Raw genomic sequence first — 576,716 nt, 5'->3', positions numbered from 1 at the left:
TTACTTAAATATTTTGCAAATTGCTATTCTCCCAGCTCAAATATGATATCACAGTCATTATTGTGCATTTATTTCTCTCTAAAATCCATTTTGAGTTCAACCCCTTCACAGGCGGTTTGATCCCCATGTAATCATGATTAAAAAGATATTGTATTAAGTTCTTGTACAAACTGAATGATGTAATGTCCTTGGTGGAAGATCATTTATTAAACATCTTATTTTTACACAAAAGTATTTCATGGTCAAAAGCGAACTTTATTTAATCTAGTTTCTCAAAAATATGCAACAACATTAGGATTTGATAAGACTTTAATATTTTTGTAAATTGCACATGTAGTTTAAATAACATTAACCTCATATTTCTTGTTATCATGAAAATGTTATTAAAGTCTATCAAGTCACATGATTGAACTCAGCATTATGGGGTTGAAAATGGTGGTTGAAGGGATGATCAGCATATTTTAATGTGATATGAATTTAACCTTGAAATAACAATATAAGGTTGAACAGCAATGATGTATTTTGTACTACTTTTTAGGTTTATTCTGGGGTTTTCTTTGCTGCATGTCTTGATGCATTTTGGATTTATCTTTTCTTCAACTTTTTTGTACACAATGTTTCTTCAGTTCATTGATGTTTGTAGATATTCATTTATTTCAGCTCTCTTAAGGTCCCATCACAGCATTTCAATCAAGTTAACATCTTGATTCTTTTCTTTTTCAGCCATTTTGTTCTAGATTTGACTCTACATTATTTTGGTATACAGAGACGTTCATGGACAACTTATTGAGTTGTCCAGTTGTCAAAGGCCTCAGGTCCAGCAGCTGAAAAAGAAGCCCAAATCATCACCATTGTGCTTCACAGTAGGTATTATTTGTTTGTGCTGATATGGTGTGGTTGGTTTTCTCCAAATGTTGTACTGTGCATTATGGGCAAAGATTTCCAGTTTAATCTGGTCTGTTCAAAGGACATTGCTCTAAAGGTCTTGTGGTCTGCTCAGATGCAGCTTACCCAAAATTGTTTATTCGTGCTGTGAAAGCAAAGGTTATCTTAACACCACTGCACTTAGCATGTATTCACCAGCTAAGATATAATATGTCTAAAAATTGTGATTAATCATGAAATGGGGTAAAATAATAAATACATGGAATTTGTTAACTTTGAATAAGACTAAATAAAATTTGATTTTTTTAATGATATGTCCACAGATAGTTTACACTAAGCTATTCTGTCAATTTGCATAAATTAATCACACACATGCAGTCAAGTGGAGTAGATCTGAAGATTGAGTGGGCTACCGCAATGTTGTTCTCACTGTTGGTGCCAGGTTAAAGGTCTCCCCGTGGTTCCTGGTTTACTTTATGTTTAGCTTTCCCAGTTTAGTTTAGTACTGTTTTCGTGTTCCACTTTTTGCCAGCATTAAAGCTGTGTTTTTGAGTTTATGTTTTGTCTCCGTGAGTTTGCGTTTGGGTCCTCTCCTGCCTGCCACACAGCCGAATCATAACAAATGGTTGCACTGTTTAAACATGTTGTTTGTAGCTGCACCAAATAGTTCAGAAATGTGCACTTATGCCTAGTGTTCAGAGTTGTATACTTTGAGAGTTTATTTTTGGACATTCTGAGAAGTCTGGGTTTGAAACCAAACGAGTTCAGTAAACAAGCTGTTACCAGATAAAGCACAAGGAAATAGTATACTTTAAAGCGTGCGGGTCTAATCTGTTTTCTTGGTTATATCCCAGCATCACATCCTATTTAGTAGGGGGGATGTAGTATCAGATAAATGTTAAGAGGTAGGAACGTTTCTGCTGGGTTGTTGTGGGGGGAGGGGGGTGAAAAATAATAAAGGACACTCAATGGAGTAATGGCGCGTCTCGTGTGTCTGTGAGTTATGTCTCCAGTCAAATAACATCCATAACCTCAAATAACGGAACAGGCTTAATGACACTACCCGCGCTTTACGCCGTGTGTCGGAGCGCTGAGAGAAGATGGAAAAAAGATAAACAGATTTCTTACGACATGCTACGGACTAGCCGCTTAAAATTCCAAAGTGCTGCTAAAATGGCCAAAGCATCTTTCTTATCCAAAATCATCCTGGCCAGTGGTCATAACCCCCGCACCTTATTTAAAATTTTTAACTCAGTGGTTAACCCTTGCCCAGACCTTATTCTCAGGCTCTTTGTGAGCGATTTCAAATTCTCTTTTTAGATAAGCTCTCATCTCTTAAGTCCTCCCTTCCCTCTGTTTCATGTCCTCTCCCAATTGATGAGTGCATTTCAACTTTCCACCAGTTTGAACCTGTGTTACTTTTGACTCTTAAGCGGCTAGTTGATCAAATGAATAACACCAATACTGTGCTTGACATTCTTCCATCTCGCATAGCTAAGGACTGTTTTGATGTAATTTGACCTGTAATTTCTTATGAACTTTTCCTTGCTCTCAGGCTGTGTTCCTTTGGCTTTTAAGCATGCTGTAGTCCATCTGATTCTTAAAAAAAGAAACTCTGACTGTTATGGCCTTTTAAACTACAGACCGATCTCTAAGCTTTCGTTCTTGTCCAAGATCCTGGAGAGACTAGTTCTCTCCCAGCTCCAGGCGTACTTGGACACTTCCTCTTGATATTCGCGCCTCTGATTCTATTGCACTGTTTAAATCACGACTAAAACCCTTATTCAAGCTTGCCTTTCCCTCTAGTTAACATTTCTATTATGATTTTATATTATGCACTTTTATGCTCATTTAATTCCTTGTTTGTTCTGTATCTGCTGTTTTCCTATGTATCAGTGACAGCTGTCTGCTTGCATACCTAGCACTTGCTTTGGTCCTATTTATATTATCTTCCTTTTATTCTCTATGTTACTTGTTAAGCACCTTGGCATACCCTTGGTTTTAAGTGTGCTTTATAAATAAAGTTTATTATTATTATTATTATTATTATTATTATTATTATTGTTATTATTTATTATAATAATAATAATAATAATAATAATAATAATAAAGCAACAGGTTATTAAAAGAAATCTCTATTAACAGAAAAAAGTGCATTAAATTGTTTTGAGGTCCCAGCCATGACCCCTGTTGTCCTCCACACTTACAAGGTTAACCTGCCTTCTCTTGCCTGCAGATGTTGCTGCTGAGGTTTTTAAATTAGAATTCATATTATGCATAATTTCATTTTATTTCATAAATTCACAGTTCAATGTAGTCCCATTTTTCTTACACTGGACTTTTGGTGCAGCCTCTCGATTCACCCTCATCTCCCTTAAAGCCACACCCACTTTTTTCTTATTGGCTGCCCCTCACAAACAGAAGGTTTGAACTGCAGTTTGGTGGATCTCCCTTGATCACAGCCAGAGCTATATGCCTGAGATGACTTCATTATTCGAAACTTAGGAAAATAGGGAAAAACATGGTCGGTTTACAATAAAAGAAGGGAAATGCAGTCCAACTCGATAACTTTTTCATGCAGGATAAATGTCAAATGTTTGTGTTTCACCTTAAACTAAGATCATTCCTCAAAACAAAAAGAACAAAAACAAAATGACACTTTTCTTAAAACCCTGTTACTTTTGCATTTGAGGATTATTATTTTTTCCACACTGTGTGAGACAAGCCCTTTCATACACAACAAATATTTCAGCAGGCATGATCGTCAAACAAATAACAAGTTATGAAGTACAGAAGTGCTTTTTCAGAATAACATTTTGACATGCTCATGAAGAATTTACAGTGAATGCTCTCAGTGAATGCTGCGAAAATACTGCAGCAGTGCGGTGGCTCAGTGAGAGCAGCTGGATGATCTGGGCTCAGACCCTTGCCTGGTTGGCAAGCATCAGTCCTGCTGAAGTGTCCCCGAGCAAGACATCCAATCTTCACTGCTGACCCCAAAGATCTGCCAGTTAGTTATATCACCCGTGAAAATGCACAAGCACATTATGAACTGAGATTTTCTGCAAATGTTCCACTGGCTGGTTTTTGTCCTCCAGCAAAGTGCCTCTTGATGCACTGGCATTTAACCTGGCTCGCGTCTGTGTATTTCCACAAAGCGTGAGTAAAGGGGCGATCAATGAGGCCCTAAATGAAGATGCTTCATTGGCTGGTTGGAGTAATGGGGCACAGAGAGGTGCCATGCCATTGGCTGCCTGCGTGAGATGTCTTGAAAGATAGATGGAGAATGAAATCACTCGTCGTCATTTCAGCTCTATTATTTTCAGCACTTGGTCATTCTGCCATGATGGCCGTCAGAACGTGACGCCTAAGCAGCTCCACATCGCAGCACTGGCAAAGCCAAGAAGTTGTGAACTCTAAGGCTGAGGAGAAAGGAAAAAAAGATGCTCAGAGCTCATTCTGTCAGCTTAAGGAAGAGATGTGTTTCAGCTGAGATAAAACAAGTCAGCTCATTGAGGTGCATTCTTATCGCGTATCTCCTAAAGACACTGGGCGATCCTGTGGAGAGTTAGAGAGGCCGTCAGATGAAGCTGTGATTTGTAACTTTCACCTTCCAACCAAAGAGAGGGGGATGTGAGACTGTAAATTCTGCCCGAAGGCGCCAAATAAGAAGAGAAGCACCTTGTATTCCATGCATTATCACGGGATCTGACCCAGTCATGCTGCATATATTTATGAATAGCGGCTCTTCTGAGGTGTGAAGAGGGAAACGGAGCATCGGCGAGAGCAGGGTAAAATTTATTGTGCAGGTGCAGGCTTTTTTTTCAGCTTGAACTGACCAGGTTCAGCACAGTGCCAGGCTCCTCTCAGCAGCTGCTGCCATACACATGAGCGAGATGAGTCATTCTTGTGTCGGGCTAATTTGCAGGTTTCCCTTTTAAGTGCTGGAGTTCGCATGAGAATAACCTCGATCCTCGTGTGCCACGGCGCTCCGCTCGGGTGCTTGGCAATGCAGTTCGGCCTTAGTCTCCTTGCTCAGCAGAGAGGTAGAAAGGAACATTAATTCTTAACCCTGTGGGAGGAGCAGCGGAGAGGAAGGAGGGCGACTACGAAATCCATCTCTGTCTCGTCCCCCTTGAGAGCTGAAAGGTCACTCAGCTGTCAGGAAGTAAAATTCAATACCTCAACCTTTCAAGCATGTCTCTATCCTCCATGTCCTTCATCAGAGCTACACAATCCCTCTCTGATGCATCCCTGACAGGCCCCGGCTTCTCTCTGTATGGACAGTTCGTGTTCACCGCTGCAACAATCCACATCCATCGACAGTCACCGCTGACAGCCACACTGATATCCGCTCGGTGTAACAGGTTGCATTAGCACAGCCGAGTACATCTTAAACTGACCTAGACATTATCCTTACCTGTGTAGAATGGCATTTATCAATTGATAAAGAAATGTTTGAGACCACAAATTATTAGGTACTTGTATTATTATTAGGGGCGATCGTGGCTCAAGAGTTGGGAGCTCGCCTTGTAATCGGAAGGTTGCCAGTTCGAGCCCGGCTCGGACAGTCTCGGTCGTTGTGTCCTTGGGCAAGACACTTCACCCGTTGCCTACTGGTGGTGGTCAGAGGGCCCGGTGGCGCCAGTGTCCGGCAGCCTCGCCTCTGTCAGTGCGCCCCAGGGTGGCTGTGGCTACAATGTAGCTTGCCATCACCAGTGTGTGAATGTGTGCGTGACTGGGTGGATGACTGACTGTAGTGTGAAGCGCTTTGGGGTCCTTAGGGACTAGTAAAGCGCTATATAAATACAGGCCATTTACCATTTGTAATCTACAGTATTTCAGCATTGAAAACAGCAAGTGAAGATGAGTTGACTGCATGTTTTTTTTATCTCAGTGGGGTTGAGATGAATGTTGAGAAGGAAGGACCGGTGTGATTTGGCCAATGCGCTTGTTTGACAAGGTTAAAGGTCCAGGATGTTAGGGTGTAGCTATTCCGTTGAAGCATTTTGTTTTTTTTGCAAATCTTGGTCTTGATTTTTTACTATCCTGTGGAAACAGTGTTTTTTCTTTTTGTAGCGCTGGCTTTTGGGGTTAGTAAGAACTTTTTTGAAGTCGAAGTAAACCTGGTGTTAAAATCATAAAACCTTTTTAGGATTAACTTGTCCTGTCTTTCTCTACTCACCCCAACCAGTCACAGAAGATGGCTGCCCCTTCCTGAGCCTGGTTCTGCTGTCAAAAGGGAGTTTTTCTTTCCCACTGTCGCCAAGTGCTTGCTCATAGGGAGTCATTTGACTGTTGGGGCTGTCTCTCTGTTACTGGAGAGTCTTATATATCTCAATATAAAGCGGTGACTATTGTTGTGATTTAGTGCTAAAACAATTAAATTGTATTGAACTGAAGTGGTTCATAGAAGAAAAGAAACTTAGAATATAAATACGCTTGCAATCAACTTGCAACATCTCAGGAGGAAGCACAATACAGCTCCAAATAAAGTCTTACACATCTCAGGAGGAGATTTATGCTTTATGCAAACAACTCCATCCCCATGACTAACAACCAACTTAATCATTACTAGACTAGACTTTTAACATGCACTGTTTTTCCACATCCTTGGTAAAACATGCATAGGCCTTTGAATGACTACGCTCTTTGTCACAGGATCAGTTATGTCAACTAAAACTTTGTGACAGGTTCGCATAAAAAAAAAAAACACTAAAAAAAGCAAAAACCTGGCCAAGATCTCCCGAGTCGACCGTGTAAAGTTACTGCCTGTTCATCAACAGTGTCCGTGAGTTTTGAAGGGCTCTGTTGTTTTGTTGTTTAAAGGAGTGAAAATGACAGCAGCACAACAGAGAGAGCCAGCGCTTTGGTTGTTGCTCTTTGATCATCAACCATGACGGCTGCCTTTCATGCCACTTTGAAGAGAAAGGTTAGGGAGAAAAATACATAGACAAAGTGTTGAGTTAAAAAAACAACAACACATGCACACACACAGAAACACAGAGACACATAAACAACATCAATACAAACACAGATCCCATCTGCTGTGAAAAGAAATGTCATTGTGCAGGCGTGCAGAAACGCATTTCCAGTCGACACTTTATATACAGTCAGAAGCAGGATGTAGCATTACATTGGTCCCTTGATAAAAAGCAAACACAGGTAGGGCTGGCAAGTATCTGCAGCTTCCTGCAGCGCTGGATGTGTTGTACAATACAAAAAAAGACAGGAGCAGACATTCCTCAGACTGACTCCGAGGCATAGGGAGCAGACTTGCTTATCCAAAGTTTCACCCCCACTATCCCACTGGGAATAAGAGCAACCATACAAATGCATGCAGGATGCAGACGACTCTGATTCTCACAGAGCTTCATTTTGAATTCAGGCTGAGATCGAAGAGTTGTCTAAATTACAGTGGAAACAAAGAGTGTATTTTTTTCCAAGTATAATGGAGAAACTATTAAAAAAACATGTTACAGTGCATTTAAATATTATACACAGATTTAGTGATAACATAGTTTAGTAGGCACACTGTTTACTAACAGTACATCTTTGTTAGCTATCTAACCTTATATGCTCTGTATGTAGACAGCTAGCTAGATTGGCAGCTACCTAGCTAGCTAGCTAACTAGGTAGATGGTTACTTTGTTGATCCCATGAGATAAATGACTGTTACATTAGCAACAAAAAGATTAAAGACAGAAATAGTACAATCTGCAATAAAAACTACATTATTAGAAACACAGACGCATGCTGAAGGCCTTCTTACATGAGGTAGTGCAAAATTTTATATATAGCATTGACAAAATAAGAAATAAAGATATAAAGTTAAGGGGAAAAAGATAAGACTGATAGTGTGCAAAAAATAGTGTGAATGGCATTAATAAATAACATGCACACTCTAAATCTCAAAACAGCAGCAAGAAGGTTTGTCACAGAAATGTGTGGGGAATCTTATGTTCTGGCAGGTCTGGCACAAAAAGGAGAGTTGTTTTACAGTTTTATAGAGAACTGTAGGAATGATGTCCTGAAGCGTTCTTCATGGCAGCAGGGTTGAATAAGGCTGAGGGAGTGTAGTGTACTATGGTGCAATGGGTTGTCCATAAAGGAGAGCAGATTGTTCAGTGTCCTCCTGTCCCACACTGACTCAAATGCCTCCGGATTCTGGTGAATGATGGTTTGAGCCTTGTGGATTAGTTTGTTCATCCTGCTGGCATCTCTGGCACTGATGCTGCAAGCACTAAAAGTAGCAAAGTAAATGGCATCCGCTACCACAGCCTGGTAGAAGATCTCCGGCGTCTTGCTGCAGACATTGAAAGATCTGAGCTTCCTCTTAAAGTGGAGTCTGATTATCCCCTTCTTGTGCAGTATCACTGTTGGTCCTCTGGTCCAGCCAGCTATCCAAATGTAAGCAAATTAAGTTCTAAATAAGAGGTAACTATATCCATCGTGATGCTGGCCATTAAATAGTAAATGAACTGGTTCCTATAGGATATAGTAGTTTTTCTACCCTGCTTAAGCAGTGCTAAACATGCCTCATTCACCCATTCATACTTATCCATACCAGCACCTTTTCTCTTTAAGTTTCAAACTCTATAAACGCATCAGGACTAATTCGCTATTCAGTATCTTGCTAACTGTACACAGAGACTGTACGTATGTAGTAGACAGAGTGTGAGTTACATGGTAAAATGGCAAGTGGACTGCTATTTATTAAAATGCCCCAATCAACTGGCTGGAGACTGAATTCGACTGATTCCAGCATTTTCAGCCCAGACTGGCGACTGGCAGGTCAGCCTCAGGTACGTCAGTTTATCAGCCGATCTGTTTCATGACAGCCACAAGCCAGCAGTCTCAGTACGAGCCTCGGTATGAGCAAAATATCTGGAGTAAGGATTATGGAGAGTGAAAAAGAAAAAAGGGCTGATGTCCTGTTATCCAGTGACGTTATAAGAAAATGATGTACCTGACATCTCTTGTTACATAAATCTGTTTAAAAGCACCTGCTTTTGTTTGCCAAGGGAAAATATGCCAGGTAAGTGTGGATATACAGCAACATATTTTCAATTAATTATCTGTACTAGAGTTTTTTTTTCTTGTTTAAATTCACTGCCATTTTAGAGAAATTGTAATGTTTGATAAGTTTTATTATCAAAATAATATTTTGTGTTGAAGGAAAGTTGATTTTTGTTTGTATATGCTATGAAAACTGGAATTGGTAAAAAAAAAAAAAGATAAGAATATCTCTTAACAAAACTGGAGCACAGACCTCATTTGAAAGTCTGTTAGTAGAATTACACATGACAAGTCGTACTATTTGTCAGTGGCCCAGTTCAGTAACTCAAGCTGTCTGCTGGATGTCATATAGCCTGTCATCAAGTTGTATCAGCATGCACCTGTCAGTCAAAATAGCCACGTCAGTAAATGGTTATTTCTTCTGTCAACCTGTCTTAGGAATGCAAGTGTATTTGCCACTGGAGCTGGCCTTCAGCGGCCGTTCAAGTCACTGGTCTAGGGACTTCTTTAGTGGCTTCATTTTCAACCCCTGGGAGTTATTGCTTGCTTGTAGGCAGCTTTCTAGACAAATCTGGACTGCTACTCTTATGCAGTTGTGAGATATTAAGCATGAAAAAAATAAGAGGCATTCATGACTTAAATCCAATAGAGTCATATATCTCTGGACTAGAGGTTTGTCAGTCTTTTTTTCCTATTTTGCACCAGATTTTCCGTTTAGATTTTTTCAGCTGATAAGAGCTGGTGCTAAGATCACAGATTACAGGCTGAGTTTTACTCTTTGAACTGCTTGAACCGCTGTGAGCCATGCTACTAAGTTGTTTCAATTACCAGTAGTCTTGCTTAATGGTTAGAACATGGTCCATTTGTCAGATCTGAACACTTGAAGATGTTGTCTTCACATCCCATAATTACTTTGTGTTGGGAAACTACAATCTCCACATTATTCACGTCCACAGTGCATAATTGGTGTTCAGAGTTTCACTTGATTTCATCAAATTTTGAGAGGTTTTGCCACTCTCCTCAGCTGTCATTGGCATAATAACCTTTTAGTTCCACTTCTATTTTTGCTAGCAGGGTCTCAAACACTTAATTACAGCGCTGCCTCTCACCCGACACCCACATCTCTTTGATCCATTACCACGGTGGAGCTGTGACACTGACAGCCAGGCATGCTCAGTCCAGCAAAGCTTCACAGCCATCTAATCAAGCCCCTCACCATCTTTTTATGGACATGGCACAGCAAGGACTGGTGGGATAAGCCTATTGGAAATCAAGTCTCTTCCTACAGCTGCTGGGACAATGGAGGGAGGCCTGCAGATCGGTCAGAGAAGCTTAAGAACCACCCAGAGCTCTGTGTGTGTTTACATCAATATCCTGCTTCTCTGGGAACCAAAAGAAAGGACAGAGAGAAGGGGATGGAGAGGGGGGGGGGGGGGGGGGGGATACAGGAAGAAAGGGCAGAAGCGAGGTGGGGTAGACAAAACAGGAAATAAGGGAAAGGTGCAGAGAGCAAAAAGATGAAGGAGGAAAGGTAATAAGCAGAGAGGGAGACGCAGAGATTGATCTGGAGAAAAGGGAGTTCAATGCTAAAGAGGGGGGAGGGAGGGACATTGAGCGGCATTAGTAACAGAGAGACAGAGAAAGGAAGAGAATTTGGAGATAAAAGGCACTGAAAAGAAGAGGATGTGGGTGGTGGGTGGCACTGCTAAAGAAGAAGAAAAAGGATAGAGAGGGAAAGAGAAAGAGAGAATTCCCCTGGGAAGGGAGCCAGTTCAGTTGAACAATAGGGGTGCATAGCAGTACTGATTAGGGTGGCGAGGTGGGAGATGACAATATGCTTACTGCTGTTCTTTATCCGGACTCGAGCGCTGCCAGTGCAGAAGGCACTCCACACTCAGCAAGACACTTTCTTTCCAACCAGCACTTTGGGCAATTAACCCAGCCACCTGCTGCTTGCCAACAAATTGCTTCTCGTCATTGCCAATCCGTCTCCGGTGAAGAAAAAAGGCAGCTGAGTTAAAACATCAAAACACTCACAACTCTTTATTTTTTTCCCTTCCTTTCTTCAAATGCATGACTCCAGTGGATTATATAGATTTATTCAAATGACTAATGAAGGAAGCAGTCCGAAGGAATCCATACTGAAAGCAAAATCTGGACCAAGCTAACCTCGATGACCGATGGGGCCAGATCTGGTGTTGGTGGGATTGGAAACATCTGTGGAAAAAAAGATTGATTAAAAACAAAGCATGGACTCTTCAAATCTATTTTTCACAGCGAAAGTAACACTCGGAATTTATCCTAGATGCCTGTACAGCACAAGGTTTGCTTGTTTAGACTTACACTTGCATATTTCTTTGAGTTATCCTGTCACAGTAAGGCAAGGGTTTGTGAATGTCAGTTAAATAAATACTAATAAATATAAATCCAAACATGTCTTAATTAGAAGTTTTGCAAATTTTCTGTTTTTCTTTTCAAACATCTCATAGCATTTTATATTTAGTAAAAAAGTAATAATATTGAAAAGAGCCCAAATGAATTGAGAGAATTAAATGTTAGCTCTATTCAAGTAGAAAATAATAATGCAAAAAGATCTAAGATAATAATGTGACCGAAAGTCAATAAATTAAACTGAGGTTATAGTGATAATAATGCTATATAGAGCTATTTAAAGGTTTTTTTCTTTACTGCCATCCATCAACCAACTATGTACTGGTTCTCATCTGGGTTCAGCTCGCAGGGACACCTGTCTGAGCAGAGAAACAAAGACTTCCCTCATCCTAGCCATCTCCTCCAGCTCATCTGGGGGGACACTGGAATGATCCCCAATCATGTCAATCATGTCTTTTCAGCGAGTCCTGGACCTGCCCTGGGACCTCCTCCCGATAGGATATGCCCAGAATACCTCACCTAGGAGGTGTCCAGGAAGCATCCTAGCTAGATGGCCAAACCACCTCAATTGCCTCCTTTCCTTAAAGGTAAATACTGCCCAGCGTCAGTTTGCAATCAAATGGGATCAAGTTGGCAATTAACTCTAATCTGTTTATATTATGGTCATTAACTGTGAAAAATTAAGAGAAAAGTGCAAATCTGCTGTTGTCTGCATGAACAGAAATTGATGCAATTGCTGCAAGATCGCAATTTAACTGCAAAAAGACACAGGTAGTCCCTGTGCTTTTATATAATATAAGCAGAGTCCAACCAGTTGTGTCGACACACGTTGTAGACAAGTTGCACTTATTGGTGCAGACTGGATAAAATCATTTCCATCATTGGGAACCAACCAATTTTTCCAAGTCACAAGGAGGCTGTCATCTTGTTTTTACTGTAGCGTGGTAGAGCCTTTACTATATTTTAGGGAAAAACCACACAAGAAATGAAAAAGTATTCAGCGAATAGATTTGAAACTATTAAATATTCCATTTCTTACATGTTTCTTTGATTAGAGCCAGTTTGTGGTTGTTGGCCAGTAACAATGAATACAAATGAATGCACAATAAATTTAAAATGAAAAAACATCAAAGTGAAATGTAACATCTGAAAATGCAATTTGGAGGATGAAGGGATGCATTCTGGGCAATGCACGTATGAATTAAAATAAAACTATTGTATTAATCATTTGCAGCATTGTGTTAGGATTTAAAGAGCAATCTAATCCCAACATGGGAGCTACTTTCTAAAATAAAAAAAAAATTAAAAATCCTCATTCATTAACTCCACTTCGCATTTATAATTAATCCCACACTGAGCTTCGCATGAAGCAGTAAACAAACTTGATCTCACATTCGTGTAAATGTGAGTGAGGGTGGCACACATATAAATGCACGTGTGCACACATGTTGGTGTGAGAACGCCTGGGGATTCTCAGCAAACATTGGCACACGCGCATAAGTATGAGAAATTTTTATTTGCTTGGTGAGTGCTCCCTGTTGTCCTTCTGTGAATAGGCCAACACAGCACACCAAGTGTTGACAGTCTCTTAGCTCTGGGAGTAAGGCTCCTTCAGGGCGTTCCTGATGGCCGCCTGACACTTGCTTCCCTCTTCACTGTCCATGCATTGATGCAATATGACCTGATCTCTGTCTCTGCTGCACTCGCTACCTCAGCCCTCTCACCTCACTGTCTCAGACTCTTCAACACCAATTTCCTCTCTCTCTCTTTCACTGCCACATATTTTTTGACTTTTGCTATTCACTCCTCCTTCGCACGCGTTTCGGTCACCTAGAATCTTCTATTCGGCCCTAAAAACAAGGAAAGCTGCTCACCCCGAAGAGAGATTGCTCAGCTCTCTGTGCCTCTGCTGTGTCAGAGGTTAAGCTTCTCAATCTCTTCTTCTCTGAAAGGCAATCTTTGTCATTTTCTCTGTGGATCTCTGAAAAGCAACTGCTCCAGCACCACAGTCCACAGCAGACAGTCTAAAGAGTATGCTATGCATCAGGGCAGCATTGGTATTATTTCAGTGGATCACACAGTATAATAATATGTCTGCCTTCTGAAAATATGTGCATCTTTTTTTAAACACAATAATTAAAGAAACCAGCATCCCCTCATTCAATTTTAAGGTTTTAGTCATCAAGACACACAACAAAATACAGACAGTGTGCGACAAACTAAATACACTGACTTTATCTTTCTCTCCCATTGTTGGAGAAGAATTCAGGCCCAGTCTTCTCTACATGACTACTTCAGTTTATTAACCCTCTGGAGTCAAGGGAATAATTTGGCTGTTTTTGACCGGTTTTGATTTCACCTTTATATTTCGTCTTTAAAAACTATTCACCTTGCTTTGTTTGTTGTAATTCTTTTTTATTTTTCGTTTTCCCATTCTGTATTAACAAAGTGGACCTGAATGGATAGAAACAAGTAACCTAGAAGGAAAAAGTTTTATTTTTTTGGACCACGAGAGGAACTATGGTAATGCATAAGGAAGTCATGGATGGCAAAGAAGTGTGTGAGGGCAGCTGACAGATGGATTCAAGGTGGGATAACATTAGGAATCAACTCTGATCCCCTTGTTGTCTAAAGTGGTGATGGACAGGCTGACAGATGAGGTCAAACTATGATGTTTGCAGATACATTGTGTTCTATAGTGAGAGTATGGAGCAGTTGGAAAAGACAGTAGAGAGGTGGAGGTATGCTCTGGAGGGAACAGGAATGAAAGTCAGTAGAAGCAAGTCAGAAAACATGTGTGACTGAGTTGAAGGTAGATGAGATTATATAGCTGGGGTCAACCAAGTAATGGACAGTGCACAAGACAGATGAAGAAGACAGCACAAGAGAGAACGTGGGTGTATACAAGCTTCAAGGGTGACAGAGGGAGAGCAGCAAGAGTGAAAGGAAAGGGTGAGACCTGCTGTGATTTACGGCTTGGAGACGGTGATACTGACAAAAAGACAGGAGGGCGAGTTGAAGGTGTTAAGATTCATTGGGAGTGACCAGGATGGACAAGATTAGAAATGAGTACGTCAGAGGAAGAGCCCAGGTTGAGCAGTTTGGACACAAAGTTAGAGAAACGAGGCAGAGGTGGTCTGGACGTGTGCAGAGGAGGGATAGTGGATATATTGTACAGAGGGTGCTGATGATGGAGCTGCCAGGCAGGAAGAAAATAATAAAGCCACAGGGAAGATTCATGGATGTAGTGAAGGAGGATATGAAAAGGTTCGGTGTGACAGAGGAGGATACTAGGGATGAGGTGAGATGAAGTAAGAAGAAAAAGAAGAAGTCGCTACATCCACCGCAAGAAATTTAGCAGTAAAACAAGTAAAAAGACACGTGTAGGTAAACCTTACTAACTGTGTATTCAGAGAAGAAGAGACAAGAACTTTCCCTTTAGGGGATAACCTCCAACAAGAAGAACCGCATAACTGTGTCCTCTGAACTCACTGGAAGACTAGTTCTGAGGATGAGATGGGGGGTGGGAATATGAACTTTTGAAAGCCCATTACTGGATCCATCGTCTGCCATTAGAGCGCCCATCACCACGGGTGTTAATTTTTGGTAATGACTCATTATCTGAACTCCACACTTCTAAGGCCTTCTAACTTCCCTGCTGCATAACTGAGACAGCGCTCTTTCTCTGGAATCTGAGTGGCTGTGGATGAGCTTCTTGACCTCTGATTGCTTTGGAAAACTGCCTGCACTGCCTTTTAGAAAACTCACTACCAATTTGGCCCTCTTAAGCCTAAGGGAATCCACACACAAATCTTTACATCTGTCCTTCTATTACATTATTTATCTGTAAACATACCACTTGGCTTGACACGTGTAAACAGGTGCGATATCGCTAACAGGTTGCCCATCAACAAACCGTGCCCATTCGAGTTCTTCTACGCTCGTGAAATTGTCGTTCTGCTGTGCTGAAATTGCCTCACCCTGGCACTGAGGGAGATATGTCAAAAAATTGCTTGCCTTTTTTTCTCTCCCTCTCTATCTCTATTGTGCAGTTTGCTGAAGCGTCCCAGACAGACCTCGTCCACACCTAAGGCCATACATGAGTGGACAGCAGAAGAAAAGAGGCGGTTTTTAATCCAATATTACGAGCACGGTGGCACTGCAGTGGAAAATTACTGGGGTTTTTTACATGAGGGAGATCAAAGTCATTGGTCTTATTCTGCCTTTGGTGCTTGGGATTAAATTTACCCTCTTTCCATGGCCTCCTGATCGCCTAGCAACATCAAAGCAGAAAAAAAAAAGCACAAGCATCTGATTGATCAGAGAAAACATTTGTCAACACACTCACTTAACCAGGCAAGTCTTAGGAACAAGGAAGAATTAGAAAAAGAAAATTCAGCAACGGTCAAATAGACGGCTAGATATAAATAAAAACTTTCAGCGAGTTGGCAGTAGCTGCCATTCAGTTGGCTTCTCCAAAGGCTTAGCAAAGATCCAGTTGGCAGCAGACTGTCTCTGCAGAGCACAGATGGATTAGAAACCGACAGTCCAGACCATGCTAGCAGGCGTCAGAATGACAGATGTGTCGCTAAGGCCCAACACATGCTTTATGAAGGTCTTGGATTAGCTAGAACTCTCCGGCATGGTGGGAGCTGTGTGCACATTTCAGAGGATGCCATGTGAATCGTTATGCCATCTCACAGTTTAGTCAAGTGAGGAAAAAAGGCTGGGATGCAGGAAAGTGTGCAAACACATTTCTAAAAAAAAAAAAAGGTCAGTTCTTCTATTTTCCCTAGTAATGATTTCCCTATTTTTCCAGCTCAGAAGCGGCGGGCTTTCCTGTTGCCAGCATTTACGCATATATTTACAGGCAATTTAATGTTATACTTACATCAACTTTACTGTTTTTCATAAAAAAGCAATGAATAGTCAAAAAGACTGGAGGATTGCCATAAAAAGTTCCACACTTTAAATGGCAAAAAAAAGAAAAAAAGTCATTTAATTCCAATGTTGTGTGTGAGAGGTGAAATGAGTTTTTCTGTCCTGTCGTATGAAGCTGCTCGACTGCGGTTCAGGGAGGGTGCGGGGAGAAAGAGTTCTGGTGAAAAAAAGTAATGATTTTAAATGGTCTGAAAAAAAGCAAATAGCTGTGGTTTAAAACCATAAACTGACAGAAATGGGGCTACCTGTGAAAACAAAACAAAAAAACGCAAAAAAAAAAAAAAAAAGAAACAACCAGGGGAGGAAAATGAAACAAGCCAAACAATGAATAAATAAATAATTAAGTAAACAGCCTGGGCTCAGTATAATACTTGCATAATTCCAGAGGCAGAGAGACACTAGCCAGAGTGATCAAAAGCAGCACACGTGGCATTGCCAAGTGTGACCCATTGGATTTAGCATCGCTCATTAGCGGCGTCCTCTCTCATTAACCGACATCTGTATCTTAATTAGGCAAAAGAAGACAGGAATAGATGCAGGTGGCTGTCCAGGTCGGCTACTTAAACATCCAGGCAGCGTTTCCCCTCATCGTTATTGGAATTTTTAACAACTTTTATATAGTACGCGGGGCACTGAGCAGCAGTCCTGTTTGGATTTCTAATAAGGCAGTACTGCTGTTCTGGTTTGCCAGGGCTTTTGCTGGAAAGTGACTTCAAAGAAAAAACAGCAGTGTTTGGTTTTTCATTCGAATCTTTAACCCTCAGGACTGTGCAAACTTCCTACAACCCTATTAATGCTAAGATTTCATGCACTGCTAACATGGCCTCAACGTGGAGCTCAGTTTAACTTCCATATGAATCATCTGATTTCACATAAATCAATAAGAAAATGGCTTCTTCATTCACAAATGCTTAGTCTTTTCGTTTTTCTTTTCTTGGAATAATGCTTAACAAATAAGCAAATAATTTATATGTTATTACTTTTTGCATCACTTAGCGTCTGGGGACCACAGCCAGTGTTTCAGGGCTTCCTGTTCCCAGCACTGGTTACAAATGTATATCAATTAAAAGTTTGCTTATAAAAATTAAAGGTGCAAGATCCTCAAATAAATTCAACCACAAACACCAAGGCCTGATCATACATTACTAGAGAAATCCCCAAAATATTATCTCTCGCCTTAAGATTTGGGCTATTTATATGCACATATCATGTACAACGATTAAAGCCAGTAAATCAAGATATGTAGACATGATTGAAACGGATTCATTGAAGTAAAAAGTGAGAGTCAAAACAGGAATGAAAGAATTTTGTAATATTCAATGTGGCATGGTTCTTGTTTCTAGAGAGGTCAGTTTAAGCATTTCAAGTTCGAGGTGGAAAATACTTTAAGAGTCAGAGAAGAATAGACAGACTGGTTCAAGATAAAAGAAAAGGCAGCAGTAACTCAAATATCTTTGAGATATTCAAGGTATGCATAAGCGCATCTCTGAACTCTAAAGCAGATGGGTGACTGCAGTGGAAAATCACATGAGGTCTGAATCCTGTTAGTTGAGGACAGAAAATGAAGCTACAGTGAGCTCAACATAATTGGTCAATTCTTGGTTGCAAAACTGATAAATGGTTTGATGACCCTTAATAGCTCATGATGATAGAATCAAAGTTCAGCACAAATCATGATGGCATGGATCCATGCCTTGCCAACAATTCTGGGAAGGTTTTTTGCCAACCAATGCTTGAGAAGCAACCACTCTATTGAGGTTTCTCTTGTGATGTCATGTACATATTAATCTAGAGTTGCACAATTAAATGGTTTCCTTGGTGAAAAAATGTATATTTCTTGTCTGTTCGGCAGTGGTTCTTGGAGGCTTCTTGCTGGAAATTGGTTGCAAAAGAATGAGGTGTACCAAAAAAAACCTCCCAGTGCTTTGGTTGCTAGTAAATTGCCAAGATGCATATAGTTTGTCATATTTCTCTGCAAAAACTGGATAACTACTGGCCCTGTGGTAGTAAAACTTTAAAAAGTGCACACAAACCAGAAGTTTTTGTAAAATCTTTTTCTTTTGTTGGCTGCAGCGCTTAGGCACAACTTTCTGAAGGCAAATTCACAGTTTCACCTACAAGTCCATCACTTCCTTTCCAAATACCTCAACATAAAAGATGAATGTAGGTTTATTTCAAGTGTTGAAAGTGAAGCTAATGTAAATGTTCCTTAAACATGAATTTGTTTTAATAGCCTGCAGGATTACTACTGCAACTACTTCTCAATGTATTTATGCTCCCAGTAAAAAACTTTCCTGATTCGTTTATAGTCTCAGTCTTTAGCTTAAAGTCATAGTTACTAATATGTCACTGCTTGCAGTATCCTCTGTTTCTCAGTCAGCTATAAAGGCCCCCCTTATTAAAGGGGGCCACCATAGCGCTTGTTTTATTTGGCAGATTTTTACACTAGATGCCTTTTCTGATTCAGCCCCACCAAGAGAATTGTGTCTCCTCCTGGGATCAAACCTTTTGCTTGTTAGGCAAATGTGTAAACCACTACACTATCCCTCCCGCTACTCATGGATGATTTCAAAAAGCTAAGATAGTCAAAACACTCAGTTTGAAAATGGGATTGCACAATGGGTGACATGGCTACACGCAAGGTTTATGCACAGCTCATTGAAGCAACAGGAGATTTATCGTCAGGGGTGTGCAGGAACTGCAAGAAGTCATGGTGTTAATATGGACCACAATCTCTGAGAAATGTTTTCTCTTTGCAAACAAAAATAGATCAACCCATTACAACCAAAGGGTGACAAACAAAGCGGCAGTGAGCATGTGATGTATCTTTATCATTTATGAGCGCTAAACTTTGAAAAAGTCATTCTTTGCACAGCTAAAATAAGAAACCATTAACCAGAGAATAACCTTTAAAATGCCATTTTTCCTTATTAAATATGACATGACAGGTGCTCTGGATTCTTTGTACCCACAGTCTTCTAAATCCTTTGCACTGACAGATGAATGAGAGAAACTGCTGAAGGCCTCTTCATTCCCAATTACGATTCTACTATTATTATCCATAATGTATTAGCTATTACTGATATTAATCAATTATGCAAGTGGTTGGAGATACTGTAAGGTAGGGCAGGTTGGAACGATGCAGAGGACCGCAATTTGAATTTTAACATCATCTCTCTTCGGTGTTTCGTCAAACGGACAAGCAAATTGGTTTTATGACATTTACATTGGGCAGTGCGACCAGAAGAATTTACAGACGTAGTGTTCAGACACATGGCAGGTGTGTGAGTGTTAATTAGTGAGAAATGTAAAAGCCTGCAGCACAGTTTGTATTAGAGCAGATGGGAGGACCATACCTCTGGTTTACAGGCTTTCACGGCACAGTAACAAATATGATTTATCACTGCAATGAGGATAATGGACTAATGGTCATTTGTTATTTAGTTTATACGAGCTTGTATTTTTTTTGTCTTCCTGTATAATATAAATGAGATGAAGTTATTTACCGGCAGACATGTCACCTCATAAAATACTGAGTCACACGAAATCAAACAAACAAGTTAACTGTTTCATCTTTGTGTTGTAGGTTTATCAGCAGCTAAAGCCAGACCCTGCCTTAGTCTTTGTTTGGTGACAGTTAGGATATTTCTGAGTTGTTCTAGCCTTTACAGTGACAGGACAGTTGTGAATGCGTGACTGAGGCATGTTGTATAAAGGGCTTTGAGGGTTCAAGCTTTATATAAGAACCAGTCCATTTCCCATTTACCAATAATCAGGGAATCACAGACAGGAGAATATGAGAGGAGGTCAACACATTCAAGGAAAAGCAAATAACAAAAATACACAAATGAAAAAGGAAAGAACATAAGAAGAGTAACACACCAAACAGAGGGAGGCAAAGGCAAGGAAACACTGTAGACATTAAGAACAGCAGAATCAAAGACACAAATCAAAACTCAACAAAAGCACTACAAGAACCTGTAATGATGGCATCGTCACTCTTTGAAATGTTGGCCTTCTGCTGGATTTGAATCTGAAAGAGTCTCCACGAACTGATAAATGCTCTTTGGACTGTCGTGTATACCTGCTAATGCAGCCTCTGTAATTCTTCTGCAGGAAAGAAAGACATGGAGAACAAAAAAATCTTTGAAAGCAAGAAAAAACAAGACCATTATCACCGGGATTCAAACAGGAGTAACAGGACTTTTCAATAGAGACCTCTGCGTTTGCTGAAATGCGGTAGATCGATTGCAGTGGAAATCTTTCTTTACAAATTACAAACATGGCGCTGAATTAATAACTAGAAATTACTGGGTATTCTTAAGAAGTATTGGACTCTTGGCTTTTTGAAATAACTATTTAGAGCAACCATGCATACAAAAATCCCTCTCACGGGGCAGCTTTAAGCTTAGAAAAGGTTCTGGGTATAGCCTGCTGCAACTCCAACTCTATGCACTACACATTCACCTACCACTGGGACTTCCACACACTCTTTACCTCGCTGTAAAGGTCACTCGACTTCCTGCTTGGGTACTGAGCACATACAGTGCTGAATCATCCATAACAAATATGATCTGATGGGGAAAGAATAAATCTACAGTAATTTCGAGGGCATGCAGCAATAACCTTAAAGTGAAATCTAGTCTTTCACCACTATACAGATCAAGTTTACTTAACACAGGATCTGAACATATGCAAGAAATCACGAAGTGTGGAACCAGGCAGGTGAGTTAAACAAGAGGTTAGAAGATTTTCAGCAATAACCATCAAATTGTGGACCCTAATGCTGCTGCCTCGAGCATGGAGGAGGGCAGCTGATGAACTAAAGAGCCTCAGAGCTAAAATCAAAATCCAGCAAACTGAAAATTAATTAGGTCTATGTGTCATTACTAAGAAATGTGCTGTGGGACTCAACACAGGCTGTACGTGTTTAATTAGGCTCTGTGAATCTTTGATAATCTCGTCCGTTAAAGACGCAGAAAGGCAGACTTTCCCGAGCGTCTGTTGTACAGCTGCCCTCAAATCGCACCGTGGGGGGGCTCCTCCAACACGTTCCACATCTTTCAGTAGACCATCTGCTGGTTCAAAATACCCCAAATATCATTATCAGATAGAGCATCTCCCTATCTTTCAAATGCCTATTGATGCGGCCTTAATACTTACAGCAGCCATGATACTGACACGGATAAAAGCATCCATCAGGTGGGAAAAAGCGACTATTTATTTATGCATTACATTAAGTTTCCACATGTATCCCGCACACATAAACCTGCTCTTGAGCGATACTCATCGTATCTAGATGGCGTTCTGCCTGTCTCATAGTCATCAGTCCTGGCTCGATCTGCATTACGTCCTCCACTTCCTCCCTGCCTGCTGTACCGCTCTATCGACATTCAGTCAAGCTGACAGATGTTTCAGTCACCTGGGATTAAAAATGAGGCAGTGGTGATGTATGGCCTCCATTGTGAAGGATACCATTTTTAAAATGGCCCTACATATTGAACAAGGCATGCAAACCACAATAAAGTATAGTGTAAATTGAAAGCAGCTGAAGATATTTTATGTTGTGTCGCTTTTAGAAAGAGCTCCAGTGTTTAAGAACTTATTAAATTGACTTATGGTATTACACGAGTCCTTTACTCTGGCACAGACATAGAAATTTCTCTAAAAGGAGAACTTGTGGACAGTGCTGTCGTTCGCTACCATGTAAAATCAGTTTTCTGACTTTAAAACCAGCCTGGACCTTTTATTGCTTGTTACTTTTGCTCTTTTCAACTTTTTTATACTGTGAACTGTCTAATAAAGCAAAAGTGGCATGAAAGTAGTCTTTACAAAGTCATTTACACTGAAATGCCCCAGGGCACGATATTACATTTAGGAGAACTTGCTGGAAATCTGCTTTTAAAAAGCTACTTTCTGGTGAGTTTTTGGCACAGGAGGGTGTACATGCTCTTTCAGGGGAATAAATGCAATATGCTTTTATTTTTCCTTTTTCTCCTCCTAAGTGAATTTCAATTATGGGGATAAATGAAAAAGCATTATGAAACTTAATCAACTTAAAGTATCAAAGAGTACTTTCTTTCGCTGGGTAGATCTTGTCATGTCACTTTAATATTATTTTTTATAAATACCTCTTAAGTACAGTCATTTTTATTTATTTGTACTTTTTACTGTATGGTAAATGGGACACTGGCAGCTTTGCTGTTTTTCTACATGTGAGGGTTGCTGTTTGCTTTTGAGGTAATTTTACGCTTCCTATTGGATACACAATCTGTGACCTACTTTAACATGTCAGCCCAATAGTTCACTTCTTCTGAACATTTGCAATCATTATGTATGTCATATGTGTCATATGTGGAGTGTAAGGGTGGTGACCCAAATGCAGGATGCAGGAAGGGCTATTTATACAGAGAGCTGATTAGAGATAGACAAACAAGAGCATAACAAAGGGAGTGTTGCATGCCCAGATACATTTTAGAGGTTTATATGAGGAAATAAAGGCATTCGGTATAAAATATTTGGCAAATCAAACATAAATGACTGATTGATTTCCATAGCAGATTGGTCGAGGTTAACGATGGTCACCTATGGTGACCCAGAGTTTTTGAATTTTGTCTATTCAATAATTTTTATTTTTTTTATTTTGAGAAGTGGTTTATGTTCCTAGTTTTCTGCTAAAAATGCTTTGTGTTTTTGTTAAGGTCAGTTTAATCATTGTCCCTGGTGTCCTCCATGTATAGCTTAGTCTCTGTCAGTGACATCCCCTTGTTTGGTTGTTCCTGAGTTATTTTGTAAGTCCTTACAAAATCCTTGTGCCTTATTTATTTACCTCCAGTGTCTCATTAGTAGATTTAGTTCAGCTGTGTGTTTCCTGCGATGTCTCCTCTATGCCCTCATCACCTTGTGTATTTATTCCCTCAGTTGGTCTTAGTTCATTTATTGCATTATCCTGGTTCCCGTTCCATAGCCTTTATGATCTCTGTTACTCTGTTTTCCTTTCAGCTAAAGATTGCTTTATTGGACATCTGCCTGTCTTTGAGTCTCCATTTGGGGTCTTCAGTCTTCACTCATTATGACACAGGCTGATGGTCGATGAAGACAAAGATGGAGGATACGTTAAGATGTGTTCAGGAGCAGAGAGCAGGGACTTTAAATGTAGGAATGATGATTTGTAAAGGCTTCAAGGCTTCAAGGTTCAAGGTTCAAGCCTGTGTCATAATGAGTGAAGACAAGTATAACACACAGTGAAATGTAGCCTAACACGCTCCTCGACATGTGCAAAAATTGTGTGTGTGGTGGGGGGGTATAGAGGAAGAACATTATATATATATATATATATATATATATATATATATATATATATATATATATATATATATATATATATAGATATATATATATACGCTGAACAAAAATATAAACGCAACACTTTTGTTTTTGCTCCCATTCCCCATGGGATGGACGTAGAGACCTAAACAAAAATATAAACGCAACACTTTTGTTTTTGCTCCCATTCCCCATGGGATGGACGTAGAGACCTAAAATTCATTCCAGATACACAATATAACCATCCCTCCCAAACAGTGGTCACAAATCAGTCCAAATGTGTGGTAGTGGGCACATCTGCTATATTGAGATAATCCATCCCACCTCACAGGTGTGCCACATCAGGATGCTGATCTGACATCATGAGTAGTGCACAGGTGTACCTCAGACTGCCCACAACAAAAGGCCACCCTGGAATGTGCAGTTTTGTCTCACAGTAAAATGCCACAGATGCCACAAGCAATGAGGGAGCGTGCAATTGGCATGCTGACAGCAGGAATGTCAACCAGATCTGTCGCCCGTGCATTGAATGTTCATTTCTCAACCATAAGCCGTCTCCACAGGCGTTTCAGAGAATATGGCAGCACATCCAACCGGCCTCACAACCGCAGACCTCGTGTAACCACACCAGCCCAGGACCTCCACATCCAGCAGGTTCACCTCCAAGATCGTCTGAGACCAGCCACCCAGACAGCTGCTGGAACAATTGGTTTGCACAACCAAACAATTTCTGCACAAACTGTCAGAAACCGTCTCAGGGACGCTCAACTGCATGCCTGTCGTCCTCATCGGGGTCTTGACCTGACTCCAGCTCGTCGCCGTAACAGACTTGTGTGGGCAAATGCTCACATTCGATGGCGTCTGGCACGTTGGAGAGGTGTGCGCTTCACGGATGAATCATGGTTCACATTGTTCAGGGCAGATGGCAGCTGAGAATGTCCCAGTTCTTGCATGGCCAGCATACTCACCGGACATGTCACCCATTGAGCATGTTCGGGATGTGCTTGACTGGCGTATACGACAGCGTGTACCAGTTCCCACGAATATCCAACAACCTCGCACAGCCATTGAAGTGGAGTGGACCAACATTCCACAGGCCACAATTGACAATCTGATAGACTCCATGCGACGATGTGTTGCACTGCATGAGGCAAATGGTGGTCACACCAGATACTGACCGGTTCTGGGTCCCCAGACCCCCAATAGCGCAAAAAACTGCGCATTCCAGGGTGGCCTTTTGTTGTGGGCAGTCTGAGGTACACCTGTGCACTACTCATGATGTCAGATCAGCATCCTGATGTGGCACACCTGTGAGGTGGGATGGATTATCTCAATATAGCAGATGTGCCCACTACCACACATTTGGACTGATTTGTGACCACTGTTTGGGAGGGATGGTTATATTGTGTATCTGGAATGAATTTTAGGTCTCTACGTCCATCCCATGGGGAATGGGAGCAGTAACAAAGGTGTTGCGTTTATATTTTTGTTCAGTGTATATATATATATATATATATATATATATATATATATATATATATATATATATATATCACCTGCACTCATGTATATATCATGTATATATCTATCCACTTAGCACTTTTAATTCTTATTCTTATTTTTATATTTTTATGACAGTATGTTTGCACTGAAGCACCGCAGCAATTTCCTAATGTTGTAAACCTGCTCAACATTTGGCAATAAAACCCTTTCTGATTCTGATTCTGATATATATATATATATATATATATATATATATATATATATATATATATATATATAGTATATACATTGGGTGAATGTGCAGTAGTAGCAGCAAGCAGGTGAATTCTGTACATTAATATGAATAGGCATCTGACTATTTTACAGGATAGACAATATAAACATATTTAAAATTAAAGGAATTTGAAATGTACATTGTGCCTTGGTTTAGTGTCTGGAAGAGAGTCCTGTCTCAGTCAATTATAGATGATGTGAGAGGGCGGGTGTGTGTGTTTAGGGCCCGGATGGCTTGGGGATAGAAGCTCCTCTTGAGTCTCTCTGTCCTTGCCCGGATGATGCGGAACCTTCTACCAGATTGCAGAAGTTGGAACAGTTTGTTGCCAGGATGGGACGGGTCCTTCAGTATCTGCGCTGCTCCAGTCCGGCATCTCCTGGTGTAGGTGTCCTGAAGCGGGGGGAGAGCAATCCTGCAGCAGCGTTCTGCTGTACTGATCACTCTCTGGAGAGCTTTTTGGTCCTTCACACAGCTGTTCCCAAACCACGATGTCATGTTCTGTGTGAGGATGCTCTCCACAGCGCCTGTATAGAAAATCCTGAGGATCTTTGGAGAGACCCTGAACTTCCTCAGTTGTCGTAGGTGATACAGGCGCTGCCTAGCCTTTTTGGTCTGGACCTGAATGTGGGCAGCCCATGTCAGGTCTGAGGAGAGCTGATAGAAAGAAAATATACATGTTACAAATAAGAGAAATTGAGTAGGTGTAACCTTGAGGGAACAGTATGTGGATAGTTTTGTGGCATCAAAGAGAGTGTCGGACAGGATCATGAGTTTGAAGCTAGTCATGATCATGAGATGACCATCTGACCATCTCAGAAAATCCTTAATAGCAATAATGCAAAAAATTCAGATCCCTGCTGTCACTGGTTATCTCAAAATATATTTGAGAGCGTTACCATGGATTTCATTTTAGACATTTTTCTAGAGACCATTTCAAGATTCCTTTATCTCATCAGCTTCTTCAGGTCATTCATAGATTTTAAGGTAAACATCTGGTACTGTGGTTCTACTAATATGGATTGCCAGGAGTGTATTTAATATTGAATGATGGATGTTTAAAGACATCAAAATATATTTAGAGACCTGATCAATGCAATTCAGTTTAATTCAGTTTTATATATATGGTGCGAAATCACAACAACAGTCACTTCAAAGCACTTTAAAAACTACAATTTTGTACAGGAGAAGCAGTTTCTTGCATGATATTCCCCAGGTATGGCACCATGAAGCAATTCCAATTTAACTTTATCTGAAAGAACCCATAATTAACAATAAGTTAATATTTTATCCAAAATTTCTAATGTTTCCTATCAGTTCCTGAATATGAATCTTTGAAATACTCATATTTATGTACGGCAGCCAAAGCATAGCTGGCTGTCGTGCCAACATAAAATGCAAAAAGAAGCGCTTGTTCTCTGAGCAGTATTTACTTTTAAGGGTAATAGTAGAGCATTTTTTTATATATTTGTTTTGTTTTCTAGTTTTTTGTCTTTAGTTAAGCATAGTTTTACAGATAAAAGATCTTTTATGAGGAAAATGAAAGGCAATGGGAGAAATTAAGGCCCCGAATTTGATAAATATTAGAATCTGCTATAATCTTTGACTGCCATCCATAAATATTTCAAAAATTCATACTGGGAAAATAAGAGTGAGTGCCATAACAACATTTTGCACAAAATATTAGCAGAAATTCACTTTTTCTTCTACCAGAAAAATGTCTAAACCTACCTTCATCAAAGTGTCCTTCTTTGAGAAACCTAACCACTGACATTTTGCATAAAACCTATTAATAAATATATTTTTCCCCTGGGAGTTTTTTTTTAGGCTAGTTAGTTTTTCTTTGTCTAACTTTTTTTGTTTTTATAATAATACAGTCGTGTCGGTGTGTGTGTGTTCAATGTGTCACAGAAGAAGTTCAGAATAGATATGACAAGCAAACACAACACATTGTGAAAGCAATTAACTCACAATCATATTGACATCCCAGTCTCAGTAAACATTTTCTCATCAGAATAATTATTGCAGTGACAAATTTGACCAAATTGTTAAATCATTTCACATCAGGTAGATTTTTCTAAAGTCACATTTTTATTTTAATTGCTTTTAGTTAATTAAAATGTTTTTTTCCATTCCTGATTTTAGTTCATAATTACATTTTTGGTCACTGTAATAACTTTAATAAGACAGAACACAGTTTTGAATGTTGCCCAATTACAAAGAAGCAAAGCCATTTTTTTTTTTCACATCCTTCTGAGGGAAATTCTTCATTTATCCATCCATCTCCTACTCCTTATCCAAGTTTGGGTGCTGAACTTCAAACAGAGATGCCCAGATCTTTCTGCCCAGCCACCTCCTCAAGCCCCTCCTGGGGGATGACGAGCGTTTAAACCACCCAGGAGACATAATCTCCCCACAGTGTCCTGGGTCTGCCCAGGGGCCTCCTCCCAGTAGGACATGCCTGAAATGCCTCGCTGTCCTGGGGGCATCCTAGACAGATGCCTGGACCACCTCAACTGCCACTTTTGGATGCCAAGGACCAGGGGCTCAAGTCTGAGTCCTTCACGAATGACTGAGCTCCTCAAGCTAGATAGCTTGAGGAGGCTGTGCCCAGACAGTGCTTGAAAGGAAACTAATTTTAGCCAACTGTGTCTGCAATCTTGTTCTTACAGCTGCCACCCACTAAGCTGAAGGTACATAGATAGACCAGCTAGCTCGGCTCTCTCATTGCTGTGTTAGACATTGGAGAGACGGTGATCCAAATTTCTTCCATTATGTTCCTTTATTTGTGGAAACAAGCTCACAGTTCTTTAAGGAGACAACAGTTATAAAGGCAAACTTGTGATGGACAGATTTCTGGCACCAGCAACATGTGCCTCTGTTTACAGACATGAGTGTAATAGACCTCTATATCATTAACCAGTCCACTGAACTGGCTAATAATATGACTTACATGAGGGAGGCCAAACCACTGGGTGCCAGTTAGGTTTTTCAGTTGCCATCAAATCCACACTGTGCGTTGTTAGATGCTTGCTTTTATTCCCCGTGCAGACCCGGGTTATAGGTAATACTCGAAGCACAAATTAGTTTCTTTTTTCCATTTAAATTTGATTTGAATGACAGGCAGAGCAGAAAGGCAACGTGGTTTACTTTGGCAGCCAGCTCGATGTAAATTCGCAGAAATCAGCATATGCAACATGGAAGTCAATTTAAAGAATTGTTGAAATTGTACCTGCGCTCTTTGATTGGATGATTAACATTTGCGATCACCCACTGCTCTTGCCAACAACAAAACAAACCGGCAAACTTCTTTCCGTGCCACTCCTTCGGTCGGAGGAATCCGGGAGCTTTTGATTCCACATTAACACCGCAGCCCGGGGAACGCTCTTGCATTCATAAAAAAACATCATCCTACTTAGTATCGAAGTCTTCGCTCCCAGTGATTCTAATTGATTCCCTGTGGAGTTGTGCCGCTCACTGGCATGACATCAGAGATTACGAGGCATGACTAGCAACGCTTTCTGTTCTGGCAGTTTGAGCAGTAACTGTTTGCATATGTCAGTGACAGTTTTCGCGCTGCACGTGACTACTTATTTCTTCGGTGTAGGTTTAAATCTACTGTTTTGATATGGGGCCATTCGATATTGCCATGAAAACACAAATGCACCCAATAATCACAGAGTGTGTGTTTGTGCGTGTGTATGTGTGTGTGCGTGGGGGGGGGGTTTAACAGGCAAGGCAGACTGCTATCACAACAATCCAGCCCCTGTGTGCCTCTCAGAGAGCTTGTTGGACGAGATGTGATAATAATTACACGAGAAATCCAACAGAACGAGCCGAGCCTGCCAGACTGATAGGGCGATAAGGAATTGCTAATGCAAAAGTAATAAGAAAAGGCGAGATGAAGAGCTCGCTAAAATAAACACCTCATTTATTTCTTGCAAGTTGCTTAAGGATTATAGCATTTTGCTGCGATTACAAAAATACAAATAATGAAATCACAATGTTAAAGCACCTTCTATCTATAATTTATAGGTGCCTGAGGAGTTGGAGTTGGAATAAACAAGACTCAGTTCCCCACGAGTGACATTCAAAGCCATTATCTTTGATTAAAGATTTTTATAAGCCTTTTTCTTTCCAGCATATGAGGATGGTTTCTCAAAAAAGCAAGCGCACCCAAATTAGATCAAAGCAAATTGCAAAACACACTAATGCATCGGATTAGAAAATGATTTTCACTTGTATTGGACTGAAATCACAGCTTATAAACATACGCACACACACACACGAAAATAAAGCAACAAAATATTAATTAAAACTAAAAGCAAGATCATTTTCATCGTCACTAAAATCTCAGGACCTGGCTTGTGTTCTGAAGCTGCTAAAACTGATATGACTAACGCCACATTTGGCTTTCTGATGCCATCTGGTACAGTACAGTAAGTAGTAGGATTCATGGAATCACTTGGCACTGCTTTTATTTCAAATACTGAATACTATTCCCAGCTTTCAAGATAAATCACATACTTGACACTATAAGCAGGATGAATTAAACAGTGCTACGATGTGATCTGTTCAGTCTCTATAGGGAGTGCATTAAAAATATCCCCATACACTATTGCTAACACTGGCAATGTGCTTAAAATATGAAATAATAACTGTATTGCTGTGACTTCTGTGACCGACCTATTAGTACACTCACTGGACAATTTTTAGTGTCCAGTGATGATATCATTTGAGTACACATCTTAAACATCATTTGAGTGTCATGTTTAAGAAACCAATTTCAGATGATCTGAACTCAGAGTAATAAAGAATAAAGGGATGGACATGGTCAGCAACAAGTTAACCTGTGGCATTTAAATGATCTTTGGTTAGTCTTAACAGACCCAAAATGTGTCAAGAAAACCATACCAACACACCGTCAGCCAGAACCACTCATACGAAGCAGTGTGGATCCATGCCTTCATGTTGTTTAGGACCTACCATCTGAGTGTTGGAGCAACTGAAATTGTAAAATTGATTTTCATTAGATCAGGCAATGGTTTCCTAATCTTCTATTGGCCAATTTTGGCGAGGCTATGTAATTTTCAGCCGCAGTTTCCTGTTTTTGCACATCTGCAAGTTTTGATGGGTTGTGCATTCAGAGTTGCGCTTCTGCATACGTTTGTTGTGAGATTTTTGAGGTACTATTGCCTTTAGATCAGCTTTAAGCAGTCTGGCCATTCTCCTCTGACCTTTTCACCCAAACAGCTGCCACTCACTGGATATTTTCTGTTCTTCAGACCATTCCCTGTAAACGCTGAAGATGTTTGTGTGGGAAAATCCCAGCAGGTCAGCAGTTTCTGAAGTGAAACAGCCATCAAAATCATTTAAATCAGTTTTCGACTTTTCAGTTTGAACTTAAGACAAAGACGATGTAAACATGCCTAAAATGTACTGAGTTTCTACTATCTGACTGAGCTAATGAGCAGTTGAGTAGGTGCAGTTGAGTAATATTAGCAGTTAGAGAGTTAGAGCCATTTGAAATGACCTAATTACAGTATAGTTCATTAGTTTTAAATCTATGAGAACCACTGTATCTAGGTTGATCCTCCTCAAAAGCCTTAGGTCAACACAGAAACTCTCTGTGTATCTACATTCAGATAAGGTACTGAGCTGCAGGTCACCCAGAATATGGAACAACGGAAAAGCCGCCAGCAAAAACAGGAAGCCAATGTGGAAGTGTGTTCCTCATGGCCATTTGAGGCTGGACTACTATGTAAACTCCCATGTTAAAATAGCCAAGTTTAAAGCATTAATATGTGTGAATGTGTGTGTGAATGGGTGGATGACTGGATATGTAAAGCGCTTTGGGGTCCTTAGGGACTAGTAAAGCGCTATACAAATACAGGCCATTTACCATAATATGCAAAAACCTCACCTGTTTAAAAAGTTTACATTTTGCATTACTGGGACTGTTTTTGCGTACAGTGTGCGAACTATTTCACCTTATGTTAGAGAAAAGTTATATGGATCACTATGAGGTTAATTTATCTAACAGACTATCACATAAATCTATATTCCAGATTTGGGAACTGAATAATGAGGATTTTATTTTGTAAGTTAAACTTACAAAACCAAGTTTGTTATTAACCATACCTGCTAGCATTAGCTGAAAACATATCATTCTGCATTTTCATCCAAACATGGTCACTTCTGGTTCTAATGTGAAAGCAAGGCTTCAAGACAAGAACCAGTCACTGTAGTTATACATACTGCATAAAAGACAGGACACCTAGGGCACTGGTTTAGCTCAATGCGTTGAGCAGGTGACCACATGCCATACGGCTGAGAACGGCCAACCCAGGTTCGAATCCGACCCATGGGTCTTTGCTGTATGTCTGCCCTGCTTTCCTGTCCTTTCTCCACTCTATCCAAAGCTGAAAAGGCCCAATAAATAAAACACAGGTCACCTTCAAACAAACGCGTTAACTTTTGATAATACTTATGGTGATATACTCTGGGGGCAATGTGCTCCATTACACTGTCAGTACTAACAGCTGGATTGTACATGTGTATTATTAGATACGGTGAGATATAAAAACTAAAATCAGTGGTTAAACATGATTTCTGAATAAACACTAGTTAAATAGCTGCATGATGGGAAATAAATTTATTTTTGGACATTTTTCTAATCCAACCGTTTCCAAAGTGACAAACAGCACTACGAGGAGCAAACTACATACAAAAATTCTTTTCAGATTGTTGCTTTAACAGTGCCTATATTTTCATATCATGCTTTTAAATGTATCAAAACTGAACAAGAATGTAATTATCACATTATGAATCCTGATAAATATGCAATTATGCTTCATTATGAGGATAGCTCATAGCTGATGATGGTCCTACTGAGGTATCTCCACACAGCAGTGAGAAATAGCATTCCAGTGAAAACGAGGCAGCTTAAAAACTCCAAGCACATCCTTTAGAAAGCATACTGTTTATGTGCCATTTTAGCAGCAGAACAGTCTCTTCATTCACAACACATTGCATCAACTTTGAATGTGTTTCCCATGCAGCCCACCACAGCAACTCAGCTGTTTTCAAATGAACTCCAGAAGGTCACTGGGCAATGCTTGTCCGCAGTGGCCCGAGGAGACGAAGGGGTGGGTGGGACATCCCCTGTGCCCTGTCTGGCCCTGTAGAGATTACCAGCGATGTAATAGGATCACCCAGTTTCAGTAATGGAACACAGAAAGGCTAAGCCCTGGCTTGGGCCTTACTAACTCTGGAGAGCACCACCAAGGCAAAAAGAAAAAAACCCACATATATGTTTAGCTTCTAGGTCAGAGGAAAAGGAAGCTTACCTTAGCTCAGACATAGGCAAAGATACACAGTGGTTTCTCTGCACTAAAAAATAGGACGACCACTAAAGCATTAATGGGAAGTGAATGGACTGCGATGGCTGTGAAAGGGATGGCTTTGGATGGATTTGTTCGTACAGCAGCATTGTGTATTTCATGTTACTTAATTGGCTCATTTGCAAACTGATTCTAAACATCTGAGCAATACTGTAGTGGCTGGATCATCTGTACTGTCATGCCCGACATGACTGCGCTTACTGCAGAGTTGCACAAATAATGTCTCCTTTTTTATTGAAAACTCAAACGCTGCAGATAACAATCAGCCCAATATGTCTGAAATATTGAGGATAAATAGTTTTTCTGCGGTCTCAAGTTATTCCTTATGAAAATACTGAAGGAGCAGCACATTCATCGTTTTGATAATGCCAGGCTTGTCACTGTGTTGAAAGACAAAAAAACGTTATTTTTTTTAATTTGGTCTCCTGTGAAATCCCAGTTTTGCCTTAAACAAGTGAGCTGTTTTCTCAGAATTGCTCCCGTGCACTCTGCGGTTGCTCCCCTGAGTATAATGCTGTGCGATCCTTCAAAAGGTTCTGAATTTGTACTGTCAATAGATGTTTTGGTTCAGCAGGGGAATGTTTTTCAGAAGCAATTTAATCTAAAAAGATTTATTGCTTCATTCATCCTCCTAAAGGGTGGCTCTCACAAGCAGAAAGAATCCCCTGTTCATGAGACAGTCCTGCCGCTACTCTCTTTCGTGGCTCTTTAGAGAGGTGACTCCAGGTTAAACTTACTTTGGCCAGCTGTCACCAGTCTGCTGAGTTGCTATAGCAACTGCATTTCATTGTTCAAACGAGATGCAATGAAGTTAGGCGGAGAAATCTCAGAGCTACCCTGAGGCGTCTCTGGAGGACAAAACCAGAGACATTATAAGCAGAGACAAGGCTCTCAAAGAATCCTGAATATAAATCTGTGGGAGAGTTCAGCAACACCAAAGATGGCGGCTGCCCAATAACTGCCCCAGAGACTATGGTGACGTCTTCAACAGGCAGGCCATGAAACATGTGAACTAAACCTGTTGCATTGATTCAGGGACACAGCTTAGGATCACAGTAGTTTAAACTATGATATCAGGTATTTACTTGAAGGCAGGTATATGGATAACTGTGCTAATTGTAACTTTGGTTTCCTGTATCCATAAATTGATTTAGCATCACATCTGTTCAAGAGTTCTCAGCCGGAAAAGGGTGGAGTGCCCACTCCGGGTCGGGGATGAGTTCCTGCCCCAAGTGGAGGAGTTCAAGTATCTCGGGGTCTTGTTCGCGAGTGATGGGAGAAGGGAGCCGGAGATCGACAGACGGATTGGGGCTGCAGCTGCAGTAATGCGGACGCTGCACCGGTCCGTCGTGGTGAAGAGGGAGCTCAGTGTAAAAGCGAAGCTCTCAATTTACCGGTCGATCTACGTCCCTACCCTCACCTATGGCCACGAGCTGTGGGTAGTGACCGAAAGAACGAGATCGCGGATACAAGCGGCAGAAATGAGCTTCCTCCGAAGGGTGGCTGGCCTCTCCCTTAGAGATAGGGTGAGAAGTTCGGCCATCCGGGAGGGGCTCAGAGTAGAGCAGCTGCTGCTCCACATCGAAAGGAGCCAGCTGAGGTGGTTCGGGCATCTGACAAGGATGCCCCCTGGGCGCCTCCTGGGTGAGGTGTTCCAGGCATGTCCCACCGGGAGGAGGCCCCGGGGCAGACCCAGGACACGCTGGAGAGATTATATCTCTCGGCTGGCCTGGGAACGCCTTGGTATTCCCCCGGATAAGCTGGAGGAGGTGGCTGGGGAGAGGGAGGTCTGGGCCTCTTTGCTTAGGCTGCTGCCCCCGCGACCCGGCCCCGGACAAAGCAGATGAAAATGGATGGATGTTCAAGAGTTTAGAAACTGTCACCAATGCCCATAGTGCTATAAATGAAATTACAATTTTGAAAACTTTTCAAATGCAAAGTACAGTAAGAGTAAATCTGTGTGGAAAGTTACACAAGAACTGCACTGGTGGAGTGATCAAATCTTTGTCAGTATGTGTGGAGGAGGTCAGGAGAGAGGTAGGGGGGAGTATCAATAGCCATTTGGAAGTTCTGTCATGGTTTGGAGCTGCATTTCAGCCAGTGGCATTGGAGATCTTGTCATAACTGATGGAATTGTGAACACAAAAAAGTACCATCTGATTTTGATCCACCAGGTAATACCATCTGGAAAGGAATCTGATTGGACACAGCTTCATTTTTCAGCATGACAATGATTCCAAACACTATGTCAATGCAGTAAAAGCACACAGCAGAACACTATCAGTTATGGATTGGCCTCCCCAGAGCCTGGACCTCGACATTATTGAAGCAGTGTGGGACCATGTTGACAGAGAACAGAACAAAAGGCAGAAAAATCCAAAGAAGAGCTTTCAATGTCCTTCAAGAAGCCTGGAGAACTATTCCTGAAGACTACTTAAAGGAATTACAAGAAGGCCTGCTTAAGAGAGTTCAGACTGTGTTGAAGAATAAAGGTGGTCCTATGAAATATTGGCTTCCAAGCTCAATAGACGTGTACAAAAGTCTGTAAATCACTGCACCTGTTTTTCATTTTCATAGCACATTCATCAAAGAAATGACGGGTGGCTCAAGAATTTTGCATAGTATTTTAAATTCCTTCTTGGAGTGTCCTATGACTTCTCACCATTTTACATGTTCAGCCAGTGTCCATTCACATTACCTTCTTTCAGGGTGGAAATGGGAAATAAAGTCCCGCAGTGTCTCTCTCCTCCCACATGCATCTGTCTGTGCCACCACTCAATTAGCGTTATAGCGGGCGGATAGCACTATGTGAAGCTCATTCCTTTAGATAGCTGCCACAGAATAACTGCTGGGAGGTGTTGCTAAGATGTCTGCCAAAGGGTAAGACTTATTCCCTTTTTTTGTTTCTTTTTTTCTGAGTCTTTCACTAAACACTCAAAATGAGTGTGTCAACCAACTCAAAAAGAAAGCACCAAGCTTTCACAAGCTTCCAGTATAGAAAACTGTTTCTCAAAACAGACCACTTCTGTCTTTCTCTGTCTTTGGGTCTAGAACAATAACCATCTGTTCTGACAATTTCCCAGGAAATAGCATCTGAATTTCCCCTTAATGAATGCTCAGGCACTGCAAGTATAGTCAACAGTGACATGGTCCTGGGGTGCTAATGAAACCTGAGGAGGGCAATGTGTGTGTGTGTGTGGGGGGGGAGTCAAGAGCTTCATTAGCTGCATCTAATCCATTCATTTCACACCATTTCAAACAGGGAGGTATGAACAATGCTTCCCAATCCAGCTAATGTTTCCTGGAGCTAAAACTATTTAATGCCTAACTTCTGGAAGGGGACACTGATGCCTGAGTACAGGTAATGAATACACAACACACTGTTAGTGACGAAAGAGGAGCCCTTTAAACGAGGGGGGGAACTTGGAGCCCTAATGTGCAAGGAAAGCAGGAAGAAACCTTGATTAGCCAACCGCTGTCACCTGGCAACCACGACCATGCAGTTTGTTTACTACATCTTGAAGTCGTTTAGATTCCTTCCTCGTCCCTCCTAACGATTCATTATCGCATTGCAACATTTAAGTGTTTTCCACAGTGATGCGTGCGCACACATACGTGCACTTCAAAATCAGCTGCTGGAGAGTGTGAAGTGGTGTATAATCCATCAGAAATCACAACTCCTGCTGAGAGTCGCACAGCAACTTCTCAGTATCCAGTGAGTCAGCTTCCCCTTTCGCCCACACAGGCCAAGCACTATCTAGCCTTTGCACTGAGACAACTGACCACTGTAATTATAAAAGGATATATTGTCACTTATTTGTCATTCAGTATGTATTTATTATACAAACTACTGTTTACTAGTGTGAGTCAGTGCGATGTCTTAAAACACAGACATGACAAATGGCATATTCTGTTCACTTGCACCCACTGCACATTCTCAGTGGAAAAGAAAACAAAAAAGGAAAACTTTGCTAGCTGTTCTGATCAGAATGTGTTAATTTCTGGATTTTATTAGCTGCTATTTAAATAGGCAATTCTATAACAAATGACATGCACACTCACTAGCTGCTTCCCTAGTGGACATGTTTTTGCCTGTAGAGTTGTCTTAATTCTTCTTGACTCCTCAGAGATTTTGGTCCATATGTCACAACAGCATCAAACAGTTTTGTCAGTTGCTCATCCATGATGTGAATCTCCTGTTCCTCCACATCCCAAAGGTGCTCTACTAGATTGAGATCTGGTGACTGTGAAGGCCATCTGAGTACAGTGAACTCGTTTTCGTGTTCAAGAAACAAGTTTGAGGTTGCTGGAAGAAACCATCAGAAGATGTACGGACACAGTCAGCAAGCATACTCAGGCAGGCTGTTGTGTTTAAACAATGCTCAGTTCATAATAAAGGGGCAAAAATGTGCCACGAAAATACCTCTTACAGTGTTATACTATCATCAGACAGGAATGAACAATTTTTAGGTCGTTTATACCAAATTCTGAGCCAACTATTGGAAGATTACAACAGAAAGCAAGACTCAGCAGACCAGGCAAATGTTTTCCAGTATTCTATTGTCCAGTTTTGGTGAGCCTGTGTAAATTGTAGCGTTGGCTTCCTGTTCTTAGGTGAGAGAACTGGCACATGGTGTGGTCTTCTGCTGATGTCGTCAATCCACTTCAAGGTTCAGCATGTGGTCCATTCAGACATGCTCTTCTGCAAATGTTGGTGGAAACGAGTGGCTATGTTACAGTTTGGAGGAGGACTCAAGCGCAGGACTCCGGTTCTGATGCTCACAAGAAGGATTTATTTACAATTCACCAGGTGTATATACAAGAAGGTGCGGGGGGTGCTATATACAGCTGAGTGAGGGAAGAAGGGGTCTCCAGGGAAGTCCAGGGGGAAAGCACACGTTCTTCAGATCATCCACACACATGATCACAGGCTCACACTCTGACACTGCCACACGGGAATCACATGGGGAAAAATCCAGGAAGCTCTGTAGACAGGGTTAAGTACGACGCACAAAGGAAAATACTCTTAACTAGACTTGCTGTAGCTTGACTTCACTAACGCATGGTAGACAACGATCCAGCGATGAACAGCAGTCGCCTCCTGGTTTAAATGCTGATTGTCCTAATGAGACCCAGGTATCTCATCTGTTGAGGGCGTGGGCCGAGGGCGTGAACCCACAATGAGTTCCGCCCCGGTGAGAGAGAGAGCTGATCAGCGTGCAGCTGATCTGCCTGGCCATGACAGGCTATTTGAGTTAGTGTCGCACTTCCTATCCGCTCAAATCAATCCGGCCATTCACCTCTGACATCAGCAAAACATTTCCACCCAGAGAGCTAATGCTCACTGGTTATTTTCTCTTTCTCTGTGATCCCCAAAGATGCGTGTGTGGAAAAATCACAGTAGAGAGGCAGTTCTTGAAATACTCAGACCAACAATTATACCATATTAAAAGTCACTTAAATTACCTTTCTTCCCCATGATGATGCTCGGTTTGAAATTCAGTGGTTCGTCTTGACCACATCTGCATGTCTAATTGCACTGATATCAACATTGAAATCAGACAGAAATAAACTGTGGGCTCATGTGTTTCAGCCTGTAGCCTTCTTTCAAGAAGAAACACAACAGATGTCACTTACATGATCAGATCTCACCTTCTTTAGTTTGCTTGGTTTGTTTGCCATGACTAACTTAATTTTTCAAGGATCTCCAGCCCTTATGGATTTTTTTTGATGCAAGCTGCGACTTTTTCTCCTCCCTCACCTGACAGAAAGTCTGCTCGCTCTTTGTTCCAGTCCTCCCTGATTTACAAATTGAGCAATGGGTTCCCTCTCATCGTTTAATGAAACGCAGACTTCAGCAGTGTGGACTGATGCTCTGTCTCCCTACATGTAGCTAATAAATTTGCGACTGAGGCTCAGAGATGCAGAGGGAGAGAGTGAGATGCGGCTGCAGGCACGCATTGGTAGGATGAGGTGGGAGGTAATTTACATATTCTTATATTTGTGGACTCCAGCAGATGAGGCAGGTGAAGAGTTGTGAAATTCCTTTCAAAGAAACAAAACTTTGAAGGTTAAAAAGGTTAGTTTTTGTCAGGCCCGAAAAGCAGACACTAAGACATGCAGTACACTGTTGTCTCCTCTCTTTTGCACTTCTTGAGTGATTTGGGAAAAGCTGCACTGGAGTGGTGATGTGGACTCATTACCAAATTCTCTTTAAGATATTCACTGTTTGTGTTCATTTAAGATTAGCTCCTTGACAGGTCATAAAAAAGCTTATGTGACTTAACCTTTTAATTTGATAGTCTACTTTTTGACTTCACGCTAAAATCCCACTCTAAAGAAACCACTCAAATGCAGCAAAGTTTGTTTTAACCATGTGTGTCTGTGTCTCCTGCGTCATGTCCAATTGGTGTGCGGATTATCTCCTGCAAATCCCTGGCAGCACAGACAGACAACTTGAATTCTGTCTGACAACATTTTGTTCTTGCGGCAGCAGATCTCCAGGCCTTTATCAGCAGATGGAGTTTGTTCAGTTGTCTTGGATGCGGTTTAATTGGTCATAAACAATCAAGTCATGTTCTGTATAGATATTTTTCAGTGAGCTTAACTGCAGGGTTAGAATAAACAGTCAAGTGCCATTTGAATCTTGTGCAAGTAAACACTAATGAAATCCAGCACAGTTAATTCATTCCCTAAAATTATACGAATAGCATTAATAGCATATTAAATACATTAAAACTGTGTTTCATTTAAAGAAAATCCTATTGACCATAAATATTTAAAATATGCAGTAATTTCACACAGAAATGTAATGGGAGGGGGGGGACAGATAATCTGAATGGTTTACCCCAACAGACTGGAGATAATTTAGCCCAACATTGCTGAGTTCTGCGCTACAACAGGCAGACAGTTTTGATAATATACAGCGATGGTAAAGTGACTGTAAGGTTTTATGTATCAGGAGCAGTGTTGGGTAAGTTACTTTAAATTAGTAACTTAGTTACATTACTAGTTACTTCTATCAAAAGTAATTCAGTTACTTCAAGTTACTCGTTACTTTCAGAGTAACTAGTTACTAGGGAAAGTAACTTTGGTTTTACTCAGAATTCTCTTGTTAATGTGTTGCTTCCGTAACTGGATACCCAGCAAGACTGCCAGTCTTCTAGCTTGCTTACTTGCCACAAGTGCACTGTGCCACCTACCAATAGAAAGGAAAAAATAATGTGCACATTTCCACGAGAGAAATCCCACACCTTATTCTATCCTAGCCTGTTTTTTACATCCAACACAAAAACTGCAGTCGTGGTGCTTTCGATTGTACTCAGAACTCGGAAATTCTGCCTTCTGAATAGGAAGATGTAGGTAACACCAGACTGCAGATGAGCTGCATACAGAGCTGGACTGGGACAAAAAATCGTCCCGGGCATTTTGACTAGAGACCGGCCCACCATTATAGGAAAATTCATAAAGCCTTTGAATGAAAATAAACACTGTTGTGACAGTGATGTACACTGTTCTGATGGTATATATGCATCAATCTATCAATTGTTTGTTGCAAGACTCAGATAATTATTTTTTTAAAAGTGAGATATTTTAAATGAGAATAAGAAAGTATTTCCTTGTGCCCCCCTTTCCCTTTTAATTCCCTACATGGACCTCTGGCAACACTGCTAGACCCGCCCCTGCACAGTTACCAGCTGTCAGCTACTTAGAAAAGGATCCTGGTGTTATTTGTCTCTCAGAAACTGTTCATAACTTCCCTTCAACTCATTCATGTCACCTAAAAGGTAAACCTGTTTCTCCATCACCTGTTCAGCTCTGATGATTCAGTAAGGGCATCTCCTGGTTAAATCTTCATGTTTCCCTCTCACCAGATATCCAAACCGATATCATGACCAGCAGCTTTTACAGCTGTGGCTCCAGCAAACATCAGCTGATACTAGAAATTAATATTAAATAAATTCTAACAACAGCTGATCAAGCTTAAAAGTGCTGCTGTTGTTTACTGCGACATCCGCTGGTTTCCTCTTTCTGGCGCAAAGTGGGCGATAAATAAACAAGAGAGAAAAGCCGATCAGCTGATCATTGATCAGTTTCATGATTGAAGTAGAAACAGGAGAGGGAGGGGGAGAGGATAAGAGAAGAAGAGGCAGCTGTGCAGCGTAAACACAGAATAACTCCAGCTTTGTGTCTTTTTCATTGTAGCTGAAGTCCGGGACAAACTGTGTTCCTTTTCACCTAAATACGAAACGCATGATATTTTCTCTGAATACGAGACGATTCCGTTTTTTACGGGACGGTTGGCAACTCTAATAATTAACCTTATGAACAAAATAAAGTTCAACATCAGTAACATAGCACCGACCCAGCTGTATAGAAACTCCGTCATGCTAGCTAGCACGCAGTACGAAAAAGTCAGCATAACGAAAATAAACTCCACCTAAACTTGGTTCATATCTGACCCAGATGGACTGCAGGTTATAACTTCTTACCTGAAGTTCAGTTCACCTGACACTCTCGGAGCAGCGGCCGCTTCGGGTCTCTCCTCCTGCCTCCCTTTTCCTTCATCCACCTGCTGGCCTCCACCACTTGCTAATGTTACTGAATCTGTGGAAGCTCCGCGATAGCCACCACACAAAGTAACGAATAACGACCCTATCTAAATCCCAGCAACAATTAACGCGTTCCCGGTTTTGGCATAATAACTAGTTACCGTGCTCGTTACCACAATAATAACGTAGTTACTGTAACGCGTTACTTAATAACGTGTTAGTCCCAACACTGATCAGGACATAATAAATAATTAATACCATCTGGTCTTTAGCATGTCAAAAAAATTAACTGCAGTATTATGCAGAGTCCTTATTTATTTAACAAACAGTGAGCCAAAATGCAGAAGCAGTGTGTGTAAAACTAAGTACACCCTCACCGCTTCCATTAAGGCTCAATAGCAGCCACATGCAACGTTATTAAATGATCGCCAGAATGTACGTCTTTAAAAGCAGAGGTTTTGGCAATTTGGTGGCCTGGAGAATTCCGATGTGTGGGAGGGGCTGTAAATGTATTTAAAATAATGAAATTAAGTAAATTCAAATGACCAAAGTCCATCATCCTACAGAGGAAAACATTCAAGTTTATTACCCAATTAGACCTCTCAGCTTATCAGATTGTTTAAATGTTCATAGAATCAGACCCAACTATGCAGAGGGTGCTTTCAGTTATTGATCTTTGGAACACAGTGCATTCTGACCTCAGATCAGTTATATCTGTGCCAACATTCAAAAGCAAAAAGTCCAGACCTCAAAAACGTTTTATTCACACGCTCAACAGCTGTGTTTGTGTGTGAATGTATTTCTTACGTTTTATTTTTGCTGTTTTCACCACCTTGTAAACCTACACCGGATGTTTTTGTCTTCTGTGTTAAGTGCATTGTGTTTATGTATAATGAAATATGCTCTCTATAAATACAACTGCCATTGCCACTTAAGACACTAACATATTAAATGTTAAAGATATTTTAATTAAATGGTAAAATGGCCTGTATTTATATAGCGCTTTACTAGTCCCTAAGGACCCCAAAGCGCTTTACATATCCAGTCATCCACCCATTCGCACACTGGTGATGGCAAGCTACATTGTAACCACAGCCACCCTGGGGCGCACTGACAGAGGCGAGGCTGCCGGACACTGGTGCCACCGGGCCCTCTGACCACCACCAGTAGGCAACAGGTGAAGTGTCTTGCCCAAGGACACAACGACCGAGACTGTCCAAGCCGGGGCTCGAACCGGCAACCTTCCGATTACAAGGCGAACTCCTAACTCTTGAGCCACGATCGCCCCATGGCTTTTTCTAATTTTCTAATTAGAAAAAGACTGAAGAGTTTTGGCTTGTTTGGAAGGGTTGCCAGATGACAGCTTCTTCTATCTAAAAAGAAAGTGACAGCATGAGCAATAGTGATGTGCGGATCGATATTGAAATATTGTTTTCTCCGATACCAGTTATTTATGTTCTAGAATCAATTCTCATATTAAAATATTGATATTTTAGTAATTTGGGGTAAATTTGCAGTTTATCACTATCAGGAACACAGTGGAAAGAGGCTATAGCATCGTCTAACTTGGAAGGAACTACTTCCTTTTCCCCCTTTCATAGTCATATGCGAAATACGGCTGTCGCAGCCCCTTGGCGTGCTCACTCACAACAATGGCTGAGCGTAAATGGAGTCATAAGTGGACTATTTTACCTCCAGAAACAGCCAAGACGTGGTTTGCGATACATGTGGCAAGACAGTGAGGTGTTGTGGCAACACCACTAACCTCGTCAAACACCTCAGAGTAAATCATATCACAGAATATGACGAGCTTATGTTGAGGCGAAATGAAGAGGAGGAGAGGACAGCGACAGGTGCTGCTAGGGTGAGACCGACGTCTCTCACGGAGTCCTTTAGTGCTGCAGGCCGATAACGTGTTCAAATAGCGCACAACTAAAGGTTTTTTATTTCTATATGATAATTCTACATTATTAAGCAATAAGTAGTCGGATGTGCTGTAATCATTATGAAGCTATAATTTGAAATACAATGAAACATTATGTGTTTGTACAAAGTATCGGTATTGGATCAGTATCGTCGATACCACCCTGAATTTTACTTGGTATCGGATCGGAAAGGAAATCAGTGGTGTCGCACATAACTAATGAGCAAACCACAAGTCATCTGGAATAAATAAACAAGACCAAAGTGAAGATGTCTGGCTATATTATACAGAACCATGTTTAGAGAAAACCAATCGGAGAATATCAGCACAAACACCTCATACATACTGTTAAGCATGGTGGTGGAGGGGTCATGATTTGGGCTTGTTTTGCAGCCATATGACCTGGTAACCCTGAACAATGATCCCAAGCACAACACAATTACTACAAGCTACTGCTTCTAAAAATGGTTTTACACAGTATTACATTTTGGGTTGTACTGAGTTTTGCACACTATGCTTCTGCATTTCAGCTTAATGCTTGTTCAATAAATAAAGACAGTGTTATATTTCATATGTTGCTGTTCATCCAAGGCTGTATTTAAACCTGGAAAATGGTTTATTATGTGCTGATAACATTTGTACATATATTTTTTCAATGCTCTTGTGCACAGTTGTGTGTAATTTCTCCCGTGAAATTGTGTACTTTTTGGATGAATCCTATCAGTTAATAATAATAATAATAATGGATTGGATTTGTATAGCGCTTTTCAAGGCACCCAAAGCGCTTTACAATACCACTATTCATTCACTCTCACATTCATACACTGGTGGAGGCAGCTACAGTTGTAGCCACAGCTGCCCTGGGGCAGACTGACAGAAGCGAGGCTGCCATATCGCGCCATCGGCCCCTCTGGCCAACACCAGTAGGCAAGTAGGGTAAAGTGTCTTGCCCAGGGACACAACGACCAGGACAGAGAGCCCAGGGATCGAACCGGCAACCTTCCGGTTACAGATGCGATTCCCCCCTGAGCCACAGTTAATTATCTATTTAAATGCAAACGATGAAACAAAATGTGTCGCCAACTAACTGGTAACAGTGATACGTTTTCCCTAGTGAGACTTTTGTGTTGCTTATTACAATTGGCAATTGGTTAAAACAAAAGTATAGCAAAGAGAAAAGAAAAGAAGTGGAAGAGAGCTTTGGCAAAAAATAAGCTCACCACAGGGTGCACCGTTTTCCAAAACTGGCTGTTGACCTCCATCTTACAGGGTGTGAGCAAGTAACGAGCTCCCGGGAGATCGGCACATGAAAAATACATCTTTTTAATGGTACTCTTTTATTTTTGGAGTTAGAGGGAGGTCGATTTGCACTCATTGTTATGATTATTCATGAATTTGCAAAAAGCTTGCCGCAGAAAAAGACAAATCAGTTGCTCTTTGACCCGTCTTTGAGTTCTCCAAAACACATTCATTATTAGAAACATTTTGTGCTCCCCTGTGTTCACTGCAGACCTACTTAAGTTCTTTCTGCAGATGTACAATGTACTTAAAGAGATTCAGTGATTCTTTTGTAGATTTACGGCTTGAATTAGACCTGAAATTCTCAGCAGAGTTGAAAAGGGACTGAAATCAATACAACAGCTGCATGTATGCACATTAAAACATCTTACAGGACGTGTTTCTGCTTCTCAAGGTCTGCTGCAACATTAGAATGATAGGGCAAGAAATTGATGTAAACAATATGAAAGCATGGATCCTGGCCCATATCTATGGCGTTATTTTTGTGCCACTATTCTGAGCGCACTTAAAAAAATTTGCAGGTGCAAGTGTTGCATTTTGAGGAGAAATTTATTTTGAGCGAAGAAAAGCTAAATTTGAGTGAACAAAATTCATTGCTGCGTGGAAAAATGTATTTCAGTGTTTGCTATTATCCACACACACACAAAAGCAGCCCCTCTCGCTCAGTTTTTGCATTTGCACTTGTTCGCAATGTGTTGCTTGCACTCTCAACATTTCTGCCTGTGCGCGCTCAACTCTTTCTGTACACCGTTATATTTGTGCCACAAAACCAGCCAATCACAGACTTGGATGCAAAAAAATCTGATTGGCTGTTTTGGTCTCCAATCAGCTCGTAATGACAAAATGCAATATCCCAGAATCCATTTCGTCCAAAACTCAAATGAGGCAGTGGCAGAGGAACACAGAGTGGCGGAGTTTGAAATATTACTCTTTCTGGGTCACAAAATAAACTTTTAAGATATTTTCATGCGAGAATGTTGCTGTGTAAACTTCAAATACCTGCTCGATTCATCAAGACATCACATATTTGCATAACTGCTCTAACGTTTTCGGAGATGCCTGTTACCCACCAGCTGACCGGGTGGTCACTCGGGTTAAACATAATATATAAGGCTGAACTGACAAAACCACCACCAGGTATTATAGGAAAAACCATAAAGCCTTTGAACTAAAACAAACGCTGTTGTGACAGTGATGTACACTGCCTTGTTGGTATATATGTATGGTTTGTATCACCTTCATGTTTCCCTCTCACCACATATCCAAGCCGATATCATGAGCAGCAGCTTTTACAGCTGTGGCTCCAGCAAACATCAGCTGATACTAGAAATTAATATGAAATAAATTCTAACAACAGCTGATCAAGCTTGAGCGTGCTGCTGTTGTTTACCGCAACATCCGCTGGTTTCCTCAATAAACAAACGAGAGAAAAGCTGATCAGCTGATCATTGATCAGTTTCATGATTGAAGTAGCAACAGGAGAGGGAGGGAGAGAGAATGAGAGAAGAGGCAGCTGACAGCGTAAAGACAAAATAACTCCAGCTTTGTGTCTTTTTTTCATTCTAGCTGAAGTCCAGGACGAATCGCGTTCCTTTTACCCTCAATACAGATGTATTGTAATCAGTCCAGCCCAGAGTTCATCATGACCAATTGACTAATCGCTGGTGGGTAACAGGCATCTCCGAAAACATTAGAGCACTTTTGCAAATATGTGATGTCTTGATAAATCGAGCAGAAATTTGAAGTTTACACAGCAACATTGGGTGCCATTTTTCTCCAGTCTCTTTCTTATTGTTGAATCATGTATACTCTGACCTTAACTGAGGCAAGTGTGGCCTGCAGTTCTTTAGATATTGTTCTGGGTTCTTTCTTGACCTCCTGATGAGTCAGTGCGCTCTGTGAGTAATTTTGGTAGGCCACTCTTTTAAGTTTTCTGCATTTGTGGATAATTATTCTCACTGTGGTTTACTGAGTTTACGGATTCTCAAAACCTTAGAAATGACTTTTTATTACTTCTTTACACAGGGCCAGGTAGGGGTGGTTATTTTTTGCCCTTAATAAATGAAACCATCATGTATAAACTGTATTTTGTATTTACTTTGTTAATCTTTGTCTAATATTAAAATTCATTTGATTAACTGAAACATGCAAATGTGACAATTATGCAAAAAAAATCCCGTAAGAAATCAGGAAGGGCGTAAATAGTTATTCACAACACTGTATCCTAGTGTCTCATATGACATGACCCAGGGCAGAATAATTACTGTAGAAATAAAAAGTGGTCCACCAATAAAAAGCACTCATTTAATTTATGACACCGTGAACAGTCCTATTTATTTGAGGACTCAATTAAATTATCTGATAGTGTGATAACTGCAATAGTAATTAGCGTTTATTGTAATTACAGAGCACGATTCAGATGAATAACTCACCAAACGATTCAAGCGCTGCCTACGTAGCATCATAAGTCAAATTTATCCATAGGTTAATAATATATTTCAAAACCTCATACTGCGCTTCAGTATAGTTTCACCGCAGTGCACTGCCTCCAGCATGGAGCGTGATTTAAGAGAGTTTCAGCTGACAGAAAGGAAATCACTAAAAGCCACAGACCTCTTGCAGTATGGGGGAAACATATATATTGGAGCACTTTTATGTATCATAGTAACACAGATAACCCTCCTTTCTCTTCTCTGATACACAGTATATCTCTTTAATGGTATTTTCAATTAACAGATGTGAGGGATACAGTCAAAGATGGATACGTATAGCTGAGATCATGGGGAAAATAACAGATTTGAGCAATAATTCATTTATTTATTTTTTTTACAGTAACACTTTCATGTGATACGAGATAAACTAAAGCAAGGGTAGATAGTATAGCCGTGCTTGTTTATATGTGGCAGCTCAAAGATAACTTGCAGCACCTTATCTGCTGCAGCGCTATCAAAGAATTCAAGCAAATTCAACACAGGGTTATAGAAGACGAAGAAGGCTTACTTTTATACCCTTAGGAAAGCCCTTGCTGCTACCTTTTTCAGACTTTTCTTACCAAAGGAAAATAATATAAAATTAAAAAAATCCTTTCTTCTAAAACCCTCTTTTCCAAGACGGAAGGCAAAAAAAAATCCCAATTCAGCTAATGAGCATTAAAGGGTACACGTCTCATTTGATTGTGAGTGGGTCAAAAGTGGACGTGAGTGAACCTCAAAGGATATGAAATCTTTCATCTAAATGAGGGAGTTGCCATGTAATGTGACTTTTGTTTCCCTTACTGCCTCTAAATGTGCCTTTGTATTCAATTATTTCACAGCATTCTACGTCTGTGTTTGTAGAAGCTCATTAATGCAAAACCACAATTTCCCGCTGCACACCATTAAGATAAAATATTAGAACAAGGAGCTGATAACCACATATTATGCATATCATGGGCTTTTAAGACTTGCAACAACCCCAGGCGGCTGATATCGAACGCTGTCGCCAACTAATCCTAACCTAATTTAAAGTAACAAACTGTAGTGGCGTTTTAATTTGGAAGTACAGAACAACGGCTGAATCCGTGCTGATTCTGCCACGCTCAGTGCAGCATAAGACTGCACCACGGTCCCACCAAGAGTCTACAACTCTCCGAGGCATCCTGACATTTCCATATGAACTGCATCTGGCTAGGTTCACAAGCAACTTCATGCTCCCGCCTCACTCCCCCGTCCTCTTCCTCTTCCTCATTGCTGTTTGTTGCAAAAGCATTTGTGAGTCCAAACAGAAATGTTAGATTGCACCCGGGGGATACAAACGACATCGCAACAGGAGCAAATTGGGAACTGAATGAAAGAAAAATCAATTATGCCAAAACCCCTTATTAACAATTAGTGCCGGTGAGGGGCCTTTCTCTTGCTTTTGTTGCAGCTGATTGTTTTGAAAGTGGCATCCAAGGCAGCTGGGGTTGTTTGCCTATTGTTTTCTATACTGATTGTCAGCGCCCGATGAGGAATCCTGACGAAGACAATTTCCAGGTCTGCAAGTTTTCCAGGAGACAAAGTGAAACTAGTGGGTCATAAGGTTAGCGTTAACTACCACAAAGATCTATAGGGTAATTACAGGTATTATTAAGTATTCAATGAAGCTTTCTCCAAATGAAGATGACCAAATTCAATCCCCCCTCCCCTCTATCACTGTGCACTGTACCATATCACATTAAACTCTGAGCTGGTCTTTAATTGAACACCAATCAGACTTAATTTAGCACTGAAAAAAGGTAACCTAATAGTGTTCATTTAGAGTTTAAAGGGGGTAATATATCAGGACTTTAAGTGGAGCAAAAACTCTTCAGCATCCACAGCTAGCAACTCTAAACGCTAATATCAGAATTGTGCCTAGAGAAACAAATGTGTCTTGAATTATTATTTGCAATGTAATAATAATTCACCGCCTCTCCATGGATTAAGAATTTGATGCGTTTCAGCTGACCAACTATGACTGGTGAACGGCTAATCCGCCCCGGATATATCTAATTAGCCTGCCCCTTAGCTTGACCTGCACCTTTCCAGAAATGTAATTACAGGCTGCTGCAACGCAGACCACAACAACTGTGATTGTTTCTCTTGGTAGCAATATGTCATCTAAACATGTTTATCAATGCAAGAAATGAAACAAAATGCAATGTGCAATGTGCAAAGAGCTTTGACTGAATATCTGTAAGAGCAGCCACATGTTGTGCTCTCATTTTCAAAGCTCTGCAGAAGGACTTCCAGGTGTTAGGGACACCACAGCGCCACGAGCTACAGTGTTACACCCTCTGCTGTTTTGATTTCAGGCAAGAAACAAGTAGTAGTGGAACTGACCATCTTTGACCGACACACCCAGTTCATTCTTAAACACATATAAAAAAATATATGGTCTACTGAGGTTTCACTATGCTTCTGCATATTGTTTGGAAATGGGTGAAAACTTAAAATTATATAAATTAATAGAAAACAATAGAACGAAAAATATTCTTGTAACAGTGCACATATAGTGCATTTAGTACAATTGGCTTCAGTTGAGGTATTTCAGCTTTTCTAATGCTAATCAGCTGCTCCTGTTTGTAAACCCGCTTGTTCCCATGATTACGCATCATACCTCATCATCATTATTAATCTATGTATTAATTTTATGTATTAGTGATCTATTTGCTGTAATCATCTATCCTTGCAGTTGTTTATTACACAAAATAAATTATATTAACTATATAAATTATAGGGCCGATTTGGTGATCGGCCCGATTTTGGCCTTCATCGTGCATCGTGTAGTATACGTGGGGTAACGAGACACGATTAACACCTCACGACCAGCTCCCGATCATCAATCGCTCGTGACGTGTCACCGCAGCCGCTCACACTGCTCACGTGCAAACACGTAAATGTCGGTGAAAAAGACGGTGCAGCACGGCAGTGCAGCGTGTGATCTGGACACAAGCGATGGAGGCACAACTTGTAGAACTTTGGAAAGCTCATCCGAGCCTTTTCCATGTGGCGTCACAAAATTATCACGACGACAACAACCGTGAAAATAGTTGGATTTACATTGCTGCTCAATCACAGCTGCCTGATCAATGTTTTTCATTAGCAATTTAGCAAAGTTGATGGTGGTGGTGTGTCTGTGTGAGTGAAAGACAGAGAGGGAGAGCGAGCGACAGATTTTCTGTTATAACCTTCATTTTATGGAGGCACAGTGTGAGCACTCAGGTCGCATCAGAGTATAGTGTGAGACCCTGCATCGTGACCTACCAACTTCTAACCCCTGCGAGTCAATCGTGCAGTTTGAGCAGGAGCTGAATAACGTGACTGAAAAAAACCGCACAGTGTTTGCCCAGCTTTAGGTGTACTGTCGTCAGAGACTTGCACAGCAGTGTCGGTGTTTGTTTCCCTGTTGGCCATGCTTGTTGGAGAGGGGCTGGGAATTATGTTTTCAAACAAAGCGTTAATTCCATAAACATTTATAGACTACTTTTGATTCTCACTGTATTACGGGACAAAGTGCGTCCCTTATTAGCTCAATACGGGACGTGTACTTTTGTTTCTAAATACGGAACGATTCCGTTTTTTAAGGGACGGTTGGCAACCCTACCTGATGCTGCTGAAGTGAAGTAGAGCAAAGTTACAGAGGTTTTATTAGAGACACAGTTAAGCGTTTTCCAATTTGGCATAATTTTAAAAAGTTTAAATTTCTTCGAAGTTAAACAGCAGAAATTAGGCTTTCTTGTCAGAAGTAATTTTTTTTTTTTTAAAAAAAGCAGCAGTCGACAGCGCCGTACACAATGGTAGACTGGTGCATAATCAAGAGAATAATGCAGAAAACAGAGATTTGAGATGGGAAACTGTTCTTGAAGTATACTGAGAGAGAGAGAAAGCGCTGTGCAAGTGTGATTTTATCGTGGTGGAAGGAAAACAGCAAAAGTAAGAGCAAATTATTGCCGATGTTTATCAAATGTGAGGCGTAGTTTTTGATCTCCTTTTGCTGCTGGTTCAGTCAATTTTGGTCAGAGAGTGACAAAACCTGCAGCTTCAGAATCTGTGAGATGTCGCCTTTCAGCCCTGACGGCGTGTCAGTGTACGTGCCGTCAGGTCCACACTTTGTGTTACGTCTTTGTGTGGAATCCGTTATTCTCCTCTCATTTACTGTTTTAGCTGTTTGGTGGTTGGTGAAATACTTTTGTGAAGTTTAACTTGAGATTCTGGCATTTCTGGAAAAATACATTTATGTTTAAAAATCAATTCAGGATTTTATGAATCAGTATCGCTTTATTCAAGCTAAAAATAGATTTTAATTGGAAAATTGATTATCAAAACCCACCCCTAGTTTTTACCCTTGACTCACCTCTGCCTGCCATCTAGTGAGTATAGACTGTCAGCGCTAGCATGGCTAACTTTTAGCTACTGTTTACCTCTTAATGGCATGTGTGAAGCATAAATAACTATTTCCTCTGGAGGAGGCTTTAAAACATTGTGAAAGGAGTCTGATATGAGTTGATGAGTCAGTGTAGCTCACTGTCCGCTAACAACAATACTAAGGGGAATTGTTGATGATTTCTAGAACTTTCCAGTCATTAAGCCCCGCTGTTTTTGCCACTGTTAGCTGCTGTTAGCCAGCGTTACTGAAACTTTCTTCAAAGCAGATCTAATGCTGTCAGACTTCTGTCACTTAGTGACTTCAAATAATTTTTATTATGGTTTATATGTTGTGTGTTTTTAATCAGAGATGGGCAGTAACGCGTTACTGTAACCCGATTACTTTTTTCAAGTAACGAGTGAAGTAAGGGATTACTATTGCAAAAACGGTAATTAGATTACCGCTACTTTCTCGTAGGAACGCTGCGTTACTGCGTTACTAAAACGGTGCTTTTTTTGCGAGAATGTCTCATGACAGTGACCTAAGCAAGTGCGATGTTCGTGACAACAGCTGTGCGCAGATCAATGACTGTATAAAACAATCTTTTATAAATCTTTTATACAGTCATTGGTGCAGATCAACAATGGATAATATATCCAGTGCGGGAGAGAGTATGAGCGTGCAGCGTTTAAAGCGTGGAAGTACTGACCTTACTTTAAGTTTGATTCCATAAAAAGTGATAAAAACATTAGCGTCCGCTGTTCACTGCGTAGGAAGAAAACTTCTTTTTACAGCAAAAAAACCCCCTAAACTTCCAAGCAAGCACCGAGTGCGCTACCACGTAATGGGAAACTCACAGAGAAACTGCCGTATCCTTCCACTGACCGCTGTGCACACCTGCACCAGGGTAAATCTCCGCCTACCTACTCCTGCTTTACAGATGAAAATAGAGCAACAGGACCGCTAGTCTTTGACTTTATTTATTTTCTGCTGTGTTTTACTTGCATCTATTTGAAAGAGTGAGTGTAAACACAAATATATATATGTATATATATGTATATATATGTATATGTGTGTGTGTGTGTGTGTGTGTGTGTGTGTGTGTGTGTGTGTGTGTGTGTGTGTGTGTGTGTGTGTGTGTGTGTGTGCGCGCGTGTGTGTGTGTATATACAGGGCTCTAGACTAACTTTTTGCCATGGGCGTACCGGTACAATAGTTAGGCGTACACAAATTTTATAATAATTTATATAATATAATGTGTTTTTCTGGATACACTGTGCTTTTTCAGCATTCAAAGATTGATGACACCGTGTCAGAGCACTGGCTATGAATTTCAGAAGGATCAGGCCTTAACTTAACAGAAAAGTTAGCAATAGTTCTTTTCCTATTACAGCTACATCCACTTCTGTCGTGCCTAGGCTGCTCACTAGGGATGGGTATCATCACTGATTTCTATAATCCATTCGATTCCGGTTTTCAAAGTCCCGATTCAATTCAACTTAGCCTCAGACAGTCAGAAATATTATAATTCTGATCATTTATCAGTACTGACTTCTTCAGAATTGTGAACATCACAGCAGATGCCTTTGTGTGAAAGTAACTGAGAATAAAACACAGAAAAACATGCAGGAGATTTTCCTGGTCTGGCTTTTTATAGCAGATAACCTTAAAAATATTCTACAGTGTTCTGCATATAAAGTTTAAATTTCGTCAGTATTGAATAACAGAAAAATAGGCTTTCTTGTCCAAGGTCATTTAAGTGAAAAAAAGAAAAGAAAAAGACAGCAGCCACAAACAACGGTAGACTGGTGGGTAATAAGTACGGAAGAGGATTAGGGCCACTGGAAAAAAAAAAAAAGAGAGAATTCTGACTTTATTCTCAGAATTCTGACTTTTTTCTCAGAATTCTGACTTTAATCTCAGAATTCTGACTTTTTCTCAGAATTCTGACTTTAATCTCAGAATTCTGACTTTATTCTCAGAATTCTGACTTTTTTCTCAGAATTCTGAGAATAAAGTCAGAATTCTGAGAATAAAGTCAGAATTCTTTTTTTTTTCAGTGGCCCTAATCCTCTTCCATACAAAACAGCAAAATGCAACCAAATATTTTTTTAGTCGCACCACTGAAAAATTTGGTCGTAAATGCGACCAAATTATATATATATATATATATATATATATATATATATATATATATATATATATATATATATATATATATATATATATATGTGTGTGTGTGTGTGTGTGTGTGTGTGTGTGTATGTATATATATATATATATATATATATTTTTTTTTTTTTTTTTTTTTTTTTTAATGTGCTGGAATGTGCAGAAAATAGGTTTAAATATTAAACAAATTTCTTCCAGTGAGTGAATGTTGCATATAATTAAATTTTTGCTTGATGCATAAAGTTAAAAGATTAAAAGTGATAAAACAAGTTTTAAAAAGGGACTTTTCCATTTGATTATGGTCTGGTAAATGGTCTGTATTTGTATAGCGCTTTACTTGGTCCTAAGTACCCCAAAGCGCTTTATGCTATGCACAATCATCCACCCATTCACACACTGGTGATAGCAAGCTACAGTGTAGCCACAGCCGCCCTGGGGCGCACTGACAGAGGTGAGGCTGCGGGACACTGGCACCACCAGGCCCTCTGACCACCACCAGTAGGCAACGGGTGAAGTTTTTTGCCCAAGGACACAATGACCGAGACTGTCGGAGCCAGGGCTCGAACCGGCAACCTTCCGATTACGAGGCGAACGCCCAACTCTTGAGCCACGATCACCCCACGCTCATACAAAATGTAATCATTTTGTATGATGAATTGTGCAGAAAACAGAAAAATTCAACTAATAAAATCAAATTCTCATGTTCTGGTTTTGTACAGGGGCTTATTTAAAGTTAGCAGCACAGTTCAGCTCACTTATCTGTGTAGAGGATATGGCTGATCCGACCTGGGTTCCCCGCGGGCCAACTGGGCGACCCCTGACATCCAATCACAGCTGGTGAAAGGCTGGTCGGGCAGCAATGAGCAGCTGGCTTTGTCACATTAGCCATGACCATGTGTGACCCCAGGGTGGCTTGGCAGGTTGCTGCCTTACCTAGAGGCATAGGAAGCAGCTAGGCGTGGGGATCGGGCGAGGAAATGAGCCAGAAACAGTAGCATCTCTGACAGGACACTACTGGACTACATGAAAAAGATGGGCATGCAAGCGTGCATTCACCTCAGCACGCACTATTTGGCAGCCAGCTGAAGCAGATGTTTTAGGCTGATTTGATGACTTGGTTGCTCAAGGGGGTTATTTAGAAAAAGATGTCATGGTCAAATGTGGTTTTAGCAATGTGTAAATGTGTGTTTATGGAAGTTAAAAAAATATTGGCTGGCGATGCACACCTTTGCTTTTCTGCACATCTTCTACATGCCATAAATAGTACAGATTAATCAGTTACATACGACGCTGGAAGTCAAAACTACAGTCATGTGGAGAAGTAGAAGTTCACATCATGTGGAAGTTGTTACAGCAAATAAACATTTAATTTCTTCAAAGGACTACAGATGATTCCAGATGAGGAGGCAGAAAAGAGGAGCTTCATTTCATTTTTCTTGTAAAGTGATCTTGAGCAATAGTTCTTTCAAAGTCTTTCAAAGATTTATTTTGGACATCACCTTTTTTTCAGTCCAGTCTTTGTACCTGGCCATTTTCAGGGGAATTTTTTCTTCACTAAACGGTGACCTATAAATTGTTCAAGGATTCAAAAGGCACCTAACTGAAGGGACGAACCAGTGTTGCTTCTACACGTAACACAGCGGTCCCCAACCCCCGGGCCCCGGACCGGTACCGGGCCGCGAGAGTTGAGGCTCGTACCGCACAGAAAAAAATAAATAACTTACATTAATTTCATTTTATTTATTATCTGACTCTGAACAGTGTTTTATTTTGAAAAAGACTGAATTCTCTCATTTACTTCCGTCTATGACTGACTCTTGACGCATGTCAAGCTACATTAGTAGCTAATATTAAACCTACAAGCTAGCAAAATGAGTAAAAAACAGATGTCTTTGGAGGGTTGCTTTGCAAAGGGAAAAAGGCCCAGTGAGGAGACAGAAGAAGAGTGTATGACAACCACTAAGAAAAAGAAAGCTGCATTTAACAGACAATACCAAAATACCTACTTGAAATATGGATTTATCGCGACAGGTGATTCCCACGCACCAAGCCCGCTCTGCATAATATGCGGTGACTGGCTCTCCAATGAGCCAATGAAGCCTTCAAAACTGCTTCGTCACTTGGAGACCAAGCACCCAACATTAAAAAACAAGCCTTTGGAGTATTTTGAAAGAAAAAAAGCAGGAACAACAGGGACAGAAGCAATTACTGAGGGCCTCCACAACAACAAATACAGGTGCACTGAGAGCATCATACTTGGTGGCTAACCGTATTGCTAAGGCTAAAAAGTCATTCACTATTGGTGAAGAATTGATCCTTCCTGCCACTAAAGCCATTTTGGGGAGGTGGCGGCTGAAAAGATAGCACAGGTGCCTCTGTCAGCTAGCACAGTTACTCGTCGCATTGATGAAATAGCAGAGGACATTGAGACACAGTTGTTGGAGAGAATTCATTCATCACCATGGTACGCTTTGCAGGTTGATGAGTCTACAGATGTGGACAATAAGGCAATACTGCTTGTTTATGTGCGATACAGTTATCAGGAGGATATGTTGTGTGCACGATCGTTGACAACCAAAACCACAGCTGCAGAACCAGTCAGGTCACTGGATGATTATGTATCAGTGTTACATCCCCACATAAAAGCTAGGCAATGAGGGTGGGGGACAGGAACAGTTGGATCCGGGTGAAATGAAAAGAACACCAGGCAGAGATATTTAACACAAAATCTTTATTATAATCAAATACCTCAACAATCATATAAATGGTAACAACAAAAAGAGACAACACCGCTGCTTTAATGATAAATCAGACAGGTCAACCCAAAGAGAGTGACCACTTCAACAAAGAAAACAAATGGTAAATGGCCTGTATTTATATAGCGCTTTACTTAGTTCCTAAGGACCCCAAAGCGCTTTACATATCCAGTCATCCACCCATTCACACACACACACACACACACACACACACACACACACACACTGGTGATGGCAAGCCACATTGTAGCCACAGCTGCCCCGGGGTGCACTGACAGAGGCGAGGCTGCCGGACACTGGCGCCACCACCAGTAGGCAACGGGTGAAGTGTCTTGCCCAAGGACACAACGACCGAGACTGTCCAAGCCGGGGCTCAAACCGGCAACCTTCCGATTACAAGGCGAACTCCCAACTCTTGAGCCACGATCATCCCCGCAACTATAACAACTATAAACAACTATAAGGCTTCAACAGAAAAAGACAGCAACGCTGCTAGTAACAATACCGAGGCAGGCCAAACAAACTAATGGAGGCCGCCGTCACTTATGGGAAACCACCACTCAGTTAAGCACTACTCACAAAGAGCCACACACAGTGGGGCTGGTCACACACAGCAGGCCATTTCCATACCTAAACTAGTGATGGGACGTTCTGTATCGAGGCTTCGGAGCGTGTGTCGAGTAATGGAGGGGGCGTTTCCGCGAAGCGCGTATCGAGGCTTGCTTCATTTATGGGAGGAGCTGAAAATGATGACGTCCGAAGCCTCGCTGCCCGGCTGTACCACGTGACTGGTTCATGAAGTGGTTCGAACTTTGCCGCGAGATATGACAGCGATATAAACCCCTCAGACTTCATTCAAAATGTGGGTGTTTGATGGAGAGTTGCGGTTAGAGAGAGTTTGGAGACCGTTTGGAGGTTTATGAGAGTGAGGAGAGAAAGTCAGGAGAGAATGGAGCCAGCTAAGAAGAGGAGGATGTCCTCCCCTGTGTGGGAACATTTTGATTTTATTCCTCCCAACAAGGTATGTAAATTTCTACAGAAGATGTATTGTCATGATACTGATGGTGCAATACAATTTATGTTGAGCTGTCTTGACTTTTGTACAAGGTGAAGTGTTTGCTATGTGCCAGGGAGCTGGGATATAACAACAACACCTCATCCATGCTTAGGCACTACAGAGCTTTGCATGAGAATAAGAGGAACACCGATTGTGGAGCAAGACCAGGTGAGCCATCAAATGCAATGATAATATAGGATGCAGTAATGTTACTAAATGATATAACAATATTATACAACTGTTATAAGTTACGTGTGTGATATTTATATTTGTGCTTTGTCTTTATTGTCTTTCCTCAGGAGAACAATCTCAAATAGATGAAGACCTGGTCAGCATGGTGATTGAGGACTCCCAGCCATTTAGCATTGTGGAGGACAAAGGATTCAAAAGATTTGTTAAATCATTAAATCCCAGCTATGTTCTCCCCACTAAAAAGGACGTAAAAGCAGTGAAAATTTAGTTTTTACAGAATAAAATGTGAACAGGCAGGACTGAGTCTCAAAGCCTCAGTGTGTAGCTGTCCATACCTCAACGTTACAAAAGCACAACTACTGTCCACACCCCAACCACACCTCACCTCACAGTAAATGATCATTTCCATTTCAAGCATTTCCAAATAATCATTTCCCATACTGCCACTATAAATATACACAGTATACTGCCATCACTACAATATACATGTTTTACACACTCCTTTTGTTGTTGACATTTACAGGCTGTGTGCAAAATGCCACACTCTTCAAATTCATGCCAGCTATTATTTTTACGTCCAGTAGGTGTCCTGCTAGAGCAAATGAAGCTTCATGAAGCTTCGCGTTGGGGTGAACCAATTGGATGAAAAGCTTCAGTGCTTCATGGGGCTTCATCTGCCCATCACTAACCTAAACCAGTATCACCCACTGACAGTACCCCACACAGAGGGAAATCCACCAGAAGCCTCTCCCACCTCCACACTGCTCTTCTCCAGCTTATATCACCTCTGAGGGTAATTGGTGGTAAACGAGGGCAGATGAGCAGCAGGTGTGTCCTAAAGGAGAAGGCAGGGGCGGGGAGGGGCAAGAAAGAAGGAGGAGGAGAGGGAGAAGACAACACCACGCCCACACACTCCCACAGCCTCACAGGATGTAACAATCAGGAAAACTTAAATGGTCTTTTTGTGTCGGCATATGCACAGACGGAGCTGCTGCCATGACCGGACGGCTGTCTGGTTTGACTACTCGGATTAAGGAGGTTGCACCTGAATGTGAATCTACACATTGTGTCATTCACAGAGAAATGCTGGCAAGCCGAAAAATGCCACCGGAACTTAACAGCGTATTGAATGATGTTGTTGGAGTTATTAACCACATCAAAGCACACGCCCTCAAATCACGCCTGTTCGAGCAACTTTGTGAGGAGATGAACGCGGAGCATAGGCGCCTTCTCTTGCACACAGAAATAAGGTGGTTGTCCCGAGGGAGATCACTCGCCAGAGTTTTTGAATTACGAGAGCCGCTGCAGAGATTTTTCTCAGAAAAGTCACCGCTGGCAGCACATTTCAGTGACAAGGAGTCAAAAACTCGCTTACATATGCGACGTATTCGGCCTACTAAATGAACTCAATCTGTCCCTTCAGGGGAAAATGACAACTGTCTTCAAGTTGGCAGATAAGGTAGCTGCATTTAAAGCCAAACTGGACTTGTGGAGACGCCGCGTAAACAGTGGCATATTTGACATGTTTCAAACATTGGCTGGATTTTTGGAAGAGACTCTGCCTGAGCAATCATTCTCCCAGCTAGTGCACGATCACCTGTCTTTGCTTTTAAAAGAGTTCGAGTGCTACTTCCCAATCACAAAAGACCAACGAACCGACAAGGAATGGATCCGCGACCCATTTGTCAATAAACCGGGTGAATCCAGCTTGTCTTTGCAAGAAGAAGATCAACTGTTGGAAATCACAAATGACGGCGAATTTAAAAGTATGTTTGAGACATCAGCTTTGCCGGTATTCTGGATAAAAGTCATGGCAGAATACCCCGAGATTGCCACAAAAGCACTAAAAACCCTGTTGCCGTTTCCAACATCATATCTGTGTGAAGTGGGGTTTTCTGCAGTAACAGCGATGAACACAAAATTGAGGAGCAGACTGAACATAAGCAACACACTTCGGGTGTCATTGTCCCCCATTACGCCCAGGTGGGACCGTCTCATTGCAGAGAAACAAGCACAGGGCTCTCACTGATTGAGCGTTATGGTGAGTTACATATTTTCTTGTACTTTTATATTTGTTTTGTAGTTGTGTGTCCTATTTTGAAAGAAATGTTTACGTGTTACCATAGCAACCAGAGTATTAAGGGGGAGAGAGGAGGATGTTATTCTCAATGTTATTGGTGCATTTCAGGAGAATGCTGCTAATAAAGTTACACAATTACACAGTGAATTTGCGTGTAATATTATATTTACAAAATACCACAGTTTTTGTCTTGGTCGTATCATTTTATTTTGTTGTATTTATCCGTGACACCTGCCAGTCCGTGAAAATATTGTCTGACATTAAACCGGTCCGTGGTGCAAAAAAGGTTGGGGACCGCTGACGTAACAGGCAACCTAGCAGAAAAATAACTTTAAATTGTAGCTTTAGGCACATTGTTATCAGCAGCATGTCACAAAAACACACAATTCCCATTTATTTAGTTGAATGTATGAAAAATGTCGAATATTTGACAGGCATAATATAGTATTTTTGGAACAAGGTGATGCTCAAAGAGCTATTAGCATGAAACCCTGTGCCCTTAAAACATCTGAGCACACTGGACAATTGAAGGACATAAGAAAAACAATAACAGTTTGCAATTTGCAAGAGCTTGACTGAAAATCAGTGGCAAAAGGCGGTGAAGTGATTAATCCAAATTTGAAATTTTTGGTTCAAATCATCATCAGGGAGGGGGAGGTACAACAGTGAGTGTGTACAGCTATTTGTTTTCACTCACTCAAACCATGCTCTGCGATGCTCAGCCAACCAAATACACTGGCAGTTCAGAAAAAGGGATCATGTTGACAGAGAACAGAACAAAAGGCAGAAACATCCAAAGAAGAGCCTTGAATGTCCTTCAAGAAGCCTGGAGAACTATCCCTGAAGACTACTTAAAGAAATAACAAGAAAGCTGCCTAACAGAGTTCAGACTGTGTTGAAGAATAGAGATGCTCATATTAAATATTGACTTACAAGATTTTTAGGATTGTACAAACTCTATTTCAATTCAATTCAATTTTATTTATATAGCGCCAAATCACAACAAAAGTCGCCTCAAGGTGACTATTTCTAGCCTATATACTGTACTTCCATGTGCATTTGCACATATTTTAATAAATCCCTGAACTAAAATCACATTTTGCACATTGTAGGGAAATGGGGGGTAGGGGTAAAAATCAGGGCATTTGGAACAAGTCATCACAAGTCAAAGTTATAGTTCACATATGTATAGTAGACATATTTAGCACAGACCAAAGACAGCTTTTCAGGAGAAAAGCCTTTTACTACCTGTGGCAGAAATGTTCTGGTTTGAGGTTTGTTTACTGCCTCAGGGACTGGACACCATGCAGCACTGATTCAACTTTTATTTTACATCATATCACCATAATGTGAAGCTATTTGTCCTAAAGTAGAATTTGAGCCTGAAGTGGATCTTTCAACAGGATTATGTTCCTAAGCACACTAACGAATCCACTAAGGAATGGCTCAGAACGAAGAAAAAGGAGGCTTATGCAATTGCCGTGTGAAGAAAAAGAAATGTTGTGGGAGGATTTGAAACAACCAGTACAGTAAGGAAACCCTGAAACATTTTGCATCTGACAGAATTATGCAATGAAGAATGGTCAAACATTTCAGCAAACCGGTGTCAGAGACTGCTGGACAATTATGCAAAATACCTACCATGAATTATTTCTGCTAAAAGAGTGAATGCCAGCTTCTGAGGCCAGGGGTGTCACTACTTACAACAAAAGAGCTATCACTTTTATCTGCAGACACAGGTTCAACAGGGATCAGCTGTTTGCATGTTCAAATATGCCAGAAAACCAACCATTTGCTTTTACCTTTTCACAACTCTCCTTTCCTAACATTCAATTAAACAAAGTATTTTTACAATGGCTGTCCAAAGCTAACATGCAGGGCATTAAAAATGGATTTTAATGGGGGTTCTTATTCCAGTCCATCATTAATAATAGCAAAATACCACAAGGGTAATGTCCAAATGTGAACAGACGACATAAAAAGTGGACAGAGGTTACCGCAGGCAAAAAGACAGCTAGGAGCAATATAATGAAACTTTTATAAGATGTAAAAGCTGCTTTAGAGTTTGGCCATGACCACCTTATTCTTTTAGTTGGCCTACATACAACAAAGGCAGGTTGAATCCCGAAACTCAGTTTCCTGATAAGACAGGAGCATTTTAAGAAGCAAGCCTACACACAATGAGACAGAGCATATGATTTAACACGTCGGGCTAAGCTGGGTCAGAATAGTAAATGAAACTCGACCTTCAGAAAAAAAGCAAAAGTTCTTGTGAAGAAAGAGAAGCTCGAAGTCAAAGTAAAGCCCCAGGCTCGACCCCTATCTGACAGCATATGAAAGGACAGGAAGTGGTAAAGGGAGAATAAGCACCTGTTAAGATTGGGAGAACAACACAGATTGAGAGATAAAGACTAAGGTGAAAGAGACAGATACACAGGGGGTGTTTCTCAATCATTTCACCTTACAGCAAGACACATAAAACAACACGAAACAACACAAAATGGCTTATTAAGGGGGAAACAAACAGGAGTAAAGTAATCATTTGCTTTATAACTTTATCATCCTCTCCTGTAATTGTGGAGGAATTTTGGCCCACATTCCTTTACATAATTGCTTTATTGTATTGAGATTAGCAGGCATTAGTCTATACACAGTTATCTTACAGTTGTCACGGTTCTGGGTCCGTTGGACCCAGTATTTTGAGTTTATTGTGTTTTGATTTAAGTTTGCATCAGGGATTGTGTTCTTGTTCTCTTGTCGTGTTATGGTGATGAATATGATGTCTATTATGAGAGTTCCATGTTTCTGTTTGTCTGGGTTTAAGACAAACAGAAACTGAGGACTGTATCCCACTGTTGCTGCCTGAGTCTAGCCACGGTGCTGCTCAGTCCCAGCCAGTGTCCACACTGGCAGAGGTCTCCATACCTGCTGCTTCAGAGACTGCTTTCACTGGAGGGCCTGAGGAGCCCGTCCAGTCTCAAGTCATGTTAGCTGGGGGTTCAGGTGAACCCAGCCAGCGTCCTGCCTCGTCGGCTGGAGGGCCTGAGGAGCCCGGCCAGCCTCAAGTGTCGTCTGCTGGAGGGCCCGAGGAGCCCACCCAGCACCACGCCTCGTTAGCTGAGGGTCCTGGAGGACCCAGCCAGCACATCCTCACACCTGCTGACGGTCCTGGAGGACCCAGCCAGCACATCTCCACATCACCTCCTGCAGCGTCGCTGCCGTCAGGTTCCGCAGCCGTCCCGCTGCCGTCATCCACGCCTGGTCCAGCCTCCGCTTCTGTCTCGTCGCCGTCATCCACGCCTGGTCCGGCCTCCGCTTCAACCTCAGTCTCGCCTGGTCCGGCCTCCGCTTCAACCTCAGTCTCGCCTGGACCGGCCTCCGCTTCAACCTCGGTCTCGCCTGGTCCGGCCTCCGTGTCTTCAGCTTCGTCTGGTCCAGCCTCTGTGTCTTCAGTCTCGTCTGGTCCGGCCTTGGCTCCGCCTTCGTCTGGTCCGGCCTCCGTGTCTTCAGTCTCGTCTGGTCCGGCCTTGGCTCCGCCTTCGTCTGGTCCGGCCTCCGTGTCTTCAGTCTCGTCTGGTCCGGCCTCGGCTCTGCCTTCGTCTGGTCCCGCCTCGTCTGATCCTGCGATTGCCACACCGCCGTCAGAGCCAGCTCGACCCGTTCTGCCTCGCCTCTGCCGGCCGTTTTCCGGGCCTCTAAGATGGCATCATGGCCTTCGGGGACGGCCTCCGGAAAGAGTTCGTCGCCGCCGCTGGCATCGCGGCCGTCCTCCGGACCTGCTCGGTGGCCGCCACTACCTTCCAAGTGGTCGGTCCCCAGAACTGTTTGCCCGTCGCCGCCGTTGCCGTGTGCATGGTCGGCCCCCTGACTGTGTTATGGACTAGTGAACAGTCGTGTTTTGGTTCTGGACTCTCGTGCTCCTGGTTTTTTGTGTTTCGGGCCCTCCTTCCTGGGCCCCCTCCGCCCGCCCTGGCTTGGTGCTTGTGCTTTTTGTTTGGGGCTGTCGGGAGCCAGCCCTTTGAGGGGGGGTACTGTCACGGTTCTGGGTCCGTTGGACCCAGTATTTTGAGTTTATTGTGTTTTGATTTAAGTTTGCATCAGGGATTGTGTTCTTGTTCTCTTGTCGTGTTATGGTGATGAATATGATGTCTATTATGAGAGTTCCATGTTTCTGTTTGTCTGGGTTTAAGATGTGGGCTTAGTTTCATATGTCATTTCCTGTCTGTCTCTCTATGTCGAGCCTGCGTGTGATGTTTTATTGTGAAGGTCTGCGTCTTATGTGAGTGTTCAGTTTTACCTCTGTCTCGTCTTACGGATTATTCCCAGCTGTGTCCACCACCTGTGTGTAATTCCCGTGTTTCTCTGTGTGTATTTAAGTCGTGTCCTCCGTCATTGTAGTTGCTGGTCCGTCTGTGTAACCACCGTGTCTCGCTCGTGTGTTCACCCTGCTGTTAACCATCGTCTGCTTCTGCTCGCCCTGCTTCATGTTCATGTTCTGGTTTCTGCGCTATAGTTTAGCTGTTTCCCTGTATAGTTTAGTTCGAGCTCCATTTGCTGTTTGTCCTCATTTTGTGTTCAATAAACCACCTTCACCTCTCCACTACTGCCTGCGTTTGGATCCCCCTTCATTTCCTCCACACAGCTCCTCTCACTCGCCGTGACAACAGTCCCATCACAGCATTTCAGTCAGGTGGAGGTCTGGACTTTGACTGGGCCATTGTAACACTTTAAGTCTTTCTGTTTTCAGACATTCTGATGTAGATTTGCTGCTGAGCGTGGGATAATAGTCCTGCTGCATGACCTAGTTTAGGCCAGGCTTTAGCTGTCGGATTGATAACCTCACATTTGACTCTAGAATACTTTGGTATACAGAGGAGTGACTGCTGAGTGCTTAGGTCCTGTGGCTGCAAAACAGGCCTAAATCATCACCTCTCCATCACCGTTCTTGGTAGTTGGTGCGAGATGTTTGTGCTGACAAGCCCTGTGGTTTTCTCCAGACGTGGTGCTGGGCATTATGACCAAGCATCCCCATTTTTGGTCTCGTCTGTCCAAGGGAGCATTCTTCCAGCAGTCTTCTGGTTTATTCAGATGTACTTTTCCAAACCTGAAATGCTCTTTTTAGAGAGTAGTGGCTTTCTTCCGACTATCCTTCCAAACAAAGCATACTTTCTCAGTCTTTCTCTAACTGTACTTTCATGAACTTTAACATTAACATGCTATCTCAGGCCTGTAGAGTCTGAGAGGTAGCTCTTTGTGGGGTGGGTTTTATTTTTTTTTTGTTGTTTTTGTACCTTCTCTGTGTTTTATGTGGTCGGACTTTTGTGCGAATTTGCTCGGACGTCATTCCATGAGACCATAAAACTACCAAACCTTCAGCTTTTATACTGGTGTTAACACTTGTTGATTGTCAGTTAATCAAGTGCATTTGATTTGCAGTGCCCAGCTGCAACTTACCTACTTAATTTCTCTGGAAGCAGTAAGGGTATATTTACTAGTTTTTCACAGGATGACAAAGAGTCCTTTGAAAGCTATCTTCTTCACATGACTGCATATCTATTTGTAAAATACAGCACTGAATCAAAATTGACAGGATAGACAACACAGTGAACATTGAAACAATCAAAATCATTTTTAAAATCACAAAAGAACACCACCATCTAACACCCAAATTGCTTTATTTGGTTAACAGAGATTGTTCCAAGTGCAGATAGACATGCATCCATTCAATTCAGGCTTGCAGGGGACTGAATTATATACCGACAGTGACAGATGCTGACTCCTGCTTCATATTCACCAAACAGACTTGAAAGTGTCATTTATCCTCACGTCAAGCTGAGTGTTCTGAAGCAAATATTTCCTAAAATACCAAACTATGCCTTTAACCACCTCCAAACTGATGTCTTTTATCCTTGTATCATACAACTGTCCTGAACTTATGGGTGTGTTTTTTTAAGCTGGGCTGCACACAGACCTACTATATACATGAAAGCAAAGAGAGATTGCTTTGAGGGTTTAACTGTGGCACAGCTGCAGGTGCTCACTTAACATTAACATTACTTTGACATTTCAAAGGAGGAATGATCTTGCATCACAACTCTGACAAGGCACAACAATGAGGAACGGACCAGGAAACAGTGAGGATCTGTTGGCTGAATAAAAAAAAAACAAGAACAATAATGAAAAACAGAACTCTGCATGGCAGTGACAGTCTACCTCTAGCGGGCATTTCTACTCTCATGTCTATTTAACATGCATCCTGCTCACTTTGATGAGGCAGGGTTATGATAGACACAAAAGTTAAAAAAAAAAAAGTCAAAAAATAAGAAATGTGTTCTAAACAATGATGACTAAAGTATCCTTTTAGTATTGGGGTGACTCCTTTGCTACATTATTGCTAGTTTATCAAATACAATAAAGACAGGACATCTCTAAACACAACTCCTACAAACAGACCTGGAGAACCCATTTAGTGAAATGAAAATCTTAGAATCTGTCGTTACTCAGCACAACAAGCCATGGAGAAAGAATATTTTTAGCCTCTAAGATCAGCTGGTAATTTAAGGGTGAAATAAAAGTCTGAAGTTTTCAATCGATTGCATAATTTTCAATCATGATGGAATTGTTTTTGTTTAGAGAACAGCAATTAGTCAAACCCTGATTTACAAAATGTGTTTAATAGAGTGAATCATGGATGGCACAGGCAATGCAGAGTTCTGAGGTTTTGAAGAAGTGTTCTTGACTCTGTTAATGCTCCAAGAGGTCTTAAAACTACCTTTAAAGAGTGTGAACCTCGCCAATCCACAGTCAGACAAAGTGGTACAAATGGAAGAAAATTCAAGCCCATTGTTGTCTTTTTGAGGAGTGATTGACCAACAAACAACCCTGAAGAAGTGTGGCTTGAAAGGTCACAAAGGAACCTATTGTAACTCGTAAGCAACTGAAGGCCTCTTACAGTGAAGTGATGCGTATACACGGTGATAGACTGACAACATTTTCAGGGTCTTTCACCCTGTGATAGCTCAGAAATGCTCCAGCACTCCTGTGACCATGAAATGGATATACGGAAGAAATGGATGGAACAAGCATATTGTATCAGTGGCTAATGTTAATGTTCTTAAGTACATAATCAGGTTAATACTGAACAACAATTGTGTGCATGGCAGTGGTGCAGTCAGAAGCATTCTATTTTAAGAAAGGAAAAAACACTATAGAAAAAAAATCACATCCCACCCTATCAGCAAATTCAAGGAGAAAATATCAGGATATCTCTCCATGAATTGAATCTCAACATAAAGAGGATGATGCCTGGCAATAAGGCAAATCTCCTGAGCACCCAAATTGTTCCACAAAAGGAAATTTGAAAAAATAACTATGCAGTCTGCCACTTGGCTGAGTTGCTGTATCACTTTGCAATAATACAACTTCCAGTTACTTACTGCTCTTTATTGCAACTATCAATATGCCTTTAAGAAGAGTGTATGCCTATTTACTCTGCAAGTAGTTATACATATATTACAATATATAAATATATACATCATGTATTCTATATATGTCTTTGTGAAAGGAGTCCAACATCAGTGAAGCTCACGTCTGTCCAATGACAGCGATACTGAGGTAAGTTGTTGAGGACTTTTCAATCAATAAGCACTGCTGTTAGCTTCTGTTAGCTGCTGTTAGCCAGTGTTAGTGAAACTTTCTTTGAAGTGGATCCAGCGTTGTCAGACTCAGACAGTGGATAAACTCTAATACGATATGTGAAAAATAAATACATAAAAATTGCAAATGTGACATAGTGTTAATCTCCTAAAAACCAGTTATTGTTTTTAGCTGACTTTTGTCAGCTGTTCGGAGACATGTCTAATCAGATGACAGTAAGTAATGTGACAATATCAGGAATAAAAAAGCATGTTTAGGCACGTTTGTGTGTGTTAGAGCTCTGACTTCAGTTCAAGAGATGAGGATGAAGATGTAGAGGAAGAGAATAAGGTGGAGATGAGAAAGGAGAGAGAGCACCTGATAGCAACTAACTACTAAATGCACCTTTAAGAACGACTTGTTCTTTCACAAATATTTGTAAAGGCAAACTAAGCTAGATGCCTAATGTTATACAACTATGGCAATGGGACTGAAAATGCCTTAATTCAAAAACCAAGAGGCTTCTATATTACTACAGTCCTCCTTACATCAAATAAATTAAATTAAATTAAACAAATAACTAAGTTAACCCAATTTCTCTATTTTTCTCTCAAATATATGATTTAAGGACACATTAAGGACACATTTATGCAGATATAAATCCTTCACAAACCTTTTTATGCAGCTTTATATCCTGTAGCAGATATACTGTATGCAGATCCAACAATCATCTGAATGGCAATTGGAGCTGGAGCAGAGCCTGTTCTCTTGCAGTGAGAATATAGCTTCATATTTCCAAGCAGCAGGAGCTTATATAGGGTTCACTAAGGAGTATCAAGAGCCTAAAATGTAAAGTTAACAAGGTGGATTTAATCATCTACATTATGAAAGAGCTACTGCTGCCTCAAATATCTGCACTTGGTTTTAAAGAACATTATCAGTCAGTGACTCATCAGCCATTATTTCTATTGAATTCTCCGTCGTATATGGTGTTAAACATGTATTAGAAATACCGCTGGCACCATTACCTCAGGAGTCCCTCGGAAATAAAGTGTGAAAGAGACGACAGATGTTCCACATGCATTAGTGCTCCTCCACACTGCAGCACTGGAAAGCACATTTAGCTCAAAAGCTTTAATTCTTCTCAGCATGAATGTGTAAGGTTGCTTTGTTCTTTAATGAGGACATTGCATTGTTTAAAGCAATTACAGCAATTGACCTAGTAGAAGCAGAAGACATTACTTTTCCTCATTTTTCTGTCATATGCACACTTAAATATACTGATGATCAGTTTCCAGTAATTAGATCAGGGTATGCGCAAGTACTCTCTGTTAACCATCGGTTGTCAATACTGAAGTCCGGCCTGCCAAACCTGCTTGCGAGGGGCAGCCAATCAGGAAAAAGGTGGCTTAAAGGTAGGGTACATCTTGTTTCAGACAGTGGATGACTCGTGGAGCTTTAAAAAAGGCCCACTATAACATAATTAAGGATTATTTGACAAAACACCAGAATAAATATTTGCTACCAAGCATACAATGATAAAATATTTCTGCAGTCCTGGATTATAGCAAAGAATGATTACAAGTACAACATTTTCTTCCTTAATTTTACGTCACATTTGCTGTGAATCTTTAACTATGCTGGGAAATAGACGGTTAGGATCTGGTTGAAACCTATAAGGCATAGAAGGGAGAGTGGCTCAGTCGCCACTTAGTTGGCTGCACCTGAATGATTCATAGGAATTTAGAGACATAAAGCTATTTCTGTTTATGTAGTGCATCTGTCACCTTTTCAGAGGGTGGACATCTCATTTTGATTCAGGATCCATATAACATATAAAGTAATGGATGTGTGCACATCTGTGTGTGTGTGTGTGTGTGTGTGTGTGTGTGTGTGTGTGTGTGTGTGTGTGTGTGTGTGTGTGTGTGTGTGTGTGTGTGTGTGTGTGTGTGTGTGTGTTTTGTTCTGGCTTTCTGGACTCTATGGTCTCCAAAATTAAAGTAAGTTAATTTAGCGGTCTATTGAGTAGTCCATTCTATTTCCCATCACATCCCAAGGTGACAGCATGATACTCCATAATACACTTTGCTGTTGTTTTGAAGAGAGAGCAAAGGGAAGGAACGGGCAAAGAGATGGCTGGTGTGTTTGCTTTGTCCTCTCCTCATACACTATAGTGCTTTCTCTGACACAACCTGCTATTACAGCCCCTCTAATCAGATTTACCGAGCGAGGCCAAATGCAGGGCTCCTATCTTGACTACCTTAACACAGCGAAATGGGTAAGCCATCAGAACCCTCTTTGGACAGGCAGCTGAAATAACAGTGATCACTCCTGACAGCAGCGCATAAGTGGAGACTGCACTCACATTTGGCACGGTATTCAAATGTCATTTCACCTATGACGCGCGCTAAAAGGTGATGGGCGTCATCTTTCTTGCCACACAGGTTGGCTGTAGGCGAGGACTCAGGGGACAGATACTGACACCAATATGAATCGCAGAATGAAATTGAACAGATATGTTGATGACACGCCACAAATGTCACACGGGCAAGGTTGACGCTCAGATGTGCAGTGTATAATTAGATAATATTTGAGGGCAAATTGCTGTGTTGATGGGTTAATGCGGCTGAGTCAATAGCAATAACAAGTCCAAAAACAGGTCAAGTATCATCTGAAAAATGATGCAGGAAAGTCTGCCCATGCTCAGTGAGATAATGCTTTCAAAAAGATGCAAATATAATCAGTTTTTCATAATCAGAAGGTAGGAAAGTTTAGCATGTTTCTTGCTGCTTGTGAGCAGATAATTTCAGTAACAGCATATATTACAATTGGGAATTAGTAAGACAAAGGAAGGAAGCAGAAAAAATACATATAATAAAGCCAAATAGCTGGTGTTTGGGGAAGTTATGACATGATAACAACAATGATGAAATGTGACACTTGCGACAATTTAAAATTCATTAACAGGAATTGAGCACCACAATCTGGTTACCACAATGTTTTGCTCACAAAATCAGACAATAAGTAGTAATGCACTCTATCGTTCGGTTATTATAAAAACCAACTCTTGCAATTGAACTGAAACTGTAACAAAATTTGACCTTTATACTGGTGAGTCTAAGGTATAATTTTGATATTTTCACTTTCATAATTTAATTAAAGATAGTCAAAGGAGCTTGCAAAGAAAAGCGTCTGGACTTCTTTAAGTTGCTTGAAGACGTTTCACCTCTCATCCGAGAAGCTTCTTCAGTTCTAAGGTCAAATGGTGGAGAGTCCCAGATATAAACCTAGTGGGAGTGACCCCCCACAGAGGGACATAAGGACCCCCTGATGATCCTCTAATCGCCTGAGCCAAGGTGTGAAACTGGGCGTGGGTCCCAATCAGCCAGAGTTTCGGGTGTGTTCATTGTGAAACCTGGCCCCACCTTATCCCTCTAAGCCTGAAGGGAAAAAGAAGGAACACACACATGTAAAGGAAGCACTCAAAACGTGCGGCTATCCTAAATGGGCGTTCTTAAAGTCAGCAAAGAGGCACAGAAAAGAAGACCAGACACCAGCGAGGGAGGATAAGAAGGACAGACGCAACAACATTGTCATCCCCTATGTAGCCGGTGTATCAGAGAAACTCAGGAGAGTTTTCTCCAAGCATGACATCCCGGTGCATTTCAGACCCAGCAACACGCTCAGACAGAAACTGGTTCACCCGAAAGACAAAACGCCAAAACACAGACTTAACAATATGGTGTATGCTGTACAGTGCAGCGAGGAATGCCCAGACCTCTACATTGGAGAGACCAAACAGCCACTTCACAAGCGCATGGCACAACACAGAAGAGCCACCTCCACAGGACAAGACTCAGCAGTCCATCTGCATCTTAAGGATAAAGGACACTCTTTCGAGGATGCCAATATTCACATTTTGGACAGAGAGGACAGATGGTTTGAAAGAGGAGTGAAAGAAGCCATCTATGTCCACTGTGAGCGACCATCTTTGAACAGAGGCGGGGGTTTACGACACCAACTCTCTGCCATCTATAATCCAGTTTTGAGATCCCTCCCCAGACGCCTTAACGCCCACTCACATCCTGGGCCATCTGACCTCAGGAATTCGCATGATAAGGTGGGGCCAGGTTTCACAATGAACACACCCGAAACTCTGGCTGATTGGGACCCACGCCCAGTTTCACACCTTGGCTCAATTAGAGGATCATCAGGGGGTCCTTATGTCCCTCTGTGGGGGGATACTCCCACTAGGTTTATATCTGGGACTCTCCACCATTTGACCTTAGAACTGAAGAAGCTTCTCGGATGAGAGGTGAAACGTCTTCAAGCAACTTAAAGAAGTCCAGACGCTTTTCTTTGCAAGCTCCTTTGACTACGATGACCTGGATGACTGAGAACCTTCACAGACTTAATTAAAGATACAGACACAGATGCACTGCAGTAAACAGATAAAACTGAAATACAATAGAATAAATGTCAGCATAAAGCCAGGGCTCTTATAGTGTGACCTATCCATACACTATTTACACTGCTATACATATGTTTCATCCAAAGTTTGTGTTATACTGTCATATACAGTCGTGTGAAAAAGAAAGTACCTTAGTTCTAATGCTTAACTAGGTCACGCCTAGTTAGACCAAAAACCAAAAAACAACATTTTGTGTTTTGGTTATTTTAGCCATTCAGAGGTGGACTTGCTGGTGTGTGCTGGTTCTGGTCATTGTCCCAATGCATAACCTAAGTGCTCTTGAGCTTCAGGGCATGAAATGATGACATAGAGAACTGAATTCGTGTATGACTGTTGGTATGATGTTTTCTTTATGAAGTGCTGTGTTAGTTTTCTGACAGCTGTAATAATGGATTGGATTTATATAGCACTTTTCAAGGCACCCAAAGCGCTTTACAATACCACTATTCATTCACTCTCACTGGTGGAGGCAAGCTACAGTTGTAGCCACAGCTGCCCTGGGGCAGACTGACAGAAGCGAGGCTGCCATATCGCGCCATCGGCCCCTCTGGCCAACACCAGTAGGCAAGTAGGGTAAAGTGTCTTGCCCAAGGACACAACGACCAGGACAGAGAGCCCGGGGATCAAACCGGCGACCTTCCGGTTACAGATGCGATTCCCAACCCCCTGAGCCACGGTCGCCCAACTGAACACAACTCAAACAAAAAGCTCCAAAAAGTTCAGCTTTCGGTTCGCAGTCCAAACAATATTTTCCCCAAATTTTGTTTGGGTTTTTTTTGGCAGATGTGAGACACTCTCGTAGTTTGGTTTAGTATCTGATAGTCATTTAATGTAATAATGAATAACAAAATATCGGAAGTTGTATTTGAATTATTTTATTTTATTGCATTGTGTCCTGATTTATGAAAAAATAAGGTATCAACCCTTTCTTTTTCACCATGACCATAGCAGTTCAGACTGAGAATAAAGAAGTATCTCCTTTCAGTTTGAATTCATTTCACCACTCCATCACAGGGTAACCTCAGAGAGACTAATAACCATGATGCTCATTCTACACCTATCATCCATGTCTAGATTTTTAAAGAAAACTAGAGCAACTCAAATTACCCTCACCAGAAACCCAGAACGTGTGAGCAGTGATGCAGCAGTACTAACCACTACACCATTCATTTATGGCACCACAACATGTACTGCACTCATGTGTCTTGTTTTAGGAACTTTGTGACCCAAAAGTCTCTCTGAGAGACAGCAGCAGGTAGTAGGAAGCGTGATCTAGCACTGATCATTACATTAGGTCACTGTAATCAAGTATGCAACATCTAGATTTGCATACATGTTAGTACAGCTGCTTTTGAATCTTGTGCATCTTGTATTCTGGCTTGAGAGAATAAAGTAAAGGTCAGTTTAATGCAACATTATGATACAGCATATCTCTCTACATGGCAGTCCTGATCCCAACATTCCAGCCAAATTAAAAAAATTCTCCCTTATGCATGTGTACACTGACAGCTGTAGATAGCAAGAGCCACTAGGCTTTTTTTTATTGTACTTTTTAGTCTGCTTAGAGGATGCATGCACAGTTGGTGCCCTTTAAGCACAGTGTTTATAACGAATTGGTGGGTAAGGAGAAATTGGCACATAGCCATACATACACACAGCCTGAGGAAATTTACTTTGAGCAGACCAAGACCTAGACAAAGACTAGTGCTTGAAAGGAATGATGGCAGGACAAGTGACCACAATATAACCAAATAGCAAAGCCACAACAAGATACATGAGAACTTTTATTTAGTAAAACAGACAGTAGTGCAACAACAGATCCAAATGATAATTGTGACAGTGAATTGGCGAACCCTATTTGTCAAGAATTCTGATTCGGAGGAAGTCCTAAAGTAATCATTACCCAAGAATAAAAAGTGAGTGAACATTTCATTCATTTCAGTGCCACGCACCTCAGGCAGACTCAGGCTCAGGGAGGGCAGCCATCTGCTGCAACCATTTGGGTGAGGGGAAAGAGAAGAGAGGCAGAACATTAGGTATTCAGAGATTTATAGTTAGCTACAAATTAGCATTCATCTGTGTTTCTTAGGCTCTTTTTGAATTATTCCATAGTCACTGCAAAATTCAAAGATAAAGCTATTTGAGTAGGAATGAGACAATTTGGATTACCTACCTGTGATTTAATCTCAGTGCTTATGGAGCTACCACTGCAAAGACTAAAATGTCAGTAATATCAGTTAACTATCTGCAGAAATATTACATCCTGTCTCTACAAAGCTGGACAGGAATGCCATCGAGTGCCATGCTGACAATCAAGCGAAGACAAAGAAGCTGCTGCATGAGTCATTTCTCAGCAGGATAAAGTGAGAAAGCTGTCCACGGCCCACCTGATCCTCACATTAAAATATCACTGAACCTTCAGAGGAGTACAAGGTGTAGAGCAGATTTTAAAATCCTTCATCTCTCAAAGAACCAGATGCGTTTCCTTTGATCAGATCAGCATATCTCCCACAGCTCACAGCCATGGAGGACTGAAGCTTATCTAAAGGCAAGAGGAAAGTTCTGTCACTTAATATATACAGTAGGTGGGTGTTACATCAATCCAGCTATTTTCTTAACCGCTTATCCAAATCAGGGTTGTGGGAGTGCCAGAGTCTAAACCTGGCTGTCAAAGGGCAAGAGACAGGGCACAAACTCCACACAGTGAGGTCTGGAGTAGGTGTGGGTGTGCCACTGTCTGCGAATACATTGCACTCAAGTTTGAAAATGCATTACTGTGAAATACTGCCTATAAGTAATGTAAGTAACAAAGAAAAAAACAACAACAACACAATTTTCTGATATAGTAATCCCTTTTTTGCCCGATAATGTATGTTTTGTTCACTTTGATGCATATTCCCCCAGTTAACCTCTAGCCAACAAAAAGAACAATGGACATCTTTTCATATTATTCCTTGTAAGTGATTGATACAGCAGAGGAAGGAGACAATGAGATAAGGGCAGGAGTATCAATCATCGTTTGCGGAAGGTCATCTGTGTGGACACTGAAACCATTTCGTCCCTTTACTTGAGTTTTAAATTTAGCCTCCTGTCAGCTTCAGTCTGGATATTATGGCAAAAGATCCCTCTTACAGTAATTAAGTTGACCTTCAGGATGCTGATTATTCCCCTACACGTTCTTGTATGGGTTGGCTGTATGTTAATACAGCCATATTATGCAATCCAATTGATTACACCTTCTTAATTAGTTTGACCTAGCTCAGTAACGTGTTCATGTTCAGTCAGGAAATGCACTTAAGACCAATGCTATGAAAACTGTCTAACATATAATGAAAACAACAGTAGCTCCTTGTTCCTAATGACTATTTTCATGCTCTTATCTACCATCTGCTGCACTGACAAGGTGTTGCCTCTCCGTGATGCTTAATTATGTCCTGTACAGTGGCAGAAATGCATTAGTGAAAGTGCTGTTCCCTGGTTCATGCACTGAACTCCACCTTTTAATGCCGTTCAGCTGATTAAACCGTTGCTTAAAAGTTAATAAAAGTCGAGCATGCTTTTTCTACCGTTGTGCACCCCTAGCTACATCCACCATTAAACATTTTCATTGTTGCCTAGCAGCAAGAAGGGAGACTGATTATGAAAGAGACCTCTAATCATTCCCTTTACTCGAGTGACATTCAGAAAGTGCTTGAAAGCAAATCCTTTTGAAATTAATTCAGTCTCAGCACTTACATTTACTTCACATATTGTATGCCTGTATAGCAATTCTGGCTGTCTGTTTTAAATCGTGCATGTATAGGCATCCTAGATTGTGGCTAACACAAGCTGTGAAGGGTAAACTTTTAAGAAACATGCCTACCAGGCCATCTACGTAAGGACTTATGTAGATGAATGGGAAGTAAATGAATGGGAAAAAGGTTATTCCAGCACAACAACATGATTGGCTTTCTCCTTCTGGTTTGGTCGTTTTAAAGCAGATGATTGACTTCTGGAGTTTATTGGCAGGAGTGGTAGATGTCCTACAGTCACCAGCTGATGGAATTATCTCATATATATATTAAGGATTTGTTAAGTGCTTTCTCTCTGATGTAACTTGGCTGCACTCATACTAACTTCAAGGTAAGTCAAAAACTTTGTCGTCTTTTATCTCTTTTATGTCTTTTACCTTTTACCTCTGTTTTGCATTATCTTGCTGGAAAAAGCCATCAGAAGATGGGCACACTGTGGTCATAAAGAGATGGATGCGCTCAAAAACAATACTGCATTGTTTAAACAAGCTCAGTTGGAGCTTATTTAAATCCCACTAACAGCCTGGAGCATTAATAAAATAAAAACGATATGGACTCATGGTTTCATGTTATTTATATTAAATTCTGCAGCAGAAATTCACACTAATCAGACCAGGTAACAGTTTTTCAATGTTCTTATCCTGTTTGCATTGTAGCCTTATTTTCATTTTTTCATCTCTTAGCTTACCTGTTCTCAGTAGAACACTGTGTTATCTTCTGCTGCTATAGCCCACATGTTTCAAGATTCAATGTGTGGTGTGTTCAGAGACGCTCTTCTGCATACTTGGCTGTAATTACCATTACCATAGCATCTCCCTGGATATTTTCTTTTTTTCAGACAATCCCCTGTAAACCTTAGAGGTGGTGGGAAAACATGTCATGCTAAGTTAGTATAAAGATTCCTGCAAAGAAACAGGCTCAGAACTGGATAACTATACAGTAGGTCTGCATGTGAGCTCATGCTTATTTGCCTTGATATCAATACTGCTGACTAAAATCTCTACAAGTTATCTGAGTTCCCTGAGTGGATTTCCTGCTGAACTAAACCTTAGTATGAGAACAGTTTGAATACACTGGTGCTTGGTAGGTGGCATACAGTGTATAATGAAAACAGCTGCCAACGGCATTGGAAAATGACACAGAGGAAAACTGCAAGAGTGTCTATGCGCTGTAAATCCAAAGCAAAGAGTTTGAAAGGTGCTAAAAGGGATAATTTTCATATGCAATCAGATAGTATTAAAATGTTTAGAACAGCTCCAAGTTTAACTTCTAGCCTTCAAAACATTCACTGTATGTAGGCACGGCTCTGTCTGTGCTACACTATAGCCTTCACACATATGAAGTGGTTCCAGGCTATGCTATTGCAAAATAGAGCCCAAATGGCATATGTTTTTTAAGACTGATATCGATATGTGATTATTTAAAAGTCGGATATTCTGATAAATCAGGTGATACTTTTTTTTGTCAGACTCACAAAACAGAAATAGATTTCAGTAATATTTGCAGTTATATTTGTACAGTTATTAATTTACACATTTATTAATTTAATCTCTGTCCAACTGCTCGGTTCAACTTGTTGTTGTTTTTGTGGATTTCCAAACACATGTTGCCAACAGGGAAGTTTCAAAGTGCCTGAAATGGCTGAAGGGTGTTTCTCTTCTTTACCTTTTACATTTTCATTTACCAGCCATTACAAATTCCAGTACAGACAGGTTGGTAAATAGCTGATATGGGCCGATACTGGCTTGCCAATTAATCACTTAGACTCCGATGCAACTGGCTTGGCACTGATTGAGAAATATCCTAAATTTCAACATGTTGGTAAGCCAAGTGATATGCTGAGAGACTGCAGAGTACAGAGTATATGCAAATGTGTTGCACCAGCTGCTCCCTTAGTTCTGTGGAGCCAAAGGCTGATTTGGTCAAGTACAGTAAACCTTGACTTCATCCTCACCCTGTTACACTCTTAAAACTGTAATCTCATTACATTGATTACAGTAAATTTCATTTTTATTTTATTTTTTTAAATTTTGTTGGTTTTTGACAGATAACAGATGACAGCGAATGTTTCTTCTGGGACATACAGAGAATAAGTGGTAAAGCACACACATGATTCAACCAGGAACTTCATCACATCAACAAAGAAACCCTGACTCTCCAATATTGCTCAACAAGCAGCTTCTGACTGTTAACTATGCTTGTCATGCAAATTATTTCCATATCACAGTGCATCAGTTTATCAAGAAGCTGAAAATATGAGGTCAGCCTTAACTACACTACTCCCTTAATGACACAGCAATGCATAATATAACATGTGCGCTTGAAAACATCCACACTGCTTCAGCTGCTGTTTGGTTTACAGTGTGCTGTTTCTGCTATGACACCATTATATTCAAGACAAACTATCTGCTTTGCAAAACCCAACTCTACCGCTGTGCTGTGGGATCTCACCATCAATTATTCCTGAATTTCCTTAACCCCAAAGTCACCACTGTAGAAGTGACAACTCAGTCGTACTGGCTAGTTGTGAGCAATCATTCAAAACATCACATGCTCTGAAATCACGATACTACGCTGCTGATTCAGACAACGAGGCAGCAACCAGATCATGGATCTGAATATAGATATTTCATCTTTGCTGGATGCCTCCCCTTTGATAGTCTTATGCATATTCATTAGCCGTGATATCCACCAGAAGGTTATTATCCATAAATGTCACTCTGTAATTAATTAATCCTGTCTGCTGGTTGCTCTCCCCGCTTCATTAATGAGCCAAGTCTAGCTGATTGTATTCATATTCATGTGTCCAAATATACAGCTCTATTTCAGATTCAGATGCCAGAATATTTCACTTCATTAGCAGCAGGAATCGCCGGAGGGCCATTTGACAGGCAGGATCTGCATTCTGAGTTTCCTGTCAGCAGTGTGCTCAGGATCCCGTTTGTCTGTTTGGGTTGTTACAGTAATGAGGGAGCACATGGCTCTGGAGTCAAAAGTGAGGGGAATCTCTTGGTCAATGAGGCAAAGTTTACTCACATCGGAATGAGAATCACCTTTGACGGGTAATGCGGTCCAAGGAGATGCTTATGGGGGTAATTTTGTGCTGTTTAGCAAATTGATTTTTAAAGCTACCCCAGAGGCACATCTATTAATGTTGGTTTGAGTTTTAATAAAAATCCAATATGAATTTGCACAAAGCCGAGAGGAGTAACTCTGGCACATTAGGCTAATAGAGAAGAATAACGCAGCTCACGAATGGCTTGCAAATAGTTTGACATTTACCCTGCCATGCACTCAATTATTGGCTGAGAATTTTATCCTTAGGCTCTGCTCAGTTATGCATGGTGCTTTCTCCAAATGGTAATAATCTATATGGGCTTTAAGGGAAACAGTAACACATGCCCTGCTGATATGTGGCCAAAGTGTGTGCTTAGCAGCATGGCTTAGCGCTACGAGAGATAGCATCATAATTGAAAAGTCACATGTCAAATCCCCCAACATTGTCTGGATGTAAAGTGTTCTCGAGTAAAACACTAAACCACTCATCGCAAGCTGATAGGAGCATGAGCAAAATATATAACGCATCAATGTAAATTGAAATACTTGAGCGGAAGGATTCTTTTGTGTTTTCCAGGGCTTCTGATTTAAATCACCTGCAGCTGGATCTCTTATATTAAACTACAATCCCTCAGCAGTTTTCGAAAGCCATTGAGTACACTGGCTTGCTAACTTTAGGAAAACGCCAACTGATAATAGAGATGAGCAGCTGGTGCAATACTCTTCATTAATGACACTTAGACAGATGCTTTAGTTTTACTTGAAGTTGGCTAAAGCTTCTTTTAGTCCTTTGCTTTAGTTTGATTAAAACAGTACATTATGAATTGCTATTTGGGCTGAATGCTAACCTCAACCACCTGCTAATTTTTCTCAGACCTTAGTTTTGAGCAAATAATAAACAAATTAAATGTGAACAGTGCAATAAATGTTTTGGCAGTTTGCTGGAGAATTCAGGTGTATATAGCGGACATCCCGGGAAATCCATCCCAAAATGGTGCAATGCTCAGAGAAACTTGATAAAAAAATTTAAGAGCTGCATCTCAGGCTCTGTTGGCCTCAGGTAGCATTTTAAATGATACAGCTCATGACAGTGCAATTAGAAAAAGAATGAACAAGTATGGCATTTTTGGAAGAGTTGGTCACACTGCGTAACGTTGTATCTGAACAAACCGCAAGACTTCTGGAACAATGTCTTTTGGAGAGATGTTTGCTCACGATGCACATTTGGAGAAAACCACACAGCATATCGGTGCAAACACCTCATATCAACTGTCAAATCACAGTGATGATTTGGCCTTGTTTTACATGCACATGACATGGGTACCAGAGTATTGTAGAGTCTAATGTGAGGCCATCTGTCTTACAGCTAAAGCCTGGCCTATGCAACAGGCCTCAACCTTATTGACATATTAACTTAAGAAAGCTGTATATGAACCAATATTGCAAAGGAGACTGAGCCAAATTTCCACCACAGTGATTTGAAAACTTTCCCTTTCTGTTAAATTTAGTTCTACAAGCTACTGGGGTGTACTCTCTCTCACACGGTTGTACACAGTGTTACAGTGGTTTATCCTGATGTAAAACATCACCAAAATTCAAATGATGATTTCTGCTGTATGAAAATAATACCTATGTTACAACAGCCATTACATAATTTAAGACTACCACAAGAGCTTGTAGAAACATTGTTTTTTGTTTTTTTTAATTAATTAATAACCTTACATAAAAAAGCAAGAAGTGGTATGTCCCAAAAGCAAACCTCAGGCATGCCTTTATTCCCACCCTGTCAGTTATAGACAATTGTCAGTTAAGCCTTGGCAACATCCAGAGACTCTTGCACTGCCACTGCAAGGTGAGTACAGGTTGCAGAGAAGGAGAACACCTGTAAGCCAAAAGCTTCTGCTTGAAGTACTCTAAGGACTTGATTTTGTACTCGTGCCTGAGGACAATGACAGTGAGGTTGAATATCCTAATACGGTCAACAATGTTTGGTCTGTGAGCTCAGCAGCCCCACTCAGCTGCTGTTTAAGCCTTTTGTTTCTAAAAGAACAGCTGATCAGAAGAAATTTTAATCTTATAAGGAGGGTGGCTTTATAGGGATAGGAGCTAAAACTCATGAATTGAAGGGCTTCTCCAAAGCCTGGCATAAGATAAATAAGGATTATTTTGAATTACAAATCATGCAAAACTAGTCTAAAAGACATCAAGAATAGGAATATGACACTGGAAATGTTCATAAATGCCCCCTTAAAAGAATGTAATTACTTTCCCAATGACGCTGGTCCTGGTTGTTGCTGTTTAGATTAAACACAAAGTTTATGTCACGGTTTGCGGGGCAAGCCGTGTGGATTTGTAGTAAGGACCCAAAAGGCGGCAGCTCTGGTGCAGGTGAGTGTTTATTTACAGCAGTGGGTACAAACAGCAACGGGGTGTGAACATGAAACCGAAACCTAAACTGGGTAAACTAACAACACAAACCAGGAATGACGGTGCAGGGAGGTCCGGGGAAATACATACAGGGAGACCGAGGGGAAACAACACAGACGAACCAGCGATTACTAAGACAGAAAATACAACTTAAATACACTCAGAACACAGGGAGATTACACACAGGTGGGAGACACAGCTGGGAGTGATTAACATGACGAGACCAGGGAGGCAAACTGAAAACACTCACATAAGACGCAGACCTTCACAATAAAACAGGAACACACGGGGGGAACAGGGTAAACACCAATTAGAGAACAGAACCAAAATCGCGAAGAGAAAACACAAAACGCTGGGTCAAAAGGACCCAGGATCATGACAGTACCCCCCCCCCCAAAGGCTGGCTCCAGACAGCCCAACAAGAAACAAAAACAGCCAGAAAAAACAGAAAACAACCCGACCAGGGTGGGCGGCGGGGGCCCAGGAAGGAGGGCTCGAAGCAAAACAAAACCGGAGCACCAGAAGGCCAAAAGACTAAAACAAAAAACGAGCCCAAAACCAAAAGAAACGAAGCACACCAGAACACAGGAAAAAACAGAGCCCAAAACAGGGGGCCGACAGCACAGGAGTCCAAAACAGTTCGGGGGGGCCGGCCGTGCGGACGGCAACGGCGGCCACTCAGGCGATGGCGATCTGGACCAGGCGAGGCTGCAGACTCGGATGAGGCTGGACCAGGCGAGGCTGATGATGAGGCTGGACCAGGCGAGGCTGATGATGAGGCTGGACCAGGCGAGGCTGATGATGAGGCTGCAGCCGGCGAGGATGATGATGCTGCAGCCGGCGAGGATGATGATGAAGCTGCAGCAGGTGGCTGGACGGGCTCCTCGGGCCCTCCAGCTGAGACAGGTGGCTGAACGGGCTCCTCGGGCCCCCCAGCGGAGACTGGAGACGACGGCCGGAGCGGTCCCTCAGACCCTCCAGCGGAAACAGGAAACAAAGGCCGGAGCGGTCCCTCGGACCCTCCAGCAGAGACACGGGACGAAGGCCGGAGCGGTCCCTCGGACCCTCCAGCGGAGACACGAGACGAAGGCTGGACGGGCCCCTTGGACCCTCCAGCAGAAGCCATCACAAAGCCAGCAGGCATGGAGTCCTCTGGCAGACATGAAGGCAATGGGTGCTGTGCTGAGCACTGGCCCTGCTCAGACAGCACTGACACGGAGTTGTTCTCTGAGGGCTGCTTAATCTTCAGGGGTCCAGAATCAGCTGGGGACTGAGACCTAGCCTCTGGGGAAGCCCTGGAGTGCAGAACGGTGCCTGAAGCAGCTAAAGCGCGAGAAACTCCCTGACTGGACCTTAAATTTTCTCCCTGCATGGAGTGAATGAGTGGAACCGGTACTGCTGGAGCCAGAGCTACGGGTAGCGGGGGCACTGGAGCTACTGGGGCCTGCGCTACAGGCGGCACTGGAGCTACTGGGGCCTGCGCTACAGGCGGCACTGGAGACTGAGCTGAGGGGGGCACTGGAGACTGAGCTGAGGGGGGCACTGGAGACTGAGCTGAGGGGGGCACAGGAGACTGAGCTGAGGGGGGCACAGGAGACTGAGCTGAAGGAGGCACAGGAGACTGAGCTGAAGGAGGCACAGGAGACTGAGCTGAGAGTAGCACTGGCTGCGGGGGAGCTAACCGAGCTGAGAGTGGCTGCGGGGGAGCTAACCGAGCTGAGAGTGGCTGCGGGGGAGCTAACTGAGCTGCCGGTAGCTGCACAGGCGATAAGCAGCTCGCGTTGACATCCGCCACACAAAACGCAGCCCCTGAATGAACAGTCATGCAGTCTGAAAATGAAAAAGAGTCCTCACTCACCACAGCCGGCGATTTAGAAGCCCGAACGTCCGGCTGTGGGGTGGCGCGCTTGCGGCGCGATCGGCGTTTCCTCCCCGCAGACGGCTCCGACGGGCCGGGCAAGATCACATCCGGCGAGTCAGGCAGCGAGGCAGGAGTGGCTGAGAGAAGGTGAGGTGTGTGCCGGAGAAAAGCCTGTATGGTCGGAGGAAGTGAATTCAGTAGCCATGGCAGGCCGGAAAAGAGACGTTGTAGCCGACCTTCCACGGCGCGGCGAAGCTCGTGCGGAGGATTCTCCAGCCACAGCCCGAGGAGGATCTCCGCATTGTAGCCGATGTCATCCTGGAGCTCCTCGGACGGATTGACTGCCGCTGGGTCCATGGTGGCTGGTTCGTTCTGTCACGGTTTGCGGGGCAAGCCGTGTGGATTTGTAGTAAGGACCCAAAAGGCGGCAGCTCTGGTGCAGGTGAGTGTTTATTTACAGCAGTGGGTACAAACAGCAACGGGGTGTGAACATGAAACCGAAACCTAAACTGGGTAAACTAACAACACAAACCAGGAATGACGGTGCAGGGAGGTCCGGGGAAATACATACAGGGAGACCGAGGGGAAACAACACAGACGAACCAGCGATTACTAAGACAGAAAATACAACTTAAATACACTCAGAACACAGGGAGATTACACACAGGTGGGAGACACAGCTGGGAGTGATTAACATGACGAGACCAGGGAGGCAAACTGAAAACACTCACATAAGACGCAGACCTTCACAATAAAACAGGAACACACGGGGGGAACAGGGTAAACACCAATTAGAGAACAGAACCAAAATCGCGAAGAGAAAACACAAAATGCTGGGTCAAAAGGACCCAGGATCATGACAGTTTAAAGCAGACACTGACATCATTTTTCAGTTCATAAACCAAAATATTGGACAAATTAAACATATAACATGATGATAATATAAGTCATTATCTACTAAAATTATTAAAAGACATATATCCTCAGTGTTTGTTCAAGAAAATGTCATGATAATCTAGCTGTGATGACGTATTCTCTAAAGCACAAATGTCACACTGATGTTGATGCAAGATGAAAAATTGGGAAATCACTGAAGTCATTAGTGGTTCATCTTCATCTATAATAAATTTCCCAGTGATTGACATCATCATCTCTGAGGCCAGGGTAGTAGCTTAAAAAAAAGGACTCCCAGTGATTATGAACTAATGAAATATACAGAAATACATAAAGGTTAAAAAAAAAGAATAATTATCTGTGATATGTGTGATAATATGTGATCAGCACCCCTCCCTTTGCCAGAGGAGGCCAGCTGATATATGCCACTTTGTACTACAGCGTGTGGTGAGTCATACCTCAGGTCTTTCGGTGAAGAATGGTGTGGTTAATTGAAAGCTCCTCTGGGTCTCAGTTAGGACTGAATCTTGTTTGGCATTGGAAGCACTTTTTCCCTGGGAAAAATCTATAGTAGATTAAAAAAATATCTTCACATTTATTAACTTTGAGCACATGGGATTATCTCAAAAAACTACACGTCAGCAAGCTCAAATCAAGGCACTTTTTCTAGATGATACATGTTTCACTGGAGAGCCGTGTGTGAGCTCATTAATCCCAAAAGCAACGAATTACCATGATTAGCTGACATTAGCTGTCTTTAATCAAGCTTTGTGGTTAATGCACTCTTAAACAACTCTGAAAGGACTCGAGGAATTTAGTGCAGTGCAGACTTTACTGACTTTCAAATTTTAAAAGTTTCTTGGTAAGTTTCTGAAAAGAGGAAAACTTAATGCTTCAGCACTGCTATTAACTAATTGCTCTTTTGTTGACAGTTAGCATAATGTTAGCTACTGAGTGACAAGGCCTGATAGAAATAAAGCAGGATTGCTCAGTCTCCAATGCAATTTTTGATAAAAGCAGTTGACGCTGTATCTTTTATAGTAAAATCAGATAATTATCCCGTGTAAAAATACAGTAGTTGATGTGGTTGTTATTAGTTGCTGTTATTTTTAGAGCAGCTATTATGCCCTTCTGTCAATTTCATGCTTGGTGCTGTTGTTCTATTACTCACATTTATGCCATGGCCAAATGTAGATAAAAGCCATATCACTGTTTTACCAGCCCAGCTGCTTCTGCAAATGAAAGCAATTACAACATTTTATTGTAAAATACTGCACAGAGCATCACTAATTGATGATGATGCCTAATTGTGTAAGATTATCCAAGGGTGAATATTTTCTTTAAACTCCACAAGCGGCAGCCGTTTTTCAGTATTGCGTATTGTATTTTCATTTTAGAAAGGAGGAGATTCCTAAAATTCATCCTTCCGCTTTCTACTGCGAATTTGGGTCGGGTTTTTTGGGATCGAAGTCTAAAGCAGAGATGCCCAGATGCTCCCTCCCCCCAGTTACTGCCTCGAGGGCTTTCAGGGGGATTGTGAGGTAACTGAGAAACATAATTTCTCCAGATTGCGTTCGTCTGCCCCAGGTCCCCGCCCAGTTAGACATGCCCGAAACACCTCGCCTGGGAGGCATTTTAATCGTATCCCTGAACCACCTCAAAGCAGCTCTGCTCCGCATCCCTCCCAAAAACCTTACCTCCTCATCCCATCGCTGATGGTGAGCCTAGATACAATGGGATAAAGCTCATCTCCACCATGCGAATCTGTAATCTTATTCATTTACAAATCCGTTATGTACTGAAACTGAGGTGGAACATAGTCAAGTGAGAAAAGATTGGGTGGAGAATTAACACCTTCAAGTATGTAGTCAAGCTTCTTAGCTGGTAAACTCTGAATTGTCCAATCTGAGCTAGGGATGAGTTGTTGCCTTAAGTGGATGAGTTCGGGTATCTTAACTGGTAGTAAAATATTCTCTAAAGATATTGTATAAAAGGCCCCAAAGTTCATACCGGAATTAGTTCCTGTGTACTGACGGTTGCTTAACCTCGCACTAATGCTATTTAGTTGCATAGTGTGAGCAGTTTGAAGTGTATTATATTTTTCTGATCTTTATATGTGATTATGTTAACTATGTTGTATTATGTTTATATTTGAGTATTTGACTTGTCTATTCTCTTTATTTATTGTTATTTCCCTTGTTTATTTCCTTTGTAGGAAACCACACACACACACACACACACATAGACACACACTTGTGTACACCCGCTGTGTTTACAGCCCCAGAGATTAAGTGGTGACAATAAAGTCCCTCAAACGGAACCTCAAGCTCCCTTCTTCTTTCATACTCTGGGACAATTTGGCCTTAAGTGGTGTTCTGGCCGACACACCGGGGTGACCGTAGTGCTCAAAGACGGAATCAGTGCCACAGCCGTGCCTATCTTTGATATCTCCACTACAGATATTGCTTATAAGACCTATGCCTAAAGATAGATTTAATGGATCCTTTACAACATTAGGAAACATAAACGCTTACTAATAAGATTCTGGCATATAATCCCCCCATGTCTTCCTTCATCCAAGCAAAGAAACTCAAGTGTTTCTCTGGAAATTTTTTATTGTGTGAGGAAAGCTTTCTGTCATCTGGCTCTAAAAGCCTTTTCTCACCACTTGGATATATATGCACAGACTCAATTATGCTTCCTGTACAGTAGCGCCAAGCTTTATAATGAAAGAGCCCCGCATCACAGCACAGAGAGATAAAGTGACCAGGATACGTGACTTCGTCACGATTTCCGTCCTAATGCATTAATCTGTGTCTGCTCCGAATATCAAAACGCCTTTCTCACCTGAGCTCAACGCACCGCGGTGTTTCTCTTTTTTAAGGCGCTGCATCAGTTTGAAAAAGTTACAACCTGAAGTAATTTAGGCCTATTCCCTTGGAAAATCCTCCTGGTGTGCCCTTGAACATTGAGTCCGCGATGCGAACAGCCATAAAGCTCTCATTTGTCATCTGGATTGTGTCTCGGTTCCCCCCAGAGCTGGCTTGTCGGGACAAAGAAAGAGACAACATGAGGGCTACTTTATTGCCTGATGTTTAGTTGCTTTTAATAAGAAAAATAGAGTTTGGGCCGCTTCATTTTCTCCCACTGCAATTTATGTTCCCAATTCCACTCCATCTTTTTTTGAGTGCACTGTTTCCACCCTGAAAGCTGATTTTAAAAGCTTCAGCAGGTGATGTGACCTCATCTTGAATTTATAAAGCATAAATCAGCGAGTTCTTGAAAGCGCTGAGAATTCACTGCCTACCTGCTCCCCTTTGCGCCATTTAATAAGGTTATATTGAGTCTGACAGGTGTGAATGAAAGCAGTCGTGTTATGGCATATTCATCTCTGTTCCCCCCCTCTTCAAGTCAATGACGGTATAGGCATGTAATGGCTTCCATAGAAATGCTAAGTGAAGCTTCTTTGCTGAAATGACTGGTAGAAGTGCTTATGAAGGAATTACAGAGAAACCTCAGTCCCAGATACACGAATCTGCTGAAAAGTCAAACACATCTTCTTTGCACCAAAACATGGCGTGCCTCCAAGTTTTCTCACCTTTTCAACCCTCCATGCAATTCTCAAGGTGCTTGCTTTGCTCCCAGCATTAAATATTTGTATCCATCCTTCATGGTACGCTTTTACTTTACCACGTGCTCCAGCTACCAGTCAGTTTCTAAACCTACGAACGGTCAAAACAATATTGATCTTCAAGTTATATTCTGTAAAATTCATGGCTAAATGTATTTATTGGGGGGGGGGGGGGGGGTTGCACCAATACCAGTTTGTACAGAAAGCTTTTTTTCTTTAGTAGAGATAATTTCTCTTCTGCTCAGGATTTTAAGTGGAAGAGGGAAGTCAATTCTTTCAAACAAGAACAATGAATTTTATTGTTAATACTGCACTATGTACGTTACATACACACAATCCTAATGTGTGCAACTAGAATAAATATAAGATAACATTCTTATGACTGTCTGGTTTTTTTTAACTTACAGATATGTAAATAAATATGAGGGATAAATAAGAATTGGACAAGAGATAAACATATATCATTGCAGTCAATTTACATTATGGTTCGAGTGAATAAACATCAGTCCCAGACTGATATAATGACTTCATTATTCTAATAGAATAAGCATTTCTCTAAATTTATAGTAAATAAAGGCTAAAGAATACAGTCCTGCTTATTGCATTAGGGTTAACAACCCACAAGACCCACAGGATCCATAGTTATGACCTTTAATCTATTGATTTGTGTTGCCGAACATGATTTTTCAGTGTTCTTTGTTTTCCTCAACACCGTCTCATTTTGGTGATCAACAAAAACTTTATGCATCTGACATTAAATATATATTTTTATTCAAATGCTTTAGTTGCAAATTTAGGTTCACTGACATAAAAAATAAAATAATACAAATAAAATGCATGTGAGAGGATTATCCCATGTTTGGTTTAAATGCAGTAGTTGGCTAGTGAATAGTAAATTTGGAACCACTGGTGCACAATTATTTTAAAGTGAAATGGGTCTGTGAACCACAGCTCCTCCTTACAAAATCTATAAATATACCAGTCGAGACATAATCACTGCTCTTAGTTTGCCTTGCTATGCAAGACAACTGCAGAGATAACTGATATTGAGCCCAGTCACGACTTTTGTTTTTGCAGCACTCCTGCGCTCTGTTTCGTCATCTGTCTGGTCAACACAGCAGAGGAGCCAAACAGAAAGCACAGGAGCAAAGTGAAACAACAACCGCACATACTCAATTAAACAAACAAACAGGTATACAACATAAATATTAGTGCTGTCAGCATTAGTCTCGTTATGCGGTTATGGCATTAACGTCATTTTAACAAGATTAACGCTGGCAGCACTAATAAATATACTTAATATTCCATACTTCTGCTTACTTTTAGTTACATGTTTTTAGTGATTCTCCTGAGGAAGCCACTATATCTTTAAATAACAGTGTTGTTTGCCGCTAAATTCATGTTCAAAAGTTAATTTTGGGCTTTTCCATTCTATCAAAGTAAACATGAAAGAAAACGTCACCTGACTGAGGGTAAACATCTGGCTTAGAAAGATGCCAAACAGTGGACGAAATCTCATTATGATCCCTCCTTAAGGAAACCTTATATCACCGCTCCACCTAGTCGCAAGTTCTACAAAGTTTCAACTTTCGAACTCTCGTGTTTTACTTTTTCTCTTTGAGGAAAGTGCCGTTGCAGATTTATTGTATCATAACTCTTGAATGACAATTAGTACAGCTCCAGTATACTCACAGACATACCGTTCTCTTCCCATCTCCTCTCCTGACAAATCAGGAGAGATGGACCTCTGCGGGGAGAGTCTGAAATAAAGCAGATTAAGGAAGCGGAGGGTTGTACCTGCCAAGAATCTCTCTGCTGGATTTGCCCATGCGGCTAAGAATTTGGGGAAGTTTCAAAAATTAGCCTGTGAACACGCCTCATGATGGAATTCTCTGTGCAAGCATGTGAGAGGAGGCGTTTAAGTGCATGTGTGCTTGTGAGTGTCTGAGAGAGAAAACTTGAACAATGGCATGGAGATTTCTTCCACTTCTCTAACTTCTCTCATAGTTGGGATTAAGGTGCTGTCTGCGCACAGTGTCGTGGGACTCTCTGCAAACGGAAAGATTAGAGGGAGAAATATTACCTGAAGGCTTACTCTGCTATCTTTTCACATTTTGCCTGACTTCCGTGCTGTGTTGAATGTCCTTTAAACACAGTGTGCTTATGTGTGTGTTTGTGAGTGGTCCATCCCTTCTGTTGTTTGCCAAACTTCCTGTCTAGCAAAAATAAAAAGAACCTGCAGAAGACTGCCAGCCAGTCCACCATGTGACGAAAGGAAGGAAAGTGTCTTCTCTTCTCTTGTGATTGTTCAGCTCGTTCCCACCCTCCTCCTCTGCACCCCTCTTCTCCCCCCCTGTGAGCGGCCAATATCGCTCCTCTCTGCATCTCCTCATCCAAATGAGGCTCAGTGTTTGATGTGCAGACTTCCTTTGAGCCCCTGTGGGAGATGAAGTTGAAGTTTGTTCCCCTTGTTAACAGAGACCCTTGCAGCCAGGATCCAACAGGCAGCCCGCTGCTTCCCTCCCTCCCTCTTGTAGGAGGGAGACGTCTGAGAAACGTTATCTGCTGACTTCAAATGAGCGCTGAAGAGGGGGCAGCTTTGTTAAGGAACACTGTGGCTCCTCCGTGCTATTCAGAATTGTTTTAATTCCTCCTTTGAGCAAAGCTCCTCAGTCGCTCTGGTTTTTATCATTAAAGCACTTCTTCTGTTTCGTTCGAAGGGAGGCCAGATTTGGATGCAACACAGTTGCTGCCTTTAAAGCGGGTGTAATGAAGGTTTAGGAATGACCTTGATGAGAATAGCATCTCTGAAAAAAAGGAAAAAGGAAAAAAAAAGAGTTTCGTCGACTAGAACGCAGGGAAAAAATTAAAAGCTATTAAAGTTGTGTCTTTGTGGAGCAGTCTACTTTTATCACAACTGGACCAGACTAAAGTGTAACCCATTACGCTGGAGAGGATTATAAAGAAATGTTCGCCCAGTATCAGTGTCCTTTGACTGCATGGTGGTCAGTGTTACATTACCTCATTAAGAACTTGTGCAAGCTAAAAATGTGAGAAACTGCAACCAAGATTTACAACCAAATTTAGATTAATGCTTGAACTAATGATGGGTTTATGTTTTTCATTGTTCATTACATTTTCTTTTTTCTTTTTTTCTTTTTTCTTTTATTTTCTTTTTAAAAAAAAAACAAAAAAAAAACATTTTCTTTTTAAATTTTTGCAGGCTCTCTTTACTGCTTGGACTCAGGTCTAATTCACACAAAGGGTTTGGAATATCGAGATAAATCACTTTTTAATTTAATACAGCCAAAAATTGTACCATACAAATTGCAAGTAGGTCCCCCTCTCTATCTACCAGCTCTGAGCAGAAAGCCAGGTGGACCACGTCTCAAAGAGTGCACTGACTTCAATGTCATGTTCATAAAACCAGTCTGAAATGATCTGAGCTTGTTGACATGGTCTGGTATCCTGCTGGAAGCAGCCATCAGAAGATGGGTACACTATGGTCATAAAGGGATGGACATTGTCAGCAACAATACTCAGTCTTTGGCATTTAAACAATGACCAGTTTCTACTAACACGGTAAAGTATGCAAAAAATATACCACACACTGTTACTCCACCAACAACAACCTCAACTACTGATACAAGGCAGGATGGATTCATGCTTTCATGTTGTTAAGTTGTGTTTCTTAATGTTTACAGGCCTCCCAAATACTGCACAGACTTTTTTAATGACCTCAGTGAACTGCTGTCTGTGATCTGTGTTGATTTCGACTGTGTAATTATTGTTGGGGATTTTAACATCCATGTGGACAACCCTCAGGACAAAGGGACTAAAGATCTGAGCAACACTCTGGGCAACTTTGGGCTGACTCAGCATGTAACAGAGGCCACACATAACAGAGAACACACTCTTGACCTACTGATCTCCAAGGGCCTGAGCATTTCAAAGGTTACTGTGTCTGATGTGGGCCTGTCTGATCATTACTGTGTTTTCTTTGAAAGTAAAATCTCAGCCCACACAAATACATCAACAGCAGTGATCACAAAACTGTGTATAACTGAAGACAGTAGTGAGATCTTTAACCAGGTCTTCCCATTAACACCTGGCCTGTCCAGAGGTTCAGTCAATGAGCTCGTCAATAGCTTCAATGCTAAAACGTTAAATGTAATGGATACAATTGCTCCCATTAAGGTGAAGGTTATCTCTGGAAGGAAAAAGTCTCCATGGAGAAACTAGCGAAAATGAAAAAAGAGAGTGTAGGAAAGCTGAGCGCGGATGGAGAAAAACAAACCTCCAGGTTCATTATGACATCTATAAAGAGAAACTTCACAATTATAATTTACAACTGAGAAGTGCAAGGAGGTCCAACTTCTCTGACATCATCACTAAAAACAGCCATAATGCTCGGGTCTTATTTTCTACAGTTGACAGGCTAACAAACCCTCCTGTGTCAGTGGCAGCTGAACTTCATTCAACCATGGCCTGCAATGACTTTGCCAAATTCTTCACAGAAAAATCCAAAAGATTAGACAAGCAATTGGTACATCAACAGCAGATCCAGGATATGTACTGTGTCCACCGAAAAACTGTTTAAACACCATAAAACAGTTTCACCCTATTAACAGCAAAGACCTGGAGGACATCATAGGTCAACTGAACTCCTCCTCTTGCTGTTTAGATGTCCTGCCAACAAGTTTTTTCAAAAAGGTCTCAAAGACTTTGGAGTCAGACCTGTTACAGATCGTCAACTTTTCTTTAATATCAGGTGTGTTTCCAGAATCACTAAAAATTGCTGTAATAAAGCCTATACTGAAAAAGGACAATCTTGACAAGACACAAATGAACAACTACAGGCCGATTTCAAATCTCCTATTTTTAAGTAAGATCATTGAAAAAGCAGTTTCTCAACAGCTCAGTTACTTCTTAAAACAGAATAACTGCTGTGATGCCTTCCAGTCAGGTTTTAGACAGAACCACAGCACTGAAACCGCTCTGACCAAAGTGTTTAATGACACATGTCTGAATACAGACAGTGGAAAAATGTCAGTCTTAGTTTTACTGGATCTCAGTGCAGCATTTGACACAGTTAACCACAACATATTACTCAAACGACTGGAGAACTGGGCAGGTCTTTCAGGAACTGTACTAAACTGGTTCAAAACATACTTAGAAAACAGGAAATACTTTGTATCAATAGGTAACTTCACATCTGAGCAGACAAGTATCACATGTGGAGTTCCCCAAGGTTCCATCTTGGGACCCTTTCTGTTTAACATTTACATGCTCCCACTGGCACAGATTATAAAGAACAACAAAATAAACTACCATAGCTATGCAGATGACACACAAATATATATCACAATGTCACCAGGAGACCGAGACCCTGTACAGGCTCTTGGTAAATGCATTGAGGAAATTAATGACTGGTTGTGCCACAATTTTCTCCAGCTAAACAAAAACAAAACTGAGGTAATAGTCTTTGGCGCCAAAGAAAAACGATTACAGGTCACCAGAGAACTTCAATCTATACATCTAAAAACCACAAACCAGGCGAGAAATGTGGGTGTAGTGATGGATGCAGACCTAAACTTAGAAAAACACATTAAGACAATAACAAAATCAGCTTACTATCACCTCAAGAATATTTCAAGGATAAAAGATCCGGGATAGCTAGGGCAGGGATAGCTCAGGGATAGCTCAGTAGGTAAAGTGGTCGCCCCATGATCGGAAGGTCGGCGGTTCGAATCCACTTAACGGCTACCCTGAGGTACCCCTGAGCAAGGTACCGTCCCTACACACTGCTCCCCGGGCGCCTGCTTAGTGGGCTGCCCACTGCTTCACTGAGTGAATGGGTCAAATGCAGAGAAAAACAAGTAATTTCCCCATGGGGATCAATAAAGTATCCATTATTATTATTATTATGTCTCAACAGGACCTGGAAAAACTAGTCCATGCATTCATCTTTAGTAGGCTTGATTACTGTAACAGCATCTTTACAGGTCTACCTAAAAAATCAGTCAGACAACTACAGCTCATTCAGAACTCTGCTGCTCGAGTCCTCACTAAGACCAAAAAAGTGGACCACATCAGTCCAGCTCTGAGGTCTTTACACTGGCTGCCTGTGCGTCAGAGGATAGACTTTAAAGTTCTGATGCTGGCCTATAAAGCTCTGAATGGTTTAGGACCAAAATACATCAGTGACCTCCTGACCCAGTATGAACCTTCCAGATCCCTCAGGTCATCTGGATCCGGTCTTTTATCAGTTCCCAGAGTCAGAACCAGACACGGAGAAGCTGCATTCAGCTTTTATGCTCCTTATATCTGAAACAAACTCCCAGAAAGCCTCAGATCAGCTGAAACACTCAGTTTATTTAAATCCAGTTTGAAGACTCACCTGTTCTCAGCTGCATTTGAATAAAGCACCAAATCCGCACTTAAGCTTAAATTTCAAAACTTACATTTTAACTATTGATTTTATCTACTGTTCTGATTTTATCTGTTTTGATTTTATATACTGTTTTGTTTGTTTGTTTGTTAATTAGTTAGTTAGTTTGTTTGCTTGTTTTAATCAATTTTAAATCATGCTTTTATTTGTTTTTGTTTCTATTGTCTCTGTAAAGCACTTTGAATCACCTTGTTGTTGAATTGTGCTATACGAATAAACTTGCCTTGCCTTGTTTATGCCAAATGCTCACCAGACCAAATGTAACAGCAGAAACTGAGACTCATCAGATGAGGCAACGTTTTCCAATCTTCTTTTGTTGAGTTATGATGAGCCAGTGTGAACATTAACAAGACATCTTTGTCAGGAGAGAACTGCTGCTTACTGGGTAATTTCATTATCAAAGCCTTCTTTGTAAACGCTAGAGATGGTTGCGCCAGTGGATCAGCATTTTTTGAGACACTCAGAAACACTCACAGCTGTCTGGCAAAAACAACTGTGTCAAGATTAAAGTCACTTAAATCACCTTTCTTTCCCATTCTGATGCTTTGTTTTAACTTCAGCAGATTATCTGTACCTTGTTTACATGCCTAAATGCACCGATCTGCTGCCATGTGATTGGCTGATTAGATATTTGTATTAACAAGCAGTTGAACAGGTGTACCTAATACAGTGACCAGTGAGTGTATATGCTAACGTATCATAATAACATTTGAAACTGGTTTAAAATGATTTTCACAAAGGCCGGCCTACAACTTTTCATTTAAGCCTTGGAGGTGCTAGTTTTGAAACATGACCTTTTCATTATGCTAAACTTACCTGTGGCTTTGTGGGCTAAAGGGATAAACTACTGTATAAATAAAAATGTTTGCTTTTAAAGCTTTTTTGCACACCCACATATAAGATGGAAAGTCGGTAGAAAGAAAAAAGTGAGATCAGGAACGACAACGTCTCGCTGTCTTCTACCAGGACATGTTTATTTACAGCGGCCAATGATAGGAGTCACAAGTGTTCCACAGGTACGTACAGAGAGACATCAATAGTTCCCACCTCCTGCACAAAGCACACTCAGCGGGGACAGTCCAAGGGACACGGGGAGCATGGGGACAAAGAGGACACATACTGTACACTGAGCTCAAACACACCTGTTTTTTTAACCCCCCTTTTACAGAAAAAAGGGCTGATGGATGATGGAGGAGACAGAGAGGAAAGGAGGACGAGAGAGGGGAGGAGAGGAGGGACCAGAGGAGAAGAAGGACAGGGGTGGGGGGGTGGGGGGTTAGACTTATATTCAAATACAAAAGAACATGTACAAATCGTATAGCCCCCAGGCACTGTGCTCCCATATTTACAGTGATCGTAACAGGCAGCGGAACCACTCCATGGCAGGACCATCCTTTAGAGATATGCAGGTACAAGGGCTCGCTGTGAGAAAACAAAGCCAGCACTACGTAAGTCTGAGATAAAAACCAGTGGAGTCTGAGAGGCAGGGAACAGTGGTGGAGAGGGGGGCAGGTGGGGAGGACAGGAGGGGGGCTGGCAGACACATGGAAGGAGTGCTGCAGCCTAGGGAATTAATCACTGTCGAGAGCTACATAATCAGGTTTTAACTATCAGAGCACACCCCGGAACTCGGCGTGAGAGCTCTCGCCAACTCGCACCACGGTTTAAAAAAATGTTTTAAAAAGGAAACACTCCATGCACTTAGAGCACTCTGACATTCACACTTGGCATGTGGTCATCATCACCTTCGCATCATCACCTTCGCTTGCCACATGGTGCACCATGGAGATGGAAAGTGTACTCGCACTTTATTATAAATAGGTAACAACATTAAAAAATAAATATAATAAATGCCAGAATAGCACTTAACTCTTTAATGTAGTGTAAGGTTTGGAATCTGGAGACTCTTATTGTGGAAAATTGAAAAAAAACAAAAAAACAGTAAAAATGGGAACACATCCTCGCAAACATACAAATGGATTAACTTACAGTACGTGCAGATACATTCAGCGGACATACATGCAACCTGATTCATGTAGACGAGTGTAGTTACCCATGGATGTATGCACACATACATGCGCACACACACAGTCATGTAATGATTCATGTGATGCCATCAGACCACTCAACAGCCTCGACCTGACATCTAGTTGTACTAGGTAGTTGCACACGTCCGTTCCTGTCCAGTGTCGGTGATTAGAACCCACAACCCTATGACTACGTTTCCCAGAAACCACAGCATCACAATACAATTCAATCTTATGACACATTCTGTGGCACAAAGCAGCTAAGCTGTGATCAAAAGTTCATTTGTTGGTCTACACTGCTACAGCGACTTTGGGCCACAAAAGGGGGGGGGGGTTTAAAAAAAAAAGAAAAAAAAAAGAGAAGGCACACTAATGCCGTAATTACTGCCTCCATTGAAATGCTGTGAAATAGCCTCAGGACATGGGTTTTTCTTAAGGGAAAGCAAATGACTAGGAAAAAACAATATTACACCATCACTGAACTTTGGACCAAAACACAAGAGAAGGAAAAAAAAAGAAGAAGAAAAGAAAAAAAAAACAGCCAACAGCTTTTCATCCAAGGAGTGTTCACAAAAAAAAGAAAAGAAAAAGCCAAGCCTTTTGCATTTGGAAAAAAGGACACATCCTTTAGGGTATATTTACATAAAAGCTTTGTAAAATACTCTTTTTTTTTCATCTATGTACAACACGTGACAACATCAGAGAGAATAGTGACCAGACCAAAGAAAGAAAAACGGCATCAGAGGCCAATCTGAGGCAAGAATAATCAAAGAAACCAAAGTTTATCATTTAAAACAGACATGACGTAAATGTTGATTTATTTCTCTCGAGCATACCTTTTCTCTTTTGTTCCCATGCCTTGAGTGGTACCTTGCTGCTACTTCTGCTTTTACAGATAGCAAAGATTACTGGTCAGGGCACTCACGGGGACGCCTTTCAACACATTAACATAATTTTTTCATTACTCATTGTATACCAAAGTGTAAATTGACTTGCAGTGCGGCTAACCTCTGGCAACAATATACGACACATTACGGTGTATGCAGCTGATGAATAAAACATTCTTATGCGCACATTGTTAGAGAGTGAGACGCCTGAAGAGCGCCAACAATATTCGGCGTCAATTTAAAGGCTTTGCTAACAGTGACATCAATGCACATGTGTGGTTTTTGTACTGTATACTTCATAGACTGCAACACACTCTTCCTTCTTGTGATTTTTGGATACTGTTGAGTACTTATAAAGAGTCGCAAAAGCCCTTCTGAAATCAAACCAAACCAAATATTAGGCCTAAAGTCTTCTGGAAAAAATTAATATTGTTTCAGGTAGAAATGCTAGCGAAGCCTGCTAGCTTAAAGTACAATAACTGAGAATTTGTCTTTGTAAGCTAGGCACCTAGCTTGGCTATCACAGGCATAAAAAGGATGTTGTAGAGTAACACTCAGGCATGGAAACAGGCTTAAATCACTGTGACATCCTGCAGTGAAGGTCAGCCCATGCATTGCTCTTACAAAGACAAAAAAAAGCATTAGCATTGAGATATTTGGGGCACACCAGCGTACCAGCTTATGCCTCCGCTGGTGATTGTCTTTTTTGAGAGACATCAAAGAGGAGAGTGCTAGAAACACCTTTCAACTGCATGAAAATCCCATGTGGGGTGTAAAACAGACAAATAAACAAACAAAAAAAAAAAACCCCAGAATCTGAGAAATAATACTTAAGGCAGAAAATAATATACAATCATTGATCAACAAGAGCTTTCCATTGATGCCATGTTTGTAAGAACATGATACATTAATCACTCAGGGTGTCTAAAAGGTTGACACTTTCTTCCTTTCTATTTTCTCTCTATTATTTTTTGTATTTACACATGCCTTTCTCTGGGGCATTGCTATAAACAGATATGGTATTTTACTCCACTATTTTCCAGTGTTGTAGTTTCTCTGGGTTTTGGTCTTGTGATCCGAATGTTCTTTTGGCGGCGGGAGGACCGACCCTTTTACGCTTTGCTGTCGTCGGGCTTTGTGTGGATGCTGTTGTCACTGTGCACTTTGATTTCAATCGTATCCGGCTTGAGAACCTCTCTTCCATTTTCTTCCTTCAGCGGTAGCTTCCTGCAGAGACACAGAAATGCACAACGTGGAAGTGAAATACGCAGTTTGTGCATTTCAAAGCTTGGTCATTACAAGAACTTAAAGCATACATACCATTATTGTGAACAGACGCACAATAAATTGTACATAAAGCAGAGCTGAATTACTGCTGTAAGAGAGTTTAGGCTTAATGGTATTCTTCAAAAAATGTGTGCCTAACAGCATTGAACTCCACCTTATAGACCTTTCGGTGTGTGAATGAATTGCCTCCTTTGGGATTAATAAAGCTAAATTTAATTGAAGAGAAAAGGCAGCAGGAATATTAAATATAACAGCCTCCACGGGGCTTCACAAGGGGTTAGAGAAAGCCAAATTATTCCTATTTTGCCTGTGTTTGGTCTGGATGGTTGGAGAGCTGATCAATTTGTCAGCTTGTGTTTGTTTTCAGTGCTCTAGATGTCTGATGAGGATGGAGATGAGACATGAATAATTATAAGCAACGTGACTTAGCAGGCTTTTTACAGGACTTTCTCCATCTGTTCACCAAGGATGAATGGCATCCACTTCCGTTTTTAAAGAAATCAGTGCACACATATGGTACATAGACGCTAAAGTATTTGTTGGTTTCAGCAATCTGTGATAGTTCATCTATTCCCAACTAAGCCATACTATGTATGTTCAGGAATAGCAATGTAGATCGATCGATTTGCTTTGGTCCTGAAAGAATACTTTAAAAGAATGGCACTGATTGAAATTAATTTTATTCAGCATAATCATTCTGTTATCCTTATTTAGAACCCAAATTTTCTTTTACGTTATTATTAAAAATCCTTATTATCTTACGCTGTTTCTAACAAGTCAATTTCTTTAGGTTTCCCCTCCCTAATGGCATGGCATACTTTTTCTGACTGACATTCCTCCCAAAAAACACCACATGTAAGCCTCAACCCCATATTGCACATACAGCAGGAAATGTGGCTTTGGCTAGGCCTAAGATGAACCCTATAACACCAGAGTTACACAGGTCTACAGCCAGATCAGTGACCATCTGACAAATAGTCCCAAGTAAATAATATGTATTACCCAAACGGTTGCAAGTAACCGCAGGAGGTTGCTGGCTGATGCGCCTTGGACAAAACTGGTTGCAAAGAGTTTGCTGCACCAAAAACTTCAGTGCAATTTCTTTGGCCCCAAGTAGATTGCCACTGTCATTCGCACTTTGCATTTTAATCTCAAAGCTGTTATCAAACTTGAAAAGGTGTGACACAAACTGGAAGTGGGGAACGTTCTCCAGTAAAGCAGAAAATGTGCCGTATTGCCACATCCAACATATTTCAGAAGGGGCAACTTTTACTGTGAAAGCAAAAGCTCTCTGGTTTCACTTTCACATTCTTGCTACCACTTGCTAGTGTTTGCAACCAAGTTGTCATCTTCCTTGCAACCTGTTGGTGAACAAAATCATTGCTCATGACTCGGTAAATCCAGAAACCATTTGCCAAACGGAATACATACTCTTCTATAGCAACCTGGTGGATGCCAGCTTCTCAGTGACTAGTCTTTAGGCCGGCGTAAATGGATATGTGGCAATCACATTCACATATGTCAGCAACCACTTGCAACTAATGATGGAATACAACTTGTCATCTCCCTGCGTCTGAAACATTTGCTTTAAAGATAGGGACAAAGTCTGAGACCACTTAGTCTGCCATCTTTACATCGACACTGGTGCATTAAGACAGGGATAAACCAACAATAAGATTGAGTCAGTCAGTTTTCCACTACACAAAGGTGTTATACTCGCTTATGCAAGACTGAAGGAGACAAAGTTCATAATTTTTTTTTTATTATAAATTTATAAACAAAGATACAGCGAGTTCATTTCATTAATAACCACCATTCTACCAAGACCACTGCAAATCTGCAGCTTAAAAATGAGTCGCCAGAGCTTGAAGGTGCTGCACACTCAACCTTAAAGTTGGGGAAACTGGCATTCAGCTGAGACTGAAGAAGTCACTTGGATGAGCGAGGAAACATTTCTCCCACTGAAAACCCTACGTCCAGATGAACAGGATCAACTTTTTTGGACTGCAATAACTTCAGAGCTCGCACATCTTCAATATGGTGCAAGTCTGACTCATTTTGAGACGGATAGAAAAGGAAATAGGCACGGGCTATTTGACTTACTCACAGCCCTGTTTCAGGCACGCTTGTTCATCTAATCTTCCACGAGTTTTGTTTTGAGTAATGCAGCAGAAGGACATCACAGCTTTATCTTTATGCTAATATGCATCAGTATGATGAAAATCCAACCAGCTTGTGCTTCAAGCAATATGATATATGAGAGCTTTCATCTGCATTTGGCTGATCTGGCTTTATCCAAGTGCGGTTAATACAGGCAGTGGGTCAGAATAAAGTAATGCTGCAACATAATGAGACCTAAAAAGTAGCATTTTCTAATATCTTTTGTTGTAATGACCCACATTTCTATTCTAATTTGACTTGCACAAATTCAAACATGCAAAATGACCCATAACTAGGGAGTAGCTATTAGAAAAAAGCTATATTATTCCCCCTTCTGCGCCATTACAGGTGGCTTCTTGCCATTATGTGCACTCTGTCAATCGAATTAGTATCCTTTGATGTGTTCATATGCCAGGAGGACAGACATTTCAAAGAAATATCTATCAGCAGTGTCAAATCTCCTCATCTTAGCCTCTAAAACACTAAAGCCTAACCAAAAACCACTTATTGACAAACCAACAGGGACACATTCACCGAAAAAATACGAACCACGGGGGGGCTACCCATGTAAAATCAAACAGGCGTCTGTCTTTTGTCATTTCATTTTGGGGAATAAAAACCCTGCTCTGAAATTTCAGCAAGGGATGTCTAAATGCAATTTTACTCTCAGCGGTAGCTTGCGCCTACACCAAACAACCAAAAAAAAAAAAAAAAAGAGAGAGAGAACAAAATAAAGTAAATAAACAAAAATAAAAGAAAGAATGAGAAAACAGATGACAATTACAGAAAATGCAAAGCGAACGTGGCACTGAGTTGCATCTCTTCCTGCTACACAGCCCTTTCTTTTACCCTGCGCCTCTTGGAAGTAAGACAAGTTTAATAAGGAGATCAATAAGGAACTTTGGCTTTTACATTGATTCACATTGTCAGAGTCCTCTTGCTCCTAATATGCGCTTCATTCAATGCGTATTTCTCCAGTTCTATCAAGACGTTGAGGGAAAAAAGAAGGGGGGGGTTAAGTCACAAACAAAGAAAGGTATTATAGACCTGTACCAGGCCAGTATTAATAACACTTGACCTTAAAGATTCTCATTTTCCGGAGTTCATGAAGCGGTTCCACTTTTTATTTTGCCGCTGCTAGTCTGTCATGACTCAGAGACATAAACAATCTGTCAAATGAAGGTTCTAAATGAAAAGCTCTATATTGTCTTTTGAGTATAAAAAAAATCATTTGAATTTTTTAGAGCTTTTTAAAAATCTTTTTTATTAGTGTTAATGGTAGATATATCCACATGATAAACATTTCCCGGATGACTCATACATTAATTCTTGGAGCAGAACTTCTCCTTTGAAAGAATACTTAATTCGAGGCTGACACGACTCTCTAAATAAACACGAACCTGCAGCTAGCAGGGGTTGACCGAAACAGCTTGTTGTTTTACTAATGCAGTTCTTATACAGCTATTGACATTTAATAAAACATTGCATATGAATCAGTCATCCCTGCTGTCATTGAAATGTATTCATTTAACTAAATAATTCAATTTTTTGCATTGTTTCTTTCTTCAAAGGTCTGAGATATCTCATCTAGTGCATCAGTGGACACTTTTATTATTCCCATTACTGGATGTTTTCACTGTGTAAACGCTGAATTTCCTCGACTAAATTGTCAATTTTAAAAGGCACTCTACATCAACACAAAATCACCCTCAAATTGCCATGCTGGACGTTTTACCAAGCTCCGGGAGAGTTCTTCAGTGAGCGAGATCATGAACGTAAAACAGTAACCCTGCATGATACTGTACCTAATAAGCCCAAATATTGCAACTGGCCAGAGGGGGGTTCCCCCTTTGGTTGATTGGTGGATGTAAAAGTTCCTGCACAGTGAAGCCAATTTCATGTCTCATTAGCTCCATGCAAACCTAGATTTGACTTATACTCAGATGGGGAGGTTTCCTCAAGTTCTGCGAAGGCTCTTGCTGTGCGACGTTTCCTGTTTCTTCAGTGAGGAGGCAAAATCAAAACAATCCCGAATCCATTTACTGAAGCAAAGTATCAGTACAGTTTGGAAGAAAAAGAAAAAAAAAAGAAGAAGAAATTATATCAAAAAAATATTGGAGAGGCAACTGTAACTGTTAAAGCGTCTGCAGTTGGCATACGGCATGCTCTTTGCCTTCTCTGCAATTTGATAAACTCCTTAACATAGTTGTACCGTTTTAGTTATTCAAATGGTCAAAAAAAGTGCAATGAAAAACATAAAACTACTAGAACTTCTAGAACTACTTGAGGTTGGCGTTAATAATTATTGATGGGGCTCTGTGTGATGAGAAAGCAATATTTCGCATGCTATATGTTGATTCAAATTATAAAAAATTGCAGTCATACATCTGCCGTAGCCCCAACTGGTTGCAGCAGATGGCTGACTCTCCCTGACCCTGGTTCTTCTGGAGGTTTCTTCCTTCTAAAAGGGAGTTTTTCCTTCCCACTGTTGCCAAGTGTTTGCTCATAAGGGCTTCTTTAATTTTTATTTATTTATTTATTTATTTATTTATTTTGGGGGGGGGGGGGGGGGGGCTGTCTTTTGGCTGCTGCCTTCAAGAGTCACCACAGCAGATCATCTGTCTCCATCTCACTCTATCCTCAGCATCCTTCTCTTTCACACCAATCCTCTGCATGTCCTCCTTCCCTATATCCATGAAACTTCTCTGAGATCTTCCTCTTTTCCTCCTGGCTGGGAGCTTCATCTTCCCTCCTCTGCACATGTCCAAACCATCTCAGCCTTTGTCTCCAAACTGCTTAATCTGAGCTGTCCCTCTGACTCCGTTCTAATCTTGTCCATGCTGGTCACTCCCAATGAAAATGTTCAGCTCTGCTACCTACAGCGCAGCCTCCTGCCTACATTTCCAAACCATACAGCTTCAAAGTCTCTACCATCTTGTAAACCTACCCTTTTCCTTGGTTGGGTTACATTTTCCTCTATCACAACAGCACTATGACACAAATCTGTTTGGCACAAGGATCTCGAGATATCTTTGCTTGTGCAGTATTTAACATTGTGGCCACAGTTAAAAGCAAAAATTGTGTAGATAGTTTTTCTCCAAATGCTAAAAAAAATAGAGCCATTTGGAGTCATTTTTCATCACTGTGAACATACTATCTCATGTGCATATACTGCTTGTTTGTCCAAAAATATGCACACACCATCAGAAGTTCAATTCAAAACATTGTTTGGCACACAAGGCAAACAGCAATGCTACTGGGTCTTGACAAACCTCTGATTATGCTGCGAGAGCCAGCAGCTGTGTGAAGATATGTGTGAAGATATGCGTGATATCAGAGTGCGTATGCAGATACGTATTTGTAATCTGTAAGCTTCTAAGTGACACCAAAGCGCAGCAGGGGCGACTTGTTCTTTCCTCTGCAGACATTAATTAAGCACATTGCCATCTATGGCAGGCCATGAAGGCAGGCTACAATCTTTGCTTTTTCACTGTGATAAATTAGGTGGCTTGCAGTCTTAGCTGCGGTATGTGCCTGGAGAGTTTGTTTACACCCTTATCAAAATCTATACACGTATATATATTTTTTTCCAGCAAACATTTTTTTTTTGTTTTAGAGTTGGCATCCGGGATCTTACTGTGAATTTAGAAGTGGAAGTCTTTGTCAAAGGCACTTTGACGGAGCTGCTGATGGACAATTTGGCTGTTTACATGTGGATCAGACGCCTTGTTCCCTGACCTGATGTAGAAATGAGCTTGTTTACACGACTGTGGAGTAAGAATGTAGGGAAACGAAGACCAGACAGATATATGTCCTTTTTCTCATTTTTACACGGTCAGGTATGCTCCAGCCAAAGCCTTTTAGCTTCTCGAGACAAGCAGATTTCTGTTTGCTCTGGAGTTAAGAGTACTGTGAGCTCACACTTAATTAAATGTCATCCACCTCAGTCTGCTGCTCCAGAATTTGAAATTTATGTGCTCTCTACATGTCAATAGCACAGACTGTCTTGTCTTTCAAAAAAAATTGGAGAATCAAGAGGCTCCGAATCCCTGTAATGATGTTTAATTTTATTGAAACAGGAAAACAAAGGGAGAAAAATGAATGTGCTTGCGCTGAACAATACATTATGGAAAAACATGGTGAAGAGCTAATTAGACTAGGACTCCTGGTATATTCTTGAATGACAGCAAATGTAGTAACAATAATTCTTCTTTGATTAATTCACTTTACCTTTAACTTCACTTTCTCTAATGCAGTATCCTTCAGCTAAACAAAGTTAAATTTACATATGCAAAATATAGTTATACTTTCATTTGTTCCTCTTGTTTTGCTATATTAGATATTATTAATGACTTAAGGTGTCACCAAAGTCATAGCTTTAGAACTCAGAAGCTATTTCTGGTGATTTTTCAGTGAATTTGCCTTTTTTATTTTGATAATTTTGTCGTGCCCTTAAGATTTTAGGCTTTGTATGGTCGATGCTAAGCACTGTGGAACCATTAACATGTCTGACAAATTTCTAGGCTAACATGGTACCTCTGAGCTGACGCTAGGTAAGCTAGTCCCCTGATGCTGACTTTTTTTTTTTTTGCATCTCTTTGCATTTACAGATTTCAAAGTGTCTTTCAACTGGTTATTTCGTTTAGGTCCTTTAGCCCCCCACTTTTTGTTTAATTCAAACAAAAATAATCAGCTTTTTTTTTCTTTTCTTAAGAGTACGTGTGCACATGCACAGTATGTGGGGTTCGAGGTTGCTTTTGTTGTCTTTGCTTGGACTGCCAGTGTCCAGCTGGAAAAATTTAAGATAGCGTCAAACCAAGTTTTTCATTGCATTGCTTATCACATTATACGTATGGGAGGGGACGAACTAGCATAGCATTACAACAGTCCCAGTAATTGCTAACTTTAGGTTTTTATCTACCTGCTTCAATTATAGGACACTAGTAGGAACGAAGTGTGTTCAGACTTCATTTGGGATTCGTGTGACGTCAACAGGGGCAAATAAAACACTCTGACCTTCTTTTTACGCCATTGGTTTAGTACTCCATGTTGTTAGTGGACAGGAAGTCATCATGAACAACACGGCTGACTGGCATCTCAAACAGATTTTTCTTTAGTGACTGACACTTCTGTAGAAATTCTTTCTTGCTCCATCCCCAGGCTGCCATGGCCTTAACTGTAATCTTCCATTCTGTTTTATATTTCCTGCCGTGAGTCATCAGGTATATATAAACACTTTCAAAAGTCTATCGACTCCAAGCCAGATCTATCACTGAGCCTCTACTCAAACTTCTTAAGCCTGAATAAACAACAGACTTCACCAGACGCCCCTCCTGCGCCACCTCAACGGTTAAAATGTCACTGTGACATATCATCAGCTTTACTCAACACTGACTTTTTGTCTCTGGGTAAAAGATTATCAGCAGCTGTTGTTTTGTATTAAACGTCAATACCAAACTGTTCTTCTGGGTTTCTTGCCAGCAGGTTACTGGAGAGCCCGACAGGGGCACAAATCTATTTCTGGTTCACTGACTGACAGGATGGGACTGGAGCTGGCTGCACAACTATGACAAGCAATGAATATTAGGAAGGGAAAAAAAACTTCCAGAAAGAAAAAAAAAATGAACACAGAATCCAAATTAAATGCAGGTAGAAAGAATATGAATCAATTTAAGTTTCCCTGCATAAACATGTATTTACTTTTTCTGTCTTTTGCCTGAATAGTGACTTTTTAAGGTCGTAAGGGGTTAAACAGTATAGCTGGAGTCACATTTGACTTGATGCTACAGACTAGAGGTCCATTAGGTGTACCAATTCTCTTCTATCTCTATATGGGTCCCATTGATATCTCAGCACACTGTTAAGAACTTAAGACTGAAACTGGAAGTGAGGACTTTTGAAGTCAACAGTACTACTTGAGTCTTTCAACTTTCCCTGAAGCAGCTATGCAGCCCAGTGTGTGCCGCAGATTCATAACAGAAAGACACCCACACACTCTCTGTCGTGCGTTTGTCCACTAGCCTAGCTCCAACTTCAAAATAACCCTGCACTGCTGGGTGCGTGGTCGCTCTGCTAACCTTCAGCACCACATTGAGGTTGGAAAACTGTCTCTATAACCCCGAATATCAAAAAAAAAAAATCTGCTGTGTCAGAAGTGAACTGACGATACCCTCCAGATTTTCTTCTTGGTTCCAAACCAGCCCACACACTCCTCAGCTCACATCCTCAGAACAGACACCCAGCACACACTCTGATCTGTGCCACTCATCACCTTCCTAATTTGAAGTTCACCCCATGCTATTTATCACCGTAGATGCTCTCCATTGATGTTATTATTGACACTGTTGCTCACGCTTCGCTAGTCTTTACAACTTATTACCCCTCAGCACCTTCAGACTTGCACTATTGACATCTTGGAAACTCAGTTGGAGTTGTATTATTTCAAGTGTTATCTTATTAGTCTCCAGCTCAGTGGCATGACTCATTGTAAAGCAGACCACGGCATTTACTCCATTCTCGCTACACTAGTTCAAAGAAGTTATGACCATCTTCACTGCCAGTTATGAAACCAATCTCTCTGCAGAGACACGGACTGCAACAGGACAACAATCAAAAGTGCTCAAACAACCAGAAAGTTTCTAACAAGTACTGTAGAATCTCTGAGGTACTGTCAGATGGACTCAAGTACCTCCTTCATCAACACAACCGTCATTCAAAATGTGTTCTTTTGGCATAATTTTAAGCTTGCTGTTGATTAGCCCTGTCAGTTTTAAATAAAGTTAATAACAATGTGCTGATCATAGATTGGTCCATGTTTAGAATTAGTAGCTTGGTTTATATGACAATTTCAACCACTTGCCTTTTAGCGATTCTGACTTCTCTGCTTGCTTCTACTAGATTTTTATGAACTGCAGCATTTCATATACATGTTAGTGTTGATCCATGTGTGGGGGTGTCATTTCCTGTGAAATCCGAAAATGTTGCCGGTAATTTGGAGCTATTTGTGATAACAAGAAGTCCTCCAACTAAGTTTGTTTGTGCCAACTTTTTGAAAAGACCCATGTTAATGTCCCTGGCACCACACGGGGAGTGATTTCATTTCAAAATACCTCCAGTGTTTTGGAGTTCGAGCCTCATTTTTAAGCCTCGCTTTCCATTGCTGTTTGATGTCACCATAAAAATCTACAAGTACTTTTTGGTTTTTTCACATTCACACGATGGCTGCAGGTCTCGTACTGAAAAACTGAAATAGATGTAAAAATAAAAGGTTGCAGAAACATCTGTGGGGTAGTTTTACACAGGAGGACTAATTCAGATGCTAAAACTCAACAATTAAAAGGGAATGCCCTGAATCCAAGTCACATTTAACTGCATGTGTCTGAAGAGAAAACCACGAGATTCTGTGGTGACTGGGCATAATAATTCTATTTAATACAATACGTTACACTATTACTATAAACACTATGGTTTAAGCCCTGAGCTTGATTAACACTCATACAAGCATGTAATTACATTTACAGCAATATAACCTTTAGATTTATATGACCACTGATGCCAAAAAAATAGGAAATTTAGGATTCATCTTTTACTCAAAATTGAAATCTCAATTTTGTTGGTTTTAAAGACTCCTCTGTAGGTGGATTTACTTAAAAGAGGAGTGTTTTTAAGTTTAATCGAGTCATTTGTGTTATTTTAATGAAAAAGCCATCGAGTTAACCTGAAAAGCAAGATAGTATTTTATTCATTGCAATAATGCAAATGATGTGAATGAAGTGACCTGAAATATTTCTTAGCAGTTAATTAACACAGTTGCATGAAACCACTGACATTGACTTTTCTGAAGTAAATGAAAAAACAGGCACAAAGAATTTTTGATTGTTCTTTCTATCGTGTTGGAGTTTTCTCTCGTCATTTGCTCTACCTCATGAAAGTGAGATACTACACTGCTGAAGTATGGCTTTGACAACGTAAATCCAGTGTTGCTATTGCTGCAGTAATCACCTGATTGCCCAACTGACTCTATTTTAACAATCAGTCACTATGTACCTGTATATCGTCACCTGGACCTATACTACCTTTAGGACTATTTTGTATCATCCTGCTGTACTGTATGTGACTGTGACACTAGTCACATGCACACATCAGACAGAGTGTAAAGTCTTGTGTGAGTTGCTGCTCTGTAGATTCCGTGTGCTGTCTGGGCAGGCAGGCAGTCAGCCCTCCAGTGTCGCGAGATTAGTGACTCAGCAGAACTCAAACCCCTCCCTCCTCCACCTCCTCCTCACATGTGCCCTCTCTCTCCATCTCAGACACTGCTGGCACACTGACAGGCACGGCTGTGGCCAGTGACTAAGACTCTGTTTGTGCTATCTCACAGACACCGCGATGTAGTTAGCACCCTGCATAAAACAGTGGGACTACATTTTTTTTAAAATCAGTTGTACCATGAATTTCACGGGGGTGGGCTTCTAAATTGCATGCTGTCTGATGAGGGGGAAACAAAACAAAGAAAATGGTTTTCAGAGATGCTTGTGGCAACACTCATGGACTATTAGCATGCATATAGCAAGAAATAAAGGCGGGTACACACACACACACACACGCACACACAAGACTGAAAACAAAGCGTGACAGCACAAAATGTACACGGTTGTACATGCATGTAACGAATGCACGCTCACATAACGCATGCAAATGGATACTTAAAAGGTGAACTTGCTTCACATCATGTAAAAGGCACTGATGTAAGTGAATAAGACGTAATCAAAGACATACTGTGGTTGAAAGGGTGGCTGGGCGGCTGTTGTAGGTGTACCTACAGTAAATGGTAAAAAGAAATCTCCTTTTCTCATTCAGACTAAATATATATATGTATACATAAGAGGAATGAACATGGCATGAACAGCTAATGTTATTGCTCAGCGAGTCACTCGGGGATGAGATCCTTGAAAAAAACTGTTTTTTTTTCTCCTTTTTTGCAGGCCTTATTGTTCATTTCTGAGAAATGCGAAGGCTGTTTTTTGTTCTCTGTTAGATGTTTTCATACCAATTTCTCAAAATCTTTGTATTGACTTGTATTCACCCATTCAGGGCTTTCAATTTATTACTGCGCAAAAATTATACAGCGAGAAGAAGAAGAAGCATAACCCTCAGCCATAAAGATACACCCACAGCAGATGTTCCCTCTTCAGGCATGAGCTGGCAAAATTGATACTGTCACTACACAAAATCAAACGCTTGGACTGAAGCAGTCAAAGGTTTCAAAAAAGAACAATGCAAAGAAAACCAAAGGGGATACTCACAGATAGGCGGCCTTCCCCTCCTCGATTTCTTTGCCCTTGCCGCTGGTGGCTGTTTTTTTGCTGCACAGGGTGCGCGTGATGCACATGAGCAGGCCGCAGTGACGCAGGAAGAAGCAGCTGACGTCCACCAGCACGAGGAGCAGCAGCAGCGCTCCCAGGCCGAGGCCCACCACCGCCCCCAGCCCCAGACCGCTGAACAGGGATTCTGCTAAGGCAGTGAAACACACAGGCAGACACACGCACACACACACACACACACACACACACACACACACACACACACACACACACACAGCAAGGATAAAACCACTGTTAGCAATTTGGTTCGCTGACTTGTTCTCTAAGACACGTTCAGAGTTTAGGGTCAGATTGGGTGTGGGATCAGTGGAGCTGGAAGGGATTCATTCTCTCACTCCTGTGTCTTCAGGCTGGACGCCCGCAGAGTCGAGGCTGGAGGTCAGCTTCCTCCCCGGGAAACTATAAAGCTGTACCAAACTTTTACTCCAAGGTCAATGAATTCCTCCAGAGCCAGTTGGATGGTTTCCAACACACAGATAAGTCCTAATCCACAATTCCTCAATGCGCACAATCCTCGGAGGAGGGTGGAATTATCTCGATTATTAGCGTAAATCCACCAAATCTCCTCCAAAACAAATCAGTTCTTGCCTTATAAAGTTTCTTCTGTATATATATAGTTCATTGAATGAAAGTTTGAAAGATTTTAAATAATTGAACAAAATGAGATTTATAGTGCTCCAAAATAGGTGGAAATGTAACAAATGTGGCTTCATCTTCACTTAGAATACAGTAAACGCTTCGTAAAACTGAGCATTTAATTGGCAGAGAGGGCAAAAACAAAACAGTTCTTCTCGGCCATATTTGCCCTCGGGCCTTGCATCTACCTCCTGTATCATGTGCTAAATGTGAACATCACACAGGTGCAGAGGTTGGCGTACACGTTCAGCTCTGCACTGAAGCCCGAGTACGCGTTAAGCATTGACACACTGATGCTCTGGCCACTTCGTCCACTGTTTTATACCTCGCAGCACTAAACAGAATCACGTCGGGAATTAAATTAAGTAAATGCTCTCTCTCAGAGCGGTCAACACACTGCTCTTAAAAACACGCAGAGATCTCGGCTCAGTTGGGTACAAGCAGCGAGGCCTGCTTCCATTTGAAAGTAATACAAAAATGAAGGTAGTGCAGAAAAGAGACGCTCCCAGTGGGTGTCTCTGAATGGAGCTGTGGCCTTAAGTGATCCTGGGGTTGAGAAATGGAGCATCCACTGCAGGATCAACGCTGACAGCTGGAGGTCGGACCTTGCCAGAAGTAATCAGTGATGGAAGAGTGAGAGTGAATGACCTTTTCTACTTAGGTACGCTCTCATCTGCGTGTTCAGTAGCCTGTAAGTAAAAAAAGGGAGATCAGACAATAATGGGAAGGTGTAAGCACTCAGAGGCAGCTGAGTGGTGTAGTCTGGCACCTCCAATTTAAAAATAAAAAAATAAGTGAGCAAGGGGAAAATGCTGCAGGAGGCTTTGTTCGACTTCCTGCATCCTGACAAACCAAAGAAAATGCAAGCTGAACGCAGGAGGTGTAAGCCGCCTTCTACCTATATGTTATATGTTTGATAGAAAGATGAATTTACACACATGAACCATTTGGTTTTTCAAGGGGAAAAAAAGGAGATGGTTTTATATCTCATTCTGGATGTTATCCAATTGAATCTGCGCTAAACTGTGTGGGGAACTATACACTGTTTGAAAGCACAAAGCCTCAGGCTAATCAGTGTAAACAATTTCAAGGTCCAGATAGCGCTCCTACAACAGTTTATCTTTGATAACAAGAATTTAAAAAAAAAAGGTCAAAACCTGTGAGGCAGAAAGCAGTTTGAGTTTTAATCTCTTAAAAATACCAGATCATTTTCTCTCAACAATACAACTTAATAGCACGTTACACTTCATTCTCCAGAGTATTTACCTGCTTGCTAATTGATGAAGTACCAACCCTCCAACCTGCTACGACATTTGTTCGCTGCAACATGCTAAGGCTTGACTGAACAGTGACAGATAAGTATACCTAATGATTCGGTAGCTTGTTGAACCACCTTTAGCAGCATTAACTAGAAGTAATTGTTTTCTGTATGATTTGATGAGTCTCTCATGTGGTTGTGGAGGAATTTTCGTCCACTCTTCTTTACAAAGTTGCTTCACTGCAGCAAAAGTCCAAATGATATGCTGATATGTTGTGTTTGGTCTGTCCAAAGGATGCTGCTTGAGAGGTCTTGTGGTTTGCAAACCTCCACCATGCTATGTTCTTTTTACAGAGAACCTTTGTCACAGCAAATCTTCCATATGAGCCAAACTTGTTCAGTTTTTTCTAATTGTGCTGTCACAAACATTAACATTCAACATGCTAACTGAGACCTGTAGACTTTGAAATGCACCCTTGGGCTAGTTGCAGTTTTTCTGAGCATCGTATGGTCTGACCTTGGGGTGAACTCCGTGGAAGATCATGGTGGTGTGTTAACACAAACCTAAATGCTCCAGACCAGCAAACCTCAGCAAGGTGATCACACTAGCTGATAATCAGTTAATCAAGTGGATTTAATTAGCAGTAATTGTCTGCTGCTGCACTCTTACAGTTTGAGTTTTAATCTCTTAAAAATACCAGATCATTTTCTCTCAACAATACAACTTAATAGCACGTTACACTTCATTCTCCAGAGTATTTACCTGCTTGCTAATTGATGAAGTACCAACCCTCCAACCTGCTACGACATTTGTTCGCTGCAACATGCTAAGGCTTGACTGAACAGTGACAGATAAGTATACCTAATGATTCGGTAGCTTGTTGAACCACCTTTAGCAGCATTAACTAGAAGCAATGGAAGCAGTGAAGGTAGAAAGAGTCATGTGAAAACATTATTTGTCACATGAGTTTAACACCTGTGACAAAGTGTTGAAAGAATATGGACGGTTTTTAACTCTCAGCGGAGCTTCAGCGCTTGTTTGCTTTTAGCAATAAAGACGCGTTTGGAACAGGAAATGGATAAGTGCTAATGGGCTGACAAGAAGGTGGAGAAGTCTATGTGCCTTTTAGAAGCTGAACTTCATGTGTAACATCCGTGAAGTGGTCCTTCAAGAGTATGATCTCCAAATGTATAAAGGAAACAATTTGGAAAGAGGCATGTATTTAGGCATGGTCTGTTTTCGACACACTGTGGTTTACATATTTGAGGATGCAGGAATCCTTATACTAGTGTCTTTTTGCACCATCCAAAAAAAAAAAACAGTGATACAGTCCCCTTCTCGCTGAAAATGCCTTTCGTTTAAAGCCAAGAGCGAGCACTTCAACCTCAACTACTGTTTCAAATCCAGTGCGGTGGAGTATGGAGCCAAACAAACAACAAAAAAATGTGTGAATTCCCAAATACTCCTGCACCGCACAGTGTCACGACCCAAATGACTCTTATGTCAGTGACTTTGTTCTTGACTTAGAGCTGAGACGGCAGACAGCGGATCCTGGCAGCGAGTCAAAGCACAGCGAGGCACAGACAAAGAACCTTGTGGCAAAAGGAACTCTAATTAAAACTTTGCATTTTCGTGGAATCAGAGGGATTTGGGATTTGAAACTTGTCGACTGAATCAATATTTTCGCTGCGCCGAGGGCTACAGTTTTATATCTCACCTTTTGAAAGTCTGTCTAGGTTCCACTGGCTTCTAAAGTCACAGATTGAGAAATGGTAAACAACACCTCTACAGCTCCCAGGAAGCATCCACATATTCCAGAAAAGTCAGAAAATATCAGTTCATTCTTTAAGCCATACTTAACTGTTTGTCATCATCACACAGCTGTAGCTTCAGGCTTTCAAAGCAGTCACTCTGTCACTGCCACAGTCTGCTCTGTGTCTTTAAGCTTTAGGTGCTCTCCCTTGACGATGGGCCATAGACATTATACAGTGTCTATGTCATAAAACTCAAGGCACTTCTGAGTAAGGATGGGTACCGGTATCCACATAAACGGTAGTAACCAGACTGAAAAGCAGTGCACATTTCGTTGCTTTATTTCGGTGCCTTTTTTCCTTCTAGCCAATCATTTTACCTTTCCAAAGATAGAAGGCGGGCCCAGGTACGTACGTTCTTTAAGAGCAGAGGTACAGATTAAAAATGCCCAAGGTGAAGCGGTCAAAAGTCTGGCTGTATTTCACAGCAAAAGATGCAAACTCAGCAGCCTGCAACAAGTGCTTTAAGGTGATACTGTGCAAAAGAGGTAACACCTCGAATCTGATGAAACACCTGGCGACACATAGCGTTTTTTTAAAAGCTGAGAAATGCACCGTATTTGATAGCTTGCTACGAGCCCTCACACCGTGTGCATCTACTGCGGGTGTGGTGCCTGTTCTCGGACCCGGAGTCAGCAACATCCCCCAAGAACCCGAAGAGTAGAGTCCTGGCCCCTAGGCCTGCCAGTGTAGCAGAAATGCGGATGGATGATGTTGGCAGCAGCAGCAGCTTCTCTGGGTCAGTAGCTTAATGTTGTTTGTGTGTAATTTACATTGAGTAGGCTACCCACGTTATTAAATTAATGCACGTAAGGTGAACTAGCAAACACCATCGTAGTTACATGCGGCTGTCTTCTTGTTTGATAGAGTGATACCATATATGCCCTATAGCTGCAGAAAAGTCTAACATTGTTATCTTTTTACAAAAAAAAACAGTTAAACACGAGAGGTTTTTGGACAAAGTTTTCGTTTTCCACTGTTTAAGGACCGATCCAACCAAAGGAAGTATGTTGTATCGACACAAAAGGCTAACTTGGTTATCATTTTGCAGAAAAAAACAGACTGCTAAAAATAAAAACATAAGAGGTTTTTGGACAAAGTTTGTGTTCTCCATTCTTTAAGCACCGGTTTGGCACCGTTATCGGATAAAACCTAAAAGATACCCATCCCTACCTCTGAGCTACATGACCTTAACACCGGATCCATTTATTAACACTTTTATTCTGCCTTTTGTTAACAAATGGCTAAAAATGTCATTATGAGAGTTTTTCCTGTGTTGTACATTTACAGTAATCCCTAAGGTGTCATATTTGATACATAGAGTTTTGTGATTTTTTTTAAATGTTTAAAAAAAATGGCAGATGTAGCAAATATGACACAAATAAAAAAACACCCCCCCCCCCCCCCCCCAAGACTTCGAAGTGTCCCGATAAAGTTTTTTTTTAATTGTCTTTTTTTTTTCTTTTGAAGGGATGCCAGCAAAAAGTCTTGAGCCTGAAAGACAGAAATCCATAAATATCAGGCTTCCATCCGATAAGGAGTATTACACTAAAGTGCTTAGCAGCAGCTTGACAGTTTGAGGTTGGATTGATATGTTACATGCTTGTTTACTTGTAGCTGTTTTTCCAGCCATTTTATTCGATTTATTCCCAGGTTCTGAAGTGATTTAGGAAAAGAACAGTGTGAGCTGTGCTGAAACACACACACACAATAGGGCTGTTTCTGGATAAAGGTATACCTCAGAATACTTTTATCAAAACTGAGATATCAGCTGTTCTTGTCAGCATTAAGAGTCCTCAGTGTCTGCTGTAGTTGACACCTCTATGGTGGTCCTAACGTGCAAAACAAATCCAGATGAAATACTTACAACAACAAAAAATGATAAAGTACAATAAAATTAAAAAAACAAAACTACCCGACATGCATTAGAACTGTTCTTAATTTGCACACAAAATAAATGCATGTTTCAGGAATTAACGGTAACTTTGTTGAGTCAGTGACTGTTACTGTTTTAGCGAAACCAAATCATAATATATTTAATATAATATAATACATTTAATTTATTATTAATGGATTAATATTTTAAAATAACATATTTTAAAACGTGAACAACTTATTTAGGACGATAGCCACAGAGCAATGTCTTCATATAAAAAAAACCCAAAACATGTCAGTTAGACAATTGAATGATGGTGAAAGCATGCCTAAAAAAAAAAAGCTTACATTAAAGTCAATACAAAAGAAGGAGAAACAGAGCAGAAGAAAAAGACGTCACCACACTGATATCAACAAGCACCTGATCTGTTAGCTCAGGAAGGCGATCAGCCCAATTACTGGAAGAACCTCCATGAGCGGGATTTTTGCCAAGAAATGGTGATGAAAGCGATAAGATCAGGAAAGCATTAAAGGGTATCAGTTTCATATCATATCATTCATATGTGTTATTCAATAAATGTTGCCAGTGCATTAGTCAATTTACAGATTCAAATGTTGTTTCCTAAGAAAGGCATTGTATTTAATGTGATTTTAATAGGCTCATCTTTGAGTTGAAATATGTGTGTTTGTATTTTCTAGTACAGCGCGTACTGCCAGTGCATCATCACTGCTTTGTACGTATGGTCTGAGGTCATTTAAATTAGTTTGCAAACAATGACCAAATTCAGTATGACAACACTGACGAATTTGGGACTTGATTATGTGACACCATCAGTCATGGATTGGCCTCCACAGAGCCCAGACCTCAACATTATTGAAGCTGTTGTAAAGGCTCACCTTTTAGAACATTCACTTCACCAGATGCACCTTGTTTCTTTTCCTCACCTTTGATTGGGTGTGGTGCTTGGCCTTAATTGCACTCACCTATCACTCGTTATATAAGGACTGCACTCACCTACCCCTCACTCTTTCTTCACTCCGCCCTGGCAGCTGAGGTGAGTTTCTCTTTGAGTTTCCTGAGTTCATGTATCATTTTGAGTTACTTAAATCATACTTTGTCCTTTTTAGAGAGAGCAGTCCATGTGTGTCTTTCTTTCCTTTACCCGTTATACAATAAAACGACAAAACCTGCAAATGATTGATGACTGCTTATTCTCATTCTAATCGGATGAGCCCATGATGATGACTACTGAAACCCTGAACCTTCCTTCCTCCAAAACAGAAGCAGTGTGGGATCATGCTGACAGAGAACAGAACAAAAGGCAGAAACATCCAGAGAGTTCAGACTGTGAAGAATAAAGGTGGTCACACCAAGTATTGACTTTCAAGCTCATTAGAATTGTACAAACGTTTTTCCCCTATATACATTTCTATGTATGTGTGCATAAATTTGAATACATCGCTGCACGTAAATCCCAAAACGAATCAGGAAAAAAAGATGTCTCAAGACTTGCACGGTACTCTACTCTTAGAGCTACGTTCAAAGGTTCAAACTGTTGTTAAAGGAATCCGACTGGCATTTATATAATCTCATTCCTGCTCTTCAAAGTGCTTAAGATTACAGTTTACCCAAAGCCATATGGTTATATAGCCGTTTATTCAATATACTTAAAGTGCTTTATCTATTTCAGATCCATAGTCACTTCCAATTTAGTGTCACCAGTTAACCCAAAGCTACTTTCGGCTGCTCCTTTTTTCACAAGGTGTCACCACAGCGGGTACCCCACATATTTGATTTGGCAGGTTTTTTTTGGGGTTTTTTTTTTGTTTTTTTAACATCACAAGCTCTTCCTTGACACAACCCCAAAGGGATTTGGACATGCCTATTTATTTTTGTGTGTGTATCTAAACTCATCTTTCAATGCAAGCTTTTACAATTACAACTACACTTTCAGGTTAGGGACTCCGCTGTGGCTCTGTAAAAGTCTATCAATTTTTATTACAGAAAATTTTCAGCCTTCACCTTTACTATATGAAACGGGTCAGATCTCTGCGTAAGAAATTTTTAAATTGCTTTATTTAAATATAACAAATGTGTGTCCACAAGGCACATCAGGAGAGCTGCTAGAATGCCTTCCAATAATATGCCGGGAAGAGAGAAACATGCACATTACTGCTTACATGTGATCAACTACTATTTCCTGTTTTATTTGTTGGTGATGCCCAGTTTTTACTAATGTGCAACAAACGCTCATCTGGTCACCTAGAGTTGCCATAGTTGATTTATAATATCAGAGTAAAGAGAAGTAATGAGGTCATTTCTGTTGGAGGGTCTTTCAGGAAATAGAGGGCAGTGCTGCCTTCCCCTTGCACTGAGTGATCACCTGCACTCAAACTGATGCAACGGCAGCAGTGAAAACCATCCTCTGTAATAACCCACAGGTCAGAGTGATAAACTGCCTGCGGGGCTTTGAGGGCAGAAGTTGCACTATGGATGCAAATACCCTTTGCTGGCTAAGAAAGGGAATTTTCATTGGATTTAAAGCTATTATTTATTCAAAGGCATGCTTCATTATCAAATGAAACAAAAAAAAAAACTGCCATGCTTTACGTCTGAGTCACGTACCAAGTTATCTACTTGGATAACAAAAAAGGTTTGCTTCTGATCTTCTTTGAACTTTCTACAGTGCCAATAAAAAGGCAGTGATGTGACTTTTCACTAGTAGAAATGCTTATCATCTGTGATGCTGGCATCTCTTCTGGCACATGTTTCCCACAATTTAGACATCAAGAAAAGGTATCTGAAAGCTATCGTTTGCACTTGCCTTTTTGTATTTGGATATCCGGTCATTAAGTCTGACGTCACTAGCCGTGTCTGGGCCTAAACTCCGCTGCAGGTCCATATATCAAACGATCACTATGGCATTACTGAGAGTTGAAAAACTGTCTAGTCTTTCATCTTTAATAAAATGATCAGCGTTCTGCTCTACCAGGTGTAACAATTGAGTTTAACATCCAGGCATCCATGAAAATGGAATTTATGACATTTAACGGAGTTAGAAGTTAGCCAGAAGTTAGCTCGCTAGCTTCTATCTAAATACAATATAGCATGTCCTGACTGCGGGGTTTTGGAAACAAATTAAAACGTACAGCTCTGCTATCACTTCCAACATAAATGAAGACAGAAAACTAAACAGTGACGTTTGTAGGGTTACTGAAGTTTGGCTAGCTGGTATATAATGATGTGCTACGTGACCGCTAGCGACACAGCTATGTTAGCATAATATAAACAAGCTAACTTTTTTTCCCACTCGATAAAAGTTAACGTGAGTGTTCTCGGTGGTCAGGAACAAATGTAATCGCATGGCAGGATGCTGTAAAAGGACCAAACTTCAGCCAGGAGAACAACTGAGATAATCCATCCACAATACGAGGTTAGTCATTCATATACTGCGCCGGGCTGTAGTTACATCCTAAGGTTTTAAAAACTGAGCTTAAATAAATGATTAGTGGTAATAAAAGCCGAGGGAGGTCAACAGTGATCACTGACTGTTTTAGGAGCTTTTTGAGATCAAATAGAAGAAAATACATAACATTAAACATGTTCACAACCCAAAAGCCATATTAAACTCGGACTACTTTAGGCCCGGAAGTAGGATTCGTCGCGTCATCACTTATCGACCGGATAATACTCCAACTGAAAACTCCCAAAATCAATGTTTGTGCCTTCTCTTCCCCATGATGTTCCAAAATCAGGTGCACTATGATGCACAGGACATATATCCAACATCATTCACTATGCAGAAAGGGGGAGAGAGTCTATCTTTACCTCTGTGTCTATGGTTATATTTTCACTTTCTGTATCTGCAAATGAGGCCATACTGCAGCATCACTGTGCTTTCTCTCTCCAACTTGAGGTCTGCCTAATAGAAACGCAGACAGGCAGTCCAACACTCGTGTGCTTGGCGCAGTCATCACTTCTGTATTTTGGACTGAGGATGGCAACAAATTTGACTTTATCTTGAAATTTACAATCTGGCTGTGGGCAGAGCACATAGACATGGAGATACTTTTTGGCTAACAGTTCCTTAAGAGTGTTTTGTTGATGTCAAAAAACAAATGGTGGCTAATTTTTCTGTTGTCACATTTTTATTTTGCTGTTAATTTCCAGTATTGGCTGACTAGTATTATAATTTTTCCATCCTTGTATCTTCAATCCATCCATGACTCAGACATAAATTCAAAGCATTGCAATAATTACTATGTTCCATTTTGTCCAACATTTTTCTTTCTTAACTACAGTTTAAATGAAGTCTTTTTTGGTCTAGAGTTATTAGTCCCTCGTACAAAAATTTCATATTTTAAAAGAGTGTTTCTTAAGTGCTGTTAAACAGAGCAAGGAATTTTTAACACAGCTTTTTCAAGTAAACTAAAACCACCTTTTCTTTCAAAATCTTCTCATATCCTCCTTTCTTCATTATTCCTTCCAACAAGATGACATTCCCTTTTCCAGATGCACCAAAGCAGCGTAACTAAATAATAATATTTCCAAGACAGTGTTTCATTGTGGGGGCTGCAGTGTTCTTTGGGTTATATTCCTCTCACTTCTTTCTCCAAACATAAGCAGGATCTCTGTGGCCAAATAGCTCTAGTTTCATCTCATCTGACCAAAGGATGCAGTTCTGGTATCTATACTCTTTCTCCAGGTTGCCTTTAACATACTTAAGTCTGGTTTAAAGGTGTCTCTTCTACAGAGTATTTCTTAGTCTTCAACCTCTCAGTCCATTCCTGAAGATGAGCAGGGCTCTAGTGCTAGTCTTCTTTGAGACTACAATTCCCAACTTGGCTAAATCCTTCACTACTGTCTTGACAAAGATGTTTTAAACCATTTATCACTTTAAAAAAAAAAAAAAAAAAAAAGGAATCACGTAACGTGCATTATAAACAGTGCAAGTTATACTCCAGAAAGGCAATATAAAAGAAAAACAATTGAAACAAACCAATGTTTAATGTAAAATGAGACGCTCATGTATTACTAACATGTGACAAGTTAACATCTGAAAAACTAATAAACACTGAAAAGTGTGGCGCGTTGCCGTGCATTATGAATGACGCACACTGTTTGAAATTTAATGACAGCCACTAAAATAAAAGTTCAAATGTAAAATAACAAAACAATAGATCATCCTGCTGTTTTCTTAAGGTTATCTGAAGTCAGTTTGCGGAAGCATTAGTAGGAAAGACCAGACCTCCTACTTGCTGCGTCCTCCAGCTTATCTGGGGAAACATTGAGTCTTTCCAAGGCCACCCTATAGAGGTAATCTCTCCAGCATGTCCCGGGTCTACGCCAGGCCTCCTCATGGTACAGTAGGACAGCGGTCCCCAACCTTTTTCGCACCACGGACCGGTTCATGCCCCACAATATTTTCATGGACTGGCCTTTAAGGTGTCGCGGATAAATACAACTAAATAAAACTAGTACCGGTACCGAAAAAAAGACGATTTATTCATAACGCACGTGAAAAGACCCAGGAAAACCGAGTTAACGATAAAAACGATAACAAAATAACGCTAAAAACCGATAAAAATCCTGAAAACCATACATTTCACACCTGAGCCTCAACTCTCGCGGCCCGGTACCAAACGACTCACGGACCGGTACCGGGGACCACTGCAGTAGGACATGCCAAGCTAGAACACCTTAGCCATGATGCAACAGCCTTAGCTGTCTCCTTTTGATGTGGAGGTGTAGCGGCTCCACTCTGAACCTCTCCTGAATGACTGATGTCCTCACCCTATTGCTAAGAGAGACCGCTGTATCTGCAATCTCATTCTAATAGTGTAAACAAAAAGACCAGGGGCCCGTTCTTCGTACCTCGCTAAGTAAGTTAGCTGGATTTGATTGTTGACGATTTCGCGTGATCTTGGATCGTTCGGTTCCCCGAAGCTCATCCGGGACTTGCTGTCATAGCAACAGAGCCGTAAGCGTAAACCTGCTCGGGAGCAGGTTTACTTTATGTAAACAGGATTAGATCGCGGCCACGCAGGTATGTCCGCTTCATTTATACGAAAGCAACAGCGATATTCCACCACTGTTTCACCATAAATAAATAACATCAATGTAACTAAAGACAATGCAGCACTTGATCCTTTTATTGATGTCACACAGATACATACAGGTCATTTCCTAAAAAAGGGAAATGTACTATTAACATTCTATTACATGTATGTGATTATTACAGATGTAATTCATATTTCAGAGTAGCAATTGCAAATTACTTTGTAATCAAGATGGGAGACCACGGCTATAAAAGCGAAGGTGGATTTGGGAAGCCTGTCGCAGCCATGTCCTGTCCGTATACGCGAGCCACCCATTGCGGAAGGTGCAAGATTGATAAGGAGAGTCCTCAGAATTCAGCGTATATTGCGGGACAGACAGGATCCGTTAGCTCAGCGCGACAGTGTGCTCATAGAGAGATATCGATTTTCCCGTGAGGATATTATTTACTTAACCAACTTGTTGACGAGGGGGTGCAGGACCACCACCTGTCTTTTTTTTGCTCTGCCCTTTTCTTGGTTGCTGTTATAAACAAACAGATCATTCCAGGGTCTCTTTTCAAGAGACGAAAAGCAATATAAGTGATAAATATTACCATTCTGTAGAATATTCTTATATTTCACTTTTACCTGTTCCCATGTTCTAGTGGGTCCTGTTGTGGCTCTAATGTGAAAGGGGATATAATATAACATATTATAATATAATATAATGTAATATAATATTGGATAATATAGTGTGATATGATAAATCTACCCTACCGCCTACTGGTGTTGGCCAGAGGGGCCGATGGCGCGATATGGCAGCCTGGCTTCTGTCAGTCTGCCCCAGGGCAGCTGTGGCTACAACTGTAGCTGCCTCCACCAGTGTGTGAATGTGAGAGTGACTGAATAGTGGCATTGTAAAGCGATTTGGGTGCCTTGAAAAGCGCTATATAAATCCACTCCATTATTATTGTTATTATTAAATTACTTACGAGTTTAATTTGTCAGCAACTTTCTGCCAGCCCTCTCTCCTTGCTTTTGCAGCCTTTGCAGTGTTCCCTTGCGTTCTGATTAAACTCTGAAACTCCTGAAATCCCTCACTCAAGAGTTCTTGCTCTGCTGCCGAAAAATACCGAGCCGAGCGCGCTCCGTCGACATTTTCGCCGACCAATCAGAGGGTTGCCGATCAATGTTTCCACTATCGATGCGTAGCCCCTTTTACGACACCCAGTGATGTCCCATTACTGCGTCCAGCTGTACTAATCGTCAACAGCAGGTGTGTTCGGGGAACCGGATTAGCGAGCTCACGGTTAGCGCGATGGTTTGGTCTTGGATGTGTCATTTGATCTTGGATGTAGTGAGTGACGTACGAAGAACGGGCCCCAGACCTCCATTAACAGATTAGTGGCGCTTCTCAAAAACAATGCGCCATCTGGTGGGAGATAGCTGCATAACATTTAAGACACGATTTATCGTCATTGGGCATCAATTAAAACTTTTACAATTACATTAAATGACTAGTAAGTCTGGTCCCGGCCAGTGACAACAGTGACCATTAGGCGGCTAGTCGTGCACATCCCTAGTTTTTAAAAACATCTCTCACTAGTCTTTTGTCCAGTGTCTTTGAAATCATCCTACCAGGCTTGTTATTATACTGTGTGTAAATTGGAAGATAACTCACACTGTTAACTTGATGTTACAAGTTTTGAGCATTACAAAGTTAAAGCACATCATTTCACAGTAGTGGTTTGTGCTATGGCTCAGTTCAAAAGGTCAACATTTCAGAGGGTTGATAATGCTGACCCTGAACATTTTTATCTGTTACTGTATGCAAATAGAAATAATTTATGCTTTCTAAAAAGAACAGCATGTGAATTATTCCCATATGTAAGATCTGAGTTCCAAATTGATGCTTAAATGGTTCAAGATATGTTCATATCTGCATAGATGCTACTTTATATGTTAAAGTAAGGAATTCTTTTTATCTTGCAGCTACCTGGCAAAACTTAGCAACACATTTTCCCCAAAGCATTTGTGTAAAAAAACAATTGTGTGTTTTTTAAGACTTAAGTTTTCAAAAACTTTTGACTTCTGCACACCCAGTGTTCATTAATTCTTATTTCTCTGCTCTATTAACTAGTTTACTTCCTTCTTCCGATTACTTGTTGATATATAGGCCCATTAGTACCATTCGGTGGCTAGACATCCAGCTTCTTGCGTGGCACCTGAAGCCATTCATACACATCTTTGACAATACAAACTCATTAGGTCTGACCAGTGATTGACTGTCTCTAGATGGGATCTATGAGAAAGTGACTCAATTAATGATGACCAAACGGGCAATCATTGATTAAGAAGGTAGCAGGCTGCGATAAACATCATCATTTGTGGAGGGGAGCAAGTCTTCCTCCTAAGTGCTCACTTTGCGATGTGACGAGGAGTGGAGAAGGGGAGTTTTTTTGAGGACATCCTCAAAAAACTCAACATTATAATTAAATCCTCTCTAGTTCGCGAGAGATGGATGGGTTCTTGTTTTCCGTCCATTTTCAAGGAGGAAGCAGATCAGCCCTGATGCGATTCAAGTGCCAGCGTAGAGGAAATGAAAAACCATGGGAAATTACTCTTAGGTTCGAAGAATATGGCATCCTTAACAATCAACCTCAAAAGACTTCAAAGAAATTCAGCTTCCTTTTCTGTAATTGCTGCTGTCTGGGGTTATGGCTTTTTAAGGAGTAATTCAAGTGTCTGTACCTTGATCTTTGCAGTTACAATTCAAAGTTTAAACTCTGCTTAAGCAGTTTCCTATGCATGAACAAAAGTTTAAAAGCCAAAAGGTTACAATGCCATGCAACCCCTGAGTGTTGAAGGTCCTACAAGACCCCACCTGAATCTTGCTGTACTTCACCACCAACAGTCACTTCCTGCTGTTGTTGTTGGTTAACAATGTATTGGCTTCTTTTCCATTGTTTTTCCTCTCTTCACTTTGCCCTCCTATCCCAGCTTCGGTATCTAAATAGTATTTTAACAGTGCAGTGTTGATTCATGACTGTTCCCTCACAGTTCTCAGCATCCCGACTCCCCAAGTCCACAAGATCTTTCTTGACTAGAGTTGGGATATCGCCCATACAAGCTGGTTGCAATCAGGCATCATTTCTGAAAATACTTCTATATTTTTTTCTGCCAAAAGGGCTTTCAGAAACTTAACTTTGTGAATATCAAGTGTTTTCTTTCTCTCCCAACAGAATCTGTCCTTAGAAGGTGTTTGGAGCTGAGACTCAATATCCTTGAAATGTTCAAAAGGATCTTTAAAAAAAAAATAAATTAATAACTGACATCAAGGACAATACATGCAGATTTAAGTGTTTGGAGATGGAGATGGTTTCTTTACCCAAGTACTTTTTACCATATTGAAAGCCAAATGTTTTAGTGACACACTGGAAATGGTGCCACAACAGGTATTAATCTCACAATTCAAGTGGATTCAGAGACACCAACATTCACACATGCATATATAGTCTTATTATCTGTGCCTGCCCATTGATCAAATGCAGATTAAAAGCAAACGTGGCTAACGTGTCCTAACTTGGTTCAGCCTGTGTGTGATTAACAATATCTAAACTGCAATTGTAGCGTAAAAATATATAAAATGTTAAAACTTGGGAATCTTGGATGATTGAAAAGGATTTTCCCAAAAGCCTCTTTGCAGATCAGCTCCATGTTGCTGCACCTTTTATCCATTTCCCAAGAAAATATAAAGAAATCACTTGTGGTTAAAGACTTTTGCACAGTATTTCAGAATGCAATTGAATGCCACTGCACTTTAGTGATTAAAAAGGCTAGTCTGTGCATATTTATTTATTTGCATGCCTATTCTCTCCTTCAGTGATCTATAGTAATGCGCCATTACAACCGACACTGATACACTAGAGAGTGCACTCACTGAAAGGTTTTGTCAATAGCTGGTCGTTTGCACACTGCCACATCCAGAGCAGAGGGATGTCCACCCAGACCGGACTTTGTTATAGGTAATGTGAAGCGACATCATCCCTTCTGGACAGTTCTGAATGTAAATGTAAAGTCTTTGTATGTATAAGAATTTCGTCATTGCTGCTACGCGCACACAAATGTACACCTATGGGAACTACAAATCCTAGTTTAATCCCTGGTCACGGGCAAAACAAAGATCAGACAGTCTTCAAACACCATAAACCATCTGTGTGAGCCATTGTTCCTGCTCGCTTTCCTTTGCAGTAGCTGACATCAATTTTGTCTGATGTTAAAAGTGCTCCCTCGGAAATGCAATCTTTTGATCTCGACAGGATTATCTTTGTTCCATGAATAAATGAGGAAGTAAACACGTAAACACCACCATTGATCTCCTATTATATTGGCCTTCTATACCCCAGTAAGTATTACAATCCGTATATTGACTGTGGTGCATTTTATACAAGGCAAACAAATGTAGGTCTTGGATTAAAGCTTTTACAATTAAAATCCCTGCGGGTCAGCTTTGCTTGTACATCTCTTGATGTCTGACAGTTTTGTCAACTTCAGTCTGAATTTTCAGCTTTAATCTGACAATCTTTCCAGCCACACATTCAGCAGCAGATGCAGTTGTTATTTTGGAGTGGCAGTTTCAGAGCAACAGTACTTCAACTGATTATACCAAATGACGCAATCCACTTTCATATGGAGAAAAACTGAGCAAGGACTTCAGAGACTGCAGTTAGTAAACATAATGTAAATGATGCTTTATTATAATGCTCCTTTTAATCTCACAAATATATATTGGGAAGTGTATCAGCTGGTTCAGTATCAGCAGTAACAGCAAGTGATCGTGTTGAGAAAGTTGCATTTTTACACACTAAATGATTGAACAATAGTTTTCTTCATTACACTGCTTGGCTTTCATTTTGAAAATTGATGAAAGACTTGATTTATGTAACGGGCAGCTATAAAAGTATTCATTTCCCATTTTGATTTGCTGGAAACACTTCCAGGAAGAAGTTTCATTTGAGCTCCACGGGGGAGGAGAGAGTGCTGCCTAGATTATTTCTTCAAGTGCTTTGATGAGATTATTACGCACAAAATCTATGATGCCTGTTACTATCAAAGCTTTTTATGGCACATGACTGGAAAGAGAAGAAAGCGAAAGCCAGGAAAGAAATGCGGCAGCCACAACAAAGCTTAACACAAGCAGTGTCAGACTATATCAGGCCGCAGGGGCAGATTTAGGCATACTCGGGCATCATCGTGTCATATTTTTTTCTTTTTTATGTAAGCGAGAGTACAGCGATCGGTGCCAGGTGCAATTACTGTAAAAGCCTATGTGACTTTAGTCGCTTTCCACACAAAACAAATAAAAACAACGCCTTCTGTTAGAAAAGGTTTTCTTTTTTTATAGTCCTATGTGTCAATCTGGTGTACTCCGAGGTTACAAAGAACATGCATAAAATAAAGCAATAAAATGCTGTTATTACTCTTAAATTGGCCCTTGGTTGTTTGATATGCACCACAGCATGAGGCACTGATGACATGATGCATTATGGGACTCAGAGAAGCCTGTTTTAGTGTCACCAAAGTTTACAGCTTATCATGTCTACATGAATGAATGAAAGTATTATTATAAAATATTACTCACAGTAAGCAATAACAGTCATGTTCATTTATTTCCACAAGCACGAACCTAATTAAAATGATTTTCTTTTCTGTTAGTCCGTGTGTAACCTTGGCGACTGCTAACACTTGTGTCATTTAAAATCATTGCAGTACAGACTCGGATCACAGAATAAACAAATAACCAAAAGATTTTTCTAATGTTTACTGTTTATTTAGTTTCCATTCTTTATTTTGTAGGCCTGTGACTAACGTTTGAGGCTTTGTGTTATCTGGGAACACATACTGGTGGAATCCCATCTGTTGTCACTTGCCTTGCAGCCATCAGTGTAATTCTGATTGATTCAGTAGCTTGCAGAACCACCTTTAGCAGCAATCACTTGAAGTAATCATTTTCTTAGTGACTTTATTAGTCTCTCATATTGTTGTGCAGGACTTTAGTCTCATTCTGTGATACAGTGTTGCTGCAGTTCATTAAAGTTTGTGCACACTTTTTTATGCACAGCTCTCTTAAGGGCCTAAATTAGCATCGATCAGATTAAAATCTGGACTTTGCGTCATTGCAACACCTTGAATCTTTTTTCTTGTTTTAGTCATGATTTCGTCTGATTTGCTGCTGTGTTTGGGATCATTGTCCTGTTTCTTGACCAGTCTTTAGCCAAGTTTAGTTGCTGGACAGATGGTCCCACATTTCACTCTAGAATACTTTGGTATACAGAGGAGTTTGTGGTTGACTCCATGATCCATGATCTAAAAGCTCAGACTTTAGACTTCTCTAAACACAATTCTGGATATTTTGTTTCTACTCTTGGCTCTGTGTTCTGACAAATGCGGAAATCGTTTACATGGTGATCGCAGGTACACAGGTCTGGCTGTGAGCGCAAGTGGAGCTGTGTTCAATTCTTTTGATTTTGAAGGGCAGCCAATCAAAAGAAAGCTAGCTTTAAGGGAACAGGAACCAGAAGGTGTTGCTTCTGACAGCATAACTTGGGTACAGTTATGCTTTTTGTTTTTAGGATTTTATTTTATGTTATTTTATAGACATGTGGGACAACGTGCCTATAAAATAACATGGGAAACATGTGGGACAGTTTTCCAATTTCACTGTACTACTGTACTAATTGTGACTGTGCAATGAAATAAAAAGAGTTATCATATCTTATCTTATGGTCGCGTTTACTGAGCAGTGAGTTTTAAAGCTGGAGCTTGAGCTTAGATTGAACAGAAATTATGCATTAATGTAGCAATTCCAAAATCCAGCCTTTTCTCATTCCCAAGTTGACCAACAGAAACATGACTGGGATCAGAAGCTTTCAATCAGTGATTTTCACTATTCAACTGTTTTCGCGCTGCTTTCAAGCCATTGTGTAAACGTCTAAATGCATTTGAAAAAGGAGACTGCAAAAAATCTCTCCACCAAGAAAGCAGTTTGGTTGACAAGCCAATAAAAGAATAAATAAATACAAACTGGTGTTAGAGAGACAATGTTGTAACTGGGTAGGGAAGAAGGACAGCTTAGTGGTTGAGAAGGTGAAAAAAAATATTTTCGTTTGAAAGAAAAAACTAAAATAAAATAAAAAGATGGAAAGGAAAGGGAGTAAATTGAAAAGTGTTGCAATCAATGGTGTTTTTCTTAAAGAATTCTCTGTAAGCAGGACGTGAAGAAGGTTATTCAGCCTTTTACAAACTAAAATAGGATGGAGAAAGCAGATGGATGAGGAGGAAAAAAAGAAAACACCTACTGAATACAGTAGCTGCATAACACACCGAGAGAGAACTGAGGAGAGAATGGCTACTGGGAGATAGAAAGTACCGATATAGCCTGACCCTATTTTCTGTTTTGGGAAAAAAAAAGAAATAAACACAACAATTAGAAAGATGGCCCGCAACTGAGACTAGGAGAGATTTCACTTCTAATATTGTTCATTGGGATAGATGGACTTCTTTATGTCTACTTTAAGTCACTGAAGCAGAGAATGTAAAGGTGGAGTCTTTCCCTTTTTCTTTGCTAAAGCTGTATGATCAAATCAATATGATTTTGTCCGGAAGTATCAAGATGCTTTTGGTCAATGAAAGTTAAACCTTAAAACAGATACACCCAAGCTATCAGCTGGACTGGGTCAGTGGTTTAGAAATGGGAGTAATTAGAGTGTCCTGTGAAATATAACCAAGAGACAATGTTTGATAAATGACTGAGTTCTCTGTGAAAATCCTGCTCCGTCCTTGCTGCGGGACACGACAGCTTCCTACCCTCTGTGTCTACTGTAAGCCCCTTTATTGCCTTCGTAGATGGAAAGCTCAGCCGACTTATTCTTTCAAACAAACACATTAGGAGGAAAAGTGTTTTTTCCCAATTTCACCCTCTTCTCTCTCCCAGGCTCTTTCCCACGATGCACCTAACAAGATAGGACAGCCAATCGAAGTGACCCGCCTTAAGCTTGCCGTTTCCCTTGTCTTGTTTGCTGTTTGAAAAGAAGCCCACACTCTTACAGGCTATTTAGCCAGTGCAATAATGACAGAGGCAAACATCCAAAATAGCATAAATGGATGCGGTAAAAGGCTCCGAGAAGAAAGCAAAACAACACTGAAGCAGCCGTCCTTTGATTTTTTTTTTTCTTTTAAATCACATGTGAAATTGGGGTCTGTACGCCTGCATGGGATCAATGAAAGAAAAAACATTTTTATGTTTCTGTATCGCTTCACATATATTCCAGCTTCAAAGTGTATCCATGTTGCATGTTATACACTTCAAAGATATTTTTGCTTTACTGTGCATGTGTGCATTTGCATAAGTGCATGTTTAACAAACTGTGGAGGATTTAGTAAAACAAAACACTGTAGTTAGCTAAAAGCTAGAGTTTTAGCTAGCTAAAAGTAGTAATGTTTTTAAACAATAACGTTAGGCTAACAGACTTGTGGCATTGTTTTGTGATTATGTGTGTTCAATGTTCCTATTCCCTTTCAGGAAAATTTAATTTATGTGTTGTCAAAGGTTTGTCAAAGGTTTGTAACCGAAAAAAAGAAAATTTATTCATAACACACGTGAAAAGACCAAGGAAAACCGAGTAAACGATAAAAACGATAACAAAATAACGCTGAAAACTGATAAAAACCCAGAAAACCATACATTTCACACCTGAGCCTCAACTCTCGCGGCCCGGTACCAAACGACTTACGGACCGATACTGGTCCGAGGCCCGGGGGTTGGGGACCGCTGCTTTAGAGCAGTGGTTCCCAAACTTTTTTCGTTGGGCCCCCTTTGTTTTACAGAAAAATGTCCCCCCCCCCCCCACCCCGCGCACACGCACGCACCAACACGTCCTCCAACCACACACACCCATATTTTGCTCCATTGCGGTTTATTTCACACCTCAAACATTTAGAAAACAATTAAGCAAATACAAGTAATCTGCAGGTAGTAAGAAAATAAACTACTAACTCTTTTACGCTACGTCCACACCTACACGGGTATTTTTGAAAACACAGCTGTTTCGTCGACACGTAAACAGCGTTTCGAATCACCGAAAACTGAGATTTTAAAACCAAAATGGGTTTAAAAACATAAACAGCTGTAGGATACTGTTTGTCCGTGATTTAGACAGGGGGAACAAATCGTGGCAGGATCAGCCTCATATTATTTGTATCCCACTGTAACTTTACTGTATAAAGAGCTAACATCTCCAAAATGTCAGGAGTAATTAATCATTACAACAAGTGTTTGTGAACTAAAAATTAAGAATGTGGGATACTGTTTGTCCATGATTTGGAGAGCCCAGTGCTGCTCCTGACAAAGGGAAAACCAGTTTTGCAGGGGAGACCTACCTCGGCACTTGTGCAGGTGAAACCAAAGGGAAGATATGCTTCACCATATTTTCTAGTCTTTGGCTTAGAATGAAGTTGGTTTGGAAACATATTCAGCGATGCTTCATCTCCTGCTTTGCGTTTCTGTAGGCGCCCAGTGCTAGCAGTGTCCAAGCGTTGTTTTTTTTGTTTTTTGTTTTTTCCTTTTCATGCCGCACCCCCCCCCTGCAATGGCTCTGCGCCCCCACCTAGGGGGCGGGCCCCACACTTTGGGAAGGTCTGCTTTAGAGAGTCTTAGCTTACATGTGTGTTTATTTCATATTTTCAGTTGTTACCCTCCACGGCTAAATAAATCAGTTTCAGTAATGTATGGGCTCAAAATGTGGTCATATATATTTTGTACTTGTAAATCAGTTTTGTACTTGTAAATCGGGATTTTTATGTGTAAAAAAAGATTTGTGTGTGCGTAAAAAAACATTTGTATGTGTAAAAAGAATTTGTGTGTGCGTAAAAAACATTTGTGTGTGGACTTAGCCAAAAAAAACCCTGCAAGTTACAAGTACGAATTTTGACCCTATTTTTCTTCCTTTAACCTGATTGGTCAATGCCATGTCAATCACAAATGTAACAATCCAATCAGAGAACAGATGGGTTTGGCTGTCGGAGGGGCGCTTTTTTGAACTGCAGGTCCTTGAAGGGTGATACAGTTTGAAGCTGGAGGATCTCTATATAAATATCCGATAGCAGCTAGGTCCCCTAACTTTCAGCAGCTGTTGAAAGGATAAATCTGTGTTATATCAGTGGTTAGAAATACCATTATTACTTTAGGATTAGTTTAACACAAAGTCAGGGCTGACCCGGGACCATTGCTGTGAGTCACAGTGCGCAGCATAAAAGTCCTTTCACATCGGATGCAGGAAGTGCTGCAGCTACCTGTACTAGATGCACCTGCTGCTTGTCGTTTCTATCTCTGACTTTATGTCCTCTACAAGAGTTTGTTTTTTTTGCTAGTTCTTCAAATGTTCAATAAAAACATGTATGCTAATTCATAACGAAGAAAGCTTTGTAATGAAGACTGTCATTTCCAAAACACTGTCGTCGTCGCCGTCCCCCCGCGGTCCGCAGCGCTGTCGAAAAGGCTGTGGAAGTCCCTGTATTAAACACGTAGACCTGTGACACAGAAACCACCAAACTCAGACGACCACAGACTGTTTTCCTTCGTGGTGATGAAGGAAAACGCTGGGTTTTTCATGTAAAAGGGCATTTATTCCCTTCAAAGACCTGCAGTTCAAAAAAAGCACCCCTCCGACAGCCAACCCCATCTGTTCTCTGATTGGATTGTTACATTTGTGATTGACATGACATTGACCAATCAGATGAAAGGAAGAAAAATAGGGTCAAAGTTCGTACTTGTAACTTGCAGGGTTTTTTTTTTTTTTTTTTTTGGCCAAGTCCACACACAAATCTTTTTTACGCACACACAAATTCTTTTCACACATACAAATCCTGATTTACAAGTACAAAATAATTATGACCACATTTTGAGCCCATAGTAATGTACTGATATACAAGAATGGACATAAGGGGCTTCTTTCAAAGAAAAAACTATGGTAGTGCAATATGGAAAATGTTATTTTAGATATTATGCTTTGTATGTTGTTCAGTATATTTCAATGCAAACAGGAGGAATTTCAATACACAGCAGTATATTCACAGTTTAAACCAGATACTTACATACACTTTATGGAAAACACAAGAACATTTTTTTACTGTACAACATCAATTTAGAGTAAACCTGTTTTGTTTTGGATAAATAAATATTGAAATATCTTTTGAATTAGTTAAATGTCAGAATAAAGAGAGAGAGAGAGAGAGCTGTCTCTCTTTTCACTTTCATCAAATTTAGGAGTACATATACACTAAGTTTATTGTTAATTAATAAGAAAACTCCAGACGATTCCATTCTGAGCTGAAGAAGCTTCTGATAGGTTAGTAGAGTCCATGGCTGTATCCCAATTCAGGGTCTGCAGCCTTAAAGACCGCATTTTAAGGCCGATTACGTCACAGCGACGCGACGAAGGCTGTCCCAATTCGAAGGCTGCTCGAAATGCGGCCCTCAAATGCGTCCTTCATTTCCCTGAATTTTAAGGACGTGGCTTCATGGCCCAATATATCCCAGAATGCATAGCGCGGCGGTGGGTGTGGATAATTTTGCCGAAAAAAAACGGCGGATGAGGGGCGCCCGAAGAGTAAACTTTAAGTAAGTACTGAATATTATGTCACTTATTTATGTGCAAATGTTTAATAACGAAGAACATTAAAACATTACTGTTGGCCACATGTCGGCAAAGTTATGTGACATTAGTGACGTTTGTACTAACTTGGTTTTAAAGCCTTTACTTTAAAATATACGCGTTAATAGCTGACCTTCATCTTACAGAGAATGATCAAAGCTCATGTAGAAACAAACAAACAAATGAACAAATGATTTTCTCCTTCATTTCTGTCAAACAAAGCTGTATGAAACATTTCCAGCTGTTAGTATCATGGTTGCTAGGCAACCTGGGCAGCGCAACGGAGGCTAGACCGTCCCATTTCACAAGCCTCGCACTTCCGGCCTTAGCGGTCTTTAAGTACGCGGCCCTTGAGGATCGTTGAGACTGCGTACTTTAAGGCTGCAGACCCTGTATTGGGATACAGCCTAACTCTTTGTTTTGTCGAGGCTCCACCTCCTCTGTCCTGATTGGATGCTGCTCAGAGTCCGGCTAATTGTTAATCAGCAGAGCACTACTTAAGGCCTGTGGAGCTGTGCTTCTGTGCCCTCTGGCCATTTTGGTTGCCATACCTGTACAGGCTTGCATGCCTTTGTGATTTGTATGTGCATTGTTTTCATGTTCAGACTGCTTGTAGGGGAGAGCTGCCTTTTGTTTTGACATCCCGTTTTCTCCTGTTTATGTGTTGTTAGGTAGGTTATGGTTATAGGTTGTGTATTTTGTTTTCTTTGGAGTTAGGTAAGTTTCTTTTATTTTTACATCTGGGATGTTTTGTTTGTTACGTTGGCCTTGGCTCTCCCTGAAGTTATACCTCAGTCTGAACCCAAATCTCATCACCAGCATTAAATAAACCTTTTAAAGTTATCATCTTGGCTCCTCCTTCACTATCCACCTTTATGTTCGTCCATTCAACCCCCTAGACTAGCCAGGGGACGTAACACCTGTGGATCCATATAAGGCAAAACACAGAGCCTGTTTCTTTGACATGGGAAAATCAAGAGATGTCAACCAAAACACCAGGAAAAGAATTGTGGAGCTCCATAAGTGTGGCTCAATTTTGAATACAATTTGGTGCCATTTACAATTGATAGTTTCTCTCTTTACTCTTAAAGTTAACAAATATGTTTTTTATATTTATCAATCTAAAAAAAAATAAACATTTAGTCTGATTTGATGTTACAATTAAAAAAGTGTTTGTGTTTTTACCTGAAGAGTTTGTAAATATCTGGTTTCAACTGTATATTTGATGATGTTGGTGTTTGGCTTGATTGTCAGCACAAAGAGGGAGAGAGAGGAACGACGACAGAACAGAGGTGGAACAAGAGCAGGTGAGACAGATGTTAGTCAAATGGTTGTTTACCAAAAGTATCACCGTATCATAGTCATACTCATGTATCTCGTACCTAGTGTTTCTTTTTAGGTTTGTTATTTTTCAAATTCTATATTTATTAAGTTATGCAGGCTTGTTTGCACAACAAGGCTAAATAATTATATAAACTTTTCTCAATCTAAATAGTGGACTTTATAATAATGGATTGGATTTATATAGCGCTTTTCAAGGCACCCAAAGCACCTTACAATACCACTATTCATTCACTCTCACATTCATACACTGGTGGAGGCAAGCTACAGTTGTAGCCACAGCTGCCCTGGGGCAGACTGACAGAGGTGAGGCTGCCATATCGCGCCATTGGCCCCTCTGGCCAACACCAGTAGGCGGTAGGGTAAAGTGTTTTGCCCAAGGACACAACGACCAGGACAGAGAGCCCAGGGATCGAACCGGCGACCTTCCGGTTACAGATGCGATTCCCAACCCCCTGAGCTACGGTCGCCCCTTTTTTGCAATGTATGTAATTACTATGCACTTAATGCAGACATTATTAAAATTTGGGCTATAATGGTTGTATTGATGTATAGCAACTTGAAATGCTCCACAACATGTAAAAATATAATATAAGCTCTGGCGGACTTGGTTCTATGGTAGGTCTTAAAGGGTTAAGTTGCATATGTTAAAAACATACTACAGCTAGCAAAATAGTTGGTCAAAATTGCAGCTGTTACTTCGAGTGAGCATTTTGCTGTGTTCAGTTTAAGACAGCACTACTCTCACTAAATTCACATGTTATACAAGTACTCTACATAGTGTACTTGCATAGTGTGTATCATACAATAATAGTATCACAATTAAGAAACAGTCACAGTCATAGAAGCTAGCTCAACTTGCTAGTCAACACTAGCAGTAAATCATAACAATTTTCCAATCAAAAGATAATTATTTATTTCTAAAGATAAACCTAGAACAAACAAAAAGAAAAAAAAATCTAAATGAATACTACACAGAAGATGCTGCAGTAGCTGTAACCATCTTTGTCTTTAGAATTTTCTAGCTTTTTTTGCCCTCCCCGAACAAAAAAACAAGAAGGCTCAAGTCAAACTATCAGGAGAGAAACAAGCACATACACTGTTATGCAGCAGAACAGCGCAGTCTCAACATAAGAATACCCAAGACCAAGAGCTGAAGAAGTTATCTGTGTCTGTATATTGGCTTATGTAACCGTGTGCGTGTCGCTCTTTCAAATGAGAAGCGAGCTCGACTAGAGACGTTCCATCTGCGCTCCATTCTCAATGAATTTCAGCAGAATTGCAAAGCAGCACCACAGGAGGACCATAAGATAAACAGCGAGAAAAAATAAGAAGAAAAGAATGATATTTTAGAGAAGAAAAGTACAGCCTGAGGGTATTTTCACTCGTGCTCTGCTGGGTTTCTTTGAAGCGAACCGTGGTGTGATTGTAATACTTGTGCTGTTTATTAGAGCAGACGAGAATGAAGCCCTAGCAAGGATGCCGACAGTCAGAGTACCTGAACAGGAGAACGGTGATACATTTACAAGAACCTTGAGGTGAAAGCATAAATAAGAACAGTCAAAAAATATAATTCTGATAAAAACAAAAAGCAACAATATTAGCATCTTGACATGTTTGGCCAAATGCCAAAAGGGGCAAATACAATAATACAAGGCACATTCTTTACGGTGACAAATCTTAAAGCAGAAAATACTTGGCATTTTTGCATGATGAGTGGCTACAATCTACAGTTAGATTGCTGACTATTCTCCAAATGCTATTTTTTGATATGCCATCATTACAAGAAATTTTGTTTTGGCCATTTGCTTTATAACCACCGCTCAGTTTATAATGTTGGGAAATATTTACATCCCTTACATTTTAGGTTCTTTTTTTGGCCAGTAATTGGAACAACATTAAATATGTTAAATTTTCCCTTAGTTCCTGCTTGCATTTTATCCAGGGACATGTGAATAGAATGTCCAAACACATGAGACTGACATGTTCTGGACTTCTTTCCAATGATTTCTAAGCAGAATTGTTGTTGTTCATTTTCTGAGATTAGATCCTAAAAAAAAAAGTTAGATTTGACTACTGTAATTCATTATTATCAGGTGGCTCTGAAAGCTCCCAGAACAGCTTTCAGTTGATTCAAATGTTGAAGTGAGACTACTGACAGAGACTAGAAAGACAAATCATATGTTTTTCATCTTGGCTTCTAGAGTTTCTAAAAGTATAATGGGAGGCTTCAACTTTCAGGCCTCTCTCCTGTGCAACCAGCTCCCATTATGGATTTGGGAGACAGACATCTCTACTCTAAGATTAGGCTTAAAACTTTCCTTTTTTAATAAAGCTTATAGTTAGCGTTGGATGATATGATCCTGAACCTCTCCTTAGTTATGCTGCATTAAGCCTAGGCTGCTTTGAGCTTCCCATGCTGCACTGAACACTTCTTCACTCACTTCTTCTCACTCTCCATTGGTTTATACACCATTAATCATTTTAATCATTAGTAATTATGAAACTCTGGCTTTTTCCTATATTGTCTATGTGTCTTTTGTGCTGCCTTTCTAATATTCTAGTGTCTTTACCCTAGAATATAAAGCCCCTTGAGGCAACTCTGCTCCTAATTGGTGCTTTCTAAACAAACCTAAGTTGAAACGAATTTAACCACAGGTGCTTTCCACATCCAAGTTTCATCCACTTTTACTGCTCCATCATATTACCATGTTTTTAGCAGCATGGCTCAAGTTTCACAGGCAGAAAACAACTCTTTTTTCCCCATCAGGACTTCAGCGTATGTAGCACTAGCCTCAGGTAGGCAGACAGAAGCAGATGGGTTACTCCAAGGCGAAGCATCGTGAAAACAAAGTGAAAGACATCTTTTTCTTATTTTCATCTATAAAGACTCAAAAGGAATACTATAAGCAAACTACTTCATTATTATTTCAACAGCATTTGTATAGAAAAGATACTGTCCAATGCTGTCCCAGCGATCACTGTGAACACTGGAACTGCTGACTGTGTCGCTAAATGGGCCACATTTATAGTCTTTCTGTTTTTGGGACACCGACATCCACCTGTCCCTTTCACCTCATGCAACTGTGTGCGTCTTGTCTCTCAGCTTGAAAACCTGTGGTCTCGACTAAGCACTGGTGTGCACAAGCCCTGAAGCAGTTTTAAAGGGGACTGCACTAATGCACTGAAGTCAAGGCTGCTGCTCAAGCTTCCTGTAAAAAAACAAAACACTCTTCCCTTAATCGTTTGAAAACGTGATCCTGATAATGGAAATCGCTATCCGAGTACAATATATTTTGGGAGCATGATCCTGTTAGAGATTACTAGTTTGAATAGTTCATCCTTTACAGCTTCTTTCACTTTGTGGAGTATTGCTCTAACACTTAATATCTGTTCTCCAAACTCTCCAGTTAGTTGTTTTGTTTGCTCACTTTTTCTTATGCCTTCAAAAAACTGGCCAAATGTAGACAATCGGCTGTCAAACTAAGGACGTTTTGGCTTTTCACAGAGGAAAAATTCTCAGCTTTTCAACGCGCCTTTAAAAAACTTCGGAGTAAAGTGCTTCTCTGTGGGATTTAAACCCCATTCGACAATCATACAGAGAGAAATCTGTTGCCGGAGAGGCCAGGGCACTATTTCTGAGATGACAGCAGCATCATTTGTCCAGAAAGCAAAGCGGCAACAAGGCCTGCTGCGTTTTCAGGCTCGCTTTATCTTGACTGGAACATCTTGCTCTCCTGCTTTTGTTATCGTCAGCGCTCCTTCTAGTGCAGGGGTGGCCAACCAGTCAGAGACCAAGAGCCACTTTTTTTTTACTGTGTTACCGCAAAGAGCCACATCATACGCATGGGCACACATGAACATCACCCATCCTTTCCTCCCTCTCTCTCTCTCTCTCACACACACACACACACACACACACACACACACACACACATCTCTGCTCAGCCAGATTTATTGTAAATGTCACACACCAACATGATAATGACAGAAATGGACTCCTACAGTACTAAAACCACAGGCCAGTCATTTTCAACAATGAACATTGTGTGCACTGTCTCACACACACAAACTCTCAGTTCAACCAAGTCCACAAACAAGAATATAATAATCTACAATAGCATTTACTTTTGCTTTCGTGCAAGTTTTCAATCAGCGTTGCATATCTGGCTCTTTGCTTACTCAGGGCAGCACTGGCGACTTGCCCGCTGGCTTTTAGCAGAGTGGGAAAATGCGTTAAATCTCCCTTTTGAATATGTGTCTTGAACAGCTTCAGTTTGTTGACAAACGCAAACACACTTTGCACTAGGTCAGGGAGCATTTTTAACTTACCCTGCAGGGTCAGGTTCAGTCTGTCCAGTGGAAATTCCAAAAGTCAGGAATAGTTTGGTCAGCTTTGCACAGCCCCACAAGCCCGTTCACAGATCCCATCATGGCTGGTGCTCCATCCGTGGCTATTGCAGTTAATTTCGTTATGGGTAGATTTGCTTTTTCAAATGCAGCCATCATGGTTTCTTTCACATCTATGCCACGGGTTCTGTCTTTTAATGGCACAATATCCAGGAGTTCTTCTTTGATCACACAATCGTTTGACACAGACTGTGCAAATATTGCCAACTGAGGCTTGTCTTTTATATCACAACTCTCATCCAATGCGACACTAAAATACTCACATGCTTGAAGGTCAGAGTGCAACTGTGATTCAATAGCCGTGTTAATGTCCGATATTCTGTGTTCAACAGTGTGGCGGGACAGTTGGACGTCTGATACCATGCGTTTTAATTTGTCGTTTTCAGGAGACAAGATTTCAACAACATCACTGAGGCATTTTTTAACGAACTCCCCTTCATTGTATGGCTTTTTAGCCCGTGCAATGTTCCAAGCCAGCTGATAGGATGCGAGCGTTATGGTCTCTGACCGCTTCGTAAATTTTTGGAAAAACTGTATCTGCTTTTCTGCCTGACTTTTCAAAGTGGCCAACTCGTGCTTGCGAAGTTCAGTCCCTTTTGGAAATTCCTGGTCGATGTTAGCATGGAGTGAGCTGAAGTGGCGCTGAAGATTTGAAGCTTTGAAATGCGCTAATGACGTCTGACATATAAGGCAGAATGGCTTACCATTGCGTTCAACAAAAAAATATAAACTCTCCCACTCTGTTAAAAACGTCCTGTGTTCATCTTCATATTTTCTTTTTGCTGTGCATTTTTTTCCTGCCATTTTAAGGGCGAACTTGCTCCTACTGGGAAACTTTGCGGTATTTTCATCTCACACACATGCGCATTTGATGAAAATACCGTATTGAACTCAAGCGAAGCGAACGCGCACATTTTAAAACAACAACATAAAAAAAATCAAAACACAAACATAAACTTTGATATGAACGTAAGAGCCGCATGAAACCAGGCAAAGAGCCGCATGCGGCTCGAGAGCCGCGGGTTGGCCACCCCTGTTCTAGTGGCACGACTGACCCACCACTTAACACAACAAGTTCAAAAGTGTTCTTTGGGGACTTTCAAAAGGCATTTAAGAGCAACTCAAAAAGGCATCTATGAGAAAGTGGAAATGTTAAAAAAGGGCAAATTACAAGCTGAAGTTTTCCTCTATCATGCTTTTACCTGTAATGTCAGGTTTCTGTGGCATGAAGAACTGATAGAAGGTGGGCTCCGACAGGCCTTTCACGTTGCGCGCTGTGATTTCCACTTCATATCTCGTGTTCCACTGGAGCGGGTGCAGCAAGGCATGGTCCTTCGCACCTGGAACGAGCTTGGTCATCCACTGTTCCTCTTTATCCTGGCGGAGGGAGGGGTAAGAGAGGGATAGAAAGATAAAGAGTATCAAAAGACACCCTTATTACCTGGTTTTAATCAAAGCTCTATGTTTCACTTTGAATCAAAGGCGATCAGCGAAAGTGTTGTTGTATTTGATAAACAGCAATTTACCCTTTGTGTTTTTAATCTGGGAGTTTTGAGAGTTACTACAATCAGGCTCGGTTGTGAAACGCCCCCACAGATGTGTTTGAATAGGTATAAAGAAACAGTAATCCTGAGCCTGTCATCGGTATCACACAGTTCTCTTTGTGGCCTCAGCCTTTTGTCTCTACTCCTTCCCGAGCCTTCATAAAGAAACCAACTGCAAACAAAGCACTGGAAACTGAAGAGTCAGTCTGAGAGTGTGGCGCTGAAAGCATGCTAACTGTACTGTGTGCTTATTAGTCTCACCTCCTTGGCAATTTTTTCCTCCCTGAGTTTGAGAACCATTAAAAACGGGATTTTACAAAAGTCAAGGTGCAGGACTTAAAAATATGTAACATTTCATCTGAATTGTAAAATCCTGACTAACGAGTCTGTGCAAAAACTGTGTAGCAATCCCAGCAGATCAGCTGATCTCCATGCCAACTCACATCAACCAATGGATCGGGTCCCTTCTACTGTAGGGCTTGCCATTTAAGCTACTTTGCAACTAAATCTACAAGCTGCTTTGCAACCCACTTCTATCCCTGTACTTTTCTGCATTCGCAACTCCATCTATTTCGATAAGATTCCCAAACCACTGGCAGAATTGATAAATGGACTAGCTCTTATATAGTGCTTTTGTACTCTACTTAAACACTCAAAAGCTTTTATACAACATGCCTCATTCACAAATTAACACTCATTCACACAGTTACTTTTTGTAATACCTAAGTGCCTTCTATCTAACTTTCACACACATTCACTCAACCATGAACGCATTGGAGGGTTCAGTATTTTCTGCAAGGCATGCAGACTGGAGGCTGGAGCAAGCAAAGCGCAAACCACTAACTTTCAAACTAGGAGAACCTGTTCTATGGCCACCTCATAAACTGAGAGAGCAGATCCTGAACATGACAGAGCCTCCACCGTGTTCTACAGATCGGTATAGATACGCACTCTAGTACCTCTCCCCTGACCTACTCTGTACATTTTGACAACGACATTCCTAAAATTTCAAGTTTGGATTTATCAAAACACAACAACAAACAAAGTCTGGCTCCAATCAAGAAATGATGATACTTAAAATATCAGCAAAGATCTCTTTTATGTTGACTCAAAAACACACATTTTCAGGGTGAATCTTCATGAGGGTCAGCAATGTCATGTCTGATGTCAGTGAGGTAGCAGAATAGAGTCAATACCTCCAATTATAAATGCCCGCAGATAAAAATAAGAATCTTCTGCCTAAAGCGATCCCTACTGAAATGCTGTCTGCTTTCAGGCTCTCTGTTCCATCCACAGTGAAGCAGTTTGTGTGTTCCTGACGCCAGACAGGGGCATTAGATTAGTGGGGTGTGAAACATCTTCACTGGCATCCTTTTCGGCCTCCAAAAGCCTCATTGAGACTCCCTGACCCTCTTTTCAGCAGCATGGTTTTATTATTTTAAATCTCTGCCGCTTTCTCAATGAGACAGAGAAATGCCTGCTTGGACACATTAGCACTGGGGAGATAGGAGATTTGGACCAGCCTAAATCCACTTAGTCCTGTGGAGAGTTTTTGTGCGAGTGCCATCTATTCTGCTTCCTGGCCTCAACTCAGTCGCTCCTCTTATCTTGTGAGTTTAAGCTGCTTTTTGCATTTTAACACACACACACACACACACACACACACACACACACACACACACACACACACACACACACACAATATCAACTACTTGCTCACGTGTGTACCCCCATTTAGAACAAGTGAGTGAAACAGGGGCTGAAAAAAAGATACTCAAGAAGCATCATCTAGTAAACTCAGTCACAACATGTCAAACTAGAGAGTCACACACACTCCAGTGGAGGGAAAAGGCATTCCCAGTATTGTGTGCCATCTAATGACTGTCAAAAAAAAAAGACATACTTGGAACTATTAGAAAACACTGACTTCTGCTGAATTTGTTGCTCTCATTTTTCTTGATTTTGAAAATAGTTTCTAAAATCTGCCAACTGTGATGGGTTTATTGTTAAAAAAGCCTCAGTGACAACAAAAATACATTGATTGAACAAGTGAAATCTACTTAAAAAGTGTAGCAGCAGAAAACAGTGTTACCAATCACTACAGGTTCTCTATGCCAAATCAGATTAAAGTTACTGGACTCTGAAGCATAAAAAGGCCCCCAACTCAAAGGATGAACTAGTGTCTACACATAACAGACAACGTAGTAAAAAGAAAATAACTAAGTTGTCAGTTTGTTACTAGCAGCCTGCCACAAAAACACATTATTTGTTCCCATTTCTTTAGATGAATCTATGAAAATGCCAAAGACTACACAGTGTGAGACAGTCATGAAATAGTATTTTGCAACAACAAAGTGATCCCAACGAGCTATTAGCTGAAAACTTGTCATATTTCAACATGGTGTTGTTAAAAAAAAAAGATGAACAGTATCTGAAAATCATGTCGAAAATCAACAGCCAGGAATGATTTTACATTTACATTTACATCGGAGAAACCAAACAGCCACTTCATAAATGCATGGCACAACATAGGAGGGCCACCTCGACAGGACAAGACTCAGCTGTACGTAGGCATCTAAAGGACAAAGGTCATTCTTTCGAGGATACCAATGTTCACATTTTGGACGGAGAAGACAGATGGTTTCAAAGAGGAGTAAAAGAAGCCATCTATGTTCACTGTGAACGACCATCTTTGAACAGAGGGGTGGTCTACAGCACCAACTGTTTGCCATCTATAATCCAGTTTTGAAAAACTTAAAGAAGTCCAGTCGCTTTTCTTTTCAATCTTAGAACATTCATAACATTCATAGAAAAACAAACAGTGGAATCCTATCAGTCATGGATTGACCTCCCCAGAGCCCAGACCTCAAGATTATTGAAGCAGTGTGGGATCATGTTGACAGAGAACAGAACAAAAGGCAGAAACATCCAAAGAAGAGCTTTGAATGTCCTTCAAGAAGCCTGGAAAACTATTCCTGAAGACTACTTTCCTGAAGAAATGACAAGAAAGCTGCCTAAGAGAGTTCAGACTGTGCTGAAGAGTAAAGGTGGTCACACCAAATATTCACTTCCAAGCTCATTAGAATTGTACAAATGCTGTTTTTGCCTTATATACTGTATTTCCATATATATTTGCACATTTCAGTACATCCTTTCACTCTTTTCCCCCATTTTCCTAGCAAAATGAGGTGGCTCAAGAGTTTTTGCACTACTGTAATTCACTAAGCGGGCATAAAGTGGTACTTTCTTTGTATTTCAGTTTTCACTGTGTCCTTTCAGGTTTCTCTCCAAAAAGCAACAAGCATGTGTAATTTGCTACCTGGAAAGGTAGCAATTGGGAGGTAAACTGCTGACCTAAGGATGGAAAAATGGACGAGTGACAAATGAGTAGTGCCGTTGATTTAATGTGACCATTTCACAACGAGGACAAAAAGGCAGTGAAATGACTCACTAAAACTTTGAAATGCATTGACATGACATGAAAAACACCCTTAAAAGCAGCCTACTACAATTTAAACTTTGTGCTTCCAGCTGATTAATGATACAGAAATACAAATGGAGGCCAGTAAATGAAGGTTTAAAATTGCAGCAGCATTTCAGTCATCCTTTCTCAAAAAAAAGGTTAAGAAAGATTTTTCCTTTTTTTTTTTTTACAAAACAAGTACAAAATGTGAACCTTCTACCTGTGTTAAATGTGCCTGCGTTTATTTACCTTGCGCATTAAATGTGGATGGGAGTGACCGGAGCAGGGATACATTAATGAAGGTATTAATGTATCAAACTGGACTTGCCACTTATATAGGCTCGATATAGTGGGGCTGTCATGAGAAACTTGAAGGCAGCAGCTGTGTTTAACTGTAATAAATCACTCACAGTCTTGTACTTGACTATATACTCCACAATGGGCATCCCTCCGTCGTCCTGCTTGACCAGCCCCAGCCTGTAGGCCCTGCCCATGTCCCTCTGCCCATGGACTGCTGGCGGACTCGGCTCTCCTGAGGAAGACATGAGGCAGAGGCTGAGATGTAAAACAATGTCTTTGTGTGAGTATGTGTGTGTTGGAATGTGCATTCCCAAGGAGGGGGGCAGGTGGCAACGTGACATATGAGATAAGGATGCAGTACAAGGAGAAAGAAGGTTTAAAGCTGAATTAAATTCATATTACAAGGTAACTCCCATTGCCTGGCTATAATTAATGTTGACTCCAGGTTTTTATTATTCACTGTATTTTGCTAATTGGGTCTTCTTTCTAACATTCATTCTCGGAAGCTGCACTGCTGTATATTATTAAGGATGGAAACACTTTTCCTGTGGCCTTGCCTGGATTTACTGCAATCCCGCCGTGCCAGATTGCTAGAATAAATAAAATGCTTACCGTAAACCCCTGCAGTGCATAATTTTTAATGCAGCAGTTTTACATCAAGACACAAATTTGACAGGATCTATTTCCAAGCCCAAATAATCTGAATTCATATCAGAGAAACAGGAGCAGGAAGCCGTCTCTGATAGAAACATGGCAAGGCTGCAGAGGATTGCAAATAGGCTTCATTTCACTAAGGTGCTGGTGCCTTGAATAGATTCCTGAAGAATGTTTGCATTCCAGTCACGTGGCTTTATTATGATCTATAGTTTCCACAGATGTTTTATTTCATCTGTATTTTCTAATCCTAACAGCTGATATATGCCAGTAGCTAACAATTAACCCAGTATAACTGCTATCAAACTATTATATATTAATAATATATTATTTCATTCCATACGTTGTGGTCAGAAATGTACATATACTCCTCATGGGCATGAATGTCATGGTATATTTGGACTTTTAATGACCTCTTTGAAGTGTTCTTTTTCCAGGGTAGAGTGATTGTACAGCATACATCTTTAATAACTTACTAACTGGGTGTGCTTTACACGTTTGTTTTTTGGGGGAATTTTCTAGCAAGTTGTACTTCAACAAGATGCTTTTTGTAGCCATCAACAAGTCTCTGGTGTAATTCTTGCTGGAAATTTGACCACTCATGCCCATGACCAGTGGATGTAAACTTTTGACCACATATGCATACGTCACTGATTCAGATTTGAATAAGTAAGCGGACTTACGGATGGGTAAGGTCTGGAAGGTTTCCGTGTGGCTGAAGTCGCCCTGGCCCTTTCCGTTGACAGCTGCCACTCGAACCTCGTATGTTGTGTTGGGCTCCAGTCCTGTCAGCACAACTGTGGCTGCAGAGACACAGGAACAGACATCGTGTCACCTGGAAGCAAGTGGTGACCATCCATCATGCAGATAGCAAAGCAAGTCATTAAGAAAGGGAGCTGGTTATTTTTCAGAGGGTTTCCAGTGTCATTGGAAGACAAGGAAAAAAGGGGAAATGGCAGCCTGCTGTTTAGACCTCTCCAACTAGTATCCACCTGTAGGCTCCTGTGCCTATATGACTTCCCCAATTTATTTGCAGGAAGTGTAGATCCCAAACTTTAATAGCTATATTCTGCTGCTAATAAATTATTCAAAATCTCACTTGTCTGACTGAAATATGTTCAATGCTTTATTGACCTGTTAAAACTAACTAGTTTAGACAGTTACGCCTACAATTACAGGTTGGCAAAGCAGGCTTTTATAATAGAGATAGTTGGTATGATGGGAATAATGGTGCACACTTTTAAAAATTGTGGACTTTTAAAGGAAGGTATTACACACTCTTGAGCACATGAATCCCAAACACTTCTAGAGACTTCCTGTAGAGAAGGTAACTGATGATAACTCCCTCCCCACTACCAAGAACTACCTGGCATTCATCTTTTGTTATTGTTGTTGTTTTCACTGACACTATTAATAGGAACTCTGAACTAATGTAATTGCCAGCCAGTGGTTGGTAGTGAAACATGGGCTCTTGCTGTTGTCCCATATTTTCTCATAATCCTATTTCAACCTCTTCATTTTCGCTCCAGATTGCTTCGCTGTAGCGGATACCGAGTAGCAAGCTGAAGGGAATTTTGTGCAAGGATTTTTATATTTCCCCCTGATGAGCTACAATCACACTGTATTTCCAACATATCATGTAGGCGCAATACAGTTTGGACTTCACTGCTGGTTCATTTCTCTCTGTTTTGTTCTAGAAGGGTCAACATAATAGCTGTTTGCACTTTTTTTAATGGTGGTGGCCATTGATGAATTCATACTTCTGACAATTTACTGTACATTTACAGCTGGACCAATCACTGTAACACTCAGGTCTCTCAAGGTTAGCTGAAACAAGAGACCTTAAGATTGAGTTGTATGAAGTATAGTAGATAATAGATCCTGAAGCACAGACATAGGAAAAAAGGAGGGCGCAATCAACCGTTCAAAGAGTTAATAGAAGTATGAAAAAGTTCCTGCAGTCCAAAAGCATCTACATTAAGAAGGGCATTAATTAGACTAGTACTGATACTGCAGTTTTCTGGCCTTACTGAACAGTCATAGAACTTTTTACGCTATAAACTACATGCAAAGTCACGTTTGAAAGCCTTTTAAAGTGTCTGTGTGGTTCAGCATCTTGCCCAAGGACTCTTTGACATGAAGACTAGAAAAGCCAGGAATTAAACCCCGACATTATGAAACTTCTACCACCATACTTACAACCGTTTAAATTAATCTATTGCACTTGTTTTTTTCTTTATATTGACTTAAATGCATTATTATTGCTTAGTCTGTGAAATATAGAGAGCTAGATGCATGCAATGAAAGTTAGATTTTCTATCTATCTTAGGTCATTTGTTCCAAGACTAAAAGCTTTAACTGTGGTTCTAAAATACAAGGGAGCAACCGCTTGACTCTGCTAAATGATCAATAATGAAAAACATAAGAAGATTTAGAAACTCACCTTCAACAAAGTCATAGCAAACAGTGTAGTGGAAGAGTACATGTGCCTCTGACTCTAATGAAACCACAGTAAAATATCAGATAGAATATTAATACGATAGTAACTCGGAGAATTGTGCAATGCGTCACGTTCGTACTTTAAATTACATCTAATATTGAAGAAAACAGGCAATCTCATTATCAGACCACATTACAGATTCCTATTTAAATTCTACAGTCACTTGAGCCCATTTACATAACCGTCACAACTCAAAAAATCTGGGAGAGAGTGTGTAGTGTAATGAGCTTGAGTGAAAGTTGTTGTTTTTGTTAGTCTGCACAAATTAAATACTTGAATGGTAATAGGTGCTTTTGCAGTTCTTTAGTCCTGGAACTGAAAACAAATTCTGCAATTTGCAGCCGTGCTAGGTTCATTCCAGGCTGTAAGCGGACATTTCAATTTGGGCAGAAGCATTCAAATGAAACGAGGCCAGGCGTCTCATTATATGGAAGGGTTTATTGTGTAAGGATTTTTTGCTGAGGTTATCTGAAATGGCTTCTATGATTATATGACGACACTTGGTGTGGCTTGTAATTAGTCTGGCTCACTTTAATATTTCTGCTTTTGCATACAGAGCTAAATGTATCTATATTAAATTGACAATCTTGTGCATTGTTCCTTTGTTCTTCTACACTATCTGCTTATATGTGCCTATATGTGATGTATGTATTTTTAAGTTCACTGCTGAAGTGCTAGTTCCTATTTAGTATTCACCTCACTGCATCTCCATACTGTAATTGACTCTGAAATGAGGGGATATTAGTGATAAGCCCTTCAGGTTTGTCAGGCCCGCTTATCACCCGACCATTCGTCCTCTGGCTTTCATATTCCATCCATCCATCTATCCATCCATCCTTCACCTCATGGTGTACTTTTCACCAACAGGCTCAGAAATCAATTTGCAGTCATAAAGCATAGGAAGAGGAGGAATGCGATCTTTCAGCTCAGACAGATTCTGGCGCTCTCCCCATGACGTGTTTGAGTTTCTTCATGACCCAACAACATCTCAGAGCCAAGGCTTTGAAGGAGCACATGGCAGCTCATGCAATACGGTGGAAACTTGGAGACCGTATTGCATGAGGTGTTAGTTGGTGTATGTGAGGTAGACAGAGAGAAATATTGATTTAAACTAGATAGGATAATCTGGTGTGTTGAAGCATAATCTTCACAGTCTGATAACTAAGTTTGAAACTATGAATAGAAGATAGAACATTTCTATCTTGAAGTTCATGTGCTTTATCAAAGTGGAACTGGTAAATAGCAGTAATTACTTAAGGGTCAATAGTATATAATCTATGTGAATGTTTTTCATGTATTTAATGTGGGAAAAGAAAAGAAACAGCTTTCTTTATATTCAACCGAGTTTGAGGAGGTCATTTAATTATTTGAGTTTATTGATTAGTTTATCAACTAGATTAAGTTGACAATGCTTTCACAGTAAATTATTTACATTTCTGTTTTTTAATGTATTATTTAGATAATTTAATATTTATGTACTCATCTTTAAAACAGTGAGAATAACTTAACTGTTGTGTGGATCCCTCATATTTACTCACTGACTATATATAAAAGACCCTGAGTCCTTTAATTGTTTGTGAAGTCTGGATTTGAAGCTTCAACCTGAGCTTGATTGGTTACATTGTAACCCAGGTTCTCTGAGGGGAGAGAATATCGGTATATAAGTCCAATTCTACCTTCCTGGTTCCTGTTACTTCGTTTAGAAGTACCGTACCCCCCCCCCCCCCCCCCCCCCAAACAGCCCTTTTGAATGTCTCCCTAGTATGGCCACAACACCTCACTCTTGGAACACTTTTTTGCCACATGTACAATGGGGCAAAAAAGTATTTAGTCAGCCACCGATTGTGCAAGTTCCCCCACCTAAAATGATGACAGAGGTCAGTAATTTGCGCCAGAGGTACACTTCAACTGTGAGAGACAGAATGTGAAAAAAAAATCCATGAATCCACATGGTAGGATTTGTAAAGAATTTATTCGTAAATCAGGGTGGAAAATAAGTATTTGGTCAATAACAAAAATACAACTCAATACTTTGTAACATAACCTTTGTTGGCAATAACAGAGGTCAAACGTTTACTATAGGTCTTTACCAGGTTTGCACACACAGTAGCTGGTATTTTGGCCCATTCCTCCATGCAGATCTTCTCGAGAGCAGTGATGTTTTGGGCTGTCGCCGAGCAACACGGACTTTCAACTCCCGCCACAGATTTTCTATGGGGTTGAGGTCTGGAGACTGGCTAGGCCACTCCAGGACTTTCAAATGCTTCTTACGGAGCCACTCCTTTGTTGCCCGGGCGGTGTGTTTTGGATCATTGTCATGTTGGAAGACCCAGCCTTGTTTCATCTTCAAAGTTCTCACTGATGGAAGGAGGCTTTGGCTCAAAATCTCACGATACATGGCCCCATTCATTCTGTCCTTAACACGGAGCAGTCGTCCTGTCCCCTTGGCAGAAAAACAGCCCCATAGCATGATGTTTCCACCCCCATGCTTCACAGTAGGTATGGTGTTCTTGGGATGCAACTCAGTATTCTTCTTCCTCCAAACACGACGAGTTGAGTTTATACCAAAAAGTCCTACTTTGGTTTCATCTGACCACATGACATTCTCCCAATCCTCTGCTGTATCATCCATGTGCTCTCTGGCAAACTTCAGACGGGCCTGGACATGCACTGGCTTCAGCAGCGGAACACGTCTGGCACTGCGGGATTTGATTCCCTGCCGTTGTAGTGTGTTACTGATGGTGACCTTTGTTACTTTGGTCCCAGCTCTCTGCAGGTCATTCACCAGGTCCCCCCGTGTGGTTCTGGGATCTTTGCTCACCGTTCTCATGATCATTTTGACCCCACGGGATGAGATCTTGCGTGGAGCCCCAGATCGAGGGAGATTATCAGTGGTCTTGTATGTCTTCCATTTTCTGATGATTGCTCCCACAGTTGATTTTTTCACACCAAGCTGCTTGCCTATTGTAGAGTCACTCTTCCCAGTCTGGTGCAGGTCTACAATACTTTTCCTGGTGTCCTTCGAAAGCTCTTTGGTCTTGGCCATGGCGGAGTTTGGAGTCTGACTGTTTGAGGCTGTGGACAGGTGTCTTTTATACAGATGATGAGTTCAAACAGGTGCCATTCATACAGGTAACGAGTGGGGGACAGAAAAGCTTCTTACAGAAGACGTTACAGGTCTGTGAGAGCCAGAGATTTTCCTTGTTTGAGGTGACCAAATACTTATTTTCCACCGTGATTTACGAATAAATTCTTTACAAATCCTACCATGTGAATTCATGGATTTTTTTTCACATTCTGTCTCTCACAGTTGAAGTGTACCTCTGGTGCAAATTACTGACCTCTGTCATCATTTTAAGTGGGGGAACTTGCACAATCGGTGGCTGACTAAATACTTTTTTGCCCCACTGTATTACAAACCACGTCTCAGCTGTTTGTGGAGGTAAAATACGTCCGCACAATTACGCTCAGCCATTGTTGTGAGTGCGCGCCAGGGGTCGGCCAGACATTTATACAGCCGTATTTCACACATGACTATGAAAGGCGGAAGAGGAAGTAGTTCCTTTGAATGTAGACAATCCGAATGTTATAAGTAAGTAAGTAAGTAAGTAAGTAAAATTTATTTATATAGCACATTTCACAGATAAAAATCACAAAGAGCTTGGTGGGTTATAGTTTCTTTCCACTGTGTTCCTGTTAATGATAAACTACAAATTTACTCTAAATTACTAAAATATCAATATTTTAATGTGAGAATCGATTCTAGAACATAAATGATTGGTATCGGAGGAATCGATATTTCAGGATCGATCCGCACATCACTAGCGCGGAAGTAGGATTCGTCACGTCATCACTTAACGACCGGATAATCCCATGCGCCTTATGGTCCGAAAAGTACGGTAAAACAGCATGCTAACATGTTAGTAATCTGCTGTATAGGAGATGTCCTTCATAATCAGTTCTATACTAGACACAACTGTGATTGCCAAAATGATCATCAAAGGTCTGTCAAATAAGACATGAAACAACCAACTATGACTACAAATTTCTTAGGAAAGTCTTTACGTAGGTTGTAAATTAAGTAAGAATTGGGTTTACTTAATGATGGACTTCAGTGCAGTCAGATAACCCCTTCAAATCAGGATTTTTTATTCCATAAAGACATTATAGAAAACTGAAAAACGCAAAAAACACATGAAACCTGAAAAATAAGAAAGCATTTTACACATCATTAGACTGTAGAAAACTCAGAAGGCTTATAGTGAAAATATGAGTAAGAATCAGTTGTTGACAGTGTTTTCAACTTGCTGGTATATTCTGGTAAAAAATCTTGAGATTTCCATAAAATAAGCTGAGAATGTAAATAGATTCATGCTTTTTCATTGATCTGATAAAATTCAACCTGCCTGAGCCATAAAATGAAAATGGGTATGGAAAAGAGTTGAAGAGGGCTTTTAGCAGACTTCACAATAACAATATGTAATTGGGTCAAACTTAACAGCGGATAAATGTTTTTCCCATTTCACTCAGTCAGTGTATATTACAGCGATTTTTAGGGAAGGTAACTGGCATGAAAAAAAGGGGGGGGGGGGGAGAAGCGAAAGCTGTGGATAAAAATAAAGTTTACACTTACTCTGGACACTGTGTGACTTGACATCCCTCCAGTCCTGTGAGCCCACCTCCTTGTACTGGACCAGATAGTAGTTGATGGGAACGCCTCCATGAGAGTCTGGCTTCATAAATGTTACGGTCGCTAGGCGCTGGGAGACAGCTGACAGACGAACTGAGTATGGATTCGATGGCGCAACTGGAAACACAAAAAATAAAGGCATGACACAAACAAGCAGACAATTTCCATGTAGTTGTTTTCCTTTGCAATCGTGTTGTTTTGCTATGAAATAAGCCTTGTCTAATCCACTTGCATGGTGTCAGAAACAGAATCCTGTTTCACAAACTTAGGAATGAATTCAAAACAACCTTTTCCTTTGCCTTATGCACTGACTGTGTAGAGAAAGGAAAAGACTGAGTAAGGCTGAAAGCACCAGATATAACCTTTAATTTTTCAGTTGTCATGCATCAACATCATTCATCATGCAACTATTATTTAAGAGTAAATCAGCGAATACTTGATGAGGAATTATAACTACAAACATAGGTCTAAACACGATAAGATAACCTTTATTAGTCCCACACGTGGGAAATTTGTTTTGTCACAGCAGGAAGTGGACAGTGCAAAAGTTATATAGCAAAAATTAGAATACAATAAGAATAAAATACTGTACACAACTGTACAGAATAGAATAAAATAAAATACTATATACAGTAGAATAAATAGAATAAAATATACAATAGGATAAAAATAGAATACAAATGCTTAATACAACTGAGTAAAAATACAACTTTGTCAGATAAAGAGTATTGCACTTAGTGTTATTGCACATGTGTGGATGTGTGTGTTTGATCAGTTGGAGTCTTTGTTGTGGAGTCTGACAGAAGTGGGGAGGAAAAACCTGCGAAATCTCTCCGTCCCACACCGTGGGTGCCGCAGCCTGCCACTGAAGAAGCTGCTCAGTGCTGTCAGAGTTTTCTGCATGGGGTGGGAGATGTTGTCCAACAGGGATGAAAGCATAGCCACCATTCTCCTGCCACTCACCACCTCCACTGGGTCCAGAGGGCATCCTAGAACAGAGCTGGCCCTTCTGATCAGCCTGTTCAGTCTCTTCCTGTCCCCGGCAGAGATGTTGCCACCCCAGCAGACCACACCGTAAAAGATAGCTGAGGCCACCACAGAGTCATAGAAGGTCTTCAGGAGTGGGCCCTCCACTCCAAACGACCTGAGTCTCATCAGCAGGTACAGCCTGCTCTGCCCTTTCCTGTAGAGGGCTTCTGAATTATGAGTCCAGTCCAGTTTGTTGTTCAGATGAACACCAAGGTACCTGTAGCAGTCCACAGCCTCAATGTCCATACCTTTGATGTTCAGTGGAGGATGTTTGTGCCTGCGGAAGTGTACCACCAGCTCCTTGGTTTTACTGGTGTTGATGTGGAGGTAGTTCAGCTGGCACCAGTCCACAAAGTCTTGGGTCAGTCCTGTGTACTCCTTGTCGTCCCCATCAGTGATGAGGCCGACTATTGCAGAGTCATCAGAGAACTTCTGCAGGAAGCACTGGGTGGAGTTGTGGGAGAAGTCTGCAGTGTAGATGGTGAAGAGGAACGGAGCCAGAACCGTTCCCTGTGGGGCCCCCGTACTGCAGACGACCCTGTCCGACACACGGCCCTGAGTTTTCACATACTGTGGTTGGTTGGCGAGGTAGTCCAAAGTCCAGGTAGTGAGGTGATGGTCCACTCCACAGTTCTCCAGCTTGTCCTTCAGGACCGAGGGAAGAATAGCGTTGAAGGCACTGGAGAAATCAAAGAACATGATTCTCACAGTGCTTCCAGCTGTCTCCAGGTGAGCGAGGGAACAATGTAGGAGGTGAATGACGGCATCATTCGCTCCAATGCCAAGCTGGTAGGCAAACTGAAGTGGGTCCAGTGATGAGCTCACCAGGTGCCGAAGCTGAGCCAGGACCAGCCGCTCCAGGGTCTTCATCAGGTGGGATGTCAGAGCCACCGGCCTATAGCTGTTGAGGTCCTCGGGGCGTGAAGTCTTTGGCACTGGTACAACACGGGAGGTTTTCCAGAGCTGTGGGACTCTCCCCAGCCTCAGGCTCAGGTTGAAGATGCGCTCCATCACCCCACACAGTTGGTCCGCGCAGGACCTGACGACCCTTGAGCTGATGCCATCTGGGCCCACCGCCTTCTCGGCATTAATCCTCCTCAGTTCCCTCCTAACCTGGGTGGTTGAGAGAGACAGGCTGGAGCCTTGTGTTGAGTGTGTATTGGATGCTGTTATTGGGGGTGGGGAGGAGTGAGCAGGGTGAGTAGAGGAGGTGTGAAGCAGTGTTGCCAATTTAGCGACTTTGTCGCTATATTTAGCGAGTTTTCAGACCCCCTTAGCGACTTTTTTTCTAAAAAGCGACTAGCGACAAATCTGGCGACTTTTTCTGGTATTACTGGAGACTTATTTATGACGACTTTTTGACGTGAAAACACGTATCGCTCTTACTCTCAACAGGCAGCGGTGCTGCCTGGGGCACCTCATCCGTGTCAAAGCACTCCCAGGCGGAGGATAGTCCTCCCCCAGCTGCTATCAGGGCGAAGCCGCTGCTCCCGCACTGACTGTAACGCAGTCAGTTCTTTTACTGTTATGCTGTTTTGTGGATCACAAGGTTTAAAACTACTTATAAACACACACTCTCACACACAAAGTAACTCCACCAGAGTGCCAATTTCCGGTCACTTTTGCCGGTCCAGGTCCGGATAAAGGAGCAGGGTTGGAATTGTGACATTAAAAAACAATAATTGCTAAAAGAAATTTAATTTGTAGTTCTAAATAAATTCTAACTGCATTTAGGACGTTTTTTACTCACTTTATGTCTCTTCCACGATGTTATTTCTCTCTCCAACAACGTAGGTTACAATTACATTAGCATGACCAAATATGCAAATTAGGCGATGACGTCATTTGGCGACTTCTAGCGACTTTTAGGACAACCAATAGCGATTTTCCTTACTGAGGAGTTGGCAACACTGGTGTGAAGTGTCTGAGGTGTCAGAGTTCTGATGTTTGTGGCCCGAGATGGTTCTGAGGCCTCTCCAGACTTCGCCAACGTTTTTTTGCTGAAACTGGTTCTCCATCTTCTGCCTGTAGCTGTCCTTCCCATTCCTTATCAGTCCCCTCAGCTCTCTCTGCACCCTTTTCAACTCCTCTTTGTCTTTGGATTTGAAGGCCCTCCTCTTCTGCTTGAGAACAGCTTTAATTTTTGGGGTAATCCAAGGTTTCTTGTTGGAGAAACACCACACAGTCCTGGTAGGTACGGTGTTATCCACACAGAAATTAATATAGTCAGTAATGCATGTAGTAAGGCTGTTGATGTCCTCTCCGTGGTCGTCACAGATCACCTCCCACACAGTCGACTTAAAACAATCCTTAAGAGCCTCCTCGCTCTCCTCCGACCATCTCTGTACTGTGCGGGTGGCTGGTGGCTCCCTGCGCACTAAGGGCTCATACACAGGGACAAGGTGCACCAGGTTGCGGTCAGATCTGCCCAGAGGAGGGAGAGGTGATGAACTGTATGCCTCTTCTGCATTGGCATACAGTAAGTCCAGTGTTCTATTGTCTCTGGTTGGGCATGTCACATACTGGGTGAAGGTGGGAAGCGTGGAGTCCAGTGAGACATGATTAAAGTCCCCTGATATTATGAGAGGGGCTCTCGGAGATTGTGTTTGCAGTCTGCTGACCACTGAGTGGAGAGAGTCACAGGCTGCATCCGCGTTGGCTGAGGGGGGGGGGCATACGCTACGAATGTGCCCAGCCACATTATTAATGAAGGAAAGAAAAAAACTATAAAGCATTTAAAATGTTTATACATTATGCAGGCAATACATCCCATTGTTGGTGGGATATTTCAGTCTAGAACAAAGAGCCAGAAAGACTGACTGTTTGACTGACTCAGATTTCCACTCCCATCAGCTGATAAGAAGCAAGCACCAGCTGATGGCACCGCTGATACCCTTATACACATCCTACTACCCAAGCTACTGAATTTGCTCCTAGCTTTTCAAGCAGCTTTGCAACCCACCTCCACAAAAGCTCATTGTTTTCATGCTGTGTGTGAATGATCAGCCATTCATGTCATTCATACCAGCTCTGACCTGTGCTGCAATGTAGTGGGGGAGGGAATTCTTGTGTTGGAGGGTGCACACTGCCAAACAGCAGATACTGCAGAAGGATAAAAAAAAAAAGAAGTCTTCTAGCGTGAGTAATTTGACTAATGTAACAAAACAAATGGGAGGACCTCAGAGTACAGAGGCAATTGTCTTAATATTTATGGACCTAACTCTGACATTTACACAGCAATAACCAACTACACTGAATGTATTTTTGATCAAAGATAAATGGCACAGTGCCACCGTAATAAAACTAAAGACAGACATTGTAAAAGATTATTTTTCTATATTTGGTAAGCTTTCAAGGGTTATTTAGGAGAGATGTAATAATTCAGCTTATACAACGCCTGAGAGGAGCCTGTGTACTTTAATTTTAGGTGAAAAGATAGGACATTAAAAACATAACATTTCTATTCATGCAGATTAAAAGTGCAGGAGCTGTGTTAGTCTTTTCTTTTAGCTGGAACAGACAGGAACAGAATCTATTCTGCGCAGGATGAGGATAGATATATTAAGAAATGGCCACAATGTCAGGTTTCTGTAAGTAATTTCTATTGTACATCATTTCTTTGCTAGTTTTCCCTCCTTTGTGTCACCCATGTTTAGTGTGCAACACCTTAGCCTTCCTTGATTCCTAGTTTGTTTAATTGCTTGAGTTCTGCTTTTTTTTTTTAAATCCAGTACCATATTTTTTTATCTGTTTATATAGACACTGTGTTTTGCCTGCGTGCCGCTCCACCTGTCTCCCTGTGCATGACCACTACCTCATTGTGGGTTAAATATTTGGATTATTGGACTATAAATCCGTTCTCCTGCTGTTGCCTCCAAGATTGTTCTAGAACTGGGTGGCAATAAGCAGTGTCCATCTTTGTTCTCCTTGATATTAAGCTCACTGCAATAAATGCTTCTGCGTAAGACCTCTGAATATATTTCCTGCACAAATAAACCTTGACTCTAAAAACTTCCTGACATCACTGCCATATTAAACCTAGCCGACTCTAGACTCTAGCAATTTAATAGACAGCAACTTATTTTATTTTCAGGTAAGTTGCCACATCACTTGACTGCATCACTTGTCCTTGGATATGTTTTTGATGTGACTCAAGGTGTTTTGGTTGTATTAGTGATTCTCACTTAAAACATCAAGGCAAAATTCAGAACAGTTTGACTCACTACAAACACACTTCCACCCTCAGATTCTTCTATCAGTTTATGATCGAGCTATGAAGACAGTGTATTCTACATAAGGTACGTCTCAAATATCCGTTAAGAACACAAACATGTTCACAGTGTGTTTTCTTGCGTGTGCCTGAGTGTGTGTTGTGCTGAATTGTAAGAGTCACAAACTCTTCTAAAACCTACTGTTTCCTGCAAGACGACATTTTTGGTCAGCTTTTTGCTCACTACTTTTTTCTTCCTTAGCTAGAGCAATTCAATCTGCACTAAAGATAATTAGACTGCACTATTGTGTATTAGCCCTCGCTACCGTAAATTAGGGAGTACTTCAGTTAAATTGCGAGGGGTATGGTAAATCAGCCAGCACTATTTGAGATTAGGCGAGGCTGAATAGGGGTTGGGAGTTGTAGTGGAATTTATCTTCCTGAGAATTGCAAATAAGGCTATTACCATTAGTAGAGAGGTAGAGGGTTACAAAGTAGTTGAATGGCTGGAGTTACTGGGAGAGCGGTTATTGAAAAACTGCAGGGTCCCTGAGACGTCCACATGTTCTGGTCTTGAAATTGAGTTGCTAGCCTCATTAGCGCATTAGTGGCAGTTCTGCAGACTCACCTGCCTGGGCCAAAATGAACTCCTGGTATCGAACTCCAATGTTGTTTCTGGCCGTGCAGTTGTAGCGGCCAAAGTCTCTGTCGGACATAGGAGTCACCTGGACGCAGATAAACAATACAGTCGATCACAATTCATATTAAAACTAAAGATTTCACTTGGACTTTTCTGCTTTCGCTCCAACTGTGCTCGATATATAACTGTGCTTTATATACTAAACATGCACTGAATAATATGTGTTTTTGGTGTTCATAGGACTGATTTGAAACAGAATTATACTGATATGCTTTGGCATGACCTTAAAAACACCTTCCAGTGGGGCTGATTTGAGACAATTCTGCAAAAACGAGAGGATCAAAATCTTCCACAGCCTTATGAAAGACTTGAATGCTTCATTGCCGTTCTTGCTGACAAGATAACCAGTTATTAGGTTTGGGGGGTGATTACTTTTTCACACAGGTCCATGTAGATTTGGATAACAACTTTTTCTGTAATAAATGAAATCATCATTTAAAACTGAGTATGGGTGTCTAGTTTTCATGACTTCTTCAGTTAAAAGCATCCTTTATGACAAACTATTCACAATGACCACCACTGGGGTTTCGCTTACTTCCATTAAACTGGGATGCCAATAGAAACATCAAAATCTGAATTTTGTCAAATTTTTGAAAACTATATCAGTGTGAGTAAGTCTTCATAAAGAGCCATCAGAATTTATTTTCTTTTTAAACTCATTAAACTACAGGTCTGTCTTCCACTGTTGTTTTTATTGTTTATTTAATTGTTTTTTTCCCTCAAAGAAGAAAATTCAATTCATTACAAAAAACTCCATTTCTTTTGCACCTCTGTTTGATAAACCACACTGACAGAGTCATTATTAAACTTTCAAACACATTTTTTGTCTCGTGACCCTAAACCTAACCTGGCTGCCACCGGAGGACTTGAACTCACCTCCAGCACAGACTTGCCCTCGGCGCTGTGCACCCTCATGTTGGCGGTTCCCTCTGTGGAGATAGTGAAGCGCTCTCGCCTCCACAGCATGGTGGCAGGTGGGTTGGACATCACGTCGCAGCTGATGTTCACCGGATTTCCCTCCCATGAATAATAAACGGTGTGGTTGGTCAGGAACTTTGGTATATCTAAACAAAACAGAGTAACGTCACTTCTTGCACCCACCTCGTTTACATGGAAAAGGAGCTTTTTAAAAAAAAACTAAAACAAGACCTGAATTGCTAAAAGAGTAATTGCTGGTGTGTCTGGAATTTGTGGCAGCCAATTAAACACTCAAATCAAAGGTGGAGCTGTGCTGGATGATCAAAGATGTAAATAAATAAATAAATAAATAACTTGCTGAGGCTTCACCTTAAAGAGAAGACAGGGGGGAAAGCATTTAATTGCTGCTTCCTCAACTCCTTCGGCAGTGTAAAAAAAGAAAAACTTAATTGAAGCTACCTCACGCTATGGGTGGGGGTCTCCATTGCGATCGTGCCCCCCAAGAATAGGAATAAAGCATGCAAACAGAAGCTCATTGGCGCCGGCAAATAGAAAGGGCAGTAATGGACGACTGCGGCGGCGAGCTGTTGTGCGGATTTCTTTCGGCCCGGTCGGCCCCGCTCAGTCGGAGAGGCATTATGGTTGTTTTATGCTCGCTTGCAGGATTCCATTAAAGAGATTGATGCCTGGCTCTCTGTCACAGCCGAGGACGTGTTATCCCCCTGCAGCCTGCAGTGACTTAGTAAATGAGTTCATTAGTTCGGTGGCAACGGCTGGCTCAGCCCCTCCACACTCAGACTCACAGCCTGTGTCTCTGTGCAGAGCGCGGGCGCGAGTTGTCAGCTGTGGCTCCAGCAAAACAAGTTTGCAGTGTAATGACAGCAACTTTGCTTCACGGTTAGAGAGTGGGTGCATGAATTTGGGATTGTTTTTTTGCTACAAGTTTTTCCTAAAATGTCAACTTTTCAGGAACCGTGCAAAACAAAATTTTGAGGGGAATCCATGAACTCAAAAAGTCACCTCAGTATGAAAAGGAGAAAATTGGTTTTCATGTGACAACGCAGATATGGTCTTCATTTTTCCCTCGCTGTCTCTTTGGATATATTTGTTTGCCTGGCCTAGCTCTTTGTTGTTCCTCTGAGCTTCAAGGTGGAATCAATTGCTACCCAAAGAAAAAGGAAAAAAAAAAACTCCACTGAGCCTCGCTACTAATGAACCTAATCATTCTGAGGCCAAAATGGAGATCTTTGCTTCAGAGCTCATTAAGCAGGGGAGAGCCCGCCCCAAATAACCCCAAACAACCAGCACTGAGGAATGGATGCACTCGTTGGGAAGTAGCAAAGCTGTCAGCAGGAGAAAAAAAGAAAGGCGATGCATGATATCCTCTCACTAATTAACCCTTCTGGAGGCAATGTGCGTGGTGGGTGACTTGTTTATAATGATATAATGCATTTCAGAGAGGGAAAAAAAGATGAAATAGCCAGACTACAAAAAGAATTATTAGAACTGAGCGTGAGTGAACTTTTGAACTCTGCTTAAATGTGTTTATGTGTCCCATTTCCACAGCAAGGACCGCAAAGAGCCGATAGAAAGGCAGAAAGGAGAAGCTTGTAAGAGGCTGTAACAGGTGACCAGGGCTCTGCAAAAACAACACTCCTCTGCATTTTACCCACAGGCAATGTTAGGCAACTTGTTGTTTGAATATCTCCAGTTCTTGGAAGCCTGCTGTGGAGTACATGTGCACTCTAACAAAAAGTGCGTGCATGGCGTTTAATGGGCGCGCTTACATTCAATGTCCAGGAACATGCTCTTCTGATGACCTCCGATCCTGCTGAGCGCCTCGCAGTCAAATCGACCCAAGTCGGAGAGCCTCACGCCGCTGATGGTCAGCACCGACTTGCCGTGACGCCCACGAACTTCAAACCTCCCATCCTGGCTCTGAGGACACAAACACAACAATAATTTTAAACTCAAATCCAAATGTAACAGACAGCTTAAATGGCAGAAGTTTCAAGTAGTAAAGACAGCATATGTACTAGTAATCCCAATAAGCCTATAGCTTAAGCTTCAAACTGTTCTAAATGCTTCATTTCAGACAGTTTTCTTTCTACTCTTGGATCTGTATAATGTCATAAAGTAGGATATCTTTTTATGTGGTCATTTCAGACACACACGTCTGGCTGAGATCACAGAAATCATAACATGCTGATCAAACCTTCTGTTTGGGAGTGACGACGTGTCAAAAGAGAGTTCAGTTCAAGCAAAACAGAGAATGGAAATAAAACCAAACGCCCCAAAGGAAAAATACAGCAGGTCGTCTTTTCACTCTCTGACTTTTTCCCAAACAAGACACGGATTGCCTACTTGGTCTCTTCTTACTGACAACAATAAAACCTGTACTGGAGACACACACTGGGTCTCAAGTTATTGGACGTTAACTGGAAAACTGCCACCGCTTCAATATACTACCCACTATACTACAAGTTAATCCTTGTCTTAAATATGTACAAGGTCCTCAATATGCTATACTCATTGTCCAGAGATATTGAATTTTATTCAACATAGTAAAACTTGAAAAAAAAAATGTAAAAAAGTAAAATAAACTGTAGAAACACCTTTCAACTGTTATGAGTATCGAGACTGCATAGTTTGTCCACCAGAGGGCACTCTGGACAACTTTTCTGATGGAAACATGTTTGAAAGGCTGTAAACCAGGGGTGTCCAACTCCAGTCTTCGAGAGCTGCTGTCCTGCAGCTTTTGGATGCCTTCCTACTGCAACACAGCTGAATCAAATGATTAGATTACCTCTTCAAGTTTGCCATCAAGTTTGGCAAAGGCCTGATAACAAGCCATTCAATTGATTCAGGTGTGTCGGAACAAGAATGTCTCTAGACTTGGATGAACAAATAATGGCAAACAAGTACACAAATTAAATACACATAGCAAGTGTTAGGGAAATGTTATTTATGTTTCATGTATCTGGAAGAAGAAAATATCCTTGAGTATCACAATATTGGAATTTAAATCAGCAAATATAAGTACCGGTATTGAAAAACTTAGTCAGAATTTACTCAACTGTCTACCACAATAGCATAATTTAAAGTTAAATGTACTTCATTTTATGATAAAGTTTATAATAAATAAACTCAGAAAAAATATAAATATAAAATATAATTACAAATGGTCAATTAAGACTATTTGCACACATCTCTTAAATGATCGAGAGAACACATTTTTTTTGTTTTGACCCATACATCACACGGTTACATGAAAGCTGTTTATATCAACATCTGAACAACATCAAGTCCACCTCCAAAGCTGCATGGCGACCTGTTGCTCGCTACACCAAATCACACACCAATAGGAAACAAACATGGATAGGAAACCAATATCAAATATTAACCACCTCACTACTATCAGTGTTGGGGAGTAACGGAATACATGTACCGCCGTTACGTATTTAAAATACAAAATATGAGTAACTGTATTCCGTTACAGTTACCGTTTAAAAAGGTGGTATTCAGAATACAGTTACTTTGTTGAAATAAATGGATTACACTGCGGTACTTTCCTGTTTCATTTTGTCGCGGGTCAGGACTGTTTGGGTTTTGTTTGACAGCTACGTTCTGTTGTTCCAGGCGGCAGCGTTACGGTTGCCATGGTTACAGGGCGACGCTCTCTCTCTCTCTCTCTGAGACTGTGTTTCCTGGGTGAGAGAGCGCCTTTTCGTTGTTGTTGTGCTAAGCTAACAGGCAGAATGCTACAAGCATAGCTCTAAAGAATGTAGCATCATGGGCAGTGTAGTCCGTGTTGCAGGGAGAATGGACTGCCATACACGTTATGGGTCTGTGAGCGCGAGGAGCGAGAAAAAGGGGAGTGGAAAGGTACGAGTTGTCATCGAGGAAAAACGGGAGCTGGAAGCATGTAAATATAATAATAACCACTGCAGCCAAGAAGAGAGCCTGACGAGCCCAGTTGTAAGTAAGCTATTAAGACTCGACTGTACGCTGTGTTCGTGTTTTCCTCCGAAAACAATAAGTTCCGTTGGAGCAGCCTTTCAACGCCTCTCTCTGTCTCTCGCAAGAAAAGTTGACCCACACAACAAAGTAAAGCTATTTTTCGGCTACAAGCCGACAGGGACCCCGCCGTATTAGTCAGAGGTCCCTTTACTACAGTTCGGAGTCGCGGACCTTCAGTAATAGTAATAAATCACACAGCAATAGTACATTCACATTGTTGTAAAAAGCATGATAATATATTAAGTAATCCAAAGTATTCAGAATACGTTACTGTCATTGAGTAACGTAACGGAATACGTTACAGAATACATTTTGGGGCATGTATTCTGTATTCTGTAATGGAATACATTTTAAAAGTAACCTTCCCAACACTGACTACTATACACTGTTGGGATCATTAAAGATGAATAATGATATGAGTCTATGAGTCTATAAGACTGGCTCTTTTCTATATTTAGAAAAATACAGCATAGATTCAGAATTTAAACAAGAATGGATAAACTATATATCACAATATGTGGTAAACAAGTATACCTTAATATTAATTAGTTAAAATAAAAATGAAAACTTACATCAATTATAGTCATCGGCACTAATTTAGTGGTTTGAATTAGTTTGAGGCAGCACATAAAAAATAAACAGAAGTGAGCATATGAAAAAAATATAAATGCAAACAAGAATTCAAGCCTAATAAAATCAACTTTTTAAAAATCCCATAAGTATTTATTTGCTGACCAGACTTAAAAGAAAACAGTATTATGCCGTTAAAATACAGAAGATGCTTCAGAATATCAGTTAGTTTTAACAAACAGCCTTGATAAAGAAAATATTCGCAAAGAGGCAAAATATGTGCCGCTTTCTGAGGGATTTGTTGGTTGCAAAAAGAACCCAGATCTCTTTGTTTCACTCTGATGATCTTAGAGAAGATTTTAACAATGCTGTTCAGACTGTTGCGAGGCTGTGAACCCAGCTGATAGAAGAAAAACTCAAAAGAGTCAACGCTGCAGTGTCATCAGAAAATGTAATCAAGACTCTGTTCTCCTGAGTGCTTCTGCATCCTTCAGTGTATGTAATAAAAAAGTAAGCAGTATTAGATGTATCCTTGCATACACAGAGAGCCTGTGGACAATCCTACGGGGTCAGAGAGACGGTCATTTGCTTCCTGCTGTAATGGTTTTAGATGTTGTTCTTTAATGTTTTATTGTTTTTATTGGCTCGCTCTAATCTGGCCAGGGGGAAAAAATTGAAAATTAGCCATTCTGCCAGCACTTGTAGCTTTACAGTAACGCTGAATAATGTGCATTTTTAAAATACAATTTAAAACATATACAGTCTTTCCTAGCGAGTTGAAACTCAGGTGATGGAATAAAGCCAGAAATGAAGGTCAGCTTCTAGCTGTGAGCTCTGTTTGAAACTTCCAGACAGAACGGGGATGCTAAATCTGGAGAAGATAATAGGTCCAACCGTGAATATGATACTATTTTTCATTCATGGTTATGTAAAACTGGAGAAATGACAAAGCAGAATCCAGGAAGGCTTCGGGTCTGTCGCCAACTAATTTAGAGAAAGTTGTTGGTCCAACTTTGTTCTTGCCACCGAGTGGCGACCCCTTGATCCATTTTGACACCTCCCTTTGCAGGCAATCGTCACTTGTCACAAAGAGTCAGGGTTAATGCAATAAACTGTCGATTTATTACAAGGTCATTACATCTGTATGAAGACAGATGGTATCAATTTGAAGCAACGGGTCAATTACGGCAGACGAGGCTATCATTCCAGTAATCGACATTCCCCCGTAATGAGAAAAAACACCTCAGGAGCATCCCCGCTGCAGACATGATACGGCCATAAGCCTTCAGACTGTTGCCATCAGATAACCTCCGTGACCCCAGAGAAACTACTTTTCAGTGATGCTGCCTATGGATGCAGAGTTGACACAATAGAGACCCGCAGCAGAGGATTTGAAGGTCACAGACAATAGGCAGAAGAACCGTTTCAAACATTACCTTCCATCTCCGTTTCGGCTGATTTCGAAGATAATTTATCTCCTGTTGACACAGAGAAAGACTCTATATCTTTGTGTTATGTGAAATGATATATCATCGCAACGTTAACACTTGCACAGGAAACACAAGTTTGATTCATTATTGCTACTTCATGTCATGAAGTTTGCTGACATTTATTTGCACATAAGGTATCGCCATGAATAGGAAACACAGCTTTAGTTGAGCTCTTATTATTCATAGAGGCTTGGTGTGCTGGAGGGTATTTTTAATGCAAGTACCCGCCACACCACATATGACACATTATGATAGCGATCTCTCCCAGCCTCTTGAAGCCTCCGTGCACAAAAAAGACACAGCAGCAGCAGATTATGATTGAGCTATCACTGCTAAGTAACACTGAAATGGCACACTGAAATAGACTCACATAATCACCAGTGCTATGGGTTGTGTAGCTGCTTGTAGCAAGACAACAAAGGGATCATGATCAGGGACATGTCTGAGGGGTGAAAGATTGGTCAACAAATGCACTGACACATTTAAGGAAGCTTGGGATTGAGGTGAATGTTAACCAACCCAAAGTCATGATACCACTCCAAACTTTCATGCATCATTGCCAACTAATTAGTCAATTAATAGTAAAAACTAGAAGAGATGGTTTTTGGCTCCAGGCTTGATTTAAAACGGGGTTCCAGTTAGTAATGAAGATGTGTTACTAATAAAGGAATTATTAGAATTTGTGAAAAAAAGGAGCGGGAAATCTGAGGCTGAAAGTCAAATTGAGTTTCTATTAAATCTGTTTAGTAGATGTTTATGCCACAGGGCTTTGCAGGCTTTTGTAGCGATAACTGGAGGATAAAAAAATAATAATCCTGTGGCCATACAGAACTATGACGTTCTGTGTTTTGACAGTTTGTGTTTTCAGTTAGTTATCTTCAGGTACTTAGCCACAGCTCAGTTGACACAAATTAAGGCTATATATGTAACACATTTTGATATTGACCGACGTAATCTTACTTACTTGCAGCAGCACAACAGAGCGATGACATAGAGGATTGTGATCAGGGACACATTTAAGGGGAAGTTTTAAAATGTCTGGCTAAAAAAATAGAACACTATTAGCTTAACTACAGCAGTTTAATTTCTGATTATTCCGTTTATACATTTAAGTCCACAAGATTTTGTACAATTACACTTTTACAAACAAGAGTTTTACAAACAAGCTTACGATGTTCCCCCCTCTGGACACACAGCGAGGATGTCAGGAGCAGTGTTGGGTAAGTTACTTTAAATTAGTAACTTAGTTACATTACTAGTTACTTCTATCAAAAGTAACTCAGTTACTTCAAGTTACTCGTTACTTTCAGAGTAACTAGTTACTAGGGAAAGTAACTTTGGTTTTACTCAGAATTCTCTTGTTAATGTGTTGCTTCCATAACTGGATACCCAGCCAGACTGCCAGTCTTCTAGCTTGCTTACTTGCCACAAGTGCACTGTGCCACCTACCAATAGAAAGGAAAAAATAATGTGCACATTTCCACGAGAGAAATCCCACACCTGATTCTATCCTAGCCTGCTTTTTACATCCAACACAAAAACTGCAGTCGTGGTGCTTTCGATTGTACTCAGAACTCGGAAATTCTGCCGTCTGAATAGGAAGATGTAGGTAACACCAGACTGCAGATGAGCTGCATACAGAGCTGGACTGGGACAAAAAAAATCGTCCCGGGCATTTTGACTAGAGACCGGCCCACCATTATAGGAAAAATCATAAAGCCTTTGAATGAAAATAAACACTGTTGTGACAGTGATGTACACTGTTCTGATGGTATATATGTATCAATCTATCCATTGTTTGTTGCAAGACTCAGATAATTAATTTTTTTTAAAGTGAGACATTTTAAATGAGAATAAGAAAGTATTTCCTTGTGCCCCCCTTTCCCTTTTAATTCCCTACATGGACCCCTGGCAACACTGCTAGACCTGCCCCTGCACAGTTACCAGCTGTCAGCTACTTAGGAAGCACGCAGTACGAAAAAGTCAGCATAACGAAAATAAACTCCACCTAAACTTGGTTCATATCTGACCCAGATGGACTGCAGGTTATAACTTCTTACTTGAAGTTCAGTTCACCTGACACTCTCGGAGCAGCGGCCGCTTCGGGTCTCTCCTCCTGCCTCCCTTTTCCTTCATCCACCTGCTGGCCTCCACCACTTGCTAATGTTATTGAATCTGTGGAAGCTCCGCGATAGCCACCACACGAAGTAACGATTAACGCATTCCCGGTTTTGGCATAATAACTAGTTACCGTGCTCGTTACCACAATAATAACAACGTAGTTACTGTAACGCGTTACTTAATAACGCGTTAGTCCCAACACTGGTCAGGAGTCACTGCAGCCACTGCTGTTTTTATTCCACCTACTGGCAACCATGTGAACCTCACCAGTCTTATTTTTCTAACAGTACATGTCTTCAGCATTACCAGTGAATAACTGTGGAACAACCTTTGACGATTGCTAATACTTTAATACTTTGAACTCCTTTGTAGACAATGACTGCCTAAAGTCTATAACTCATGGACATCCCAATGCGATGGTGTACAAAACTGACAAATAGACAAAACTTTTAAAAAAAGTGTTATTATCAAAAAACACAGGGATCTGAATGCATATCACACATATATGTAAAAAGCACACTTCAAGTTCATATGTAATGCTAAAGTAATTTCTAGGAGAAGGTGAGCCGTAGCCCCAGGCTATATCTACAGTAAATGACAGCTGAGTGTAGTCAGAATTTTTCTAATAGGACACAATAATATTTGACAACTTCTGTGATGAGGTGGCCCGCCATTTCTACTTACAGCACTTTTTCAAATGAGAAAAAAATATACTTTTTCGCCCTGCACACATAGCCCTAAATTGCATTACTGTTTCATCATGTGATTTTTTTTGGCAAAATTATTTGTACAGCCCCCTGGATGGTCACATAAGAAATAATAAGCCTAAACATAATACTTCCACATATAGCTTTAGTTTAACCCTTGTGTGGTGTTCGTATTTTTGTTACTCAGCCAGTGTTCATGGGTCTGGTGGACCCGCTAGAGTTTTGGCTTTCCAAATTAACACTATCAAACAATTTTATGTTAAATTACTCAACAGATGTTTACTTCATCCCAATTACAAGACATATGAACAGCAAACATGGTTAATTTTTTCCCTTTACCTTTGTTAGATCACATTTATGAATTAATGTGCTTCTCGTTTTTCTTTTATATAAAATGTTATAAATAAATCAGTTATAATCAAGTGGAGTGAGTGGAAAGACACAACACATTTACACGTGAAAAAATAATTAATTGTTTAATTTTTCTTTTGAAAAAAACTGAACACGGGTCTCACAGACCCGAACACCATACAAGGGTTAACATAGCACACAAACCCAAGGCTCATGGGTGAGTTTGAGTTTGAGCCTTTCATCCACCAAAACCTCTTCTTCATGTGGACTTTGTTGATCTATGTGACTTACAGGTCTAGCTGCGCTTTAGTACTCCGCCTCACCACCCGTATATTACATTTGTAGCCATAGAAACTAGAAAAAGGGAGGTTTAGTTTAAATATGTTCCTTTTTTTGAGGCCATCACCCTTCTTCTGTTTTATGTCTGCATTGCTAAAATCTTGCATTTTTCTATATTCCAATCTACTTGCATGTTTGCATACTGAGTGTGTATTTGTGTGTACCTTCTGCACACCTTCATAGATTTCCCCAGTAAATCAATGCACATCCTGCCCCTTCTACTGCCCTCCTGTCACAACGCCCCCCCCCCATCTCCCCACCTCAGGTAATACTCATTATGTGTCTAAGCCCCTTAAGCCTCGGCCCTGAAGCCCCCTCTTCTGAATCACACACTCTTTATGTTGTCGCTCGCAGACTGCTTGGGCATTATCCTGTTTAGAATGGCTTATCTTTGCTCTTATCATCGCAATACTATCAACCAATGAGGTGAAGCGGCGTTTAAAGGCTTGGATCTGGTCTCTTTGTGCTGCCACTGCAGACTTTGCTTGTTTGCCTCGCCAGCTGAGGTCAATGGGATTGAGAGTGTGTGTGTTGAATAGGAATGCTGAGGGGGAAGGAGAGGAAATCTTCGAGGAGAGAGCTTCTGAGTCAGGAAATTACTTGCTAACACCGCCGCCTCCCCGCAATCCATCCACCCGCCCCCCCATCTCTGCCAACTGACAGGGTCTGTGTCTAGAGACGAACTCAGCCCCCAAAGCACAGCCTGTTTGATATGCAGCTCAGTCGGACGGCGAGGCGAGCGGCCAGAAGCAAACACAGCAGCGACATGCACGCCCATGAACTGCACATACGTGTTGCTGCAACGGCACACTCACTGCAGGTACTCTGCGCACACGAGCAGCAAACAACATAAAGACATATATTATAAGTAAAAAGAAAGAAGGGAGTTTAAAAGGATGGGGGAGATGACTAACGAACAAACGGGTAGGCATGAGCAGGCATAAAAGGGGCAGACACATATGAAATCCTGTCTATAACTGATCCATAATTTCACAATAAAAACCAGGCATGTCATGTGCCACATCAAAACACATGAAGCTATATCTGAAATGCAATCTCTCAAATGGAATTCTGGAGCGTGTTCCAGTGTTATTTCAGTCCAATTGTTGGAGAGTTTTCAGATATTAAAAATGTCAGCTGTAAATGTCAGCGAGGCTGGAAACACAGCTAGTCTAATTCTGGCAAGTGCAGCTAATTCTAACAGTTGGGTGCTGGGGCTGAACATGGGGGTCTTCATATTTGCACAACTATAATGATTACTGCATCACCTCAACCTCAAGACAACAACAAAATGACATTTAATAATGGCTTCTTGGTTGAAGGAAATGGAGGCCAACGAGGGGTTTCACATGGGATGCGACAGGAAATGATTTGCTAGACACTGCTATTATCTATTTTTGGGTGTTGCAGTGACTGAGGGCCTGTACTGTCAGGCAAGAGACTTCAGGCTTAACCCTGATGTCTTACTGGCCAACAGTGGTTCATTTCTTTCTGAGTACAGTGCCTCTGTAACTTGAGAGACTGGAGAAGTTATCTTTGAGATAACATGTTAACTGACTGATCAATTGTCTTTGAAAATAGCTTCAAAATTCCTTGAAGAGAGTAAGAGGCTTTTTAGTTTTTAGAGACCAAAACCTTTTGGCTTTCTCTGACAAGCGTCAGTGAGGGAAAATGTCTCAGAAAGGGTGGAACGTTTGTGCTTGATGCCACCAATTTCAGAGCAACTCCATTGTTATTTAGGGCCTATTACAGCAATACGGATTTGAGACACAGACTCATTGGCACTAAGGCCTTCTGCCTGTTGACCCTGCAAGATTTGAAAGAAGGGCTGCTGAAGGAATTCTACCGTATTGCTAAAAAGTCTTGAGTCACCCTTTATTTCTTCATATTTTGCTTGGAAAAATCGGAAAGAGGTGCATGGATTTATTGAAACATTGGGAAAAATATATGGAAATACAGTGTATGAGGCAAAAACAGAGTTTGTACAAGTCTACAATCTTAAAAGTCAATATTTGGTGTGACTGGCTTTATTCTTTAACACAGCCTAGACTCTTTAAAGTTGAAATGTATTCATCACACATTGCTTTGAAACTGACACACGCTTACAGATGTTCCAGAAATCAGTTGCTAAGGTAACCTACCAATATAATTACTACAAGGTCATATGTTAATCAACAGTACTCATTATTCTCACTGGTAGTTGCTTCAGCCTCTCACTCGGGAGTTGAGAAAATTTATGTCAAGTGCAACCTACTTTCTACAGTATCGGGTCACCATATTGCTTCCAGTGTGTACGCAGCTTTAGAAAAGCTTTCTTGTCATTTCTTCAGGAAAGTAGTCTTCAGGAATAGTTCTCCAGGCTTCTTGAAGGACATTCAAAGCTCTTCTTTGGATGTTTCTGCCTTTTGTTCTGTTCTCTTTCAAGATGATCCCACACTGCTTCACTAATGTTGAGGTTGAGGATCTGGGGAGGCCAATCCATGACTGACAGTGTTCTACTGTCTGTTCTTCCATCCGGGTATGTTTTTACAGCATTGGCGGTGTGTTTGGGATCATTGTCATGCTGAAAAGTAAAGCTGTTTTCCAGACACTTTCTAGATGGCATTGTATGGTGGATTATGGTGGATTCTCAGCTTATAATTCCATCAATTTTGACAAGATTTCCAACACCACTGGCTGAAACGGAGGCCTAAACCATGACTGTGCCTGGGACTTTGTTTTTCTTCCATATATCTGTTTTTTTAAGGACACACTGCAAACCATGCTATGTTTTTGGCTAGTAGCTCTTTGGAAATCAAGTTTTTAGTATTTTCCATTGTATGACAGGCTGACCATAACGAAGATACAATTAAAATTTTTTTTATCTTGTCTATTATGTGCAGGCATAAGACTGGTTCAATCCATGAGCTAAGTGCCTGTGTGTGTTTGAATGATTCGTAGGCCGGTGTTAAGTGGCTTAACCCCAAAAAGTTTTTTTCCAGGTATTAGAAGTGGACTAAAAACGCCTGAAAAAGCAGCAAATGTCTAAATCTTTGAAAGGCCATCGAAAAGCCTAAGAGAACTAGTGCTCAAGACCCCCTAAAAGAAAGAAAGAAAAAACACTCAAAAAACCCACCAAAAAACAAGAATGTATGGCTCCTTCGAAGCAAAATATAATGAAATGGGCGGTCGTTCAAGACTTTAGCGCAGAACTATACTTTTATCGGGGCGATCGTGGCTCAAGAGTTGGGAGTTCGCCTTGTAGTCGGAAGGTTGCCGGTTCGAGCCCCGGCTTGGACAGTCTCGGTCGTTGTGTCCTTGGGCAAGACACTTCACCTGTTGCCTACTGGTGGTGGTCAGAGGGCCCGGTGGCGCCAGTGTCCGGCAGCCTCGCCTCTGTCAGTGCGCCCCAGGGTGGCTGTGGCTACAATGTAGCTGCCGTCACCAGTGTGTGAATGTGTGTGTGAATGGGTGGATGACTGGATATGTAAAGCGCTTTGGGGTCCTTAGGGACTAGTAAAGCGCTATATAAATACAGGCCATTTACCAGGCCATTTATACTTTTTTTATTTTCTTCAAAGATTGCTGAAAGAATAAGGCTATATCTGTCGTATACATCCATAAAGTTAATAAAATGTGCCCAGAGATGACTACTGTCGGGACAATCACATTGAACTAAAAATAACATTGAACTGAAGTGAATATAAACAATGAGCATAGTTTGAAGAGTGAAGTCGCTCAGGAAGTGCTTTAAACCTGCATTCTTTCTAAAGACAAGCCAGAGGTGACTCTTCTGGTTCCAGGAAAGGCATGCAACGGTACAAAAACTGATACTTCCCTCTCTTGTTTTATGCCCTCCATAAAAAATTTCTTCAAGGCTTTATGTTATCAGTCAATAGTTTCAAGTAATTTTTAACCAAGCAATATGTTTACTTTGTAAATGACAATTGCATGTAAAAATACTTTTGAAAAACTAGTTGTTACTGTATGAGTGCCATGCATTCTCTTGCAAAAGAGCAAGATAGCAAAAAAGAGTCCACCCATCCATTTTCTTCCACTTATCCAATTTGGGGTTACAGTAGGGCTGGAACTACTCCCAGGTGTCACAGGGTAAGAGCAGTGGATACCCTAGATAGGTCACCAATTTGTTGCAGGGCTAACACAAAGAAACAGACAAGCATTCACAAACCTACGCCCGATTTAGAATATCTTTGGACTCAGACACGGGCCCCACACAGAAAGGCCCCGGCCAGCTGGTGGATTCAAACTCAGGAATGGCTTGTTCTGGGGCAGTGGTGCTAACCACCACACCACTAGGCGAGGTCAAAGTGGCATTTATTACATGCTAACACACATGGATTTGGAATACATACAGCTCTAATTGCAGTGTGGTGTACTAACTGCCCCCTCAATGATTGGGGGTAGTGAGTTACTTTGGTAAGCCTGTCAAACTAGACAGCTTTTCTTTTTCTTCAGCAACTGTGTTACTTTCAGTCTTTGTTACACGTGCCTCATTATGTGGTTTGCACTTCTTGTGAGAGAACTGCAGCTTTATACCTGTCTGCTTTCTTTTTTAAAATTTCAAAAACCTGGGTTTACTTGCCAGGTTATTAATCACAATGGTGTGACCGCTTCACTGCAGTCTTTCGGCACAGAGAAGTCAGGAAACAATTGGTTGGAGTCTTCTTATTTCAAGGTTTAGCTGTGAAATCAACAGTTGAATCACAGCAAATATGTCAATCTTTTCAGAAGTCATCTACACAAAAGCACGGAGTTAATGACACTTGCTCTCTAGCCTTGGATATTCTGAATGACTACAACAGCAGACAGTAACTTTGATCAGAAGCAAAACAATACCCGAGGTGTCACAGAATGCTCTGCCTCGATTCATAATTAAATTCCAGGAACTGCATCCCATTATGCACTCATACCCTGGGTCAGGGTGTTAGCCTGACAAAGAATGAAAAGGACGGAAGCAACACTATGTAGTACGTAACATTACATGTAGGACTTTCCGAAGCTTAACAACTCTAAACGGGAGACACGTGTGTGGCGGCTGGATATGCAGATTGGAGAGCAAATTGAGAGAGGAACATCCTGCTTTAAACCTAAATGACTGCTGCCATCCATCACGCCTCGCACTGCACGACTCATGTTTGTCTTTGCGTATGTTTAGGTGTGTTGGTTTGCACTGCGCATTTCCATAATTGCATTTGCTGTGGGAAGAGAAGCACTTACTCTCATTTTCGGCTGTGATTTATCAACCCGAGCGATTCGAGCCAATGCACACACCCATTTATCTCTGCGATGACCTTTTTCCCCAGCAAAAGGAACGGCTGCCATCTTTGTTTTTTGGGGTTTTTTTCTTCCTCTTTTTTAAGCTGCTTCTTACCCCTTGCCATGGAAGCGAGTATGGTTTTGACATTGATGGCATGCCATTCAGGAATAATTACTATTTCAAGAAAAGGCTTCTTTCAGTTTGTCACTTGTGTGGCTGTTATTATGGAGAAAGTGAATAATGGATGCTGGGAGAAACAAGTAAAAATAGAAGCTTTGTGTTGCTTCGGTTAAACTGGATTGAATATAATGTCAGCGAGTCTGAGGGAGGTACTGAAGACAGAAAGAAAGTACAAACTAAAAGATTTGACCTGAAAACTTCAAGGTCCTGGCTTCCAAAATAACCAAAATAAAAGTGTTTACTGATTTCCCTTGAGATAATAATGTGAGTACAAGGTGAATGTGCATTTGTTGTTTGAGGGTCGCTCTCTTTGAGGCTTCACAGAGCGTGAAAATAAAATCTTGTCAAAAGGAAAAGATCCGGATCAATCACTCTGTAATGTACAGCAGTGGCACCAATGAATGGCTGTAATTGCAACATTTCATATAAGGCAGATGGGAATGCTTTAATTTTAACGGTGCAACATATACGAGTAATTAGCCGTTACTGTCTGCTGTTGCTTTTTTGTAGTCCGCGGCAATAAGAACCAAGACTTGGTTTTTGTTCATATATATAAAAAATAAAGTGACATTTTAATGGTCACCATGACAACAAAAGCTGGTATTTTCTCTGTAGCTCCAGTTAAGCGACTCCATGACCTCGTGGGGTTTGACGGAGAATTTTAGGACACCTTTCCTTCATTAAAAAAAAAAACAAAACTCATTAGTGAAACTCCTTAGAGTTGACATTTGGCAAATCCGTGGCTCTCACTAGAGAGAAATTGTAGTCATTTCATAGCCAAAGATGCATTTCAAACCACAAGAACACACAGCCACGAATAAAGATTTGTGGATTCAAATGACACGTTTGTTTCTTCTCCTCATCTTCTTCTTCGGTCGTGGGTGAACTCAGTGAAGTGTGGTGCTGCGTTTTGCTGCACAGTGACTGCAGTGTTTTGATTCACACCACTGACTGACTTTCTCCCATAGCAACAGTGCCCGAGGCTCACTGGTAGAGCCATCTGCCGCGCCACAATGAGAGACAAAATGTGACTTCTTCGAAACAAAGCTATAATGAAATTGAATGAAGCGATGCTTCCATAAAACCAGCAGCGCCTCCGTCTTCACCCCTCTGTGCATTACCAGTACGTGCACTGTTTTATTTGGCCCAGGACACACAATCTGTGGTTGACTCTCTAATGATTGGATTCTTTTAAGTCAGTTTTTGTACCTGTGATTATAATCAAAATACAATTTAAGTAGCTCCCATCCATATACATATGAATACTGTCAAATCTGTGTCTCATCTGTAATGTAGAGTGATCAGTTGTGACAATAAACTCAGGCATGTGACATAAGAATCGAATAAGATCAGTTGTGGAAATTGCCTTAACACATATCACCCACCTAAAAATTGTAGCAGAACAAGTAACAATAGCAGTGACACTCCCCGATGACTGTGGTCTCTCAGAAGACTATCCAGGTAGATCCTGAGCTGAAAACCTAAGGGTGTTTTTCCCTCCTCATTCCAGCAACACAACAAACACAGTAAACTAGACAAAAGACTCACACGGATGAACTTTCCACAGGATTCACCTTTACAGAAACACATAGGCCAGGGATGTCAAACTCATCCACTTTAACTGATAAAACTGCCCAGACATTTCTGTCATTTAATGGTTTATCTATTACTGAACTACTTTCGTGTGGTATGAATGGCAGTGTCTGTATCAATAGGCAAAGCTGTAAAACTTATGAAAATACAGTTAGGAGTTTAAAATCTGTGCACTTCTTCACATTTTCCAAAGCCTTCCAGTCGGCCAGATCGGAGTCTTTGCCGGCCTTATTCTGGGCCCTGGGCCTTATGTTTGACACCCCTGACATAGGCCTTACCTAAACACCCACAAAAGCAAGAGGTGCCAGACACACCCAGACGTCACATGAGCCTGTTAAGCAGCACTAAGGGGACTTGCACAGTATTAGGCAGGTGTTTTAATGTTTTGGCATATGGCTGTAAATGCATTTGGTATGCAACCCCAGTAAATTTCCCATAAATCCTTCCTGCCTAAGTCATATCCTTTGAGCACGACACTCATGCCGTAATTCCAGCCTATGCTGTACGATGATGAACACAAACACACACGCACAGCCAGATGGGCTTTCTGGCAGCTTCTACCTTGTCTCCGTCCACGAAGGTCTGACCGTCGCTGGCTCTTCTCCAGGAAATGTCAGGCAGAGGCTCGCCCTCAGCCACGCAGGAGATCATGGCAGCGCTGCCCTCTACGGCTGTCACGTTTTTCAGCTGGGTGATATGGGGCTGGACTGGAGATCACAGAGGACAAGCGGGGGAGAGAAGGTAAATAAGAGGAAAAAAAGTGAGTAGAGGGGAACAGATTTGAAGGCCAGAAGAAAAGGTGTGAGTAAGGAAGGAGAAGTGAATAAAAGGATGAGCAGGAGAGAAACTGTCAAAGATCTAACTCATAAAGTGAGTTAGAAGATGAAGGCTATACCATGGGGTTTAAACACCAAGCTGATGCATGACTTTGGTACTGACAGAGTAGGCCAAGATAATTTATACAGTGCAGTCATACTCTACAGGTTTGATATAGTGAGAAAGCATGGCCTCTGGCCTATTTTGCACACACTCATTGGACTAGATGAGAAAACTGACTTTGCTAAAGTTTGAAAGAACAAATCAACTGATCCACGTTTTTTATTTTAAATGAATACAGATTTCTGTCTGGAAGGATGCCTCTCCAGCACCGTGTGATTTGCTTTTGGCACAGAGTGAGCACCGCGATAAGTGCTGAAAAGCGTGCCGTTGGGGGCTGGTCCCTGCTCGCCTCCCCCTGATAAGATGCTCTAAGCAAGCCCTGAAACCTGATGCATGTCAAGGGCATAGAGCATGTCACATGAATCATGGATTACTTCTTTTTTCCCCCCACACACACTGCACTTACGTTGTTAACAGGGTGCTTGCAAAGTAGCATGGCATAAAATCCGAAAGGCAAAGGGAAGTGAACAGGAAATAGTGACTACTGTACTGAAGGCTTTTAACACCGCCCGGGGGGAAGTGTTTGGCAATTTCACATGGCTTCAACCTCGAGGTGAAGGAGCCATCTTGAGGGATTTTGGGAGCTTGTCAAAACATGGGGGTCACAAAAACATACACACAGGCAACCAGGCAAATATTCCTCTGCCTACAAGGACTTTTAGTAAGTGACCAAACTGCGTAGGCACAAATAACCAACAAAGATGGTTAGACAAAATTAGCCTGAATCTCAACTTTAATAAAAAAAAAAGGTTTACAGTAACAATAAACTCACTAAAAACATTCACGAAAATGGCTCGATTTAACTTACTGTATTCATGAGAAATTCACAAGTTTTGTTATTGGATGGTAGATGAGACATGGTTTAAAGGTTTAGGATGATATCACTGCAACAGCCCTTTAAAAAGGTTCTTGGTTTGAAACAACCCTTCTGGAAGTAATAAAAAAATCATTAAAACTACAATCATAGGTGGGAAATGTACACAGATGCTTCACACAGAGAAAAAGTTGAAGTACTGATTCAACTTCTTTACTCAAGTCAAAGTGAAAAAGTTCTGGCTCTGAATGAATGTACTTACAGCGTCAAAGTAAAAAGCAGCTCTTTGAAGGACTTTTCAAGCAGCTATTTTTGTGTAACTGACCTTCGTTTCCTGTCATGATGTCACAAACTGTACTTTTCTCTGTCATAGACGGGTTTGCTTTGCACTCGTTTTCCCCGAATATGTTATTTTGCCTCTTTCATCTCTGTCTCAGATCCCTTCCCTTCATTTAGGTTCAAATCAGTTTGATATCGAGAAGGCGCGCAGTGACAGGAAATAACAATAGCAGCCCTCACATATCTTGAAGCAAAAGTAATAAGGCTCCTTTGAAAATGTACAAATGTTGGGAGCGAGAGTAAGAAAAAGCTTACTTTCTCACTGTGTCAGAAAAACAAAGGGTTCTAGTAAGTTGTAGATACTTGGGGATACCTAGGGATTAGCGAATGGTCAGCTGCACCAACAAAGAAAACAGCCAATAAACAAGAAAAGGGGGTTTGTCAGATTACTGTATTTGGAGATAAAATAGTAAGATATAATTTGAGCAATTTAATCAGGTATGTGAAGAGGTTAATGTGGGCTGGATAATCTAGCTGTACTCTAACTGTACTGAGAGAATTAATAAGCAACGCAATCTTACATGCATTGAAGCAGGTTAATGCATGTCATTCTTGAATGAGTTAATCTTTCATGTGCTGCAGCCTGGCATTGCTTCTAGTGACAGTGTGGAGTTAGTGCACAGTGGTGAGAAAATAATGACATCACACAGCCCCGTTACACCCTCCAAGGTTCAAGGTTCAAGGTTCTTCAAGGTTCTTTATTATTTGTCACATGTATAGTTATACAAGTATAACACACAGTGAAATGTAGAGGAAGAACATTATATATATGTATATATATATATATATATATATATATATATATATATATATATATATGCACATATAGTATATACACTGGGTGAATGTGCAGTAGTAGCAGCAAGCAGGTGAATTCTGTACATTAATATGAATAGATATCTGACTATTTTACAGGATAGACAATATAAACATATTTAAAATTAAAGGAATTGAAATGTACATTGTGCCTTGGTTTAGTGTCTGGAAGAGTCCTGTCTCAGTCAATTATAGATGATGTGAGAGGGCGGGTGTGTGTGTTTAGGGCACGGATGGCTTGGGGATAGAAGCTCCTCTTGTCACGGCGGGGTGCGCCGATGTGTGTGGAAACAGGACCCAAAAGCAGATGATGACGAGGAATTGTAATGATTAACAGAAAGGTGAACCTTTAATGCGATGACGGCAGGGAAATGAACCAAGAGACCAAAAACAAACAGGCAAAACACTAAGAAACAAAATACTAAATGGTACTGAGACCAAAACCTAAACTATGACTGTGGTGGAAAAATAATAAACAAAGACCATGACTAAGACTAATAATACATAACAGATGAAAACTAGAACTATGACTGAGGTGAGGTAAACAGGCTAAGACCATGACTAAAACTGTGACCCTGGTGAGATAAACAGACGAACCGACAATGGCATGAAGAAAACAAAAGGCTTAAATACAGACATGAGGTGATATGGGGAAGTGGGGACACATGGGGGAACAGCTGACAGACATAAACCTAATGACAGGACCAGGAGAGAAAGCTAAATACAATGAACAAAGAACACATGACATTGTCAAAATAAAACAGGAAATACTAACAACTAAACATGACAACACAACTCAACAGACCCAACACGTGATGAATAAATACCAAACCCCAAAACATAGAAAACCCAGGAACAATAACCAATAACTGCCTAAACTAAAGGCAAAATAGGAAATAACACAAACTAATAACATATCAAAAAATACAAAGAAAACTCAGAGTGCTGGGTCGGAGACCCAGCCTGTGACACCTCTTGAGTCTCTCTGTCCTTGCCCGGAAGATGCGGAACCTTCTACCAGATTGCAGAAGTTGGAACAGTTTGTTGCCAGGATGGGACGGGTCCTTCAGTATCTGCGCTGCTCTAGTCCGGCATCTCCTGGTGTAGGTGTCCTGAAGCGGGGGGAGAGCAATCCTGCAGCAGCGTTCTGCTGTACGGATCACTCTCTGGAGAGCTTTTTGGTCCTTCACACAGCTGTTCCCGAACCACGATGTCATGTTCTGTGTGAGGATGCTCTCCACAGCGCCTGTATAGAAAATCCTGAGGATCTTTGGAGAGACCCTGAACTTCTTCAGTTGTCGTAGGTGATACAGGCGCTGCCTAGCCTTTTTGGTCTGGACCTGAATGTGGGCAGCCCATGTCAGGTCTGAGGAGATGTGGACACCAAGATACTTGAAGGACTGCACCCTCTCCACTGGAGCTCCATTGATGATAATGGGCTTGTAGTCTCTGTGCTGACCCCTTCTGAAGTCCACCACCAGCTCCTTGGTCTTGCTGACGTTCAGCTGGAGGTGGTTGTCCTGGCACCACGATGCCAGATTCTTCACTTCATCCATGTAGGCCGCCTCATCGTTGTTGGAGATGGCACCCAACACCACTGTGTCGTCAGCAAACTTCACAATGGTGTTGGAGCCATGGGTGGCCACACAGTCTGAAGTGTAGAGGGAGTAGAGCAGTGGCGAGAGGACACATCCCTGATGTGCTCCTGTGTTGATGGTGATGCTGTTGGAGAAGCACCTGCCCACCCTCACCACCTGAGTTCTGCCAGTGAGGAAGTCCAAGACCCATGCACACAGACGGCTGTTAAGTCCCAGATCCCTCAGCTTTGTGAACAGTCTGCAGGGCACTATTGTGTTAAACGCTGAACTGTAATCAACAAACAGCATTCGCACATAGTTACCCTGTTTCTTGTCCACGTGGCTGAGAGTGGTGTGTAGGACGTGGGCGATGGCATCCTCTGTGGATCTGTTGGATCTGTAGGCGAACTGCAGCGGATCTGTGGTGTCTGGGATGGAGGAGGAGATGATGTTTTTCAGCAGCCTCTCAAACACCTTCATTACTACCGAGGTCAGTGCAACTGGCCGGTAATCGTTCAGGGATGAGGGTTTGCTGTTCTTGGGCACAGGGATGATGGTGGATCTTTTGAAGCATGTGGGGACCACAGACTTCGCCAGGGACTCGTTGAAGATGTAAGTGAACACACCTGCTAGCTGGTCAGCACAGCAGCGCAGCAGACGGCCGGTGATACCGTCTGGCCCCGCCGCTTTCCTTGTGTTCACTCTCCTCAGTGCCGCTCGGACGTCATGCTCCGCGATGCTGGTCACCGGTCTCTCGCTGATGACATCACTGTCCTCGGTAGTCAGGCGGTAGATAGCATTAGCCGCCTGGCTAACCTCGAAACGGGCGTAGAACCGATTCAGCTCGTTGGTGAATGCAGAGTCGGCGTTGATCGGCGCAGTGTCCCTGGCTTTGTAGTCCGTACTGGTGCGTAGTCCGTGCCACATACTCCGTGTGTCGCCCTGGTGGAAGCGGGACTCCACACGTTCCCGGTACCTGCGTTTGGCATCTCTCACCGCGCGCCGCACGCCGTATGAGGCCGCTTTGTAGGCACTCAAATCGCAAGTGGCGAGACCCGCGTTGTAGGAGGCGGTCCTGGCGTTTACTGCAGTGCGGATCGATCTGTCCATCCACGGTTTCTGGTTTGGGAATGTGGTGACTCTCGCAGTGGGGATAATCTCCTCCGCTAGCATATTGACGAAGCATACTGCTACTTCCGTAAACTCGTTGATGTCGACTGCGCATGCTCTGAACATGTCCCAGTCTACGTCGTTGAGTGCGTCCTGTAGCGTAGCTTCTGATTGGGCAGTCCACCGTTTTACTTCCTTCGTGGTCACGTCTTCCCTCCGTATGCTTTGTTTATACTGGGGAATGAGGAAGATGGCGTTGTGGTCAGACTTCCCAAAAGCCGGGCGTGAGACAGCTTTGTAGCCCTGCTTGTATGGCGTGTAGCAGTGATCCAAAATCCGATCCCCTCTCGTTGGACACGAGACATGCTGGTAAAAGTTTGGCATGACTTGTCTGAGGTTCGCTTTGTTAAAGTCTCCTGCTACAATGAGGGCTGCGCCCGGGTCCTTGTTTTGAAGCGAGCTCAGCACATCATGTAATTCGGACAAAGCCATACCTGTGTCCGCTTGGGGTGGGATGTAGACCGCCGTGGCGAAGACTGAGGTGAACTCACGGGGCAGATAGAAAGGGCGGCACTTAATGCTCAGGAACTCCAGATGTGGCGAGCAGCCGCTGGAGAGAGTAGAAATGCTCCTGGCATCACACCACTTTCTGTTTACCATGAAACACACTCCCCCACCTTTGGTTTTGTTCGACTCTGCCGTTCTGTCCGCGCGGAGCACAAAGAATGAATCCGACGGAGTTACGGCCTGGTCCGGCACGGTGGGGGACAGCCATGTCTCTGTGAAGCACAGAATGTTGCAGTCCCTCATGTCACGTTGGAAGATGACCCTTGCTCTTAGGTCATCGAGCTTGTTCTCCATGGATTGTACATTGGCCAGTAGGATACTGGGCAGTGGTGCGCGATGCGCCTGCTGTCTCAGTCTGTTCCTAATACCAGCGCGTTTTCCCCGGCGCTTCTTTGTTCTGCGCCTCGGATGAGCGGCCCGTCCTCCAGACATTAGTTTTTTTCTTTTTATTACTTTGATGCGTTCATGGTGCAAATGTCAATGAAGTTGTGCATGTGTCAAGCTAGCACTACAGAAGACGAGCTTCCATGAATGGAGTAAAGAATTTTTAGGTGGCAGGCGATTGCAGCTCATCAAACATCATCAAAAGTTGGTAAGCTAACGGTACAGTTGGGAAACAAAGGGGGATTGCACTTTCCACAACCTAGCAGCAATACTGTGGAATGGTTTACCTCCTCTACGCACCATCGACTCTGTGGCTTCTTTTAAAAAACAGCTGAAAACACATCTATTTAGATAGACATCTTGGTCATGTTCTTGTTTTTGTGTAAAGCACTTTGTAACAGATTCCTGTAAATAAATTTTACTTACTTACTACTAGTCTAAGGAGCTTGGAAAAAGAAAAGCATCTGGACTTCTTTAAATTGCTTGAAGACGTTTCACCTCTCATCCGAGAAGCTTCTTCTGTCACAATCCTGGGTCTTTTGACCCAGAGTTTTGAGTTTTAGTTTATGTTTAAGCCCTTCAGGTTTTCTAAGTTCATTTTTTATCATGCCTAGGTTGTTCTAGTTCTTTGTTATTAGATTCCCCTTGTGTCTTCCGCCCATGTCAAGTCTCCCTTCCCCTTCATGTGTTTAATGTCTGTGTCTTACGTTTTCAAGTTCAGGTTGTCATGTCTGCGTCTTATGTTTCCTGTTTTATTTTGAAGAGGTCTGGTGTTCCTGTGTTCATCGTGTTAAGTTTTTCTCTTCCACTGTGACGTCGTTATGTTCATGTGTCGGCTGTTTCTCCATGTGTTCCCACTTCCCTCATTATCCTCCTGTGTGTATTTAGTCCGTGTGCTTTCAGTCATTCTTTGTCAGGTCGTCTGCTCATCCATGTCACAACTTCAGGTATCTATGTCAGTTCACCATGTTTAAGGTTTTTTCATGTTTAGTTTTAGTTCACCCAGTTTAGGTTATTGTTTAGTTTCATCAATGCCCTTTTGTTTGTACCCTCTTTGCTAGCTTCAATAAACGGCTTGTTTTTTGTTAAATCCACGCCACGTTCAGTTTTTGGTCTGCGTTTGAGTCCTCTTTTGCAAACACATACAGTCTGCCCCAGCCAGACTGTGACATCTTCAGTTATAAGGTAAAATGTTAGAGAGTCCCAGATTTAAGCCCTATGAGAGTATCCCCCCAAGAGGGACGATGGACCCCCTAATGATCCTCTACCTATTTACATAAGCCAATGTGTGAAAATAGGTGTAGGTCACAATCAGCCAAGGTTTCCTAGCTCCACCCTATCATGTGACTTCCTGAGGTGCATTGGTGACCTCAGGAAATCACACGATAGGGTGGGGGCTACGTTTCACAATGAGTTCACCCGAAACCTTGGCTGATGGACCCCCTGTCCATCGTCCCTCTTGGGGGGAACACTCCCATAGGGTTTAAATCTGGGACTCTCCACCATTTGACCTTAAAACTGAAGAACCTTCTTGGATGAGAGGTGAAACGTCTTCTAGCAACTTAAAGAAGTCCAGACACTTTTTTTCCCCAAGCTCCTTAGACTACAATGACCTGGATGACTGAGAACCTTCACAGACATACTTACTACTAGTTGCTGTATTTCTCAGGGAGAGTAACAAATGTTAACGTTTGACACAGACATTTTTTTCAAAGATAAGAATTGCTCAGCGAAGTGAAACTTTTTGAACTGGAAATGCAATCAGATATTGGATCCATACATGATGTGTTGAATTATGTTTTTGTGAAACATCTCACAAAACGAACTGAAGTATAGGAGTTTTGCATTATTCAAGGTTGCATGAAAGTTCTGCACTTTGACAAAAATGTCCAACTTAGTAGACATTTATGGTCCCAATAAATTGAGTCATTGGGTTTTTTTTAATGAAGAATGTTTACATATGGCATGTGGTATTGTAATGTTAGTCAGCTAATAGCCAAGCAGCCAAGGAGCTAATGAGTCATCTCATTTTTACATTTTTTTCTTGACTTTTGGCCTCCCTGTGAGTCCTGAATCTAACATCTTCCATATGCCAGCATGTGCAGAAAGTATCTTATCATTGATAAGACACTTTTATATTTCTATAAGCATTTTGGATATGATTGATGCCTTGTGCCCGGTCTCAGTGCAGTTATACGAATATCGGCAGGCAGTAGGGATGAAGCAAACAATAAAAAAGAAAATCACTTAACAATAAACATCTTCTCAAATCCCAGCACAAACAACCACATTAATGGCTTATTTACGCTACAACCAAGTCCTCAACTCGTGTTTTCCTCAATCAAGTCAAATAGATTTGCTGGGAATAGCAAGGATAATTTTACTTGTTTCAACAACAAATCAGAGCACTTCAGAACTCATTCAGAATCAAGTGTCCTTTTCTTGAAAATAGTGCAACAATCTGCTTGATTCTGTTTTGTGTCAATACAAAAGGCCACATAGAGAAGAGGCGAAATTATCTCAACCGTCGGGTTTTTCCCCCCCTTTTTTTGCTATAAGGCCCCATAATGAGGCACAATTTCTTTGTTAGGATGATGTCTGCAGAGTGAAAGATGTTAAAAGCATCATGTTCTGACAGCTCTTCGTGTGCAAACATACAAATACAGATTCAAAACGATCCGACTGCCAAACACAGAAAACTGTTAATGGCTGAAACTGGTCTGAACCAGTTCTACAGTTCCTATCCACAGCTGTTTGCCTCAAATGCCCTTCATCATAAAAATATTAAATGAAAAAACTCACATTTGTCAAGCGTGATGCACAAACCACTCTGCAGGGACTGCTATTAATAATGTTTTATTGAAAACATTTCCTCTTTAAATGAGAAGCGTTCTTTACGCTAAAAGACAAAAATCCTAAATTTATTTGACCTTGGATTTTTACTAAGTGAACTTTATTCTTATTCAGTTTGTAAATTCAAATGAACTTCTTTAAGTTTCTCTTAAACTCAGCATGACAAAAAAACTATTAGTATTTTACTCTAACACATGGTAATACCTCTAATTACGCTTAATTATTCTAATTACAGGTATTATAATAATTGTACTTGCAAATGTTGTATTTTGCTACTGCACATTGTCAGCCCTGGCAGGCTCAATCCTAACCATAACCCATGAAAAAGCCATTAATATGTCAGAAAGAGAAGAAAGTGGCATAAATGTACAGTTTGTCACATTGTTAGTTCATGAAAGACCAAAAAAGATGGTTTGCTTTGACGCCTCTTGGCAGACAGTTAATGCAGGAACAAGCCTGCTTATGCAGCTAAACAGTATTTTCATCCTCTCTATAGTAATATTTGACATAAGGCTCTTTTCCCACCCACTGACAGGTATCAGAAGGTAAAATGTGGTACTGACTGTATCTGATAATTATAACCTCTGCATTTGTTGTTTCAGCTGTGCCAATCCACAAAGCAAATGTCAGCACAGATTCTCTCCTGTCATCCCTGATGCCTCTTGTAATGTTCCAGAGTTTAGAGGGTTTAACTGAAAAATCATTTTTGTTATTTTTATGGTGATGTAATTTACTGTCTTTGCTGTCAAGACTTGTTCTTGGCTACATGCATGAAGAAACAGAAATGGTAGATTCAAGTGAACATACATAGGGAATAAACCCCCCAGAAAAGAATGTATTTGTGATGTGTTCAGTGAACGTGTGCAAATTACAGAATGAAAAACCCATTAAAGTGGGTGCTGTGTTTCATAGACTACTGACAATGGGGGGAAAAAATGCAAACTGTGGCAAACGCTTAAGAGTCTGTCTGCAGATAGATGAAAATCTCTGCTTCTGTGATAAATGTCTCCCGGTACAGCTGCTGAGTGTTGCAGGGAAAATGTAGGATCTGCTTACTCTTTTTCTGAAACCTGACATTTACTGTTGATGCTTCAGATAGCTGAAGAATTATCTTCTATCAAACTGTATCGCTGACAACATTTAGCCATGGAAGCTGTCAAAAACGTATACTCTGCTGGTCAAAAACTGTTGCTGTAGCTAACAAAAGTTACTGTGCAGCAATGCTTAGCTAACTGCTAATATTGCTATCCTAATATGATGAGAGCGCCAATCATAACACTGTGTTTGTTAGCACTCTTTTTTCAAAGGGATCTCTTTCATTCTAAGACTCTGTATTTGCATTCAGAGACTTTAAAAACATAGCTTTGCATGCTGCCATATAAATGGGCTCTTTTAAAGAGTGTCTGAAACAATCCATTTTAGCACGTTTCTTACAGGTCACCTTGCTTACAGCCCATTTTCTTCTTCTTTTCACAGTCTTTGTAGAAGCTTTTGCTTGTTGGCATTTTCATAATTTACATAAAAAAGATAAACTTATAAAAGATAAACGTGCATAAAGATTGCAATCCTTTTTCGTTCCAATCTCGATAAAAGTGACTTATAGCTCATAAAAATCCCAAATCCAGTATCTCAAAGTGTTCCTAAGATCAATCAGGATATATACACTCAACAAAAATATAAACGCAACACCTTTGTTACTGCTCCCATTCCCCATGGGATGGACGTAGAGACCTAAAATTCATTCCAGATACACAATATAACCATCCCTCCCAAACAGTGGTCACAAATCAGTCCAAATGTGTGGTAGTGGGCACATCTGCCATATTGAGATAATCCATCCCACCTCACAGGTGTGCCACATCAGGATGCTGATCTGACATCATGAGTAGTGCACAGGTGTACCTCAGACTGCCCACAACAAAAGGCCACCCTGGAATGTGCAGTTTTGTCTCACAGCAAAATGCCACAGATGCCACAAGCAATGAGGGAGCGTGCAATTGGCATGCTGACAGCAGGAATGTCAACCAGATCTGTCGCCCGTGCATTGAATGTTCATTTCTCAACCATAAGCCGTCTCCACAGGCGTTTCAGAGAATATGGCAGCACATCCAACCGGCCTCACAACCGCAGACCTCGTGTAACCACACCAGCCCAGGACCTCCACATCCAGCAGGTTCACCTCCAAGATCGTCTGAGACCAGCCACCCAGACAGCTGCTGGAACAATTGGTTTGCACAACCAAACTGTCAGAAACCGTCTCAGGGACGCTCAACTGCATGCCCGTTGTCCTCATCGGGATCTTGACCTGACTCCAGCTCGTCGCCGTAACAGACCTGTGTGGGCAAATGCTCACATTCGATGGCGTCTGGCACGTTGGAGAGGTGTGCGCTTCACGGATGAATCATGGTTCACATTGTTCAGGGCAGATGGCAGCTGAGAATGTCCCAGTTCTTGCATGGCCAGCATACTCACCGGACATGTCACCCATTGAGCATGTTCGGGATGTGCTTGACCGGCGTATACGACAGCGTGTACCAGTTCCCACGAATATCCAACAACCTCGCACAGCCATTGAAGTGGAGTGGACCAACATTCCACAGGCCACAATTGACAATCTGATAGACTCCATGCGACGATGTGTTGCACTGCATGAGGCAAATGGTGGTCACACCAGATACTGACCGGTTCTGGGTCCCCAGACCCCCAATAGCGCAAAAAACTGCACATTCCAGGGTGGCCTTTTGTTGTGGGCAGTCTGAGGTACACCTGTGCACTACTCATGATGTCAGATCAGCATCCTGATGTGGCACACCTGTGAGGTGGGATGGATTATCTCAATATGGCAGATGTGCCCACTACCACACATTTGGACTGATTTGTGACCACTGTTTGGGAGGGATGGTTATATTGTGTATCTGGAATGAATTTTAGGTCTCTACGTCCATCCCATGGGGAATGGGAGCAGTAACAAAGGTGTTGCGTTTATATTTTTGTTGAGTGTATATATATATATATTCTATACAATATAAAAAGAAGCCTGTCGCACTTCTGAGGTGTTATTGAAGCCTGGGTTGTGGTGTTCAGGTCAGGCGAGGTGGCTGGCCAATCAAGCAAAGTAATAGTATGGTCAGCAGATAATTTGGTAGTAGTTTCGGCACTGTGCCAGGTGATAAGAAATTGGCATCTCCACAAAGCTCGCATGCTCTAAAATCACTTGGTAGACAGCAGTGTTGACTTTGGACCTGATAAAACACAGCAGTCCATCTGCCAGCACCTGAACCAGCAGATCACATGTCACTCTAACTCAGGCGTGTCAAACTCAAATACACAGTGGGCCAAAATTCAAAACTGGAACAAGGTCGCGGGCTAACATTAATATTTATTGGGAAAAAAAATCTTCCTCCAGATTTAAGAATGAATCTCTTCTAATGGACTCAAACAAGTTTTGCTGAAAAACAGAATATGGAACAAGGAAAGCTTAATACTAAACAATATATATATTAGTTGTATAATACCAGTAGGCCAGCTCTAATAATAATTTGGTATGGCTCGCGGTATGGCCAAATTTGGCCCGCTGGCCAGAGTTTGACACCTATGCTTTAACTCATCACTGACTTCATTGTAGACTTCAAACACCTTGGATTCTGCTCTTTGCTCTTCCTCCAGACTTTAAGAACTTGATTTCCTAAAATACTGAACTTACTTTCATCTGAAAATAAGAATGTGTCACAGAACCTTTGGTTTAGGAGTGTCTTGATATAAGGGGTGAAACAGTTGTTTGTTGGCTCTGACAACATGCACATGTTAGTAGGTGTACAACAATCACCATCACACAAACGTTCATGCTATTAGCAACAACATTTGCTAAAAGCCATTAAAGAAAAAAAAAAAAGCAGATCTGAAAGGAACAAAATTAGTTTTGCAGGTTTGATGGATTTACATTTTGACATAATGGTGGTAGATAACTAGTAAAGAGGAAACTCTCACCAGATCCCAACTCACGGTTGTTTTTTTTTTTTTTTCTTTTTTTTGGGGGGGGGGGGTTGGGCTTAATCAGGTCAGTTAGTTATAACCTTTAAAAAGAAGCACCCTTTACCTCTAAATTTGGTTGAAATGTGTGATGGAAAATTTTTGTTTCACCTCATCTAACCTCTGCGTACTATTGATATGCAATTGTAAATTTCTTGTATAACGAAAGAGTGTATGAAGACGGGAAAACAAATGACTTTAAGATTTGCTCAAGGCCATGATACACTTCATTATCAAGCTGGTGCCTAGATGATGGCGAGGATTTCACTCCCAACCACTGAATAGACAAAGATTGTATCCACACAACGGCTTTAAAGGAGCTGTTATTATTTTACCTGTTGGTCAACGCTGGTACAAACCCCGTTTGCATTGTATTGATCCCTTTGCAAGGGTTTAACTTTCTTTCAATAAATCTCAGAAAATCTGTTTGGTTTCAATGCTTAAATTATTTTTCCGCAACAAAAGAGAAGAAGTGATTCATGATTTTTTTTCTCAAAAAAGAGCTTGGCATTTTTACTAAATTAAATAAATAAAATCTTATCCATACATCCATCCATTCGCTTCCGCTTATCCTTTTCAGGGTCGTGGGGGGCAGTGGAGCTTATCCCAGCTGTCTTAGGGCGAGAGGCAGGGTACACCCTGGACAGGTCGCCAGTCTATCGCAGGGCTAACACACAGACACATTCACACCTCTTTTCAATTTAGAGTTTCAAATTAACCTGTCCCCACTAAATAAAATCTTATTTGGTTGTGAAATGTTAGAATGTGGACATATAATGTCGACTAGCCCTGAAAGTCATTTTTTAAACAATAACAAATTTAGTTTTATAAATCTCATGTCATTATGTGCTTCTGTCACTGGAAACAACATTAGCAGGGCAGCGGGCCTGATGGCAAGAATGGCCTAAGCTCTAATCTCCTGTTTGTTTGATATTTATATTTTATTCCTACATAGCTGCCGTAGAGCACCCACAATTTGGTTTTAAATGTACAATGAAAATAAAAGACTATTCTCTTCTCTTCTATTGTTGGCATAGTTGAACTGTTGATAAAATACACCGTTTTACTCTTTAATAGAATTTAAGATATGTTTTCTAGACTATTTTTTGAACGAAACTGATGAAGACAGCATTTAGGTTTTACTTTTTTTTTACCAAATCTCAGTGTTGTTTAGAATTCTCCAAAGTGATCTGTAATATCTTCTCAACAATATTTGCTGGGTAGGAAAGTTAGTGGACCAACAAAGTCATAAAAGTCATTAAAGTAAATGGAAATCCACAGAGAAATTGTTGAGATATTTCAGTCCAGACTAAAGTAATAGAGTGACCAACCAAGCATCCCTTGAGCCACTCTTCTAGCATGTCTAACAAGTACATGCAGCTATTCCTTAATAGTATGGATTTTCTTCTACAGCAACAAATGACTCATTGCCTGAAAAGCAGGACAAGTTGACATAATCCCCGAAGACTGCAGGCTTCAGCCTTTTACAGCTCATGGACTGCTCTTGCAACTTTACAGAGCAGCCAAAAGACACACTATGTTTCCTGGAGGCCCCCAGATGTGAACATCTTAGAGTGTATAAAAGCAAACACCTAACAACAAACATGTGCAAACAGATCTGTGAAAGTGCCACAGAAAAAGATGAGGCTCACAATGGGTTACAGCGCCTAAACACGAGTGAAGCGCACATACACACCTGCACACACCTTGTCTAACTTAAAATTCCTGTTTTCCTCCTGCCTGTGCTGTCAAGGGTAATAAAACTAACTTACAACTGCGTTCTCCCACCACACGGCCTGGAAGCAGAACTCCTCCCACCCCCTTAACTTCTTCATTTAAATGTGCATTTTGAAGAACAAGCGCTTTTCACATCTCCAAAGGATGTTGATGACTTGAGCACAAATCTCCATACATTTTCATGAGCTAGAAGCAGCGCTATCACGTCGATCTGTGAGGAAATAGCTGGCAGGTTTATGAAAATATAAATTGAAATTTTTTATGAGGAGCGCAGTAATTGAAATATGAAGCAATAAATGAAATATTTATTTTTTAACAGAAATATATCACTTTGATAAAGCTGTTATTGGTGTGGGCCGACTGTCATATTTGGACATTTTTTTCTGCATTTCTTTATAAAATGGAATTTGTGGATGTCCTTACAATAAAGCTTTATGGATCAACATAAAACACTGTTTACTGTCATGGGTAATGCTATTACATTTAAAATCTTTGGTGGGGCACCAAATAACAGATAATGGAAAAAGAAAACAAACCCTTTAAAGTGATAGGAAGGGATTTTTTTATGTTAGTCCTGGTTTGGGGAGATAGAAGGAACAACGTGGTTTTTCTTACACTTATCAGTTGGTGCTCAAATAACACTAAAATGTTCCAAGAAAAAGTCCCCCAAACCATTACACACCAACAGACTGAACTATTGATATGAGGCAGGACAGCACCACACTTTCATGTGAGTCGACCAAAGACTGACTCTACCAGGAGAAGAAATTAAGACAATTTTTATAGTCTTCTGTTGTCCAGTTTTGGTGAGGTGTCTGTAGTTTCCGTTTTTTAACTGACAGGAGTGGTACCCGTAATTATGAGCACTGTTGAAGAGATGTATATAATAAAGTGGCCAGTGTCTGTAGAAAATTAGAAAATTAAATTTAATTAAACCTTATTAATATTTTATATATTGTTCTAAAACCTTCATATTTCTTGAACATGTCTTATTATATTTTGATTTTGATCCACAGTGCCTCTTACCTTATGGATCTATTTTATCTTGTTATATTATTGTATATTTTCTTTTACTAATCTTTTTGACATTATTTGCACTATTTTTAATAGTTGTGATTAATATCTGAAAATTTAGGATAAATAAACTGTATCTTATACAACTATAGTATTTTACTCAGATTGCATGCTTACCAAACACTTTGAGGAAGAGCTCTCTTTCCTGGGATCCTGCCTTATTGGTGGCTCTGCAGGAGTAGGTGCCTCCATCACCCTGCCGGATGTTGCGGATGGTTAACATGCTCCGCCCGCCATCAAGCCTGTTCAAAATGTACTGGTCCGATGGCTCCAGCTGCTGCCCTTTCCTGCACGAGTGAAAAGCAGAGGCACATAAGTAAGGAGTGGAAATATTTGGCAACTACCTCAAAACTGACACTGAACTCCTAAAATATGAATGCGTCAGTACACGTTTGATGTTACAGATGTATAATCTCTGTATTTTGGGTGTCAACCGATCCCATAAAAATCAGGCAAAGTGCAGACACCTCGGCTTTGAAACTATTTCTATCTATAGCAGGTAAACAGGTGAAAACATGACGGCACTTTTTATAGACACTATTTGAAGTGTGATGAAAGGATTGTTTTGGATAAACAGATCAGGCAATAATTGAAATAACAATTGCTCGATGAATAGTTTGTTGTATGTCATCAGAGTTGTGAAACTCTGCCATGCAGAAAAGTAACATCTTTATCGTGTCAGTTACAGGCCTGCCAGCACTCACTAGTGTTGCTGTGAATGTTTTCTTATGGACTGCAATGCTCACTAAATGACTCCGGTGTGGTGCGGAGATGCATTGCTGACTTAATGTCTTTTCTTACTGGGCTCTGTGGGGAAATTATCCAGAAAAATCAAACTGATAAATTGACGCATGTCTATATTTAAGCTTCATAACAAAATCATAATAGTCTGACGCATGTTAGCTGCCTCCTCCGCTTGTTTATTTGCAGCTAGTTAACCAGGCGTGTAGTCTAAAAGGTTCAAGGGATAGCTTTGTTTTTTTTGATTTAGACAACAGGTCCTTTTACAGCATTTGTAAGTCGCTAAAAATAAGATTAGCTTAGTTACTGAATTCATGTAGGATCAAGCAGCAATGGCACCCAAAACACGGGAAATACTTGTTTACATACATTTAATTTTGTAGCACACAAATTTAATTCTCTGATATGTAACCAGAATTTTCTTTTAAGATCTACTTTCCTATACTGCATATCAGCAAACTACAGACAGCTGAAGTTTGTGTTTAGTATGTGAATACCCAATACAGCCCAATACTTTACTTGTGAGCTTATGGATATTACAACAAAACAAACTTAGTATTGACCTGGGGGACACAACATGGGAAGATCGCTGATGTTGCTCTCCATGTCCTGGATTTGTAAATACGTACCTTTGGTAACATGGTAGCATTCTTACTATGAAAACTGATAATACTGTTGTGCCATTTATGAATATTAATAAATAAAAATGCCAAAAAAGGACAAATTTGGAAGGGACTCTTTAAAACGAACATATACAAACCAGTGTGTACAGTGCAGATTTAACTAGACTTTGTTTTGCATATTGCATTTCCTCAAATAAAATAACTGCAGCCAGTTAAAAGCTGTGTCTCTAATAATAATAAACACTTGGGAAGTGGTTGATGCAAACAAATTAAAGCCAGACAAAATGAATGTTTGTTCATGTCTGTGTCAGTTTAAGTAAACTGTGAGAACATGGGTGCAGCAGTTTCTGGGTTGCTCTCTGGCAAAAGTAAGATCTCTACAGAGATCCAAACTGATCTTTATTATGTGTGACTTACTGCGCTCTGCAGTTTTATCAGTACATGCATTAACTTTACCAAAGCAAATGGAAAGTTTTTTAGTGAAATATACTACTTATTAAAAAAAACCTTAAAAACAAATACAGGCCTGCCTTTGATCCAAGCCCTGGTTACTACTTCCTTCTGATAACTTGTGAAGACCCTTCTTCTGTCATAAAACAAAAAGTTATTGCTTCAACACAGCTTTTCTCTACTTTGTTGTTATAACTAAGCTTTATTGGAGCTTTTCTAGTACTTATATTTAATTTAAGCTCTATGAACGAACCCTAACAAGTAAGACGTTTATGTTCTGGGAGTTTTCATGTAGGATAGCATGTTTAAACTTGAACAAGAGTGCCACAGTCACCATTTTTTGCCCAATTTATGTATTAATTAAGTAAAAATTGGATTTCAGACAGTTCATTATCAATTGAAAAATGGCTCATTTACTGCAGGGTTTGCACTTAGTTTTTCTCCCCAATTCTCACTCAGTGAAATATTTAATCTGCCCAGGGGATCTGAAAGGCTTACATATAGTTTTATGTATCAGTGTGAATGTGAAGCAGAGCATAAACGGATGAGATTCTCGAAATTAAAATCATTAAGGGTTTACATAAACGAACACAAAACAGATAAAGCTGATCTGATGTTTGCAAATGTGCTTCAGCATATTCAGTTGTGATTCATTATTAATCTGCCCCACTCGCAAATATAAAGAAAAGGTATGAAAAGAGATAAAAAAAAATAACATTTCGTTAAATATGGACAATAGCATCTTGTTTTTTTATTTTATTTTACAAGTTATTTTATGTAATAAATTCAGAACAGATATATCTCAAGTCTTCAGTTCAGGCTGTTGTATTATTCACAGTGTATATTTTACTGTTCCACTAAAAAACTCTTATTTTTTTAGAGATTTCACATGAGGGGATTTGAAGACTCAGACACAAATAGACACGAGTGCAGTTATACTGCGTGGTGAGCTCAGCCTCATTGTACTGTAGGAAAAGCGAGAGGGAGGATAATTGAAAGTCGTCAGAGGAAACACCAAAGCCAAGTAATAATAACTCTGGTGAGCCAAAGAGGAAATGAAGAGAGGCCTCATCTTTGGAATGGACAGTGGAGGGCGTGCTGCAGTGCTGAATGTCATTATACTGACTGACTGCTGACAGGTAGTCCATTACCCAAGATGCACAGAGGATGAGGTGAAACCTCGCTCTGACAGGAAATGCAACGGGAGAGCCTGGAATTAGTTAGGAGGGGTGGCATCAAAAGAAAAACTAAATTGGAATGTGATGCGTTGTTTATACCGAAGCCTTTGTTGTGATTTACGCATTTTAATTCTGTAGTCTGGGACTGACACACAGGACTTATTGACCTGGGAAATGAAACAGACTACACAGAAATGTTTGGCAGTCCATGGTCACTAAAAAAGTTCAAAATCTGCAGTCAGCTGAAATGAGACCTTGACAGGTGATTTATATTTTATTCAGTCAGCATTAAAAAAAATAGTACGTGAGCATTAGAGTGAAGTGGGAGCATGCAAGAGTACCCTTTCAAGTAAACCTCGCAGGATGGTATGCTGAAATAAAACATGCAGCACATTATGTACATTATGCAACTGACATCCACTGGGGTTTGGGTGTATTTTAGCTCCATGCTAAAGCACGTATGATATGTGTTATGGTTTTATGGTTTTTCTGTTATGCACTTTTTTCATTTCATGGTGCTAAAAGTGGCAAAACAATTCATAGAAAGAGGTGGATGTTGCTCCAATGTCACCATAAGCCTGTATCTAACCCCAAATGTTACGGAATCAGTCTATAACTGACTGTGCCTGGTCACTGATGACCTTGTACTGTGACACATCTCTTTGCAGTATGGAACTTGACCTTGAACCTTTCTATCTATTCTATTTCTATATAAAACAAGGTTGTCAGGACAAAATGTTGTCCTGCAGCAACTATGTTAATATTTGTTTACTCATTTTTTAGTTTTGATTTTTGCCAGTTTATCTCAAATAATTGCCATTTTTCATATTGCCGATTGCAAGTAATTGCCAACTGGACTCCGTTTAGCTGCAGACTGATTCCTACTGATTCTTAGTGCTCTCTTGATGTACCAAAGTTGCTTTAAAGACAGCAACTGACTGCGAGTGGTCTTCAAAGGCAATGAGATCACAAGTTCGTTTCACAATGTCTTGTTAATATTTTTTCCAAGTATGACTGTGTCATAATAGGTTAAAAAGCACTCGCACAAAGTTAACATGCTAATTCAAATGGTGATGTTGAACTTGCAATTTTCATGCCTCTGATAAAGACTAAGGTGTCTAGGTCTGGCACAAGGTTGTGCCATTATCTACTTGTAGCAGGGTAGTGGCCAAGCCACATTACTACAGCTACACTCCATGAGACTAAAAGTGTCACAAAACCCCAAAATATGTCAAAATAGAATCTCAGTATGACCCACACTTTGAGAGCGAATGACATACTGCCAATGTGCAAGCCTAAGAACCACAGAGCAATGAAAATACATGTGCACAGCAGGTTTTAGTGCCTCAACCTGCTATGTTAGGACACAAAGTTACTCCAATCACATTACAGTAATCCAAAGCATTACTGTAAAAACAAATCAAGTAATCATATTAGCCAGTAATCCCTCACTTATCCCTTTCCGACACACTCACCCATTCAAACCTTCAACTGGTACCGCAAGTTCTTCAATTATCTGCATGATGAGTACTCAGATAAAACAAAATCAAGGGTAATGTTTTTTCTGTGCACTTGGGCTACAATCAGCTGACTTCAGCTGATGTAGTAGGGGAAGAAAAATAGCAGAGCGGTGTCCAGCTTTCATTTTTCGCACAGTACTTTCGACAGCATGCTGTCAAAGTGAGCAGTGAAGAACTCAGACTGATGTCAGAGTATATGCTGACCCCAGCCAAGCATCTAAAGCTTCATTTTCAACAGGCAACAAAAGCAGTTACGGCACCTGTTCCTATCACAGAATCACTGTGGCCGTAACATTTTTCTTTGAAGTGCTGCATTTTAACTTTGCCCTCGGCTTTGTGTGAATTCTTAAACACTTACAAAAAGACCTTGTGTGTGTGTGTGTCCTCATTAGGATAGGCCAGGATGCCAGTGTGTGGAACAAGGCTCATATTGTTAAACGGCAATTGTGTGCCAATGCATCTCAGGTGGTTATGCGAAATAACACAAAATTAATGTGATGAGTGGTGTTTCTAATTAATTTCTACAGGTATAATTAAGTAACATAGCATTTTAACCTTTAAAAAGTAACGAGTTATGTGTAATGCATTACTTTTTGGTGTAATAACCCCGATCTGTTAATGCTCCTAACAAGAATCACTTTGCAAGATGAAAGAATTAGGCTCAAGGATACCCAAGGTAGCGTAAGTGTAATGTCAAGGGGTTCTGAACAAGCATCCAAGTGTGACGAGCTGGGTGTCACCATTATGGTGACCCCTGGTATTCCAGCAGAAGCCAAAATACACCTTGGGCATATCTCTGAGAGACCAGCAGCTTTAAAAAACAAAAAAAACCAAAAACAAAACCTGGAAGAATCTGAGCACTGGGAATGAAAACAGGCTGCCTTCTGACCTGAAACCGCAACACTTCAGAACGGGGGTATCAAATATAAGGCCCAGGGGCCAGAATCGGCCTAGCAAAGCCTCCAATCTGACCCACTGGAAGGGTTTGGAAAATGTTATGGAGGGCATACATTTTAGACTTTTAGATGTGTTTTCATAAGTTTTACAGCTTCCTCCAGTCATACTGCACCAACGTAAATAATTAGATAAACCATTATGAATTTATTTGGAATTAACAGTCGCAATGAGCTAACAGAACGTTTTCTGTAATTTTACATGTGTATTTCTTACAATTTAAGCCCAAAGCAGCGTTTCATTATCATGTAGAAAAACTGAGATATATTGTTGAAATTACACTTCTTTTTTAAAATTAAAATATCTCAGGGATTAAATGTGTGATTACACTTCTTTACGCTGACAGAAATAGGAGTTTCACTGGTCCGTCCCACTTAAGATCAAAGTGGGCTGTGCATGGCCCACAGTGTGAAACGAGTTTGACTTCTCTGCTGTAGAAGAACAAAGAATAAAGTCTCATTAGCTCTCGGTACTACGCTGAGTTTCTCTGAGACTTGGTTTAAACCTTTCTTGATCTTGCGAACATCAAATTTTGTGAATGGCACATCTGACCATGCAAGAGAATTTTATTAAGAAAAAGGTTTAGTCGCTTACTTCTGTGGTTATTTTTAATTGCCTCAGCACATCAGTGAGCACCATGTAAGAGTGAATGCTTCTGTATCTAAGCCTCTTTCATTCTGTGATACTATGAGAAACCTATCAAGATATCTTATTTCCCAGGCTCCTCATTTTAACGGGCTTATTGTGAAACAAAACTCACAACGTCAAACAAAACTCACTTTTACACTTAAAGCAAAACTGAGACTGAGGTCGTTAAGCTGTCACAGGGATTGTCTCAATATAAAAGTAAGGATGGAGATGTGCACTTTGCCATCTTCACACTGAAATATTCTGCAAAATATAACGCCAGCTGTTAAATCATTAAAATTACATTTCACTGTTGTGCTCCAGAGCTGAAAAGCCAAGGTAAGACACCCCGGAGTAAAAGTAATTCCTACTTTTTTGGAGCCCCAAAACAAGGGAGCAAGATGAATGAGGTTTACAAAGTTTAGGCTGCTTCCAGCTGTGCGTCACCTTTCAAATTTTGTTTGTACTTCACAAAGTGATGCATGTGCCTCATTTTTTTCTGCTGTATTCAACCTCTCTTTCAAACAGACAGTTCAGTTCTCATTACATCTGTATTACTCACAGAGATGATGTCACATGAAATGCAGGAGTGAAGAATTCACCTCGCTGTGCTTCATCTTCTGCAGAATTGTGCAGCGCTCCTGTGATGAAGGTAAGCGCTCTGAGAGGTATGTGACCTCTTTGTTAGGGTGATGAATAAAGGCATCTGTGTTTACCATTGATGCACATGCTCAGCATCGGTTTATGTGCTTTTATCTGCTGCACAGCACTGACCAAGTTACTTAAAAGTACAATAATAATAATAACAGATCATAGGCCCACATCATAATTATGGACTATGAAAGCATTAATTAATGCCCTTTGCTACAGTTCAAATAATGCTCAGCTGATATATTAACAGAGAGCTAATATCTGCTGATATTGGCATATATTCTTTGAATGCCACAAACACAGCTGTAAATGAGTAATCCATGACTGGTTGCCCCTTCCTGAGTCTGGTTCTGCTGGACGTTACTACCTTCAAAAAGGCTAAAAAAAAAAACTACATACAGCAGATGAACAGTTTCCTTAAGAAACAGAAAAAATTCCAGCAAACACCTGACGCAGGATCTGAGAGATGTATCTGGCCCTTCAGTTGATCCATCTACTGTTCACTGAGGCCACATCAGAAATCATCTCAGTGGAAGGGCGGCTGTCAAGTCATTCTTAAGGAGAGAAAACAAGGATAAAAGGCTGAGATATGTACACAAGAACTGGACTGAAAATGTGGAGCGATGAATCCAAATTTTTTGAAACTTTTGGTTCAAATCATCATCAATGTGTATGTAGAAGGTCAGGAGAGAGGTACAACAGTGAGTGTCTATGACCATCTGTAATACATAGTGGAGGCTCTGTCTTGGTTTTAGTTGCATTTCAGTTATTTGTGTTGGAGATCTTGTCAAAATCCATAAAATTATGAACACAGAAAAGGACCATTGATTGATTCACCATGCAATACCATCTAGAAAACATCTGATTGCCATTAGCTTCCTTTTTCAGCATGACAATGATCCCAAACACACTGCCAATGCAGTAAAGCATACCTGGATAGAAAAACACACAATGAAGCACTATCAGTCATGGATTGGCCTCCCTAGAGCCAAAAACATCCAAAGGAGAGCTTTGAATGTCATTCAAGAAACCGGTAGAATTATTCCTGAAGACTACTTAAGGAAATGACAAGAAACCTGCCTAAAAGAGTTCAGACTGTGCTGAAGAACAGAGGTGGTCACACCAAAAGTGGAGCTTCAAGGATGTTAGAATTGCACAAACTCTGTTTTATACTTTATTTCCATGTATGTTTGCACAAATTTCAATAAATTGTTGCAGCTATTTCATTTTCCATTTGTACGTGGTAAATGGTGGAGCTCAAACTCTAGTGGGGAACCAAAATATCTTAATTTAAGACTAAACTAATATGTTGTTGAATTGTTGCCCTCTTTTTGCCCTTTAGAAACGCTGCCAAGCCCACAGTATTTATTTTACCAAATTAACTACAAAATATAGCAATTATGAGGAGCCATGAGGTCACTTGTAAGTCATGTTTGTTTGGATTGTTTATAACATTTATAAAGACATCATGTCTCAAGAGAAGATACTACAGGCTTATTTTCAGTTTATTATGTTTATTCTAGGATTCTATTAAAGTAGCTTTGCGTGATTTCAGAGTTCAAAATAACCCTCATTTATCTCAAACTGGGCCTTTAAGCCCCCTTAAATATAGAGATGGTTTAAACAGCAGGTGGGTAGGGTCAGATCTATAAGCCTGAGCTGACCACAGACCAGGCAGGGATATTCATTCTCAGTGACATCACACAGAGACAAAAACAGGCAAAAAAGAGCTTTGGTGATTACTTTTACATGCACGGACCTCATTACTTGAAACGTGTTTAATATGAGCATCCACAAACTACTCTTTCCAGTAAGTTCCAATAAGGAAAACTGGGGGGGGGGGACGACACCATTTTAAGCAAACACTAAAAACTTCAATGGAACAACAATAAAGTGTTATCAATAGATGCTCAGGTGCAAAGAGCTTGTTATGATTGCCTGCCGAGTGGGTGCAAGCTAATTGCTCGATGTCAAGCTGTAGAGAGGATAGTGGAGTGTCAAATGCTCTTCAGGTGCAAATTTTCGCTCTGTTGCTATGTGCCATGGATATTACTGTGTGGCTGCTGAGGGCAATGTGCGAGGGTGGACTATAAATTCCTCAGAACTATGAAAGAAAGTTGCTCTGAAAACAATATATACACATTTGTACATAGGCACGAATGGGTAGTAGGGAACATAATAGCCTGTATTATTTGAAAATTAAGGTTAAATTTGACTTAATTAAGTGACTTCAATCCAGTAATCAATCAAGCAGTGCTGTTTTTGTCCCTTATGTTTTCTAACTGAATATATGGCTATTTAAGGAGTTGAACCTTTTGTGTATGATGGCCTTAATCATTTGGTTCAACATCATTTCCTCTCTTAGATGGATACAGCCATTTTTTCCCAGTCTGGAGTGGAAGAGTGGGCTCGTGTAGAGCTCAGCTCATACTTTATGGGATAAATTGGGGCGCCAATGCAAGCCAGGTTTTATCGCCCAAAATCAACACTGAGCCTCACAAATGCTGTTGGAGCTGAATGGGAGCAAATCCTCAAAAGCAGGCTCCAAGAATCTTGTGGGAAGCATTCCCATAAGTGTAGGCGCTGCTATATCAGCAGATTAATTCTCATGGTTTTGGAATGAAATCATATTAGGGTAGCACTTTCGGGTGTCTACTTGGGGATAAACCTATCCTACATCCTTGAGGGAGCACCAATATTCTTTGGATGTCTCCCAATCCCAATATCTCTTTGAACTTTACCTGTGCCATGTGACTATGGGGTCCGGAGATCCAGAAGTGATGCAAGTAAAGGTGACAGATTCCTGGTAGTCAGCTGTGGCATTGAAGGACTGCTGGAACACTGACAACACTGGAGGGACTGCAGACACACACAAAAAAAAGAAAAAAAGGAAATAACACATGGCGCTATTAGATCCTGAGAGTTAATCAAATCAATCCGGACTGAAAGCTAAAATTGGACTATAATCTAGCAAAACGTTCAGTATTCATAATGCTACATGGTGCAGGATTTTCACAAGAAGCAAATAAAAGACTTTCATGAGGATTGAATTGGCCTTGCGAGTGGCCTGTATGCAAGCGCTGGAAAAACGCTACTTCTGCTGGTAATCCCGTGGGGATTTCAAATAACATTTTGACCCAGCTTTGGTAAAAAACCCCCACAAAGGAACCGAATACACTGACGTGAGGCCATTATTCTATTGTGTGCCTCAGAAATGCTCCGTTAAATCTATATAAACAATGGCAAGACAGAAAATGTGTTTCAACATGAAAAAAAAAACAGCTGTGAAAACTAACGCTTTCCTTTTGTGAATAAACTATTCCTGTCAAGCGCTCGAGCTCTGACAATTGTTCCTCTTGTCAGGCCAATTTCTGCAGAATCAAAAGCAGAAGTGCTTTGCTGCCCTGATTTTATAGGTCTGTGGTTTGATGGACATGCAAATGCAAACTCTTTTTTTAGGGCTACAAATGACTCGTATTTATTTACGCAGTGCTTCTTTCACTTTTCTTGCAATCAAAGTGAAATACGACAAGGACGCCCTTTGACAAATCTTTAAAATGTCTTCACAAATCATATTTACATATTTTTTGTTCATCTCCTATGGTTTATGTATTTTTTAAAGCACCTGGATCTTGATTTCTAATAAGAGTTTTCAGATGTATTTTTTGGGCCACCTGACACCACTAAATTCAAGAGAAAGGAGAAACTGGGACTCATATATATACAAAACAGATGGATAAATAGAACCAGAGGCCTGAAGATTGATGCATTTGACTTTGGAGTGAACATTTATTTGCTTCAGTGCCCATACAACAGAAAAGCTTGGACATCAGAATCAAGAATGAACAGATGTGTCCAACATGATTTCATTTTACCGATAACAATGTTTCAAACAGTCACGATGGTACCGTACCTCATTTCACTGTATATAACCCTCATCTGCATGATGTAAGAGACTGCATCAGTCTCTTACATCATTGTGAAGGAATTTTGGTCCAATCCTCTTTAGAGCATTTATTCATACAAAATGTATTATTCAGGTCATTTAGATTTGTAGGTGGTCTTTTATTTACTTCTTTAGGTCCCACCACAGCATTTCACTTAGGTTAAAGTCTGGACTTTCAGTTTCAACCATTTTATTGTAGATTTGCTGCTCTGCTTAGCATCATTGCACTGCTGTGTGACCTAATTTGAGCCAAGATTTAGATTCACATTTGACTCTAGAATACGTTGGTATACAGAGGAGTTCATGCCCAGGGTGCCCAGGTGCTGTGGCTACTAAATAAGCATTAATCATCCACCACTGTGCTTGACAGCAGCTATGACGTGTTTGGTTTTCACCTAAGTGGCCAAACATCTCCACTTTGGTTCCGTCTGTCCAAAGGACATTGCTCCAGAAGTCTTGTGGTTTGTTTAGATAAAGCAAACCTGACCCATGCTTCATGTTCTTTGTAGCATTCCAGGCAAACCACACTTATTCAGCCTTTTTCTAATGCTACTGTTATGAACTTTAACATCACAACAACGTGTTAACTGGGAGCTGTAGTCTGAGTTGTAGCTCGTGTGTGGGGAGGAATTGTAATTGTCTTTGTCACTGCAGAACGATGGACTTTAAATGCACTCATAATTCTTCCCTGACTGATAGGCAGCAATAATTCCTTCTCTAAGGTCAATACTGATGTCTTTCCTCCTCAGCACTGTGTTAGCACACACCTGTAAGCTACACGTGTGCACCCTCTGCAAACGTTCTGCTTTTATAGAGGTGCTCACACGTGCTGATGATCAATTAATTAACTGCTACCTATCCTCATAATTTCAATGGAAGCAGTAAAGGTGTACTTAGTTTTTCACTGTAGCTTGCCATCGCCAGTGTATGAATGTGTGTGTGAATGGGTGAATGACTGAATGTAGTGTGAAGCGCTTTGGGGTCCTTAGGGACTAGAAAAGCGCTATACAAATGCAGGCCATTTACCATTTTACCATTTCACAGGACTTCAAAGATTCTATTACTCTCAGTCATATATTTTTGCACAAACCATACCAAACTACTAGAAGTTCCCTTTAAATTCCTCTTTGTTTTTGCATGTTTTGCCACTGCGTGTACTCTCCTTTGCTAAAATATGCGGTTATATCTGTCTAACTAACTGACATGCATCAGTCAGTGTCCACGTAAATGCGGCACGCTTTGCTAATCTTCCACAAGCAGCTGCATTGGCATGCTGGTAAACAGCAGAGGCCTTGATGACTTTATCAAGAGTATATGGTGAGCGCTGTCGGGAACATGTAGTGTGCCCCTTTCATGCAATCACCTGAGGGCTGTCATCTTGTCATTCAGTGAAAGGAGAGCGGAGGAAGAGCAGGCTTTTCTTCGTCACAAGGGAATGACAGCTTCATGGTGCAAGCATGTTTATCAGGCATCTCAATCCGTTTCACAAGCCTGTATTTACGCTGTACTTTGACTACCACTGTAACTGCTCCGCTGTGGTCCTGACTAGTCACAGTAAGTGATTAATCATGTCTGGAGCAGCTTATTGGAGCTTTGGAACATTTACTCCTCTATTTTGCTTCTGCTGGGCAGTTGACGACTATAGGTGAAAATCAATTAAGTGCACTACCTGAAATCCACTGAGTTAGAATAAGTGAACCAGTGAGTTGCAGTACTGTTGTTGATGTCTGTGGTTTAAGCTTTGAATTCAGGTCCATGAACCACCTAAAGTATCTTTGTGGCCTTTTGTTGTATTGTTTGTATAGTATTTATGGGTTTGTGTTTTCTACTTATTTTTATTTTTATTTCATTTTGACTTTATGTTTTGAATTTAGTTTAGTTTCCAAATTAAATTTTCTTATTTCAATTCAGTGTTTTTCAGAGTTATTGTATGGAGGGCATATGTCAGAGGCAGGACTGAGAAAAAACAGTAGGTAAAATCAGAGGTAACACAAAAAATAAACACAGAAACATCCACAGCCTTTTGAAAGCTGTTGACTCACAGGTTTGTTTCCATTCAGAGTCTCAATAAACATGTTTATCAATGTGTCATCAGTCAAGGTGTCATAAACTATACTACCTCTATCTTTTTATTTTAGTTTAATTCATTTTCCAACTCACAAAATTATTTCAGTTAATTTGCTTTTTTTTTTTTAGTCTAGCTTTTTTTTAATTTTTGGTTTAGTTTTAGGCAACTATAATGTAAATTCTTTCCTATCTATTATCAAATTATAAAGATACTTCATGCACCATGCATGAAGAAATGCATTGTGGGTAAGCAAAAGCACAGGCTGGAAGGATACTGGATCAATCCCATCACATCTGAAGGAGAAGATCAATGCTATCTCCACTTCTCTGTCTTCTCTTGATGAAAAGTCTGCTTTGCATGTTGAAAGGTCACCAAACTCCTCCTCCTTCTCTTTTTTCTCCCTTCTTTTCTAAACGAGGACCATGTAAAAGGTACGGGAGGAAAATAGTAAAAACGACTGAAGTCCAGACAACACGATGAGGACGTGCTATATTTATCAATTAGCCCACCAACTGCACCTACTGCATTTGCATAATTTCATCCGATTACAGCGTGAGCACAGTCGAGGTAAAGGAAATACTCGGTGTAATCATGTCCATCATGTGTTAACATCCAGATAACATCCAGCACACCTGGATACAGGCTGATGTGTAGGTTTAAATCAAGGTTTTAGCTTTATAGAAGCTAAATTTCGCTTCTTCCACAACGAGCTACCAAAATGAGGCATGTGCTGCCACCGGTGTGTTTACAAGATCTGGTCTGCTTGTAATTAGAAGGCATTAAATTAAAACAAACAAAATGCCCCAAATGCAGCAAATTAAAAACTGAAAATTTGTTCTGTGTGATCAAACATGCACTCATTCCAATTCTCTAATTCTACCGCCATCTCGATATTTGAGCAAGTTAATTTATTCTCTAAGAAGAGGATCAACAAAACATTAGACCAACGCTACCCACACAGAGGTGTTGGAGCACATGAATGATGAAATTGCTGAAAAATGGGGACGCTTGCTATTAGGATCCAAACAAAAACCTGCTTCACAGGTACTGCAACTGGCAGCTGCGAAAGAGATTTTTTTCCCTTTGATCACGTCGAAAGGGTTGAAAAAGCTTGAAAGGTCTCACAAAAAAACAAGCTAAACGTGTTTTTAATATTCAAAAAATGTAAACAGCTCCTCAGTTGGGGGTTTTGGAAGTTATTGAGAGATAATGAAAGGAATTTGTTCTCCAAGTGATGACATCCAGAGGACACTTATTCCACCTAGATCTAACCCCCCCCAACAACTCAAAGATGAAATTAAATATTAAAAATAGCTTCAGGACTCATTAAACTGCTGCTTTTTGATGAAGAACAGCGGTAAAGCAGGTAGACTTGCCTTTTTAAAAAAAAAAAACATACTGTGGATAGGGAATTCTAATCAAAACAAGGCATCAGTGCAGAAATGAAGCAATGCTTCTGTTCTGTAGTCTTTTTTTAAAGATCAGTTACACTAACAGCACCAGTGTGTATTACTATGAAGAAAAATACATCGGTACATCTACAGTTCCATAGTGTCTGATCTATGTGCTATCTCATGTTGTCTATGTACTGTTTCTCCTAAAAACAAAGAAAAAAATCAATGAAAATCTCCTTTTTTTGTCTGTAAAATCAACACAATATGGAGTGCACGCACACACACATTTTAGGTGCAGAGAGCTTTTCAGGGATAAAAATGGCCTAAGCAATAATCAAACACTATGAGTCCTTTCCAATAGTTCTGACTCTGCGAGTGAGATGAGCAAGCATCTGGCTGACATGATAACCATTGATTTCCAAGCCAATAGATCTCTATTCTCCAGTGTGTGCCCTCCTCCCCTCTCTTTTCCTATGCAATACGCTCCCACATCAGCGGGCCTTGTTGAAACAGGCCTGTTAATGAGACAAACTGCCAAGCAAGGAGACTTCAAAAGAGCAAATCAGCAACAGGGTTTAAGCATCCAAAAAGAATCTGGCAAGCTTTATGAATTCTTCATGTATTAGTCATATGCTTGAAACTTCAGAGGCTTGGGCGAGATAATGCGAGGTTCACAGACATGCCCACCAATGTGAGAATACATGAAAACATATTTAAAGATGACTCATTTTAAATGCAGGAGCTGGAGGACTTGTTTTCTGTTAGCCCTCTAATTAGCTTCAATAAAGTCAGGATAGCCCGTGTTTAGAAGTTGTGAAATCTTCTTGGTTAATGTCATGACTCTATTACACCTACTACAAATTAAGTGAGTCAGTGTTTTGAGACGAGACCCCTGCTGGGTTCTCTATTCAGGATTTGTTTCGTTTTCTAGATTAACACACAAGTTGGAGCCAAACCAGCCCTGATTTACAACTGGGAATGTAATGTAACAGAGATGGGTATTTATATTCCCTTATTGCACGCGAAGCAGTTTTGATTGATGTTGCTGCAAAATCATGTAAGAGATCCTGAAGGACACAGCCAGTAGTTTCACTGACAGCTCAAAGGGAGAAAATTGTGGGGCTTCGTGTTTGAGTGAGCGAACCCACAATTAATTGGATTTGTTGAGGAAGAATGCAGGCAAAAAAAATCAGGAAGTTATTTCCATTTTACATCATCATCGGTTGCTATAGAAACTGGCTGCTGTGGCTATTGGGTCAGAGATGAATGAAAATCTGTGTTAAAGTGTTAAAAACGAATACAAGTGGCAGATGACAGTGCCGAACACTACAATCTGAACCAACTAATCCAAAAATTATTGGAAAGTGGAATTATTGGAAAGAAGTTTTTTGAAAATGTACTTATTTTCTTGCTGTGCATTTTGTAATTTATGGTTTATAAAAGTAGACACTAAATTCAGTGACTGAATGTGTTCACAGGTCACAAATCAAGCCAGAAGGGGGGTCATTGTCCCATAAACATGAATATATTTAAAATCATTTTTGAAGCTAGATGAGCTAGAGGAGGAACCATGCAGATTTCATCTTCAAACTTGACATCTGTCCCTCATATACATTCTACAGTCTGGCTCCATTCAAGGGCAACAAAATCTGTCTACCACAACCTATTAAGCTAACTAGCTTAGTAGCCCCTTAAAGCTACTTCCTTATTCATTAGAGCTCACCACAGTACATAGTTCCACATACACCTCCTCCTGTAGATTTATTCGCAGATTTGTGTTAGGTGAATGTGTTAACCACTACAATACAGGCCCGCTTTGTCGTGCTTATACTTACTGAACCTAGCAGTACTGGACTTTCTCTGGGTTTTAACATATTGTCTTAAATTTGTCTTAAGTTCACATAAGACCAGAGATGGGCAGTAATGCGTTACTTGTAACGTGTTACTGTAATCTGATTACTTTTTCAAGTAACAAGTAAAGTAAGGGATTACTATTGAAAAAACGGTAATTAGATTACCGTTACTTTCCCGTAGGAACGCTGCGTTACTGCGTTACTAAAACCGTGATTTTTTGCGAGAATGTCTCACGACAGTGACGTAAGCGAGTGCGCCGTTAGTAACAACAGTTGTGTGCAGATCAACAATGGATCACATATCGATTGTGGGAGAGAGTATGAGTGTGCAGTGTTTAAAGCGTGGAAGTACTGACCTTACTTTGAGTTTGATTCCATAAAAAGTGACAAAAACATTAGCGTCCGTTGTGCGTGGGAACAAAACTTCTTTTTACAGCAAAAAAAACCCCTAAACTTCCAAGCAAGCACCGAGTGCGCTACCACGTAATGGGAAACTCACAGAGAAAGTCGCGGATTTTTCAACTGACCGCGGCACACCTGCACCAGGGTAAACCTCCGCCTACCCCCAGTCCTGCTTTACAGGTGAAAATAGAGCAACAGAACCGCTGAGTGTTTGACTTTATTTATTTTCTGCTGTGTTTTACTTGCATCTATTTGAAAGAGTGAGTGTAAACACAAAAAATATTTTATGTGCTGGAATGTGCAGAAAATAGCTTTAAATGTTAAACTAATTTCTTCCAGTCAGAGAATGTTGCATATAATTACATTTTTGCTTGATGCATAAAGTTAAAAGATTAAAACTAATAAAACAAGTTTTAAAAATGGACTTTTCCATTTGATTACATTTTGTATGATGGATTATGTAGAAAAAGTAGAATTGGGCTGAAAGATCTATCGCTTTATCACCTATTCAGGTTGTAAATCGGGTTTTTAAAAAGTAACTAAGTAACTAAGTAATTAATTACTTTTGAAAATAAGTAATCAGTAAAGTAACGGGATTACTTTTGGGGGAAGTAATCAGTAATTAGTTACTGATTACTTTTTTTCAAGTAATTTGACCAACACTGCTTAAGACACATATTGTAACATTTAGTGTAAATAGATGGTGCAAACTTTTGCTCACCACCAGGGGTCAGCATTTTTCCAGGGGTATGGTATTTATTTTTCGATTTTTCCTGCTGTTCTTTTATATTTGACATGTCTTATTGTTATCCTACTGCTCAAAAGGCTTTGCCTTTTCCCATGCTGCCAAATATAATAATGCACAGCAGTTATGATGTGTTAGTAATGACTTAACAGGCTGATGTTCCCCATCTTGGCTCTATATTTAAGTTTAGTTGATATCTATTCAACAAAGTATATGCATGTTATGGAAGTTCCTTTAAATTTTGGTAACAGCTTTAGCTCATTTTGGAAGGCTGCAAACTACTTTTAACCGCAATAAATTATAGTAAGTGAATTTCACAAACCATGACAGAAAGCAACAAACAAAAGTAACAAATGGTGAAAATGTGCCAAGGAAATTACAAAAATGGAACTCAAACTGTTATGCAACTGTGCTTTATATTTTCATTTGAAAAACAGCATGAATGGTTTTACAACTTTGTTAGTTTGTAAGTAACTTTCTGTTCTATTGAATCTTTTCAGAATTTTTCTTTAAATTATGTTAAATATAGTCAATAAAAAGCTTCCTTGACTCATATGTGGATACTTTTGAGATCACTTCCTGAAATGTTCTACATTCTTCTAGTCACCAAGCTGTTTTTGCCCTCAGGTTGATTAGCCATTCAGCAGGTAGCCTCCTTCTCTCGATACACCATCATCTTCATCTATGGTCTGCTTTGATGATACGCTGGAGACTGGGAGCTGCAGCAGGTCAGCAGAGCTTCATTCGCTGCATGCTTGCGGGGAAGAAACCACTCTTTTATCAACTGACACATGAATATTTATGACTTCACATTGGTAGGGGAGTATACAGTAAGTTATTTCAGCTCTGCTTCTCGAAAAGAAAATGTTGTTCTGCATCACTGGCTAAAGTAATGTCTGTTAACATGTTGCTGAAATAGAGTAGACACTTCTTCTGACGTGCTAAATCAAAAGAACAGCATGACGTATTGTTGCTGCATGCTGAATATAAAAGCGCAACGCCCAACTTGAAGATGGTTATCAAGTTCAATTCTACTTCACAATAAAAATTAACTAAAAAGACAATGCGGCATTCAATCAGCCAATCATCTCAGCTGGTAACTGGATGTGCAGAAACCAATTCAGGAATAAAATTTACAATTTTGTGCAGAAACTATAAAAAAAATATTGTTTGACTGCTTTTTTAACAAAATGCACTAATTCAAGAGGCAATCTCACATATACATAAAATGACTCAATGAAATAATCAACATTATTTTGGGACAAAACACGCTAAATACTCTTTTTCCTGAGCATGCCTGCACTGTGCTGGAAACCTTTGTTTTTGTTTCCTTGACAATGTCACTAAATAAGATGCTTCTGCTGGCAAAGTCTATATAATAAAGTTGGCAATGTTCCCTCTAATTTTTCATGTGTCTGAGCAACACACAAACTCCCTGAGCGGTCCCTTGGACCACTGTGAGCAACAGCAGACGTGTGCACTGTGGTCACGCCAGCATCGAATCCATCCAAGTTACATGGTTTATTAAAACAATCAAATTACAGCATTTACATTTATGTTAGACTACTTTTAATTAACTGCTTTAGCCCACTTACAATGAAAAATTAAAAAAAAATCTTATTCATGACCTGTGTAGTATGTTAACACTATTGGAAGTAAAAATAACTTGAACTCCAAGTTTGAAAACACAACTTTCTTTTTTCTTTTTTAAATAAATAAATAAATCCGCACATCCTCCTCAGACACAGTGGACGTCAGTGCGCACACTGTGTCTGAGGAGGATGTGCGGAAGTGCTTCAGGAAGGTGAACGCACGCAAAGCTACTGGTCCGGACGGGATTCCCGGCCGCGTCCTCAGGTCATGTGCGGCTCAGCTGGCTGGAGTGTTCACGCACATCTTCAACCTTTCCCTCTCTCTGTCTGTAGTCCCAGCCTGCTTCAAAATGGCCACCATCGTCCCTGTACCCAAATCCTCCACCATCTCCTCATTGAACGACTGGCGACCTGTAGCCCTGACCCCCATCGTAAGCAAATGCTTCGAGAAGCTGGTCAGGGACTTCATCTGCTCTGCACTACCCGACTCACTGGACCCTCTACAGTTTGCATACCGCCACAACAGGTCCACTGATGATGCCATAGCCCTGACACTACACACTGCCCTGTCACACCTGGAGAAGAGAGACACGTATGTGAGGATGCTGTTTGTAGATTACAGCTCAGCATTCAATACCATCGTTCCCTCGAAGCTGGACAGGAAACTGCAGGATCTAGGACTGAGCAGCTCCCTCTGCAGCTGGATCCTTAGCTTCCTGTCTGACAGACGCCAGGTGGTCAGACTGGGCAGCATCACCTCATCCCCCATCACACTGAACACTGGTGCTCCACAGGGGTGTGTACTGAGCCCTCTCCTGTACTCACTCTACACCTACGACTGCACAGCCACTAACAGCTCCAACATCATTGTGAAGTTTGCGGACGACACTACAGTGGTGGGTCTTATCACCAACGGTGATGAGACGGCTTACAGGGAGGAGGTCAGCGCCCTGACCCACTGGTGTCAAGACAACCATCTCACCCTCAACGTCGCAAAGACAAAGGAGTTGATAGTGGACTTCCGGAGGTGCAGAGAAGTACACACCCCCATCACCATCAACGGCGCTGCTGTGGAGAGAGTGAGCAGCTTCCGGTTCCTTGGAGTACATCTGGCTGAGGATCTTACGTGGTCAGTACACACAAACAAAACAGTGAAGAAGGCGCAGCAGCGCCTCTTCTTTCTCAGGAGACTGAAAAGATTCGGCATGAGCCCCCGCATCCTCAGGACCTTCTATCACTGTGCCATTGAGAGCATCCTCACTGGATGCATCACCACCTGGTATGGCAACAGCACCGCCTACAACTGCAAAGCTCTCCAGCGAGTAGTGCGGTGCTCTGAACGGATAATTGGAGGTGAGCTTCCCTCCCTCCAAGACATCTACAGGAAGCGCTGCCTGAGGAAAGCGGGGAGGATCATCAAGGACTCCAGTCACCCCAGCCATAAACTGTTCAGACTGCTTCCATCAGGAAGGAGGTTCTGCAGCATCCGGTCCCGTACCAGCAGACTGAGAGACAGCTTTTTCTATCAGGCCATCAGACTGCTGAACACGTCATAGACACCTCAGCTTCACTACTGGAACTTCAACATTATGCACTCCACACTGTATATAAATGCCACTTGTTCTGCACATATTCAACTCTGTATATTTTATATATTTTATTATTATTATTATTATTTTTTTTTTTTACTATTTAATTTGTAAAAATGTGTATACACACACACACACACACACACACACACACACACACACACACACACACACACACACACGTAGGAAAATATTTAGTATACACATCCAGAAATGCATACACTATTATATATTGTACATATATTTATTAGTTTCAGGTTGGCCATTCTTGTATTTTGCTCGTTTGTGTTATTGTGTTTGCACATCTCTGTTGCTTGTGGGGCTCGCACACAAGAATTTCACTCGCATGTGCTGTGCCAGTGTGCCTGCACATGTGATGTGACAATAAAAGTGATTTGATTTGATTTGATTTGATTTGATTTAAAGCTCTGACTTGTATTATGAGTATGAGTCTGTGGTCTGGGAGAGAGTCCTGTAACTCTGTCTGCAAAATACAGTATATAAGGACCAATGTTGGGCAATTAATTATATAGTTACTTCCTCAAAAAATTAACTGAGTTATGCAAACAACAAAGTTTTTTGCAGCTGTTTACCTAAAAATGCGGCCAAGGCGTTTTTTTTAAAATAAACATTTCAAACTATTTACAGAACAATCAGCTGTTCTGCATCAAAGTTGATGCCACACAAATCATTTGTGCCACTCCAAAAAATAATTTCTGTCCACAAAAAGGAGAACAACAGCCTGATACCTGCAGGCCTGACAACAGCAGATGTATCACTCCTGTAACACCTGTAACACTCAGCAGTCGCCTCATTGTTCTGACACACACAACAAAACTATTGACTACACTACACACTAACTACACAAGATTCGCACTAAACGTCACAAATCTCTCACATCTCTAAACACCGCCGTCACTCCTAAAACGTCCCCCTTCCTAAACAATAAATGCCATGTTGCCATATCATTTTTTGATTGGTCCACATGGTACATTTTTCCACCAATAGGAAAAGGTGGGTTTTTTTTGGTGTTGTTTTTGCTCACAGGCCGAGAGTGCTTTCGAGCGTTTTCCTTATAAAACGCCATTTTTACGGTTTCTTCCCGCAGTAAATATAAACAATGATAACATTCAGGAAGAAAACCAAACATTGCATATATTTTAACTCTGGTTTTACGTGGCCTATCAACACAATTTAAAAACTGGTATAAAGTCCACACTTTTTCCGTTAATTGTTCCGTCTGTCCTGCTCACATCTCCAATGGTCGTACACGTTGTGATTAACGTGGCTTCACTCCACATCAGCCACACCGCTTTGCTAGCTAAAACACCGGTGTCGGCACATAAGAACGCTGTCATAGCCTGTCAGCGACGTTGATTAGCTACATATATACGAATGTGAATCACATTACTGGTGGGACTATGGGATAAGGTGGCATCATTCTAATCCCATATGGGAGCAGCCAGTCACTTACTGACTAACACTGCCAAACAGAATTGTTAAAGTTTTAATTTTAATTTCAATTCAGGTTTGATTTTTTTTTCTTTGCGCAACATAAATTTTCTGTGTGCAGAGACCGTGCCAGCAGTGCGCAATTGCGCACGCGCGCACCTTAGAGGGAACATTGTTGGCAAGGTACTTGGAGGTTGGCCTAAGGGCTTTTAAAACTTATTTCAAACATGAAGTGTTGTGCTGAATTCATCCCTCTTTAAACTGAGCTGTTATTCATTCAGAAAAATATTCTGATTAAGGAAATGTAAAGCTTAAATGAATGGATTATAAGATTTACTTTGATGGATACGCATTGATACAATTTTGAAATTATACACGTTGAAAACGTAAACATTGCCATCCTTTTTCCCAATTTTCCTGTCTGAATACAGCAAAGTAATGTGTGAAACCTCATTCTGAGGTCTCAGGTTGAGCATTTCAGCCATATTGTTGTAATTTAGTAACATTCCATCAGGGAATGGAAAAATGGTTAGCTCTGATTTACTATATTTGATGGGAGTTGTACAGCATGTTTGGATTTCATCTTACAGTTTCTGTTTATTTCATCTTATAGTGTCTGTTGATTGTGTCCTATTAGCAAAGACTGGCACTTGTGAAAATTGTGAGGTCAGTTGCTAAAGTTGTTTGCATATGAGCATTATGAATTGACCTTTGGTCTTTGATGGCAGACTAATTGTAAATAAGTGTACCACACAGGCTGCCACTGGTTTCACTTTTTCCTGCTCCTTTTTTCAGAGAGACCGCTCATAACTTGCTGCAAAAATACATCGCTTTATTCAAGTAGTTTATGACCTAGAATGGTTGTGAAGCAGAATTCAGAATTCAAGGTGAAACTTGCACATGCAACAGAGTGAAAGGTGTTAAAAAATGAACCATAGCAAGAAATGGGATGAAACTAGCTAGTATGACATTTCAAAAAGCAGTTCAAGTGAAGTTTTATATAGATGTGTCCAGATTTAGCTTCTTTTCATTGTTGGCTGTAACTATATCTTGGATAAGAATCAACGTCCAGTCTTATTTGGGCACAAATGAGTGTTTCAAGTTTCCCATGTTACACTGATAGAAATTAGGATGAATCCAAACATGCCCTGTAGCTGTATCAGTTTAGTTCTTCATAATTTCTTCTTCTCCTTTTTTCAGAATTCTATAAACACAGAACTGTGTTTCTACCTTTTTTCGCCACAGTTTGTGTCTTACTATGCTGCCAAATCCCCAGGCGTCACAACAGGAAACCGTTTACAGTCTGTAGCTGACAGATAAAACATGTACCCTGTTGTACTCATTGACACACCTGAGGCCCCTAGCAATCTACTTAATCTCCATCTGGTTGTGTTGTCTGACCAATGCAAGGTGTCAATACAGTAGATCTTCTAGCTGCCCCTGTGGCTTACTTTGGAAAATCTTGGCACGAATAGTACTTCTTGCTCTAATTTGGTTTCACAGTTGCAAAGGAAGGGACTAATCCTAGTCAACACTACTGAAGTGTAATGCTCTACAAATGAAAGGCAGTGTTTTGGGGATCAAATAAGACTCAAGTTCTAGCCTCTTCCCCAGCCTACAAAAATAGCTCTTCAGATGAGATGTAGCTTAAGGGGTTGAAATGGAAATAACTGGAATGCAGCTTTTACTCTCAGTTATTTGCTTGTTCAAATAACTGAGAGTAAAAGCTATGGTATGGGTGCAATATGGCTTTCCATAGTTTAACTGCACAGTGCCTCGTACACTTTAGAAAACTCCTTAGGGACTATTTACACCATCAGGAAGAAAGAAAACGTGGATGTAAGTCAGATAGAGATGTCAGAGGAACCATAAGGCAGCACATCCACTGCTTTGTTCTTGGATACTTTGCATACTAACATAGATTTGTTGAAAAGAAGCAGAGCAGCAGTTTTTCAGATCTCTAAGTATTACTGTGAAGAGCTGAGTGGATGACATGTTCACTTTCTACAGAAAAAAGATGGGGAGCTTATACTATTTGTCTGCCCCATGACACTAGGTGACATTTAAGCAAATGCCCTCTCAGTCTTTTCTACCTTCAGACCAACTCTTTTATGCTAGAGGCTTAACTACAAGTCTCTCTGAACCACTGCTATCTCAGAACTAAATACCATGATGGCAGTTTGAGAAGTTGTGCAAGAAAAACATCAGTTTGCAGTAGTAGATCTTCTACACTACTTGGAGGCCATGCAGCTGTAAACACACAATGGTTTGATTATACAACCTGCTGAGACAGAGAGCAGAATTAACATTTACTGAGGCAGGAGGGGTTTAAGTGACCCAGCGAATGTACTGTTTTTCCCAGCTTTGTTTTGGTTTCCACAAATTTATGAATTAAGTACCTAGCTATTTAGGCCTTTTGTTTGTCATTTGCCAGTAGGTAAATTTATTGTTTGAAGCTGGTCAGTTTATGTACAAAGGTCATAACAGACTTTAAACAGACACAAACAACTGTGGAATAAAAGCAGCACTACCACACACACTTTTCCTGGTGTGAGGAGTGACTGGCAGTGAGATAGAAAGAGAGCAGCGAATGTTTTAGCTTGCTATAATTGGGGAACATAAGTGGACAGGTATCAGCTGAGCAACCGAAGCTTAACTAGATTAATGACTGCACCTTTATAGCAAATGTGCACCTTTGGGGTGTATGTGAGACCAGTCTATGTAGACCCATGAGCCCCACAGTGGGCCCCTTACTTTTAAGAAATGTGGGACATATGTTGGCCTCACATGGTGGGGCTGTGTGGACAGGACAAATCCACAGTTACTTCATGCAGGCTTCACAGCAGTTTTTTTTTAATTTGGATCCCCACAAGGGTTTTCTGAGTTCAAGCACACCTGCTTGAGGCCCAAATGGGAAAAAAATAATTTGCCCCTAACCACATATCCCCAGAGTTCACGCAGAGTTGCCCAATGTGTACCAGCATAGGCATGTTTGGTGGTTTTCTTTCCCACTGCTTATGGCCAACAGTGGTCAGTTTAGTCCAAACTGCCAATAATAGCAGATGGTTTACAACCCAGCTCTGCACCAGAGAGAGTAAAGTAACATTTGAGCCCCATTTGACAGTACTTTGGATTTTGGTCAGTTCGTGGCACCAAGAGGAAAAGAAGTACTGCTTGTATAGTGAAATCAATTCTTAAGTGCTATAAACCTGCATTCCTTCTAATGACCAGCAAGTAGCGACTCCTCAGGTTAGCTTAATCACTAGTTTCAAAATCTTTCTATTGATGAAAGAGCAGTCCTCACTCCTCACATACCCGTTCAATAAAATGAATGTGACTTGACGATTTAAAATGGTAGACAACATCTTAATGGAGGACATATCATTGTTCGTGCCCACTTTTACAGTTTATATCGTGAATGAGCAGTTGCATCAGAATCATCCAGTTTTATTTCCTAACTTCCAGGTGGACAGCTTTAAGGGAACATTTCGAGTGCTCAGAAAAAAAGGAGACAAAGGCGCTGGTGTAACAGATGTCCCCTAGTCTAGTGGTACCGTACCAAAACTCATTAGTTTCAAGAAGACTTATTTAGCTCTAAGTGCTTTATATATTTCATGAGGACCAAATGGTGCAGCTTTTGTCTCACTCATGCAAAATGTTAAAAGTCTTCACAGACTTGCAGAATAAGTCTCTTGGAGGCAAAGTGAAGTTCACTTTAATGCATCTCCCTCTGGGTGTGGCTCCCTTACGGAGTTAGGATGCTTAGCGAGGTCTGGTCGCCTCAGCACCACATGGCGAGTGTCGTGTCGCTGCAATAATAGGTCGTGCCTCATTGAGCAAGCTTATTGGATCTTCCTCAGAAGTGAGGTAAGTGGTGTGCTAAATTGAATGCAATTCATAGTTTTTGGCGGAGGCTTGATCTGCTATTACATTAGGAGTGAGAGAATTACATAGGCAGAGACAATACTGCAGCTGTTCAACCGTTACAAGATGCTTGTGGCCGTAGTAAAATCACATTTCAATCACCTCAACAGTCTCAGGTGACTCACGGTAGATGAGGACAAATGAGAAAATTAATATGACATCCTTTGATTTTTGGGGCCACAGAGCCCGAAGGCATCGCTAATTAAAATTTTCAATCATACTAAAGAACAGAGAGAATTACAAACTAAAACCACACCCCATAGTAGCCAGTAGACCAGCTAGTAAGTATTTATAATTCACTGAAACTGAATCTGTCAGAGCTGACAGCTCTTTTCTGATACTACAACTACAGGTCCATGCATTCAACCTGAATTTCCATATGAGTTGCTGCACGACTGTAGGAGCTGTTTCAGAGTCACTGCCTTCACTCTGCAGATGATCAAAACTCTGCAAACACTCAGTGAAATATGTCAGCTTCATGCTATAATACTCTACTAATCTTAAGTAACTGTTAACAAACTGACAGCTTACAGGATGCAGCTATTTTACCCCCAGTCTCCAGACTTAACAACAACAAACTAGAAAACAAAAAAATTAAAGGAACCAAATTAGTGCTAATTAATTATACGAATGATACCTTGTTATATTTTATCTTTTTCTGCAGTCACAGAGAAACGGTACTGCTAAACTAACCTTGATCATGTATTATGTTTTTAACCTTGGGCACCTGCAACCCTTAAGGTTTTGTAAGTCCAAAAATGAAAAGAATGAAAGGCGTTGAATTTTGAGAACAACAACAACAATACTGCAGAGAGGAAATTCATACCTTAATGTATGCTAATCTATTGATACTATGTGTGCAGGAGCATGGTCTGCAAATCTGCAAAGCTAAGTTTGTAGTCAGTACCGGTACAATGTTGGCTAATAGCTATAAAACAAAAGTGGTTGGTGGTATTGGATACACATTAAAGTATTGGTTAACATTAAAGCACTTGTGTGAATGGTTGAATGAGGCTTGCAGTAAGCAAGCACTTAGAAAAGCACTAAATAAGTACCAGTCCAAATATGATGTCAAGTCACCCGCAGCACAGATGCCCAGCAGTCTAATAATACTGGTGATTTAGTTTTTTTGATTTTTGCACTATCTAAGAGAATCCTCTGAGATTCAAATGAGACATCTCTGTCCCATTTGAATTCGTCTTCCTCCCCTCAACCGGTAGGATGAGAGAGGGTATGTCATCTGAATGTGATACAGGTCTCGTTGTTGATGGCAGTTTTGAGTAACTAAGTAACTGTCGTCACTAGGGATGGGTACTGGTGTCCGGTGCCATGATGGCACCGGTTCTGACATAAACGGTAGTAACCAGACCGAAAAGCAGCGCACATTTCGGTGCTTTATTTCGGTGCTTTTTTTCCCTGAGCTGTGATACACTTCTAGCCAATCATTTTACGTTTCCGAGGATAGTAGGCGGGGCCAGGTACATACGTTCTGTTAGAGCAGAGCTACAGATTAAAAATGTCCAAGGCTAAGCGGTTAAAAGTCTGGCTGTACTTCACAGCAAAATATGCAAACTCAGCAGCCTGCAACAAGTGCTTTAAGCTGATACTGTGATACTGTCAAAGGAGGTAACACCTCAAATCCGATGAAACACCTGGCAACGCATAGCGTTTTTTTTAAAAGCCCAGAAATGCGCCGTATTTGATAGCTTGCTGCGAGACCTCACACCGAGCACATCTACTGCGGGTGGGTTGCCTGTTATGCAACATCCCCCAAAAACACGAAGAGGAGAGTCCTGGCCCCTAGCCCTGCCAGTGTAGCAGAAATGATGACGGATGATGGTGGCAGCAGCCGTTCTTCTCTGCGTGAGTAGCTAATTTACGTTGAGTAGGCTAACCACGTTATTACATTAATGCATGTAAGGTGAACTAGCAAACACCTTAGTAGTTACATGCGGCTGTCCTCTTGTTTGATGGCAGATACTCCCTTCACCCTGGCCAAAAAGGCTAAAATGACCAAAGAAAAAGTGGAAAACAGTTAAACATGAGAGGTTTAGGACAAAGTTTGTGTTTTTTCCATTGTTTAAGCACTGCTTCCAGCCAAGAGTGATACCATATATGCCCCATAGCTGCAGAAAAGGCTAACATTGTTATATTTTTACAAAAAACAGCTGAACATGAGAGGTTTTTGGACCAATTTTGTGTTCTCCATTCTTTAAGCACCGGTTTGAGCACCGTTTGAGCACCGGCACCGTTTCAAAAGTACTGATTTGGCACCGGTATCGGATAAAACCTAAACGATACCCATCCCTAGTCGTCACCCCCAACCGGTCGCAGCAAATGGCTGTCCCTCTCCGAGCCTGGTTCTGCCTGAGGTTTCTTCCTGTTTAAAGCGAGTTTTTCCTTCTCCTTTCTCTGTATTATTGTAGGGCCTGTATGATACAACATAAAGTGGCTTGAGCTGACTCCTCTTGTGATTTGATGCTATATAAACAAAACTGATTCGAACTGAACTGAATTGAATTAAACTAAATATCTGCCCAATCATCTCTTGATGGTACTTTATGTGCGTGCCATCGTGGCCATGAGTAACCAGGAATCCGGATTTAATCCTGTAGAGGAACCCTTGGACACAGCTACTATATCCAAGGAAGCCAACAGTCACACAAATTACCCAATCTCAGTTCAGAGGGGTTATGATGAAAAATAACAATACCGAACTCGTTGGGGGATCTGTAACTGGAATGGGTACAGCTGAATTCCTTTAATAACCATCTATTGGGGGGTAAGTCAAGCAAGGGCGGTATTTCCAGAGTGTTCCAGAGTGCTTTACCGTATCTTATACCTGTGTTACTACACTTGGATATTTGGACACTTTAGATATACACAACACAGTGTTGCCCTTGTTATTCTTTGCTGTTGTAATCTTTTGTTTTAAAGGCCTCATAATTTTTGTGATTTGTTTTTTCCTGGTTACTGGTATCGAGTTTAAAATTCTACCAATGTTATAACTCCAGCACACCCTTGGAAACGCTGAGGCAGAAATTACAGCAGGGGAATCCCTCCATCGTCCTAATCCATTAAAAAAGCTAATTTTGCTTGCTATCCACATTGCTAAACTTTTCCCAATCTGTCACTGACAAATTCCCCAACTGTCAAGCTATACTGAGCACAGATCCACACAAAACCGTCACTGTTAAATTGCACTGAAGTTCTGGCACCCCGATATGTCAGCATGTATCAGCAATGTGTCTATTTTAATCTACAACAACTTTCCAACTGCTAAACAAGCAGGACTGTGCCAGATCTGTATGTATGTTCAGACTTTACAGCACTAAACTATCAGCTGTTTTGTAGCCATTACACTGACTATTAGGAAAAACAAAGATTTTAGCACTATGGATGGTTATTTTTTATTTGGGTGAACTGAATCTCAGTCTGCACGTCCTTGCCCATTTACCCTGATTTTAGTTTTGTGTCCTCCCTGAAGATGCCAGTAGACCACACTTGATTTTTTACTGCAGAAATCTTGGTTATTGTGGTCCGTTGGCAGCTAGACCTCAACATTGCTCTTGTCCATAAAATCCTGGAAATAACCTTAAACAATCTGTTATTGTTGTACATCAGAATGTCATCACGAATTCAAGTAAATGTTAAAAAAATCCTCACTCACCATTGACCACCACTGCAATGTCCACAAAATCGATCTCCCCGCGTGCCTCTACGCTGGCTTCACAGCGGTACACACCCTCGTCAGCCTTGGTCACCTGATGGATCTGCAGGTTGTTGTTTGGCAACACCTGGAACCTGCCTTCACAGCACACGTGAAAAGGAGGACAGAAGGACAGCCGGAGAAAGGCAGAAGGGGAGAGTGGAAATAACAAAAGAAAAACAGCATACGATAGGGAGAGAAGCGAGATAGGAAAGTTAGAAAAACAGCGGGAGAAAATTGCCATCTCCACTCTTCAGTAGTTAGACTGTCAATCTTCTCTTCAGCACATTTACCTGATAAAGTCCACACAGATAAACACTTGCGCAATTACAGTTCCACACAGTCTCCTATTGTGGCCACTGGGAGATTGGCCGGGATTGCTCGGGCCTCTATCTCATTTCTCCCAAGCAAATATATTTATAACCACGAAGCGTAATTAGAGTGAAATGATTAAAGGAAAAAAAACATTCTTCTCCATGTTTCATCATTACCTTGCTGCTGAAGATTTGAATTTCAATTAAAAACCGTGACAGATTCAAGGGGTCACTTTTTCTAATCTGTTCAGGCATGTGTTTTGTCTGGAAGGAGGACGGGGAAGCGGTGTAGAGAGTTGTAAATCAGGGAAGAGGCGAAGACGAAAATAATGAGTCCTAGTCTGCAGCACCTGCTTTCTATCAGGGAAGACTGTTACTGAAAGTGAATCTTTCTTTTCTTTTAATATTAAGTAGACTACTCTTCTGACATTTAGCACTATTAGCGCTGAAAAGGGTGGTATTACCAGAAAGAGCTTCATAAATGACATACATCAGCCTTCCCTCGAATAGGATGGAAGATGATAGACAATAGTGCCACATAAATACACCCATTAGCTGGCTTTTTCCCAAAAGATGCAGGGTGTGGGTTTGCATTTTATCTCATGGGAAGCGGTATCTTCGAATGTCGCTATCCAACTGCTCAATAATCCGTCCTCTCAGCTGCTTGTTAACATCGTCTCTGTCTGAGTTAGACGCCTCCCTCCGGGGCTGATGGGGTTTCTATTCATAGAATTTTAGACTTTTGTCTTATTGTGAATCCACACAAAAGAAGGGAATAGCATTTCCCAGAGACCTGAATTTTTGCCACATTAGTGAGCCTTTTCAATGACCGAGAGAGGGAAACAGTTGGGCAGGCTGAGACTGACAAGCTTTTTTTCCTCTCAATAATTAAGTGTTTTTGGCATATTTACATTCGTCATGCAATCCTTTTGAGATTATCACTCACATGCAACTTTTATTATTACCATAAATTACTAAAATATTCAATATCACTATACACACTGACTATTCACACTTAAGCAGTGGTACTTTATCCAAGTACTTTCTTTGACTAGAGACTTTGGGATGATTTGATCAAAAGCATTTCACACTTAAAAACAATATATGTATGTATGTATATATATATATATATATATATATATATATATATATATATATATATCATGCCGGCTCGGACGTCGCCCGGATCAACAAGGTCCGCGTCAGGTGTTGAGGAACCAGGGCACCCTGACGAAAAGTGGGCTACTGGAACAAGAAGGCATCGGTGGGCAAGGGACGAAAACAGGGCGTTGTTGGAATGCTACTACGCAAGTAACCCCGGCGGAAGGGGCTACATGAATAGGATGAGGGACCTATGGATTCTTCGATACCCAACATCCACAATGACAGCGAAACAACTAGTAGCTCAGTGTTCCAACATTCGAAAGAAGGGACTGCTCTCACAGCTAGAGATTGACGAGGTACAACACAAATGCTACGGCAAGGAGGAGTCAGGACGCCAGGTCAGGGGGGAGATATCATCACCCCCACCCGAGATTGGGTACATAGCCCCAAGTGCGATAGGAGAAGGATCGTTGAGTGCGAGAGGAACTGACCTGAAAAATAGGATCATGGCCAAGCTTGAAACCTGGATCCCCCGTAGCCGGTTACCAAGATTACGTGAAGTACCCTCAGAAGGTCTGCTAGATGATGTTAATGCAGCACTACGGGCAATACCTACAACCACGATTACCGACACTAACAAGCTGATCTACAATACGGCAGCAGTGATCAGTGAGATGCTTGGCTACAAGTTGAACAGCCACAAGGGGCAGTACCCTCCATGGAGAAGGAGGCTAGAGGGCAAGATCAAAGTAGCACGGAGGGAGGTTAGCCAACTAACAGAGTTGCAGAAAGGTGCGACAAATAAGGTGCCTAAGAAATACAGCAAGCTGTCCATACCTGAGGCCTTGGAAACTGCCAAGCAAAGACTCACAGCCCTGGCCAGCCGCTTGAGGAGGTACACCAGAGAGATAGAAGGCAGGAGAATAAACCAGCTGTTCTCCACAGAACCAGCAAAGGTGTACTCTCAGTGGCAAGGGAACAATAAGAGAACAGCACCACCAAGGCTGGAGACGGAGCAATACTGGAAGAGCATATGGGAGAAGGATGCAACCCATAACGGCAATGCTCAGTGGCTAGTGGATCTGAGGGCAGACCACAGCGACCTCCCTGAACAGGGTCCAGTAACCATCACAGTGGCAGATATCCAAGAAAGGGTCTCCAGTATGAAGAGTTGGACAGCACCAGGGCCCGACATGGTTCACGCCTACTGGCTGAAGAAGCTGACTGCACTCCACGAGCGTCTGGCAGCACAAATGAACCAGCTGCTAGTTAACGAGGCTAACTGAAGGCCGGACGGTCCTGATCCCCAAGGACCCCAAGAAGGGAGCGGTCCCCTCCAACTACCGACCAATAACCTGCCTCAGTACTACATGGAAGCTCCTGTCAGGCATCATATCGGCTAAGATGAACAAGCACATGGGTCAATACATGAGCGGGACACAGAAAGGAATTGGCAAGAATACCAGAGGTGCAAAACACCAGCTACTGGTAGACAGAACAATCAGCCGAGACTGCAAGACCAGACTGACCAACCTGTGCACTGCTTGGATTGATTACAAGAAGGCCTATGACTCAATGCCCCACAGCTGGATACTGGAATGCCTAGAATTGTACAAGATCAATGGGACCCTAAGAGCCTTCATCAGGAACTCAATGGGGATGTGGCGTACAACACTAGAGGCCAACTCCAAGCCCATAGCACAAGTTACCATCAAGTGCGGGATCTACCAAGGAGATGCTCTGTCCCCACTGCTGTTCTGCATAGGCCTGAACCCCCTCAGTGAGATCATTAACAAGACTGGCTACGGATACCGACTACGGAACGGAGCAGTTGTCAGCCACCTCCTGTACATGGATGACATCAAGCTGTATGCCAAGAGTGAACGAGACATCGATTCACTGATCCACACTACCAGGCTATACAGCAATGACATTGGAATGTCGTTCGGACTGGAGAAGTGTAGTCGGATGGTAACAAAGAGAGGGAAGGTAGTCAGAACTGAGGGGATTGAACTACCAGAAGGCAACATTGCAGACATAGAGGACAGTTACAAGTACCTGGGGATCCCGCAGGCAAATGGGAACCATGAAGAGGCCGCTAGAAAGGCTGCAACCACCAAGTACCTGCAGAGGGTCAGGCAAGTCCTGAGGAGTCAGCTGAATGGTAAGAACAAGATCCGGGCCATCAACACATACGCCCTGCCCGTGATCAGGTACCCTGCTGGGGTAATAGGCTGGCCAAAGGAGGAGATAGAAGCCACTGACATAAAGACAAGAAAGCTCCTGACCATGCATGGAGGGTTTCACCCCAAGTCCAGCACCCTGAGGCTGTACGCTAAGCGGAAGGAAGGGGGCCGGGGACTGGTGAGTGTCAGCACCACAGTCCAGGATGAGACAAGGAACATCCAAGAATACATTGGGAAGATGGCCCCAACTGACCGAGTGCTCAGTGAATACCTCAGGCAGCAGAAACCCAAGAAAGAGGAGGGAGACGAGGAACCATCATGGAAGGACAGGCCCCTGCACGGTATGTACCACCGGCAGATAGAGGAGGTGGCTGATATCCAGAAATCCTACCAGTGGCTGGACAAAGCTGGACTGAAAGACAGCACAGAGGCACTAATCATGGCAGCACAAGAACAAGCTCTGAGTACAAGATCCATAGAGGCTGGGGTCTATCACACCAGGCAAGACCCCAGGTGCAGGCTGTGTAAAGATGCCCCAGAGACAATCCAGCACATAACAGCAGGGTGCAAGATGCTAGCAGGCAAGGCATACATGGAACGCCATAACCAAGTGGCCGGCATAGTGTACAGGAACATCTGTGCCGAGTATAACCTGGAAGTCCCGAGGTCAAAATGGGAGATGCCCCCAAGGGTGGTGGAGAATGACCGAGCTAAGATCCTGTGGGACTTCCAGATACAGACGGACAAAATGGTGGTGGCTAACCAACCGGACATAGTGGTGGTAGACAAACAGAAGAAGACGGCCGTAGTGATCGATGTAGCGGTTCCGAATGACAGCAATATCAGGAAGAAGGAACACGAGAAGCTGGAGAAATACCAAGGGCTCAGAGAAGAGCTCGAGAGGATGTGGAGGGTGAAGGTAACGGTGGTCCCCGTGGTAATTGGAGCACTAGGTGCGGTGACTCCCAAGCTAGGCGAGTGGCTCCAGCAGATCCCGGGAATAACATCGGAGATCTCTGTCCAGAAGAGCGCAGTCCTGGGAACAGCTAAGATACTGCGCAGGACCCTCAAGCTCCCAGGCCTCTGGTAGAGGACCCGAGCTTGAAGGATAAACCGCCCGCAGGGGCGTGCTGGGTGTTTTTATATATATATATATATATATATTTGTTTTGTTTTTTTAACAGGAATTTACCTTTAACACAAGATTAAACAGATACATTATATGCTTATAAACAAAAAACAGATAACTTAAGCAGATTTAGCCAGAGGATGAGAAAATGAATAACGACATATAACCAATGCCAGGAAACTGTATTTCTGTGTGTCTGAAAGAAAAAAAATACTGAATACCGCTATCGGTCTCCTGTATTGGTCACGCACTAGCCTAATACAGTTAAATATTTGTGTGTTATTAGGCAGGTAGTTTTCAGCACTGGAGGCTCCTACTTCTGTTTTGTTAGCCATCTTCTTCTCCTTGGGACTTTGCACATTTGTGGGCGTGCAACTCAATCAGCGTGACCATTGACAGGAACGATGTATCATGTATTCATGCATAAAGTAGAAAACTGCTCTTTACTACTCTCAGTGGACAAAAACCTTTACCAGGATTATATTATATATGCTACTGGCCTGTTACCAGTTAACCTAATCACATGAAAAATGTTCCTGCAGCTGTTTCTTTTTAGCATTACTTAATCGCCCTTTGTCGCCCCTGTTGCAGCTTTTTTTGAGACTAGTTGCTGCCACCAAATTGAACATGAGCAAATATTTTCCTTAGAATGGTGCATTTTTCTCACGTTAAACACTTGATATGTTTTCTGTTTTGTGCTCAGAAGATTTGAAAAACTTTGGATTCTACTTTTATTTATATTTTTACAGTATATAGCCTCTCAAATTTTGGGCAATTACAACTCAATTACTTTTAAAGAACAGTCATTGATACTGATCTTTGATTACCTACTGTAATTCAGACTTCACATCCCAAAACATAACTTTATATTGTGTCCCTGATCTTGAGGCCTTCTGAATACCTTTGAGCTAACCTAACAAGCCATTCTTTGTTTGGTCACTGCAAATGACAGAGCAGTAGGATGTAATTTCCCACGGCAATTAAAAAAAACAAAAGAACAAAACCAAGAAATGTAATGAAAAAAGTCTATACGTGAAATCAGGGGGGGCAAAACTTACTGTGGTGCTCCTCAGTGATCTCTTTGTCCTGGTAGTACCACACCACCACGGGCACCGGGGAGCTAATGACATCACACACAACTTCTGCTGTCTCACCATAGCGGAACTCCTGCGGTGACTGAACATCCTGGAATGTCAGCCTCTCTGCAAGATCAAACAAGATGGAGATTGAACAGCTTTTTCCCCCTCTCTGAGCATTCAGAACAGACAATTTATTGCAGGTCTGAACATCAAAAGGAAAATAAGCAGAAATTGTTGCGCTTTTACTGCCCTCTTAACTCATTCACTGCCAGCCATTGGCAGTGAATGAGTTAAACCCATTGACTCATTCACTGCAATTGACGGCTATAGACGTCAGTGGCAGTGAATGAGTTAACTATGACTGTTTGGAGACAGAACATAAAGTTAGGGCTTTAAAAAAATTGTTTCCTTCCACTTGTCTTAATCTTGGCTGTATCCTGTGAGGAAGGAGTTTGACATTTTAAAGTACTTTGCTGTATTTCTTGATAATATGGGTTAACGTGTTAGGGTGACCTACTAGCTGCTCATCTTGTGGCTAGGCAAGAACAGTCCCTTCAAAGGTACAACAGCTTTTTTTGTTTCGAGAATACAACTCTTGAATTTGTGGCTACGTCCACACGTACCCGGGTATTTTTGAAAACGCAGAGTTTTCTATGTGTTTGCACCTTTTGTCCACACGTAAACGGTGTTTTCGGTCACTGAAAACAGAGATTTTTAAAAACTCCGGCTAGGGTGGATATTTTTGAAAACTCCGTTTTTGCATTTACGTGTGGATGAGAAAAACGGAGAAACGCAGAAAACGCAGCATCAAAGGTGTGAGCCTTTTTTGACGTCACACTGTGCGCCACGTTATTGTTTCGGTGAAATGAATTTCTACAATACTATTGCTGTTACTTGTAGTCTCTGCAGTGTTTAAATGCTTACATATACACACACAGTTACTGTCCCTCCATACATACCACTAGGTTCTGCTTCTCTGCCCCATCCTTGTTTACTATTTCTCACCGAGGCTTCTAGACTTCTGATTGGCCAACATTTCTACACGGTTAGGAATATATCGCCACCTGTTGCTTTGGCATGTTCCTAGCAGCGTTTTCCTTCATTTCTGCGTTTACGTGTGGATGTGATTATTTTTTAAAACGAAAACGGAAAATCTCAGTTTTCAAAAATACCCGTGTACGTGTGGACGTAGCCTGTAAGTATACAAGAAAAAATGCAGCCATTATCTGAAATCATGAAGTCAAGTAGCACATCTGAATCAATTTATAGCCTAATTTGCAAACGGATTTGATGGTAAGGAAAAAAAGCCATCTGTGATTTTAGCACAGAAGCACCACATTATCACATTTCTGCAGAAATGGGAAAAAAAAAACAACACGCTGATATGGATGACTTAATAGCTGCTATCCACTAGTTCAGGGGTGGGCAATTCCAGGCCTCGAGGGCCGGTGTCCTGCAGGTTTTAGATCTCACCTTGGGTCAACACACCTGAATCACATGATTAGTTCATAACCAGGACTCTGGAGAACTTCAGGACATGTTGAGGAGCTAATTTAGCCATTTAAATCAGCTGTGTTGGTTCAAGGACACATCTAAAACCTGCAGGGACACCGGCGCTTGAGGCCTGGAGTCGCCCACCCCTGCACTAGTTCCTAGTGCAGCACTTAAATTATAAATAACTTCATAATTTAAGTGAACATTTGATCTTTTTTGCAAATGTAACCACCCATCCTACTTCTTATCCAATAATTGGCGGCGGGTGGTGTGGCGGTACAGTGATTAGCATTGACATTGCCCAGCAGATGGCTTCCAATTCAGGCTGACGACTAGCTTAAGTGGTCATTCTAAATTAGCCACAGCTCTATGGTATTGCATCACCTGGCTCCACAGTAAAAAAAAAAAAAAAAAACAGCAATGAAAGAGAGTAAGAACATAATTTTTCCACTATGACAAACTGTTTTTTTTATATATATAAACCATGTTACCACAATGTTTTATTGGGTGCAACAACAAATCTGAGTTAAACAGATTTAACATAAGATTAGTTAAGAACGACTGCCAATTCATTCTGAGTATGACATCAATGTTTTGGGGTTTTTGTTTTTATTTATTTTTTTCTTTGGGAATCTTCCAAATCGTCCAGTTTTTTGGATCAACAAACCAACAAAGGGATGACAGACTACCAGTGTTGGTCAAGTTACTTGAAAAAGGTCATCAGTAACTAATTACTGATTACTTCCCCCACAAAGTAATCCCATTACTTTACTGATTACTTATTTTCAAAAGTAATTAATTACTTAGTTACTTTTAAAAAACACGATTTACAACCTGAATAGGTGATAAAGCGATAGATCTTTCAGCCCAATTCTACTTTTTCTACATAACCCATCATACAAAATGTAATCAAATGGAAAAGTCCCTTTTTAAAACTTGTTTTATTAGTTTTAATCTTTTAACTTTATGCATCAAGCAAAAATTTAATTATATGCAACATTCTCTGACTGGAAGAAATTTGTTTAACATTTAATAATAATAATAATAATGGATACTTTATTGATCCCCATGGGGAAATTACTTGTTTTTCTCTGCATTTGACCCATTCACTCAGTGAAGCAGTGGGCAGCCCACTAAGCAGGCGCCCGGGGAGCAGTGTGTAGGGACGGTACCTTGCTCAGGGGTACCTCAGGGTAGCCGTTAAGTGGATTCGAACCGCCGACCTTCCGATCATGGGGCGACCACTTTACCTACTGAGCTATCCCTGCCCCCTATTTTTAAACCTATTTTCTGCACATTCCAGCACATAAAATATATATTTTTTGTGTGTTTACACTCTCTCTTTCAAATAGATGCAAGTAAAACACAGCAGGAAATAAATAAAGTCAAAGACTAGCGGTCCTGTTGCTCTATTTTCACCTGTAAAGCAGGAGTAGGGTAGGCGGAGGTTTGCCCTGGTGCAGGTGTGCCGCAGCGGTCAGTGGAAGAATCCGCGAGTTTCTCTGTGAATTTCTCATTACGTCGTAGCGCACTCGGTGTTTGCTTGGAAGTTTAGGGGGTTTTTTCGCTGTAAAAAGAAATTTCCTTCCCACGCACAACGGACACTAATGTTTTTGTCACTTTTTGTGGAATCAAACTTAAAGTAAGGTCAGTACTTCCACGCTTTAAACTAGAGATGGCACGATACCACTTTTTTATGTCCGATACCGATATCATAAATTTGGATATCTGCCGATACCGATATGAATCCGATATAGTGTTTTTTAATCAACAAAACAGTTTTTTTTAAATATCTTGCTGCATTTTGTATAAGTTCATACTCAAGTTTAAAACAACAACTACACTAAAGCTATTCTGTTATACCTGTATGCAAAAAAAAAAAATGTTTCATAGTTCAGCAATACTGATCAATCTAATAAACTTAAACCTACACCATCCTCCCTATTCTGGTATTTTAAAGAGTACTTAGCGTAAATATTAAGCAACCTAACTAATAGGGTTCCAACTCCCAGCAACAACAAAAATAAATAAATAAAAAATAGGGAACCACCCCTCACGCTCCACCTCATGATGCTTAATCAACGTAATCAACCTTAATTTGATGCAGTGTGAAAAAAAATGCACAGAAATCAATTATTTTTCAAGAAATATTAAATAGATTCAACATCTTTCTTCAACAAAATTGCAGACTGCACAGATGGTACCTTCCCAAAGGAAAAAGTACTATAGCTTACTAGGGTATATATATTAGACTTAATAGTCACTATATACAGTAATTGACTTCTATTCCTTTTACATCAAATTAAAACTAATTAAAATTAAAAAACAGATAATTATTTATTAAAAGCTAGACATTTTAAATGAGAATAAGAAAGAAAAGTATGTCTTTGTGCCCCTTTTCCCTGTTCATGCCCTATCGGCCCCCCTGGCTAAACTTTGCTAGATCCGCCCCTGCACAGTTACCAGCGTCAGCTACGTAGAAAAAGATCCTGGTGTAGAAAGTAATATTAAATAAATTCTAACAACAGCTTATCAAGCTTAAACGTGCTGCTGTTGTTCAGCCGCTGGTTTCCTCATTCTGGTGCAAAGTGGGCCAAAAACAAACAAGAGAGACGGACTAGCGACAGAAAAGCCAATCAGCTGATCATTGATCAGTTTCATGATTGAAGTAGCAGCAAGAAGAGGCAGTCGCTTGTTAAGCTTAATGCAGGAATGCTTTACAAACATTCAGAGATGGACTTACACACTTGCTTTACTTCTCTCGGGGATAACTTTGTCGGAGATGAAATGCCGGGTTGCTAGCGAAGCTCCACATGCTATCCAGACCACCACAGGTCCCGCATGCCACAGCCGCTCTATCACGTGATGCATACTGCTCCGACGTTCTGAGGTGAGTTACGGCGTGTTGCAAGTTTTGTGAGGTGCTTTCGTGATATTTAATGGATCGGATAACATTTTTTATTTTTCTCCAATATCCGATCCAGTAATTTAGGTCAGTATCGGACCGATACCGATACGTAATATCGGATCGGTCCATCTCTACTTTAAACGCTGCATGCTCATACTCTCTCCTGCACTCATTAATGATCCATTGTTGATCTGCACACAGCTGTTGTCACGAACGTGGCACTCGTTTACATCACTGTCATGAGACATTCTCGCAAAAAAATCACGGTTTTAGTAACGCAGTAACGCAGCGTTCCTACGGGAAAGTAACGGTAATCTAATTACCGTTTTTGCAATAGCAATCCCTTACTTTACTCGTTACTTGAAAAAAGTAATCGGTAGCGTAGTAATGTGTAGTCTGCCCATCTCTGCAGACTACACATATGGAAAAGAAATAGTAAAAACTTACATGATTTACTCATGAAAGTGGCCACTTTCTCATTACTTTCATACATTGTTTTAGTAAGTATCCAAAACATACAAGTTTCATTATATAATTTTTCAAGGGATCTTATATCTGTTTTCACTCTTATATGCTTTTCATACAAGTTTTACACAAGACAGATATATATAAATCTTATAAAGTTTGTATCTTTTCCATATGGGTACAGACAGGATAGAAGGCGAGCATTCCTTCCATGTCTGAAGAACCAGCGAATGTGAAGTTTGCCAATCAGATCCACCTCATCCAAGACACTACAAACATAAAAAACCCAGAGTTTGAGGTGTCTTAACAGGACTTCACATACAACAGGTGACATCATTGTGTCAGTGTGACAGACCAACACTGCTATCCATAGGACTATTTCAAAACTATAATATTATACAAACCCAGCGTGCACACATTCACTGTTGACATTCAGTGCTTGAATTCTCAATAACACCCCTTGTGTGCACAACAACCACGTTATTAAGCATAGCTGTCATGTTAAATAATGCCCATTGGTTCCCACCGAAAGCATTTGGAAAGACACGCAGGAGAAAAATTATGCACAGTGCAAACTGACGATGAGCTTTTACTCTGAAAATCAAACAAAGCAAAAGCTTAATCCCTCCTTGACTGTTTTTCTGGGACACAGATAAGGCAAGTGTGATGAAACAGCACCAGGTGACAGCAAAAAATAACTCGCTTTAACTTGCTGCCAGTTATAAAAGAATCAATGAGCAGAGTTATTCTGCAGCCTTACTGTTTGCAAAATTTGACAAAAGCACAGGCAGGCTTTGATTCACTCCATCTTGGTTTCAGCATTCTTTAATAGGTTCCCCTTGGTGCTTGTTTAAAGCTGTGTCCTCTTCCTGGCAAACATTGGGTGTTTTACGAGGACGCCGTTCTTGGACCAGCATTTCCCCACAAAGATCTCACACGAGCTCTCGTCGAACCCCACTTTCCTTGGCTTTTGATGTGTGTTCGGGCTGGCTCTGCTAGCGCCGCAACCACCTGCTATCACCTGCGTGCTATATTGTGAGGGTGTGAATAAATCAGCTACAGCTCCTCTATCAGTCCCTTCCCTTAGTGAGGCTTCAGCATTAGCATTTTGCTCTGTGATTTATGCCAGGCTGCTCCCCAAAATGAGCTTTCACTCCCCGGCTGCATCCTCCGCCTGTGAACGTGTCTGGCATCTCAGTGTCTTCATTAACTTCAAGGATGCCTTTGCGTGATTTTGTCATTCACTCCGTTGGCTTCTTATCATCCACCCTCCCCTCCATATGTGTTCTTTTTATTTGCAAAATCTGCTTTCTCCCCCTCTGCCTCCCTCTCAGGTTTGAACATTCTGGTGTCACTTGTTCCTTCTGTTTGTATCCATTTCCTGTCTCTTTTGTAGTCGTGCTGCTCTACAAGAGAATCAGTAAGGGAAACATCCTCTCTGGAGTAACACTCTACTGCACACTTGACACTGGCGAATTGAGAATGTACTCAGTACTCTGGAGTTTCTTTGCTGTCGTTCGTAGACACATCACTGCAAAGATAACTGTCTGATAAGCTGACGAGCCAATTTCCCTGGACCTGCCTCAAATGTGAGACAGATTTGTTTCTGTGTGTTCTGGCCAAATTAGCTGGTTTTGGAAAATGAGCTTGTGCAGCATTATTGCGTTGTCCATTAATAAACTAACAGGAAATGAAAGGCTTAGACATTGTACTGGCTCACTCTATAATGACTATGAATTTTCTGTCACTGAATACAGTTGAAAACAGCACCATATTACACCAGCTAATTGATGTTGCGGCTTTTGTCACCAAAATAGGTTTTCATGATTTTGTGACAGTAAAGGGTTTATCTTGAAATAAGAATCACTTTGATGCTTACATTACTTATACTATTTTGACTGCATAAGTCTGGTTATGCTAACAAGTACAGGTAAACTGCTTGCAGTACAATATAAATACCCTGATGGTGTGGAGGGTGGAACACTATTATAGGCCTTAATGGATTCCATTTTAGTTGGCAACAGAGGAGGGATTACTAACTATTTTCGGTGAGTAAAAGGACATGAGAATGACAATTACTATGCTACCTAGCTAACAGCTAGATAACATGTGTTACATGTGACCTTGCATGTCGTCATTCTTCATTAGCAGAAGAATTTACTGTTAAAGAAGTTGCATACATTCACGAAATGTGACAGCTGACTGAGTTCTCCAGGCTTCTTGAATGACATTCAAAGTTTAACTGTTCATCTGCCAACATGATTCCATGCTGCTTTAATAATGTTGAGGTCCGAGCTCTGGGGAGGCCAGTCAATCACTGATAGTGTTCCTTTGTGTGTTGTTCTATGCAGCTTTGATTTTACTGAATTCCCAGTGTGTTTGGGATTATTTTTGCCAACCAGAAACTTTCCAGATGGTATTGCATGTTGGATCAAAATGTGATGGTACATTTCTGTGGTTGTAATTCCATCAGTTTCACAAGATCGCCAACACCACGATTGGATTCATCAGTCCATAAGACCTGTTGCAACTCATTTTCAGTCTGTTTCTTTGTAATTTACCCTATTTCTCTCCCTTAAGAATACGGTAGCTTATGGACTACTTGCACTAACACTTCCGCGTTCTATGTAGTCCTGCCCCAGTGCTTCCGGTGCGGTTAAACCATGGCGATGTTCTACACTCGCTGCCTACAAGAGCTCCCAAAATTGAACATCACCGATGTTCATCGGATTTGCAGAGTGACGACTACCCCCGCCAGCAAATTAGATAAAGGATTTAAGTTATATGCTGCATCATATATACACAACTACGAAGGTAAGAAAACGTAAATTAACCGACAAAGAAACGCTAGCTAACGTCAAATGCAAACACTACGTTACTCCGCTATGTCCTTCATTTGATGTCAGTTCTCTACATTACATGTTTTCTTAAACGGTGTTTTATGTCGTCCTAAACTATAGTTGAGGTTTTCTTAACTAATGTCACTTTTGTAGTTAGACACTGTTATAATGGCGTTAGGTAGTTGGCTAACTATGGAGGTAGTTAACTACCTAATGCTACTCTTGCTAAGTGTAAAATATATATGTTTAAGACATGCTGAAATGAGTAATACAGAAATAATGCTAATGGTACTTGTATCTTTATTCAGTGTCCAATAAAGACAGGTTGTCAGGGGAGGTCGGTGTGAGAGCCCTGTGCTACAGGTCAATGAGGAAGAGTGAGGCACCACACAGACTAAGTGTAGGCAGGAAGCTGTGTAAAGTTGTTAATCCCCGTTCAGTGGGGTTCAGTTCATTTAAGCATTAGTTAAGTTCATTCCTAAAGGCCCATCAACTTGAATGTTTTCCTTGTCTCCCTGCTTTATCACTCCTAATTTGACTAGTCAGATAGTTAAATCAACGTGTGTTTGGGTGATCAGAAACATTTGACAACAAGTTAATACTGCAAATATACACAATCTAAGTTATTACAGTTATCAAGCATGGTTAAGTTGTTTTAATAGGGAGAGAAGGAAACACTAAGCATTCAGGAGGGTGCGTAACCATAACACTGAACTATGTTCCTGTTCGGCTCTTCCATGAAGATGTTACATTTTTAATTTTCGTTCTTTCTTCTTAGATTAAGCTTCTGGATTCATCGCCGGTGATACTGACACATAGCCAGTGCTCCTGTGTGGCAGGCGCTGTTATGTGCAATCACACAGTGGCACTGCTCTTCCAAACAGCACACTACTCACAACTCAGAGTGCCGGTTGTCCCCCCTGTGCATAGCTGCACGGAATCTGAACAGCAATGGCACAAGCCACGGACAGTGGTAATTTAAATGAGGTTAAAGTTTTTGAATTAGTCCATGTTTACATATGAACAGCAACACCATCCATAGTAAATGTGTCTTCTGTTAGGGTGTGAAGCCAGGACCCATCAACTCCATGATCTTCACTAAGCCAGTACCAAATAGGATGGCCCAGACTGGAGTACGGTAATTACATTTGTAAAATTTGGTTTCACGTGTTACAAATGTATGTTGCTATTTTTTTCATACATACATGTGTCAGAATAGGTATTAATTTACATACAACATTACACTTTCTGAAGACGGCTAACTCAGTCATGTACATATACATCCCAGTCTCTAACTTATGCACCACTGTTTTACACCTTTTAGTTTTTAGTTTAGTTGTTGTTCAGTATAACAACCTTCTTCCTTACATTATTGTCATTGATGTTTTCTTTAGGAGTGGCTTCTACAGAGGCATGGTGGGTCCGTTACCAGATCCCTGCTTGTTCAGAATAACGGAGGCATATGCAAAATTTAATATTGAGGACAGGCCACTTGTGACCACAATGAACATGAGACCTGACAAGCCCCTTGTGGAAAGTGCCTTTGGGCTGGTGCAGGAGGGCAGTGTTCTGTCATATCAGCAGCCGGTTTTGACAACCCGGTACATCACACTACACCGCGATGCACCACCAACACCGCACTTGCCTCTGGAGGGGTATGACATCTTGCCATCAGATTGTGTGTTTGTGTGCTCAGAAGAAGAGCTTCTGCATCTGAAAAGCTTGTCTGTAACTCTGGAAATGGCTCACAAAATAGAGGAAGCTACACGTGAGCAAAGCTCTTCGTCTGAGTGGCATCAGCTCTGCAGGCCCAGAGTGACTGCCTCTAGGTTTCGGGAGGTGTGTCACGTCAGAGGCCAGAGCTCGGCCGAGTCACTAGCAGAGCGTATATTGAAGGGAACAAGGCAGACAGCAGACATGAGGAGAGGAACTGAGATGGAGCCTGCAATAGCAGCAGAGTATAGTAGGCTAATGAATGTTAACTACTCACCCTGTGGTCTGGTCATTCACCCCATTGCTTGCTGCATCTCCTGATGGTGTTGTTTTTGACCCCAATGAATCCCATATGGAAAAGATATATATAAATCTTATAAAGTTTGTATCTGTCTTGTGTGAAACTTGTATGAAAAGCATATAAGTGTGAAAACACATATAAGATCCCTTGAAAAATTATATAATGAAACTTGTATGTTTTGGATACTTACTAAAACAATGTATGAAAGTAATGCGAAAGTGGCCACTTTCATGAGTAAATCATGTAAGCCTTATATGATTTACTCATGAAAGTGGCCACTTTCATGAGTAATCACATATAAGTTTTTTACTATTTCTTTTCCGTATGGGATACCCCCAGTTTGGCTTCATCGAATTCAAATGTCCCAATGTACAAAACTTTATTGACTGCAAATATGTGCAGATGGAATGTGGTACCCCTAAACTAAAAAAGAGCCACGCATATTACTGGCAAGTGCAAGGACAACTGCTCATCAGTGGGATGCAGTGGTGTGACTTTGTTGTGTGGGCACAAGAGGACTACCTAGTGCAAAGAATATACATGGATACAGATGTGCACAATGCAATCAGAGAAAAGGCAGACTATTTCTTTTTTTACATATATATGCCAAGATACCTGTGTTTGAAAAAATGAACAGTGAAAACAGCAAAAAGAAAAACAGATCCTTCAGGCTGGCTGGAACAAAATAACTGATGTTTTATTTTCAATATATTTCATGAATTCTTTTGTTGTTACATGTTACCTTTATGTGACATCAATAAACTGTTATTTAAGCAATGGCATCAATTTAATTTTTAAAAACACACATTAAAACGTTGAATTTGTGCAGAACTTATTTACATGGTAAGTATTTAAAACTCCATGCCTAGCATACTGATATACATTTAGACAATAACACAACTGAACTGTAGAAAATGACAAATGGTATTTTTGATGTTCCAAAAGCTCAATGTCACTTATGATTTTAAAACGATTTAGTGATTTACTTTATAATTTTGATAAACAGTTTTGTTGAATCTGAATAGTAATATAGTAATATAATTAAACAGTATTATTAACATTAAACATTTGCAATGAATTTGAATTATCAATAACTGCAACTCAACTATCAGCACTCAAGTACCAGTTCTGTAATCAAGTATTGTCAGCTGAGAAGGAAGAAATTCAACTGTAGTGGCCTCAGCTGCAGGTCATTTTCCATAAGTTACTGGCACTGGTGTCTTGGGAAAAATCCATCTTGTCTCACTTAACCCATTTTTTAACTAATGCTGTGTTCTGGTAATTTGACAGCATACATGCCACTGCAAACAGTTGGTTGATATTATAAACAGAGGTGGGACCAAGTCATTGTTTTGCAAGTCTCAAGTAAGTCTCAAGTCTTTATCCTCAAGTCTCAAGTCAAGTCTCAAGTAATGTCAGGCAAGTCAGAGTCGAGTCTCAAGTCACTGGTGTAAAAGTCCGAGTCAAGTCACAAGTCTGAAACTTTGAATTTCAAGTCCTTTCGAGTCTTTAAAAAAAAACAACGAAAAAATAATGTTGCAGTTATATGCTAAATGTAAATATTAGACCATGTAATTTTAAAATCTGTGTTTTTCTCAACACATGACAAAATAGTGAACTTAGAAAATATACACAAATTGTGAAATTGCACCTCTTTAAAATGCAGCTCAATTAAACCTAGCTCCAAGAAAAATTTTCACCGACAGTTCTGAGATAAGCTGCATGTTATTCTTGGATGCGGTTGTAGGACCAGCTTTAAAATCGCATGACAAAAATATCATACACATTAAAAAAAAACTGTATCACCAACGTAGCCTGGACAACATTTGCTAGTTAGATGAAGTCAGCTATCTCATCTTAGCATATTTATATGCATATTTATAATCATACGGTTCTTGGAGTGAGTGCATACACTCATGAAGTTTAGTAACTTCAGGTCACTGCAACAAGCCCAGGTACAGTTTACCGACGGATGGGTGCAGGACCTTGAAATGCACCGTGTAGAACGAAAGACCATCGTACGTATCATAAGTTTACCAGTCTCACAAATCGTCGTCATAAATACACATTCCTTAACCGTTTATTAATAGGACCTTTGAGCTCAACGGTAATCAATTAGTAGTGGAAATAATTTCTGGTACGAGTTACAGAAATGTAGCAGTGACAATAATACTGTATGCTGTAATCGTACTGGGCAATTAGTGATACAAAACAACTGTTTTATCCTGTGAATAAAAGTATATGTTTTTGTCAATGTACCATAATAACAGAAGCGAAACGCAATATTGTGTCAGGACAATTCACTATTTATGCACAATAAATAAAGGAGCATAGCGCGACAATTTCTGTTCAGCGCCAGACTTGCTTGTAACCTATATCACCAATTATGTTGTGAAAATGACGTGTTAACTACAACAGCAGACTGACCTTCGTGTAAATGCTTGGAGCAGACTAACCTGTGAGCTGGAGTGTTCTGGGACGTTATATTTGATCTTTGAATGGCTGCAATCCAGTCGCCTCTTTGTTACTTCGGAAACATGGCTCGAACAATTTCTCTTCAACGACGTAATCCGATAACAACCGATCTCTTTACCCGTCGGCTTCCCGTGGCTGTCATGCGACCGGCTATTGCAGTTAATAATACAACAGCTTCTTGACATTTTTGTGTTTCTTTTTATCGCTGTATAACTGATTTTAATTGAAAGCCTGCGTGCGCTAGTACCGCTTGCCACGAGTTCCCAGAATCCTTTGCGGTTCTACCCGTGAATGACGTCACATTTTCAATCTCTATATAATATGCATGTTAAATTTTATATTTGGGGTGAAATATCAAGTCTTTTCAAGTAAACCGGTTCAAGTCCAATTCAAGTCCCAAGTCATTGGTGTAAAAGTCTAAGTCAAGTCACAAGTCTTAGAACATTTTTTCAAGTCAAGTCTAAAGTCATAAAATTAATGACTCGAGTCTGACTCGAGTCCAAGTCATGTGACTCGAGTCCACACCTCTGATTATAAACATGTGACATGGTAATGATGCTATCAAAAAGTTTGTTCTGTTTGATCCTCCTAATGACTCGCTCCACATGTACCCTGAGTCTGGCTATGGCCTGCGTCTCCTTAACCTGGTATGCTGGCATCTGCTTCTGCTTAGATAGAAAAGGTGGGCAGTACACTTTGCATTTACAACAATCAGTGATTAGGAAGCCCTTACCTACCATCACTGCCATGTCTTCAGTCAACTTCTCAGCAATGCCTGATTGTTTGAATAGTTCCTTGTCACTAACCGAACCAGCATACAGATTAGAGATGAAAAGTAAATATCTATTTTGTTTTCATTAAGACTGGAAAAACTTTCGAAATTTAACTGATGGTGACCTTGGTATATTTTAAACAGTTAGCTTGAATAGAACTTAGGTGTACCTGGTATAGAATCGGATGTCAGTGTCGGAGCCAGCAAAACGCTGTAACCCAAATTCTCGCTGGACACGTAACTCCTGTATTTCCTTCCTCAGAGTCTCCACGTCTTTGGACAGGTCTTCTGCAGCTGATGCAGATATGTCCAATGCAGACGGCTCAGGGACTGAGCAGTAGTCATGATCTCTTGTAAGACTTTGCTCTTCTTGATCGTCAGGAGGAACTAGTTCAGGGCGTCGCTCCGTTCTCTCCCAAACACTACGCCGCGGTGGTTCAACTTTATAGCCATTCCACTCAAAAAGTGTTGGTACAGCACCTTTAATAAGCCTCCTTCGACCATCGAGGGTTGTTGGCTCTATGAGTTGATCACTGGCAAAGTGTCTGCAGCAGACCCTGGTGTGAGAGGTGATCGTGAAATGATCCCGGCGTATGTTTACCGGCCATTGTCTTCTCAAGTCGGAGTGGGTCGGAAAGGCATGAAAACTTAGTATGCCATTAAATTTGGCTGAAGCTGAACAAAGTGGGACACAGCAATGCTCGGAGTATTTCTTCTCCTGTTTTTGAAAATGTTCTGTTTTAAATACTTTCCTTTTTATACTCATTCTGAAGCGACATTAGCATAGCTACCGATAGATAAGCAAACGTACCGGAAACGCACAAGCGGTACTATTTGGAAACGGAAATACGTCACATGCCCTAGTGCAAGTAGTCTATTGGCAGTCACTAAAGACAACTTTGAAAAACCTCCACAAATATGACTAGCTACTTGTTCAGAAAATGAAAAAAAAAGGAGTGGCTCAAACAGTAGTGCTAATATAGTAGCAACCATACTGCATTACACTGGAGTACTAACAGAAATCAAGCTAGCAGGCACAGCACACAGAACAGCAATGTTTTTGCTTAAATGGCAATCCTAGCATGCTACATTCTCACGTTGACAAATGTACATGCTAACCAGATAATGTTCTTATGGAGAGCATCAGTGTTAAATATGTTATCTTGCTAAAATTTCCCAAGTATCACTTTCTGTAGCTAATTGGCCATAAACCATGGTGCATAAGAAGCACAAATTTTGAAATGACTATAGATAAAAAGCAAATTGGTTACTTAACTTTTCTTGTTGTTTAGGACTCAAATGTCAAAATTTCATGGCAAGATTTGCTTTTAGATTTTACAGTTCTAATTAAAATTAGAAATACTAACCTCACTGTGGCTTTGGTGGAAAAAACTGAATCAGAGGATCCCTGAATTAATTAGTTGCCATCTCAGGGAACATGTGTGTACTAAATTTAATGTGAGTTAGCACAAGATTGGCCACTAACTCATTGCTAGCTACTGCTTTGTTCATCAGACTGTGGACCAGCTTTTAATTCCAAACTGATCTGACAATCCGTGCTGCATGATTACATCTGGCCATCATAGAGAAGTCAGCAACTGCGGAGAAGATGTCAACACTTGGTCTCCCACAGGTCATGAATTTCATGTAGAACATGTTGCAGCACGCAGGTCTGTGCACCGTGCAGAGGAGTCCTCGCCTGTTCCGACTGTGCGCTGGCAGAACACCTGGCTGGATTTTAGGGTGGTTTTCATCCGCCTGCTGCTCATGGAATCTACACTGAGGACCCCAGTGAGTGATGCCTGGTTACCATGGAAACAATGATTTTGGGGAATTGGTTATGTGTTGAATGAGGCAAAGGCTGAGTGGTGGCAGGTGTGATTGAAGCTGTGATGTCTCCCCTAATGGTTCGCTGGGAGAGGATGAAAAGGCAGCCACACAGCAGGTGATGATTTCCAGAGTGTGTGTACATATAACTGTGTGTGTGTGAGTGAGCTCTGGAATCAAATCCATGTACGTTTTCTCCAATTAAACTTTGTGTAGACTCCTGATCAAAGACTCACACCTCAGAGGTCACTTGGCTCTTATGTTATCTTTTGTGCTTGTAGCTTTTGGAATCTTTGTCCTCTCACCTGCGAACAGAGAGAGTTCTACCTATGATCTTTTTTTTTTAATATGAACCCTGCTCTCGCAAGCATTTTGTCAATAGACTAATAAAAAAAACTTGGATTTCTATAACCCACTTTAAAGTGTTCCACTAAATGACTTCACACCTTGATTTGACACCAAATTCTCTTGAATAGCAGGCTAATACTAATTCTACACAGATACAGCCATAGATACAGTATATGGCCTGTATTTGTATAGCGCTTTTACTTACTCCCTAAGGACCCCAAAGCGCTTTACACATCCAGTCATCCACCCATTCACACACAGGTGATGGCAGCTACATTGTAGCCACAGCCACCCTGGGGCGCACTGACAGAGGCGAAGCTGCCGGACACTGGCGCCACCGGGCCCTCTGGGGAGGCCGATCCACGACTGATAGTGTACCACTGTGTTTTTTCTATCCAGGTGTGCTTTTATTACACTGGTAGTGCATTTGGGATCATTTTCCTGCTAAAAAACAAAAAAAAACAAAACTAATGCTAATGAAACACTTTCCAGATGGCACTGCATGGTTGATCAAAATTTGATGATACAGTTCTGTCTTTATAATTCATCAATTTTGGCAAGATCTCCAACACCGGTGGTTGAAACGCAGCCTCAAACCATGACAGAGCCTCCTCACTGTTGTACCTGTCACTTGAATTCTTCTCTATAAACTGATGATTTCTGAATCAAAAATATCCAGTTTGGATTCATCGCGCCATCAGACTTGTTGCCACTGATAATCAGCCTTTTCTCCCAGTTTCCCTTCCTTGACAGCCACCCTTCCACTGAAATACTTTCTCCTGATGTTTCAGTGAACAGTGGATGGATCAGCTGAAGGGCTAGATGCATCTCTCAGGTCCTGTGTTGGGTTTTTGCTGGTCTTTTCTTATTTATGTCCTTTTCTTAAGGACATGACTTTTAGACACAGTTCATCTGCTGTAGATAGTTGTTTTTAGGCTTGACACTTCTTTTGTCCTCCACTTGTCCAATGTCCCCAAACTGTTTAAGTACACACCGCACATATGCCAAGTTTCCAGCTAATAGTTCTGGGAATCACTTTATTGGTGTAAAAATGCTATTTTATGCCTGTCAGGCTTTGTTAGCTTGAATTCCTTTCCACTTAAATCCGCATAAAACATGTGTTTGTGTTTTTTAGATCTACATTGTAATTTTCCCTAAGTTGCACAAAGCTCCCTGCTCCAGGAGATGATCTTAGTGAAACCAACATGTTTTTCTCGTTTTATTTCTAAATTAAATCACAGCAATAAGCTAGTGGGGTTTCAGTCGGATGTCTTGCTGAACAACAATTTAAAGATGCAAATTCACTGATTACTGCTAGAATGGAATCAGTAAAAAAAAAAAAAAAAAGGTCTATAAACACCAACACTATTTCCTGGGCAAAACATTAAGTTTTTTCCCAGGAAATAGTGATTGGTCAGCAAGGCAGGTAAGTCAGTGCCCGATCTCTCATTATTCCTGACAGGATCTAAATCCTGTGGCATTGCTAGCCGTCATTATAATTTAATCACAAGAATCAGTCTAACTCACACAGTCACACACAAAGTCAAAGGTACATGCATCTTAGAAATCTTAGGTTTCTAAGATGCATGTGCACACACAGAGAGCTAACGCAGCTTGTGGCTGTGGAGAGGGTAGAGAGAATATGAATCAGCTGGTTGTCCTGGTGATCAAAAGCTAATGTGAGATGTTTATTCTCTTCGTGTCCTTATGTTCCAATCTCCTTAGGAAGCAAACACAGAGCATCTGTGGGTAAATGTGTCAGCTAGTGTGTGTGTTATCAAGCTTACGGTAGATCTCCAGCACAACGGAGGCCTCCTCAGTGTGACCACTGACATCGGTGGCCTGGCAGCGGTAGATACCCGCATCTTCGATGATGGCATTATAAATAACGAGCTTGGATCTGGATGCTTCTGTGTGGAGCGCCATTCGCTTAGAGGCCACGATGCGCTCGCCCTGGGGGTTATACCACTCCAACTTGACCGGCTCGCCGATAGCTAGGAGCAGAGAGAGAAGGAGATATATCAAATAAACTGATTACAAGGAGTGTATTTTACTCCGTTAGACCGGCAAAGTAAAGATTATGTCACAACACAGCATAATGTTTACATTCATTCGTTGAGAAAGAGCAGTTTTCATGATTACTCACATTCACACATGAGATCTATAAAGAGGGCAGTTTTAAGTGCATACTTTGCACCTTCTTGACCTTCAGCAGCTTTATGTATTTCAAAATGAATCCAATGAGAAGAAGCTGCAACAGTTTCAGCAGTTTAAAGCCTCAAGATTGCTTGTGAAAATATACCAGATTGCCTTTGAGTACCATGTACTTGGCATGGCTATACCGGAAGACCTGTAGCAGATAACTAAGTTTGCTCACAACTGTGTCCCCACCCACTCTGTAAAAACAAGCTTTTACAGAGTGAAACTTTTACAACTGAAGCATCCACAAACCGAAAATGGAGTAGTCCAGGTAGCTCCACAGCAACTAACATTAAAGTTAACTTGAATTTTACAGTTATGTTGAAATAAAAATCAACTAATTATTTTAATTGAAAACATGAAGGCTGCAAGCTGCTTCAGACCTGCTTAAAAATGTTTTCTGGAAACTAGTCATTATTATCAGAGTTCAAAAATATCAAAGCATCAAAACAACAAAGTGGTCCAATTATTGTACGTATTTTCAGCTGATTCATAAAATGTGATTCAGCCTCTCCAGTACAATTTTCATATTTTTGTAGGTTTCTTTTAACTGGACAAAATGATCAATTAGTATGGGTGCAAAGTAATTGCCATTATGCTGTAGGGCACATCTTAAGCTTGCTTTTGACCTGTCAATGAACAGCCCATTGTACCCAAAAGACATTCAGCATCAAAACAATAGTCAAAGGCATCAACCATTTCAAAGACTTTTCACATGATGCCTACAAAAAGAAAATCTGGTTGCTAGGAAGAGGTTTTCCTCACTGAGCCTAGACTGAAGCAACTCAACTGCTTCGTTTGGCAGATCCAAAACTCATTCTTGGTTATTTAACCCTGGGTAAATGAATAACTAGGGGAGAGATGAGCTATTAGAAGATGGATCTTCAAAGTCCTCATCATTAGAACGGTGTGCATCTGGAGACAAAATATAATAAGACGCTTCTCTCTCATCAAATAAGCCAACAGAAATATTTCTGTTGGTATTTCTATTGGTTTTCATCATCTAAATGTGAACAGGTCTGATTGTGATGGCAGGTTAGCGTAACTAAGTAACTGTCGTCACCCCCCAACTGGTCACAGGAGATGTATGGCCCCTCCCTGAGCCTGGCTCTGCCATAGGTTTCTTCCTGTTAAAAGGCATTTTTTCCTTCCCACTGTCGCCAAGTGCTAACTAATAGAGGGCAGTTTGATTGTTGGGGTTTTCTTTGTATTGTTGTAGCATCTTTACCTTACGATATAAAGTGCCTTGAGGCAACTACTAATGTGATTTCATTCTGCATAAGTAAAATTGAATTTAGTTGACAGATGATTTGGTTTTTGAACTGTATCCAGAAATACTGATTTAACCAAAGTATCACAGTGATTCTGTGGCTCCATCCATGCCACCAAAACCCAAAGCTCTTTGTCTTCCTATAGTCCACACTCGGTTTTCGACACAACCTGGCAAACTGAAAGTGCCCATGACTTGTCTTGGTTGCCATTTTTATGCTAAAATAAGCACACCTTTTTTTTCCACAGAATCTGCGACGGTTTCATCCTGTTTGGATGTAGTGAAACATCCACAAATATAGCACAAGAAAACTTGTGAAAAAACATGATGCAATGAGCAAACATGAGGAAAAATGAACATTACTTTTTGAAATCATTAAAGAACAAGTGTTAGGTTTCATATAGTAAAAATGACGCAGGGGGTCAAAATCCCAATTGAATACCCTTTATTTCATTAGATATTACATGTGAGTACTTTCTTGGTACTGTTTGGTTTGCTCTGCAGAGCTGAGGACCATCTACTGTCGTTGCTGGAACTAGTTTAGCGAACAGACGGGCTGAAATTACATGATTATGTCATAATCTTGGATTTACATAGCTAATAACTCTGTACAGGAACAGGGACATATGCAGTCCATAAATTCCACTCTTGTTCCTGTGTTTATGCACAGCACTCCTACGATTGCAAACACGGATAGATTCTTAAACATGGGTGCAAGCAGTAGGCCTGCTGAAAAGCTAACCTGAATTCTGATTAAAATGGCGCCCATATGTACCTTGTGAAACATGAACTCATCTGGCTACTGTAGGAGATGATAGAACCATCTGCCCGCAGCAGGTGCTGCTTGCCTGTAAATTCTGCAAATAAAAGTGTCAGTGTGGAGGGCCATTACTTGGCCCATCAATCAGGCAGAGACTGGAACAAGAGAGGATACAGACAGAGGCTTGTCCAGTTAGGAAACAAAAGATAGAGGAAGAATAGAAATGGCAGACACTGTTATATCATATCATAATAGAAAAACGGCAGTATGACCCCTCAGAAAGAGGGAGTAGAAAGCAGACAGTCAGAATTCCCTTTCCCCCCCTCTCTGCTACTGTCTGTAAGATGCCCTTGAGCAAAGCTTTTATCATTCAGGTGCACAGCAGCCTGCATCAGAGGCCTGCAATGGCTCAGCTCACAACAGGCAGGAGTAACTGTGAGGGGATGGCTTCAGGTATGACTGGATTTTTGCTAGGGAAATATGCGGATTATAAAAAGAGCATAGAGCTTAGATAAAAATCTATTTTAATGGCTCACAAACACAAGAAGGTACATGATAACAAAGTTCCCTCTTGATATCCATGCTTCCAAAACGCCGGCTCCAGCTTACATACCCCAACTCCGATCATCATCACATGTTTCCAACAACCATCAGCGTTGCATGCTTGGCGTGTGCTGCTCATTAGTTTCAAAGCCAACAAATCTGATGAGGCAATCAAACACGAGTGTTGCTCAAATCACATTACAGCACCAAGCGTCCCGGGCTTTCCGACCGGAGGCTTGTGGGGAGCAGATAAGCGTCTAGCATCCCCGCGGCCGTCTCTTTATACCTGTTAGTATCCCAACGTTATCAGCACTTTCCATTTTACAGTCTGTTGACAGCAGAGACAGTTAAATATGCTCACACTGATGCAGCTAGTGTGGTGACAGGCCATTTGCTTCACAGATGATCTGAGAAGACAGGAGTGCAGAGCGTGATGCCCTGTTTTTCACGCTCAGCCCTGCCTCCCCTCTGTGCGTCTTTACAACTGCATGAATAGCTTGTGGAAATTTTCTGTCGAACAGCTCTGAAAATCTGCATAATCTCTGGTGTTATTACTGATTTCTGCTGGAAGACAATGACCGTCTCTTCTAAATGTTGTGCGGTAAGACAATGATCACTTTTTCTAACCGAAACGTCTACTGCGGCACTGTGATTGAATGACAGCTTAATCCTGAAAATCACAAAGAAGTGACCCTTCAGATGGAACCGGGACAAGCGGAAAGCTTTGTGTCCTCCTTGGCAGTGAGAGAGCAGCTGAAAGAAATACCGAAGCAATCTCCTCAGCTCCTGCACAGGGTAGATTATTGATTAAGGAGGCCTCTTGGTGCCAAAATTAGCTGAGCACAAGCCTAAACACTCTCAGATTCCCACAGCACCTGGCATTGGGGTCTTGGTAGAAATTGATTTAGGTCTCCAGGGAAGTAGATAGCAGCAGAGTAAAAGGCTGACCAGGGAAAGAATCTCACCGGTCAGCGTGTTTATGTGTGCCGCTTGGTATCAAAATGATTGGTTATATATCTATCTCTGTCTACTCTGTAATGTCTAGCCACTGGGAAAATGCAGGTCTACTGGGACGAGGGATGTGGCCCTCCCTGCTTTGGTTATCTGAAGAAAACATGGAGAAACACATTAGCTGCTGGATCTCGGCAGGCTACCGAGGTTGCTTTTGTAGCTGTCTCCTGTCTTCTGCAGCAGCCAACACTTGTTCTGGCTCTCTGCCACTTCAGTCACATGGGAGGTTAAACACACACCTAAACACCCATTTATCCACCTCCTTTATCCACCACGGAACACCGCCTTTGCCTCCGCGAACACATCGGACTACAAACACGCACATTACCAACTCCGGAAGACGATCAAAGCAGCCAAACGTGAGTACAGGGACAGGGTGGAGCAACAGTTTGACAACCCTCGGAGTATGTGGCAGGGACTAAACACGATCACAGACTTTAGAGGGAAAACCAGCACACCGCAGACCACGGCCTCTCTGTGTGAGGATCTAAACGTATTCTACGCTAGATTCGACACAGCGAACACCATGAGACCGGACAGTGTGCGCACCGCGGATGACGTCAGTGCGCACACTGTGTCTGAGGAGGATGTGCGGAAGTGCTTCAGGAAGGTGAACGCACGCAAAGCTACTGGTCCGGACGGGATTCCCGGCCGCGTCCTCAGGTCATGCGCGGCTCAGCTGGCTGGAGTGTTCACGCACATCTTCAACCTTTCCCTCTCTCTGTCTGTAGCCCCAGCCTGCTTCAAAATGGCCACCGTCGTCCCTGTACCCAAATCCTCCACCATCTCCTCATTGAACGACTGGCGACCTGTAGCCCTGACCCCCATCGTAAGCAAATGCTTCGAGAAGCTGGTCAGGGACTTCATCTGCTCTGCACTACCCGACTCACTGGACCCTCTACAGTTTGCATACCGCCACAACAGGTCCACTGATGATGCCATAGCCCTGACACTACACACTGCCCTGTCACACCTGGAGAAGAGAGACACGTATGTGAGGATGCTGTTTGTAGATTACAACTCAGCATTCAATTCCATCGTTCCCTCGAAGCTGGACTGGAAACTGCAGGATCTAGGACTGAGCAGCTCCCTCTGCAGCTGGATCCTTAGCTTCCTGTCTGACAGACGCCAGGTGGTCAGACTGGGCAGCATCACCTCATCCCCCATCACACTGAACACTAGTGCTCCACAGGGGTGTGTACTGAGCCCTCTCCTGTACTCACTCTACACCTACGACTGCACAGCCACTAACAGCTCCAACATCATTGTGAAGTTTGCGGACGACACTACAGTGGTGGGTCTTATCACCAACGGTGATGAGACGGCTTACAGGGAGGAGGTCAGCGCCCTGACCCACTGGTGTCAAGACAACCATCTCACCCTCAACGTCGCAAAGACAAAGGAGTTGATAGTGGACTTCCGGAGGTGCAGAGAAGTACACACCCCCATCACCATCAACGGCGCTGCTGTGGAGAGAGTGAGCAGCTTCCGGTTCCTTGGTGTACATCTGGCTGAGGATCTTACGTGGTCAGTACACACAAACAAAACAGTGAAGAAGGCGCAGCAGCGCCTCTTCTTTCTCAGGAGACTGAAAAGATTCGGCATGAGCCCCCGCATCCTCAGGACCTTCTATCACTGTGCCATTGAGAGCATCCTCACTGGATGCATCACCACCTGGTATGGCAACAGCACCGCCTACAACTGCAAAGCTCTCCAGCGAGTAGTGCGGTGCTCTGAACGGATAATTGGAGGTGAGCTTCCCTCCCTCCAAGACATCTACAGGAAGCGCTGCCTGAGGAAAGCGGGGAGGATCATCAAGGACTCCAGTCACCCCAGCCATAAACTGTTCAGACTGATTCCATCAGGAAGGAGGTTCTGCAGCATCCGGTCCCGTACCAGCAGACTGAGAGACAGCTTTTTCCATCAGGCCATCAGACTGCTGAACACGTCATAGACACCTCAGCTTCACTACTGGAACTTCAACATTATGCACTCCACACTGTATATAAATGCCACTTGTTTTGCACATATTCAACTCTGTATATTTTATATATTTTATTATTATTATTATTATTTTTTTTTTTTTTTTTTTTTTTTTTTTACTATTTAATTTGTAAAAATGTGTATACACACACACACACACACACACGTAGGAAAATGTTTAGTATACACATCCAGAAATGCATACACTATTATATATTGTACATATATTTATTAGTTTCAGGTTGGCCATTCTTGTATTTTGCTCGTTTGTGTTGTTGTGTTTGCACATCTCTGTTGCTTGTGGGGCTCGCACACAAGAATTTCACTCGCATGTGCTGTGCCAGTGTGCCTGCACATGTGATGTGACAATAAAAGTGATTTGATTTGATTTGATTTATTTGTCACGCCACGAGTCCAGGTTAATTTCAAATAAGAAGAAAAGAGCTGCAGTAGGTGTCGTTATTGCTGTTTGTTTTCCAACTGTAAAAAAAACCCCAAACTGGTTACAATATTGAATACTAATAAAGTCATAATTGTTTTTAATGACACTTAAAATAGTTTGGAAAGTCTTGCTGACATGATTGTGCTAGTGTCTTCAAATAACAGGCAATAATTTCCCAAGTTTTAAGAAATTTACATCTTCCTGAATGGACATTAATGAGACAAAATGTTTAATTGACATTTAGGCACCTCTCATATCTTTTGCTTGAAAAATGAGAAATCTGTGAAGCAATCTATTGAAACCTGACAAAACTACATGGAAATAAAGTGTATAACTTCTCTTTAAGTAGTCGTCAGGAATAGTTCTCCAGTCTTCTTGAAGGGTAATCAAAGCTGCCTTTTGTTCTGTTCTCTGTCAACATGATCCCACACTGCTTCAGTAATGTTGAGGTCCGGACTCTGGGGAGGCCAATCCATGACTGATGGTGTTCCACTTCGTGTTTTTTCTATACAGGTATGCTTTTACTGCATTGGCAGTGCGTTTGGGATCATTGTCGTGCGAAAAAAATAGATACTTTTCATCTGCTGTAGATAGTTTATTTTGTTTAGGGCTGGCACTTTTCAGGTTTCGTCTAATAGCTCTTTGCTGGTGCAGGAAGTATTTGCACCAGCAAATGCAAATAAAAGATATATTTAAGGGCCTGTCAAACTGTGTTAGCGCTGGCATTTTGAATACATTCAAATAAAGTCAACTCAAGAAACTGGAATAAATTATCTGTTTTAGTGACAGGCTGCTAGATACAAAACTAGTTCTTTCCAAGTTGTCTGTTATGTGTAGACACAACACTGTTTCATTCCTTGAGTTAGTTTTTGGATGCTTAAATGAGATGAGATGAGAGATGAGATAGCCTTTATTTGTCAGTTGCAGGTCTTTTGCCCACAACCGAGATGACAGACTGTACATACAATACACAAACATCACATTGGGGAGACAGGTCAGGCTAGGTAGCGAGGAAAAAAAACATCGAAATGTGTAACACAGAAGGATAATACAGGAATGCACAGATATCAACACACCATAGCACAATAAACACAGACAGCAACATGGGAAAGAGTTCCAGTGTGTACATCTGATCTGGGACTGCTACAATCTTTCGACTGCGCCTCCAACTGACCCGATGTCCACATCATAGGGGAGGTAAGCATTGGAGGTGGCTTCTGGGGTAGGGAGGGTGATGCGTCAGTGAGTGCTTATCAGTATCAGTATATGTATATGTGTGTGTGTCCATAGTTCAGCTGAGACAGTGTCCTTCGCCCTGCTAAGTAAACAGTCTTCCAGCCAACCCAGGTGGCCTTGAATGGGAAGAAACAGACTAAACACAGTTGTTATCAGGGTGTTTTGTTCAGCTCCGGCCTTGCAGCTGGCGCCAAAGGGGTATGCGCATAAGTGATGGTATTTTTTACTTTAGTGCGAACAGCTCATATGAATTTCAAAGCAGTTCTACAGTCCAACACTGGTCTCTCAATCTCCCGTTGGAGAGCCGCGAGCTTCGCCATACTTGCGTTCTGTGATGTTGTCATTTCTTGTGCTCAAGGAGCCAATTTCTGAGAACTCACGGCAGTGTGCCTCCCCGAGATATTATCCAATTTGCGCCCAGAGAGATGTTATTCCAGGCTAGCCCTTCCGAGATGTATCCAGTCTGCAGTCAGAGATCTTATTCTGAGTATTCACAGCAGCCGTAGCCTCTCCAAGATCTTATCCGTGCTGACCCAAGCCCATTTTGAGAAACTCACGCTTCTCCCATCGTTCCAATCCCAGCGGGCAGCCTTGTGGGGGTTTGAACAGCCGGTTCCGCTTTCTTAATTCTTCGATAAGTCAGGGCCAAGCCAGCTCCGATCAGCCAGAACCCTGTTACCATGGTTCCGAATAGGTAGATATCTTCAGCACTCAGGCTCACCCAAGCACAAACTTCTCGTTGAGAAAGGGGGTGTCAAATGACTCATAAGTTTGTTAAGTCGCTTAACAAACTGGCCTCAAAATAAGTAAGGAGTAAAGAACCAACGTCCAAAGGAAAGTTGTCAATGACTCCCGAAAAACCTGAAGAACTATTGCTCAATACCACTTAAAAAAAAATGGCTCCTTCGAATCAAGATATAAACAAATCAAGGGTGACTCAAGATTCATTCTTACAGTACTGTAAGAATCATGAAGGTATGTTATGAAGGCTGTTAATGTTTATTGATTGACTGGAGGTACACTACTTACAGCAACTACTGGTCACTATGCAGTGTTTAAAGATGGCTGTTGTAGTGTAAAGTCTAGCAAAAATATATAATTTGAGCTACCAATGCCATACGCCACCTGGTGTGTACCTGTGAGCACTGGCAAAAATGATGGTATTTGACTTCATGGCAACAGTTTCAGAGACCAGTGAGATGATGAAAGATCATCTATTACGTTTGAAGTTTGCACAGCAGGTCCATGGGAGGTTAGCATTTTATCTTCTGCTGTCATAGCTACTAAATAAATAGCAGAAATACATAATCAACCAGGTTAATGCACTTGACTAGTCAGTGGCACTTCTTCAAAGACTGAAGTCCACCTATTTCTTGACAAAAAGGTCCAACGTTTTGCAGTGGGCTCCTTTGCAACTCTCCCTCAGAGCCTCATTGAAATGAATAAAGGGGCTGAATTTTTTTATTTAATGGCATGAACGCAGCTTTATGCTGTGAACCCAATACTGACACTGGGAGTCATTTCAGTTTGCATTTTCTGCATCATATCCCTGGTAAAGTACCGTAAAAGTACTGGACACAAAATATTTTACTTTTAAAGAGATAAAATAAACTATTCTGAATATTTTAAAAGGAAAGTTTAATTATGGTTTGTAGATACTGTGTTAGTAATGTTTTTAATGTAGCATGCATTTTTTCCAAACCATTTCCTCAAAATGTATAATTACCATCCAAACAAATCTTCCCATTTGGTAATAATCCTTGGCTTTCTCACCTTATTGTCTTGCCAGTTTTCTCCAGTTCAGCAAAAAAACTCACGCTTCCTGTTTTCACGGGTTCGGGACTGCATTAGCAAAAAAACAGCCCATTAAAGTGACAATGGGCTAGCAATAATTAAATGAGGGAGTTTTTGGTGGGTGTTGTTTTTGTTTTTAAAGGTAAATGCAATTAGCACTGTCAGTTGGCAACAATACTATTTGTACCTGGGATGAATATTCAGTGTGGCTATTTGCACCCATGTATAGCACAGTGTACAAAGCACGACAGACACAAGCATCTACCATAGCCAGCAATGCCATTTTCATCCACACACACATTGCCAGAATGGCTTTCCAAAATATGGATAATGTTGTGAAAGGATTTATTTTAGTCCAAACTATTTCTACAAGAATCATTCATATCTCTCAGTCTTCAGTCATTCATGTTTTGTTTTGCTTTTCCTGACCTGTGAGATCTTCAGGTCTTCGCTGTCTCCCGTCATCTCATGGTCTCAAATAAAAACTTCACTGAATGTCATCTTTATGGAGTAAGTTTATTGAAAGAAAATGTGCTTAATTTATTCTTTTGTGTATTAATAAGAGCTAATTCTGCCTCTCATATTCTCTTTTTAAAGCAAAGGTCACTGAATAGATAGGACTTCATTTACTCTCAAGTCAATGGTCTATGTTTTAGAAGAGTTTGGTGAAAATGCCAGTGCATTAATGATCTATGTGATAATTAGCTGTAATAGAAATACTACGAAGGTCAAAGTTCACAGATCTAGTCATTCTTGACCTTTGTAGCAGCAGCTGAAGACAGGATAGAGGAGCTAAAGAAGATGTGAAGGGTGAAGGCAACAGGAGTCTCCAAACTGGCGGAGTGTTTCCAGCAGATCACAGAAACGACATCAGGAACATTTCTGTTCCTGATGTCAAGCTCCCGGGCCTCTGGTAGAGGACCCGAGCTTGAACGATAAACAGACCACCTGCAGGACAAGTGGGAAATGTATTTGATATATATTCATTAATTTTATAGAAAGTCTTTATTATAAAATTATTATTTAAAACGGGACCAGCAGCCTCCTTAAAGGTGTCTTGTTTAAGTCATTGCTCTTTCCTAATAACTTAAACCCTTGCATATTATTCGTACTTCATCCCTTCACAGTACACTGTAAACCCCAACAGTCTACCTGACTTATAAAGTTTGTGGATATAACAATTAAAATTCCTCACAAAGTTGAAACAACTTAAAACTTTTCTGTTCGGTTAACGATTCAAACAGTTATAATTGTACATGGCTTAGAAGTTAAGAGTAAATACTGCTTTCTTAATTATGATTTTTGAGTAAATGTTTTTTTCCGAGCTCCGCATGTGGACGTCATGACGTCATGACGTCTTCTCTCTAACCTGAACGACGTTGACAGAAAATTCTGTTCAATATGGCTGCCCTTCTCGAGCGACTGGAGAACACATTTGGAGAAACTTGTAAGTAAAACGGAACCTTCGTTATGTTTATTTTTTCCGTAAAAAAGCAAGTATATTAATATGTTGCAGCCAATAACTTGTTTTCGAATGCGCTGTTGTGTTAAAAAGCACAGACCCAGGTGGTGAATAGTTGTTCGCGGTTGTTCGCGCTCTTTTTCAAACATAGATTATGTCGTCAGTTTTACAGTTTTAACCGATTAAAACACAGTTTTACGAAGAATCACACATAAAGAAAGGGTCTTAGTGATATTTTAACGACCCCTTGCCAACGCAAGAAAGTTGGCGTTTTTACAACAGCAGCCTCATTGTTCGGCAGGTTTTTGTTTTTTTTTCTTCTCATTAGCATCATTCAAAAGTGACTTAGCTAGCAGTGGCAACTTCTATCTAAAACAATTGAAATATAGCAAGGTGTTGTATATTTAGTGTGCTGATAAGGTTTTCAATATTTTTATTTTTTCTTCCAAGGCTGAAGGCCAAAGACAAAAAGACAGAAGAAAAAAAAATTCAGACTGCAATTAATTTCAGGTGGAGACAGTAAACACAGGTGAGTTGAAAGATCTATTGAAGAAACCATTCATTAAGTCCCTTAAGGTGAAGATTTCATATATTGATAATGATAAAATTAACACAAATTAAAAGTTTCACTGATAAACACACAATTTTTCCTTGCTTTGAACCCCATGTTCTATATAGATCACAGCTCTGATCTGGAGAACACTATTTTAAAATACTGTGTAGGGTTTTTGTCAAATGATTAAGAAACATACTCTCTGTCACAAGAGACAGAAAGGTTGTATCTTAAAAGAAAAGTCTCCAAAATTTAGTAGAGTCTGATGTCATGCAGTTTCATAAACATGTATTCTCCCCAAAGAATGACACCTGAAAACTTTGCGTTAAATGAACTTTTCTTTTCCCTTTTTAGGAGGCGCCTGATATCAACGTGAAACGCACTGCAGTACTTCGTGCCCTTCCTGTATACCTGCGGGAGGAGGACCCAGAATTCTTTTAGACATGTAATGTAAGTGTATTTTTGCATTACTTAAATTCTGCCAGTAAGATAAAATGCTATGGATTTTTTTAAATACAATTTAATACCCTAGCAGCTACCAAATTGTACAAACAAAATACCCTCTCTGTAGAAAACCCACACACACACAGGTCAGGAGCAGGGCACAGGCGTATCACAGCACTATGGCTATGCTGCAGGTGGCCCAAAAACCAGGCTGAAGTCAAGATTTAGTTTCTTTTTGAGATAAAGTCATGAAATAAAAAATTACTTTTTTTTTTAGAAAAATAATAAAAATACAAATTATGTAATGCAAGAAGCTAACACGTTAATGTACATTTTTCAAAAAAAGTAGAGTACCCTAACTCGTTACAAAGTAACCCACTACACTGCTGAATGTTTTGCTAGATTACAGGTCATGCTTGTCACATTCTCTCAAACCAACCTTACTTATTTAATTGGGGCGATCGTGGCTCAAGAGTTGGGAGTTCGCCTTGTAATCAGAAGGTTGCCGGTTCGAGCCCTGGCTCCGACAGTCTCGGTCGTTGTGTCCTTGGGCAAGACACTTCACCCGTTGCCTACTGGTGGTGGTCAGAGGGCCCGGTGGCGCCAGTGTCCGGCAGCCTCGCCTCTGTCAGTGCGCCCCAGGGTGGCTGTGGCTACAATGTAGCTGCCATCACCAGTGTGTGAATGGGTGTGAATGTCTGGATGACTGAATGTGTAAAGCGCTATACAAATACAGGCCATTTACCATTGATACTGTGTCTATTCCAGGCGGACGCATTGGATGAGTCGACCCTCATTGACACTCCAGTTGCCCTTCTCACAGTGGTTACCGACGGCGCTTCCCAGTCCAGTCCATTTTACTTCCTCAAGCATGGCTGTTTTGGTGAAAGGCGACTAGGTGATGCGTGATATTCCCAGATTTGCAAATGCATTTTCTTTATTGTTTGGCTTGATCTATGCTCTGCATTTAGACTACCCCAGGAAGCTGGTTCACACATTTGCCTTAGTCCAAAATATCTTCATGGGGCTTGATGACGGCAAACCCCTGAAACCCCTGCCTACATGCTCTTAAGGAATATAAGGCAATGTTTGTTAGGACACGCACTCTGTTACTGAGCACTTTGTTTGAAGCACTTTAAGCACTTTAAGTTTACTACAGGCTTTGGGTGGATTTAACTCCATCAGTTTACCTAATTTTCCTATACTTGACTGCCTTATCTGGTTATTTGGAAGCTGATCGTCTTTGTACCCATTTTAAAAAATTGTTTTTCATTTCTATTTAAAAAAAAGTGATTAGTATTTGACTTTTTGTTTTGCATTTTTGTGTATTTTGAGAAAGATGCAATTAGGACTGATGTCGTCCTTCGTGAGTTTATAAAAAGATAAATGTTCTACACAGAATTTATAATGCTCACTTTATGGTGCCGATGTCCATGTTAGTTGTTTTATAAAAACATTTGTGATGTTTTTAAATTTTCATGAAAAAATGTTAAATAAACAAAATGTAAAGTAACTGAATTTCCGTACTTTTTTTTTTTTTTAGTAGTCTACACTCACAACATAAATATCTTTTAATTAATAATCAGATAATTTGAGTTTAGGTTGTAATATAATTGCATTGTGTTGCATCAAAATAATAAACTACAAGAAACACAAAAATATTGAAATTAAAGTATACAGTCTTTGAGTAAAGCTCAATTAATAAAATATAAAATATAATTTAAAATTTTTAGGTTAACAATAAATACAAATTTTGAGTACCCCATACTTAGAAGATATGAGTTTTTGTACTTAAATCTTTTGAGGTAATCAGTTTCCACAAAAGTTTTAAGTTCAGTCAACTTGTTCGGGTTTACAGTGTATAATCCTAGTCAACTTTAACCTGGGCCATAAATATCCTCACAATAAGTGTCTAAATTGGACTTTGAGCATTGATAAATGGATGGTTAACCCTTTGTGAATATTTCATAGAGCAGGGAGAGTGCATTCCAACACTCATTTTGGTTTATTGGAGAAAACCCTCAACTATCGCACAAAATCATAACCTGTTTTACATAAGACATGAAAACATATTAGTCATACTGCTTTAAATATAATTAAAGAAATGTTGGGATTTATTATTGAGTGATGTATAAACCTTACAGCTGTTGAACACTGTCCTCATTGCTATAGCATAAAAATCCTCACATCTACAATAGCTTATGTTAGCCGCTCCCTTATTAACAAAGGATCATGTTGGATCTTTAGTTTCGAATGCCAAACCTGATGGAACAAACAAACTCTTCTTTGGGTGTACCAGAAATGGCTCTTTCACATATAAAGTGAAATGCACAAGATTTACTACAAGGTTGGGTGCATGGCCAAACATTTTTGTCACACTAGCCAATTCTGATATATGTGCACAATCTGCACCTGCGTCCTGTAATTCTTCATTTTTTAGTTGTGCAAATGTACAGCAGTTGTGAGTGCTCCCCAGACGGCACACTTGGACTGCACTTCCTTTGGTCTATGCAGTAAAAAAGCATTCATGCGTGCCACAGACCATAGGGAATAATGGGTTTCAGAGCACAGCAGTGCCAGAGTAGCAATGCATCTGAAAGAGGCTTTATGGTTTTTTTACTGTTTCATTGTTTCAAGATCGCCCCCGTGACCCTTCAAAGACCAGCAGGTCTCTGCCTCAGTGGGAACTTGGGCAAATGTAGTGGGGACAAAGAAAGTTCTCAAGGCAGTGCCGAGGTTTTCCGCTGTGCCATAACAAACACACACAGACACTGCATCTACAGTTTCACAGTTTCCCTGAAGGAGTGCCTAAAACCACAATTATCTAAAATAGATAACCCTAACCCTAGGTATGGAGCAAACTTGAGTCAGGTTTGCTCCAGATCTTTTGACTCTGTCAACAAGTTATCCAAAACTTAGCTGATGAGCTTTATCGGGTAGGTGGGAATGTGGTGGGATCAGACATTACTGTAGCCAGCAGCAACACCATAGCGGTGTCCCAATTCCTAGACCGCATCCTTCAGAGGGCGCATTTGAAGGCCGATTATGTTACAGCCAGGCGACGAAGGCTGCTTCAAATGCGTCCGACAAGGAAGGATGGGTTGGGTGTATCCTTCATGGCCCAACCTATCCCAGAATTCATAGCACGGCCAGCCAATTCCAGTTTCCAACAATGGCAGCAGCTATCTAGTTTTAATATTACTCTTTCTGGGTCACAAAATAAACTTTTAGCATATTTTCAGGCGAGAATGTAGCTGTGTAAACTTCAAATATCTGCTCGATTCATCAAGACATCACATATTTGCAAAAGTGCTCTGACGTTTTCGGAGACATCTGTTACCCACCAGCTCGATAGCTGACTGGGAGGTCGAGGCTCACTAGAGCCGGCGAGAACACCGGACTCCCAGCACATCGTTTTCAGACCCCAGGTCTTTCGCTACTCAGGTTTAACATGTTTGACTTTTTCATTGTTTTATTTGTTCCTGAGTAAATCGGTTTGGCTGAGCTGGTGATGCAAATCTGAAGGCTAGACCGTCCCATTTCAAAGCCTTCCGGCCTTCTCGGTCTTCGAAGGATCCGGCCCATGTAGACCACAAAGGCCAAGTCCTTCGAAGGATGTGGCCTAGGAATTAGGACACAGCTCATGACTGTAGACAGTAGACTGGGTTTCATGTTTCTAAGCACTACCTGGTGCGTCAAAGTGCATAACATCTTATTCCAAAGTAATTAAAGTGACTTTCCTAATAAAAAAGTAAGAACAGAACTCTCAAAAATGACGTGCTCATGTTGGATCCCACCGAGCTGACTGCATTTCCTTCGACTGGGAAAGTTGTGCAGTTTGCATTAACAGCTGTTTCATGGACCAACATGGAGTTGGTCCATGTCAATCAAATGTAATTGATGCACACTTACACAGCCACGCTTAGCAGAGCAGCTGAGTTTTCTCTATCATTTTTACTTGAAATTTGTTTGGAGAGTTGGAAACCTTCTTCTATAGGCTGCTCCCTTCCCCACTGTCAGCACAGTAGATCATCATCTGCCTCCTTCTCACCCTTTCCCTACTATTCTCCGCTGCCACACCAACCACAAATCACGATCTAAAGAAGCCGCTAAGAAACAAAGCCATGCCATGTATCAGTGTGCAAAGGTTTAAAAAGCCATTTCTGAGGCGTTTTGAAATAAATGAAATTGATAAAGTTTCAGCTGAAATTATTTAAAAGAAAGATTTGAGATCAGACATGAATAATGCAAAAGCACTGACATTCAGCCAATATGATAAAAGGATTCTTCCTTCAGGCTACCACGTTGACTCACAGTTGACCATATTTTGACCTTTGCTTTAATGTCTTTAAGAAAAAAGAGAGGTTGTAATCTTTTGATATAAAGAATGTGTCTATCAGTAACCCTCTGGCTTGTTCTTCATGGCAAACTTTTCAGAACAAGAAAGACAGGCATCAAATACACAAATCACTTCAACTCACATTCTTTTTGTCTTTTTAAAGAGAAACGTACTCATTCCTGCTCTCCAATCCGTGAATCAGCATACGACACAATTGCCTCTCTGCCCTTTCTGATCCTTCCTTTTATTGATATTGAAGCGGGTCAGGGCTGTTCGGGGTTCTGTTTTTACAGTTATGTTTTGTTTATGTTACCATAGTGACGGGTGACGCCCTCTCGCTGCGACGGTGTGTCCTTCCGGGGTCAGAGGGCGCCCTGTGTGTTGTTGTTGTTGCTGTGCTGTTGCCGCGCTGAGCAGTTAGCTAGCGGCAGTGTTCTTCTGGCAGATGTAAATAAATGGCTGTGCTCCCTGGCTAAGAGGGCGGGGGAGCAAGACCGAACGGAATTGTGTCTCCTCCTTGTCTGAGCTCGCCACAATATTGACATAGGCCTAATTCATTCGGTGCTATGTGGCGACTGAAAGGTAAAAAAAAGTCACTTTACTTGTTTGCGGGTGGGTCTCAGTTTCACTGAGTTTTCTCTTTTTCTTGTCTCTCACTGTTTCTCAGTTGGCAGAAATGCATGTGAATATGGTAAAACTCAGGCTCGGCGTGGCCGCCTGTGGTGAAAAAGGCCAAAAGAAAGCAGCGTGTGACACAAACACCTCCTCCCGTGCACTTTGACAGCAGATGGTGGCAACTTATCTCCCACCTACATCTACAATTCTTTTTCAAAGCCTTTTCCATTCTTCTCACTTCTGAGCTCTCCACAGTGAAAGCTCCAACTTTTCAATCTTTGCCAGTTTGATTCCATTCGCCTCGGTTATTTTTCTGTTTTTTTTCTGTCCCACCGAAGCTCGTATTAGACTTCGATGCCCCCTGGATGCTCCTCCCAGTACGTGTATCTAGTCCCTTTGCTGTTAGCTCCACACTGAGTGTGTTGGCAGGGCAGAAGAGGCAGTCAGCAGGGGACGGCCTGGGCTGCCAGAGTGTGCCGCCACCCCACTGAGCCACTGGCTCCCACCATCGGGTTTTCTGCTATGTTGATATGATGTTCAGAGAGGACAATGAGAAGGAGGAACGGTAAGCCAGGAGCATCCCCCCCGACCCCGTGTGGATTGAGTCACAGTGGGGTCGAAGAGTCCCTCACCATATGGAGGTTATGGATTGTTTTATGTTATCTGTCAGAAAAACAGACATTCATGAGCGATGATATAAGACTCCCACCGTTGCCTCCAAACAGTCACAGATACAATACATATGCATAATATTAAAAAGAGACCCTTTATGGTCATTTTCAACGTCCTCCTTTTACTTCTTTGACTTTTGCACCATCATCAAATCAAAATAATGCTTGTTTATCTGATACTGGGCTGTAGTGAAGTGAAAGTCATTTTATCTCTTCTCCTTTTAAGGTGTATATGATATCCTCATGTTGGTATTGTTCCTGAATGATCATAATAACATCGGTCTAGGATCAGCATTGCTACTGACCAATCACATTGTTGCTTTGGAGTGTTGAGGAAAAAAACAATGAGGAATTTGGTAAGCATTTAAATTCTTTGTTAATTCATACAGTATAATAAATATGTTATCAAGTTAGGTTTGCTGTTAGCCAAATTTAGATCACCCAGGATGGTTTGCTAGTGAAGCTTTAGCTAACTTCTTGGCTAATGCTAACTGAAAGCTCAGACAATATGATTGGTCCAGTGCAATGTTGATCCTAAACCAGCTTTGTTATGACGTAAGAAAGGAGTGTCAAACATAAGGCCCGGGGCCTAGAATCAGCTTGGCAAAGACTCCAGTCCAGCCTCACAGGATGACTTTAGAAAATGTGAAGACGGGCTTAACTTTGTGGACTGTTAAATGTATTTTAATAACCTTTTTTTTTTTTTTCTTTTTTTTTTACAGTGGGTCTACAAAAAATGAAATTTTTGTGAGTTCAGTTTTGTAATTACAGGACATAATCAGGTCAGCTTGTTTGTCTTTATGTTAACAATCCAGTGTTCACAGTTTTCAAGATATCATTTTCAATGTTTCTTTGATGGTCGACATCAATAACAGCTCAAGCTCATTTAATTTTGGTGAAAATCAAGTCAAGGTGAAAATCAATTTTTGCTACCAGTTTGTTATGGATCAATAGACCTTCGGGCACATGAGTTTGGCTAAGCATTTGAGCTTGACCTTCACAAGGGTTCACCGCACAAGGAAAAAGCTGACCCTAAAAAATATTCTCAACAAATCATATCACGTAATATATCATATGAGTAGAGAGAGCTGTACAATACATGTTTTATTTTTTCAATATGACACACTCCACCTCATGATGCTTAGTCGACGTAATCAACCTTAATTTGATGCAGTGTGAAAAAAAAAATGCACAGAAATCAATTATTTTTCAAGAAATATTAAATAGATTCAACATCTTTCTTCAACAAAATTGCAGACTGCACAGATGGTACCTTCCCAAAGGAAAAAGTGCTATAGCTTACTAGGGTATATATATTAGACTTAATAGTTACTATATACAGTAATTGACTTCTATTCATTTTACATCAAATTAAAACTTTGGGTGTCAGATAATTATTTATTAAAAGCTCGACATTTTAAATGAGAATAAGAAAGAAAAGTATGTCTTTGTGCCCCCTTTTCCCTGTTCATGCCCTATCGGCCCCCCTGGCTAAACTTTGCTAGATCCACCCCTGCACAGTTACCAGCGTCAGCTACGTAGAAAAAGATCCTGGTGTAGAAAGTAATATTAAATAAATTCTAACAACAGCTGATCAAGCTTAAACGTGCTGCTGTTGTTCAGCCGCTGGTTTCCTCTTTCTGGTGCAAAGTGGGCCAAAAGCAAACAAGAGAGACGGACTCACGACAGAAAAGCCGATCAGCTGATCATTAAGCAGCAAGAAGAGGAAGTCGCTCCATATATCGCTTGTTAAGCTTAACGCAGGAATGCTTTACAAACATTCAGAGATGGACTTACACACTTGCTTTACTTCTCTCGGGGATAACTTTGTCGGAGATGAAATGCCGGGTTGCTAGCGAAGCTCCAAATGCTATCCAGACCACCGACAGGTCCCGCATGCCACAGCCGCTCTATCACGTGATGCATACTGCTCCGACGTGCTAACGTTCTGAGGTGAGTTACGGCGTGTTGCAAGTTTTGTGAGGTGCTTTCGTGATATTTAATGGATCGGATTACATTTTTTATTTTTCTCCGATATCCGATCCAGTAATTTAGGTCAGTATCGGACCGATACGTAATATCGGATCAGTCCATCTCTAGTTAAAACATTGCACAAACAAAAAGGGGTGTTTGACCGGTCTGGCGATCATAGCACTGAATGTCAGTGCTATGATCAAAGTGATAGGGACAAAGGTTTAACACAAACACACGGATATCAGATTGTGTTTTCTTTTAAAGCCAACCTTTCTTCTGATTGGCTCTCATTCTGCACTCATGACATCACAAAGAGCCAAAGGAGGGGGAAAAAAGTTTCAAAGAAAGAGTATAGAGAAGTTTAAAAAGAATAGCTCGTGCAGGTGGGGTGGGTGCCATGCCATTTGTGTACCTGTGCAGATGAAGAACTTGGATTCTCCGACACTTAACTCCACTTTGTTCAAGGATATAGACACTTGCAGGGCGGCTGTAAGAGAACAAAAGAGAGACAGAGGAAGAGCGGATAATGGATTAGTTATTGCAAGTGAGACTACAAAACACAAAGAAGTTTCACATTTGTTGACTGGATAGACATAATAATAGAAAATTGCTCCCAAAACGCATCACCTTCCACAGCAAAGTAGGCTGTTTCTGTCCCTCTTTAAGAGATTCTGTTACATTATCTGTTTGCATCACTTGTGTGTCGGGCTTACGTGCATGAACCCTTGCCGTATAAAAAAAGCGCTCCTCAGATGTGTTTTTGGCTCGTTCTTGTATAAGAGGCATTGTCAGAGCTGAAAAGAACAGTTTATATATTCTTATTCAACTTTAACTGCTTTTCAAAGTTTCCGTTCAACAGAACAACAGACGCCTATTCCGCCGCACAAAGCTCAGAGACAGATTGGCTTGATACCTTCTATTAGGCACATGGCTGTTTGTGACAAGCTTGTCAGTCAGCCTCACAATGAACGGGATTCCTTTCAGCCTGAGGTAATGCTATTTGCTGTTATCTCTCTCGACAATGGTATATGAATTGAACAACAGTGCAATGCGGGATTTTAAAAGCTCAAAACGAGCAGAAATCGGCAAATAACTCAATAATGCCGGTGTTTTCTTTGCTTGCAAAACTTGTCATGCAAGGCTTTTTACACCCTCGCTAAGATACACCAGACTATTGTGCGGGGGGGCAATATGCTGCCTGGAGGACAGTAAAAACTTGCAGCGGGTGGCAGTGACAGAGGCAAAGTACAATCAGAGGCCATTTGTCGGTGCTGGTCCATTGTAAGTGGCACTATAATACCACACAATAGGCGATCCAGTGAAAGTTTTTAAAGGCTGCAGTGAAAGGCAGGTATCTGAAGTATGTGAGACTGTGTCAGAGGAAAACGGGAGGAGGAAAAATAATAAAATAAAGCAGGAGCAGAGATGCAGCTCAACAGCACCGTGGAGCTGAGTGTGTCTACATGTCTAATGTGATGAGCGGTGATTGGCAACTCAGTGGGGACAGGGTCAATTTTAGGCCAGGGCCTCTCGACGCAGCAGTAGTCACACGGCATCGTGAGACATTTTGATGAGCCTGTCATGTCTCAGCTCCTCGTTCTCAGCCCTTGGAGCTGCGAGTCTAGTTAGAATCAAAATCAAACCCCACACAGATACAAACACACAGGCGCACACAGGCACGCAGATGAAGGCTGAATAATACTCTAATGGATGTTAATTCTCTCTATAACACTGGGAACTTAACAGGGCGGCTGTCAATAATTGAGGAAATGATGCAATGATTAGCTGCAGCTTCTCCAGGGAGAATGACTCTAACCAACAGCAGCGCCACACTCAAGCTGCTATCACTGGGAGAACTCTGTCATAACTGGGTGCCACCTATAGATGGCAGTAAAGAGGCACTGCCACATTTCCATGGTGGGGGTAGAGAAGCAGCTTTCAATACATTTGATCGTTTCTGCAGTGCAGCTCGATTGTTACGATGTCAAATAGTCAGTGGTGGAAGTTCAGAGACTTAGTGGGCTCATTCGTATTGGGTGGATTATTTTCTTTTGGTGTTGCACAATGAAAATTCAATAGAATTCAATAGAAAGTCCATTCCACTTGCAGAGTTTGAAGTAGAAACAATTACTGTACCACTTTCACACAGAGCTATAATTTGTATAAAGTACAGTTTTTGTGCTTAGTGTCAACTAACTTTGGACTCCACTGCTAAATAACAGAAGCTAAAGTTTGAGCATGTTTGGTTGCTTCACCAGCATCTAGAATTCAATTTTTTAAAAATGTTTTTCAGCTCTGAGCAGTTCACTTGCCCACTTTGTGCCATCATTGTGGCAGAGGGAACATCCATCAACAAGACACTCAAAATAAAAGCCACGTGACACCTGTGAGTACGTTTAAATTGGCCACTAATTGCCTGATGTGAAAGCACAGTAGACTTCAAACATACGTGTAATTAGTCTGGAGTATAGCTACACACACCACTACTGTCTACACACACATATACACACACACGCATTGTTTCAAATGGATGCAAATGCTATTCTTAGGTTGATTAATCATGTCTATTTAACCCTGTGCCCTTCCGCACCAGCTGCCTTTGACTTAAGGCAGATTCCAAACAGTGCTTCTAGCACTTTAACGGTTTTCAATTATTAATTGATTCTGGTCTGTTCTTGCTGTATGTGATTGATCACATAATAAGTCGCTCATAAAACTCAGTGGGAAAAAGAAAAATTGCCTGATTTTTTTTTTCTCCCCATGCTGCTGGAATCTTAGGTGTGAATCATATAATTAAGTCGAACCTGGGGAACATTAGTGATCAGTTGGCATTTTTGAGCTAGAATGCACAACATAGAGTCCACACGGTGACTATACATTGACATTTTAATGAGAATGCTGATGGGATTTGGAATATAGCATGGGATGGGAGAATTTGTTTACTCAACACTGTCTCGCCTGGAGGGGACACAAAGAGACATGCTATTTATATCAATTTTCCGGCATGGAATGTTTTTCGGCTGCATTCAACCGGCTTATTACAGAGCTTGGGTCAATACGTTATGTGCCTGGTAGCAATTATCAGCTCCAATTATTAGCTCCTTTGAGAAGCTTTGGAGACAAGCAAAATAAGACAACAAACAAAACCATTGATTGCCATTTGTAATGTGTCAGAGGTGGTCAATACTATACATGACTCGCCAGCTTTCCTAACAACAATGAGACATGATTAATTCCAGCATCAGTTATGGTATCTGAACTCGGCAACAAAGGTGAGAAAAAGCACAATGTTTGCCTCAGAGTTGCCAGATTAATACACACAACTGGCTGGTCATAGTACTCAGGAGGGCTACTGAAAAAATACAACCTAATTTTAAAAAATGAATCATAACTTTCTTGTGAAAAATTAAGAACAAATTATCCTCTCCCACTTATAGTGTTTGCCAATACCCTCCTAAAGATATTTAGAGGGTATTGGCAAGCAGAGGATAATGGTCCCAGGTACCCATGTATGTGACACTAATGCAACATTTTCTTCTTGGACATAGCTTGGCACTGAAATGTAGCATGAAGCTCAGGAAAGTTGAGTACAGTAGAAAATGCTCCACTAACTTTGGGCACGTGGCTTTCACAGCCTGGATTCATGTGTGACTGTAACGGCTCATTATCTCACAGAGAAATACCTGTAATAGCACAGTAGCCCACATGTTTGCATTCAGTTTGTGGGAGTACAAAGACTTGATTTTGTCAGATGCATTCAGCATTTAGAACAGGTTTTAATGACTGTGTCACTTGGTAATCTCATTTTTGCAATAGCAAAAACTGACAACCGATAGTTGCAGACTGAAAATCTTTCTCATTTGGTAAATCAGATACCATCCATCTATCTATTTACTTCCACTTATTTAGTTCAGAGTCACAGGGTAGTTGGAGGCTATCCCAGCTGTCCAGGTACTGTCCACCCTGGATAGTTCAAAAGTCTATCAGAAGGCTATCACAGAGAGACAACTATTCACGCTCACTTTCACACCTTTGGCAAATTTAAAATTGCCAGTCAACCTAACTCAAGTAAGTCTTTGGACTACAGGAACATGCTAAAATAACCAGAGAGAACCCAGGATTTTAACCCAGACTATGCTGCTGTGAGGTGGCATTGCTAACCACTGCACACAGTGTGATTAAGGCATTTACTGTAAATTAATTTGACATTGCATGTGGTCAAAAGTGCAACAAATGTTCATAAAATGTAACAGGAAGCAGCTCTGTCACTGTCAATCTTCCTCCCGCATTCTAACATAGCACAAATGCTCTTTTAAGTCCAAAAGGCAAAGCTAGATGCACCATTAAGGGTGAATGGATCTAAAGTCCCAAAAATTAGTGAAGTGAAAGACTAGTGTTGCATTTTCTCCCAGGTGGTATAATCACAGGTCCACGAGTCCTGGAAAGAAAATAAGCTTTCGGTGATTTTCCAAAGAGTGGGTAGCTAGCTAGCTAGTACAAATGTGGGAACTTCAGAAAAGACAACTTTTAAGCCTTTGAGCATAAACCAAAAAAACAAAAAAACAAAAAAACTGTATATGCTTTGCAGTTGTTTCTCGTTTTTAATTGTTTTTTTTTTTTAAAAACCCACAGCTCTAGCTCTTTAGGAGTACAGGGTGAAGGTTAAATGATTTTCAGTACAGGTGCTTGCCGAGGGTCAGTCAGCGAGGTAGTTCTGCAAGTGCCATGTGAATCATAGACAACTGTCATCATATGGCAGAGCAAAGACACTGAAAATGGATGAAAATTCAGCCAAGAGAGCGTCTGAGAGAGCGAGGGGTCATACAGAACACGAGTGAGTGTTCTTCAGCCGTTAAGTGGTTGACTCGAATCACTTCGAGTGCCCCCGTCCATATTAACCACATTTACAGCAAATAGAAAAACAGAGGGATTGCTTTACAACTGCAGCTAAACACAGGGATGCTGCTGGCATGTTAGCAAAGCTTTGTGGTGAAGTCCACAGTTTAATTGAGCATGTAAACAGCATGTGTAAAGTACAGTGCAAGAAACAGTGATGGAGAAATAAATGCTAAATTAGCCATGTGCTTGTGTTGCTCATGCAAGGCTAATTAGCCACAGGGAGATGCCATGGGAAGGCCTGGTTAACATGAAGACCATAATATTAAAAACGTGTTGAGGTAAGGAGCTGTCGGCAAGAAAAGTAGGATTCATTACAAGAGAGGGCAAGTTATTTCACAAGTTAAGTTTTACAGAAGCTGCCTCATGTCTCAATCACTGGATTTCTCAATGGAAGTGATTAAGGTCAGCCGAGGAGGAGCTGACAGAGCTGGCCTTGTGACATGATTCAGCGACATCTGGAAGCGGTACAGCAGGGTGCAGGAACTTGCCAGCAGCTAAGTTGGTGTGACTAAATCTAGAGCAGACTGAAGCGGGCTAAACGCACCGTTGCATTTAGCAGCAGGATAAATCCAGTCTTTGATTGACAGAGTTGAGAGTGTCCAATCAGCTGGAAGCGAGAGAGAGGGATGTGATTCTGTAATCCTGTACTCAATAAAAAAAAAGAAAAGAAGAAGAAGCCCCATTAAAGCCATGGCCAAATAAGTGCACCGCAGAGAACATGCTTTTGTGTGTTTGTTTGTGCGGCTGTACATATAAGAACGCGTGGGGGTGTATATGCGGTTTGGGCCTTTACTTCATTGTGTGTGCGCACACGCAGGTTTTTTTAAGCACACAGAGCAGCGAGGGCCCGAGGCAAAAATGCTCTGCTTTAATTGTGTGTGATTTTGTGGAGACATTGAAGGGATTTCTTCCCTTGAACCACGGAGACGGCGAGAGAGACACACGAGTGGGATAGAGCGAAAGAAGGAAGGAGATAAAATACTACTTACAATGTTTTGTATTCACCTGAACCTGCATGTCTTACACACTTCTTCAAAGGCGTTAACAAAGGGCGACAAAAAAGGTGTTTGCAGCAGGAAATCATCGTCAAAAACACTAAACAGGCAGATTGTTTTTTTTTTAAGCTTCATCGTCTCTAGGTGAGCACTGGCACACGGGACTGAGCGATGGTGTGAGTATATGAAAGTAAAGACTATGATCTGGCTCTTACTTTGGTACTTTCAGCTCCTGTTTCTGTATTTTTATTGGTTATTGTGACACAGCCCCCCCAAATTAAGTGACATTAGGTCATTGTGCATACAATCTGCACAGCATTATCACTTTTTATTATTTGAACCTCAACCTGGGTAGGAAAAAAACAACAAAACAAATATCCATGTTCTTAATATATACATCTCTGTCAAAATATATAATATATATCTTGACAGAGACGTTGACACGACAGGTCAAAGGTGACCAAAGTTGCTCTACTGGATAGAACAAAGCAGGGGTGTCAAACTCCAGGCCTCAACAGGCGGTGCCCTGCAGGTTTTAGATGTGTTCTTGATCCACCACAGCTGATTTAAATGTCTAAATTACCTCCTCAACATTTCTTGAAGTTCTCCAGAAGCCTAGTAATGAACTAATCATTTGATTCAGGTGTGTTGGCTCAGGATGATATCTAAAACCTGCAGGACACCAGCCCTTGAGGCCTGGAGTTTGACACCCCTGGAATAAAGTCTGGTGACTATGGAGACCATTTAGTCTACAGTAATTTCACTGTCATGTTTAATACACGGACTGCTAATTATATAGCACTGTCGTGCTCTGGACACCCAAAGAGTGTTTTACTATAAGCCGCATTCCCCCAATCATGTTAGCAGTCTGGCTAACATTTGTGCACACCCTCACAAGGATGCACATGGTTCAGTATCTTTCTCAAGGATAATTTGGCATACTCTTCCAGTAGATAGGCGTACTTTACTTCCTGAGCCACAGTCGCCCAAACTACTTTGTTCTCTGGCAGACTGTTGCATTTTAATGATGTCAGTTGGTATTAAGGACCCAAAGTATGCAAAGAAAATATCCTCCACACCAACACATCACCACTAGCAGCCTGAACTGTTGATTGAAGGGGGGATGGATCCATGCTTTCACGTTGTTTATGTAAACTTGTGATCCTACCAAATCTCGCAACAGAAATCAAGACTTATCAGACCAGTTGGTGTTTCTTCAACTTTTAATTGTCCAAGTTGATAATCCTGTGTGAACTGTAGTCTTAGTTTCCAGTTCTAAGATGAGAGCAAATTGTGAGACCTGGTGCAGTCTTCTGCTACTGTAGCCCATTGACTTCAAGGTTCAAGGTGCTGTGCATTTAGAGGTACTCATTTGTATACCTTGATTGTAACAAGTGGTTAAGTTACCATTGAAGGAGTTGGCCTTTATAATTTTTATCCTGAGGAATGTTTCTCACTGGATATTTTTGCTTTTTTCCAACATTCTCTGTAAACCCTGCAAATGTTTATATGCGAAAAACTTCTAGAATACTCAGACCAGACTGTCTGGCACCAGCAAATATGCCACATTCAAAATCACTTAAATCACCTTTCTTCTTCACTGATGCTCAGGTGGAGCATGAGCAGGTCATCTTAAACATATCCATATGATTGAATGTACTGAGTTGCTGACATGTGATTGGCTGATTAGATATTAACAATTGAAGCTAGCTATGGGGATCTGGTGGCTCTGTTATGCTGTGGGCTATGCTTTACTGGCATGGCATGCTTTGAGTCCACTTGTGGGACTAATAAAGGTATATCAATATAAATATCAATATCAATAGATAGCAGAACACCAGGCACCCTCATTGACATTGAATGACCTGCTGAATTACCTTGACAGTCACCAGATCTGAACCCACAACAATGTGCACAACATCACAGTCAACCACAGTCATCAAAACACACATGCATTAATATTTCTTGGAAAGCTTGTGTTCCAGTAGAGTAGCAGTAGTGGAGATTTAATGCCATACTGTGCAGCAATCTTATGGCAGCACAGGTGACCATGTCAGTTTCTCCTGTCTTAGTGTCAGTTGGTAGCCTTTTATTATGTAAGAAAGTGAAAGCATTTTTGCTGTAGGACCTTGACAATGAATAAGCACTTGATTGAAAGCAAAGCAGTAACCTTTTACTGGGAACACTGAATGCTGGAAAAGAGCTACAATGCAACGCTATTACAAAGATTAATTTCCTCCAGTGCAGCAAGGACGCTTTCATAGTATCTGGATCTTTAATTCGCATAATATAGCAATGCTCCTGTGAAATACTTGTTGCCAACTTTGCCTGTGGATTCATCTGAAGTTGTTTTGAAGTCTGTCAAAACATACCTGTATGTCTGCCAATGCTGCCTCCCTCAGTCCCCTGCTCTATGTATCTGTCCCTCTACATAACAAGCCTGCTTTCATGCTGCAGAGGAGAGGATAGAAAAGGAGAGCGTCGGTTCTACTCAGCCAACCATATCCAATCGTACCGACATACAGGCTCAGGCCACGTGTACAGTCTCAGGCACAACCCACAGCTACCTATTATCTCACCACTTTCCCGCACACCTTCTCTGTATCTCTGCTTTTTGCTCACTGGCTGCTTTGCGATTTAGGTTCCCATCCTTAAGCTGCTGCGCATTGGGCTGAGGCGGCCGTGACGGACCACTCACTCTCTCTCTGCAGTCACGGATGCATACGTGTTATGTGGCGACATGCAAATGCACAGATGCGTTGTTTCAGACAGATGTGAAATCTTCTGCTAATTAGCACGAAAAGGCAAGATGATCTTATCTAGCAGGTGGCCATAATAGCATGTTTTGCTCATTTCACCACCACTGGCTCTCTATCTCCCTGTGGCTACTAGGCAGAATGAAACACTGTTTGTGTTCATATATATGGGTTGCTACAGTTCGCCTCTGGATCTTATTAACAAGCCCATTAGCATTACAGTAAACACCATACACATACTGCCTGTTATTAAAAACTTTGCTGTTTTCCAGTCTTATTGCATGTTGGTTTTTGTGGCTCACATTGTATCAGAGTGGAGAAAATATGTAAGCTGCCCTTAGGGCACTTGCTAAATGAATGCCATTGCTTTTAAAGAAAGCCCTAAGAGGACTGGCATGAAATTTCATTAAAGTGATATTTCTTAAAAGTACAGAATTACTTTACTTCCTTCTACCATAATTTTATATTAGCCCCCCTAACTTTCTTGAGCTACTTGCATTTATTAGACCCATAAATATTTTAGATCAGAGTAGTCTTTGTGATTGTGAAAGACAAACTGTTTTTGTCAAACGCTTTTAATGATGATAGAGCCTAAGGCAAGGTCGATAACAGGTCAAACAGCTCCCATGTTCAGGTTGTGTAGCTCCCAAAAGGAAAGAGGTGTCTGCATTCATTAGGTCTACACTTCTCTGATAGAAAATGCAACTTGTCACGTCTTTGTCACTGGAAACAATGAATTCGAACAAGAGAGGAAGCTTGCTCATAACTCAGAGATACTTCAGCAGTGGCTGGATCATAACAGATTCTGATTTGCTATAAATCTTGTAATTAGTAAATCAAAATGGGCAGCACAGTTGTGTGGTTAGCACCATTGCCTCCCAGCAAGAAAGTCCTGGGTTTGTCTTTCCATGTGGAGTCTGCATGCTGGATCTCTGCGGCTTCCCACAGACACGTCTGGTATCTTAACTGGTCATTCATATGGAGACGAATTTCAGAAATTGGACCTGTGACATCTGAGATAGCCTCCAGTCCAAACCGCAACCATGAATTTGCTAAGAGTAAGAAAACAAATGATTCAGTCAAAGATTATGCATGTTTTCAGCTGGGTGTTCTTTGCCTATCTCAACAACTCCTCATACAATCTACATCAAATTTGGCATTTGACGTAGATCAAGTGCAGTATCATGTTTGAGATCACGGAGATGATGTGAAACATCTCTGTAACCTCGTAATAATGGCCAGTACCATTAAAATGGCAAGTGCAAATTATACTGCGAAAGTCAAAGGATCTTAAATGCCCCCTCAAAAAGAACTAGCAACCTTGGTAAAACATTATATTCTTCTGTATTTCTTAACCAAATTCTCAAAACAACTGGTCCAGAAAACCCAGATGCCCTCTTGGATACAGCACTCCAAAGAAAAATGTGAAGGGAAAAGTGACAGAAAGTCAAAACAAGAAGGTATGAAGTTGCCTTATGTAGTAGTAATATTCCTAAAGGACCACATGTTCCACAAATCAATCACCAAACTCGTGAAGCCAGACAGACAATCGAGGCTGTGTCAGAGGGCAGATGAGTTACCAGAAGGAAAAGCACAGAGCCCCAAGTGGCAAGGCAATCACCAGCTATGATAGAAATAAGGGGAGTCGAACAACAGGGCTCCAATTTGAGTTTTCAATTGTTACCTTGCAATCAGAGTGTCTAGATGTCAAAGGTGATGGCAAATGTGGGGAAAGAGACTCTCCAAATGACATCGGAGTGCATCGAGAAGCACACAAAAGCAGGTCGGCATGCAGATCCCAATGTTTAGAGCATAAAATCTCCAGCACATAAAAATACACCACCGCCATCCCAAAGTACCTCTCAGACAAACACGCTCTGGTACAACCTTGGTATTGTCTCATGACCTTTGTCTCCCCTATCCTCCATCACCAAAACGATTTCTATTCCAGATTGTGCAGTAAAGTGCAGCCTCACACTGTGACAGAATAAATCCAATTTTCTTGGATATTGTGTTTGTATTTATGGAAACATAAGGGGGGAAGCCAGCCTTTAAGCATAGGTGCAAGATAATGCCCTTATCCTCATTCCCTTTCTCAAAACAGAATCATGCTCCACTGGAAATTATACAGAAGCTCTGACCATTTCATTGCTATTTTGTTTCTTTTTTATCCCCCACTCACTCAGCACGCCTGAGTCCTGTGACTAATCTATTAGCCTTATATTTTCTTATCTCTGTCACCCTACCATTTCTGTTCCTCTATTTCCTTCCTTTATCCTTTCTCTTCTCATCGGGCTGCAACCTGTTTCTCAACATGGTGGCATCAGTGCGCTTCAGGGATTGGGGATAATATTCATACCTTACCCAGACATGATAAAAAAAAGTTTTTCCATTTTATTACACAAAAAAAAAGCCAAAAAGTTCTCAAACAGTGTCAATCAAAAATCTTCTAATTAAAACTGATGCTCGGATAAGTACAATCAAGGTGTCAATCCGTCACCTCCTCAGTCTGTATGCCAGCCTAGATTGCTAATGATGTGTTGATCAGGTGTAAAATTGCACTACAAAGGTAGAAGAAGAAGAAGAAGAAGAAGAAGAAGAGCATCGCTGACACTGTAAATGGGTCGCTTGAGTGAGTTTTTTCTTTCTTTCTGAGGAATGTGGCAGCTTTCTTTTAGGTATTAATAAGGTCATCCATCAAGACAGAAAGGTTCCAGTCAAATGATCAGGTTAATAAGGCCAATTATAATGACCAACCATTTTTTCTGCATACAGACAAGCTAATTAAATATATATTCATGAGATGCCAGTGCTGTCACTTTAGTGTCGCTTTGCAATGTGCGCTGAGAACTTTCCAAACTACGTCCTCGGAGTCGACAGAAAAGGACCGTTTTTAGGTGACGTCACTAGCTAATCACTTCAGATTTGCCTGAAACGCAATACAGGGCTGATGGCCTGCTCCTCTATTACACGTTTTACACCCCAGATTCTAAAGAGGACTTTACAAATGTGTCATATGTTCACACACATACACACAGAGGCAAGCGACGGCGACCGTATGTGGCTCAGGAGGTCAGCTTCTAATTGGAAGGTCACTGGTTTCGTTCCTGGTTCCTCCGGTCTGTGTGTCTAAGCGTCCTTGGGCAAGACACTGAACTCCAAATTAGCCCCGATGTATCTATCGAAGTCTGACAGTTTGCCTGATAGGTAAAGAGAGCTTAAGGCACAGCCTAAAGCTTTGTATGAATGAATGAATGCCCCCTCTGAAAATAGTCTGAGTGCTGAGTGAAAATAGAAAGTACCAGTCCATTTACCACTCACTCTCATATGATCACACGCAAGGTCATTGCAACTGACCTTAGCTAAAGGATGGCTTAACATGGAAAGGACCAGGACCAGGAATCACACTGACAAACCTGTGAGTATGTCACCCAGCCAATCACTTGCATTACTGTTCTTAAATTCTCTAATCCCATTAGAGTTCTGCTTCTTCTTTTTCTTTTGACTTTTACCTTTACGGGTTGCCACAGAGGATCATCTGCCTCCATCTCACAGTATTCCTAATATCCAGTCCTCCCTAACTACATCCATGAATCCACCACTTATTGTAAATAACAACCGCAAACCTCCACCAAGGCAGTCTCTGGGCAGTGTTCAGTTTTAAAGGAATCATACTGTATATTGCATATATTCTTTTTTTTTATATATATATTTTTAATGTTTAAGAATTTTGTAGCGCAATACTTGACATAATTTTAAGTATAATTATTATAGTTTTTAAGGGGCTATAGTACATGTGTAGCACTCATGTCATTGTTTAGTAACATTTGTTTAAGTGTAGTAATGATTATCATGTGAAAGACATTTTTGATATTGAGTTTATTTTATTTTCCATTAAAATAAGATGAGTGTTTTGTATTTAAAGGGTTCTAGCTTGTAATTGCAATCTCCATAACAAAGTCAGCATAAAATAATTGTTGCCATTAAAAATGCAGGCACCTGTTTCATAAAAGACATTTTATGAAAGTTTGACCTCATTTGACCTTGAAGAAAAGGTCAGAGGTCCAATGTGATATTTAGAATCTCCACATATCATATGTCTATATGTTGTCAATACAAACAATGGCATTAAGAAATATCGCTTTATTAAATAGGTCTATATAGCATTATTATAGCTTTGATCTTCACATCATTCTATTGACCTAGAAGTAGAGGTCAAAGGTCATATCTGATCTGATATTTTAAATCTTTACATGGGACTTTCAATATGATGAAAATACCACACTAGTACGAATCATACTTCAAGTTATGAGGCTTTTTTGTCAATTTCAAACATTAAATCATTAGGCTGACCTTGAAGACCTTGGACCTACTTGTACACCAAATTAAAGTTTAAAAGTTAAAGTTATCAGAATCCATGTTTACACTATTATCGTATAGTGTATAGTTATATTATTGTGTAGTTTTTTATAATGTGCTATAAGCACGTGTGCACTGTTTCCAATTTCGTTATATTATGTATAATGACAATAAAGGCTTTCAATTCAATTCAATGTTTACAGACATAATGACACATCTACATGCACACAAACATTCCCCAAAACAAACAGAACCTCATTGGCACATGCAATTATATTGTAGGTGGTACACTGGTGCAATGGTTAGCACTGTCCTGTCAGAGCAAATAGGCTCTGGCTTCTGACAGACTGGAGTGTTTCTGTGTGACATTTGGGCACACGTGAGGTTTCACTTTACGCTTGTAAATAGAAATGACTTGACAACGGATCTCAGGGGATTTGGCAATGGCATGCAAAAGTATGTAGTGCATTGAATTTAAAGGTTAAAAAAAGTATTATTTTTGATGGCAAAGGCTAACTTCAGACTTCACTAATATTGCTGGATGCGGAAAGGTTCATCCATCCATTCGCTTCCACTTCTCCTTTTCAGGGTCGCGGGGGGCGCTGGAGCCTATCCCAGCTGTCATAGGGCGAGAGGCGGGGTACACCCTGGACAGGTCGCCAGTCTGTCGCAGGGCCAACACATAGGGACAGACAACCATTCGCGCTCACATTCACTCGCACATTCACACCTAGTGGCAATTTGGATTTTCCAATTAACCTATCCCCACAAGCTGCATGTCTTTGGACGGTGGGAGGAAGCCAGAGTACCCGGAGAGAACCCACGCAAACACGGGGAGAACATGCAAACTCCACACAGAAAGACCCCGGCCTGATGGTGGAATTGAACTCAGGACCTTCTTGCTGTGCGGCAACAGTGCTAACCACCGTGCCACCGCGGAAAGGTTCAGGTTTACATAATTACAATTAGATCAGAATTAAGTTCTGAGCACACCTCTCCATGCCACTACTGAAGACTGTGCTCTCTGATCTCTTTTGACTTGCCTCACTCAATCACCAGTGTTTCTCAATGTTTCTATGGCTGCCCTCCTCCCCGAAAATGGAACGTTTTCTCATGTTCTGCAAATAATATAGAAAATGCATGACTAACGTCATGGTGTTCAAGATAATGGACCCCAGTATATGTTGGTGAAGGGTTTGATCATGAAGATCTATTTGAAATTCAAAAAGTCCCTGCCATCAAACACACACTACATATTGATCTTCTGAAGAGGGTCGACTGAGTTCACCTCATTGCTACGCCAGCCCCTGTATAAGTACACTGAGATGAGGGAACCCACGTGCAGTGGGAGGCTTGTCCCGCCTCTGTGGGAGGAGGTGACTCAATTGAGTTTGGCGAAGAGTGATTCAGTTATAAGACCTGGAGGACTGGGAGGCACTATCTGATTTCGGAGGGCCACTGGGAGGAAGCCTCGAAAAATGAGCAATGAAGAAAAAGAAAAAAGCAAAACATGAAAAATAGAGCTCATTGTGTCAAATCCTGCACATTAAGGTGTGTTATTTCACAAGCTAGAAAGCCAGTTTCAGAAGAGACAATCAAGCAGGAAAATGCAAATAGAGGATGAGTGTCACGACAAGGAACAGCAGTCTAAACACACCAAGAATTACATTGGGCTGCTGTCAGCAGGAAGACCCCTCTAGTAAACGTATGTAGGCGTTTTGCCCGTCAGATTCACTAAAGCATGAAGCGAGAGAGCGGCTCGCTGCTGATGCCACTCTCCCACCATTCTCCGCTCATTCTCCTCGCTCTCTAAGAAAGAAGCAGAGGCAAATAAAAATAGAAATAATCCACTCCCTTGTTCAGCCATTCCCCTTTGCCAGCTGTTTATGTGTGAATAAGGTCATTTCGAAACACTTCTTTCTCTCTTTTTTTTTTAAAAGCTAACCAGTCACGGCAGTTTAAAATACCGGTTAGCTTGGGTTCACTTTTCATCGCAAAAGAAAATACAAAAGGGATATGCACATACGAGGTGATGGCGTAGAGGAATAATACAGTGGTTACTGTGGGTGGTTGCTAGCAGACTTGTCACACCGGGAGCTGAATCTTTAACAGCAGCTCATTAGTGCACCTACACTATGTATTTGTGGAACATCAGAATATTCACACGGGACGTGATTAAAAGCTTGGTGGGTGAACACAAGCAGAGCGAGTGTTGACCTTAATGACAAGTGTGGATTGTTTTATGCATACTTTCAAGCAGGCGCATCATCACAGCGCTTCCCGATTGCAACAAAACACATCTGTTGGCTTAATTAAGGGGCTCGCTTGCTTGAAATTTAGCCCGCGTCGGTCACAAAGTGACCCTGGCTTTTCATATCCGGAACAAGCTTCCTCCACCGCACAAGGGATGCAGGTTTCATCGAACCCCAAAAACGTTTCCCCTTTGGAACGTTCGGCAGATTGGAAACAAGGGTTGAACAAAGTGTGATTTTTAACATAAAAAACGTTCACTTCTGTAGATCGAAATCAAACATCCACCATTGCTCGAGCAACAGTTCCAGAACAGCTTCACACGACACAAAACAAAGATTTGCATTTCTGCTTTTCTTCTGGCAAAAAGGTGCCCGCATTTTCTTGCTTTCAACCTCAATTGGGAGCTATTCTGCGTTCTTTGAATAGAAACTGTCATTTGGTCTCAGCTGGCCAGTGATGCTCGGCTTTGACAATATGCAATTCAGCTGCGCAGACCGCCCCAAAGTACAATTGTAAATTCTCAAAGAGCGACTGCAAGAAAAGACTTTGGACAAACATGTCAAAGCTATATCTGCCTAAACATTTTAAGAGGATAGGATGCGGGATTTCTGAATATGCGTAAACCAAACACAAATAGCCACCATCCAAATCCCCACCTTGTTAAATATGATGATGATTTTCATGTTAATGTAGACTCTGGGTTGAAAGGAATAAAAAAAAGAAGAAAAAAACCCTCCTCTGGCACAAACAAGAAGGAAACATCTAAAGTGATCACTGAGGTGTGCCTGTCTGCTACACCTCTAAGGGATGTTATCTTTAATTCTCATTCATGCGTGCCGGTGAATGAGCCGAGCAACGTGATTTTTTTTTTTACATTCGTTTCTTCTTCTTTGCAGAAGCGATCATTGCCGCGGGGATTGAAATGGCACGGTGGTGGGCTGATTATTCTCCTGCCACATCCTGCCGGTGGCTGTGACACAGCCATTATCTCAGGCCCGTGGATTAATTCAGTCACAAAGGAGAGGTCAGCGGCTCCTGCCAGGCCTGAGAGAGAGGAGGCTCTGGGGGATTATACAAGGTGGAGTCAGGCACAGCAGAACCATCTTCTGCCTTCTTGGGCTGTGATAAAATTCAAAGGTTTAAGGTCAAGAGTCTCTCTAATTGGGAGGGTATGTCCCGTGACAATCACTGTGCAGACCATTAAGGCTGGAATTTTCTGCTAAATGATCCACACTGTAAAACGAATTACATTCATTTTCTAAAATTTACAGCTGAATGGGATAACGATGTTCTCTCAATCTAAGTATGAATTGGACTGGATTGTAGATCCCAATTACACTAACACTGGAGACGAATTGACTCTGTGCACGTTAGCATAAGCTACTTCCGGTGCGGAAACTCCTGTGTCCTATTCGCTCCTGGTTTACGGTCCAAAACAAGTTAAGCAAGTGAATGAATCAAGCGGTGATTTACATTTCTATAGATGTCTTGGGCATTTACCCAATATATCTATAAATGATGTTCATCGACTTGTCGATATTTTTCCCCGCGCCTCAAAGCAAAAGAGAAAATGGATTCAAATGTTATATTTCTCCTCGTTTATCGCGGGTGTTATGTTCTAAAAATAACCAGTGATAGGTGAAATCGAGTAGCCAATTTTATTTTTTGACGGTGCAAAACGTTTCGTGTACATACAGTACTGCACTTCAGAGTCACACTGCTAGCGATCGATGCAGCGATTCTGTACTGTACAGGAGAGACGTCCCGGAGGAGATCGTCTGCAGCGATCAGGACGCAGGACACAATGTGACGTAAAAATAAGCATGCAAACTTGCACTAAAAAATCTGCAAAACAGCGAGGTGAAAGGTGAACCGCGTTATTAGCGAGGGACCACTGTAATTTTTAAGGTAAGTCACAACATACCCTTCATACATACTAATGTATAGAAACCCTTACCAGCAATCATTCATTTTTTGTGTGGCTTTTTTCACAGTTTGTTAACATGCTGTATAGGTGTGTACTTGACTAGCTGATATCGACATAACGGGGAAACATCTGGTTTGACTATTCTTCACCTGTAGTTTGAATGCTGAACATTTGCCTGTTTAAATCATAAGACCAGTCACTATACAGAGATGTGCTTCTGAATGTGGACGATGTGTCTTCTGCTGCAGTAATGCAGTTCTGCTTGTGTTGAGTGATGTAAACAACTGATCGATCTAAACTCTTTAAACGTCAAAATTGATCATTAGATTTTTTATGACACAACAGTGGCGAGTGTTCCCACCTTCTGCTCTTTGTAACTTAACGCGATCTTTCCGTTTTCGAGTTTTGGACATGATTTTGGAGTATATCTTCGCAGTAGCGATTGACCGCAAAGTAAAGCTACCGGAAACCCCACATCTGGTCTCAAACCAGGAAGTTAGCATTTTCTCGTGCACAGGGTCTATACACAGTGCTGCTAAGGTAGGGTTTGATGTGCCATTACAATAAGTTGTGTTGCCGTATGGTTTTGAATTTAAATGCCTTTACCTTTTGTACAGCTTCCACAGCTACTGTAATAAAGCAAATTAATGCAGTAAATAAACAACTATATCCTGTCTAGCTACAGTGAGTTTAATGTCGGGTTTTCATTAAAATACGAGGCTGAAAATGAGGTTATTTTTTTTTCCAATTGGGCTCGCCACACAAAAGAAAAATCAGAGCCCGAGCTAATGTCATTCTCTTCTCTGATCTCAAGATCAGTGATTCAAAGGCTCAACCTGTATAACTCGCTTTTCAGCTTGTCCAATTCCTCCCACTTCAGCACACTTTTGTATTTCTATTTCCCTTTCTACCCATCACCCTTAATTTTATTCAAGTCAAAGCCTTTCATCTTTCCCTTTTCTTGCTTCGTTGTGCAATGAGTTGTCTGCTCACCTTTTTTCTGTGCGATTCCTTTTGGATATCATGTCTCTCTGTTATTCACTCCGTCACTCTCTCTCGCTCTCTCGGTTTCTTGCTCTCTGACAGTTTCGTGGCTGCCCATGCAGCGCTTGTGACAGAAGCTGACACCAACTGTCACTGTGGCCCTGGCCAACGAGGAATTTAGAGTGCCAGGACCAGCCACCACTGAGTCAAGTCATGCCAGTATAAATGTTACTCAAAACTTTCTCCCTCACTGTTTCCCCTGAACCCTGTACCGTAGATGCACGTTCATTTTACCGAGGAGTCAAGGGATAAAAACAGTGGATCAGTGGCACTGACGGTCATTTACGAATGACACGTGCAAAACTTGTACAGCAGCTATAACAAAAGAGGGCAAATTGTCATAATGTGAATGGACAAAGGTTCAGAGCCACATCATAAAACAGCTTGTAATGTCTGAAACTAAAAATACGAGATTATGCAATGCTGGGAAACAATTTTAAAACTCTATTTATATCCAGCTCTTAGGAAGCTCAGATTAGACATGTTTTAGAAACATAGCATAGTTAAGGCAATGGCAAAACTAACAGATTCATTCATAGTTTTCAGAATAACCTAAATCCTCCTACTATACAAGTGATATATGTGTTAAAAAACCAAACAAAAAGAACCCCCTTTAGCCTAACTGAGAGGCGCTGTCGTGGTTTGGGGCAACATTTCAGATGGTGGTGTTGGGGATCTTGTCAAACCAGTGCAGTAAAAGTATACATGTACAGAAAAACACACAGTGGAGCTCTATCAGCCATGGATTGACCTCCCCAGAGCCCGAACTTCAAAATTATTGAAGCAGTGTGGGATCATGTTGACAGAGAACAGAACGAAAGGCAGAAACATCCAAAGAAGAGCTTTGAATGTCCTTCAAGAAGCCTGGAGAACTATTCTTGAAGACTACTTAAAGAAATTACAAGAAAGCTGCCTAAGAGAGTTCAGACTGTGCTGAAGAATAAAGGTAGTCACATCAAATATTGACTTTTAAGCTTGCCTGTGTGCAATAAATATGTGGGAAAGGTGGTTGGGTGGCTCAAGATTTCTGCACAGCAATGTAAGGGTAGAATGTAAAGATGTTGCCTGTGTTTGGGTTTTGCAGGTATTGGCCATGAAGCAAAGTTCTGTGGCTGCGATGCCATTGCCTGAGGATCTATCGGTTATTTTCTCACAGACTCTTATCAAACAGACATTTAGATAATTTGATTGAAAAAAAAAATCTTAGAGGATGAAGTCTGCTTTGTATACAGCATTTAACAGAAGAGCAAAGCTTCAGAGCCGAGGACGTTTTTTGAGGGACTGATAAAGGAATCAATTATGTTAATGGATAATTTACAACCACTCTGACAAATGATCATGCAAGTGCAGTGACTTTGAAGAGCGTAAACCAGGTCTGTTATATTAGCCAGAACACTCCTGAATATTGCACTTCACTTTTAAAAAGCTAGTCATGGATATTTATTGATTAGCTTCTTTTTTTTTTAACAAAAACATGCTTTACTAGGCATGCACTTTTTTGTTTAGTGCTCCATATTGATTGCATTCAGGCACTGGGCATAAGAAAGAAGTAAAATGTACAGGATCAGTGCTTGATGTTGCAAATGAAGCAAGCATCTTGAATATTTTATCGTGGAAAAAAAAGGGATGTGCAATGTGTTTGTGTACACCAAATTCCTATTATACCACCGTCATCTAGAGGGGGTGTTTGTGAAATCGCATCTGAGACTAACACCTCCTGCAGCGCAGAGAAAGGTCAACTCATTATTTAATTTGAAGCTGCATCTTTGAAAACAAAATAATGTAAAAGGAAAAAAAAAACGAATGACCTGACTTTGTGGGAAACGTACTGATTTGCATTAAGTTGTGGATGACTGGATAGATGCCTCGCGTACTGACAGAAGCTTTAAGGCACTTTAGCTGTGCATACAGTAAGTAGGTGACAGTTTAATAGGCTAATTAATAGTCTGCGAAATCTGCATGTGGCACTAGCGTACAGTGTTGAATGACTGCTTGTATGGCAGTTTTGCAGTAAACACATTAAAGAAGGATCCATCACTGAGCTCAAATACCAACTCTCCACCTCACCCCACCCCACCCCGCCGTGACGGATGATAATAGCGAGTATCTATATCCATACACAGGCTCAGCTATGCATGGCTTTCAATTAGAACCGTCAGCAGCGTGCACTCTGTGCTCCATAAAGGTAAGCAAACAAATCAATATGCATGGAGGGGAGCGCTCCTTTATAACATTAACCCTGAATGCATCTTATACCACTGTATATACTGAAGTGACAACTAGAGCCCCCCCAAGGCAAAATCAATATTTGAGCAAATGCATCCACAGGACATTTGACACACTGTCCTTTTTAAAAACGCACAACACGAGATATGGTTTTCACAAACACGGTGCAATCAGAGTCATACACAAGCCTACATAGAGTACAGTGCACCACTGCGAGTATCCCTGACTTGGATAATTGTTGCCTCTGTAACTCAAAAGACAACATATCCCCAAGCTTTAGAATTAGCATATTCATTATTTAACTGGGGAGCAGCTGGCTAATTGGCAAATGAAATGCTTTCAATAATGTTCAGATGAGAAGCAGAATTTGATTAAACTGAATCTGGGGAAATTTTAGGAAAAAGAGAGAGAGGGAGAAAGAGAGAGAGAGGGAGAAATGAATATAAATGAGTGAATTGAGGAGGGTAAGAAAAGAAGATCTCTTTTGGGACGTGAGCAAAGTGACAGTCTATGTCATAAGCGCTGCCATTGTGCAGATGTACCGACTCTGCGGTGTTTGTGTGCAAATAAAGTAATTCGCAAGTCAACAGAAATGCTTCAAAACACGCTTGCAATTATCGCAATTTCCCATCCGGCGCTATCCGTAAACCCTCCAAAAAAAAGGGAGACGGAGGATATCACAGCTCAGTTCTGGCGCAGGTACTTCTGTTTTAATGGACTGCCGGAGCCAACTGAGTCATGTCAGCTTTCTAAATCAGAAAAGGAGGCTTGGGGGTGAGGGAGGGGCGTTGGATACGCTCGTAAAAATGCCCCCGCGATTCTTGTATCCGCTCATTCGAGTTAATGACACGTGCTCTCAGGTCATATATCAGCGTCTGTTTGATCCTGGTCTAGGATATTAAACTTTGATGGGTTCCCGCGTTCACGGTGTACCCGGTGTACCTTTGCAGAGGACAGTGCAGAGTTCAGTCAATATGTGCACCCATCTCATAGCCAACTGGAAATGACTTATAAATGCAGGCCAAAGTGTTGGCACCAAGCTGACACACAGCTTCATCCCAATAATGCTTCACATGCCATTTTGCCAATTTTCTGCCACTCGTGATCCGCAACAAAAGGTGACACGTGTCAGCAGGGTAGCGTCAAAGTACCGGGAGAGTGGAAGCAGAGCAGCGGGGCACTCGTACAGCAGAGATGGGATGGGGAGGGCGTGAGAGGGACTGGGCTGACGCACAGCTGGGTCATAGCAGCAGAAGCTGGAGGTGGCCGTCAGCTGGCAGCCTGCTAAGAGTTTCCCACCAGGATTCCTGTGCTGTGGCTGTGCTGTGGATAGCACACCACCGGTGTGCCACAATCACTACTGGCCTGCTGCTGGGAAATACTGTAAGCCGGCATGCTGCGGTGGTGGGTGACAGCCTGCCATCTGAGAAGCTAGCAGTTAGTACCCACACTCTGCCAAGATTCATGACAAACAGGAAGCAAGCAAATCAGCGCTGCAGCTTTTCTCTTCTTGATGTGGGCATGTTGATGCTCGAAAGCCCATTACAGGTGTTGCCATTCGTGCTACCGAGAACTTGGCTTCTATATTTGCAGATTCAAGGGTTGTCTAAAAGTGGAAAGTTCTCCATCACACAGTTTCTCAACCTGTTAAAAACAATTCCCGCAGTAAAGCATTTCTCATACACTTATATAGAAGTTGGACTTTCTGCTGCCACCGTCAGACACCAAGGTGAAGTTGCTAGCACTGTTGCTTCAGAGGAATAAGGCTTCATGTGTTCTGCCTGTGCCTGTGTGGGTTCTCTCTGGGTACTCTGGCTTCTTCCCACAGTCTAAAGATATGCATGTTTGGTTAATTGGTGATTCTAAATCTGGTGTAGTTATGAATGCGAGTGTGGATGGGCTGTGTTAGCTCTGCAATGGATTAGCACCCTGTCAAGGTTGCACTTCCCTCTCTTGCCCCATGACTGGGATAATCCTACTTAGGCCCTGAGTCTATGTCCCTTTTTATATATACAGGTTAAGTTAAACTTTGCATAAAGTCTTGCTCACTTTTAAATTCCACAGCAGCTACTGTTCCACAATGTGATTACCTTGCACTCTCTGAATAGTGGAAAATTACAGTGAAAACTCTCTATAAAGCATTCTGTTCTTTATGTCAAGCGTTGAATATGCTTACCCAAAGAAACAGCTGAATATGTCCTTGAAGGTACTGATTGCAATTCGTTAGAGGTACTGATTGTGCATTTGAATCAATTTTGGAATAACTTATTATTTCTTTGAAGTCAAATACAGAAAAAAATGTCCGTTATAATATTAAATGTGTACATTTATAGTTATGCATTCTCTAAGTCTCCCCTTTTACAGCCAGAACAGGTCTCAATGGCACAGATTCAGGAACTCTCTAGAGGTCCTGTGTTTTTTTTTTGTTTTTTTAGGACAGCAGCATCTGCTCCTTTGTGTTGAGAGATGGACTCTCGTTGGATTTGTTCTGCACAGTCCTGCAAATGCTGGATTGGAATTTAATCAGGTGGCCCAATCAATGTATTGGACTGTATCTCTCAGAGGAGTTTTTTGCAGCATACACTGTCCTGCTGCTGACATTCGGGTAGCACACGGTGTGCAAAAATTGCTTGGTGGGTAGGTGGGCAGTACACGTGACCCAAGGTTTGTTAAACGGACGTTAAATTCTAAACAAGATGACGCTATGCCTGATCTGCTTACATCAAAATACTCAACAGCAAACGTTTGAAACCACTTCGTTTGGGTGCAAAGGTGGATCATCTTTTTCCGTGCTCGCTTTAATAAAAGCACTTCTTCGAACACACTCATCACAGTGTGTTCTGACGTTACCTCTGTTGTTTGTTTTCCCATTTCCCACTTTGCATTTAATTGAATGCAGTCACTAGTGGATGAGTGCTGAGTTAGCTGACTGTGACGACCCTTTGTTTTTGGTGACTGAGCGCAGGTTGTTTCCACACAATCATTAGTAAAAGCCAGCGCTAACATTTAAAGATGAAGTCCTTGCTATGTAACAAGATGCAAACGAGCAAATCCACTGGAGAGACCAGTGCATGTTTTTATTTTTTACCATTGCCGGTGGTGTTGATAATAGTGTTTGTTCTTGGCCAACGCGTGGGGATACAACACGGGCTCCCACAGCTGGGCCACAGTGGCTTGGCGACAATGGGCATCCCGGGCGGCTCCGATGCAATGCAACAATTGTTTGAGGGAAGAGCAGAAAGGAGTCAGGAGAGCACAATCTCTTTATTTCTGATTAGCATTGGAAATGAGCTGTGCCATCAGGGCCTGTAGAGAGCTTTGAAGAAAGCAGCAATCTAGCAGCTTTGTTGATAACATATATATCAATGGAGCAAGTGTGTGTATCTGTGCAAAAGCAAGATGGGTGTCTGCTGCATTCTTTGAAGACAGTAACCATATGTAACTTCAGCACTTCCTGACTGTCTACAGTGCACTTTGTAGCTGCTATTGTTTACACCGTAGGGGCTAAAATAACTTCGACTATCAATAAAAAAGAGAGTACGATTTCAGTTTTCCAGTCACCCCTCATCTCACTTTTCAGTGTTAGCCAATGCAAAACCGCAGCTCATTATCAGCAGCACAGCCTGTTTAATTATTCATACGAGCCTGCTCACTCTCATTGTTGTATGAAGTCCCTCTTCCCTCAGTTTTGTTTTCTTTTTTTTAATGCTTTTAAGAAAATCTGTTTCCTTGCAGCCTGTGAATGGCAGCTTGAACAGTTTTGGCTGGTCTTGGTCGTATGTTTGCGCACGTTTGTTGTGCATACGCTCACTGATCAGAGGGAATGAAGGAGCACTCCGAGACCCTGGCTTTTAACACAGCAAAGCTTCGCTTGGAATAATGATGAACTATATTTCGGAAATATGTTTCAAAGCAAACGCAGATGCGGGCTAGGTCTATATCAGCTCTGCACATACTTTGATTTGTTGTTTGGGTATGAAAGGAGCCACGAACTGCAGTTGTAAGGGTTGTTGTGGCATGCATACAGTTGACGAATAAATAACACTGGCTACCACAGGGGAGGCTCCGATCTGTAGTATTTCTTATACCTCCTTTCATGAAAATCTGTCTCCAGAAACATTCCAATACATCCTCCTCATCTTAATACTCCTCCTCTTTCCTCTGTCATCCCCCACCCCCTTCCCACTCCCAACTCTTCTTTTAGATTTCTTTTGTTTCCATAGAAACTGGGTCTTGTCCCATGTATTCTTCTCTCATGGCAGCTTCCTTCCCTGCTGGATCGGCCTCGGAAAGAGTATCACTCCTTTCAAATAGGCAGCAGCAACCTCGCCTGCAGCTTGTAACGTCTAAAGGGGATTTCCATCACTCAAATGTAGGCAAGAACATGCTATAGTTATGCATAACTACACTAAATCTATGCAACACTGACAAAGTGGCACTATATTATGGAGCACTGTAAATGCCTAAAATAAATAAATTGTAATAAATGAATGAAATAAATGAATTAACATTCCAATTTTATAGTATTAAATGACTGCAAAATTTTAAGCTATATTTCTATCATTTTCACACCTACACAGCCTTCTGTCACGAGTCTGGCTTTAATAAACAAACGCTGTACTCACCCTATAACACGATTTAAAAAAACAATCCCTCCATTTGCATACAGAAACAAAAATACTTTCATAAATTTCACAAGAAACTGAAGAAATTAAGTACAAAATAGAAGCAATGCCAAACGGAAATAAAAAAAATCAACAGTGTGCTTAATAAATTTATTAGACCTGTCATAAAGCACAAATATTTAATTCACTAGCTGGGCCCACGTCCTCATTTTATGTTTGACAGCGTTGCAGTAGGTAAAGGTGAATGGCTTGGACATGAATTGAGCTGCAGTTTGGCGAACTCTTGGGGACTGGCGGATCCCCGTGTACTAACTAGAAGCAAAGAAGATAAATAATTGAAAAGGGGAGGGGGAGGGGCACGTAAACAAGAATGAACAGCTTGTAGGACTGGGGGAACCTATATAGATGAGAACCGGAGGCGTGGTCCCACTCCTGAAATTGCAATACTTGGGGGCAGGGATAGCTCAGTAGGTAAAGTAGGTAAAGTGGTCGCCCCATGATCGGAAGGTCGGCGGTTCGAATCCACTTAACGGCTACCCTGAGGTACCCCTGAGCAAGGTACCGTCCCTACACACTGCTCCCCGGGCGCCTGCTTAGTGGGCTGCCCACTGCTTCACTGAGTGAATGGGTCAAATGCAGAGAAAAACAAGTAATTTCCCCATGGGGATCAATAAAGTATCCATTATTATTATTATTATTTATTAATCTCCAAGAAATGTGTCAAAAACTTGTTTGTACTTTTTAAAGCCTGAAATTATGGATAATTTATTTAACCTTCTGACAAAAAAATTAATCAATATTAATTTTCATGTTTTATTTTCAATTTGTTTCACATTTGCTACATTTGAGTGGGGGGGAAAAAACACACGTTATAGAAGTCTCAAAAACTCACAAAGTCTGTATACCCAAATTTATTCCTATTCCTTTTTGGTTTGTTTATTTATTTTTTATTATGGCAGTTTTAGTCCTCCATACTACAAGTGCCATGGCTATAAATATATAGAAGTTCTTACCAAAGTGCGAGTTGGCCTATTGGCTTCACTGTTATGGATCAGTTACAACCACAATATTCTTCAGCTTCACACTGGATGCTGTTCATAGACCTACAGAAACTGACATGCCCACTACAAATCAAAACCACCACTTAGCATCAAACCATGCAGGAAATTAAATACTCAGGAAATCAATAAAATGGAACACCTGGGATAAGTGGCTGTTAAGAAAACGCAAATGAAAATGAGTTTTTATACACAAGTCATTCTACATTTTAATGAAAAGTCATTTTTATATTAAAGTTTCTAAAAGCCCAGTTTAGTTTATTTTAGTTTTAATTTTCAGAGAATTTTATACAATCAACATAGATTTATTCCAGACGCCAAATCCTTTGATTAATATTTAGTAACTTCTCTCTTTCTTTTCCAAAAAAAAATAATCAAAAACCCCTAAGTTACCAGATGATTGTTGACACACTATAAACCCATGTGTGTAGAAACTGTGATTAATTAACAATTTCTTATTTCCAGTGATGGTCCTGTGGCCTTTATCCAAAAAGGGCAGCGCTGTCAGCGAAAGCTAATGGATGGGATGGTAGATGTGTTTTTTGCGCTGGAATCTTGTTTGCGTGCTTGACAATAACAAGATACAGATTGGTGCTTCGATGAAAATTTTGCACGAGCTCAGAATAATCGATGACTTTAATGAAGCCAAAGCAACAAACATGCTGACATTCTGAGCTCACACGGTGAACAAATCCACAGTTGACGCACAGTTCACCACAAAGGCCAGATCAAACTTTTCCAGTTTTAGCTCGCTTGACCCTGCTAATACTCGTTGGCCTTCACTGACCCACATAGATTACTGGGTCAGCCAGACTGGCCCCAGGGTTTAAAGATTTGTGGGCTGTCATGGCAATCGTAAATATTTCTGGCCTATCCTTTTATGACCTGACCCTGTGAGCAGGTCAGTTAAGGTGCAATAGGGGTGCGATAGCAAAGAAGAAGCCTGACCAGCTGCTGAGCCATGGCCACAACCCCTAGTGACACTGACATCTTTCCAGACAGACGGACAAAATGAAGTTTACTCATGCCCTGCAAAAGGGCCCATTATTGCTGGATCTGGCTGCACATTTCACTGAGCTGAGGATGCACTTACTGTATTTTTGACACTTCAGCAGCATGAAAAGCAAGCACCTTTCTTCATGTTCGAGTGGGCCCTGTTCACCTCACACCACACATGTTCAGAAGTGTATTCAGCTATTTTTTTGGTCAGATTTGCAGCGAGACCAAAGTGCTCCCTTTTGTGAGCGAAAAAGCAAAGGGAGGGCCAGATCAGCGAGCGCGTGAGGCAAGCTCGCCTTGCAGCTGAGGGACCGTTTGATAAACCTCCCATAATTAAGTTTACAGGCTGATTGTTGTATTTTATTTGCTAAGCTGACACTTGTCAAAATAGAACATGCATGGCTGTTGGCAGCACACAGTGGGGGATTTAACCAGGTTATTAAAGCTTTAACCCATTTTCAATTCAGTGTGTGCTAAATGGATAACAACCACGGAGATGGATTTCCATTTTATCCTAATTCACTGGATCATTCCTACATACTCCATTTCCCCGATGGTTCCCGTTTCAGAACATCCATCTGCATCAAGCATTTCTCTTTCATCATCTGTTAGTATAATTTCACCTCATGCTCTGAGTACTGAAAGGAATAGAAAGGCGCTTTTCATTCAGGGCCGAGAGAAATATTTGCCACACAAAAAAAGAAGAGCAATGGCAGAGACGGGCGCATCAGGATAATTAATAGTGATTGTGAAATTAATTACCGCTTGCTTGCTTGTAACCTGTTAGCTTTAATGACATGACACTAACAAACAGATGTACGTTTTAATACTAAAACTCCAAATGGTGCTGCAAATCTGTGCTGCAGTTTCTTGTGTGATTGCACTGGATACGGTATCTGATGGACTGAAATCGGTAAGGCTATAAACAAAAGTTCTTTCAAATTAACACGGTGGCTTCCAAGACCTTTAAGTCCAGCAGCACCAACAGCGATAAGAACTTCTATGTGGAGATACAAAAAAAAAAAACATGGCCGAACAAGCTGCAGGCTGATGACATTTTAATAGAAGCTTTAATCTGCTTAGGGACAGGGAAATAGTCAAGATGCTCCAGATATGATACCGCAATAGTTCACTGTAAACCCAAATGCTCAGCGTAATTAAATTTTAAAGCAGTGCAAACTTAATTTGAACTTAATTTTTCCACCTACTTTAATATTTTGAGTTTCTGTGACCTTTTTCTCCCTTTTGGAGTTGATGGGAATATTATTTTTTTATTATTAACTCCTACTATCTTTTAGATCAGGTAAAACCCAATTATTGCATTTCAGAGTACTTACTTTGCTTGTGTCTAATTATGCTGTAGCATCCAGGCTGAACTTGTATAAGTTCTGGGTTTGCACTTGCAGAAGTGCATGTGTGCTCTGCTTACTTAATAATAGCTACAATACTGTATAAAAGTCTTGAGCTAACCAAAATGGTAAATGTGTCGGATTTATTGAAACATGTATAAACACAAATGGAAATGCAGTATTTAAGGCAAAAACAGAGTTTGTACAATTCTAATCAACTTAAATGTCAGTATGTAGTATGATCACCATTATTCTTCAACTCATTCAAGTCTGAACTCTTTTAGGCTTTCTTGTCATTTCTTTAAGTAGTCTCTCAGGAATAGTTCTTGATGTTTCTGCCTTTTGTTCTGTTATCTGTCAACATGATCCCACACTGCTTCAATAAAGTTGAGGTTCGGGCTCTGGGGAGGCCAATCCATGACTGATAGTGTTCCACTGAATGCTCCTCTATCCAGCTACGCTTTTCCTGCATTGGCAGTGTGTTTGGGATCATTGTCATGCGGAAAAATTAAGCTGTTCCCAAGCTGTTACTTTCCAGATGGTACTAAAGATATGGGAACAAATTGTGTTTTTGCAGCAGGCTGCTAGAAACAAAGTGACTAAAGATACGAATTAAAATTGGTTCTTGGTAAATTTTCTATTATGTGTTGATACAAAACTGATTCATCCCTGGAGTAAGGTGCCTTTTGAGTGGCTGAACAAACCAAAAATTCATTCCTCTGACGGCTTTTTACTCATTTTCAGTGCAATCCCTCTAACTGACCAATTTCAGCACCGAATTAAAGTACTTTAAAAGGCTTTCTTCTTTAAAAAATTACTGATGTCTGATTCCAGTCATGTACATATAGCACAGCAGTTCAGCTAGTGCATGCAGGGACGTAGATGACAAATGATGATGATGATGATGTCTTTATGGAAAATTTTAAAAAAGAGGATTCTAATGCTAGTGTGTTGAGCATTATTGTGCTGACAGATTAGACACCATTGGTGTCTGGGCATATGGCAACTCAGATCTCCATTAACCTGCCAAAACACCCAAGAAAAACAGTAGCAATACCATTTAAGCCAACTCATAGTCCATTAATTCAGCTAATGATTAACTATATCCTAGCCTACAGTAGGGTTCAATCAACACGACATAGCTCACAATTCTCTAAACAGCTCATTCAATCAGTCAGTTAACGATCCACTAGGGTAAATCCAAATCCTCTAAGAAAGATGGAACAAATCGTTGAAGAGTTGCACATCACTGATCAGGCCATTAAGCCTAAACAACACTGTGCCTGTGACTTGAAAAGACAGCAGTGACATAATGCTGGGCTGCTGGTGGGATGACTCAACAGAGAATGAGCCAAAACCTGAATCTGTTCCAGCGCTGCCCTGTGTGAGAAAACAGCTAATGTTTGGTCACGTCTGGAATGTTTAAACAGATGGAAAAGAACCTTTTCCGCCAATCCTCATCACCTGAAGGCAGCCCTGCCCTATTTAGCCGGGCCCTGCGCAGGAAGCAGCACCTACATACATGCAAACAAATACCCACACATCTCTCACGTCAAGCCCCTCCTTAGTAATTCCCCAAGCCTGCAATAAATCAAACCGCACCTGCAAGAACACTGACCCCTGCCATCCAGGCAACCTCTGCTTCTGCTCCCCTCCTCTCATTACGCCATCTGTTTTCTCTGCAGAGCCCTGGACTCCTTCATTACAGGCCCTGCCGTGCTCGCTGGTGAGCCCCCCAGGGCTCGTTATCGATAGCACTGCACTGAGCAGCCCAGCCGATTGGAAAGGCTCGCCACCGAGGCTCAGTGGACGCGCGGGGGCAGGTGTGGAGGATTCATTAGAGCCCAGTGGCACCACTAAATCTGATGCAGCAACTGCGACTTATTCCTCAGTCTGATAGGAGGAATTTAGTGGAGGGGAGTCTTTTTTTTCCCCACTACCCGCTCTCTCCTGTGACGTGGGCACGAGAGGAGTTGTAAACACTGGGCTCTCCACATGAAGATAACGGTGGCAGAAGGTTATCTGCGCCACAGCGGGAATGATGTATGCACGGTAAATACGGCAGAGTGGCGTGCTATTGCGTGCGCCTCCCACTCTTCCTTCGCTTCTCACTCACGGCCTGATGTCTGCGTGTCTCCCGGGCCCTCATCTTTACTGATCTGATCTACGGTAAACACCGAGAGGTGTGTTGTTCTGCCGTCTCGGCTGAATTCGGCGCTCAGAAATCGCCTGCCTCTTCTCTTCTCTTTAAACTTAAAGTGAAATCAACCCTCACAACCTCAAAGGGGCCTCCCTTAACTCCTAAAGCATACTCACCTACCACACACACTCGCACACAGAAAATCACACACCTGTTTCAATTCAATTCAATTCAATTTTATTTATATAGCGCCAAATCACAACAAAAGTTGCCTCAAGGCGCTTCATAGATACAGAGAAAAACCCAACAATCATATGACCCCCTATGAGCAAGCACTTTGGCGACAGTGGGAAGGAAAAACTCCCTTTTAACAGGAAGAAACCTCCAGTGGAACCAGGCTCAGGGAGGGGCGGCCATCTGCTGCGACCGGTTGGGGTGAGAGAAGGAAGACAGGATAAAAGACATGCTGTGGAAGAGAGACAGAGGTTAATAACAGATATGATTCAATGCAGAGAGGTCTGTTAATACATAGAAAGTGAGAAAGGTGACTGGAAATGAAAAACTCAATGCATCTTGGGAATCCCTGGCAGCCTACGTCTATTGCAGCATAACTAAGGGAGGATTCAGGGTCACCTGGTCCAGCCCTAACTATATGCTTTAGCTGATGCTTTATGTTTGGCATAAACACTTGTACACAACCCCAGTGGATACTTCAAGTGGCCCTTAACAACAGACCACTGAATGCTGATTACAAGCTCTCCACTAGCTAGCTCCCTCATTATCATGTCTTTAATTTGGACCGAGTTTATATCCTTTCCTGCCGCGTCGCTCCTTAAAGCTTCTGCGGGGCTCTCGGTTGTGTTTACCGCTTCACTTGGTTGACTGGGGACTTAGGAAAACAATGCCCCTGTTTACCCCACCCCCGGCAAGTACAGACAGTTTGTCTAGCTGCTGCCTTGACAGCGTGTCCTCTGGCTGAAAAGATGATGGTGGGGGAAAGAGAAAGAGCTATCACTGGGAAACAAAGTAACAATATAGACAGCGTTGGATGTGTAAGTGGATAGTAGCTTGCCCTTATGAGGTAATAGGAAGCCTAAGTACATAGATAGAAACTCTATGCAGAGGCACACAAACAAGCTACTTGCTCTCTTCACCCCAATTTCTGTCACTGGACTGCTGTGCCCTGCAGAATCTGCACCATCGATCTATCCGGGCGGACTAGAGTAAATGTACAATTCACAATCTGTCTCCTTGCTTCTAATTTCCATTTGAGCGATTGGCCGGTATGGCTGGAGCATCGCCCAAAGGCTGAAGTCCATGGAGAGCGACTCTATTGTCTAGTGCTTTATTTATTCCTCTCTGGGCTAGAAAATTCCGGCTCCCTCGCCAGCCACCACCCCTCAGCTCGGCAGCCAGCAGCAGAAGAAGAATGGACGCCACAGAGGAGCAGAGGGAGCTGTCTGCTGTGGCTACATCAATTGGTGTCTGTCTCACAGGGGCCGGAGGAGTTGTGGGTGTTTCGGCGGTGCCTTGAAAGTCCTTGGGCCGTTTTCAGGTTCACTGGCGAGAGTTTAAACTGCTGGGATCTTGGAGGTAGCTCAGAAAAAAGGAGATTCTGCTACTTCTACTCCATTTTCAGACTACCTCGTAGGGCTTGGATTTATTGCGGGTACCAAAAAGGCATGTTATTGCAATGTTCACAGACAAATTAGCATTTTACACTTGCATGAAACCACAAACACCACAGAGAGCCAGAATGTCCTTCCACTGACAGTAGCTTCTATTTCAACAGAGACCAAAATCACTGTCAGCAATTACTTGCAACATAAACCTCATACATCAAATCTCCTTCAAATCGTACTTCAGGCTTAGTTCAGACTGCTAAGCCAACAGGATCGTCACAGTTTTATTTCTGGGGTAGGATCCAGCTAATGGCAACCTTTGCATGTTCCCTCTATGATTAATGTAGAGTCTGAGTCATCATTAAAAGAGGCCGGCCCAATCTCACTTTGTCATTTAAGCCTTTTATCTCTTTCCCACTTCATTGTCTCATTGTCCTAAGTGCAAATCTCCAAGGACATTAAAGCCACTGGATTCTTCAGTGCATTTTCAATTGGGAAGACAAATCTTCTCCTTGCACAGCATTGCCCAGGACAGTTTTTACCTTAATATCTATGACATAACAAGCGAACATTTTTTGAGACAGAGGCATTTTGGTAATCTTACTATAATGACTGTAGCCAATGTATGTATGTCTGACTCCTCCTAGACAGCATCGTCCGTCTGGATGAAACTCACTACATAAACTGCCCAAATTACCAAGATTATCCACATCTATGCAGCTTAAATCCTTAAAAATTATTTATATTTTATGTGCAGTACCAGCCACATAAAAACTAAATATATAAATCTGTAAAAGGACAAATTATCAAAATCATCAACAATGTACACGTAGAGTTCAGTTACTTAACACACCAACATATATATTTGTATTAATATATATAAAATTATTTGCAATTACATAATATCTATTGGTTTCTTCCTGTTAAAAGAGAGTTTTTCCTTCCCACTGTCACCGAAGCGCTTGCACATAGGGGGTCGTATGATTGTGGGGGTCTTTATCTTACAATACAAAGCGCCTTGAGGCAACTGTATAAAAATAAAAACACAAAAAAGGAGACATAAATTTGTGACATGTGTGCCTGCAAACAAACAAGATTAACTAAGTATAGTAAATACAGATTCATCCCTTTAATTGATGTGAAATGATTCCTTTTCTTTGTGGAAGGACGAATGTATGAAAAGGTAAAGAGAACTTCTTAGCAATAATGGCTTCCCTCCTGAAAGACTTAATTTGACCATTTCTGCTGTTAAAGATGAAAAGTTACTCTGACACTAACCTGTCGTTTTGAAGTGTTGAGTCCGCTGCAAGCACAGAATGTGATGGATGTTGATGGCTGCGTCTACCACATACATCAATGGCGCACAAGGGAGCAGCTTTGAATAGTCAGCGCTCACTCTTGAAAAGGTTAACTTACAAAACAGTGGTGCTATTAGTGGTAATGGGGGAATGGAAGAAGAAGTCAACAGAAGGGAGAAATAAGGTAAAAAGCAGGCCTGTATGGACAGGAAAAAAGGCGAAGAAAGTGTTGAGATCAGACTTTGTTCTGTCACTTTTCTAATAATTCCCATGGCCGTGTATTACCATCTGCCTGCAGCACACTGCAGGGCCGGCGCTGGCTGCAGACGTGTCTGTCTGCCTGTGGCTCTGCCAGAACTCCATCTACCTGCAGTGACCTAACAGAGCACCCGTCTGCTTAGAACTCCCCCACCTAGTCCAAACCTGGCTCAATTAGACCCTCTGTGTGTGTGTGTGTATATATGTGAGGCTTGTGCTACGGCGTATCCGTGCAAATATTTTTTTAAGTATGGCCGGTGTGCTTTTGTAAATAGAAGTGAGTGCGATGGCCAGGTGTCACCATGTGTGTCGTAGCAAGACAGCAGCCGGGGGGACATTAGCTGTCGAGGAAATGTAAGGAGGGACAACCTCATGCTCACTGTCCTTCCCCGTCGACCAATGCTAAGCAGGCAACAGATGGCCTGCTGGCATACTAAGCTGTATAATAGTTGCACTCAAACACACACACACACACACACACACACACACACACACACACACACACACACACACACACACACTTTGGTAACTAGCATGTCTATGTCTTCTGAGAGCTGCAAAGTTGCAAATCTGTTTTTCATCCCTCTCCACCTTTAGTATTGCCAAGCACACAGTGCGGTGATGTCACACAGTACACTAGCGGGTTAATTTGCTGGTGTTATCTCTGTGCTCCTAACACTCATATGGATGCTGATGCTGTGTGATGATGCAGTGATGCAGGTATGTATTAAAGTCAGAGGAAGGAGTCCTGCAATCAGCTGAATGCAAAAACAAGAAAACACCTCTTTAGCCTTTTTTTTTTTAAACTAGTCTGTCTTATTAATTTGACCTGTTAAGCAACCTGGTGTCATCACAAAAATATACTATAGGCATTTCAATTTGCAGTACACAAAGATTTGTAAAGCAAACTACATGAATCAACATACATGAAAGGTGTTTGAGGATTTTGGAGAAGTCCGCTCATGTGGCCCACCAGGATCATCTTTCTTTTTAGCCTCTCTGTCTATGGACTGCAGATGCTTCATTTATGTCACTAGGGTAATTTCTTTCTTTTTTTTTAAATTTAATTTGTATTTGATGGACCCTAATTGGCATTTGCTTCCTGACGTTTTAATACAGGGCTAATTTACTCGTTTAAACTGATGTATTTTGTTGTCACCGTGGAAAGGAGGAGATGAGGCAGTTAGTGCTCTGTGCCACCAAATTAACACCTTCAAGATCCTATTCATTACAGCCCAGGCAGGGGGAGAAAGCACATCCACCAGGCACCCCCAACCCTTTAAAAAGCAGCGCTGAGTCACAGATCACATGCTCCTCCATCAGGGATCGCCTCACATGCGGACTGTGACCTTGTTTTGAAATGCTAAAGAATTCCACTAGCCATTAACTCAAGTCATGCCTTTGGTTTTGGTGACTCATTAACTTCAATTCTCCGGCTCCACAGTTTGAGAAGCTCGGGGAACACATGAAACTAATGCGAGCGTCTGTGAGGCAGAAAACAAAAGCAATTGTGAGCTCCTGAATTCAAAATGCCGAAGTGTGTGCAGCTAATTCACCATCCACTTAATGAGGAGGAGTTTTAATGAGTCGGGGATACGGATATATACACACATACGTTATCCCAAATTGGGGTGGGGGTGAGGCAGAAGCATTTCACCCCAGCGCTGATCTTTTGGGACAAAGAAAAACAGCGTTTGTCTTCAGATCCATAGAAATTCTTCACAATACAAATGATGGAAAGCTTTTGGAAGATATTGGATATCAAAAGTGAAGGGAAACCTGTGAGGTCCCCTCTAACTACATAACTCATAGAATGAATGCACATTTTGAGGTATACTGTAGATCAAAGATGAATCTTTCATTCGAGCCCTCTTTATTTATTAACAAATGTACAGTCAAAGCAGACAACCTGTAGGACTTCTGAAGTCAAAAGCTGTGAAGCAGCTTCTATTCTCTATTCTTCTCTTTGAATTTTGGCTATAGAGATTTTCTTTAAAGATTATGGAGGTCAGGTATTGATGTTGGAAGATATATATGCAGCGCTTATCTTATTGGCGGAAAAGAGCAGTTATGCTGTGAAGTTCAGTCGATAAAAAACCCCCAGATTGACTGCATCTATCTTTGTTTATTTTCTATGATTTCCTTTTCGGACTTGAAGATGTCAAACCGTGTTCGCCTTTTCAGTTTTTGTGGCGTAATAGATAATTACAAGTAATAATAATTAGCATTGATGAAAAGGAGTAGCAACAGTGTTTACAATGCAAAAACAGACACATAATGACTGATTTAAAGAAGATACACATAGCATTGGTAGAGTGCAACAAATAGAACGGGGGATGGATGAGCAGTAAGCTGCCTTACACAGGATATCCAACCACATCCTCCTTCCTTAAGACATTTGGATCCATATGGTACATAATCCACTCTGTTACTAGGTCACCTGACAATATTTAATTTTCTTCAATTTTAATCAAGTTAGTTTGCAAAGAAATCAAAATCACTAGTGACACTACAAAGAACTTGTACTGAATGTAGGCCAGTCATATTATATCAGTACCAGAACTGACCTAAAGTATAGTATATGCAAATCAGTATTTTCATACCTATAGTTTGTTTTCTCTGGTGCAAATCAGTTGTTTAGTTTGTAAACTTGTAGCTTTTCACATGGTTTGGTTTCTTTTCACACAGAGAAAAATCCAAGGGAACTCTAAGCGAACCAAAACGCGGTACTACAAACCATGTGAGAATGTTCAGTCCAATTACTGGCCAGATGTGTTTGGGGCAGGATGTAAATACAGAAAGAAGGTGCTATGCTTCAGACTAATTTATGTTTCTTTGATGGCTAGCTCCTAGCTCCAGAATAGAAAGCATACCTTTCTACAGAAAGGTGTTTAACTCAAACTTGCAACATACACCTGGTACTTGGGTCGGATCAAGGTCGGATCACATTAACACCATAAATAATCTGCTCTGGACTTCATTAGGAACCGAAACGAGGCCAACTGCTCCAAAGGGTCTGCAGTTGTTTTGGTCCGCACCAGAATGCGATAATCATGTTCACGACTGTACAAACAACCGCAGACAAGGGGGAAAACAAACCACAGTTCAATTTAAACAGATCACAAACACAGCAGGCTGTATAAATATCCAATGACTCTTTGTTCAATGTAGAAGTCAAGAGTGTAGAGTCCTTCTTCCTGCATCACCATCAAATGTTGGGTGTAAAATGTGTTGCCAAAATGTTACTCAAGTCAGTTAAATTCATATTTCTAGCACCAAATCACAACATCAGTCTTTGTCAAGCACTTTATATCTTGTACATGGGAATGTAGTACCAGTGGATGACTGAACAACTTTGCTGACCTATACCCATCAAGTGAAAAAGATGAAATGGAATGGACAAAGGCCAGTTAAGTTCTCCCAACCAAACAGTACTTTGTCTTGGCTTTGTGTAGTGCTGTGATCAAACTGGAGCTGATGCACAAAGTTAGAATCACAATATTTAAAACACAGTCTGCTGTATCATTAATACGACACTTAAACTCAAGGGTGTTCCTATTCTTATAGCCCCTGATAAGCTGAGACAGCAAGTGGGAGATGGAAAGATACAATATGGATGGTGGACAGGCAGATGGACGGATAGATGGTAAAATGATTCATTAAGTCAACAGATTCTCCATTAATTTTCTGTGTGCGATTGTCATCCAGGGCCCGCAGATGCTACTAACACGAACATGCTAATGAGTCATTCATATGTGACAGGGTCTCGTTAATTTCTCATTACCATAGATCATGGCGCATGTCAGCTAACACGGTTGAATATGACAGCTCCCTTCAGTGCATATGTGTGTTTGTTTGCACACACTTCCTCATCATGGCGAGCGAACAGCTGTATGCCTGGTAAAAAGAGCTGGGAACACAATGAATATTATTTTTAGCTTCAAATAAGCTTTGCGAGCTCAGGTCTCTCCTCTTGTGTTAGGGTAAATATATTTTGGTGCCAAAAATGGCCCATGTGCCGAAACCTGAACACACTCCAGCTTCGTGGGTGGGCCGAAACTCGCCATAGTGCGATGTACAAGCTGATTGGCTCAATGGCGCGTGACGGCTGAGGTGATTGGATCAACAGTGCGTGAGATCCACTTCGATCGGGTGAAGTGACCACCGGCTGAATGCAGGAGGCACAGCTGCTTTTGAAGCTCGCGACTCTCCGTTCTGCCGCGCATTCCAGCGCGCACACACCGAAGCACACATCCACTGGTGAGCATGCTGTAGCTCCATATGTAGCACCATGCTGTGTTGCTCTAGGGAGACATTACCATTTAGAGTAGGGGGAGCGATCCAGCAGTGCTAGACAGAGCCATGGCTCATGCAGTGGCCAAGCTCTCTACTCAGGAAGCGACACTCCTCGAACACTGCCTGCCTGTTGTCGTCTATCCTGATGCCAGCAAACTATTAGCTGGAGTGTTATCCATCATGAAACTTCTCCTGGTTTGGAAGAAAAATTCATCCTCTCCATTCCTGTTTTGAGGATGGGTTGTCTTTGCAGCAAGCACAGGGACTCACACATCTGAGAAATTCCAAAGAAAATTCAGAGACATGCAACCTCTTACTGTGATTATGTGTATATAAGTACCAGCTAAGTCACCTGGCCAGGCGGCAGAAACTCAACAGGTATATTTGGATGATGTCCAACAGAGGCTGGAATATAATCATCTTTTACTGAATTTAAAACTGAAAAAAAGAAAGCTTTGAATGTGTGTCTCTATCAGGAAATGTAGTAAAGCATAGCTCACATAAAGATTTTAAAATCAAGTCAAGGAATGAAGAAATAGAGGAAGTCAAAGATTTTAAGTCTTTAGGACTAGTTGTAGATCCGCACGTCAAATCTGATGAGCATGTGAAGACGATTTCAAAGACGCTTTAAAATCATTCAACATCACATATCCACTTTGGCAGCTTGCTTATCTATGCGCTGCATGATATTTTCTCATTTTTCATATTATATGACGGTGTGAGTTCAAGCATCATGTTTATAAATAAGCATCTGTCATCTTTATACAACCAAACTTTCGTTTGCGTCATGAAAATACAGATTTTTGTGGGAAACTTGTGTTGCTGGTTCAAAATAAAGCAGTCAATCGGTTACCAATTAATCTAACATACATGTCTTTGCACTGTGGGAGAGAGCTGAGGTACCCAGAAGGACCCTAACCAGCCAGGACCTTCAAGGAACCAACCGACAGTGCTAACCACTACACCACTGTCTTACATTCAAAATGGACTTTACAGAAAGAAAAATATTTCATCTACAAGTACTGCAAAATAGACTTAACACACAAAGTTCTAAGGTTATTTCAAAGTCAGAAGCAGTTCTTTTAATACCTACTTGAGTCCGGCTTCAAAAGTTCCCACTGACTCGCATATTAAAATATAGAAAGTGTACAGCAGAAAGAAGCATGTTTACAGACTGATTTACACAGTAGTACAAATAAGGTATGCGTCTCCTCCTCCATAATGACTTTAATAATTGTATAAATGAATAAAGTCTGCATGAGGAGTGTGGTGGCTTTGAGTGACATGGGGATGCAATCACAGAGGCAGATAATTGGGAGCATTTTGAATGCAAATATCTGACAAATAATAATAGCAGATCATCTAAGGTGAATCTATGGTGCACAATTAATTAGCCATACATTCCATTAATGCATCTTTTCAACCAAGCTACTATTAGCTAAAAACAACTCAAGCCTGTCATCCAAACATGGTCATATCTGACTCAAAAACTATAAAAACTATATGGTGCCATTTCAAGTAATGAACTTGAGGCTTTTAATGGGTACTCCATTAATAAGTTGATAACGTCACAGCAACAGAATTCAGTTTTGCATACACTGTATTGAAGAAAAATATATATAAAAAAATGAAATTCACACCTGGAAAAATTTGGAGGTATAGAAGATAAAGGAAAACTTTGCACACATGCAATAATAAATTGAATGCATGGCTGTAACCAACCATTTTTTTTTGGATTGGTCTGATTGGGTGGCTGTAGCTCAGGAGGTAGAGCTGGTCATCTGCTAACAGAAGGTTGGTGGTTTGATCCCTGGCTCCCCCAGTCTGTATGCCAAATATCCTTGGGCAAGATACGAACAACTTGTTCCTTGATGCATCCATCGGAATGTGAATGTGGCTGAATGTTAGCTAGAAAGCACTTAAAAGCATAGAAGAAAGTGCTAGTGTGAATGGGTGAATGTGGCATCTTGTATAAAGTGCTTTTATCGCTCCAGGAGAGTAAAAAAGTTCTATATAAGAATCGCTCCATTTACCATTGGGTTGTGTTTTAGATGAGGCGACTCAAAACTGGCTGGTTGTGAATCAGCCAGAGTAGGACCAGAGCCTATCGTCATGCTCTTTTAATTTCAAGTGAAGGAATAATTCTGTATTTTACACACAGATTCAATATTCCTATGTGCAGTTGCTTCTGCAAAAGAATGAAAATGTACAAACTAGTGTTACTGCAACTCTAGAGTCTAGTTGTAGAAGTGTGGTCTTCTACAACTAGAGGAAAAATTCAGAACCTTACTAATTTCTGTTGAAGGTAAGCACTGATTTATTTTAACGTGTCGCATTTTAAACGTGAGGAACAAAAAATATTGAAGAAAAAACAATCAAAGTCAGTTAGCGAGCGTACAAAAGAGTATGCGAGTTACGACCATCACAGAAGCAATCTGAGTAAGAGATTCGACTGCGATCAGAATAAATGAGCTGCCTTTGAAAAGGACCTTTCCTCTGTGAGATTTCTGTTAGCTCAGTCTGGCTTTCCCTGATAATCATACCAAATATTCCCCCTGCCTGTTTTTCACTGCTGAATCTGTGTGTGTGTCTGTGTGACATTTTTTAGCTCTGTTACAGAGCAGGAAGCTGACACAGGCAGCAGGCAAAAGTGGACTGAAACTGTCATCACACTGCCACTATAATTCACAACAATGATGGGTAATTTATCCAGGCTCATTTTCCAGGCTGATTTACTAATTGAACCTGGTAGGAAAATTGCTCGGGAGCAAAAAGAAAAGAGAAAAAAAAAGAAAATAATAATCAGACAGAATGATAGGGTACAGCGTCAGAGCGGGCTACCGCTAAATGACTGATTAATTACAGATTAAATACAGTTTAATTGATTTTAACTGATGCCGAACTTTGGGCGCAGTATTTAGCGTGTCAGGTTCTCCGGATTTAAAATCCTGTTTAGACAGAAGCTCTTGGATAATTTTAGCAACACATAAACAAGCAAATGTGCCCATCACACCTTGCCATAGTGGTGCACACATATGCGACACAAACAGACACACACTTCTTTTCTTCTCTGTCTTTTCCATTTAGTATTTTCAAGTAGAAATCTCGGCACTCAGCAGGTGCACACATTCATCTGAATCAACAGCGTACACTGAGTGAGCTTGCAGCGTGCACAGTGAAGCCGGCTATCTGGCAAACATAAGCAGAGAAAGAATATGCTGTGGGAGAAAGAGATCGCCCTGCGCACTGTCTCTCTGCCTGCCCTGTGCTTATCGGTGGCGGGGAGCTGGTGGCAGGCAATGGTGGCCCGTCACGGCTCTTTGGGCTGCCAGGAGATGGCCATTATCGCTGGCACTCCATGACTGTCTGCGCCACTATCGCCACTCCACAAGGTTCCTCTTTATGTGGTGAGGGATATTTCTCCAAAGTGTGTGCCCATGTAGCGTGTGTGAGGAGAGGAAGGCATCAAGGATTGAAGCTTCCTTCCATCTCAACACAGAGATCAATACGGGCTGAGAAAGGAGGGGGATGGGGTGAAAGCTTTTTACTGGTCAGAGGGCTGCCAACACTTTCCACTGTGGCCTGAACTTTGACTTGAGCTGGCACAAAGTAATGAAGTTTACATTCAGGTTAGTGTTGAGCGGTTCATAACAATTTAGGACGCGATCGAAAGGCTGTTTTAGAAGACAATGAGTCCTTAAGCAGGTTAGGTTTATCATAATGGCCATCTTAGTTCATTCCCACAGCTCATGTTTCATGATTATAGCAGTATCACAGCAGCAGAACAAATTACACTAGTTAGCAGTGTTGTGAGGTACTGCAAATGCAAAGCAGGTATTAGACGGGACATCACTTCATATTCTTTACTGTTCACTGGTTTCACCTTACTTAAGCTATTGTGCAGAGGTCTGGGGCAATAACTATAAAAGTACATTACATTCACTTTTTACTCTTAAAAAAAAGCAGTTCGAATCGTCCACAATGCAGGTTATAGGGATCATAGAAACTCACTATTCTTGCAGTCTGAAATATTGATCTAGTGAAATTCCAAACAGCACAAATTCTGTTCAAAGCAACAAATAATGAACTACCAGGTAAGGTACGTACTACCAGAAAAAGCTTTTGTGTTTCTGTGTGTGGAGTGAAGCTGTGGAACAGTTTGAAGATGGAGTTGAAGCAAAATCCAAACATAAAGCAGTTCAAAAAGAGTTATAAAGATATGATCCTCATGAGTTATAAAGAAAAGGGAAAATGTTGAAAGTCAGTGAATGTCTGTTTAGGAAATTTTAAGTTAACATAAGACTTTATTGATCCCACACGGGGAAATTTTTTGCATCACCTCAGCTCAGGTACAGATATCAGAAGGAAATACAAAAATACAAATAAGTACAATCAGTGAAAAGAGTAAGATAATACACTATATACAATGGTAGCATACACAGTATGTGATTATGGATATGGTTGGAAATATGGAAGACATAAACTATATAGCTTGACATAACTATTGTACCACTACTATTCCTATTTATAGACATGTACACACACACATGTACACACTAAATATACATATGTATATGCCTGCACATGTCCATACACATGGAACGTCCATTATCTATGAAGTGGTGACCGTGGATGTTCACAGTGTCCAGTGACTTATGACATCGTGATTGAGGAGTTATAGAGTCTAACTGCTGTTGGGATGAATGATCTGCGAAAGCGCTCCTTCCTGCAGCGAGGGTGTTTCAGTCTCTGACTAAAGGAGCTGCTCAGCCCACTCACATACTCATGCAGTGGGTGATGTGGGTTGTTCATGATGGATATCAGCTTTACTAACATCCTCCTCTCGCCAACCACCTCCACAGACTCCAGGGGACATCCCAGCACGGAGCTAGACCTCCACACCAGTTTGTCAATCCTGCTCCTGTCCTTGTCCATGCATCCAGTCCCCCAGCAGGCCACTGCATAGAAAAAGGCAGATGCTACCACAGTGTCATAGAATGTCCTTAACAGAGTCCTGCAGACTCCGAAGGACCTCAGTCTCCTCAGCAGGTGGAGTCGACTCTGGCCCTTCTTATACAGGACGTCTGTATTTGTAGTCCAGTCCAGTTTATTGTTGAGGTGAACACCCAGGTACTAATAAGAGTCCACTATCTCAATGTCTTTCCCTTGGATGTTCACCGGTGTCGTAGGGGGTGACTTCCTCCTGAAGTCTATGATCATCTCCTTTGTCTTGCCAGCGTTGATTTGGAGTAAGTTGGTCTCACACCAGCCAAAAAAGTCACTGATGACCCCCCTGTATTCCTGATCATTCCCGTCTGATACGCATCCAATGATGGCTGTATCATCTGAGAACTTCTGTAGATGGCAATCGTCCGAATTATAACAGAAGTCTGAAGTGTAAAGGCTGAACAGGAAAGGTGAGAGAACCGTGCCCTGTGGTGGCCCTGTGCTGCAGATTACCACCTCGGACACACAGTCATGGAGCCTCACATACTGTGGTCTGTTGGTAAGGTAGTCGATGGTCCATGCAGTCAGCTGTTTGCCTACTCCAGCTCCCTCCAGCTTCCCTCTCAGTAGTGCAGGTTGGATGGTGTTGAAAGCACTGAAGAAGTCCAAAAACATGATCCTCACAGTGCTCCCCGCCTGCTCTAGGTGAGAGAGGGATCGGTGTAACAGGTAGATGACAGTGTCATCCACTCCAATTCCAGAACGGTAGGCGAACTGCAGGGGGTCCATCACTGAGCCCACCAGTGGCCGAAGGTGGTGCAGGATGAGCCTTTCCATGGTCTTCATCAGATGAGAAGTCAAGGCAACAGGCCTGAAGTGGTTGGGCTTCCTGGGGTGTGCTATTTTTGGCACCGGAACCACACAGGAAGTCTTCCACAGTTCAGGCTCAGGTTGAAGATGCACAGGGCCACCTGACAGAGCTGCTCTGCACAGTCCCTGAGCAGTCTGGAGCATATTCCATCCGGACCTGCTGCCTTCCTTGCCTTCATCCTCTTGAGCTGATTTCTCACCTGATCATCTGTGAAGTAGATGTGAGGCTGGGCTGGAGTGGGGGGTGGGGCTGGCTTTGTTGTGGGTAGATGTGTGGATAGGGGTGAAGCAGGGTTGTGGTGAGAGGAGAGCTCAGGTGACAATGGCATTGCACCCGGAGGGGGGGGGGGGGGGGGGGGGGGGGGCGGCAACTGGAGGGGGTTAATGGAACCTGGTGGGTGGGAGAGGTGATAAGTGGGCTATTGTCAAATCTGTTAAAAAACAGATTCAAGTCGTTAGCCCACCCCCGGCCAGCCAATTTTATGATGTGATATATATTTTATACCAGAAATATGTTCGTTATTATTACTGCAGACTATATTAGCGGGATTAGTGGGATTACATAAGTGTGCACTTCTTCCCCCTCCTTTTCGATATATAACTGAATCTGAGCAGTTGAAGCAATATTGAAATGTATTAGCTTTATTTTGTATAGCATTTTGTTCTCTTCTTTTCTTTGCTAATGAACTTTGTATATTGTTTACATGGCTGAAATAAATTAATAGACAAGCAAACAAACAAACATTGTGGGTATTTTTGCAATACCAGGTAAATAAAGGGCCATTTTAGTAGTGTCAATGCAAATTTACTACTTTTAACTTAATTTAAAGGCAGCTTATGTAGTGGAAAGCAGTGTGTCATTAATTATGCAAATTCCAATGTCTCCTTTCAGCTTTAATGTATTTCTATAGTGTTTTTTTTTAACCTGGACTGTAAGTGTGTCTCTAAGGCACATTGGGTTTGAATGTGATATAGACTATAAATAAAATAGATGTGACAGTCGGCACAAAAACATTCTGACATTATTTTTAAAGTGTATGTTTGAGCTATATTTTTGTCATCCCCCCCACCAAAAAACAAAACATATTTTAACACAATTCAGCGGGCTACATGCTGAATTTAGAGGATAGAAAAAAAATCAGATCATGCTGTTAATGATCTGATACCAATAATAGCTGCGGTATTGATACTGTCAATATTTGGATCAATCCGCCACCTTCTACTAATTAGAAGTTTAACTAGACTGTGAGCAGTGGAGGGGTCAAAACCACATAAAGCACTTTGGGTATTATGTATCTTAATCACTCTGTAAAATTGTGAGGGTGTGCTGGGTATGACAACAGAATAATGAGACGTGAGGTTTCTGCGAAAACAATGACTCCCTCAACTTTTTATCAAATGCTTGGTGGAGGTTGCTTCTGGTGAAATTGGTCGCAAAGACGGTGCTCCACTCAAAATCCTGTTTGCCAGCAGATTGCCGAGGCTGCCTGTAGGTTGCATGGAAGATGCTGGCTTGCCAGCAATCAAATGTTAACAAACCACTGAATAGTAGTGAAACTTGGAAAAGCCAGAAATGAATGACTTATCCCTTACGGGTGAAACTATCAAGATCCAAAAGGTGTGACTGCTCCTTTTTTTAAGAGTTTCTATTTTGCAGCTTTACAGCTGGTGAGGATTTGCAGACAAGAGGTTTTTAATACAGCACTGTTGTTCTGACTTAATTAAGCTAGCAACAGGAAGAAGTCTACTTTCAACCACTTGCCTTCTGATCAAGGTGTACACATGTTCCCCTTACTAATGTTTAGGCCTCCATTACTGAAACTTAGCATCTCAGCTGACCCTTCTCACCCTGGACACAGTCTGTTTGACCTGCTCCCCTCAGGCAGGAGGCTCCGGTCCATTCGCACCAGAACCTCTCGCCATAAGAACAGTTTCTTCCCCTCTGCTGTTGAACACATGAACAATAACCGTATGACTGTTCCCACCACTAACACATGACCCTACGCTGTGTTCACTGCATCATTCCATGTTTGGCACTGATCACCACCTGCACTCATGTATATATCATCTATCTATCTATCTATCTATCTACTTAGCACTTTTAATTCTTATTCTCATTTTTATTTTCATGTCTATTTAAGCTTAATTTATAACAGTATTTATAACAGTATGTTTGCACTGAAGCACCGCAGCAATTTCCTAATGTTGTAAACCCGCTCAACATTTGGCAATAAAACCCTTTCTGATTCTGATTCTAAATTTCATAGCAACTGACAACAACCTTCCACACCCACTTGCAACTAGTCAAGGATTACTTACCTTTCCCTAGGGACAGTTACTTGCCAGGTGGTCCCAGCCATCTTGAGGCCTTCATTCTCAAACTAACTTGCTAACTGTCTTTCGAAACAAAAAATGCAGATAAGGCTGAAAATGTTTTAGCTTTGCTTAAAATTGGTCATAAAATATTAAACAATGTCAAATCTTGACCTGCTGGCGGCACAAGAAGAAAATCTAAGAAATCATAATGTGGAGTGAATATCAGCACAGAAGTTTCATAGAAATCCATCCAGTAGTTAGTGAGTATTTTACTGAAACTACAGCAGTATAATGTTACAGGAGATGGCACGAAAAAAAAAGTCAAAGGAACAAAGTGAAAGAGTCAGCCATTGCAAAATGTGGATATTCAAGTTTGTGTGAGATGCAGAGAGAGTTCACCGGGTGATTGACCTGCTGCTTGTGACACTAGATGAAAAGATGCCCTGATAAAAGGTACCTTTTATCAGGGCATCTTGGTTATTCACTTCAATAATATTCTATCCTGTAGCTGCAGAAAACGTTCACATACAGATAAGATATTAATAATGCTTAAAAGCTCATTTGATCCTCCAGAATCCAATATTAAAACGGCACGCTGAAACACTAAAGCACAACAAATTACTAATGGCAGCAGCCTCTCCATATCTTACGCTGAACTAAACAGAAATCAGAAAATGCTGCGTTTTCCCCGGCTGCTTGTTTTACAGATACATCCCTCAGAAAAACGATCCAGTAAACATGCAAAGTATTAAGGTTTTCAGTTCAGTAAAAAAAAAAAATAGCCATGAGCACAGAAAACTTAACCGCAACCAATGCGGTGCATTAATGCAGTCGTCAGCCGCTGCGCCCTCCCCACAGTCCAATCATGTTTGCGTCCTCAGGATGGGAGATAATTACAGTAGGAGAGTTGACACTAAACTCCCGAGCACTGCTTTGCACACAAGCATGCACGTGTAAGGGCAGAGAAAATTTAGGGATGTGGGTGCAACAACCACTTTGTTCATCAGACGGCCGCTTTAAAGTGGGCACAAGCTGCCCTCCTCCTTGTTGTGGTTAATTTTGGATTTCAGTTGAATGCATTCTCTAATTTCTGTTTGGGTGCAACAAAAAGTAAGTTTTGCTGTAAACCTTAGAAAAATGATGTACACTGATCGCGTCATCCTTTCTTCTAATTCAGCTCCTAAATAATCTTTCTACTGTACAAGCATTTGTATGTATGTAATACAAGCATCTGAATCCTGGATAATCTCTTCTGCATGGTGCAGAATATATAATCGGTCATGTGAATTGGCGTATAGAAAAACAAAGCTTCTCTGTAGCATAAACACTAAGCATCGCAAAGACAGTACTGTATATTAAAGGCCTTTAATGCCTGAGTTACCCTGAGCTGTTTTTGAATAGGAAAATGCCACCAAATAAAATTTTAGCTCAAATGAGATAAAAGTGAAGTTGGATTTCTCATTATGCGCTCATTCATTTGTGGCCACTCGTGTTGAAAGCTAAGGAGCTGCGCGCCTGATCACCCGAGAACCTTGTGCGTCGAGCCTGCAAAACCAGAGCCGTCACTCTGCTTAGACTGCGCCCTTTCCTCTGGAAACGCTTGCTGTCTTACTAATTTGTAGCACCTGGATATGGCATCAAGTCCCTGCAGTTTGCTAATTAGCAAAACTCAGCTGTCGAGTGAGCTTCTGAATAGCTGGAGAGGAAGCCTGCAAACAAAGTGTCACTTTGCCATGATATTTCCCTCATGCCTCAGTTGCATTTTTGTTTCCCTAATCAGCTGCTTCCAAAAGTGTGGGGTTATTAATGGTACGCTAATCTCTGTGTCCGGGTGTGAAATGGGACAGGAAGTGCTGAAACAGGGACAGATTTTTGCTTTTTTCCCATTGTGCCGTTGTAATTTTTCACCCAGCACGCTGTTGTTTAGGTGTTTGCATTAATTTTGCATACCTCCTCCCATGCTTTCCCCCCCTTCGACAGCAGCCTAACGCAGGTGCCGATACTTAGGCCAAAGAGCAGTTATGTGCCGCGTACACCTTTAAAAGTCAAGGTAATGTATGTTTGCTTGCAGAGATTAGGAAGTAGGTGTTAATGGGATGATAGGGTACAGACTGAGTGCACCGGTTCCAGCCTCGATCTAAAACTGTGGAGCAGCTTTACATGATGTTGCTCAGGAAATAAATATCTGCCAGGAAGAGGGACTGACAAATAAATAAATAAAAGTCACGACACGCACAGCTTGTTCCTGTCAGTGAATGTGTCATATACTGCCCTACAAATCATTAAAAAAAGAGCTGGGTGCAGTGTATATGTGTGAATGGATGAGCACAACTCTGATTTGTCAACATTACTTAAGCACAACATCACTTTTGTGGAGGTTTTAACCAGTGGTCCATCAATATGTGTGGTTCTGCTCTATATTCATCAATGCAGAGAGATTTAGCTGCATTGGCACAAAACCACAGATCAGACCCAATTTCAGCTTGATGTGTTGGGGTGGGGTGAAATTGATACAGCTGTCAGCAAACAATCTTTTGAAATCTCCCTGCCTCTGTGTGCGATCCCTCATCCAATATTAAATGGCTTCCAACCATCCACAACATAAATGCCAAAAAAGTGCACATTCAATCTTGACACTCCATTAGAAGTCCTCAAAATATTAATCACGAAACGCAATGACATCTAAGAAGGCATCTCGAACGTGGCACTGGCAATAGTAGCTGATGCCAACGCCATCTGGACAAATCCCATCTGAATATCGAGTTCAGACAGATGGCACTAATGTAGGTAAACAGTAGCTGGACTTTGGAGCTTCCTAAAAAGTTTAAAAACAGCTTGTTGCTGTCTGTGATTAATCTTGATTTTAAAACAAATATAGAACTGAAAACTGAGAACTGACACAGAGGCTGGTGGGTCAAAATGATACATAGGCAGGCAGACTGAAGTGAACAAAAAGCGAGCTGTTTATTGAAGAATGTGGGCAGGTTTGAATAAATGTTGAAAACATAGAGTACAAAGAAAACTGAAAACTATAACTACTTTAAACCTAAACTTTGAACACTAGGAAAAACTGAGCTTGGGAACACTGGGAAGGAAGAACAACAGGTCGTGGAGAACAACGTAGAGGCAATGTGTACATGTAAGGGTAATAAGAGAAAGTGGAGACAGCTGGGGAGACTGAAACAGATGAACTGAATCACAGAAGACAAGACAAAGGGATCAAAACTAAAAGCAAAGCTAAAAGAACACAATGGAGGGAACACTAAGGGAAGAATTAAATTCAAAAGCAACTTAGAACTAAGAACTAAACATACATATACACATTACATGAACCAAGGACCAAATGGAATATTTAAATTATATTTAAATAAGTCAAAAGTTCAAAAGCTTAGAAATGCTGGGTAACAAACACAGGACCATAACAAGGATATGGTTGATTTTTCATCTGATTTGATTTCACCCACTGAAAAACACCACAGTGGTTCCAGCCCCACTATGACCTTAAAATTGATAAACAGATGAAAATGGATAGATGGATGGAGCAGTTATAATCTGGTAGTTAAGTCTGACGTCACTAGCCGTGTCTGGGCCTACACTCCGCTGCAGGTCCATATATCAAACGATCACTATGGCATTACTGAGAGTTGAAAAACTGTCTAGTCTTTCATCTTTAATAAATTGATCAGCGTTCTGCTCTACCAGGTGTAACAATTGAGTTTAACATCCAGGCATCCATGAAAACGGAATTTATGATATTTAACGGAGTTAGAAGTTAGCAGGAAGTTAGCTCGCTAGCCTCTATCTAAATACAATATAGCATGTCCTGACTGCGGGGTTTTGGAAACAAATTAAAATGTACAGCTCTGTTATCACTTCCAACATAAATGAAGACACAAAGCTAAACAGCAGTGACGTTTGTAGGGTTACTGAAGTTTAGCTAGCTGGTATATAATGATGTGCTACGTGACCGCTAGCGACACAGCTATGTTAGCATAATACCCATCCATCCATTCGCTCCCGCTTATCCTTTTCAGGGTCGCAGACTACTTTAGGCCCGGAAGTAGGATTCGTCACGTCATCACTTAACGACCGGATTGGTGATAAACAGAGAGAAGCCCAGAATATGCTGACAACCCTTAGTGGTCATTTTAAGAGGTTCATTTTAAGCTGGAAAAAAGTCAGTGGAAAAAAATTAACACCATATGTGGAGAAGTACTAGGAAAACCACTGATTTCAAAGATCAAGAGCTGTAGCCCAATGTGTTTCCATATAGTGTATGTCCATACTGTAGATGGAACTCATGTAAAAGGGCGGGGAGGCACATGGATTAGAGGCCACACCACTTCTCCAGCCTCCTGCCCCCTGATGCAGATTTTTGTTGCTGTTGTAAAGTGGCCTCACACCACCCACTGCTTCCATTCAACAGGGTGGAACAACCATTGAATCAGATGATCGCTACCTAGTAGCAGGAAGAGAAGGCCCCTTATTGGATATATGCACAGGACTTAAAATCATAACAAGCATTTGAGTCTCGCCTATAAATGTATCTGTACTGCATTTGTTTCAAATTGAGCAGAGAAGCTGGATACAACCAAATCATCTCAGAGTGACTACCTGTGCCAAATCTGAGAAAATGTCACAGAGCTCACAAACTTGGATGAACACAAACACACTCAGGATTTATTATCTTTTCCGTATTTACCTTGCTATTTTCATTTAAACATCATGACGAGTCAGCAGAGTGCACACAATCAGGGTATAAACTCAAATTCCCTTTTTCTCCACCAAAACCAAATCAGAGCAACAGTTGCCTCAAGATGCTTTATATTGTATGGTAAGGTAGCCCTTTCAGCAAGGGCCTGGCAACAGTGGGGAAAAAAAACTCCCTTTTAACAAGAAGAAACCTCCAGCAGAACTAGGCTCAAGCAAATGACCCACCTCTTCCACTCTAAGACAAAAAACTATATTTTTTCTTTCAGACTTGGACCTTGTCATTCATCTTTTCCTGTTTGATACCCGAACTCATCATTGCAAACATGATCATGTGACCTCAAAAAGGACACTCTAAGCAGAGGATTAAGGCGGGGTGTGGAGGAAAAGGCAGCACATTCAGTCGTTGTGGGGTGACACTCGCTAATAGAGCTGTAATCTGGTGTGCGTTGACGCCAAAACTCACGTAACTGTGTCAGTGCCCACTCTTGCGGTGTGTTTGATGTTGTCAGAGAGCGAGGCAGAGCATGCACGCCTGACTGTGCTTGGAGCGAATGTGCGTGTGTGTGTGTGTGTGAAAGAGGGGAGGAACTGGGTGTCAGGGGACAGGGGAGGGAGGAGGATACGAAGGCAAAGGGGAAGGCAGCAATCAAGGCTCAATCTGCACATCCTCTGCCCCCAATTAGTGTATGAGGAGTATAATAAGCAGCGGCTGACACCTCCCAGCGGAAAATGACATAAACAAAGGGGCATGTGCGAAACCAGGAGGAGAAGGAGAGAAGTGTCGAGTAGGAAAAAGGGAAAGAAAGGAGGTGGAATCAATTCTCAGCTTTGCGCCTCAGGCCACGGCATGTCATCACATCTGTATCAAACCTGTCAGAAGCTCTCGGTCTACCTGTTGGCTGAGCAAGCAACCGCTGAGAAGAAGAGAGGAAAGTGACAGTGGGTGAGAAAGAGAAAACAGGAGGAGGGGGAAACAAGACGGGAAGAGATCCGGAGGTGTGAGGGGAACAGGGAGCAAGAGGAGCCAATTGTAGGCAGCTGAGTTGTGACTAAAAAGCTTTTTGTCTGTGGTTTTTCCTTCTACAGAGGTGGGTTTACCAACTTGAATCAACAGCATACATACATTTGAAGAAGGGGATGCGTTTTAGAACTGAGCAAATTAGTTAAGGCTTCTATGTAGCAAAAAAGAGCAAATTAATACAATAAAATAGCTAAATAATGTTGTTTTGCAAAACAGCATAAGGCAAATGATAAATTGGACAAAGACATTTTTAAAAGCCAACATACAGGGCCTAGATCTAATAATCTGTTACAAACATTTTCTCTCTGAATTCGATCAAGGCACAAGTGTGCGTTAGCAAGTGCATGGTTTATTTTAGACCTCTTCACTTCGATCCAATAAATAGTGGTGTTTCTCTCACAAGTGATGGTTTCCGAGTGCTTCTGTTGCTGTCTTGGCACTTTGCTAGAATTGGCCAACTTCTCTCTCGAGATGACGCACTTGGGCTGCCATGAGAGTGGGTAAGGGTTCCTCTCTTCTTTAGCTGGTGTGCCATCTGCACTGGTGGTTCGGTGTTGCTTGCACCACACAGGAAAATTATCAGTTTTCTCCCTTCACTGATTTTTTTTTCCTTTTTTAATCCCCCTGGTTGTCAATCAGGGCCTTATTTGTCACACTCTCACAACTCCCACCATCCTGCAGCCATGCACCTGATTTTTTTGGAGTGGGCACATTGCCTGTATGGGTGCATTCAAAGATGCCTTCTTCTTTTTCTTCTTTCACCTGCCTCCATCTCACCCTATCCCGAGCATCTACCTCTGTTACACCAACCCTCTGCAAGTCCTCCTTCACTACATCCTTTCTCTAACATGCACATGTCCAAACCAGTACAGGAACTCTCCAAACCATTCATCATTGCAGGTCTCGCTGCCATCTTGTAAACCTTTCACCCTGACCCTCGTCTCCACCCGCTTCACCCCACGTACACTTTCTCCTTTACCTTCACCTTTCTTTGGATGGTTGACCTCGGGTATTTAAACTCATGTACCCTCACTCCTGTGCAGTCTTATTCTACAATTATCACCATATCTGAGCCATTGCTATAAGTGATGAGAAGGCATACGCGGACATGACTTTTACTATAAAAGTTTGAATAGTTTTAAATATTTTATATGAAGCTCTTTCTTTTTTTCTTTTTTTTAAAGGTGAGGCTCAAATGCAAAGTGGGCATATCATGGATTTCCACTCCAATTACAGATTTGCAAAGTCATGACAGCACTGTCACATCTAGTAAAATCCCTTCCACATACCCCTGATGAAGCAGCTTTGAAGTTGGCATTGAATATTTAACAATTTTAGGAGTTGTAAAGGTTCAGTGTTTGTGCTTCCTTACCTGTGTAAACACAATATTTCATTAGGGGCTTTTTTTGTGCTGAATCCTTATCTACAAAAACTCTCCAAAAGAATCAGCAGCCTAATGGTAGCGATTCTTACAGCGGAGTTAGAAAGTCAGTGCAAACATGCGCAAGGAAGTGCATGTTTTTGAGGTTGTTGACAGGTGTGTACGATACAGTTTCAACAAAACCTGATTTATCAATCAGCTCTTTGCTTCTGGCCTCCAACTGAGTGAGTGTAACTACAGCACAGCTGAACATTTTGCCAAAATCTTTGTCTCTATCACACCGCATCTCTTCCTTCTGCTCACACAGAGGCCAACGCACCAGTGAGATGTTATTTTTCATCTCACTCGCTCTGTTGGAAATCTCCCTCGGGCAATTCATTGACTTCTCTCTTCACATTGAATTTGACAACTTCACAGCCAGATGTTGAAGACAAGATCATCTTTTAATTAACCTGGGACAAACTGCTATTTCCTCCTTGTTTTTTCCTTCCTAACAGTGCTCAGCTAAGCTCATATACTGTCAAAAAAATCATCCCAAACAACACAGACAGGACCACAACAGAGTTTAGCAACTTTTGTGAGTTAACCTTTAATTAACCTACATTCATCTACGCTAGCATAAAAGAAAATCTCGCAAATTGCTCGCTGTCTTTCATGTGATCCACGCAGCTGCATAACAAGGTGCATCAAAAAGTAACTGAATATGGAAGTTGCTGCATGTTTTTTCTTCTCTTTTGAAAATAGTACCCTAAAGACCTGTCCAACATAAGTGATATGCTCATATAGCATCGCTTTAGAGTTAATCAATGGGCTGCAAAATGACATGTGGACATGTGTATTTTGCTGTCAGCCAACACTATTCTTAACTCCTATTGTTACAGTAGTACCTTCAGTTTTTCGCATCAAAGTAGAGAGTGACTACTAAACTGACATTCCTCAACAGATGATCCTTGAGAACCAGGAAGACAGCTGGGGTCCTCCAAACCAATGGGAATTCTAATAATCTACAGTATTAACAGCACATTTCCTGAAGCAAATAGAAGCTAAAGAGCCAAATGTTTTCTCTCAGTGGATGCTGGAAACCATTAGTCACATTATTAGATGCTCACAAATACAACCCTGGATTGACCTGATATTACAGGCCACTGACTGATAACAAGTTTGCCATAATAAGTATGTATATATATATATATATATGTATATATATATATATATATATATATATATATATATATATATATATGTATATATATATATATATATATATATATATATATATAAAAAACACCCAGCACGCCCATGCGGGCGGTTTTTTATCCTTCAAGCTCGGGTCCTCTACCAGAGGCCTGGGAGCTTGAGGGTCCTGCGCAGTATCTTAGCTGTTCCCAGGACTGCGCTCTTCTGGACAGAGATCTCCGATATTGTTCCCGGAATCTGCTGGAGCCACTCGCCTAGCTTGGGAGTCACCGCACCTAGTGCTCCGATTACCACGGGGACCACCGTTACCTTCACCCTCCACAGCCTCTCGAGCTCTTCTCTGAGCCCTTGGTATTTCTCCAGCTTCTCGTGTTCCTTCTTCCTGATATTGCTGTCATTCGGAACTGCTACATCGATCACTACGGCCGTCTTCTTCTGTTTGTCTACCACCACTATGTCCGGTTGGTTAGCCACCACCATTTTGTCCGTCTGTATCTGGAAGTCCCACAGGATCTTAGCTCGGTCATTCTCCACCACCCTTGGGGGCATCTCCCATTTTGACCTCGGGACTTCCAGGTTATACTCGGCACAGATGTTCCTGTACACTATGCCGGCCACTTGGTTATGGCGTTCCATGTATGCCTTGCCTGCTAGCATCTTGCACCCTGCTGTTATGTGCTGGATTGTCTCTGGGGCATCTTTACACAGCCTGCACCTGGGGTCTTGCCTGGTGTGATAGACCCCAGCCTCTATGGATCTTGTGCTCAGAGCTTGTTCTTGTGCTGCCATGATTAGTGCCTCTGTGCTGTCTTTCAGTCCAGCTTTGTCCAGCCACTGGTAGGATTTCTGGATATCAGCCACCTCCTCTATCTGCCGGTGGTACATACCGTGCAAGGGCCTGTCCTTCCATGATGGTTCCTCGTCTCCCTCCTCTTTCTTGGGTTTCTGTTGCCTGAGGTATTCACTGAGAACTCGGTCAGTTGGGGCCATCTTCCCAATGTATTCTTGGATGTTCCTTGTCTCATCCTGGACTGTGGTGCTGACACTCACCAGTCCCCGGCCCCCTTCCTTCCGCTTAGCGTACAGCCTCAGGGTGCTGGACTTGGGGTGAAACCCTCCATGCATGGTAAGGAGCTTTCTTGTCTTTATGTCAGTGGCTTCTATCTCCTCCTTTGGCCAGCCTATTACCCCAGCAGGGTAATATATATATATATATATATATATATATATATATATATATATATATATATATCTGTATAGTTCCAAAGCAACGTAACAATCATTTCAGTGAACTTAATGTACACTTACAAAAGTATAGACAAAAACCCTAATGACTTTCTTATGAGCAGGCATTTGGTGAAACTGCCTTTTAATAGGAAGTAAGCTCTAAAAGAAGCAGGCTGAGGGAGAGTGAGCATCTGCTGCAGTGTGTTGGGGGGCTGAGGGGAAAGAAAAGAGATCAATACGCATGTTTAACTTTATTTTGTCTGTATTTCATGTGGTGGTTCTCCCTCATGAAAAAAGATTTGCTGGATTTCGTGTACAGTTTATCTGCTCTATAGATGACCTAGTTTAGTTTAAAAACAATTGCAAGCTTGGCATAGACAGACACAAGAAAAATGCATTACACGGTGCATCATTTACATTCCCAAATGAAATGCCTTACTACCCACCCAGAGTTCACCAAGAGTTAAAATCTCCTTTTTTTAAAAATACCACAGATTTTTACATAAACAAACAAAATGAGAGAAGAATTTCCATAGCAAGAGCGGGGAGAAACAGAGGTTGGGTCATGCAGTAGGGATTCGTGTGGCAGCTACATGTGTTTATTGTCCAGCGAAAAGAGAGCAGATGTAACAGCGAGGGAGATGATATCTCAGCGATTACCCCACCCACAGGGATAACTATCTGCAGCAGCCAGGAACACAGAGAGAGAAAGATTTGAGAAAGAGACAAAAACAGGCAGAAATAAGGGGTAGTGAGGTAAAGGAGCTATGGGAATAACAATACCTGATTGCTGAGCTGATGCATTGCATTTGGTGCTGTTTTTTCCCATTGCCCAAACAATGCCTGTTTGTCCCAGAAACGCGTAGGAAACAATCCTGGAAATATAGCTCAGGACTGATATAGTGATATAGTCTCCAAAGATAACAAGAGATGAGATATTAAACTCTGAATGGCTTTTTCCGCCTTAAAAAACAGCTATTCCTTTATTTCTAGCGAAATTTCTACAAAAAACATGAGGACGAATCCCCAAATTAAGTTTTTGTTATGCCATCACTTTATGCTTTTTGTCAAACAGACCAACTTCTCTGACTAAATAGTGAGCAACTCATTGTGCGTGTCCTGTTGCTCAGCCTCACAATCATCTGTGGCATCTTCCATTTGAAACTTGGCTCCCACGCCCTTCTTCTTTGGAGGAATATGTGGCACGGAGCTAGCCATTAGCAGTAGCTAGTGCTGAGCAAACGTAATTGAAGCAGTGGCAGGCTGGCTAATGCTGAGCTTAACACAATCCCTAGCCCCAGTCCCCCATGCTAATGTGATGGAATGTTTGTCGAGTTGTCCCTTATTGGCTTGTTAAAGACACGAGAGCCTGCGAGAGCCAAAGGAAAGCGAGACAGAAGGGCAGCTAGAAGCGAGAGGAGAAACAAAGCCAAGAAGGGTAAAGGGAGGGCTAACTGCTGAGATGAAAGGAAAGTAAAAACTCTTGTCAAACATCAATAAAAGAGACAAGAAAGTCGAAGCAAAAGTGAAAAAGCAAAGGAATGAATGAGTGGGATGTTGTGTACTCTGGATAGTAGAAAAGCTCAGAGGCCTCAGAGGCCAGATAAGCAGATTTCTTTATTCACCAGAGTTAACTGAGTTGTAGCATCTGATATATTTTTTTATTCATTTCACGATTTTTTCTCACGAGAAATATTAATACCTTGCACTGGTGACACTGATCAATGTATTTATCTATCCATCTAACGAGCTCTCAGCACTGGTACGGAGTCAGAGGGAATACCGAGAGTGTAGCCTGATGTGTTTCACCGAATCATGGCTGCACCAGGTCATTCCCGATGAGAATGCTTCCGTGGAAGGCTTCCACACTGTTCGGGCGGACAGGGACAGCATCGCTAGCGGTAAGCGTAAAGGAGGTGGGCTTGCTGTTTTAGTTAACAACCGGTGGTGTAACCCTGCCAACATAACAATCAAAGAAAGGATTTGTTGCCCGGACACTGAACTGTGTGCTGTTGGACTCAGGCCGTATTATTTACCCAGGGAATTCTCTCACGTCATCTTGGTGGCTGTTTATGTTCCCCCCTCTGCTAACCCCACAGCTGCATGTGACACTATCCACTCTGCCATAGCTCGGCTACAGACTCAGCACCCGAGTGCCTTTATTGTGATCTCGGGTGACTTCAACCATGTATCACTGGACAATACACTACCAACATTCAAACAATATGTGGACTGTCCCACCAGGGGAGAGAAAACTTTAGACTTACTGTATGCTAACGTCAAGGATGCATACAGCTCCTCCTCCCTCCCCCCACTTGGTAGGTCAGATCATAACCTGATTCACCTCACCCCCCGCTATGTGCCAATTGTGAGGAGGGAACCTGTGACCACCAGGACTGTTAGGAGGTGGTCAGAGGAGGCAATAGCGGAACTACAGGGCTGTTTCGAGGTGACCGACTGGGAAACACTCTGTGAGCCTCACGCCGAGGACATCAATGGGCTTACTGAGTGTATCACAGGCTACATAACTTTCTGCACCGACTCCATTGTTCCAGCTCAGACTGTTCATTGTTACCCAAATAACAAGCCGTGGGTGACTAAGGACATCAAAGCCCTCCTCAACAACAAGAAGAGGGCTTTCAGAGGGGGCAACAAAGAGGAGGTGAGGAAGGTCCAGGTGTTACTAAAGGACAAGATCAGAGAGGCTAAGGACAATTACAGGAGGAAGCTGGAGTGGAAACTCCAGCAGAACAGCATGAGAGAGGTGTGGAGGGGCATGAAGACCATCACTGGATTCAGGCCAACCAACAGCAGGGGAGCTGAGGGAGGTGAGAATAGAGCCGACGAGTTGAATCTGTTTTTCAATAGATTCGACACCACAGTGTCTGCTCCCACCCCCACAACCTCACCTGCAGTCAGCCTGGAATCCAGAGCCACACCACTGTGCCAGCCTCTCTCTTCACATGTTGCCTCCTGTGAGATTCCTGACACCCCTCCCCCACCCATCACCTTCACTCAATACCAGGTTGAGATGCAAATGAGGAGACTTCACTCAGGCAAGTCTGCTGGACCAGACGGAGTGAGTCCCCTTGTCCTCAAGACCTGTGCCCCCCAGCTGTGTGGAGTCTTTCATAAACTGTTTATGCTGAGTCTGAGTCTGCAGAGGGTCCCGGTGATGTGGAAGACATCATGCCTCGTCCCTGTACCAAAGACGCCTCGTCCCAGTGGCCCCCAGGATTACAGGCCCGTGGCACTGACCTCCCACATCATGAAGACCCTGGAAAGGCTCATCCTGGACCAGCTGCGACCCATAGTAAGACCACATCTGGATCCCCTTCAGTTCGCTTATCAGCCTCGTCTCGGAACAGAGGACGCCATCATCTACCTGCTCAATCGTGTCTACACCCATCTGGACCAGCCGGCGAGCACTGTGAGGGTCATGTTTTTTGACTTTTCCAGTGCTTTCAACACCATCAGGCCGACCCTCCTGGGTGATAAGTTAGCAGCGATGCAGGTGGATGCTTCTCTGGTGTCCTGGATTGTTGATTACCTGACAGGAAGACCACAATATGTACGTCTCCCACAGTGTGTGTCTGACAAGGTGATTAGCAACACAGGGGCACCACAGGGGACTGTCCTCTCCCCCTTCCTCTTCACCCTCTACACCACAGACTTCAGCCACTGCACAGAGACCTGCCATCTTCAGAAGTTTTCTGATGACTCTGCGGTGGTTGGATGCATCAGCAGGGATGATGAGACAGAGTACCGGGCTGTGGTCGACTCCTTTGTCACGTGGTGTGAGCAGAATCATCTGCAGCTCAACGTGGCAAAGACTAAGGAACTGATCGTGGACTTCAGGAAGACCAGGAAACACTTGACCCCTGTTTCAATCCAGGGGGTCAGTGTTGACATTGTGGAGGACTATAAATACCTTGGAGTACACATTGACAATAAACTGGACTGGGCTAAAAACACCACAGCACTTTACAGGAAGGGCCAGAGTCGTCTCTATTTTTTGAGGCGACTGAGGTCCTTCAACATCTGCCAGAAAATGCTGAGGATTTTCTATGAGTCTGTGGTGGCCAGTGCGATCCTCTATGCTGTTGCATGCTGGGGGAGCAGGCTGAGGGTCGCAGATGCCAACAGACTTAATAAACTGATCCGTAAGGCCAGCAATGTTGTGGGGATGGAGCTGGACTCCCTCAAGGTGGTGTCGGAGAGGCGGATGCTGTCCAAGATAAAGACAATGTTGGATAACACCTCCCACCCACTCCATGACATGTTGGTCAGTCACAGGAGCTCGTTCAGTGAGAGACTGAGATTACCGAAAAGCACCACTGAACGACACAGGAAATCATTCCTGCCTGTGGCCATCTCCCTGTACAACGCATCCACTTAACACACTGTTTGCTGCTACAACTACACATGTTTCTTTTCCAAATATTTATTTATAAGTGACTTATGTATGTATGTATGTATGTATATATATGTATATATTGTACTATTCTTAGTTAGCATATTGTCTGTCTTGTCTTAATGTTGGTTTAAAATGGAGCACTGTAACAAAAAATAATTTCCCCCAGGGATCAATAAAGTATTCTGATTCTGATTCTGATTCTGATAACTATCTTTCTCTCTCTCTCTCTCTCCCTATATATATATATATATATATATATATATATATATATATATATATATATATATATATATATATATGCAGCAGTCTCAAGATTGCAAAGCTTCTGAAGCGTGATCATCAAACAATCAAGCGTTTCATTCAAAATAGTCAACAGGGTCGCAAGAAGCCTGTGGAAAAACCAAGGCGCAAAATAACTGCCCATGAACTGAGAAAAGTCAAGCGTGCAGCTGCCAAGATGCCACTTGCCACCAGTTTGGCCATATTTCAGAGCTGCAACATCACTGGAGTGCCCAAAAGCACAAGGTGTGCAATACTCAGAGACATGGCCAAGGTAAGAAAGGCTGAAAGACGACCACCACTGAACAAGACACACAAGCTGAAACGTCAAGACTGGGCCAAGAAATATCTCAAGACTGATTTTTCTAAGGTTTTATGGACTGATGAAATGAGAGTGAGTCTTGATGGGCCAGATGGATGGGCCCGTGGCTGGATTGGTAAAGGGCAGAGAGCTCCAGTCTGACTCAAACGCCAGCAAGGTGGAGGTGGAGTACTGGTTTGGGCTGGTATCATCAAAGATGAGCTTGTGGGGCCTTTTCGGGTTGAGGATGGAGTCAAGCTCAACTCCCAGTCCTACTGCCAGTTTCTGGAAGACACCTTCTTCAAGCAGTGGTACAGGAAGAAGTCTGCATCCTTCAAGAAAAACGTGATTTTCATGCAGGACAATGCTCCATCACACGCGTCCAAGTACTCCACAGCGTGGCTGGCAAGAAAGGGTATAAAAGAAGAAAAACTAATGACATGGCCACCTTGTTCACCTGATCTGAACCCCATTGAGAACCTGTGGTCCATCATCAAATGTGAGATTCACAAGGAGGGAACACAGCACACCTCTCTGAACAGTGTCTGGGAGGCTGTGGTTGCTGCTGCACGCAATGTTGATGGTGAACAGATCAAAACACTGACAGAATCCATGGATGGCAGGCTTTTGAGTGTCCTTGCAAAGAAAGGTGGCTATATTGGTCGCTGATTTGTTTTTGTTTTGTTTTTGAATGTCAGAAATGTATATTTGTGAATGTGGAGATGTTATATTGGTTTCACTGGTAAAAAATAAATAATTGAAATGGGTATATATTTGTTTTTTGTTAAGTTGCCTAATAATTATGCCCAGTAATAGTCACCTGCACACACAGATATCCCCCTAAAATAGCTAAAACTAAAAACAAACTAAAAACTACTTCCAAAAACCTTCAGCTTTGATATTAATGAGTTTTTTGGGTTCATTGAGAACATGGTTGTTGTTCAATAATAAAATTATTCCTCAAAAATACAACTTGCCTAATAATTCTGCACTCCCTGTATGTATGTATGTATGTGTATATATATATATATATATATATATATATATATATATATATATATATATATATATATATATATATATATATATATATATATAAGGTGGCCACAATTTCCACCTTTTGGGGGTGGGTGGGGGTTACATTTTAAGAGAATTACAAGCATAAATTTTCCCACGCTTTCAGAAAATTTGACATATAAGAATAAGCAGTCATTAATCTTCAGATATGAAAAATGCATCCATGCAACCCTACAGATATTTCTAACAAGAGTCATTTTGGCTTGTAATAGTAGTTAAAGCACTGATCTAATAAATATCACTAATAAATTCCATTACGTGTACCAATAAGCCACGCAAGTCAGAGAGCATTTAAAATGAGTGCAGAGGGGCTCACCTAAATGCAGTGATCATTAATGCTATCTATCACATGTTCCTGTCTCGCATCTCTGCTATAATGTGGCTAAGCTGAGTTCTGCAGGCTTTGGTCCTGCCCGTAGAGACCAAAGCCTGTACTTCCTTCTTATTCTGAGGAATGAGAAAGAAGTGCAGCACTAGTTTTGTGTATTGCCACTTGACCTGCTCTGAAGCATCACACTATGCCACAGCAACCCAGCTGCAGAGAACTGTGATTTCTTCTGCGTGACTATGAAAATGGCAAAAGACATGAAGGCAAGGACTGGATCAGGTCAAGCATGTTCTGCCGGTTGCTAATGGACGGCATGGGGACTGCAGTACAGCACAGACCCCCCCAAGAGCTACCATAAAACTTTGATGTAAGGCTAAATGCTCTCTACCAAATCCCCATGGAAAAAAGGAAATGTAAAAAAATGATGGTTACTCAACAAAAACGAATGGCAGGCTTCAGTGTGGCTTCTTTTTTGGCTCTTGTCAAGGTGTGGAGTCTTAATAAGCTCAGCTCGGAGACAAATGGATTTAGAGATGGCGCTTATTGCACCGATAATGAAAGGGTGCTTTTGCTGGTGCAAACAAACAGAAAATAATATAAATCAATAAAACCAAAGCGTGGTTGTTTTTCCATTCACAACATCGAGCTCCTCAGTAAAATAAAGGGAGAGAATATTGCAGAGACTGCCTCTGCAAAAATACATGACTGTACTATTGCTGAGGGAAATCAGGTTGATGAATGACTCAACATGTTCTGGCCATCTCCTCTTGTTAAAGAGAAAATGATAGGACAGAGAGCAGGGATTAAAAGTCTCACTTTGCTGGACTGCCTTTAGAGAAGATGATCTAACTCTAGATGTACTTTTATATTTACACTTAAAAGCTTAACCATTTAGTTTTTGTGGATGAGGCAAAAATTAACTTTAGCCACAGACCATGTAGGTTATCCTTTACTAATCTGTCAACTTTACACACAAAGTTCATTTGCTATTTCACAGTTCTTAATAATTTCAGTATCACTGAAACCTTGTTTTAAGATAAAGTCAGAAAAATAACATTCTCAATTTGTTGCCAGTTTATTAGCTTTAGCTAGTTAACCAATTGATGTTTCTAATAACTTGTCAAAATACACAATTTCTGCTACCGCTATTAGCCCATGAACTTTGATAGTTTACAAGACTGGCTTTCTTGAGAAAAATACTACATCCCACACCAGGGCTGGACTGGGACAAAAAAACGGCCCGGGCATTTTGACTAGAGACCAGCCCACCAGGTATTATATGAAAAGCCATAAAGCCTTTGAATGAAAACGAATGTTGTTGTGACAGTGATGTACACTGTCTTGCTGGTATATGTATGATGTCTATAGATTTTATATCAGATAAAAACTTTGGTTGTAAGATTCAGATAATTACTTATTAAAAGCGAGACATTTTAAACTAGAAAAATTTGCATTTCCTGCGAAAATGCAGTGTGGATGCTTAAAGCTGAAGCTGTATGCACAAACTAGCTGAAAAAGCTGAAAAGTTGCAGAAATTGTAAAAACTTTGCAGAAGCAAAAGAAGTTTGCTAAAATGGAATAACTTAGCAGAACTGCAATATCTTAGAGGAAACATAATACTTGGCAGAAATACAATAGCATAGCAGAATTTAGCAGAAATATTGTAACTTACCAGAAACATGATAACTTCTCAAAAATACAAGAATTTAGGAGAAATAGTATAAGATAACAGAAAGAATATATTTAGCCAAAAATACTTAAACATTACAGAAACACTATGATTTAGAAAAATAGTACAACAGAGCAGAAATATTGTGATTTACCAGAGACACTGTGATGAACTATGAATATTGTAATTTTAAATTAAGACTATGTTTTAGCACAAATATTATAATTTGGCAGAAATACTATAATTTAGCAGAAATACTATATTAAGCACAAATCCTATAAAAAGCAGAAATGGTATGATTAAGCATAAATACTACATTTAGTAGAAATACTTTGTTTTAGCACAAATCCCATAAAAAGCAGAAATACTGTACTATGATTTAGTAGAAAGACTATAATTAATCAGAAATACTAAATTTAGCAGAAATACTATATTAAGCACAAATCTTATAAAAAGCAGAAATAGTATATTAAGCACAAATCCTATAAAAGCAGAAATAGTATATTAAGCAGAAATCTTATGAAATAGCAGAAATAGTATGATTTAGCACAATAGTAATAACTTAAACAGAAAAATTGGAAAAGCAAAATGGACAGCTGAAAAAATGCTGAACATGCTGAAGGTCCCTCAACTATACTTGTTAAATGAAAAAAATCAGCAAAAAAAATCTAAAACAGCCACACAATCACAAATATGTACACATAAGGAAACACACATGCACAGAGAGACACACACACAAGATCAAATTCAGTCACCCAGTCTAAATATATTGAATTTGAATCTTACAATGAGATCATCCCATTAAAAGGCTTTCTCTCTCTCTCTCTCTCTCTCTCTCCCTGTCACACACAGACACACACACACACACACACACACAGGGAGAGAGAAGTAAGTTTCTAGGTCAGCCTGGGAGCTGCTGAATTTGAATCCACCAATCAGAGAGGCTGTGCACTTTTCCCCACCAAAACGGGTGCTTCTGTTTACACACGCAGCACAGAGAGAGACACTGGATTATTGCAGTCTATTTCTCATAGTGACGACTCCCCTCAAACAAATGACCATAATTTCCTAACCGTAGGGGCTAGAACGGTCATTCTTACACCGTTTTGTTCAGAAGAGATGGGGGAATCTTCAAGTGTTGACAATTTATCATTAAAATATGAATTTTTAGAGATATATGACATGGATGACTTGTTGACTTAGAAGCCACGAATTCCCCAATATGCAAATTTGAATGCCTGAGGCCACATATATGATTGGCTGGCTGGGAAGCTGTGCAGGCCCTGATTTGTGGATTTGAATTCCTCAGCCCTCAGATATGATTGGCTGGCTTAGAAGCCATGAAGGCCCCAATATGCAAATTTGAATGCCTCAGGACACTTATATGATTGGCTGGGAAACCGTGCAGGCCCTGATTTGAAAATTTGAATGTCTCAGTCCTCACAGAGGATTGGCTGCCTGGGGACCTGGCAGAAATATATAGAAATAGTATGATTAAGCATAAATACTACATTTAGTAGAAATACTATGTTTTAGCACAAATACTATAAAAAGCAGAAATACTATAATTTAGCAGAAATACCATATTAAGCACAAATCATATAAAAAGCAGAAATACTATATTAAGCACAAATTCTATAAAAATCAGAAATACTATATTAAGCACAAATCCTATTAAAAGCAGAAATACTATATTAAGCACAAATCTTATGAAATAGCAGAAACAGTATGATTTAGCACAATAGTAATAAGTTAAACAGAAAAATTGGAAAAGCAAAATGGACAGCTGAAAAAATGCTGAACATGCTGAGGGTCCCTCAAATATACTTGTTAAATGAAAAAATCAGCATAAAAATGCACAGGGAGAGAGAAGTAAGTTTCTAGGTCAGCCTGGGAGCTGCTGAATTTGAATCCACCAATCAGAGAGCCTGTGTACTTTTTCCCGCCAAAACAGGTGCATCTTTTTACACACGCAGCAGAGAGAGGCACAGGATTATTGCAGCCTATTTCTCATAGTGAGGACTCCCCTCAAACAAATGACCATAATTTCCTAACCGTAGGGGCTAGAGCGGTCATTCTTACACCGTTTTGTTCAGAAGAGATGGGGGAATCTTCCAGTGTTAACAATTTATCATTAAAATATGAATTTTTAGAGATATATGACATGGATGACTTGTTGACTTAGAAGCCACGAATTCCCCCAATATGCAAATTTGAATGCCTGAGGCCACATATATGATTGGCTGCCTGGGAAGCCGTGCAGGCCCTGATTTGTGGATTTGAATTCCTCAGCCCTCAGATATGATTGGCTGGCTTAGAAGCCATGAAGGCCCCAATATGCAAATTTGAATGCCTCAGGACACATATATGATTGGCTGGCTGGGAAGCCGTGCAGGCCCTGATTTGTGGATTTGAATTCCTCAGCCCTCAGATATGATTGGCTGGCTTAGAAGCCACGAAGGCCCCAATATGCAAATTTGAATGCCTCAGGACACATATATGATTGGCTGGGAAGCCGTGCAGGCCCTGATTTGAAAATTTGAATGTCTCAGTCCTCACAGAGGATTGGCTGCCTGGGGACCTGGCAGAAATATATAGAAATAGTATGATTAAGCATAAATACTACATTTAGTAGAAATACTATGTTTTAGCACAAATCCTATAAAAAGCAGAAATACTGTATTAGGCACAAATACTATAAAAAGCAGAAATAGTATGATTAAGCATAAATACTACATTTAGTAGAAATACTATGTTTTAGCACAAATAGTATAAAAAGCAGAAATACTATAATTTAGCACAAATAGTATAAAAAGCAGAAATATTATAATTTAGCACAAATAGTATAAAAAGCAGAAATACTACATTTAGTAGAAATACTATGTTTTAGCACAAATAGTATAATAAAGCAGAAATACTATAATTTAGCAGAAATACTGTATTTACCACAAGTACCGAAAAGTACCAGAAATACTATGATTTAGCAGAATAGCAATAACTTACAAAATTACAAATATGGAGGCATATTGAAACAGAAATGAAGAGAGGGACACACAAACACAGGCTCTAATCCAGTCAATCAGTCTAACCATATTCAATTTAAATCCTACAATGACATGCTGCCAAATAAGGGCAGGGTCCTCTCTCTCCCACTAAACACACACACACACACACACACACACACACACACACACACACACACACACACACACACACACACACACACACACACACACACACAGACAGACACAGAGGGAGAGAGCTGCCGAATTTAAATCCACCAATCAGAGTGGCTGTTTACGTTTTCCCGCCAAAACAGGTGCATCTTTTTACACACGCAGCACAGAGAGGCACAGGATTATTGCAGTCTATTTCTCATAGTGACGACTCCCCTCAAACAAATGACCATAATTTCCTAACCGTAGGGGCTAGAACGGTCATTCTTACACCGTTTTGTTCAGAAGACATGGGGGAATCTTCCAGTGTTTACAATTTATCATTAAAATATGAATTATTAAAGATATTTGACTTCTAATGCACCATAACTGAGTAGAGCGAAGCAAAAACTGCCTTGACTTGCCCTCAAACAACGCTTTGTAACTTGAAATCTGTTTGGAGTATCGATAACATTCTTTCACCGTAAGAGACAGCAGGCTTTGGTGAACAATCATGGAAATTTTCAGGTCTCTGTGGAAATCCAACAAAAAGTTATGACGAGAGAAAAAAGTGGTTCATTTCCAGACTTTGAAATCTGAAGAAATCTGAGCGAAGGACGAATTTCCTACCCTCAAACAAGTCCAACTCATTTCAGAACGGTAATAGTTGAGAAAGAAATTCTTGAATTGTGAGCGTCAGGAGTGTCTGAAGATATGCCGGGACAAGCCTCATGTCTTAACTTTGCTTCGTTAAGGAGATATGACGATTCGAATATGCCTCTCATTCCAGAAATGCAGCGGTGATTTTGAACAAACTCTCCATTGACTTTATATGGAGAGTTTTCTGACCTTGTGTTAGTCTGAGGAGATTTGCGAAAGTTCTAGGAATACCACAACAATGATAGGGACATTTTCTGAAAGCCAGCAAAAATACCTACGTTTTGATGTATAATTTGTGGAAGTTGAGTAAAAATTGAGCAAGTAGCAAACAGTTGTTCGGACATGAAGAGAAGACTGCAAAAGCTTCAGTGTCACACTGGAAGCCAAGAGCATAGCAACCATAACAACGCATGTATTTTGTGAAAAATCACAATTTTGCAACTCAAAACTTTAAGAGGCATAAAAGCAAAACAGTAAAAGATTTGAAAAAGCTGAATCATACCTGAATAGCCCAATAATTTGTGAACATTTTAAAATTTGAATGGTTGTTCTAGGTGAAAATTTGAGGAAGTAGTTAAGTTTCAAAAACAAGCAAAATTTAGCAGAATTGCTGAAGTTTCCCATTAATTTCAATGGGACAAATTAAAGGAAAAAAGTGGAATATTTTTAAAAGTATAATAGTTAAAAATACCAAAAGATATGGCCGGAAAGAGCAAAAATAGCTGAATAGTTTAAAATTTGAACGGTGAAAATCGGCTGAAAATTGTGGAAGTAGTTCTACGGCGAAAAGTGTACGGAAGCAACTAGAACTAGAAAGATTTGCATTTCCTGCGAAAATGCAGTGTGGATGCTTTAAAGCTGAAGCTGTATGCAAAAACTAGCTGAAAAAGCTGAAAAGTTGCAGAAATTGTAAAAACTTTGCAGAAGCAAAGGAACTTTGCTAAAATGGAATAACTTAGCAGAACTGCAATATCTTAGAGGAAACATAATACTTGGCAGAAATACAATAGCATAGCAGAACTTAGCAGAAATATTGTAACTTACCAGAAACATGATAACTTCTCAAAAATACAAGAATTTAGGAGAAATAGTATAAGATAACAGAAAGAATATATTTAGCCAAAAATACTTAAGCATTACAGAAACACTATGATTTAGAAAAATAGTACAACAGAGCAGAAATACTGTGATTTACCAGAGACACTGTGATGAACTATGAATATTGTAATTTTAAATCAATACTATGTTTTAGCACAAATACTATAATTTGACAGAAATACTATATTTAGCACAAATCTTATAAAATAGCAGAAATAGTATGATTTAGCACAATAGTAATAACTTAAACAGAAAAATTGGAAAAGCAAAATGGACAGCTGAAAAAATGCTGAACATGCTGAGGGTCCCTCAAATATACTTGTTAAATGAAAAAAATTGGCAAAAAAAAATATAACAGCCACACAATCACAAATATGGACACATATGGAAACACACATGCACAGAGAGAGACACACACAAGATCCAATTCAGTCAACCAGTCTAAATATATTGAATTTGAATCTTACAATGAGATCATCCCATAAAAAGGCTTCCTCTCTCTCTCTCTCTCTCTCTCTCTCTCTCTCTCTCTCTCACACACACACACACACACACACACACACACACACACACACACACACACACACACACACACACAGAGAAGTAAGTTTCTAGCTCAGTCAAGCAGCCTTGGAGCTGCTGAATTTGAATCCACCAATCAGAGAGCCTGTGCACTTTTTCCCGCCAAAACAGGTGCATGCAGCACAGAGAGACACAGGATTTTTGCAGTCTATTTCTCATAATGACGACTCCCCTCAAACAAATGACCATAATTTCCTAACCGTAGGGGCTAGAACGGTCATTCTTACACCGTTTTGTTCAGAAGAGATGGGGGAATCTTAAAGTGTTGACAATTTATCATTAAAATATGAATTATTAAAGATAATTGACTTCTAATGCACCATAACTGAGTAGAGCAAAGCAAAAACTGCCTTGACTTGCCCTCAAACAACGCTTTCTAACTCTAAATCTATTTGGAGTATCAATATCATTCTTCCACCGTAAGAGACAGCAGGCTTTGGTGAACAATCATGGAAATTTTCAGGTCTCTGTGGAAATCCATTAAAAAGATATGACGAGAGAAAAAAGTGGTTCATTTCCAGAGTTTGAAATCTGAAGAAATCTGAGCGAAGGACGAATTTCCTACCCTCAAACAAGTCTAACTCATTTCAGAACGGTAATAGGTGAGAAAATAATTCTTGAATTGTGAGCGTCAGGAGTGTCTGAAGATATACTGGGACAAGCCTTATGTCTTAACTTTGCTTCGTTGAGGAGATATGACGATTCGAATATGCCTCTCATTACAGAAATCAAGCGGTGATTTTGAACAAGCTCTCCATTGACTTTCTATGGAGAGTTTTGCGACTTTGTGTTGGTCTGAGGAGATTTGCCAAAATTCTATAAATCCCACAACAATGATAGTGACATTTTCGGAAACCCAGCAAAAATACCTACGTTTTGATGTATAATTTGTGGAAGTTGAGTGAAGATTGAGCAAGTAGCAAGAAGTTGTTCGGACATGAAGAGAAGACTGCAAAACCTTCAGTGGCAGACTGGAAGCCAAGTGCATAGCAACCATAACAACGCATGTATTTTGTGAAAAATCACAATTTTGCAACTGAAAACTTTAAGAGGCATAAAGGTAAAACGGTAAAAGATTTGAAAAAGCTGAATCATACCTGAATAGCCCAATAATTTGAGAACATTTTAAAGTTTGAATGGTTGTTCTACGTGAAAATATGAGGAAGTAGTTAAGTTTCAGAAACAAGCAAATTTTAGCAGAATTGCAGAAGTTTCCCATTCATTTCAATGGGACAAATTAAGCTTAATATTTTAAAAAGTATAATAGTGAAAAATACCAAAAGACATAGCAGGAATTAGCAGAAATAGCAGAATATTTTAAAATTTGAACGGTGAAAATCGGCTGAAAATTGTGGAAGTAGTTAAGTGCCAAAAAGTGTACGGAAGTCCCAAGAGGAACTCAATAGTGTGGATGCTTAAAGCATCCACACAATAAAGTATAAAGAATAAAGAGAAACAGGAACTCAATAGTGTGGATGCTTAAAGCATCCACACAATGATGCATCTGTCACTGAAGGTGCTCAAGAACTTCTACTCCTGCACCATCGAGAGCGTCCTGACGGCAAACATCTGCACCTGGTTTGGGAACAGCACCAAGCAGGACAGACGAGATCTGCAAAGAGTGGTGCGCTCAGCCGAACGCATCATTCAATCAGAGCTCCCTGACCTGCTGTCCATCTACACCAAGCGGTGCAAGTCCAAAGCTAGGAAGATTATGATGGACCTCTCCCATCCCAACAATGGACTCTTCTCACTGTTGAGGTCTGGGAAGCGCTTTCGCTCCCTTAAGGCCAAAACAGAGAGAATGAGGAGGAGCTTCTTCTCCCAGGCTATTCGGGCCCTGAACCAGGTGTAGGACTGGACTCTCCCACACATGTCACTATAAGACTGGACTCTCACACACATCACCACACGCACCACCACACATTTCCTATAATCCCATATTCCTATTCCTATAATTTATAATCTTTATAATCTTTATAATCTCTTCTGCTATTTGCACATTCTTTACTGTAAATTCCTAAGTTAATTTGTAAATTTTGTAGTAACCTGTAAATTGTAAATATTGTAAAACCTTTCTTCTGTCATTTAATGGTCGGGCATTGTACAGCTACAAGCATTTCACCCCCATGTCATACTGTGTATGGTTGTGTGTGTGTGACAAAATTTGAATTTGAATTGAATTTGAAAAATGAGAATAAGAAAGAAAAGTATTTCTTTGTCCCGTCCTTTCCCTGTTAATGCCCTACCTGGCCCCCCTGGCAACACTTTGCTAGACCCGCCCCTGCACAGTTACCAGCTGTCAGCTACTTAGAAAAGCATCCTGGTGTTATTTCTCAGAAACAGTTCATAACTTCCCTTCAACTCATTCACGTCACCTAAAAGGTAAACCTGTTTCTCCATCGTCAAAGGAGCTTGCAAAGAAAAGCGTCTGGACTTCTTTAAGTTGCTTGAAGACGTTTCACCTCTCATCCGAGAAGCTTCTTCAGTTCTAAGGTCAAATGGTGGAGAGTCCCAGATTTAAACCTAGTGGGAGTGACCCCCCACAGAGGGACAAAAGGACCCCCTGATGATCCTCTAATCGCCTGAGCCAAGGTGTGAAACTGGGTGTGGGTCCCAATCAGCCAGAGTTTCGGGTGAGTTCATTGTGAAACCTGGCCCCACCTTATCATGCGAATTCCTGAGGTCAGATGGCCCAGGATGTGAGTGGGCGTTAAGGCGTCTGGGGAGGGATCTCAAAACTGGATTATAGATGGCAGAGAGTTGGTGTCCTAAACCACCACCTCTGTTCAAAGATGGTCGCTCACAGTGGACATAGATGGCTTCTTTCACTCCTCTTTCAAACCATCTGTCCTCTCTGTCCAAAATGTGAACATTGGCATCATCGAAAGAGTGACCTTTATCCTTAAGATGCAGATGGACTGCTGAGTCTTGTCCTGTGGAGGTGGCTCTTCTATGTTGTGCCATACGCTTGTGAAGTGGCTGTTTGGTCTCTCCAATGTAGAGGTCTGGGCATTCCTCGCTGCACTATACAGCACACACCACAATGTTAAGTCTGTGTTTTGGAGCTGAATACAGCTGTGGCTCCAGCAAACATCAGCTGATACTAGAAAGTAATATTAAATAACTTCTAACAACAGCTGATCAAGCTTAAACGTGCTGCTGTTGTTTAACGTGACATCCGCTGGTTTCCTCTTTCTGGCGCAAAGTAGGAGATAAACAAACAAGAGAGAAAAGCCGGTCAGCTGATCATTGATCAGTTTCATTATTGAGGTAGCAACAGGAGAGAGAGAATGAGAGAAGAAGAGGCAGCTGACAGCGTAAAGACGCAGAATAACTCCAGCTTTGTATCTTTTTCCATTGTAGCTGAAGAACGGGACAAACTGTGTTCCTTTTCAGCTCAATATGAAACGCGTAATATTTTCTCTGAATACGAGACGATTCCGTTTTTTACGGGACGGTTGGCAAGCAACATCATAGCACCCGCCCAGCTGTATGGAAACTCCGTCATGCTAGCTAGTACGCAGTACGAGTTATTGTAACTGACTGTAAAAAGTCAGCACAGCGAAAATAAACTACCCTTAAACTTGGTTTATATCTGACCCAGATAGACTGCAGGTCATAACTTCTTACCTGAAGTTCAGTTCACCTGACACTCAGACCGGCGGCCGCCTTGGGCCTCTCCTCCTCCTGCCTCTCCTTTCCCTCATCCACCTGCTGGTCTCTGTGGAAGCTCCGCCATAGAAACCACCACAAAACAACTGAGTTATTTTTACACATTGGCCAGCATCTGGCCAATCCACCAGCTTTCATTGTTTATACAGTTACAAAAAAAACACCCAAAAAACAAAAAAACACCCATCGGCCCATAAAAATGAAAAATCACCATCAGCCCACCGGGCAAATGCCTGGTATGCCCAATGGCCAGTCCAGCTCTGTCCTACACACTTGCTACTGAACAAAAAGTGCCCCCTGGCCCAAAACACCACTCTATACTCTAAGATTGTACTAATCTAGAAACCTTGCACATGCTAACAAATCCTCTTGTGTTTTAGGTTGTGGAAAAAAATGACCACAAACCTACAACGATGTTGATCTGGCAATGATCAAATCTCTGACTAAGAGATAATTATGCTACTGATCACCACAATATTCGGGTATACCAATACCACGTTGTTTACATGTACATAGATTGCTTCTATGATCTTTTCTTCATCTTCTTCTTCCGTTGTTTTGACTCAAAAGTTCATGTACATCTAAATCACCTATCACTTTGGATAAGTAAAGGCATATTTTACATTTTGCAGAAGAGGCAAACAGATATGGGGAAGTACAAAGCTGCAAGATTTCCAGTATAAGAAAACAAGAGAAAACTGTTTCTCTGAAGTAATCCCTATAAAGTCTGCAAACTCCTTGGTTCTTCTTTTGTTCAAATATTGATTGCTTCGTGAACCCTGATCCTTTGATATCTTCATTTCTATAAGTTCAACTGTGCGAACATCAAGGTTTCAGCATCCGTCCTTATTAGTAACAAACCTACCAGTAATCTGTGTATAGCAATTATCCTGTTCTTTAAAACATGATGCCATTTTCTAGTCCTGCTGACATGATCCTTTAAACACAAAGTACTTTCATCTTGTTTCTGAGTTTCAGCAGCTGTCTGGATGTCTGAAATAAAATGACTCTTCATTTCTAATAAAACAGTGAAGCAGGTAGAAAAAAGTGTTTATACAGTAAATGGCAGTAAAAGCACATAAATTTGCTTCAGAACAAAATCAATAGCAGAAGACTCTATGCATCATTTGAGTGTTTTTCCATTTGCCTTGTGCTTCTCAGTTGCCTGTAAAGTTGAACAATTTATTAAGATGCTGTACTGTATTGATTTAACAGCTCTACAAGACCTAACTCTAATTATATCTCTGACCTGTTCATTATTTTGAATTACTCAGGCAGATAAACCTGAGGGGGTAGGGCTAAATAAGTATATACTTCTGCCTACTCCTTTTCAAACAAGTACATGGAAATATGTTATGAAATGTTGGTGAATGTATATGTCTGAAATAAAAATGAACTGAACTGAACTGAGATTACTCCTTTTAGTTCTCTTGGTAAGAGTTCCAGAACTCTCTTATATATACTCTGATGTGGACTGCCTGCTTAGCTTGCTGCATACCTGAATGTACATATCTGAACACATACCTTCCAGAGAATTTATGTTTTTCCTTCTGATTTCTTTCATACCTGAGTATATATATCATTTAAAATTAGTATTGGGACCAAATTGGTGTCAAGAGGTAGATCCTTAATTTGTTGGACAAATATACGACTTTTATAGTTTTGTCAAATGATTCAAATTAAAATCCACTAAGGTTGTATATAGATACAACCTTAGTGGATTTTAATTTGAATCATTAAAATGTGAATGGAGTGGAGAATTTTAGCTTTATCTGGTCCATCCATTCTCTTCCACTTATCCTTGTTAGGGTCCCAGGGTGGCTTGAGCCAATTCCAGCTATTATAGGGCGAGAGGCAGGGTACACCCTGGACAGGTCACCAGTCTGTTGCAGGGCTAACAACTAGAGACAGACAACCATTCACACTCACATTCACACCAATAACCAATTAACCTAACCCCGCTAACTGCATGTCTTTGGACTACGGGAGAAAGCTGGAGTACCCAGCTTAATTTGACTTTGACTGACAAGCAGTTTCATGGCCAGGTAAGGCCTATTGTCTTTTTATTTCATGACAAATGAAGCAGACAAAGTATCTGAAGTTCCATAGCTTTTAATTGTTATTTTAAATATGAGGCCCAAAGAGATGTGAGTGCAACAACCAAAGCAAACCAATCAGAGAAATAAAAACATAAACAAAATCTGGCATATGCTTAAAAAAGAAGAAATGGATTGGCTAGCTCAGCAATACCAAAAGAGCCCAGAAGACGACTAAAGTGGATAAAGAAAGAATTATTTCAAGTCAAGAACACTCAAGGAGGTAGGTATGTCACTGTCTAAGTCTACAATTAGTCACCTCCACCAATGGAAATGGTTTACAACGAGATGAAAACAACAGGAAGACTAGCTTAGACTTTTTGCCAAAACACCTAAAAGAGCTGCCACTGTCCTGCAAATGAGTGGCATATTCTTCAATTGCCAAGTCACGTACCTGAGCCAACCCAACAGTGAATGCTTTTTAGTTATTTTAGACAACTGTATGCACAGGCCCACAAACAAGCAGAAACTGAAAGTGCTTGCTGAGCATCTCAAGGGAGGAAACGCAGCACTTGGTGGTGTCATGGGATGTAGATGTCAGGTCACCCACTGCAAAGGATTTTCATCCAAGTTTTAAAAATGAACCTTATATTTAATTTTGAGCCTGAGAAAATGAGGGACTAGCTGTAAAAATGCCTGTAACTTCTAAACTGTTAAAGCAAACCAGAAAAAGAAAAAAGAAAAGAAACCTTTTGAATTAAAACTGAAAGTTTGTGCTTCAGTCTTGTCTTAACTATATGATCCACTATGGTGGTGTAGAGAAGCAAACCTACAGAAATGATCTCTTTGTCCAACAAACTATGGACCTAACTATATATGCAGCACTGACTCCTGAGAGCCTGAGAGGCCATTTTGCACTGAATCCAAACACAAATCACGAATTCTAATTTATTCAATTTCGGTATTACAGTACTTGAAACACACTGTTCCCCACTATGCTGTTATACTAGAGCACTTCACAAGTCTAATCTTGCACATGCTGTACAGTACTACGTGGCTGCGTAAACACTAGTTTCTGACAAGAGCATATAACTTTTATTTCTGTACTAGCATGACTGCTATCAGTGTCCTCTTCAAGCTCCTCTCACTGTATTTCTGACAACCTGATAAAACCAAATACTGAGCATAATGGAATATTTAGCAGTTCTCTACAGCATGAACTCTCCACCTTACCAGAGTGGTAAAGCGGCTTACCAAAGTGAGCTTTCTCACTCAAATATAGGTTCTAGTGACTTAATTTCAATCTTTCAGAATAATTTTCAAAGTCTCAATATCTATTTAGCAGGATATGGCGAAATTATTTGAAGTGAGATCATTTGAGAGTAAATAAAAAAGAAAGACATGAATGAAAAGGCAGAAGCTAGATGCTTTAGACCATGAAGCTAAACACTCAAACTAATATTTTAGGTTGTTACAGCCCTAGCTGGGCCTCCTCCTGAAGGTGCCTGTGTGGCCGTGTCCCACCACCTCTTCTGCCTGAGGTGCCACCTTACCCTCCTGTACAGCTGACTCCCATCAGCAATTAAAGGTATTTAAGCCCAGAGCAGGGTGAGCTCTGGGCCAGAGTGCCATTTGTGTGGGTACAGCTAGTGAGCTGAGTGTTTTGCGGTGTTTCCGGCTAGTGAGCTGTGTTTTGTGGTTTTCAGCTAGTGAGCTGTGTTTTCCTTTTGACATTTTGCATTACTGACCAACGCCTGAGTTTTGTTTGTGTTACTTTTATGGTGATAGCGGCTTGTCCGTCTCTTTTAGTTTAATTACTTCAATAAAACTGTTTTATTTAACTGTTTCGCCTCTTGACTCCTTTTTCTGACCCGGCCACTTTTGTTACTTCCCCCTCCCCGCCTAGACCCCCCAGGGGAACGTAACATAGGTCTATTTTGCTTAATAGTCCTACTTGTTGTGTAATTACTCTGTTGAATAATTATTTTGTGTTTATTGTCTGTCCTGCATGGCCAAGTGGAGACAGGACAGATGGTGCACTTTGATGTGCATGTATGCTGGCAACAGCTCAGATCCTCGCAGCTCCTGACAGCCTTCGGCCATCACAGCTGGGATGTAGAAGGAGAGCGAAAAAGAAAGAGAGGGGGAGATGGAGAAAAAAAATCAAAATCAAACTTTACAGGCAATCGATGGCATTTCTGATGGCTGAGGATTAAGGAATGATCCCTTTCTGACTGAAAGTGGAAGTTTTGTGATGATGCCAGAGCTGCTGTTGGTCACTTGGAGTTAGAAAGGAATTTTTTCTCTAACCTGTGAGACTTGGATTACATCTGGAAGCTCAGCATGTTTTTGTGTTACAGCAACACTGCTTTATAAAACTTTTGGCAACACATACACATTTACTTTTAGCTTCACAAGAATGTGAAGCTCAGGGTGTAATGTGTTTGTGGAATCCTTGAAACCTACTGCTGCTACTGTTGTTTAGCTCTCATCATGTTACAGAAGAGGCATGGGAAGCTGAAGATATTGTAAATGTAACCAGACACACATCAGGAAGATTGTAAGACAGTGGAGAAACAAAATGACCACTTCTTCTCTGTAGCTAAACTACTAGCTAGTAGTATATTAGCCGACCTTTGTGTTAGCTAATCTTAGTGGGTCTTTACCCACTTTTTAATAACATGTTTGGTGTTGCATGTACATAAATACAGATTGGCAAATGGTGGCTGGCAAATAGCTTTTATGTGTTTTTAATGATATGCAAACTACCCATCTATGATAATTTCCTGTGTGAAGCTGTTACAGCCCACGTATAGCATGCTAGTCTAATTAAAGCTGTAACATTTAACGACCCCTCAGGTAAACGCTGAATTGGAAATGCATTCCAATAATGCAGTTTAATGTTCTAGTCACGATTAAGTGGTCATTCCTGTGCCAACAGGAGAAATTCCCTTCTCATTTTCCCACTCATCAGTTGGATGACAGAGAGTCTTGGTCCAAGTAAGGCCAAAGGTGAAAACATCTCTTGACCCTCTGCAGTTTGCTTCAAGATCAAATCTGGGAGCAGTCATCTCCATACCAAAAAGAAACTTATTCCCATTTTAATAGTAAGGACTCCACTGGTTTGATTTAGCCATTTCTAACATGATTCAGTATAGCTGCTTCTGCAAAGATGCTACAGGTATTGTCAGTAAACACGTCCACCACCTCATTTGATAACTGACAAACATGCCACAGTATGTGAGACTGGGCAGTGGTCGTTTTGATTTAGTGACGTGCAATACAGTCTCTCCCAGGCGACTGTGCTGTCTCCATTCCTGTTCACCTTGTGCATCTTATATTCAATTTGTAGTCAGCAGTGGTTGGCTGTATTAGTGATGAGCAGTAGCAGTGGAGTGGTACAGGAGAAATCATATGCCCTTGAATGTGAGTAAGACCGAAGAGATGGTGATCAACAGCCACAGCAACAGCAGGCTCAACTGGAAGACCAACAAAGAGGCTGTATATAAGAAGGGGATGAGGAGTCTCTGCTTACTAAGGAGGCTGAGATCCTTCAATGTGTACAGCAAAATTATATAGATTTTCTATCGCTCAGTTGTAGTGAGTGCAATGTAATTTGCTGTGGTCTGCTGGGAGGGCAGGATCAGTAGCTGGTGACACACCAACAGACTGAAGAAACTTGATCAGGAAGTCTGTCTCTTTAATTAGGTGTAAACTGGACACTTGTGAAGCCATCATAATTACCCATTATGGATAATCCTGACCATCCTTTGCAGCACTTACTGGACGTCAACGGAGCACTTCCCCTTCACAAAAGTATTCAGCTCCACTGCCACAAGGATAGATACAGGAAATCGTTGGTACCACATGCTGCTATCCTTGCAATACAATATATGGCAGAGAATCATCTCTCAGATATTATTATCATTATCATCATTATTATTTAACAACTCTTGTACCAAAAGATTTTTCCACATATGGGATAAATCGTCCCTGCTGAAAATAAATAAATAAATAAAAATAAATAATAAATAGATGAAAATAAATAAATTGCTAAAAATGATGTTAGGAAATCTTTATTCAAAATAAAGTAAGGTAAACCTCTGATGACATGGCCATTAGCAAACTTAATTTAATAACGTAGATAAGAAAATTTGCAACCAGGCTTAAATTGTGTGCAACTGGAATACTAGTTGAAAAAGAAAATGACTACAACTGCAGGTGAACAACATCATTGAGTAAAATATGTGCAGCATGGCAAAGACTAACATCCCTTTTCGGCATAGTAATAACATCTTAGGTAATGCATTAATAGAGGCAGTCAGCTATCGATGTTCCTACCTCTCTCCTGTTAATTACCTCAGCTGTCCAGTGGAAGTGCCAAGCCAATATAAGTGATAATCATCTCAGCGCTCTTGAATGCTCACTGGTCCTCGTGAGTATGATTTCAAAACCCTCTGACCAGGTGATCAATACGGTTGAGAATAGAGACGTTGGTGGACAAAGGACAGTCACACTGGAATCTTAAGATTCTGTGCCATTTCAATTGCAGCTTCAAGCCTAAACACCAACCGATGCTCCCTCACTTACTTCTGTTTCATTAATCTGTCAACATATCAGCCAATCTTTAGGGTAAACTAAATGAGTTTCACCCTCTGAAAGTGAGCCAAATGAGCATTTTCAGCTGCTTTGTGACAACTCAGACTGATGAAACGCAGTGAAAGAATGTTCTTGCCACCTACAGCATTCGCACAAGTGCGAACACAAGCACAGCCACATCCCTTTATCATCCCGTGATAAATTAATTTAGCATATTTTTATATATCTGACAGTCCTATTCGTCACATCACATCATTGCACAGAAAAATCGAAGCCTCATAAAAAAATAGAAGCCTCTCAAGCCTTTGAGAAAAACTCAAAGTGAAAATAAAAACACCTTAGCTAGATGGCCACACATGCTGGAGAAGGAGCCTGTAATGAACACCTCTTTTACATTGTAGCTAAAAATAACAGTTGCAACATAACATGCAGTTGCATGCATGGATCTTTGTTGTCACTGGCAAGCCTCTAAAAAAGGCATTGTTGATTTGCTTGTCATGGTTTCCACATAATAGAGGTTTTTTCTTTTCCTTTAGCACCAGCTTGAGTTTAGCATCAGTGTTTCTGAGTGAAAATGTCCAGAGAATTACTGGATAGATGCAATGAGAATTGGCAGTAATCCCTTTTAGGATGAATTATAATAAATGTAGAGATTCCCAGGCTTTTTATTTAATGCCACCTTAATGTAAAGTAATGCAATTTCTTCAACATCCATCCATTCATCAATCTATCAATTTTTTTCTCACACTTATCTGAGTCTGGGTCATGGGGGCAGCACTCTATACAGGGAAATCCAGACCTCCTTTTCCCCACCCACTTCTTCTGGTGGCATAATGTGGCATTTAAACGAGACATAGCACAGCCAAGAGACATCTCTCCTGCATTTACTGGTTGTGCTTGGAGATCAGCTGGTTGTTATTTTGTGGCATTTTAAAACACGTTTTGCCAGCATGTAAGTTGCAGAGTGCCCTCTGATGGACAAACTATGCAACATCAGCACTTGTGACATGCCTGAAGGGTGTTTCTACTCTTTCTTCTTTACTTTTATCGTTTTCCTTTATTGGCTGTAAAAATGCAAATACCGATATATCAACAAATAGCTAATATTATCTGATATATCAGCCTCATTAATATATCAGTCAGTTATTAAATGTTTGCTAATTAGCAATATTAGCATGCCAAATGACCAACATTACACTTGACAGACATTAGCATGTTAGCATTGTCAGTAGGAGCATGAAACCTTTCTCATTTCAGCATTTGCTTCACAGAGGGTGAAAATTATTCTCTCCCAGCCCAGTGCTTATCTCAATATTTAAACATTTATTCATACTCTTACAGCAGATGTAATTTTGATAAAAGTGTGAATGTTATAGAAACCTTTCAGAGGAATTTTATTCCCTGAGTCAAATCAAAAGATGGAGATTTAGGTTTTTTAGATCAATTTTAAAGTGGTGGTTATGGAATAGGGCTCAACTGGTGTCATGACAAAATGTGACCTAATAGATATGAATAACCTTTGAGAGATGTATATTGCATTACTTTTCAGAGACCAAATAACATTCTTGATTTGCATGCTGCACCAATTCAGCCTCTGCTGAAGCCTTTGCAGTGCTCACCCTAAGCTCATGCAGACGTTATTCATTCAGTCATATATAAGCTATACACAATACACTTGTCTGAATATCTATCAAATAAATAAGAATAAGACGAAAACCCCCCCAAAACAAAACCAGTCCTAAACTCAATCAGAATTTGGATGGGTATGTGCAGAAAAGATGCAATGAGAATTGGAATGAAACAGAAAAAGCATAATGCTAAAACCGCATGCTGAAAGGATAAAACTGCTTAAGCATTCCATATTAAGTGGTTTCTGCCTAGGTTTTGACTTTTTTATATGGTAAAATTCTTTATTGCTAACTCTTACTCTCATCTAAACTGAACATTCACTGTAGCAATCATTGCACCTACAACACAGTCCTGTATCTACAATACTGTGGAAACGTCTTGAGCAACCCCTCATTTTTTTCTCTAGGAAAATAGGAACTACTGTAATTGTCGGGCTATAAGCCGCTACTTTTTGCACAAGCTTTGAACCCTGCGGCTTTTAGTCAGGTGCGGCTTTTCTATGGATTGTCCATGATGTTTGTCATATCGTAAGACGATTTGTTTTGTTTGTTCCGCTGTTGTACGGCACTACGTTGCCTGGCGGAAGGGCATGTGATCAGACACACAGTATCGGGGTTCAAGAGTGGTATGTTGGTCACGTGTCCATCCGCCAGGCAACATAGTGCTGTACAAGTAGCGCGAAAAACAAACTTCAAATTAACGCTACGCGTTCAGCGGGAGTCGTGGATGACGAGTGGCGATAAACTTGCGAAAAGCAAGTTATGCTCAACTCCACCGGTGGAATCTGACAGCGTGGAAAAGTGTGAAAACATCCATGATCACCAACGGATTTCGAAGGGCTGGACTGCTGCATGATGGAGAGGAGGACACTGCCACGGCCCTTCAGAGGGTGTTCGACTCTGACACTGACAACGAGGATTTCTTTGGTTTTGTAAGTGACAACGAATGAAAGAAGCTGAGAGTGGATGACGTAACCATCCTGAGCCTGTTCGTATCCGACACTGGAGAAGAGGACTTTGGTGGTTTTAGTGCGCTGGAAGATGGTGGTGAATGACTGAATTTTCTTCTTGTTAAAGCCGTGTCACTGCACCTGAGCCTAAAAGGTAGTCTGAATCTATTTTTCTGGTGTGCTGTAGGTTATTGTTATGTACTACATTTGTTACTCATTTATGAAGCACAGTACATGTTTCGTACTTGTAATTACCGCTACTTATACATATACCTAAAAAGTTATGCAAATATGTACCTAGAGCTGGGCGATAGAATGATAACGATATGTATCGCGATATAACTTTTACTCGATAGAGAAAATAAACTATCGCGATAGACTTCGCCGCTCTTGTCCTCTTAAAAAAAAAAAAAAAAAAAAAAAGGTCAGCCAATCCAAATTAAGTAGCGCAGAGCCGAACCAATCACAGCCGCAGCGTCACGTCGCGTGACTTGTTACGTACAGCACAAGTGCCAAGCCGCACGTGTGTTTGTTTGGGAAGCAGCCAGCGGGTAATGGAGCCAGCGCGTAATGGAGGAAATGAGTGTGCCGACTAGAAAAATCAACCGAGCGTGACCGAAGAGAAAACAGATGATGGTTCCAACGCCGGAGAGATTGTCGAACGGAAGAGCCATAGAAGTTCAGTAGTGTGAAGGTATTTCGGCTATTTCAAGTCTGACAAAAAACAGAGTAGCGTGCACTGTAAATTGTGCCGAAAGCAAGTCTGGAAATACAATAAACTGCGCCACGTTATTGTTTCGGTGAAATGAATTTCTACAATACTGTTACTGTTAATTCTACTCTCTGCAGTGTTTAAATGCTTACATATACACACAGTTACTGTCCCTCCACACATACAGTGGGGCAAAAAAGTATTTAGTCAGCCACCGATTGTGCAAGTTCCCCCACTTAAAATGATGACAGAGGTCAGTAATTTGCACCAGAGGTAAACTTCAACTGTGAGAGACAGAATGTGAAAAAAAAATCCATGAATTCACATGGTAGGATTTGTAAAGAATTTATTCGTAAATTAGGGTGGAAAATAAGTATTTGGTCACCTCAAACAAGGAAAATCTCTGGCTCTCACAGAACTGTAACGTCTTCTGTAAGAAGCTTTTCTGTCCCCCACTCGTTACCTGTATGAATGGCACCTGTTTGAACTCATCATCTGTATAAAAGACACCTGTCCACAGCCTCAAACAGTCAGACTCCAAACTCCGCCATGGCCAAGACCAAAGAGCTTTCGAAGGACACCAGGAAAAGTATTGTAGACCTGCACCAGACTGGGAAGAGTGAATCTACAATAGGCAAGCAGCTTGGTGTGAAAAAATCAACTGTGGGAGCAATCATCAGAAAATGGAAGACATACAAGACCACTGATAATCTCCCTCGATCTGGGGCTCCACGCAAGATCCCATCCCGTGGGGTCAAAATGATCATGAGAACGGTGAGCAAAGATCCCAGAACCACACGGGGGGACCTGGTGAATGACCTGCAGAGAGCTGGGACCAAAGTAACAAAGGTCACCATCAGTAACACACTACAACGGCAGGGAATCAAATCCCGCAGTGCCAGACATGTTCCGCTGCTGAAGCCAGTGCATGTCCAGGCCCGTCTGAAGTTTGCCAGAGAGCACATGGATGATACAGCAGAGGATTGGGAGAATGTCATGTGGTCAGATGAAACCAAAGTAGAACTTTTTGGTATAAACTCAACTCGTCGTGTTTGGAGGAAGAAGAATACTGAGTTGCATCCCAAGAACACCATACCTACTGTGAAGCATGGGGGTGGAAACATCATGCTATGGGGCTGTTTTTCTGCCAAGGGGACAGGACGACTGATCCGTGTTAAGGACAGAATGAATGGGGCCATGTATCGTGAGATTTTGAGCCAAAACCTCCTTCCATCAGTGAGAACTTTGAAGATGAAATGAGGCTGGGTCTTCCAACATGACAATGATCCAAAACACACCGCCCGGGCAACAAAGGAGTGGCTCCGTAAGAAGCATTTGTCCTGGAGTGGCCTAGCCAGTCTCCAGACCTCAACCCCATAGAAAATCTGTGGCGGGAGTTGAAAGTCCGTGTTGCTCGGCGACAGCCCCAAAACATCACTGCTCTCGAGAAGATCTGCATGGAGGAATGGGCCAAAATACCAGCTACTGTGTGTGCAAACCTGGTAAAGACCTATAGTAAACGTTTGACCTCTGTTATTGCCAACAAAGGTTATGTTACAAAGTATTGAGTTGTATTTTTGTTATTGACCCTGATTTACCAATAAATTCTTTACAAATCCTACCATGTGGATTCATGGATTTTTTTTTTTCACATTCTGTCTCTCACAGTTGAAGTGTACCTCTGGTGCAAATTACTGACCTCTCTCATCATTTTAGGTGGGGGAACTTGCACAATCGGTGGCTGACTAAATACTTTTTTGCCCCACTGTACGACTTGGTTCTGCTTCTATGCCCCAGCTTTGTTTACTTTTTCCCACCGAGGCTTCTAGACTTCTGATTGGCCAACATTTCTGCATGGTTAGGAATCTAGCGCCACCTGCTGCTTTGGCATGTTCATAGCAGCGTTTTCCTTCATTTCTGCCTTTATGTGTGGACGGGATTATTTTTTAAAACGAAAACGGAAAATCTCCGTTTTCAAAAATACCCGTGTACGTGTGGACGTAGCCTCAGTCTCTGACTGGAAGCGCTAATTCGTCATTCGGCTTTTGTCAGACTAAAGTAACTGTTAAAACTGTTTGAAAAGCTAAGCTATACAACAAGGAGAGATTGAGAATTTCCTTTTAGTTCTCAGTTTATTTGATATTGACAAAAGTTAGTCAATTTTGTCTGTTCTTCTGTAAAACAAACTAAGATTTATTTTTAGAATTAATATTTTGTTTCTAAGTGGAATTGACAATTTAGTAGTCTGTTTTGTTTGTTCTATTTTGAAACTTAAACGCTTTAGCGGCTGCCTTTTGTGTAGTTTGTAATATTTGCCTTTATTTATCTGAAAAAGTCTCATGTTCCTTAAGTACATCTACCCTGTTGAACTTATTATGGGAAATAAATACTTAAATAAAAACAAGCTGCTGATTATTTCACATTTTACTTGTGAGCAACGGCACATTTAAATCTTACAAATATAGTTATTTGGCTTATATCGTGATAGATATCGTTATCGCCTGAAATGAAAAAAACATATCGTGATATGAAAAAATCTCATATCGCCCAGCTCTATATGTACCCATAACTTGTTTTTCAAAATATTAATAAAAGGGGTGTGTCTCCATACAGCCATCTCTTTCCTGACAATTCCTTTTGTGCATATTCTCTTACATATGATAAGTCAACATTGAAACACCTGCGGCTTTTGGTCAGGTGCGGCTAATGTATGTACAAAACAGGATTTTCCCCTGATTTTAGCTTGTGCAGCTAATATTCAGGTGCGCTTTATAGTCCGGGAAATACGGTAGATATAGTGGGGGGGGGGGGGGGGGGGGGGGTTTAACACACATAGCAATTCAGGAAAAAAAACTAAGTTTTTACAATTCTAACCTCCTAGGACCTGGCGTCCACATATGTGGACATCACATTTTGGTTTGGCTAGACCAAAATACGAAATTTTGCTCTACAAGGGCCTGATAGCCACTTACGAGGACGTTTTACTGTCACTGTTCTATTGAAATTTAAAGTGAATGTCCTCATATATGGATCTCATTTTTCTCAGAAACAAAAATCAGGTAAAAAAAAAAAAAATCACATACTTCTTTGTTTATACATTCATCAGGTCACAATCGGCCCAAATGGCAAAGAGAAATTCCAAATGCATGCCAAGAAAGAGTTCGGTTCTTAGGAGGCTAATGAGCTTGAAAGTCAATATTAGCTATGACAACTTTTATTCTTCAACAAAACCTCAACTGTCTTAGGCAGCTTTCTAGTAATTTCTTAAGTAGTCTTCAGAAATAGTTCTCCAGGCTTCTTGAAGGGTATTCAAAGCTCTTTTTGGATGTTTCTGTCTTTTGTTCTGTTCTCTGTCAACATGATCTACAATAATGTCAAAGTCTGGACACTGGGGAGTCCAATCCATGACTCATAGTGTTTCACTGCGTGTTTTCTCTCCAGGTATGCTTTTATTGCATTGGCGGTGCGTTTCAGATCATTGTCTTGATCAAAAATGCTTCCAGATGGTTTTGCATGGTGGATTATAATTTGATGATACTTTCCCACATTCATAATTAAATTAATTCTGAGAGGTTCCCCAACACCTCTCCCTGAAATGTACCCTCAAACCATAACAGAACCTCTACAGTCTTCGACAGATGGCTGTAGACATTCACTGTTGTACCGCTGATTTTGAGTCCACTTCTTACGTAATTTCTTTTACCTCAGCCTCTTCTCCTATTTCCCTTCCTACAGCCATCTTTTCAAATTCAAATTTTATTTGTCACACACACACACAACCATACACAGTATGACATGGGGGTGAAATGCTTGTAGCTGTACAATGCCCGACCATTAAATGACAGAAGAAAAGTTTTACAATATTTACAATTTACAGTTTACTACAAAAATTTACAAATCAATTTAGGAATTTACAGTAAAGAATGTGCAAATAGCAGAAGAGATTATAAAGATAAGGATTATAAATTATAGGAATTATAGGATTATAGGAAATGTGTGGTGGTGCGTGTGGTGACGTGTGTGAGAGTCCAGTCTTATAGTGACGTGTTTGGGAGAGTCCAGTCCTACACCTGGTTCAGGGCCCGAATAGCCTGGGGGAAGAAGCTCCTCTGTCCTCATTCTCTCTGTTTTGGCCTTAAGGGAGCGGAAGCGCTTCCCAGTGAGATCATCTAGGAAAAGGCATTGGTGATAGTAGATGGAACAATCCAAGGGCTTGATACATCTTATACTGTAAACAGCTTTTCAGCTCAGTCACTTATTTTATCCTCCATGTTAAAAAATGACAAGAAAGTTTGGCTCCTTGAAAACAAAAACAAAAAAGAAACGAGAGCTGGCTCTAGACATCTGCACAGCACTGTAATTCCAAATCTATATCGGAATCTCCTTCAACCTGTCATCCATAAAAATTTCAAATAATGTCACTTTTTCTTTCAGCTGAGGAGAGTTAAGTAGTGTGTAATCGCAACATCTCAGAATAATCTGTACTCACAGATTTCAACGCTTGTCTCTCTGATAAAGCTCTCCGATAGCGATCTGGTGAGCCAGTCTAATTAAATCGAGCCAACTTCTGACTCAGACCACTTTCATGTTTCACGATGTTGAAAATGGATTAAGACTGACCATAATGAATTCCTCTGGCTGCAGAAGTTTACATTACAGAAGCAAGGTGTGGGTGGGAGTAGGGTCGAGTCTGAGCTTAATCTCATCCACGGATGTGTTAATTGAATCATTCCAACTGCAGCCAATAATCCAACAACCAGGAAATATCTCCGCCATCCTGTCTTAAACACCCATTTTACATTTATTACCAGGATGAGACTCTTTGCTCAGCACACTCACTTGCACTTATCTTTCAGTAGCTGAAATGGGTTTCTCACACAGGCTGGTTTTGCAAACCTTGGGAAAATGTTGTAATTTGTCTTACTGTTTTGCTAGTTACCTTAAGCTCTTAAGATGAAAAGTGCAACGTTCATCTTTGAGCAAACCATTAGCCTTGAAACCAACCATGAGTTCCTTTAAATTAAATAGTTCTTGCTAAGGCTAACACAAAATCTCCTGAAACTCTCACAAGTTTCTTTTCTGACTTTGTTTAAGCGATAAATCTGCTTGTCTCTTGGGTAAATGCACTTTTGATGCACGCTGAATCTCAATGGCAGGGATTTGCATGAATGAAAGGCAATTTTGAGAAACCTTAAATTCAACATACGCATACACACAACAACAGGCGCCTTTAAAAACAGCTGGCAAAAGTTGATAAGAGCCATTTTGTACTTCAAAGTCCTTGTATATGAACCATTTTTTTAAGATCAGCAATTTGTTCCAAAAGCAAGCTGAAAATTGCCCATGGACATCAGCTTTGAAAAACCAACTATTTTTGGAGTCATGCTGCGGTTTGTTGTCATTGTTAGAAAACAAACTCGAGGGGAAAATGCCCCAATGTGTCGCATCGCTGTAAATGATTCTTCTGTCTTGGGATCTAGGCTGACCTTAGGGAATAGCAGGCCCAAACTACTTTCCCATTTAATTAAAGCGTTCCAATGCCAATGTTTATTTAAAAGACTGATTTCTTAAATGAAGATCTAAGAATAAGCAGGAATATGCAGAAGTTTGTTGTATTTTTAAGTGAAAGGATCTCAGTGATGGATATATATAAAAAGGGCATACAGTAGCAATCCAAGAAAATAACATCTTTAACGTAGCTTAAATTAGTGGTGCACACACTATGCTAAACCTTTACCAACATTACAAAAACAGCTCATTACTGATTCACAGTGCAGGATACAATGTTCATAGAAATCCCAACAAACAGCTCGACATCTGTGTAAAGTCAAATCAAATGGATTTGCCATATAAATATTTACTCTTCTTCTGCTGCAGTCAGGCTGTGGCTGACAAATGTGGATCAGTGCCCAGGAGAAAGATTATGCATGCATGTGCTGCATTTATACTTTACATTGTATATTTTTAGTGCGTTGCAGCAGCTATCAGCAGAAGGGCAAAGATTTCAGAAACAGCCCTGTTCAGTGTCAAAAAGGTTCTGTTACATTAAATTTCATATAAGAGGCTACATTAAAAAATATATATATATATATACATATATACTATAATATAGTAACAACAACAGTAGCAACATTTGAAACAACTCTGGAAATGGTCTGAAATGCAGTCCTAAACCATGACAGAGCCTCCACTGTCTAAAACAAGGCTGTAGGCACTCACTGTTGTGACATGACGTTCAAATAGTGTCTATATGCTGTAGATGGCTTATTAGGCTCACCAAATCTAACTTTGTTGTCCTCTTATCCGGTTTCCTATTTTTTTTGTTTAAGGATACATTGCACACTATTTGGCGATATGCCAAGCTCATTGTGAATCATCTTGTTGGTGCAAAATAACAATTTTATGCCTGTCTTTTCACATTTTCACAGATTCAGCTAAAGAAACAGGAGCAAATAGTCTTGTTGTTCAGAACATGCTTTTGCAGAATTGTCTGTTATGTGTAGGTGTGAAACAGATGTCAACTTAGAGTTGAGTGCCTTTTATATACTTGATTGACGAACAGGTCAGTGTTAATTACACTGTTCCAAAAAATAGTAACGTCAAATTATTTTACTGTGTATTTTACAGTTGCGTACTGTTTTTCTAGAATATCATTACATTTACATAAGTAGACTGTGATCTGACACGTCAAATGTAAAATAACATACCATCACTGTAAATGTAATAAAACACACTTAAATATATTTTGTTGTACATATGCATATTTAGATCGTAAAAATACGTCCAGAAATGTCTCCCATCATGCCTTGGGACATGTGCTGCTGTTTAGATGTTCTTGTTTTATTGTTTATGGTTACGTTACTTTTAACTGTTATCTTGAATGTTGTGTTTACGTCGTGGTGCAGCATCACTGACAGTTGTTGTTTCGTAGAGAGAGTGCTGTACCATGAGTAACTTCTGTTGTACTGTTGTTGAACCTTGAGGCACATAGTAGCACTGGCAAGTGTTTTATTGAAGAGCTCCCCCTACCAGCTTGGAGTTAAATAACAAGCTCAATCTCTCTCTGTGAGCTTCCTTGTTAAGATTTCTCTGCATGCCACAATGTAAAGCATTGCACGGACATGCTGTGCTAATTAAATATTTTGAAAAAGAAATGTAGAGGTAGAAGTTGCAATAAATATAAATAACATGACGCTAAGCTTTGGCCAATGAATGTGAACTAACAACAACAAGGTCGCAGGTATGGCTGCGACCGTAGGAAAAAACCCTAATATGAAGGTGTTTTACTGTGAATTTGACAGTAATGTTCTGTTCTTGTAGAATATCATTAAAGTTATGTAAATAGACTTTGACTTCACATTTTGAATGTAAATTAACGTTAAATCACTGTAATGTAATACAACATAATTGTCATGATTATTAAATGTATCTGTCCGTACATATGCATATTTAGATTAAAATAATTCACAAATGTATCATGATTTCACAAATATTTGTCCGTTATTTGAAAGATTGAACTGTTGAATTCAAATGTAATGCTATGGAAAAGTATATAACATGATCCCTATAAGCCTGTGTTACACCACATAAGTATTATTATCGTTGCTAGTTAGGTCGTTCGTGGCTCAAGAGTTGGCAGTTCGCCTTGTGATCCGAAGATTGCCGGTTCGCGCCCCAGCTCAGACACTCTCCGTCGTTGTGTCCGTGGTCAAGACTCTTCACCTACCGCCTACTAGTGATGGCCAAAGGGGCCGATGGTGCGATATGGCAGCCTCGCCTCTGTCAGTCTGTCCCAGGGCATGCAATCAATTGTTATTTAAACCAACTGTTAACTGTATATTTCTGTACATTTACGTATTATGATTGTTGTTTATAGGTAATTTCATTGTTTGATCACGTAAAAATGTTCCTAATTTAATGTCTAAAAGCACTTGGAAAAGGCAGAATCCCATGTCAAATTAGCGCAACAAACTCTATTTTCATTACTGAAAATGACCGTATTTTTATGGGACAGTTATTTTCTGTTATTTTACAGTCGCATTTTGGCGCCCCAGCTGCCGGAATATTACCGTTGTTTTAGGATGGTTTTTTTTAACAGTGTAGGTTAATAAGCAGAAAGAAAATGTACTTGGAAATGCTTGGGGACAAGGACGTACTCAAAATGAGTAAAAGAGTAGCCAATGTCCAAACTTTAAAAGGCCTTCAGAAATCCTGTAGAACTATCCAGTTGTTCAGTGATGACGTGACGAATCCTACTTCCGGGTCTAAAGTAGTCTGCGTTTAATATGGCTTTTGTGTTGTCAACATGTTTAATGTTATGTATTTTCTTCTATTTGATCTCAAAAAGCTCCTAAAACAGTCAGTGATCCCTGTTGACCTCCCTCAGCTTTTATTACCACTAATCATTTATTTAAGCTCAGTTTTTAAAACCTTAGGATGTAACTACAGCCCAGCCCATGCAATAGTATATGAATGACTAACCTCGTATTGTGGATGGATTATCTCAGTTGTTCTCCTGGCTGAAGTTTGGTCCTTTTACAGCATCCTGCCATGCGATTACATTTGTTCCTGACCACCGACAACACTCACGTTAACTTTTATCGAGTGGAAAAAAAGTTAGCTTGTTTATATTATGCTAACATAGCTGTGTCGCTAGCGGTCACGTAGCACATCATTATATACCAGCTAGCCAAACTTCAGTAACCCTACAAACGTCACTGCTGTTTAGTTTTCTGTCTTCATTTATGCTGGAAGTGATAACAGAGCTGTACGTTTTAATTTGTTTCCAAAACCCCACAGTCAGGACATGCTATATTGTATTTAGATAGAAGCTAGCGAGCCAACTCCCTGCTAACTTCTAACTCCGTTAAATGTCATAAATTCCGTTTTCATGGATGCCTGGATGTTAAACTCAATTGTTACACCTGGTAGAGCAGAACGCTGATCATTTTATTAAAGATGAAAGACTTTAGACAGTTTTTCAACTCTCAGTAATGCCATAGTGATCGTTTGATATATGGACCTGCAGCGGAGTTTAGACCCAGACACGGCTAGTGACGTCAGACTGAACAATCGGATTGCTTAAGACCACTATGAAAAATAGCAAAAAACCCTGGCTTCTTGGACTTTTGCACTGCATACTGTGAAAAAAAATAGCATTCATGCTAAAGGCATTTTATGACAGTTGAGGCAAATTTGCCTATGGGTGAAGACATTAATTTATTCTCTGTGTGCCCTTGAATATTTACCCCATACATTTGTGCTCTCAATTACACATAAAATATGCACCAATGTCTAGCGGCAGATACAGAGCACAGTGTCAATAGCATTGAGTTGTAGCCACATTATCAAACTTTAATGTAATGACTACAGTGTTTAGAAATAATTTGTCATGTCAGTACTGTTTAGCTAATGTCTATCTACAAAATGTAATACCTCAAAAATGATATCAAACAATAAATGACGCTTGTGTCTTAAGGCTGCATTTTCCTACCTTTCCCACTCTCATTAAAAGACTCAAGCCAACGCTTTTAATTCATCTATTATGCCTTCCAACTTCTCCTCTCTCCGTAGTAATTGGCCTTGAGTCCATTTGCTTTTATTAAAGATATCAATCTTTAACAATAAGTCATACATACAGTGTAATTTTTTTTTTTTTTTTTTGGAAAAAAAAGGAGGTTTAGTTTGTTTTTTCTCTAGCAACCAGCAATGCAGATTTTCACTCTAACGCCAGTAAATGATGTGTTTGTTGAAGACCGCTACTGGCTGTGAACAAATACAATTTGCTTTTATGGCAGCAAAATGGTGTATAAAAATTGACTTTGGTGCTACAAATAATTCCAAGCACAACAGCGTATTCAGAATAGTTCGATTAATAGAGCTCAATATATGATGCACCGCCGGTGCAGTCGCTCATACTTTACAAGGTATTCCTTTAGCAGCTACACAGGTCACAAGGGATTATCCCTCACATTACAGGCTCATCAAACAACTGAGCTGCAATCTCAGCTAAATGAGTCATGTGTAAGTGGATCGCCCACAACAGCGGTGTAACAAATATCTTGACATATTAAATGCACAAGTTAGCTTGAATTTACTTAACAACCTAGCCTTTTGGTTACAGGCATTGTTTTATTAAAATCAATTGACTGCTGCACGTTAACATCAGCAGGGGTTGGGATTAATTAGTCTACACCAGCAGGCAGCGGCTCGTATAAATATGCAGCACAGCAGTAACAGTTGTTAACAATTAATATGACAAACACTTTATCTCTGAAATATCGTCAACTTGCTTTGTTTTTTCTTCTTTCCTTCTGAGAATTCCTGAAACCACACTATTCCCCAACTTTCACCAATCTCAGAGATAACAGGTGGCTCGGTTGTAACACGCCACAAGGGCAATCTGAAAATGACAAATGCACTATTAGGATGATTGATGGTGCACAGTAACTTCTAGTGTTGGTAGGTTTTGGATTTGGCAGTAGCAAGTATGGTTGGCAAGAGCTGATTGGAGTGTTGTTTGTCCACTCATGAAGCTAATGCGGCTCTTGGCGCCTCTTCAAAATTAACACAAAAGTGTTAGCAGTGATAATGTGGGCTTTAGTAAACAACTAGAGTTGATTTTTTTTTTTAAATTGTACGTAGGCCTATTAAAAAAAAGTTAAGTGCTTTTTAAAGGTAAAATGCAATTCTCTTGATTCTTTTTTTAGCTGTGATGTATCAGAACTACAAGGTCGCAGAACATGATCAAAATGAATCTAAATTACCAAACGGATCATGATGTGTGGATTCAGAGCTGTTGTCTGCACGTCCGTATTCCACTTCCTTTCACACGCGTCCGCGTCCTTCATAAATACCATCACTCCCGTTTGGAGTAAATGAAACTTGTGTATTCATTCATATGCTACACACAATTATTTGTTAAGCGACTCGAAGTAGAATTTTCAACAGAGACGCATTCCTCTCATTTGAATTTAGAAGCTCAGTTTATTGTGTGCCATGTGCCATTTTCTCCCAGAGTCTCTTCAGAGTCGTGTCTACAATCCATGAAATGAACAAAATGGCTCAGAAAATGAAAGGATTACCATAAAATTACATCCAAATAGTGCTGATTGCTTGATGAGCATCTGTGGTGCCAATTTCAAGCCCTCGAAATCCATGTCATCTCTCCACTGTAATGTGCTTCATTAACTACTCCCTGCTATCCTGCTATATTTCCCAAACCACTTCATGTGCTATAGAATATCGTCTCTTTGATGTGGCAGTAAATATGATAGATTCTCTCCAAAAATAAAAATTGGACCACAATTTTGCCATCATACACTGATGGCTGTGATTGGCTTTCTCAGAGTGGCCTGGTAATGTGACCATGAGGCGATCGCTACAGTCATGATGAACTCCAAAAACACAACTGCTCAGGGGAGTTTTGTGAATTAGCTGAAGGAGATCAGCGATTACAGCGCAGTCTCTCTCTTTGCCACTATTTCATACAGAGCCTGCGCACATGGATTACCAACAATCAATATTCAATTTAGCTCGTATTGCTTTGAGTGTGGGTTTGCTTACTCGTCACTGTGTGAGGAGTCTGGATCTTCAGCTTGAGGTGACTGTTTAAATTTAAAGTGTGTGTAGTGTATGGGGTAAAAGAGCAGAAGGGCACAAAAATAAGGCTTAACAGTCAAACAGTTGGAACTACCCTTCTTTTTCTTGACAGGCCTGATTGTAAAACTCATCCTGCATAATGATACTTTCCCTGTTGCTACAGTTATGTGACAAAGAAAGTTTTTGTAGGATTCTGTGCAATGCTGTGAAAAACTAAGCACACTCTGTGACTTAAATTCTTGCACAGCACTTTTAATATCAATAAATTCATTCATAATATTTTTTGGGATGACTTTGTCATATATTGTTGTGAAGGAATGCACACTTGTTTGCAACAGAAACATCTCTTCTCTCCATCACTGCTTTAGTTAATTGAGGGTTGCGGGTATTCATTTATGCACAGCTCTGTTAAGGTCCCAAAGCATTTTAGTTTGAGATCTGGACTTTGATTGGGCCGCTGCAACAACTTAATTCATTTCTTTTTCAGTTTTTGCTGCTGGACAGATGGTCTTCTATCAAATATCTAGAATAATTTGTTATACTGAGGAGTTCGTGGTTGAATCTGTGAGTGCAAGGTGCCCAGGTCTTATGCCTGCAAAACAAACCGAAATCATTACCTCTACACCACTGTGCTTATGGTTTGTGCTGAAATGCTGTGGTGGTTTTCACATACATGAAGCATCTCTACTCTCATGTATCCAAATGATATTGTTGCAGCAGTCCCGGGAATTGTTCCGATCTCACAGGTAAGCCATGCTGCCATGTACTCTGTAGAGAGCTGAGACTTTCTCATGGCAACCCTTCCAAAACCAGCTGCACTTATTCAATCTTTTTCCAGCTGTTCTGTCATGAACTTTAACATCTAACATGCTAACTGAGGCCTTTAGAGTCTCCAGTTTGGTCCAGCTGTCTTGGAGTTTGTTCAGATTTGTAGCACTGTTTTAACACCTAGCTGAATGCTCGAGACCAACATATGCCTTTTAATTCATATTGTAACTGTATGAGTGTACTTATGACTAGTGTTGGTCAAGTTACTTGAAAAAAGTAATCAGTAACTAATTACCGATTACTTCCCCCCCAAAAGTAATCCCGTTACTTTACTGATTACTTATTTTCAAGAGTAATTAGTTACATAGTTACTTTACTATTGTAACTTTAGTTACAATATGAATAGGTAATAAAGCAATAGATCTTTCAACCCAATTCTACATTTTATGCATAATCCATCATTTAAAATGTAATCAAATGGAAAAGTCTCTTTTTAAAACTGGTTTTATTAGTTTTAATCTTTTCACTTTATGCATCAAGCAAACGTTAAATTATATGCAACATTCTCTGACTGGAAGAAATTTGTTGAATATTTAAACCTATTTTCTGCACAGTCCAGCATATAAAATAAAATAGTTTTTTGTGTTTACACTCACTCTTTCAAATAGATGCAAGTCAAACACAGCAGAAAATAAATAAAATCAAAGACTCAGCGGTCCTGCTGCTCTATTTTCACCTGTATATCAGGAGTGAGGCAGTCGGAGGTTTGCCCTGGTGCAGGTGTGCCGCAGCGGTCAGTGGAAGGATCCGGCAGTTTCTCTGTGAATTTCCCATTCTGTGGCAGCGTACTCTCGGTGCTTGCTCGGAATTTTAGTTTTGTTTTTTTTTTGCTGTAAAAAGATGTTTTCTTCAGTGAACAGCGGACGCTAATGTTTTTGTCACTTTTTATAGAATCAAACTCAAAGTAAGGTCAGTATTTCCACGCTTTAAATGCTGCACGGTCATATGCTCGTTATATTATCCATTGTTGATCTGCACACAGCTGTTGCCACGAACGTCGCACTCGCTTACGTCACTGTCATGAGTAGGGATGGGTACCGGTGATGGCACCGGTTCTGACATAAACGGTAGTAACCAGACCGAAAAGCAGCGCACATTTCGGTGCTTTATTTCGGTGCTTTTTTTTTCCTGAGCTGTGATACACTTTTAGCCAATCGTTTTACGTTTCCGAGGATAGTAGGCGGGGCCAGGTACGTACGTTCTGTTAGCGCAGAGCTACAGATTAAAAATGTCCAAGGCGAAGCGGTTAAAAGTCTGGCTGTACTTCACAGCAAAATATGCAAACTCAGCAGCCTGCAACAAGTGCTTTAAGGTGATACTGTGATACTGTCAAAGGAGGTAACACCTCGAATCTCATGAAACACCTGGCGACGCATAGCGTTTTTTTAAAAGCCGAGAAATGCGCCGTATTTGATGGCAGCAGCAGCCGTTCTTCTCTGCGTGAGTAGCTTAATGTTGTTCTTGTGTGATTTACGTTGAGTAGGCTAACCACGTTATTACATTAATGCATGTAAGGTGAACTAGCAAACATCATCATAGCTACATGCGGCTGTCTTCTTGTTTGATGGCAGATACTCCCTTCACCCTGGCCAAAAAGGCTAAAATGACCAAAGAAAAAGTGGAAAACAGCTAAACATGAGAGGTTTTTGGACAAAGTTTTTGTTTTTTCCATTGTTTAAGCACTGCTTCCAGCCAAGAGTGATACCATATATGCCCCATAGCTGCAGAAAAGGCTAACATTGTTATCTTTTTACAAAAAAAAACAGCTGAACATGAGAGGTTTTTGGACCAATTTTGTGTTCTCCATTCTTTAAGCACCGGTTTGAGCACCGTTTGAGCACCGGCACCGTTTCAAAAGTACCGATTTGGCACCGGTATCGGATAAAACCTAAACGATACCCATCCCTAGTCATGAGACACTCTCACAAAAAAATCATGGTTTTAGTAACTCAGTAATGCAGCGTGCTTACAGGAAAGTAACAGCAATCTAATTACCTTTTTTTCCAATAGTAATCCCTTACTTTACTCGTTACTTGAAAAAAGTAATCAGATTACTGCCCATCTCTGCTTATGACATAACTCTATTGAATAGAGTGAAAACTTTCCTTTTAACATAACTGTATATGTAACACACTAGGAAGGCTTTATCACTTGGAGACCTGCTGACATGTCTTATATAAGGTACATAGGTGTGTCCAGATATATAATTAATTTACATTGGAATAATGATCATACATTATAATCTAACAGACCATCAACACTGTTGTAGTTATTAAAAGTTCTGAGTTTATGTCTGAGTGGAAAGCATGCCCTTTAAGGGTTTTCTTCAGTTTCTCTGAAAAATGCACTCTCATCTCATTGTGTCAAATATCGCCATTCTGTCAGATACTGGATTCACAAAGAGACAAACAAGGCGTCCTTTGGCTTATATGCTTTGATGCAATGGCCTGGGCAATAGACCAAGAAAAAAATGGTCACTTTTCAAAGGATGTAAACTCCCCTTTCAGAAGCCAATAGTTTCCCAGCCAGACCTAGAGACTCTAGCTCCTGTCAAATTTTGGGAACTTTGTGTTTTGTTTTCTTTTATACGCCCTGTTATACTCTTATTACATTTGCTTTGACCTGCTTCTTGGTTAGTCTTAAGCACTGACACGTTACAGTTGTATATGTGTGACAAGTTGGGACTGACACATTAGTCTCACTAATTATAAATAAAACAAAACAATGTGTCACAGCAGGGATGCCAATGGACACCCTGTGAGCTCTGGTGAGATGCAGCAGCTTTGACAAATTGTCAGTACTTACAGTTCCTGGGAATGCCAAGAATTTTTTCAGGATATGAATCAAGTTTATGGATTTGTGAGTCTTTATTAATCAGTTTTATCAAATATCAAATTGAGTTCCTGTCAGTGGGTATTGCTTTCATCCAATGAGAACATTACCAAGGTGGCTGGTTTGTTAGTCAGTCACTGATGGATATATTGCTGGGAAATTTGCAGAAACCTTCATGATGTGCAGACATAATGATGTTTACAATCATGACCAATAAGGGACTACTAAAAACTGAATTGCAAATAAATGTGCTTCTCTCATCATCATTGGTAATTACTTTTGTGATTTAGGTCTAAACTGTCTAAACATTAGATTAAAATTTAATTTGTTTTATATCACGGTTTGTCCACATCCTTCCTAACCTGACATTTAGTACTAATTATGGTAGCAACTGCTATTGCTAACAAATGCTAATATTAACTGCCAAACATTGTTGTCATTATTTAGCTAAAATTTGCAATGATGACAACACATTTAGCTAGCGATAGCCTAATAAATCTTTTACTTTAAATTTTATTATTTCATGAAAAATATTAGTTCACTTTAAATTTGATGCCAGCAACACGTCTCAAGAGGTTAAAAATGCAAGTGAAAAAGAAACAGCTAGTTAGGTTAACTAGCAACAGGTCTGTAACATGACTGGGTATAAAAAGTGCATCTTACAGAGTTTCTCATAAGTAAAGATGGACAGAGGTTCACCAGTCTGCAAAACAACTGTGTCTACAAATTGTGGAAAGATTTCAGAATAATTTTCCTCAACATATGCTCCATGAATACATTTATAATGTTACATTTACAACAGTGTTGCTTTTAACAGAAGAGTCCAGGTGTTGAATTGGCCTGTCTGCAGTCTAGACCTTTCACTAATTGAAAACATTCAATGATGATCATGAAAACAAAAACCTCTATCAGACAAAAGTGGGATAACGGTCATGGTAAATGGCCTGTATTTATATAGCGCTTTACTTAGTCCCTAAGGACCCAAAGCACTTTACACTACATTCAGTCATCCACCCATTCACACACAACATTCACACTCATCTTCCAAATATCCAGAAGTCCTAGTCTCCTACCTTATTGACAGGAGTCCATAGAGTAGAGGATGCTATATAGTGAGAAATTTGATGCTATAACAGCTTTTTTCTTTTTCAAAATGTTGCTGCCATAAAGTTCCAAATGGTTCATTCACTGTTTAAATATTTGATATGCTTTCTATGTTGTATATAATCTAATTTGGATTCCTGTCTTCTCTGTCCAAAATGTGAACATTGGCATCCTCAAAAGAGTGACCTTCGTCCTTTAGATGCAGATGGACAGCCGAGTCTTGTCCCGCCGAGGTGGCTCTTCTATGTTGTGCCATGCGTTTATGATCTATAATCCAGTTTTGAGAACCTTTCCCAGACACCTTAGCACCCACTCACATCCTGGGCCTTTTGACCTCAGGAAATCACATGATAGAGTGGGGCAGGTTTCACAAAGGGTTCACCCGGAACCTTGGCTGATTGTGACCTACACCCATTCTCACACCTTGGCTCGTGTGATTCGGTAGAGGATCAACAGGGCATTCAGGACCCCCTTGGGGGACACTCCCGTAGGACTTAAATCTGGGACTCTCTACCATTTGACCTTAGAACTGAAGAAGCTTCTCGGATGAGAGGTGAAACGTCTTCAAGCAACTTAAAGAAGTCCAGACGCTTTTCTTTCCAAGCTCTTTAGACTACCATGACCTGGATGAGTGAGAACCTTCACAGACATATAGTAGCAACTGCTACTCCTAACCTACACTAATGTAATTAATAGGTAAACACTGTAAACATTAGACATGTTAACATAACCACTGTAATGCTGGCAGTTCACTTAGCTAGCTTTACCTTTTTGTGATGGTAGTTAGTAATATCTTTTGGGAAGCAGTGACTAATCTTCTGGTTTGTGAAGCAACTAAGAAATGAAGTACTGTAATAATGAGGCCTGTGTGGTACTCATCCTCATATTCCCCTTAAGTAATGCTAAGGGACCGCAAAAGTACTTACCTCCTTGCAGCACCAGGTAAAATTTTTATATGTTTCATATCATGATAATATCTCTTGTAAAATTATATTAAGGGCCAACTAACAAATGTCAGCATGCTAAAACATTGACTAAAAAAAGTAAAAATTGCGGAATATGGACGATTTAATAAGTATAATGCTGATGTTAGCTTTAGCATTAGCTTTATTTTGTTGTAGTTTGGAAGGCAGCGACTAATGACTTCTAATAAAGACCTACATCTGTTCATTTCCGATATTTCACACCCAAGCCTTAAAAAAACAAAAAAACAAAACAAAACAAAAAAAAACGCAACAACACAATGCAGTAAACAAAGCTGTATGACAAAGCACTGTGCAGATACTATACATACGTGACAGAGAAGGAGGGCGTTTTATTCGCAGAGAGGGAAGCAGAGAGATTTGGGGCTGAGCAGAGACACCTAATGTCACAGTGACAGGTGATAAAGATAAGCTTGTCATGCTACTGGAGGCTTCCTCATTGCACTGATGCACACACCTCACTTCTTGCTGACAGATACACAATGGAGCGGCAAGCGTTAGGAGAAAAAAGAAGGACTCACTTTAATTTTCACCTCCTTTTTGCACCGTCCACCCCCCTATTCCCACCATTACAATTAGCACATGAGTGCAGTCACTTGTTTGATGTAATTTCAGGCAAAACTAGCACGGTGACATGGTCCACTAGTGCAGGATTTTGCCCCAAACTAATGAAGTCTCATGCCTGTTGAAATCAGTTATCTAGGTTACCATGGTGATGGTGAGACCGCCACAAAGACGGGCCTTTGTTTCAAAGCGAAACTCAGTCTGCAGTTACCCCCTCAGGCCTGGAAAAACAGCTTCGAGGATCGAGGCGTGTGTTTTAATGTTCTCACACATCACATAATCATGAACAACTTTTTAACAGTGGTTTATTACAGCTGTTGTCAATCAAGTGCAGCTGAGGATGACAATGGAAATCTGAATTCATGTGAAAAACATGGCGGCTGGTGGTGGTGTTGCTGCTTGATAGACTCGCATATACGTAACTAGCTGTGTGCATCTCTACCTTCCCGGGCTTACGCGAGCACCTCGAGCGCCTCTTTATGGATATATCGATTGTGGCCAGCTCATATACAGTGGTCAGCGCTGGGCATCAACAGAGAAAGGTCACTATCGTCCATCAACTCCAGTCTGAGATTCGTCAATGTATTATAAAGCGCGCTCTCCTTGCCAGAGGTGAGAACGAGAAAATCTATTGACCTAAATTAGTTGACGGGCTGGTTTCAGGAGTTATGTATGGGTTTTATGGTATCATGATGGGCAAAAAAACATAAAAAAAAACCCCAAATCAATACAAGCCAGTATCAAAGACCCTAGGTTATATTAAAATATGTTGAAAGCAAATAGAGCCAACAGCTCGCCAAAGAATTTTTAAGATTTTTTTCTTCTTTGTTTTTGTTTCTTTTTTAAAGCAAAAGTTGCTGTGAACAAGCTGTGTGGTATAGATGCACTCAGATTTTTCATACTGTGCACTGAAGCTGATGTATAATTAACAGAATAACAAGAAAATGCAGCAAGTACAAGTCTGATATTATTTCTTCTGTTTTTTTGTCTTTATTTGGTCGAGGCTGGAAATAAAGCATCGCTCTGGGCCCAATACGGACCAAAGAAAGCCTTTGCAGTGCTGTAGAAAAATGGCAGAAGGTGCCACTGTTGTAGAAGCTTAGACACAGTGTGCGAAACACCTTTCTCTCCTTGCTTAAATGTGCTTAAAGCCAAGGTGCAGTGCATCCTAGAGCACGAGGCAAACGCGGTGCGCAAAGAAAGAAAAATGAACACACAAATTAATCGGCGACAGCTGTGGAGTTGCTGTTAGTGGATATGGGCATGTGGGAGGAAGGGAATGGCATGTAAATGAATTGCTGTATGCTCAATTAACACAAAATCCCTTTGTCTTCGGGCTCTGACCAGGGCAATTTGTGGGTGTTCAGCTGAAAATGTGGGGAAATGATTAATTAAGTAGCCCAAATGAAAATGAGTGGAGAAAATTGGCCTCTTTGTCTTCAGAAAGGAGAAGGGTGAGATTCTGGGGGCTCAAACGGGGAAAGGGGCAACATAGAGAGGCAAAAACGTACTCGCTTGTAGGCGAGAAAACGGGGGTGAAAGGACTGATGACGTACTCACCTCTAAATGACTGAGACCAAAGGCCAGGCTATAACAGCTCTAATTACACTCTGGAAATTGCAGTCATTGTGCAGTAAATAAAAGAGGCAACAAGGTCAGTGTGCATGTTAGAGAGTCTGTGTGAGGAGGACAGAGATAGAGAGGGATTGCAGGCTTTCACTACTGCGTGTGTTCCCATAAATCAAATTTTCTTTTAATTATACACACACAAATTAAAGCAGTGGTGATAAAAACCCTGTGAGTTGAATTTGAAATGACGAGAGGACCATTAGGAGTTCCGTGTTATATGGCCTGCAGGGGATATGAAAATAGTGTGGTTATGAGCCAGCAAATAGACACATCCCATTCAGAGCTCATTCGCTCCGTGGTTTAACCGCACTAGTCTATTTACAGCATGTCAAACGCCTGAAGGCACTTTGATTTTCCCTTGATGGGCTGGTTGGTTGGAAAGTGGATGTTAGAGAAGTTTGACAGATGCAAAAGGAAGATTGATGCTACTTCAAAGCCGCTCTGGAAGGTGTTTATTGGAGTGGGAGATAGCACTAGTTAAATCAGCCATCTTTGAAGTCGTGCAACAAGTGCAGGTGAACGGGCAGTCGTGTATGTGTGCCTCTGTGTTCTGTGCGTGAGAAGAAAGTGGGGGAGAAGAATTAGCACCTTGTTAGTGGACACTGCAGAAAATAAGATTGGATAAAGGACGTTTCTCCCTTATTACAACCGAAGCCTGTTGCACACACTCACTCTACTCTCCTGTGAGTGCTATTGCACTGTGGTTGCTAACCTTTATCCTGAACTGCACCATCCATGATTTAGCTAAACTGATGGCAGTGTTGGGTCATTGAACACAAATACTAGCAAAGAACTTGAGAAATACTTAACTTATAAAGTGCAGTTGCTAAGTGACACCAGAAGGAGGTGCCTCCTTTCTTTTTGTTGTCTTGACACACACACTCTTCACAAATTCTTATCATAGTTAGTTCATGTAGTGCTATGAATACCAGGAATTGAAGTGTATGGTCACTGTTAAGTATTGTAGAGTAAAGTAGCAGCTGTGGAAGTGTTTAAGTGTTGGATACATTTATGAGCGTCCCCCAGAGCCCAGCTAGCCTAGCTGCTTTCCCGGACTCTCTCATCATTGCTCTTGGGGACTTTAACAAAGCCAATCTGAGCCATGAGCTTCCGAAATATAAGCAGTATATTAAATGCCCGACCAGAGAGGAGAGGACATTAGACCACTGTTACAGCACGATCAGCGGGGCCTATCGCGCGGTGCCCCGCGCTTCACTCGGACTTTCTGACCACGTCATGATCCACCTAATCCCCGCGTACAGACAGAGGCTGAAGCTCTCCAAACCTGTCGTGAGGACTAAAAAACTGTGGAGCAACGAGGCTGTGGAGGAGCTTCGCACGTGTTTGGAGACCACAGACTGGGACACATTGAAGGCTGCTTCTAACAGCTTGGACGAGTTTATGGACACTGTCACCTCCTATATCCACTTCTGTGAGGACAGCATTGTGCCATCACGCACCAGGGTGAGTTATAACAATGACAAACCCTGGTTTACTCCTAAACTCAAAAAGCTGTGGCTGGAAAAGAGAAAGGCGTTCAGAAGCGGAGACAGGGACTGCTACAGAGAGGCCAAGTACAGGTTCACTAAAGAAGTGGACATTGCTAAACATCAGCACTCTGAGAAGATGCAGCAGCAGATCTCAGAGAATGACTCTGCCTCTGTGTGGAAAGGTTTTAGGAATATCACAAACTACAAGCCTAAAACCCCCCACTCCACTGATGACTTGCTCTTAGCCAACACCCTTAACGACTTCTACTGCCGTTTTGACGAGCCATCAGGCAGCCTTCACACCTCCAACGGCCCCAACAATAGAGGCACTTTGGACACTAATTCCCCCACCTCTCCCCCCTCCATAGAGCCATCACCACCTTCAAACTGTTCACCTACAACACCCCCCTCCTCACCCCACACAAAAGAGGATTTCACACCACCTCCTCCCACCACAACTCTTCATATTCATGAAGCAGATGTGAGGAAGCAGTTTAAGAACCTGAATGCTCGGAAAGCTCCCGGCCCAGACGGCGTGTCTCCTGCCACCCTCAGACACTGTGCAAACGAGCTGGCCCCAGTGTTTTCTGGCATTTTCAACTCCTCACTGCAGGCATGTCATGTGCCTGCCTGCTTCAAGTCCTCTACCATAATCCCTGTCCCCAAGAAACCTAGGATCACTGGACTAGATGACTACAGACCCGTGGCTCTGACATCTGTGGTCATGAAGTCATTTGAGCGCCTAGTTCTCTCCCATCTCAGGACCCTCACGGCCCCCCTCCTGGACCCCCTGCAGTTTGCATATGGAGCCAACAGGTCTGTAGACGACGCCATCAACATGGCCCTACACTTCATCCTGCAGCATCTGGACTCCCCAGGAACCTACGCCAGGATCCTGTTTGTGGACTTCAGCTCTGCCTTCAACACCATCCTTCCAGACCATCTCCGAGGCAAGCTTTCCCAGATGAATGTGCCTGATCCCATCTGCCGGTGGATCACTGACTTCCTGACGGACAGGAAGCAGCATGTGAGGCTGGGAAAGAATGTCTCGGACTCCCGGACCATCAGCACCGGCTCCCCTCAGGGCTGTGTTCTTTCTCCTCTGCTCTTCTCCCTGTACACCAACTGCTGCACCTCCACCCACCAGTCTGTCAAGCTAATCAAGTTTGCAGATGACACCACCGTTATTGGGCTCATCTCGGACGGGGATGAGTCTGCCTACAGGAGGGAGGTTGAACGTCTGGTGTCCTGGTGCAGCCACAACAACCTGGTGCTGAATGCCCAGAAGACAGTGGAGATTATTGTGGACTTCATGAAGCACACAGCCCCTCTCCCCCCCATCATCCTGACTGACACCCCCATCACCTCTGTGGACTCATTCCGCTTCCTGGGTACCACCATCACCCAGGACCTGAAGTGGGAGCCCACCATCACCTCCGTCATCAAGAAAGCCCAGCAGAGGATGTACTTCCTGAGGCAGCTGAAGAAATTCAACCTGCCAACACGGACGATGATGCAGTTCTACACTGCAATCATCGAGTCCATCCTCACCTCCTCCATCACCGTGTGGTACGCTGGAGCCACTATCAGGGACAAACAGAGACTGCAGCGTGTTGTGCGCTCTGCTGAGAGGGTGATTGGCTGCAGACTCCCATCTTTGCAGGACCTGTACACCTCCAGGACATTGCGGCGTGCAGCTCGGATCTCAGCTGACCCTTCTCACCCTGGACACAGTCTGTTTGACCTGCTCCCCTCAGGCAGGAGGCTCCGGTCCATTCGCACCAGAACCTCTCGCCATAAGAACAGTTTCTTCCCCTCTGCTGTTGGACACATGAACAATAACCGTATGACTGTTCCCACCACTAACACATGACCCTACGCTGTGTTCACTGCATCATTCCATGTTTGGCACTGATCACCACCTGCACTCATGTATATATCTTTCAACGTAGCACTCTTAATTCTTATTCTCATGTATATATCTCATGTATATCTCATGCACATATCTTTCTACGTAGCACTTTTAATTCTTATCCCTACTTTTATTTTTTCATGTCTATTTAAGTGCTATTTATGACACTATGTTTGCACTGAAGCAAAACCTGCTCAACATTTGGCAATAAACCCCTTTCTGATTCTGATTCTCTGATTCTGCTTGTTGCTAGTGACATGAAGATACCAGAGCTCGACTAGTTTGGGAATTTCAAGACTGATACCGATATTCAGTGTTTTAAAACTCAGTTTTCCAATATATCGGCTGACATATCTGGTTGCTGTGTTTGTGGTAATCCAAATAAGTTTGTTGCCAACAGGGAACTTGGAGTGTGCCCCCTGGTGATGAACAAGCTGTGTAGTGTCACCATTTATGGCTGAAGGGTGTTTCTTCCATCTCATCTCTGCTTTTAAACATTTTTTTAATCAATTTATAAATTCTGATCAGTAAATAGCTAATACTGGCCGATAATATCAACCTGCTGATATGGGATGATCTCTGGTTGAAGGTTATTTCTCCATCCTACTGTAAAACCAACAGAAATGCAACCTGATCCTGTGTGAGGAAAAACAAACTAATTCTAACAATGGATTTAATTATATGTACAAAGGTGAAAGCACAACCAATCTTCAGCAAATGCCCGAGTGTCACACACAAAAGAGAACACGCACACACTTTTTTATACTCGCCTGCAGGTTCCCCAGCCAGATTGATCTGTGCGATCGGCCAAGATAGCCGGGAGTGCCGGCCACATCTATTCACTGAATAAGTGCTAGGACAAGCTGTTCTTTCAGGGGCCAGCCGGGCAACAATAGGCCTTCTAATAGCTCCAGTTTGTCTCAGTTAAGAGCAACAACCTCCCCCCTCTTTTTCCGCTACATGCGCGCACGCACACACACGCACACACACACACACACACGACTTACACCTCTAGCCTGTTGCTGTGTTGACCTAATAACTCCTCAATCTTATTGGGTTGTTTTCCCTCTTGGTTGCTCATCATGGTGTCATCTTTCATTTGTTTTCACTGTATGGTTAAAATAATGTGAAGCTAAAATAAAAAATAAAAACACTGAATCTGTGCTCCCGCTTTAAGCAAGATCCTGACATATGACCTTCCCCGTGTAGGTGGGCAATATGTGGAGATAATAGATTCTCATTACAGTATAATAAAATACATAAAGGATGATGAAGATAAAATATGAAAAATACCTCCTGGCCCTGCATTTTTACCTGATATTAACAGTACTTAAAAATAAGGAATAGAATAATCATCTGGAGTTAAAAAAAAATTTAAATCCTTGTATTAAAAACACCTTTAATCTTCCACTGTGTATGAAGCTTTTGTTTAAGATGATACATTTTTATTCCCAATACACAAACTATATAAAATTGAAAAAAGCTGATTTGTGCCAAAAGGTTAAAACATAACACACACATACATACATATATCTCTGAGGGATAAATATATGTGTGTGTGTGTGTGTGTGTGTGTGTGTGTGTGTGTGTGTGTGTGTGTGTGTGTGTGTGTGTGTGTGTGTCATCCAAACCAAATGTGAATTGGTGGCCACAAAACCCATCAGAAATTATGATTAAGTGCATACATGCCTCAGTAAGCACATCACTATATTGGAGGCATGTTTCCAATGAGCACGTTGGTTTCTTGTAATGTAATGCATTATTGACTACTTTTTGCTAAGACTCGAGCCCCCTCCCACAAGGCCACTGCTATGCCTAACTGCATTAGTTTAAACAGGATATGACATTTCCATGCTGCAACTCACAAACAGAATAACTGAGTATCACATATGGTGGATACACACTAATTGACAGATGATCCAGTCTACCTTTCTTTCTTTCTTTTTTTTTTTGCATTGCAGAGATTTTGAGGTTGTTCACTGCAGTGTGAAGTAGGCTAAAAGTGGGGCGCAGCAGGCATGACGAGCGGAGAAAGAAAAAGTAGACAAACAAACCCCACAATTCCCATGAACAGAGAGGCAAGAATAAGCACCATCCACAACCTGCCATCACTTTGTTGTGGGTCCTCATTTTCATTTTGTGGTATAGCAGAGAGGATGATGGCTCTTTTACTCTGAAAATTAGCCCAGTGTAAACGGTTGTGCATACTTTCTAGTTGACCTCCAAGGCTAGATCAAAAATAGGACAGCAACCGCCTTGCGAGAAGGAAAAATCAGTGACTGAGTTTGGCATTCGACTGCAAGTTTAATGCACAGGTTGTCCGATGGGAGGTTTACAAACAGCAGTCGAACTCGGACTGACTGCAATCATTTGAATTGCAAGAGAGAACTTAAATCACGTGGTTTCGATTCCTGTATGAAAGCAAAGTTGCTACGTCACTATTTGTGGAGGATTTTCTTTATCAGATCTATGAGATTCTGGCTTGACTCTGAATGTTAGTAGTATTTCTGTGGATACAGACAGTAACAGATTTTTTTTTTATCTTCTCCAGTTTATTACAGTTATCTCCATATTATCCAAAACCGGTTGCATGTAACTGCCAGTTTGACCTCATTCAATAGCAGACTGACTCTAATTGGTGCACCGAAATCGCTTTCAACTGGCAATTTACTCCAAGTCATTACAAACAGAGTAGTAACCATTTCAAAGGCAACAAGATCTCAAGTTCATTGCAAAAGATCACAATAACTATGGCAGTGTTGCAGCCTTCAACCACTGATTTCCCCAGATCACTGCAGCAGAACAAGATCCTATTTGCAATTTAAACACGGATGTAAATCATATACTGAAAAATAAGCGTGTACTTAAATGCAACACTGTTGAATTATTGATACTGACAATATAAAAATCAAGTGTCAGTGAATATGCCATCTTCACAGGTTCTTTATTTGCTGAAAACACAAGACACTGCACATTTTCTCCTTTATTAGGCGTCTTCATGTACCATGCGCACCCACCGAGCAGTATCTTGCTCAGTTTACTTTGTTTTAGGAGAAATGGAAAGATTTAAGGTTTAAGAATAGTTTTCCTTTTGAGATTTTGTTTCTAACAACTGCAAAACTAAAAAAAAACAAAACAACTTAAGTCTATAAATAAAGAATAGGAACATACATTTTTTTTAATGCTTATTTTAATAGGTCTTTATTTACAAATCAATGCTAAACATAATGGAAATACTCATTGTACTCACAGTACTTGAAGTACACTTAAAGTAATATGGTAATTTATAAATCAAACTTGAAAATATTAAAAGGAGTCTTTCAAATGTTTAAGGTAAACAGACATACAATTTTAAAAAGTATGAATTATTATTATTATTATTTTTTAATTTTAGATTTGCAAGACTGTTTCAGACAAATATAAACTGCAGCAATCGACCCTAAACTGATCTGTAGCTTATTTTTAAAACAGCTTAATTTTACAGTGGTTGGGCAATTTTTCTGGAGGATTTTTTTTTTCTTTTTGTGACATCTAGGTAAATGTAGAAAAAAAACCCTCAGAGGTAATGTGCATCTTTGGGAAATAAATTCACTGAATTAGTGATGTAACACCAACACAGAAGAGAAATACCCAAGGCTTCGACCACTCATACACAGGTTTGTTTTTAAAAATAAGATTTTTTTTCCATGTTCATTTTCTAAAAAAGTTGATAAAATGTAAATGATAAATGGCCTGTATTTATATAGCGCTTTACTAGTCCCTAAGGACCCCAAAGCGCTTTACACAACCAGTCATCCACACATTCACACACATTGCTGATGGTAAGCTACATTGTAGCTACAGCCACCCTGGGGCGCACTGACAGAGGCGAGGCTGCCTGACACTAGCGCCACCAGGCCCTCTGACCACCACCGGTAGGCAACGGGTGAAGTGTCTTGCCCAAGGACACAACGACCGAGACTGTTCCAAGCCGGGGCTCGAACCGGCAACCTTCCGATTACAAGGCAAACTCCCAACTCTTGAGTCACGATCGCCCCATGACAATTCAAAAAATGTCTACATGACAATTCAAAAAATGCCCTCAGTGTAAACTTAACCATAGAGAAATCCTGACCAAAAGATCAACCAAAAGCCCAAATACTTGTGCAGATGAGGACAGGGCCTAAATTTACACTTAGTGTTTCTAGTGTTGACACATGGACCGCAGCTTATGCCTTTATTGGTGTTGACCTTGCCTCTTTGATATTTTTGATCTAGTGAGAAAAATCTATCTCTATAAGCCGCTGTGCATTAGTGGATGAGATCAGACTGCCTTTATCCACTTTTAGCTTTTTCAGTCGATATGCTAACAAAAACACAACCCTCGAGCTCAGGTGTCAGTCACATATGCACAAGCATACTGATGGATCCATACACAGCTGTACCCGTGGGGATAATTCAGGCTTTTCCATCACTATTTCAGTTGTTGACTGTTGGATGCGACACCAGGTTGTCATTACCTCACTGGTGCAGCTCTCGCCTGCCTCTTTCCTTCCATCTACCTGCATCTAGAGCCGAGCTAAGTAGCCACTTGACACATATTCCTCTGGCAACATTGCTTTTCATGAGCATATTCTCAGTGCTTGTAAAATGATCTGTTTTATGGGCAAAGAAATGCACGCAAAGCTTAAAAGATCCATAATTATGTTCTTAGAGGTTTTTTTACAGTAATATAATGTGTACCAATGCATATAATACAAAAAATACCTCTTTTAAACACCTTACATCTTTTGAGATTGCTAATAATTCCAACACACTTGACACCTGTTCCAGTAATCCATCTCTCTTGTTTTTTTGTCTCAAGTCGTTTGTGGTAGTAATGATTGCAAACTGAAGCCAAAGAGCAAAGTTTCCTTTCAGTGGTCTGACTTTAAAAGATGTTCTGTTTGCAGAAAAAGCACCATCTTAATGAGCTACGTTGTACACATCAATTGAAAAAGAGGACCATTAAGCGATCATGCATCCAGCTGAAGTATGGTAGTAGGGCTGGGCGATATATCGAGTTTTTTAAAAATATCGATATATTTTCATACGAGATATAAGATGTGACAATATCGTTTATATCGATATAGTCTATGTTACGTTGTGGAGCCGCAGGTTTGCCTCTCTTTCGTCCACTTTTGTCTCTACGAAACGTTACTCGGCCTCGCCTCTCCTTCACTGAACACAACTCCGCCTCCCCCATAGCTTCACCTGCAGGCAATGACAAGATGAAAGCGGAAAATCTCCGTTAGCGAGTTACCGCGGATCGCCCCGTGCGTGGGGCTGGACGGCGTCAACGTGTTAGCGAGCTAACCGCGCTAACGACATGCAGCCCGAAGGGGCTGCACGGCCTAAAATCCTTTCATTTTCTCAAAACTCGACAGTGCGCCTTATGTATGAATTCTGGTTGTGCTTACTGACCGCGAACCGATTTTATGTGGTGCACAGTGCTCAGCAATCTGTCAAAAAATGTTTTAATATGACTTTGCTAAGCTAAGGAGCTGCACCGCTTGATGGAGCCGCCTCGCGGAGTGATACGTACTGTGCTTCAACGTAATATTACCGTACTGTGTGTGTATAAGGACCACAAATGGCACCTGTTCAGAGACGTGGTGCAGCTGTGAAATCTGTCTCTTTGTTATTATGCTCAGCTTCTATTAGTTTACATTTTGACTGCACAATTGTGAGCTTTTTGTTATGCACAAAAACAACATTGTTTTCTTTTATTTATGGACCATGATTATTTAATAAATGCTGATAATTTATTTATGAGTAATTTCTTCATGTACATCTACGCTGTATGTAAAGAAAATGCCCGTGTGACATCTGGGACACAGTGTGACTAAGAACTCTCTTTTTGTTCTTAACTTATGGCTTTTTAAAAAAAAATATTGAGATATATATCTTATATCGCCATGCAGCTAAAAAATATCGAGATATGAATTTTGGGTCATATCGCCCAGCCCTATATGGTAGCATTCTTCAGTGCTGCTTTTGGAGGAGAAAATCCATCTAAAAACTTGCTTAGTCTCCGTTTTGGGAAATGAGAGACCCTAAAGCAAGCTATATGCAATTTGAGGTTAATGGACTAAAACATGTAAAACTGCTGGCATGTTCCTTTAATTAACATGCCCACATGTACAGACTGGAGTGCATTTATTTGTGTTTATGTTGTGTTTGGTGCATCTGCAACCATTACCAAACAGGCAGGGAACAGGTGTGCCTTCACTAAGTAGCAAAGCCGATTGCCAAAAACTGCAGTTATTCAAACTACCACTTGAGGCAGGCCATAGAGAGGAGGTCAGCTATTATAAACCCCCATTGGGACAGAAGTAAGCCTGAAAACCCAACAACCACCACTCGTTATAGAAGGATGTGTATTTCCAGACCAGTTGGTTGGTTAGTCTTTATTATGGGTGTGGCCACTTTAAAAGACCGCATCGTGTTCATTGTTCATCGTTGTTCTAAAAAGCACTGCAAAAAGTGGACTGCTCAAGTTCCTTTCGGGCTGGATTTTACAACCTAAAATGTTTTATCCTAATTAAGATCAAAGTGCATCTTGCTAACCTCGTTAACTAGGATTAGCGTTAGCTCACAACCACAAAGTTGACCATCTTCTCCAAAATATGCTGAGTTAAAAAAAAAAAAAAAACACGACTGTGACAGCATGAAAAAGAAAGATAAGCTTGAGGAATGTAAATATGAATCAACAAACCAATGTCTTTATGATGATAGTTACAAGCATCTCCTATATACCGTCAGCACTCCTCACATTATATTTGAAAATGCAAGCCTCGCCCACTGATTTTCTCTTGTTTTAAACAGCTGTAAAGCCACTGCATGGTTGTGTGGCTTCGAAAAGGCCAGTGAAGAAAGACACTGACTTTATAATGGATCTTATACATCTCCACATAGAGCTCTAACCCCTCCCATCTGGGAAATGTCTGTTCTTCTGTGGAGTAGAGTACCTCACTGCGGGAGGTAATTTTTTTTTAAACTATAAATACAGCTGCTAATCATGTGGGCACAGCTGGCAGCCTTGACTCCAACACCTTTCCTTCTTCTCTCCTGCACAAAGTGGTGTCAGTAATATAGCCTCAACTGCACACTGATTAACCTGCACTGAAGAATCAGAATCTCAGAAGCCAATTTAGCTTCAAAGCTGATTTTTATTAAGAAAATATTTATTGAAAATTGCAGTAGCCAGCTAATGTAATTCATATCTCCTTTGCGTCAAAACAAAAACAGTTCAAATCCAAACCTCAAGTCACGTAGCAAAGTTACGACTGCTTCAGGAAAGATGGGCAAAATGACAATCTAACCGGCAGGCTTCCCTCTCACCCGGTCTATTGAGAGCCCATTACACTGTAATCCCGAATGTGGGCTCTGACATCTCCGCTACCAGCATACGTGGGCGGAAAGGAACAAGTGAACAAAGGACAATGCAGCTTGTAATCCTGTTAAAGGATTAAGGGCTGGAGTACATGCGCACACACAGACACACATAAAAGACATACACTTTTTGTTTGGGAGCATCCCTCTGACTTACACTTCTTCATTAACCCCCACACTCGGACTTAATACCATTAGAGCAAACAATCCGAAACTCCTATAATCTTAAAACGACCTTAACTCTCGACCTGAGCGTAAAAGCAACCGACATCAAAGAGTTGACGGAGTAGAAAACACTTTTTTTTATTTTAAAAAAAAAGCCTCATCTCATTTTGGACATGACTCATCTCTAAAAGAATGAAATTACATTAAAGCTTTTACTGTCTCACAAACACTCACACATGTGCGCAGTGACAGCACAAACACAGTGACTCATATGCAGTTTGAGCCTTTAGGCTATCCACTTGTCTTGTGGATGATCTCAGACAAATTTGTGCAAAGAGATAAAACAGAGATTCTGTGAATGCACACGCACGCGCGCACACACACACACACACACACACACACACACACACACACACACACACACACACACACACACACACACACACACACACACACACACACACGGAAAAAAAACAAGAAAAATCATTGGATGCCCACAAAAACAACACAACTTCCAGCAAAGAGGCATTAAGCCACACCAGTTGTGAAGCGGCCAGAGCTATTGTCATGAAGCCCTAAAAGCTATGAACCAAAAAAAAACAACCCAACTTTAATCTTTAGACTGCTGTACCATGCTGCTAATGATCTGATCTGAAGCAAAAACACTGTAACGGAGCAGAATCGAACTAAAGTATACTGCTATATACCCGGCGAGTATATATCAGTATAGGCAAGACCAGTGCTTTTGCGACTTTCAGATGAACTCCAGCTCCTGTCTGCCCACCCATTCAGATTCAGTTTAGCCGTTTCAAAGAGTTCTCATTTGCAAAGATGTTATACCTCCAAGCCATTTGCTGCAACACTTTGTAGGCTGTAAACACAGCATGAGATTTTTCCTTATTTGTGATCTTAGCGTGTTAAGCAGGCAGGTTATCAATGGAGCCAGGAGCGGAACAGTCTATAATTTACTAAATGTCTATTTAGCCTAATTCAGCCTTGTTAGTTTTTGCACTGAGGTATCAACGATTCATCTGGCTCTGGTTGCTAGCTTAAATCGATATGAAGTATTACCCAAATTACAAGGTTCCCTTGTTCTGTATAATCTTTCACTTTCACTTAAGAAAAAGCAGTATTTGTCGTTAACATCTGCAAAGTACGAAAATGCTTTTAAATGTAATATAAAACGAAGGTTAATGATGATTGTTTTACTTTTACTTATATCCGGAGATGTGCAACCAAATCCTGGACCTGAATTGAAAAGTGTCCAGACCCCTGCCGATTTTAAATCTCAGCCAGGGTTAAAATGTGTTCATCTAAATGTACGCAGCTTATTACACAAGATGGACTTGGTCAGAATTTGGGCGAAATCGACAAACGCGGATATTGTGATTATCTCCGAAACTTGGTTGTCCAAATCTATTACAGATGATGACATCAACATAACGGGATACAATCTTTATCGCACAGATAGGCCTAGGAAAGGTGGAGGCGTAGCAATTTATGTTAAATCAAGATATGAAGTATCCATTGTTTTATCTGTATCTATTCCTAAACAAATGGAATTCTTGGCTTTGGATATTAAAATAGTAAAGTCTCTTTCTATAACAGTTGTTGGGTGCTATAGGCCTCCGTCTGCTGTAAAGGAAACTTTATTATCTCTAAAGCATCTTCTGTCCAAATTAAAATATAACGAACTTCTATTGGCCGGAGACTTGAACTGGGACTGGCTGAATATAGCTTCTGATGAATTTAAATCCTTCTGTGACTCTGTTAATCTTAGCCAGTTGGTCAACCTACCTACAAGGCCAAATATAAAGAGTCCTGACAAATCTACTTTGATTGACCTAATTCTAACAAATGTCCCTCATAAGTTTCTGTCTCTAGGCGTGTTTTGTAATGATTTAAGTGATCATTGTGTAGTTGCTACCAGTAGGAACACTAAAATCCCTAAATGTAAACCACGTATCATCTGTAAAAGAAATTTTAAAATATTTAATGAGCAAGCGTTTCATTATGACTTGTCTATGGTAAATTGGGAAAACTTGAGTCTGATACCAGACATCCATCTGGCTTGGGCTTATTTTAAAGAAATTTTTATGAAGATTTTAAATAAGCATGCACCTGCCAAAAAATTTAGGGTCAAGGGACGGGAGAACCCTTGGTTTTCATCGGAATTATCAGAGTCCATCCATCAGCGTAACGTGGCATGGGCAAAAGCTAGGAAAAACGATTCCCTGACTGACTGGTTAGACTTCAGGAAATTAAGAAACAAATGCACGACACTTATCAAGAAGGCTAAGTCAGAATATTATTTATCTGTTACTACAGAAAACCTCAATAACCCTCAGAAATTTTGGAAAGTAATTAAGTCCTTATCTATAAATAAAATATCACAGGCTCTTCCAAAATTCATTTTAAAAGATTCTGTCCCAGTTTATGACAGAACTGAGGTCTTAAACAGCTTTAACAAGCACTTTGTAGCTACTGGTTTTTTATTTAACTCTGTTGGAGCAGCCCCCATGATTCCCTGCACAGAACCCCAAACATATATTGGGGAGCTTTTTGATTTTTCTCCTTTTTCTGTCCAGGAAGTGCATAAAGCTCTTAAAGCCTTAGATCACAGGAAACCCCCAGGGCCAGACTTAATAGAGCCCTATTTTCTGAAAATAGCAGCTGATTACATTGCACAACCTCTTACGATCCTTTTTAATCTTTCAATCCAAAATAAAGAAATTCCACTTGTTTAGAAGTCTGCTTTTGTTACGCCAATACTAAAAGGAGGCGACCCGGCCATTTTGACTAATTACAGGCCAATATCAAACTTGTGTGTTTTGGCAAAAGTCCTTGAGTCTCTCGTCAGTGAGCAATTAAAAGAGTTCTTGTACTCTAATGAAGTTCTTTCAAAACTACAATCTGGGTTCAGAAAACAGCATAGTGCTGTCACGGCTGCCACAAAAGTGATAAATGACATACTTGTTGCTCTTGATAAAAAACAGCACTGTGCTTCTCTCTTTATTGACCTGTCAAAAGCTTTCGACACTGTGGATCACGCCATTTTAAAGCATAGGCTTCTTTCTTTGGGGCTGTCTAGACATGTTGTCTCCTGGTTTACTAATTATTTGAGTGACAGGACTCAATGCATTAAATGTGAAAATCTGTGCTCAGAACTTTTGAATATTCACACTGGGGTGCCACAGGGTTCAATTTTAGGACCTCTGCTGTTCATCATGTATATAAATGATTTGGGACAAAATGTGTCCAATGCTAGTATGCATTTTTATGCTGATGACACAGTTATTTATTCCTTTGGCTCAAACTTTGAAAAGGCAATAGAATCGTTGCAGAAAGCTTTTGACGTGGTTCAGCACACACTTCTGGAGCTGAAATTGGTTCTCAATGCTGAAAAGACAAAGCTAATGTTGTTTTCAAACATGAAGAGATTTCCTCAAACTGTCCCCTTGGTGTCCACTCTTGAGGGAAACCTCATAGAAGTGGTGCATACGTATAAATATCTTGGCTTTTTAATTGATGATTCTCTGACCTTTAAACCTCACATAGACAATCTTGTGAAAAAACTCAAACTAAAATTGGGATTTTTCTTTCGAAACAAATTTTGCTTTTCTTTTGAGACAAAAAAGCGTCTTGTAAATGCTACATTTTTATCTGTTTTAGATTATGGTGATCTGCTGTACATGAATGCTTCCGCCCAGTGTCTTCATAAGATTGACTCAGTTTATCATGCCTCCTTACGGTTTATTACAAACTGTAGGGCCTTGACCCATTGTTGTGATCTGTACGCTCGAGTGGGATGGCCTTCGTTGTCCTCCAGGAGGTTTGCTCACTGGTGCATCTTTATTTATAAGGCCCTGCTTGGACAAATGCCCACCTACATTTGCGATCTGCTCACACGGAGAAGTACTGTTTCTTACAGCCTGCGTTCAAGCGATCTTTTATTGCTCAATGTTCCATTTGCCAGAACTGAACTGGGAAAGAGGGCTTTTACTTATGCTGCCCCTTTCACATGGAACATGATGCAAAAAGACTGGAAGATAGCAGATCTTATTTCATTAAATGCTTTTAAGTCCAGATTGAGAGAGCCAGAGAAAAATGTTTTTAAAATGTAATTGTTATTTATAATATGTATGTAACTTTGTAATTTCAACGTGTTGTCGCCTCTTGGCCAGGACTCCCTTGCAAAAGAGGTTTTTAATCTCAATGGGACTTTTCCTGGTTAAATAAAGGTTAATAAAAATAAAATAATAACAGGAATCCAGGTCAGTGCAATCATCCTCAGTGTTTGGGCTTGTCATCTTGATTTCCTTTGAGGTCAGTTTCTTTTTTCTTTTTCCTTTTTTACAAACTCTTGTAACATTCTTTTTATCTCAGTTGCATCACATCTTATTTTCTGTTTTCCTGCTTTTGTTTGATATTTTTATCAGTGGGAAAACTTAAGGCCTGACAGTGTAAAGAGGAGACAACAACACACTCTATATGACTAACACACCAAAAGGTGTCAACTCCAAAAAGTTGCAAAGCACAGAGTACAAAGTCAACCCCCCCCCCCCCCCCCCACACACACACACACACACCAATGATTAAAAATACTGAATATCAATCAGCAGTATAGTTGTACAGTTCTTTGCCTTACCTTATGATGGCAGCAGAAATGAAGCATCACCATTGGCCATATGAATGTGAAGATATATGAGAAGATGAGCAGGTATCCCACAGAGATCCACAGAGAGAAGGTGGGAAAAAAACAGAACGAGATTTCATTAGTAAGCAAACTACGTTTTTTATATGTTACTGACTTCTTTGTGAGTGTTACAGAATCTATCGAGTGCAGAAGTTGTGTTAAACAGCGACCCAGTTTCCACACACTGCAACACTGAAAGTGACATCATTGTATACACGCTTGGTGCCTGCAGTAACAGTACATGCTGCAGTGATGACTGACAAAAGTAATAGCAGGAGAGTACACATTATGATTAGTGATTAAGTCACTGTCCAACGAGGTAGTACTGTTAAACTGTGGAGTGGTGTATTTTTCTTAATAGCCGACTGTGCTTGTTAACTTTGCTTGTATGTCATATCATAGATCTGTAAGTTAATTTATCATGTTATATATCATTGTACACAGTCAGATGGCCAAAACATCTACTACATATAATATTTCTAATTGTAAGGATTTGAATGCTATAAAAATATTTCCTAAAACTACATAATGTTAATAATCCTGGTGACCTACGCAGTGTATATGGTTAAATCAATGCAGATTGATTAGTGTGTCCAGAAGACATAGATACACATGCTATATATAACAATGACTTATATATCATGATCAGAAGAGGTGAGCCGATATTGAATATTATACGTATACGCAGTGATTCTTCGTGTTTTTTAAATTTTTAATATTTGTCTTATTTTTCTTCTGAGCTCTATCTCAGCCAGCGCACTACTGTTGTAGGCTGAGTAGGCCATCAGCAGGTCAAGAGTTTGAGCTCCAGCTTTGACACTTTGCATGCTTAAGAGTTCTCGCACAAGATAATGAATCCCAAATTACCCCTGAAGAATCCATGCGGCCGTGTGTTGGTTTGAAAATGCAGTGTAAACTGATAAATGTGGTTTGTAGTAAAAACCTCTTTGTGTGCTCATTTAGTACCAATTCACCGATCAGTTTGTTAGGTCCAAGACCTCTTGTTAATCCAACTATCTAACCAATGGGGACCTGATATGTTTAATATGCTGCTGAGAATATAGCCCAGAAGAAGAGTATAGTATAGATTTTATGTTGGAAAGAGCCATTTCTCTGTAATAAACTCTCTTTTCCAAAGATGAGTAATTTCTCGATCAGATAGATTTATTTTTTTATTACTTTGTTGTTTCAGCAACATTAAATTTAAAAACTGTACTTTTGAGTTAAAATATATATTTATAATTTTAATAAATGAGAAATTAAAAAGGCATTTTTTTGTATCGAAAGAATATTGAACCGTGACACCAAAGTATGGAACCGAACCGAACCGTGAATTTTGTGTATCGTCGCACCCCTAATGTTATATATATATATATATATATATATATATATATTCTGCAAAACCTGTGATTAACTAGGGCAAAAGAACATGGATTTGCCAATTTGGGGTTAATGTTTTATATGGGTTTTTTTAAACATTGGGGACGCATCATATTTTTTACAGAAATGTAAGAAAATTCAATAAATGAAAGAAAACCCATTTGTTAGTTGGAAAACTGTACAAACCACATTGCAAACTATTTTTGGATGTTTTGATTTTGGATCTGCAGAGCTGCTGTGAACTGAAGGGACTGACTTGATGTAAATGCAGCAGTAAAGCTGCTTAAATGTCACCGAATGGAAAGCTGACAGTGGGAACAATGAGTCAGGTAATTTCATGGATATCTGGCTTCGCTCTCTCCACTAAAACTCATAGCACTATAGTAAAACAAAGTTCACTGGACTGTTCTGACAGCTCAGACAAACATTACATTAGCAGTCTGAGTCCACTTTGAATTTACTGTCGCTGGAATGTGTCAATGCGATCTTCCCTTCAAATTAAATGTCCTGTTAAAATTCAGAGCTTTTTTTTATGTTCCACACACACTGATTTACCTTAAAACATCACTCTGACACCATTCTCATAAACCTATAGCATGTTTTGCTTTAACTCCTTTCACATGATGAGAATTGTCCTGAAAGGTCGTCTTTTATAACTTTCCGAAGACTTTTGGTTCCAAAATAACACAGAACTCAAAATTATCCCACTGTGGTCTCATGCCATGGCTCTTTTTCATTTTCATCACCATTATTTCACCGAGGTGTTCACAAAACGACAGCAATCATGGGACAAATTCATCTCACATTACTTTCCAATAAGCTCAGAGTACAGGCTGACACCGAACACGGATTCTTGAGGGACAGATGTTATTACACCGTGTCATCTGGATCGGGATGGGAAGAATCGGGCCTTGGGGTCGGACGGCAGTCAGGAGGAATTTATATCTTTTCTATCACAGTTATTTTACATGCTACATCTGTCTCAAGGAAGGGCAGCGATGTCTGATTGTCTCGTCAACATAAATCTAGTAAATCAGTTAAATGTGGGCTTGTCTTCACGGGCTGGGGCTTTATTAAAGTTAACATTTCAATATGTTAATATCATGCTTTAGCAAAAGCTGCTTCATTGTTATCAAGGGAGCAAATTACTCTGGATCACAACAGAACTGGAAGTAAAACTGATGGAATTATTATGCACACAGGAACAAAAGATTACTACTGTGTGAGCCACAATAGTTTGGGTAATTTTACTACTTTCACTTTCAGGATTTAAAAACGTTTATTTGCAAGCATGATAACTGTTAAAATTTTAGTCTCAATTCTAAAACTTTGGAAATCACATTAGGCCAGATGGAGCACAGATATCGCTGCCACATTCATGTTTAATACTTTGCAATTATCCGCTTGTGAGATGACTATTTGTCAAATTATGCACATTATAAATCAGGCTATTAAGAGTACAACCTCCTGTTCTCTTGTTGCTTCCTCTGGCCTCACTAATTTCTACTCTGCTGCCATGCAAATTCAGTGCCATTGTCAAAAAATAGTAGACAATAATTTCTTAAACCTATAGTCAAAGCAATGCTTACATAAGCCTGGCCTACACTGTTAAAGCTAACCTACCCTAATATCAACAAAATCATTGTAGCACACTGTTTAAATAACATAAAGCTAATTACACATTTTTATATTTATGTCAGGAATAGATTTCATTGATTCATTGATTTTTTTTTGTACAGTCAAATATCTCAAACTATATTATCTCTTTCACATTTTAAAAAAATCATAATGTTGGAAATTATAAGTAGCTTAGTGTGGTAACCAGCCTTGTTAGTAGACTCTATTGTTCCTTTTTTAAAAGGGATGAAGTTGTTGTCTTCAAAGTGAATCCCCACATTTCCACACAGTAATGGAACGATGACCGGAGTGCTGTACATGAAAAGTATACAGCTCCAAGAAAAGTGACACAAAGATCCAGAATAATTGAATACAATACTCAACATTAAAATAAATTAATAAATAAATATAAATAAAAACAATTAATACAATAAAAGCAGACAATAAAATGCAGTCGTCTATGAAAATGCCACACTGAAGCCAAATGCCAAGATCTAAATTTATTATGTATACTGTCTGAGCTGCAGGGGTGTGGAGAGGTAGATTATTTCATATAGCTGGTGCTACTGCTGTAAAAGTTCTTCTCTTTAAATTTGGTTTCAGGTTTGCGTAAGAGCATCTGGTTAGATCATGTTAGAGCTCTTACAGGTACGCAAACGTAAGTGCACGTAAGTACGTAATCCATTATATGCAGGGGTTTCAGATTTGGTATGCAAAATAACAACTACTAATTGTTGATCTCAGTAAGGTTTTCAAATTCATGAGTTGAAAAAAAATTCACCCTGTAGTCATTCTAATATTTTGTTGTTGTTGTTTTCAAAACAAGGATTTCAAAGTTACAAAAGACTAAATTGTTGTGGAGGAAACCCTAAAGATAACAGTATTATGTGAGTCTAGTACCGACCAGATTGATTGTTTTAGAAACTTGGGTGGATGTACAAATTTTAACTGGTCTTGTTTACTGTGTGAAACTTGAGTCTATGGATGCACATACACCTTTTACATTTTCAGTATGTGCGCGCTCTTTGCCTTTGTATCCCAGTGTTTAACATCCAGTATTTGGATCATTCAAGTGCCACTAGTTTATTTTTCAGTGTCTAACATCCAGAAGCACAGCTCCTGCCACCATTGTTGGGCCACAGTATTTGCTGGTACTGCAATTTTCATTTAAAGGGGAAGTATAACAGAAAACATGAAAACAATCGTTTTACCACAGGCCTGATCACTTGATCGTGGTTACATCATCAATAAAAATAAAATCCATTATTCTGATATATTTCTATTTAAGTTGATGGAAAATGGAACATCATAGGAGTTCAGTTTCAGAATTGTAACAAGCCAACATTATACAAACCTGACAGCAATTAGTTAAAAATGTTTGTGAAGTTTTACTCTACTTTCTTTGAATATTTATGATGTTGATTTGATTTTTAAGTTCATTTTAACTAATATTCTGAAGCACTTGAAGCACAGTATCTAAATTATATTCAAGATTTAATTCAACAATACTGTATTAACATACACATAGTGAATTAGCATTCCTTAAATAAAGGCATAGCAACATGAATCAATCACGTTAACTTCTTCCTGTGTGAAAGACTTACTCTAAAACCAGGATGGTACAGGTTTTATTGTAACCTCAACCAGAACTTTTGTGGGGTCTTTGTTAACCTCACACGAAAATCATAATTAAATAATATAAACAGATTCAAAATAATACAAAATAAGTCAAAAGTTGAGAAAAATTACAACATGTATTTAAACCAAGTTCACTTGATATTTTCAGTTAACTGTTTCTACAGAGCAGGTTTGACCTTATTTCTGATTCATATTTTAAACCTACGAAACATAAATGACTATATATTGACTTTCACCACACTGTACTTTTTCCTTGTTGTGAAAATGTTGTTGTGGCTGAAATACAGAACAAACCCATGTTTAAACTTACCATAAATTAGTGATATTTCCAAGTTTCCTTTCTCAGTTTTTAAGACAATCAGGATAGGGTGTCATCATTGTGCTGAGTGAAACTGAATCATCACATACTATCCCTCAATCTGATGAACAGCAGCTCATGATACATGATACAAATGAACCAGAGCAGCTGTTCCTGTTTAACAATGACCTTTCAATCTCTATTATTGCACATGCTGACAACAGGAGACACAATGCAAAAACTATTCCCCAAAAAGCTGTTCCACTCAATAAACCAGTTTGAAAATTAGTATTAAATTTGGAAACTACCTGTATTTACCAAGCCATTAGAGGAAGCATAGTGTAAGAGCCCGGAGGGAACACAGGGAGACACAAAATGAAATACTCAAGCTCGGTTTTAAAGGCAACGTTAGAAGGGCAAGCCTCTTATAGTAACATAATTTCATGCCTGAAGGTTCAGAAGTGCCCGCAAAGGTACACTATGCTTATTCATAGTGTTTAAAAAGGTGTACTGCAATTATCATAATATGATACTAAGTACCACAGGTAGAAAAATGGATAACAATCACCCAAACTCACTGGTGTCCAGAATACAATGCGAGCCCAGCTTCGTGAGCCTGCTTTGCTCGTCAGCCCGTGAAAAACCCACATGCCAAATATAAAAACATGTGAGTTGATGCTTTTTGGTTTTAGCACCGACTCCACTTCTTGACAGGATAGAGCAGAGGATGTAAGCCCCACTTCAAAGTGCGACGTAAGGGGTACAAGCTTTACATTCAGTTAATCTGACCTGTGGGCAGTGCTTTAGCCACTAGCTCTAATGTTAATCCTTTTACTGTGCTGCTCTTCTCTCCGGCCCCCGCACTGCACTACACAGTCCACTGATCCTGGTGTCAAAGGATGCTGAACCCCTGAGACGTTTTAAGTCAGCTTCTTATTGTTTCCAAAACAAAATCAAATACAGACTCTCTTGTGTCCTTCCAGATACAATCAGGGTAGGAATTCACAAAAAGGGGCTCTATCTTGAAAATTGACTGGACTGGAGATGGTTTACCACGAACTACAGGCACTTCACATGCGCTACAGGGTGTCAGCACACTGCCTCTTTCTGCTAATTGCTGAGTGTGAAAAGCAGCCATGGAAAGCCAGCTGGAGAACGTCTGGCTGGGTTGACCTCATCAGCCTCCACCGCTTTTTTTTTAAATCTATTTTTTTCCAAAATAAAAAATTGATTTTTAACAGCCTTTGCTGTCATCACATCCTAACTGGTGATTTTACTTAGTTTTTAGTTTTCCGGTTGTTGTTGTTTTTTGTTTTTCAATATAGCGTTACCAGCACATGTGAAGACTAACTTATGCAAGATGCCATATTTGTGTGAAAAACATTTAGCAAAACAGTCTTTTCACTAAATATGAGAGAATCTCAGGCTATGAATTAAAGATGGACTTAGTCACAGTGACACCAGAACTGATAGTAGCAGTATCTTGTGATACAATACTTCTAAATACTATACTAATAATATACTAACTATACTAATACACTAATCCAGACAAAAAAATTACTAGTGCATTAAATCATCTGCAACAGTATTGATACCTCCTCCAACTAGCACACAACATCACATAGCCCCACTGCAGACAGACAGTCCCACAACCTGTTCACTTGGGAGCACCTGAATACAATGAACAATGATGCAGAAACCTTGTGAATCATATTAAAGACTAAAACCCCAGTGTTATGAAGGATTTTGTGAGGTCAGTAAAGTTCATATTTCAACAGTTATCAAAACTGTTAACCTGGCTGGCACAAACTTTAAAAAGATAGCTAATTAGCGAATAGCCACTTTAAGGGAGCGGCTAACAAGTGTGGCTAACTGTTTAAAAAAATATGTCATGTTTCTCTTAAACATACTGATTAAAGGTGAATAAAGCCAATGAACACCTAAGCAGAAACTTTTCCTGGGTACTGCCATCAAGTTTGCATTGTCATGACACTAAAATTTCAAAGAGCATTGTCATCCTTTGGTTTAAGGCATCTTTGAGTTGAGCTTTTCGACCATTACAGTTCTGCTTTTTCATGATGAAATGTCATGAGTTAAGGGTAGGAATTAAAAAAACTCAAAAGGCAGCCATGCCCTAAAGTATAGCAACCTTTGCTAAAATTTTCTACTAAACACAGGACAGTGTACACACTGGAAGCTCTGAAGCTGATGACTGGTTGCTTAAAGACCAGGCTCCCGTCGCCCAAGTGACCTTTCTAATGTATTTGCTACTCGATCATATGTCAGTCAATGGTATTTTTCACTGTCATTTGTAGTTGCTTCAGTCGCTCACTTGGAAGTAAGAAAGGGTTATGTTCTGCTCCGCCCACTTCCTATCGCCCATGGCTATTTTGCCCAAAGTCACTTAAATTCATGGAATGTGATTCGTTTTCTATGTTCACTGTGGATTGCTTCCAGCGTGTATGTAGCTTTACTTACAAATGAACACCATGGTTTTTGGCCATAACTGAATATATGTAGCACCTACTAATATCTATTTCTTTCTTACATTTCTTTATTTACGCTCTGTACAGCACTTGGGTCAACTTAAGTTGTTTTTTTAAATGTGCTTTGTAAATAAATTTGAGTTGAGTTGTATTAAAAAAAAATAAACTGACTTCTTTTTGCAAACTTGGAACTCACCCCTTCCTTGCCATTGTTTATCGATAATCTGTGCTAGGAGACTGGCTAGACATTACTAACCTGACTTTGACTAAGTTAAAAAGAAAAAAAAGAACAACACACTGTTCTTTCCTTTAAACATAAAAAAATATTTCATTACATTACAATCCAGCTCATCCACCTAAGCACGTAGAAAACTCTATGCAGTGGTATTGACATGGTTCAACAGTATTTATGTGTAATCCCTGAAGCTTTGCAGATGATAAAGCTACCCACCAGCTCAGTTGTAGCTACTGGCTCAATGCTTACACATGAATGTTTTATAATTTCACAGGAGCTTTAAGGCCTGATATTCCACTGTATCATCTTCAGTGCTCTAAGTGCCCTCATTTCCTGAAGGGTTTGGGATTTCTTTTAATGCACTGTACAAGCCTAGAGTTGTAGTATCTATGATCCTTATGTCTCCCCCTCTTACACACACAAAGACGAATGAACACAGCACTAATATGGCCTGGCATTTGCTGTAAACATTTATCTGCTTTCATAGCGATCGCTGTGGCTGCCGTGACAACCTGCAATAGACATCAAAGACAGTGGCGAAGCAGGTCATGAGAGTCTCAGCGAAGGATTCATTCCTAGTAATAGCCACACACACTCTAAAGCCTCAATTGCACATGCCTACACACACTCCCACCCTTTGAATATTAATGTGGCTACTTGCTGGATGTCAGTTTACATCATGTGAAAGAAGCCACTGACGCAAGTGCAGGGAGGTGCACACACTTGTTTAGCGCAATGACTTTTATTACAGGAATTAGAGCTTGCCATAGGTATTAAAGGTACTGCGCTGCAGTGGTTTGAATCATATCTATCTAATAGACTACAATTTGTTTTAATGTAAATGGAAAATTATCTTTACACACTGAGGGTAATTATGTTCCACAGGGTTCTGTGCTAGGGCCAATTCTGTTTACATTATGTTACATGCTTTCCTTTAGGCAGTGTCATTAGAAGACAACCATCTTTATCTATCCATGAAGCCAGGTAAGACAGACCAATCAGTTAAACTGTAGGAATGTCTAAAAGACATAAAGACCTGGATGGAAGCTAATTTTCTGTTTCTAAATTCAGATAAAACTGAGGTTATTGTACTCAGCCTTAAAAACTCTTAGAAATGCCATAACTAACCAGATACTTACTCTGGGTGGCATTACACTGTTCTCCAGTAACACCGTGAGGAACCTTGGAGTAGTTGTTAACAAGGATGTCCTTCAATGTGCATATTAAACAAATATGTAGATATTGTGTATTTCTTCCATCTGAGCAACATCTCTAAAATTAGAAATATCCTGTCTCAGAATGATGCTGAAAAAACTAGTTCATGCATTTATTACTACCAGGCTGGACTACTGTAATTCATTATTATCAGGATGTCCTAAAACTCCATGAAAAGCCTTCAGTTGATCCAAAATGCTGCAGCAAGAGTACTGACAGGAACTGGAAAGAGAGAGCATATTCTCCTATCTTGGCTTCTTTTCTCTGGCTCCCTGTTAAATCCAGAATCAAATTTAAAATCCTTCTCCTCACATACAAGGTCTTGAATAATCAGGCCCCATCATATCTTAATGACCCAAAAGTACCATATCACCCCATTAGAGATTTTCGCCCTCAGACTGTGGGCTTACTTGTGGTTCCTAGAAAAGTAGAATATGAGGCAGAGCCTTCAGCTTTCAGGCCCTCTTCGGTTTGGATTCGGGAGACAGACACCCTCTCTACTTTTAAGATTAGGCTTAAAGCTTTTCTTTTTGATAAAGCATGAAACTACTCACCGCAGACTGAAGCACTAGCTGAGGGGAGGGGAGAGGCGCGTTTCCGTGGGAAGTGTTATCCATTTTTGTTTAGAGACAGCAGAGCTAATAGCAGCTAATGAGGTAACAGTTAGCTCTTGTGTTGCAATGGGATCTGGGCAGTGTGACACCCGATAAAATTGCAGGGGACAGGAAGTTGTTAGTTGCAAACGAGGGGGTGTGAAGTGTGAAATGGACAACTCTATACATGAACTACATCCAACTGTGCAGTCTGTGGAGAAAGACGGCAGAAGTGTTGCTGAAGGGTGACAAATTAAGGGACAAAAACAACATTTTCCCAGTAACAATGAACAGTTAGTGCCAACCTTTACACAGTAGATTAGAGTAAGTTGCCACAATGAAAGTTTTTAGTGATTTTGCAACAGCCCAATATTTGTTGCCTTAAAAATCGGATATATCAGACAATATTGTTTTTCTTTCAAGTACAGAAAACATAAACAGACCAGTGGCGTGTCTAGAAAATTTTTGTTGGGGGGCCAGGTAGGGGCACAGATTTGGAGAAGGGTGGCAGATGTAATTGGCAGATAATGTTAAAAACAATTCTACCAACCGTTAACCATAATTCAATAACCCTGTAAACCTAATAACCGAATTTGCTTTTAACTCTTATTAGCATGAGATTTTAACCTCTACAGTGCAAAGTTTTTAGATACTGCGTTGATAACGTACAAGAGATACAATCAGTCAGTGTTTATTCAGCAGTCAAGGACATCAATATTTGCATAGTATTTTTACTGACATGTAGTGCACATGTTTTGGGCAAAAACATTTTTGAATATTAAAATACGAACATTTTTAACATACAATTGGCAAATTAGCCAATGCCAATGCAAAACCAATGCCTGTTAAAAAAAGAAGAAGATAATCTTCTCACAAACTGGTGTTTGATTTTGAAACAGGAAAAAAGTGGGGAAACAAATGAAAAGACTAACATTTGAATAAAACCTGAAAGCAAGTAAATACTTTATATGCTGCCTTATGGTAAACTTTGGTAATATGGATGTATAAACAGTGTTGGGAAGGTTACTTTTAAAATGTATTCCATTACAGAATACAGAATACATGCCCCAAAATGTATTCTGTAACGTATTCAGTTACGTTACTCAATGACAGTAACGTATTCTGAATACTTTGGATTACTTAATATATTATCATGCTTTTTACAACAATGTGAATGTACTATTGCTGTGTGATTTATTACTATTACTGAAGGTCCGCGACTCCGAACTGTAGTAAAGGGACCTCTGACTAATACGGCGGGGTCCCTGTCGGCTAGTAGCCGAAAAATAGCTTTACTTTGTTGTGTGGGTCAACTTTTCTTGCGAGAGACAGAGAGAGGCGTTGAAAGGCTGCTCCAACGGAACTTATTGTTTTCGGAGGAAAACACGAACACGGTGTACAGTCGAGTCTTAATAGCTTACTTACAACTGGGCTCGTCAGGCACTCTTCTTGGCTGCAGTGGTTATTATTATATTTACATGCTTCCAGCTCCCGTTTTTCCTCGATGACAACTCGTACCTTTCCACTCCCCTTTTTCTCCCTCCTCGCTCACAGACCCATAACGTGTATGACAGTCCATTCTCCCTGCAACACGGACTACACTGCCCATGATGCTACATTCTTAAGAGCTATGCTTGTAGCATTCTGCCTGTTAGCTTAGCACAACAACAACAACGAAAAGGCGCTCTCTCACCCAGGAAACACACAGTCGCAGAGAGAGAGAGAGCATCGCCCTGTAACCATGGCAACCGTAACGCTGCCGCCTGGAACAACAGAATGTAGCTGTCAAACAAAACCCAAACAGTCCTGACCCGCGACAAAATGAAACAGGAAAGTACCGCAGTGTAATCCATTTATTTCAACAAAGTAACTGTATTCTAAATACCACCTTTTTAAACGGTAACTGTAACGGAATACAGTTACTCATATTTTGTATTTTAAATACGTAACGGCGGTACATGTATTCCGTTACTCCCCAACACTGTGTATAAAGAACAACACTGGCTGATGATGAAATACAGTCAGCTGGCATGGTGACACTGCCAGTATTAATCTGCAGGGCTGGACTGGGACAAAAAAATCGGGCATTTTGACTACAGACCGGCCCACCAGGTATTAAAGCCATAAAGCCTTTGAATGAAAACAAACGCTGTTGTGACAGTGATTTACACTGTCTTTTTGGTATATGTATGATTTCTATACATTTTACGTCAGATAAAAACTTTGTTAGCAAGATTCAGATAATTATTTAATAAAAGCTAAATATTTGAATTGAGAATAAAAAAGAAAAGTATTTCTTTGTGCCCCCCTCTCCCTGTTAATGCCCTACCTGGCCCCCTGGCAACACTTTGCTAGACCCACCCCTGCACAGTTACCAGCTGTCAGCTACTTAGAAAAGGATCCTGGTGTTATTTGTCTCTCAGAAACAGTTCATAACTTCCCTTCAACTCATTCATGTCACCTAAAAGGTAAACCTGTTTCTCCATCACAGATCTGATGATTCAGTAAGGACATCTCCTGGTTTCATCTTCATGTTTCCCTCTCACCACATATCCAAACCGACATCATGACCAGCAGCTTTATAGCTGTGGCTCCAGCAAACATCGGCTGATACTAGAAATTAATATTAAATAAATTCTAACAACAGCTGATCAAGCTTAAACGCGCTGCTGTTGTTTAAACATCCGCTGGTTTCCTGTTTCTGGGGCAAAGTGGGCGATAAACAAACAAGAGAGACGATCAGCTGATCATTGATCAGTTTCATGATTGAAGTAGCAATAGAAGAGAGAGGGGAGATAAGAGAAGAGGCAGCTGTAAAGACAGAATAACTCCAGCTTTGTGTCTTTTTCCATTCTAGCTAAAGTACGGGACAAACTGCGTCTCTTCTCAGCTCAATACGAAATGCCTAATATTTTCTCTGAATGAGGGACCATTCCATTTTTTTAAGGAGCTGTTGGCAACTCTACTAACTAACCTTATGAATAAAATAAAGTTCACTATCAGTAACATCATAGCAACCGAACAGCTGTATAGAAACTCCTCATGCTAGCTCGGGCAGTATGAGTTATTGTAACTGACTGTAAAAAGTCAGCACAACGAAAATAAACTGCACCTAAACTTGGTTTATATCTGACCCAGATAGACTGCAGGTGATAACTTCTTACCTGAAGTTCAGTTCACCTGACACTCGGACCGGCGGCCACCTCGGGTCTCTCCTCCTGCCTCACCTTCCCTCATCCACCTGTTGCCTCTGTGGAAGCTCCGCCATAGCCACCACCAAACAACTGAGTTATTTTTACACATCGGCCAGCATCTGGCCAATCCACCACCTCTCATTGTTCATGCCGTTACAAAAAATAAATAAATAAGTCATCAGCCCACCGTGCAAATGTCCGATGGCTAGTCCAGCTATGTTAACTTGTTAACCTTTCGCCGAAAAAATGTTTTCTGCGGTGCCGTCTTTCATGCTTGGCTCTCCTACCTTTGCTAACATGATGCAGAAGCCGGTGCTGCATTCACTTACCCTCGGATATCTGAGCTTCACTGTGAAACCATAATCGTACATTTGATATTTCATTAAATTTTATTGTTTTAGCTTCGGGGTGGCACCTGGGGTGGCCAGTCTGGTTGGGGGGGTGGCCTGTGCCCCCCCAGGCCACCCCGCTGGACACGCCACTGAAACAGACTTCCCTAATATTTGTCATCTAGTTATTTATGACTTCTTGCTAATATAATATGGCAATGTAGTTAAAAGTAATCTTATGTCATTGGCACAAAAAGCCGCGAATTATTCATTTGTGCTCTGCTTGACTATCTTTGGATCAACTGGTTGTTGTGTTTGTGGGACACTATGCAACATCAGGGTTAGATTGATTTAAAATGAACTGCAACAATCAAAAAATGCCCCTTAAAGTCATTAAGAACAGAAAAGAGTTGAAATAAATGAAAAGTAAAAACTAAACTAACATCAAATAATGTGTTAGCATTCCTGGCTAATTGCCGTAGATTAATGCGATCGTGCTTGAAATGTCTTCAAGAAGCTTGAAGTACTCCAGCTGCTTTCTTTCCAAGCTCCTTAGACCTCCATGACCTGGATGACTGAACATGACCTACACAGATACTGCTGCACAATTTCTCCTTCATTCAGATCTCCTCACTCTCTTCTTTTGCCCTTTTTCCTACCCCTCAACCCCAACAGGTTGTGGCAGATCTGCCCCTCCCTGAACCTGGTTCTGCTGGAAGTTTCTTCCTGTTAAAAGTTTTTCCTTCCCACTGTCAACAAGCACTTGCTCATATGGGGTCAGTGGGCAGGTCGTCTGATTGCCAGCAGTTTATCTGTATTATTGTGGTGTCTTTATGTTACAATATGAAGCACTTTATTGTTGTTGTGCTTTATAAACAACTGAATTGAATTGAAAAAGTAGGCCTAAATTCAGTTGCACTATTAACTTTTCTTTATTGTATCTGACTTATTAGTAATTTTCATTTTACATGGCCAGTTCAACTCACATTATTGTAACCTGTGTATGTGCCATGTGAGAATTAAGTATGAAGTGTAGCTACAGTAACTAAACAGGCGTGAAGGCTGAATCGGCTGGTTGGGCCATTTCATACATAACAAAGCACCTGTTATGTGTTATTTCTTTCTCCTTCACGTCATCTCCACATATCACTGCCAGCTTTTAGCCTATCACCACCTCACCCATGTGCTCTTTGGTTTCCTAAGGAGGCGGCACGTGCTGCAGCCTGACTGCCCTGAAAAGCAGTCCTATTATAAACAACCAGTGACATTTCCTTAGCATAGACCTGGCATTTAGTGTGATAGATTTATTGACATTTGCTGTTTTATTTTTTTCCCCATCTTATAGTACTGGCTCACTGCAGCTCTTTAAAAAACCATGCACACACCGCAATTCAAATCCTCCACTGCAACCTACTCCATGTCCCTTCACTCTGATTCTGTGTGTTGTTTTGACAAACGGCAATGTTGTGCGGCTGTGAGGCGAGGGCAAGTGGGGGGGCTTACAATCCTGCACATCAGCATGCAAAGGAGACTTGCCCGTGCCGCTACGTGCATACTGAGATGCTGCGGCTCCTGCGACTGCCACTGTGCAAGTTTATAGATATTTCAAAACCATAGACTCATAATTACAGCATATTTTGATTATCACGGAAGCATAAAGCCATAATGGAAGTTGTATTTCATAGAACGGGCCAGCTTGAATAGTAATAAGCAGTGAATCTAATGGCCTCTGAAGAGGACACACAGAGTCCATTAATTAGTTTCCTCGCTCTGTAACTTGAAATAAAGAGGCGCAAAGGGGAGATGCAAGGCACTGATAGCTACTGTGGCAGAATAAGCCAAACAGCATCCATCTAGGTTTGGGCAGTACCTCTCTGCATGCGTGTTCGAGCGTTGCACAAGGTTGGTGTTTAGAAGGGGAGATGCCCTTAATGAGAGAGCTGCAGGCACAGACATACACACACATGCGAAGCATCTTCTATCAGTGTTGCTGTCTCACCTCATTTTGCTCCTTGCTCCTTCTGTCTCTGTTTATTTGGCACCAGCTACCCCAAATCGGTCCCTGTGTAAAACGTCCAATCGTGCCTGCTTTCTCTTCCAGCTTCCTGGCTCAAATTAAAGCAACACCTGGTAGTTTTACAGCGTTTACTACTGTATTTTACTATGCTGTATTTCTTCCATCAGGTCAGTGCCAAGTTATGGGGATGGAAGTTTCTACATTGGACCTTGGGTGATTTTAAAAGAAAAATGGCTTGCATTGCTTCAGACAACTCCCCCCCCCAAAAAAAACCAACAACAAACAAACAAAAGGTTCTCTCTGCCTTGCTGTGATCTAGCCGAGCTCAGTGAGTAAAGATTGTATACTAAAAAAAATTGCCAACATTCAGATCAGATACACACTTTTGTCTCAACATAATGATGAGTGCCAAGCAAGGAAGAAAATACAGTCTCAGAAAACACCACCAATTCTTCGCTAATAAGTCTCTTTCACAGCTTCTCCTCTTTATTTTTGAATTAAAAATAGTCCCTGACTGTTTAAACTACAAAAAAAAAAAAAAATCACATTAGATCTGTGAAATATAGAGTGAGGCAGAGCCAAGGGGAAGGTATCCAACGCAGAGGCAGAGGGCAACACGACTGGAGCTTCTCCTTGTTTTCAGTCCAAGTCTCATCTGGCAATTTGGGATTTTCAGTAGCTTTACATGATATCGCCACTCGAAGACAATTTTAAATATAAGGTCATTTTTCTTGTCCCAGTTGGAAGACCTAATAACTCTGCAATGCTAACAGGTATTTGAAGGTTAAAGGACACTGGAAGCAATGTACCACAGACCGTGTAAAGGACAACTGGCCCCCCGAGTGCAGAAGAAGCTTTGTTCTGCAGTAATAATATAGGCCTGGACCAGAAGACGGAGCAAATAGCAGGTGGAGGACGTAGCGAGAGAGACAGTAAAAAGTAAATTGGGACATGTTGAAGGATGGCGAGCCAACAAACCCAGGAATGGTGCGCAAATAAAATGGAGGAAAATTAAAGACAGAAGGTAAACAGGAGCAAATTGCTGACAATTAAACAAAAGATCTGCGGGACAAACACAAAGAGAGGAAGCAGGAGAAGGGAGGTGGGCAGGAGGCAAGGCAAAGATAATATAAGAAACAGGTCAGTGAACACTGCCCCTTTCCCCTCTTACCCTGCCCTGTCTGCCACAGGCAGTAATGCTGAGCTCTGTATTCCTCTTCCTCCTGTCTTCACTTGTTTAACTGTTCCCCCCATTTCCCTTCCAATTTCTTTATTTCCCCTTCCCAACTGTCCTCTCACCTCCCCCTTCATGAACTGTGAATAGCAAAGAAGTTACATCCTGGCAGCTTGCCTATCCCTGCCTACCAAACTGCTTCTTCTGTGCCAAATTTCATACAGCCTAAGGAATATGTCCACACACCAAGGTCAAATAGCGCCCGGGCAGGCCGTATATCACTGCCAACAGTAAACACCTGCAGAGCTCAAATCAAACCTCTTCTTCTTTATAGAGAATACATTCTGATCATCTCACTCAAGTGATAATCTGACAATACTGACAATATACTCACACACAACAAGATATTAAAGTACAATCTTTGGATATATAACAAAAAAGGCTGAAAATCCTCACTTAGCTTAAAGTGTAACTAACAAATGTTCTGCATAATTGTTGGCAAATGGCTCCTGTCCCCAGAGAAATTAAGTAGGTTGAGAACAGCGTGGCTAACTGTAAATACTAAATATGTATAATGATATCTGTGGCTCTCAGAGCGCTTACATTCATGAAGATTTCAATTTGCAAGAAAAGAAAAATATGGAATATTTTTCATAGGTTTAAACAACAGATTTTATATAAAAAGAACATCAACTACTGGTATAAGAATCCTACTGTGAAGCCGCTGTTTAAGTATTCTGGTCATAACAATCTTTTTCTTTTTAAATCCCTGAACCATACCCCGCTTTATTGCCTCTTTTACACTAAATGTTACCATAATTAACCAAATGAGCATTATCTCAGAGTAAATAAGACTTGTCACTTGCGGCCAAGATCATAAACACATTAGGAAAATGTTCACTGTATACTTAGAAGTAGACTTATGTTCTTACTGACTTATATAGAGTCTGACAACTTTTTGATACAGAAGCAATCGGCCCCTGCTGGCCATTAGAAAGAATCCAGGCTTAATGAGCTTCACGAAACCAATGACGGTCAGGACAGGAACTTAATGACCCAGATGACATGTTGTGGTTGCTGAGAATAAATACTATGAAAAGGATTTCCACATTGTCATTTCTTGGGTGATAACTTCACACTGAGATTCTGACAAAAGAAAAGTGTAAAGCATCTAAAAAGCACAGACAGATAAAATATGTTGTAAATGTAATTTGGTTGCAGACCGCCCTCAGGAGATTGTGTTAAATGACACATGCGTCCTCGCAGATAGAGGTCAATATTCTAGCATAACTAATGGCACCATTGTTTGTACAAAGGGAAACATACAGCACCGTAACGATGGCCTCACATCAAGCTCCAAATTGTGCCCCAACCATCGGCTTCCTTTGCCTTCTATGGCGACCGCTGCCAATGACCGTCACATCTACTTTAGCAGCTAATGGAAACCAAATCACGAGCACGAAATGGTTACAACTGACCAGCCTTTCACCCAATCCTCTCTGACGCTAACACAGAGCTCCCCCACGTGAGTCATTCTAACATCGTTTTCACATCTGCTGCCAGTGTGTTGCGGTACTCCTCCCATATTCGACACACTAAATTGCCCTTCATTACAGTTCGGGGAGATTTTGAACAGGTGTTGTGCGAATGTTTGATCCCAATTTGAAAACGACATTTTTCTCTCACCGAGGGGGTGTGAGTTGGATTTTTGTCTAACATGCAGGCAAATGGTCATTAAAACAAACAAAGAAAACATAACAAAACAAAAAAAACCAATACTGATCCCACATTCGATATCTCAAATCATTGTCTGCCTTGTAGAGATGAGTTGACTTTTTTTTTTTAAACCACAAATATGAATCCTGAACAAAACATATTGATTGGATACTTTTAGAGGCAGTGTGGGGACAGGGGATGGGTTTTTATTTAAAACAAGCATGGGACTAGGGTTGTTAAAGTTGATTAGTATCGATTCTCAGATACTGATCAATGTTAAAAATGACTATTAGACAGATTAGATACTCATTTTCAACAGGATTCATATCAGCAGTCATGTCTGACAGTCACTTGACACATAACTTTATACAGCACATCTGCAGACAGGCAGGAACACAGCAGCTTGCAATAGCAGCTAAAGTAGTTAACATTCATTCAGCAACACTTTAAGAGGAATTACAGAAGGTCAGTTACCCTCCCATTTCAACAACACTGAAATATCAAACAGTTATTATAAATGTTAACCTGGCTGGCACGCATGTTAATGTTAACTGCTTAACTATTAGTAATTACCCACAAACCCAAGCTTCAGGGGGTCACAAGCTAGCGTACTCCTAGTGCTGGTCCCAGTCCTGGATAATCATGTCTAGGAGCAGCCAAAGGGGTTTAGACCATTACAAACTGGCTGATAATCGAAAGCTGAGGTGTATTGGTCTGATCTCTGGATACCTAAACTGTCATTAGGGACTGTGAGATAAAATGTTGGACCAAACACACATGCAGAATTGCAATCCTGGGGTTTGGTTGATTACAGCTACAGTAAGTAGAGAAAAGGGCTCCTCTCTTTAAAGAAAAAAAAAAAAGTGTTTCCCCATTGTCTACAATTATATTGCTCCATCATTTCACTCAGCTAACACCTTGCTTATTGTTGACAATACATTTTGCTATCAAACTCCAATGTATAAAACTTTAAAGGTATCTCAGTTTCAAAGATAAATTTCTTTATTCCCTACTGCTTTGGCCCAGTATCAGTGGAGGAAGGATGTGTTTGTCCTGATGAATTAAAAAAAATAATTGCGTTGAGATAAATGTTAAATAATCCTCCAGCAAACTCCGCTAAGCACAGGTTTATCGGTGGCTATCATAAACACTTGTAATAACTGCCCTTCATCTGGGGACAAAAATTGCCTCATGAGCTGCTAGGCGTATTCTCAAAAGCTTCCCTCTATCTTTAAGCGTTTCTGTTCACAAACCATCACTTATCCTTATCTTCTCTTTTAGGAAAGCGAGTGCTCACTCCCCTGGGGTGGACAGGTTTCTCTGTCAGGTGGGATGGTAGATGGTATTTATCTTGTCATCTGGGATGGACAGGGGATTTATTTAACGCGTTAAGAATGGTAGGATGGATGGAGGTTGTCGGTTGTTAAGGATGTTTGTCTCATGACCAGTTCATAAACACCAAGGTAGGATATCTGCATCAAGGATGGGCTATTTAGCAATTTTATGTCTTAATGGTTAAGGATAAAAAATTTCAGCCGTCTATGGGCTGCATTTCAATATTGAACTGAATACATTGATATTTTCAAAGATACTTGTTGATAAAGCTTTTGGTTTGCTGTTAACTATAATGGATTGGATTTATATAGCGCTTTTCAAGGCACCCAAAGCGCTTTACAATGCCACTATTCATTCACTCTCACATTCACACACTGGTGGAGGCAAGCTACAGTTGTAGCCACAGCTGCCCTGGGGCAGACTGACAGAAGCGAGGCTGCCATATCGCGCCATCGGCCCCTCTGGCCCACACCAGTAGGCGGCAGGGTAAAGTGTCTTGCCCAAAACTATCTCCCATCTTCACACTGTACAGAGTTTTCATGAAAAGGCTTCAGCTTTCCTAACTTTCTTTGTCTAATTTTGATCAATTATCTGGAAAATTAAATCAAATTCATAGTGTCAGAAACCAGCCACTGCAAAGAGAAATGTAAGGTTGCTAGATTTAGAAACTAACAAATTATCAGCAAATACTAAAGTAAAAAGACAATCTTGGATATTTCTCTAAATTTTCTCAGCTCAGAATTCAGTTTTATATCTCAAAATGTTTCAAATAATATAAAAAATACTCAGCAAATCGCCAGTGGTCTTCTTTACTATTTCACAAACCAGTAATTCTGTTTTCTGTTGTGCAACCACAACATAGGATTTGAAAGTGAAAGAACGATATAGCATAGTTATACAAACTCCAATACGATTGCGTCCAATACAAACTCATGTTTGCTCTTTTTGGGGTTTGATGTACTCCTGTGAGAAATAGCTAGTTTGTAGGAAAATAATTTTCAGAGTCAGCTCATCTAAGTTCCTGTGAGAAAAATGGTGAGGAAAATGGACCTTTATAGATACTGCACAAAATACCAAAACTGTAAACTGCATCTAGGACAGAATCAGCTTAATAATACTGCGAACGCAACATTGGTTCATTTTAAGTACCTTCTATATTTATAGCATGATTGCTTCCTCTATTAGCTTGCTGTTAGCATGCTGAGTGTTGTTAAAGATGGGTGTACATCTTTAACAACACTCTGAGCTGCACTGATGAGTAGGCAGACTTTAAAGCAATGTCACCGTCATGTTTTGATAGATTTCTGTCAGTGTGTATGACTGTAGTATAAGGTTTATATTGTTACTTGGCAATTATGTGTTCAGGTTGTGTTAGAGAATAGTACACAAGTGATGTAACAACTATTGTATCAAATTACATTCCCCACGTAATAAGTAAGGTATTGAATGTAATTTTACTTTTTTTTTCTTTTTTTAAAAGTAACAAATAATGTGTACCTAGTCATTGCTAAATAATTACTCATTTATTTACAGCACAAGGAACAGTCATGTTAAGTAAGAGATCCCCCAAACATCGCCAGTTATTCCTAATGATCGTCACGAATCCAATCCCCTAACAATACAATGATCATACAATTCCACAAACTGCTGTTTACATGAAAATATTGATTGGAGCAGCTTTAAATACCACATTTACATAATTATCCATTAAATTCCTAACTAGTTTTCCAGAGAAGCATGTCTTGATTACAGGTTCTCCCCCTCCCTTCCACTTGTCCTTCTGTCTGCATGGCACTGACATTTAACTTTCTCTTAAGAACGGCAAGATGCATCTGGAGAGTGTACACAAAAAGGTGACTGCAGTTTAAAATCAGGTCAATGCTATGGACAGCAGTTTGCTGTTGGAATGGTATAAATTCATATGAGCATCTGTCTACCCAGAGAAGTGCTGCAATATAAATGCTGTACATCACAGTGGCTTTACAAAAGGATATAACAGAGGTATGTATTTTCCTCTCTGCAGGAGACACAAAAACAGACAACAATTTCACAGCAATTTAAACAGGCACAATATACCAACAGAGCAGAGGATGTCAACGTAAAACCACAAAGTAAAATGGATAGAACTCAAAAGACAGAGGAGCTGAAAATCCAATAATGGCGTCTGCATTTGTTGATGTTCCTCCAATCTCGCCAAGTGCCGTGTCAATGACGGGGTCACGGATGCCACGACTGGCTGCAAGTTATTTTGGGCTTTGCACCAATCAAGCGCCCAGCACTCTGACCCCTTGTATTTCCAAAGCCTGCTGAGTATCGATCAGACCACCCGCCACTCCAGGTGTCCTTCTTCTCATCCACTGAGTCATTTGTGTGCAGCAATGAACCCCCCCAGCAAAGTGAAAGTGAAAATTGTCCCCTGCATTCTCTGGTTCCAGGTGGGTGCCCTTTTGTTGTGGCATTTTGAGGTTACATATCTTACTTTCCCATTTTTTGGCCTTTGATTGTTTTCTGGAGGTGCTGCTGATTGTGAAAGAACAATCTGTCTGTCTGCCTTTTCCCCCCCTTCTTTTATATTGTGATGTATGTGCTGCAGCTGCTACAGAGCAAAAAAAGATTTTCTATAAACAAACATCAGGATGGAGAGTTTTTGGGGAATTTAACATGTACATCATTAAATATATAAGCCTCAATCTTATCTTTTGTTTTCCTGTATCATTCAATACTTAATTTCTGAACAACATCATGTACAAAGCTTTGGTCAAATCACGTGTACATACAAATGTTAAGCTTTTAAAAAAAAAAAAAAAAAAAAAAAAGCTTGGTAACACGAATGCAAAGTTCTGTTCTTCAAAAACTCTGAATGTATTGACACAACTTGATTTCACTGTTGAAGTAGTGCTTTACATCCAAAAAGTCAACAGTTAATTGGCATAATGTTGTTACATTGTCTGTGCATGCGTGCTAATGTCTTGTAGACAGTTGGCTGTCTACAAGACAGCCAAGAATAAAGTGCCACTGTATTCTTTATTTCAAAGCCTTTTATACATTGCAATATTAAAAAAATATTAAATATTAAAAAATGACATTACCCTAACGCCATCATTTTTGTGTTGTCATTGCACATAAATGGATATCTAAAATAATCCTATTCCATATGTATTTTCATTTGGGATACAAGAAATTACATCCATAATAATCTTTTTCTTTTTGCACACTTAGTGTTGAGTCACAGAGAGACCAGTTGAGCCCAGTGGTGCACAGAAGGAAACAGACAAACAAACTGAAATTAGGAATGGTTCATCAGTTCTTACAACATAATCCGGTGATATTTCCATATTTTTTCTTTTTGTCACTAAATCCCATAAACAGAAAACAATGAAGTGACTTAAGTATTATGTGGAAGCTAAAGACTGACATGCTGCAGCTTATCCCTCTTTAGCATTTCCCACTATTGTTCTGCATATATATGTGTAATAAAGCAAATACGATACATTTTTATAAATGTAAGTATGCAAAAACAAACACATTGAGTGGCAAAGACACAAATACAAAATGCCTCTAAGTATATATGTGGAATTTTGCATCTTAGTCAAAATTTAATATACTATTTCTTTTTACAACTTTACAATTGTAAAATTTGCAATTATACATTTTTTTTTACTGGATTTTTGCAGTAAAAATATCATTTTGTTTAAAGAGCTTGCACATACTGGTAAAATTACAGAAACATTAAAAAGGACCAATATTGTTAATTTACAGAAGCTGTGGAAAAACCTTACATTAGGTGATGTAAGGTTTACCTTAAACCTTAAACCTGGAATGATTACTAGCAACCTGGCATCACCATCATCCATCATTCCAGGCAGGTAATCCGTTAATACATTCACCACCCTGTTATTTGCAATCAGCGGTATCCTTAACTCATGTCTCATGTCTTAGCTTACCACCCACTTCATATCAGCAGCTTATATTTTGAGTGTCCTCATGTCCTACATGTAACTGAGTTTTGATAGTCTCAGGTCACTGCTAGTCACTTCCTGGGTGGACATCGCTTTACTTGGACCACTGCAGGTAAATTACTCCGTCCTCAGACACAAATTTTACTGTGAAACATGTGCAATATTATGCAAAACTGTATCCACCAAATATGGGGACTCATCACAAACTCAAAGCCAACTTTGTTTTAAGAAATTTCTCTCGGTCTAAAGTCTGAAGTTGCAGTACATTAAGTTGCCAGTGTCTGTGGAAAGAAACAACCCATTAGCAACGATTTCATCAAAAACACAAAAGAGCGAATGATCTGTTTAAAACAGCGCTCTTTTGATTCCAAGTCAATCATTAATAAGTGCAGTAATTGCTCCGTTACTCTCTTGAATTCTGAGCAGCCTTTTCTTGACAATCCATGGCAACATATCCATTACCACTGGCTGCTTCACAGTACAAGTCACCCAGCTGAGCGCTTCTAAAGCGAGGTAATGACAGCAGGACATTCTGTTTTCATTAGGAGTACTTAATGCTCTGACAAGCTACTAAGAGGGTGAACAGTGAGGCTGATATCAAAGTGTATTACACGCATGCACGCACTGTTTTTCCTGTGAATCCCTTTTTGTTGAATGGCTACAGCAAGACAAATGAAACTATAAATAGTATCAGAATGGTATTTTTCTTTTTTGGTTTCCATGAAAATATCTCTGACTGAAAAGATCTGACAAAAACAAAATCATTAACGTCCCTCTGTTCATTTTATATACGCCGAATAATCAGAACACAAAGTAAACAGGCTCTTGTCTTGTTAGATTACTACATCGCCTGCCCTCTGCTTTTTCTTGCACGACTGACAGGAGAAAGAAGACGCTGTGTAACCTCTGAGAGCTAATCGCTTATTTGTAGACAGACCACTGATTTAGGTAGCTTTGCTATATCATTAAGAAAACCTTTAATAAATTTTTAGCGGATCCATTCCTTTAGCTGATTTGAGTGTTGCTAAACAATTTTCCAGCCGCACCTTTCCACCCACTGACACTTCAGTTATAAAAGCCCATTTTCTTAATTCTGAACTAATGTTTCCTGCACTCCACGAAAAGAACTGTATTTTTTTTGTTGCTACTTATGATGTACAACAGATTTCTGAGGACTCCTCAGGAACCTTGCGCAAATTAAATAAGAAAAAACAGAAGGTTGCTAGTTTAAAAGACAATATAGTGCATTTGTGTGTGCGTGAGCAGTGGCAGCAGTTTCACAGCAGCCTCGCTCAGAGTAGTACGTTTCCACCTACACACTGCTTGTGAAATGAATAGTATCTGCAGGCTATTATGGCAAAGAAAGGAGAAGGATGTGAAGTTGTGAGAGTAACAGACAATGAGAAGACATACAAGGGTGAGGAAAGAGTGTGGGTGAAGAGTCTATGGCGCAAAGGACATAACAAAAGTGTGTGCACCAAGAGAGTGATTTTTTGTTTCGTTTCAGTTCTCCAGATGTCTCCTGGCTTCTAGGCACGGGTTTCCAAACATACCTAGAGCCCAGTTGTATTCTGGTCTCTAGGTATTTTCAGGGACATGCTGCATACGAGGTAATTTGAATCTGGATCCCTCCTTTAGTACTCTAAATCCTCAGCAATGGAAGACTTTGCTTTCTCTTCCGTCTGATTGCCACCTAGCAAGTCCCCATCTAGTCATTAAGCTCTCATGTGCTCTGTCTTATTCTGTCCTACACGACGGCAGACAACCACACATACACACTCATGTGCACGCATTGCTCTTTAGCAGGGTTTCATCCTTAATCCCCCCTCTCTTAATGCTTGTTTTCCAACTGTAAGCCCATGTGGTGTGCCTGGGATTCTGCTGGCCCAGTCTCCCCTGTAGATATCATAGCTAAGCTTAGCTGAAAGAAGAAGTGACAGAGCGAGCGACAGTACCACAGAGAGCAAAGATGAGAGAGGGGCCAAGCATTGCCACAGGCTGGCGAGCAGGTTAAATAATGAGAGGAGGGGAGAAGGTATCACAAGAGTGTGTTTGGCTACTGATACCTCAGTAATGCCCTTGCAATCCTGCCTGACTTGTAGTACGCAGTCCCGGTGGTGTTGCTGTAGAAATCTCCTAAATCCACAGTATTTTGTATCCAAGTCACATTACAAACATTTGACTTTGCAAGTCATCAATATCTGTGGTATGGCTTAATCAGTGCTATGTGTGAACCCAGGGATACGGAGCATTTTAGATGCACTGATAATCTCAGCTGCTCTGGGATGATGAATGAACAATGAGTGGCAATTCAAAAAACATGATAGGTGCAATTAACCAAACAAAATGCATATCACTGTGTGGCTAATTTAACATAATTTTTCCAGTGTGATTTTCAGATTTCACATTGTGTTCATATTTAGTCTATTATATTTTTCTTTATGGTGAAAGCAGAGCTTCCTTCTCAACCATAAAGCGAAACCATTCTTGGTGAAATAGCGGTAGCGCTGATCTCAGAGTGGCAATATCCTCAAAATGAAAACTATAATCTTTAGAAATTCTTGTTGCTTCTTGCCTAAAATTATGTTAGTGTTTTCATTTTACCTTTGTTTTGAGGTCAACTGTGAAATTTTTCAAAGAATTGATAAGTAAAGTAAAAGAAATTTGTAAAAAAAAAAAAATCTATACCGTTCATATAAATAATAAACACAGGATAGGGGTCTACTGTTTTTGTAAGCTTGTCATTTTTCATGTTTCTATCTGGTTTTGTCATCGTCCTAAGGATTTGTATATTCGACTTTTAACAAATCTTGAGTCACTTCTTATTTCTTCAAGTCTTGCTAAGAAAATGAAAAATAGATCCAGCTGTTTACTGAAAGATGTGCAAACATACATGATAAATACATAAATATACAAGGAAAAACGGAGTTTGTACAGTTCTACCAAGCTTGAAAGTCAATATTTGGTATGACCACCTTTTTTGTTCAATACAGTCTGAACTCTCTTAGGCAGCTTTCTTGTAATTTCTTCAAGTAGTCTTCAGGAATAGTTCTCCAGGATTCATGAAGGACATTTAAATCTCTTCTTTGGATGTTTCTCTCTTTTGTCATGTCCCCTCTCTCAAGATGATCCCAAGCTCCTTCAATAATGTTGAGGTCTGGGCTCTGATATCTCTTATTTCTGGCCCTTTTTGTAGACTCAACTAAAAAAATTGGAATAAATGATGTATTTTTAAGGAAATCTAGCAAGAAAGTGCTTATTTTGATCGCTTTGGCATTAGCAGATTGCTCCAAACACTTGCTGTTTAATCTCTGAGCAATAGTGAAACATAACTTTCACCTTCAGAGTGAAAATTGTGACTTACTACTGCACCCGAAAAGTTCTAAACAGTGCAACAATTTCTCTGAAGGTTAGCAGCCTCCAGTTATGGTTTACAGTTTCTCTACCATTGGCAGGTAGTTGGCGAGTGTCCTCCATGTGAACTACAGGTGATGGCATCAACCTGCTAGTTACCAACGCAACCACGAGAAGACTGTGCAGCACCACATATCTCTTTGCAACCAATTTCATGCTAACAACTGCCAGCAACCACTCCCAACAGGTCTATCAATATAAAATTTTCCTTTGCAAACTGTGGTTGCAAGATAGTTGCCATCTGGTCCCTAGGCCTGTGTGGCTGGGGCCTTAAGTGGCTATTTGTGGAACTGCGGTTTCCGGCAATTTAAAGGGGGAAAAAAAAAGCTAAAGTTGTAGCCCAATTATATCTATAACTATTTTGCTTCATATATAATCAATTTTAATTAATTGGCTCTTTGAAAGGGTTCATCCACATCTCATTGTCTTCACTGACTAACAGCAGACCTTGAGTTAACGTGTCCAAGATCAAAAGTGACCTTTCCTGTTCAAGTACACCTAAATATAAAAAACAGCTGACTGGAAAGAAAATTGATTTTTTAAAAGTGTTTTCAGCATTGAGGTCACTGAGCTGTCACAGAAAATGGTAACAAACAGAGCTTTTCTTTCCCTGTATCTGATACTGTGATTGGCATTAGCTTCAAGGTGAAAAATCTGTCAGACAGCTAGAAAAAGCAGCACCACCCAGCAGACACGCAAACAGGTGTTATCTCTGCATTTCACCTATGGTGGATTTATACCAGCTTTGTGGCCTTCTGCTTCCATGTGTGTCCTTGTGTGTGTTCAGTATGGATTAAAGAACTCATCCAAACTCCTGGGACACCAAGCAAACATTCACCTCATTCCAATACCTAACTGTGGCATAGATATAATGAAACCTTTCCTGGTGGATTAGAATTTGCAGTGTACTTGTCAGTATTAATTTTACCTATTACACTAATTGTGTAGTTTTTGTGCAAGAACTCCCTGAATATAAAGGCTCAAACAGGCAGAGAAAATGTTGCTGGGTAATGTCGCATATCATGTATTTGGCAGTCCACAAGTTTAATATTAGCATCCTGGCAACATTTACTGGATTGCGCACAAAAACAAATACACAAGCTGAAGCATGTATGCAAGCACACTTGAAAGCAGTCGAACAAGAGCACCCTGATGAAAGGCTGATCTTTTGCTTGACTGATCAAGAAAAAAAAAAGCAAGTGTGCAGCAGAGGACAAACACTGCAGCCTCTCATCAGTGGAAGTCAAAGAGACCAGTGCTGTCTTTGCTCTGTGGTTTGAAATGGTCTCAGTTGGCAACAGTCCTTTCTCCCAAATCGGCCTAGATGTGGTATCGATTTATGTTTTTGCTTCATGCCAGGATTCCCTGAGAAAGTGGAAATGTTCGAAAATGCTGGCGGAGTGTGTGGGGACAGGGGCATGTCTGTCCGTCTGTATCCATGTGTGAGAGCCTGTGGGTGTGTGTATGTGTAAATGGGTGAGCTGGGATCAGGAGCTTTTCCCCCCACAAAACTTGAGACAGATCCATAAAAAAGTCGCTGGTGATGTGAAATCTTGCAAAGTCCAATTATAACACTTTTCCCCTGGTCCGCTGGGTAGATTTTCTGGTAAATTTGACACAATTAGTAATGCACATTTCTTTTTTTTTTCTTTGTTTTGTTGTTGACCAAGTGCAAGTGCTCAGAATGAATCTCTCTGTCTGGCTGCGTTTCCTGGGAACAAAACAAGTGGGGTCCTGTGATGAATGGAGAAAAATGGTCTCCATGCAACAGTTAGGGGTTGAATGTAGCTTTAACAGCTTATTCTTCACCAGCACACTACAGCTTATTCCATCAATTATAGTTTGTGCAAGTACAAGGCAAATGAGGCAAAGAAACCGCTCAGTCCAGGGAAACAGCTTTGCCATCAGCCAATATGAGCTCATCTGCAAAACAACACCATAAACCATTTGGAAAAATATACAATCAGGCAAAATCCATGTCAGTAACTCAGTGCATTTAGGTTTGTATACATGGTTGAGATGACCTGCTCAAGTTTAAATTGAGCATCAGAATTGGTGAGAAGTGTTATTCAAGTTACTTTGAACATGGCATGGTTGTTGGTGGCATGAGTGTTTCTGAAAATGCTGACCTACTGACCATCTCTAAGGCTCATAGAGAATGGTCCAAAAAGAAAAAAAAATGTTAACAGTGAATTCAGTGAACAGCAGTTCTCTGAGTAAAAATGTCTTGCTGATAGGAGAATGCCTAGACTGTATCGACCTGATAGTTTGATAGCTGGCAAGAGTAACTCAAGTAATCACTCAGTACACCAAAGTATTCAGAAGAGCATCTCTGAAGCAGATGGGCTACAGGAGCAGAAGACCACACCAGTTGCCAGCCCTCATAGCTAAGCTCAGAACCAATGATACAATTTTCATTGGCTCACCAAAATTTCACAACAAAAGATTGGAAAGATGTTGCCTGGTCTGAAGAGTCCTGCAGGTTTTAGATATCACCCTGGGTCAACACTTGACACCTGGAGTTGGACATCCCTGCTTTAATCCATTCACTCAGTCCTTTGGGATGTGGTGGAATGAGGAATTCACATCATAGGTGTGCAATCAATAAATCTGCTGCAGCTGTGTGATGCTATCATGTCAATATGGACCGAAACTTTCTAGGTTTGTTTCCAGCTCCTTGTGCAACTTGTGCCATGAAGAATTAATTGCAATTCTTTATAAAAGCCAAACAAAAGTACATGTTGGGTGAAGAAATTAAAACTTGGCTTAAACTAAGAAGGTTTGGTGCCAGAACCTAACCATTTCAACAAAAATCAAAGTGAAACTTTCAGAATCTCCTAGTCAAAACTTGGCTGTGCTTTTATCACCTACCTCCTGTCACATAGTCTATCTCTCTTTTACAGTGCTTTAGTATAAAGTGAGGCAAGCATGGATTGTTTAAGATGGGAGGAACCAATGAGCCATGTGGTCATTTCTTTAAATTACATCCATCCACACAAACAGGACAGCAAAGGTTTTTCAATGGGTTTGAACAAATACATTAAATTAAGAGTCTGCAACACAAGATGTATTTTAAAAATCTTTCACATGTTTTGTTCACTATGTCCTCAAAGACGATTAAAATTAAGCTGTCTGAGAAGGTAATAGTTGTTTTGATTGCTTGTACTGAATCCATACATTTACTAAATAAATTCACAAAGGAGAAGAAATCAGTGCTGACAAGGTCAGACCACCAAAGAAAATGGTAACCCAGCCCAGTGAGAAAGAAAATGTTTCACTGCGTCTGTCTTCCCACACTGCTTGTTCCAATCAGTACAGCCACAGTCATGCTATTTGCAGAGGGCAAAGTAGAGTAACACTTAAGACTGACACCGCTACTTTAGACTATTTTCTGATTAATTCACACCATTTTGATTTAAATATCTGCCTTCCAAGTCAGCAAAAAACAGTCTAGCATGGAAGTGCTCTCGATTACTACAACATGCATGCAAAGACAAAATCTAGGGTGTGTGTAAAAATGCCCATCTCTATCAGAGGTGACAGAAAAATGCTTTATGGACCTAAATATGACTAACAATTGTTCTGCAAGATATTGCCCATGAACTCTACACATGTGTTCTCAGACCATAATGATCTAACTTCTGTCAATTCTGGTTATTAGCGATGAGTAGTTTGCACAGAATTAGCCTTGCCCGATGCCTTTAAAAACCAAAAGCCCTCCGAATGGCTGTTTTAGCATCAGATGGAATCATTAGATTTTATGTTGCCATAAAGCTATGGTTGCTCATCTCTTTTTATGGCATTTCCAGCATTGTGAATTGTAGTACCTAAAGCTGTGATAAGGCAGTCCATGGCTCCATCCTACCCTGCATGCTTTACGAAGAGGCCCAGCAGGGTTGGATGAATTTTATGGTACTTAAGCTATTCTCATGCCATACAAACAAGAGGTCTTCCTCAGAAAAAAACATTACATTACAACGGACAGGGCTTTTAATAGCTATGTATAAGGAATAGTGTGCTTGAGGAAACTGGTAAATGATGAAAGAATATGCTTTAAGAGGAACTGAGCGCCTCATTCTAGGCCCTTCACAAATTGAAAATACATATCCCTCTCAGCCATTACCCCATGACCACTGAAATACCAACCACTTCAAAGCTCTTTCAAAACATTGCACAGGCATTTTAATGCCCTGATATTACACCTGCTAATATCAAAGTTTCACAGAGTCATGGTTACACATGTACTTCTTATTTTTACATCTGTCCCAGAAAATTCCACGGCCACTATCCAAAACTATTACTACTCCATCAGTCCTAAAAATTTTATTCTAATATAATCACTTTTACTACCTGTTCAGACAGAAGAGTTCAGTCTAGAGTAATTTAGTTTAAAGTAGAATATTTCCATCTGCTGTAATTTATACTCTGTACAGAACACAGCAGGCGTTGTTAATGGTAACAGACATTAGATTTATTCAGTCATACACAGCATGAAAGGAAGCAGGTGATGCAAAACTGGGTTGCAAACTAGTCTGCACAGACACCAGCAACCGTAGGCAAGTTAAAGCACTTATACTTGTCTGTGGGCTGCCTGAACTAATACCGTGGTCAATGTAATGTAATGGCTTGGGACACGAGGGCCAGGCAAGAGAATAATTATCTTTTTCTTTTGATTATTTTAGAAAGGCTAACTGGATTGCAGTTGAGATTTCTAAAGGTCACTTGATTGCTACGCTTACTGTTGGCAAAGGAATGTAACTCATGTTGCAGATACGGAATGGAACCACATTCAACTGACCTGAGCAAAGTAGAGCAACTCTTGAGAGTTTTTCTAGTAGTGCTGTGTTAGGCTTTTGGCAGTGTACCCCACTGTGAATTACACTCTGTTTGTGGCAGATAATGTGTGAGTAAAACCATATTATATTGCCATTATTAATACCATAATATATAAGATGCTTATTTGCAAATTAATACTTGCGATAAATAATTAGCAATGCAATCTAATAAGTCTATACAGACAGTGACACAGACAGAGAAACTCTGTCAGTCATTGCAGAATAGAGGTTAGAGTTTTCTGGCTATCATTGAGTGAAATCAGTTGCAAAGAGGGTACTGCACCAAAAACCTCCGTGTGGTTGCTTTGGTGTCCCTGTACCTCAGGGGGTAGAGCACGTCATTAACTAATTGGGAAGTTGGTGGTTTGATCCCTGGCTGTTCCAGTCTGAATACCAAATGTCCTTTGACAAGATACTAACCCCCCGTTGCACTCCAATGCTCTTACGTAGAAAAAAAAAGTGCTTGTATGAATAAGGCAAGTTGTATAGAGCACAGAGAGCTCAGGTCGGGTAGAAAAGAGCTAAAACCAGTCCATTTACCATTTAGTTTGGAAAACATCAAATTTGTATGCAAACCTCACCAACTACTCACTGAGTGGTAGTGAATCTTGGAAACTATGTGAGGCAAACTGGAAACAGAGAACTCTTGGCTTGAAGGTAGGTTGAATTTGTCTGTCATCACTTAAAACCAACATGTTTCAAAGCGTTTGTGTCGCTCTCTTCACAATTTTACTACCAGTTAGCAAGAAGTGTTGTTGTCTTCCATACAAACTAAAGGGAACTGCTGCAATCTATCACCTACCAAAGTAATTAAAATTAGGCTTCTTTTTTTCTCCACAGCATCCTCTGCGTGACCATTTTTACCCAGTGACAGTCAGCCACCACTTGCCAATTGACCGGGGGAATATATATTTATATTTGAGATCTGAGGTTACCAGGTAGTCAATCACTGGTCTCCAGGCTTGCATAACTGGGGAATTAGTAATCGATTGAACAGCGACTGCCTCCAACTATTCACAACCACTTGGGAAATATGCATTTTTTATTAGTGAGCAGTGACACTGCCACAAAAGGAACTACTTGGGGTAAGGAAACACAAGATGGGATAAGACGATAGGTGATCAGCTAAACGTTCAATGCACCAACAAGGGGATTTTAAAAAATTGATTACACCTGGTGATTTTAATTTGTATTTTGTTTCAGTTTAAAGCTGTTACAGTATCATACTTCATATAACCAGCTCACTGTTATACAAATAAAATCCCTGTGAATGTGAATCTCGGAAATGAGTCATTGATGGTTCAAGTGCAAGAAGGTTTTTCTGTTCAAAACATTTCAGAGTGAGTTGTTGTCCCAAGTGTTTAAGTGATACAAGGCTGATTCTCAGTGATTGAATTTGTATTTGTTTTTCTTGTCATCTCTGATGCCCCTTGGAAGTAAGAGCCGTCTCTATAGTAACGGAATACTAAGTCTGCCAACTGCCAACATGGACGGCCCTGCACGGTCCACGCCACCCACAAATCAATCGCCACTGAATCCATTCAATAAATGAATTCTCACCACTAGCCTCTGAAACTCAGATGCTGTAAAATTGCTGATGATTGCTTATGAAGATGAACACTGACAGAATATTCATGAAGTGGTCAGGGTCAATACTGCTACAGAGGTATAAGACATCCTTCACTGACGTAAATAATCCCTTTTAAACAGCGAATAAAAAAGTGAAACAGTGTTGTGGCCATGACAAATGTGAGGGGTACAAGATATGAAATCTCATGGGGGCGGCTGTGTAGCAGCAACAAACAATATTAGGAACGATAGCCGTATCCTATTGTAGATTAGGATTAGCAACGCTTCTCCTGTGTTTATGATTAAAGTGTGGCTGAAAAGTGCTGCATTTATATTGCAGTCACCATTCCACACAATACACACTCGCCTGATTGTTATGAATAACATGACACAGAGACTGTTTCACTAGCGGGCTAATAACAGTGACAATGAGTGTATTTTGTGAGGGGAAAATGAATTTGATGCGATTGGTATTCACAAAAAGAGCAGGGAAAAGGTGTTGAATCCTAAACAGCTTCCCATACACCGCATTTACTGTAGAGGATGGTTAGAGACTCTTTAAACTAATTCAGGCATGCATTTCAGGAGTTAAAGGAGACCAGTCATAAATCTGGTCCATAGGCAGTAGTAAAGGAGGCCTCTGCAGATTATTTATGGATTATTTAAGGCTTTTCACAGAAAAATGGCTTCCTGTCCCAGCTTTCTTCAAGCTCATGAGGCAAGAGTCGATGACAGAGACTGTCCTTTGTTTCAACCTGTCTAGTCACTTGGGCCTTTTGAGCTGTCACCAGGATATCCTACAGCTAAGAAGAGCAACTTTTAGCCCAATTAAGTAACATGTGTTAGCCTGCAGGGAACTGGTAATCAATGGTGCTCAATTGAACTGAACTGTATGGTCTTGAGTGACCATCCTTTATCTTGGCCTACTTAAGTGCCCTTGAGCAAGATAGTAGTGTCTACAACCAGAACTGCAAAGAAGGATGATAAAATTAGAACACATTCCCCATCTAGGTCAAATTAATCTACCCATTGCTTAAAGGGAGTCACTCTACAACCAAAGCTATTCTACATATTCCACAAAAAATAAAAATAAAATAAAATAAAATAGAGGATAACCTAACTTGGGATATTAGTCCAGCGGCAGCAAAGCAGGGTTAGTCATCCTGACCTCGGTTTAGGACCAGCTCTTATTCCACCCACACCAGTCAGGACCCTCTGGCACATCTAATGCATTATGTAGAACCTCCATAAGTTCAAGGAAGACAGATGCCCAGGGCATGTCATCCACTGATTAAGCTGCTTATCCCATGTGTACATTTTTTTAATGTGCAAATTCTTAGTGGAAATTAGTACAAGAGTGCCCACTGATGTGCCACGATAAACTGTAGTTCCAGCATATGCTAGACGATGTTAGAAGAAATATGGGGAAAATAAAAATGTGGCTAGATTTGAAAGCAGGACAACAAAATGAGCATGTGTTTACAACTGTGGTTTCCAAAATGGGCACTTCGGCAACCTGTTACCCTGAAAATTGGTAAATGCCAACCTTTATTTCCTACCATCAAAGTAAACCAACCATTAAATGTTACACTTGGCAAATATAGTACTACCCAAACAGCTCCTTATCTGCAGACATACTTCTGCTGGTGAGAAGAGAGACAAAGACAGTGGGGAGTTTATTTCCCACTTATAACACGAAGAGAAAATGTTACTGGTACATTGTGCATAACTTAAAGAAATAATTATTCTGCAGACAAATATTCCCCATCTGTGTTAAATGGATCAATATTATTGCTATTTAAAATACTTTATATTTTGCTTAAACCCCAGTAACATATCATGTTCATAGCTCTATTAAAAAACAGACCTACACCTGCGCGGACCAACTGTGTGGGGTGATGGAGCACCTCTTCAACCTGAGCCTGAGGTTGGGAAGAGTCCCACAGCTCTGGAAAACCTCCTGTGTTGTACCAGTGCCAAAGACTTCACGCCCCAAGGACCTCAACAGCTACAGGCCGGTGGCTCTGACATCCCACCTGATGAAGACCCTGGAGCGGTTGGTCCTGGCTCAGCTTCGGCGCCTAACAAGCTCATCACTGGACCCACTTCAGTTTGCCTACCAGCCTGGCATTGGCGCGGATGATGCCGTCATTCACCTCCTACATCGTTCCCTCGCTCACCTGGAGACCGCTGGAAGCACTGTGAGAATCATGTTCTTTGATTTCTCCAGTGCCTTCAACACTATTCTTCCCTCGGTTCTGAAGGACAAGCTGGAGAACTCTGGAGTGGACCATCACCTCACTACCTGGATTTTGGACTACCTCACCGACCGACCACAGTATGTGAGGACTCAGGGCTGTGTGTCGGACAGGGTCGTCTGCAGTACGGGGGCCCCACAGGGAACGGTTCTGGCTCCGTTCCTCTTCACCATCTACACTGCAGACTTCTCCCACAATTCCACCCAGTGCTTCCTGCAGAAGTTCTCTGATGACTCTGCAATAGTCGGCCTCATCACTGATGGGGACGACAAGGAGTACAGAGGACTGACTCAAGACTTTGTGGACTGGTGCCAGCTGAACTACCTCCAGATCAACGCCAGTAAAACCAAGGAGCTGGTGGTAGACTTCCGCAGGCACAAGCATTCTCCACTGCAACCACTGAACATCCAGGGTATGGACATTGAGGCTGTGGACAGCTACAGGTACCTTGGTGTTCATCTGAACAACAGACTGGACTGGACTCATAACTCAGACGCCCTCTACAGGAAAGGGCAGAGCAGGCTGTACCTGCTGCGGAGACTCAGGTCGTTTGGGGTGGAGGGCCCACTCCTGAAGACCTTCTATGACTCTGTGGTGGCTTCTGCTATCTTTTATGGTGTGGTCTGCTGGGGCGGCAGCATCTCTGCTGGGGACAGGAAGAGACTGAACAGGGTGATCCGAAGGGCCAGCTCTGTTCTAGGATGCCCTCTGGACCCAGTGGAGGTGGTGAGTGACAGGAGAATGGCGGCTAAGCTGTCATCCCTGTTGGACAACGTCTCCCACCCCATGCAGCAGACTGTGACAGCACTGAGCAGCTCCTTCAGTGGGAGACTGCGGCACCCACGGTGTGGGACGGAGAGATTTCGCAGGTCTTTCCTCCCCACTGCTGTCAGACTCCACAACAAAGACTTTAACTGAACAAACACACACATCCACACATGTGAAATAACACTAAGTGCAATAATCTTTTCTGGCATCGTTGTATTTTTACTCAGTTGTATATAGCATTCGTATTCTATTTTTATCTTATTGTATATTTTTATTCTATTTTATTCTACTGTATATAGTATATTATTTTATTCTATTCTGTACAGCTGTGTACTGTATTTATTCTTATTGTATTCTAATTTTTGCGTCATAACTTTTGCACTGTCCACTTCCTGCTGTGACAAAACAAATTTCCCACGTGTGGGACTAATAAAGGTTATCTTATCTTATCTTATCTTATTTACATTTTTAAAAAAGCATATTAAATATACTAATTACACAAGAAAAAATTGTTTAAATATTGAAATTGAACAGTGGATGACACAGTTAGCTGTCAATATCTACAGGGGATTAAAAATTTGTATTTAAAACAGAAAGTTGTGTGTTAGCAAAACAGCTGGTTAAACTCCATATTTGGTCAACTAAATGACTTCTGGGAGATGCTAATTTGAAAGTGCTGCTGGTGCCTGCACCTGTTCAACATGCCTGTTTTATTGAACGAGACATGGCAGGAGGCGATGTCTTCTTTCCTTATTAACATGATAAAGAAGTTATTAGAAATGTTTTCACACTAGACTAACTCCTCTACGTGTCATGTTGACCAATGTGGTTAATATGAAAAAAAAAAAGAATCTGTCACAAATCACAGTGTGGTTGTTTACTTGTTAATGCTAACTCTATAGCTTGTCTCACAAAAAAGTCTCCTGTCACTTCTCTCATCAAAGACACAATCAGAAAAGGCTGCTGTCCTTAAAGCTGGACAAATTCAAGCCATTATTAATGGGACAAAAGTATACCCTCAAAACACTAAACCCATGCATTTCAGTGTCTCAGTGGTCAAGCAAGGTCACATCTACTTTCAGAAACAATAAGACAGTAATTTAAAGGATGAATGGAAGCAAAATTAGCTTTATGACTAAACAACGAGTTAAAAAAAGAATAATCATCTTTACTTTGGTACATTTTAACTGATATCTGTTTTTAGGTTTCACCAGATGAGCACTGCTTGCTTTGCTTGCCCCGACACAATGTCGCTGCTTTTTATAGTGCTCTTTCTAACTCTGCTTTTGTATGTGGGTGAATGAGCAACATAAATAAATGCTTCATAAAATACTTTATGTAAGTGAGAGTTTGGATGTTAGTTTATGTGTTTTACTTTTTCGTGTTGGGAAAAACTACTGAAAGTTATTTCCTGGTGCTTTGGCCCATTAAGCAGAGAGGCAGCACTAATGTTTTAAATTGACTGCCTTTATATATTTTATAATTTCACCAACTATGCAATGGGCTTAACACTTCAAGCCAACTATTCACATAGCATTTGTGAACTACTAATGTAGGAGATCTCATGGTTTTTCCAGTGTCCCTTCTCACATGCACAGCTCTTGTCCACCCACTCCAGCAGAACTAAGCATTAACTAAGGAAGGACGACAAGGTCGCTGCTTTATTGACAGCACTTGCCACCATTGATCCTCATGAGGCGAAGAGCACAAAAAAAGTGATGAACAGAAGAGGAACAAAATAGACTTGCCAGCAAAGTAAATCACAATTGAATAAAGCATTCACTCTCATTCTCATTCTCTCCCATTGAGATTAAGTGACTATTGTTCCAGTAACCCTTAATCTGATCAGTGGTGAGTACTGTATGAGCAGAGGGAAATGCATAAAGGTGAAAGAGAGGCATGTGCCCTTACAAAGCAAACAAAGCATGACCACTCATGCTGTGAATGCTCCAATTACTTGCACAGGGGTGCAACAGTTTCTAATGATCCACAGATTTCTATCCATCGTTAATCATCCTTGAAACTTTTTTTGTTCCCACTGAGCAACCGCGGAGTAATTAGTTAAGTTATTTGGATAATTGCCTTGACTTGAACTGCAAGATTAAAGCGTGCACAAGGAAGATGACCACTGATGAGATAAAAGACAATGGTGCTAATAAACAACAACAATGGGTTTTTCCCAGATTCCCCTAAGACAAAACAAAAGAATGGCTGAAAAACTTTGTTGCTTTTTGTCTCTAATAAACTTAAACAGATTGCGTTGGCCTGAGTTGGCTTCCTTCGGGAGTTCTGATAGGGAGTGCAGTTTCTTTGTGTTTGAAATTGACTTGTTGTGAGGGATGTTTATTTGGCTTGCAGGGACTCACAGGGACTTGTAACCTCAAGGTATCACTCATTTAACTTATCTCTACAGCACATTTCTTTTTCAAATCTTTTTCCATTTATGAACTGGTAACCATGGCACCACAGCCTTCACTTTTAGCACTATTTCCTATCAGAAGGACTTTCCTACTCAAATCTACTGAAAACTTTAAACCAGTACCTTTTGAAAATAATCAATGCTGCTTCAATTATAGCAAAAAAAATTGTTATCATCTAGGAACCCAAAATATTAAGCAGGTAATAGAGAAATAGGTTTGTAAAATCATTAAGGCAAAAGAATATATATGCTTTTAAAGCTTAACAACATCGATACACTGTTAAAATATTCACAGATCATTTATCTTCAGTTTGTGTATTGTATATTTTTAATGTTGTGTTTTTCTCTCACAATAAAACTGCTTTCACAAGCATCATAGGTATATATATATATATATATATATATATATATATATATATGACATAAAGACAAGAAAGCTCCTTACCATGCATGGAGGGTTTCACCCCAAGTCCAGCACCCTGAGGCTGTACGCTAAGCGGAAGGAAGGGGGCCGGGGACTGGTGAGTGTCAGCACCACAGTCCAGGATGAGACAACGAACATCCAAGAATACATTGGGAAGATGGCCCCAACTGATCAAGTGCTCAGTGAATACCTCAGGCAGCAGAAACCCAAGAAAGAGGAGGGAGACGAGGAACCATCATGGAAGGACAGGCCCCTGCACGGTATGTACCACCGGCAGATAGAGGAGGTGGCTGATATCCATAAATCCTACCAGTGGCTGGACAAAGCTGGACTGAAAGACAGCACAGAGGCACTAATCATGGCAGCACAGGAACAAGCTCTGAGCACAAGATCCATAGAGGCTGGGGTCTATCACACCAGGCAAGACCCCAGGTGCAGGCTGTGTAAAGATGCCCCAGAGACAATCCAGCACATAACAGCAGGGTGCAAGATGCTAGCAGGCAAGGCATACATGGAACGCCATAACCAAGTGGCCGGCATAGTGTACAGGAACATCTGTGCCGAGTATAACCTGGAAGTCCCGAGGTCAAAATGGGAGATGCCCCCAAGGGTGGTGGAGAATGACCGAGCTAAGATCCTGTGGGACTTCCAGATACAGACGGACAAAATGGTGGTGGCTAACCAACCGGACATAGTGGTGGTAGACAAACAGAAGAAGACGGCCGTAGTGATCGATGTAGCGGTTCCGAATGACAGCAATATCAGGAAGAAGGAACACGAGAAGCTGGAGAAATACCAAGGGCTCAGAGAAGAGCTCGAGAGGATGTGGAGGGTGAAGGTAACGGTGGTCCCTGTGGTAATCGGAGCACTAGGTGCGGTGACTCCCAAGCTAGGCGAGTGGCTCCAGCAGATCCCGGGAATAACATCGGAGATCTCTGTCCAGAAGAGCGCAGTCCTGGGAACAGCTAAGATACTGCGCAGGACCCTCAAGCTCCCAGGCCTCTGGTAGAGGACCCGAGCTTGAAGGATAAACCGCTCGCAGGGGCGTGCTGGGTATTTTTTTTTTTTGTTATATATATATATTAGAGGTGCAACAATACTCGTATCGATATACAAATTTTTTTATTTATTTTATCAACTTTTCTTCTGACGATGCTGTCTGTGTTGAGCGCTCAGTGGAACTACGTTCAACTACTCCGCCTAAGCTGCACTGTCGAGTGCAGAGCCACTGGAATCAATCTGCTATTACTTCATGACTGAACGGAGTCAAGTTGGCAATTACTTGTTTGTCATAATACAGCAATTAACTGTGATTAATTTGTAATAAACATTGCAAATCTTTTACTGTCTGGTTCAAATCCAGCCACAACCCAGATTAGAAACATAAAATTCAGAAATTCCTCCGCAAACACTGAATAGTTGCTACAGAATGACAGTTTAGTTGCAAACTGAGAGTAACCGCATTGTTTGGAGACAGGCTGCTTCCCACCAGGCATTCTTTGCAATCATCTTGAGATGAGGTGGTCTTAAATTTTGGCAGCTGATTGCATTTAATGCAATCACAGAATCTCACCCCAACAGGTCGCAGCAGATGGCCCCGCCCCTCCCTGAACCTGGTTCTGCCAGAGATTTGTTCCTGTTAAAAGGGACTTTTTCCTTCCCACTGTCACCAACGTGCTTGCTCATAGGGGGTCATATGATTGTTAGGTTTTTCTCTGTATGTATTATTGTAGGGTCTACCTTACAATATAAAGCACCTTAAGGTGACTGTTGTTGTGATTTGGCGCTATATAAATACAATTGAATTGAATTGAATAGAAGGGAACTGACACTGACACTCCCCTTTGGTGATAAACACATCTGATTTTCTAGACGTGCCTTTGTCACTGGTATGTAGTAATTCAACCCATCTAACACTATATAGATCTTCTCTATTGCCTTCTGCCTGAACACCCTGTTTCAGCACAAAGCAGAATTACAGCGCACAATGACATCAACTTGCTATTTTCTTATGATTTAAACTGGCCATAAAATCCCACATGCAAGTCATCAACATTTTCTTCACCTGCATCTATTACCTTAAAGCTTGTGTTGGTATTCTTCTGGTGACTTTTGGTTTCTTCTACCAGTTTATTAGGATGTGAACCTCTTGACTTTCCAAAATTAACTAAATTTGCAAAAAACTCAAGAAAACATAGTATTCTCTAAGACTAATAATAACAATAGTGGATTGAAATTAAGAACAAGGTGTAAACATAGTACATGGTTGACCTTTAAAGAGACAGTAGGTGTAGCAGTGGGCCCTCTGAATACTATCACCTTTCAACCATCTTAATTGTATATGATGTTATTCAGTATTTAGCCTTGGTTAAATGTTATGTTGAAAATTATTGCGCATTTATTGATTTGAACTTCTATATAATTGAATTACAAAGAATTGAATGGGTTATTAGCAAACATATGAAAGTATTTGCACTTATTGTTTAGCTCTTAAAGTCCTTAAATAAATGAACCGTGTGTTTTTAATAAGTTCTTTATGAAACATACTGTCTCGCACATAAACACAGATAATAAAAGTTGAGACTGAAAAAAACCCCATGATGCTTAATAAAAAATTCTCAATAAAACAAGAAATTAGTATCCCAGGTTTTCACCTCAAGTTATACAACTGAAAATGATGAAAGGTAAAAGACTAAAGATATGAGGTGTCCCCATGGGAAAATAGTTTGTATTTAAATAGCTGAGACTATTATACCGACCTATAAAAAGCACTGAAAAAAATCAAACATAATAAAAAAAACTTCAAAGCAAACAAGTCTTCCCGTTGCCAACAGAAAGTTCAACGTTTCCCCACGGACAATATCTGCATTGTTCTGATTTGCTGTTTCATTGAAAAGACATGCTGCCTGCTTTACCCCTGACATGGCTGGCCTGCCTATTATATAATTAGATCAAAAAACAAATGTTAAACCCTCACATCAAAGGCTCGATTTGAAAAATCCATCTCTCCAATTGTGGCTGATTAGCGATCCTCCAGAGGCAGTTGGGAGGCAAACGTGTGCTGGGGTGTAAATGAGATTGGGCTCTCCTCTTTTGCAGTAGATGGGAAAATAGACCAGGTAGAAGGATTCGAAACCAGGGTTCACCTCTCTCTTTTTGCAATCCTCTCTCATGCTCTCCCTTGCTCTGCAGCCCTCTGCTCTCTTTTTTCTCTTCCTAAATACGCCTCCTCCACCTCCTCCATCCCTCTACAGTCCCACTCAGTCTTTCTCCCTCTGTTTCTTTCCTCTACTGACTTGTTTTTAATTTGCTTGACCAAACAAATGCTACAGCACTAGAAAGGCTTAATTACCAGATAAACCTGTGGGCGGCTGCTCGGCTGTGATATGTTGGCTGACCGGTAACCAAAAGGTTCCCGGTTCCATCTGCAGTGTTAAAAGAACAGAGTGGCTCTGCAGTAAGACTAGTGGGTGGCCAGTACTGCATCATCCACATCACTCAAGAGCTTTTGAACAGGCACTGTATCCAAACTGATCCAAAAGTGCTTTAACAAAAATGACCCTGAACAACTATTTAATAAGATACATGTGGGTGGGTTACAAGGACTTTCTGATGAAAACAGTGGCAATTTCACAAAAAAATATTAGCATTTTTTTTAAACGGGTTAAGCGGTCTCATTTAAAAAAACCAGTGTCATTAAAGTGCTACATAACAAAGTGTGCAAGTGCACAAAATGGGACTGGAGTAGAGTGTAAACACATTCGGTCCAAGTGTCGCAGGAAGATCAGGCGCAGCTTAGCTGGCATGCTTTCCATTTTCAGATTTAGCAGTTTGCATGCTTTATGTTTCATATTGTCAGTATATATCTGTCACTGTCAAGTCGAGGAAATGAGGTCCTATACGTTAGTGGCTATTTCAGTCCCCTGGGCGGGCAACGGAAAGTGTTGCTTGTCAAAGCAGCATCACAGTGGAATAGTTATATTTTGAGGGAGAGGTAGAGCCCCAGGGTGCAATAATTTCTGTATCATTCGGATTCAGATTTTAGGAAAAATATTTGTGCAGAAGAGTGGATTGGTTAATACGAGCATATTCTTGTTTGCCCTAAGCTAAACTAACAATGATAGTTCTCTGTATCCCAGCTAATTCAATAATCAGTTCTACAAACAGTTACACTAAGTCACATATACACTGCTTAACAAATATATTCGACCAATCCACTTGTTCGTTCCCTGATGGTTAACCCAGCAGTATGTACAAGCTCTTTAATCATATGATATTTTTATGCTAAAATATAATTATTCTTATGCATGAATGTTTTAATTTGCTCCTTTACAATGCAATTTCTGTTTTGTGTTGTGCTTTATATGTATTATTTCTACATTGCTGTCTTTTCCTTACAACATAAAGCACCTTGAACCGACTGTTTTGAGTTGGCACTATATAAATAAAACTGAACTGAACCGAATTAAAGTTAAATTACATTTTACTGAGAGATAATCAGAAAGGTCCCAACCGCTATGATGACAACCCAGAGAACCGAGCTGCTGTATAAGAAATGGTTTAACTGGAAAACATTTTCCGAGAGTTTACCCATCTGAGGTGGGAAAAAGAACAGCTTGTGAGTTACTGCTTGGTCCTGACAATGTCTGTGACAGGTAATATTAATAGATATGAATTAAGAGCCTGACTGTTGTTGTAACAGGTACACAAATGCATGCATCTCATTTTGCGTGTGCTCACAGGAAATTCTAAAATGCTTAAAAATCTCAGCCAGGAGTCTAAAGCTACAAACCCAGCAAACCCAGAAACTCAGATAAACTTGTGAGTCAAATGAATAACCTCATACAGACAGGCCTGTGTGTGTACCTCTGATGGTGCACACTGCAGTGAGGACATCTGCACTTATAACTGATAGGTTATCATCACTGAATCAATGACTCCCACAAAGACACACATGCACACACAGTGCGATGTGCTATAAATTATTGCGGGGAGGATCATATCCAATAACAGACTACTTGCTCTGACTCAGAAGTGAGCGAGGTAGGAAACGCTTAATGAAAAGGCAGGTTATGTGAGTCAGCCCCCTGCAGAGTGTCCTCCTACAGTCTGCTACATTACGTCTGCAGCCTTCTCTCAGCAGCAGCTGTCCTTACAATGTGTTTAAACCAAGGAGCCAAGTAGATCTCAGTCACAGGCCTTTATGACTAATTCAGGAACAACAAGCAAAATAAACTTTGCACAAAAAGTAAGGAAATTTGTGTTTGATCGATTACTTCTTTGTTGTAACAGCGATTCATGGTGATAAATCTCTTTAAACGGTGCCACATTTTTGAGCAGCATAGCTGAGTACATGGATTGAGCAGCAACTGGGTTGCACCCATGAAAAACCCACTGGCAAATCTTCTCTGCCAGTGTCAAACAGCTTATTTTGGTTTGAGAAGTATTGCTATACCAAGGAAATAATCAACCAAAAACAAATTTTCTTACATTTTGTGCTAATTTTATTCCTTTGGCTGTGGTGCCACTATACATGGCTTGCACCCATGGATCATTTGGACTACACCAAAAACTAGCTGTGCTCGTCAATGATGGAAATGATGTCACTTAATTGTTACTAAAAAATACTTAGCCAGCTAACAAGTCAAATAAAACACTAATATGTTATAGCATGCTTTAGCTGTTTTTAGTGTTAGAAGGGTTAAAAAAAACAATCAGTGAGGAGTAGTGTCCTTCACATCAATTCAGAATATGGACAAATGGCCTGCTGTGACTAATTTTAATTGCCAAGCTTTTATTGGTTGATCCCTTTTTAAGGAGGGGCACAAAGGTCATAAATGCCCTGAATGCAGAGCCGATTATTTAATAGTATCTAAAATTATTAATTAGAATCACAGCCACAAAGGAGAATCTGTTACAGGTTGATAATCCATGTAGCAACTTTTCATTCATTACACGATGTGCAAATTTCAGCTACTGAAAGTCATGAGTCTGATGTTTTAATAATACCTCCACGCTTTCCCACTGCTCCACACATGGTGTTAGAGGCCCTCCTGTCGCTGTTTTTACTTTTAAATTAAATTATCCTCACTCCATTATAAATGGGATTTCATTTTTTTCCACTCAGTGATACAGCACTCTGGTTCAGGAGAATAAAAAAATACCTACATTTTACTGTTTCATTTGAGACTTTAGTATCTCGTGCTCAAAATCAAAACCATCTCAGAGAGACACATCCTCTTTTAAAAGCCACAATCCATCATTGCGAAGACAGACACAGAAGGAGCACATGAAATATGACTTGTTCACTGGTGTTTGTGGCATTAACTTTATTTTTCCCACTTTCAGTGCAACAGTGTTGCACCTGAAAATAGTCCCCCAACCGTCATGTGAATATTAGCGTAATAATGCCATATAGGTTCCTCACATTCATCTTCAGCTTGCTATTTACAACTGTGGATTACAGCTTTCCGGCTTTTCTTTGATGTCGGTGGGAGCACAGTGGGAGAGAGCGATGCAAGGAGAAACATACATGGGAGAAAAAAGTGTTTATGTGAAATTGCCCAGCACTTTACTACTAATGTGCTGGAAGAAAGCCATAAACAATGGTGATGTTATGTCTTTAAAACTCCTCTCAGCAAGTTTATTACATAAAAAAATATTAATATCAGCTTCACAGCTGCATAAATCACGCTGTTGGGCTGCGGCCGTGAGACACAGCCTGCTCTTAATAATAAGAGATGCCACACTTTTTTCTCTTTTCCCAAAAGAAGCTCAAGTGGCACGTTACGCATGCAGGAAAACAAATCAAATAAATCAAATCTAAAGAGCAAAATATAAAGTGGCTCACCGAGCCTCACTCAAAGGTGTAAAGTGATTATAGATCAGGTAAAGAAACAAGACAAAAAGCCTTAAGAAATCGCTAAAATGCAACCATGCTGAGTGCATTTAATCATCATCAAGATCAGGCTCTGATACCACTCTGACACTCTGAGTGGAATATATATTAATGGCTCTTACCTAATTCATAAAGCATTTGAAGTAACTCTACCATTATATATACAAAGAATCAAAGGATCATGCATACTAGGATGTCGCCCCATAAGATGGGACGACATCCTAGTATGGGTCCCCAGCGCTACACTCACCAGTATATACACGTATTGTTGAGCTTCATAGGAAAAATTACAAACTCATTAATGACGTACTTTTACCTTCCATGAAACTGTTGACTTTTATATGATTGGAAACAAAACAGCGAGCCTTTTACCCCAAGAGCTGAAGAGTTGAACTGCCTTGGAGTTTGGAAATGTCTGGGGTTCAGCCTAAGTAACCACCAGCACAGTCAAAACCTGATTGGCTGGTTCTTCAGCCTCTCCAACCACTCCAATGTTTTGTTAGAGAGCAACAATGATGTCTCTGACCAGCCATCACCCTCTACAACTTAATTTTATGATTTTATCAAAAGCTGAAAAGATGAATATTGCACAGCAGCAAGGAGCTATTATATATGACTTCCATTCGCAGGAAGATTCAATTCGGCCACAAAAGGAACCGTCCATTATGACAATCATAAATTACTTCTTGATAGGCACCTTTGTTCTTATCAGACGTTTCCAGCGGGTCTAAAATTTGCTTTATGCATCATGTATGGATGTATGCACTAAAGTGGCGCCGTGAGTGAAGGCTTGCATGAGAAACTGGGCTTGTTCCGAGACAATCAATTTAACTGTGTTTGTTGACGCGCTGCTATCCTCGCCCGATTAGCTTCTGAAATGATGTGCAAAAATGTGTGCTGCTGTCAGTTTCAAACTGTTAGCACGTGGTGGAATCTTAGAGAGTCTAGCATTCAGCACCATCTTCAGCTGAGACAGAGATGTAAGCTGAGCGCTCACCTTTCAAGAAGAAAATTCACACCTTTCTCTGTCTTCTCTCCCTGTGTTAAAAAAAATAAACCACTCATCTATTTTACAATTTATATCCCAAAAAACTTCTGTTAATTCAGCTCATATGTCTTTCATACTGTGACTTTCCTTTTATCATGGTGTTGGGCGGTCACTCTCACACTCATTACTTGTGTCTTTTTGCTTCTATCTCTTTTAGACCTCCCTTTGAAAAGCATACTTTTATCTGACTGGCTAACTTCCAGAAGCCTGCTGAGGGACAATAAGCAGTATAAGCTGTAGTGCTTGTATGCTGTTTTTCCTTGATATTAATTATATAAAAGGGGAAACACTGGAATCCATCAGCAGTCTGAACCATGAACTTTGGGTTCACACAAAATTACCCCTTGTGTGGAAGAAAATATAGCCACTAATAGGAAAGTGATGTTGATTGAGGAGAGAGCCTAAAATATAATTTCAGTGGCCACCACAGCCTCTTCAAGTGCTCAATCCACAGTTCCGACATGATCAACTTTTCTGGCTTATGTACTATATCGCACAAAAGTACTGGGCCACAACTCTTAAACTTTGAATTCAGGTGTTTTGAGTCTCATTGAAACAGGTGTATGAAATCAAACACCTAGCCACGCAGTCTGCCTTTACAAACACCCGTGAAAGACTGGTCATTGTATATAGAGCCAATATTAGCTATTTACCCATATATCAGTGCCAGCACTTATAATAACAGACAAATTTAAATCTAAAAAAGTAAACACACAAGAGAAAGATTCTTTAACCATGTTATGAGTGATGATGTTGCCTAATCTGCCCACCAGAGGTCACTCTGCAAATTCTATTGGCAACACGTGTTTGGGCACATGTTTGACACAAATACAACGAAAAGGTCATCCAAACAGAGCTGTGTGCAACTTGTGACAACAAAACCAGATTAATTCTCAGACAGGACTTATAAATATCTACACGTAAAAATTTTAATGTGTCTGAAAGAAAACAAATATTGGCCAATACATCAAATTTTCAGTTCAGCAAATATTGGTATCAGTATCAGTCTTAAAAATCCTACATTGCTTGGGCTGAGTGAGCACACATAAGTTCATGTGCGTGGTTGAACGCCACTTTTGCAAATTATTTTGTGAAATTTCTTATCACCTAAATGTTCCACAATCAACTGTAGGTGGTATCACTACAAGGAAGGACGTTTTCTGTGATTTCAGGAATCACAGAAGTTCAGCTGTAAAGTGGCAGACCACATAAAGTTAGAGCAAGGTCACTGAGCACTGAGGCCCATAGTGCATTGGTGTAATACTGTAGGTGGTCCAGTACTTTTGTCCACATACTATACCAACCTATCAGACATGCCTCCTTGAGCCCTGTGTGAGATCACTGTAGGAGGATCAACATTTCCCATTGAAACCCCATACAAGGGCCCCAAAGGGAAAAATTACTGTGGGCTCTCTGCAGGTATACCCATTTAGGGCCCTTGTGGGATAATTGTCTGCCCCACCCACACAGCCGCACAATTCATCCACAGCTACCCACTGTGGCGCCCCAAAGACATGTTTGCTTGAGAAAAATCACTGAACAAATGCCAAACAAATGTACAAACACTAATTCACCAGCAGGAAAAGAAAAGTGCTAAAAACACTTGCCTTCCTTTAGATAAGAAGCAAAAATGCCAACAATACAGCTGAAGCTGTCATGATCCTGTATTGTATTCATCCATCCGTTTACTGTTTCAGCTGCTGATTAGCTCATCGACGCAGAAGTGAGGCAACTGCTCTATTTCTCCTTACCAAACTCTCAGAGATTTCTACTCAGGAATTTCTGAGCATCATGACTCGATTATTAATTATCTTCCTCACCGCTAATATGGACATCCCAACAGAACAGAGACAAAAAACAGAAAACCCCATAAAAGCGCCACTTCAAGAAGGCTGTGGATGTGTGCACCTGTTTGCCTGCCTTTGAACACCCCTTTGTACATTTTGTTCCTCTGATTCTTATTAAATGCACACAATTAGAGAGCCATTAAATGTAATGAAATAAAGTGCAAGGAGATGCCATTAGCCTGAGAGCTGGCCTGATTGAGTCAAGCGTAAATCAAGGTGCAGATTAAGTAGTACTGTGAACGTTTCTGCCATTAAACTTAGAGATGTGCTGTCTTTGTTTTGTGGATGGCCGTAAAACAATAGGGCACCTTGGCTGTATTGGGAGGCCCACACCAAGTGTGCAAGAACCCCACATTATTACATTATTGGCAACAAAGAGTTCTGGGGCCAAATCCATATAAAAGATATGACTCACAATTACTCATGACTAGAGGCAATGGTGGAATTACACCTGTCACTGAAAACTGTCTACATAGTTACACACATTTATGGAAAGAAATGTGATGAAAGACGGCAATTATATTAAATATGCATTTATTAGAAGTAAAGTTCATGTTTGATTGACATTTGCCCACCCACCTATGAAAACCCATATTTTACTTCACCTCTAATTCACACAGCACTTTCTGTAATGGCCCTTGCAGGTGTAATAGCTAATCCCTGGTATAATGTTATCAATTTGAGCACAATTTCTGAATGAAAAGGGTAGGCTTCAATTAAGTTATGGAGCTTGCTCTTAAAGCCCTACATATGCACAGGTCAGCCTAATGCATCTTTAAATGGCAAAAGCTCCTACCAGCCCGAGATACTAAACTGCCAAGAGAGGTTTATGGTCCACCTCAGATAAAAGATTGTGGCACTTTTCTGTGATGCAGGGTTGTTGTCAGTGGAGCAGCTTTCCTCATATTTCCACGGGGGATGAAGGAACATGCTGTTGCAGGACAGGAGGAGAATCAACAAGATGATGGGGGAATGTGGAGGGAAGAGAAGGAAGCAGAGAAGGGAAGAGTGAGGACGCGACCACAGGAGACGGATTACCTAAAGTTGGTTATACAGCAAGACCATTATCACTCTTGTTATGGGGGGATTTTCATGGAATAAAGCTCCTCATCTCAGTTTATTAGCCGTGGCAGCCAAAGATGACATAACAACAGCAATTCAGAGAATGGGATGTTTGGGGTTGTTTTAAATTTAATTGATATTAGATTAAGTCTTATTTTTGTACATTGTACCCAACAACACTTAGAACTGGGAAAAGCCTGGATAAATTGCTGATTTTTTTAAAACCAAAATAATTGCAATATTGGCTTTTCCCATGTACTGGAAACTGGAAATCTGATTGCAATTACTGGGATTAACATCCAAAAAGCTGCCACCAAATTGGCCAAGGCTGGAATACTCTGAAATTGTTATGAGAAAACATTTGCTCCATCTGATAAAAATAACGATAGGAAAAGCAAAGAAGCCCAGTTATTTTCTTTGGCTGCAGCAGAGCTTCATTTCAGAGCAGATAGTACATCATAGTTAATGTGTTGCCGATTTGCCCTCTTGAACTTCACCCAGAGTATATCATAGTCTTATCGTCACAAATGCCTCATTCACTGGGACCAGCAGTAAGTTTCTCTCTGATAAATGTATATTTCATCACCTGAAAATATAAATCACCGTTACCTCCTCTCTGCACAGAATGCAGCGCAACAGCTTTTGCAGTGAGGGCGGTGCAAGGGTTGATGGATTTTGCATGAGTGTACAGTGTTGACAGGGGAAGGATCACAGGGGCACATTAACATCAACATAAGAGGGAAAGTGTTTGCAATGCTTTTGGAGATGAAACCCATCTTTCTCCCCAGTAAGAGGCAGCACGATGTGGATCTGTCACTGCTAATCTTCTGCTTGTCCACGCATGGCAAAGCTTTACAAACAGCTCATCAGCACCGGGGAGTCAAATGTGCCCGGATGCATGTATGCATGTTTGCACTGTGAGTGCTAGGGAACTCAAGCGTGTGCAAATAAAAGTACCTATTAAACTGCATGGAGAGCACCATGAAGACTTTAAAAAAAACAAAAAACTATTCTTCCTGTATTAAAAAGAATGTTTTAATATAAAAGGTCAACTATACAAACTTTTAGCCCGGTTTAAGCCCAGGTTTGAGTTTTTTCCTCATTTATCCTTACGTCATGAACCAGATTCTAACCATTATGTGCTCAGTGAGTGTGCTGACCTCCATTTCTGAGATTGGTCCAATACAGGGACAGCCAGATGTCCTTGTTGCCACCCCAGAACATCAATGCCCCTCTAAGGGGTGGAGGGGACTTGGTGAGGCCAAATAACCACATAAACAGCACAGGATTACATGCATTCTTTGAGGTTTAGCCCAAATAGGGGCAATGGCAGGACATGGCTGCTCCAGGGGGGTGCCTCCTGTTGATAGTCAGTATCGCTCCCTCTCCACAGGGTACCAGGCGCTATGATACCCAGAGAGGGGAAACAGGCCACTTTGAAGGTTATCAACCAGCCAGGAACTGCAGGAAGTGAGGACTGTTTGAAATAAAACTGGCATGGCTAGTAATGGCTCTGACAAAAAATACATTCAAGTTTCCTTATGGACTCATCTGTTTTCCACATTTAATTCAAAAGCTAATCAAAAGTGTAGCATGAGACACAGAACACAGTTTCTTCCCCTCTGCTGTTGGACACATGAACAATAAACGTACGACTGTTCCCACCACTAACACATGACCCTACGCTGTGTTCACTGCATCATTCCATGTTTTGGCACTGATCACCACCTGCACTCATGTATATATCTTTCTACGCAGCACTTTTAATTCTTATTCTCATGCATATATCTTTCTACATAGCACTTTTAATTCTTATTCTTACTTTTATTTTTTCATGTCTATTTAAGCGCAATTTATGACAGTATGTTTGCACTGAAGCACCGCAGCAATTTCCTAATGTTGTAAACCTGCTCAACATTTGGCAATAAAACCCTTTCTGATTCTGATTCTGATTCTGATTCTGAGAAGTAATAGAAGTGCCTGGAGATCTTTTAAAGTTTGTGACTCCAACCTCTTGCCAACTATAAACTGTAGAAACTGCACTTTTCCACAAATAACTGTTGTCTCATATCCAATTTAGGCTTTGCCCCGTTGTTTTTCCTTGTCATCAGTTGGAATTACTGTACTAAGCTAACTGATGCTTTCGAGACATCAGCTGAGGCCAGGCAGGCGGCGATCACCATTATGGCAACTTCAATAATCTCAGTGTCGAGGTGTGCTGAAATTTGGAAAGATTCATTATTTGGATGCACCAGTTCTACAAACTGCAGCCTCTCCTTTACAGTGTCACTTATCGGATGAAATAAGAACAACAGAAATCCAGCAGAGCAAGCAAAACATGAATGAACATGAGAAGCGTCCCCATGAATATTTCAGTTCTGGTGTTATTTCTGCTCTCAGTCCCCCTCTCTCAAGAGGATCTCCTTCTATTTTGGTCATTATGACCCTTCCTCCAGCTCCAGTTTCATCTTGAAATATCTTTGCAGCACGAGAGGCTTAGAAGGTTGTGAAAATCTATATTATTTAATGTCCTCATACAATAAACTCCTGTGACTTCTTATCACATAGCCTCAAAATCCACAATAGATTGTCTACGTCCATGGGATTGGCTGAGCTTCATCATGCTACCAAGAAAAATATTCAACTTAAAGTTTGTGTGATATTTTGTTGCACTTACACATTAAGCCTAATTTGTGTCACAACTTGAGTCAAATAGGACTGGAGAAAGCCTAAAGGAGGGGAAAGCAGCAGCAATATCCTCTCATTGAACAGAGGAGGCAGCAATGCCGACATGACTTTAAGGCAGAAAAATCATGAAGATATTGTGGTGGAGGTGGGTTGCTAAGTGGCTTGCAGAAGCAGCACCATGTGTATGCACGCTAAAGCAATTTAATAACTATATGCAGAAAGGACATGTGACGTGGGCTTGCATGGAAATCAGCTAATATGCCAGGACTGCTGCCTACCAAAAGAACAAAAAAATCAAAAATCAAAAACATTTTACAGTACATAACATGAGAGCAGAGCATGAATGTCTGTGAATCTTAGATAGAAAACACTTAGACGTTAGATGTTTTTTATGAATGGGGGATTGGAAATGTTGTTTAGAACATTTTGCCCAAGTAGAGTACAGAAGCGCTAAATAAGAACCAGTCCATTAATCATTTAGCATATTATGAGTGTTGATATTGCATAGTTTGTCCACCAGAGGGCACTTTGCAACTTCCCTGTTGGCAACATGAGTTTTGAAAGCCAGAGAACAAGAAATGCATAAATTATTCTGATAATAAACTAGATAATTTTTAACAGCAGTCATATTATCTTAGTAAGGACTGATAAAGAACTATACATATACTGCATATACTTTTTTAAATTGGTATTGATATCAGTATAGTTCTTAAAAATCCTACCTTGATATGACTATTTAATACATAAGCCAAAATATTCATTCCATGTGCATCCATGTGTTACATAATTGGCCGGAGCATATCTTAGATGGAGGCGGGTTATTCCCTCGATAGTATCACAACGATAACACATAGAGACAAAAAAATCATTCACACATTTAACCAATTTGAAAATCACCTTTTCACAAAACATGCATGTCTTTGGATTCTGAGGGAAGAAACGTAAACTTCAATAAGGCCCCAACCAGCCAGTGGATTTGAACCCAGGAACTTCTTGCTGTGAAGCTACAGTGTGACCTATTTATGCATCACACCAGTCTGTGATTATCTACAACTACTCCGTCTGCTAATGAGGGAATCGAATATTTTAGTAACTCTTAATTAGAAGTGAAATGCAACATGTTTACAGCATAGGGGTCAAGAGAATATGTAGCACACACACGCAAGAACATATTCAGGTGGGTGTGCTCAGAATAAATTAAGCTTATGAAATAATCAAATTCACATCCAATTAAGATGCACTTGGTTGTTTGGAGGACTTAAGATGAGCTTTAATGACGTATCAGATATTTTGCAAATGTCTCTTTTCAGATCCTGTAACTACAAAAAAAAGTCTTTGATTCCTATTCATTAAGTTAAAATGTTAAAAAAAGCAAGTGGAACATAAGCTGCTTGGGATATTTTTAGATTACTCCCAGCTTCATCCCTCATGAGTCCAAGTCGAGCCTCACTGTGCAGCCTGAAAACAGACTACCTTCTAGGGTGATTCTAGCTGTGGTTAGCTCTCCCCATCAAGATCAGCTTGATCGCATGCAGATGCCCACTGGTATCAGCATTAGCAAGAGGTATTTCTATTAGATTTAGTCACAGTCCTGTAGTCTGCCCCTCCTGCTTTGTAGCGGTGTTTGCACTTTGTCCTAATAGAGCAAAAAGAGCACCCCTTGTCTGAGCAATTTAAAAAAGCAATTTGTTCTCTTTCTCCCTCTGTTTGCTTTTACTGTGTTCTGGCCCAGTGCACTGGGAGCAAGCTAACCTTACATAAATTACTCCTAGTGCCTATGAAAATGTCAACAAGATGGGCTAACTTCTCTACTCCCCTGATGGTGTCTATAGACAAAATGTATGTGTGTGGCTCTGTGTGGGTGCAGCACCCATGCAAAATGCATGCACATGTGACTGAGTGAGCGCCCCCTCACCATGTGAGTGAATCTCTCACTTGTAAAAATATGATTGTGTGTGTGTGTGCGGGTGAACGTGTCAGGCACCAGGTTGGAGGCGGGGGGACAGCCGGGGTGGCTTGCTGACGAGGATGGATGAATGTGAACATCTCTTTCACGCTCCTTTCACAGCGGCTGGGCTGATTCATCTGTCTGAGATGCCTTTGTCATTTCGCTTGTCTGACGCGCACCCCGACCACTCCCACTGATGGATCATTCGGAGCCCCCCCACCCGCCCGCCTATGAATGCATCTGTGTGCGGCGCACGGTCATCGCTGGAATCGCTCCTCCCGCTGGGCACGTGGGAGCGCGCAAGCCTGCGCGGAGCATAAATGTGCATTTGTCAACACGAGTGGACATCCTCCGTTCCTTTCTACAATTGTGTTCTTCATTGAAATCAAACAAGTGGTGTTTTTCAAAAACAAGTGCGTGAAAACAAGTATGGAAATACGGTCTCACGCTGCTCTTGCCCACTACAAATGGTTCCTCTCGGCAGGCGGGTACCTTCTAGCCCCCGTCACCTGCTGCTTTCTCCCACAAACTGCCTCTTAAGCTCTTTTTTATCTGTCACCATCATTTAAGCAGACACTCACATGCGTGCATAAAGCTTCCTTCACACTGAGTTTCACTTTGTTTTAATCTCATTCTGTTCAAAGACAAAGGCCACAGTGAAATGGAAATTAAAAGGCATCAGTTTGCTCTTTCTTCACTTTATTGGTTTCAAAATCCAGAAGCCTTTTTCTCTTGTGTGTGTGTGTATTATTGTGCATTGGAATTTACACCTTTATGGGATACAGCGGTGGACCAGATAAGATGTGACAGTGGTGGGAAAGGAAAACAATCAGGGTTGACTGTTTGCCAGGTTTGGAACAAAAGCAGGTATCTTTTCTCCCCTGTGAAACATCCACAAGCCAGACCAAAACATGGATTACACTCGGCTGAAATCTACTCCCACAGCGGGCTGAAATTGCTCTCTCTAGAAAGACTGCCTGTTCTGGGATTTGGCATCTTGTCAAGTGTCCCAGTGTGTACCGTGTGTATAATGGATTGAGTAATACTGTGAGGTAAGTCAGGAGTGGCAGAAATTGGGGTTATATAAAGTAGGTCTATGTGTGTATCTATGAGCTTTTATAATAAAGGGACAACAAGACAGAGCACGATGTGTGTGTGTGGTGTTTGCGTGTGTGTGTGGTGTGTGCGTGTGTTTTAAAGCAAGCCCTGTTAAGAGTAGTGACTTCAGCACCATGAACAGCTCCTACAGTCCTTTAGACCACACATACTGCTTGGCCACAGTATTAAAAGTGCTGTGAATAGCACTAGCCATCTCCTTACAAAGCATTCACACGGATGTTTATCTTACACATACCACACAATTATACACTGGTGCACACTCCCATCACACCACAATGAGGCTGTCTATCTATCAGGACCCACAGGATCTGTTGCTAACATCTTACTTTGGCTAACTTGTATTTAGGAGGCATTTATGAGAACATTTCGAGATGTAAGTTTGTCAGCTGGAAAAATCATTAATATTTATTCATAATCCATAATCTGCATTGACACTTTAGTTGACTTGAAATACATTTTTATTTCAATCCACTGTTTTCATTGTCTTGTTGTTTATTTGCACACTAGTTTTCTTGCTAATACTGGACTTTGGATATTTTTTCATGCTGTGCACGGAAGCATCTTATCCCAGGTTACGCAGTTGAAACACTTCATGGTTCAGTCACGCCCGCGTAAAAACAGGAGGGCAAAAGCAATTAGAAAAAATTTAAAATCAGTGGTTGGATTGATTTTCTTCTTCTTCTTTGTTTTTTGTTTAAATTGAGTGACCAATTTGAAATACTTGCAGCTCAAAAATTGAGACGATTGCAAAGTTGAACTGTGCAAACATTCTCTGACAGGTTTGCAAATAACTGCTGTCTAATTCATAAATGCAGAGAGATTTCCAGCATGTTGCAATCAATCTGAGTCAGTCTGCTCCGATGAAAATCATGCCTTTGTAATACGGGACTCAAATCACATAGTTGCCAGCTGGTTTTTCTTATGGTTCTATTCTTATATAAAAGCAAGGTTGCCAACCACCAATATTATTTTTGCAGTTAAATTGCCATCCTGCAGCAACCTCCCTATTTGTGGAGGAATTATAGAATTTGTGTTACAAATCTACAAGGCTCTGGCTGAATTAAGAGTCAAAGTAGTTCATATGATTTTCTGTGTATGTAAGCCACACCAGATTTGTGATTCTTGCTGATTCACTGCAAACATTGGATCCCAAATTGATCCCATTAAAATGATAGCTGACTTGTTCTGTCTTCGTGCCATTTTATCACAACTTCAAGACAGCAGCTGACGGCGAGTGAGACCTGCTCCCCATCTTTAAAGCAAATGTTTCAAAGGCAACGAGATTGTAAGTTCATTGCAAAAAAAAAAATCACAATCATCTTTGGTCGTGCCACAGTCTCCTGCCACCACTTACTGGCGTAACAGTAGCATTAAAAGTTAGGCAGACATCCGGGAGCATCCTACGCTTAAAATTAATGAAAAAAAAATGGTATCATCACACTGAAGTAAATGCAGAAGTGTGACTTTCATCCGGCATTTTTTTTGTTTTGTTTTTCCACTGGCGTGTTGAGTGCACAAAAATCAGACAGTCAAAGCCAAACTGTGCTCTCCATCAGCTCTTGAGGTAACTCCAGGGTGAGATATTCAGCAATCAAGACACCTTTTTACGCAGATGATCACAAAAAAGGATAACCCTGTTAATGTCATATCTCCAATCATTCAGACAGAATGATTTTGCTCACTTACCAGAACAAATGACTAAAACAAGCTACGAAAAAAAAATCAAGGCATGTCATGTCGATCGATACTTGCCACATAATTCTGGTTTATATATAATTAACTCTAATAAGATACCTCAACAGGAAAACAGATGGATTTCTATTATATAGCTCATTAACTTCCTAACATAAGTTTTGTAGTGTTACTTCACAGACATGAAAAGAGCCCAGTCGGACAGAAAATCAAGAAATATAAATATATAATTTAGCGATTTGATTATTGGCTTGTATGTTCAATTTAAAGTTGAAAAGAAAACTTTAAAGCTAAAACAGACAAAAAGACTGAAACTAAACTTAATTAGGCTATTGATAGGGGTTCTTCCATCTGCATGTGACGTGTGACTGAAAGTTTCAGAACAGTAAGCAATTCATTGTCTCGCTTATTTGCATTGCGACACTCGTGGATGCGATTATCAACTGAATGAAAGGAGGAGGAGGAGGAAGAGGACAAAACCTCATTACCTTAAACGGTCTATACGTTTTTGTTTTCTCCATGATGGCGTCGGATTTAAAAAAAAAAAAAGAAGGCCACGAGCAGCAATTTATAGCAGCCGTGAAGAAGACTGACGCCACCAGCTCTTTCTTCAACAAGAGCTCTAATAACAGTCTTATCTACTTTTCTGAGCAATTACTGAAATGGAGGGGAACCCGTGCCCGTGCGCACACAAACACAAAAATGCGTGCATACACATTAACACATAATCTACATAATCACCAGCGGGTCAGAGCGGCTGTGTGTGAAGCTGTCTTGGAACTGATTGCGTGAGTTTCTCACATCGTGCGTGTGTGAATGGTTTAACCTGTGTGACCACAGTTTGGGGCAGCAGTAAGCGACAGTTACTCGAATTACTGTCTTAATTGGAGCGGTGGGGAGAGAGGCCACAGATGACCGTCCCCGTATGGTCCCGGAGGGAGGGAAGGATACATAACCCCCACGCACCCTTTTTGCTCTCCTGGGGAAACACACCCTTTCGATAAAACTGACTTTACAATAGATCCATTCAACTCTTCCACCCTGTGTGTTTATGATAAAGAGATTGAAGAATAATAGTAACCCAGGAGTATTTTGCTTCCAAGTGTGTCTTCATAATTACAGCAAGGTGCACAAATCTACACACATATGAGGCATTTACTCAGAATAATTAAGTCTTGACAGCTGGTTGGCTATTCTCCAATAATCTTACTAATGCATGTTCCCACCAAGTGGCTGAGCTTTCATTTACCTAACTGCAGAGACATTTATTGTTGTTTTTGTGTTTAATAGGTGTTAGAGTTAATAAATCTAAACTTTTCTCAGACTGTGTTATTTATAACTTTGAATTTCCATATTGATCATTTCTAACCAGGCATGTACCAGCACAATCTATCAAGGGTATGCAGGGTCTTCTTGGTCATCCCCCAATCTACAGTACTGCTGTAGATAAGAGTCCCTATTTCAACCTATTTCAATTCTCATACAGTCGAAAAAAGCAGACACATGCAGCTGGGTCCATATTTTTTGGTCAGTAACACAGTTTTTGTAACTTTCCCTCTGTACAGCACCACATGAAATTCTAAATCAAATGATCACAATGTGATTGAAGTGCAGACTTCCAGCTTTAACTCAAGGGGCTTTACCAAAATGTATAAGATTAACTGTTTTGGAATTACAGTCATTTTATGCATAATCCTCAAATTTCACAGGATCAGAAACATAACATTAGTATTAAATATAAGGCTTGTTTTTAACACTTGAATGAAAATCCTTTGAAGTCAATGACCGCTTCAAGTCTAGAACCCACCAAATGCTGTCCTGGGTTGCTGCTTGATGCTGAAAAGCATGCTCTGTTTGGCTGAGATCAGGTGACTGACTTGGCCATTGAAGTCCCATTTCTTTGCATTGGGTTGCGTTTGAAGTTTGATTTGGGTCATTGGTCCATTTGCTGTGAAGCAATGTTCGATCAATTTTGCAGCACGTGTTTGAATCCGAGCAGAGAGTATTGCTCTGTGCACTCACAGGGCCACAACATTTCCTCCAACGTGTTTGACACATGATGTGGTATGCTTCACATCATGAGCTGTCTCTCTACTTCTTCATACTTTTTCTGAGCTGTGCAGTCACTTCTAAAAGTTCCCTGGAAAAGTCTAAATCTAGTCTTTGTCTTGATGCATGTTCAATCATCCAGGTAAGGACTCAATTAAGCGATGAAACATCTCTCCTACTGAAAACGCAACATCCAGACCTTGACAATGATATGCCTTTTTTTTTTAAAACACCGACTTAATTTGGTCATCTTGCATTTTATTTGCCTTCTGTTGTCTTTTAGGACCTATGGTGTTGCTGAACTGGTCATTGCATTCATTCATTTTAAGTATCAGATTGCTGATTTGGCCTCTCCTAAAGTTTTTGTTGCTTTCCCGATAAGCTTATTTTAATTTTCAGCTCAATGATGGCCTCCCTCACTTGCATTCACAGCCAATTTTCTCATTGAATATAAAGAGAACTGGCCTCACCTGGCCATGAAACCACTTTCCAGTGAACTGTGCAGTTAAAAAAATGTCTGTAATTATTTTTGTATAGAGGCAAAATACACTAAAAATGCTATTAAAGTTCATTTCACTTAAAATCAACAAACTGTGATAATTACATCAAGCTGGTGATGAAGAAGAATAGCTGATTTAATATAACTAATTATGATATCACTGAAGGTAACTTAAAACTCAGTCAACTCAACCTGCCTCACTGTATAGTGGCACAATTACTGCTGTGAAAATGATGGATATGTTCCATTTATAATGGGCTGCATTTATTTGAAAAATGACTTTCGGCTCTGTGGGTTTCTGTGGTACTTGTACTATATATTAGAACAATACCCTATAATAAAACATGGTTGGAACTCCCTTCCTCCTCATAACTTCCCTTTAATCTCCTAAACCATTTAAACCTGCCTGGTACCTTCAACATTTCTTCATGCGCATTCCTTTGCGCAATGAACAACACAATGAACAGATGGTACAGTGGCCACTGTGACAATTTTCACCTTCAGTCTTCCCTTCATTGCTCAAGCACATCATTTCCACTGACAAACAGCAAACGAGCAGCCAAGTGGAGGAACGTCCGCCGTCTTCCTAACTAGAAGGAGGGAAGCTAACAAGTCTCATCGCGAGGATCGCGAGCTGTCAGATCAGATGCGAGGGAACATGCTAATTGGCTGACACCACGCTCATCCTAAGGAATTATTTGTGAACGTTCCTCAGGAATTTTTGTGGGCTTGATAAAAAGAAAGAAAAAAAAAAGGAAAATGTGTTGTCTTTATGCACAGTCAGTGTTTCGTCTTCTTCTCCTTTTTTTGTTTTTTTCAATTTTATCAATTCAGAGCTTCACATGTGTGGCTTTCTGACATTCTAGCAAGCTTTAGCCACACATAAACGCACACACACGCATCTGACGACCAACTGGGACTTCACGGTTCAGTGAGCAAGTGCATAAATAAGCTTGAGCTCTGCATGTAGTAGTGTATATGCGCGTGGGGACGAAGAGAAGCAGGCGTCTGTCTGTCTCCTGGGTACTGATGTATGCGCTAACCACCACTGGCATTTCCCCTCGCTTCCAATCGTGGCTCAGGTAATTGGATCCCTCACAACTGAGGGAGCGGCGTCCTTCTGCGACACAGCAGAGTGTGTATTTACATCGCTACATGTCGGTCAGTCTGTGGCCTTAATGCTAGTTGGGAAAGGTGTTTGGCTCGTCTCTTGGAACGCAACAGAGCATGAAGATGATTACCTGCAATGATAGCGGCTCCAGTGTTGACTCCACACAACGGGGAGGATGAAGCTGAATGGTGGCGCGAGTCGCAGCCCGCGCTTGACAGGCCACAAGCTCAGCCTGCTCTCGCTGAAAATCCCAGCAAATCTGTACTTTTACCTAATAAACACACAGCTAAATTGTCATTTTGGGCAAATAAGTGGTAAAAAAAATGTTCAGCTTGATATCAATACAGAGTACTTCAATAGAAGCTGTCATTTGCTAAAGGCTACATAAAAGTTTTACTTTTTTTTCAAAAGGACAAGTCTTTTATGCCATATTGACGTAGCAGTTTGCCACATCATCCTCAGCTTCATTCCAGGTGATGCAGTTTCCAATTACTTTTCTTTGATTTCTATCACAAGTTAAATTGGCCATCTCTTTCTACAAGCCCACGGCAAGTCAACTTGTTGTTTATCTAACAAGCTCCGCTGTATCAATTACCACACTTTCTCACAATAATAGCTTCTAATCTCTCCTATAATAGAGAACAACTTATCAAAACTACACCTTGGGGTATCTCTTGTTCCAAATGGCATGTAGCTACACAGATCTATGGATTTATGCCTTTAGCTACCGTGGAACTAACGAAACCTCAGAAGAACAAACAGATGCAAAAATAATAATAACAATAATAATAATAATAATAAAACAGTCATTTCTCTGGCGGTGTTAATCTTGTTAACGCTCACTGTGTGTGATTCACGTACACGGTTTTTTCAGTCGCACAGGTGAGAAATCCATCAGAGAATCACACCAGCAGCAGCTGAATTTTGAAAGAAATGGGGTACTCAACTTGTTCTTCTGAATCAAAAAGATTCCTTATGGTCATGAAATAGAAACACAGCAACTCTTAACATACAGCTAATTACTGGCTTGTATTTGGCATTTTCTCATATTTTGGCATTTATCATGTTTTGGATTAATCCCTCTATGATGTGAACTCAAACACTTGGCCATACTTGCCAAGAATGCTTTATTTGTTTCACCCTGAGAGAAGTGAATACTTGAGGACATATTGCCATGATGTGTATCTGTCATGTTTTTGTTGCTCATGGCCAGATGAGCAACGTATTAATGGATGCTATTAGTTTGGTTCACTGGTGTAAAAGGTACTAAAGACTCACAACTAACTTTGTCATTTTTTTTCATGCGACACAATCATGTTCTGGACAAAAGTAAAATAGATGATATGTGCAGAAGTCGCACCTGCAGAAGATGTTTGGCCGTGCAGGCCTATGCCATGAAGCTCCCGGCGCAAAGTTTACATGCTGATGATGATGCCAGAGGACATTTAGATGTCTGTAGTTTTTCAGATAGAAGGACATTGGCTGCTTTTTATCCACTGTGAGCCCCATCACTTGTTTCCTAAATGCTTCCACTCTCCAATAATAACACTTGCAGGTGATCATGGAATATCTTCGAGGCAAGAACTGACTTATTGGAATTATTATACTTATTGGAGTTTTCCTATACCTTAAACAAATGTATCTAAAGAACGAGGTGATTGGATTTTATGAGTGAAACACTTGAATTCAAAGACTGAGGCATAGTTTTGTCCGTATAGTGTATGTAACTGGGTGGGTTAATTGTACAAGACACAAAAACTTAGTTCAACTGAAGAGCGTAACCTATGTCAGCTTGCTAAAGCAGATCATGTCTCCCATGTTGACTTGAAATATGTTAACACACTATTATTAAGCACTAGAGCTAATTAAAAATATTTTTCATGTCTTCTATTTTGCATATACTTGGTCTTAAACACTTGTGCGGCTCTTTTGTGAGGCCTATAAAAACGCATAAAAACTTGGATAAGTTCTTCACAGTCCTGCTGAGACATTAAGCCTGTTTATTCTTGACATATTCTCAAGGTGATAATAGGCTGAATGTGTAACACTTTAAATGCTAAATGTTAAAAATTAGACTCACTAATGGAGCCGTGTAAGTCAGATGCTCATCAATAGGTATAAACGGTCAATAAATTTAGCATTGCTGGTGAGAAATACGAGCACTAAACACATTAGCTCATTTTGTCACAACCTCTGTATAAAAAGCCAAAGCAATTACCGCTCTTAGTCTGAATTTCTCTACTTTGTCCTTCGATAACAAGCTAATTTCTATGCATAACAATATCTACTATGGCCATTTTATTTCATTTATTGTTAATTGTGAGAGTTAATAGGGCACTGACGGGGCTTGTATATGTGAACAACCCATCAAACTGACAGTGATTCATGACAGGGTTCAGATGCATGTAGCATGTAGATGAACATACATTAAAAAAAGGACACATATTTCTGTTTTTGAGTGTTTTAATTAATTTCCTGTGTGTATTGCTGATGAAAAACATCTGCTTTGATAACAAAAAAGAAGAAACAAGGAAAGATATTGGCCAGAGGTGCATTTTATATAATTTTCTCCCTTGTGTGATTTAGTTACTCAATTGCTTTTAATTAAAAAAAAATAATAACGCCCACAGTGCCATGAATAGATACAACTATCATTATCTCCATTCTGACAAACACGCTGAACAATGACCATATCGCAGGCCTGCTTTATATTTAACAAACAGTAAGCTCTGACGAACACTGTTTGCCAACATGTCCACCCATCAGAGTCGAGATTCCCCATCAAAACCCGTGTTGTGACAGCAGTCTGGCACATTTTTGTCGCTGCTTTTTGATCATGTTTAGATACAGTTCTAAAGAGCCACTTTTTCCCAGTGACTTGGATTTGAAAGGGACAGGGAAAACAAAGCGGGCAGACGGGACAAAAGCTGCGGCTAATCCAAAGCTAATCATTGGTAATGGCAGACATTAAACACGATCCATTGACAGCCGCTGAATGCGAACCAAGCATACCTCGTTTATCTGTCTAAAGTCAATAGGGGGGAAATGCGGGGATGCACAAAAGGCATATCTCGGTGCCTGTGAAAACCCACAGTGCATTTCCTGTGCATAGTTAATGGAGACCCTCATTCAGTGCTGAGAATAGGGGTAAAACAACAACATAATTAAAAGTAAACACCCCGAAATGCCTTGGTCACGATGTTTCTGATCCTCTGCTCAAACAAATGCGCATGCAAAACAGGCAACAAATGAAGGCGTGGATACACAACGTTCAAACGTGCACACAGATTCCAGGCTTCTGCGCGTTCACCCACTCAGGCACCCCACAGAGGGGTATCAGCGTGGCAGCTGGCATAGCCCTGGGCTCTGGGAGTCTGTGGTTCCCAATGCTCAGTGCCTGGGGGGTGGGGGGTCTGCCACCAGGAGCTGTCACTCAGAGCCACAGGGGAGGGGCTTAGCAAGGAAGAAGATGATATCACTTGTTTACACTCCCCACAGGGGATCCGCGTCGAAAGGCGGCGGGTTGACAAATGTATCTGGAAGTGTCTAATTTGACTCTTCCCAGGAAGCCCGAGGGAGTTTAATATTTACTGACTGCATTAAACTTTGCTTGAATGTTAAGAGCTACAGAAAAGAAAAAAAATGTAAAAAAGGGCAAAACATTGCCTACATTTTCAATGTCACTTCTTCTCTCCCTTAAGGCTCCGAAAGAGACACTTCTGCTGCAAAAAAGGTGTCACTAAAAGACGGAATGAGGAAACTGTAAGGTCCCGTTTAATCTTTCATCACTGCTTTATGCATTAAGAAAAATCTTTTTTGCAGTAAAATATTGATGTACAAAAAAAGAAAAAATTGAGGTTTGACTCGCCCAAGGAGAGGACATAATGTCTCTGGTGTTCTGTGCGAATGCTTCCTGTCATCTCATTTCATCACACTGTTTCTATTTACCTACTTTTTTCTTTTTTCTTTTTGTTTCTGCTGTGTTGCACTGTGTCTTTAGCCTGGTGAAGGATACATGAAGGGCACAGTGCCCCAATTCTAGCTCGTGACCTTGAGGGGTTTTGTCTGACGGAAACAAGATTGTCTGTGGGAAAGAAAAGGGACCTACTTTGACCAGTGGCAAGGAAGACACGGTCTGCCTCCAGTGTCATTTGACGTTGACTTCTATTGCAGTCAAGCATTTACATACCCTGCCGCTCAGATAACAGATTCGCAACTTTAGAATACATTTTCTGTCTTTGTCCAGGCACCTCTTTTCCTTCAAAGTATGAATAATTCAAACTTTTACATATTTATTTATATAACTTGTGTACACACAGTATATGCATTGTCAGAAAAAAAAGTTACAGTGAGATAAGAACATGAGCAGATACACACTCAGCATTGCTTCAGAGCAATTCATCGTTTGCTGATGTTCTAACGCTTCACTCAGTCAGATGCTTAGGATTGTAGCCTGAGGTTAAATGGGTCGCTATGAGCAAGCGTTGAGTGTATCAGGCTGGTTTATGTGTGTTTGTTTTTGTGTGTGAGTCAGTAAAGTGGGAGTAGCTTTTGCAGCAATTATAGAACAATCCCTATCCAGCGAAAGCCTCAAATTTATGTGACAAATAAAAAGTAAACCCAAGCATGACCTCCAGGGGTGTTTCTGTAGAAGGAAAATGTAGCACATTAGCCACACGTGTTATATTAGCCCTGTCCCACTAACATAGATTCAAACCATTGTTTCCATTAGAAATCTCAGTCTGTATTTCTCAAATTGCTTTATAACTTATAATGTTGTTGCATCAGGGCAATAAAGTAATTTTTGTGCCATTTTTTTATTTTCCTTAATCTCTTTTTAATGGAGGAATGGGCAATTGGGCAAATATCATGACTCTTTCACCAGCTGTGTTTTTGGGTGGGTTTTTTTCACCTTATTTTGCTAATTTAGTGGCCTGTATCCTTAAATGTTTTGCTAAATAATTAACTCACAAAGCATGAAAAAAGCCCACAAGACATTAATGCTAATAGCATCCTTAAACTAGAGCTAGAATAACACACAAGCATCCTTTCAATAAGGAAGTCTAGTGCCATCGTGATGTCTCATTGTGTGGTCGATGTTACGCACTGTACAATAAAGCGCCAGTGGGGAAGTCGCCATTCCCATGCCCAACAAATTTCTTAGGGAACATGCTAGCACAGAGCATAAGCTAATTAAATCTTCCATTTGTTGCCAGTCTTGAGTTCCTGGTTACTGGTTTATCCACATCCTTAAACAGCACTTAGCTCACTCCCCAACTATTTGTTCATATAGCAGCTGCAAAGTATCCATTTAATTGTTTCATATAGGATGCTCTCCCCTTGCTATGTTGATGTGATTAACCAACATAGCAAGCAAATAATCATTAATGACACATTCCTAGTGGTTTCATACTCACTGGCGAACAGGCGTTGAGAGAAGAAACAGAGGCTTATACCGGACTGAGGCCTCAGTCACACAGGTCTAGAGAGACCAGCTGGTGAGGGGTAAGCAGTGAGAATCACTGTTCAAGCCTCTTTGTGATTGCTTTGGTCTGTGACCTATAGTTTACATGTAAGACTTGATGGCAAACACTTGCTAGCTAATCACTGAGTATGCATATGACACAAACCAAAAATGGAAAATGTTTGTCTTCAAAGTAAATGTTGTGCCTTACCACTGAAATCAACAAATTCTAAATGGCACAGCTTTTACTTTGAAGGTGAATGGTTTCTGGTTTTCACCGCAAACGCTCGCTAACTAAACTCCAAGCGTTGCAAAATGGAGTCTTCCATTCAAACTAAGGGTCACCTCGGCAATCTGTTCACAACCAAAGCAATCACACGGAGCCTTTTGCTGAACAACCGCATATCTCTTTGTGATCATTTTCACCTAGCAACAGCAAGCAGCCGCTCGCTAAGGCTTGCTAACTGGTCAGGTATAGTGTACAGTTTTCTGTAGTGACAGGTCGTTACCAGGGGGTCACTGGGCAGTCTGTCGGTCTGTATGGTTGAGACTCAGGAATCAGTTTAATAGCGACTGCCAGCTAACTACTCGTGATTGGTCAGGAAATACTCATCTTTCCCTGTCGAACCAGGCGGTGGCCAACCACTCATTTAGCCTAAGTGAGTGGAGAATAACATGAACATTGATGGTGTCATTATTATTTAGCATGCAAAGACTGAAAATAACATGTAAATTAACCTTCAGGTCAGAGAAGTGAAGCCGCTGCAGAAGTGTCTAAAATCAGCATGTTACTAATGGCCAGCAGAGGGCGACTTAGTTAGAATGAATAGAAGGCAAAGGGCAAAGACCCTTATTTGCTTTTGAATTGATTTGAAATCATGTTGTAATAAATGGATGGAACATTTATCATGAATAACTCCTTGATTATTGCCTTTAAAATAAAACTGAAAAACTTGTGACTTTTAGTGTCTAGATTGACTCAAGCTCCAAACACACTGGACCTTAAAATTCCAATAATGCAGCCCATTATAACTTTATTAAAATCATCATCATCCATGATTAAATGCATACTTCTTTTAAACTCCACACTCCAAGCGTGTAATATACAGTTACAGTGAAATATTTCAAAAAAGTACAAGGAGCCATGCCTGCCAGGTTAGTCTCGTTGTACAGCTATGCTACTAAGCAAAGCTTGTCGCCAGTAAAATGACCAACGTTTGCATAAACGGTGAAGTGTTATTCAGTTACAACTACAGAAGATGAGCACGACCCAAGTGTTGATGCCACCAGACAAAGAAATAATCTAAACAAATCAAATCTGCATGGCTATAAATTATTATTAATCTACTGGGGAACTGTAGATGTAGCAAATCCAAATAAAAGGCAGAATTAGCACTGGGGACAACAGTGTCAGGATATGAGAAATTCTGTATGTCACGATTACTTAATCTTCGGATTTCATTATCTACATGACAGATAATTCCACTTCCCCAGCTCAAAAACCCACCAGGAGCATTTCAGCCAAGAAAAGAGGAGCGACGCAGCGAGGAGACTGAAAGAGAGAGAGTCTAAGTGAGAAAGACAAGGCATTCCACGCAGCGCCATCCTCTAAGGTCTGTCAGCTTCATCTCTCTCCACCAATAAGACTAGCAGCTGGACATTTCCCAGAGGGCTCTGGACTGAGGTATTGGCCTATCAGGGTTGTTAGATTCTTACTTTGCCTTCTCTCCTTCTCTTTCCTCAGAGCACGAGGGCCGTCACACCTGTCAGACCGCCACCCGACATCTACACTAACAGCCTCCCAGTGATATAGCTCCCATACAACTTCCAAAGGCACACTGCAGATGGGGGCTTTTTTTTCCTGGTCGTGGCTCCCCACTCCACCATGTTTGTTGTCGGCAGGTGAGGCTTAAGTCAATAAGTGACTAGGATGTGGGGAATAGTGCTGTGCTGGCTGCATTAGTTTGTCATGTAACAGCTGCACTCTTAACAGTACCGATGTGCTTTTTTTTGGTTTGTTTTTTTATCAGTACCAGCAACTTTGTTTACGATTACCCTGCATGCATTCACTAACGATCCAATTATCCACTAGATTTTAAAAGAAGGAAAAAACTGTTGAAAGGTTGGATGCGCTACTGGTTACTGTGAGCCCAACTGAAACTAATCTGAAACACTGAAACACTCCCTTTGAAAGGCAAAAAAAAATTAGACATATTTTTAACTTAACCACTCAAAGCATGAAGACTTTTCAGAGAGCCAAGCAATACAGGGGATGCATAACAACATGTCATCTCTTTTGAAATGCCAAAAATAGCGAAGCGTGCACGGAGGAGAGAAGCTCCCACTGGATCCGCAGACTGTCTGCAGAGGAAAACTTAAGAAGCTCGCTCATTCAGTGCACTGGCTTCTGCAGCAGCCAAGCGAAAGTTCGCAGCACGGTGCCGCCACATGCACTTCGAATCTTTTAAACCCACTGCAAATCAACAACATGGATAACAAAAAGGACCCAAAAGTACAAGATCCATAGCGATGGGGCCTAATTTCATAACAAGCAAAAAGTCAAATAACAATTTATGCCTATGCCCCCAAAAAGCTGATGTGGTTTTGCAGGCAGTCCCTGATACTTGTGGCTAACCTTGATTTGAGGAAGTAATGTGAAGGTTGCCCCGGCCTCCCCAGAGGGTCACTGACATATCTCACATCAACAAAATGTGAGAGCCTGTGGGGTCCTTTGATTTATTACCACCCTAATTAGGTCACCAGAGGCCAAGATTCATTTGACAGGAAGCAGAATCAAAACGGCATCTTTCACCGCTTCCACCGCTGGCACCCAACCCCTGCCCACCCCTGCTCCTTCCCCATGCTAATAATACACATTTGCTCTGAGTGGCCTGGCCTCTTCTGGTGACAGTCATAATATATGGAGATCTCCCCCATACATATGGAAGCCTATGCTAATTGGAGGCTAAAGCGGCACAATTACAGCGGTAAACCTGGCGGAGGAGACTGTGCTACAAATCACTGTAGCACAGCATCGGTAATGACCGTTGCCATAAGGGGTGCTAGTGCGATGTCAAACACTGAAGAAATCATAAAGACGGTGAATAACGAGACCTGAGCTCTGATAAAACCCGCGCTGAGATGAATCTTTGTTGCGTCAGTCTAAGAGCTGATGCCGAGGCTAAACACCACATGGGCCGTATCATCTCACTTGTGTAGCTAATCTCAGATCTTGTGCATGATGCTATTTGTTATTCAAGTGGTGTGAGAAGTATACATGAATAAGAAACAGAAAACAAACCAAAAAAAGAAAAAGCATTGGTTGCACAAATCTGCACAAAGCAAGTCTGTGGCTCTGAGCTTCATATCCGTGTGTGGATGATGCAATAAGGGGAGTCAGGCCCTCACAGTGGCAGCGGGCCTCTCCAGTTCAGCAACAAAGCTCCAGCCAATCTCATCACCACTGACACCAGCAGTCATCAATAACCCTGCCAGAGGCTGGCGAGAGTGCCACTGCGCTTCCACCACATGGACACCTGCCCTTCATTCCCCTGCAAGCAGCAGGAAGGGGTGTGCTTTTGTGCAAATGTATATGAAGAGAGCAGATCCAGGTATAAAATTTGTACATTTGTATCCCCTGTAGGAGTCTTTGATTTTTGCTGTGAGCCATATTGAGCAACTGCTGTGCTGTATCTCTGTGATATGGAGGATTCTGTCTGTAATTATTATCTATCAGACAAGGATTTAAAGCCGCACTAGGCAGCTTTCCATGTTGGCAGCCTGTAGCGAGAGGCAACCGTCTGTGTGCGCCGTTGCCACTTCAATACCCTGAAGATGTATAATATGATGTCAGTGAACTGCACACTTGTGTTATCGCCCCGGAGAGTCTGTGATTACTATAAAAGATTCAAAGTAGAGAAGGATCTCAAAGAGTTCTATTTTCTCGCCACAGTGTGATGACTACAATTTCAAATTTCAAGTTACCCAAACAACAGCTGAAAACCCAACAGGTATTTGTTTTTCTATCAGAGAAAAACACAAACTTCACACCGGTAAAGAGCTGTGAATAACCCTTTTTCATTAAAAAGAAGAAAAATCATTAATACAAATCGCTATCAAAGTCTACAGAAGGTCATACACACCAGCAGCCTTGCTCAAGCCACATACAGTTCCTCATAAAAATACCCACCTTCAGAGATGAAACTAGCATGCTTAGAGTCTAATAGAAAAAAATGGGTCTTTTGAGACAATTTCTCATTGTGTAACATTTGTACGAAAGCCAACATCCTCGTAACTAGAAGAAATCAGTTGTTGCTAGGAGGTAGTACAACCACTGGGCCATCAATCTTAATCTCAAGGTGATTGCACAGGTCTCCTGGTGGGAGGCAACCCATCTCCAAACACTCAGTGTCCACAGAGAATCTCATAGATATGAAACAAAAATGCAGAATTTCCACCACAATAGTGACATAGTCGCTGCAGGATGGTGATTTAAGTGCAAAATTGCACAAGTATTTGACAACCTTGCTTCTAAATATAAACAGAATACAGCGTGTTCCCTATTACAAAGAGACGTGTCACAGTAGAGTTGTGCTCATCAGCACAAACTGAGTCGAGTCAGACCTGCTGCAATCAAAGTTCTGCAAATAATTGCCATCTAATTTATAGACGCAGACAGATTGCCAGCATCTTCCGATCAATCTGAGTCAGTCTGTGCTGATCAGCACAACTCTCCTGTGACATGTCTCTATGCAATAGGGTACTCGAGTCAACTGCTTGCCAAGTACAGTAGCTGTATTCTGATTATGTTCCCATTTAGAAGCAAGGTCGCTGAATGCCATTGCGAAATGTTATTTTCCTGTTAAATCGCCATCCTGGAGCAACTGTGTCACTTTTTCTTTGGTAAAGTCTGAAATTCTGTTTCATGTCTATTAAACATTGTTTGGACTTTGATTATAATTAATCAAAATGAAATTCTTGTTAATGTGAATTAAAAATAAAGACCCAGATTTTCAGTTTTCACTGACTTATCACAGTTTATCACAAACAGATTGCATGTAATTGGCGATTTGACCCCATGGACTGACTCTTGTCTTTTTGCGGTCATGACACACCAGTCAGAATCAGACCCACAAGTCAAAGCTTTGAGGATAGCAAACTGATTGTATGTGGTTACAGATCTGAACTCAATCTTTGAAAAGACAACAAGGCTGCATGTTCATTGCACATGGTCACAATAATTCTGGTCTAACAGTTAGATGTAAAGAGCTTGCTGCTCAGCGATACCTTAGCTAACTCAAGTCTGGGATTGGACCAACTGCCGAAGTTTTACTGTGTTATCTGGATGCTACTTAAGTCACATTTTCATAAACCTATGTCTGAGTGATTCAAACATACTAACAAAGGTTCTAAAATGCATATCTACCAACATATGGTTACAACATGGTGGTTATGTCCATCTATTTTATGCAGTTCATTATTATAATGCTACAATACTGTTTTTTGTTTTTTTTTTACATTTTACAAGTGCAGCACAAAATTACTTAATGTTATTCAGTTATATACCAAAGGACATGACTATTTATTGCACAGTGAGCACAGTAAAATGGTAAAAAAAAAAAAAAATTTTAGACACTATAAAGAACTTGGAGCATTTGACATTGTGCCGCTGTCGTGCTGCTTTTCCTGTGAACATACAGACAAGGTGGACAAGGTGTGGATGATATGTGATGTTACTTTCTTTAAACTGTCTCAGTTTGGGAAAAAGAACTCATTTATTTGCAACACTTAGATCAGCTTTATTTGGTGGCAGTTGCTACAGTCAACCTACAGTCCCTTTTTTAGTGGAATTAGCTTCCCCAGTATCCCCCCCCCCCCCCCCCCCCAACACACACACACACACACACACACACACACACACACACACACACACACACACACACACACACACGTGTATATATATATACACACACACACACAGTATTATACAGTATTTACATCTATCTGACACAGAAATGCATTGTCTTTTAAACATGGTATAAATTTAGTAACAAAGTCTCACTTTCCTATGCGTTACATTCCCTTGAGGTTCCAGCCAACAGCAAGCGCTGCTGGAACAAAGCCACAGAAAAGAGGCAAATCACTTCTTTCAAAGACCCCCCTAAGGGACTGTGTCTTGGATGATACAGTAAAAAAAAAAAGGCCACTGAGGGGCTACCAAAGCCTCTTTGCTGCCACAACACACTTCCCACTGCAACTCCCTCTAGTCACCTCATTTCTCTTCTTCCCTTTCAACAACCCTCTCCCCATTTTTTTCTTTCCCATCCTGCCATTCCTTTAATCAACACCCTCTGACTCCCACTTCCTTTGCTCCTGCGGAGGCCCGGATGGATGAACATTGCTCACTTCTCCCTGGGGGGGAAATGAGACACGTGGACACCCACTGTGGTACACAAGCCACAGGAGAGTGTGTCAGAAGACTTTAGACAGGAACCTATCAAATTGCTTCCCTTTTCCATTAAAGCCCAGGAGCAAATGAGCGACGGCAAGCGGACAGGAAAAGAAGATGCGTAGAACGACGCTGTTAGAAGAAAAAGAGACGTCTGAGGATCTTTTAGACTGGCAAAGCGAGCTGGAAAGTGAAGAGACTAAGTGCCTCAGACTGCACTACCATATGATTCTGCTTCGCCATTAGCTAGCCCTGGAGAAAGCAGGACCAGAGGAAAAAAGGAACTGGCTAGCGTCCCTATGCATTATTCACAGTCCTTTTTAATGGCCATTTACAGGGTTGTGAAATTTGGCACTGGAGCGCCACAGGAACAATGTCTTTGTTCCAGAAGTCTGCAGCGATATTTCTGCTATTATTCAGACTGCCAAAACCCACTTCAGAATAAAGTTTTTGTTCATGTTGCCTTCCATTGTTTTGACAGGGCATTGTTAAATTTGTGAGAATGGCTTTATCTGCAGTTATAGATTCACATCAGAAAGTTTGAGCCTCTCAATCTCTCAATGCGAGTGGAAAATATATTTATATATCTTTTAAAATTAGTTTAGCTGAGGATGAAACAAGCTGGACGATGTAATCTTTAAATAATACATTAAGCAAAAGGAAAAGAAAAACCCTCTTGCTGTCATTTAAGGCTAAGCAGATTTTGATGGAGTCTGACAGTCAAGATATTAGCGACAATTATTTTTAGGCCTGCTTATGAGTACAAGAAGCAAAAAAAGCTGGATGCAAATATAATTAGAATACTTTGAAAAGCCATTTGGAGGTGCTAATACACAGATATGTCATAATGTATACCCATCACTGTGCAGATAATATTTACCATATGTCTTCCTAGAATTAGGCACACATTTGTACCACTATGAGTCTGCAGGTGTTCATGTTTTTAATGTAATCCGTGGTGTTTTCTTCTCAGGAGAGATTTTTGTTCTCGGACTTTAAGTCAAGCAACACAAGTACCTGCAGCACCAGGCCTGGGGGATAGTGCTCTCTTAAGAGAGCAAATGTCCCTTCGCCCGCTGTTGTTCCACAAGGTTAATGAAGCATGAACATTGTTAAAACACTAGTAGCTTGTAACTGAGTATATATAGAGTTTTACTAAGCACTAATACTAATGACAGCTGTCATTTCTTTTTTTTTCTTTGTATTATCATAGGGTCTTTACATTACAACATAAAGCACCTTGAGGCAACAGTTTTTGGGATTTGGCATTATATAAATAAAACTGAATTAAATTTTATATGTTAGAGGGAAAAAGACCTCTGGAAGGAAGCAATAATGGACACATTTTAGTGTCAGCTGAAGAAAAATAGTGACAACATATTAGCAAGTTCTCTTCCTCTCACTCTTGGTGGCAACCATCATTAGCAGTTAAAGCAAAGAGACAATAATGAAATGACTTGGAAAAACAGCTCCTATAAATAAATCCTTTCTAGGGTTTATAGATAATAGTCTTACAAGAGAAAATATATGAATAAAATGCCTTGTTGGTGCCAGAGATGTGAGGAGAAAGGTCAGGCTGCTTCGAGCCTATAGCACTTGTTAAAACCAGGGTATGAAAAGAGCATCTCCGAAGCAGCAGCAGAAGACCACACCAGGTGCCACTCGACTCAGCTAACAACAGGAAACTCACTTGTCACTTGGATGAGTGACGAAATGTTTCTCCCACAAAACGCTACGTCCAGATGAACAGAATCAACTTTTGGAAACAGGAAACTGAGGCTGTACTTCACACAGGCTCAAAAAAATGAACAACATTAGATTGGAAAAAAATGGACCTGAAGAATCTTATTTCTGCTGTGAAATTTCGATGGTAGGGTCAGAATTTGGTGTGAACAACACAAAAGCATTGGATCAGTTCTGCCTTGTATAAACAGGTCATACTGGTGGTGGCGGTTTAATGGTGTGGTGGATATGTGTTGGCACATTTTGGCTTCTATTATTGCTGCTGACCATGTCCAACCATTTATGACTACAGTGAACCTCAAATCATCTTTTTCGACTTCCTCAATAAGCAGCTCTTAATGAAACAGAGCACCTCTGGGATTTGGTGGAACAGGGATTCTCATTTTCTGTAAGTACCTTCATAACTGTTTTTAAACAATGTGCAATTTATATTTATTTAAACACATGTAATCTATATTAACAGATAGATAGATACTTTATTGATCCCACAAGGGAAAAATATTGAAATGTACCATAAATTACAAACGCTTTACATCTGAATGTATAAAATACACTTTAACAGTAACATGAGCAAAATGTCTATGTTTCTAGAATGAATTTTAAAAAACCCAACATCCAAATTCCCATGCATGAAGATTACAGATTACAGTGTCATTTATTCAATATTAATGTCCTTAGTTCAAACTCCAAACATTACCATTAGTAATGTTTGACGTTCTTCTTCTGACTCTTGGCCCTTTGTTGAAATAGATTTTCCATCCTCTCGCTCCAACGTCCCATTTTTCACATTAACGATGTGACACCCCCATAGTTTAATCTAATAAGCATGAATCAGTTGATTGATACGGTCCTGTCAGGAAGAGGACTTCTAACGTGACAGAGACGATAGCTAATTCAATATAGCAGCCTCGCAGTGCTATGTGGCAAGAGGTTGGACTAAGTATGAAAATGCTTCAGAGCTCGTGTGTGTTTCGGGTGTAGTGGGTGACTTTGCGAGACATCTGACTTTGTGACGTCCTTTGTGGCCTCCATAGCTGTCAGGGAAAACGACAGGCGCTTATCTCCTTCCGTCTGCTGGCTTATCTACTGCTCACCTACACATCGATGGGAAATCAATGTGAAGCCTTCAGTGCGCAGTCAATATAACAAATGACCAATTCAAGCTAGCACTTACAGCTCTCCTGAAAGAAGCCCTCACTCATTGCCACGGGCCTGATGCTGAGCAGCGAGAAACGTGCAGGTTCAACCTCATCGGGAGCACACGTACATACACGCCAAACTGCAAACCCCACGTGATAATGTGGGAAAGGCTGCAGGGCACGGTGTTTTTAGATGGGTGGAGACAACCCTGAAGACAGCCCACAGGCTAGAGACACTTGAGAACTACACAAAGAAACAAGGAGACGCATAAATAGCTTTGGTACTCTAAATCTAAATGTACATTTGGAGTTCAGTGAAATGAGAGTATTAGAAGAAAATATTAAGAAAATGGAAAATATTTCAACTGAAGTTGTTTTGCCTATTACCTACCATGGAGATTTCACAAGATAGTTCACAAGCCAATTATCATACCAAAAAAAACCACATGTTTTAAAGTGTTAATAGTCCCAAAAAGCGGGGTGTTAGTTGTTCATTTCCAGCTGCTTGGCAAAATCATTCCCATTTCTGCATGTATGCACAGCACAGCTGGAAACAGACTGTGATAAATATATTTGGATGAGTCATTCAACCTACGGAGTGTGGATCAGCATGCCCATTTTAGTCTAATAAAGCCAGAGGAAAGGTGGCTTCATTCAGGCATTTAGTTATTCTTCTAAGACACGCCGGATCGTCTCCACTGCATGCCAACAACGTGAGTCACAGTTTGAATCTGCTGCCAAAAGCACTTTCAAAGAAATGTCACAGACTCCAAAGGGCCAGCCAATTTCCAGAGAGATCTCCAGTGAAATCCGCCCTTCATTACATCCTCCCCCTTCCCCACGACTCGTTGTCTTTACTTTCATGTCATGGGTTGATTTTCTTTCTTTTAACATTTCAGGATAGGACGTGTCAAAGGTCCTCCGTCTCCCTTCCACGTCGCAGAAACATTCCTCAAATCCTCGCCCCCTTAAATGTGTCAGACTCACAAAGTCAGGTCCCCGTTGCAATTGACCTTCTGCGTCTCTGGGAAGAGAGGCAGAGAGCGCAACGACAGGACGACACTCCTGCTGAGAGCTCAATCAATACAATACCTGGGAATCAGAGAGCAGTTAGCGCCTTCCTCCCCTGGTAGCAGAGGTGATCTTGAAACCTTGAGCCTGTATTTCACAAGCAAGGCATCAACAAACAGCTTTGAAAAACAAACACCGGAGCACAGGCACTATAACTTTATATATCATTTCATTTCATTCAATAAACTTGAATCCCCTTCAAATCAACTATCTGGTGACTATTGTACCCCTTGTTTGGGCTAGTGTGTAGTGAGTGGCTCAGTTGCTAAGCTCTCCTATTTAAAAATATCCAGTATCTGCTATTTAACAACCACACAGCTCTTGACTTATTTTCACCAAGTGCAAAATAATGGATAATATGAAGCTACAGCAGGAGGTTCACATTTGACATATTCTTGAACGTACCCTTTTGCTCTTTTTCTCTGTCTGAGAATGGCTTTCAAACAGTGCTAAGACCTATTTCAGTATTCGATGGTCAGCATGTTGACACTTTGATTTGATGGCAACACATGTGTTTACAGTATGAGTACCATGGTGTTCAAGTTAAGTCCTAGAAATGCTCATAAAACAACATTTATGTTATATATTTTAGATACTCTTAAAAAATGTTTTACCCTCGTTGATGGAGAACACCAGTCTTATTTTCAGCTGAAGCTGTATGCACGGAGGTACAACAGTGAGTGTTTACAGCCATCTATGAAACACTGGGGAGGCTCTGTCATGGTTTGGTTTGCATTTCAGCCAGTGGTTGTGGAGATCATGTCAAAATTGATGGAATTATGAACACAGAATCCAGATCTTGATCCATCATGCAATACCATGTTGAAAGAATTAGATTTTCAGAAGAGATCCCAAACACACTCCCAATGTTGTTAAAGCACACCTGTATGGAAAAACTGTATCAGTCATGGATTGGCCTCCCCAGAGCCCAGACCTCAACATTACTGAAGACGTGTGGGATCATCTTAACAGAGAACCAAACAAAATGCAGAAACATCCAAAGAAGAACTTTGAATGTCCTTCAAGAAGCCTGCAGAACTATTCCTGAAGACTACTTATAGAAATGTGAATACAGGTCTCGTAGGTATTAGTAAGCGCTTAATTCATCATTTATATATCATTACTCCTCCTTAGTATGTCATTTATAAATATAGATATGTTTATCCATCTGTTACTGTTATTGTTGCATCATGTACACCTTTGACTGCTAGTAACAATTATAATCATAATCACAGTCATAATGATATATCTGTACATATAAATGACATGCTAAGGAGCAGTAATGCTATATAAATGATGAATTAAGCACTTACTATAAATTACTAGTACCTTGGTAATAATGCCACACTATTAAGCTTTATTAAGGTACTAGTAATTTGTTGGTTCAAGACTAGCAGCCTCAATCCTCACTGCGTGAATAAAATTCAAACATTTCTTTAAAAAGCGTTCAACTGGTGAAACAACGAATAGCTTGTTCAGTTTACTTTTGGCTCCCTTTGACAAAGCACTGTAGCTGGAAATGGAGAGTTTGCTATTATTAATGTTAGTATCATAACTGCTATGCTGCCAATCCCGAGGGGCTCTTTTTGCATGAATTTTCAGGGACTTTGTGTTCACTTCTTTATTGTTAATTGACCTTGGAGGAATTCAGCTGATACCCCTACTGAGCCACAGCTGAATTCAACACTTACAATGGTCGCCTTGTTCAAAAGAAATGCAAACAAGACACCCAGCACTTGTTAAAGTCATACTGGCACACACAGAGGTCTGTGATTTAGGCTCTGTCGTTAATTGCAGGGATTTTACTTTAACCACGAGTCTCTTAAGTCTTCATGTGATTTAGAAATGATGCCAGGGTTAGTAACCTGACCTAGAAATATTTTAAACAAGAGACTGTGACTTCAAAAGAGAAAGTCTTTCTCCCCCTTAGACAAGAGGACGAACCTGAGGAAGAGAAGTGATTGCCAAGCTAGCGCTCATCCATCCTTCTCTGCTTTAACATCTGTATCAAATGTGCAATCAGAATCCTTTATGACTGAACACTTGAGTTTTATGCATCTACTAACACACGATAAAGACATGACAAAAAGTCTTGGTTCATGTGAAATACACCCTGAAGACAACAAGGGTAAAAAAGCGCTGACAGAAGTGCGAGGGAGGAGAATGCTGTAGTTACGCCGCTTCCTCAAATGACCCCCCACTTAAAAAAGGCTTTTAATATATCTGCAGCCAGTTTAAGCTTGGATGATAATATGTGGCAGTAAAAAAGGCACTTAGAGCAGTAATGTGCGATCTTTGAGGATAAAAGGTAACCTCTCTAACTCCTGGGGAAGGAAATTACAGGGCAGACAATAAATTCTGGTCTGCTACGATTTGCTATTAGTCTGGCTGTGTTTGAGTGAGATATGGCACAATAGAAATGGAGGGGAGAAAGTGGGTTGAATGAGGATTGGCCATAAATTTAAAAATGCCATTTGAAAACAAGTTTTATACTCAGGAGAAGTGATGCAGCTATTATGTTTTAATACCCAATGAGTTGGAATGTGTTATTAGAAGGGTTCAAGGTTTCTCTGGCCGAGGTTGTCTTGTTCTTTTAGATTTTATCAGGATTTTTTTCTTCTGCTCTCCAGGCACTTCCTGTCACATCCCTAAAAACTGTGATGGTAGGCCAACCGAGTTCCTAAATGAACGCTGGTGGCAGGCTAAGTTATTACTGTTGCATGAGTGCACCAAAACGAGTCGACCAGTCTTGGATCTGCACATTTAGTCGATAGTAAGGCAGTGATAAAGATTTTAGGGGGGGGACGGGGACGTGGTGATTGGAAGAAAACAAAAGAAAATATGAAACTAAATCAGAGATATAATTTTGACAGTAAAGATTCAGATTAGATATGCAGTAATGTATGCATCTTTACGTCTGCTGGATTTGATGCCTTTTGGGTTAAATTCTGTATTCTCATTTTTTTGAAGTCAACATGTTTTCTAATTCTGCTGTGAGTTTAAATTGGTAAAGATGAAAAGCAGAGCGGCTGTATAGAATAGAAATTAATTTTAAAGTGGTAGAGGAGGCAGTATGTTCTGATAAGCAGGAAGACTCTCGTTACTGGATAAATCAACCACCTCTAACAGGTTTCTGACAAGCAGAGCCCAGCAGAAATTTCCCATTAATCATTCATTGAACTTACCAATTACTACACATTTTATATACAAACATGATGGCACAAATATGGACTGTAAATGAATGATGGATGAAGGCACAGGATATACACGACAAATGGAAATCACAAAGTAGTCATAACCTAAAGAATATCTTGCTGTACTGTTCATTTTACTCTAAAATCAACACCATGCTGTATGAAATAAACTTGAAATTAGTAAAAGAGAGATATTTTAATGTGTCTTATTAAGTTTTTATTGTTTTAAGTACGAAGCAGGAGAATTTTCTCATAGACAGAACTGCAGCATTTGTAATTTTCTTGGCTGACACTTTTAAGCATGCCCTGCTGAAACTAATGTTTGCTAATTCTGATTTTGTTTCTAAGAACCATGGCTCACAGCTACATAATCAACTTTCCTTCAGTGCAAACTTTTAAAGTTTGAAGAATTTTTACAAAATGAAAAAAATTGCAAAGAATTTCTCCCTGAAACAACTGAAAATGGTGCTCTGCTACTGGAAAGAAGTGAGTTCCTCTACATCCACCTGACGAATTGCACCAAACAAAGTGCAGCAGATTTCTAAAACTAAACAAATATGAGGTGCTTACAGAATTTTCCAGCATATCTATAAGTTTACCAGATACCAGGACATCAACCCTTTTCAACTCTTCTTTAAATGTTTCCTTATAGCGCTTTGATCCTTTCACTGCTCATACCGAGAATCAGAGCAAGGCTGCAAACCTTTGGATAGCTCTGAGGTCTGGCTAGCTTTAGCTTTAGCCACTCTCCCTTTGTTAGCTTCTTCAAACTTGCCATATTGTGATCTGAGAGTTAAGTGTTTCATTAGGTTTTGTTACAAAAGTTGTAGTGATGTTTACGATTGTTTACTTTGTTTCTTTCTCACTAACAGTCATAGGCACAAGCTAATAACATGTTAGCCAGAGATGACTATCTGCCTGTATGCCTGCATACGTCAAACACACCAGATCATAATCACATATAAGTGATACTCACTGGCCTCTCAGTGGTCCAGGCACACTGAAAAATTCCCAGGTCTAATCTCTATGCAGTGGTTCAGTGATCTCTATTCACAGACTTCTTTTTAACCATGAGAAAGAATGCAGTCTTTACTTTTCAGAGCCAAAAGTTCTTCAGATGATCCTGCATCTGTCATTTATACAGAATCAGTTGGCATGAGCAATGTTTCCAAACGCTTCCAAAACTTTAATTACTTTTTTTTTTTTTTTTTTTTTTTAAATGACATCAGAAACAGCAGTATGCGACATTACGTGATGGCAGAGCTTCAGTTCATCCTTTGTCATTTTTTTTTTTTTTTTTTTTTTTTAATAAATAGGACAGGGGGAATGAATGAGAGAAAGAGGGGGAGAGAAAGAAAGAAAACCAAAGGGGAGAAGAGACGGTGAGAAGGGGGGGAAGAGAGAGAGAAAAAAAAAAAAAGAACTCCTGGGTCACCTGTATGGAGAAAAAAAAACAAACAAACAAAAAAAACAAACAGAGGAGACAGCAAACAACAAAGAGCAACATAATAATAGAGAAAACAAAGCACCATCACAATAAACTAGCTAGTCATAGATATCAATATTTACTAAATAATAAACGATATTGTGCAGCACGCAAGATAGACAGCGCACAGTGTGCTTTGAGGCAGCAGCCAAGAAAGCTTTAGTCCGCGTCTGTGAATACCCATGTGTGCATACCTGTGTGGATCAGCATGCTTGCATTCCAAAGGTTTCTCCATGTAATGATCTGCTAGGGAGTGTGGGGGGGCCACAGCCCCGTCCTCCAGGGTGTGAAGCGGGTATGGAGGAGATCAAAACTCCAGATATCCAGAGGCCCCCAGAACACAAGAGACCATGGAAGACCCACAGAGGGGCAGCCGCGCCACTGTTCCAGTAAGAGCTGAGGAGAGTCCCAGATGAGGGCTCGCCCAGCAGCCGCGGAGCAGAAGTCAGGGGGAGTTGCAGTGACGCGCCCGTGAGCTCCGCCGGCCCCCAGCTGCGCCTGAGTGACCGAGCCCCAGGCCGAGAGGCCGGGGGCACCCCACCTCCAAAGGGGGCCCGAGCGAGCCCCAGGCCCCGACAAGCGGCCGCCAAGGAGTGAGCCGGTGTGTACCCGGACGCCCACCCCCAGACACAAAGAACCACCAACACACCGACACCTGAGGGAGTCCGCCACCGGCAGGGGAAGTGGTGGTGGGTGGAGATAGGCCTCCAAACCTTGGAGGGCCTGAGGTGTCCCCAGAGAGGTGGCGTCTGATACCCAACCTGACATATAGACACAGACATACAGGCACACACAGACACAAACATCCATTCCCACCCTCATGCTCTCATATGCACTCACTCCACACTCAACCAACGTGGAGACAGACATAAAGAGACGCTGTACACACAATCACACTCCCCAAGCGTACTCTACAAACCGGGTCTAGGTACCCTTGCCCCTGGAGGGGGGAATTGCACCCAGACCCAGGTGGTGTTACCCTTTTCCCTGCGGTGGGGAGAGGCAGACCACCCCGACTCCGCAGCAGCAGGGAGGCCCCACACCCCAGACCGCAGTCGGACGGCCAACTCCTCCTACTAGCCCTCCCGCTCCAGCAGGCCGCAGAGAATTACTTTGCCTTATTTTACAAACCCTAACCCTGTCATATAAAGAAGCTGTGAGCAAGACAAACCTGTTAATACCTCTAAAAATAGTATTGAATGAGGTCAATCCTTCAGTCTACACAGACCAAATATATTTTACAGGGTAAACAAGTTGTAATTTTAAAAAATTGAAATTGTTTGCAAGAAATAATGCTGCTGACAAATAACCAACTGTAGTCGCCTTTAGTGGCCCAACAGTATACATTATCTCTGCAGTTACAGTTTGGTTTCTAGACACATTATATAAAATGATCTCCAGTTTGACAAACATTGCCATGGGTATCATGTTGGTCACTGGAGTTAAGAAAAAGAAAAACAATGGATTCTGTGCCTAATACTTTGGCCCTGGAAGTGCCTAAGACCTTCAAATCACTTCTTGTTGGCAGGTCAAGACTTCTTCGTTAAAGTTTTCTGCTCTGCTGGTATTGACAAGTGTTCCAGCCCTTCTTGATTTTAATTTGCATGAGAAAAAGACGTGACATTAAACATGACAGCGTTCCAGCAGTTGACCTGTTTCAATCCAGAGAGATGTGAGCTGTGTTATAAACCAAAGGCTATAAGCTAAGGGCATTTTTGCACCAAGAATTTTAGGCGCTGCCAATGCTGAGCTTCCTTAGGTTTGGAGAGAAAATGCACAGAGTGGAAGGAAAACATTTTCTGAGTGAAAGTAGGTCCAAAGAGTTGATTTAAGTTCAGCAGCAGACTGGTCCTTAGGTCCTTTTACAAGGTTAGCTAGAGCTTCCTCTGACATGTTCAGAATCTCAAGCGTTTCCCTACACAGTCGTCATACTGGACCTCCAGAGTCCTGCTCCTTCTTAAGTGACACCTTAAAGTAAGTGTAGCCAGACATGATTAAATCTACATTTTCCTGGTATTGCACAGATTTACATCTCCTCAAAGAAGAGTACAAGCTTCGACTCAGACAGGAGCCTCATATCTTACAAGTAGAAAATAGAGGAGCAGTTTTTCAGGCTATGTTCCTGAGTGTCTGCATCTGCACTGAAACATCAGAATGTAGTCATTAAAGTCAACCTTTTTCACTCTAACAAACTTAAAAGTATCAGTCGACAGCTGCTGTATCATTCACTGAGGCGCTGTCAAGGAAAATGCCTAAAATATACACAAAAATTAGTTGAAACCGTGCGTTCACCAAAACCTCGCAATAACTTGTAGAGGAAAAAGAAGAAACAGAATTAATAAAACAGTCACGTGCCAAGCAGCGCCTCATATACAGCCACAAGGTGGTCCTCGATAGAAAATGCATGAGCTCATTTCTGCCATAAAACCCAAAAATATCATTCTACTTTCTCCTCTCCTCCATCCATGGAATTTTTTTTAAAGCAGCCTCTGAGCAGCCTGTTGATTTCCTCTTTTCAAAGGTGATAAAAATTCATTACATGTGAGAACATTGCCACAACACATGCACACACAGGAAATGTCATGAGTTTCAATCAAACGCCCTCCCAGTCACAGCCACTGAAGCACCACGGCTGTCAGTGATGAATTGCTTTCTGCATGCATTCGTAATGTCCCTGCATCATCACAACAGGATACACACATCTGTCATACTTGAATGTGAATAACAACAACGCCTATTCTCTGCAGTGGAGACCATATGTGGTGCACACTGCACAGGTATCAATTACTGTACAGTACATTAGAGAGATGCAGATGGTGTAGATGCTGTAGAGGGTGGACAGCCGTTTGGAGATGCTAGCACAAAGACAAACAATTGCTATGACGTCTATGTGTGTGTGTGTGTGTGTGTGTGTGTGCGCTGAACAGTGACTTACCTATGTAGATAATCCACATGGGACGAAAGCATGAAACAAAGAGAGAAAAAGAAAGTAATTAGTTCTGTGATACGGTTTTTCAACACAATATCAAGTAATACCTCCTACAAAGCCTTATTAGGAAATTGTGTGATACGCTTTTGCAAATATTAGTTTATCTTTGATCTAAAACTATTGTTGGAAGTCTCACAGCTTCAGCTTTTACACAGTGGAACCAGCTTTATGTGCAAGCAGTCACACAAACCTGCACTCTCCTGAGGTACTCCTTGATGATTTTTACTCCACTAGTCAAGAACAAATTAGCATCTTTGCTAGCGCTCCCGCAATCAGGTTGTTCAACTGGGAATCATTCAGGAAAAAGGAATAAAAGGCACTTGGAAAGTTTATTTTCCCGAGCTGTGATCAATGGAGGGCAGAGGAGAGAGGAAGACACACGCAGAGAGGTGGGGGTGGGGCCTCCGGGGGAAACAAGCTATGGCACAAGCAGTAATTAGTAAGCTTGTAAAATAAAGCAAGGCAGGCAGCGTAATGATTACCAATATACTTCTGATGTCCTTGCTCTGTTGTTTGGCAGATGCAGAAGGAAACTGCAGATGATGACTGAGGGTGTTTAAGGCAGGAAGAGATAAGACAGGGTAAAAGCTTATGTATAAATCAACAGTTGTTATAATTAATATTATAAGGAGGGGTGACAAAACAAAAGATTTTGTTTTATTCTATTTGATCTAAATAATGATGAATTTGGAATTTATGTGCTCTTCAAGCTAAATGGGCCTCGTAGTTTATCACTGTAAAAGAATATTAGAATGCTGTGAATGTCAGCTGTTGGTTGCCATTATACTGTTTCTAGAGGTAGGATCAAAATAGCGGAGTCTTGCAAAATTTATGTATCAAATCAATACAGTCATGCTTTATTTTATCACATAAAATGAACTCTTTGGAAAATTAAAATCACTTGCTTTTGGAGTACATCAGTTGTCACTGTTGATTTTTGTTGTTGTTTTTATGAGAGATTACAAAGACGGCAGCCAGCAAGAAGGTGAAAGTTGGTAAAACAAAGATGAAGAAACAAACAGAACAGCGCAGTCTGGGTTTAAGTCAAATATACAGACCTATTTTTTTATTTTATAAAAAAGGCTGGGACAAAGGAAATGCACGTGATGCAAGGGATTTGTATGAAAGTAAAATACTCTATATCCTGGTAACATTAGCTGGAGACGGCAAAGCTAGCTCAACTGAAAAACCATCAAACACAGCTTGATAAAGCTACTTCCCAGTTCAGAGCGAGCTAAGGCAATAACACAATCCACCACCTACTTTATGTGCAAAGAGGATGACCGTTGTGGAAAAGGAGCACTTTTATCAAATAGTCAAGATACTGAAACCCGGACATGTGACACTGTCTTCATGTTTTTCTTCATAGACACCGTGAAGTGTAAATTTGAGGACAGTAGAGTATGGCAGAAACTTGCATTAACACAGGCAGTGTATTGACAATGTTGGTCTGCTTGACCATTTTGTCCCATTTTGCTGCAGTAAGAATAACTGAAGTGAGAAGAGCAGACTTAATTTTTTTTTAATCTTATTAGATAAAACAGATATTGATAAAGCAAACATGTCTGTAAAAGTTTGAAATCGCAGTAGTATGGTATCATGAAAATATAATTCTGTACATATGGCATGGTAAAATTTATGCTAACACTTTAAACACTACACTGAACAATCTCAGTGTGAGTGTTGTTAAACATCTACCTCAATTTCTTTTGGTTTCTTTTTTAAACTGACAAAATATCAGCTTTTGTCACACGTTACCCACTTCTTCCACTCCCTGGTTACAGGAATGCTGCTGAATGCTGCCCTGAGACTTTGTCTGGACGCTCCGCTACTAGCAAAACACAAACAGTGAAAACCAACCACAAATTCATAACAATAAGCCAGTACTGCTCTGATTCAACATGAAAGCACGCTACAGCTACAATCAGTAGCCTGTTAGTTTTTTTCCCCTAAATTCATAACCATTTACAGTATTAATCTATATTCATGATGAACAGCGCATTAATATATGATATTGCAGAGAGGAACCATGGCAACTTTCTTCAGTATCAATCAAAAGATCTCAATAACTGTTCAGTTCAGTTTAATGTTGTTCTTCCTTTTAAACATAAACCAACAGGAGTGACATGTGTAATCATTGCTTTCTTCATTGCTTACTAAAAACAAAACAATTACTTTGATTTGTTTGGCTTTCCCAGAGATGAGCGTCTATGATATACAGCAACGATTTCAGTTTACATGCACACATGTGAGCCTCTAAACTGCAGTACAAACAGAATAAAAAGTGTTTGTGTCTAAGAAAACATAAAAGATGGGAATGTGAGAGAGGAAGGGAGTATAATAGATGTAGAGGAATGAGTCATCAGGTCAAGGGTTTTCTAGACAGTTTCTAATAGATCAGCCTGACACCTTTAGTTGCCACCTGTGTCCATGTGTCTTTTTTTTTTCTTGGCCATGACACAGTCACATACTTCCTCCAATCATCCCTGCTACTTCCAATATGATGGCTGTCATTTATCTTACAGCTGCCAGTCATGTTTGGTGATTTGATGGCCCTGGGCCTGAGGTAATACACGGGCTACAAAATATGTGAAATGGCAGGGCTGAGGCTTAAATGGTCCTTCAGAGGTAGAATAATCCTCCAGCCACACTTTAGTGCTAAGCCAGAGATCCTGTTAAGAGTGATTCCAAAATGGCTTTCGAATATTACCTCCACCATGGCTGGATTTGGATATTTACAGCACTATTCAGGCAACTTGCCCTTGGGTGTGATTTTTTCCCCATTTGTTTTCCATCATGGCAATCATTTCTGACCAGTATGTTGTCAGTGGTTTTTCAGAGCAATTTAGTGCGTGTGCTTACAGCCATAGCACCTGGGAAAATAAGTTTTCACACAAAGAGAAGCAAAGACCAAAAACACAACTGCACAACATCAGTACATTACACCTTTTAGACAGCCTGTCTGACACTCAGTGCAAAATGGAAAAGGTGTCATACATCTGCATTTCCAACAAGCTGGTCTAACCAAGTGCTGTTTCTACTGTTTCAACGTTGATTTAAATAAATGGGTTTTATTAAAAATTTGCAAACAAAATCTTGAGAAAAATCACACCAAGCTGTCATTGTGAAAACACCCTAAAATGTCAGTTGCACGCCCTCACAACTTTCACATTTCTTCACACAACCATGTCAGTTGACAGACTGCCAGAGACAGGAGCCTAGCAAAGAGAAAACAAGACTGTGAACTGTAAAAGAAGTGCCCTTGGTGCCATCAAAACTGCAAGAGATAGGAATGATTTTAGACATTAAATCCATGTGCTTTGCTGCAGCATCAAAAGATATATCGGTACAGCAAGCAAATACAGTAGCTTAGACAGTCAACAGACCAAGCAAACCCGCAACCAGCACTGCCACGCTGCTAGTGCGTCTTCAAACACAAAGACCCATCCAAACGTCAAAGAAGCCAACATTTTTTGGACAGATTCACGCTGGTGTCAAGTCAACAACAGTTAACTGAGAATAAAATAAAACATATGTCACCGAAAGAGACCCAAGGCAGACACATGACAATCTGGAAGGATTATAGCTCTTAGCTGACTTGGGGACACCCTGGTGTCCCTTGGTGGTCTGTGCTAAAAATATTGCCCCCATGACCTGAAGATGGATGGAGGGATGGATAGCTTTCCAACGCTCTACCTTAACTATCAATGCTATTACATAGTTGCATATATAAATGTTATGATAACAACAGGACCTTAACTGTACCCATCCAGATTGAGTTTCTAGGAACTTGGAGTAAGGTGAAACCTCCACTGATTGTCCTTTACTTTCAGTCTTGGAACCTATTAGGATTCTCACTAATGCAAAGCCTGTTTTGCACCCAACAGTGCTTACCTGTATGGAAGCTAAGTTTATTAGTCACCAGAATTCCAACCATAAACCTTCCTGTAACAATCTGCTGGATCTGCATATTTGTATACACACAACTACTTTACTGTAAAGTTTCAGCAACCACAGATGAACTTACCGGCTAGAAAAAAGGACAATTTTAATATGTTATATTGGGAATTCAAACGTGTTCTTGTGTGCAGCTTCCACATTTTTGAAGTGTTTCAAGTAAGAATAAACTTGGCTGCCTGTGATAACTGCAGATTATAGGGTGCCAGCCATCACTAATCGCTTTAGAAACACCGCAGGGTATCTCGATTCATTTGAGCTGTGAATCTGGAGGTCAGATGAAGAGCAATATTCAGAAGAGGTTCATGGTATTCATACCTCTTTCCTCCACTAATGGGCCACAGAACACATTATCCTTCACCCATCTGGTGTATTTGCTTACCTTCCCAAGTGCACTGAAGGGATATTAAGAAAGAGCAACCGCTAAACAAACTTTTGAGGACACTGACGTCGTCCTAAGGGGGGCATTAAAGTGAACCTGAGACAACAGCTCATTTCATCACAAACCAGCAATCTGAGTATTTAGGTGCTGTGAGCTGCTATTGATCGAGGCAGATAATTGGGTCCGTAATGGAAACAATGCTGCAGGTAAAGCTCCACGTGGACCTTGCAGGGGATTTGAATATGATGAAGTGCGGAGCTGATTGTGCCTCGTTGAGAAGCTGTCAATGTGTCATTTCACATTTTTCCCCCGCCATTTTCACTCCTCCCTCTCCCTCCACTCATCCACCTCTCTGTGTCAGAATATAGCATGTGTGATGACATCTAATTATGTCAAAATCTAATGGAACCTATTTACCATTACTACAATATTATCAAAATAATGAACAAGGGTTATAATCAGCAGAAGGATCTAACAATAATCAGACATACAATGGATAGAAGGCTGCATGATTATGTCAGAAATACTCATCTTGATTAGTTTGTTAAATATCATGATCTCAGCCATTAATCAAAATCATTTATCGCTGGTTCGAGAAGAGGATTATTTCATTATTTTACCATTTTACTTGCACCATATTTCGAAGCTCGAATCTGCTCACACTGACAATTTAATGTCTGATTTTGTGGACACTAGAGTCCTGCTGATTGTAGGCTAGTGTTTACAATATTGATTTGTTTGTTTGCCTCTCAAAAGTTAGCATTACTATCTTGATTAAATGCAGCCTCTAATGGAGGATTGTAGTGCAACAAGCCTGACTCAACTTTTGCTGCAGTGCAATCCATTTTCCCCCAGCAGCGCAGAGCTGTAGTCAATCAAATACATGTAAGAGAGCATTCCTGATAGATTGCTTTGTAACGCGAACAACTTAAATCTGCTTTTTACCTCGTGATAATCGATAAAAAGATGACTGTAAGAACTTGACTCATGCAGCGTGACTGAGGAAGGAAAATAAAATCCTGTCTGACAGTTTTTATAAAGCTGTGCATTGTTTTGCACAGATTTAGAAGAAAAATTAAACAATTGAATACAAATAAAGCAAAAATAAAAACTTGTGTAACCATTAGTCAAATCAGCACTTGAGGATTGTATTTCATCATCACTACACCCGAAGGAGCACTTTCACATCAGTGCTTACTTTTTTTAAAAATAAAGAGTAAAATAATGTCATTCTTTCATCCTTTCATCAGGTCCATCAGGCTTACCAACCAGAGATATCACAAAAAACTTGACGTCTGATAATTGTCTTCTTCTTTTTCTTTCAGCTGCTCCTAGGGGTCACTACAGCAGATCATCCGTCTCCACCTCACCCTATCCCTAGCATTGTTCTCTACCACACCAGCTCTCTGCACAACTTCCTTCACTGCACTGATGAACCTCCTCTATGGCCATCCTCCTACCTGGCAGGACCATGTACAACATCACAACTTTTTAACACTCAAATAGTTACAGCATCATTTGTTTACAGAACTACTTCTTGCCTTAAAATATATATTGGAAATGGATGGATGTGACACACTGCTGCCGCCAGAATGTGGCTAGTAAAACAACTAAAACAGTAGAAGAACATGCTATTGTTTCCCCACGGGTGATCTCTGGGTGTGAAAACATGAAAGTGCCAAAAACTGCAGTTTTTTTTAAGTGCCACTTGACATTGGCCCCAAAAGCGAGTTGGCTCGCATGGATTTCCATGTTAAAAATGGCTGACTTGAGAGCATTAAGAAGAATATTTGCAGTTCAATACAAAAAATAGTTTCAGTTTCCTGAATAGTTTGCCCCTTTCACAATATTTCTAAAGAAAGTGAATTTAAAAAAACAAAACAAAACTCATCCATCTGGACACTGGAGTTAGGAGAATGGCTGCTTTGATTGGCAGATGTCCCGACACAGACCGCTGGAGCCGAGCCATCTGCTACGCATCGCCTAGCCTAATTGGAGTCACTGACCTGCACATCTCAACCAGTCTGTGCTGTTGGTGCCTTTTGGACCATTATCTGTCTCGTTGTGCAGTGCAGACCATTCAAAAAGTTTGTGCTTTAGACTTAGTGACTCGACTTATGACACAACAGTTAATGGATTTAGCCTGCTAACCAATCTAGCAAGCTAGCTGATAACTTATCACCCCACCTTACTGTCCATTTATGGTAATTATGGCTTAAAAAAACAAAGAACTAATTAAAAATTGCTAATGTTGAAGCTTCAAGATGTGTGGTTCAAAACTAAAAGGTGACGTCTTTTAAACCTTCTACGCTAAATAACAGGCATTAGCCCAGTAGAGCCTGTATGGTAGAGTGAAATTAGATGCTACCGTACAGACAAAAGAAACCTGTAAAACCAAATTACTTCAGTTCAAAGTATCTTGTATGGAAGTCCTTTAAAAAATGAAAATGAAGAAGTCGAAAATTCGAGAGTTATATACAGTTATTCGAGAGGCCTTTTGCATGCAGAGCATATAGTAATGATGAAAGCAATTCAGTGTGATCAACTTAAGGGTATGGTAATAAAAGGAGTGAAATCCATTACAGTAACCAGCTTACTGCAGAAGACGATTAAATGAGTGCTAGTCAAAAGCAGAGTTTCAATTGCTTTTATAGATTTGAGCATGTCATTAGTTCAAACACTTCATGAAGGCCAACATCAGCTGTAGATCAGCTGATCTCAATAACTTCAACAATCAGAATCAATAAAAATTAGTTCTTCATTTCTTTAAGGGTTAGGTGCAAACTTACCATGATCTCCTTAGAATAAAACAAAGGAAATCCCCAAAATTGTCAAGGTATATCAAAACATAATATTTTCATTACCAGGTTGTCTTTTGAACTCTTGCAATCTTGTTTCACTATTTCTTCAAAACTTTTCTGAAAATGCATCACTTCAGCTTCATATGGCATCTCTTCATTATCATTCTGGAGTGAAAAAGGTCCACATTTTATATTTAGAGCCATGTTTAAATGAAGTACTTGATATATGGAACACTTCACTCCTGCCAAAGTACATTACACACTTTTAATAATGGAAACATAAAATTAGAATATATGTTATCTGTAAATGATGGTTTGGGGTTGGCACAAAGACTTACAAATCAGTAGAATGGTTACAAGCGCATCCACAGGATCTCTGGCAACTTCCTCCACATAAAACACTCAGAGGTGTCACCTATTAAGACTCCCCTGACACCCAAGGAAATCAGGTTTACGTTTCAGGATAATGTTAACATCAGCCAAGGGCAAGCCATGGCCTTTCGGAGTCAAATTTGTGTTCTACAGGGAAGCAATTCAGCTTTTTTTATAATGGGGGCTGTGTGTCCTTGATAACTACAGTAGAACTCAGCTAAGTATGACTCAGTTTCCCTGAAGGCGAAGTAGCAGCTGATACAGAAAATGACACCAGAATAAGAAGAAGAAATTTCAGGACAAAGCTCAGGTTTGAATTTGAAAGAAAAATTGGATTTAACAGAGACGGATAGAGATGTGGTGGGTAATGAAAAAAAATCTCTGGGTGAGCAGAAAGCAAATATTTTTTTTAGATAAAGAAGGATCTGAGAGAGAGTGAAGATTCTCCATCTTGATTTGTCAATGAAAGAGAGAGAATAAGACAGAGGTTGAGGGAGTAGGGAGGCAGAGGTGATTACGCAGTCCTTCCACGCTCAGAGTGACGTGCCACAGACACCCATCAAGGAGTTCGTTGGCAGAATGCATTAAGTATTAACATGTTGCTGCAGTGCAATAAGACCTCTCCAAAGGCCTCTGCACTACATGCTAATTTCATTACTGCAGCTATGCAAGAGAGACATCTTTGTATGGAAATGAGGACGCTCAGTCTAAGTAAATTACAGCTCGTGCCTGCCGAGTGTGTGATTATGGATGTATGGTGTTTTTGCTGTAACACTCATTCAAATGTGTAAAGCATTTTGAGTTGAGTTGGGCATTGAAACCATACAGGAATACTCAGGGTTTAAAGATAACTGCAGAATAAACTGTTAGATATCTATTAGATTTCAAAGCTTAAACCTTAAATCCTGACAGGGTTTGGTGTAAAAAGTAAAATGGCATATGGCACATGACTGAAATGCTACACAATATTTAATATATTATCAATATTTTAGGGAATATGCTGACCTATGAGTCATTCAAGCATAAAAACGTAAGGGAAGTCAATGTCAATGTCATTCCCAAAGAGCTATTAGCCAAAAACTTAGCCAATGTCAGCATGGTGTGCAGTGTGTCCTATATATTTTTGAAAGATCACATCTGTCCTGGACAACTCTAGGACAAAACAGTGGCTATAAACAGCCACAAGTAAAACATTGTGGAGGCACTGTCACGGTTTGGGACAGAATTTCAGAGAGTGGAGTTTGGGATCTTATCAAAATTTATAGAAATATTAATGCAATTATTAATGTTATCATCTGGAAAGTGTGAGATTGGCAACATCTTTATGTCTCAGCATGACAATTATGTCAAACACACTGCCAATGCAGTAAAACAGTTTCAAATGTCCTTAAAGGACCCTGGAGAACTGTTCCTGAAGATTGCATAAAGAAATTACAAGAACGTTTGCTTAAAAGAGTTCAGACAGAGTTGAAGGATAACTGTGGTTGTATCAGATACTGGCTTTCATGCATGTCAAAACTGTCCTAATTCTGTTTTTGGCCTCATATACTGTATATATGTGTATCCATGCATGTTGAATGTTCGATATCAAGAAATGAGGGGCAGGCCAAGACTTGTGCACAGTAATCTTTAAATCATGCCAGACATTTCTTTACACAAAATGAACAAATTGTTGCATTTGGAGTGAAAACTTAACAAACTTTGGAAACTGACAAGAATTAAGCTGACAGTCAATCAGTTGGCAGCCAGATTAGGTTCTATTGATCTCCACAAGGGAAACTAGTTGACTAATCAATATCCAGTGATTGTTTTTAAATCACAAGTCACGGTTTTGTTTTTACTGGCCGCTTGGTTAGATTTAGGAAAGAACTGTTAGAAACATTTCTTGGGTACTGGGATGATGAGTCCAGTTACAATATTTAACTGGCAACCTTAAATGGGATTACAACTGTAATCCCTTGCTAAGGTTTTGCCTGTACACTGTTCATTTTAACCACCTTTAAAAAATCAAGAAGTCACGTGTATGGAAACAGATGTCATCAAAGACCTTTTTTTTAATTACTGTGGGGCATCTTGGTAGCCTTAACCAGTCACTTATAAAAAAAACATCTTAATGAAGTATGGTTTGAACTCTGCTCCTTGCAATTTCCTTTAAAAGTATTGTTGATTAATCAGGGTTCAACAATAATAAAACCAGACGTTTTTAATAACCTTGGTAGTTACATTCGTTGTTATTGCCAGAAGCAATCCAGCTACAACATACAGCCTACAAAACCTGATAATATTCAAAAGCCACTGGCGACACTGGAGGACTTTAATTTCCTGAGTAAAGACAGCGTATACTGTATCTTTTAAGATATAGCATTAGCATTTTCTAACTAATTCGATTTTATATCAGTATGAGCCACCATTTACATGTAAGTTAATGACGTAAACCTGCTGGTTTTAGATGGCAATGTCACCTTGACATGAGATGAAGTAAAACTGCAACACTTTAAAAATATTTGTGTATTAAGTGTGTGGATTTCCATTTAATGGCAGACGTAGAATTTACTTTTTGAAACTTGAAATTACCGGTTTAAACCCAAAAACTGCAAATGCAAGACAGACTGATGACAAATAAGTGCAAACTGTAGAAGATGTTACAAACCTACACAGTTGATGCTTATATAGTGTTGATATTTTTCCATACTTTCTAATTCATTCGCTCTCTAGACCTGTCTCTCACAGGCAAACGGTCTCATTCACACAAGTCAATGAATCAATCCCTCCTTCCAATTCCTCCAACTAAGCCGTTGATGCCAATTTTCCGTTATAAGTCAAGTGGGAGTTTGACTGACTTATCTTGCAGCTGTCATGGTTATATTTAATAAATGAGACTTTGTTTTGTAGTTTGCGTAAGAAGCCGTGGATCTTCCAGTACTGTAAAGATGTGTTAAGAAGTCATTTAGTTAAGCATGGGACCTTAAAATTCTCTATGTAAGATGTGAGGGAAAATCCCAAAAGAGTGAGTCGACTTGCTTCCAATAGACATTCTTTCATAAATACTCAAAGAACGAGCAACTTTACCTTGAAATAAGTTAGGCTTTTCATATGAAGACTTTGTTGGGATGTGTTTACAGTAATTCCATGAGAAAGGAGATTTATTAGAGGCAGACAGAGAAAAGTTTGAAATCTTTGAATGGGTCACAGAATCACTATCGTCATCTTAGCTAGTGATTTTTTTAGTTTACTGTAAGTTGATGGGTCTTGGTTGAGCATTATACTTTCATGAAGAGACTGTAAATGGTCAGTGGCCCTCTAATGAACTGGTTTCAAGTCTTATTGTAACAGCCAACAAGATATATCTATATATATGACAAATACTCCTAAGGCCTGGGTTTATTAACATGTTAAATATAATATAGCCATCATATCTGTGGTTAGCCTAGTGATTAAACAGATAGTGACTGCAACCAGTCATATTCCCAATTCCCTGAGCAATGGTAAAATGGTAAATGGCCTGTATTTGTGTAGCGCTTTACTAGTCCCTAAGGACCCAAAGCGCTTTACACATCCAATCATTCACACACTGGTGATGGCACGCTACATTGTAGCCACAGCCACCCTGGGGCGCACTGATAGAGGCGAGGACACTGGCGCCACTGGGCCCTCTGCCCACAACCAGTAAGCAGCAGGTGAAGTGTCTTGCCCAAGGACACAACGACCGAGACGGTTCGACCTTCCAATTACAAGGTGAATTCCCAACTCTTGAGCCACGATCGCCCCATTTTCCACCAAGCTAGTTGCTTGGTGAAAAATGGTCACACCAAAAATGATCTTAAAGAGGTATACAGTATTGCAACAAAAATGTCTTGCAATTGCTTTGGTTGATAGTAGATTGCTGCAGTTCCCTATAGTTTGCATTTAAAAGGTGACTTGCAAACACTCATTAAGTGGTAGACAAACTGGAAAAATATAACAGTGTATCCATACAAACAGCAAAAGTTGCACCTTTTAAAGCATGTTGGTTGCAGTGTTAAGGTACAACTTTTACCTTGAAGGCAAATATTCCCCATTTTCAGTCTGCATTGCACTTCTTTAAGTTTTGCTACTGCTTGACAAGTGTTTGACAAGTTGCCATTTTCTACACGTGCTACAGTGGACCATGAAAATTTACCAGCAACCAAAACTGTTTTGGTTGCTGGTAAATTTTCCAAGGTTTTAGGTGAAGGACCCTCTTTGCAACAAATTTCACCAACCATTCTCTAGGACTGTGTCATGGAAGCCTTATCGAACACGAGATTATCCACATCAAAAAGTATTTCAATTTCATTTTTTAGGGGAAAAAGATACCGAAATATAGCCAAAATGATTTGAGCATTATACGTCAAAGTGTTAGATTGTTTTGAAAAATACACTTGAACTGTTTCCACTGTGAGCTGAGAGATTTATAGACAAAGCATTTTCTTTAGAGACTGTGCAAACATTTTTCATATATTCTGACTGCCTGACAGTAAACTAGAGTAGCCACGGTTATAGCTCATGATTTATTTTTGATTTGAAAAGATCTGAGATACATTGGAGGGTTTTTTTTTTCCAACTACAAAAAAGAGATTTAAATCAAACAACTTTTTCTGTTTGTGTCAACCAGCAAATAAAAATTAGGATCAATAAAAAAGAAGCACACAGCAGACTAAACACAAAACGATTATGTCAGCCACCATTTCACTGCTTACTAAATTGTCATTTGTCGATTGTTCACAACAGTCATCACCAGTGCTCCCACACAAAACCTCATCGGCATGTATGCCACTCATCACTAGAGTGCCATTCAAATGCAAATAAGCATCGGGGTATTTGTAGCTGTGTCAACTCCTAGTTTTTATAGCTGACCAGGTGTATAAACACTACACAGGGTCGCAGTCTATTTTTTTCTCTGTTAGTTTGCTTTGTACTTTTTAATTATTGTCATTTTTAACTGTTGTTGAACTGCACAGAAACACTTTATGCTCTTGTGGCTGATATTTGATTCAACCAGCATGCACTAAATTAAGTGTAACTATTTCATTTCTTACCTGTGCAAGGACCACAACATTTTCCGTTTCACTGTTACAGTATTTTTGGACCATAACTATGAAAGTGACAAATGAGTGGGGGACCTTGTTAATTGGTAAAGACACGGGTGGGATGCCAATATGCTAATAGGAATTATCAGTATTTAAGGCTGCAGTAGAAGCTTTGAAAACACCTGACAGCAAAAATTTTTCTTCCTCTGTTGGCTTAAGGCCACTGCATGGTCCAGCAGAGCAACATAAGAGGCCCCAGTGGGACAAATCTGTTTTCAAGGCAGGTCAGGTCTGAATACCCAATGTTGTTGGCAAGTGACCACCAAGGTCTTTCCAAAATGGAGGCCAACGTGTCCTCCAGAGATGGCAACACACGCTTATATAATATCTGCTCTCCCTGAGTTGAGGGTAGTGGCAGAATTGTCCTGCCTGTAAGCATCATCACGTATACTGTATTTGTAATGTCTTTGTTGTTCAGTCTCATTTTTTGATTTCATTCCTCTTCTACCACCATCAGTGATCACTTTAACAAGGCTCTAGAGAAACATCTGAACTCTAACCAGGAATAAACTCCTTTGAATATTCAACTCCAAAACAAAAGGATGCTAACATTGATCTATTTTTGCCAGATGGGTCTGTTTCCCAAGACATTAGCCACAAGAACACGTTAAGCTAACAATACAGCAAGAGTGTTCAGAAGTTTCTTTTGGAGTCTTTCTGCCCCCAAATGGTGGAAAATCATTTTCTGTACTGACAATATTTTTTTGTTAGCGCTACTCTGTTGTGTTTGATGTTGGACTCTGGCAGCTTGTGCCTGTGGGTGTATGGGTTTATGATCAAAGGTAAGATTTTGAGATTTTCAGGCCCAGCCTTTGCAGGAGGGGTAAGCTCTACAATGACATTTTTCTCTCCAATCTTAGAATCTGCACCCAGCATGCCATGTCCCCATTTATCGGGCTCAGACATTTTTGAAATGATTGGCAATTCTTTGTTTAAAATAGATCTCTTGAATTTGCACAGCACAAATTTTTGGGTGGCTTTTTTTTTTAGATTTAATACCATACAATATTTCCATATCACACACTTTTCAATAAATATGCTTGTTTCCTGACACTGGTTCTTAGGCCACCTCCACTGACTTCTTTGAGAATTTACTCAGAGAGAAAATCTCACTCTCTACTATTTCAGGGCCTTTCTCTGACACATTTAAAAAAATGGTTGCATGGGGGTAACAGTATCAGCTACATCCTTCATGGTAAATGGCACAGGAAATACAGGAGTTCACTTTTCAGCCCAGTTTTCTCACATGACTGTAGGACTTCACTATTATAGCAAAAAAATTGTTTTGATTATTATTGATTACCATTATGTATCACGATCATTCAATGATTTCTGCGAGAAAAATGTTTTAAACACACTGTCACATAGACATAACATTGCATTCACACTCATGTGGCGCACCATTCCTGTTAATGTATAAATCTTGGTATCCACATTAATTTGATCCTGTTTATTATCATAAATTCACTACATCTCTTAGAACGAAAAAAGTGAAAAGATAAAAAAAAAAGATAACTTATTTTAAATCACCAGGGCACTGCCTTCACCTTTACACTGTGCCCTGTTCCTGTTTATTAAAACATCTCTGCAGGCAATGAAGTCGTTTATTCAGCTGACCTTAGTGCATCTCGTAGAAGCAAAGCATTTCTTTATATAAAATATAGTCTTTGACAGTCACTCCTGTCATTGTAGCTGCATGCTATACGTGAATAAACTTATAGTAAACTATTAGTCCCCCTTGCATACAGTGTAGCCATAGCCTCGTCACCATATGAGGGGATAACATATCATTTGTCCATCAAGTTGACTGTTTTCCCAAAGCTTTAGTGACTCAGCATGTTTGCTGGACAGATCTTTGCCCGGCTGGAAAGCAGTTGTGTTGGTGGTTTCAGGCATCTGTGTGAAAACATACAGCCTCACTTTTTGTTCTTTTTCTTGGGTACTATGCACAAATTATTCTGCTACTTGTTTGTGTTTTCAGATGGGTAAATAAGTTGTGGTTCAGACAAAACACTACAACACTCTGCATTTTCTTCTTGACAGATAGATAGATAGAAGCATTCATCAAGGCCAAAAAATTACCTTTGTAAAAGTAAGGAAGAGATCAGAGAAACACCCTTCAACCTTGTTGCATGTTGATGTTGCACATTCTGTCCACCAGAGGGAACTCTGTGCTATGTGTAGCCACAGCTGCCCTGGGGCAGACTGACAGAAGCTAGGCTGCCATATCGCGCCATCGGCCCCTCTGGCCAACACCAGTAGGCGGTAGGGTAGATTTATTATATTACACTATATTATCCAATATTATATTACATTATATTATATTATGTTATATTATATCCCCTTTCACATTAGAGCCACAACAGGACCCACTAGAACATGGGAACAAGTAAAAGTGAAATATAAGAATATTCTACAGAATGGTAATATTTATCACTTATATTGCTTTTCGTCTCTTGGAAAGAGAGCCTGAAATAATCTGTTTGTTTGTTCATAACAGCAACCAAGAAAAGGGCAGAGCAAACAAAGACAGGTGGTGGTCCTGCACCCCCTCGTCAACAAGTTGGTTAAGTAAATAATACCCTCACGGGAAAATCGATATCTCTCTATGAGCACACTGTCGCGCTGAGCTAAAGGATCCTGTCTATCCCGCAATATACGCTGAATTCTGAGGACTCTCCTTATCAATCTTGCACCTTCCGCAATGGGTTGCTCGCGTAAACGGACAGGACATGGCTGCGACAGACTTCCCAAATCCACCTTTGTTTTTATAGCCGTGGTCTCTCATCTTGATTACACGAAGTAATTTGCAATTGCTACTCTGAAATATGAATTACATCTGTAATAATCACATACATGTAATAGAATGTTAATAGTACATTTCCCTTTTTTAGGAAATGACCTGTATGTATCTGTGTGAAATCAATAAATGGATCAAGTGCTGCATTATCTTTGGTTACATTGGTGTTATTTATTTATGGTGAAACAGTGGTGGAATATCGCTGTTGCTTTCGTATAAATGAAGCGGACATACCTGAGTGGCCGCGATCTAATCCTGTTTACATAAAGTAAGCCTGCTCCCGAGCAGGTTTACGCTTACGGCTCTGTTGCTACGACAGCAAGTCCCGGATGAGCTTCGGGGAACCGAACGATCCAAGATCACGCGAAATCGTCAACAATCAAATCCAGCTAACCTACTTAGCGAGGTACGAAGAACAGGCCCCTGATCACAGCAGGGTTGTGCATAACACAAAGGAGTAATTCACAACTTGTGTATTTCTTTTGGCAATTTTTACCTTTATTGGATAATGAAGATCAACAGGACAGAGAGAGACATGCAGCAAAGGCCCACAAGGTTGGATGTGAACTCATGCTGTTAGCTTTCTGGCTTCAATCACTGCCCTAAAGGAGCACCTCTAATCCATGCACTGTTGTGACAGCAATACGCTTATTTTTAAACTGCGCACTGTCATATTATGTTGAGACTGATAAGAGCAAGTAGGGAAATTTGATTGTTTGTTTGAGTGAAAGAAAACACAAAAATAAGCTTTTGTGTTGGATTTTCAGCTCACCAAATAATGTTTTGAGTCATGCTGTACATCAGTCTTTTAACATAGTATTATGACATTCAGGAAACTTGAACCTGCACGATGCAGAGAATAGCCGTAGTTGGCACATGCAGGCAAAGGACTGCATGTGCCAATCACGGCACACGAGAACTTGATTTGCTTTTACTTTGCATTCACACATTTTCTGTGTTGTTAGAAATTCTAGTAATCGTGCAGCCCTGACTGACTGTCAGTCGCAGACACATTTATTATGTGCCGAAATAAAGCAAACAATAAAGTCAGGTTGGAAAGAATCTACTTTATCATTTTGATTGCGTATTTCAGTCACTCTCAACTCCAGAGAACTGCTTTGTCTTCACAGAAAATGACAAAAGCACATTGGTGAAAACCATTTTAAACCAATCAATTTGAATCCATTTAAAAAAAAGGAAAGAAAGACACATTTTTTTCCTGTAAAAAGCTGAATACAAGACTTAATTGTGTCATAAATATTCTCCTTCTCACTCACTATTTTTCCAGGAAAATGAATCTTAACAGTCGACTACACAGTAGAGCGAAGAATTACACATTAGAGTGAAATGGCTTAACCTACAATAGCTGAAAGTTTCGTTTCCCTTGAGGTTTTCTCCTTTTATACTAGGAGGTGCTGCGGGGGCTTTATTTCGGAGAAAAACGTAGTACTTTAAGGTCGCAGCTAAAAAACTGCCAGAGAAGAAGCTACACTGAAGGCTTAAGCAAAAGTCTAATTTTCAGGTGCATTTGAAGGTTGTGCCTCAACGTTTTTCCCCGGCACAATGTCATCTTAACTTTTTGTTCACTACCCAAAGACGTTTCTAAAGTCTGAGTGCATACGTCTAAGTTGAGTTTTTTCCCTTTTCTAACCCCTTCACGTGCAAATTCAATAAAAGCGGCAATGCAGAATGATCTAGAAGACACAATAAAGATGGCGTGTTTGCAAATTGATGACAGAAAATGTGCAGTGGCTCACTTAAAACATTTGTTTTTAAAAACATTGTCCTTTATTTGAAGGAGAGCCCAGTTTCAGATCAGGATAACTGGCTTTAATAACCTAATTTCTTCACCAGTGAAAGAGGCAGGTGTAAATGAGAGACACTGCCAATCTGTCACACACATTTAATTACTCTAGTAGGCCATTATGATTTAATAACAGCGATGCTTTGGCCCTTATGCTCTCAGAGGTCCTAATTTTACTTGTCACAGCTCTGACTTTATTGCACGGGGATGCTTTCTAAACAGTATCTTAAGTGAAAAGCAGGGAAAGCTGATTCATTTTGAGATCTGGATGGCATAAAAAACAATCCAGATCTTCTGGATAATACCTCATGGAGGGGAGGAAAACACAGGAAACAGTGAGTCAGCACTCCAGCTCATGTGTGAAAATCCTTCCCCCCTAAACACCAGCTGGGTGTAGGAACCGGCTGTCAGCAGAGGCCTCGGCAGAAAACATGCTCATAACCCGGAGGTCAATGATGTAGAGGCAAACTTTAACCGATTCCCCCCATGGGAACCATTAACAAGTAATTTCATCTCATTTGTGTACAAGTGGTCTGTGAATTAAACACCTGCCAAGCACCAAATGCCCCGGACATTTGTCTCAGTGGATTAATCAATAAGGGTAACAGTAACTTAATGTACAAAAACATTTCTGCATCATGTTAATCAATCCTTAGTGTTGCCTCTTTAAAGTACAACTTCACAGCAGTAATCATCTCAGGGCACTTGAGTGAACGAGAGGAGAGCGGAGGAGAGGTGATCAGTGCATCATAAGAAGTCTGCCTTCAGCCTAACTGTATGGTGCATATCTGACGAATGGTTCAAATCCACCTGATCTTGCTAGTGGCTTTATCAAGAGGGAAAGTTTGAAGCCTGATGATAAACTAGTCTGCCTCTTGAACCTAAACTGGGAGCTGGTTCCACAGGAGCGGAGCCCCCACAGGGTTCAGTGCTAGGACCCATTCTGTTTACATTATACATGCTTCCCTTAGGCCATAGGTGTCAAACTCTGGCCCGCGGGCCACATTTGGCCCACAGCCTAATTACATTTGGCCCGCGAAGCCATACCAAATTACTATCAGAGCTGGCCTACTGGTATTATACAGCTAATATATATATTGTTTAGTATTAAGCTTTGCTTGTTCCATATTCAGTTTTTCAGCAAAACGTGTTTGAGTCCATAAGAAAAGATTCATTCTTATATCTGGAGGAATAAATATATTTCAATAAATATTAACGTTAGCCCGCGACTTTGTTCCAGTTTTGAATTTTGGCTCACTGTGTATTTGAGTTTGACACCCCTGCCTTAGGCAGTATCATTAGAAGACATAGCATACATTTTCACTGCTATGCTAATGACACCCAGCTCTATCTGTCCATGAAGCCAGATAACACACACCAATTAGTTAAACTGCGGGAACGTCTTAAAGAAATAAAGACCTGGATGGCCGCTAACTTTCTGCTTCTTAATTCAGATAAAACTGAGGTTATTGTGCTCAGCCCTGAAAATCTTAGAAATATGGTATCTAACCAGATTCTTACTTTGGATGGCATTACCTTGGCCTCCAGTAACGCTGTGAGGAACCTTGGAGTCATTTTTGACCAAGATATGTCATTCAACGCACATATTAAACAAATATGTAAGACTGCTTTCTTCATTTGTGCAACATCTCTAAAATTAGAAATATCCTGTCTCAGAGTGATGCTGAAAAACTAGTTCATGCATTTATTACTTCTAGTCTGGACTACTGTAATTCAAAAGCCTTCAGCTAATCCAAAATGCTGCAGCAAGAGTACTGACAGGGACTAGAAAGAGAGAGCATATTTCTCCTGTTTTGGCTTCCCTTCATTGGCTTCCTGTTAAATCCAGAATTGAATTCAAAATCCTGCTCCTCACATACAAGGTCTTAAATAATCAGGCCCCATCTTATCTTAATGACCTTGTAGTACCACATCACCCCATTAGAGCACTTCGCTCTCGCTCTGCAGGCCTACTTGTTGTTCATAGAGTATTTAAAAGTAGAATGGGAGGGAGAGCCTTCAGTTTTCAGGCCCCTCTTCTGTGGAACCAGCTTCCAGTTTGGATTTGGGAGACAGACACTATCTCTATGTTTAAGATTAGGCTTAAAATTTCCTTTTTGCTAAAGCTTACAGTTAGGGCTGGATCAGGTGACCCTTAGTTATGCTGCAATAGCCATAGGCTGCTGGGGGACTCCCATGATGCATTGGGTTTTTCCTTTTCAGTCACCTTTCTCACTCACTATGTGTTAATAGACCTCTCTGTGTGAATCATACTTGTTATTAATCTCTGTCTCTCTTCCACAGCTTGTCTTTATCCTGTCTTCCTTCTCTCACCCCAACCGGTCGCAGCAGATGGCCACGCCCCTCCCTGAGCCTGCTTCTACCGGAGGTTTCTTCCTGTTAAAAGGGAGTTTTTCCTTCCCACTGTTGCCAAAGTGCTTGCTCATAGGGGATCATATGATTGTTGGGTTTTCTCTGTATGTATTACTGTAGGGTCTACCTTACAATATGAAGCGTCTTGAGCTGACTGTTGTTGTGATTTGGCATTATATAAATAAAATTCAAATGAATTAAATCGAATTGACAGCCTCAGCTCCGCCTTCCATTCTACTTTTAGATGAACTAGATCTCTACACTGAGAAAAAAAATGCTCCTAATTTCACAGAACAGAAAAAGTCAGTTTACTTGTCATGTCATGTCCAAGTAATGACTGCATTATCAGGTCTGTAAGAGTCAACCTGTGTCCACAGACATCCAGTCTAAGACTGCTAACCTGACGATCATCATCATCGTCAGAAAAGTGTCCAATTGTTGGATCTTTATTTAGATAGCTAATTATAATGACACAAAACCCTGCCAGACTTATGCAATTGGAATTCTTCTTCATACAACAGTTGTGTTCAAACCCAACATGTCATTAAAATCTTTATTCTAATTAGCTAATTTCAGTTGCTTAATTTCAGTTTAGCACAACAGTCACACTTATTGACAGTTTTAATTCGGTTTTGTTAGCGTTGAGTCTGGCACCTGTTTAGCTCATTGAGTGCACAGGAGCCTCTTAAATGACCACAGATTACGTCTTCTGTGTGCACTATTCCCTCTTTTAAGTAGGATTAAAAAGCAAAAAGTATCAGGTAATTAATAAGAAAAAGTTAAATCAAACATTAGATGACTTTGAAAAATGACTTCAAAAACATCTTTTGTGTTTTTGTTTCTTTTTCTTTCTTTATCTTGGAACCCATTTGGAAAAGCTCAAGCTTTAGCTTGGTAGTTACAGCTTAGAGACATTTTTGAAGCACATGTGCCAAAAAATTTGAAGCATCATGTTAGTCTCTGATCCCATTCTCCCCTTCCTCCAACATTTCCTGTGATCTCTTCAATGACAGCTATCAAAACAAAGACCTGAAAACACTTTCAAAAGGAAAACCGCCAAAAGTCAGAATTTTGAGCTTTGCAAATGAAAAAGAATGCAAATATTGGCCTGTCACACAAAACTATTTTTTTCTAAACAGTCTCTTTTATTTATTTTCTGTTTCTTTTGATGAATTTTCATATTTTTCACATTGTAACAAGCGAGTTAACCAATAAACATCAATCAACGATAAATTACATGTTGCATTTTTCTGCAAGAAGGTGCAAAGTGAGATCAAGTATAGAGAAATAATGGATAAGGGTGAAAAGTGCTCCAGGCACCGCTTACCTTAAATTATATGCTGTTTTTTCATATCAGAGCATTTCAGTAGAAGAGGAGCCCAATGAGACAAGCGTTCCCAAAACATTTCCAAGGATATTTGTTGTTAAAGCCAAACTGAGTATCTGTTGGCATTTTGCTGGTGCCAAGTTGATAAAGCATAGAAACAAACATAATCTCCTCTATAGGTTTCTGTCATTGTAGCTTTAGTTCTAAGTAAATAAGGCAAAACTGAACGGATTTCACTAGGGGATGTGAGGCACCCACTTTTAGAGCCCTTGTGTTTGACTGCCTGTGTCTGTGCCAGAGAATAAGATATTTCAAAAACACATATAACAAAATATCTCATTTGCTTGGTGTTCAGCATCCCCTATCTGGACTGAAAAGACAGGAAATGACAAAGAAAAGCTTGAGAAAGAAATCATTCGTCTACTTCCCTTTGTGGGATCGAATTGGGTTTTGACAAAAATAACCTCGCTTTCTACGCTGTAGTCTTTTTTCACCCCCGTCACATTTGCTGTATAACTAAATGAGTGGGTTTCGGTAAAGTGTGCACATTGTTTCAAGGGATTACATGTTTCGTAACAGAAAGTAAGGTAAATCTCAGAGTTTTTCTTTCCACGGCTTCAGTAGGAGCTCACTTTGTTGTCTGCTGTTCACAAGTTTGTCCTGAACGCAAAGTTGCTAAAATCAGTGAAACCACAGAAGTTTGTGAAACTGCACAGTGCACTTCACCTCTGTCAGTGAGTCTGTGGGCCGTCCAGCTGTGCTCTGTGTTTGTCTGTGTGCACCCAAGCATGTTATGCTCTAACTTATCTTCATGCATGTGTCTTCTTTCACACCCTTGGGGGGTTGAGGAGGAGGAGGGGGGGGTGGACTGAGTACAGTGACTCCATCATCGATCGATTTCACTGGATGATTCGTCTTCATTAACGCTGAGCAGTATTAAAGCAATCCCCGCGGATGTGTGAGAGACGAGAGCGAACGAGGGACTCTGGGATTCGATGCGCTGTGTGCCACCGAATTTGCCGACTCATCTCAAATGCAAAGAGGGGGTCAAAATGCTGCCAGGCGCCATATGGCTGCACGCTGACAATAAAGACAGCCATGTCTGGGCTTGTTTTGGAATTTATTTGATTAAAAACCACTTTAAATAAAGTTTAAAAGACCTGAGAGATGGATGGAATTGAATTTTGCTACTTTCCTTTCAATATTTAACATCACCTGAATGATAAAAATGACAAATTATGATACTAACAAGCTTCTTCCGTTATAGCCTAATAGCACTTTTAGCTGTAGCCCTGGGCTCCACACTTATTCATGAATGCATCGTGCATATTTGTTTAATGCTTACAATGAGCTAATGGATACTGCATTAAAGCTAATCAGGAAATAGAAACATCCACAGATAAACACCATAAATCCATGAAAGCAGCCTGAGGTCGTAGGGTTGTCAATAAAATCCATACCCAGATACTACCTGATCGTAACGTTTACTGGTTTTGGTAAATGGCACGTGTACTGATTCCCATATAGCGCTTTTCTCCTCTACTTGGGCACTCAAAGCACTTTATACATTCACATTATACATTTGTATTAGTATCATTATCAACACTGCTGTCTTTGCCACATCCTGTTGACACATAGCTTCACAAAGCACCCCAAGAAGAGAGGTGTTCACAACACCCGGGCTTGCTCAGCATGGCAAGTGCTACTGCTAGTGTCTTGCATACAAAACAAATGACCAAGGAAAGGTCTTAAACTTATATGCGAACAATACTGTAAACTGGAAGTAATGAAGTCGAGGAGCATAGAGAACTTAACATCTTCAAGCTGTGATCTTTGGGATAGCTCAGGTGGTAGAGCCGGTCCTCTACTAATCAGAAAGTTGGTGGCTTGATCCCCATGTGCTCTAGTCTGCATGCCTAAAATCCTTGGGCAAGATGTTAACCCCAAGTTGCTCTCTAATAGATCCATTGGTGTAGAAAGAGCATAGAAAAAGTGAATGGGTGAATAAGGCAAGTTGTGTAAAGCACTTTGAGTGCTCAGAGTAGAAAAGCGCTATATCCTCCTGAGAACTGAGGAAAAAAAATCTTCCCATTGAACTTTTTGTGATTTTCTGTCTCTTTGGAGCTAAAAGAGGCCACCCAAACACACGAGACATCAAGGGAAAGCCCAGGATGCCCTCTATTTACCAAATCAGGACTTAGTAGAGTCCATTACAAAGGACATAAAATTATAGGCTGCTTCTCAGGAGAGCAAAAGAACCAGTCCATTTACCATTTATCGGGAGTTTAGAGACCTCTGTAAAACCTCCCGTTTAAACCTAACCATGCAAAAAGTGAATCACACATATGTGCATGCAAATCTTATTTTGTGGTTTGGCTTTCGTTCCATGGTGGTTTCTGATTACTTCCAGAATATACTATCATTGTGTACACTTTCTAAAAGGTCACTAACGTTTCATGAAATGTTCTCAAATCTATTTTGGCATCAGCTGCTGTACCGTTACTGCTCATGTGCTCTAAATTACAGTCAGAGCCGATAATTGAATCCCCGGCAGCGATTGTCGACAATCAAGGGCATCGCCGAGCCGTCATCCAACTCATTTGAGATGAGTGGTTATGACACCGAGTGGGAGCTTGGGAGTAAAAACAGATTCAACACTGACCTTTGCATACAAAGAGAAATTGGCATATACATGCTGATATGTGTATGAAAGTGGAGGTCATGGATTTATCATTTCTCCCCCCATAGCGCCTCCAGCATCATATTTCGCCGTGCCTGTTTGTAATTGACCGTAGCTGACAGACACCTGTCCCATGCTGACCTACTCCATCAGCAGGGCAAGGGTGCCACTAGGGCCGACTGTCACTCCCGATCGTGTTAAGTGACGGTCAAATGCAGCACACATAGTCAACCACTGGAACCTATTAGCCGTCTTACAGCTCTCACATCAGGACTCGCAGAAAAACAGGCGAAAAAGGTGCGCGTTAGCGAGTGCGTGACGGAACAATGTGCAATGATGTGATTCATTTGGAGAGGTGAGGAAGCAGTTGAGTGCACAATTGTGTGTGTGCATGTGTGTCTGAGCACGAGGGTTTGTGTAAAATGTCAGCAGGGGAGTTCAAGGTTCACAGGGAGTTCAGGGCATATGTCTCTCTTTCTTGCTTCCCCCTCCGCGTCCTATCCATCCTGCACACACTTGACAGCCGGTTCTTCCTGGTTGCAGAGGGACCCCAACTCAATGTATGTGACTCGCGATTTTCCTGTCGCATCTGCAGGGCACGGGGTGAAGAAACAAGACGACAGTGGAGCGAAAAGACGAGGAGAAAGCAGGAGTGGCAGTGCGTGCTGAGGGACAGCTGGTTGCTGCGGTTTATTTCGCTGGTTTTTTATTTCACTGATAGTCGAGTTTATCGACCAGCTGTCAATTTTACTATACTGTAGGCACAGTACAAGGTGGCAATAAACGCCATCTGGGACTGCATGAGAAACATCTCAGTGAAGCTCTGTCATATATTTTCTGTCTTCTTCAGATACTGACAACTTCAAGTGATACTAGTGTAAGAATATTTGAAGGAAAAAAGTAGGATTAACTGGCAGGTGAGATAGAGCAGGGTGTCAAACTCATTTTACATTGCAGGCCACACATAGCTCATGTTGCTATCACTGAAAAGAAGTTTGACAGACTTAATACCCGGGATGTCTTAGTGCATGAAAAACAAGTGCAGCACTACATCTCAGTTTTTTTTCTGTATAGCAGAGAAATGTTACTCTGGTAAATGAAAAGAAATCTGTCAGCATGAAATACATGTGCAAAATAACAGAAAATGTTCTGTTAGTTCATTACCTGCACTATCCTGTAATTATAAACACAAAGATGCTGTTTGATTTATTATTATTACTGTGGACCCATTAATTTTTTTTTAAAAAAGGACAAAGATAAACAAAAAAAGAAACTAAAAAAAAGAAAAAAGAAACTAAGAATAATGGCCACCTTTTTTCTCATGATTCCTGATTACATTGCATTACTGATTCACCTCCAGCAAAACACCCGATCTCATCTTCATCGAGGCTGGGAAGCTATTTTTCTGCTCAAAATTCCTAAATAATTTATGCAACATTAGGTATGGATATTAAATGATTAGTAAATAAGTTATGAATCCTAAATTGTACTCACAATTTCTAAGCCATAAATGATTCACCGGACACGTGTTGAACATCCCATAAACGGCACTTATTTTGCAGCTTGCTCAGCTCAAACTGCTCTATTAACACTAAACCATATGTGAGATTCATCTGTGTCCTGTATATCTACTTTCCAACAGTATTATGAGTGAGAATAAAACTGCTACTAACTGGCTTTTGAACACATTTCAAAGAGATTAATCATGCTTATGAAGATAATTCAGTTTCACTCTGTGCTTAAAACCCAGTGATTTTGCAGCATTCAGTAATGATAATGTTCCTCAATCTCCGTTAGACAATCGGACAGAAACTTGATGTAATGTTCCTCTCACCTAGCACTGGAGCAACACATTCCGCCTAAAAATACTTCTTCACGGTTTACACTTATTATCGGATCCTCTGCTGTTAGGAATGCTGTTAGACTTAAGATACGGGAAATGGGTCTCCCCTTCACTGTTTGCAATTTTTATTGAACCACTAGCAGCAGCAATTAGACAGAATTCAGTAATTAAGGGCATAAAATGCAAGAACGTGGAACATAAAATCAGCCTTTATGCGGATGATGTGTTACTCTCTCTCCAAAATTCACAAACCAATATCTCTGGGGTGATTGAATTGATAAACTCTTTTGCAAGAATATCAGATTACTCAATTAACTGGTCAAAATCTACAGTTCTACCGATTAATTGCTCCCTCCATAATTCCTCTTCTACACCACTGCAATCGGGAAATATAAAATATTTAGGTATTAATGTTTCTCCCAAGCTTGCAGATCTAACTAAATTAAACCATATCCCACTTTTAAAGAAGGTAGAAGATGATCTGGCTAGATGGAAATGTCTACCCATATCACTCATGGGAAGGGTTGCCGCTATAAAAATGATGGTCTTACCAAAAATAAATTATTTATTCTCAATGATCCCAACTAAACCGCCACAAGATTGGTTCAGATCTCTAGATTCATGTATGTCCAAATTCCTTTGGAAAAATAACCCCCCACGTATAAGCTTAAAAACACTACAAAAGACCAAGGATAAAGGAGGACTAGAACTGCCTAACTTTCAGCACTACTTCTTAGCCAACAGGCTTCAGTTTATCTCAGGATGGCTAAAACATACCCTCTTAGATGAACCTTGGCTAGATGTAGAACAAGCACTTTGCAATAATCTAGAGATCTCAGACCTACCATTTATCAGCTCAAACATCCAACGACATGAATGCTTTAAAAGCATCAACATCAGCGCTTCTCTGACAGCATGGTGGGAGTTTCTAAAATTGACAGCGTCTTCATTAATCCCATGCAAACGTACACCTATCTGGAACAACCCTGACATATTACAAAACAATAATATGATAAACTTTTCAGATTGGAGTGGTAAAGGAATCAAATATTTAGAACATATACTAGAAGGAACAGAATTTATTTCATTTGACAGACTAGTTACACAATATGGGATCAACAAGAAAAGATTTTTAGAATATCAACAAATTAAATCCATAGTAAAAAAGAAATTTAAACCGGGTCAAGTTGAACTACAAACACCACCAAGTGTGGTTCAATTTCTTACTCTTAAAACCCCCAAATTACTATCCAAAATATACAGAATGCTTTCTAAAACAGATGAATCAATATCACTTCCTATTGCAAAATGGGAAGCGGATTTATCAGTTAACTTAGACCTAAACTTCTGGTCTCAGATTTGCTTAAAAACCTTTCATCTAATTAGAAATCCCAGTCTTCAATTAATTCAATACAAAATATTACATAGAGTGCACTATACAGGTCATCGGATGTTCAAGATGGGCTTTACGTCTACCAACAACTGCTCACACTGCCAAACCAATTCACCGGACAATTATATCCACGCTCTTTGGTTCTGTCCACCAGTTCAGAAGTTTTGGCGCGAGATATGTGAAGACTTATCAAAGTGTCTGAAATGTAACATTCCAACTTCCCCTTAGTGTGTTTGTTGGGCAGCTTAGATAATGTCACTTCAGAAAAGAATATCGCCCATATGGTTTTCACTGCCCTGTGCATAGCCAAGAAAACAGTCCTCATGAACTGGAAAAATAAAAATAATCTTAATTCTAACCAATATAGAAATTATCTATTAGATTACATTAGTCTTGATACAGCCTCTGCCACCACATCAGATCAATTGCTCTGGGCTCCTTTGATCAGCTCCATCACCTAGTGGGGATGGGGGGTCATAGTTTGGTCCCGCCTTCACTGTTGTGATTGGTGTGGGGGTAGGGACAGGCTTAGGGCGTCGGGGGGTTCCCCGGAGGCATTTTCCTTGGGGGGCTCAACCCGGGGTAGCGGTCATGTCCGGTTAGGGGCTCTGTTGGCTCTCAGGTGACTGTTTCCTCGCGGCTGCGTGCAGCGGGACTAGGGGAGGGTCTGTGCTGACGGACGTGGGTTACTGACCTGGTAGCCTGGCTGCCCCTGGGTGGGTCCGGGATGGGTGTGAGGTTCTGGGGGCGCTCCGTCTCTGGGCTGGGACCCGGGCCGGGCCTCGGGGGCTTGGGTCCTGGTTGGTGTGTTGCCGGGGTTGTGGGCGGGTGGGTGCATGGGGGCCCAGCCCTGGAGCAGGGTGCCGCCGGTGCATCGAGCCACCTGGGGGGCTCTTCAACTGGTGGGGAAGATTGTCACATCTTGCAGGAGCTTTCCTCTCCTCAGGGGCTCTCTCTACAGGAGGGGGAGATACAGGAGAGGTGGAGGAAGATCTCAGCCTGGGTGTTTATTGTCTTATGTAGTCTGGAAGAAGAGCGGATGGTGGGGTGGGTGCAGTTTTCTCTGTGGTGGGGTTGGGTGGACTGTCCTGGGCTCTGTGGGGCCGGGAGGCGCTGCTGCGCTGGGCCCCGGTCTGGATGGGCCTGGGCCCCCTTTCCCTGGTGGGTCGCGGAGTATGGGGGTGCCTACTGGGGTCAGCGGGGGAGCTGGCCCCAGGGAGGGGTCACTTGCCCCTCCCTTCCTTCCCTCCCCATCTCCAGCTGCCTCCCTCTTCCCGCTCCATCACAACCACCCACACATGCAGGACCTTGGAGTAGGGGTATGTCACCAGGGTGCAGAGGAGGCCCCCCCCCCCGTCCCCTTCTGGCTGCCCCTGCCTCAATTTTATCCCACAACTTAGACATTCACATTACTCACACTCTCATTACACATACATATAGGATCCTGGGGGTGGGCACGATACACGGAATCCAAAGTACCATCAGGGTGTACATCCCACCCCTGGCGTCATTGCCCACCTCTCAATGTTAAATACACGTAGACATTGAGGGCCAGCAGGAGGGACCATGCGCTTACCTGCTGCTCTCTGGCAGGTAGCTCCATGCCCTCCTGGGTTTTAAATGCACCTTAGAACACACATGCATCAACACTACAATGAGCGGGTGGAGGGAGGTTTGGAGTCTTCTCTCACCCCCATTCTCTGCGACCTGCTGGAGCGGGGGGGCTAGGAGGAGGAGTTGGCCGTCCGACTGCGGTCTGGAGTGTGGGGCCTCCCTGCTGCTGCGGAGTCGGGGCGGTCTGCCTCTCCCCACCGCAGGGAAAAGGGTAACACCACCTGGGTCTGGGTGCAGTTCCCCCCCCTCCAGGGGCAAGGGTACCTAGACCCGGGGCTTAGAGTACGCTTGGGGAGTGTGATCGTGTGTACAGCGTCTCTTTATGTCTGTCTCCACGTTGGTTGAGTGTGGAGTAAGTGCATATGAGAGCATGAGGGTGGGAATGGATGTTTGTATATGTGTGTGCCTGTATTTCTGTCTATATGTCAGGTTGGGTGTCAGGCGCCACCTCTCTGGGGACATCTTAGGCCCTCCAAGGTATGGAGGCCTATCTCCCCCTACCACCACTTCCCCTGCCAGTGGCGGACTCCCTCAGACGTCGGTGCGTTGGTGGTTCTTTGTGTCCGGGGATGGGCGTCCAGGTACACACCGGCTCACTCCTCGGCGGCCGCTTATCGGGGCCTGGAGCCTGGGGCTTGCTCGGGCCACTTCGGAGGTGGGGTGCCCCCGGCCTCTCGGCCTGGGGCTCGGTCACTCAGGCACGGCTGGCTGCCGGCGGAGCTCACGGGCGCGTCACTGCAACTCCCCCTGGCTTCTGCTCCGCGGCTGCTGAGTGAGCCCTCATCTGGGACTCTCCTCAGCTCTTTCTGGGACAGTGGCGCGGCTGCCCCTCTGTTGGTCTTCCTTTGTCTCTTGTGTTCTGGGGGCCTCTGGATGTCTGGAGTTTTGATCTCCTCCATACCTGCTTCATGCCCTGGAGGATGGGGCTGTGGCCCCCCCACACCCTCTAGCAGATCATTACATGAAGGAACCTTTTAAAAAACAAAAAACAAGCGCGTCCATGCTCACAGGTGTACACACGGGTGATCACACCCACAAACTACACCCTTTTTGGCTCCTACCTCAAAGCACACTGTGTTCTGTTGATCTTATGTGCTGCACAATAATGTTTAACATTTAGTATTTACTGTCATATTCCCATATATCATTGTGATGTTGTTTATTCTATTACTCTTGTTCTCTTCTGCTTGTTTTCTTTTTTCTTTCTCAGCAGGTGACCCAGGTGATTGATATATGCATTTTTTTTCTTTTTTTTCTTCTTTTTTTTCTTTTTCTGCTCATTCTGTTGGTTTTTGTCTTTTGCCCTTCTCCCCCGTCCCTCTTCTCAGCTGTTTCTCTTTCCCTCTTTCTTTCTCCCCTTCTTTCCCCCAGTCAAGTCTGTCCCATGTTCAGTAAGTGAAAATAAAATAAACAATAAAAGGTGAATCAAATGGACAAAAAAAAAAAAAAAAAAAAAAAAAAGATACAGGAAATGTTTGGTTAAAAGAAAAAATGCTTTAACAGATTTTTTATAGCAGTAATTTAGCAAATGTTATCGTGAAATTGTGAAATTAATTGATAATTCTGATGAACGAGTAGAGAATTATCACCTCAACCTCTTCATCCTGGAACCTTATAACAAGTCTGAGCTCACTGTTTTGTTCACAGCTTCATTTCTTTTTTTTTTTTTTTTTTTTTTTTTCTTTTTTTTTTTAAATGACATCAGAAACAGCAGTATGCGACATTACGTGATGGCAGAGCTTCAGTTCATCCTTTGTCATTTTTTTTTTTTTTTTTTTTTAATAAATAGGACAGGGGGAATGAATGAGAGAGAGAGGGGGAGAGAAAGAAAGAAAACCAAAGGGGAGAAGAGACGGTGAGAAGGGGGGGGAAGAGAGAGAAAAGAAAAAAAAAAAACTCCTGGGTCACCTGTATGGAGAAAAAAAACAAAAAAAAAAACAAACAAACAAAAACAAACAGAGGAGACAGCAAACAACAAAGAGCAACATAATAATAGAGAAAACAAAGCACCATCACAATAAACTAGCTAGTCATAGATATCAGTATTTACTAAGTAATAAACGATATTGTGCAGCACGCAAGATAGACAGCGCACAGTGTGCTTTGAGGCAGCAGCCAAGAAAGCTTTAGTCCGCGTCTGTGAATACCCATGTGTGCATACCTGTGTGGATCAGCATGCTTGCATTCCAAAGGTTTCTCCATGTAATGATCTGCTAGGGAGTGTGGGGGGGGCCACAGCCCCGTCCTCCAGGGTGTGAAGCGGGTATGGAGGAGATCAAAACTCCAGACATCCAGAGGCCCCCAGAACACAAGAGACCATGGAAGACCAACAGAGGGGCAGCCGCGCCACTGTCCCAGTAAGAGCTGAGGAGAGTCCCAGATGAGGGCTCGCCCAGCAGCCGCAGAGCAGAAGTCAGGGGGAGTTGCAGTGACGCGCCCGTGAGCTCCGCCGGCCCCCAGCTGCGCCTGAGTGACCGAGCCCTAGGCCGAGAGGCCGGGGGCACCCCACCTCCAAAGGGGCCCGAGCGAGCCCCAGGCCCCAGGCCCCGACAAGCGGCCGCCAAGGAGTGAGCCGGTGTGCACCCGGACGCCCACCCCCAGACACAAAGAACCACCAACACACCGACACCTGAGGGAGTCCGCCACCGGCAGGGGAAGTGGTGGTGGGTGGAGATAGGCCTCCAAACCTTGGAGGGCCTGAGGTGTCCCCAGAGAGGTGGCGTCTGATACCCAACCTGACATATAGACACAGACATACAGGCACACACAGACACAAACATCCATTCCCACCCTCATGCTCTCATATGCACTCACTCCACACTCAACCAACGTGGAGACAGACATAAAGAGACGCTGTACACACAATCACACTCCCCAAGCGTACTCTACAAACCGGGTCTAGGTACCCTTGCCCCTGGAGGGGGGAATTGCACCCAGACCCAGGTGGTGTTACCCTTTTCCCTGCGGTGGGGAGAGGCAGACCACCCCGACTCCGCAGCAGCAGGGAGGCCCCACACCCCAGACCGCAGTCGGACGGCCAACTCCTCCTACTAGCCCTCCCGCTCCAGCAGGCCGCAGAGAATGGGGGTGGGAGAAGACTCCAAACCTCCCTCCACCCGCTCATTGTAGTGTTGATGCATATGTGTTCTAAGGTGCAATTAAAATTGCCCTTCTCCCCCCCGTCCCTCTTCTCAGCTGTTTCTCTTTCCCTCTTTCTTTCTCCCCTTCTTTCCCCCAGTCAAGTCTGTCCCATGTTCAGTAAGTGAAAATAAAATAAACAATAAAAGGTGAATCAAATGGACAAAAAAAAAAAAAAAAAAAAAAAAAAGATACAGGAAATGTTTGGTTAAAAGAAAAAATGCTTTAACAGATTTTTTATAGCAGTAATTTAGCAAATGTTATCGTGAAATTGTGAAATTAATTGATAATTCTGATGAACGAGTAGAGAATTATCACCTCAACCTCTTCATCCTGGAACCTTATAACAAGTCTGAGCTCACTGTTTTGTTCACAGCTTCATTTCTAGTGCTGTGGGCATCTGTTTTCAGCAAGAAAAAAAAACCTCTACTTATTTACTCCACTTTACACAAGCTCACTATGAATAGCAGAGAGACAGGTAGCAGCTAGCTTATTAAGATGGTGGAAAGAAAGCCAAAACAGCAAAAGCAGAGATTAACGCAGACGGAGAAAGTTTCACAAATGGCTGCTCTATGCTGGCTCCATAAATGAGTCACCCATCACAGACTCCAATGTTAAAACACCCAACTTAACAACAGATGTAAACAAAGGCTAGCGTAAAAACTGGTTGTAGTCCATGCCGCTTTTTTCCAAATTTGAGACTGTGCATGACGTCCATATTTAAATATCACATACAATTTCAATGTTTTAAAGCTTAAAGTTCATGTTTTAATGTTTTAAAGTAGAAGCAATTTACCGTTTTCTTTAAGTATGCTCACTTTTGGTACCAATAAATCAACAGGTCAATGGCTGTCACGCCAACTGGAGGCTACAAAATAGTTGTCTGTAAACCAATGAATAATGTCTCAATACACGATAATGTTTCTATTTACCAAATATATGTTAAACAATAGTTTCACATCTTGAATGCCCCTTCAAGCGGGATTTACAAAGTCAGAGCAGCCGCACCAAAAGTGTAAAAACTTGTAATCTGTCTATGAATGTCGGCTGTGTTTTTAAAATACCAAACCTGCTCTGCAGCGCTACTCGTGCATGAATGGCTCTACTTTGCATTATAGCTAAATAAATCCTGTTTTTTCTTGCCTTTCCAATTTTTTTACTTTCATAATGCATTCAACTCAGGATCAGATATTTGACTCCTGAGGTAAGCAGAATTAGGCAGCAATTCAAACTTGACTCTGTAATTCTGAAATAATTGCCAGGAAATTCACATTTTTGAAAATGACGTGTTTATTGAGTTTTATATTAATTAGTATGTTTGAGCTTTAATTTGTATCATATTTGCTACTTATGTATTGCACAACATATTTAGGTTTTCAAGGGAAAAGAAATTCACACTAAAGACAAAAGTCTTAAAAACTCAGACTTATATAGAGTATGAACTCTTTGTGCTGTTTCATAATGCCACAAAACTCAATTACGCCATGTTTTTGGAAAACTGAGATTCACAGCTGACAAAATAATCTAACTTTGAGAATATGTGATCATCATGATCATCATGAGATGGTGTTGAAAGATATCATAAAATCATACATGTTACATTACAACAGGCTATTTTCTGCCTGTTTGTTCAAAAGTTCAGGCTCAAGAGCTCCAACAGCTTCAGAGCATCAAACTGAGGTTAGAGCAGTTTTGTCAAGGTATAAAAAAACAAACAAACTCTGAAACCCATTTCAGTTTCTACAATATCACCCTAATTACGGTGTGCACTCCAAATAAAATTACAACCAAAAGAACATTCATGACGGCGATTGACTGTTCACGATTTTAATAACTGCACTGTCAAACAAAAATCTAAGACATAGGTCAAATGATTTAGCTCTTAAAAGCAGGAAAGAAGTACAAAAACCTTAATCTGGGGCCCTTAATATCCAATTTCTTAAAGAATAATGCCCACTCAGTCCTTTCCCACCCCTCACGCTCTTTTTATCTCTCCTGAGGCAGTCCAGCCTAACGATGCTTAATGAGCAGGAGACTGCTGGGTGGGTCATCAGTGGAGTAGAAAATCAGCTGTGTTCTCTGCCTTGCCTTGTGGTCTTAAAAGTCACCTTGGCCGTGCAGACGTGTGAGGCCCGACTCCTCGTTGCCGTCACCTTGGCCTCGGAGCTGCACGCTTCACCTGCTCACCATTCATGCAGCCAAGGAGTCTTTCAGACAAACGCTGGAGCTTAGGGGGTAATAATATCCTACATATCATATCATGAGGGCACTCGGGCCATATGGCTATGAGAACCTTGTTCCTGTGATTTATTACGGTCCCAGTGATTCCTCTCTGATGGATGGCTAATGGAAGCTGCTGGACACAGACTTTGTTGAGTAAAGATGCTCCTATCTGCACTGCAGTGCGTCATTCCAGCACACTGGCCTACTGTGTAGGAGGCACGCGCCCCTTGCACTTTTAAGATTCGCGTGTTCGACGTTAAGATTTGTGCACCGTGTGCGTTTACACAGTAGAATTTCTGTCTGAGCTCCACCAAGGCACAGATGCGTCTGTCCTCTCACCAAACTCTTTCCCCAAGCCTTCAATCAAGCCGGCACAGCAGCCCACATGCAGTGACAGTGCACCACGAAAACTGAGCAGAGCCCCGCAGCTCCCAGCTGGAGCACTTTTCTTGAACAGCATGCGTACAGGAAACTGTCACTGTCAGAGTCAGTGTACAATATTGTTACTAATAAAAAAACAGTATTGGTTTAAAATATGGTTTTGGAGATACGATTCTCCTTTAAATTTAAATTCTGTAACTCTAATTAAGCTCGACGTAGATTATAAGCTTGTTTGGGTTTTTTTGTCTTTCTTGGTTTTAAATGCCTTTAATTAGTTTCAGTATTATTATGAAACCCAACAAGCAGAGCCTTGAAATAACCTTGGGTAAGCTTCTTTGACGGCCTTTCACCAACTCTGATGCCTTTTTTTTATTTATGTGCGACTGTCAGCGGCTGATTTGTGTGAAGCTGAATACGCTCCAATTTTCATTTGAAACGCAGCAATTGTTTTCAATGAATCTGTCTCGCTGTGTTGTTTCTGTTTTCCTTGTCAGCTTTTTGTTGACAACAGCATCAACAAGTAAGGTTGATGCATGCCTAATCAAATTGACTAATAATACATGCCCTTTAATTATTCCTCCCATGACTCCAATAGTTATCAGATATCAAAAGTGCAGTCAGGAACCACTTGAGCTGCATTCTAACCAGATGTTAAAAAGGCATACAGCATCTGTGTCCTTATATCACAATCCTTACTCCTTTAATTCTAATTAATAAGGGAGCAACATGTCTGGGTATAATCCTAACATCCCTCCATACAAAGCTTTAGATAAAACAACATAACAAAATGAAATACTTGCTTCAGACATTACCCATATGGAAAAGAAATAGTAAAAAATTACATGATTTACTCATGAAAGTGGCCACTTTCTCATTACTTTCATACATTGTTTTAGTAAGTATCCAAAACATACAAGTTTCATTATATAATTTTTCAAGGGATCTTATATCTGTTTTCACTCTTATATGCTTTTCATACAAGTTTCACACAAGACAGATACAAACTTTATAAGATTGATATATATCTTTTCCATATGGGTATATTTATGCCTCATTTTTTTGAGGGTAACCCTGTGTGGTTCAGCCCAACAGCTAAAAACACAAAACTAACTGCTGTATCTGTAACAGGTTCAACAGTTTGTGAAGAACAAATCCGAATGGAGCTGGTTTCAGAGCCGCACTCCACAGTTTGCATGTGGGATTATTTGGACTTGAGCCAAACGAGAGACAAAAGCCCATTAATGTGAACAAGCTGGAATGGTTCAAAAATAACGAGTGGCAATACAGCTAAGTATGACAAGCATGGTTATTGTGGCACTAAAACCTTTTTACTTTTTGTATTTCCTGAAAGTTAGGGTTAGTAAGTGATATAAAATTCTATACTAATAATAATAATGTGATTATTATGGGGCGATCGTGGCTCAAGAGTTGGGAGTTCGCCTTGTAATCGGAAGGTTGCCGGTTCGAGCCCCGGCTTGGACAGTCTCGGTCGTTGTGTCCTTGGGCAAGACACTTCACCCGTGGTGGTGGTCAGAGGGCCCTCGCCTCTGTCAGTGCGCCCCAGGGTGGCTGTGGCCACAATGTAACTTGTCATCACCAGTGTGTGAATGTGTGCGTGAATGGGTGGATGACTGGATATGTAAAGCGCTTTGGGATCCTTAGGGACTAGTAAAGCGCTATATAAATACAGGCCATTTACCATTTTACCATTATTACAGGAAAGCACTGATTGAACCGATGTATATGCAGAGGTTGCAAAGACATGTGCAACATCTCTCTGATCTCTGATCAGTAAAAGATTGGTGTCTGAGATTTAAAAAAATGGTGTTTGTATTGAGGGTTTGCAGACATGTGGCTAATAATCACATGATGTTAACTTGTTTGCCATTTTGGATATGTGACAATCATGGTGACAATGTAGGATCAATGAGGAGACAGCAGCGTGGGCGTAGGGTCTGGTTTGCACCCGTCTGGCAACCACTGGTCATGAGGGAGAAGTGAGCATTCCCCAACCGATTGACAAAGACTTGTCTTGGTTGCTAGCACATTGGTGCTGTCATAGTTTGAATGGAAGTGCACTTGTCTACAAATACCACTTCTACTCTCTGAGCTGTAGTAATGCAGACAAACATGAAAACTATAGTTAACTTTGGTGAACTGCTAGCATCCAAAGCAATCATTAGGAGGTTTTTCTGTACAGCACCTTCTGTGCAGTTGATTTCATCCAGTGACTGCCAGAAAGCTTCAGGAAACACTGCTGACAAGTTGGGAAACATGTGTTTCCCTAGCAACCACTGGTGGCATCACATCCAATATGGCAGACAAGTCTTGAACAGTGTCCCAATGATAAGGGAATCTCTTTTAACTGTTAGCTAAACTGCTAGTAAACAACTTTTTCTTATCCCTACAATGAAATGATTGTTATTTATAAATATCTGAAATGATGAGAGTGAGCCCTGAAGCAGCTTCCTGTCAAAGACCAGATTTATATCAGATTGAGATGCTGTGGCTTGACCTTATACAAGCCATTCATGCTGGGAAAAACTTCCAGTGTGGCTGAAATAAAACAATTTTGCAAAGAAAAGTGGGCCAAAATTGCTCCAAAGGGATGTGAAGGACTCACAAACTCTTGATTGCAGACCTTGCTACCAATGGTGACACATCCACTTATTAAGTTTAGGGCGTAATTACTTCTTTATACAGGTCCAGGTAGATATTGATAACTTTATTCCCCTTAATAAATGAAATCACCACTTAAAAACTGCATTTTGTATTTCGTCTGTTTATCTTTGTCTAGTATAAAAGTTTGTTTGACAAACACTCACTGAAACATGTGTGTTTGTTGTTCTGTATGAGACAAAAAAAAGCAGCCAAACAAGCAGCTGTGTCACTGTTTACAGTATATATTACCATCAATATTACAGATGCATTGTGAACATCTGCGACAAGAGGCATTCACAGTGTCTCTGCGTTGGGTCTGCTTCTATCCTTTCCTAGTCACAACTTACTAAGTGAAAGATCATAAAATCTTTATTATTTTGCTCGCTTGCAGCAGTGTGCTGCTGTTTCTCAGTCTGTTGCTTTTATCTGTCACTACAGCGCTTTGCAGAGATGTAACAAACTTCTACACCTTCGTTATCTTTAAACTTATGTGAAGGTGTATTAGATAAGCAAGTCCCCTCATTAAATAAGAATGAAAAAAAAAAAACCTACAACGCTACAATTCCATTTAACTCTGACCCTTTACTTCTTTATTACGAATCACAGCAAACCGCGGGAGAGAGTGCTGCGCCGGCCTGAAAACCTTTCAACTAATTCCGCCTATTCAAGTCGCTTCTTCTTACCTCCTTTGAAAGTGCCGGTGTGGTGGGTGTCGCTACGTACTTTGTCACCCAAGGCTAGTAGCAGACAATAACTGACTGTTTGTAAATCCACTGGAGAAAAGCATGACTAACTCACTCACTTGACAGGAGCTGAATAAAGCACTACACGGAGGAGCAGATGAATGCTATAACCGGCCCAAGCATCGAGGCAGGCACAGTCTGCAACATCAGCCAGCTGTGGGGTTTTTGAACACGAACCCCTTACATCATGTACCACATGACGAGTTCCTCGCCATCGTGAACTTTTACTTCATTCCAAAGAGGTGAGCCAAAAAATGGATGAGAGGGACAAGCAAACATACTTCACTACTATGACAACAGGTGCTGGAAATGCAGAAAACACAGAGGTTAGCAAAATGCATGCAGTCGTCAGCCTCTCAGACCTGACGTTCAGCCTCCACTTGCAGATGTGACAACTGCCACCTGGGAGCAGGTCACATGATTAATGCTAATTAATGCTAATGCCGTAAATAACTCGATGACAGCCCAAAATTAGCTGTTATCTGTTAACCTGCTGTGGTGTTTTCTGCAAGCCTGTGTGCACTCAAACAGATAAATCTGAAGAGATTTGAACAAATCCGACAAAGCATTGCATCTTCCTTCTAGACGCCCTGTCACGTCTGTTTACGGGGATTATAATGTTTGGCTTTCAGTCATGGAGTGTAGTATTATTTATTTAAGCATCAGGGCTTACAGATGTTACGCACACGCATGGTTCAGACACAGCTTGTTTCTAAGGTTATGTAACGACTGCTCCGATGGAAGGCGCCTTTACGCAGTCATTAGTCAACTACAGGAGCTCTTGGACCAAGCAGTTCTAGGGCACACTTACCCTAGAGGTAACTGCCCACTGGGGAGCTTCCTTTAGAAAGCAAACACACTCACCTTCGAGATCTTTTTCCACGGAAAACTAAGATGATGTATTAATAGTGTCGCAGGTTTCCTGATGATGTTGGACTTGAAAAGGCATTTTAACAATGAGTAACACTGGCCAGAGTATTTTACTTTCTTCTGATCTTTTTTCATCTGATTATTTTTCTCTCAACATTTCTTTTCTGTGTGTGGATGCACAGTGAAGCAAACAGTTTTAAAGGAAATGCCAGTGAAAATAGTGTCATTTCAACTTCCTCTTTGAGAGTACCAAAGCATAAAGCCTGAAAACTGCCTACTATCAGCTGTGATAGCAACAAATAAGGGTCACAGGAAAGAGAAAGAAAGGTCTGTCTTCTTCCTACTGCATGATCAAATGTTAGATTGGCTTTAACATGGGTTTATGAAGACTAGGGTTAGGGGTTATGACCCCTATCTACCCCTCATATTCCGCTGTGACATGACGGAGTCTGGAAAGTTTGGCAACAACATTCTGGAATGTTGGGACTTTAAACCAATACTCAAATGTTGTCGCCCAACTTTCTGGACTCCGTCATGTCACATCATGCTGGACCCTGTGTCGTGGACATAGACCATCTCAGGTATGCTGGTTCTTCTCTAAAACATGTCTGTACAAATGTTTCACAATAAAAGCCACAATAAAAGGAATGCAGAGCTCCTGTGGGCTAAAATGACAAAAGGCTTTTAATACCTATACCCTAGAAATCCTGAATGTTCTAAAAACAGTGTGGTTCAGTACATTTGAATTGACAGGAGTAGTAAAAGAACTGAAATATGGCCAGCTATTCATCACAGGGATGAGAAAAGGCCAGTTATCTTCAGCAGGTGAGATTTAAAAAAAAGAAAAGAAAAAAGAAAGAAAGAGAGAGTGAGAGAGAGAGAAAGAGACATTTAGTAATTATTTTCTTTTCTTCCAGAGTTAGAAAAAGAAAATTTTCCTTCCTTCTCCTTTTTTACTGGTTAACATAAGGCCTGCCGACATAAGCTCAGAGTGTGTAATATTTCCTTTCTTGTCAGCCTATTAAACGCATGAGATGAAATTTTAAGTCAGTCAACATGGCGTAAATAACATGACAGCTTTGAGCTTTCCCTGCGTAACATATGCTTTCTTAATGAGTTTCTAGCACAACAGTACAGAAGAGACTACGCAGAAGTATGCAAACTGCAAAAACAGTGATGAGGCTTTGCTCCACAGCACTCTGGCAGCCCTACACCTCTGTTCATATAAGCTTAGTGGAGCTTAACAACCTCCACTGTTTGTGTTTTGTTAATGACAATAAAGATATTAACAAACTGAGAAGGCAAGTAAGCTCATTTAGAAATATTTTGTTTTTACTTACATTTTTTATTTATTTATTACTAAGGAAGACACTGGCTACACAACTAAACAGAGAAAATAAGCCAATAAAGCACAAGTTCTCTACCTGGCTGTGCATGTTTTATCAAATCTAGCAGTGTTTTCTTCATAAGCTTCTGTTTTGTCTTTTGTTTTTTAGCCATGAGCCACCATGGAAAGGAATATGAGGACAGAGGGAAGAAAAACAACAATAATAAAAAGGGGTAAGGATTACTTTAGTACTTCATTTTGAGCTGCTCTATGTAGAAAAACTCCTGCTTCTTTGTTGTTGTTGTTGTTGTTGTTGTTGTTGTTGTTGTTTTTGGGGGGTGGGGGGTGCAAACAGACTTTCACTAAAAAAAGGGAAGTAGTGTCAAAACAGAGTGACACGCAATTTCGCTCACTACATCTCCCGACGACGCCACCAAACACGAGTAACCTCTGGGGAGCCCCCACCCCCGACGCTGGGGTGTGTTTACGTGCGGGTGTCTCTGGGTTAATGTGAAAATTGAACACCACTCCCAGGGTCAACACTCAAACTCCTCACCCCTGCTTCAGCAAGCCAAATAAATATGCATGCCTGCGCTCGGCTTCTTTTGCATCCTTGAACTACGCCTGTCTTCGCATATGCTAATGACAAGCTGGAGAGGGAGAAGGCGGGGGGACGAGTGAGGGCCGGTAAGCGGAGGGGGCTGCGTTGAGGAGAGGCCAGCTATCCCTGGCGACCGCACGCAGGTGTTTAAGCTCGACTGAGCGCGAGCTCGTCCCCTTGAGCAGGCCAAGGTTAGCGCTGTGTTTGACTTCGACACCTCACCTTCCTGTAGCAGCTCTGCAAGCCCCTCCAGCAGGTGGAGAGAAGGAGGGGTGTGTGGGGAGGCGGGAGGGTGGGAAAAGAGGAGCACTGCGTGCCAAGGGTTTCTGTGTGTGTTTGCACAAGGGATAGACAAAAAGGGATGGATGGAGGTCAAGCCGGCATAACAGAGGATCCGTACATTAGCTCTTCAAAAGCGGGCAACTCAAGCGGTGGAAAAGAGGCCAGAAATAACTGACGCTGTTCCAGCCAAATGAAAAAAAAAAACCCAACTCTTTACTCGGACTACGCAGAAACCGGGCCGCAATATAAAGACTAAATCCAGAAAAATGCTCATTTATCAAGGCACAGGTGAACCAGTTTGTCAAGTCAAATCTCCTGCTTGTTTTCCTCAACTTTACACAAGTTCACAAAGTGAAGTCTTCAGAACCATGACGACCTTCCGAAAAGCTTTTGTTTTGTCCCTTTCAGTGCAGATTCAGTGAGGGCGGGTGTTGATTATTTGCTCAACTCTTTTTTGTTCCTCTGCTGCAATAAAACTGAAGAGATGCAGACGCAGTGAAAGCTAGCGATGCACGGCCTATGGTTTCATATCTGCCAAGTCAGAACAGAAAGGTTTCTGTGGGCAGGATCTCAAATGGCATTGAGTTTTACTTGTAAAGACACTTTGAAAGCAGACTTCGATGTTTGATGCCAAAGCTGGGGAGTAATTATGACGAATTATCACGTATGATGGCTTGAAGTTTTGGAAGTCACAGGTTGTCACACACCGCAACTGGAGCCTGTAAAGCAAAACTGCCTGTTTTTTTTGTTGTTGTTCCCTTTTTTGTGATGACACTGATTGATGATTTGAAATATGAACTAACTTTTTTTTTTTTTATCGCCGCTTTTGTTGCATGTTCGTCCGACTTTTATAAGCGTCTTTCATGTTTATCAACACCGGCAGGGGGCTGTCATTGCAAAAATAAATGCCGCATATCTCCCTGCCGCTTTTACTATAAGACCCAATGAAATAAATAATCCTCCATAAAATAAAAAATGATTAAAAGGGTTGCGTTTCATTGCGAAAGCGAGCGTCGTGACATTTACGGTGCTCGTGTAAAGTTGTATCGAGCGGCATAAAAAGTCTGCCTCGTCTGCCAGAGTCCATTTGAAAGTTACGAGCTTAGAAAACACTGGGCCTCCTAATTAAACACCCAATCAGGAGCTCTGATATTAATGGAGTCCACTTAGCTCTCCATGCTTTGTCTTTCTGCTAATCTACACGATCAGTTTTTTCCCCTGCTTGCCTCTTCTTCTGCTTGTGTCTTTCTCTTTTCTTTTTTTTTTTTACTGCAAGCGTGTGTTAGCATGTACAGTACAATATGTGTGGGTGCATCAGCTGCACGTGTGTGAAAGTGGGTGCACGTGTGCGTGGCTTCTGGAGGACTTCTCTGCAGTGTCTAACAGCTCGGTGGCAGCGATTTTTCATGGATTACTACCTCTGCTGCAAAAAACACCCAAAACATCCACACATGAAGAGCAAAAAGACTAAGAGCTGAATGAAAACACTAATCTCTTCTCTGTTTGATCTTGATTAAACATCTTGCCAGATTTGTACGATTATGGTAATCACAGCGACTTTTGATTTTGGTAGAGGGAGGGAGGGGAAGAACCCCCCCCCCCCCAAAAAAAAAAAAAAAAGAAAAAAGAAAAAACGAGTCGTATCAAACGGGCTGAGCCGATTACACAGCTTTGACGTTTTCCTTGAAGACGGAAATACATCTGAAAATGATGTTTTGCTGACGCTGAGGCAACAAGATGACACAACACAAGTGGCTCTGGTTGCGATTTTGTACACATCTAAGGACGGGCGGTTAAAAATAACTGGTTTCTGGTGAGAGCTGAGGATGGTACAAAGTAAATCAAAGTCAAAGCTAATGGCATCCTGTGTGTTAGAAGGGTTTGATTACCAGTGGGGGGTTGATCTGTCATTCTCCCTCCATGATGGCACCCTTTATTCTCTCCAACTGTGCAAATGGCATGACGGATTAGACATGAAATGCGTGTTTTGTGCGAAAATGATAGTTTGGGCTAAAGGGAGCCGGTTTAATTCATCAGAAACCAGAACTGGGAGTCCAAAACCACTTTTGTCTGCAGTGCTAAAGAACTGCAGTGTGGATACAACCCCAAATTAGGACAAATTTGCGCCAGCGTGTTGTGATTTAAATAGTAAAAGAGAGAGAAGCTTACTTCCACTTTGGTCTTAAGTTGGACAGACAACTAAAACTCCACTTTCTATTGGTGTAAGGAAGTTTAAGTACACATTTAATCCCTGAGATATTGTCGAATTTAAAAAAAAAAAGAAGTATATACACCAGTGCTACCCCACAGGTACAAACGTAAAAATCGTATGCTACTTCCTTCTGAAGGTGGTCGCATTCACAAGATTTTCAGAAAACATGACCTCTGAACGTGAGTTAAAGGTCATTGAGATTTAAACTCATCCAAGATTTTAAGTCAATGCACCAATGGTCTCAATTTCAAAATCAGAAAACCTGACCTTGGATTTTCACACATACTAATGTGACCTCAGACCTTGACCTTGAGTTTAAGGTTACCAGGATTCAAACTGAGACTTTTAGTAGCTGCACCAATGCTATTATTTTCAAAATCCTACGTTGCCTAGCTCTCGAGTTATTGCATTCACAAACTTAGATGTGCATGCCACCCGCCCACCCGTGGTGAAGACAGTACCACATCGCAAAAATCTTTCAGCACGACTCTTTGGGCTTAAATTTGGATTGGAGTCTGTGCTGGTCCCCAGGTCTTATGTTTGACACCCGTGCTTTAAAACATTTCCAAGCTTGCTCATTTCCGCTAGTGGTTACAGTTTTTTCTTAAATCCTCAATAATCCATTGTGGAGTCGTACTTTCAAGGGGACAGTTTCAGGAAGTGGACTCGGGAAGAGCCCCGACACTGCTTTTTTTTTTTTCTGGAATCATGTCACAGGGTTGAAACCTCTCACTCCAGAGATTGGATATGATGGTAGAAGGGTGTCGTGTCAATCTGAGGACACAGCACCACGCCACAACTCTCCTCTTTAAGCCTTTTCAGCTAAGAAGCTACATGCACAGAAACCCACTGTAGACAAACACTTTTTCTTTTTCTTTCTCTGCACACACACAGACACACACACAGACTTGGCTCAGGACACAATGGGTCCTGTAAAAAGAGGGGCTCTGGTGCCGAATATGTCACTGTGCCCTGAGATGCTATGTTCAGGCACAGCCAACCAGCAGGAAACATTTGCCCGTTTCACCTGCCTGCCTTGAAACGCTGTATTCCTGTCAGAGTCACACATTCCTGTCAAATGTTTAAGCCTTCCCTCCTACGTCCCCCGCCGTGCTTCTAGCTTCACATTCGATTGACAAAGATGTGGAGGGAGGAAAAAAATAAATAAACAAATGAATACGAGACTGCGCCCGTGTTTGCTCATGTCATCCACACAGTTACATGAAAATAGCATCACAGAACATCTGCCCCCATCCCCATCTGCCGGCACACTAACAGGGCGAGGCAGAGCTGCGCCTCTAAGGGTGAGGGAGCCACATTTCAGGACCGCAGACAGCGGCAATGCTAGATGCAGTGTGTCGGGGAGATTCAGAACTGGCAGCTGGACAGCTCCCCCCCTCCAGCCTGCCTCCTGGCTGGCCCAGGGCGGAGAAGAGGCCAGCTGGGCTGAAGATGTGTGATCTTCAACCTGCCTGAGGACCAGTGGGAGCTGGGGATGAAACAACATGGAGACGGATCAAAGATAAAGACAAAAACAAACAGAGAAACAAACTGACACATGGAAGGGTAGGTGAGAAGAAAAGAAAAAAATCTTTGAGCAGCATCACATCCTTCCCCCAGAAGGAATGAATGTCCTCTCCCCGCATCTGCACGAGGTGCACTGAAAGAAAGCGATTCACTAAGTTCGCTAAGAGTTTTTTTGTGGCGTCATTTCTCCTGCCAAAGATGAGCATTTCTGTTTTAAGTTGCTCTTATGTAAATCTTTCTGTTTAACTGAGCTACAGCAAGGTTACTAACATAAGTTTAGTTCAGTCCAGCAGCTTTAAACGACTATATTTTATTCTATCAGCTTCAAAAATGTCAAAATAAGACCAAGAAAAATGTCTTCTCCTGGGATGACAGTGGCTCAGGAGGTAAAACGGGTAGTCTACTAAGCAGAAGGATGGTGGACAAGTATCCTTGGACAAGATACTTAAACTAGATTTGGATTCATCAGCACTTAAGTATAGAAAAAAGGGCCTGTATGAATGTGTGTGTGACTGGGTGAATGAGTCTTGCAGTAAAAGGCACTTTGAATGCTCAATTAGACTACAGCAGTTTCTTCCAGGAAGCTAATTATGAATGTTGTTATTCTCTTGGATGGATTAAGAAATAAAAAAGGGTAAAAAAAACCGATGCTACATACACTTGGATGGGCTGTCCAATAAAAGTACTTGTTTGGGAAAGTGCTTTGCTTATAAGTACTTTCCACTCTTTAGAGCAGGCCTCACGTCATAATGACGCAGTGGGCCAAGGGCTCAGAGAAGGTCTTCTTTTAACATGGTAAATGGCATGTATTTGTATAGCGCTTTACTAGTCTCTAAGGACCCCAAAGCGCTTTACACATCTAGTCATCCACACACACATTCACACACAAGCTACTGGCAAGCTACATTGTAGCCACAGCCACCCTGAGGTGCACTGACAGAGGGAAGGCTGCCGGACACTCTGACCACCACCAGTAGGCAATGGGTGAAGTGTCTTGCGCAAGGACACAACGACCGAGACTGTCCAAGCCGGGGCTCGAACCGGCAACCTTTCAATTACAATGCGAACTCCCAACTCTTGAGCCACGATCGCCCACAACATCCACCCAAAAGGCCTATGTTCCATCTAATTTTAGGGTGACATAGAAGAATGAGGATAAATATGCCCAGTTAGGAATAGCTTTCAGAACTGGGTGGCTATAGATCATTTCAACATGTGAGGATCATCTCTAATTACATCAATATTACAAGAAAATCTTTTTCTGCATATCATTCCACACCCTGTATCAATGAGGATACAGAAGACTTTCCCTTTATATGAAATACCAGCATTGACACTAGTCTAAGAAGAGTTCACATGCACACATCTATACACACACACCAAGTGTCCTTCCTGTGAACCTTGTAGTGACAGTCTAGGGACTGTGGTACAGTGGGACAGTGGCCCAGAGGTTCAACAGTGAGCTTGTTATGCCAAGGTCGCCTTTTTCAGTCTCACACCAGCTGGGAAAATCTATGTGGGGAAATTGAGTGAGAAAGACTTTCCGCTCCCTTAACATTTTCCGTAGAGGTGTCCTTGAGCAAGATACTGAAGCCCACTTGGCTCCAGGGGAATACAGGAGTGTCCGACAGTAGTAGAAGGCAGTTACAGAGCAGCAACAGTGTCACTATGCGTTATAGGCTGAGTCTGAAAGAGGGCATAGTGGTAACAGAGGACGAGAGCTCAGCCCAACTTCATTTGACAAGTTGTTTTTTTTCTCTCTCTCTTTCCAATAACTCGGTGAGATGAGGACTAGTGAGCGCGAGTGATTTTCTTTGGGAGTAACGAATTGCGAAAGGAGTTCAAATTATTTCAAGGGAACACCAAGTTCAAGGACATCCTGCTGCACCACTGCTGCCTGCCTGCTGCCTGCCTGCGCATCTGCCAAGAAGAAAGGTACGGTGGAAAGTGAGTGTGAAATCAAAGAGCCAAAGTACATCGGCAAAAGAAGAGCTCAAGTTAAAATAATAAGGAAACACTGACAGGGAATCCTTTAGAAATAATGCCAGAACAAAGCAGTGGGATTCAAGGTTGGATAATCTATGTCATATTCTGACACTTTAAAAGAAAAAAACTAATATAGGTGGGAAAATATGCTAGAGGTATTCTTTGATGTGAATTTAATTTTAAAGTGATTCACGATAGCCTCTGTTTCACTGCAGTTTTTAATCCTTTAATAAATATTTATTATACACAGGACAGCTCGCAAGTTTAGGGTTACTTGAAAATAAACTTGTTTTGGGGAAAAAAGCATCATATTTTTTCCCACAACCTAAAAAGTTTGTGGGAATCAGAAAATGCCATATGAGCCTACACAGGTATATTATTTAGAAATCACCACTCCTGTGTTCCAGTAGCACACTGAGTTACCTAATGTAAGTTTGCAATGGCAAAAGAACTGATCAAAGCCATTACTTAGACACAGCTGAAAACTGTCGTGCTGATTAAAGAAGCAATTAATTTGGTTATTCAAGTGTCTTCGCAGAATCACTAACAAGATACTTGAGGACTGCTTGGCACCATATTATTGAGGATGATGAAGAAAATGTGATCATTTGGGGGTGTTTTGGTGGTGCTGAAGTGGAACATTAGTACAGGATGAAAGGGATCTTGGACAAGAAAGGTTCCATTTTGCAATCTTTGGACTCAAGCCTATTTCCTCCACAAGAGGACAACAAAACAAAGCAAAACTCCAAGCTTTGCTAGAGCTATTTAGAGGCGAGGAAGTCAGCTTTTCCCACTGGCTAATGCTCAAAATGTCAAGTCTTTTGAACTGTAGTGGGAACCTACAACACAATGGACAATTATCCCATCGACCTATTTTCTTCCACTTATCAAATTCAAGGTCACAGGGGGCTGGAGCCTATCCCAGCTTGGACATTTATTCTATGAAAGTAAAATCTTAAGATGCCTTGATTCTTGATGCACCAATCCAACTTTTTCCAGGTCTTTAAGTATCTGTCAATAGTGAGTGCAGAATCAGTACCAGTATTTAATTAACAAGCTGTATGCATAGATGTGAGAAAAAGGCTGGGAGTCACTCCTTCAAGTGTAAAGTATCAGGTTTGGCTTGAACAGTGCTTTATACTTTATAACTTCATACGTAGGGATGGGTACCAGTATCCGGTGCCATTATGGCACCGGTTCTGACATAAACGGTAGTAACCAGACCAAAAAGCAGCGCACATTTCGGTGCTTTATTTTTTACTGAGATGTCATACACTTTGGATTCTAGCCAATCATTTTACCTTTGCAAGCGTAGTAGGCGGGCCCAGATACGCACGTTCTTTTAGAGCTGAGCTACAGATTAAAAATGCCCAAGGCGAAACGGTCAAAAGTCTGGCTGTACTTCACAGCAAAAGATGCAAACTTAGCAGCCTGCAACAAGTGCTATTATGCTGATACTGTGATACTGTGCAAAGGAGGTAACTCCTCGAATCTGATGAAACACCTGGCGACGCTTAGCGTTTTTTTAAAAGCCGAGAAATGCGCCGTATTTGATAGCTTGCTGCGAGACCTCACACCGAGCGCATCTACTGCGGGTGTGGTGCCTGTTATCGACCCGGAGTTAGCAACATGAACCCGAAGAGGAGAGTCCTGGCCCCCTGCCAGTGTAGCAGAAATGATGACGGATGATGATGGCAGCAGCCGTTCTTCTCTGGGTCAGTAGCTTAATGTTGTTCAGTTTACGTTGAGTACGCTAACCACGTTATTAAATTAATGCATGTAAGGTGAACTAGCAAACACGTCGTAGTTACATGCATCTGTCTTCGTGTTTGATGGCAGATACACCCGTCACCCAAAAAGGCTAAAATGACCAAAGAAAAAGTGGGAAACAGCTAAACATGAGAGGTTTTTGGACAAAGTTGGTATTTTTTCCCCATTGTTTAAGCACTGCTTCCAACCAAGAGTGATACCATAAATCCCCTATAGCTGCAGAAAAGGCTAACATTGTTATCTTTTTACAAAAAAACAGCTAAACATGAGAGGTTTGACAAAGTTTGTGTTCTTGATTCTTTAAGCACCGGTTCGAGCACCGTTTAATCACCGGCACCATTTCAAAAGTACCGGTTTGGTACTGGTATCGGATAAAACCTAAACGATACCCATCCCTATTTACACGACAGTGTAACGAAATATAATATAAATTTATTAAAACTGCATTCAATGGTAAAGTGTTCTGATCTCTCTGAGTTTTTTCAGATTCTGCCATTAATTTTCTGTCCTCTCTTCTTCAACTTTACCTTGTGGTGTGCCTCAAAGATCAGTCCTAGGACCTGTCTTGTTTACATCCTGAGTGATTTTGATTATAATATTGCTATGCAGATGGCATCAAATCCCACATGTCAACTTATCTCTCTATCCACCTTCCTACCAAGCTGTGTCTCTCTGGCAACCTTATCTCCAGGGTGACTTAGAAGCTTGCAGACATTCTATCATCTTCAGTTCGAGCAGGTCTTACTTTTGATCAGGCGTTCAGTTTTGATGCATCTTGTACAAACCTGCTTAAATCATCTGTGTGTGTGTTTCAGTCTGAAACGTGGAATGGTTTTCATTAATCACTGATCAATAATTATGATTCATTATTCCTTTACCTGGGAAAATCGTCTTTGATTGCATAAAGTCAGTCCACAATCCTGCTGGAAAGCTTCTACAACCTCAACCCCTAAATGAGGAAATGGATAGGCTCAATACAGCAGGAGCTCAGCGCAATTGGCAGTCCACAAATATAATCAAACAGTATATGAGTGACTTTGGTCTTTGCGATGCATGGCGCTCCCTTCACCCCAACAGTAAGGAATATACTTTCTTTTCACATGTCCATCACTCCTACTCTCACCTGGATTATCTCCTAGTCAGCAGCTCACTGCTGAGTGACATCTCAGACACTGAGATTCACCCTATAGCTGTCAGTGATCATGCTCCTGTATCTTTAACACTAATACACAAGAATAATACTACGCCAAGTAAAAACTGGAGATTTAATACATTACTACTCAAAGATGAAGAGTTTATCAAATACTTACAAAAAAGGACTATATTTAAGCTATAATGACATTCCTGGAACATCAGCATCTGTCACAGCACGGAAAGCTGTGATGAGAGGTAAAATAATTTCTTTCTCATCACATAAGAAGAAAACAAAAATGTTCAGGAACTAGAAAAAAACATCAAATCCTTAGAAAAAGCCTATGTGTCCCACCAAGATCAAGAAATATTGAACAAAATACGCAAAACAAAACTAGAATTAAATGAAATCATTAATAAAAAGACTCAATTCTTAGTACAAAGACTTTGCCTCCAAAATTTTGAACACGGTAACAAATCCGGACAATTTCTAGCTAACCAGTTAAAAATCCATAAAGAAAAAACAACCATATGTGCTGTTAAAGATTTATCTGGGAATACAATATATGACCTTAAAAAAATGAACAACATTTTTAGGGATCTTTATGAAACTTTATATACACCACAAGTAAACCCATCGAAAAACAAAATTGATCAATTTTTCGACAATGTAACTTTTCCAAAATTATTAGACAGCCAAGCAATGGCACTGGATTTGCCACTGATGCCAGGTGAACTCTAGGAAGCCCTGATAAGCATGCCCAATAATAAGGCTCCAGATCCAGACGGCTTTCCTGCAGAATTTTATGAAGAATTCTGGACGATTCTAGCACCAAGTTTTCACAGAATGTTGCAGGAAATCAAGGAAAATGGCAGACTACCACCAAATATGAACTCTGCAAATATTAGTCTCTTACTAAAACCAGGCAAAGACCCCGTATTTCCTTCAAGCTATCGTCCAATAGCCCTTATAAATGTAGACCTTAAAATAATCTGCAAAGCTCTCTCAAAGAGACTGGAGAAAATAACCTCCCTTTTAATTCATCCTGACCAAACTGGTTTCATAAAAGGTAGGCACTCATCAACAAATACACGTAGATTACTTAATTTAATAGACTACTCATACAGTAAAAATATTGAAACCATAATATTGTTTCAAGCAAAGGCATTTGACAGAGTGAACTGGAAATTTCTATTCGCAACTTTACACAAATTTGGTTTTGGAAACTCTTTCGTAAGTTGGTTAGAAATATTATTCCCCAACAGCTTGTGTCAGAACAAATGACCAAATATCCCCCAGCTTCTGTCTCCCGAGGGGCACCAGGCAGGGATGCCCACTCTCCCCTTCACTGTTTGCAATTTTTATTGAGCCACTAGCAGCAGCAATCAGACAGGCTACAACAATTAAGGGCATAAAATGTAAGAATGTAGAACATAAAATGAGCCTTTATGCGGATGATGTGTTACTTTTTCTCCAAAACTCACAAACCAATCTCTCTGGGGTGATTACATCTTTCTCAAAAGTCTCAGATTATTCAATTAACTGGACAAAATCTACAGCTCTTCCAATTAATTGCTCCTTCTATAATTCTTCATCTACCCGACTGCAATCTGGAAATATTAAATATTTAGGTATCAATATCTCTCCTAAGCTTGCAGAATTAACTAAATTAAAACACATCCCACCTGCACGCCACTGCAACCCCCTCTGGCCTCTGCTCCGTAGCTGCGGGGTGACCTCTCGTTTAGGGCTCTACTCAGCTCTTCCCAGGAGGGTGGCACGGTTCCCCCCCTTTGGTGGTCCTCCTCGGGTCCTTGTACTCTGGGGCCTCTGGATATCTGGGGCCTGGATCTCCTCCATACCTGCTTCATACCCTGGTGGACGGGGCTGTGGCTCCCCACACTCCCTAGCAGATCGTTACATGGAGAAACCTTTGGAATACAAGCATGCTGATCCACACAGGTGTGCACACAGGTGTACACACGGGTGTTCACAGACGCGGACTACACCTTTCTTGGCTGCTGCCTCAAAGCACATTGTGCGCTGTCTATCTTGCGTGCTGCACAATATCGTTTAATATTTAGTATCTACTGTTATCTACTGCTAGCTAGTTTATTGTGATGGTGCTGTTTTTTTTATTATGTTGCTCTTTGTTGTTGGCTTTCTCTTCTGTTTTTTTTTCTCCATACAGGTGATCCAGGTGTTTTGTTTTTGTTTTTTCTTTCTTCCCCCCCTTCTCACCGTCTCTTCTCCCCTTTGGTTTTCTTTCTCTCCCTCTCTTTCTTTCATTCTTTCTCCCTGTCCTATCCCCCAGTCATGTCTGTCCCGTTTGTAGCAACCGAAAATAAAATAAATTCAGAATTATAATAAAGGTCAATCAAATGAACCAATATGGTAAGGCCATGATGATCCACTTGGTAAAATAAATCCGCTTGGCATTTTTCTTGGCCTTAAGACAACAATTCTGCTGGCTAAAGATCCAAACGGGACACAAAAAAACCAAACAAAAAAAACACATCTCACCTTTAAAGACAGTAGAAGGCGATCTGGCTAGATGGAAATCTCTACCCATATCACTCATGGGAAGGGTTGCCGCTATAAAAATGATGGTCTTGCCATGTCATGTCTGCCCCGTCTGTAACAACCGAAAATCAAATAAATAAATACTTTTTTAAAAAAAAGAAAAAAAAGGAAGCTTCTAACCAGGTACTACAACAGGTCTACATCCATACGTAACTACTAAGACTCTGAGGTCAACTCATCTATGCTCCCGGTCCACTGGCCCACTGTGGTAAAGATAGAGACGAGGATGAAGCTGAGCTATGTTACTGCCAAAAGCTGTGGGTAGTGACCAAAATAACAAAAGAATAACACAGTGGACACAGTCAGCAGAAATGAATCCCCTATTATGGGTTTCAGGCTCTTCCTTAGAAACAGAGGAGCTAGAAGAGGTGATTCAGGCATTTCTCTGAGATGCCTTGCCAGACCAAGGTGAGGTCTTTGGAGCCTGTCTAACCAGGAGGAGACTGCTGGGTTGACCCAGGACATGTCCAAGTTATTACATGCCTCGGCTGGTTTGGGGCCCTTTTCACATGTCCCCCAGAAGAGCTGGAGGAGTTGTCTGCAAAGAGGGAGGTCTTACCCTCCATAATCTGCACTAACCAGACAGTCTGGTAAACCATACTGTATGGAGCGCAAGATTCAACCAGTTGTTTAAAGTCAGTGAAATTGAGTAAGCTACACTAATCAGGGGAGGCAGTTAGACAACGAGAGGCTGAGTGTGCTTTGATGCAAGCAGACAGGGCCTTTTCTGAGGCATTCACATGAATTAGACTCAAAGTGAGGATCGTCATAAACTGGCACACCTGTTCCTTCCGCGCCCCGAGGACTGGCCCTCCCACCGAGCTGAGTACAGTAGCACTTCAGAGGCTTGCCTGGAATCTCTTAGAAATTTATGGACTAAAATGTTCACTGCTGTGCTTCTTAACTAGCACTTGTTTCATTGTGCATTTGCTCTGGTTTACAGTCTGTATTGAATTATACTAAAATGCTAAATTAGGCCTGATAAACAGCTTTTCTGCTGAAGTTTGTGTCTGATTTCAGTGGAAAACATCACAGAGCTATTTCCAGCGTCGCTAAAACAGCCATTTCAAAACATCCAAAGTTGGTATTAGTCTGTCACAATTATTGGTATTCAAAGGAGTTATATACTAATCAGAACTGTATATGACCACATGATGTGATTATTCAAATATGGTCTTTTAGTGAAGATTTACGTTAGATTAGATCAACCAAAAAAATTGCATTTGTGTGTTTGGAAGGTGCATATCTCACCTTATTGCATATTTAATAAAGGAAGTGTTGTCTTTTGTCTTCTGCAGTACTGTGATGTGTAAGTAAGTTCTCCACATCTCAAAGGAATCAAGCTTTAAGACGACACAGATGAAATTTATAATAGCTGCAGGGATATTTTTGGTACTTGGTAAATGATGGATGTATAAAGTGGTTCTACAACAGAAACAGCAAGAATCCTACAACATATCAGTTTCCTAAAGACTGTCGATATAAAAATGTAAACCAATCACGCAATTTTTACTACAGTTGCACCAAAATATTCATTCATGATTCATTCATGGGTAGGCTTTTGTGCTTTTCTTATGTATTAATATGACCTGTAACCCCCATCCCTCTCACTCACAGCAACCACCACGAACTTCTGTTCACTCTGTTGTTGCCTATTATCAGTAGATTTCGCTGTTTTCCCCTCATCCCTTACCTACTGCTTCACAATGAGGAGCACAGAGGGCAGTGGTGCACACTGGGAGATAAAAAAAATGTAAATTACCATTTTAACTTTCTTTCTGAGTGATCATTTTATATGTAAATGTAGGCAAAATCACAGCACAACCTTTGCTGGGGGAAGGTTGGTTATTTTTTCTAAAGGCCAAAAAAAGAGATTATTTTGTAAATCCTTTAAAAAGATAACTGTGCACCCAGCATCCATATTAGTAGGTACATGTGTACAGTCGAATGCAGCCCTGTCATAAAGTTTACTCTTATTCTTACAGGTAGCTGTTCATATTCATGTGCTACTCAATGAAAAAGAAAAACAACCTCTTTTTATTCTTCTTTATATCATTCTGTGCTCTCAGCTGTTGGAACATTAAAAGCCTGCATTGTTGAAATCTATCAAATTCCCAGAAATCCGGCTCTTCTTAAACTGCACACTGTTCCTGCTTAACAAATAACAAAAAGAAAAAGAAAATGCCTTGGTCACCCTAAAGCAAAAGAGTCCTTGTGATACCACTGAAGATCCAACAGAATGCCACATACAAAAACAAGAAGAGCTCTCAGAGAGTATGGTCTTGCAGCCTAGGCCATGAGCCCTTTTCACGGTCTCAGAAATACAGACATACAGATCTAAATTTCAAGTTTTCTTCCACTGAGTATGATCCACCTCCCTGTCAGATTTTATGAAATACAACCTTGTGGTTTTCGTTTAATCTTGCTAAAAGATTATAAGGGCAAACAAATGTCACCTTAGCAGAGTAAAAAATAATAAATTCTTGCACATTTTCTTTTTTTGAGGCAGAATTTTGTAGAGACCTGCAGCATTGTGCAAAAGCACTTAGTTATTCCTCCTAACTTTATATTTTTCTTTCAAACAGCCAGACTGTCATTTTTTAAAGTGGTCTTCAGCAATAGTTTTCCAGGCTTTTCAAAGCGTTTCTTTGGACATTGGCTGCTTTTTCATTCATTTTCCATCCAGTCCTAGTACCCAAGCATTTTCAGAGGAATGTTTTTGTGCTTGTTAGTTTGTTAATACACTTAACACTGAGCTGTGAATCAATTCAGCATAAAAAGGCCACCTAACTCAAGGGATGAACCAGACAACAGACAACTTGGCAAAGACCAATTTTAAATTGCATCTTTAGGCACTTTGTTACTATCAGTCCTGTTCCAAAAAACACATACTTTCTTGCTGTTTCTTTGGTGGAATCTGTGAAAAATATCAATTAAAAAGTGACAATAGATCGCACTTTTCTGCCAGCAGGATGAATCCCGGACAGCTATTTGTCACAAACCTGGTATATCTCAGCGCGGTGTGTACTGTGCCCTTAAAAATTTTGAGAAAACTGAACAAGTGGGGGATAAAATAAGAAGTAGCACACCTAAAAACCTATCTACAATAGATGAGCACAATTGTAAACTGTCATTAAGTTAATAACAGAAAAAAATCCCACAAAGACCTGAGAGATGCATCCGCCCGCTGTGAACATCTACTGTTCACTGAAGCCTCTTCACAAATAGTCTCAGTAGAGGGGCGGCTTCCAAGAAGCCGTTCTTATGGAAGGAAAGTAAGTAACACAGTTTAACACTATCAGCCATGGATTGGCCTATCCATATATATATATATATATATAAAAACACCCAGCACGCCCCTGCGGGCAGTTTATCCTTCAAGCTCGGGTCCTCTACCAGAGGCCTGGGAGCTTGAGGGTCCTGCACAGTATCTTAGCTTTTCCCAGGACTGCGCTCTTCTGGACAGAGATCTCCGATGTCATTCCCGGGATCTGCTGGAGCCACTCGCCTAGCTTGGGAGTCACCGCACCTAGTGCTCCGATTACCACGGGGACCACCGTTACCTTCACCCTCCACATCCTCTCGAGCTCTTCTCTGAGCCCTTCGAGCTATATATATATATATATATATATATATATATATATATATATATATATATATATATATATATATATATATATATCATGCATGTTTGCACATTTCCCTTTAATGGGCCTATTTCTTACTTTCACCTAGCAAAATATAAAGAAGTGAGATGTAGTTCATGACTTTTGCAAAGTAATCTATGCAGTCACTTCGGTTATGCATGTACGCTAACTCACAGTGAATTTCCCAAGTGCATGCCTGGGAGTCATCGAAACATAATGTATGCAAATATAAAGTATAAATGGATGAAGCAGAACATGATTAAGTAAATAAAGCCTACAATTTCATAACTTGAGGGAGGATTTGTGTTTTCATATGGAAAAACATGACTTTTTCCCCCTGTTTAAGACCTGTGTTTATCTATGCAGCTCTATGACTTACTGTTCTAATTGTGGCTCTAGTGGTCAGTTCCCAGATGCTGTGCTGTCAGGAATGAATCAGGTGATACAGAAAAAGAACACACTTTCATAGCTGGGAGCGGCACAAGATACTGTTAACCTTGTACTGTTGGGCGCTGAGCAAAACTGGGGATTAAAACTGGGGATTAAATATTTTGCTCAAGGGTACATGCAGAAAAAGTTGCTGATGGAGAGGAAAACACTTCTCCGCAACTAGATTTTCCCAGCTAGTCTGGGATTTATTTCATGCATGCAAAATGTGCAGAAAATAGGAATTAAAGTTTTCACATCAAGGATGAGAGACAATGGCCTCCCGTCATCTCCCCGAGGAGAATTATTTGAATATCAATACGGGATCCCGTCTGTTCGAAATATCCCATTTCAGCCACAATGAGACATGGAATATTTTGGAGGTAACAGAAAGGAAGCGAGAGAAAGACGGTAATAAAGAGAGAAAAGCAGGATCGGGGATAGATACACAGACTCAGATGGGTAAATAAGACAAAGGTGGAGAAAAGACTGCGGAGCAGAGGGGAAAAGAGAAAGAGAGATTTAGTTTTGACAGGAGGCAAAGAAAGACTGAGGGAGCATGAAAGCGGCAGCTCATCATTAGCGGCGTCACTCCCTTCCACCTCCCTCTTTGTCATTCACAGACACATCTGCATCCGAGCATCTAAACATTATTGAATAGCCCACGGAGCTGTGAAGCGGAGAAGACAGGTGGAATTGCATTCTAACGCCTCCAATTAAGCCGATCAATAACGGCCTGTTGGAGTCTTGTGGGCAGCATGAGTGGAAGGGAGATGGGAGCCAGGGGGAAACAGAGGCGCGAGGGTCGGGGGCATAATGAGGAATACCGCAAGGGCTGATCCAGGAAGAGACAAAAGAGGGAGGGGGGGAGGGGGGAACAAAAGAAAGGGAGAGGATGTTGGAGAGCAAAGAAATTGGATAGAGAGGATTGTTTCAAAGTCAGATGAAGGATAGAAGAAAAAAGTGGTGAAGAGTGATGAACAAGAGGGGAAGAAGAGGGAAAGTTTGATTACGGCAGATGGTCAGATTATTATTGTGCTGCGAGAAGAGCTGAGGAGGGCACAGGTGGACAGAAGAGGGGGAGAAAGCAGGGGTAACACGCCACTTGAGCAGAAAGAAAACAACATCTCGCCACTCTCCTCCCCACCCCTGTCAGTGATTTCCCCAGAGAGGAGGCGGAGGAAAGGAGCAGTGGCAGGGAGAGAATTTTGCTTGTGGCTGAAAATGTCTCTTTGTGTCTTACTGCTGTTGTAGTTTAACAGCATCCAAATGAGCAGGGGCGTCATAAATCAAATAAAATTTAAAAAAAAAAGACTTTTAGGTGTCGTGTGTCTATCAGCTGTTACGAAATCATGCTCTTCTTCACCCCATTAGGTTCCCTCTTTGTTGTTTGGCTTGTGCATCAGCAAATAACACGAGAACAAACGCCAGCAGAGCGAGATGCATCAGGGATAAATGGCATCAAGCGGAGTCACCACTTGTGTGTTTAATCGCTCTTTGTGAGGGTGTGTGTGCACGCGGGCCTCTGTTTGCAAAGTGATAAGCTTGACTCCAAAAACATGCAAAGCACATTTTTATTATAAACACCAGAACTGAATCTGTGCAAGCAAATAAGCCATTTCATGCTCAGCAGGAGCTACAGGTGTTGACCTGAATATGCATGCATTCACATACACTCAGACACACACACACACACACATCTGTGCGCATGAGCGCATAAATCCGAACGCCCACAGACATTTCTAAATCCAACTTTTTTTAATGCCATATAAGAGCAAATTACCATCATGTTTTTGCATTTCTTGAACCATTACTAGACCACCGGTGCTGCTACGCTGTCCGGGTCCTGTAATTTTACTTCATGAAAATATTATATTGTGTGTTAAAGCCTTATTCACTAGATGGTTCAGCATGCACCCTCTGGTGTGTCACGGTTTCATCCTGGCCACAGTTACACCTGCCTCTGCAAGCCACTTTGAGACCCATTTCCACCCCGGCTCCTCCATCTTATGCTGCAACCTCTATTCCAGAGCGTGGTACAATGCGTAAAATGAAGCTTATGCAGATGTTCAATAATGAAGATCAGTAATTACTCATCTGCCTGCTTTCCTTGGTGTTTGGCTGCTAATCTATTCTTTGCATTACTACTGCTTTCCCACACTGTCAAACTCCAGGCAACATTGTTCTAGTCCAATCATCTTCTTCCCTGTCATCTTTGAGCCAATCAGCCTTGAATCTGAGAGGTTTAAATCTTTGTCATTTTCCACTTCAAACTCGTGTTCATGGAACTCACCTCCTCCCTGTCGCCACCTCATATCAGTCAGAGCTCCATCTTCATCTTCACCAACACAAGCATCAGTTTCTGTTATGGTCAATTCTTCCAAATAATCTTTCCTTATTGAATTATAAGTCAAATAAGATTGCAAGAATTTTAATCCTATGAACCCATATTTCACCCACAAAAGAAAAAACATATAAAATTGCTCTATGTTTTAAAATTTATGGATGCCAGACACCTTGAAAAAAGTTGGGAGGAGGGCAACAAAAGGCTGGAAAAGTAAGTGGTGCTAAAAGAAACAGCTGAAGGAGCATAGTTGGCAGCAGGTCTGTAACATGACATCAAAATAGCATCTTAGAGAGGCAGAGGTTCACAGCAAAAAAAGACTGTCTACAGATTTTGGAACAATTTCAGAAAAATGTTCCTCAATATCAGCAAACGAGCCTGAGAATGTGGAGAAATCTTTCTATGCAAGGGGCAAATGTCAGTGTTGGATGACTGTGGTCTTTAGGCCATCAGGTGGCAGTGCATTAAAAACGGAGACCATTCCTGTCATGTAAAAGACTCAGTAGGCTCAGGCAGGGGAAAAGTCATTTGATCCAGAACTGACCCAGGACTGCCGAGCACCTAAAATCCTCTATCAGACAAGTCCAACTGTGTTCTCCCAGAAGTCCTCAGTTTCCAGCCATCTATGGCACTGCTGTTAAAAGAATACGTTACACAATAGTAAACATGGCCCTGTGTCAATGTTTTTGAGACATAATGCTGCCATCCAATTCAAAAGGAGTTCCACGTGAAATCTATTTAGGTCTCTCTCTGGAATACATGTCTGCAAACATGTTGCTTAGCTTTGGCAACTGCTTTGCCGGATCTTGAGTTAAGATCAAAAAAGTAACAGCCAGGTTACAGGCATTAGAAAATAACAGCTTCACATTTTTATTGGTAGTTGTTCTCAGGTTCATTCTAAACTTCAAGTTATGCATATCACATAGGTAGGCTGTCAAATTAATTCCTCTTAGTGGCAACACTTGTGATGTATTTATGTCACCCGCAGCCTTGACAAATAAATTCTCCCCCAAGGTCCTCTTCAGCTGAGACAGAAGCTTCGCTCTATTTTCACCGGCATTCTTGCAACAGAACATGACTTTGAATTTTGTCACCCAAGAAATAAATTCTTTTTGAAGGTATATATCGAGCGTGAGTGAATCATTTCTTCAAAAGTGTCTGCTGATTGAAAACGAGCACAATTACTTTATATGCAATTCAGTGACAAATAATGTAAGTCCAAAAAAGAGTTTAACCCCAATCCCATGTTTGTTGCACTATGGAGTAAAACCTTATTAGTGTCTGAAAAATCACATTAGTTTTTGTTTTAAAATTCGGCGTCTGCATTCGAGTGTGACACTCTTTCTTCTAAATCAGCTTTTCCATTAGCTGGAGTGAGGCACTCTAAAGTCTCCGTTTATAACAAAACGAAAGTTTTAAAAGGTTGTCTGCCGTGTTGCTTCCAGCCTGGCCCAGCCATGACGTGGTACTCTGGGATCTGCTATCTGATTGGCCGTTTGCCAGCGGCACACAGGACGGGGAGGTGTGGGGTGCACGGAGCGTGCTGCTTTGCAGCAGCGAGAGCGTTCCAGATGGCTGTGATTTATGAACCTCTCCGAATGGTGCGACTAATGAACACTACTCGACATGTGTTTGGGATGGAGGGACTGTGTTCGGCCATCACTCTGTCTTCGAGGAGAGGGTCTCGAACATTGCTTCATAACTACTAATGGGTGCTGAATGCACTGCAGATACAGCCATGCAACCCATCTGTTACATATGAAACCAAAACAAACAGTGATGAAACAGTGCTTCATGTGCAAACATAAGGATAACAAATTACTTCAATTTGCATAATTAATTAGATGAATGTAATGAAATATTAGGTCAGAATGGAAGGTCTACCACTCCCCATTGTTTGCACCTGGGCTACATTTCTGTTGATGTTAATTGAACACTATAAGCCGTTCTGTATAATCCACAAACGGTCTACACTGTCACTTCATGTAATGCCAGAATCCCCCTCTATGATCTGACAATCTCTAATCCAGCAGTAATTATTTTTGTCAACCACTTACATGATTACTGAGCTATTTTTACAGTCGCATGGATGATTCCAGGTGCTTTTATAATAGCAGATAAGTGTAATCCCATTCCATGAATGTGTTGCTCCTGCACCCTGGCACCGTGCTATCCAGTGCTATGCTCCAGGTGAGCATTAGCGAAAAGGTAAAAGTGATAATGCACGGTGTATTCAAAAATGGCAACTTTTAAGGAATTAAGAAAATCGGTCCCGTTTATAACAAGGTGTTGTTTTTCTTCTTAACATTTTTTTTATATAAATATGAACTGGGTTTTGAAATGGAGTCAAATGTTTTCTTGGTTTATGGAGGCCCACGTAATCCTCGAACCAAAGCAAACCATGCAAGTTATAAGAGATTAGAGAACCCCTGTTTCTTTCATAGTCCAAGTTAAGAGCTAAACGCCTGGCAGTGAAATTCGGAAGAAAATAACAAAAAAGTTCAAGCTTATACATGCGCATACATACAGTGCTCTGTTCCTGATTTCTAATTTTACTTTCACCTGTCAGATCATTAAGAAATAGTAAAACAAAATCGATATTTTAAGTCGTTTATTAAGAAAAAAGGGGATTGCATGTGACTATTAGCCTATTATTTGGAAAGCTCAGTTTTATTTCACTAGCCACACCCACATTACTTTGGGGAAACTTTACTTTTTTACATACATGGTAACTTCACTGGTGATAACAGCTTACCCCATGCCAATAAGCAAAGATCAGGCTACGTGACAGACAGTGATATAATTGCATCTGACCAATCAGCCCATAGCTTTTAAAACTTCTGTATTCCTGCATAATTTGGCAAATTCGGTCCCCCTTACCCAGGATTTCTAGAAATGAGTGAAATAGTGGAATGGAAGTTGGTGGGACCATATCTGATGATATGCCCTGTTCACCTAAAACTAGCACAAATGACAGCAAGCCATTTTTAAACATATACCAGAGGCATGTAGTAAGCCATATTCAGGGTACATTTAGAGATAGCACAATATATCATAAATATATTTATATCTTTATATTTACCCTAAACCAGATTTGATAACTTCATTGACCTTGATGTGCAACATAAAAATTCAACATTTTTAAAAAGTCACATAAGTTTAAAAAAAAAAAAGCACCTGTAATATCCTTGAAGACCACTCGAGCACATCGTGGTGGATCCTTATATAAATCATGACCAAAGTTTCAAATAATGTAGTCAGGGTATGGACACATATTCCTTATGAGAGTAACGCTTGGAGTTCAAACTGCTTTGCTTCAGGTTTTCTATTCTCGGCTCCATATGACGTCAGAAGGAGTGAATATCGTTAATGTGGTTGTCTCAGGCACACAGTTCTGGCCAGTCAACCTTCTCCATTATTCCGTCTATTCTCTTCAACTTATCCAGTTCAGGACAATGGTGGCGCTGGAGCCCATCCCAGCTGATACCGGGCACACCGTGGACATGTTACTAGTCTGTAGTAGTGCTAACACAGATCCAAATAACCATCTATACTCACATTCATACCTAAAACCAAAACAGAGCCACCGTAGATACCGTAGTAAATATAACTATTAACTAAATATACTGTAACTCTGGATGAATACCTTTAGTCCTTTAATCTTTTACTCACACTTTCATAGCTGTAAATATATTAGCTTTGCAGCTGTTTATACCTTTTACTTGCCTGCTATTTATAATCTGCCTCAAAAAAGGAATTTCAAAAATCCAACAGTTTACTTTTTGAGTGCTTGGACATCAACATTGCTTCAAAACACACTTGAAAAGCCTTTTACAAAGTCCATCAGTGAGGAATAAAAAGCATCGCCAGACCTCCAACACAAACACTATGTATTATTTCAGGTATTGCATATTTACTCTCCAGCAAAGTGCACTCATCAATAGAAGTTGCTCTCTGTTATTTACGAACTGCTAAGGACTATGGAAAGCATATACTTAGATTTTTTTTTTCTTGCAGTGCTGTGCCGGATGATATGTCTTGGTGAATGGAAACAGACTTTCAAAGCACAGCAGGAGATGGAAGGCTGCCACATATGGGTTTTTTTTTTTAAACAGTATATGCTTTCTCAATCAGCTCCTAGGGGAGGTTGAGCCTTTCAAAGGCGCACAGGCAACACAAGCTATGGCTATATGTTGGCATGGTCTATGTTTAGATTCTACACATATCTTTTACACATGTGCAATTACATAATTATTGCCTCTAAGTGAGATTTGAAACATATTTAATAAAGATGTTTTCATACGCAATGAAAAAAAAATGCCAGGAGTTGAGTTTGACAGAGTGAAAAATCTCTTCTGCTCCCATAGGTGTCAATCTTCTGGGGTTTTTTTTTCCAAGCCATGCTGTTCTAGGGGTGGGATTGTAAACAGACTGCCTCAAATGTCTGAGGAAAAGATTTAATTCTATTTTTTGAGTCGTCAGATTCAAATTTATTGCATCACTAGTCCTTATTTTTTCTTGTCTTCTAAGACAGTTGCAGATTAAATGCAAATGGATCATGCAAATGGTTCAGCAGCCAAGCAGCTGAGAGGTTACAAGGTAGAAGAAAAATCAATTTTGCTGCTGGTCTGATGAGGTTTATATGCACTTTTCAGACTTTTGTATAGATTACACAGAAATGTGATTTTAATGCAAACTATTTTCTGGTGGGGACCAGCTGAATGGAGACTTGATGATGAAAGCAAAGAAACAACCAGAATTGGGATGTGTGTTAGACTGTGTCTGCACACACACAAACACCATGAGACCAGCTAATCAGGAAGCGATAAAACTGCTAATTTTCCTTTGGACAGCAATGCTGGCTAGCAAGTGCTTTTCCCATCCATCACTGTCAAAGTTTACTCTATACTCTAAGCAATCTATCAGACTTTCAGTAAGTAAAATCTTTCTATTAAATATGAAAGCATTTTGCTAACTGCCAAATAAACTCCACCAATATCCTTTATGCTACTCTTTTATGCATCCAATTGTGAAATTGAGGAATGATTGTGAGTGCTCCATTTAGGCTACTCTAGCCTGCCTACCGTTGTTGATGTCTCTGCAACCTACCTCGACCCCCTTTCTTGCTGTGTCTGACTTAATCAGTGCCATGTTTATTGTCACTGTTGTGAATCTGCAGATAGAAATATCACCTTTTGTTGGAAGTGTCTCTCATTATAGTAATATTACACAGCCCTTTGACTTCAAAGCAACACATCAAAAAGTTTAATATGTGCCAAGTGTGAAACTTGTTTAGACTTGCATTATTAAAGGCCCTCGTTCTTATCTTTCTTTCCAAGGCATAAATCATTTAAGGTGCATTACTGACTTCAATTTAGTTACAATATGCTGATGTATTCCTTTCCTATAAATAAATTGTCCATTTTGCTCTAATAAGGATTATTATGGCAGCCACTTAACAAGTGCCCTCTGTATTTGCTCTTCTCAACACCAGTGAAGTAGCTCCCTTATTTGCATAGAGATGCTACAATGGTGATATGCTCTGTTAATCACCAGACGCCGTCTCCAGCGGCAGTCGTCTGAGTCAGATAGAGAAAGGAAGTTTTAAAGTCAAGTGGGAGGAAACAGAACTGCAAGGGAGTAATCATGTGGATATTACTGTGCAAAAGACATTCTACAAAGGCAGTTGAGAGTTAGAGAGGTGTAATTTTCCAACAGCAATGAGGACGACCAGATAACACCTTAAATCTGCCAAAAGTTAAAACTGCAATAAAAAGGACAATCGTCTGGTCTAAATCGTAGGAAGACTTTTGAATCTTTATTCTCCAACATCACACACAAAAAAAGTGTACAGTATTTTTTCTGCTATATGTGAAGAGCTCTTCATCAAGAAATTCCCAGGCCATCGATGACTTCTGCTGGTGGTTGATCTCATCTGCTTTCATATAGATACCCTCTTGTATTCAGAATCAGAATCAGAATCAGAATCAGAATACTTTATTGATCCCTGGGGGAAATTATTTTTTGTTACAGTGCTCCATTTTAAACCAACATTAAGACAAGACAGACAATACACTAACTAAGAATAGTACAATATATACATATATATACATACATACATACATACATACATACATAAGTCACTCATAAATAAATAGCTGAAAAAGAAACATGTGTAGTTATAGCAGCAAACAGTGTGTTAAGTGGATGCGTTGTACAGGGAGATGGCCACAGGCAGGAATGATTTCCTGTGTCATTCAGTGGTGCTTTTCGGTAATCTCAGTCTCTCACTGAACGAGCTCCTGTGACTGACCAGCATGTCATGGAGTGGGTGGGAGGTGTTATCCAACATTGTCTTTATCTTGGACAGCATCCGCCTCTCCGACACCACCTTGAGGGAGTCCAGCTCCATCCCCACAACATTGCTGGCCTTACGGATTAGTTTATTAAGTCTGTTGGCATCTGCGACCCTCAGCCTGCTCCCCCAGCATGCAACAGCATAGAGGATCGCACTGGCCACAACAGACTCATAGAAAATCCTCAGCATTTTCTGGCAGATGTTGAAGGACCTCAGTCGCCTCAAAAAATAGAGACGACTCTGGCCCTTCCTGTAAAGTGCTGTGGTGTTTTTAGCCCAGTCCAGTTTATTGTCAATGTGTACTCCAAGGTATTTATAGTCCTCCACAATGTCAACACTGACCCCCTGGATTGAAACAGTGTTTTGATAGTATTGATTGGATGGGCAGAAATTAAACTGGAAAACATGGAGATGAGATGCACATGCACTAATGAGTGAAGAGAGAGTGTTTAGAAGATGGAAGAAAATTAGAAAGATGAGGAAGGATGGAGGACAGTTAGTGAATCAGAAAGTGCAGAAGATTAGTAAGGAAGAAATGGATAAGAAGAGAGGTGACAGTCAGTGAGCAGCAGTATAGCTTTGAGAGTCTTGATGGAGAAGAATAGAGAAAGGCCAGAATGATGTCTTTGTTAATCTAGAGAAAACACATGGAGCAGGTGGAAGAGAGCCTGGAGAGGTGAAGGTATGTTCTGGAGGGAACATGAATGAATGTCACTAGAAACAAAACAGAATACATGTTTGTGAATGAGAGGGAGACAGGTGGGAAGGTGTGAGGAGCGGAGGTAGTGAAGGTAGATGGGATTAACAACAATTCAAAGAAATGCACAGCAGACAAAAAAGGTATACCCTGCTTTGACGGGTTTGGGGGCTGTGGCAGTGACAAAAGTACAGGCCAAGGTGGAGGAGGCAGAGCTGAAGATGTTAGGATTTTCAATGGGAGTCACCAGGATGGACAAGATTAGAAATGAGTCCATCAGAGGGACAGCTCAGATTGAGCGGTTTGGAGACAAAGTTAGAGAGACAAGGCAGAGGTGGTTTGGACATGTGCAGAGGAGGGATAGTGGATATATCGGACAAAGGATGCTGAAGATAAAGCTGATAGGAAGGAGGAAAACAGGAGTCTCAGAGGAGGTTCATGGATGTAGAGAAGGAAAACATGCTGAGGGTTGGTGTGACAGAGGAGGATGCTAGGGGTAGGGTGAGATGGAGCAGCTAAAAAAAGAGAAAAAAAGACGACTTTAAAATACAAAGTCTTCTTTGCATTGCAGCCGTTTATGTCAGATAATGAAATTATTTTTCCTATTCTTGAAGAAAATGTTTGAAATACCAAATCATTCACAAGCTGTAAAGAAACATATTTGCTCATAAATGGATCTGGCTGCTGTTTGATGGAACAGGGTGTCATTTAAGAACAGGCCACAGAGAAATAATGAAAAATAACCTATTCAGTTAATTCAGTTTTTTAATGTTGATTAATGAGCAGTGTACCTTTTAAATAAACAAATAAACCAAATTTGATGAAAACTGAGGAAAAGCTTGCAGTTAAACTAATTCTTTATTATTTGGCCAGAAACATCCATTAACAGCCTTTTGATTTCAAAGGTGAAGAAAAAATATGCGTGGTATGTGCTTCAGGGGCTGGAAACAGAGAGGCTGAAAAGTCTGGCTCCAAGTTTGTCTGCTCGGGTACGTTATTTACAAGAACAACATAGTTGATGTAAGAACAAGGCAACACTCAGACAAAAGGTTTGGCTGGCTCAGACCCAATTACGCACAACCGTGACAGCAAGAATTGAGAGATACACCAAACATATACGAGCACAGACGCAATTTGCCGTGCAGCATGTGCATTACATACACACGTGTATGCTGAATTTATCTGTGAAGAGGAAAAATCTGAACGAGGCTGATGCCAACATGCAAACAGGCATCATCTCTTCCTCTCGCATGCAAACAAACTCACACAAAGCAACAAGAAGAGCTGAGACAGGTAGAACCCACACCGCAGTGAGACTTACTGAATTTTTCATTATGTTTTTACTGGCCTGTCAGGAGCGTTGGTGATGTGCAGTGTGTGTGTGCGCGCATGTATGTGTTCATTCAGTATCTGTGTCTCCATATGTGCAGATCTGAACTGTATACATCTGTGCTGCCTATTCTTGTTTTTATATTTTTGTCTAAGTGTTTATGTGGGTGTTTGGCTGGGCCTGACAGCCTGTGCTTCTGATGGGCTGTCAAGGCAATGCTCAGAGGAGAGCCTGTGACCAGCTACAATCAATTCATCAGGGCTCGATGATGCGCCAGAGAACAGGCGGGTCACATGATGATTTTAGCAGGGTGTTGAGTTTACTTCTAGTAAAGAGAAAAAATATATTTCAAAGGAGCTGAATAACAAGTGAAACTCCTACAGTATCTAAAAACACCCATATCTACTTTATAAGACAACATTGTGCGCTACTTGGCACTCTAGCATACAACAGATCAGCAAGCTTGGTTTTGGACTTGTTAGTATAGCACTGTCCTTAATAATTTGCAACTTATGGTGCAATACAGATAGGACCATTATCAGGCAGTCATGCCCAAAAAGACTACAAATTTGGGGTTTATTTTACCAGCTGGAACTCAACAAACATTACTTTATAAAGTTGTACTGTTAGTTGTACTAACAGTCAGCCAGGGAAGCTGTTCGACTGCTCGTTAACAGACATAAATATTCAGCCAATCACATGTGATTTATACATGTAGACATGGTAAAGACAGCAACAGGCAACAGGAATTCAAACAACTACATGTTAAAACCAAGGTATGCAGAACAGCATCTCATCATCTTCAGTAGCAGAAGACCACATCATCTGGGTAAGCATCTCGGTAAGGTGGTGTGGTCTTCTGCTTCTGCTACTACATCTTCAGATGGTGTGGTCTTCTGTACCATGTCACAAAACTTAAATCATCTCAACCTGGTTTCTTAAACAGGGTGTTACATCCGCTGTACTCAAATTGTCTTGAGAGTCAGCAGATTGTGGTGGAAAAGCAGATTTTCACTATGGATACTCAACCTAAAAGTCTGCAGGCCAAAATTTCTGAGGAATGTCTCCAGCACCTTGAGACTGTGCCATGAAGAAGAAGGCATTACCAAGGTTAAAGGGGTCTAACCTATTACTAGCAAGGCATACCTAATGAAGTGATGAGTAAGTATAGCTATTTAACTTGAATAGTAATGATTGTTTGAAGTGGTGTTTCTCACCACCTCTCAAATATTTACTCTTCTTTTGGTATTCACTGACTCCTGAGGGAAACACCTGCCTGATGGGAAACTACACTATTTACCAGCTAGTTGAGCATTTTGTTTGATCGGCTGCCACTGAGTTTATCACAGCTGTATACAGTTGCCTACACCTGTCCAAAAGAGGGCAGATAACAGAACTGTCAAAAATTAAACAGCAACAAGAGCTGAGAGATGCAAAAACATTCAACAAAACCAAATATTTGTTAAATTTTGACACTCTCCTTACCTAGATATTTGATAAATTTTTAATATAAAATTATTGATCAGTGTCTGCTTTAAATTAGCAACTTTTGTTTGAAAGCATCGCTTTTCAAACATTCTGTAGTAAAACACATTTACATCTGCAAAAAACTACAATCAATATTTCATATTCTATTGAAAGGGTGGAAAATGAACGTGTCAGGTTTTTCCCCAGCAATCGCTATAGTAGCTATTGATTAGTATTCAGCCCTAATATGGGCAAAAAGTGTTACCCCTTGAAATCGAAACAAACAATAGAACAATACACACACACACACACACACACACACACACACACACACACACACACACACACACACAAAAGAAACATATCTGCCTTACAAACGACTTTTTGAATTTTGGCCAATTTAACTTCTAATTTAATCATTGTTGCGGGTTTTTCAGAGCAGAGCAATTAGCCTCAAAGTGCTTCGAAAACAATTGCTGGTCATTATTTTCTCTTGCAATATCTTATTACTGAAAGAAAACAATGTTCTCCTGTTATGACTGAATTACTAATAATGGGTCTTCAATTCAAAAAGATAGAAAGACTGTAGAGAGAAAGAGATGTGTGCTTTTCTCCCAGCCTCATTCAGCTCTAATATATGCTGGAAAAGTCAGGTAGACACTGGCAAGCTTGTTAGAAGCCTAGCAAACCAAGAGCTGTAGCGGTGCCGAGGTCAGTTTCTTTTCCCTGTGTCTCTCCTCATCCTTGCACCCACTCTCTCCCTCTCTCTGGTGCTTTTTCTTCACTCCCCCCCCCGAACTCCACCCCAAACCTGAACTCCCTCACCTCCTCCCCCAGTCTCAATCCTCTCTGTTTGTTTATCTGTCTGCTTGTTACCCTCTCACTCCATCCTCTCTTCATGTCCCTCGCTTATTTCCCCCACCCCCCACCTCCCCTTCCAGCATCTCCCTCAGTAACAGGTGAGTTCCCAGAACTAATTACAGGAGACTATCCCAGGGTGCAGCGGGGGCCGGCTCATTTGCAGGCGGAGGGAGCGCGAGAAGGCTGTCTAATAACATTTTCTACCGCCTGATTAAAAACAGCCCATAAATCACTTGTTCACATAGGTCTATGTGCACGCACGAGCATTTGTACACACACGCGCAAACCCAACACACACACACACTCGCACACATTCTCAGATAGAGCCATCAGACTTGCGCCTTTAACACACACCAAAATACTGTACGACCATATTTGAGTGCCTGAGAGACGCACACATACCCACACACAGTCACTGTCTTGCTGCCACATAAAGCCAGCATTAATTAGGATGTTTATACTTATATATAATGTTATATTGCAGTTATAGATTTTATATAGTTTACAGAATGCCTGCAGTTTTCTTCCCATTATGATTTGCATGATGAGAACGATAACGACCCCCAGCAGGAATTTAAACAACGGAAACGATCGACGTCAAGACGACGCAACTGCAAAGTGATCGCAGCGGACGAGCGGGGAACTCATTAACACGTCTCATCTCGTCAACACTCACACCCTCCCCATTGATCTTCCACATCGGCCGCGTTTGCTGTTTACATCTTCCTTACATGACTGAACAAGGAAATGAATATGGGATGGACCGTAATGTGTCACCAAGTGGATGACAGGTGGACACATTAATAAATCTGCAAACACACCTCCTCTCCTTCGCTATAATGAAGTAGCGGTAAGACGCCACAGGGGGTCTGTGTCGCTGAGGTCGTCTTCTGGGTCATTCTGTAGGTTTCTTTTTTTCAACGGATCAATAAATCTTCAGGCCTGTTAAACTGCAATTTCCGTAAGCCTGATTGGACTGCTTTAAAACTGCTTGTTTGACCAATAGCCTTGATGCTAAAGATAATCAATAGATCATGTAAAAGCAAATACAGATCTAAGGTATTGCCAGCTCGAAGACCCTTCGGACTATGCAAACCTTCACCGGAGTACAACTACAGGGTTTAGCTTTTTTTTCCGGCAGATGTATTGTAGATATTATTAATATGGAACCTGGAACTACTTAATGTTCTGCATTAATTTCCCTAAAAACTTGTTTAGTCAGATACAAAACTTTTGGCACATTGCCTGGCCCAATAACTTACTAATTGTTCATGCTTCAAGGTCTTTCTGTATCACTTCACAGAGGAAGAAGACCAACATGCAGAACCAGGAGGCAAACAAAAAATTCCTAAATTCAACCTTTAACACAGACACGCGCTCAAGCACGAAAAAGCAGTCAGTGAAAGCGAGCAAAGCCCTTTAGGGGCAATAAAAAGAAAAAGCAATATCCGAGATCATACAAAAAACATGCCTAGGGAGGTCAATGGGATTCATGTGGAGTAGGGATGGGTATTGATAAGATTTTCACGATTCCGATTCCATTTTCGATTCTGTTTAACGATTCGATTCTTTATCGATTCTCTTATCGATTCTTTTTAAAAAAGGAGAACACACAGGTCGATTAGCTTAGAACTTTGTTTTATATCTTATCTTTGAACAAGATAGAAATTTAGGAGTAACATGGCCTTACAAACCCAACAGTGAGATCTTAAGGGATCCAGCCTACGGCTCTTCAATGGGTGTCACAGGGTCCCCAGGAAAAAAAATTGTAAATGTAAAATAATAAAATAAATATTCTTCTGTAGCAATAACAAAGTATAACATAAATTATTCAGTAGCAATTACACAAGAATATCCAGTAATGTCCCTGCCTACAATTAAACATATTCACTTACCGATAATCGGGGCATCTGCTGTGGCAAACGGGTTCAAGCCTTTTACCACAAACTTAGTCACTGCTTGTGACATTCGTCTATTCTGGCCTGAAAGGAGACGCTACCAGTAGACTGCAGCAAGAACTGCCAGCATCTGAGCCAGCCAGACTCTGCCTGTCTCTCTCATCATGGTCACCTAAATGCACAGTAATGGCAGGTTTTGTAATAAGGGAGATCGCGCAAACATAATATGCACTGTTAGCCGATTATTTACCTGCCGCATTAACGGCATTAACGTTACCGCTGCTGCTGGGTTGAGATTCACGAATCCGGAGCGGAATTAAAAACATAACATTCATTTAAGGTCATCGTGTGTTTTGTGAGCAAATGCTTTTGCATATTCGTAGTGTTTCCTCCCTTAAATGAATATCTACTTTGCAAGTATTGCAAGTTGCCCTGTTGTCATCCGTTCTCGTAAAGTATAACCAAACTTTTGAGCATTTAAGCCGCCGTTTTTCCTGTCAGGTAAGTGACGCTCCGCGACGTGGTGACGTCATTCGGGGCGACTGGAATCGATAAGGGAATTGTTTGCAAAAATGGCAAACACTTCCAAGGAATTGAACCAGTGGGAACCGGTTCCCAACAAGAACCGGGTTTCGATACCCCTCCCTAATGTGGAGTAAGTACTAGGAACACTTGAAATGATTGGAATGCTTGATGGCAAGTGTTGCAGGAGTGATTAGCTGGCTAGGAACCCCTGTAGCAGGTGAAATGCAGGTGATATTTCTGAGGGCTGGGCAAAGGGGGCTTCACAGGAGCGAAAACTGAATCTAAATTTAACAATCCAAAACCACGACACCTTCTTAGCAGTGAGAACTTCAAACTTCAAAGAGAACATGAAAGGCATTGGTGGCTGAATAGATTATAGAAGAAATACAAATAATTTTTGAAAAAGACCTCTTTTTCCAAAATGTGTTATGCTACATCCTGACATAAATGAAACCTGTGGAGTTTTAAATCACTAGTAATGTTATGGGTGCTTGTGTTTTAACCGAGACAATGATACCTAAATGACACGCGCACAGCATCATGGCGAATAATAGTAAGACTGTCATACAAAAGGATGTTACTGAGCTTTCTCTGTCACATAGGTGGCTGTCTTTTAACCTGACGAAATCACCATGGTAACTTGGTGATTACATTGGTAATTACATTATGCGGTCAGGAGCAGATTATATGTGTTCAGAGTGTTGGTTTAAAATCATCCAGAAGTGCCATGTTTTCACTGATTCTTCTATGTACAGTACGCTTCCAGTGCAATATGTCACCACCATCAACACCACCGGATGGAGACCAGCTGTAAAATTCTGCATTTATTCAATTAGAGATGCAGAAACTGCATATATAAAAAATATATTAAAGAATGCAAATTAGAAAAATGATCAGTTACATATACAGCTGTGCCTGAAAGCAAAGCTGTCGATTTACCGGTAGATCTACATTCATACCCTTACCTACGTCTAGACTTATAGTCAAAGCCGCCTAAACCAAGGCCAAGACAATACCAAGACCAGGGGGTATCGAGACCAAGACAAGACCAAGACCAAGTCGAGACAAGACCAAGACCAAGTCCAAGACCGAGACAAAGTTGAGACGAGACCAAGACCAAGACCGAGACCAAGGCCGAGACCAAGACCGAGACAAAAAAGTCTTTAAACTGCAGCCAGATGCTGCTTCGTTTACGGGTGTCAGGCATATTTATGTGTTTTTGCGATGCACTCGCACAGCCCTCCTAACTGCTGTCTACTGTCTCCCTCACTTACTTGACTGTCGTGTCTCTCACCCTCTCTGTTTTTCACATAATGATATTATCCTATATCCTCGCATGTGATTGGCCACAATATGGACTGATTGGAGCATAGCTGAGCCACTGTGTGAGAGCTGAGCAGCGAAAGGAAATTAAGTGAGGAGCCGGCTCTCGCTCAATGGGAGTCAACTCTTCTGATTCACTACAAAGCACTCTCTAAGCACGGGTCTTAGAGCTGATGCTTTTGCGCATGACACATTACGTTGTGTGTCATGGATACTGTTAACTCCAGAGGTGAAGCTAGACATTTTATACACCCGGGGCTTAGCCCTAAAGGGTAGTATGCATGTGGGATGGGGGGGATTTTGAATTTTGTTCAAAAAAGAATGACTTCATATAGGAAAAAATATATATATATCACATATGCAGGACACCTTAAACTAGTTAAGCAGCAAGGCGGAACAAAATCAGGGCTTTATCAAGGCACGAGGACTAAACCCCAACCAGACCCAGAACTGATCCAGAATTAAAACAGGACTACAACAGTTCAAAATCAGGACTACTGAGGAATTAAAAAAAAGAGAACAAAAACCAAAACTAGATGATAGTAGCACTAAAAATCATCATAGACCTGCACTACACTTATTTTTTAATTCTACCAAAGTACACTATTTAGATTCAGAAAAGTTTATATAAATATTTAGCCTTGTTGTGCAAACAAGCCTGCATAACTTAACCTCCTAAGACCCGAACTCTTTCATGGCATGCATTTTTTATTTTTCTTTACTATTTGGGTTGATTGGGACCTAAAGAATGTAAAAACAAAGAATTACCAGATTTTTTTTTTTTTACCTCATTTTTGTTTTTTGAGAAAAATGAGATCCACATATGAGGACATTTGTTCCAAATTTTGATAGAACAGTGGCAGCATAATGTCCTCGTAAGTAGATATCAGGCCCTTGTAGAGAAAAAGTATTTTGGTCTAGACGTCCCAAAACGTGATGTCCACATATGTGGACGCCAGGTCCTAGGAGGTTAATAAACATAGAACTTGAAAAGTAACAAATGGTATCTAAAAAGATACACTCGGTACTAGATACATGTTTTGATGAGTTTTGACAAACAACCATTTGACTAACATGTCTGTCTCACCTGCTCTTGTTCCATCTCTGTTCTGTCCTCATTCTCCATCTCCCTCTCTGTTCTTCTCTCTCCCTCTTTGTTCTGGCAATCAAGCCAAACACCAACATCATCAAATATACAGATATTTACAAACTCTTCAGATAAAAACACTTTTTTAATTGTAACATCAAATCAGACTAAATGTTTACTTTTTTAGATTGATAAATATAAAAAACATATTGTTACGTTCCCCTGGGGGGGGGGGGGGGGGGGGGGGTCTAGGCGGTGAGGGGGAAGTAACAAAAGTGACCGGGTCAGAAAAAGGAGTCAAGGAGGCGAAACAGTTAAATAAAACAGTTTTATTGAAGTAATTCAACTAAAAGAGACAGACAAGCCGCTATCACCATAAAAGTAACACAAACAAAACTCAGGCGTTGGTCAGTAATGCAAAAAGTCAAAAGGAAAACTCAGTTCACTAGCTGAAAACCACAAAACACAGCTCACCAGCTGGTAACACCGCAAAAACACTCAGCTCACTAGCTGGACCCACACAAAATGGCACTCTGGCCCAGAGCTCACCCTGCTCTGGGCTTAAATACCCTTAATTGCTGATGGGAATCAGCTGTACCGGCGGGAAAGGTGGCATCTCAGGCAGGAGGTAGTGGGACACGCCCACACAGGCACCCTCAGGAGAGAGAGGCCCTGCTTAGGGCCGTAACACATATTTATTAAATTTAAGAGTAAAGAGAGAAATTGTATGTATTTCTTAATTGCAAATGGCACCCAAATTGCAATTAAAATTGAGCCACAATTCTTTTCCTGGTGTTTTGGTTGACATCTCTTGATTTTCCCATGTCAAAGAAACAGGCTCTGTGTTTTGCCTTATATGCATCCACAGGTGTGTATTCTACTAACCTATCAGAAGCTTCTTCAGCTCAGAATGGAATCGTCTGGAGTTTTCTTATTAATTAACAGTAAACTTGGTTTATATGTACTCCTAAATTTGATGAAAGTGATAAAAAATAGACAGCTCTGTCTCTCTTTATTCTGACATTTAACTAATTCAAAAGATATTTCAATATTTATTTATCCAAAACAAAACAAGTTTACTCTAAATTCATGTTTAACAGTAAAATGTTTTTTCCCTAAAGCGTATACTGGTGTTTTGAAATTCCTCTTGTTTTGCATAGAAATATACTGAACAACATAAAAAGCATAATATATAAAATAACATCTACCTGAGTTTTTTCTTTGAAAGAAGCCCCTTATGGCCACTGTTGTGTTCATCAGTACATTACTGAAACTGATTTAAAGTGCTTTGTTTAGCCGTGGAGGGTAACAACTGAAAATATGAAATAAACACACATGTAAGCTAAGACTCTAAAGAAACAGCATTGTTGTTGTTCAGCTTTTCATTTTGCCACTTGTTGATTCACTCGAAGAGCAAGTAACGTAATATGGGTCAAGTGATCAGTTTGATATCAATCTTTTGTGATACACCGTCATATTTACATTATTTGCACAGTACGAATGGTTTTCTTTGGTACCTGGTCAAACTTAAGCTCTCCTCTGTCTGCCTGGATGCACAAACTCACAGGCAGCAGCTTCTCCCCCCTCGCTCACGTGCGTAAGTGCTGTGCTCAGTCGCCTAGTGCCTGAGCTCGGATCATACCAAAATTAGGGGGAATTTACGAATGTGCGCTATGTGCTTCGAATATTGTGTGTAGTTTTTGTTTTATACAGTTGTCAGTCAGGCCTCTAACGATGAAACAAAATACACTCCAAAAGACCCCGGGCTTCTGAAAAAAATGACCTGGGCTTAAGCCCAGTAAGCCACCCCCACGCTCCTCCGATGGTTGACTCCAAATCTCCCGACCACTATGTCGATCTGAGACAGCAAGACCAATACAGCGAGACCAAGACAAGACCGAGGGATCCGAGACCAAGACAAGACCAAGACCAAAGTCCGTCGAGACCAAGATAAGACCAAGACCACGTAAAAGTGGTCTCGAGACGTCCAACTCTACCTACGGCCACGAGGTCTGGGTAGTGACCAAAGGAATGGGATTGCATATACAAATGACAGAAATGATCTTCTTTTGGTGAAAAGAACGAGAAGCTAGATCATTTGGGAGAGGCTCAGAGTAGAGCTGCTACTCCTTCAAATTGAGAGGAACCAGTTGAGGTGGTTTTGTCATCTAACCGGGTCATCTCCAATGCGCCTCCAAGGTGAGGTGTTTCAGACACGTCCCAAGGCAGGAGGAGCCCCCAAGGCAGACCAGGACATGCCAGAGAGATTACAGCTTTAACCTTTCCTTGTGTCTGCCTGGAAGAGCTGGAAGAGGTGGTTTAGACTGCTGCCGTTGTCACCTGGGCCCAGATGAATGGAAGCAAATTGTTTTGATCACATATTCATGACGCTTAACATCCTATATGAAGAAGCGGTGTTGCATTCCATTTTTTATGCTCTTTATAGATCTTTATCTGATAATGTCTCTAGTTATTGATGTCGTGCAGAAGAGTCCAAGTCAAAGAATGCTTCAAATGCCACTTTTTATGTGAGCGCACATAGAGCCTGAAGCAGAAAGATTTAACAAAGAAAGCTTTCAGTCTCTGTTGTGATACTTGTTATTAGGGCTGGGCCATATTATACCGTTCACGGTAATACCGGTATAATGTTAGGCAACGATAGGAAAATGAAATATCGCGATAGAATGGGAGTAAAACGCGCATGCGCGGTGCCTTTGTTTTCATACGCACATGGCCGATTGTTGAGTGAAACAGATGAACCAGAATTGGTTTGTAAAAATGGTGCAACTTCCGTGATGTGGAACTGGTTTGGTGTTTGTCCGTCAGATACACAACAAAGCACATTTTTTTGCAGAGCATGCAAGCGGCCGTTGTTATTGTCATATTTGTCGGACTAAGATGCTCTTAAATCTGGGAGTAATCTGGGTCCTAAACTCCGTATGCTTCAGGTCAAACAACACTGCAGCATCACTTAGAGTTAAAAACTGTCTAAATTCTTTCATCTTTAATAAAACAATCAGCATTGCTGCTTTACCAGGTGTAACTATAAAGTTTAACTTCCAGGCATCCATGAAAACAAAAGTTATTACATTTAACGGAGTTAGAAGTTAGCAGGAAGCTAGCGGAAGTTAGCTCGCTAGTTTCGCTAGTTACCTAAGCATGATATTGCATGTTCTGACTGAGAGATTTCTGAAAAAAATCAAACGTACAGCTCTGCTATCACTTCCAACATAAATGAAGACAGGAAACTAAACAGCAGTGATGTTTGTAGGGTTACTGAAGTTGGGCTAGCTGGTATATAATGATGTGCTACGTGATCGCTAGCGACACAGCTATGTTAGCATAACATAAACAGTGAAGCTGGAGGACGAACACTAACACTTTTCCACTTATAAAAGTTAACGTGAAGGTTCTTCATGGTTAGAGACAAATGCAATCGCATGGCAGGATGCTGTAAACGGACCAAACTTCAGTCAGGAGAACAACTGAGATAATCCATCCACAATGCGAGGTTAGTCATTAATATACTGCAACAACATGGGAATAGAGCAGCTGCCAGAGAATTCAACATTAATGAATCAATGGTACAGAAGTGGAGGAAGCAAGAAGAATGAGTTTAATAAAGTTTGATTTATCTGACTGCTTTGTTTCGCTTAATGTGCCTTATAATCCCGTGCACCTTATGGTCCGAAAAATGCGTACTGCACACTGCAGTTTAATGTTGCAAAGCACCTCTTTTTAACTTCAGTGGATATTATACATGGTTATGCTCAGGATATGTCAGCCCATTTCTACTGGAAATGCCTTTTGGTTAAACTTTCAGCAAGGAATTTGCATTTGCACTGTTACATTTTTATAAAGCTTTAATGTACATAAAAACCAGCTTCTTGTTTAAGTGAAAATAAATGGAAGGTTGTCTTTTTGCGCTAGTAATGTTGTGGAGTTGTATTTTGTCTCGCATCAATTATATCGTCGGTTATATCGTTATCGCAAATTTTCAAATATATATCGTGATAAATATTTTTGGCCATATCGCCCTGCTCTACTTGTTATCTCTGACTTGGGTTCTAGGTTGTGTCCATCCAGCTAATGCAGAGAAACCCAGACTATTTTGAACTGGCTTTGCAGTACGCCCCTCTAGGTATGTTGAGATTTGCATTCTCAATTTAACTTCTTGTCATCAAAGCACATGTGAGTTATGGATGGCTGATCAGAAAAAAACAACAAGCAATTAAAGCCTTGTTTCCCTCAGTTTTATGTCAGTTTACACTAAATAATCAACCCTGTCCTCCAAGATTGATATCAATGGTGGTTAAAACTAGAGATGGACCGATCCGATATTACGTATCGGTATCGGTCCGATACTGACCTAAATGACTGGATCGGATATCGGAGAAAAATAAAAAATGTAATCCAATCCATTAAATATCACGAAAGCACCTCGCAAAACTTGCGACACGCCGTAACTCACCTCAGAACGTTAGCAGTCGGAGCAGTATGCATCACGTGATAGAGCAGCTGTGGCATGCCGGACCTGTTGGTGGTCTGGATAGCATGTGGAGCTTCGCTAGCAACCTGGCATTTCATCTCCGACAAAGTTATCCCCGAGAGAAGTAAAGCAAGTGTGTAAGTCCATCTCTGAATGTTTGTAAAGCATTCCCACGTTAAGCTTAACAAGCGACTGCCTCTCGCTCTCCGGCTGCTACTTCAATCGTGAAACTGCTTAAATGATCAGCTGATCGGCTTTTCTGTCGCGAGTCCGTCTCTCTTGTTTGTTTTTGGCCCACTTTGCACCAGAAAGAGGAAACCAGCGGCTGAACAACAGCAGAACGTTTAAGCTTGATAAGCTGTTGTTAGAATTTATTTAATATTTCTTTCTACACCAGGATCTTTTTCTACGTAGCTGACGCTGGTAACTGTGCAGGGGCGGATCTAGCAAAGTTTAGCCAGGGGGGCCGATAGGGCATGAACAGGGAAAAGGGGGCACAAAGACATACTTTTCTTTCTTATTCTCATTTAAAATGTCGAGCTTTTAATAAATAATTATCTGACACCCAAAGTTTTAATTTGATGTAAAATGAATAGAAGTCCATTACTGTATATAGTAACTATTAAGTCTAATATATATCCTAGTAAGCTATAGTACTTTTTCCTTTGGGAAGGTACCATCTGTGCAGTCTGCAATTTTGTTGAAGAAAGATGTTGAATCTATTTAATATTTCTTGAAAAATAATTGATTTCTGTGCATTTTTTTTCACACTGCATCAAATTAAGGTTGATTACGTCGATTAAGCATCATGAGGTGGCGCGTGAGGGGTGGTTCCTTATTTTTTATTTATTTATGTTTGTTGTTGCTGGGAGTTGGAACCCTATTAGTTAGGTTGCTTAATATTTACGCTAAGTACTCTTTAAAATACCAGAATAGGGAGGATGGTGTAGGTCTAAGTTTATTAGATTGATCAGTATTGCTGAACTATGAAATATTTTTTTTGTATACAGGTATAACAGAATAGCTTTAGTGTAGTTGTTGTTTTAAACTTGAGTATGAACTTGCAGACTTGCAAAATGCAGCAAGATATTTTAAAAAACAGTTTTGTTGATTAAAAAAACACTATATCGGATTCATAGCATCACTGGCATTACCCAGCAAACAATGGCCACTTTTTCTGCCTCGCACACTGACGCAGGGCTATTTTTCATGACTCCCACTAGTTTAAAATGGGTGAACATGTGGAGTTTGTGGTCAAAGCACATGAGCTGTTGTCAGATGAAGGCAGAAAAGACTTTTTTTTCCCCCAAGAAACTCTTCTAACACTTTCGCAAACCTGTCATACACTTTCAGTTTGATGGACTTCCTTGGTGAGCCCAGCGGAGTAAAGCAGAGTCTGATTCGAGCATCGGGAGGTGAAGGTTCGATATCACGGCGTGCAGGCTTGCTTCTTTGACAAACAGCAGCGGGGAAAATAGCGTTACAAGATAGGTGTCAAGAGTGAGGCGAGAGTGAAATCTGAAGCGACTTTACAGTACAGCTCCCGCAGAGGTGGGAGCAGCTGATTTCTCCCGCTGCTCACATGTCAAGCTGTTTTCGTGAAAGTTCACGCTGAGCCGCGGCTCGCACCACCCGTTTCACGCAGACGTACACCCAACGCATGCTGTCAGATAATCAGCATACCGAATCGCACGACAAGTCGCCGGATTGTAAAATGTAATGAATTCTTAGTTTGTGCCGCAGAGATCAGTGTATTCAGAAATTTACATTTCACATTGAACTCAGCGGTGAGCGTTACACCCTTGAACTCGCTCAGTGCTCATTTTCAGCTTTTCTTCCTTGCAGCTTTATACAATTTCTCCCAGAAAACCGCAGGAGCTCTGCAGCTCTGTGTGGCCAGGAAGATGCCGCAGATGGCTGAACATGTTGAGTACGGGTACAGTGAGTGTATCTGCCTCCCTGTGAGCCACTGATGGACTATCGGGCTGTCTCATGATCACTTACTGAAGTAGGAATCCCGCCAAGTGATTATGATTAGACTATAATCGCGGGCTAGCTGGGAGGTCCTGATTTTGATTCAATGTCTGAACTTTTCTCTTCCACTCATCTGATTTTCTCGTCATTGCAGGGATGGCTGAAGGTTAAATTAAAACTATTTTTTTTGCAATTATCTCAAGATTTCAAGCCAAGAGCTGGCCATAACACCGCACTAAGGGATTCCAAGAAATTTCAAATATGTGTGTGTGCGTGTGTGGGAAAGAGAGGGAGAGACTCTGACTGCATGCCTGCGTGCATGTTGTTTTGCATATAGTTTTGCTGATGCGGGCAGATATGGGCACTGCATCTTCACTCAACGTTCTGAGCCTTGAGCTAGAAAGGGGCACAACCCAAAAACAGCAGAAATCAAAGCGTAAGCAAAATCCTGAAATAAATATGCTCACAAACAAAAACACACAGCCGCAATCCCCCTACCTCCTCCCCTCGTCTGGCTTATAACTCATTTTCCACTTTAGCAGCTCCTTGCAAGAATCATATTTGATTTACACACATACACACAGTGTCAGGTTTTACAGTGGGATAACCAAAGCGAGCCGCGTATCCTCTGCACACACATACACACACACGGAGAGAGAAAGCCCTGTCGAGAAGATGCAGTACTCAGGTGATGAAGCCTCAGAGTCACGTTTTCCAAATCTATAAAAGGTAAAAGACTCCCATTTAACAACCTTGGAGTGACACAGCATCCACCAGAGTCTGGGCCATGCGTCACGCTGAGCACCATGCGCTTCCATCACAGCTAACACTTTCAACTAGCCACAAAATCAGAGCCTGATACCTCTCCACATAACAAATCAAGGCACAGCACAGTCTGGGATACTGTAGCAACTTTGTCTTTCTGTTTCCTGTTTTCTCAGGTTACACAACTGAGGAGTTATGTAAGCCCTGTGCTAAAATCGGGGCAAAGCAGATGTGCCACACATCTACCTACCTACCTACCCAAAAATGATAAAGAGAGCAGGCATACTCAGGGGATCGGTGGAGCACTGGGGGGAAAAAAATCCCAGGCTTGTGTTTGGGTAACAGTTTGTAACAAGTCAGAGCTGAGTGGGACGTCGTTGTGCTATTAATAAAAAGAATCGCAAGCTATTTCTAGAGCTTTTATCAGTCCGTGAGTGACGTGAGAGACACTCAACTGGCGGTGACAGTAGTTGTTTCCGAGGATCCTCAGTCAACACAAATGTATGCAAAAAATCCCCAAAACGAATAAGATTTTTCAATTATTGCAGTTAAAAAAATAATAATTCTATGTAAATTTCACCAATTTTGGTACAGAGCTCCATGTTTTCATTACTTCAGTTGTGATGTTGCTTTTAAAGAGAAACAGCTTGGGAAGAAAAACTGAAAAAAATGCTGGTGTGGTGGATATGCATATGAATTTATGTATAAATTAAGTTTTTAAATTCCTGACAGATGGAGCCTCAGAATGTAAAAATTTAAATGTTGCAAAGTGTCAGTGTGTTGTGTCTGTGTTCAGTGCTGTGAACAACAACTTGCTTTTTTTGCATTCAGCTGCTAGTGAGGGGAGGGGCTGTGTGAAGCTGTATGTCCACTGGAGGAGGTGAACTGTTGGCACCAACGCTGTTAAATGAATGTCTAGTTCAATAGTCATTTTTGGTATTGATTTGCTTCGCAGTATTGATTTTCTGGAACCCCACTTGCTAGATACTGTAAGCCAGTCACTTATAATACTGTAAGACAAAACATGCTGTGCCCATAACTCATCATTAAAACAATTTTTAATTAACTATAATAGCTTACAATGATTGTCTACATGGCAAATGAATACTACATCTTGCTGCGTTCAGAAGATTCTACTTTCTACTCCTACCACTACAAGTCTCATTCATCTAAACACACATATTCAGTTTCCTTTTTGCCTAAGCACACATTCAAACACCAGTGGATACATCGTGTTCAGCATTTTGCCACAGGTACTTTGGCATAGATATCAGAAGAGTCCGGGATTGATCCACCAACCTTCCAACTGATAGTTGACCCGCTCTAAGACCTGAGCTACAGCCGCCTTATTCAACAATAAACGTAGCTGGAAACTCTTCAGTTTTCTTATCAAATTATTTTCTGAGAAGTGTTCTTGTATTTGATCAAATATGCCTTTCTCAAGTTGGCAACAACTTTAAAGGAGGACTGGTAGGACCTGTGAATTATGTTGCTGTGTCTCCAGACAGTGGAAGGAATAACAGATTAAAAGTGCAATATAGTCTAAAGAGTTTTAAATCAAATTATCTTCTATATACACACACACACATTACCAATCCCTGGCTGCTCCTGATTACCATTTATTTGTATGAGTTCCCCTGCTTCTGCTTTGAATTCACCAGACTCAAAGCGTATGGGGTTGTTCACTTATATTTTCCATGATAAAAACTGATAAGCTATTGCTTTTTTCAAAAGGATTGGGTGATACGGTGAAATCATATTCCACCTAACCCTATGTCACATGTGATAATCCCTTTCTACCGACCTCTGAAGTGATCATTCAAGACATTTTCTATTTCTTTTGCTTTTTTGACAAAGGTATCTCCACTTTCAATAAATGAAGAGCTTTGTTTGTTGAGTGCAAAGAAGCTTTTTCTTATCAATTTTTGCTGTGTTTGACTATAGAAGAGAATGGTTACATTTTTGGTTACATAATTCCACTTTTTATTGCATTTCTGTCTACCATGCAACCCCTTTTGACAAAAATGTAAAGCCCCTGTAGCTTTATTTGTACTAACTCCACATACGGCTTGAGCAATAATTGTTTTGAAAACATTCTTTTTGTATTTTTGGTATTAATTTTTTTTGACAGGTTCGGATTGGAAGGAGCAGAAGCGGTGATCGGTATTCATAAAGCTAACAGACAGTCATTCTTGGAAGGAGGAGGACCAAAGTGAAGGAGAAAAGCAAAATTGTGTGCTGCACTGAGACAATAGATCAATAGGACCGGTCTGCAGCGTGGTGTAAATTTGTTACACTGTACTGTATCTCTGGCAAACAACACAAGGCAAACTTCAAAGTACAAACAGTGGAATTCTTTATGTCACATAGGCAGAAATAAATTGCTTATAGGGTACTGTGCAGAAGTTTGAGGCACTAAGTGAAGACGCTTCAAAAATAATGCAGTGAATGTTCTTTCGTTATCTCTAACTTTACAAAGTAAATGGAAGCACATCAAATCTGTGTCTGATGTGAGCGTACTTTGCCTTTAAAATGGGACCAATTCTCTTAGGTAGAGTTGTGCACAGTTTTTCAAGGCAGCCTGGTCGTTCCAAACATCTTGGAGAGTTCTTCTTTGATTAAAGCTCTCTCAGAGTCTTCTGTGTCATGTAATCCCAGACTGACTCCATCATGTTGAGATCAAGGCACAGTGGGGGCCCACGCCATCTGTTGCAGGACTCCTCGTTCATCTTTTCACTGGAGATAGCTCTTTATCACTTTGGCTGCATGTCTTGGCTAAAACACTTGCACAGTAGAGTTGGCGTGTCTGTCTGGTTGCATTTCTGCACAAATAATGATTTCACATGAAAAATTCAGAACTGGCTAAATCCGTGACCTCAGCCCCAAAGACTTGCACACCGGCTGGTGCATTTTTTAGATTCCCTGCAGTCGTGTGATCGTGTTTATAAAAAAACAGTAAAAGCAACGAAAGAATTTAACATTTAAGGCGTTTCAACAGTGTTAAATTTCTTTTGGCCATGAAATGATAATTTCAACTCACGGGCTGTTTTTTTTCCCCCCCACACATAATTAAACAGAGTTGAGAGTAAAAATATAAACTAATGCTTCACTGAATAGCCTAGTGTTCACCTAAACTGAATTTAGATCCTTTTTGTGATCAAAACTAGGGGATGGAGGTCATGTTCTTCTTTCCCGGCCTCTCAAAAAATTGTTTGAAAACCACTGCACTAAAGGAACTTCAATACAAAGTCCCTCTTTATTATTTTTCATCATTTAAGTGTAACAGTCAGAAGAATTCATTATGGAAGAGGACGTTTTTCCACTAATTTAAACTCAATAGATGGAAATGAAAAAATAAATGTTTTTTTGGTCTTTTTGTATTCATTCATCAAGTCCTCTTCAACTTGATGAATGGATTCTAGTAGAGGAACAAATGATGGATGGAAACAACAGCCGTGTTTTATGGCTGATTTCACTGAAAAACAAGTATTTCAACTTAATGGCGAAACTGAGGGAAGAATCTAAAGTCAATAGACTTCATCCCAAGAGGACCATCAGTGTGTGTAATTTTATTCAGTGGTTGTTGAGTTCTCTCAGAAGCAAAGTAGCATACCAACCAAACATCAGATCCACACTGCCATCAATACACTGCTATTAGAAGTACATTAGCATGCAGAGTACAGTGTTGGTCAGGTGTTTGAATACACTCATCATAGGCACTCTAAAAAAACAAGAATCCGACGCACAACTTATTTATTTTGGATTTTCTCTAATGCACACTACAATACAAGGCATTTGTATTGTCCATGTGGGTAGCTGCAGATTTTAGTCAAGCTTGAGGGTGTTGGTGCAGGGGCATTTTTATTGGTCAGCACTCTCGTGGTTCATGGTTCTGTTAAACTAGCTTCACTGTGGATGGTGAGGCTGGTGTTCCAGCAGTTTACAGTCCATGGCAGACGGGAGCCTTGGTGGTTCCCAGATTGTTCCTGAACATCCTAACCAAGTTCCTCTCAGCTGAAGGTGACAGTTGGTGTCTTCTTCCAGACCTTGGCAAAACGATGACACAACCAGATAACTTGCACTTCCATACAATTGTTTAAACTGATGATGATGATGATGATGATGATGATGATGATCAGTTATTTAGAAACACTCCTAGAGATGTTCCAAACTTGGGTAAATCTACAGTTTTCCTTCTTAGATCTTCACTGAGTTCCTTTGATTTTCCCATTGCTCATATCAGTCCAATGAGTGCTGCCAAAAAATTCCTTTTTATGCTGGAAAGAGAAACTACCAGCTATAGTCAATAGTGATTATTAATAAGAAGTCATTAGGCATTGGCCTTGTCAAGTTAAGAGATACTGCAAAACCTTAAGCACCAATTACTATGAAGATATTTGAGCCTGCATGTATAAATTCAAACGTGTGCACTCAAAGTCATGAAAGACGATTGCCAGCCATCATTCATCTTCCAGCTGTGGATTAGATCAAAATGAGTGACCTTGTAAATGGCTTTTAAATACCCTGCAACATGGCAAGCATTAAAAAAATGCTTTGACTTAAATATTTTCTAAAACTGCTATTGTGCAAAATGTTAAAGTGAGACAAAGAACGATTCATTATTCTCTCGCTGTATGTATTTGTACACTGTGTTACGCCACAAGCAAATATTCCACGCCAGGTTTTAATTAACTAGACTTTGTGACAAAATATGAATCAGTACTGTATGTTTTGTGTCCAGTGAGTTGAGTGATTAGTCGTCGTGTTAATCCTCGCTCAGAGGCATGCTGTTGTGAGGGAGTTGGTTGCTGTGTTTAATCTCGGGCATTGCAAAGATAATGATAAGAGTAAAGCGGGCCTCAGGGGCGCACCACTTTCCACGTTTGTCACCAACCATTTCACGCTGTTGTCAAACGAGTAAGTGAGAAGAAATATGCGAGCCAATAAATCAAGAATCTGAGATGAAAGGAAACAATGTCACCACATTCTGAATTTTTAATTGTTATCATTTATAGATTCATATGGATTGAAAATGTCACATAGCAAACTGTATGAGCACTTTAAGAACCATCCAGTGATTATTGTGTAATTCACAATCAAGCATGCACAAAGGCACAAAACGATATGTATGGTGCACTTTGAAATGGGCAAAAAAGGAGACAATGCATGGTGCTAATTGAAGCTGGATGAGCTTGGGCAGGCCTTTGAACATTAAGAAGGGAGGTGCAAAGGTGGGGAAGCAGTGGGCAGAGTGTTACAATCACACAGGTTATTTGGGGACTCTTGGGAAAGTAGAGGGGGACCTCTGTGAACTCCTCATTTCTGTAGGGCTTTATGTAGCGTGACGGTTCCAAATGAAACTCCCCGATCATGTGGGAGTGCTCTATTAATTTGTGGCTCAGGCCGCCACCTTGGGGAGATAGCTGCGACAGCCAGTGCTGCATTCCCCTTTGCAGCTTCCAGCAAAGCTTCTTGTTGCTTATTGACTGAGGAGGCGCACTGCAATGTTTCTTCACGTCCACGGCTGCGGCTTTTTGCCTCAAGAGCCGAGACGATCTATCATTTCTCTGGTCACCTACTCCAGACTTTACAGGATGGATGAAAAGCAGCGTGAAATAAAAGCAATCTTGGTTCTCGGAGCAATACACAGGCTTTAGCTACCTTGAATTCACACTGTTCCTACAACATGGCATGACCTGAGAAATCTAATCTGGGTCTGTTACAAAGTTGAAGTATGACCACAATAACAGGAATTTCAAGCCAACAAGATAGTAGGGTTAGAAGCAACCCTCTTGGAATGGGTGCCAAAATTGGATGAACACGCACCTTAAAAACAGATTTTTCAGCTGTGAATTAGTTTAACACAAGGGTGAATATGCTGAAGTTTAAAAGTGTTAGAAAATGCTCGCTGTTAGTTTTGGATTCCGTACATCATGTCACAAAATTTCAATCCCATGTTTCCCTGAATGCTGGGATCATGTTTCGGTTGGTGGGAGGCTCGGTACATTCAGGACTGATCCAAAACAATGAGTGAACAAGATCACAAGACTCTCTTAAGACTCAGACCCTGAAGCCTACATGGTCACATGAAAGGACACAGGCAAACTTTCCTGCAAAAAACTCCCTCAACTGCTTCTCCATATTTCAGTGTTCATCCAGTTCATCCATTAAGTATGGATAAGCAACTTGAATGTGGTCTGAAGGAAAGCAGTGGTAAAGATCCCTACTAGAGATGGCACGATACCACTTTTTTATGTCCGATACCGATACCGATATCATAAATTTGGATATCTGCCGATACCGATATGAATCCGATATAGTGTTTTTTAATCAACAAAACTGTTTTTTAAATATCTTGCTGCATTTTGTATAAGTTCATACTCAAGTTTAAAACAACAACTACACTAAAGCTATTCTGTTATACCTGTATGCAAAAAAAATTATTTCATAGTTCAGCAATACTGATCAATCTAATAAACTTGAACCTACACCATCCTCCCTATTCTGGTATTTTAAAGAGTACTTAGCATAAATATTAAGCAACCTAACTAATAGGGTTCCAACTCCCAGCAACAACAAAAGTAAATAAATAAAAAATAGGGAACCACCCCTCACACTCCACCTCATGATGCTTAATCGACGTAATCAACCTTAATTTGATGCAGTGTGAAAAAAAAATGCACAGAAATCAATTATTTTTCAAGAAATATTAAATAGATTCAACATCTTTCTTCAACAAAATTGCAGACTGCACAGATGGTACCTTCCCAAAGGAAAAAGTACTATAGCTTACTAGGGTATATATATATATATTAGACTTAATAGTTACTATATACAGTAATGGACTTCTATTCATTTTGCATCAAATTAAAACTTTGGCTGTCAGATAATTATTTATTAAAAGCTAGACATTTTAAATGAGAATAAGAAAGAAAAGTATGTCTTTGTGCCCCCTTTTCCCTGTTCATGCCCTATCGGCCCCCCTGGCTAAACTTTGCTAGATCCGCCCCTGCACAGTTACCAGCCGTCAGCTACGTAGAAAAAGATCCTCAAGTAGAAAGTAATATTAAATAAATTCTAACAACAGCTTATCGAGCTTAAACGTGCTGCTGTTGTTCAGCTGCTGGTTTCCTCTTTCTGGTGCAAAGTGGGCCAAAAGCAAACTAGAGACACGGACTCGCGACAGAAAAGCCGATCAGCTGATCGTTAAGCAGTTTCATGATTGAAGTAGCAGCAAGAAGAGGCAGTCGTTTGTTAAGCTTAACGCAGGAATGCTTTACAAACATTCAGAGATGGACTTACACACTTGCTTTACTTCTCTCGGGATAACTTTGTCGGAGATGAAATGCCGGGTTGCTAGCGAAGCTCCAAATGCTATCCAGACCACCGACAGGTCCCGCATGCCACAGCCGCTCTATCACGTGATGCATACTGCTCCGACGTGCTAACGTTCTGAGGTGAGTTACGGCGTGTTGCAAGTTTTGTGAGGTGTTTTCGTGATATTTAATGGATCGGATTACATTTTTTATTTTTCTCCGATATCCGATCCAGTAATTTAGGTCAGTATCGGACCGATACGTAATATCGGATCGGTCCATCTCTAATCCCTACATTCAGCCTTTCTGTGCATGAATGAGCGGGACTATGAAATGTGAGGAATCTTACTTCACATGGAAAGACAGCATGTCACTAAATGTATCTTCTGATCCAAGCAAAGATAACACAGGTTCTTTAATTACTAAGAAATTCTTTGTGTATTCACATGGAGGCTCATATCCTTGGGAACTCTATGGATGGTGGGTGGGAAGACAACATTCCCATCGTACTCACAGTGAGAGTAGACCAGCAAGGATGCTGCGCAGATATACAGAGTAATTAAAAACACGCCTACACTTTGTCTGGTGCACCTTATGAGCGCCTGCAGGATGATTATTATAACTTTGAGAGATAACAACACACTCAAAACAACAAATTCATGAGCACCGTGGTTCAGAAGAGACTCAAGCAACATAAAATCCATAGGTGTTAATAACTATATTGAGAAACGGAAAAAAAACCCAAACATCATTAGCTTTCCGGGTAAATAACATTAAGCATGGATGCTGCTTGAAAAGCTTCCCACGTAGGGGGAGAACAGGATATCTTCCCCCTACAGACCCTGGTGATGAGATTCGTGTGGGAGGACCACGAAACAGAGCGAGCACATGAAAAGAGGAAAAAATGAAAGAGGGGGGAGAAAGTGAAAGAAAGAGGACTCAAACGAGTAAAGGATAAAAACAAAAATAAGCTGGCCCATATTGCATTAGGAGATTCTGTTTGAAGATTGTCTGGCATGGAGAGGCAATCAGGAGAGCAGAGGCTGCTTGGCCTCACTGTGAGCTATTCTGCTGCGCTGCGACCACATCTCAAGTGTCCCTCCTCCTCCTCTTTCCCCAATCTCCCTCTCATCTATCGCTCACTCTCCTCTCATCTATTCCTCATCAAGAGCGGCCTCCCATAAACAACGATATTGGCCACCGGGCAAGAAATCTGAGAGGAGTGATCCCTTTTTCTGGATGGTCCCTGCATCATTTCCTAGCAGAACGAATTCCACAAGGACGCCGGCAAACCTAAAGTCTTCTAATGCAGGCAGGTACCAGTGGGGAGGGGGAGTGAAAAGGAGGGAGGAGGGGGGCTACACCAGTTCACTGCTTAAAAGACCATTAGGTATTGTAAGATGTGATTGGCAGCTGGGATGATCTCCTTGGGCGGGTCAGCACCGGGACCACACGCTATTCACTAGAGAGTCCATCAATCACAATTTGGCTTAATTAACCAGCAAGCATGGCAAGCCAAGGGCCCACTGTCTGGATGGATGGATGGATGAATGGATACAAGGAAATATGATAGATTCAATACAACACAGTACAGCAGAAGATAATTTAATACTGTAAGCCCACAGGAAAACTCAGATGGCAAGGCAAGCAGAGAAAAAGAGGACGCAGCCAACCGAGCATCTGGTTCACATGACTCAGTATAGCTTTTTGGTTTGATTTTTTTCCATCTTCGCCTTATATGAGAGCTGATTTAATGTATTTATTCCTGCTATTTTATTAAGGCTTCAATCCTGCGAGGGCTAAGTTACCAGTGATAATAAGATGCGACCCTACCGCTATGGAGAAACAATAACAAGAACAATAAAATGTAAGTAGTTTTTTGATGTGTGAGTTACAATGCTCTTTTTCCGTTCATTGGAAATACTTGGGAGAATAATTTTCATAAGCAAAAACAATAACCAATGATAGCTGGGATAGGCTTCAGCCATCCCAAGTGCCTGAATTGCATAAGCGGAAGAGAATAGTTGGATGTACTGTGAGCTTTTCTGTACAATAAGGGTGTTCTGGGTTAATTTTGATGGATATTAAATCTACCAGTGTGGGTCAAATGACGGAAAGGGGGTTCAAGGGGGAGTGTCTCAAGAACTGTCTATGTCTCTGTCACCTTTTCCCACAGAGACAGGCACCTGCTGGTCTTTGAAGGATCACGGGAGAATCTCCAAAAAGTGCAATACTAAAATAGCACAGGACTGATCGTATGTGATGCACTTAACGATCATACACAGGTCAGAGAGAGACAGTGTCCTGATACAGACACTGAAAGAGTGGCATGGTGGTGGAGTGGTTAGCACTGTCACCTCAAGGTCAAGGTCCAGCAGTATGTTCACTTAACTCATGATTCTAAATCGGTCATGGATGTGAGGTAGATGAAGCATGTAGAACAAAGTGCTGTATGAACACATGTATAATCAAGCTTTGAGTGATCAGTAAGACTATATAAATACAAGTACATTGCAATCATTCCACCCACTATCAAAATAAGCTAAAAATAACCAAATTAGAAGCCATTCATTTTAAGCTAATAGAGATTTATTTTGAGTCAACTGACGTTACACTAAGAGCTAACTGAGATTAAAACAGATCAAACGAGGGGTTGGAGGGAGTCATAAGATTATAAAAAGCAGCTGAGGTGAAATTTCTAAGAGTGTGAGAAAGACATTTTGCAAGTCCTACACACAGACTTCCTACCACTGCTTTGAGAGTTTGAAATAGGAACGTTTTGTGTTATTAGTGTTAATTAGTGTTGAATTAATTAATAATTAATAATTGATTACCTAAGTCAAGTTGTTAAAGGAGGACTTTTTTTTAATGATATAGCAATGAGGACAGTATTTAATGGCTGTAATATTTATACATGGTTATATAATAAATCCCAGAAGCTTCAGAATGTTCTTGTCATTTTCACTTAAACTATATTTAATGATTTTGGATGTTGTGTTTTCATGTCTTAGGCAAAACAAAATACGATATTGTGTGAGAAAGCATTTTTCAAGGCTTAATCGTCTTATTACTGCTGGTTGCCGGTTCGAGCCCCGGCTCCGACAGTCTCGGTCGTTGTGTCCTTGGGCAAGACACTTCACCCGTTGCCTACTGGTGGCGGTCAGAGGGCTCGGTGGTGCCAGTGTCCGGCAACCTCGCCTCTGTCACTGCGCCCCAGGGTGGCTGTGGCTATAATGTAGCTTGCCATCACCAGTGTGTGAATGTGTCTGTGAATGAGTGGATGACTGAATGTGTAAAGTGCTTTGGGGTCCTTAGGGACTAGTAAAGCGCTATACAAATACAGGCCATTTACCATTTACCATTTACTGGTGTCAGACAGGGTATGTACTAGAGGTACACGATACCACTTTTTTATGTCCAATACTGATATCATAAATTTGGATATCGGCCGATACCGATATGAATCCAATACAGTGTGTTTTTTAATCAATAAAACTGTTTGTTTTTAATATCTTGCTGCTTTTTGTATAAGTTCATACTCAAGTAAAAAAAAAAAAACACTAAAGCTATTCTGTTATACCTGTATGCAAAAAATACACTGCACCCAAAAGATTTCATAGTTCAGCAACACTGATCAATCTAACAAACTTAAACCTACACCATCCTCCCTATTCTGGTATTTTAAAGATAAGCAACCTAACTAATAGGATTCTAAAACTCCCAGCAAAAAAAAAAAATAGGGAACCACCCACCCTCCACCTCATGATGCTTAATTGACGTAATCAACTTTAATTTGATGCAGTGTGAAAAAAAATGCCCAGAAATAAATTATTTTTCAAGAACAATTAAATAGATTCAACATCGTTCTTCAACAGAACTGCAGACTGCACAGATGGTACCTTCCCAAAGGAAAAAGTACTGTAGCTTACTAGGGTATATTAGACTTATTAGTTACTATATACAGTAATGGACTTCAATACATTTTACATCAGATTAAAACTTTGGGTGTAAGATTGGGATAATTATTTATTAAAATGAGAATGAGAATAAGAAAGAAAAGTATGTCTTTGTGCCCCCTTTTCCCTGTTAATGCCCTATCGGCCCCCCTGGCTAAACTTTGCTAGATCCGCCCCTGCACAGTTACCAGCCGCCAGCTACGTAGAAAAAGATCCTGGAGTAGAAAGTAATATTAAATAAATTCTTTTTTTTTTTTTTTTCTTTTCTTTTTTTTTTTTTCTCTTTTCTTTCTTTTCTTTTCTCTTTTTGTGTCATCTGCAGAGCAGTGAAAGTGTATGCTATGCTTTCTAATGATACTGTCTAAGGAAGGCATGTATAATGTAAACACAATTGGTCCTAGCATGGAACCCTGTGGAACTCCATAATTAACCTTAGTGTGTCAAGAGGACTCTCCGTTTACATGAATAAATTGGAGTCTATTACATAGATATGAATCAAATTTCAAATGAACTTTTGATTTGAGGCTATTAAATAAATTCTAACAACAGTTTATCAAGCTTAAACGTGCTGCTGTTGTTCAGCTGCTGGTTTCCTCTTTCTGGTGCAAAGGGGGCAATAAACAAACAAGAGAGACGGACTCGCGAAAAAAAAGCCGATTAGCTGATCATTGATCAGTTTCACGATTGAAGTAGCAGCAGCAGAGAGAGGGAGAAAGAAGCAGTCGCTCCATATATCGGTTGTTAAGCTTAACGCGGGAATACTTTACAAACATTCAGAAATGAACTTACACATTTGCTTTACTTCTCTCTGGGATAACTTCCTCGGAGATGAAATGCCGGATTGGTAGCGAGGCTACAAACACACACAGCCGCTCTATCACGTGACGCATACTGCTGCGACGTGCTACGGTTATGAGCCGAGTTACGTCGTGTCGCAAGTTTTGTGAGGTGCTTTTTTGATATTTAATGGATCGGATTACATTTTTTATTTCTTTCCGATATCCGATCCAGTAATTTACGTCAGCATCGGACCGATACCGATACGTAATATCGGATTGGTCCATCTCTAGTATGTACACATTCTAATTTGATCTGTAGTTCAAATTTTGGTATGAACACCATATTTGAGGGAATTCCTGGACTGGACTTGGCCATTGACCGAAAGGCATTGGTCAATAAAGTTGCTCTTTATACTACAAAGTTGCTGCAGCTTTAACCTCTTTGAAATTGACACAAACCATTACTATTATTGGATCAAATATGAACAGCTCCTCTGTAAAGTCCTAACGTCCTTATAAACTCCACACTATCCTGCACCAGGAAGATCTGAACGTTGTTGCAGAGACTTGACACTCCTAAACACTTCACCACTCCATCATCCTTACAAAGCTCAACAAAAATTTATTGCCAGTATTTATTCTCAGAGATGAAGATATATTTCAATCTGTACTAGAGCTTAACTGATATAGAATTTTAAAGACTGATACCTACACTGATATTCGGTGATTTAAATATCTAATATGCCGACTCATCGGCCAATACTTATTTTCTTTCTGAGAGATGAAACAAACTGATTTCCATAACATTTGTAATTTGTATAGATTTATTTACTTATTCACACTCTGCCCAGCTGTGCTTGGATCAGCAGTGTTGTAAACTGGGATATTGTAGAGTGCCCTCTGGTGGCCAAACTATGCAACATCAAAACTAATAATAATAATATATAGCAACTCGTGTTCACTCTTTTCTTTTTCACTTATCAGCAGCAAATAGCTAATATCGGCTGACAGTATCGACCCCTGGATCATTCGGAAGGGTTGGAATTTGTACTACATAAGCATTCAGGTACAAACCTGCCAAAACTAAGTTTTAGAATCCAAATATTTTTCACATATTTCACACAAATTCGCAACACACACACACCTTTAAGCGTGCTTAAAGTGATTGGAGCCACTCCCTAGCTTGTCTCGTCCCATTGACAGGTGTATCCAAAAAACCCCACACCACTCTCTCATTAGTGTCTGCTAGCCAGCACAGCTACAATTAACATTAATCCTTTCCTCAATCAACATGATGGACTATATTGACATCCACCAGTCTCCATAGGCCCACACAGCTCAGTCAACACGGGGCCAACATTCATCAGAAGCAGGTTGAGTAATACTGTTCTTTGGCTGTCAATAGATGGCTCTTCTTCATTATGGTTCTACCTATCTCTCAGCGTTCGCACATTCAGCTGTCTTCTAAGCTGTCATCCATCTGTGTCCATCCCACTGCCTTCTGAATCCAAATTTCTTCTGTCATTGTGTTTGTACACCTCCACTCTGTCACCTGCTACAGTCTCTTACGAAATAAAAAAAATCCTTTTTACCAATGACTCATAAAGAGGGTTAGCATAACTGTGCGCGCATCTGCTGAGAAGCCTCCAACCAGCGTCTGTACCAATTTACCATCCATTTCAATGCATCTGTCCAATTTCTGTGAAGTTCTGTCTCTTCTTCACTTTTGGGCCATATCCTAGTTTTTACAGAGCTCAGGCTGTAAAATCACAGAAAAAAATGCACTCAACATATTAGCAAAAGGCACACTCTTAGGTGTATTTTAGATGTTTTAATGTGGTGCAAATTTCATTAATGGGATAAAGAGAGGAAAAATTAAAACTTCCTGATGCTGAATGCTTTGGAAAAATAATTGGCAGCGCTACGGAGAAAAATAGAAGAAAAAAAACATATGCGCCATCATTATCACTTCAAATATGTGTTAGTCAGGGCTTGACAGGTGTACGTGACTGACAGTTTCAAAAAAACTGAACAATTTGTTTAAAAGAAAATCATCAGTTTTAAGTGACTTGCTATACCAGGTGCAGCGTAATACAAAGGCAAGCACAGGAGCAGAAAGAGAAGCTTTTGTAAAGGTTTTTGTGGGGTTATGTTTCTGTTTCATGTGGCAAGGTAATGGTGGTTATTGAAGCGTGAATAATACATATACATTTCTGAACTACTCTTATACTTAACAATTTAAAAAACACTTATTTTTTGTCTGTTACATAGAGAAGAAAAGGAAAACATTTGGACATAGGGATAAGCCTTCTTTGTTGCATATAAACACTAAAGTGCAATTCATGTGTTGCAACGTGTCTGTGTAATAAAATTTGCAATTAGCAACTCTATCAGCAGATCCAGTATTTCTGCCAATATTAGCTGTTTGTTGAGGTCTCAGTATCAGCATTTATAAAACCTGATGAATGTAAATTAAACAAGTGGACAAGAGACAGGAAACATGGTCTAATTTTACATTTCAAATATCATTGTTAGTATCATTTTAAAAAACATATAATAGTTGGGCAGTAGTTTTTTTAGCTAAAGTCTTGCCCATTTTATTGGCGGGTCATCTGTTGTTTTAACATTGGAATCGATACATTTTTCTTTTCTCAAATTAAAAAGCTTGTAAAAGCTTAAGGCAATTTCCAAGAGCTCTACTAACTTTTAAATCCATCTGATTAAAACCTTTTCACGTCAATACATGACGTGCCAAGAAGGCCAGAGTTTTGTATATTGTATTCTTCCATTGTAGTATTTTGACTTTTGTATTCTCTTACTAGCTTTTACTCCTGGTTGGTTTAATTGTATTTATATCCTCAGACCTTATTAGTTAGAGTTATCTTGCTTCTATTCCCGACAATAGTTTGTTATATTGAGTCATCTTGCTTAAATGTTTGTCTGTGTCAAGTTTGGATGCTTGGTGTTATTTCCTGTTTTATTTTGATAGTCCCACTAGCCTCATAACCTTGTAACCTTGTAGATAAATATTGTCTGACTCTCCCCTTGCCATTTGTTGTGTTGTCCCTCATGCTGTGTGCCCTGTGCATTGTTTATTTTTTCCCATAATTTCCTGGTTTGTAAGTTCCTGGCTCCTGTCTTGCCTGGGTTTTGCATTTTGTTCCATTAGTACCTGCTCAGATTGACTTGCTCGCCACAACTGGTTTTCCATTACAATTTAGTACCTCTAAATGTGCGTGGTCCTTGCCACAGCAATGCATCCGAGCATCTTGCAACGTAATCAATATGCATTCCGAACCCTACAACAAAAGTAGACATTGAGACAAGAATATACCTGCTGCTTGATCTACAGCTTTTCGTCACACTTGGGGGAACATGGCATTATTTTTGCAGCTATTTCCCCCATTGCCACATATCAAAAATGGTGGTTTTGATTTTTGCGAATGAGACGCTCACATGAAGTGATGCTACTGACCAGCCAATCGGTGGCATGCAGTCTGACAATGTCGCATTTTAGTACCTGCTCCGATCGCTTGGAACCCCGGCCAAGCAGGCACTAAAAAGTTACCTGGTACCAGGTACTATGACCTAATGGAAAAACCTGAAAATGGTCGCAAACCATGTTGAGTTGATCCGAGTTGGCACTAATGGAAAAGGGGCATTAAAGTCCTGTTCTCCATGTCCTGTGCATGGATCAAAAACCTGCCTTCCACACAGCATTACATGATAACAGGATTCTGTTTTTAATGGCTCCAGTTTGGCATCTTTCGTGGTTTTCTGTTTGTTTTTTGACAGATTTAACAGATGCACATTAATGTTATCAGTGCTAATCAACATTAAATCAGTGTACATACACACCTACAGTTCAAATAGTTCAAAACAGTAAATTTATGACATCAGATAACACCTTTGCGTTCCTTCACCAGCTTTCCATGAACAGCTGTAACAATGTTAATTTTCAAAATAAAACAAAAATGTGAAAACATGGCTTTTACAGCTCACTACAAATGGATAGATAACACAAAATGGTGGCATCATCTGAGTAATATGGGTGACATCACCAAAAATAGTCAGTTTTTCAACAGTCTGTCCTAAAAACAGAGCAGCCAAGTCAAAGAATGCGATGAGCAGGATCTCTTCTCCAATTTAATGCTGCATTATGTCATTTAAATTTAAAAAAAAAAGTCTCATGTGATTCACGTCAGCCCACTGTGAAGCAAAACCCAAGGCGTTAGTGCAGATATTAATGCGGTTTAAGTGGGTCACTCAAAACATACAGCACAAACCAGAGCAGTTCTGAAACACTGCTGCCATTTGCCTGATTCCTCTCTTCTTCATTTAATCGTGCCTTCCGGCACCCATCCCCAAAAGTCAGGCCGAGACCGAGTGGGTTGCATCCCGTGAGGGAATCTGCTTTGGAGAAGTGGCCTGTGAAGTAAGAGTGTGTGAACGCCTGATCTACAGAAATAGAGTGAGCATCAGTAGAGGCAGAGGAAGACCACTGTTACCACTTTCCTCCATCCATCTGACAGTCAGCTTCAGTCAGCCAGTGTGCCCACTGATTCTGTTGTCACCCTGGCATCCTGGCTCTGCCTATTAGCCTGCTAGTTAGACTGACATTTAGACTGGCAGGACACACATAAGCAGGAGCCAAAGGGTCTCCTGCTTGGCGAGCACCAAACTGATGTAAAGCAGTAGACAAACCCACAGGAGTGCGCGGAAACATGCAGCAGCTGCCTCCGCCAATCACATCAGTCTGGCCTAATTTGATTCCATCTCGACAGGATTCAATTACATTTTATTAATTTTGGCACAGTGAGACTCCATAGAGTTTGATTCAATCTCTGGCAATGCAATTTAACTAGATGCAATCAGATTCACTTGAATTGAATGAATTTTTAAACATAATCTCTTCCTGCCTTCCTACACCCACCCCACCCCTCATATAAATCTTCCTGTTGCTCACTCCATCCTGCCTAATTTTCCCTTTCTGGGATTCAGAATATAGGATTTAATGAGCAATGCCAAGCTCCTCCTGCAAGAAGACCCCGACTGCTTAGTGCATTTTCTTGGCTTCTGCTTGGGAGAGACTCCCCGAGGAGAACATTAGTCACTTCCATGATAATAATGGGTAATTTGACTGAAAAGAGACTGAGGTTGGCAGAGGGCATTATTGAACATGCTGCTGTTTTTGCTTCATGGATTTCAAATGACTTGAGGTTTTTCAAAATATGCCAAATGTTCACATAGTGGAGCGCATTGCTGGAATGCCATTTATCCCCTCCGCACCTCTGATATAACTTAAGTTACTTAAAAGCCCAAAATGTGTCACTACAAGACAATCAGCCTCCTTATAAGCATGAGCGTACAGCTATCTTAACCCCAAATGCTAATCGTGTTTACGGAGTTGCAGGCTGAATATGGCTTGCAAACAAACAACACTCCAAACTACCTAAAAGCAAGAGAGTTAATTCCATTCACGAGTCTGCAGATGATCATTAACCTTCCCAACAAGGATTTTACACTCATAGAAGGATTCTGAAACTTTATACTTCCAACCACAGATGAGCCGATTGTTATTGTTAATGTTTTTCTCTTTTGATTTTTTGTTGTTGTTGGGTTTTTTTTTTTGGGGGGGGGGGGGGGGGGTGATCTCTTTTTTAGGTACTTTTGACTCTTGTAGTAGAAATTAGAGTTTGGTGGATCAATCCAAATATCGATAGTATCGATGTTAACGCTGGTATCGGTATTAGATCGACACAATACCCAAACTTCACTTACACTAGTAGCACCTAATCAAGAACCAATCCTGCACATTTACACTGAAAGATAGGAGCTCGTCCCCAAAAAAGTAGCTGCAATCATTTATATTGTAGCTATGGGAAGGGCGCACCCACACAGAACTCTCGGCTGTGATGCCCCCACCCCACTAATTTCACTACATATTCTCTAACCTCCTTCTCAAAAGGCACAGACAGAACTGGTTCCAAACTGAAAGCAAAAAAGGTATTTAAAGGCAATTTGATTCTCTTTGTGCTCACTTTCTGTCTGATTGTGGTGCTCAGTGGTCTTTCTAAATTCTCTTTGTGATCTTTGTGGTCATTTGCCATTGCTTTGTCGTTTTGAGGATCTTTGCCCATCAGTTATAGCCTCTTTGTAATAGCTTTCTTTTCATTTTAGCTTGTTTTGCAGCCATTTCACTGACATTCTTGCAAGAAAAAAGAAAAAACTTTCACTTGGAGCAGGCAGCCTGGTCCATGGACGCCCTGATCCATAAAGCATTTTGTTCTGTGGCACTGTGGTTTTTGTATAGATAGTGGGGTTATTTACAATGCACATACATTTGTATCCTGGAGCTGTTCATCGCAGGCAAGGTAACACAGCCTACGCTTTAATAATTTAATAGTTCTTCAGTCTTTCAGTTTGGAAAAAGAAAAAAGTAAGTTGCACATGTAGGAAGTAAATATATATATATATGTGTGGCAGCGTCATATCTAAAAGTGTCTGATCATTTCCTTTCCTTTATTTCTGTCATTTCATTCCCAGCAAGCTGACAAAACCCCTGCAGCACAGATGCTTGGCAGTTCTTTGTTTTTCACGTATCCAGGTGTTATAACACTCTCCTCCTGTCTTACACGCCACGTACAAATTCGATGCTGGGGCTCGCACAGATTGAGTGCTAAAGGGCACAACGAATAAAAAAAACAAAACAAAACAAAAAAACTTGCAGGCAAATAAATAGCATATCCATAACACCGAGATTGCCCTTTGTACAATCCAGAGCCCTGCTGACTCTAGCCGTTCCTTAAATTGATTTCTCGTATGCAGCTGCCTCGAGGGGGCGATTCCATTTTCATATATACACTGGCTCTCTTTATATGTATGCCAGCACCCCCCCCCAGTTTATTAGTCAAAGAGAGACACAGGCTATTTCATTTGTGAATAACTTTGCATGCCTTTAAGAGGAGTTTATGACTGGTCTTGCATTTTGTTAAGAGCGATGTGCGGCATGGTGAGAAACTTTTGGGGGGGAAAGAAAAAAAATTTCTGACATTAACAGCTGCTGTAAAGACAATTCATTCATGGCTTGAGGATGAGCGCAACACAAACGTGAGGCCAAGTGTGTGACCCTCGCATGCTTGTGAGCAAGTGCACAAACCGAAGCAGGATGTAAGCAAGCCTCCAACATGCTTAAGCCCAGAATCAGTGTGTGTGCAGTGAGAGACACTTAAGTGCAGGGGCATAAATCTTCCAAACCCTGAGCCACTGACATTTCCCTCCCCAAGAGACACTGCGAAATATCTTAATTACGCCACTTAACATCACATCGGTGAGTCCCGGGTGAGCCCGAACGAGCATATAATTCATTGTACTAAGCGTCTGTAAAAAGCCAAATACATACACCTTCGAGGATGCGAGTGCAGGGCAGGAGGCGAGCTGGGACTTCAAAGCAAATGTTTTCCTTCAGGAGCCCAGAGAAGGCATCTGCAGAGTTAGTGTAGTAGGAGTACAGGGCATCGAGCTGACTCCTGGAAGAAACCAAAGCTGTCGATGGGAAGTGGTGGTGGTGTGTGTGTGTGTGTGTGTGTGTGGTGGGGGGGGGGGGGGGGGGGGGGGGGGGTGAGTAAAACCTCTTTCTGGCTTTACTCCCTTCACTGATGGATTAGTGTCTGTTCAAAGGCCCCACACTGATAACAGACACAGAGAATCGAGCATCCTACTCATACTTCTACCCCTTGACTCAGAAGCAGTCTTATAATTTGCCTAAGAGCAGATTGTGAGCATTGTCTAACAGGTCAATTTGTGTGGACTTTGCTATCACACTCACATACACACACACACACACACACACACACACACACACACACACACACACACACACACACACACACACACACAAAGCTTGATAAGAATGGAAATTGGTTTGGGGGTGGGGTGGGGAGGGTGGTGATGTAATACTCCTGCAACAAAAGGGAAAAATAAAGAGTGCGATGAATATCCCAGTTAGGGCTCTATGAACAGTAGTTGCCTATATGTGTCTTTGTTTGACCTCAGCTGGGATTAAATGTAATAATATACGAACGCTCTGAAGCAACGCCGCTCTCTGAACGCGCCCTCTTCATTTTCCTCTCTATCATAACCCAGCACTTTCTAACAGACTATTGATTAAGCCGGTAGAAATATGAGCTGCCGATAAACTGCACAGTCCTTTTGGAAGTGTCAGGGATAATAAACTGTGGGTGTCTGTGGCCCAGTGTGTCTCGGTCAGGTATGCTTCCCAGTCCTTTGCTGTTGTCAACCAAATCAAGTGCACAGTAACTGGGTTTGAACCCAGAGAAAGCATCTACTCCCTTATACTTTAAAACCATACAGCACTTCCTTTAAATCCACTTTTACCTCTTTAAAACTGTGGCACACACAAACAACTTGATCTACCATTTCCATTTTGCTTTGGAACCCTGTAAACCCTCCTCCAGGACCCCCCCCCCCACACACACACACACACACACACACACACACACACACACGCACTTTGAGATCCACTCCCCCTCCTGAAAGACTTCAAAGCAAAAACTTGCAAAAGCAGTATCTGAATGCAACATACTTTAACGACTCGTGGCTTATGGCTTCACTCTTGGCACCACTTTGCAGCGCTCTACCCCCACCTGCCGTTGTGCGTCAGGAAGCCAGAGTGGCCACACTCAAAAAAAAAAGACGAATGTCCTCCTAAAACTCACTCGACTCTTATTTTCCCTTATATTTTAGTTCTTTGGTTTAATATGAACAAGTGCACAATTCACACCAAGGAAAATGATCACCTTGTGCTGCCCTGTCTTTTTTATTTTTACGTGTACTTATCCAGACGGTGGATTTTCAGTATTTTCCAGTGATTGTAAAGCTTCGGAGACTCTCAGCGAGCGACACGATTAAGAAACACAAGAACGATAATATTTTTAAGGCAAAGAAATGCATCCGCGTGCACGCAGCAGCCACTCAGGTTACATCTTTATGTTGCCCACAGGCTCGCTGGAGCGCGCTCACTCGGATCAAACCGTCACCCCCTTACCCCCTCCCCTCTCCTTCGAATCAGGTGCGCGACGCACGCGGAACCCAATTAACGGAGTAAGTGTAACTCTGCTGTCTCAAATAAGACTAATAAGAATTTTTTTTATCCACACACACACAAAAGAAGAAACTTTGGGAAGCATCACCGCGTCATTAATCTCACATTATCTCGCACTGCCTGCGCGCGAGGTGCAGACGCTGATGAAGGTGTTGACAAAAACCTCAGTCCATGACAGTGTTTTCTCTACAGTGCTCCTCACAAGACAGAGTGGACAGCGACGAGTGAAAACACACACACTAATAAACACACACGCGCGCGCGAAAAAAGGCGGTGGTCTTTGACAGATATGAGTGGATATTGACGTCTTCACGTGCGCTGCCGGTTTAAGTTGGGAGGAATCAGTGATTAAAGCGGAAAGAAAGGAGAGCTGTTTGCAAATAAGAAAATACAGCAGCGATGTGAAACATGTTTGGTTTTTTTTGTTTGTTTTTTTTTAAACTAATTGGAGTAAGAGATGATATCCTGGGGAAGTATGGAGTGCACTGCAACACCCTAAAAACCCCACAGGACCCCGTCAGGATCCCTCTTTTCAGCAGGAAAGCATCCTGGCCCCCCTGCAAGACGTGCTTCAACTACAAAACAACGTCCACTTAAACAATCCACCCCTCTCTCTCACACACAAACACACATACACACACTTACATTCACACTCCCTCTCTCCCCTTCAGCTCGCAGCCCTCTCTCTGGCTGCTGCAGACCGAGATGGCAAAATAACACTCAACTTGTCCACAAAGTCACTAAAGCTCGAGGATTGCCACACACTCCCGCGCGCATCCCTTTACCTTGGCCGCCGCAGACGAGCACCCCGAGGAGATGGACGAGTTTGAAGATCATTTTCGGGCGGGTTTCGGGGCTGCCGGACGCCGCTTTGAGCTGCTGTAAAAAAACGACAAGGGCGACAAGCACACACGTTCGGCTCCGTTCATCCGCTGTCTTGGGCTCCGCTTGGCGACTGATTTGCCTCAGCTCCTTTCCTTCCCTTCCTTCCTATGCGCGCGCTCCCGCCTCCCTGCTCGTTCACCGTGTTGCTCTGCGCTGAGTCCCCCCCACCACCACCACTACCTTCACACTCCAGCATTATTCTCTCCAACCTCACTGCTGGTGGAGAAGCAAAGCTACGATGGCTTCAGACATGTGTTATGTTTTTGCCTGACTTTATTGGCTTCTTAAAAAAAACAGTTAATAATAAGACATCTTTAATCAAGCACAAGTTTATCTAGTAATTCTGAGGACCCCCTTGTCTAATAGCTGACCTCACCTCACCTACAATCCACCCTTTATAATCTTTTGTCAGAGAGCGGGCAAATGAAGAGGATTTATGCGCAAAACTCAGAGCTTTCTCTGCAAGGCCATTTCATATTAATGTCCTAAATCTTATCATTTATTCTTAATTAGCCCCGCAATAGACAGGTGTACTTTTATCCACTTTTAACGTAGATTTTCTGTGTTTTTACATATATAATTATTTATTTATTATTATTATTATTATTAGCAGTAGTACTACTACTACTTAATAATAATTATTAAATTTATATATTGTTAGTATTTTTCCTCTTCTTCTTATAATTATTTGTTTATTTTTGTATTTTATGTTTATACTTATTTAATTTTTGTATTCTTATTCTGTCCTTAATGTTGAGCAGTTTGGTCAGCACTTGCTGTTTTAGTACTTTATAAACAAAGCTGGCTTGGCTTGGAGACCTAATCAGGGTGTAGCCTGCGTCTTGCAGTTGACCCCATTCCCCCCCTTCCCCCCCAACACACACACACACACACACACACACACACACACACACACACACACACACACACACATTAGTTGTCACCCCAGTTAAGTGGAATGGAATAGATGGATTGACTAATCACTTATTCTTAATTAGCCCTGCAATAGGCTGCTGAATGTCCAGGGTGTGCCCGCCTCTCACCTCTCAATGGATGGATGGCTCAAACAGTACCACTGTGCATTTACATAATTTACACTTCAAGCAACAATAAATATAACAGGTATTGCTGCTAAGGACAAACGCATTCTCAGCCAGTCAAAATCTCGATGCCACGCTGCACAGCAGTTGGCAGACAGTGGTGCTCTGGTTCGAACTGTCACCTCACAGTGGGTTAGAATCTGCTGAGGACTTTCAGCATGGCGCGTTCCCATGCTCCCTTTTCTCCCCCACAGACCAAATATATGCATGTCAGGTTAATTGGGGAATCTCAATTGGATGTGCCTGTGAATGTGAGCATGAATGGTTTTCTATCTCTCTGTTATGTGGCTGTGTGACACCCTGTCCAGCGTGTACTCCACCTTTCTCACACTGACAGCTGGGGACCTATCCAGAACTGGATAAGCAGTTAAGAAAATGGACTTGAAAAAGCATTTTTGTGTCTTCTTAAGCTTTTCCCCTCTGATAGAATAACTCAGATATAGCTTCTTGTACATTACCTGCCCAGCTTAAACAGAAGCCAAACAATATGATCACTACTATGTACTCAGACATTAAAAAGTGGACAAACTGTCAGCTGTAAAGATGAATCTTCTCAGTAAGATTTTGGTTGAATCACAAAATGTACCTTAAAATATTGAACATCTTATTTTTTGCCAAGAAGGCTGCAATTTTGCCATGTTGTATGTACAACAGTACACTTATAGCACAAAATCAAGGGGGAAAAATACAATTTTAAGTATGTTAGGAAACTACTTCAGCAGTTTGTCTAGCAGCTGAGGACCAGTGTTACATAGTTTGTCTACCAGAGGGCCCTGTGCAACTTTTATGTTGGCATCATGCATGTTTGCACTGCCACAAAAACCAGTTGATCTGAGCAGAGCTGGGCAGAGTGTGAACAAGCAATAATTTATTCTTTAACTGCACAGTCATAATATCCTAGTAAGGGATCATAAAGAACTACACATAACAAATGTTTCATATAATGTCTCAGATTTTGTAATCAAAAAAATATCAGTATTGGTATCAGTCTTAAAAGTCCCATATTGGTCTGGTTAATTCTATTCATTATATTAATAAATAATGAAGTAATGATGTTTACTAAATGGTTAATAACTGATTTGTTGATGTTGTAACGTTTCACTAGATCTTTACAAATACTGTAAATGATTAATAAATACTCTGTAGTTGATCTATTTGTAGAATTTTGCGCTATCTGGCTCTTATAAACTTGTATCTTATGTTTATAGTATATAATCAGGCAGGCTGGATTATATTGGTCTAAATGGAAAGATTATGAGTCTTTAGTTATGTTCAGGAAAAGATCATAATCGATAAGCATCATATATTAGTGGACACTTCTGCTACAGCCTCATTGATTAGTAGTGAAACCTTCATCTGAAATCAATAATAATATTTGGTAATCACTAACAATTACAATACATTATCTTAAGTTTAACATGGGATAAAAAATTGACTTTCTACCTCTTGCAAGGCATAGCACTAATACTTAACCATATAGAAACTAGTTAAATCAACTATAAATTGAAAACTTACTTGCAAATAAATTAAATTAATAATTTAAGACTAAAATGACTACTAACTGATTCTTAACTTACTTATTACACTTATTAACAAGTGTTAATGCAGTTTTACAAGTATACTTAAGCATAAGCATACAACCTCTTATACAGGCAGACTTGAAGCTCTCCTGCTGAGAGCAAATGGGGTGTTGAATTAAAACTCTGAGTAACTGAGTAGCCAAAAAAAGAGTAAGTTAATGAAATGTATGGTGTCTTAGTTTGAGAGATATTGTGTATTTTATTAATGCAGCCTCAATAAACTGGGCAATAAAGAAACGCCTGAAGCTTCCCTTAAACATTTTGTAAAAATCACTTGATGGTCTGAGGTAACATGGCATTCAATTGCAGGATGGACTTCAACCCACAGTGGCCTCTTCGGGTTCCATTTCAGGATAACAACAACTCATTTTCTGCTCATAATTTGACCCATATTGCTGTGCTCCTAACGGACATGTGTCAAAAGGGCTCCATGGCTGTAATTCCCCAAAGTCGCCTGACAGACTGATGCAATGAAGGCAACTGCGGCAGATAAAGAAAAGTCCCGACCTACCTAACAGCCATCCAGAGGTGAGTTGTCGGCTCTGGGATTTTGTTACGGTGCAATTTGTGTCAAACTTTCTAAGTGGAAACTGGGAAGGTGTGAAAATGAAGAGTAACAATCGTTTCCCAGTGAGGTCTGGCTGGACAGCAGATTTGTATTTTAAGTATTTAACAGACCATTGGCCTCCTAAATTCAGACTTTCTTTTGCAACTACAACAAGATTCATACTTTCTTTAATTTCTATTTTTTCTTAAAATTGTTATAAAAAAAGAAAATGAATCTGATATAAAAGAACTGAACCTTCATGTATTTCTACTGTGTTGAGAGTTGATAAAGTCAAATGTGAATAATCATTCCTTGAAATGTATGATGTACCTCCCCTTTTTACACTTTTGGAAAAGCTTTAACACTCCACTAATTTCTGTTACTGTTGCAGCATAACAAAGTCTTCTGCACCGTAATATCTGTAAGCTAACTGTGACCTTTGCAATATCACAGCCTATACCACATTTCCTCAAGCACTGTACATTTGGATTGGTATTACACCACTACATGATGGTTTTGATGTTATTATGCCGTGTCCATTCTTTGGTAGACACTATAGCATGAGAAAATATATGATTTTAATTGTTTTAGCCCCATGGCTGATTTAGTAAAGTAAAATGTCTACCTACTCTTTAACAGGTTGATAAAAGTGCAAATGTAATGCAGAATATTCTAAGCCCTGCATGAACTACCCCTGACATTAACTATTCTACATTTATAAAATGTTTTAAAGGAATAGAAGCTTTGCCTGTAGAAAGAAGGTCTTGGATGCAAATGTAAGGTTTGGTCTGTTACTGTCATGGTCCTGGGTCGCTGACCCTTGTTTTGAGGTTATTGTTATTATTTTCTAGTTTATTCTGATTTTGAATTAGTTCTTTGGGTTTAGCTCTTGTGTTAAGTGTTTTATTATTCCTACCTGTGTTCTCCCCTCTGTGCTCTGTTGGTGTCTCTGAGTTTGTGTTTGGAAAACAGTCTGTTTTACTTTGAAGGTCTGTGTTTCGTTTTGCTCATTAGTTTCAGCTGTTTTTCCTCCTGAGTGTCACTTCCTGATTAACTTGTGTGTGTGTATTTATAGTGAGGGTCTACCTCTGCTCCTCATTGGGTCGTCTGCATTCCAGAGTTTTGTCTGCTCAATACTTTGTAACATAACCTTTGTTGGCAATAACAATGTTACAAAGTATTGAGTTGTATTTTTGTTATTGACCAAATACTTATTTTCCACCCTAATTTACGAATAAATTCTTTACAAATCCTACCATGTGAATTCATGGATTTTTTTTTCACATTCTGTCTCTCACAGTTGAAGTGTACCTCTGGTGCAAATTACTGACCTCTGTCATCATTTTAGGTGGGGGAACTTGCACAATCGGTGGCTGACTAAATACTGTTTTGCCCCACTGTATGTGGTATGACCACCTTTTTCTTCAAGCATGAACTATCTGAAGCAGTGTCCCCACTGGAAGTGGCCTCGCAACCAGAAACTATAACTGGTTTCATAACTCCATCAGACCTGTTGCCACTGATTTTCAGTCCAGTTCTTGTATAATGTGGCATACATCAACCTTTTCTCCCCATTTCCCTTCCTGAAAAATGGCTTCTTGACAGTCACCTTTCCACTGACAATATTTCTGGTGAGCCTTTGGCTAACAGTAGATGGATCAGCTGAAGGGCCAGATGCATCTCTTAGGTTCTCTGTCAGGTTTTTAGTGGATTTTTCCTATTGCTTAAGGACATGACTTTCAGATAATGGGAACAAATGATGTGTTTTTGTGACAGGCTGCTAGTAACAAAGTGCTAAAGATCCCATTTAAAATGGGCACTTTCTGTTATGTGTAGACACAACACAGTTCATCCCTTGAGTTAGGTGCTTTTTTTATGCTTGAATGACTCGCAGGTCAGTGTTAAGTAGCAAATAAACAAACAACAACACATATACTTTTAAAATGGTCAGACACAAGGACAGTGTCCAAAGAAAAACCTGGGGAACCACTTAAAAAAATCCTTTCCAATTGCCTTGAAACCAAAATATGTAGAAACGAGCACTTGGTTTAAGACTTTTGCAGAGTTCTGTGCAGAGAGCAAGATGAACTAAAAACTGATAACTTTGAATTTATATGTATTTATGTTTAAATACACTCTATAAGCTACTCTTCACACTTTCAGAATGGTAAGCATACCAGTGTCACAAAAGCACTGTAACTGCATTTAGCTTTAATAAGGCACATTTTCCTTTTCATTTAAATGTATAACAACATAATAACTCCTGTCAGGGCATGTCTATTCGTACTTTAAAGGCTCAGTCCATCTCAGAGCGAGCATGTCACTGGTGTAGACGTGTCACTCCGCTGTTGCACAGTATTGCATAATGCAGCTCCTTTTGTGGTGGGGGAATAAAAGACTAAGTGTTTTGCACCAAGTGGAAGAACTTGTGGCCTATCTTGAAGTCAGACCGTCAGTGATCGCTCCATCATGACGGCTGTTGTTATGCAGGCCTAGTTGCCGTAGCAACCAAGTTAAATGGCTGTATTGAAGAGTGGTCCTCACATTGGAGTCTTATGCACAGATAATTAATTGTTGAGGTCTTTGTAAAGCTTAACTTGTCATCGCCACTCGATGAGTGCTGTAGATGGATTTATCACTTGAAGATGAATCAAAAGCATACAGCAGTGTAAGTTTGACCTGCAATTATAATGCCTCCATCAGAAAAAGACCTGCGATTTCCTAACACGTAAGAAACACTCACACAATGTCATGTTTTATGTCAACATAACATGATCCATAGGGTTCTCTTGATTTCATTTCACTTGCTCAAAATAAATGTGCACTGAGCTGATTTGTTCTCCAATAAAAGAACTGAACCTTCATGTATTTCTACTGTGTTGAGAGTTGATAAAGTCAAATGTGAATAATCATTCCTTGAAATGTATGATGTACCTCCGCTTTTTACACTTTTGGAAAAGGTTTAACACTCCACTAATTTCTGTTACTGTTGCAGCATAACAAAGTCTCCTGCACTGTAATATCTGTGAGCTAACTGTGACCTTTGCAATATCACAGCCTATACCACATTTCCTCAAGCACTGTACATTTGGATTGGTATTACACCACTATATGATGGTTTTTAACTTTGTGTATTTCTGTGTATAGTTATACAATGTTATGGTCTAGTTTAGCAAAGGGCACAATATAATACTGTATACGATACATAATAATAGAAGCATCTCAGAAGGCAACTTCTGAGATGACCTGCTGAAGAATTGTTTTATGCACTTTGAATTGCTGTGGAATATTTATTACATATTTATTAAATTGTCAAATATCAGATTCCCAGGGACAGTATTTCAGCATAGTATCCTATTAAAATACATGAAATCTCTGTCTGTATGTTTGTTTCTTTGTCCCTCAGCTTCTCCTACATGATCAGGAGTTGGACAACCAAACTTGGCACACAGGTGCATCTTAAGCTCCTTAAGGCTCTTATCAGTATCAGCTGTTATGCATGTGCATGTACTGGTAAAGATAAATTTACATACAATTGGTTGAGGAAATAATTTTATGCGTTACAGTTTGATGGAAATAACTCTAAAGATATAGCTGAACATTAAAATTACAATGAAACTGAACACAAAGATGATGTGCAATGAATCTGTTTTAAAAAGTGATGCAGGTGAAGAGACTTCAACGTTTTGACAGAATTAACTCTGTTGGGGATGGGGGGATGTGACAGGGGCGCCGCTATTGCTCACCTGGTTGAGCTGGAGATCTATTCATCAGGTCAGTCATTTCATGTACCAAAGGTGCTTCAGGGGCTTGGGGTTGAGTCCGCCTTAGACCATTTGCTGTGTGTCACTCCCCCCACTCTCTGCCTGCTTTCTTGTCAACTCTGTGAACTCTCCTATAAAATAAAAGCTAAAATGTGCCCAAATAAGTCTTTTAAAAAAAGAGCAATGTGACAGGTGGTCTTCCATGAGATTACAGTGTTTACTATCTGGCCAAATACACATGAGAATACAAAGCTCATATCATGCTCTTTCTTCTAAGATTTGACACACGTACAGAATATTGACCTGTAGGTACAGGGATGAAGCAACCCCCCCCCGCCCTTTCTTTTCTGTCCTTCAAAATAGATTGAAAATTCTCTCACCATTATATATCTGTAAAAAAACACCCTTCTGTGTTCCTTATATATATATATATATATATATATATATATTCTTCATTAAGGCAAGAGACGGCAGGTGTACAATGCATGTCAACCATGGACTCACTTCCCAATATGTCACCCTCTGCTTTGCAACGTTGAATATAAGTGAGACAGACACTTCAAGAGAGTTATGCACGTCATTAACTAAAGTGTCTTTTCTCTCAGCTGAAAAGAAAACATTGTGCATTTGGTGAAATTGAGGCGGTGAAAAACAAGTTAAAAAACGCTTGCCTCAGCAACTTCTCGAACACAAAGCGCGCTTTATATTCAACACAAGAAGAGAAGGATTATTATGATTAATGTGGTGCATGGATGTTTTTAAATAAATGACACCGAGCCCAGCCACAGGGACATTGTTGATTCTGAAAAATTACATGTGGTTACAGTTGTGCAT

The 576,716-nt window shown here is 40.9% G+C and overlaps 2 protein-coding genes and 2 long non-coding RNA genes across 6 annotated transcripts; 2 read left to right on the top strand and 2 right to left on the bottom strand.

Moving 5' to 3' along the window:
• Positions 1-95,258: 95,258 nt before the first annotated feature.
• Positions 95,259-568,948, bottom strand: ncam2a (neural cell adhesion molecule 2a). 2 transcript variants are annotated; one of them, XM_085397463.1, is made up of 17 exons: positions 568,792-568,948; positions 263,636-263,710; positions 243,715-243,921; positions 226,764-226,907; positions 220,934-221,071; positions 201,040-201,157; positions 191,672-191,841; positions 175,877-176,022; positions 160,475-160,625; positions 158,646-158,833; positions 157,698-157,794; positions 151,774-151,947; positions 145,324-145,443; positions 144,097-144,218; positions 139,882-140,056; positions 109,520-109,724; positions 95,259-97,997 (listed from the first exon to the last, which is right to left on the bottom strand). In XM_085397463.1, exons 1-17 carry the CDS (start codon positions 568,841-568,843, stop codon positions 97,883-97,885), a joined length of 2,397 nt encoding a protein of 798 aa, XP_085253589.1. In that variant the 5' UTR covers positions 568,844-568,948; the 3' UTR covers positions 95,259-97,882. The 2 variants fall into 2 exon arrangements, with proteins under 2 accessions (XP_085253589.1, XP_085253590.1); XM_085397464.1 differs by lacking the exon at positions 568,792-568,948 and adding an exon at positions 390,806-390,919 and having other exon boundaries at positions 109,520-109,727.
• LOC146642351 (uncharacterized) lies at positions 234,315-236,545 on the top strand. Of its 2 annotated transcripts, XM_085397466.1 has the most exons (5): positions 234,315-234,465; positions 234,800-234,891; positions 235,270-235,464; positions 235,553-235,629; positions 235,886-236,545. In XM_085397466.1, the coding sequence occupies exons 1-5, from the start codon at positions 234,315-234,317 to the stop codon at positions 236,523-236,525; spliced, it is 1,155 nt and encodes a 384-aa protein (XP_085253592.1). In that variant the 3' UTR covers positions 236,526-236,545. The 2 variants fall into 2 exon arrangements, with proteins under 2 accessions (XP_085253592.1, XP_085253591.1); XM_085397465.1 differs by lacking the exon at positions 234,800-234,891 and having other exon boundaries at positions 234,329-234,465.
• Positions 254,488-257,080, top strand: LOC146642350 (uncharacterized). The gene is made up of 4 exons (XR_014909620.1): positions 254,488-254,612; positions 255,078-255,156; positions 255,535-255,630; positions 256,393-257,080. It is a non-coding gene; the product is annotated as an uncharacterized LOC146642350 (long non-coding RNA).
• Positions 462,549-517,326, bottom strand: LOC146642349 (uncharacterized). Its single transcript, XR_014909536.1, has 2 exons — positions 516,743-517,326; positions 462,549-465,696 (listed from the first exon to the last, which is right to left on the bottom strand). It is a non-coding gene; the product is annotated as an uncharacterized LOC146642349 (long non-coding RNA).
• Positions 568,949-576,716: the final 7,768 nt, after the last annotated feature.

Source organism: Rhamphochromis longiceps, linkage group LG23 (assembly GCF_057381845.1).
Source record: "Rhamphochromis longiceps isolate RC_006_pf linkage group LG23, R_longiceps_female_GT1.1, whole genome shotgun sequence".
NCBI classification, from domain to species: Eukaryota; Metazoa; Chordata; class Actinopteri; order Cichliformes; family Cichlidae; genus Rhamphochromis; species Rhamphochromis longiceps.
The sequence above is the reverse complement of the archived record's forward strand: the minus strand, read 5'-3'. Positions and strand labels throughout refer to the sequence as shown.

Coding starts and splice junctions, on each gene's coding strand:
- LOC146642351 (XM_085397466.1), top strand. CDS start 234,315: ATGGCGATGTTCTACACTCGCTGCCTACAAGAGCTCCCAAAATTGAAC. Junction 234,466..234,799: donor ATATATACACAACTACGAAG/GTAAGAAAACGT, acceptor ATCTTTATTCAG/TGTCCAATAAAGACAGGTTG. Junction 235,630..235,885: donor ATGGCCCAGACTGGAGTACG/GTAATTACATTT, acceptor TGTTTTCTTTAG/GAGTGGCTTCTACAGAGGCA.
- ncam2a (XM_085397463.1), bottom strand. CDS start 568,843: ATGATCTTCAAACTCGTCCATCTCCTCGGGGTGCTCGTCTGCGGCGGC. Junction 243,922..263,635: donor CAAGTTCTTCATCTGCACAG/GTACACAAATGG, acceptor CTCTGCTCCTAG/CTATCGGCGAGCCGGTCAAG. Junction 221,072..226,763: donor GATCACTGAGGAGCACCACA/GTAAGTTTTGCC, acceptor TGTGCTGTGAAG/GCAGGTTCCAGGTGTTGCCA.